This window comes from Pseudoliparis swirei, chromosome 3, assembly GCF_029220125.1.
Source record: "Pseudoliparis swirei isolate HS2019 ecotype Mariana Trench chromosome 3, NWPU_hadal_v1, whole genome shotgun sequence".
Classification (NCBI taxonomy): Eukaryota; Metazoa; Chordata; class Actinopteri; order Perciformes; family Liparidae; genus Pseudoliparis; species Pseudoliparis swirei.
In genome coordinates this window covers 19,646,804-20,121,230 of record NC_079390.1, presented here as the reverse complement: position 1 = coordinate 20,121,230, position 474,427 = coordinate 19,646,804, and the positions used below count along the sequence as shown (strand labels likewise).

General features: G+C 41.6%; 3 protein-coding genes across 5 annotated transcripts; 1 reads left to right on the top strand and 2 right to left on the bottom strand.

Annotated features, from left to right (window-relative positions):
• The first annotated feature begins 1,964 nt into the window (after positions 1-1,964).
• On the top strand, positions 1,965-8,704 carry plekhb1 (pleckstrin homology domain containing B1). Its single transcript, XM_056411557.1, has 6 exons — positions 1,965-2,181; positions 3,970-4,122; positions 5,990-6,092; positions 6,702-6,741; positions 6,826-6,916; positions 7,722-8,704. Exons 1-6 carry the CDS (start codon positions 2,145-2,147, stop codon positions 7,853-7,855), a joined length of 558 nt encoding a protein of 185 aa, XP_056267532.1. The 5' UTR covers positions 1,965-2,144; the 3' UTR covers positions 7,856-8,704.
• A 244-nt stretch (positions 8,705-8,948) lies between these two features.
• sc5d (sterol-C5-desaturase) lies at positions 8,949-11,858 on the bottom strand. Its single transcript, XM_056411556.1, has 4 exons — positions 11,203-11,858; positions 10,877-11,009; positions 10,661-10,761; positions 8,949-10,117 (listed from the first exon to the last, which is right to left on the bottom strand). The coding sequence occupies exons 1-4, from the start codon at positions 11,410-11,412 to the stop codon at positions 9,653-9,655; spliced, it is 909 nt and encodes a 302-aa protein (XP_056267531.1). The 5' UTR covers positions 11,413-11,858; the 3' UTR covers positions 8,949-9,652.
• Positions 11,859-44,853: 32,995 nt separating this feature from the next.
• cadm1a (cell adhesion molecule 1a) lies at positions 44,854-434,322 on the bottom strand. Of its 3 annotated transcripts, XM_056443457.1 has the most exons (12): positions 434,232-434,322; positions 162,775-162,792; positions 135,981-136,127; positions 118,142-118,294; positions 117,103-117,240; positions 108,434-108,592; positions 102,207-102,303; positions 96,720-96,892; positions 84,768-84,848; positions 75,331-75,363; positions 48,387-48,515; positions 44,854-45,226 (listed from the first exon to the last, which is right to left on the bottom strand). In XM_056443457.1, exons 1-12 carry the CDS (start codon positions 434,302-434,304, stop codon positions 45,108-45,110), a joined length of 1,320 nt encoding a protein of 439 aa, XP_056299432.1. In that variant the 5' UTR covers positions 434,305-434,322; the 3' UTR covers positions 44,854-45,107. The 3 variants fall into 3 exon arrangements, with proteins under 3 accessions (XP_056299432.1, XP_056299435.1, XP_056299433.1); XM_056443460.1 differs by lacking the exon at positions 75,331-75,363; XM_056443458.1 differs by lacking the exon at positions 162,775-162,792.
• Positions 434,323-474,427: the final 40,105 nt, after the last annotated feature.

The following is a 474,427-nucleotide window of genomic DNA, read 5'->3' as shown; positions in this document are numbered from 1 at the left end:
AGGATAGTAAATTCCCAGGTTAATAAAAAAGTTCCAATGACAACATTATGACATTTGACTCATAAATCATGAAGTACACTGATCTTTGACGGTCATATAAATAGTTGAGACATGAACATAGAAGACGCTTTTCATGAAAGTATCCTTTTTAATAATTTCACCAAACACAGAAATATGTTTGTTGTCTAAGTTCGACATTTATTTATATATTTGACTTACTTTAGAATCCGTCACATCTGAAATATTTGACTGAAGCATTAAAATGAAATGGAATAGGGCTACCCCACGTGCTGCCACTAGATGGCAGTGTCGTGTAGAGGGAACATGATCAGTCTGATCTTCCTGTTTTCCTTCTCCATTGGGGAAACAAAGCAGGAGACTACCATGTATGTCAAGAGTTGTTCATCAAAAAGCAATGGTGGAAGAAGTATGTAGATCCTTTACTTGAGTAGAAGTACCTATACAACGTATTTTTAGAAAATGTTGATTACCTAAACTAATCTTTTGTTCATCATTCTTTTTTGTTCTTCATTTATTATTGTGCATGTTTTATTTTTAGCGTTGATATTCCTTGAAATGTAGAGGAATGTCATGCATTTGATTCACCTCATATACAATGTTAATAAACAAGAAAAAAACAATATACAAGAAAACATATGAATATCATGGTAAAAAAGACAATAATAAAGCAATATTGGACTTAATCTTTGACTTTCCAAAAAAAAGATGCTGGCTGATCTTGTGTCAAAAGGAAGAGGAAGGTGTCATCATCCCACCCCGACACATGTGGTATACCTGGAAAGCCCAACTGGACTTGATAGGATAACTCAAATAAGTCAAAGAAGAAATGCAAAACCAAAATGTCCAACACAGAGGTTAGTATTAGTAAGCTGGGTCTCCGGAGGATATTATGTCCAACACCACCATGTTCCAAACCAAGTCAACAGACACCAATCTGTTCCTAAACAACTCATGGATCACACTTCTCTCCAGATTGTCAGTTGTGGAGTCCAAGGCTCACATAATGCAGCCCTGCCGCACAACAAGGCAACACAATGTTTAATCTCTCCAAACAGTGGAGCCCTCTGTCCACACTGAGCGGCTGCAGTTTGTTGTGTTTCAATCTGTACCTCACAACTGGCAGCCATGATTAAAGGCATGTTTTATTTTTTTCAAATCACTAAAATGACATAATTTGTGATAGCCGAAAACAATAAAAAAAAAAATTGTATTCAATGTTGTCATTACCGACGTTCCTCGAATGAATCGTTTGAATGTCTTGGTCAGGAAAATAACTAAATCGAATTTGTGATATTTGGTTAAACTTGTGTGCACTTGGAAAAATGTTTTACAGATTACATTATTTTAAAAGAAATTAGAAACTAACTAAGACATTTTTTAAATTTTTAATAATGTACTTTTATCTGGATGCCATATTTCACACACAACATGATTTAAACTTGTCACTGCAGATGAATATGGTCACCAACAAGTTGACAAAGGTTTCATGGAAAAACCTCCCGGAATATCTCTCGGATTTCACTGTCATTTCACTGCAGACAATGACCTTAAACTGAATTAAGAAATTACTCTCCATAGACAATCAGATGACTCTTTCTCAAAGCTATAAAAGGAAATGATGTCACCGGCGTGTCACAGGCCATCCTGCCGACATCTTGCGAATCCTCTCATAACTGAACTGGGTGACCCCTGGCTAATCTTCATGTGGTTATTTAAATGCAGGGATTAATTTGTAAAAGCATGCAATAAACGTTCACATGAATTATTGGGACACGGCTCACATGAGGTTAGTTTATAAGCATGAAACAAGAGGATTCATCAATATAAACACGGTGTGGCACACAGTGCGAGAGTCAACAAGACAAATCAGTCCAGAAGGAGAAGAAGGGATGAAGGGGAGTGGCCAAACACTCCTAATCCAGAATGATCCAGTGAGTCCGGCTTAGTCCACATTAATCTGCCAGTACCTCACTGTCTGGGGGACGGAGGGAATGTAAACAGAGTCCAAAACCAGCTGCTGGATCTTTTAGTCTTGTTTCAACATCAACAACTTCATTTCCTCCTTTTGCCGCTACTGGATTATCTTCATAATTAAATCACAGGGACTGGGACCACAGCAACACATGGCGCTCCTGAGGTCAGGCTGGCTGTGGAGACAAAGTGAGTAGAGACCGGATGTTTCCAACTGTTTAGAGAACAGCTTTCAAGGGAAGGCTGATAGACAGAATAGATACTGATAAAAGATACTTTAATAATAAGGGTGCAGTTCCAGTACCTCTAACGTGAGGATTCTCAGTTATCTCCTCTCCTTCTCTTAATATTAGTTATTAAAATTGCTTTCTGCACTTTTCTTTTTCTTCTTCCATGTGATGTGCTCAACGTACAAAAGACAAGGCAGCTCTTCTTCTTTCATGGATGTCACCGCATCAACAGATTGATTTCGCAAGTGGACACGAGGCCCCTCACAAGCGATCCCAAAACAGTCATCGTCGTCACACTGGATAAATGCAATAGCATATTGCTGCTGGACAGGACACACCTGAGAGAGAGAGAGACAAACACACACTTTGACATCTAATGTAACACACTTGCTTCTGGCTAAAGAACATGACACGGTGGCAGTTTTTTTTGGGGCTCGCATGAATCGGTCAGTTTGGATGACGTGCACAGTCCCAGGGAGGAGAGTTGCCGCGCCCCGACCTTTAACTCACACGACTCACTTTTGTCGGTTATGTTTCAATACCGTAGATAAGCAAATATACTATGATAATGTAAATATTTTTGTTTGCCATTCTATTTAAGCAATAACAAAAAGCCAATCAGAAAACATGTAAACGCCAACGGTTCCTCTCCAGAGCGATTGCTTGGTTTGTCCGTTCTGGGCTACCGTAGAAAACGTGGCGTCCGGCTCATTGAAGAAAACGTGCTCTCGTGTGTATATACAAACCTAAACCATGAAGTAAAAAAAGCTTTCATTTTATAAAAACACTTCTTATGATCAGGTAACACAGCAAAAAAAGCATACCTTTTCATATTATGAGCCACACCTGCCCATATATCGTCTGAAATGCTACACATACGTATACGCATCAGTGAAAACAGGACCTGCAACTACAACTTTTGTGACTAATCCCATTAATTGTCCCTGGCAATGACTTTTAGTGGCTTACCCAGGACAGCCAATGGGAATGCATCCTCTTGGAAACAAACAAAACTAGAACGGGCACTCGGTAGAGCGCATACCTTCGGATATCACAATATTGGGCATTGAATTATGACCATTTTGGCATTAGTTGCATGCCAATTGGATAAAAATTGACCGTGCTATGGTAAAAAAAAGATGTTGACCTTTTCATGACCTTGACCTTGACCTTTGACTCGATTGATCCGAAAATCTAATCAAATGGTCCCCGGATAATAACCAATCATCCCACCAAATTTCATGCGATCCAAGAAGATGTTGACCTTTTCATGACCTTGACCTTGACCTTTGACCCGATCGAACCCAAAATCTAATCAAATGGTCCCCGGATAATAACCAATCATCCCACCAAATTTAATGCGATTCGGTTTAAAACTTTTTTTGTTATGCGAATGACACACATACAAATAAATAAATAAATAAATACACGGCGATCAAAACATAACCTTCCGCATTTTCAATGCGAAGGTAAGAAACGCACTAGCAGTATGTGAGTTACTTATTGTTCAATCAATGAAGACTCCTTGAGCTAGTTTGTTCGCGTTCCTCATTGTAATAGGATGAAGCAATGAAGCCGAAGTCGTTCCCTTTTCACATAGCTTCAACCAAAAGAGGAGAAATCGATCAGTCAAGATGCTCGCATTGACCGCAGCCCCGACTCAACGATTACGTGACCCTCGAGTTGAGTGACCGGTTAATTGAATCATTCTTGCTTCTCCTCCCACCTCCACGTGTCTCCCCTCCAGCTTCTGTCCTAAAACGCTGGAAGCTCAACTGGTGCGACCTCTGGATCGACGGCAGTCTTTGCTTCTACAAGACGAACAGCCGGCGAGAGTTGGAGCACCGCGTCAGCCTCAAGACGACTTGTGTGGACGTGAGATCGGGCCTGGAATGTCTAGGTAAAGAAAGCTGCCTTTAACTTTTAAAAATAAATTAAAAGGTTTTGAGCGATCAAGCATTGTTCAAACCCACAAAAAAAATGTACGTCACTGATCGATTTTTGAGATTTTGGGTTATTTGCTTCCATATTGTCTTCTTTTAAGACTAGAGGAAAGAAAACATCCATAATTTACAGTACGGTAAGGTGCTAGTTTTATTCAACTTTTTTTATCACAATTTACTAGTGTTACATAATGGATCATTTGCATATTTAACATTTGGAATACAAAAGATAACTGAGGATATCCATTAGTCAATGTCTCAAACATGTTTAGAAGTTTACTAAACATATCTTTAAAAGGCTGCTTTTTCCCCTTCCAGTTGTTACTGAAATACACAACACTTTACATATTTATTAGTATCTATATTCTGAAGCAAAAAATAATAATAATTGTAGCCATGTGCTTCAGAGTCTGACTCAGTTTACTGATGATGCTTTGATGCTTTTGAAGTTCCTCACAGGAGGAGCCCTCACCACGAGACACTACAAAGGAATTTAAAATGTCCTCATATGTGATTTCAGGACTTCAGTCACTGACGGGTGATTGAATTTAAAAACTGTAAAGAAAAAACATCCGATTGCGCAGTGGAGCTGCTGAACGGTTCCACATATTCATCACTGTTTACTCGGCTAGCGCTGAACCGGAAGAACAAATACAACCGTGTTTTTTCAAGGAGAGGAACATTTAGTATGGAACATGGGACTTTTGTTTGAGGATTTCTCCACAGCAAACCAAATGTCTTCCATCATATAGACATCAGGTCCATGCAGACGTCCAGAGAGATTTTTAAAATAGACCTCCAGTAAGAGTGTGAAAACATGACAATATGACCAAAGCTGTTCTGAAGGCTTACAAATGGCGCTTCTCCTTTAAGAGTCCTGATGTCATTTAAATGTTTCGCCTAGGCTTAACGTATTCACAATATAAAACAACAAAATCTGTCTCAGTATCAGCAGACCACTCGTTTGTAAATCTGATTTGATTTCAAATCGGGTATAAAATCTGTAACATCCAAAATGCACCATTTAATTGTACCCAACTACGCCTAATGTATGATCTCCCATCTGTCTTTGAGTTTTTTTGGACTGACGGAAGACATGATGTGGGCGAGTCACTTCTTACCTTCGCATTGAAAATGCGGAAGGTAATGTTTTGATCGCCGTGTATTTATTTATTTATTTATTTGTATGCGTGTTACTCGCATAACTCAAAAAGTATTAAACCGAATCGCATGAAATTTGGTGGGATGATTGGTTATTATCCGGGGACCATTTGATTAGATTTTTGGATCGATCGGGTCAAAAGTCAAGGTCATGAAAAGGTCAAAATCTTCTTTTGACCAATTTTTATCCAATTGGCATGCAACTAATGCCAAAATGTTCATAATTCAATGCCCAATCTTGTGATATGCGAAGGTATGCGCTCTACCGAGTGACCATTCTAGTTACCTTCGCATTGAAAATGCGGAAGGTTATGTTTTGATCGCCGTGTATTTATTTATTCATGTATTTATTTATTTATGTATTTATTTGTATGCGTGTTACTCTTATAACTAAAAAAGTATTAAACCGAATCGCATGAAATTTGGTGTGATGGTTGGTTATTATCTGGGGACCATTTGATTAGATTTTGGGATCGATCGGGTCAAAGGTCAAGGTCATGTAAAGGTCAAAATCTTCTTTTTACCATAGCACGGTCAATTTTTATCCAATTGGCATGCAACTAATGCCAACATGTTCATAATTCAACGCCCAATCTTGTGATATGCGAAGGTATGCGCTCTACCGAGTGCCCGTTCTAGTTTAACCTGTTTTTGGTGCCGCAGGTGTGAGTCCACCGGAGAGCAATCCCAGGGAGAATCTCATTGTGGTTCAGCTCACCGGCGGCTCAACCGTCAACCTGTGTGCCAACAGCGAGGATGAATCCATGTAGGTACTCTCCCTTCACTCTAGTCCCGTCTGCCTTGATTTACCAGTAGATGTACATACTGTACACGTTACCCACATACTAGGAGACAATTGAGGTCCCTTCCATTATATTTAACCTTCATTCAGTCAGCATGGTCCCATTGAGATTGACCGAGATGGTCAGCATACAAGATGTGCACATAAAAGTACATACAAAAAGACAAATAACAGACTTACTTTACTTTAGTGTGTATGCCTGCTGACACTTCAATTGAAGCGTATTTGATGCTGCAGAGCACGCCATTGTGGGTTATCGTAACTTTGGCGTCACAACCGCATTACATTGTTGGATATTAACGCCGGCCTAGTGTCCTGTGTTTGCATTCTCTAATATTTCACTGGAAATAATGCAATATCTCTTTTTAGAGATACGTATAGAGCAGGGAATATGTTACCGCACAATGAGTACTTTTACTTGTCATACTTTAATATTTACATATGTTTAGACCTTTCACTTTTTCACATTGTGGTATTAGTTCTTTTCCTTCATAAAATTATCTGAATACTTCCTCCACCACATCCCTTCACAACCGTCTGTCAGTGCTTCATTCTTGTTCATTTTCTCTTCAGAGCATGGAAACTGACGCTGCTTGACACCAGGAGAAACCCGGTGAGTGGTCCATTGTTCTTTGTGAGAGCCGAGGCATAATCTGCTTTCTCTTTCTCGGTGATGCCAACGGTTTTCTTTCTGTAGGTGTTCACATACGACCCATATGACGACTGCTACCAAGCTGTCCCCATCAACAGCTACCATACGGTCTACATCACACCTGGAGCAGGACCAGGTACTTCGGCATAATGAATGCAGGACGCACCAAAACACCTAAATTACCATAGATTGTTGACTTCCAATGGAAAAAAAAATCGTTATTTCATCATCAGAATTTTTTAACTGGAAGTACAGTATATAGGGTTAGAAGCAGCATTTACAACGTTGTGTTGGGGGAACAAGCCAAACTCTTAAAAGGATATTTTGCAGATTTTTAACGAGTTTTCTATCGATACAATATACAAATGAACACAGTGAGGTGTTTAAGCAACAATTATATCTCTGAAAATAGTATCATTCTTCGTCTTCTCAGTGGTGGCAGCGTGTAACACCCACACCCAGTGCATTCTGGTTCTAGGGAACACCACAGCTCTTTTCCTCTGCACATGTACCACAAATAATAATATATATTTTTTGCACCTTTCGACTTCATACAACAGCATCTCTCTTTGCTTTTATGTTACTGCTCAAACATTTTAGAGGGCTTTTTTTTTGTGCTTTGGAGAAACTCAACCTTATGGCCTCAGTATTTCTAAATCCCTGGTTACAGGCAAAGTGGTCCACAAACATCTTTTTCCATTAAGTTGTCAGATACAATACTGGGCAAAAGAAAGTGTTTTTCCATCAGTTACCTATTGGCACAAAAAACATAGGAACATAGAGTCCAGGTTGATAAACACCCTTTATTGAGGAGAGCATCACATCTCTCTCTCTTCAGATTTAGTTTCGAGCTTCTCCCTCGCTCTGATTTGCCCGACACGGATCAGCCAACGAGTCGACCGTGAACGTTAAATGAGTCTTCCCTCTGTCTTTCCTCTCAGGAACCCTGCAGGTGGTTGTTCAGAGAGACCCATTTGATGGAGTCTGGGAGCATCTGGCACTGGGACTAGTGGCAGGCATGGCAGCGGGGACGGCCATGCGATCGTTCCTCTGGATGCCCTTCTTGTTCTGCTGAGACCATCTCCATCACTGACGCGGTGACATTGCACGGGGACCGGGGGCCCAACGTTAGCACGAGTAGAACGGCCCGAAGATGGAGGGATCTTGAGCTGCTTTTATGGTTGAGCTGCTTTTTTTTCCTTATGTGCGCTTTCGCATATAAGACTTAAGCTGAAAACGGATGCCGTGTCATTGTGTGTTCTCCCTGCTCGTAAATCAATCGGAATCTACTCATGAGCATTTGAACGCGCCAGGATGACGATTTTGTATCGGTCTCTACTTTAATCTGCCGCGTGGATTTTACACTAAATAGCTCGACCTTTAACTCACACAACTCACTTTTGTCGGTTATGTTTCAATACCGTAGATAAGCAACTATACATGGTATGATAATGTACATATTTTTTTTGCCATTCGATTTAAGCAATAACAAAAAGCCAATCAGAAAACATGTAAACGCCAACGGTTCCTCTCGAAAGCGATTGCTTGGTTTGTCCGTTCTGGGCTTCCGTAGAAAACGTGGCGTCCGGCTCATTGAAGAAAACGTAGTCTGTATATTGATGTAACACAACACAATTGATGTTTGGTTGCATACAACTAACAAACCATATGTTTTGTAACTGCATTGCTCTAGTTCGATAAAAAAAATCACATCCCAGGGTCGACTAATCAGCCCCCCCCCCAGCTTTTAACCACATCACACATCTTCATCAGCTGATGGAGCTTCTGCAGTTGTCTTGGTGATGGATCTGTTCTTATTATACTAATCACCCCAGAAGACAGGGAGAAGGCATGAACTCTATATTGAAAATTATCCTCTAAATTGGATCTCCTCAATTAAAAAAAGAAAAAAGTTGAAAAAGCGGTTGGTTCGCCACATTTTCAGGTTCAGTCCGAACTCGCTACACAAATGAGTTCAGGGCGTTATTAAAATATTCAGATTCACACCAAGGCCTCCTCAAAATTCTGTTACCATATTACGAAAATGCATCATCAATTTTGTGGAGGAGCTACAGTCCAAAGACACGCAGCTTCGGTGAAGTGAAGCTGCTTGTAGGGGTGAATGTGAGCGTGAACGGGACAGACAGATGTAACAAAAAACAAAGATATTCTTGTACAGAATTGTTATTTATTAAAATATTGGTATCCTATATCACATCAGCCTACTGTCACCGATACCCGATCCAGCTCTTTAACCCTCCTGTTACCTTTAGGGTCAATTTGACCCCATTCAATGTTTAATGTCGGTGTTCTTTGGGGTCAATTTGACCCCAGGCTGTTTTTCACTGGGTCAAACATATAAGAAATATCAACTTTTTTATATATTTAAAGGGCTATTTAGGTAGTCAACAAACAAACATAAAGTATCTCACACAATAATTTTCTGGAGGTTTTAATTGCTGGGGTCAAATGTTAGTAAATGAGAAGGTAACAGGAGGGTTAAATCTGTATCGGACCGATATCTGATATCAGTATTGGTGCAATCTCTAATATGCACTGATGTAGAATTGATATGAAACACATTTTTTCTTCAACGTTTTCATGGAAGGCAGGAATGTGGAATGCCAACATTGTAATCTGGAAAATTGGGCTGATCCCGAAGCTTGCCTGTAATGACAGGAATCCCGAGGAAACCCATCTCACATGCATCTTATCCAGTGTTTCCAATCTCAATCTCTCCAAACTGCTCATTTGGCAAATACAGGGACTCAAATTACGCCGTGATTTGTTTCCCAGCAGAGTTTGGGTGCCGCACATTGTCTTTATAAAAATATTGATCACTCTCAGCATTTAAATGGGACCTCCCCTTTTGTTACTCCTCCTTACACGCGCCTCCTCTCTGAGAACCTCCATTCACTTGCCCTTCGGCCTTCCCCCTGCCGCCTCCTAACTTTCCCTCTGCTTGGAGTTTCCGGACCAGATCATGGGGACCCTTCCCCATCAGAGCCGACGGGTGCCTGTAGGAGCCCCCCAGGTGGTCCCACAGAGTGAAGTACTGGCCGTAGTTGTAGTCGAAGAAGAGGTGGTGGTCAGTGTGGTGGGCGGAGCCGTTGATGGCCTTCGTCAGAGCGCCGGGGACGCGGTAGTCCCCGTCGTGGATCGAGATGGTCCAGATGTTGACGAAGATGTACAGCGCCAAGTAGAGCACCTTGTGGAGGGGGAAGAAGAAGGGGTAGATGTGGTACGGGAGGCCCTGCATGAAGCCGTCGACTGGATGAAAGGCATGGCTGGCGAAGGGAGACGGGATCTTCCACACGTGGTGTGGTTTGTGAAACAGCTGTTTTGGGGAGGAGAAGGCAACGTTGTCAGAGAGAAAGAGAGAAAGTAACGGCTTCCTCAAAGAAATCTGTATCAATTTCATCTGATATAATATCCATTTATATATGGTTAATCATAAAAAAGACTCCACCAAGATAAGAAGAGATGCACAATGTGGTGCACAAGTGAGGAGCAGTTATGATACTTTTACTTCTCTGTTGTATAACTTTGGAGAGTGAATGACTAAATGATCTACTAATGTATACCTAAACCTAATGTCCGGCTCTTTAATTGTGATCAATACATTTTATTAAAACACTAGCCCATCCAATGTCTTTAGAGAACAAAAGGATATATATATATATATATATACACACACACAAACATATATACACACACAAACATATATACACACACACATATTATATTATATATACACACACACACATATATATATATTTATGTAATAATAATAATAATATTATCTGCTGATATATTTGCTGAATATGTCTGCCAATAAATAATGAAGAAATTAGAGAACAATCCCCACATTAGTTCTCACCTTGTAAATGAGCTTGTGATGAAGGAAGCGATGAATCCAGTAGATGCACATGTCAGTAAAAAGCAGGAAGGAGATCATACTCAGGAAGAGCCCCGGCCAGCCTGGAAGCACACAGACAGAGTCACCACAATGACACCACACTTTGTTCGCTCAGGGCGTCAACAACAACAACAACAAGATAACAGAGCGACCGAGAGCTGGTGAGGGCATTCGTACCCAGCGGAGACTCATGGACATTGTCGTACAGTTTGCTGAACCCTCTGACTTCAGCGAAAAACAAGGCCACTGTGGGGATGCTGATCAAGGGCAGAGAGGTCATCGCATATTTAATCTCCCTCCGAACCTGATTCTAAGTAGGAAAAAAGATAAAAAATAGATTTGGCAATAAGGAAAATTATGCATGATATTGTCTGATTTTGAACTGATCTGATGCCATTATAAGAATAACTAAACAGAAATAGCCAATATTCGTGTACATTTCATGTATTTAGCCGACGCTTTTAAACCAAAGCAACAACAACAAAAAAGGCTGAAATTCATACCTCTAGGAATTGTGGGTGTTTCATTAGATTGTGGTCAAAGACCCAGAAGTAGTTGATGGCTCCCAGGCCCAGGTACAGGACCATCGCCCCGAGGTTGGTGAGCACCAGCAGGCTGATAATCTGCCGCAGGGCCCCGGCCTCGGGCCACGATGCCGGGAACACATACGGGGTCAGGACGTAATAGTCGGCAACGTTCAGCACAAGATCCATGGTCGAATCTGTGAAGTATGGAGGGAGCACATGTTATAACACTGCATTTCCCAGAAGCCCCTCTGTTTGTGTGATCTCCCTTTGCTATATTTATACGTGTTTATCTATGCATGTATACGTTGCATTAATAATTGATACACGGTTTAAAACACACCACGATGTATGTTAGGCTGCAAGCAGTGTTTAATACGTGATACATTTTTGTTATTTGTCAACTACAGCCTTTCAGGTGTTATAATCCTGAAGGTTTCTTTCCTTTTTTACCCTGTGAAAGGGTTTTTTCTATTTCTTTGGAGTTTTTCCTGATCCGATGGGAGGTCAAAGGTCAGGAAAGTCATATGTGTACAGATTGTAAAGCCCTCTGAGGCAAATTTGTAATTTGTGATATTGTGCTTTACAAAATAAACTGAATTAAATAACTGATAGTGAATGATTGACAGCATGATATCACACAGTTAATCAATACCAGCAATCTTCAACTGATTAAACTCCTCCTGCTGATGAAAGTAATAATTTGAAGGCTGAAAGCTCTGAATGACATCTAATAAATGGACACTGAGATTAGGCTTTTTAAAGAAAGAAGAACAAAAGCGACATGCCTGGCTTAATTTGATTTAAACGCATTCATAAACAGTTTCAAACCCAACTGTTATGCTTTTTATCTGGCTATGTATAAATACAAGCAAAATATATTTTGGCAAACTACATGCAGATAATAAATAATGTACACTGTGAACCAGACAGTTATATGAATGGAAACCAACAAAAATAAACTATGGAAAAAAACATTTAATTAAATGAAGCTATAATTTCTGGCCACATTTAACTATAACACACATTAAACACACATAAACACATCGCCCTGGCAGTAATAGACGGTGAGTAAATGGAGACGTATTGATGGACTCTGGCTGGACTCCTGGATGTGGCCCTCTGATCCGGATTTAATTTTCATGACAGACACCATGCCGAATCAAACCGTGAAAGTGACACTAATTCACGTCGATGAATTATGGAAACTACGCGTGTACGTAACGTTACGTTCGTTCTGTAATCGTGTAGATGTCACATCTGTGTCATTTCCTCGACCGACAACTTCACTGAAAAGCTCAACATTACCGCGCTTGCAGAAAAGCGTGAACTAAACACACAACAGTTGCAACGGCTAAAGCCTCTCCGCTATCATATTGTTAATATAACGTCACGTCTTTAAGTTAAAATAGTCGGCTACTGTACCGTGTGTAGGTTGCTCGTGTTCCGGTACAAAACCGGTGCGATGCCAGTCTGACTAAAAGAGAAGCGAGCGACCAATCAGTGCTGCGCGTCGTCTTACGTCATTCAAGCGGTATCCAATGAGCGCGTAGTTCCTCATCACGGCAGGGTTGTTATGATATCCGATTGGCCAATTGGAGGATCTGCTCATGGTGTTGCAGCAACCGGTCTGCAGCCCGCTTAAAGGTCCTGCCTCACAGAGGGAGCAGGGCAGACACGCCCCCAGATGGTTACGCAAACCTAGTTGATGCATCATTTTAATGCTTTATTAATTCAACAAGATTTATTTATTTTAAACATGCACATTATACAATGGAAACCAGATACAACCAGGCAAGCATGCACGCCATTGTCGCTTGTGATCAATTTTTCTTTACACACGTATGCATTGAATTAAAGTCGTCTCAGTTTGACCTACAAATATTGAACTGAGATGAAAAAAATGCCACAGGCATGAGCTCATTCTTTAATTTGGCATCATCCAGTGCACCACATATTGTTTTTATGTTTAACACTGTCCCTGGTGTTACTGACACACTCAATTAGCTTTGTGCAACGTGGTTGCCGATAAGCAGGGCGACGTGATGTTTTATTATAACCTCTTATTCAAACACTAAAATGCCGCATTTCAAGAACAGGCCTCTAAATAGGAGAATCTTTAAATCCATTTCTGTGAATTGTAGGGTAAACAAGTATGGCTTAATCATTTTTGCAAGATATCTGAATAAAAAAAAACTCTAGACACAGACACAGCACGGCTCCATCATTAGCACAGTACTGTGATTTGCATCTATTTTAAACGGTTTGGTTGTTAATGGCAGAGTTGACAAATTGCTTCCGATCCGCTGAGAAACGGACCTCCACCCTGACACAAGGTGTCGCCAGTGCTCTAAAATAACCTGAGCCTTCTCCTGTGTTACAGTTGTCCACTGTGTCATACATGCATATTAAAAAGGAAACCTATAGAGATTAGCGAATTAAAAACGTATATTTCTTCTACATTGTAGACCCACTATAATCTCATATATTAAGCCGCAGTAATGTTTGGGGTATATTAGAGGAAAGGTTAAAGCCCTCCATAAACCCCCAGATTGTATTTATTTAATTTCTACAAGGATTATATAACACGTTATTGTTAATGATACATCAGCTCAGTTCCAATGCCAGGATAATGATTTGTTCAGAGCCAGCATGTACTCTTTGTTTTGGCCTGAAGGCAACTGTCCGTTTTATATTAAACCCCCATCAGAAGCTTTTACATTATTTGTTCATATTAACACGAGGGAGGGACTGCCAAACATTAATAAAAAAAAAAATAAACATATTCTCCACCCAACACACTTAAATTGCATTCAATGAATTTAAAACCCTGCAATTAAAAAGATGTGGATCTTCCATTCACTTTCAGAAGTTATGTTCAATTTAATGGACCTGCATATATATTTATGTTTTTTGTTTTATTTTCAAGAAGAATCTTTTGACACTTTGAATTTGTATTTGATGGGGAGTTAATTCGCATGTAAACAAAACCTAAAGTTAGTTTTCGTTTTTATAATTTTTTTCACTTTTGTTTTTGTTTTGTTATTGTAAACAGCAGATTAATTGACACAGAAACGTAGACCTCTATAATTAAGACATGTAATGTCTCCTACAGCGTAGGCGTTGAAACAACATTTTTCCTTTGGCCAACTAAATCTTGAATCTTACCTTGAAGAAAAGATCCCAAATTTAAATAAAAAGTAGATTAAACTTTTCTCTGCAGTACAACTATTCGTAGAATATGTAATTGCTCAAATAATTAAATGATCAATTCATCTAAATCACAAAAACCCATCCTCATCACTCAATCAAGCCATGCAGAAACTTGAATTTAATCTACGAAGCAATGAGGTGTTCAACATTGTGCTTCCACCACCATCATGTACAACTGGATGGGAAGTAGTTAGTGCAGCTCCAAGCATTGCACTGACATCCTGCAGCTCCACTCTGCCAGCCTGAGTGGAGTTAGCTGAGCCGATCCCAGCTGACATTGGGTGGAGGCAGGGTGCCCCCTGGACCGGCAGCCAGACTATCGCAGGTGCTGCCAACCCCGCTCGCATGTTTCTGTGCTGCCCTTTAAGCATCCAGCTCTCCTCCGATGCTCCACTTGTTAACCTTTTACTTTGTTTATAGTATAGAGCTGGTGGTGTATTGAGTTAATTATTGGTCATTAAAGATCTTTACCTGTCACCGTCCCCATTTTCTTGGCCTGTTTATGTTTTATGTGTGCCATTTCTCTAAATTGATGGTCTCGTATAACACACAGAGGATTCTGGATCCTGCATAGTTCATTGACTTTGCGAATACGTTTTAAGTTTGTCCTTAAACAGTTAAATGCACTTATAATCCAAGCATAGAGGGACTGAAAACACATGAATGTCTCATGTGAGCTTTACGGCCTTGTTAACCTTGTTTGCTGTGATGTTACATCAGTCCGTCAACACCGTCAGTTTTATCCCACCCTAAGATGTGGGTTTTTGTCTTTTAAAAAAAAAAGCCTTTTACTTCTGTTGATTTTATAGAGTTAATTCACTAAAACATTGCATGGACTACATGCGGTGTCTTAACTGCATATAACCACAGATTAAATGTTAAAATTTAAAAATAAATAACAAAATTAAGTTTTTTTCCAATGGCATTTTTCCTCAACTGTGTAAAATAATAAAAAGTGAATACAATGTTTTTTTATCACTTAACTAGGAGTAGGCACACTATTACTAGGTATTTAAATACTTAAGTGTCACTGAATCATTTAAATTAAAATAAAATGATTTCTAATGCATCAGACGGAGTTGACAAATGTCAACACACAAATTGGATAAATGTATTTTTTTTAATAAAAAGTGATTTTATAAAAAACTTGTTCCTTCACATGGTTTGTTAGGTCAGACCTGTGTTTATGAGAAAATCTATTCAAAATGAATGTGCTGCCCATTTTAGTTTTTTAGGTTTCAAAAGTAGTTTTGTCCCTTATCTCAAGAATCAGTGATATATATGAATGTATATATAAATATATACTTATATGTGTGTGTATATATGTATATATGTTTACCATTTTAATTTCCTTTTACACCGAGGGACAATATGTGCCCATAAAATATCCAGGGTGCCACAAATGTACTTATGTGTGTGCATATATATATATGGTTCTTTGAAATAAGTTTTTTTGAGAAATCATAGGTTAGGGCACTTATAAGCTAGATATCTTCAGCCTCGACCCTTTCGGTCAGCCACTTTCTTCTTTTGTTGAATTCTGATTGTTGTATATTAACATACCCCCCCCCCCCCCTTCAGGTTAACGGTCCAGCCTGCGCTCGAGCAGAGACTCGCGGTCTATCCGCGCTCGGGGCTCGTTGAGCGCTCGGTGCTGTCAGTCTCCCCGCTGATACGTCCGGTGACGTCATCGCGTCAACCAGCGCGCTCTTGTATATTTTGCTGATCGAAATAAACTAAACTAAACTACGGGGTTAAATAGGGCCCCATTTGTGAATCCCACAGAACCAAACCCACCCCGGGATGGGGTGTAGGAGTAATCACACAAGGTGATTCTCGCCAAACCGTCCCACCCCGTTGGGGAGGTAGGCGATTCATAATCAGACTCGCCTATGAATCGCTCCTCCCGTGTAGGCGATTCTGAATCGCCTAACGCCCACCTCTCCTGTGAGATTCACAAATCCCTGCTGCTTTGCTGGAAATCACTTCTACTTATAGACTCTGGTTCGGTGCTCCGCGTCGTCACTAGCGACGTCACAGAAGAACCAAAGCGCTTTCATGTCATGTGACAATGTTTCCATGGTGACGGACAAGGCCGGAGATCGAAGGCACTGACACGTGACTTCCACCAGGAAACCTGTTTTTATGTACGTATGTACATGTTGTGTATGCAGGGCTCTCAAGTCTCACGCATTGAGCGTGATACTCACGCATTTCGGTCTTATCTCACGCACTCCCGCCACACATCGAATTCCTCACGCTGAAAAAACCTCTCGGCTATTTAATGCTTGAATGCAGGGGTGCTCAATACGCCGATCGATTGTTCCGCTGCAGAGCTCCGACACCGGTCTGCGCGCATTGGGATGGAGCAAAAATAGTCACTAGCCGAAGCGAGCGAACATAACATTAATATATATATGGCACTTGTGTATGTTTCTCACCTGTAAACACCAAGACTTACATTAATAGCTGGTCACTGTCTGCAGGGCTCTCAAGTTTTGAAGACAGGCAAGCGTGAGATTTCCATCAGCACCCGATACAGCTGACCGTTGCGCGCGCCGGCATCGAGCCGAAAAGAGTTGTTAATGTGCTTTAATCCAAAGTGCTTTACATGTTTCTTCTCATTAATCTATTCACACACACAAACCGACACACACACACACACACACACACACACACACACACACACACACACACACACACACACACACACACGCACACGCACGCACGCACGCACACATTAACACTCAGTGTCTTTCCCGATGACTCTTTGATATGTGGGTAGGAGGAGCTGAATTGCCCACCACACTCCCCTCCATGATTATTTGACGATCTGCACTCCCACCTCAGCCACTTATTAATCATTGCCAATTATGAACTCAGAGAAGTACATCAGAGATTCATAGGGCATCCCAGTCTCTTTAAATGCACCTTCCCATACACCGAAGCTGCATTGTGAATTACCTTTTGAGGGAAACTTATTTTTTCCAATCAGAGATTACATTTGACGTCGAAAAAATATGTTTCAAATCAGCCGATGGTAGTCTGTGCTGTTAGGAAGGTGACGCAAAGCACGGGACTTTCACCCAGGAGATGCTGTGTTTTTTTTGCTCAACCTGTACTTTGGTTGTGTTTTTAGTTGAGTTTATATTCGACAACTTTAACCACGTTTCACTGTGATCGTAACTCAGGAGAAAATAAGTTTCCCTCGAATGTACTTTTGTAGGAGACGGGGTTAATTAGAGAAAATGTCAGGAGAAATAGTCAGCGTTTGAAACACATTCACTCATTTTACTGCTTTGGCTGATTATGCAAACATTTTATTCACAATGCAACAGTTAAATATTCTGGCTGTGGAAAAAAAACATAACTGTTCTTTGAACAGAGCATTTATTTGTGGAAGCTTGACTCAAACGGTCTATCCTTTAGAAGAAAGTTGGTGTTTTGAGTGCAGCTGTAACTGTGAAGGCATCTTCCTCTCTGTGCAGACACACACCAACCAATCAGGATATCTGCAGAGAGGCAACCCTCATGCTGAGCCCCAGATAACCTGCTGCTCATCATCTCCTCAGTAGGCAACAACATTGGATGTGTCACTTTGGGAAATGTAATCAAAAAGTGAAGAAAGTTGTCACAACTGGAGACACAGTGACTGCTCAACTTTTGACTCCATCAGAAATTTGATTATCTTGTCACTGGGTTTGATGGGACTAAGATGACAATAAAGAAAAAATCCAACAGATTCTCACTCAAATACGTTTGATTAGTAACGACACACTTCCCTACCGCCTTCAAGGTTTAGGAAACAAGACTGCTACATAGTGAGGTTTAAGAAAATTAACAAGGGACTCCTGACCGATGTCATCTTTCTCGCAGATCTTTGCAATTACATTACAGTGTTATTATCATAACCGAGTTGACGGCCGAAAAAAACCGTGAGATATTAATCAAAACCACTTTTTCAGCAGCCCCCTGCTTCATATTGATAGTGTCCAAAGTGCACATTGACTTCCACATATTTCATATTGACACATTAGAGTGCTTTCTCAGCGTCGCCACCGCCAACTCACACACATCCCACCGCTAACCGCTCTGACCTGCCACCCAAGAATTGGAAGCAACATAATCCGGTGTTCGTTGACCAAAATTGGGTCCGGATTGGTGGTCATACTGGTTTAAAAGATGGTCCGGATCACAGCATCCTGCATGTAAAGCCAACCATCCGTGAGAACCACTTCACCTCCTCTGTGAGTTTGCATGGTGTCGGCCACAGCTGCTGTTGTTTAGTCAGTTTGGGGCTGGGGCTGCATCTGCTCATAAATAACACAGTCTCATAAAATTTCATGAAATGAGAATTAACTCTGAATTGAGACTATGTTGTATGAATACTGCAAACAAAATGTTCCTCTACCATGAATGGATTCATGTGACAAAAAGCACCAATTAGAGGCCCATTTTCTGTTGTCAGATGTCTGAGGTGACAGTTTGCAATCGTACATTTGAGAACTTTGGTTCCAAGAGGGATTTATTTTGCAATTTTTGTCAACTATAGAGGACCAAACACGATTAAACCGAGACTACCAAACCCAGAGCAAGCCTTTCGTGAAGCCCATGCTCAGCATCATGCTAATATATCGGGCTCCGTTGGCTTGCTCTGGCTAGTTTGATGACTTCACACTTTAAACATCGTGAGAATTTCGACAATATTTTCGAATGAAGACTTTGTGTCCCACTGAGGTGCACGGCTCTGGACAAGATGTGTGGCGAGTCACATGACTTGGACAGAGAGAATAACGTCATAAATGTACTGAATCAGTGCAGCGGGAAACCAAGTCGACTTATTTGACCCTACCTTGGTTCCGGAAGTACTAAACTAACGCCACCTAAGTTGTTTTGTTGCCTCAACCTGCCTTCTTGTGAAGATGTGAGTTTATTTTTAAACATTTAACGAGTGGAACCTGAATCAGATCGCTTGTGTTGCTGGAAATTGGGAGAATGCACGAAAAATGAGAAAGAGCTTTTCATTAGATCATCACATGAACGTTGTCCTTCGACTTTGGTCTTTACTCAGGACCTCAGACTTGACACTTATTTGAATCTGAGCCTTTGAAAATAAGAAGTCTATCTCACCTCCGCTCGGCTTACCTTGTTCACGTTGATGTATTTGAGCTTTCACATCTCCTACCGATGAAGAAAAAAGTGAAATGAATGACGAAACTGAAATGCAAATGGAAACAGAGGAATCTAGTCACTGTTCAGAACAAAAAAAAGCTGAAGTTTAACCATTGATGTTTACAAAATGAAGGCAGCCCTTTGCAGAAAATACCGTAGTTATCCCAAAACACATCTGCTTATGATCTTATAAGGAAGTTTGGCGTGTCGTGAGGGATAAACTAAACCCAAAAACGACCCACTTAAAGCCTTCATTCGTGTGTTTTAATATTTTGTAGACTATTAGTGAACTCTTCAGTGTGCCATGGATTTGCCTCCTCAAAATGTCCACATACACTGAATCAAACAACTTATAACATATTAAAATGCAAATTGCCTTCTGGACACAACATGCTCCACCCATTCCACTTTGATGAGTAAAGTTCACTCATCACACAGGTGGCACCTCCAACGCTTTGAAGCTGTCTATTTGTAGATCCTGCACTCCCTGAGAGGTACAGTCTGACGTAAGTCTTCCTCAAAGAGTGCCATAAGATAAATGCTTTTTGGAGGTGGCTCCTCGCTGCTTTGTAGACTTTGCTTCACGACGATGAAGGCCAGTCCACAACATGTTCCAGATCTTGGTACAGGACGTCCATTTATGGGGAGGAGATGAACAGTGTGCCATCCAAGTTAGAGTTGTTTAAACCATCTGTGGAGCCTGTATTATACCTCATTTGAAAAAGAAGGATGTGAAGAAAGGAAGGAAAGAAGGAAGTAAGGAATGGGCTATTGCTAATGATTTATGAAATTATGACGTGGATGTTGACCCCGGATGCTATTTACAACAATCTTGTAGTTATGATAACTCTTACATGAACGCGGCACAAGAACGGACGATTCTTCGGTTGATGCACCGTATTCTCCCACAATGCAATGCACAAAGGAAGTAAAGACGCTGCTCACATCATATTAAAATACACTTACTGTTGCCACCGGTAAGTGTATTTATTTAGTATGCATTTTAAGTTGACTGGAGAGCGTTTTCCCTACATAGCGTTAAACATTTTCATTTCCTTTAGAAAAAAATAAAAAAGGTAATAAAAAACAATGATTGGAAATCCATTAAGTACAGTAATGTTTCATCCACTGATTCTATACAATTTAAGTCAATAGTACATTATACATCACCCGGTTTCCACAAAAGAGCTTCACTTAAGAGCAACAAGAGCTAAACAAAGAAAGAAAAGGAGAGAAAAAAAGGCCAATAAAGATCTATGGTGAAACCACATTAAACACCTACTTTCTTTGTGAAGTGAACAGCTCAGAGTACAACAAAGCTCTCAAGATGAAATAGACTAATTTCACTGTCATTGTAGCCTTTCCCCAGTTCTACACAGTGAAAGTCAGAGCCTTCTTTTGGTTAGATCTGTAATCACTATCCAATCCCCCTTGAGGAGAAAAATAAATTTAATTTGACAAAGGGGTAATGAACCCGTGCAGCCATTATCTTAGATAACCCATTTGAGAGACTGGTTGAGCACTGATGCAAAATTCTATTAAACATAGCTGGCTGATTCCTCTATCTTGCTCAGTGGCAGAAAAGCCTTTTTTCTTTTTTTTTACCCTTGCCAATTTACTTTGAACTCTCAGAGTTGCTAAGGATCATTATATCAAGGCGCTTCAAACACTCACCCCTTACTTAATGATTCAAAGGCAACAACCCTAGACTGTGGGCTAATAACCTCTGTGATGCATACACAAGACACGCAAGAAATACTTTTACTTGTACTTTCTCTCTGGAGTTTGAATCAGAGCCAGATTGTGGTCTTCGGTGCAACTTTGTTGGTGTCTTAGAACTTTTGTGTTTTCGAAACTACTTTGGTTCAAACTTCTCTCCGCTTCAATTAAATGGCGATTCAACTTTTCTTTCCTTTTCAGTAAACTTAAAAGGATGGATTTTTTCCTCCAGAGTATGTTCTCCACATTGCAGAGGATTCAGTTATTTAGTACAACACACATACAGCACTTCACCTCATTTGATGGACTTTGAGACGGTGCCTTCACACGCTCTCATCAACCGTACGAAGATGTGTTCGCTGTCACCGTGTCAAGTCTGCGAGGTTGCAGAAATATGAGATGGGACTTAAAGGTGTCAAGGCTGTAACTGTTTCCATGGAGATTAATTGAAACGATGACTGTATAATTGAATTCAAGTAATTTTTCAAATGGTTTCTAAGTGTAGACTGGAAACTTTTGCATCATATTTTCCGTTACATAATAGCCGTAAAAGATATGTATGCACGGTAAATCTTTTCCATTGACATGAGCTGCCAAACACAATATTATACAGTAATCATAGAAGGAAGTAGTGAAGGCACAGAGGCCCCCGTTAGTGTCTGCATGAGACACACCAGACCTTCAACTACCTCCAATTAAAACCCATCTGTGTCATCATTCGATGGTCAGAGGAACTGACATAGTTTACATATTAAGAAAGGTTGGATGGTCTCACAAACACAGGACTTTATCCCTGGAGACTGCTCTTAGTTCACTGTGTTACTGTACCTTTTGTATTTTGCTTCAAATTACTGAATTGCTTCAGTCCAAAGAGAAATGAATCTAATCCGAAGGGTTAAGTTTTAGTCAATAAAAGGCAGTTAAAAGAGCAGCATTGACCAACATACATGCTTTATGCAAAGTAATACACTCTATAAAAATAAAAGATACGTCTATGACTCCCGCACTGAATAATAATGACTTTTTGCACAGAACAATGGACTCTGTTTGACATTCGGGGTAGTCGTGGGAGGTAGAAACACAGTCTGTAAGGTGTGAGCATGAAGTGTTAAGTGTCCATAGTGTGAGTGCAGTAGGGGGTGTGGGGGGGGCGGGCGTATTTTCTTCCAGCCTTAATGTCCTCTGCAATCGGTCTGACAGCGGCTGTAAAACACTGGGTGTCCATGAAGGGGAGGTCTGAGACGATCAGTCTCTCTGCAGTTTTAATGACTCGTTGAAGAGATTTCCTCTCTCCAGTGTGTTCAGTGTCATTGGCCCAAATCAGGTCTTCTGTCACGGAAAGGCCCTGAAACTTGCAACTCTAAGCCCGTTCCACCTTGGTGCCCTCGATGATGAGGCCGCGCAGAAGGGGGCGGCTCTTCTCCCGAAGTCCATAATTAGTTCCCTTTATTTTTTTTACTCCTATATTTAAAACAGGTCTTTGTCCCCTTCCGTATACAACTACGTTGTTTCCCAATTCCCTGTATAGAGACTCCTCCCCCACCCTTGATGAGGTCAAGGATGGCCGTGTCATCTGCATATTTAATAATGATGTTGTTTTCCTGGATGTAAACAAGTTTACAGGGCATAGAGTTTGGGGCAGAGGCACCATTTGATGTACCGGAACTATAACGGAGGACCTAAAGTCCACGATCTGAGAGAGGAGTTAACCTTGGGATCATGAGGGGATGTCTCAGTTCAGTCTGTCAAATATGGCATAGAAACTGTAGAGATGGTCCAGCAGGGTGTCTTGTGTCTCGGCCTTTGCTCGTGCTTCAGTCACAGTTTGGATTATTTGCCACATGTCCAGATAGCAGCTCTCAAGCTTTTGGAAGTATCACCTTGTTGCACCTCTGATGAAGTTTTAAAGTTCATATCTGCTCCGTTTATACTCCGTGACGTCACTCAAAGGCTGCACATAGTCATCCGTGGAGCTTTTCAATCAGGAGTTTTAGTACATTTGCGCAGGGCATTTTCAATGGGTGACCGACTGAGTCTTCAACGAGCCATTCGGGGTCCCCAGGAGATGAATTCACCTGACTCTGGTGAACCCCTGACTTCCCCTTTTCCTTTTTTAGGAAAGCAGGTCGACGGTTTTTGGGCTTTTGAGTGAGATGTCTTGAAACGTGGTCCAGACATTAATGCCCCCCCGCCCCACCCCCTCCCTTATTGATAAATTCCCATCACTTTGGCGAAGCATCCTCTGAAACGCTGCAAACCCCTGATGATTATACCAGAATCCGAATTCCAGTACCAACACCTAACCGAAGCCCAAATGTGATGTTTGTGACGAATCCTCGTCTCCCCACATGACTGCACAACCTGCTTGAACTGAACATTAGACCTTGGCTAGGAGGCTTAACAGCATGAATGTTCAAATTGTGAAATGGTAAAATCTGAAGCCATGTGTGCTCCATTTAATATTTATCAGCTCCTGGATGCGTGTCAGTATTTATTTGTTCATTGCCTCCTTGTATATTCATGGCATGAATAATGCTGTGTATGTTAATCAGACGGCAAGAACCAAGAAGACGGTCTCCAAGCATGCTTCTGGAGAATCAATCATCTGCACGGTCTCCTTAGCGTCAGACCACTCCGCCGCTCCACAGACAAGATCACAGATGAGGAGTGTACCGTCTCCTTTTTACATATCGCTGGACGAACCACAGGCCCTGACTGGCAGCATCCCCCCTGATACATGCTCTGTGCCTGATTTTAATGAACTGCTTTGCATTAGTGAGCCCTTCTCTCCTCCCACTTGCCTCTACTTGCTCTCTCGCAAACCGGGGCAGAGCTCCTGTGGACAGAAAAAAAACACAACACCCAAAAAATGTATATATAAAAACCTCATTCAATACATCTATCAGTAAGGAAGCCAACCAGGCATACTCTGAGCCAAGACAGAAATATTGACAACATGTCTGCTAGCCATCTTATTATCTTGTCCAGGGTTGCAGTTGGCAAAATAGCACATGCTGGAGGCAGCTGCGGTGGTGGAGGGTTGTGTGTTTCCATGGATGTGATCCGCGGGTAGAAAGAAGCCAATGTTTGCAGAGCTCGCAACCCTGACACCCTGTTGTTGTACCGCTGAGCTTTGAGTGCTGCGCCATCATCTGTGGTATTCGTGTTTCTGGCTGCGATCGTGAGCTTGAAGCAGATACCAAACGAGAACACATCTGATAAATGAGTGATTCACTCACTACATTGCTGCTCTTGGTACAAGTTGATGGTATATTGCTGTGGCAACACGAGCCAGACACCAGTTGCTCAGCCACGGTCATCGATAAAGGGAGGACAGGCGGCTGGATACTGGACACCGAGGATGCACGTTAACGTAGTTTCACCGCTAAAGTTGCTCACCCATCCACTCCACATGAAATAAATGTAATGAGTAGGACCCAATGAAGGGAGACAGGAAGGCTGGATACTGGACACCAAATGATAAGCATGGAGTACAAAGTAAAATAACTAAAGAAAGGTAAAAGGCATTAATGTGTCCAATTTTAAAGGATACTTTGGATTACCGCATCCTTCCGTGAAAGCTGTGGCCATCATTTCCATCAATGATGGCAAACACTGTTCTTAACGTCTGGGAAAACAGAGCGCCATCACTTCAATGAAGCCACAGGAGAGGATAAAACACAATCAGTCAGACAATCTTAAGGTGTTGACAGCTTCACCCTGAAGAGGTAAGGAAGTGCGGTACGACATAACGTGCTGCAGATGTAGTACATACGACCTCGTGGAAATGTCAAAGGCCCTGGACGAGAGGAAAGGATGTTTCCTGTGAGCCCTTTCCAAAGCAGCTATCGTTTTGATTTGTCACCGTCTGTGTATACAGTAGTAACTCTATGTGACTCTATATGTCGTGAGTGAATGATCGATGAGCTAACTTTGCCTTTTCCAAACCCTTCAGAGGCTTAAAGGTTAGGAAAATCAACTACCGTGCTATTGTGAGCCTGGCTAGGCTTCACTTTAGTGTTACTGCAACCAAAGTGACCCAAAGTTCAGAGTGAGGTGCTGTATATATATCTATATATATAGATATATATATACATTACTAACTCTGCTTCCTCCCGGAGTCTGGTGGGCCGGCTTCCTGCAAATGCCCTGCTGGCCCCCCCTCCCTCTCTAATTACCTTTGCATTGAAAATGCGGAAGGTTATCTTTTTTTGTTCGTATTTATTTATATTTATTTATTTATTTTTATTTTATTTATTACATTAAACAAAAAAAAAAAAAAAAAAAAATTTTTTAAAAAATGATTTTGATGATTTGATATATTTCATTTGATTTTGATTATTTTTTGGGATCAATCGGGTCGGTCAAAGTCAAAGGTCAAAAAAAATCTTTTTTTCTTTTTAGCCAGCGGTCTTTTTTTTTAAAAATTATATGCAACTAAAAAAATCATAAAAATTCAAAAAAATGCCCAATCTTGTGATATGCGAAGGTATGCGCTCTACCGAGTGCCCATTCTAGTTCCCTCTGTTTCATGGATTGTGGAGGTCTGGATCGAATTATTCATACATTCTGTCATATTCATTGAATGTGTTTATGTAACTCTGTAACTCTGTTCATTCTGTACACATGACATCTATTGCATCTGTCCATCCTTGAGAGGGATCCTTCTCTGTTGCTCTCCTGAAGGTTTCGTCCCTTTTTTTTCTGTTTCTTGGGAGTTTTTCCTGATCCGATGTGAGGTCCTGGGACAGGGATGTCGTATGTGTACAGATTGTAAAGCCCGTTGAGGCCAATTTGTAATTTGGGATATTAGGCGATACAAAATAAAATGAATTTAATTGAATTGAACACACTTTTTTCTTCTGGATGTCATTTTAAAAAGGTGTAAATCAAGAGTTTTCGCCAAAATATCAGATATTCTCAAAACATGATATGGCGACTACTGTAGCGACATGATGTTGGTTGCTTCCTGGTGTTTTTTGCTGTACATACTTCAGAGTGTAAGGTGTTCCCCATTTTGTCTGTCAATGGCATCGGAGCATCCGCTATAGGACACTACTGGCATATTCTTAAAATAGGAGTATGACGATGACTCATAATTATTTCTCACAAAGAACCTGGGTTACAGGAAGTGCGCCAGAGTTCCCAGTCGAAGAACTTTCTCACAATTGAAAGGGCAGCCGTCTAATCGACAGCTGTGAAAGAAGGTCCCTTGGCCCCGTGACATCTTGAACATTACTTTCATCGGAACAAACAAAAAGAAAAGAAAAGCGGGAGCTGGGAGAGAATAAATGAAAGGGTGAGGTGTGAAAAGGTCCAAAGGTCACACGTAGAGGATAACCACGTGGCTCACCCCAAGGTAACATGAGTGAAAAGTGTCTTTGCTCGGCAGTTCCATGTTTTGTTGATAAATCCTTCAACGCTGGCTTAATAATTCAAATGGTGGCAGCAAAGTTCAAGGGCTGTTTACTGGCTGAATGGATACAACTCTGCGTGGGTCGAAGAACGAGAAGATAATTAAACGTACAAACATAAAGTTGGAATCTTACAAAGAAAATAGCAATCGCAATTTTACAGAGATCTTTTCATCCATTTAACATTGAAGGATTTCAAATGCATTCAACAGACTAAAGCACCAACATTCCTTGGATCAATACAGCTTCATTTGGTAAATAGAAGAGCTCAAGGTTTTGCGGTTCTTGATTTCATGCATCTTTAGGTGAATTATTCAGGGGTCATGGATGTTATAATGGGAAAAATGCAGGCAGATTAAGGATTTATAAAAAAACTCAACTTCCTAATCAGTATCAGCCACTTCAATGTTTTTGGAATACAATGAATCAGCATCATTTGTAAGCATGCTCTATGGATGGCAATGCCAGTCAGTCCATTGGTGTGGTCTATATTGAACAAATATAAATAAAGATAAGAAAAAATAAGATAATCCTTAGTCCATTAGTCCCACTGAGGGGACATTTGCAGGATGACAGTAGCAGAGTGGACAGTGCACAGGGACAAGAGACATAAGTAAAAAAATAAATAATAATACAAATATAATCATACAGGAAAGGCATAATACACAAGTAAAAACTACAAAAACTAAAATACGAGATAATCGGACTGAATTGATGTTTATATTACGCAGTGGATCACACAGATTATATTACACAGTGGATGCATTTGGTCCAGGCATAAATTATCCCCAGAGAACAACTTTAGTGATCTAGCTCATCCTCGAGCAAAATCATAATAATGTAAACGTTTCCAACAACTTCTCTTTAGGTCCGTTTGCTACTGATTTAATAGTTTTCACTTCCCTGCCTTTTTTAATTACACATTTATCCCAGAGATCAATGAGTCTGTGAATGTCAGTGGGTCACAAACCTCGCAGACCTTCGATTACTGATTCCTGCTGCTGCCCTCCTGAGGGGCGCATTTTCAAACTCTCTACTCCTTTGTGTAAATCCTTGTCTTTTGATCCAAGATGAGGCTCTCGTGGATTTGAAAGCAGTAGCAGGTAAAACAGAAAGAAGAAATGAAAGTGTTAAAAAAAAAGAAAATATGCAAACTCGAGTTTATTTTCAAGCAGAGGAGGAAAAGCAGCATTCATTCGGGATATGCTATGTGTACTTTTCAGAGCTCCCATCTCTTTCCTCCGGACACCAGTCACTTGAGATGTCTTGTGCTTTTTGGGAAGCTGCCAAAAGCTGTGAAGATAAATGAAACATTTGGGGACTGATTTTAGTCCCTGAACAACGAACAAATGCCATCCACAAACTGCCGGTCCCGCTGGGCAGTCCAAATGCAAGATAAAAAGTTATTGATTCCTAATGTGAGGAATAGTTTTCTGCAACAGCGAGAGTATGATATACCAGTGTATAAAAGGAAATGTTTAAAAGAAATGCCAAGAAAAAAACGGATCAAAAACGGGTTGCGATTGATATAAAATACATCCATTATTCCATCCATCCATCCATTATCAGCCGCATTATCAGCCGCTAAGGTCCCGTGGCAACAGGCCCAGGAGGCTGACCCAGGCTTCAATTCAATTCACTTTATTTTGTATAGCCCATTCTCACAAATTATAAATTTGCCTCAGAGGGCTTTACAATCTGTACATATAGACATCCCTGTCCCAGAACCTCACATCGGATCAGGAAACACTCCCAAACAACCCTTCACTGGGGAAAAAAATGGAAGAAACCTTCAGGAGAGCAACAGAGGAGGATCCCTTTCCAAGATGAACAGGTGTAATAGATGCCATGTGTACAGAAGGACAGATTAGAGTTAAAACACATTCAATGAGTATGACAGAGTGTATGAATAGTTGGTAGTAGGCATGGACCACGATCCAGACCTCCATGATCCATCAGGCAGATGGAGGTCGAGAGGAGTGGGCGGAGCATCAACAGGGCCATGGCATAGTTGGTACGAGGCATATTCCACGATCCAGACCTCCGTGATCCAAGCATCCGTGCTTCCCTCTCACCGGCAACAGAGTCAGCTCATCCTGGGGGATCCTGAGGCGTTCCCAGGTCAGCTGGGAAGTTCTGGGTCTTCCCCCCGGGGTTTCCTCCCAGTCGGCCATGCCCGGAAACCTCCAGTGGGAGGCGTCCGGGAAGCATCCTGATTAGATAGTTTGAATAATAAGCTTCAAGCATCTTTGTGCATCTCCTGTCCATATGGGAACCCTTAATTGTACTATCATCATCATCATCATCATCATCATCAATGCGTGTGCATGTGTATGTTATGCATACACCATCTGCATTTTCATCAGGATGGAGGGGGGGGGGGGGGGATTATTTCAGTGCTTATCACATCTACCGGGCACCACGGACAGCAGACAAAAAACTTATTATGTTTCTGTCCCCCAGAAACCACCAAACGTAGTTTATTTGAAAACTGTCTCATAACAGATAAAGGATTGAATAGGTGTTATATCATTATTTATTGTGGGATACCTTTTTAAACAAGACAAAAGGCATTTGTCATTGCTTCTGGCCAAATGGCTGACTGTGACACATTCTTTGCCGGCTTTATTTATTACTCTCTGGTCGTTTCAACATGAACTTTTGTGTCGGCATTTCCTCCGTGGGCGACCGCAAATGTAGCAGAGCCGTTTTAATGCCGGGTACAATTTGAAGGTAGTGGTAAACCTCCTTAGAAAAGACTCTCTCCTCAGCATGACAGCTAACCTTTAGCATGCCAACAAGGACATTTCAATTCAATTCAGTTTATTTTGTATCGCCCGATATCACAAATTACAAATTTGCCTCAAAGGGCGTTACAATCTGTACACATATGACATCCCTGTCCCAGGACCTCACATCGGATCAGGAACAATTCCCAAGAAATAGAAAAAACCCTTTCACGGAGAAAAAAATTAAAGACAGAGCAACAGAGGAGGATCCCTCTCCCCGGATGGACAGATGCAACAGATGTCATGTGTACAGAAGTAAGCATTACAGAGTTGCAACACATTCAATTAGCATGACAGATTGTATGAATAGGCATGGACCACGATCGAGACCTCCGCAATTCATCAGGCAGAAGGAGGTAGAGAGGATGAGTGGGCGGGGCACATCAGCAGCGCCATGGCATCAGACCCAGCCAGGTCCAATGGACCCTATGTGACGTGAAGTCACAAAGACTCCGGGGAGGAAGCAGAGTCAGTAATGTGTGATGGAGAGATGGAAATTCATGGAACATGGCATCAATTGCAACTGTCCATCCGGGGAGAGGGATCCTCCTCTGCTGGTTTCTTCCTTTTTTTGCGTGCTTCCCACCAGCACGAACCATTTTTGGTAAAAAAACAACTAATGAGGTTGTTGTGACAGGAGATGGTTTGATTTATGATTGCACTGACATTTTTAAAAGAAATGGAACTTGTTATAGTATCATAATTTAAAGGAGTTATACATAACTGAAATGAATTTAATGAACAGAAAATAAATATATATTACATACACCCCGCAGTACTTTAAAGTACACAAAAGGATACTTGTACCCCACATCATTGTGTTGTTAAGTACCATATTATATTACAGACTACGTACAGACACTAACTTATTGCGACTGTCAATGTCCTCAGAGGACCTTAAATTCATTCCCTTAGACTGGGAGGACACCAAAACACACACGGGGAGAGCATGAAGACCTAGAGCCATGCAGGGAGAGGGAACAGGGAGCCGAGCAGCTGCTGGTGACAATTACCACCTGAAACAGAAATGAGCATGGTTGTATCCTGAAGGCTTGAAAAATGAGCATGCACCTGGAAAGTTGCCAGTTGAAATCCTCCCGCTGCCAGAGATGGTCTGGGAGGAGAAAGTGAATGACTAGTGCTTTTGGTTTTTGTATAGCAGACAATAGAAATAAAGCTCAGGATGAATTGGACCTACTGTGAAATTTGATTGGGATGAATAGACCTGGATGTTCTTTCTCTCCGTCCCCAATCTCTTTTAATTCACTGGTGTTGTGGAGGATATGGTTCTCATCATTAATCAGCAAGACAAATGAATCCCCAGCTGCCTCGGTGTGAGAGAGCGCGAGAAACCGAGAGAGAGAGAGAGAGAGAGAGAGAGAGAGAGGAAGAAGAAAGGAAGGGGCGGGGTACATAGAGCAAGTCTACTTTGATTAATTCACCTTGGTCTAAAGGACGAGGCTAATAAGATACATTAGGTTGATATTCAGGATCGTCATGCATTGTGCTAAATGTCAATAAAAAAGAGTCGAGATCATTCAAAATGGTTAATTATACTGGGGCTAGTGACATTTCTTACATGTAGTGAAAACCAATTAGTAATGTTCAAATCACAATCATTTGCACTGGGGTATTTATCTTATAGCAGTTCTGCTTTTTGAGTGGTGTTGGTAAAAGCCATCAATCACAAAATGAATGAACAAAAGAAACATTCAGTACTGAACGCAGCATTTCAAAACATGATAATCACCACTTCCTGGCTGGAGGTTTCACTGAAGTCAGAGTTTGAATGCATTTTGAAGGGGAAACTGAAAACAGTCATAATACCTCCCTGCATTTGTCACTCACGTCATACGATTCAATATTTTTGTCAGAGTGCTCCTGATTTTCAGTTTTTTCTGGGTGGAGATTTTCTGTGTGGAGAAGCTGCTCCTGATTGCGCAATTCCTTAAGTGACCACAAGAAGGCCCTCTAGCACCTGTTTCAGATCTCATCTGCAGCGAGCTTTAGAAGGAGAGAATGGGGCTCTGACCCGGCTGAATTCGGCCAGCAACATTTTCATAAAATGTAAATTTTTTGAAAGATAACACGGCCGTGGCCCTACAAAACAATAGTGCCAAATTAGATGGAACATTTCTTTTTTCTCTTTTGAAAAAAGCCCTGTCAATAAAAGGGGCCAATATATGCTCAGAAAGATTAATAAAACATATTTTTACTCATGTACATTAATAGAAATCCCTATGATTTCATGAACAATACAAAAAAGATTTCCTTTTATGTTAGAAGAACTCACATGGAATTTTGTTTGCAGCAGAAACAAAGACAAGACAGGAAAGATTTGGAGTGTGTCTGGAAAAACAGAGCTATACCATTAATAATGAAAAGCATTATTTAAATTCACTTATGGGAAGATAAACAGCTCCACATTTTATTTTAATTAAAACAATGTAGAGTACATATTTTATCTTCACAGCATATTATTACTTTAATTATTCACACATTTAGCCGTTTTGCACAATGACAATGTTTCTGGAGGGCAAACAATCTAAACAAAACACTGAAAAGCTCGTTAAAAAAAGAAAGAAAATTAATTCTACATAGGAACAACAACAATTAAGAGGTAAAGGGAGCATCCTAGATAACAGGAAAGCAAAATTAATGTGCACAACAAAGAAATTAGCACCCTAGTGTGTGTCAACTAAAGGGCAGTAATACATCTTGTGCTTTATGCGTGTGTGTGTGTTATTTTTAGTGGGATACATGAGTGTAAGTTATTGACCGTGTTGTCATCTTCTGCTGTTGTCCAGAACCCATTTAGCTAATCACGCTAATGTGCACAATTCCATCCGCTAAAATGAGATTAACGTGGACAACAGCGGAGTGTCTGCAGTCATCGTCGTCTTTGCCAAGATATCAAGTTGTCAAGACAACTTGACAACTTGACTTGCTCCTGAGGTTGAGATACTACAGGTCTAGCATCACAAGCGTTGCCTTGGGGCTTTCTCTCCGGACCCAGCAACACAACTTCCCTCTCGACATGGCTGGCTGGCTTGGTCCTACCACCTACTTAGTAAAGGTCTTCATAACAAAACAGACGAACCTCCTGTGAGGAGGCACACGATTCTTTACAGACTCTGGTACCACATCACCTCCAGCCCCATAGACAGATACATGTACACATGAAAACCCACAGGCAAACCCATGCATTAAACATGGTGAAGCCTTAAATGCCTTGGAGGCCGCTCAAACACGAAGATGGTAAAGATCAACCAAAGCCTTACTAACCGACACCTTCTATTTCAGCCCCTCAGGGGGGAAGCACATGTACAATAACACTTAAATAATTGCATTCATTTGTGAGGTGCATGCACACGTTTCTTCTCTGCTGCTGCACTCATACCCGTTATTTTGAGAAAGGAATCTACGAGATTTTTTAAATCTAGCGACAACATTTTTTTAAATATAGGAAAACCCCTGGTTTATTTGGACCATTACCTGGATCACTCTTATATAGGGTTGGCCATCAATCATCTCAGTTAAGCCAACACTGTAAGCCTCGCGTTGAGTGCTGGCATTTCACAATATGGCGACAGTGCTAAAAGAATAAATTTCATTTGGCAAATAGTGTGGAACAAACCCCACACGGTTAGGCAGATGTATTTGGTAGACAACTCCAAGGCAAAGAGTTTCATCAACTCAAGTGATCAGACAACTTTTGCGCAAGCTTGATATCTTAAGCATGCCCAAACAACAATGAACTGCCTGAGAAGAGTGAAAACAACAGTCAGTGTGGTAGAAAAATGCCGTAGCTGAAGAAAGATGGACCGCAGAGACCGACCCAGCCTCTCACAAGGCCAAGAGCCATCCGAACCACCACAAACCAACATCAAACATCTGTCAGCAATAAAACCACGAGATGCTGCCCACTTCCACGTCTTCATTAGTCTCCGAGAACATTACCTGATCCAGACCAGTCATGCAGCTCATGGAGACGATGAACCTCCAACCAACAGGAGTAGCATGACCCTGCAGACGGAGTGAGGACGTGACGTCACACTGGACCGAGTCCTCAGATCAGGGTGGGGCAAGCCAAAGAAAGGTCTCATGATGAACATGTGTAAATATTGTCAGATCACATTTTGTGCAAGTTACCCGTTTTGTCTTGGATGTTTATGTCGGTGGATAAAAAATTGCCAAAACTGCCAAGAAGTTACGTGAAGACATTCAAGGGCCCCGCAGGATGGATACCACCAACTTTGATGAGCCCTTGGCTTTTCATCTCGTGCCACTGGAGCTCTGACGTTTTTAACTCATCCTTGGAAAACATCTGAAGTTCTGCCAGATGGATCGCTGCGTAATGTTACTTCTGACTGACTTTTACTTGAAAGCCAGCAAGAAGCAGGTTGACATTTGCAACTTTCAGTTAAATGTCTCACATAACTTTAGATTGCAATGAAATTTGGTGCAAATATTCATGTTTCCCTCACAAATTATTGTAGAAACAACGGTGAGCCCTTTCATTTTCATTTAGTGCCATGAATAATTTATATGACCAAATATCTTCAAAACCATTAACCTAAACACTAAATTTAGGTTTGTTTATGACATGAGAACAAACAAACTCAATCAAACCATGTCTCCTTTGAGGCACAGTACTATACTGCATACAGTCAAGGGATGTGAATAAGGTCAAGATAGCCATGCATTTTCTTCATTCTAATTATTAAGACTGATTTAGTACCTATTATCTACGAACCAGCCCTAACATTTCCCTGTCACGGTGCTATTACAGTGGACCCAAAAGCACGACTCAGACAGGAGTAACAAAGATGACTGTCTTTGGTTGAAAACAGGCTGGTCAAAACCGGGAGATCAGTCCAAGAAGCAAACAAGTCCAAAAAGGGGCGGGGCAGAGAATCAGAGGTCAGGGCAGGCAGGGTCAGAACAGGCTGGTCAGGAATATACTCTAATAACACTGGAGAACTTGGCACAAAAACACAAGACAATCTGGCAGAGGACAAGTGGAAGTGAGGGAGCTAAATAGTGAGGGACTAATGAGGGGATGGGCTGCAGGTGAGAAGGGCGTGAGGACCAGGTGAAGGGAATGAGGGACTAACGAGGTGATCAGAGGCAGGTGAGGGGAGTTGGATTGACGAGATGTGAAGCAGGATCTTTAATGACAGGATAGTTAGTGACTGGATGAAAACAACTACTTCAAAAAGGAAGGCGTGGAGAATGAACTGTTACATTCCCTCCAATTCGTTGCAAAGTTGAATAATATGAAATGAAGAGAAAAATAGTAAAAATGACCCACTGAGCACAAAGTTCAGTTAAAAACAAAACACTCATAACTAAATGGCACCGAGCAATTTTCTTCTGGAGTCCAAAAAAAGATTATGTTTTAACTGGCAAGCTCTGATTTCACAAATAACAACTCAAAGAGAGTCAAGGAAGTTACTTCTGAACAGAAAGCAGGCACCTTTGTAACAGGAAGGCATACAAAAATAAGTGTTTTTCCAGTTAAGGCCGATGGATTTAAAATAAAACAAACAGGCAAACAAAAACCAAGAAGCAGCAGGAGCAACAGGTCAAAACATGGTTTAGGAATGTAGTGAAGTGTCGCGTTTCAACCAAAGCCGACTCAAACGTGGCGAGTTCAGGTGTGTTCAGTGGCCCTAATCTTCAAACTATGACAAACTAAATGCTCTCGGTTCTTAAGCGTCACTTTTATGTGTTTCAAGGGCGGCGTGGCGACATATTACATGAATTTCCAAAAATAAACTTCCGTCTTTACTCTTCACAGGTTTAGGCAACTAAACTACTTACTGGGGGTCAGGAGAAGTAGGGTGTCTGTAGATGGACACAACAGGGTTAGTAGAACAACATGTAAAGCTTACCTTCATCACGGCTGCTTTGTTGGACATCATCTCCCTCGACAATTAATCTCTCTATCCTTTTGACATTTATAGCTCCTTCACTTCACATGAGCGAAAATACATTGAGTCAGGAAATGGCTGGTTTATGGACTGTTTTAGTTTTTCATTGTAAGTCTACAATTTTTTTCGTTTTTTGGTTCATCAAATGTTTCATAATTTACCAGTCTTATCCATGAAGACTCATTATTTCACGTGAGAGGCTAAGGTACTCTGTAACACCAAAACACAAACTATCCCTTTATGATAATGAGACTGAGTGCCGATACCATCGAGTCACGTGACCAATAGATGATGTTGTGTTGGGGAAAATCATATAACATTAGCTTGAACTCCTTAAATTTAGCCAGCAGAAGCAATTATTACCTTCGCATTGGAAATGCGGAAGGTTATGTTTTGATCGCCGTGTATTTATTTATTTATTTATTTGTATGCGTGTTACTTACATAACTCAAAAAGTATTAAACCGAATCGCATGCAATTTGGTGGGATGATTGGTTTTTATCCGGGGAGCATTTGATTAGATTTTGGTATCGATCGGGTCAAAGGTCAAGGTCATGGAAAGGTCAACATCTTCTTTTTACCATAGCACGGTCAATTTATATCCAATTGGCATGCAACTAATGCCAACATGTTCATAATTCAATGCCCAATCTTGTGATATGCGAAGGTATGCGCTCTACCGAGTGCCCGTTCTAGTTTAACTTGCTATGATACTTGGTAATCGAATAGCTGTTTACTGGAAATGGGGATTTGGGCATCAACAAAAGGAAACTGCATCATGAGAGTGGTCTGATAACCTTGACACAACCTGAGTAAATCCTGTGCCAAGTTATTCTGGTCTAGAAGAACGTTGAAAAAGTCACACAACATAGTCACCGTGATCTAACCGGGGTAAATCGTGTGCCAGGGTCTCCAACAATTGATCTGATTGATTAAAAGGTCTGATGGGACGGCGAAAGTTACACTACAAATATGTGCTAAATATTCGAGAAAGACGGATTTGTTGAATTTGGCGAATGTTGCCTTGCTCAATAAAACACTTCCCGCTGGGTTGCTTCCCCAAATCAACGTCTCTCTGCTTTTCATTTTGCCACGGCAGTTCCAAAATAAGTCGCATTGACTTTTCGCTTCACGTGGGACGCGAACAGCAGTCTCCAAGGTGAGAGTCCCGTGTTTGTTTGAAGCATCCGCCCACACCAATGATCAGACTGCTGCACTCTTCATACAACTTCAAAGGCTCTGACGGTCTAATAAGGAAGTGGGCGGGTTCACATTGGAGTGTGTCGCATACAGATGCTAAAGTGTGCCCCAGTGTTTCAGTATCAGACGCCGGGGGGCATTTACCAAGTATGTGACAAGTTGGAAGTGGGAACGCGTTGACTCAAACAGTCTGTGGAAAAAGTCTTTACTGGTAACTTTGTATTTAATGATCATATGGAGAAAGAAATGTGCCCATTATGCAAAGAGTGCTGCTCCCTTTATAACAGGGACCCCAGGTCTGATTGCAGAGCGAGGACAAGTGGCTTAATTGTTGTGAGCCCTTACGGGTGACCTAATTTCCCGAGTGCCCTTAAGGTTTTCCATTACCACAAGAGCTTATGGGTCTGCTCCTTCCTGTCCCTGATGATCTCACGATCAATAAATCATTCATAATCACCTCGGGTTCGCCTGTTGATATCATGCTACAGTAGTTTGCTTTGCAGAGCCTCTTCATGGCCTTCTAATCTCACTGGCCTCGGGGTAGGCGCCGAACAGCCGATCCGAGCATAATATGCGAGTGGTAATAAGGACAGAGTTCATTAGATCAGGATCAAGAGACCATCAAATTATAATGTGCTTGCCTTGCACATGTAATAGATAAATACTATATTATTTATTTCAGGTTTCTGCAGCTTTCACCTTTTCCGCTCGCGAGGTTAACTTATGAAGACAAGACCGCATCGCCGACCTTTTCATGAGCGTCGACAAAACACACGGCGAAATGATGATCCTCTGTTCGTTCCCAAGGAGCCAGAGAGCTGACAATGAAAAATAATTTCTTTCTATGCATGTTATTCGAGGATGTTGAGTACAGACCAACTGGCACGTACATAACGCATGAACTCAGAACTACATTTTCTATGACCGATAGCTTGCCTCGAGCCTTCACGTTCTAATCAATAGCAGTATCACCTTTACTTATTTAAGGTGTTGGCTCATTATGTACAGCACTTGAGGTATAATGGGAGCCCGAGGTGAAAATGTAATTAAAAAGATAATATCTTCCTCTACCCAAGTCATCAACTGAATACTGAATATTATGGCTGTATTAATGTCTAAAGTAAAGCCTGACTCGTGAATATGAAATAGGAATGGAGAAATATATATCTTTTTCCGTGACAGATAGCTTGCCTCACATCAACCCAATTTGTTACGTGGGAATCAATAACGCTACATTCACTTATTTAGGATGGTAGTTAAAACGTTCCACTGCACTCACCAAAGCAGATGAGGCGCAGATTGATCTTCGGAGTATTACACCTGTCGAATTGATTCCAGCTTTTACGGTGCTCCTCAAGGTCTCACCCTGTATTTGTGTTAATTAGGAGCTCTCCTTTTATACTGCTTGTTCCCACTGGTTTATGCATTTGATAAAGATTTCATGACCTCAGCACATGCCAAGCTTCTTCAGACTGAACAAAAGCGCCGGGGGGCAAACTGTATATACACCGTATATACAATATACCCCTGTTTCTCTTCATCTACCCGTCTCAGCCTGAATACACTCGTGATATTCAGCAACGTTCAATGAAGCTGAACATGGCGTAGAGTAGATGGCGGCGTATTCGTGAGGCGTTCTGAAATGAGCCGTACGTGTAATATCCGTCCAATAATCCTGACAACGGCAGTTATTCATCACAGAGCAACATTCTGACAATCTTTCGCCACTCCAGGCATTCAACTCAAACTCTCGCTGCTCTCTTGTAGCCGTTCCTTCCATCGCAACCCGTATCCAACGCCCCCTCGACGGCGGCGTGGGGATTACGTTTAAAGTCGATGTTTTGCTCTTTCGCTGCCGCACTGCCCACCTGAAAGCTACATGCTGCAACAGGTGCAACCTCTTGCCGCTATTGCTGTCCATAAACCATTTCACGAGCACAACCTGAGTCTGTATTCCTGCGGGAGGGGAAGTTGTTATCCCTGCTGTGCAGCGTTTCCTTGTGAAGAGTGATGAAATCATAGAGTCTGGACGCCAAATATCTCTGCACATATTCACATAAGATTTCCATTATGTGAGCGGGTTGAGTGAAGTCAGAGTAGTTAATTAGTCGAGCTTCATTTTTGAAGCTTAGATCTACATAAGCTCAGAAACGATAATAATTGGAACGACAAAAACTATTTAAAAATGTCATCAAGTCAAACTTGAAAGGGCCAGAGTATCTCTCATTGCACACTCTATTCTAGTAAAACAGGTTCATTGTACTGGGGAGAGTCAACGGAGACGACACTGTATCGGACATTGGTTCCTCCTATGGTCGTTTGGTAATAAGTACGATAGCGTGTGTTCTGAATAATGTCCGTTCCGCACAACGTGATTGGTCGAAGCTCAGAAAAATCAGCAAGTCGAAAATGTGTTGACAAACTGATCGCACGCAAAAAAAGCTAAAGAAAAAATTCCCATGGTGTATAAAGGCTTAAAGTGTCGTGGAATGTGTTTAAAAATGTTGACTTCAGAAAATGTGGATTTTCAGATCTTAAAAAATCTGACATTTTTTAACAGAATGAAATGGTTAAATATAGTTAAGCTTCATCATCTGCAAAGGGTTACTGAAGAGGAAACGTGTATGCGTGAGCGTGCCCACATTAGTCCACCTTCTCTCCACGTGCGGTGCGTGATCGTTAAGATATTAATATTTACAGTAAAACAAATAATACCAACACTGATTATTTTGGACATTAATATCTTTTCTTTTTTTATTAAGACAATAACTCTTCATTGTTTTTGTAAAAATGTCTATTTATGAACCAATACAAAATGTGTATGGGAATGTGGAACTTCTTTTCTCCATTAATACACATTAACATTTCCCAAGAACAGCAGAGAGACAAAAAGAATCGATCTAAAAACAATAACTGGTGACACAATCAAAAAACTGTTCTGGAATCAAACGTGCTTCCAAAGGCGGTGGCGAGTCGAAAGCCGCAGTATTCTTACAGCCACAACAAGTTTCTGGTCCTGCTTCATCCCAATAAACAGTGTACTCTTTATGACCTGTGTCAACACAAATCAATACTAAACACATCGTTTACAGTGCACCAAATATTAAGAAAAATACAGAAAACATGTACAACAAATATGCAAAATACCACCAATTTTACTTCTCGGATCTAAAATAATGGGTCGCACTTTGATTTGACGAGGATGCATTGTACTTGCTTTGATGTCATTGGTGAGGCCTAAACTTTGCATTCTACCTGAGATGCAGTCACATCGGTCAGCAACGCATGAACCAGAGACAGGACATTATCAAAAGATTTTAATGTGGAGAAAACTACACCAGTTACACTGTAAGACCATTTTTACTTTACTGGGCATTTAGAAAATACAATTATACATACAGTAACCTAAAATATCATTCTGCTATTTAATTCAAATTGAGATTTATTTTCAATCCTCCTCACTTCTGAATATTTAAACCTACTCGAATGTTATTTTGATATCGTTTTTGCTCATGATACTTTTGATATTGGAACTTTGGGAGAGCAAAATTATCGTCGGCAAAACATTCGGAGATCACTCCTGCCGTTCCAACGCACAACTGATTTAATATGCACAAATAAAATATTAATGTATCAGCCTCAATGGAAAAGACAATACTCAGTTCTATTCCTTTATTGGCAAGTACATATGTTGAAGTCTGATTTAAACGAAAGCTGCCACATGTCACTGAAGCAAAATAGTGCTCACTGTAAATTACAAATCACACACTCTCAGTTTTGCAGACAAAGTGGCATCTGCTCTGTGATTCATAAAGCAACAATAACAAGTCAGTTAATAGTTTTATCAGACACCAGACTGTAAAACATCGAACCTAATTGGAACCATTCCCCCCCTCCCCCCCACCCTCCCCGCCCATCCACGTAACAAACACAAAACAGTGTCATCAGCATACAGTGTTAACTCAGTGGTAATTCCTATGTGAGTACAGGACTTTTAAATTAACTCAAGTTTCAACAGAATATGTAACAGTTGGAGAGCGTTGGACACGTCATCTTTGATCTTTGTTATGCAACATTGCTCCTGTAGCCCCCCCCCCCCACGCCCGCCTCATCTACAATTGCTATATCGTATGGAAAAAGCTAAACAACACGTTCACAGCTCCCAACCAGCCCCTCCGACTGTCTTCTAAAACTGCAGAAAAAAAGTATCAAACAACTTTTAAAATGCACAGGTGGATAGTGGAATTTGTGTGATGGACCTCACAAGAACCTTCTCAACTTCCCTTCGACAACCCCGTCCCCCACGACATTATGGATCTGTAAACTCCACTGCATTCTCAATTACGTTTTTGAGGACATTTTCTCCTGGATTATGGCCGCAGTTTGAAACACACGGTTAGCGTTGGAAATTTCAATAAATCAATTTGGTTACATTTCCAAAACATCATGGTTTGGTTTCAAGGCGCTGTTAAGGATATTGATAACATTCAACCACTATATTTAAATTTCTCTCCCTCCTTCCATTCTCTCCACAAGATGTTTTCATTTCTGTCAAGGATGAATGTAGAAGTGTGCACCTGTATTGATAAAGTAAATATTGTTTGTGACTCGACTCATGTTGCTTTATAAATGAGAAAAACAGTGAATTATTACTTGCACAACCTGCATATTATATATCATGACTTGTGAGACCATTTTGCATGTGTCTATAGGCCTACAATTACTATATAATTAGGTTATTTTTGTGCGGTGATGTTTTTAGAGTCATGTGACATGATCACTGGACTATTGACTCACAAGCCTCAAGAGAAGGAGCAGCAATCTTTAAACATTTTCAAAATGATTCATTCAGAATCCTAATCTTTTTTTAGGAACCTTTCTTGAACCTCTGTGGTTGTACTACTTTTAAACAACATGTTTGCAGTTTGTTTAAATTTTTAGGTTATGTACTTAAATTAGAATGAGACTTTTGGGTTCATGTGGGACATGAACAACGGTCTCCAGGGTGAGAGTCCTGTGTTGAACCACCTCTTCCCTTCACAGAGCTCCGCCCACTATTATTGGAAAGGTGTATGTGACATGTCAAAAACAAACTTAATCCCAGAGTAAATACGTAATTGACAATGCAGCTTTTGTTATTATGGGAACAGAATCTTTAGGTTGCCTCGAAAAAAAACCAAACCCCAATCTCAATATGGAAAGACAGAATTCTGTCTTCATGCATGACTATGATATATTAAAGCTATCACATTGTTAATGTGTTGCAATCGCAGCTGCACATTGAGAAATTCCAATCAAATGTGTTAACATGGCAATAAAAGTATTTCATCTTGGATATGAGTGTGCACACAGCAAGCAACACCGTTATGACCCAATGACGTCTCGGGAATTGGCAACTGTATTTATTAATTTGCTTCCGTTTGTTTTTCTGTATCATTGGTAGTTACTTTGAAGAAAGCACATTTATTTTGTGTAAAAATTAATACCAGAGTTACAGTACATAATACAAATAATTACAATGAATAAGTTTGGACAGATTGTTGTATGACTTAGCTGAAATGTAGGCCTATTTGCTCATTAATATACAAGAAAACAGTATCAATACACTGGAGCAACCTACTTTTGATGTGCAATGTTTGAACTTGAAATCGTGATCTTTAATATGCACTAATCCGTTTCATGAGGATGTATTTTATCAAAAGAAGCAAACACATTAAGGGTACAACTTCACCTATGTTACTTTACAAGGCACACCATTTTTTATTTACTGATTACCTTCGCATTGAAAATGCGGAAGGTAATGTTTTGATCGCCGTGTATTTATTTATTTATTTATTTGTATGCGTGTTATTCGCATAACAAAAAAAGTTTTAAACCGAATCGCATGAAATTTGGTGGGATGATTGGTTATTATCCGAGGACCATTTGATTAGATTTTGGGATCGATCGGGTCAAAGGTCAAGGTCATGACAAGGTCAACATCTTCTTGAATCGCATGACATTTGGTGGAATGATTGGTTATTATCCGGGGACCATTTGATTAGATGTTGGGATCAATTGGGTCAAAGGTCAAGGTCATGGATAGGTCCAAATCTTCTTTTTACCATAGCGCGGTCAATTTTTATCCAATTGGCATGCAACTAATGCCAAAATGTTCATAATTCAATGCCCTATCGTGTGATATGCGAAGGTATGCGCTCTACCGAGTGCCCGTTCTAGTTAGATATGATTTAAGTTTATTAAATTGATTCTGGTTTAACGACTTCAACAGCTTTACCAAGACAAGAACACAGGAATGAGTAATTTAAAAAATGTATACTTTAGGAGTAGTTGCAGACTCTCTTGGGGTTGACGTTAAGTTCATCATCTGAATTAATGGAATGTTTAAAATGAAAAGATATTATGACACACAGAGCCTGTTCAAAAGTTGGAAGGTGGACAGCGCAACCTAGACCTTCGCCTTCCATCCACCCACAGCTGACATAATAGAGGCCGGGCTCATTAGGCGAGCTGCTTGCTGTGTGAACACATAATGATGACACACAAGGCCGTGAAGAGACCCTTATTGTCACGTTAAGAAGCCAGGGCATCAACGTAACCCATGGATTTACCGTTCCCGGAGCACAACACGTGTATCAAGTTCAGTTGCTAACAATTAATTACTTTTGGCATTCCTCAGGGCTCCCAGCTGGTGCAGCTAAACAGATCCTCATTCAGTTTGAGCAGGTGATACACAGAGCGAGACAGAGAGGCAAAAAGAATGAGTTTAAGCACAGACGTACATGCACACATATTACCAATTGTTTACGCACTCAAGCTGCCGCATTAAAGACAAATAGATTTTGAGAAGGTGATGGATGTGAACAGACTGGACCGTCTTTAAGAGCGTTTCAGTTTGAAGACATTTTTTTTGACAAAACTCACAATGAGTGCAACGGAATAAAATCCACCAAGGTACTCCATCAAAATTCTATTAAGTTGTACAAAATATTTCTCAGTAAGGATTAGTGTACAATACAGCTGTGTTTCCATTGGCTTGATTTACATTGGATTGTGTGTCTGTGAGATAACGTGAACCCCGCAGTGCGCAGGATGTTTTGTGCAGCTTGTGTGTTCATAAAATTAATTTGAATGGGTTTGGTTGAGGCCCTCTCTTTTCGGTGAAGTTATGTTCAATACACCAGCATCTTTCGGCTGCTAGTTGTCCAATATTAATAGCAAATATGTTTTTCAACAGCCTTTTATTACTGGGGCATCTTGACTGAGAGCCTGCCAAAACCAATTTTAAACCAATTTACATTTTCTTACTTTCCCATTTGTAAGAAAAAATATTCTAGAGTGAGAGCAGATGGAAATCATTTGAATCACATCATTACAACTCAATAAAAGCTGGTGGGAAAACAGAGCTTCCATCCAGACTAATAGAGTAGTACTGAACGGAGAAAGAAATCAAAATAATGAAATGGCAGCACCGTGAAGAAGAATAATGTCCTACTTTTCTTTTCTGAGAAAGGTATTTTTTAATAGGCAGTAGTAAATCTGCTTTGAAGAACAAAACATGAATTTAAAAAGTGAATTGGCCCAAAAAAATGATTTAATATGATCCCTTGATGCCTTCTTTTTGGAATGTGGTTATGTTTAGGGGGTGGCGGGGGGGAAGCATATACAGTCCATCATTTATGTCCTATGTACAATGATATGTAAAGCATTCCATGCATTTTTGGAGCTGTCAAAACTTCAAGGGGGAAATAAAAGGAGCGGGAAGTAACGGCTCGAGACAAATCACAGTATACTGGAAATAGTTGTTGTTGCGCAGTAGAGGACACGTGTGTGCAGACACATTTAGGGAAATTAATAAAGTGGCTGTGTAATTTTTACCCTCGTACAAAAAAAAACAAGCCAACAGCACATCAATGATTACGAGTGGGAAAGATGAAACGGGGGGGGGGGGGGGGGAAGGAGAGCAACAAGGTTATGCAAATGAGGATCAAGACAAATCCAAAGTATGGATAGAACAAGGCACAGAATTTTCTGCAAATGGTTGAACTAAATAAAATTCGTACCAGCAGTTAGGGAGGTGTCGAAATGGTGAAGCTCTCTACAGTGATTTCTGGCAACGTATGGCGCAATCTTCCCACCCGCAACCTCCCCGCCCCCCCATCCCCTTTCCCAGGCCCGCCCATTTTTTGTCCTTTTTTGATTTAGAATTTTTTTTTACACACAAAACATTCCATCTACATCTGCAGACTAGACTAAACAACGGCTTGAAACCAGGCCTTTCTTTTAAGACCGCACCTCCCTCTCTACTCCCTAAAACCCTTGACTCTCACCGAACGTGATCCTGAACCAACTCAAATCCCTCCGTCAAACCCCCCCCCCATGGACCCCAAAACAGCTCGTTGTCCCAAAGAGGACACTAGAGTGAAGGGCTCCTGCTTTGATTAGATGTAGTACTCTTTCTTTTCGTCCGAGTTGGTGTGGCCACCCTCTGCGTTGATGATGGCGGTGTCCGCGTCCGCCGCGTCATCGGCGCCTTTGGCTTCGTGCGTGAAGTAGGTACCTGAGGCGGAGGGAATGATGGACAGAGTCACGGACTGGGTAAGAGCCCGCTGCGTCGATGATACAACAGATGAGATTATACATCATTCCCCCTGCTTTTCATTCAAATTGGCACACGAGAAACGGGGTTTCGGAATGATCTCGAGTGTGTGGAAGAGCACGGCTCGCACCTTCAAATTAACCGTGTCAATTTCCCAGGAGGGGGGCGAAAAGGAACCGGCAAGTTCCCTTAAAACTGAATTTACAAGATTTATTCCCATCGTATCGCAGCAAGCGGCTGACTGGCCATCGGGGATACGGGGGAAACCCCCGTAGGCCGACGGGTCGGGTCGGCCTGACATCGCCGGCCTCGACTACATTCTATGTTTAAAAGAACACGTTAAATTTACTAAGATACTTAAAGTCAACAATGACTGACTGACATCTATACTCTTCCTCACGATCTGTACTCATACTCTGTATATTCACACTCATGGTTTGGATGTTGTTGCAGGTTTTCAGAGCTTTTTGGTGACTTCCGGATATTCTGCCTTGATTCTAATCCTGAACACCGGCACTCGGGCAGAGTTGAAACGTACATTTAAGTTTCATTTTTGGGGTAACGTTGTCACGCAGCCTCTTGACACGTGTCACGACGAGAGGCTCAGATGTACTTGACGGATGTTTCCGGTCGTATTTCAAACAAAATAAAACATCTTTCAGGCTTTGATTTGTTGTTGATTTTGTCGTCATTCTTTCTCTGCGGCCCGTTACCAAGGGGACCTTGCGTCACTCGCTCGTTTTGGAGCGTGATTCGACAGCATGGCACCAAAAGGTAAATCCTTTAAAAGGCGGAGCTGAAAAACTCGGGGAGAAAAAGAAGAGATGTCTTGGAGGAAGGTGCATCACATGGATGACCCAGCATGCAACACTACCGATACCACGGATGTTCACACCCCATCTTGTGTTCTGTTCTACAATATAGTTCGTACTAATTCTACCGTGTGATTCCAGTTTCTTTATGTTGTGGTCTTTCTCTGCTGACATTAATTCCTTAAGGCTCGGTAGTTATATGTATCATCTTATTATAGCCCAGAGTTAAGCATATTCATCTCGCAAACTAAACCTACCTTGGAGTGTTACAATAGCAGTATCATTTTATTTCACGTGTTCATCCAGGCACATTGGTGGAGCCAAATTTTCTTAAAAAAAACAACAAATATGATATGATCTCTAACCGTCCAAAATAATGTGAAGTGCATGAGGACGGGCACTTCAAATGAAGAAATAAAAGCCCAAATTCTGCTCTGAGAGAAGATGGTGCTGTAGCCTACCTCTGGGATATTTTGAGATTGTGATTAAAAAGACAAATCCTATACATTTCTTCTGCTCAATATTTTTCTTCTTCTTTTTGTTCCTCTCATTTATCCCTATGCCCTACTCAGCCTCTCATTGGCTAGCATCCATTGCCTCCTTAAGTTCATTGCCAGTATAAAAGGTTTGCGTCCATATGGTAAATTAGTTTTACTCAGATGCCGATGGCAGTTTAGTGCTCTCATACATAATCACAATGTCTTGTTTATAGGTACAACATCTTTGCCTGAATGGATGGAATCACATTTCACATCTGTTGGAGATTTAATCTCAATTAAAAATAGCACTTTAAGAGCTCCGACCCTATGAGTTTTGGATATATGTATGTATTGATATACATGGTGTGATCCATCCCAGTTGCTGGTTAATACACTCTAGTCCCACATTTGTTGTCATGGTTATTATGGGTTGCTTCAAGAAACATCAGTCTTTTGTTGACTCCAGTCCCACATAGCAACATAATTGCTCTGCATAGGTGTAGCAACCAGAAGAAGGTAAAGAAAAAGAAAAATCTATCTTTCACCTCTTCTCCATCATTATTGCTCTTTCATGAATATTCATATCCGGCATCCGCTTTCAGAAGCTCACAACTCGCACCACACACACACACACACACACACACACACAATGCCATTAGGCAAAGTGGTCTCTATGTAATTTTGACTGCTGCATCGTCACATTGATGCATTTAATTTGTGGGTTCAACACAAAAAAGGATCCTAATTAAGTCTCCAAATGCATTGTTTTCATTCTAAACACGAAAACAAATTGACAATTTTTGCCCCAGTCCACAAAATAATTAGATTACAGTTTGACGATTTAAAAAGATGCATAGAATATACATGTCAATGCTTAATGTCGTCTGTATACACTGTATTTTCTCTAAACTGCCTATTTAATATACTGAGTTTTTCTGTATTTTTTTATTTATTACTACATCTTTTTAAATGATCCTGTTTGTTGATTTATTTTTAATCCGTGAGAACAAGGACTGTTTGGTTTGTGCGGTTGTGATATAGCTTCCTGGCTTTAATGTATTAATTTTCCAAACTCAGTTCGTAAATCCTGTCCCATGGGCTCCACATAAAGAGGAAAATATTTATTTGCCAAGTGGTAGTTAGTCAAACTTGAACAGTATCTTTATACGCCCCCCACCTCCGGCTTTCTCCCACCACAGTAACATGGCTGTATTGTGTGGCGGTGGGGCTCTGTCTTTGTGTCTGTCTCTCCATGTTGGTGAGTCCTGTGAATGGTCAACTTTCCCAGCTCCTGTCCATTGTGTCATTCATGCATGCCGTGTATAATAATCTGTCCCAATGTATCTTTAGTTAGACACCATGCGTGGATGCGCTTATGAAGCTGCATGTTGGAATATGTCTGCTATACCAACTATGCCATTGCCCTATTGAGACTCCGCCCACTGTTGAGACTCCGCCTACTCTTCCTCTCTACCTCCATTTGCCTGATGGATCGTTGAGGTCTCCATCGTGGAATATGCCTACTATGAACTATTCATACACTGTCATATTCATTGAATGTGTTTTAACTCTAAATCTGTCCTTCTGGTCACATGACATCTATTGCGTCTGTCCATCCTGGAGAGGGATCCTCCTCTGTTGCTCTCCTGCAGGTTTCTTCCCTTTTTTCCCCCTGAAGGGTTATTTGGGAGTTTTTCCTGATCCGATGTGAGGTTTTGGGGCAGGGATGTCTATGTGTACAGATTGTAAAGCACTCCGAGACAAATTAGTAATTTGTGAAAATGGGCTCTACAAATAAACTGAATTGAATTGAATGTTCAGGTCCAGTACCTTTGTGTCTTGCGAAGTAGCGCCCCAAGACGATGAGAAGACAGAGCATGGCGAAGACGACCACGGCCACCACTCCTCCAATCACTGCATGGTCCACCGTCCTGGGTGTTCCTTCTCCAGCTCGAGAATCTTAAAAGCAAAAGGAACAAAAAGAAACTCAGTGTGGATAGACGGCAGTTCTCAGTGGTACACTGTGGTAAGAGCAGTCAGTCTCCACATCTCTGCTGGGACGTTCGACAGTTATACGTGCCGATAAATGTGCCCTTTAAAACGATAGTTAGGTGTACCGGGTACTTATCTATCGCCAGTGTATTGTCGTAGATGGCGGACTGCACGCCACCAGTTTGGGAAAAACAGCAAAGCAATGTTCTGCAGCTGCAGAATGTATTTCAACCAATTGGTGAACATATGCTAAATTTAATATATTTTGCGACAGGGAATTGAACTGATAGGAAACTTACTTATCCTGTATGTCTTCATGTAATCTACCCATTTTGAAGAGAGCGCGAATTATTTTTGCTTACAGTTCGGTTCCCTGTTGAGGGCTGTGTGATGGCAAGACAGAGTGGTGAACATATTTTGATTATAGCGTACACTTCAGCTCCAAATGTTTCATGCTGACCGCTGCGTAGTAGTAGGTATCACACCAACTAAGGATAAGTAGCTTATAGGACACGACTTGAAGACAACATCGCTTTAAATGCCCAAACTCATGACCGGAATGGAAAAAGTTCCAACTAGAATGGGCACTCGTTAGAGCGCATACCTTCGCATATCACAAGATTGGGCGTTGAATTATGAACATTTTGGCATTAGTTGCACGCCAATTGGATAAAAATTGACCGCGCTATGGTAAAAATAAGATTTTGACCTTTTCATGACCTTGACCTTTGACCCGATCGATCCCAAAATCTAATCAAATGGTCCCCGGATAATAACCAATCATCCCACCAAATTTCATGCGATTCGGTTTAATACTTTTTTACTTATGCGAATAACACGCATACAAATAAATAAATAAACTAGAAAGCATATTTCATACCTATCTATATCATAAGATTGGGCATTGAATATTGATTGATTTATTGCCAATTTTTGAAATTTGAAATTTGACGCTATGGTAAAAAGATTTTTTGACCATTTCACACCTTGACCTTGCTTTGACGATGGATCCAAAAATCAAATCAAATGGTCCAGATAATAAACCAATCATCACGAATTTTTCATTGATTTCGTTTTTTTTTTTTTGTTATATGATAACACGCATACAAATAAATAAATAAATAAATAAAATAAATACCGGCAAAAAATAACCTTCCGCATTTTCAATGCGAAGGTAATAAATAAATACACGGTGATCAAAACATTACCTTCCGCATTTTCAATGCGAAGGTAACAAGACTAAATAGTTGCTTAATTATGTCGGTTCTCAATGGCTGTTTATCATGAAGAATACAGTATCTTTGTTGAAAAACATATTTCCATGGATCCCACCAAATCTGTACCTAACCTCAACCATCTCACGCCGTCTAACGTATGCATAACTCAACATAACAATGGTCCTTTGCCTCGCGGACGACAATATTTGCCGAAGCCTATATGTGGACTAGCCTTTTTTTTTGGTTTTCATTAAAAAGTTGAGTTATTGACCTTACCCATTAATTTGTGTTGAGTGAACAATGAAGAAGTTAAACTCCTGGGACCGGTTTGGCTCTGTTTTTATCTCGCCGACATTTTAATAACCACTCTACAGAATTGCCACGAGGATAACAGTTCGGTTGTGCAATCAGGAATTGATTAAACTGAGCAGGACAGCAAGGACGATGTTCCCGCCGGGCTGCATGAGAGATCGCTCGAGGACAGATTTACTAAGAAAGTGCGCGACGTTCATCGAATTTGCGGCCACAGTCTGTGTATTTCGCGCCTGATTTACTCAAGCAGCGGCTCGTTACGCAGTCCGCTTCTGGTACTGCCCTCCAGACACACTCTGAAGGACGGCTCGTTACTATTACTCGGAATAATGCTCGCAGAATTACGATTTCATAATCTCACTCCGTTTAGCATCATTTTTTTCTTCTCACACCTGTATCCAATAGTCCGTTATTAGGGGAAGGCGACCACGTTTAAAAAAATCTTTGGAGCATGTTTCATTCAGAAAGGTGGAGCGATGACCGAGTTTAAAAGATGGAATTTCCAATTGAAATAGAAAAAAAAGGGTTTTGATGTAAAGTAAAATCATGGCAGTGCGCTGACGGACAGCTGTGACGTAATCTCTGGCATGCACCTGCCCGTATAGGTCTGAATGATGGCCCCTCTATGTCGACCCGAGGAACTCACTGCATAGCTGCAGGTAGAGCTGACGGATTGGCTTTTGTCAATCGCATCCGAGCGACGCCTTCTTTTCTACCAGGGATAATTCCCCCGGCAACACCGACAGGCACTTCAGTGCATTCAATGGAGTACATCATCAACCTCTGTTGACACGTGTCCTCTTATTATGCGCGCACTCCTCCCTCAAGCGTAAATGTGCAGCGTGGAGACACGTGCGACACGCACACGGTGACTCAAGCCCAGTGCGTCTGATTGCTAAGAACAGCACATGTAGGGGTAAAAACTTGGCATTTCATATTTTACATTCAATTGAATATGTCTTGCATTAAATGTCAGTAAAAAAAAATTCAAAATAAGCACAGAAGAAACTCAAAGGAGAAACTGTGTGACAGCCACACAGTTATAAATTACTCACCGAGTAGGAATGTTGACTTTTATTTATTTCTTTTTGACAAAAATAATCCCTTCTAGGGACTGGACATAAAAGCCCCCGAAGCTCTTGGCTGTAATGCGATGTGAAAGCTATTGATCAAGTGTAGGGATCCATGACAACCCAAAGTTAATATCCGCTTGTGGATGTGATTGGCCATTCTCAGCACAAAGGAGGAGCACATTTTCCCATCACTAACCCACACAATGTGCTGTAGTTCAATTAATGGGGAGGGTGGAGGTGAAGGTGAAGGTGGCGGAGAGAAGATAACTTACTTGGCTTAACCCTCCTGTTACCTTCACATTTACTAACATATTTTACCCTCGGGGTCAATTTGACGCCAGCAATTAAAACCTCCAGAATTTTTTTTGAATTAATATTGTTTCCCAAGTTTAAGTGTGAGGTACTTTATGTTTGTTTGTTGACTACCTAAATAGCCCTTTAAATATATAAAAAAGTTGATATTTCTTATATGTTTGACACAGTGAAAAACAGCCTGGGGTCAAATTGACCCCAAAGAACACCGACATTAAACATTGAATGGGGTCAAATTGACCCTAAAGGTAACAGGAGGGTTAAGTGTTGCATTGAGATGTGACCTGGAATTAATTTGCCATCCGCCTAGCACTTTGCTATCTCATATAATGTGTACATTACTCATGCATTTCTGTGCTTTCAGCTTATTAAGATACCATTACGCCATACACTTAACCTTCACTTCCTCGATAATGTCTTTCTTAAAGACAAGAACACAGGGAATGCCAGAAAAAGTAAAGTCGGAAGACTGAGCACCAGCCGGTTCTTAGCAACCGGTTCACGTGGAGGAAACCATCAGCCCCCACAATCCATTAGCGATAGTAACTCACTAAAACCCCAACGCACGCTTCTCAGCCTTTCGTTCTGCACTCAAGGGATTTGCTGTGTGAGCTCACGGAAGGAGAAAAAAAAAGGAGCAGCGGGCCACAATTTACTAACGAATAACAGAAACAGAGCGAGAAACATCATGGATAACATCAGCTCCCACCCACCTCTACACAACGGCGCCATAACCTGCAGGAATGAAAGCGGGAGGAGGGGGAGGCAGAGCAGGGCCACCTGTCAGACTCAACAAAACATTACCCGATGGATCTAATAGGTTATTTTGACTTCAGATTTTCTTTTTCAGCGCTGGGCAGATTCAATTAAACTGAGCAGGAATCCCTCTGACATCCAATTCGCTCTTGTCAGGCTGCTAAAGCTGTGCTTTAACACACTTTCCTATTACGATGTTAATGTGGACTGTGGCTTTTGGGGAAGCGGGGGAGTGTGTGTGTGTGTGTGTGTGAGCGCCGTGGGCGGAGTGCTGGGGGGTGGCTTGGACGGTTGCAATAAATTACTCTTGGTTGTCTATATCAAACAGTTCTGGTTAAAACTCATATAAGTGTGTGTGTGTGTGTGTGTGTGGGGGGGGGGGAAACATGAAAGCCTCCACAAGTCTACATCCTATCGCACGTCCCTTCACTCCATTATAAATCTCTGCCTTGATGATTACGACTGGCCCTTTAGGCGGAGCTCGTCTGGCCTGTTGGTGGTGCTAGAGGAAAGGTTGTGGGGTCACCAACGCCTCCTCTTACTCTGGTACACGGTAAAAAACGACATGGGAATCCCTTTAACCCCCTGCAGGTTGCTTCCAGAACATCCTTGAGGCGCCCTGGTACCTCACCTGGGACTCTTCTCATCCCTCAGTTTGTACGTCTTCAATTATATTCCTCGCCTCCTCCCTCCCTGTCTTCTTTGGCCCCCTTGCACCCCAGATACCAGCAGAGGAGGCGAGTACGAGGCGCGAGGAGAGGGGAGTCATGGCAACGAGCTTTTGACAAAATGAGACATTATAGCTCACGAGTCGTCATTTTAAAGCGTCAATAGAATCAATTAATTAATCAATTAAATAAGATGCTGGTCTGGAACACTGTTCTCGGGTTAGATTCCTTTCCTGTGTCACCCCCCCCCTCTTTCTCTCGCCCCTCTGCCTTTCCTGTCTCTCTCCCAGCTATCACAACTCAATGAAGCAGAAATGTCAAAGACATATCTTTTAAAAAATAAATAAAAATCCTTCAGTGCGACAGCTCGTTCCAGCTCTTCATTGAAGTCGTATGATGCTTACACAGAGAAATATTCAAAGCCGATACATCTTTTTTTCATAAACATGCCATCAAAAAGAAATATTGTACATGTCGTATGCGTCATTTCGTACCCATTTCAACCACAATTCAGCCTGACATATTTGTTATCTTTGGAAACTTTGGGATCTCCGCAAGAATTTAAAATAAAGTTATGTGGGTTTTGAAGAGGTTGATTTTCAGAATACTTGGCAAGGTGTCTTGTTTTTCAAGATGAGAGACACGAGGGTGGAGAGAGACAAAAATATCTTACTATTTACAGGAATCCTTATCCGGGGACCGTGAATATCAATCATTTCATGGCCAGTAAAGGACTGTCGGAGCAAATGATTGATCACACTCTGGGCACTGAAGTACTCAATGGTAATGGCAATTTAAAGGATAATTCATGGTTTAATACATGTTGGGTAATAATAACTGTGCTCAAATGCTGAGATCTGAGAATTACTCACTGCTCATCATTTCTGATAATAATTTGAAAAGAAGAAAACAAACAGAGTTTTGATAAACTAATATGATGCTTTCTCGCTTCACTGTTTTTGTAATTATGTTTATTTAATCCAGTTGCCTTTCTTCTTGTATTGCCGTTTGTTAATCTGCTGGCTGAGATTTGAGTTTCGTTTCAGAATAATTAAACCCTGAGAGAAAACTACAAAAAGAGAATATATTTCCTCTCATGCGTCACACACCTCTTGTCACTTTCCTATAAACAAAACAAAAGTTATATATATATATATATATTGTTGTTGTCAAAGGAGGATTTCATAGTGCAATGTTCATATAGCGTTCCCAAAGTAGATTTAGCTCCGCTGTGCACTAGTAGCCTTCCTTGAGTCCCTGCTTCCTCTTCCTAGTGTGAATGCAATAACATCTTCCTAAAGCTGGATTTGATTTTGTTTTTAAAACAAGATAAAAAACTAAATCTATGATTCAATCATTCAGCACACAAACAGTCTATTTCCCAAAGATCAAAGTGAGACCAAAGCTCAACTTGTTTGCTGGACCTTTGTAGCAACAATGAGACGTCCCATAGAAGATAATGTATGTTATACATGTATTATCGTATGTTGTCAGAACTATGTGACAAAGTATTTTATCAAAATATTGTGTTCAAAGACAAATCTGAGGAATATCTCTCAGAATACTGTGGACATTCACATACAGTATATGCCTGTGGAGCACGGGACTCTTAATTTGTAAAATAATACTTCAAAGGTTTTTGGGAGATTTTATATTAATTGTAACACGGCTATTTGGAAATAAATCGTATTTTGAATAAAAATTGCCAGCAAACAGCCATCATTAAAACAGTAAACCTGGCCACCTGAGTATATATTTATAAAATGTAAAATAAACGTATTTTACTATATATTCATCAAATGTAGGGTCAAAGATCTGGCAAAGAGTAGGAGAAGACATTCAGTTGCATCATTATCCATAACAACTTATTTTTAATGGTGCTTTTGCCTTACATGACATACCAGGCGATGATAACAATATCATTTATTCTTACATTGCTTTTCTATTTACACGAAAATGATAATATAAATAAGTTACCTCAGATGGATTCATATACCTTATTAGCGTGCCTTTAAGATGAGACCAGACTTTTGGTAGAGGAGCTTCCGTTAGGCTGTTTAAGTCGACTTTTTTCGAGGACCACAGGGCTACACATTCAAAGTTATCGGTGGAATGACAAAGTCAACAATTCCTGTCATCATCAAACAAACTAAAAATAAAAAGAGGGTTGTTTGGATTCCATTTGAAAAGAGCCCTGTTCATAAACCACAAGAACTGTCTGGATGACAGCTGCAGACCATGTGCTGTCATTTTATGGAGGCACTCAGTCCCATATAAAGCAATTTGCATGTCATATCAGTTGGTGCATCAATTATGAGCAATTACTGTCAACTCTTCAAATACAGTTTATTTGTGTTATTATCTCACATAGGGAGTCAACATTGTGTGGTTCATTGTTTTAGCAATCAAAGAAGTGCACATTCAAGGCAATTTGAGTCATTCCTTGAAAGTCATTTCTGATACAGTGCGAGTGCTGTCACGTGGCATATGTGGGGAGTGAAATATTTATATTTGAAAGGCCCACGTAGCTGCTGAGTGATCGTGACCTTAGAGTCAAATAAACGGACACTTATCACCAAACTGAAGAAAGTCAAGTATCTAGCAGCTAGAGAGCAAGATACGTTTCTTTCTAGAGTCTTTCTAAGAGTGAGCGCAGAACAAACCAGAGTGAATACCGGAATAACGCTACTGGTTACAAACATGTCAGAAATAAAATGTAAACTGGGAGACAATGGAATTTAGAATTAGATTCCCTTTTGTCTTGTTTACAAATGTTTTAAAGTGCTGGATGGTTAAATATAAGGTTATTAAGAAGTTTTTTTAAATAAAAAATGACTATGTATTTGTGTTGAAAAAGGAACAATCGAGTTTCATATGAATTCTTAAGGATCAGCGCACCGTTTGTTAAAAGTGCTTCTTCCTTAATTTAATAAGATTTACGTTTTTTTTGTTTATATTTATGTGGTTTATATTTATGTTAGTGTGTTTACATGTATGTGGGTGGGCCCCAGGAAGAATGAGCTTATAATAATGCGAGAGGGGATCTTCTTAAAAAAAAAAGTTTGCATATTAAGGTGATAAATAGAGTGCTGCAGGCAGGAGTCCAATAAAACCTGGACATTAGTTTGCATGTTCGCACTTCTGGTTCCCGAATCTCAGAGTCAATGGGTTTTTTTGAAAATAATATTGGTTTGATGTCGGAAAAAAGGTCCGTGGTTAACGCAAGAATAATAGATTTAACGTTTCGTCATACAACATAGAGTATATCAGTTAATATCTCTCCACTTTTGAAGCTTTCATGCGTCTAACATAAGGCGGTAGCCTTCAAGAACCTAATGCGAGATTGTTACTTCTGGAGATTGTATATATATATATTTCAAACATCATACAAGAGGTGTTCATTTGTGAAGATTATCTGGCTGAACAAAATGTGTAAATATCATCATTTAAAATAAAGCTTACTTTCTGCAATAATTCAAAATGCAATAGAAAAATGTAATTTGCTTTTTGTCAAGGGAACCAGTGCAATTTTGACCTATTATTACCAATCTGTCACCCCGGCAGGTCTCTTTAATACTGTATATGGGGGAGTGTCAGCAGGTCGTTTTTGAGTTGTTCTGCCCCCTCGTGACCGCACATGAATGAATAAAGCTTTAAAGCATAAATAGCTGCTGTGTGTTATGTTGCTCAGAGAGAGATTTTTTGATGAAGCGAAGGACAATAATCCAGGGGGCTAGGGATGTAAAAAGATAGATGATAACCACAGTGCTGGTGTTTATTATTACTGTATATCACAAGCAACAGTACCGCTTTCATAAAAAAGGCCTTTCTAAATAAAACTGTAAGTCACAGGTTGTCAGTTTAAAAGCACAGCACAGCATAAACCCGACGTAAACACACAGGCAAGCGATTATAAGACCCAGCTTTATGTTTTTCATATTCCGCTCACTTCCGCCTTGGATTTATCTTACCGCTGACACGCAGCTCAATCTCCGTTTGAAATGTGCCCCATGAAATATAAACGATTAATCCCGGCTGGGCCTGGAACAAGGTGTCCACGGGGCGAAACAAAGCATGCAACAGTCAATCAAGAGTGGTCATTTGTTTTGCTGTGAGAGAAGCGCTCACCTTTTAAGTGGGAGTATCTCATTTTCACGAGACATGTTGACAGAGGCCTGATTTGAGACAGAGGAGATCTCCTAATTGGATCTCCTAATCTGCTAATTAAGCATTCATGATTCCACTGGTGTGACCGTGCGGCCCGCGGATAGAAGGGCAATCAGGACCACGGCGGCGCGATGTGGGTGGGGTGTCATAAGAGCACATCGGCTTGTCAAGATCCTCTGCCATTGCCCACAACACTCTCGGTTAAAGAGTGAATCTAATTAAAGTCCCAATGAACCTATTTAAAAATGTCAGTTGAATCTTTTGCACCTCGGGTAGCGCGCCACCTCGCTTACATACAGAGCGACTTGGCCCGAGAGCCATCGAGTCTTTCGCGAAGTGTCAAAAGGGGTTTCACGTTAAAAAGACAGCGGCGCCGTTAAAAACAAGAGCAGCTGAAGGGTAAAGAAAAGTTGAAAATGAAACGATTAAATCTAACCTCATGCACAAACTTTTGCAAAGATTCAAGAGACGGTTCTGGCTCTGCTCGCCTGATGGCTGAGCGTGGATCGTGAAGTCTGTTGGTCCAAAGGCCTCGTTGCCTTTGATGTGTTGCAGCGGCCGGCGAGACCTGAAACCACTCCGCTTGAGCAACCCCACCTGAGCACGTGGGATATTGAAAGAATCATCCAGCAATTCAAAATTACACTCGTATGCATTCGGAGGGCCTTGAAGAGAACGGTATCGTACAGTTTCCCAGTGTCGGTCGAGCCCAAGAAGGTACGGAACCGACATTTACCCATCATGCAACCTTCCATTTGTGAATGAATGGGTGTGAATGTTAAAGCACTTTGATAACAGCGCTATACAAGCACCATCATAACCATTATACCTTTTTATTAAAGTTGTTGAAGAGTGTCAATGTCTTCGGATTTAACAGATCTAAACATACTTTGCTTTGGACTTATTCGCGATAGAATTATGTTGGACTTCCTTTTATCGCAAGCTTTTTTCGACACTTATGCAGGTTGGGAGGGGGGCTGGAACATCATTTTGCTGTAATTCAAAGCAAAGAGGACAGTGACACTTCATTTCAAGATGAATTCATGTAATTTTTCATTCTATAATTATTTCTTCTTCTGCAGAAAAATGACAGTTATAATTAACACTTTTACACTGAGGCATTGTCTTCTGAAAATACCGGGATTCAATGTTTTCATTTTCACTTTCTGGCACGAAACATGTGGGCCTGCATTGAATATAGAAAGCTAAAACTATATATAGTCAAATTTACCTGCGGTATTTCTCTTCTTTTGTGTTATTCCTCATGTAATATGTAGAGTTTAGTTCGAAGGAAAGCAAATGTTCCAACTCCTAGCAGGAAAAAGACAATAGTGCATTATCACTGAAGAAAACTTGCACCTTGTTATAATTTTTTTCATGATGGAGCTATTCATCATTTATCTAATCACGTTTGTCCGTATTCATGTAACATGTAATATAATTATGGGCTATAACTATACTCAGGACATTAAGCCGTATCTGGGCCACGGCTAGCTCAATAAACACCTTCTAATAATGGCTTTTAGGGGTCTCATGAGTGACTTATTCGAACACATTGAGGACTCTCTATGGCTCCCGAGGCCAAATGAATTTGCAGCTTGTTGCAGAGATGCACATCAGTCCTGTTAATGGGGGCACTGTAAAAAAAAAGTTAAAAAAAAAGGAAACCCAGTGGAGTTTTTCTCCATCTAGCAGACTGCCCTCCCCCTCCCAACGCTCTCCTCCCATCCCACTGTCACTGAGCTGCCTCCAGCCACGGCCATTTCATCGGCTGAAAAAACTCCCCGGGATTTATGCCGGCGGATGTGAAAGGTGGCCAGAAGCCCGGTTTTGCGTTCGCGTGTCGAATTACTATTTGCGCTGTTGTTGTTGCTTGACACATACATCTGAGGATTCCCTTGTGCTACACAATGTAATCGTTTGACCTTAACAGAGATAAGGTCAAAACGAATGAGTGATAATTGGTCGTGTATTCATTATAAAAGAAAATGCCAGGACGCTGCTCATCGGGATAAACGTTAAAACTTGGTTTGAGCGATCCAAAGAGGGCAATCTCGCCAAGGTCAACGCAGGAGAAATGGCAGGCACTGATTAAACTGACTCCCAAAGTCAAGTCCTGTGCCTCATCCCCTGCTCTTGGTATAGTGATAACAATAACAGAGGAGACTGTGTATCCCGGTGTTGTGAGACAGAATAGTATCAGGGAAATTACATTGGGGGCTTTGTGTAGATCTGTGTACTCAGCAGAGACATCCCTGGGTGAAGGAACTGTGCCAAGGAAATGAGGGGCTAATCCGGGAAAAAGAGCCCGAGACAATGGCCACATTTACATACATGCAGTCAACAGACTGGAGCCCATTCTCTGGTCAAGGTCGTGCACGGAGATGATCCGTCGACACGAACCTTTCATATCTCCCCTCGCTCACTCAATAAATCCACAAATAAACGAATAGGTTGCGGTGATTTGCAGATTCAGATTCAGTCTGTATCTAGTTTGCATGCAGCGAACACCATGAGAGCATTAGGCAGGTGATCGTCTTCTCTAACTGTAGGTACGTCTGTGTGTGTCCACATACTTTAGATTTTCTGTTTGTTCTACATTGGGAAATTGACAATAAATATGACTTTTGACTTTGTTGATGTGAATCAGGTTGTTTTCTCTTTGAGTTGCTTTAAGAGTGAAAAAAAAAAAAAAGCCAACAACGATTAGTTTTTAATACCCTGTGAAATCATATTTGAGCTTTAATCAAGTGGCACTAAAGTTTAAACTCGATTAACATGAAGACAATTTGTTTTTTTAAATGTTGGTTTAGCTTGTTCTAAACCTAGATTACATTTCATTCTGTTGTACCACAGTTTTATACTAGCTTAATATAAAGAAATATTACATTTAAATATTTTCAATTTTTTTTTTGGTTTCGCTTGGTCTAAACCTAAATTACATTTAATTCGGTTACACCACAACTTTTAACTCAATTTAAGCTGTGATCCACTATTAACTTTAAACCTACACTTTCAGAGAGACTACTGTTTAGAGAGAGAGAGACATGTTATTGCCAGGTTGCATAACGCAGCCCTGCTCCACAGACACACAGTAAAAGAAGAATCACGCCTCTCCCAGGCACACTGTGTTTACGCTTTCATTTAGAAGTTGGAGTGGAAGTGAGCGGATTTGTGACTCAACGTAGCCTCCGGTTCCAAACCGACTTCTTCTTCTGCGAACTGGCCACTAGTTTTGGCTCAGCTCTTTCCAGAGTTAGCGCTGGACTGCAAACGACTCCTTTCTGCTCGACGACGGGCGGCCGCCAGAGGAAACAAGGGTACAGGTAAACAATGTCGGGGACTCTCAAAAAGGTTTTTTAGAATTGAAGTTTCTTGCAATTGTTTAATCACGGCGATTTAAATAAGAGTAAGTAACTGCATTGTGTGTTAAAGGCGGTGGTTCCAAATACCCGTGGACATGATTTTCATATTTACTGAGCCATCACAGTGTGGTTATTTAAAAGTGCATTAAAAATGACTTTATCAGGTTTGACCTTTGATCTGCGAAGTTTGGCTGCTGAGCCACGAGAAAAAAAAGGAGAAAAAAAAGGATTTCAGCCATTATGTAAAGATAGAGGCCTAGCGGGGTATTTTCTTTGTTATCTTTGTCCCTGTATGCAGGCTTTGTCATGACATTTTGGCCGTCTTTGAGGAGCAGTGTTGTGGCACAATCTCCGCCAGGTGTAGCAACGCTGACAAAAACCCGGCAGTGATAATAAAATCCTATAACAGGGCTGAGTACAGGGTGTCGGCCTCTAATTCGGACCATGCATGCATGGATAGTGTCAGGGGGGAAAAAAGAGAAAAGAGAAAGAATAAAGAAAATCTGCTGTTTTCCACATACAGCTCACATAATAGCTCAACGTTGACTCAAGAGCTGCTAACATGGCAGGAAGCCAGGAACACTGGATGATCTCCACGACTGGGTTTTGTTCCATTTACACTAAACGATGAGGGTATTGTTTATTAATATATCTTTTTCTTTTAAACAGATATCCGTTGCAAAAAAAAAAGCCAAAACATTAATTCCGGCTTTTTCTGCCAACACCAAGAATGTCCAAATGGCGAGAAGAGAGAAGAGAGAAGTAATAAAGCCTCGGAAGGAAGCATTTGCTGAAGGGAAATTGGGAAGAAGGGGATACTTTTGCAAAGTCGATTAATAATCAATTTCAATTTCCTCTCAGATCTGATTTTCATTCTTTTGGAAAATGTGTGAAAGGGTTTCCTTACAAAATCTATAATTTAGTTTTCTTTTCTCTGCCCCGCTGTCCTTCGTACAGTAATGGCCTCGCCAAGCTTAAAAAAAAACACACACAAAAAAAACAGTACAACTGTCTCAGATGAAAGTTGCAAGACTGAGCCCAAAAGCAAAGTATAATAACAGCATTCAAAAGCAAGGAATATGCAGGTCACATGTCTTGGCATCCTATTTTCCCAACTACAACTCACCACCTGCTGTGTCTGCCGGCTTGGAAGCTCAGTGCCAACCCAATTATGAGCGTCATTAACGAAAAAAATACATCTAATATGAATACATATTAATACATACAAACTGCATTGTATCTGAGAAATGTTTTACCATTTAATAGACATGCCGCATCAACCCGAAACAACACATTGTGAGTTTATAGAGGCATGACACAATGTGCAGACAATAATTGGCCAGTCAGTCAGTCATTTCACCACTTTAGTCGAGACACAAATATTTAACTATAAGATGGACTGCAGTCACATTTCGTATAGACAGTCATGGTCCTCAGACGATGACGCAAGGGAGGATTACGATCACATTCCAAAGACATAATGTGATTTCTTTTTGCCAACAATACCACCGATGTTATTACTTTATATAAATGTATAATGACTGCAGCTATTGTACTGCATCATTAGCAAGAGGGATGTTCAGGGCATGTGAGAGATAAGGCGGCAGCAGTTGGACTGCAGGTGTTAGCATTGCGGCAGGTGGCAGAGCTGGGATGATTGACAGATAGTGTGTGTGTGTGTGTGTTCTGCTTCAAACTGTTTTAATAAAAGCAAGGACATTAGACCAGTCTATAGATCTTAATAGAATGATGTGCTAACGATATAGTAATATAAGGTACATTTGAACATCTTCTAACAAAAAAGTATGATGGACCATCTACACAAAAATGTATATCTGCTCTGTGATGGTCACTCCTTATATCAGATTTTCATTACATGCTTAAATAATGATGGATCAAATTAATAAATGAATAATACGATTCTAATTCAAATGTATCGCTTATTTGATGTGTGTTTTGTGCATATTAATTACGGTACACTCAAATTCCGAGTGTAGTGGAGGTGGACAGGTGTGTTGTAACCGTAACTGCGTATATAAAGAACAATTACAGCAGTAGTTAGTGAAAAGGCAACCAGATAAACGTTGGTTATTGACACAACATTATCATATGTGTATTACTTTAATATTACTTTAATATTTAATTATATAATACCAGTGTATCGCTACACCCCTGCTGACCTTTGGACCGAAAAAAAAAGTACAAGTCACAATAAGAAACATCTGCCACTTGTTGACCTCCTGTTGGAAATGTTTAACTTTGCTGGGCAGACTCATTAAAAAGATGACATGTCACAGGCCCCGTCTACTTCACCATGTGAAAGCCAGACGGAACCTTGGAGGTTCACTTCACATGGTCACCTGCCGCACTCGGGTTGTGAGTCTCAAGCTAATTAATGCAGCATATGTGCTTCGTTTGAGGAGAGCCCCGAAGGCGGCCTCAAAACACCGACACATCCATCTCCTTGCGGCCCGCATGAAGCACACACACCCGCATCTTAAATAAGGGCATCCCAGAGTGGCGATAATTGCATAATGGACACCTCACGCTCAGCGTTGGGTAATGTTAATTTACGGCGTCACCAAAAATAAGAAGCCCTTTTGCGATTCCTCGCGCATGTTGGTTATATTGTCCCGAGGGCACGTGGCCTCGTGCACGCTTACCTTTGAACGTATTGACTCTATTGACTCGGAGATGACATGAGAGGGCACATCTTTTCAACACATTTTCATTGAATGACCATACAGAAAGATGGAGACTCTACAGTTGATATTGGGAGCATCTCCTCCATGATTCAGCCAGCTACAAGTGTATTGTGTATTTGTCACTGAATAACTTGAATTGCAATCTAACGTGTTTCATCACGTGTTACAACAAAGTAAACTGAGTCCTCTTAACGCTTAAGGAAGTTGCATGCTCATAAAGTCAGAATTATGAGCTGCCAACCTTTTTTTTCTTCTTCTAAAAACCTTTTAAAAAAACTTTTAAATCACAATGCAGTGAATGTTGGAAAAAAGTTGAACGTTCTGCAATATTCCTGCACTGACCCAGTAGTAGTAGGTTACCGACCTCTTGACATCTCTGCCCTCCAAAGAGAATAACAAACAAAAAATCTGTCTTTCCATTTCAGAAGCACACCTTTCAGCCTGGCCACATATTTGTGGACCCAGGAAATGCAGCTTCTGTGCTCATGCTGAAAAGGGTATTGAACCAAAATCCTTTCAGCCCTCATCTGTATTTGCTGAGTTTTCACTCTCTTATTCACAGGTTTATGACAGAAATGGAATGTCATACACTATATTGATATTTTCAGAATAGGTTACTCGGAAAATGTCATGTTTACTAGTACTGCACATGTTTGAGAGCCCCTTTGTGAAAAGAAAACGTTTTATGCAGCTGAATATTGGTTGGGTATTTCCCAGCAGGTTTTTAAACACACTCCAAACTAAATAAAATATATGGATAGAGGAGTGGTACACTCAAAAAAAAGTTTGAAAACCAAAATAAAGAGATTAAAAAGCTAGATTTTGTCACTGTGGTTGTTCATCCTTTTCTTACATACATTAGTTCCCATCATGCTTTGGGTACTGTAAACAGGAAGGGCAAAATGGTGTCAGTCATTCTGGTATCAACCCTTTATTTCGTTACATGTTGGTGAATGCAGAAGGGAGAGTCACTCTGAATTGACCCTTTGCTACTCAAGCGGTCAGAGCTACCATGGAGCCCACAATGTCACTAACTGCACCCCCATAACATATATTATATAACGCTAACGCGTGCTAATGATGTGCTGGCGTACTCTCCGAATGTTAGCCAGAGGTTTTTACATAGATCACTTTCCAACATCTCCTGATAAAATCAAATCACAACAACATAACATTTAACCGTGATCTACGAAACCAGCCCGTACATGAAGACAATGAATTGACTGCATGAGAGTGTACGGGGCAGAGCTGGATAGCAGTGGCCCGAGCTGGTCAGCTCTACGCTATGATTTATGGATGTTTATCCTCGCTTGACATCAGAGAATCTGCTACTTTATCACTGGAGGGACTCGGCTCCTCGGATTCCAGCATTATGTTCTCTGTGCACTCTGCGGCTCTGAGAAGAGAGGAGCCTTTTTTAATGTTAATTCTATAAATCGGGTTCTCCGCTTTCAAAGGCCGAAAAAAACCCTATCAAACCCAAGATAAATATTATTTTTTATGCACACAGTCATCATACTAATACCCTGGCTGTCTGAAAAAAGAAATTGCCTACTGTGTCCCTTTAACCGACCAATATGTCAGGCAGTCAGTCATGTTGGCAACGCCATCTGGTCCTTTGATAGTCAGTTCGCCCGCGATCACCTGCGAGCACTTCAAGACGAAAGGACAGCTTTTGGAATCTGGCCAAGTCTTCCCCGATCGCTTCCACACTCGGCATAGGAAGCAGGTGTTACGATACACACGGAGGCATCCACTTCTCCTCCACAAAATACTTCCCCAAGTTAGCCGCAGTAATGAAGAGTCCGAAGAAACAATCGCTACATTTGTTGCACATCAATACCCGATGGTGATTTGACACAGTGTGGCCTTGTCATTTAATGAATGCCTCGTCTCTTTAATGACATCCAAATGTGACAGGCTGAGTCCTTGGATTAAAGAGAAAGGTCCTGTGCTTCACCTGCCACAACCCCGCTGTGAGCAAAGTGGCCATTACACCGCTGTATTCCTCTCCACTATTAGATCTCGGAGCGCGGCTCAATTATCCCACTACTTCCACACGCGTGCTGACAGCAGCGTTGGCAGGTGTGTCCTTTCCAGATGCTCTCACCTCTCCAGATGGGAAATTAGTCAGTGTAGCTAGCCATCAGCGAAAGCAACTGACATCTTCGACCAGCGTGCCCTTTCATTAAGAGTGAGGAGGAGGAAGTGCGAGATGAGAGCAAACGGCGCTCCAAAAAACGCTCCGATCAGAGGACCGTGAGCGTTTACTTGTCGATTCGCCTCACGCACCCAACGTGGACACAAAGGAAAATTCTGCACAAAGCGAAGCCATGATCATTCACTGGAGTGTTGAGGGCCACTTGCCATACAATGCAACAACGTGGGAGCAATGGCTCCAGCTCAGTCAAAAAAAAGTCCTGCAGAATTGTTTTTTGACCGGCTCGCAAAGTTAGGTTGCGTGAAAGCATTATTTACTGTGTTATGTCACCGTCAAATTACTGCACCAGGAACACAACTGAACCATGTTGACGTTGCAGTATATTGTATGTCACTGGAACACAGTCTGATTGGGAATTGCATTTAATATACTGACAGAATATTATAAATACTGATGTTCAGTATAGTAATAAATCTCCCTATGCGTAATACCAACCCTCCGAAGAGTCAACTTGTATTCATATTTAATTGTTTTTACTTTCAATGGGATTTTCCATCAAATTAAATCTCAACTCACAATGGTTAAGAGGGAATTAAAAATATATTGAAAATTCTAATTTCCCTTGTTTAATTTGTGTGGGATCCTCCTTAGCTCATAACAAGAGCTCAAGTGTGGCACATTGTTTAAGGAGCTCATTCTATTGCTCTGATAAAGACTTCTTTGGTGTGTACGCGAGAAAGGCTTTGTCATAAACTTTGTTTGCTCCCTCCTCTCTTCTATGAGTTGACGTCGCTCATTCGACCACGTGAGCGTTTCTGTAACTCCTTCTATCGTTTTGGTTTCAAGCGAGCGCCTTCAACTCCGTGGCTCTCACAGGTTAAAAACACGACTTTCGAGAGCTTCCGAGGGCCACGAGCGCAGTGGTGTTTATCCACATGCATAATAAAATCAGTCATTATGTCGGAGCTTTTTTACGGTCTCTCTCTCGCTCTCATTTGAGCTTTAGAGCAAACGCTTAATTTATAAGAACACAACGTTTGAACACCCACTTCTCCAGTCCACTGGCAGCTCATCTCAGAGCCTCTTCTTCGCCCCGGCGCATGTTTAATTTGTTCCCGCCTGCCCTCCGCGCCACTTCCCCTGTACCTGGCCTATTTCAGAGGGAAATGGACAATCTCGAGAAGTGCCTTCCAGCTCAATAGTGTCTCAGCTTCCTCTCTTTTAGTCGCGACAAGCGGGGCATCACCATGGCAACAACATCCGCGAGGATGTGTGGAGCGAGGCGGTCAGCGCTGACGCTCTAAAGGCTGACTTTTTTAAATGAAGCGGGATTTTTAAATGTTTCCTTGTTGACACACAAAATTATTCATCATATGTGTAGATTACACTTAAAGGGAGGACACATTAGGTTTATTTTGAACGTTTTGGTGAGCAATGGTGTCGACAATGAGGGGATTTAGGGATTAGCAGTGTTGAACCAAGCTCCTGGGTGTTAAGACTGAAAATAATAAAACTGTTATCAAGTTCTGAGAAGTGAAGCCTTAAACTTGCATTATTTCAAATGGCGAGCAGGGGGGCAATTCCTTCCTAAAAATAAATCTGATAGGATAGAAGAGGTACAATATCAATGCAGTGTGGGTGTTTTCTACTAAATGATGGTCTAGTTTATAATAGACGATAAAGCTAAGCATGCTTTAGGACGTGGCTAACTTGTGATTGACGGGTCATTATCACGCCATTGTCCGAAATGGGAGATGTCCATGCTTTTGTCTGAGAACTTGAACCCCTTTCAGTTAGCGAAAAACAAATGTGAAATTTTGGTCACTTCAACTCGACTCTCTCATGCCACTTCTTGCTCCAAAAAAACAAGATGGCGACGACACAAATACAGAAATCAAGGCTTCAAAACCGTCGTGCACAAACCGATGGGCGACGGCATGTCTACTGTCTGTATAACAGTCAATGGTATTTGATTAGCCAACAGAGGACATGGCCATACGATGATGAATTGCAATTGTTTTGCCTGAATTAAAGTTGTTAAGAGCTAGAATACAACAGTATACACCTAACTCTAGTGGGGGAAACTAATGCAGCGGAATACAACAGTGCAAATTATGATGTTTTTGGGACCCCCACTGCTTCTTAATAACTAAGGATGGGTTAAATGCAGACACACATTTCCCCACTTTGGGATCAATAAAGTGTACATTATTATTATTTGTACGGACCAGCTGCATATAAAGCCCGTCTTTCCAGTAAACAACTGTAGGCTCATGCATGTAAACATAGGCTTCACCCCTGTAGCTACGGACAGCTAACAGTATTAAAGTTATTTATAGAACACATATTTACTCTATTACCTCCAGAGCCACCCCTGTACATTTTGATTAAGTGTGCCAGTCCGTCAGAACTCTAAACACAATTGACTATTGCTAATGCAACCCATTAACCTTTTTTAGTCAAACGTATTTGTTGTAATCACGATTAACTGCAGCTGTGTTTCCATGGCGTCAGACCTCTGTGACATGTGTCCCGACAAAAGCACATTAAACAGCCATAAAAGGTATTGCTACAGATAGTCGAGTGGATTCTTTGTCTTCATTTTCCCCAAGTACTGACCGGCCCACTCTACCTCCGTGGACGCGCTGCTATTGATGGTATTATCCTTGCATTGACCGCCACTGACTCATCACTGTCAATATTCATTGAATCAGGGCTGGGGATCCAAGTCATAACAAAGTGATTCACTGTTTGCTGAAACACTGTCTGTATTGTATTTGGGCCGGACACCCACACAAGTGACCGCCTCCTCATGACCGTGCTGGTGTGTACAGTCTGAGCTCGATTGATATTTACGACTCTCCTGTTTGTTTTAAACTTGTTGAACTTGCAATAACTGATTACTTCTGGCCACTAGTGGGCGGCAGAATCTAGGTGTGGACATTGACATAGCCACCTTTTAAGTTGACACGTCCAGCAGTCACAGAACAGCATTATCATTCATTGAAAGTGGCCTTGTAACAAGATGCTGCCCCAATGGTTCTGCAAATGTGTAAACTTAGTTAACATGATTATTTAAAAAGTTTAATTAACAGTCTTTAATCAGCTGATTGTTTTATTTTGTTTGCCAGAATAGGCTATAAATCATGATTAATTGGAAGAAATCAAGCCATAAATGTACAATCTGATATTTAGCACCACATAAGCCTGAGTATTATAGTCCCTAATGTACCAATATGTTGATATAATAGGAATATAATATCAACGTATATAGAAAAGAATCAAGATATAATAGGAAACATTATTATTTTCCATATAGCATATACTGTATAAGTGGTGAAGAAATCTGCTGCAGATTTTATTCTTTGGTTTGTTCTATTATTTCATCGATAAAACAGTTAATATATTGTAATTAAAGTTATATTTACTTCAAGTTATTCATTCATGTTGAGAGATGTTCCCATTAAAGTATGTTCACATTAAAATTGAATTTACATTATTAAAAAAGGCTTTTTAGTACAGTGTTATATTTCCGCAGCTCACTGTCAGTAAGTATCGCACGTACTTCACTACAATTGAGTTGTAAGCCTGCACAGATACACTTAGTCAAAGCTCTGAATGGGTCTATTGGGTCCTGGAGTCGGGTTAGGCGTTGTGTTGGGGGAAAATCTAAGAACTTTTTAGCGGCAGTGCAGTGGAACCTGTTTGTTTCATCCCTACGAGTGACACCTTCCAAATTGCCACATTGGTAATATTAAAAGATCAATAATAGTTAATAGTTGAACAAGTTTGACCTTGATGTATAAACACACACACACACAAAAAAAGGTGTTTTATTTTTGTTTTTGAAAGCACAGAGATAATTTATTTGGCACTTTTGTGGGTGTGAGCAGTGGACCAACACTTGATCTGTATTTGAATTTAATGTACATCTAAATGCTGACCTTGAATATACTTAAAGCAACTGGCGTCTTGTCAACACCCTATTCTCATTCTCAGAGTAAGCTCATTGGTGGTAACCTCTATAGAGCAGCTGGATTTATGGTTTAGTCTCCTGGAGGGGGAAAAAGAGCAATGCTATTTTCTGAACAAAGCAGGTTTAACCTTCAGGGGAAAATGAGTGAGAATAATTTGACGTATGAAATATGATCGATATGTCGTGAGCTTGTATTTAAGGACTGCATTTAGACACGTTTCAGGGCTCTGTTGTGTGCGTTTGCCGTTTGGCATTTCAAGGGTCGAAACGTGATTAGTCAGCCGAAAAAAGAAACTGCCTAATATTTCTACTGAGAGCCAAATTTCACATCAACATGAGCCCTGTGGAATAAGTGAGAGTTAATTATATTTAAATATTCAATACAACACCTGAACCCGTCACTAATGTTCATTCACCAAATCGTGTATGCATATTTATGAAATCCCATTTCCATCAATCAACCTTGAAAACCCATTCATCTGCTTAAAGCCCATGTTCTTTTGCCCTTTACACATATTTTATAAAGAAAAATGACATACAACACTCAGTAATGAAACGGAATATATATTTGACCCCTTTTACATCTACTGTAAACAAAGTGACATGCCGTCAACACCTCTTTTTTCACTTAATAATCACACATTTTGACATTGTGGTTAAACTGTGTAAAACATTATCATAAACATGAGCAAATATAATGATGTTCGACTTCAAATTAAAGAAGACAACTTTGGCGATAAGAATCAGTAAGCCATCTCAACACAACTCAAATAGTCATTAAAATATCATAATCAGAATTTTGTCAGGAGTCGGCCCCCAACGTTTCCGGAACGAGCAACACGTAGCTCGGTGCTATTGAAAATAGCCAGATGGCAGAAAGCAAGAGATTCTAAATATCTTTACAGAATCTTTCTGCACCAAAGCATCACGGAGATACAAGCCAAAGAACTCAGCCACACCAATGGCTTCCCCGCTTTACAGTCAGCTGATGCTGCTTGCTGGTTGATTAGAAGAAGAAACAACAAATTTCGCCGATGAAATCAGACTGATATATGTTTATGTGATCCGTGTATGTATCTGCGTCTTTAAAATGATCCCGGACATGCATCGATGACGTTAAAAACGGGTGTCAGGAAGTTCAATTTCAGCTTATCGGATTTCACGTTTCACAAATGGCGACGCCTTCCTGTATCCTATTGGCTCACAGTGCTGTCAATCTTGTCTTTCTTGGTCCCAATCGATTCTATTGGCTCTACTAACCTCAACTAAATTCTCTTTACAAAAAACTCTAACTATTTTCCCGCTTCACTTTTTTCAAAGTCAAACTTTGCAGAGAGACTGATCACACATTATGCTATTATCTGGGTTGGTTTAAACCTTTGCTGTTCATCCCTTCTAAGATATAATCATCCTGTAAGTGTTGCTTTTTTTCTAGTCGAACCTGAAACTTCTACTTTTGCTGTGTTTCATCTATAACTAGAATGGGCACTCGGTAGAGCGCATACCTTTGCATATCACAAGATTGGGTATTGAATTATGAACATGTTGGCATTAGTTGCATGCCAATTGGATACAAATTGACCGTGCTATGGTAAAAAGAAGATGTTGACCTTTCCATGACCTTGACCTTTGACCTGATTGATCCCAAAATCTAATCATGGATGGTCCCCGGATAATAACCAATCATCCCACCAAATTTGATGCGATTCAAGAAGATTTTGACCTTTTCATGACCTTGACTTTGACCTTTGACCCGATCTATCCCAAAATCTAATCAAATGGTCCCCGGGTAATAACCAACCATCCCAGCAAATTTCATGCGATTCGGTTTAAAACTTTTTTTGTTATGCGAATAACACGCATACAAATAAATAAATAAATAAATAAATACACGGCGATCAAACCATAACCTTCCGCATTTTCAATGCGAAGGTAATTACTCTTAACCAGTAACATATATACAAATATTTATAAATCTTAACAAAATGTGTTGCCTTTTATTATAACACCAACATTATTTAAAAAGCCTTTGTGGTTGCATAGATACACCGTTTTTTTGTCTGGGTATGTTATTTCGAGCAGAAGCCAAAACAATAGGCTTGTTTTTAACCTGCATAACTGCCTTAATTGGCCAAACAACAAACAACATTTGTCATCACCTTTTTAGTTGGTATGACGAACGCATTAGCAAAGGTCGCTTATTTACACATCCATCAGAGACAGAGCATCATTATAATTCCCTTGGTTAACGTAAGTGTAATATTTACTTTCTCCTCGCTATGTTGTTGATCTCTAACAGCTCGTCCGGGGAGATATCTGGCTCTTTATATACGACAGGCTGCACAATGTTCACCAGCTAGTCTCTGCATGTGTGCAGTGGGTTTATCAGAGCTTTTTCACTGAAAGCAGCTGCCCGCTGCAACCAAAAAACCCCCGAAATGTGACAGTGAACCTGAACAGTAAAGTTGTGGGTTGGACAGCTGGAGCGAGACACGCTGAGCTGAAGCTCACGTCATCGCTCTGTAAAGTCGAGGGACCAGATCTGCTCTATTCTCTGTAGGTTCATCACCCAGAGCTCTTTCACATTTCACAAATTGTTTTTAACGTTATTATTTGATCAGATGTTATTATATAGATTACAGCGGCGAACATGGTTGGTGATACTGTATATTTTCAATTTACTTCTAAAAATCAAATTTTGGTGCTACATTTTTTTATCTCGTTTGATCCAAAAGCTGTGTTTGTGATTTAAGAACACCTATAGAGCACCCCACCTCTGACTAATTGACTAGAACTATGGCACACATGTCCAGTTATGTCTGCACTACAGAAAAGTCAATCAGAGCATTAAGTTCCGCCTACTTAGATTTTCCACCATTTTGAATATTGTGAAAAACACATTGCACACAAAATATAAGAAGGAGTTTGAGTGTCTCAGTGATCTTGGGAGCTATGTTCTCTGGGCCATCAGCCCCTGACAAGCAGGTCTCGGGGGAGAGAGCCCAGCGCGGTTCAAAAAAGAAGGAAAAAAAAGTAGCTCCTCCCCCACACCTCACAGATGACGTCATCATTTCCATTGTAACAGATATTTGATTCTTTGATTTCTTTTATTGGTTAATTCTTTAACTAAAAAATAAAATAAAAATGGAGCAGCCATGTTGTTTATTCGGACTGAAGATGGATATGTCTTTAAGATGTGACAAATTAGATAGATAAATAAGTCAGTTTAATAGATCATATTTTGAACTCTGTGAAAGATATTAAGATTTGTCACGCAACTTAATACTATCGTGAATCTAGGCAGTATCTATTTATTGCAATTAGTTCAACATTTCAAGTAAAATGTCAAGCTTCACTACATGCAACATCCAGCCTCTCGTATGAATCTCTGTTCATTGTGTGTGTGCGTCCTCCGTTGCCGCACTCCCACGTTTTCACTTGACTGCTGCACCAGAGAGGAAGAACAGGATTTCAAGGCGCAGCTAAACGCTTATGAACCGCTGAGATACAGTACAGCATCTGGGGAAACCATTCAAAAACTCATAAATGTTGACAACAAATCTCACAAATAGGAGAATAAAGCATCTGTGGCCTGGCCAATACAAGCTGCCAACATCATTTACAGGGAGAGAGCCTTGCGACTGCTGCGGGCGTCTCTGTCTGACACAAGAAATCAACACCGTGTCAGGAGGCACTTCAACTGCCTCACATCCCGACACCATCAGTGTGATTTATTAAACATGCCAATTTATGCTGATTACATCATTAATTCAATTCATGCATGCATAAATTAGAAAATATCTTTGAAACGTGAGATATCAAGATGAACGTACCATCATTAAGCATTACTGTCGATGAAACTTGTTTTTATTTGCTTTGGCATTTATGCAACAAGGTGCTTCAAAATATAATTAAATCATCTACTCTCTGATATTGCATGATAACGGGACGGTAAGAATAATTTAACATCAACCATGCTCTTTTCCTCACTAAGTATTATGTTGCCTAAACCTAACTTCCTATGAATCGATTGAAAAAAAGTTGTTAAGAGGGATATTTCTGTTTTATCACAGCATAGGTATTGTAATACTGTGTGCACAAAATAAGTAAGAAAACCCTTGCAAGAACAAAGAAAAGGGCTCACCGGCAATCATAGTTATTTGATGAAAGTATTATTAAAATGGTATCGGGTACATCGTGTTCCAAAATATCAGTAGATTGGATTCTGATTGTAAAATTAGTTAAAAAGGCTAATTTAATTGTAAAACCCTCAGTACAAGAGGCACTATGACTCAAGCCATGAATTGTAAAACAAACAATTCAAATTGCATTTGCCTCCATCCCTTTTACTTGTAAACTGATCCTCTTGAAAGTGTGAATCATCCCATAGTATCATTTAAAAAGATAAGATGGATGCTTACGGTTCTGTAGGGCACTCGCATGCCGCAGCGAGCCCCGAGCACATCTGGCCCAATCTTTTATGTTGATCAAATCTGACCATTCCATTGAAAACTAGAATGGGCACTCGGTAGAGCGCATACCTTCGCATATCACAAGATAGGGCATTGAATTATGAACATTTTGGCATTAGTTGCATGCCAATTGGATAAAAATGTACCGTGCTATGGTAAAAAGAAGATTTTGACCTTTCCATGACCTTGACCTTTGACCCGATTGATCCCAAAATCTAATCAAATGGTCCCCGGATAATAACCAATCATCCCACCAAATTTCATGCGATTCGGTTTAAAACCTTTTTTGTTATGCGAATAACACGCATACAAATAAATAAATAAATAAATACGCGGCGATCAAAACATAACCTTCCGCATTTTCAATGCGAAGGTAATAAACTAACAAAGCAACGAAATTATAAAAATGCTACTTTTTTTTAATGACAACCAAGTATCCTTGCCAAACCTTTTCCATGTTCTTATGATTTGTAGTTATTCAATCAGCATGTATGTTTGGTCTGCCTATATATACACATCCATCTATCATTGTGTTGGAACGAATAACCCAAGGGTTGTTCAAGGTTGTCCCTTCTCACCGAGTCTGCATCCCAAGGCGCAGCTCGGGGAGGATAGTGTCCTTTCTGGTGGAGTGACTGGGTTCAGCCTAAGAGATAAGTTGAGGAGCTCAAACATCCGGAGGGAGCTCGAAGCCGCTACACCCTTGCATCAAAAAGGGTTCACTGGAGGTGGTTCGGGCATCTGATCTGGATGCCTCCTGGACACCTTTCTTAAGAAGTTATCCTCGACTACCCTGATAAACCTGCTTTCCCCGCCCCAGGTAGGCATAGGATAATGTTTGGTTGGATGGATAAATAACCGCACACGGGGGGGGGGGGGGGGGGGGGCCCATAGCTCCCTTTTTTTAGCTGCACAGCCCTTATAATTTGACATTTATAGCAAAAGGAGGTCAGTTAAAAATGTTCCTGATGGAGCAACAGCGAGCACATGCTTAATAGAAAGTTTGTGACCAAGCGTTCATGGATTTGTTCACACTAATTATGAAACTGCTGCCACAAAATAATGGAAAAAAGGGATGCAAATGAGGCCAAATGGGAAAATGATGCATATCATCTTCATTCAAATGAATGAAAACGGGTAAATGAGGTCTATTTTTGCCTCCACACAGAATCATTTCATGCTGTTGATATAATCAGTGCTGGCCTCCGAGTGGGTTTTATTCCTCTGTGACACCTTCAGGGGAGCACTGTAATTGGTTAGTTGGTGCAACCATTCCACAAATGCAGGTCCATGAGAGTATGAGAGGCCTTTAAAAAAAAAAAAAAATGATTTTCGAATGCTATGCATGGCTCTTGTATGCAGTGACAGTATGTGACATAATCATCTTTTTGGCACAATTAATGCAGCAAAAACGACAAAACAGCCCGACTGTTCCTTGACAGCTCTGAGATCAGCTGGATCAATAAACAACTGGCACACAGGCGATATTGCCCGTTGTGAGGGTCAACTGTGCAAGAGTAACAGTCAGCATGCTGCGGAGATAGCGTACAAGTAAAAAAAAAAGAGAAGACATAAAGAGGAAAAGTAGAGATACCAACCATGAGCTGCAGGTTCAGTGCTGGGCCCAGTGTCTGAGCACACAAGGACAGGACATGGCAGTTGAGGAGGGAGGTGTGGAACAGGAGGAACAGCATGCAAATAAAAGAGAAGTGGGGAGGAGGCAGGGAGGGAGGGAGCGGGGCAGGGGGAGAAAACAAATGACACCCATAAGCAAGCATTCAGAAGACCAGAACATGACAAAAGACATGAGGCTGAAGGGAAATCAAAGGGAACCAAAGGCAGTGCAGAGATAAACATAAGCTTACAGACACACAAATACACTTTCCATTGCACACACTGGACGTTCCACTCAGAGGGGAGGGGGGGGGGGGGGGGCTACTGCTTGAGGAGATATGGGAGAGACTATTATCACTTGTTTAGGCAGCTTTGGTTGGGAGAAAAGACAAACTATCAAGAGGAAATGATTGTGCAGTGTCCTCGTGTATCCGTGTGTATGACTTGGAAAACGCTTCACCATCTATTTGCAAAGGGATGTGTTTTGTGTGGCAGCGACTCAAGTAAAAAGTGTTTAGTGGTGCGATAACTCGGTTGTATAATAAGATTATTCCAACGCAACTAACTCGTCAATTACGGCAGTATGGCCAGTGGCCCTAAGCTTCAAACTCGGACCCTCTAAGGGCCCCACAAGCATCAGTTCTGAGCGAGTGAGAGACTGCATGCCAGTTGTACAAGCACCGTGTCTTTTCAAAATAAAGCTCTGTTAAATGGAAATATAGTTTCTGCTGGTGATGTACACAGTCGCTTTTCAAAATAAATCTCCGTGTTAAATGGAAACATACAGTTTCTGCTCGTTATGTACACAGTCGCTTTTCAAAATAAATCTCTGTTAAATGGAAACATACAGTTTCTGCTGGTGATGTACACAGTCGCTTTTGAAAATAAATCTGTGTTAAATGGAAACATACAGTTTCTGCTGGTGATGTACACAGTCACTTTTGAAAATAAATCTCTGTGTTAAATGGAAACATACAGTTTCTGCTGGTTATGTACACACAGTCGCTTTTCAAAATAAATCTCTTTGTTAAATGGAAACATACAGTTTCTGCTCGTTATGTACAGTCGCTTTTCAAAATAAATCTGTGTTAAATGGAAACATACAGTTTCTGCTTGTTATGTACACACAGTCGCTTTTCAAAATAAATCTCCGTGTTAAATGGAAACAGTTTCTGCTGGTGATGTACACAGTCGCTTTTCAAAATAAATCTCTGTGTTAAATGGAAACATACAGTTTCTGCTGGTTATGTTCACACAGTCGCTTTTCAAAATAAGCTTCCAAGGTCGGTTTTATTTCTCCAACAAAATTGCAAAGTTAGGTTGAGGAAAAGATTGTAGTTTGGGGTAAAATAAGTACATTTGTTATGTTAAATAACCTTTTCACTGAGAACAGAGGTTACATAATACTATGGTGAAATAAGTCCACATTGGTTCAGTTTCAAATGGGACACAGATATCAACTTCCTGGGTGAAAGTCCAGTGTTTGTTTGACCTGGGCATCTTCCCATCCCACCCAACATTACTTACATTGAGACTACAGACTACTGTACTCCTGGGAAACAGAAGCAGGGATCGCACGTTGCCCAGGCTGACATCTGTGCTGGAGAAACACTTATACCATTTAAAAACCCTTTTGATGGAGATGCTTGCACAACAACAAATGGGGCCTGTCCGAAATCATTGCTCTCCGAGTGAAGAACAAAGTGCGTCTGCACGAGAGCCAATTTCTAACACGATAAAAGTGCAGACGTGTGTTCAAATCATCGGCATAAAGGCAAATTGTGTTCAAATAGGACGGTTTCAACATGCCGTAATGTTATTTCAAGAGGCTAAGTGTACATTAGCGTGCCTTAGGTTTCTTTGGCCTTCTGTCTCAGCGGAGACATGAGAGAGTGCCGGAAAGCTATTAGGACACTGATGTTTGTGTTGGAGAGAATGGTGCTCTGTATGTGTAATTGTTCGGGGAGCAGTCGGCCAATGCCACACCTCGGCTTTGCCGCCGGAGGCTCAGGGTATGGGGGGGACCATCTCACAAGGGGAGACTGCTTTCAGTCTGTTTCAGAGTTACTGAGGCCTCTGAGGACCCATTTCTCTACCGGGTCCTCGAGTAGCTTAGTCAAGTCAGTGTTAAATAATGCCACAGGCCAGTCATTACACTGACAACGTATGTGCACATTCGGTTGAATCACACCGCAGGAAAAAAGGGTTTTCATACTTAAAGTGCAAAGTACTTCGAACTCAAAGCCAGATAAAGCAGGTTAGGCAGTTTGACCGTAACCCCAAGTTTAGATGACCACACGTTAAACTGATTTTAAATGAATCAAATCATCAGTATCCTTTGCGACAAGGCCAACCAATAAACTGCCCAGCTACCCAATCAACCTACCACAATTATTGAGAAATGTACAAAATGTGTTTACCGTATCAATTTAATGTAACAAACAGGAAGCTAGCTGTCCAGTTATCAATAATGGCTGATATTTGCAGTTGCATATTAATTGCATTGACATTCTTTTAGAAGCAACAGTATTCTTGGCATGTTTTGGTTTTTTGTGGCCTGCTTTGAACTCGTTCTACATTATGGAGCAATTTGATATTTAAAGATTCTACAGTTATTACATCTGTGTTGAAGTTATCGTCAGTATCGGCACTATTTTGTGGTTTTCTTTGGAGATTAAATTATTTATGTTGTAAACTTTAAAGCAATACGTTTGATTTGTTACAGTTAAATCCTATTACCCAGATGTTTTGCGATGAATTGTAGGTTAAAATATATGTTTTGTAGTTTTTTCATTTCACTTTTTAGGCGCTTTTTGTCTTACGATAGGCCACCCTGTGATATGTTACCACTGTTGTGCTCACACAAGAAGTACATTATTGGATTATATATATTGTATTCTACAAAGGTTTTTCTGAGTTAATTTTTTAAAATGTTGTAGCCTCTAATTAGCCACCCTGTTTACTTTCCCACCTTTCTTCTTGTATATTGTCTTTCATGATTTTTGAGATTTATCGTAATTAATTTAGATTCAATGTTTTCCTGTTAATTTGAAAAGCTCTTGAAAAGTAATTAAGTACACAGGAATGTAATACACACAACTGTAATGTCAAAATAATGCCAACCGTCATGTCAGAGAATGAAACAGTGCCATTTGGCATTGTTGAGGGAGCAACGATACAGACAGAGATACCAGAGGGCAATTCACGGGTCTCCAACCCTGCCTAAATCCTACACACTGTGCCCCTACATCTAAAGGGTTGACCCTGAAGCTTTATCCCAACAATTAAAAGGACAATAAAACAGCATACTTGTCTCAATGAAGGCTAAATAAAGATCAGTGCTTGGATCCTACATGAACACACGTACACTACCGTTCAAAAGTTTGGGTTCACTTAGAAATGTCTTTATTTTTCAAAGCAAAGCACAGTTTTTTCAATAAAGATAACATTAATCAAAAATACACACTATACATTGTTAATGTGGTAAATGACTATTCTAGGTGGAAGTGTCTGGTTTTTAATGAAATATCTCCATAGGTGTATAGAGGCCCATTTCCATCAACTATCACTCCAGTGTTCTAATGGTACATTGTGTTTGCTAATCGCCTTAGAAGACTAATGTCTGATTAGAAAACCCGTGCAATTATGTTAGCACAGCTGAAAACAGTTATGCTGGTGATATAAGCTTTACAACTGGCCTTCCTTTGAGCTTGAAGTTTGAAGAACAAAATTAATACTTCAAATATTAATCATTATTTCTAACCTTGTCAATGTCTTGACTATATTTTATATTCAATTTTCAATTCATTTGATCAATAAAAGTGAGTTTTCATGGAAGACACAAAGTTGTCTGGATGACCCCAAACTTTTGAACGGTAGTGTACATGCCGATTAAGAAAGGCCTCAGAACGACTGGATGGTATATATTGAATACTACACCTGTGCTGATGTATACTTTATAAATTAAGATACTATCCAAAAACGAAAAGAAAAAAAAGTAGAAAAAAAAGAAGAAGAAAGGCCTCACATTAAATAGAAATGAGGAAATGAGTGACTGGAGTATTTTGTATTTTCATGGCATTGAATTTAACAGGATAGTCCAGAGGCCATGCGATGGCTGCCCTCGTGTTGGTGGGCTTTTTAACATTTAAAATGAATCCTCTGTCCCTGCAAGCCTCAGTCAACAGAAAGCCAGCATGGCCTGGTAACCCTCATTACACTGCGGGTGGCAGCCATGTGGGACCATTCAGTATGTCTGCTGCTGAGTGATTGCCTGTCCATTTTTAAACAGCCTCCTCCTCATCCACCATCTCCAGCTTCACAGGTCAGCAGAGACATCGGCAGTGTTCTCGCTGACATTCACAGTTATGATGCCGTCACATCAGCTCCATTACTAGTTGCCACACTTCCCCATGGGTCCCTTTTGGTGACTTCCTGTGACATGACATCCAGCTCAACATGCAGGGATAACTGCATGCCAATCATAATTGTATTGGCAGAAATGGATTAGGTGGAACCCCGTGGTGCTGAAAATGGCAACAGGCTGCCGGGCGTCCCCGCTGGCAGCGAGATTACTTTTTTGTCGGATCCACTTTCTTGAACCTGCCCTCCCTACTCAGCTTTTGTTTATGGTTTCCTACATATCTCAGAACTTGTCCGTCTCCCACAGAGATCTGAAACGGGCAGCCCATCTCTTTTCTTCAACAATACATTTCACCCTTTGACAACTGTTGAAATTTGCTGTTTTAGAATCCAGAGTAATTTACAGCATATACCGACTAAACGTTTTTGTTGTTGTATGGTGTCAATAACTTGCTTTCACTTTTCAATTTGAACTGAGGCAAACTAAAATCCTACTCAATCCGAAATTGGGCAAAGAGGTTGGTGGAGCTGAGGTGACTCATAGACACATAGAGGACCTAGCTAACGATATTGAATTAAAATAGTTGAGTTATATAACAGCTGTTATTTCGTAAACGTGTTAAAAGTAGGACATTTTAACATGGGGGTCGCATTGTGAGTCAGCCTTGAGTGGCACTTCGGTCTTGGCTTAATTTTTCAGCAAAGGAGGTGGCTGCTTGATGTACAATTTAGCAGTTATTTTAACACATTTTAACACACTCCACATAGTCTAGGAGCTGTACGGTACTAATTATAAGCATATGTGTAAATCAGAGAGAAATGGTCTTCACTGATGCTACTTTTCAGATGTTGTAGCTGGCTGATTACCTCCCGGCCCTTTTTATAGGAGTTTCATCTATTTTTGGTCATTGTGGAGCGCAGTTACACCTCTAAAAAGACAATGCGCTTCCCCATGATGCTGAGAGCCATACTATCATTGATGCTCTTTCAGGGTTGCATGTCACATGACGGCACCTATTGTGCTGCTGTTGACCCGACTCAAATGAGTTGAGGTTGGCTGCGCCGCTTTTAAAACACGACAAGGAATCAAACCGAGCAAAGTGGGAACAATATCACACATTATCTGGCACATTGTGTGCATGTGTCAGTCCAGACAATATGAGGTGGAGACGCTTCACCAGATGGTGTTTTATGTGATTTAAGAACCCAGACCAAAGTAAAATATATTTGTTTCCCTTTTCTTCCTTGCCGGTTTTGTTGTTCTGTGGGTTAAATTAATTGGTTGTCAGCCCCGCTTATGGTCCTTCATCAATTAAACGTAATGCTAGCCTGGCGAAGATTGTTTTATTTGCACCAGGTACACATCTATTATCTTTTTTCCTCATTCAGGGTTTATGTGGCATTGTTCATTGGGCGATGTGTGGAATTAGGGAACGATTAGTCACATGGTGTTGATGAGGGAGAGAGAGGGAGAGAGAGAGCTGCGGTAATGAGATAGCTTGAATATATGGGAGGATGAACGTTGAATCCCTACAAAAGACAGCAGTGCATTTCTACTTTTGGTCTTGCGTCTTGCAAAAGACCTCCTTTTGGCCCCGACGACCACTAAAGCAATAGACTGCTGCCCGTAAAGAGAACGTGAGCAATCTTTCCTCCACACTGACACAGAAATGCCAGAGAAAATGCAGCAAAGCACACAAGAAAAGTGACGGTAAGAAAGGAGAAACATAACATTCAGCTCCCAAAGAGCATACGAAAAGGTGACGATGTATGGCAATTAATAATACTTCTGAATTGTAGGATTTGGTTTGCAAGATTTCTCAATTAAGAAATGTATTTAGTCGTGAAAATAGCAATTGTCATTTCCCCATGTCACTTGCAGAACCCGACCAAGCACTTAAGAGCCATGTGTTGGGGCTGTGAATAGATTTTTTTTTTTAAAGTGCTCTGTTCTGTCCCTCTAATGGGTAACAGATAGAAAAAAATCTCAACCCCACTCATTCGGCGGTGGGCGGCACGCTGTGGGTAAATGAAATCAACTGGCAGAGCGAATTATTGCCATATGAGTCTGCCTTCCATCTATATACACAGTTATAATGGAATTCTTCTGATAGTTGAAAGCAAAGAGAGGACATCTGGAAGAAAACTGTAAGTGGGTTGTTTTAACCTGAACATATTGGCACTGAAGACGTTAGGTTTGCTTTATCAGGTGGAGTCCACACATCTCAACGCACGTCCTGTTCACTGGGGACTGAAATAACCCGCCAACATGCTGTACACAGTCAGTTTCAGTATTTTCTGTCTTATCTTACTCTGCCATTAAGTGTGGAGGTGGTTGTAGAGTGGAACGCAGAGTCAGAGCTATCATTTTGGATTTGCATGCACTTTTGTAGAAAAATGATAAGAAATTCTATAGGTAGTCATTTTCTGCAACACACATATTTATGCATTATAGGAATAATTAGAATGCTTTATAATCTGCTCATAGCAGTGCATAATTATAGTTGGAAGCATTTGTTTATTATACAAATGATGCTAGAAATACATCTCAAACAGTGCCCACCATGTCCGCTAATACTACTTACATCATAAAGGAAATAATCCATTATTTGTCTCAAAGATTCGAGATTGTGAGCATTCGGATTGCCTCTCGATGACTCAACAACGGTGCCAACGGCGCTGGCAGAGCAAACTACTGCAAAAGTGCCGACAGAGCAAAAAGTGTTAATCTGAGGGCGGGTATCTGGCTGCTATGACGGTTTTATGAGCTGTCAACGCTGTGCGAGGCCCGGTGCGCCGCGCTCACACGCACTAAAAATCAAGCGCAACCGGCGCTGCTATCTGAACGCAGCGAGGAGAAGCTTGGATAACAACACACAAAAGAGACATTAGTCCACGATATCTTTACTTCCCTAATAGGTGTATGCTCCTATATTCATGCTCAGAATGTTACAGCTCCTTTAAATGAGATATTACAAAAAACTACTTTTCTTTTGTAATTGTAATCTAGTTTATTTGTATTTGTGAATGTATCATTGATTTTTCCCCACTGTATTCATTGTCTAATTTACACCGAGTAACATTAAGTTCATATTGGTATTATTATTTACCTTTATCCTCAGCAGGCCAATTAGCAATAACCAACAGAGATCCAAGTGTTAATCAGTCAAAATGGAGATAATCAGAACAGGCCTGTGCGGACTCCAGACTCTTTGATCTGAGGCAAAAGAGCTATCAGTCTGCGTGGATAGGTATTCTCTTTAATCCAATCAGATGGCATAATCAAGCACAATGCTTGTGATTTCTGCCAGCCTCGTGAGATTTGTTCCAATTGAGCGGTCTGTCAGAGAGGCTTTGATTGCATTTGGGGCTCAGGCTGATTTCTGAGTTGAGGCATGAAGTGATGTTTTTTATCTACACCCTTTGGAGATTTACACTCACAATAGCCCAGAGTTCTGAAAGAGCAAGATAAAATTTGCCAATTTCAAAAAGGGACTAATTTCCAAGTGCTCGTGTTTGGTTATTGTTCATCCCCACTGCTACCCGAGCACCCCATAGAGTATGCTCTATAATTTACTCGAAGAATGAGCGATGTGTTTCATAAAAAAAAGGCAATTATTATTTCTGCAGTGACTAAATGTTATAAAACAATTATCAAACTCGTACATTTGCCATCGCCAATCCGGTATCCATGGTTTATAGTGCACAGCCTTCTATTTGTTTGCTTTAGCTTTTCCCATCATGCCATGCCAGGCGAGATCGCGCTAGTATTTACAACCGTAATGAATGTATTTTTTGTGTGATGGAGAGGTTTGCAGTTTGGTGCGTGGAAAATATAAACCAGTTGTGAAAACCCTGTTGTGAAAGGATTTGGGGAACAAAGCCACCAGGTTGCTCTGAGAGGGTTGCACACTGACAACAAAACAACACAAGCTGGGCCTTGGCCTACTATTTGTCCTCTCAATCGAAAAAACACCTGTACACACCCACATGCTTATTTGAAAAGAGGAGCACTGTAATTACTCCTAATTTGTGACTGCAAACGATGAGGTTGGTTCATCAAAGTCTCTTTTTATCTGTCATGTTTCCATGTTAACCTATTTCTTAAAGAACTGCATTTTTATTAGAGAATCATAATAAACATTGCCAATGGTTGGGGCAATTGGGACAGGGATGTCTATGTGTATAGATTGTATTTCACTCTGAGACAAATTTGTAATTTGTGAAAATGGGCTATACAAATAAACTGAACTGAATGGCATTGTTGGCAACCATATGAAGGGTTACTACTTTCCTTCAGAAACAAAGTGAAGTCACGAGAAGTGTGTGTTGCGTTGACCATGCCCTCTGTATGTATATTCTCTTTTCTTTTCATTTTGCTGTGTTTGTGACATTTCTGGGCATCAATTTGAATAAAAATGTGGCAGCTGCCAGATTGTAAGCATGCAAGAGGAAGCTACCAAAATGGCGGACACAGCATGGAAAAAATGCTAAAGTATAGCTCGGCGAAACGCTATGCAGACAAAGGGTCAAACATGAGGGAACTGAAGAGAAAATGACTGCAATGACGTTGTTATCGCGGTAAACACAACCTTTAACGACAAACTATAATGCTTTAAGAACACGTGTGTAAAAAAGTGCTCTAATGCTCTGAATATGGTTTAGAGAAGCTTTAAGAATGAAGCCGTCGTCAGGACGTTAGCTTAGCTTAGCATACGGTGTGGCCAGGGGGAGATATAAAAAAAGCTTAAAAGCACACTTCCCCTCTTCCCTTTTGAGTTATTATAAAGCATGGCTGTTACTTCTTGATCTTGGGATTGATATGTGTGACAAAACAAACAAAATCCAGTTCAAAGTTGATTTTGAATTAACTTTAAAAAAAATGGTGAATGATGACAGCACCTGGGTGATCTAAACCCATCGTTAGAGGAACATATGAATATGACTTCCACTATGGCATGAGGATGGAGATACATGGAGTGATTGATGGCTGTGCGGGGGATAAGGAAACACACACACACACACACAACAGACAGATTGTGGGAGTGTGATACTGTACCTGGATTGGCCTCAAGGAAGGAGATGGTGGTGGTGATGGTGGTGGTAGTGGTTGTGGGTATAGGGGTAGTGGAGGGAGCATCTGGATGAGAGGACACATACATGACAAACACAGGGGGGAAACAAATGAGTATAAAAGCCATGAAGATAAAGTAAAGTCACGGTGAAGCGATGCGTTTGTCGTTTGATACATAACCAACAGCTCAATCTGTGTCACCGTGTGAGTGAGCGTTAAAGGCTGGCTGCAGACCTGTTGATGGATTGGTAATGGCAGCGCATTAAATACTGTATGTACACACAATGATGACACATTGTCTGGTCTTGCACCGACTGAACTGATCAAAGATTTGTTGGGAGCTTCTCGCTTTTATGTCTACTTACATCGACATGAAATACTGACAATGCTTGCTCGCACATGCTTGTTAGAAGTGATTAAATGTCTGATGAGTAACACATGCTGGTGTTGTACTTATGCCGTCATTGTTATGCAGCGAGCTGTCTTGGCGAACAAACGTGTTTGTGCATTTTTAATATCTCCGAGGAGATCCAAGAACAAAGTTGGTGAGGATACAAAAACAGAAACAAAAAAGCCCAATTAAATGTAAAATCTCAAACACGATGACACAGTAAATGGTGCACGAAAAACAGGAGGAGGGAAATAATACACACACAAAAAAACAAAGGGAACAACAATAGTATGTATACTGTCCAAAATGCCATCACGTCATCATTTAATCTGATTAGATAAACTGCGTGACATTGCAGCAATTATCATTTCTTAAAGTTATGGACCAAAACGTGTTTTGTGAGGTCACAGTGACCTTTGACCACCAAATCTAAATCAGTTCACTCTTGAAGGCCAGTCGACAATATTGCAGACATACCCCCCTCGTTCCTGAGATATTGCATTCACGAGAATAGAGCAGGCGTGAGGTCACAGTGACCAGCATCTAACCAGTTCATCCTTGAACATGTGGATGTGTGTTCCAAATTTGAAGAAAATTCCCTTCCAGGCATCCCTGAGATATTACGTTCAGAAGAATGGGACCGGAAGGTCGGACAGACAACATCATGTCTCCGGCCACATTTGTTGCCTGGGCGGAGGCACGGAAATAAATGAACAGCATCAGGCAGGTTTGTAGCGTACACAAACTTCGACAAGAAAGCACTTTTCCTCCCACAGCCTTTCCTTTTTTAATTCATTATCCAGCTTAGACTCCCCACTCTGACAATGACCAGGGGGAGATATCAAAAGTGACATTTTCTTTGTTGAAGTGGTGGTGCCGCACTGATATGAAGCCGCGGGCAGTGTTGCTTTTTAAAAGACCTCCCATGCTGCTCTGATTGGACTGAATAAGGTTTTAGGGTTATTGAAAAGTGCTGCAAAAAAATATTTTAGTTATAAGAAGTTGCCGAAAGTGTATGGGTCGAGAATTGTGAGGCAGCTGATGTCCGGAAGATAGAAGAGCTGCTGTTTGTAGCAGTTACAAGCAGCGTGCAATGCAGGCACGTGCACAGACATTTTGGGGGGCAGGTGCTCAAACCAAAAAAAAGGGCACCCATTGCCAAAAATGTTTTCTGACAGAGTTGAAGCATAAGCAGCAATACACTGATGATGCTGTCCTTGACCTGCGTTTCCTCTGGTAGCATCAGACCGCTAGCTTACATTTTCTTTATGAATAAAGATGAATTATTGTATAGCAACAACAGTACAATCGTTCTGATTGGCTAATGGGCCGTCATGCCAGCCACGTATTGCCCTCCTCGCTGGTCTGATACGGATCCGTATTGCCCTCTGACGTCATTTTCAAAATGAGCGATATTGATAGACATCAACAGCCAAGAGCAGTGGTCCTCAAACTAAGGCCCGGACCTCTGAACAATACAAGAGAGGCCTTATGATTTTTTTTTCAGTCTGGCCACGCAAATCCTACACTAGCCCCTGTTAAATAGAACGGAATAAGAATACTCTCTCTCTCCTATCTTCTCTCTCTCTATTCTCTAAACATAACTAACGTCAGTAAACAGCTGGACAAGGCTTTGAAATCACGGATTTCGTGAGTTTTTGTTTATTTTTTTAGGAAACGTCGGACCAGTTGTGACATCATGTTTTCAGCAGCACTAATGTTGTGGTTGAATTATCACAAAACAACGTCAGGGGACAAACACCGTCATGACCTGTTTGTCTGATGCTGCGGGTCAGAGGAGAAGGAGGTGCACCCGTTTGGTGGCGCGAGGAGCACTGCGCAGAGGAGGAAGTGGAGGAGGAGGAGGGAGGGAGGGGGGGGGCTCGTGAGCGTCGCGGAGCATGTCGGGGCGAAATTCTCACAAGAACTCAAATAAATGCCCCGTCGGATATTAAAACACATTTGGGGGGACTTGATGACAGAGAGAGTAACTTTTATTCTTAAATACTGATGAATGAAAAAAGTGGGCTCCAGCAAAAAGGGCACTTTTCTCATCCAGGGCAAAAGGGCTGGTGCTTGAGCACCACTAGGGCTCTATCTGTGCACGTGCCTGGTGCAATGTTACATTTGGTAATGTGATGGTGCACGGTAGGTTGCATCATTTATGTTGCAGTTCATCGGATGCACACTGTCACGACAGGATAAGGGTGGACCCAAATGCACGACTCAGGAGACAGATAATTCAAATAAAGATTCTTTACTGCAAGCGTCAGCAACATCGGAACAGACAGAATAACCAAACTATGGAACGCTCAAGGGCTTGGTCGGAAAAACACAAGACAATCTGGCAGAGGACAAGTGGAAGTGAGGGAGCTAAATAGTGAGGGACTAATGAGGGGATGGGCTGCAGGTGAGAAGGGCGTGAGGACCAGGTGAAGGGAATGAGGGACTAACGAGGTGATCAGAGGCAGGTGAGGGGAGTTGGATTGACGAGATGGGAAGCAGGATCTGGAACGACATGATAGTTAGTGACCGGATGAAAACAACTAATACAACAAGGAAGGCGTGGAGCTAAACTGTTACACACACGACAATGGCTATATAAAACAGAAGAAGCTGAAAATGACAAAACTGCAGGTGTTTTTTGCTTTTCAATAAAAAATGTATTTTATTGAAACTTCCGTCAATAACTGCAACCAACTGCCAATGGCTGTGAGAGGGGTATTTTGACGTTCATTTGAGAGGGTGCTTCAACATTTCCAAAAAGGTCTCTTGCACATTTGTTGTTATTTTTGCAGCGGTACCGCGTGCCAATGGTACTTCATTTGCCTACTGCTGGGTTAGATAGATGATAGATATATACTTTATTAATCCCCAAGGGGAAATTAGTTCTCTGCATTTAACCCATCCTTAGTTATTAAGGAGCAGTGGGCTGCAGTGATGCGCCCGGGAAGCAACTGGGGGTTCAGTGCCTTGCTCAAGGACACTTCGACTTGCTACTAATGGGGTGCGCCGGGATCGAACCGACAACCTTGGGGTTGCAGGACGACCCCCTTACCCCACTGAGCTACAGCCGCCCCAAGTATGTCACATGAGATGAAATGCCTTTGTTTGTTTTAATTTCTAACTCATTAGAAGCCACAACATTCCAATCACAATTGCTAGCTGGACAAAATTCAATAGTCGCTCTATTAAACGTAAATTATTGAGTCTGGTAATGTTCTGTTTTTGTACTAAGACCAACAACCAACAATGACTTGGTCTTACGAACAGTTATCATCTGTCTTTTGTCCTCGGCTGTAAACATGATTATTTTTGCTGTAACATTAGGCATTTTAACATGGAGGTCTTTGTGGGTTGACTTGTTTTTTTTTTGGAAGTAATGCCTTTTAGCACTTCCATGTTAGCTTCATTCCTCTGCACCATAGAAACGGTCAGATGTCACATTTAATGTTATTGCATCACTGCATGTACAGCAAGTAATGGTTCCCAGATGTTCCAAAAGATGTTCCCAGTGAATATCTTTTCACTATGACATGATTTAATTGAACAAATACAATTCATCCCAAAGTTACATTTGAAGTAATAAGTTACCTCGCTCTTTGTAGAGTAGGATGTCTTCCCTGAGGTTACAGAGGTTGTTTATTATTTAAAAGTAGTCTTCCCTGAGGGCAGAAGTTGTGACTTCACAAACCCCTGCACACTTTTAGAAAATGATTTATTTTATGCACTTTAAGAAAATTGTACTAAGTAATTCAAAAAACAAGCAGAGAGGTCTGTGTAGTCCCTCAGAACTCTGCCTGAAGCACATTTTAAAATGCTAATGAGGCCTTCAGGTGATCTGGATCAGTATTCAAACTCTGTTGCTGTGCGGTATATTTTTTTTATCGACCAACAATTCAATTAAAAAAAAAAAGTCAACCTTGATAATACAAAAGGCTGCACACACCAATATGGAGACAAAGACGGAGAGAAATGATCCATCGGGAAGTCGGCTGGCAGATGAGGCTTGAGCTGATGAATTTCACACATGCTTGAGAGCCACAACTCCAGCTCTGGGCTGGTGCTGTCTAATTGGTTTTTATCCCATTATGAAATGTGAGGGTCCAGCAGATGTTTGGGATCATCAGTGTCAGCATCTCATTAAAAACTCAGCAGTAAAAAAAGAAAAGAAAAAGAAGATAAATAAAAGATAAAGAAAGATTAAAAGAAAGACTGCCTGAATGTATGTTTCTCTTTTTGTGACGAGCTGGTGCAATGTATCAAAGGACACTGGAGCTTATTGACTTTCAAATGGGACAGGCAGAATGTGTTTTTCTTCCCGCTGAGTCACTGGCCCTTGTTTACTGATGAGGCTTATGAATCTGTGTTTCTGGTCTGACTGAATGGAGCGAGACAGCAGGAAGCTCCGAGATGTAGCCTGACAGGAAGCCTTCCTGCTAAAGCCGGGGAGTTAAAGAACTCCATGTGAGCAGTGTCACCAAACAATATGAAACCTGAAAGAATACCTCCAGCAGAGAGGCATTGGTGATACATGGGAAGAAGTGAGGTGTAGTATAGTAAGGTATGTCAAAGTAATAGCGCTGTGTAGTATAGTACATCATATTACAGTATGGTATCGTAAGTTATAGGAGAGCATGCAGTGCAATGTAGCCTCATCTAAAAATCGTGAGAATGACTTTGTGCATAAACTATCCTGATGCCATTTCTAATGCCATTTCCAAATCACCTTATATTATCTTGAATAGGTAAACCCAGCCATTTCGAGGAGATATACGTTTCCATTCATAAACATGTAAAATACTGAATAAATGAGTATAATTTTCTGTCATCCGTTAACAAACAAAATGTGCACTAGCCTTTCTCAGCCGATTATTAGAATAACACGCCCAAAGGTGTACTGCAGATATGAATGGCAAATAAAAGACGATTGAAGATAAATATCCGCCTGCATAGTGTAGTGTAGTCTATATATACATGCTCGTTAAAAATAACCAAAATTGTGAAGACTAATATTATGTTTTTGACCTCTCGAAAAAGACAGACGCTGTGAGAGTAGAGAGTGTATCATTTGATCGTACGGTAATGCCAGAAATATGTCAGCTCGAAGTTTTAAGGCCAGAGGAGATTTTATGAGCTGTTTAAAAAAAATACTTGGTTTAGGTTACGAAAATGGCTGTTAATTTCACCATGTTAATGAAACATTTATGGGTAAACATAAATGTGTGCACGCAATACATGTTTGAGGGACACTTCCTCCTTTAATTATAATGTAATGTACATTTAAGGTGTTCAAATTTAGATTGCGGTCACATGAAGCTTGGGAGACAATTTACTTTCTGCCATAGAGGTTTATGTAATACATAGTTGTATATTTGGCATGCTTCACATACTGAAGTAAACTGGCAGAAATGAATATCTTATCCCAATAACTAACATATATTTCATTTTCACAAAATGGAATGGTGATGTGATTGCATAGTTTGATAAATCTACCAGAAAGAATATTAGAGTATTAAAGGTCTAACAAATTGAATCCTTACCAGAGATGATCTTGGAAAAAACAGTGTCCTCATACGGCAGTATTCTACCCCTTTTACTTTCATGTTTCCCTGCTTCATTCAGTTTTTTGACCTGATCCACCATCTAACTGTATTATTGATCTGCTGCTTGTCCCATTTAGTGCCTCTTAGGCCTGCAAGCGTTATATATATTGTATCCTTACCAAGCATTCTACCAATTTTCCGGTATTTTGTTTGAGTATGTTTTTCCTCGTCCCCTGCAGGATGTGTCCTTGGTCCCTGTATAATCCCAACCAGTGAAGTCCTTACAACTGCTGTGTTTGGAGTCTTTACTCATGCACTCGAAATTGACTCTGAAAGAGCCTATTGCGTGCTCGTCTCGGAACTCTTTTTATCTTTCGAGAGAGTAGTAACAAAGACCTTAAAAAAGTAATACATATAACAAAAGAACTTATCATTCAAATACCTCAATGCTGGTAGTTCCTAATTTGCTACCTGGTTCAAAAGAAATGGTGGTGTACTGAATTCTTTTAAAGTAAGTAATCTTTTAATGCCCTACGACCACCTTACTGAACGAAGTCTAACCTCCGGGGTTTAAAGGTGCCCAGGCGTTCAGCTTCAGATGATAAACACGAGACAGAAAGTAGTTTTTCTCAGAGGTTATTTGGGAATCTTCACATGTTTTATTGTAAGTAATATTATTAGTTGTATTTTTTAAAATTATTATTTGAAGTAAAATATGGTGTGGATTATCTGGATGTAAATACATTGGGGTCATTTTGAGTAGATACTGTGTCTACCTGTGAAACTCGAGATCACAGCCGGTGATCGTCAGATGAATATTGGGATCTGATATTATAGAATTTCCTGGAAATGCCATGACTTGACACATGGCAGTGAATGCTAAAACATGTTCAAACAGAATTCAAAACGCAACTTACTTGCAAATTTGCCGTGGAGGTGATGAATTACTTTCCCCCTCCTCGTCGCATCTCCCACCAGCAATTTCAGTTCCACTCAAGTGCAATTTCGGCAAAACTAAGAGCGCTTGCGGCTCGAATGCGATGTTTTGGGACACTTTGCACCTCTGGAAGAAATGTTGCGCGGCCACTTAAAGCGCTAACGGTGACTTGTGGAGAAAGTCCCATGTGCTTTAATGGAGAAGAAGTGTAAAGTAAGTAGGAAGACGACTGAGTGCAACAGGGTCACGAAGCAGGCGGCTGGTGTGCAATAAAGCCGGTGCTGGTAAAGGAGCAGGGAGAAGGAGAACTCAGTTATTGGGTAAGCGGCAGCCTGTAAACAACTTAAAACCCCTCGGCGCCGGGTCTCACTCGACTGCGAGAGGAAAACCCCGATGGTTGTGTTTTCTTACCCTGCGAAGTGAGCGCGGCAGTGAGAGTTAGAGCAGTACAGACTGCATTCTTTTCGTTGTTAACATTGTTAGTGTCAGCCAGTCTCACAGTGCTCTCCATCACTTAGGGTCACAATACCCGGGAACCGGATGCATTAGCAGAGATGCTGGCCATAGCTGCATTTGTTCTGGCTGTCAAGCAGGGGAGGGGGGGGGGGAGGAGTGCTTGCGGCGGAGACGCCATGTGGACTTTATCATTAAATGAGACGGCTGCATTGTACAGCTCGGCATCCCGGGCTGAGGTTGTGGCTCATTTTGAACTTTTAACAAAAGAAAATTCCATCGAAACTTAAAGAGACGTGAAAAAACTTCAATTTCCAGATGGCTCTTGGGGCATTGTGGTGCATTAAATCGAAAAACTTGGTACATTTTGTCTGTTGGAGGGACTTAAGAGGCTTCCCCTCCTTACTTGCCGCATTTGAACTGGATGTGTCTTTCTGAAATAGCCTGCAGGTATGATGGTAAACTTTTTAGGATTGAAATAAGCGCGTCTTCGTTCGGGGGTGACTCAAAAGTCGCATGTAGTTTGGTTACGGAGCGGTTGCAACGTTTCACTCCTAGAGTCACTGTTTAATGGGGGGACCGCCCAGCTCATTTGAATATACGGACACATAAATGTCACACATAAATAAATGAAGAAATACGTGTGGACACGTAAATAGAGAAATAAATAAATGAAGAAATACAGAAATGTAGAGATATATTTATTTAATGATGTCCTGTTGAGTTACAACTTATATTTATTCATTCCTGTATTTATTTCTATATTTATACATTTATTCTTGTATTTATTTATTTATACATTTATTTAAGCATTTATTTATACATTTATTTAAGCATTTATTTATTTATACATAAGTCATTTTAAGTCCTCCATAGTAATTCAAAGAGTAGAGACAGGCGCCGGCATAAATGAAATATCTGAAGTCATGTGGTGACACACATATGCGTTACTATGGTTGCCAAATTATCTTCTTTTGCAGTTGCTTCACTTCCCATGGAGCTAATGAGCAGAGAATACAGACAGTGCCACTATGGAAACCAACATTGTGGTCGAAGGGGGGTCTTTAGTTTTTCGTCAGGTTCTCGACCACGCATGGCGTCTACCGGCATCAAGTGCATCTCCTACTTTTACCACCACGACTGTCACTGTGGTAAATATAAACCATGAAACAAGGGGAACCTGTCGATTGCTTTGATGCAGATCCTGGAATCACTTTGTTAACAGTTCACCATCAACTGGTGGTTTCATGTCATGACTGTACATACATGCCCTTCTCCCAGCTTCTGTTTTGGTCGACTACAGAGGTGTTTGCACGGTGGTGGTAATGCAGGATTTGGTGTGTGTGTGTGTGTGTGTGGTGGCGGTGGGGGGTCTGGGTGTAGGAATCAGCTTCTGACAGCCCCAGCCACAACATCCTGTCTTCCCATTAGCAAGGCGAAGGTTCGGCATTATTTGCTGTTGAATTACAGTCGACATTAGTGCTGTGGGAGCTCCGGACACATCAAAGTCATCAAAAGACTAGCTCTAAAAGGACAGAGGCCTTCTGTGGTTTTAATGGCTGCTTTATTATTATTTTTTTTGGCCCAAGGCTTTTAGTTGCCCACATGTTGCATTACCGTGTTTATCTTTGTCTTTCTCTCACCAGGGAGAGGGGGAGGTGTGGGGGGGGGGGGGCATGTGTGGGTGAGGGGCGACTTGCATCCCTCAACATGGGATGTCAGTGCTTAAGCCCGGGAAGAGCGATATGCAGAAAGCCTGCAACAATTACAAGAATGTTCACACACAAAGTGGTGGACAATATGGCACATCTTAAAATGGTTGCTCTTATTGATGGTCTTTTATGTGTCTTGTAGTTGATCTGATTACAAACACACACACACATTTCATTTACTTACACTACACACATACACACACACTTCATTTTCATTTACACTCCACACATACACACACTTTGCATTTTGCACACTGTCTATATTTAATATTTTTATATTTAATTTAATTTGTCATTAGTATTGTATTGTGTATTGTGTATGCATATATGTTGTATAGATACATATATATTTTATTTTATATTTTACTTTGTATACTTCTTGTATACATCTTTATCTTTCATCCCTGTTTTTTATATTTTATTTTTTATTCTTGTGTGTTTAGTTTATTGGTGCTGCTACTGTTACGACAAATTTCCCCTTGGGGATTAATAAAGTACATATCTATCTATCTATCTATCTATCTATCACACACACCGTTGTCTCGCCATACTATCCCTTTAATACTACCATTTTACTCCTCAATCATGAAATTGAAAATTTAGTGACTGAACCAAAGTCATTTTGAAGAGCCCCCCCCCACCCCCCATGAGTAGCAGTCTCTCTTACATTTTATGCTATGCTTATTCAGAGTGCATCATATTCACATGGATCATCGAGTGCGGACTGCACGGCATACAAATTAAGTTTTTGTTGTCAATCAAACGTCAATTCTTGAGAGGGAGCTGATTCTGACACACAACAAGAGGCTTGTTAGTATTGACTCTGTAATATAAGCAGGTGGCAAAAAGCTGTTTTCTTGATTTCCAACAGTACCTTAGTTGTTTTATTGCACTCATTGGCACAGCAACTCGCTCCGCTGTTAATAACATCCATTCAGCTGGTGTCCGTCAGGCATTCAGAGTCCTTTTTTCCGCCTTCCATGAAAAGAGGCCTTTTCACTCCACTAATTCCCTCTGACAATAGCCGCCAAATAACTTCTCTGCGGGCTCAGGGTCTACAAAAAGTGATAGTGAGGTAATTTCTGCCCGGGAAAATGAGCACATTACAGTGTAATGCCCTGCCCAGGGAGAACATTTTACTGGTATCAACAGTATAAAAGCATAATGCTTATGAGGATGAGAGAAAACAGCAGAGAGAAGGACTGGTGGAAAATACACCATCAGGAAGCTACATGAATATATTTGGCAGAAATAGGAGGAGGCCGGATCGGGATCACATCAGGTTTGCGGGAGGTAGAACTCACACACACACACACACACACACACACACACACACACACACACACACACACACACACCTACACTCCCACACACACACACATTATATAAATAACAATTGACTAGATTTAAGGCTGGATATTTTATAGATTTACAAAATCCGTCGTCTTAAAGTGATACCGATACCAAAGAACGAGCTTGCAACTGTAGAGGACGTCAGTAAAACATCGGCCTATTTAGTGCCAAGCAAAAGTCAAACAAAATGATTTCTATTGTTTTGTCATATGTATAATGTGTCTACCAAAATGGCCTGTATCGTATTCTGAAAAGATGATCTTGAACATTCATAACCGTTTAGTTATTTATTAAACATTTTAAAATCTGATGTGGCCTCAATGGGCCGCTAGCAAGGACTTTTTGGTTATCCTGCGATCATGAGGAGAACTTTTGGACTAACCAACACAAAAAAGTCTATATATTTAATGTTCTCACCTGATAAATGTTTAAATGTAATTTAAAGGTGATCTTCAGTCTGCAAAAATATAACGTAAAAAATCCACATCTTCAATAAAAATCCACAATGTGAAAGGTGTTTGTCAATGCGTAGGCACATAGAATAAATTAAACTCCTCTTCGGGTAATAAATAACGAAAAACAATACAGAGAGAGAGAGAGAGAGAGAGAGAAACAACACTGAGGACATGACCTTCTCTTTTGGAGTGAAAATAGCACGGGGTTTAAAACATCTCAAGGAGCTGCTTCAGTGTTGGCGTGTTGCTACAGGCACTGGTGTGAAGAAGAAATATAATCCAGTTTGAGTAATCATAACAATAAGCTTGCATGCTTATCAGAGAGCAAAACAGATTGCCTGCGTTTTTTCTTCTTCTTCTAATGTGCCCATCCTAATGCAGCCTCAGGACCCCATTTGTCTCGATCCAGACGCCAGGCTGAAAGGGCAGTGAAGGAACCAAGTGGACAAAGCGGAGCGACGAGCTGTCGGCGTTGGCCACATCCACAGTGCAGTTGGACACAAGGAGGGATTAAAAAGTACCCTGCACCGGTTTTAAAACAGTCCTCATTTAAAAGTCAGTCTGCATACCTTGGGTTATGCTCATGGCCACTGCCTTTGGCAGTAGGCGATTTGTTAATTTTTAACAGGGGGGAAGGACCCGGTTCGCCGGGTTCAGCTCTGCTGGCCTTCTCGCAGTCGGAACACGGCACAGCGGCGTTCGGTGAAGGCTACGGATATTTTCGCGTCCGCGGTCGGGGGAATAGACTTTAACTTGCACAAACCGCAGTCGGATAAAGGATCAATGAGTCAGGCAGACTGGGCTAACAAGTTCAACGGCACAACTCCCCTGCACTCTGGAGATGAAGAGAGGGGGTTGCAGGTTACCAAAGGGCTCGCCTTTTTCTCCCTGCATTCTGCCAAGAAGAGCGATGGCACACCCCTCTCAAATCGCCTCTTGGCCTTTCGTATGTTACAACTGCCCAGTGCCAACTTCTCACCGATCTCGCAGATATCAAGAGGACACATGAATGACTCTGGCGTTCATGTGTTCACGGGGCAATCTCCTCACAACAGTAAAGGGAAGCAGGGTCAGAGTTGGACCGGCATACCATAGACGTAGAGGATGTAGTCGTCGAAGGACTCCCCCACCGCGTTGGAAGCCACACAGCGGTAGGTTCCGTTGTAGGACTTGTTCAGGTTTTCGATGTAAAGGTCACCACCGGAGATGACGGCATGGGATGGCACGTCGTCATCCACCTTCAACCAGTTCACCCGCTGTGGCCTAAAAAGAAGAGAAAAAGCCAGAGCACCAGTAAGACCTCGTGGATAAGATAGACATTCAAAAACTGAGAATGGAACTGACACACTCGTTGGTTAGATGAATATCCACTACCGTTCAAAAGTTTGGGGTCACTTAGAAATGTCTTTATTTTTCAAAGAAAAGCACTGTTTTTTCAATAAAGATAACATTAAATTAATCAAAAATACACACTATACATTGTTAATGTGGTAAATTAATATTCAAGGTGGAAACGTCTGGTTTCTAATGAAATATCTCCATAGGTGTATAGAGGCCCATTTCCATCAACTATCACTACAGTGTTCTAATGGTACATTGTGTTTGCTCATCGCCTTAGAAGACTAATGTCTGATTAGAAAACCCGTGCAATTATGTTAGCACAGCTGAAAACAGTTATGCTGGTGATATAAGCTATACAACTGGCCTTCCTTTGAGCTTGAAGTTTGAAGAATAAAATTAATACTTCAAATATTAATCATTATTTCTAACCTTGTCAATGTCTTGACTATATGTTCTATGAAATGTTCAATTCATTTGTTAAATAAAAGGGTGAGTTTTCATGGAAGACACAAAATTGTCTGGATGACCCCAAACTTTTGAACGGTAGTGTACCTCATTGTGTATGTATCGCCGAGCAGCTGTTCACTAGAGGCTAAACAAGAAGAGTTAGGATACAGAAAGCAAAAGTGACATTCCTCTTGTTGTGTACAGCTAAAAGCAACAATAACTGTGGAGCAGCTTTGTTCTCAAATTACAGGCTTTCTACTCTCGTTTGCTTTTGTCGCTGTGTAGGTGGGCGCCTATCAAGCGTCTGCATTTGTTCTCCTCTCTACCTTGACTGAGGTTTAAAGCGGTGTGACAGATCCCATTTTTATGACAATGAGCTCAGAGCCACCGAGGGTGAAGAGGAGAAAAAAGACAAAGACAAAACTCTTCTATTTTGCCGCTGCAACTTCCAATGGCCACCGCCAACTACTGTTATTTCCCACGAGCGTCTGCCGATGGTCTCTCGTGTTGCACTCTGCGCTGCCGTTTTAACTCGTTTCCCTCCATTTGAAAACATTTGCTGTGGAAGGAGCGAGCGGATAGGAAAAAAAGGGGCGGGGGGGGGGAGATGATGTGAAAGAAGCAAAATGAATAAGAAATAAGTGATGGAGCTCAACAGCAAAAGCAAACGCGCCACACATGCCGGGGTTTTGTTCGCGGCGGACGTCTGGGAAGCGAGCGCGCAGCCGATCACAAGTGCTCTCCAGATTAATTGAAATGTAAATAAATAATACAAATATATATATGAGATGGAGTGAGAGACGTGACCTAGAAAAAGGTGGATGCGATGCTGTGAGAAGGGGAGAGTGAATCCGAGAAGGCAGGTAGACAGAGATCGACGAAAGAGGTAAGAAGGGGCTGCAAGGGGAGAGGAAGGGCATGCGTCTAGAATACAAATGGCCGAGGCCCCCCGTGCTATCTGCTGGTAATGACTGCACAGCTCTCAGCAGCTCGAATGAAAATGACTTCCAATTCCCAGCTCACTGTATTGATTGTGTTTTCGTCTTTATAAAATGAATATGGGTAGTTAGCTTGTCTCTATGCCAAGTATGAACACTTCGGGGGTGCTGCTGGGATGCAGGCAGTCGGAAGTGCGCAGTGTTTGGTTCCATGCGTGTGTGTTCTTGTACTCGCTCAGACGATCAGATTGAGACCATGTTTTGCAGATTGAGAACAGTTAGAGTCGTTGTACTTTTCAGATTCCGATTAATTTTGTGGAGGTTTTTAAGGCCAAATCAAAGTCCTGCTTTGGTCCCGTTTTGTAAACGCATAATACCCCTGCCCCCACAGAGGCTATACAACAATTTAACTCGGACTGACTGCTGGTAGTGAAATATAGTTGAATATTTCTTCAAAAAAGTGTTGTAAATTTGCATTACTGCCACAATGGATCATTTTAATCCAAGATATTCGCAAGTATTTCGTATTATTGTGTGATTTATTCATCACGTCCCCGATGAGTGAAGACACAGTGATCCGTGTAGATTGTGGAGACAAAAGGCATGATGGGAGCAATGATAACATAAATCATCATGCCACTGACAATATTTTCCTTAATTTATTACATGACTGAAAAACACCTATGTTATGAATTTCACACACCTTAAAACTCTGTAGGCTGGTTCTGAGAAACAGCAACTCATTGTAAAGGGCCAAAATATATCACGATGTATATTTAAATACTTCTGTCCACATGCTCGGGACAAATCACATTTTTTAAAGATATGACATGGTATACAGTTTCCATTTTTCACTCGTGAGCTGTTTGTGTCGGCTGTTTGTCATTGCGCGTGCTAACATTACTCAAGAGTGAGAAACAGCCAAATGTTTCAGAAACTCTGCCGTAGGGACGGTTTGGAAAGTCGTAATTGATGATTTGATACATGTTTGAATGACGAAACGTTTCACGACAGATGACAGTTTGATGCCAAAAAAGGGGGGGGGGGATACCAATAGAGATAGAATAGGCGTAGAAAGGCCATTGAACTGATTCCCAGGGTCATTTTGACGAGTAAAAAATCAAATCATTGTAAGTTGTGATGGCGGCTTACACACAAATGAACCGCCGACTATGTTTGCAATGGCAAGGATACACATGTAAAACACCACCCGCTCTGACCCTTCGGCTTCGGGATTTGAATGGGTATGTCCGTTATTCTACTCCAGTTCTATTTCTTTCAGTAAGCCTATGTCTTTGGGGTTGTCTTACATCTACACATTTCAATTTACCTGAACGTAAAAACATCCAATGCAATGCCACACCGGCAAGTTGGTCACATCATCGTTTTCCGATGAAATATTCATAGCTCCAGCCTCACCTGATGAATATTTTGTCCCGTTCAAATTTGACCTGGGTTGTAAACAAACTAATGCGATTGATGCCGATAGCACCACTGTTTGGATAGTTTGGCAAACCTCCTGCGTGAGATACAAAGCTCTCACTCCTATACTCACCCCTGAGTGGCCTAATGGCTTAATTTGCACTCCATTACATATCATATCACGCAGACAGGTCATCGAAACACAACAGCACCGGGGCTTGCAGACGATAAACGTGGAGTATTAACCTCATGAGAATGGATGCAAAGGCCGTAGATTCCACAGAACTGATAAAAGCCACTGAAAGTATTTTTTTTTAGATTGGGGCAACATAGCCTGGAGACAGCTCTGTGGACAAACAGTCCTTTCACTTGAGTGATGTCATCTGTGCACATCCAGCACCCAGATCCCGGAGATACTTACAGAAAGTAAGCACTCAACACCCCTTCTTTTCAACCCTCTTTCTGCCAAAATTCCTCCTTTGAGGTCTTGGGACCCAGTCTGCTCACTATCAGTAATGACCCTTTCTGCTCTTTCTGTCGCCTCTATAAGAGTGGTAATTAAACACCTGCTCAAAATATCAGAGTGATCCTTTCATAATTACAGGCCCTTTTTAATTCCCCCCTTTGCAATTCCTGAGAAAGAAAATAGCAGCCATTCAAGTAGGTGATTATGTATCCGGGAATAGCCATTTAGAACGGCCAGGCCTCAGGTCGTCTGTACCGTAAGACCTCGTGTCGTCTCTGCTACATTTACCCAGGACACCCTCATATACACCTTCTGTTATTGCTAATCAACAATACCTTCATCTGCTTTGACCAAATGTCTTTCCCATCACACCATAACCCATAACCACCATCTTTCGGTGTGCGGCAACAAAGAAAGAAAAAAAGACAAGGGTAAAATCCGTTTAAAGAATATTGTGTTCATATTCATATACTGTGAAACTGAAATCAATAGCCCAGGTTTTGATTTGCTTTAATCACTGAACTCAACCGGCATATATACGATGCAGGTAATTAGGTAAATCTTTACAAAAGATGGCTACATCTTTTGACAAATAAACACATGCCGGGTAACTTTGTCAACATATGCACATGCTTCACATCACAAGATCGGTTAAGTTTGTCGAAATTCAATAGTTCAGTTAATTATTTTGGAAACCATAAGCACCAAATCATAATTCAAAGTGTAATTCATTCAAATGTACCGCCATTGGAAAACAAAATGGTGGCTCTCTCCCTTTGAAGAGTTCAGAAAGTCTATATACAGGACTGTCTCAGAAAATTAGAATATTGTGATAAAGTTCTTTATTTTCTGTAATGCAATTTAAAAAACAAAAATGTCATGCATTCTGGATTCATTACAAATCAACTGAAATATTGCAAGCCTTTTATTCTTTTAATATTGCTGATTATGGCTTACAGCTTAAGAAAACTCTAAAATCCTATCTCATAAAATTTGAATATTTCCTCAGACCAAGTAAAAAAAAGATTTATAACAGCAAAACAAAATCAAACATTTGAAAATGTGTTTCCAGGTGTTTCGAGTTAATTAGACGATTCAAGTGATTTGTTTAATACCCTACTAGTATACTTTTTCATGATATTCTAATATTTAGAGATAGGATATTTGAGTTTTCTTAAGCTGTAAGCCATAATCAGCAATATTAAAAGAATAAAAGGCTTGCAATATTTCAGTTGATTTGTAATGAATCCAGAATGCATGACATTTTTGTTTTTTTAATTGCATTACAGAAAATAAAGAACTTTATCACAATATTCTAATTTTCTGAGACAGTCCTGTATATATGTATAATATATGTCCTTTCTTTATAATGTTTTTCCCTTTAGTTTGTAAAGGTCCGTACATTTTTCCTTTGCCATTATTATTAAATTGCCACGTGAAGTCCATTTCACTTCCTTCGTCATACGAAGACGGCCCTTTAACGGTCCTACATAAATAATATTTTCTCTCCCATTTGCATCCTATTGTTGGGTATGCTGGGTTTAATTACTTCGCTGGTTACACTATAAAAGTCTCCCCATTTGTTCTTTTTAGTTTTTAAACATGTATTATTCAAACTAGTTTTAATAAACAATTGGAAAGTATATCCCGTCACACCCGTCCAGTGAGAAGAACTTGGCCTCTAATTGGGGTTTGGCTTTTTGGTTTCTTACAGTACCACTAATGTTCCACATATGATATCATCCTGCAGCAGAACTTTGGGGAAATGATTTCAGATTGTTTTGTGTCTGATTGTCTTTGATGCAACCGTCACTCAACTCTATTGCTGCAAATGTTCTTTCGTCAACGACTAGGACGAAACGGCAAGATAGCACTGACATGCCGACATGCGTGAATAAATACATGTGATTTTTCTACCCAAGGGGCATTTTTAATTGTGAATGTAAGTGTGTGTGTATCGTACTGGGGTTTGCCTTTGGCCTGACACGTCAGTTCCAGATTCTCTCCTTCCCTGGTGAGACCCGGAGGAAATTCTACCAGGATCTTTACCTCTGGTTTGTCTGAAAGGAAAGAGAGAGAGACAGATAATTAATTGCTGGGACGTTCTCAAAAACAATGCATTATCTTCGCTGTGCATCTACATTGTTCTTTCTGACTGATTCCTATTCACAGTCATGTGAATTGTAACATACATAAACATTAAAAAAAGGTAGAATCTTTTGATTTCGATGAGAATTGAGAGGAATTTCTCACTGTAAATAGTCAACGGAAAAATATGACATGAATATAACACAAAACACAGTCGCAGTACAACGACTCTGCCACGTGATGTTCTTTTTCTGGTCGCATGTCAAATGATCAAACTTTCCCAAAGTGTTTGGCTTGATTCATCCAAAGAGGAGCTGGATTCATGTCACATCAGGAGAGACATTATGCACTGTTGTTCAGGCAGAGCGCCCCAGTGGAGGGAGTCATTAGCTGATTGGCTTCAGACTCTCCATCAGGCTACCTGCTGACTAATAGCATCCAATCATATTCATGGGGGTGTACAGCCCAGACACTCTTACCTGACTCCTGCCATTATTGCTCAGCTGATAACAATCATAGCCGTTCGCCCAGTTTTGCTGCCACCGCCTATTATTAACAATGCTCCGTAGCAAATATCATAACACATTATTAATAATGACTTATAATGTAAAATATCCTTCATGATTCAATGTTTGTGTGCTGTTCTTGCAGATATTTAATATGTGTTCACCTTCACCTAATGCAGCCAATCACCACAGAGTAATATTTAATAACATTCCATTGCATATCAATCGTGGTTATTATAAATTAATTATTATAATGTTTACAACTATGGGCTTTGTAACAAAAAACATCATGGAGTGACCATCAATTGTGAAGAATTATGAAATACTTTGTATTATTAATCAATATTAATATATATATATATAAATATAAGACTTATTTTCCCAATTATTATCCATTGATATTTTCATAATACATATAGACATTGCAGTAAGTATTACCTGCAAATGCTTGACACAGAATCTTTGTCGATATTTACATGAATATAGTTAATTTGTTGACTATATGATTATACTGCAATAATCAGGTGTTTGTCTTTCCTTCACTACTTATCTTCTGCTCCACCATGATTACATGAATAGAATAAACACAACAATAAGTGCGGAAACAAGAACAACAACTATGATCTGCCCCAGAAGAAACGAATGAGCTTCATGCTACACAAACTTGGCTTGGAGTGGGTAGATTTGACTTGTCATGATGTTATTAATCCAACACATCCACCTACTACTCCTGCCTTACCCGCATTTCCTTTGAATGAAATCGCTGTTGTTGGGTCTACCTTGATGGTATTTTAAATCAACCCTTACGCCAAAACACGAGCCAATGCTTTTGCGAATGATAAGATGTGATGCAGTGCAGAACCACATGTAGCCCTGAGTAGGTCCACAAGACGTTCCTCGGTAAAGTTGCGACATCAAATGCGAGAGTGTTGTTTTGACAATCAGTGGGGTGCTTTGACAGTCGCTGCTGTGCTTTTCCTTGCGACCGTGGAGTTTCTATTGTTCCCACTCCCTTGATTGTTGCTTTTGTTATCAAAGCTTTTTCTCGTCTTGGTATGAGGGATGATCCTTTATGCTGGAAAAATGGAATGTTTTATTTTAATCATGCATCTGGGTAAGGGATGAAGTATAGTGTAACCATGCACTGAAAGAGACACAACCAGGTCAACCAAAGGTCAACTGCTCAAACGTACACCTTTTAACCCTCCTGTTACCATAGGGTCAATTTGACCCCATTCAATGTTTAATGTCGGTGTTCTTTGGGGTCAATTTGACCCCAGGCTGTTTTTCACTGTGTCAAACATATAAGAAATATCAACTTTTGTATATATTTAAAGGGCTATTTAGGTAGTCAACAAACAAACATAAAGTACCTCACACTTAAACTTGGAAAACAATATTAATTCTAATAATTTTCTGGAGGTTTTAATTGCTGGGGTCAAATTGACCCCAAGGGTATAAAATATGTCAGTAAATATAAAGGTAACAGGAGGGTTAAACATTGAATGGGGTCAAATTGACCCTAAGGCAACAGGAGGGTTAAGGAATCCCACGAGAAGTAGCCTACATGTGTTTGGGAGATCTTGCTGTGAATTATTATACTTATACAAGTCAATTAACTCATTCATCATTTCACCATTTTTAATAATTACCCCTTTGCTAAGTCACGTCCTGGAACGCAAATGGGCCAATGACAGCGTAGCATCAGCAAGCTCCGCCTAGAGTCGGAAAACTAACCGGCTCTGCTCCACAGACTCTCATGCTCATGGAGCTCGTCGTTTGTGATACTCGTTACCCGGAGAGGTTGGAAGAAGATATCCGTTGCTACCCCAAAATTATGGAGCACTAACATTAGCAGAGTACGCCAGCAAATCGTTAACTAGCGTTAGCAATTCTATGCAACGCTAGCTTTGGAAGGCACACTGAATGTATTTACATGCCAATTTACTCTTTGAATGATTGTAACGATGAATAAAGCTGTGGTTTCATTAATTTCATTGTCTTTTGTCTCAATCTTCAGATTATGAGGTGGTTCACTTTGACACTGGGATCTGTAGGTTTTAACTTCTACCTTTATCTTTGCAAGAGGGCCGTTACTGACAGTGTAGCTGACAGCTTGACGGAGTAGCAACATGGGGGCGTGGCTTAGTATAAGGTCAATTGTGTTATACTTCATTGAAAATATAAACATTTCTTCGTGTGCTGTAAGAGATTATGTCGCTCAAATAATCACTCTATTCATCTAAATCAAAGTTTGTTTCACCAGCAGTGCCATTTGGAAAAAAAAGCTAAAATAATTTTGGCAAAACATCGAAAGCTTAATTAACCCCAAGATCACTGTTGAATGCTTTCATCACATTATGCCTCATCTTGTTCACAACACAATGCTATTGTGTTGCTCCTACATCAGATGCTCTAGTCTAAATACCTGAGTCATCCCACTACAGACAGATTGCTGAGTCACAATGATCTACAGTTTTTTGTATTGTTCTTTTCACCATTTTTTGGCCTAAATGCAGCGTTCGGTACTTTCATTTTTAATCCGCCTGCAGACAGAGGGCCTGAGTTATGATTCCAAAGGCGGCTGTTAAGTTTCACACTGCTGTCCGACCTTCTCTGCCACAAACAACACATGTCTGGCCATCCATCTGTCTAAATCACACCCTGTCAGTGGCCGACTCTCAGTCTTGGTGATGGACAGCAGATGGGCGAACAGCCAAGTCTTCTGCTCAGTGGGCATGTTCGCTATTAAACGGGAACCCTTTGGAGTTTTTTTTCCACTCCAGGCGCAACATAGCATCCTGCAACTTTTTCTTTGCCCACAACGTCATCTGACCTTGTCATCTCGGAGCCATACACATAAAGGACGCGAGGCATCTGTAATTTGTTTTGATAGCCTCAAGTAGTTTTGTCTGAGCTTTCATTGTCTCTGCTGGATGGGGGGTCGGGGGGGGGGGGGGGGACGACCCACACTGCACAGCCAGATTTAGATCCACTGCCACTTCAGTCGAAATGAAATAACATCTACAGTATGCAAGGAGGCCAATATCATTATGCTAACTGAATTATTTGCTTTATTGTGTGCCTCACCTCATAAACCCTCAAGACAACACTATCCATCTCTCCACAGCCGGCTGACCTTAAGGGAAAACCAACCAGGCAAGAAAGGAAAACAGCTTGCGTTGCTCATACACATGAACATTACGGGCTTATTTAATTACGCTTTCCCCTGACAATGGCCTTTTTGTTGTTTCTTATTACACAATGAATTCCATTTCACTCACAAATTGCCCACACAGTGAGTCATTGTAATGCAAATCACTTCGCCCATCAGTATAATATACAATCAGTAAACAAACAGGGGCAGCAAAAGTGAGCTTCAATTTACGGTTCCTGTTGTTTATAATTTAAGAGAAAGAAAAGAACAGGTAACTTTTTTCTTAAAGGTTTGTAGAAAGGATGAAATTTGGGACCAATTAAAGTAGAAAGGGAGACCATTTAGAACATTAGATTACGTTTTGTATGATATGCACCAAATTATTACACTGCAATGAGGTCTATGTGCAACACATAACTACTACAGTGTGAGCGTCTCACCTGCACAGCTTTGGCAGTGAGACACTTCCAATTAATTCAATTTTAGTTAGTGCACATAAAAAGCACACTTTGTGATATCAAGAACTGCTCAACACATTTTACTCATAAATTAGAAGTAAAAAAACCAAAATGTTGAAATCACCATTCACAGTATCGTTAGTATTCTCTAGAGTATCACTCTACATTTTATATGCAACTGTATATTATCAGAAGAGACGGCGCTGTGCAGTACTGCCCATTGCAGTGTGCACAGAGCGTGAAGCAGTGTGAGGTGCTGAGCTGGTTGGTCCATGTGAGCTCCCGGTTATCAGAGGCAAACTAAATGCCATGCTGCCTCTGTAGATGAGCTGATCTCCTTTTCTCGCTCTCCCAGGGAAAGGTCAGATATCGACAGAAGACTTTTTCTTTTTTATAGAATGCTAGGACATCCTAGAGGCCAAAGACATAAGGTTACAGAGACATAAAATACATAAATTCAATCAATTTGCATCAATAACATGATCTAAAACTCCACATTACAAAGGTCTAGCATTCTAATTGTTGGTCACATGGCTGAGTAGTCACTTTAGATTCATGTCCGATGTCATGATCAGGCCTTAATCGCTGTCTTTTCATATGAACGACTGTAACAGTGTTGCTAATACTCATTGTGTTGCCTTTCTAATGTTAAATAAAGCAGTTGTAGCAACAAAAACATGACCGTTGACCTCAATTAACCTCTTGCATTCCTCGTGGGCGCCGTTATCCTTGGCCAGATTTTCTGTCTTTCAGAGGCTGTAGGCTCGAGTGAACATATTGATTTCATATGGAACTAGAAAATCGAAGGAATCTATTGGTACCAACCGTGTCATACTGGAATGTCTGAAATGAGGCAAAATTAAGCTCCAAATAGGCAACATTTTGGCAAGGGAAAAACTAACATTGCCATATTTAAAAGTTGTCCCTTGACCTTTAACCTCAAGAGATGCGACTGAAATGGGTGTTATGGGTAGGTACAAGTCTCCCGTTTTGTTGCTGATCCCATTCAATTTGGAGCAAAAACAATGCAGTTTTTGCCTGCAGTACAATTGTGTCATTTTCTCCTCTTCTAAAAGATGTTACTGCATATTGGCATCCCTAATAAGTCTGAACATCTTATAAATTGGATGTGACTAGAACGCTAAGACTTGTGGATCTAATAACATCTCTGTTAACATGTGATGATGTTAGAAATGGAAGAGAACTATATTGCAGCCATCTGGGCACCCAGAGCTTCACAATCATACCTCACATTGCATATACTGTACATGGTCAGGGCTGAACGTATTTGGACTGAACTTTGATCTAAAACTACAAAGTCTTATCTGACCTTCCTGTTCTTCAGCGTTACCAGTGGTTTGTTCCTCGTTGTTAACCTTCTGTTTTCAGATTCATGAAAGCATCTCTTGATTGTTGACTTCAACCACATATTGACTGCATCATTTGAAATACGTGTCAAGAGGACAATAATAATGATTGTGTCACAGTTCAAATACGTACGGCCTTCCTGTAATAGGTAAACTGCAACAGAAAAGGACAACAACAACAAATGCATTTGTAAACATGAATTTGAATCCCTTTGCACTTTTGATTCATCTCACACTGAGATCGTTTCCTTCTCATGACATTGGAGAAGTTTCAGTGCGTGGAAAATGTGTGAAATTGATGTAATTTAATTAGAAGAGATGGGACAATCTATTTCATTGCGGTCCAGTTTCCCCCTTTTAGTCATCATAACCAATGCAAGGAAATCATTTCCCTTCAGTGACACTGTCATACATGTCACGACACCAAGTTTTAGCTAGGGAAGAAATAGCAAATTTATGCCATTTAATTAGTGGAAATGGAACACTCTTCTCGATATTTCTAGTTCAATTTCCAAGTTAAGCTGATGAGGCACTTGAAAAAAAAAGAAACTTGCATAATTTCAGCTTGAATATCCATGCAGATTTTGTATTTATTCCCAACTAAAAGTACTTACACTGAACCTCCAGGTATTTCTGTGCTTGGAAGTCCTTGACTGCAGGGTGGTCTATGATGCAAGACACTGGTACACCATCGTCCTCCTTACTCACAGTGAACGTCAGCCGGCTGGTGACTGTGTACATCTTGTCGTAGGTCAGCTCGACCTTGGGCTTGCCTATGGAACACGTCAAAACACGAGCAGGCTTGAACACAGCGACGATTTAAATTCGAATAAGAATGAGAATCACATGAGATCAACTTCACGTACTGCGGCCTGGCCACAGTTATTGTAAAGAACAACATTCTTTACTCGGAAAGCATTAGTATTGATTGATTGTTGCTTCACAGTTAACTTTAATTAAAACTCTGACATTTAGCGGAAGCTATTAACAGAAAAGCAACATAATATTGATAACCATGTTTTCATTGAGCTAAGAATGAGCGATCGCGTCCTCTTCACTGAGACCGTCGTGTTTCCACAGTTCGGCCACAACGGAAAAACCAACAGCTTGCGCAGGAACTTTTTTGCGGTTTTGGTTGTTAAGTTGTAATAGTTTATTTTGATAACATCTGCAGAGGTCTTATGTTTTAAATTAATACGTATAGAAAGATATTATAATAGAAAATATTAGGGAGAATATTGTGTTATTAATGTATTATGAAGCATAGGGGTAATGTTTACTCTATGAAAATGTAAATGGCAAGAATTAATGTATGTTGCATGAGAGTGACTGTATGTTAGTATTATAGATTGACGAGGCCGGTTGAATTCCGTCAAGTGACTTACAATAATAAGGGACTTTTATTGTGAAAGTGACTTTAATGAGGACAATAACAAGACGGGACTCTTATTGTGAAAATGCGACGGAACCGGAAGTGACGTTTTGACCGGGGCCAGTGAGATTGAGTATGTAACTCCGGGGTTGAGAGAAATCGGGGCTCTTCCACAGGTAATCTCCGAGGCCGCAAGGCTGAGGGCCCGGAGGAGCCGGGAGTCGAGGAAAAGCGCCTTGAATGTTTGTTTTACCCTTCCGGAAGCCTGTTTTCCATCATCTGCGAAGCGCCCAGTTTCAGAATACTCAACATGGTTTTAAAGGGCCACCATAGTTCTCCGCTTGTGAAACTGCCGTTACGTGCACCGCTAACTCCTGGTGCAGCCATCCACGATCGGACCTCTGTTGCTCCTGAAGTGGTGTTATTGTGGTAAAGATCGACTCTGAGGGAGGCGAACGGCGTTAAAATGCTTTTGAATAACCGAAGGTTGAAAAACCGGGAGGCGGTTCTAAAAACATTACACTCATCTCTATCCATCCATAGCCACTTATCCTTTGCAAGGTTGCAGGGGTTTGGCGCCGATCCCGGCTCCCAACGGGTGACAGGTAGCGTGCACCCTGGACAGGTCGTCACTGTCAGTCGATAAAAGGTTGACAAATATGAACATTCAACTTAATTACGAGCAATTCAGAAGCTCCAGTTGATCTAACCTCTTTGTGTTTGGTCAGTGGGAAAACACCAGCGCCGGTGGAGACAACCGGCACAGACGTCACCATCTAGCCGGGGGATTTTGACCGAGGGCCCTCTTTGCTGTGACGCAACAGTAATCACCACTGGCCCATCATTACCTTCGCATTGAAAATGCGGAAGGTTATGTTTTGATCGCCGCGTATTTATTTGTATGCGTGTTATTCGCCTAACTCAAAAAGTATGAAACCGAATCGCATGAAATTTGGTGCGATGATTGGTTATTATCCGGGGACCATTTGATTAGATTTTGGGATCGATCGAGTCAAAGGTCAAGGTCATGAAAAGGTCAAAATCATCTTGAATCGCATGAAATTTGGTGGGATGATTGGTTATTATCCGGGGACCATTTGATTAGATTTTGGGATCAATCGGGTCAAAGGTCAAGGTCATGGAAAGGTCAACATCTTCTTTTTACCATAGCATGGTCAATTTTTATCCAATTGGCATGCAACTAATGCCAAAATGTTCATAATGCAATCCCCAATGTTGTGATATGCGAAGGTATGCGCTCTACCGAGTGCCCATTCTAGTTTTGAGTGTGTTTTGCAACACTTTATTCATATCATGAAACCTTAGCTCCAGAGGCTGGCTCAACAAAGAAAATATGAACAAACTTGGCATGCCGTTATTATACAAAGCTTTGAAAATATGAACAAAAGCTCATATTTGGGATCTCTTCCTAACTTGCCGAAACCAATTCATGTTTTGTATTTTGTATGCACCCTTGGGTCCTCTGGGAGTACTTTGTGAACAACTTGTTTTCTTGAAGGGCCACTAAGTTTTACTTGAGAAAATAACAAAGCTGAAACCTTTGTACTCAAGGCTGCAAAGGGAGAAATGCTGATAAACACAACCATTGTGTGGCTGCAAGCCGAATGTCTTTCTTTCTATGACCTTACAAAATATGTAGAGTGGAAATGAGGAGGGCGTCCTTGAGAATGGTCGGAGAAGGTGAATCAGCGAACAATTGCCTGCTGTCAGGCGCTACTGTGTGACTGTGAATCACTCATTAGGCTTTGAGAAGCCTGATTTATTGTGTGGCCACCTTTGGCGCAGATCTAAAGCCTGCAAAGTAACCCTCCTCTGATTAGTGGCTGCTCTGTAATATCACACAGACGCTATGTTCTCAAATGCAATGAAGAGGATACCTCATCAGAGTCATACAAAATAAGAGGGATAGCTGGAGACCGCGCCGCACGGCAGATTCCCAAACAGAGATTGATTATTTTTATCCCTCTGTCCTACTTCCCTAACAGTAGTTGCACACGCGTGTTTGTGTCACATCAATAAAACAAGCAAAGAAAGCCACACACAAAAAAAGAGGCTGCCAAGGGAAATGCTGGTACAGAGAGAAAATCGGGTTTTAATGCGAGTCGTTGCATCAATTGGGTTTTGTATTTTAGCTGTAAAATATGCACTAAGTGCACAGTCTCTCTATCCACTCTGCTACTGTCACTGTGGCGACGCCGTCACCATGGTGACAGCTGTCTCTTCGGGGTGCTGGAAAAAAGCAAACCCGTGTGATGTGCCAGGTTGTCACGAATAAATACCACGAGAGGCTTCAGATTTCTGAACGCACCTGAAACGGGAACCTGAAGGGGCCCGCTCAAATCAAAATGTCGTTCGAGATGCATGAAAACAGTGCATGGTGCGGAGACGTCTTCATTCAAGTGCGGCCTCTGGATGTCTCTCTCCGGAATTCATTGTAAAAGCATAACGCTCGCCTCCAGAAGCTACGTGTCTCTGGGATTCGAACCTGTACGAAGGCAGGTTACTTTGGAAGACGTGTGAGAATGATAACTGCTATCGAAAATGGTAATATTCACACGACCCACCGGAAAGCCTCTCGCTGACCGCCTATGTGTGCGAGGTGAAGATAGACCCTGCTATGTGCTGGACAACACTCAAAAGTTGCTGGTGCCCATTCCTCGAGGAAAGGCAGAGAAGACAGAGTAATGTCGTAAGAGCGACTTCTGAGAGAAATCCAAATGTGCTGCATCGAATATAAAATGCGTTCAAATAGAAACAATGGAACCCTCGAGGGAAACACACTAGATGCATCAATACACATTCGACAATTGTTTTTTCTACTGAAGTCCTACTCACTGGAGGCATCGTGCAAGGTTTATGCACACTGCTGCGTTGGGATATGCCCCGTAGCAGACGTGTGGCAACACTCCACCGAAGCAATTCACTCACACCGCCTTCCTGGGTTGGCACATCCCAGCCAATACTCCTCGACTATTCTTTTCCTGCGTTCGCTCACCCAGTTCCTGCTAGTAACGGGAATCAAATAACACACGTCCGATCGCAGGACGCTACACTGCGTGATAGGACCGGTGGGAATTTGCCATTTAGCCGTGATGTATGGCTAACTCCACTTTTGCAGTTTCAGGCACGGGCCGGGTCACCGGCAATGCAGCCTGGCGGCACATCCGTGGATCCGATGAAGAAAAGGGGCCGATGAAAACTTGGCCACATGGTGCCAGCTTGCAGAGCCAGCTCACAAGCTACTCCAGCTGGTTGGCCAGGAGCATGCGTGGACTAGTCACAGTAGCTTCATTCAGTGGATGCATGCATGTCATCAAGGCTGGTTTAAAATAGTTTATCAAATCAACGTTCACGTCCTTTTTTGTCCAAAATAATAAGTGAATTGTTCGTGATAACTTTATTAAATGTATAAACAAATAGATATTAAAAGATTGTTTTAAATGTTTTCCGACTTGATTTATAGAATGTGATTTTACCTGGCAATATAAAATACTTATTTTTTAGTAAAATTTGTCTACAAGCTTTTTGGGAATTAATCTATAGCCTAGTAATAACAAAGGTCATACATGTAAGAATGAATATTTATTTGTATACATATTAAAACAATACGTATAGTGTCTTTGTCTGCACATTTAGTTATGTTACACTATCAATAATAATAATAATCCAATTAATTCATATCGTGCTTTTTAAGGTACTCAAAGACACTTTACATGTTGCATTTACACAAGTGACCTGCTCAAGGACACATCGACTAGGCCGGGGAGCTAAGTAGTTTAAAGTGATGAGACTTTAATGAAACCGAACTAGAAAAGCCTTTCGTGAGTAATATCAATGAGTTAGCGGAAGCTCTCGCCATTCTGTGTTCAGGCCTAAGAGAGTAACTTTGGATGGAGGCCAGTGGAGATGATCGTCACTGAAAGGCAGTGCAAGGTCAAGTGGCACTGATAGTGTTCTGTAGACCTTAACACACAAACTCAGGTGGCCCTGCTCTCATTTCAACTGATTTGTTTAACCCCATGCTTGTGGAGCAGTAAAGGAGACGTGTCTAGTTCAAACAAATTGTGTGTCTCGACACTTCAATCGCTTTTCTTTGCCTGAAATATTCTTTCGTCCACTTGTAGAGTCTTCCTGCTGGGGAAGAGTCGGGTAATTGAAATAGCATTGTGGTCGTCTCGTAGGACTCGAGGCTATTGGCTGTTCTGGTCCCTGTCAGTCAATGATTTGCTCTGCCTACCGGCTCTTGTTTTTAATTTGTATTTTTGTACCCCTCTTGTTTTCTTTGATTATAAAAAGGAGACAACCCTGCACTGCTATAATTCAGTCTGTCCACGACTCCCACTCTGTTGGTAAATCAAACAACATGATTTCAGTAAAAGAAAAACAATTATAATGGTGAGATTACGGGCATGTGCATGTTAGGTGAGATGGTTGGAGTTACATTGGCAAGCATGACGATTGCAACCTTTAAATGATATTTACAGTAAGAGAGCCAAGCCGGATTATCCCTCCAGGTAATTAAGAACAATTCTGGGGACGTTTAATTAGAAATAAGTCGTCCTGGTTCCAGAACCATCAGCCATTCCTTTTCTTTCCATCTTGCATTTTCAGCAGAGCAACACCAGCTTTCTTTTTCATAACAGAGTTATTTACCATCAAAAGAGCTAGCATTAAAACAGCTTTAATATTCGGAAACTTTTACTTGCAAATGTAAAATATAGAATTTTGCTGATTTGAGAAACGTGCCCACCATTGTTTTAGGCCGTGTCAGCTATTAACACGTGTTCACTTGCGGTTGAAATAGATAAAAGCAAATGACATGCTCCAAATGCAGTCTTGTAACAGGTGAGCCTTTAATACCACTGAGTGTATTGTCACGGGAACAAAAAATAAATAATAAATGGCATCCGTCAATTGTAAACTTCAAAGAGTCCGGAGCCTTTTCTGTAAATGTGATTTGATTCCCAGAAAACAACATACGTGTGAGGTCGAGTGGCATTCAGCGTTATCCCAAATCCATTTAAAATACAAAGCAAATGAGCATCATTTGACTTTCTGCTGGTGTAAGACTACTTTAGAATGATGTTGGCGCATTCCCAGATTCGAGCGGACCACTATGGGACGTGCCGCAGCGTAAAAGGTGAAGCTGCTCAGGGACTTCGACACAACTTCTGATTAGGACCTTTTGTTTCAAAGTCTTGACAAAGCTTGCTGTCTGGGCTCCAGGGTGGAGCTGGCTGGCATGAGGCCTGTTCACCCCTGAGCTCTGCTCACACTTCTAAAGCTCAGCCCTCTTTGATGATGTCGCGCGGTGCCAACCGACTCTGGCCGCCGCTGCACATCCACGTCGCCTTAATGGAAACGATTCAAAGTTACAGCAGAGCTCCATTGAAGAAAAAAAACCAGCATTGATGCAAGCAGTAAATATGGGACACCAGCAAGGGGTGAAATAAACTTCAATTGGTTCCTTTCAACACATGGCACAAGGGCTTAAAACATGCACACGTGCATGCAAAAGTTAGAATTCAGCAACACCTCAAAGTAGAACGTGCAGAAACGCGGGTGCAGGTGCATTCAATAGGAACACCAGTGGCAAAGCATGGAATTAAAAGATTGTTTTCACAGAATTGTTTATCTTCTGTGGCAAACCCAGTCAACACAATATTTCATGATGACCTTTCAAACCTAAAACAATGTTTTCTTTTCTGTTGGTTTGCTCAACAAACCATGTATGAAATGATAAGCGGCCAATGAGCTGTGTCATTGTGTGCATACCAAAACTCTCTTTCGCCTATAGCAGTTTTATCCATTTCCAAGGTCTCCCCTCCGTGGAACTTTACAACGGATTGCAGACTGCTCTAAAAAAGGAAATGCTCAGGAAGAAAAGGGCATCGAGCTCCAGTGTCCCCCGATGCCCCGGCGCTTTGCTGGTGAGTAACAACACACTATTTGGCATCGACTTTGGGATCCATCTAAAACACGACTTCTTGATTTTCAAAATTGTTTGTCTGTCTGTGCTTGCCACCTGCTGTGACATCATACTGCCCCTCGAGACATTTTGTCTTTTTGGTTTAGCCATGACTTAATCAGCAGTCCACCTGGTCTCAACGATAGCAGTAATATTGCCAGATATTTTAAAGTTTAGTCCTGAGATTAAAAGTCCATGTTGGTTTAAGTCTTGATTCGATTCCTTCCTTCTAAAAACTGGGTCGGCAGTATATTTTCAATGGGCAAAGTGATTCAAGTGGTCCGAGAGAAAACTAGACTCCCGCCATGCCTTTCGCCTCTGTTGTCAGGTTTTGGGAAATCTCAGGCAAAAGTCGTCCTGATTGGCCGTTATACAAATGCACATGTGCAGGACGCTTCAGACGGTGAAAGCCTGATTAAATGGTGGAATATCCTGCATAAAAAGTTGTTATTCAAGCATTGGCAACGACTGCCTGCACTGCTGAGCAACCTAAAATACACGACCGTTCAAAAGTTTGGAGTCACCCAGACAATTTCGTGTCTTCCATGAAAAATCACACTTTTATTTATCAAATCAATATAAAATGTAGTCAAGACATTGACAAGGTTAGAAATAATGATTAATATTTGTAGTATTAATTTTGTTCTACAAACTTCAAGCTCAAAGGAAGGCCAGTTGTATAGCTTATATCACCAGCATAACTGTTTTCAGCTGTGCTAGCATAATTGCATGGGTTTTCTAATCAGACTTTAGTCTTCTAAGGCGATGAGCAAACACAATGTACCATTAGAACACTGGAGTGATCGTTGATGGAAATGGGCCTCTATACACCTATGGAGATATTTCATTAGAAACCAGACACTTCCACCTTGAATATTAATTTACCACATTAACAATGTATAGAGTGTATTTTTGATTAATTAAATGTTATCTTTATTGAAAAAACAGTGCTTTTCTTTGAAAAATAAAGACATTTCTAAGTGACCCCAAACTTTTTAACGGTAATGTATGTTTGACTGATTTATCAAAAAAATAGTCTGATTTTATTGGGGAATATGTTGCTAATATCTTCGCCTTTTGCTCACAGGAGCCAAAGGCTCACACCTGCAGGGAGTTCACAGCAGCAGTTAGCAGAAGGCTAAACTATGAGCAGCATTTTCTCTCCTTACGTCAAATAGTTTAGCCTTCCGAGGAAGCTTAAGTCTTGCTTACTAGATTATTCAGAGGTTTCTATTTGTTCTCCCTTTTACATTTTAATATAGTTTGACTCAAGACAATGTGAGAGCATTTCAGTCAAACTTAAGCTAAATGTGTCTAGGTTAGAATCCACCTGACTGGTTGTCATTTTTAAGACTTTCCTAAAGTCTAGAAGGAGAGTCTGCTCCGATGTCAAAGATTGAAGTAAAATGTTCTCTTTTAGTTTGTGGACTGACTTCAACTTAAAAAAGCAGCAGATGATATTATACACACAATGGTTGAGGTAAGATCCACAATTTAGGTTAATTGTTTTACTTGTTAGGTTTAAAATTGGTATAATTCTTGAGAGAAAATTGCATCATAGAGGCATGAGTATGATAAAGGGGGAGGATTTTGAAAGCATACAGTTTATGGTTTTGTTCCTTGGTTTGATTTCATATGAAAAGTATGCATAGTACCACGCTTTTTCTTCTTTAAAGCGAGGGTAACAGCAGAAGCAGGAGTTTTCACACGATTCATCTGTTTTTCTCTGCTTCATGGAACACAGTGTGTTTGTGTCACACAGAAGTATTCTTTGTTCAGATAACCAATCAAAAAAAAAAGGAGATAGATGAGTGAACATTTGTGAAAAGAACTTTTTCTGCAGTCGTATTGTGTCAAGACGGGAAATGATATAAATGACATATACGATTGTGAGGTTTTCCTGATTTGCGGAGTCGACCTACCTGGAAGCTCTTTATCTCCCTTCATCCATCGGATGGTGGCAGCAGGCTTACTGCTCATGGCGGTGCAGGTCATCTCCGTCTCGTTGCCCTCGCTCAGGACCTCATCCCTTGCCTCGATGATGGGGTTACCTGGAGGAACTAGGAAGGGACACACAAACCCCACTCCGTGAACATTGGGGCACCACGTGGTCAGAAGACCAGCGAGCTGACAGAGAGGAGACACAGTAACGACAACCAAAGAAAGCTAATTTACATATTGGTATTTAGATTCAGGTCCAAATCTTGACATTTTAGAGCAAAGCATTTACCCTCCTTGTGTCAGCAATTATGAAGGAATATAAAGCTTGAGCGTCCTTTTAAAACACTTAATAATGTGACATTTTGTATATGAATAAGTGTGTATAACTATAATTAGAAAGATTTTAACCATTGCCCACTGCTCCTTGGATGGGTCAAATGCAGAGAAGAGTACTTCTTTCTTTTTTACTTCTTCTTTATGTTGCGTTATAGACACAGAAAGTGTTACCAAAGGGTCAAATTAAACTCTTGATTTCAGGTTTCACTTATGCTAAACAGTAAATCAGAATATACAAATCCAAATGTGTATTTAAATATACAAGAAATGTTTTGCATGCACAGAAAACTGTCACACTCAAATACAATGATCCTATGCACACAATTACAGTTCATTCCACAGGTGTGTGTGTGTCCTTTCAGTAGTCTGTACAAATGGTTTCATGATCACAGTTCACTTGCGGAATACGGTCTCACATTCTTGCAAACCTCGCTGCTGTATATTAGCCGGCTTAAACACTCCAACATTGAACATGAAATACATGCTGCTACTGTTTCTCGCTGCTTTCAAAGCCTCTTGAAGATTTCCTCGCGAGCCGCCACCAACCACGTCGCTCGGGATGTGAATGCATGCCGTCTTCGGCAGTCCGAATGTCAATTAAGTGGCTTTTACCTCGCTGCGGACCAATAGCACTAAGTGTTTTGTGTGTGCGCCTGTGTGTGGCCGTGTGCGTCGCCGTCGTACCCAGCACGGTGATGTCGGCGTAGGCTTCCTGCGGGGGGTCCGTGTAGAGCTGGCAGACATATCGACCCTCGTCCGACAGCGAGACGTTAGACAGCGACACCCGCAACTCATTGTCCGAGAAGTTCACCAGCTGAAAGCGAGCGTCTTTCAGTGCTGAGGGAGACAAACACACACTTTTAACTTCATTTGGCAGACACACACACACACACACAGACACATACGAGACATACACTTGAGCACTTCAAAATACAAGTAAACGCCTTAACCCTCCTGTTACCTTTAGGGTCAATTTGACCCCATTCAATGTTTAATGTCGGTGTTCTTTCGGGTCAATTTGACCCCAGGCTGTTTTTCACTGTGTCAAACATATAAGAAATATCAACTTTTTTATATATTTAAAGGGCTATTTAGGTAGTCAACAAACAAACATAAAGTACCTCACACTTAAACTTGGGAAACAATATTAATTCTAATAATTTTCTGGAGGTTTTAATTGCTGGGGTCAAATTGACCCTGAGGGTAAAATATGTCAGTAAATATAAAGGTAACAGGAGGGTTAAACATTGAATGGGGTCAAATTGACCCTAAGGTAACAGGAGGGTTAAACAAGTTTGACTGGAACATCAAATGCTGGAATACAAATATACAAGAGTAGACTCTACTCTTTACACATTATTCATAACGTTGGAGTATTTGGACACACTTTCTTCTTGAGCGTCGGATGAACTGTGGATGATTTTGCACGATTCCTCGTTTTTAGTGAGCCAAACCTCATCCTAGACCAATATTTGCCGTCAATCCTTTGCCGTGATTGACTGTTTGAGCTCTACGAGCCACAGATATCAGAAGACCCCATCACAGCTGACATCTTCCCTGTGAGGCCGTGCCATCTCCACTCAGAGTTTGTTTGTTTGTTTTTTTGCTCAGTGGATTGAGGTCAGAATACCTCACTGTTTCTTCTGTCATCCACCAGTCGCCTGGCAATCGGACTGAATTGCCATTTCATTACACTTTCCTTCAATCTGCTTCTGTTCTGATCTGTTGGGGAGGGTCGTCTATATTTTGCTCTGAGTACTCACTCGGCGTTCTGCCTTGGATACATAATGCTGGAGTCTCCGCTGCGAGAGGGAGTTAACGTGTTTTATTCCAATGCGAGAAATATGAGTTATATCAGTGAGTCAACTTTCATAGAGGGAGATGAAGGTTATGTATTAACCCTGGGTCCATTAGGCAACACAAAACAAAAGTTGTATGAACCACTTCCTCTCCAGTCAGATTGCATCCATAATGCAGGGGAACTAATTTAATCCAGGGCTACAACTAACAGCTAATTTCCTTCTTGATTTATATGCCGATTAAATCGTTTGGTCTAGAGGAAAGAAAAAAAAGTCCAGGGTGATGTCATCAAATTGCTTCTTTTGTCTGAGCAGCACTCCAGAAGTAAGAGAGATATTCAGTTATTACTCATCCTCATAATCCAGGGAGAGGAATTGGGGCATTATTGCATTAAATGTGACCTTTTTTAAAAGAAAAAAAATAACTGAATGCATTTTCTGTCAAATCATCAAACAAATAACCATGACAACCCTAATCACTACTGTGATAATCCAATTTGAAAATGAAAAACACTGCTTTTTTCTCATCATCAAGATTGACAAATTGAGATTCTATGTGGCGCCGGAATGGTAAATAATATTTTTCTTAAAGGACGCGTTGAGAAGCAATTAATTTTGTATAACTGTTCATTTAGACCAACAATAATAGCACAATAACTCTGATGTTGTTTTCTTTTTTCCTTTTCTTCTCTTTGAGATGGCGTGCTTGTGTAAAATGCATATTTAACAGTTTGCATATTTAACACTAGTTATTTTAGCTCGACGAGCCTCATAGCTTCAAGCCTGCTTCGAAGAACTTTCCAAAGAAATCAAGGAAAGGAACATTTTAAAATAAAAAATAAACACAAAAAGAAAGACACAATTTACACTTGAGCAACCCGTTTAATTCTGTTTGGCATGTGCAGTCATACAGAATGTGCTAACAACAGGATTAGTATAAACAGAGGGTGTTATTCAGTGGGCCCCACAGTGCAATTGAGGACAAACCCATAAATCCTATCTCTTGCTCATCTGTAGCTACTTTCATCTTGCCGTACCTTGTTTGCCCATCTACCTAAGCACACTCTATCAGCTGTAATGTAGGATGACAACATGTGGTAAGATGAAAGTCTACCCATCTCCATCCCCCTTTGATGTGCGGATACATTCTGCTCTGATTGACAGCGACTCCGGGCTCTTTACACTCTGCGCTCTCCTTGTACAGCTCTGCTCGTTTTTTTTTTGTATACCTTCTTTAAAAAAAAAGATTAACGCATTAAACATGGACACTTCTGACACACAAGACCCTCATAACCGACGTGAATACATTTTCTTTTTAAATGCCAGGCTACATTATACATTTCACAGATGACGGAGAAGGATGCTGATGCGGATGTATTGCCCCTCAACGTCAGGAGAGAGACACAGGGAGAGTGAGTGATGGAAACCAAGGGAGACGGCGAGTAAGAAATAAGAAAACTAATCACCGCGATTGATTTTGTGCATCATTAAACAAGAACATTAGAGGGGCATCTTAAGTGACACCATAAGGTTGACTGGAGATGGGACTTTTTTTGCTCACCACATTAAGAAAAAATATGTGGAAAGAAAATACTGATTTTTATGATGCCCTGGTCTGTAATGCATTATGCACATACTCATATGGTGTTATAATCAGCTTATAGCACTGTATAATTATAGTTATGAGCACTCGTAAATATCCACCATGCTTTATTACAATAAACAAGGCAAGTATTTACATGGCGAGGCTCTCAGGCACTGAGCCACATTACAGGCCTTTGAAATGTCCACAAGGAATACACTGTATACGTGTGTATGTGTCTGAATGAGCGGGAAAAAAGCCATACGCTGGATGTCTTTTATTTCCGTGCCTCCTTTATCAGCCTTCGCATTTACATGTGTATTGTTGAAAAAATAAATAAACCACTTCCGAGTCACGGTTGCGCTCTCGAGACGGAGATGCGACGCACGCCGGCGCCGACGTTTGCAAAGCAAGAGAGCGTTTCTGTTGTGTGAGGAAAAACACGGCAGATACCCTCGCGCTCTAGATGGAGGGTTAGCCGAGTGGGGGGGGAGTCGCATTCGTTCCAACAACAATGCAGCTGCGGTAGTTGCAGACCCACCTGGCGGAGATCTGCGCTCTATTGAGTGCACCTTTCCAGTTCGAACCTGAAGTCTGTGAACATGTTTTACATTTGTTATTTTAAAAGGCCCTTGTGGGTACGCACATTGGAAATGAGGAGCAGCTCTCTTGTTGCACAATCCTTCTGCATATGATGTCCTCCTGAACAAATAAAAATGGAGTGGAGTGACTTATACGGTCAAGTATCATTATTTTAAAATTGCTGATTACTCACTTATAATGTATTCCAGCTATGGGAATGGGGGGGGGGAGGTCAACATGTGTAACCAGCATTTGTTGAGTATCCATTATACAATTTGTTATGATTATTGTTATATAGCATACTATATTTCAAAGTGCTTTTTACTATAATTATACATTGCGATGAATAGATCATAACGCATTAAAGGTGTGTTTATGATCATAGACAAGTGCAACAGAAAACTTCATAGATAATGTAAGGCATTTAATCTCATTATAAATGAATTCGCCGTTTGGCCTAATGGGAAGAGAATAAGACTGTTGGGTGCTTCGTACATGACATAATGGGCCGCCGCCTTCCCACTTTTCTCTGCCTTTGATTATCCTTCCAGAAAGGTCTGCTGACAATACTTCACAGTTGAACCAAGCCATCTGAAAAGGCAGCATACAAGGAGGTTGTTTTTCATGCAAATGCTTATTCTTTCCCTACACATGGCGTTTCTTTTATATTCGCGAAAAAAGCAAGAAAAAAACAACGGAATGGTTGATTTCCATTCGCGAAAGTATTAGATTATTTTATCCAAGCACAATGAAGCCCTTCTTGTGGCACATGAATAATACGCCCCTCATTAGCTCATTCAAAAGCCTTGTTAGCCCTCATTAAAATGAGAGGTCAGACTCTAATCCTGATGATTTAATTGAATTAAATACTGCCAGATTAAAACATACCGATGCTGCCGTATACAGGTGCACTGAAGAAAGCGTACGACCTGTTTTCCGAGGCAGAGCTGCTCCTCGGGGAAAACTACTCGTACTTTGCTGCTGTTATGATGAAGATATACAATAGATGAATCGAAGGCCTTGTGTAAAGGTTACTGGCAGCGGTGTAAGCGTCTCAATATTGGTAGTTGTGTTATGAAATACGAAACAGTATAAGGACAAGTTCAATTTTTTTATTATAACTCTGTAATGATTCCTTCTTGTCACATGACATCTATTGCATTTGTCCATCCTGGAGAGGGATCCTCCTCTGTTGCTCTCCTGAAAGTGTCTTCACTTTTTCCCTGTGAAAGTTTTTTTCTTCTATTTCTTGGGAGTTTTTCCTGATCCGATGTGAGGTCTTGGGACAGGGATGGCGTAAGTGTACAGATTATAAAGCACTTTTGTAGGCAATTTTGTAATTTGTGATATTGGGCTGTATAAAATCAGGGTGTCTACAGGAATAAACCAGAGAAATTTAAGACTTTTTAAGACTTTTTAAGACCACGTCTAAATTAAATTTAAGACCTAACTTACGATGGAAATATACATTAATCTAAATTAATTAATTCAAAGTAAACACACTGATGTCTGTTCAAAATTAACAGTATGGTTTAATGCAAAAGGATAACACAAATGTCATTGCTGTTGTAAATTATATTTATGAATACATTTTCAGAAAATGTAAGTCCCATGAACAAATGTCTATAAAATTAAGTAAATATATTTTAAAAATACGTGCAACATAGTTCCTTTTGAACAAAAAAATCTATAAAATAACATAAATAACAATTCCAGCTGCTTATAAAATGCAAATTCATTTACATAATAGAATGTATGTGTGTGTGTGTGTGAGTTCTCATGTCTCTATGTGATGGATGTTTGTGCACAGGTTCATACGTCTACTCCTGAGCTTTTGTGAATATACTAGGAAAACAATCCTTTTCAAACTGTATGAATATAAAAACTTCCAGTTGACATTTGGTCCATTTTCCTGGAAAAAAGAAAGAAAAAAGGCAGACATTAGCCATACAACAGTCAACACATCTCTTATGACACCACCACTTCAGATTAATGTCAGACTGGATAAATATGAATGAATACTATTTTTACAAATTAAGCAACGTGAGCCATCCCTTGAGCCTAGTGAACACTATTTAGACATATTGACAGGTAATCACCCCTCTACTACCATTCTAAAACTATTTTTAATTAGTCTAATTAATGTGTAGTGCGCCTATCCATAGCTGTTATTAACTTGACACATGAGTAAAGCTTAACTATATGATACACATACTCATATACATGAGGTTAGTTAAAATATATATATTTATGGCAGACTTACTTTGAGGTGCTGAAGTAGGTCCTGGGTGGTGTCATGGCCCATGAGCTGTGCTCCATAGGATCCTGACTGGACCTGGTCATTTCACCAATAGCGCACATGAAGTCCAGCTGTCTGCTCGCTGGAAAGTCTCCCGACACATAACGCAGCTTCAGAAGCATTTCACCGACCGTCACCAGAAACACTCGTTCTTTTCAAGCCGTTGTTGAACTTGCATCCTGCCATGTTTTCTAAAGTAGTCGATGCTTCACGTTGTAGGGGATGGGACCGAATACGCGGGGCCCCTTTAAGAGAAAGGGCGTGGCCCCGGTGACACCAGAGACGCCGCAGAGCAACCGGAGCAAAATACGGACCTGGCGGAACAGATTGCCTCATATTCCTAATGACATGACACCCAAAAAAATTTAAGACCAATCCAATCTGAATTTAAGACAATTTAAGACTTTTTAAGGCCTTATTTTTAGGAAAAGCAATTTAAGACTTTTTAAGACTTTTTAAGGACCCGCGGACACCCTGAAAATAAACTGAATTGAATTGAACTCGTCTTCACCATTTCAGTGCATGTCCAAAAAGATTTGAATCTCTCCTTTAGAGTTGACCTTTCCTGTTATGCTCCCATTCGTTTCACCTTTTTATTCTTTACAAATATTCCACAAGATGTTGCGGGAGGCTGAGGTCTGGTGGGTCCTGATGGAAAGCCAGCGCAACTTCAAAGAGGAGATGGAAAGCAACCGTAACATTTAACCAAGGAAGTGCTTTGGAAAGTACAGATCCACCAGTAACAGTCACCCGTTGCCCGTACTTTCACCTCGAGCAGAGATGCTTTGTTGGTTTGGCTCCGGAACTTTGATAAAGATGTTTCTCAAAATGAATCAGCGAGATACGCCAACCTGCAGATGTTGGGATCGCCTTAGATCGTCCTGGTCTTGCTTTGGAGGAAAAGGACTCGGTTTGTTAATATCTCTCCAGCCGGTATCGTACTAAACAAAAACAAAACACGACGATGTTCCTTTCCTCTCTCCAGGCTACACACCTCCCATTGGTCGAAATGTTCATATCAACGATTTGGGACGAGTTCCAAAAGAGAGTCAAGACAGACAACGCTGTCCCTGACAGTTCAGAGTCGGACAAACCTTTCAATGCAATGAAGAGCAATACGAGTCTGCAGTACGAGTCTGCAGTACGAGTCTGCAGTACGAGTCTGCAGTTGGACATTTGGTTTGGTATACACTACCGTTCAAAAGTTTGGGGTCATCCAGACAATTTTGTGTCTTCCATGAAAACTGACTTTTATTTATCAAATGAATTGAAAATTGAATAGAAAATATCGTCAAGACATTGACAAGGTTAGAAATAATGATTAATATTTGAAGTATTAATTTTGTTCTTCAAACTTCAAGCTCAAAGGAAGGCCAGTTGTATAGCTTATATCACCAGCATAACTGTTTTCAGCTGTGCTAACATAATTGCACAAGGGTTTTCTAATCAGATATTAGTCTTCTAAGGCGATTAGCAAACACAATGTACCATTAGAACACTGGAGTGATAGTTGATGGAAATGGGCCTCTATACACCTATGGAGATATTTCATTAGAAACCAGACGTTTCCACCTAGAATAGTCATTTACCACATTAACAATGTATAGTGTGTATTTTTGATTAATATTATCTTTATTGAAAAAACAGTGCTTTTCTTTGAAAAATAAAGAAATTTCTAAGTGACCCCAAACACACATTTTAAAAGATGTTACAATTAACCGTCCTGGATCTGGATTCAGAACAGCACCAAGATCAAATAACTCGTCTCTTTGCAAATGTCCTCCGTTTCCATCAACTCGTCAAAATCCTTGCCAATCAGATTAAATCCATTTGACAAAAAAAACGAGAACATTTTTTTTTCAGGGATTTCATAATCCTCTTATGTATCAGTTCTAAAATAAGGCATTATGGTGTACGCATGAGCTGAATGAATAAATACCTTCTAATACACATTGAGAAGAGGCACTGAGACACTGTGGCGGGGCTTGGGGCAACACTACGATACGCTCAAGAGATACAAGGACAGACGGTGGAGAACAGTCTGGTTCAGACAGGAGGGTTGAACACAGTGGTATACCGCAGAAATAAAATAAAGGTCTGTCCTGGCAAAACAGAAGGGAAACAACACAGCAGACCACTCTTTCATTGTTATATCAGCGCACAGAAGAATATATATCCTCTCTACTCCGAGAGAAAATAAAGGGTGACCTTTAGCTCTGTGGTCTTTTTTGCCCCGTTCGTCATCTTCTCTTGTTCCATCACATCTGATAGCAGGAGAAGGACACCACAGATGTCTGACAAAAGGTAAATGATAGTCAAGTCTTTGAAAGAGTCGGCTGTCCAAACTCTGAAAGGCTACTTTTATCGGATCAGTCAATTTCTCTCTTTACATCCGACATTGATGAAGCCAATTTAAAAGGAGCGATAAGACAATACAGTAGAAGCAGATTTTGTGAGGTTAGGTGACAAAATGTTTTCCTCTTTAAGATACAGAGGTGCAGTGTCACTCATCTTGCAGATTACTGCAGGTAAACAGGATGCTCGCTTTGATGAATCCTGTTGTTCTGTACTCCGGAAGCACTCTATGCATTTGTTTTTGTTTGTAATGCAGTGTCTGTGGACCACTCTGAAGCTCATAAGAGAAACTATAAAAAAAGACATTTTGAGTAGAGTAAACATTGACTGCCAGAGTCATTAGTGCAGTATTAACTAACTTTGTGCACGCATGAGTAGACGGCCAAGCTAAGACTATAGAAGCCTGAGGCAACAGGGTTGGTATGTGCAAAAGTCCATCATTAAGTTTCCACAAACAGGGTTTCTTAATGTGGGCGGGGTCGTTCTAGCAACTCGGACTTATTAAGTTTCAGCTTAACTTCTGAATGCATTTTTTCCAGATTGAGAGCTGTGCAGGATTTTGTGGCAAGTGGTTTTCATCGTTAGGCACTCGTAGCTTTGTGGCCGGCATGGAGAGGAGGAATGACTTCATCGATATGCGAGTATTGGGTGTGGGTAAATGTGAGAAAAAAATGTGACCCAAATCCTTTAATGTTTGCATTAGACCCTGTGGTCATGGAATCACTTCTCATATTACCAGTCAGCACTTACATACTAAATGGGATGCGAATAGATAGCACTTCCCAATTTGAGAAGGACAAAGTGCTTGTGTGGGAACACACACACACACACACACACACACACACACTGATGGCAGCAGAGTTGGCCAGCTCATCAGGGACAATTTGAGTTTCAGTGTCTTACTCAAGCTCAAGGACACGTTGACATGTGGACAGGCGGAGCTGGGAATCATAATGTCTCACATTCATAAATGACACCAAGAAAGGAGGTCATTTTTCAAGATAAAAACCTGCTTTTTAAGTGTTTGATCTAATAACAAACAGCATTAGCGTTGACTCTCCTCTCAGCATCTATCGTGTGAAAAAACGTTTTAAAGGATTTTCTGATGAAAAGTGTGCTAAAATAAACTTGGCCATTTATTGTTCATTATGTAATTGTTCCCATTTCCATAACCTTTGCATTAAAGGGCAAAGTTGTTTATTTGATGACTGACATTTAAATTGAACTAGATGATGTTCTGCATTAGAACATATACAACTCATTTAATCTCCTACGTTCTCAGTTCTGCATGGCCTACATGGTCACCTTGAGAAGAGATAAATACACATTTCATGTTTTGAAGTTATCATGAATAAAATCCATCAAGCTGCCATGATCTCATCATTGAAACGTAGCGGTGAAGATAGAATTAGAGTGGATGAGTTGAATGGATGAGGTGAAAATAAACCTGAATCCAAGACAAGAGAATTGGGATCAATACAAACTCTAATGGCTCTTTCCCCCCCCCCCCCCCCTATTCCACCTGTGCCGACTGTATGACTTTATTCTCATCTTGCTGGCTCTTCCCCTTCTCTGGATTCATCTTCATTCACTCATTCTTTTTTTCCCCCCACTCGAATCATTTCTTCTCCAGCTTCGGCCGAAGACGACTCCCATCCAGGGAGAGCGGGCGATGATAAGTGTGCCTCGCCTAAGTGTCTGCAATCAATTGTGATTAGTGGCTGCTGCCCATTTTTAAGAGGAGCACATCAAAGTTTTTTCACCGCGTGTCAGAATGGGTGAGACGAGGTGGGCCGGGGGTAATTACATTCGTACAAAAAAAAACCCTCCTCCCCACTTTAGGTGAAGTCCAGGCTTCTGTGTAGTCACCACACAAACCCAAAGAATGGGAACATTTAGCATCGCTTCAGCAGCTGTTCACACTCGGGAGCTTTTCTCTCTTCGACACAGCTGACTGTAATCAAAGTACTGCCTGTACTTCGGTTCCTTTCAGTATTTTTGCATTGTGAGGGTGTTTAGACCCCCCCAAGGCTTCTTTTCCGTCTCGCATTATCTTTTTGATTTAATCCGTCATACATCAGAACTTCTGCTTTTTACAACAACAACAAAATGTTTATTGCGTATATTTATACGAGCCCCATTATCACAGTGGTTCTCAGTTCTTTACAAGAGAATGCCGGTACTTGAGACACAATGACCACAACAATGATCTTGCATCAAATCCCTGAGCCAATCCTGCTGAAACACTTCAGCACACTTCCCACTCGGACTGCAGTTCTCAAGACGACACGCAATTATTTTACATTTGGTGTAATCTTCACGGATAAAATCTTCTCACATGAAACGGCCTGCCATTTGAATTGTCCGACTTAAATGTCAGACTATCCACTCTGACTTCTCACATGGGCAAACGCATGTTGCACAATCATTCATTCCATCTCAGCCACCTAAAACCAAGGCCCACCTCAAAAATCGATATCAAATTAACTGAATGTTATGTTTACAATATTTTACTGGTTTTCCTTCCCATTAGAACATCGTGTCAGACGGAGAACTAAAGCCTTTGTCGATGCTTTTGCCAAAGCCACAATATTTTTAAAAAAACCTGATATTTTAACATCAATTAATCCGCTGCTGCCTTGGTGGTTTAGTCATTGTGTTAAATCAGTGAATCTGAACTCAGTAAAGTAGCAGGAAGTATAGATAATGAGTGGCTCTCCAAGCTAGGGGCGTGTTGACCCCCTTCTACTATGTTTAATACATGTCTCTATTCAGATCAGAGCAAAAATGGGTTTGAATATGATAATTTTAATTTTTGGCTGACCAGAAACGCGACCTAGGTACTTATACACCCCACTTCAAAAACACCCGAACTATCATTTAACTTTTTTTTTTTCATATTTAAAAACAGACGCACAACAAGAGCTACTTGAAACACTCAAAGCGAAGAGAGCGTTGAAAGACTTTTCACATCTCAGCCATCATTTTCCAGTTGGACTCCCTCCTGCCGTTTCCACTTGACATTAACATAGCAGAACCCTTTCACGTGTGAAGACGAACAGCTCCTTCCCGTTAAAGATCGCGGTCGCCGACTCAGAAAGAGCGACGAGCAGCTGCTGAGGGATGGCATGACGTTAAGGCCAACGCGCGGTACTTCTTGTGGTGGGTGAAGAACACCGTGTATGATCGTCATGGATACACATGACTCGACAGGTAGACCGTGATTGTGTAACAAAAAACGCCACAGTGCTTCAGGTCCGCTCTTGGGCCACTATTCACTTTCAATGGGGCAGTCTTTGTACCCATAGGGAATACATATAATATATACACTACCGTTCAAAAGTTTGGGGTCACTTAGAAATGTCTTTATTTTTCAAAGAAAAGCACTGTTTTTTCAATAAAGATAACATGAATCAAAAATACACTCTATACATTGTTAATGTGGTAAATGACTATTCTAGGTGGAAACGTCTGGTTTCTAATGAAATATCTCCATTGGTGTATTGAGGCCCATTTCCATCAACTATCACTCCAGTGTTCTAATGGTACATTGTGTTTGCTAATCGCCTTAGAAGACTAATATCTGATTAGAAAACCCTTGTGCAATTATGTTAGCACAGCTGAAAACAGTTATGCTGGTGATATAAGCTATACAACTGGCCTTCCTTTGAGCTTGAAGTTTGAAGAACAAAATTAATACTTCAAATATTAATCATTATTTCTAACCTTGTCAATGTCTTGACGATATTTTCTATTCAATTTTCAATTCATTTGATAAATAAAAGTGAGTTTTCATGGAAGACACAAAATTGTCTGGATGACCCCAAACTTTGGAACGGTAGTGTATATATATTGCATTAAAATAAATAAATAACATGATAAAAAATATATATATATTAACTTAAATATTCTACATATTTACACATATATTTTTAAGTAATGCCATTATTTACCGTTTGTTCAATTGCTATTAAATACATTCTTTTAAGTAATATTCATGCTAGATTCAGTCTCTTTGCAATTGTGTCCGTCCTGTGGGAATATGTTTTATCATAAACCTGTTTCTTTCCACGCTGCCTTATTGATAAGCCTTTTACCATGAACCTCGCTGGCCATCTGTGGACGGATCAGCCACCCCTGCACCCCTCTCCACAGGAGAACAAGGGCCCTGTTTGTGTGTCGCTGCTCAAGTGCCCCTATTCGTCTTTGATATACACGTAACCATGTATTTCAAGATATTTTTATTGGGGGAGTGACGTCAGAGGTTTGCGTCTGTGCTCTCGTTGAATATAAATGAGATCTGCGAGCAGTCTCCGGTATGAATGCTGCGGACTGACTATGTGCGTCTTTTGTTCATCAACCTTATTCATCACAAAGCCACAACAGTTACGCACATGTGAAGTAAGTGGGAGACGATTGTTTAGCCAATTTTTAATATTAGCTCACATTTTAAAGGAACAGGTGTTTGATAATGGTATCGAGAGGCCCTTATTTCAACAATAAGGAATTAATCAAAGTATTGTCTTTGTGCGTTTCAAAAACCTTCGGCGATGTCATAATTTAGGAAGTGCGTCGTGTCAAATGTGTCACTGCACTCCCCGTTTAAAAGTGTGGTAATTGACAATAAACGGCGTGCAAAATAACTAAAATAGGTCATCTCAGGGACACGTCATTAGCTGTTGAAGGATTGCGTGACACATTGGATAAGAAAACAACAACATATGGCAGTTAGAGCTACAACATTCCAGCTGGGTGTTTACTACCTCTAGCAACAGTCTTCACATGTTGAACAGGTAATTGTGTCTTGGAAACATCCCCATCTGTGCCCACTAAAAATAGTGACAACAACAATGCTTCATAAAGCATCATTAGCTTTTCTTGTGGCAGGGGTTAACTGCTGCTGCGTAGTGTGAGGCGGATGTGGCTATTCGCATACTTCAGAGGTGGGAGAAGTTTACTTGAGTAAAGGTAGCAAAAGCAGTGTGTATAAATACCCTCTCATGGCTTTCACACACACACCGGGGGTGAAAGCAGAACTACTTTGAGTGGACATGAAGTGTTACACTGAGTGTGTTTACATGATGGTATAATTCGAATCTTGCTTTAGTCGGACTCTGCTATCTTTTGGGGGATCTGCTATTATCCCAATATACACGGCAGTGAGTAATTCGAATCATTGGCCGAAAGCATGTCATATCCGATACGATAGGTGGCGCTGTTTTCATTACAACTCGTGGTGATATAGCCATTTCCGCTTGACCACTTTCACCACTACCAACAACAACCAACAACAACAACATCAACATTTCGAGAAAGAACCATGAACTTTAGTATGTTCAACTCCTTCAATACATTAAGCATAAATTCTGCCTGCTCTTCGGTCCAGAAATGTGTGGTGGCTCTTGTGTTCTCCAGAGCGTTGTTTGTTTGTTTTCTGCCGGCCAGGCTCCCGGCAGTGACAACTTATCGTCTCTTTCGACTTCCGGGTCACGACATGGGAGGGAGGGATGGAGGAGGGCGGCGGGATCTCAAGCATGCGCAAAGACGCAAAGTCCAGTTCCTAATCCAATTCACCGTTACATGCCGAGATAGTCGAATTATCAACCGGATCGGATCGAGTTATCCAGGGGTGTTAATCGGATCGTAGTCGGACCGCACATAGTCGAACAAAGGTGTTTACATGAAACGGATAATTTGATTTCAGTCCGACTAAGCCAGTTATTCGAATGCATGTAAACACGGTCACTGTGGCGACCGATAGGAGGGGTTATCCCGTGTGTCACCTCCCTCCTTTCTGTCTTTACCCTCTCTTGCTCTCCATCACACGCTCACAAATATAATCCACCACTGTGGACTCAGACGGAGATGACAGATGTGATGTTTTGAAAAGGGGGGCAATGTTGTTTGGAGGCTGCCTGGTGGATGCCATGTCGTAATGAAGCGGTGCAGCTGCGCCGAAGATGCCTGGGAGGGATCACGGGAGATCAAGGAGCCTCCACCCCCGCCCCCCCCCACCCATCAAAGAAGAAACACCTTGCCCTTGACAGCCAGCTTGTGGGAGTCGACACACTGCATCTCGGCACAACAGCGGATAAACAGCGAGCTTGGTTTAGCATACGCGCGAAGCCTTTCTGCGAGTGTGTCCTGGTGCAGTATGCAGAGGGTGTGTTTGTGATAAACAAGGGGTGGTGACTGTGGAGCAGGGCCTCCCAGGGGGGCCAGGAAGTCTCTTATGGATCTAAATGTTGAAATAACTGTCATGAAAGGAGGAACATTAAGTTTGTGCACATAGCTGAAGTCTTAGCTCAATAATAAGGGAGTCAAAATATGTATAAAACATGTATTAACTACAAAAGACAGCAGACAGCTGTTTCAGATACACCAAAAGATGATACATCATTTAAAAATACATAATTGCAACATGTGTCTACATAGTTATGTCAAAAGGAGCGATCCGTGAACTTAAAACTGCACACTTTGGAACAAATTCATGGAGACTAAATTGCGCATATCCTTTCAGCTTATCAAGTTCTTATGGCAAACATAGAAAATGGCAACAAACTTCCATATGCTGCAGACATGGAATAATATTAGTTATTTGAAATTGGGCTTCTGTCCTTTACACTCTAGTTTTGGTCTCCCCCATCCCCAGAGTAAAATATCTGCCTGCTAAATGTTCCACTATGTTCACCAACTCAGTGTAGTTTCTCTAGTTTACAGAACGTAGTAAAGTTGTATATAAATAAAAAACAGAACCCCCCCCTCCCCCTGGAAAAGTATTCGGCACCCGACACGTTTACCTCTTAGCTGTTTAACCAGCCAATGAGCATTGCTTGAGTGTTTCTAGAATTGATAGCACACATAATTGTCCATTTTCAGACAAGCTTAAACACAAAAGTAAAAATCCATCCCGCTCCGACATCTTCTCATACTTAAGAAACATTCTTCTCAAAATCATGCTCTTCAGTACGTGTGTGGGGTCTGGAAAGCCCAAACCTGTCTCCTACAACATATGTTGCCAAATATATTTAGGAGGAAACGTAATTGTTTGAGTTACGTTCATCACATGCATTACTTTCGTCATCATTTGCTTACTAATCCAGGAAGTGTGACAATTTATTGCAAAAGTCGTCGGCTGGATTTTAGGGTGGACGGTTCACGTCCTGTATCCCATGATTTTTTTTTGGTTTGGTCGACTAAAAACCTTTTTTTTTCATTGTCCTTTTATATTGTTTTTGTAGTCCTACGGTTTAAAATAAATAGACACCGACAAGTTTTCTCGCTGTTCTTTCCATTCTAAGGATTATTTAGATCTCTCAGCCACACAACGCTCTGATTCCTTTTCTGGCAACCAAATAATAACTCACTCCAGCACCACCTTTCTTTCTTAAATCCTCGACTCCTTACATCGTGGGAAAAACATCTTTGTTAGAAGTATTTCCTTCTCCAGCAAGCTGATATGGCCGCCTATATTTACAGGAGCTCTGGTCAAGCCTTTCCAATAGTGGTGGCTTTGGGGAGCAGCCTCGGAGTGCCGGGGGCGGCAACGGGCAGATTACGGCCGTTGGAGGTATTCCACCTTGTTAGCGATAGAAATCGCCACAGCACTTTCTCCCTGTCCATGTAGTACCAATTTTTTTTAAAACAACAACATTTGTGCCTTTCTACTGAAGGGAGCAAAAAACCATCTTGCCAGTGGTGAAATACTTCTTAAAAAGGTAAAGGATGTGGTATTGTAGGTCAGGTTAGGGTTAACCATAACAATAAAAAAAAAAATCTTTTTACAACCCTGCAAGCACTTAAAAGAGACTGAACAAAAACGCATATCATGCTGACTTTGAATATGTGCACACATGTTACACACATATAAACTTGACCATGTTATTAGAAAAGCCATTTTCTTCAAAACAATATTTGCTAATTACGTAGCTGCGAAGAGAAGTGTAAAATACAGTAAAAGACATTAATTAATCATAGCTGTACTTTGACATTTTGAACTTAATGCGACGGGTATATAGTGACAGAGGTTGATTATATTTTATACTCAACATTTTACACTCAGGGGCTCAACAGACATAATTAAAAGAACCCACAACCTGACAAGACAGAGCGGAGAGTATGTCCAGCTGAACACAGCTAATTAGAGATGTGACATTATAATTGGTCGGGATAAGAATAAACACAACAGGTCATTAAATGTTTAGGGATATGAGCCGCTTTTATGAAAGCAGACATGCTGAAAGCGAACCGTGTTTGGAAGGTTGTATTAACCTCGTTCTGTCTTAATCCTACAGCAGACAAGTGGGTCAAACTTAATGCAGCTCCCACGGAAGAAGTGCAAGTAATGCAAGAGAATATTAATCAATGTTTTACAGCTTTACCGCCGGCTTCATTCACATGATTTGGCTAAACCAACTTACGTTTGTGCCGATTCGTCACATTTGTCGTCGAACTATGGCTCGGCAGCATTTTTTACAAAATGCAAATATGACATATTCAATTCAGTGTCTATTTTTATTACCGCCTGCAAAATGAACCAGTGGAACCGACATAAATATATGTCTCACTGGGATTGATTTCCATGTCATCCGCTCACATCAAACCGCTTCAGACTATAATTAAACACATTCTATATCAATCACATAAAGACATGGCAGCGCTGGATGATTTCTCACTAGAGTGTCTACAACCCGCTCTAGCCTACTTTATCCTCTGACAGCCTCATAATAACCCCTCAGAAGATCTATGATGTTTTCCTAAACAGCTTCTACAGTATATCAAGTGCAGGAGGATAATCTGGAATGTTTAGTAAAGTCGAACCTGGGCACACTTCACAATCAATGTCAAGTCTTTTAAGACTGTAAGTGACATATATTGTAGTTTTTGTGTCTGTTTCGTCTTTTTAAATCTTTTTATAAATCATTGCTTTGGTTCACTCTTCAAGTCTATTTGCGGGTTTTTTCAAATTTAAATAACCTCGGAATAAATTATAAATATGCTGTATTGAAGTGGACTTCACACTAGCAATCAGATCAAAAACTGGGGTAATAAATATTGACTGACGTAATAAATAGTCATGAGACACCTTTTCATTTGCTGATCTGAAACCTCCCCTCTCCATTTAAGCTTGATTTAGGTAAACTGGTAATGATCTATTGACACATGCAGGTATCTCACGTTATGTAAAGATACAATACCAGCAATAAAGTATGGATATAGTTTAAATACACTGGTTTCTTTTCATTTCCAAAAAAGTAATGGTTTCAAACCTGCAAGATTTCCACCCGACAGCGAGGATAAAATTGTCACTCTGATTCTTACAATAATCTCAGATAATATCTAATCATATATATACATATATAAATGGCATTCCGATACTAACATACTATATATATATATATATACTGTATGTATATATATATATATATATATATATATACGCCCTTTATATATTAAGTGAAATGGACTTCACATGGCAATTTAATAACAACGGAAAAAGAGAAATGTATGGAACATTACAAACAAAAAGTGAAAAAAATTATAAAGAAATGACATATATTCTACATATATAACTGCCTACATATAGGCCTACATATTTACGTTACGCTGACCCTGTGTTCTGAAGAAACTGACCAGGAATCCAAACTACTTCTGGGAAAGAATGGCAACCAAAACATGAGAATAGCAACAGTCACATCCGCCTGCTGCGTTCATGTTGGCATCTCATTTTGTTCTCAGTTGCAACACGAGGGTGGAAATAATTAAAAATCGAAATTGGCTGCATTAGTGACGCCTTTGAATGAAACATTTTCATTTCCATCCGGTCAAAAGCGAAAACGATTGTTCAGAACAACCGTGCACCACAACAGCAACACGGCCCTCGAGTAAACAGTGCGCGACACTCACGTCTCACGTCTCTGAAGTAAATCGTCTGTCTGTTGGGGTTGAGCAGCTGGATGACGGAGTCGTCGTTGTCCTTCACCCGACAGCTGATGATGGCCATCTCGCCCTCCACCACTGACACATTGTCCGTCACCAGGTTCTGACTCACCACTGGAAGAGACAAAGACAGGAAGACATGGATTACCACCGCTGTATCGTACACATGACAACAAAACGGTCAGGCGAGTGAAACCTTTTCCAAGACACCTACATGTTTGTTGTTTGTTTGTTTGTTTGTTTGTATTTTATTCAGTCAATCAAATCAAATACAATACAATATTATCCTATATAATATACAAAAGAGAAAGACTGAAAAGGTATAGGTAGAAGCAAAAAATGCTTATAAATTCCTATCCTAAATTGAAATCAAAATAAAGAAGAAAATAAAACAAACAAAACAACAATAAACAAAATAAAAAACAAAATATATTTATATATACTACCACATACATCTTCCATATTAATAAGTTTTTAATTACATTTATAACTCTCAAGAATTGTTTTATAAATAATTCCCTTGAAAACCAAAAAGGAGTTCACCATTCTTACATCCATTTCAACATTATTCCATAATTGGACTCCTGCAACAGAAATACATCTTCTTTTAATCCCTTTTTTAGCCTTTTTGTACCGTGAACTTACAAACATCTCTCAAATCATATTTACACTCATGTATGGAAAATAATCTTTGTACACAGTCTGGCAGTGACTTTGCTTTAGCTCTGTACATTGTCTGCATTATTTTATAATAAAACACCTACATGTCTTTTTAAGAGTTTCTATTCCGACGTGGCGCTTCATTCCAGTGACTCTCAGGTGTGTGAATGGAAACCAGGAGGGAGGAGTCAGGGAAGTGATTAATGCACACATGGGATTCTGCTGATGCCCCCCCCCCCCCTCTACCTCGATCTGTTTCATGGCTTGTGGAGGTCTGGATCGTGGTTCATGCCAACTACTAATTATTCATACATTTCTTTCATATTCATTGAACGTGTTGTAACTCTGTAACGCTGTTCATCTCTACACATGACATCTCTGGCTTCTGTCCATCCGGGGAGAGGGATCCTCCTCTGTTGTTCTTCTGAAGGTTGTTTTCACTTTTTTCCCCGTGAAAGAGTTTTTTCTGTTTTTTTGGGGAGTTTTTCCTGATCCGATGTGCGGTCCTGGGACAGGGATGTCAGATGTGTACAGATTGTAAAGCCCTCTGATGCACATTTTTAATTTGTGATATTGGGCTGTAAAAAATAAACTGCATTGAATAGGATGTAAACAATTCGATTAACTGTTGCCAAATTCCATTTAGCTGCTTTGATGGCATGTTCACTGGAACGGAGCTATCGTTGGTGCCATCAGGGTCGCCCGTGCTTTACTATGACGAGTCAAAATATTGTCTGTGAGAAAGACATATAGTCTCTGTAAAAAAATCTATTTTACCTGATCAAGACGAATAAAAAATGCCGTAAAATGCTATTACTCAACAAGAGTCGCAGAAAAATGCTCTCTGGCAGTGCGTTGTATGCATATGCCCCTTATTCTCCTTTCTTTAGTGAGTGTTTTGGTTTAATATAACATTTAATTGGCACTGGCAAGTGGTGGACCAAAACCCTTTGTCCACGGGAAATGAATAGAATCGAGTGACCAGAGAAAGTCAACAAGCCTGGTGGGCTGAGAGGAATCGGTCACGGTCGTCATCGGCCTTCAGCTGCAACTCGGATTGCTCCACTTCCTTGTTTCACAAACTAATATCTCTACCTGTGGAATGAAAAATGGATTCCTTCTAGCTCAATGCTACTTTGATTTGAAAAACTACAGTAATAACACCTCAGACTTTGCTTTTGGGGGGTGGTATCCATTGTTGCGGTTGATGGCGAGCCGTGAGTGGCTTTGGTTTATTTTTAAATGATCGCTCCCCGGCGCTATATTTTCGTGGTGAGGCGCAGCACACACAGACACGCTTGAGGCAACATGGAGCCACGGACCAACACGAACAGGCAGTCAAAGTGGAAAGTCATATCAACAATTTGGAATTCCTAATAACTGTATTTGAAATGGTTTTTTTCTGCTCAGTAACAGATAAACCATACTGTGGACCACATTCGAGAGAAAATAAATACTGAAAAAAAGGTGCAGGTGTACTCATGTGTTTGTTCTGTCCGACAGCTTGTCCTTATCTTATATATATATATAAAACAATATTACTTTTACCTTGTCTTGTATTAAAACAAACTTCAACAAATTGTCCTTAAAGGGTACCTGTTGAGATCGCGAATATGTAGCCAGATCAAAAGGCCACGGTTCAGTAGTATTCAACAACAATTAGTTTGTTAGGCTGTTCAAAGTCTCAACTCCGCTTTCATGCACTGTGCTTGAATATGGCGCGCGGGGTGTGGTGTGCACATCGCTGAGAGATCGACAGCCCCCCCAGCCGGATGTGTTCAGAAACCAATGTAAACAATGGCCGTCGCCGCAAAAAAATGCTGAGAACTAATAATATAAAAAAAAACGAAATATATGGACGATGAAAGATTCAGATTCAGCAACTGGATACTTGTATGAACCATTAAAAGCAGACTATCCATTTTTATAATTGTGACAGCGAAAGCGATGATTCTGATAAGTTGGATGCGAAGGAGGACCGCCAGATGCTTCACCACCGTGGGGACTGCGCGCAAAAAGTCGCGGGCGGAGTGTGGGAAATGTGGAATGCACAAAAACAAACAGACATAGAGTGTTGTAAAGAACACAAACACATGTCCGTCGATATAGTGACATTAGACCTAATCGCTTTTACACAAAAAGAAAGCTTGATAGGCTACATCGCGCAAAAGCCAGCGCTGGATGCAATGTTCGGGCGGACATGTGGGGGCCCTGCACCGGGACAACTGTCAAATCGGTAAGTTTGCCAGTTGTTTCATGTAAACTAATTTGCGATCACCAGTTGTGCTGGGTCTGCAGGAACGAGAACGCAGACGAGATGGCTTATAGGTTTATATAGGAACATAGAACAAGCTACTGTTGGCGTAGCCCTCAGCAAAAACAACAACACAAAAAACCAGCAAAAAAACCTCCAAACCAGCTGCTGCTCCGCGTGCTCTGCTCATCGCCTGAACAGTCGTAAACACACACACACACACAACAACATCTCTGCGCTCCAATCACGAACCACGCAGCTACAGCCTCGTGTCGTTCACGTACACATCGGAAACATACATTTATACATAACATTCCCTTTAGTTAGCGTTACAATATTCACCTTATTCTCCCATAAAGCGAGAGGCCTAACATTAATGTCAGGATAGGACAACATTAAATCTTCAATTTGTCCATGGTCTAAAAGGGGAACCAATTAAACTGAACCCCTGCTTGGCTTTCCCATGATGATTATGTACGTCAGCAAGCTTGTTGTAGAACTATCGTAACCGAATAAAGCAAAGAAAACAAAAAAAAGCTCAAAAAGAAAAATAATAATCCATGTGTTCGTCTTTCCATCAGGGCCTTATGAGGCATCCCAGACACAAATATGGTTGTTTTACACTATAACACATGATATAGGATAAGATGACAAATTTGTTTCCGACACCCCACGTATGCTAACCCGATGCGCCAGATGGTTTACACTGAAAACTGTTCCCATAAAATGATTGGCATGGGATTGGAGGAACCATCTGTCCGTCACCGCTAATCACGGGTCACATTCAACCAATCAGATCGACCAACCAAATGACCGAAGAAGGGCGGAATTCTCTTTTGCGTCTCGAAAAATAAAGCCTTTCTGCGCATCACTTAAAGCTAAAGACGAATATTTGCATGATTTGTGAAGCCGCTATTCTCACGTTCGTATAGCGGCAACCCAGCTGCCGTGCAAAATATGACGGATTGGACAATTCCCAGCCTGATATTGTGTAATCTGAGACCGAGTCCCGGCATTTGATGCTCTCAGTAAAAGGTAAATACTGTCCCGCCTTTTAAATGCATTACATCGCACCAGCACATGTTACAGCTATTACAAACAGGTGGCTTAATAGGAGGCTACAACTTATTAATGTAGTTGGGTGTACTCATGAATTACTTTTCATTTTGCAGGCTAACATAACTGTAATTGTAGACTGCCAGTGTTACACCGCATCGTATAAACACTGCCACGCTTGTAATTGAGGTTAAGAGAAAACTTATAGTTAAAGTCTTTGTAATCCCCCAGAACACTCTCCTCCCACATAATGACAGAAATAGCATCACAAACAACATCTTCTCAGAAGAGGCTAAAAGGACCCAATCAGCGGCGGGCGGGGGTTGAAAAGCGAAATAAACTAAAAAGAACGCAGGTAACATCAACTGCTAATTTGCATGCCTCAGTTGTCAAGCACCTCTAAATATCCCCGCCATTTCGTCGACAGGGAGGAGAGATAAATGGCTTCCTCTGATGCTGACGGATACGGATAGACAGCTTTACAAACGAGATTCAAATGAGCATCCCTCGGTGGCCCGAACACGGCCCTAAATAAATGAACCTCGCCGCCTTTAATATTCAAGACCGAGTCTCATTTTTCAAACATGTGCAGAGTTGGGCGGTAAGGTGGGCATCTGGTTATGATAATACGCTAACATGCTGGAGAGCGCATATCAAGGCGCCCTCTGAAGGTTACAAGGCAGCAGCAGGGTGCTGCCGTGTGTCTGCTAAGTTGCGTTTTAAGTCGGCGGGGAGGTGGTCCGACGGAATTCAAGTGGCGGCTGCCATGTGAGCTGCCTAATTGTTCCTGTTGGGCTAAATAAACAACTCTGACACGCTGGAAGGTGGTACAGGGAGGCGGTGGGCTTTACACTAATTATTGGCCGACAATAACAACAACAACAACAACAACAACCGTGTGCCCTAGCGGTCAGCCAGGCCGCTGTCAAAGGTGCTGCAGGAGAAACACCTCTTACATGATGCTGGGCGAAGGTCGTTTAAAGCTGCAAGCCAAAGCTTTTTTTTTTTAACAGCGTTGCTGTGTTTGGAGTGTCACTTTAAAAAAACAAAGGGAAAAACAAACAGGGGCCGCAGCTTGTATCTTAGCAGACAACCTTTCATCTCAAACACGTTGGGCCTTAAAGGGCCACACCAATAGTGTAACATGTTTTACGACATTTAGCACGTAAAAAATATATATTATTATGAGGTATTGTAGAGTTTTAGGAGCATGATACAATTAAATATAATCACTGCAGACTTGGGTGCAATTTGTTGTTTGTTCTAGACTGAACATGATAAGGAAAGTTTACCGTGTCAATAAGTATCGTGGTCAAGACATTTGTGCCGTTTATGGTCTTTATTTGTACTTTTGAAGCCCTAACCTGTTCAGGTGTTTACTCTTATTGAAAAGGATTTAGAGAATAGAAAGTAAGCTCGCCTTGCAACATTCATATATTATTGTAGGCGTGGACACGTATCACTTCTTAAAAGGACTGAGAAGAACAATTTGTTTCTAAAATGTATGTTCGATATATTTTATACATCACCAGCCATCTATCTAGCGTGTGTACGAGAGTCAAACATCATGTTTTGCTGAGAAACAACTTAACTACACACGGTACCTTCAAAAACCTGACATGTTAGTGGCGTGTTCTCGACACGGCAAACTGTCACAACTACGATCGTACAAGTATTGTTCCAGATAATAATAAATAACGGCAGCCTATTTCCTTGTGATCACAGAATAAATATTTCATGAGCGCCTGACAACTGACACCTACAAGGTGAAGCTCTTGTGTCGAGGTTTTTGAAAAAAATATGCAAATTGAGGCTTTGGAGAAAAAAATCGGCGAGGGCTTCGCGCTCATGAGTCTCTCTTTTCGTGAGAGGCAGCTCATCGTGACGAGTGTCGGTGCATCAAGTTCACAAAACAGTCACATCGGAGCTTTCCGTGAGACACAGCTAGATGGCAGTTCTGCACATCGCGATGAGAACGGCAGAAGATGAACCGGCGTAGCTGAAACAGACATTATGATAATGACACGTCAGATATGGTGGGAGTCGCATACAATTGGTACACTTAGCTGCCGTCATACATGCTCGCATTCACACACACACACACACACACACAAAGGGACTATCAGCATTCATTTGTCCACTGGACAGATGAAGAGACTGACAGTTGAACAGCAGTCCGAGGAAACGCTTGAGGAAAGTCGAACACCCGATGCACGGCGTTTCAATGGCGACCATTCAAGGGTGCCACGGAAGAGTTAGTAGCTCTGTCACTGATTCAGCCAAGCTGTGAAGTGCACATCTTTCCAATCTCCAGAGCAATATACCACCTGGAGGGTGGACATATTACTATGCTCATCAATCTAGAAGAGGAAACTCTAAACTGTGTGGTCAAGACAGGGAATATGTCGACGCGTTATTGGCCTCCAACAGGCAAAACCAGAGCAGCTGCTGGAAAATATGATTTAATTATAGGATTGCCTAATTGCCGGACAGCTATTGTTCACTGAAAATGATCACCCTTTTTTTTCAAAGCGCACTTTACATCACTTTCTAAATCCAGCCTCGTCTGGCCATTGTTCGTTTCAGAACAACATAAGAGAGTAAATACGAAGACACATTTAGTCCCTTAGCACAATCATCACCCGGCTTGCAGGGACTTTAGGAAAAACTATTGAAATACACTGCAAGTGCTTTCCTGGATTCTACAAAATTGTAGTTTTTGAAGTGACTAGTGAACAGTAACCCCCCCCCCCCCACACACACACACACAATATCCATGTCTCTTTACTCGATGTTTGCTGAATCTATGGCTCCGCATGCCAAAGTTATGGTACCAACAGAGTATATACTGTATGAAAGTACTGTAATAACACAAACCCAAAGGCTGAAAGGTACAACGTGTTATGCTTTAGACATTTTTTTTTAAAGTATACCTGAAGTGTAACAAATGGGTACAATATTTTATAAATACCAGTATGTTCTTTTAAATAGATCTGGTGGGTCACAACCTTCCAGTAATGCTTCAACTTACACAATATGTATATATGTTTCTTAGATATAGGTTGTAATCAAGATTAAAAATGTAAAATAGGTGTGCATTTCTTAGTAGATACGGTTAAAATTGCCAAAGTGTACTTTTTAATTTTGATCCGGTGTCATGCACCCAACTTTTTAAACAAAGGCCAGTGACATATTTGGCCCATGGCACTAAGGGGAGGGAAAAAGTCGAAACAGCCAATCCCAGATTAAAGTTGTCAGACAGTGACACCGTACAAAGCTAGCCTGAGGCTCAAATTCACGAAGGCTGAAATGGAAGGAAAGAAACGCCATGTTCCATTTGCCTCTGCTATGAATGGCTATGTTCCCATTTTATTCAATAAAAAATGGAAGCATCATAAATTAGGTCACACAGATGACCACCCGGTGAGGAAGATTGGCCCAATCAAACCCAATCAATTGTATTTGTAGATTTTGTTTTGGCGATAACAAATCCCTCGCACGTGGGATTGAAGGTTAACAGGGTCGGTGAAAATATTAAATATTAATCCGGGCATCAGTCTGTCAATGTGTCTCCCTGGGGTGTTATTAGTCATAATAGCACTGGTATGGCATTATTTTAAAGTTCGACTGGGAGATATTTATTCATGCGTCTCAATAAAAGACATGATGCAACATTCTGTAATCTTATATCGTATTGTATTTTCTTAATAGCCGTACTTAACATTTGCGTGCCTTTCTGCTCTCTGCACCGCCGCTGATCACCACAACCAATCCAGAGATATTAATTTCATTTTGACATTTCAAGGAGTGCATTGAACAGCATACAATCATTTTCTCCTGTTTTGATGATGTGGCTCCTGCCGACGAAAAAACACATATTTTCCAGAGTGTTTATGTGTGTGTGTGTGTGTGTGGCTCTGGTTTTACTAACGTCTGATTGCAGCCAGTCCGGTGTGATTGCATGATTTCACAGATGTGTGTGTGTGTGTGTGATTGTGAGCACGTCTGATTGTGTGGTGACTGCAAAGAGTTGATTCCTGAGTGTTCTTTCTGGACAATTTTGCCGTTATTACATATCAGCGGGATTCTTCACCACAAAAACGGCAGCGGGCCAACGCGGCGTAATGATGCAGTTGATATGGAAATTATAGTCCCTGCAGTCCTGCAGGACAACAAACACGAGCAGAGGTTTTGGCAAAGTCAACCTAAGAAGATGAGAGCCAAGACGAAACCGTAAATCCCCGATGAGCTCGATGCATTAGACGACTGGAACGCGTCAACGTCAAACACGATTTCGGAGAACAGAACAACCCTTCTAATAAAAAAAGAAGAAGCTGTGAACGCCGTGACAGCCAGAGGCAGCAGAGAAAAAGGTCAAGATCCTTGTATGGCCAGACCACTTCATACAGCAGAATCCCTCTTGTTGAGGATTTGAAGGAGACAGATCAGTTCAGCTGTGTGTAGACTGTTCAGAGGGAAGCTGTGATATATGACACACAGCATTTGTGGGATAGAAGCCCATTGGTCAGTTATGTGTCCAGACTCCACAGTAGGTTTTCCGACTGCGTCTCTATGAGCTTGCTTCCTTCAGTGGCTCACATTGACATATAGCAGGCTTCTCAGCTATGCATATGTATAATCCAAAATGAGATTATAACCAGAATTAATGGCTACGCGCGTCTTAAAAGAACATTGCATTTCTGTGTTGCTAGACAAATGAAGAGTCTAAAGAGAAGACATTGCAGCTTACATGTGCAAAATGGTGCCCATATTTACAGAAATATACAAAGCATTTGTATCCGTTTTACTTTTTTAAAGCAGCTTTTACCCGTTAACGATTTATACGTTTTGTGGAGTAACTACAGAGGTGCTCACAAATCTGTATTGTTCCATTATTGATGTGTTGTGGATTTTATAATGTGTTTCACTGAGCAGTGAATGGTTTTATAGAGCCCCGGTGGGTGGCACATTACAATGCATCATACAATGACTGTTTAGCATTTTGTCATTAACTGAACATAAACAGCTGCACTTTTTCATTTTTTTTTAAATTCATAATCCTGAGCAAAGTAAATTAATGCGAACAACAATGGAGCCATTAGAGAAGTGATTTAATATTCTAACATTTGTGTGTCCTTGAAATTTATAAGAGTGTGTTAGATTTGTTACATTACGTGTCGATTTTCAGTGCCCAGTGAGACATCGAGGAGTTCTCTTAGTTAAAAAATAGTACACCAATATAAAATCCAAGCTTCTTTCTGACTCAAAAAGGTGACTCATTTGAAACTTCTAGTGATTAAATATGTACAATTACAAATACATCTTTTCACAGCAGTGTTCTTTGGTAACCCTCTGACATGAAGAAATTGAGACTTCAAGGGAGTGAAAAAACAAATTTCTCTCTCCACGATATTTAATAATACATTTGAAGCACCTTCAAAGAGTCGTCTTTTCGAATAAGCTACACGTACATCAATAGGGGCCTTACTTGTACATCTGCCAATGTTTGTTGATCTTAAGTTGCAATAAAGTTTCTTTTTCAGTGCCAATATTCTCTTTTCCATTTTGACATTGCATTATTTAACCACATAATCCATAATAGACCAAAGCTAAAGCTGGTGGTTGCAGAAACCCCCTTTTGAGATTCACTCAAATGTATGATAATGCATCAGACGGAATTTCTAATAAACTGCTTTAAAGTGTCATAGCAATATACACTGCCTCGATATCCAGATGGGATACCGTTATGGCAGTTATATATATATATATATATATATATAAAGAGAGAAAACTTCAAGAGCTTTATATATATATATATATATATAAATAAAGCTCTTGAAGTGTTCTCTCTGCCACAAATACAATTTAGGACATCATAGCTTCAAAATCTATCGCATAAATCCACAGATTTTCTGAGCACAAACTACAAAGTATGAGAGATTGACAGGATGATGATGATGATGAACAGAAATCAAGGGGATTAATACAGTTTATATATGGCTGTTTGTATACAAATGTTATGACAATCCATCTTATGCCTCTTCTCCATCGCACAGTTCAGTCCGGCTTGACTCGCCTCACTTTTGGTGCAAGTGCACAATTCTGATGATTCTTCTCTCTGACCAATCACAGCTGTCTTAAGTCTAACTCAACTTCACCTTCTATTATCGAGTCAGCTCGCTTGGACCCTTGACCACGGTGGCACCGAACATTAAGTACTGGGTACCAGGAACTGTTCACAACTTATGCTGAATGGACAACCAGAAGAAGAGCTTGTCACGTTGAGTAGAGTCGTACCGCGTGGAGACATTCCTGTGTGGACCAGCTCGCCGACGTCGCCGCCCCTAAAATCCTGCTAATGAATAAAATAATGTTGCACTGTTGTAACGAACATTCATTAAAGCAATCAGCAATGGTACTAAATACCTCAGACAGATATGTTCCAGAAACCCCACCCCTACACCTACATACACACACACGCTTGGTGGATTTGTGACATATTATGTAAGGACTGGGTGTGAAGGGCTTTATCGGGGGTTACATGCTTGCAGTAAGTGGCTTTTGTACTACCACTGCTGCTGTATGCTGCACAAAAAGCCTTTTATCTCTCTCTGGGCCTAATGGGTGCAAAACAAATTTTGACAATGCCAGTAAATATAAGAGGAGGAGGATTTCACTGGCTTTAAGTGTGCTGCAATGTTGTGTTCTATTCATAATAATATGAAATTAAAATAAGAAAACCAGCAACCCCACGTATTTACCCATTTGCATGCTAAACCATATGTCGAACCACTTTGTGCTGCTTGTTTGATTTGTGTTTTTCTCCAGCTGGTGTTGCAGGTACTACAAGTTAGACAACAATGTATTCCGAGCATTGCTGCTCCATGGACATAATATTTTTAGATAAGGGAAGCTGCAATGCCCAGAGTCAAAATATGCACGTCAGTTAAGTCCAGTGTTACTTTAATGTAAATGAGTTTGACAAAAAAAGAAGGAAAAAGGCAATTATAGAGTAATTATTGATATATATACAACAGCTGTTCCAAAATTGATTTTCGAGGGTTGTTCCAAACATTTAACTAAATGGATGCGAGGAGGAATTCAACAAGGATTTCAACAACAAAACTAGAGTTAAAGCGCCCAGCTAGCATTCTCTAGAGGCCGTAATGATCACTACAAGTGGCAATTCTAAACTATTGGACGCATTCAACAGCAAACGAGGGCTCTAAAAAGCTAACGCGTGTCCTGAGGGGGACATCGGCAGAACCCATAAGGATTGCAATGGGTTTTACGATTAATCACACTGAAATGCCATTACACTCCATTTATTCAGCCTCAGGTAGCTCATTTCTGTTTGGGGAGAGGAGGGTGCTATGGTTTTCTGTTAACAGAGCCAATTAGAAGTGACTGACCTATATCCGTCCTTTCACTTTTTTTCTATTTTCCATATGACCTCTAAAAACAGCTGATAGCAGCAGTTAATATTTGTGTTACTTGAGAAATAAGAAAAATCTTCCCTGGATCGATCTGGCCAATTTTCCCCGTCTGATATAATGTGAAATTATGAGCTAGTGGCGCTGGATGAATGAGAGGTCAAGGCTCCCAAAGTAAATTTGAGATTCATCCACCGAGATCCACAAATATTCAGAAAAATCGGACAAATCTATTTCTCAAGATACTTTGTCATGGATCTGTGGCACATCTCCCAAAGAAATAGTACCATGGAGGTCAACGTGACCAAATTCTGAAACAATAGATGACGATTTGATCTCATTTGCAACAAACTAATGTATTTTAGTGTGTTAAATTCTCCATAAAATGTCCGCTGATGCTGCGGAAGCTTCAGATTCGTTTACATGCTCTCTGGCTCAAAAGCCACTTAACATCGCGAGCACATGCTGTTTGAAATACAGAAAGCACATGTGCAGCTCAGAAAGCTTTGCCAGGAAGTCTCCTGATACAGCGGGTAAATGTCATGATCATTTCACTCGTGACTTTTAACATAAATTAGCTGCACTTTAAAGAGCCGGTGTGGATGATTTGGGGGATCAATTAGTAGAAATGGAATCTGATATTCCTAAATATGTTTATATTAGTGCATAAGCAACTCATTCTTCTCAGAGTCCAGCAAGTTGCACCACCATGTTTTTTACACATAACCCAGACTAATGATGATGATGATGATATATTTATTTGTCGTTTGCCAGAGTACAGGTACAAAAGCATCGAAATTACAAGAAAGGGTGGATGAAAGATTACAGCATAACATGAGGGAAGAAAAAAAAAACACCCCCCGACTATGCAGAGAGAGACAGTGTGGGAGCAGGAAAAAAAACACCAGCACATAAGCACATACATTTTAGACATGACTTGCAACGTAGGAAGGGGGAGGGAGGTAATCCAACAACTGGGTGATCTAAGCCCATCCATTGGGGCAGAGCAGCAAGCAGCCCGACAGCCAGCCCCAACGCCAGCGCCAACACAGCGCCAGCGGTCCCAGCCCGGTCGGTGGGAAAGAAAAAGGCGAAGTGGGATGGGGGGGGGGTAGTGCACACCTAGCAGCAGCCAGCCGGCCCGGCCGGCGCCATAGCAGCAGCAGCGCAGCACAGCCCCGTCCGGTCCCACTGGGCAGGCGAAGGCGTGCGGGATGGGAGGGGTAGTGAATGCAATCAGTATTATTGAAAGTTGGTGTGTGCGTTTCTGGTATATGCGTCCTCCCCAGGCCACAACAGACAGAGTTCTCAGTCCAAGTGGGTGCCATGGAGATAGCCTTGAAAGCAGATGGTGTTGCCATGGAGATAGCTTGAAAGGTCCTGGGAGAAAACAACCACAGGTGTCTGTGGATAGGGGAAGGAATGAGAGAGTTGTTCTCCAGGTTTTGTTCCCCAGGCACGTTGGTGTTGAGCACCCAAAGGGATAAGATTGGATTTGTTTTTGTAGGCCTTGTTTGGTCTGCAATTGCTTCACCTACTTCACCACACCTTTCTCTTCCTTTTTCCAATCCGATCCAATTCGGGCAGCCTTAGGGGCTTTAACTGGGGCGTCACTTTCCTCTTTAATTTTCCGATAAAGGGCAACAACAAACAAAACACAGAAAGAAAATCTGTAATCATAGCCATAGTTAGGTAGATATCATCTACATCACGGACGAAGCCGCTAGGCAACACCTGCACGCCCATATCGTAACCAGCTGCAACGTCCCGGCAGGACGGGCAGGTTCCCCCAAACCCAAGCTTCTGTAGAGTGAGCATGCGGCAACTTTTTGGGGATTTTGAGAGATATTTTAGTGCATTCCACAACCAGTCTTTAAAAAACAATGATGCCTATTTTGACTGTTAAGTTTTGAGTTCCCCTTTAGAATTTTTTTTAAGTATGCAATAATAATAACAATATTATTAATTATAATAATAATAATAATTCTCTATGATTAATTATTTTGTTAAACATGGTCTTGACCGTTGAAAGACCAGTGCACATCAGGATGGCAGCATGGAGCTCCTCGACTTAGCACGCTAAATGTCACGGTCCCATCCCTTTTCAGTCGATAGAAAACCAAAAGATCCTACGTTGTGCCGAACACCGTCTCCCTGTCAATGTGTCGGCATTTAAATATTAGACGGCGGTTGCCTTTTCGAATTTGTCATTTATCAAATCTAGCTTGAATATCAGATCTCAGGGAAGTGCACAGAGATCTCGGCCTTCAGTAGAGGAATGTGACGACCTCCTTTCATACAAGTCAGTATAGTCAAGGTCAGACATTTCAGGGGTCATCGAAAAATAATAAAAAAACACTTTAGAGTGGAGGGGATCTAAGTGTTTGGAATAACTGGCCTTGTTGTGGCAAAGGTGAGCCAACAGTCGCCTATTTCCTCATCCGGCCGACACGCGGCCACGTATGGATTCAATTGGTGTCATATTTCTGGCAATTTTCAGACAAGTATCCTATCCTCTCCTAGTCTCTCTTCAGAAACCGGTACTGTTGCAATAATGCACCGATGTATACAGGAGTGCGTTCTGGCAGCTGTAATTGAAAGTTAATGTCATTGTTCCCGATACGATGACATGGCTTCATCGAGCTATGCATCAGCACCCTCCACTCGTCTCGCCTCCGTCAGGGTAGTAACGCAAACCGGGTGCATCCCTTTACATACGATCTCCTCCCTTCTCTGCCCCTCTGTGCTCAGAGGAGACGGAGGGGAGGCGATGTGCCGGATTCGAATAAAGAGATCGAAGAAAAAAAAGTAAACAGAGGAGCGGCGAGGGAGGGACGGAGGGCTGGATGGAATGCGGCTGCTGGTTGGCGTCGCTAATGACGAGGAAAATGGTGGGTCATGTGGGAGCCACGGCCGGATGGAGAGAGGCAGAGAGAGAGAGAGAGAGAGTTGGTGTTGCATAAAGGGTCAAGATCACTTGAGTGGTGGGGTGGATGCTTCGTGTGCGTGTTGATCATCCTGCAGATCTCTCTCCACCCCCGCCCCCCCCTGCTCAAATCACGTGCTTTGACATGTGCTTAGACTACACAGGGGCGGTACATGCCTTTACTCATGTGAGTCAAACCAGGTTATCCACGAGTTAGAGTGTGTGTGTGTGTGTGTGTGTGTGTGTGTGTGAGCGCAGTGTGTATGTAAGAGTGGAGGGGGCAGCAGCCAAGTGATTAATGCGTCAGAGAGGCAGCTGTGGTCTGGGCTCACTCATTTGGAAATATCTTTCAGGGAGGAAAGACAGAGTGAGCGGGCTGTGGGAAGGGGGAAGGGGGGCAGGGGCTGGGGGGGGGGGGGCTTCTACATCACTTGCCAGATAAACAAAAGTGAGCTGAGAGCTTTTACCGGGGTCGAACGGGGCGGCGGAGGAGGGAGAGCGAATTAGAGAACAGCGGAGGGAGGCAGAGGGCACTGCAGCATCCTTCTGTCCTCCAACACAAAGAGATTCATTAGTGTCTCCTTTCAGCATCAACGTGTCTCCACACATATGAAACAAGCTGGAAGGACGGCGCTTTATTGTGACCATCGTCAATACATAGGTAATGGGGAGTTAATTACACTTTAATTCACAGTGATTTTACTCTCGACAAAAAGATTCATCATTATTAAAAATGCTTCCTTTGCTTAAGTCGTTTGGTATTGCCATAACTGTGTCATCAATAGTTTAATGTGAAAATAATTCGCTTATAAGTTAGATATTTAGTCAGCTGATCAGAGACGATAACAATTGACATATATTGACAATTTATTGTTGCATTCATTATGGCATTTTTCGGACAATATTGAGTGTATGCTACTATTTGTAAACCTTTTTACGAATAAATTGTTTGTCAAACATCTGTAAACATGACAGAGATAATAATGTTTACAGAAGTTTTGCTTTATATAATTATCATTTAACGAAGTAACCAGCAGACAGGAGCGGACTGGCCATTGGGATACCCCCCCCCCCGTAGGCCAACGGGGTTGGGTCGGCCCGCCTCCATCACCAACCGGCCCTCCCTCTGACATCGCCGGCCTCGACGACAGTCTATGCTTCACAGAACACGTACAATTTACTACAATACTTAAAGTCAATATTCACTGACTGACATCTATACTCTTCCTCACGATCTGTATTCACACTCATGGTTTTCACACCCCAGCAGATCTGTATATTCACACTCATGGTTTGGATGTTGTTGCAGGTTTTCAGTGCTTTTTGGTGATTTTATGATATTCTGCCTTGATTCTAATCCTGAACATCTGCACTCCGGCAGAGTTGAAACATACTTTTAAGTTTCATTTTTGGGGAAACGTTATCACGCAGCCTCTTGACACGTGTCACGACGAGAGGCTCAGATGGATGTATCCGGTCATATTTCAAAATAAAACATCTTTCCGGCTTTGATTTTTTAAAATTAATTGTATTCTTTCTGCGGGGACCTTGAGTCACTCGCTCGCAGACAAAGACGTTTTGGAGCGTGATTCGACAGCATGGCACCAAAACGTAAATCCTTTAAAGGTGGAGCTGAAAAGCTCGGGGAGAAAAAGAAGCGATGTCTTGGAGGAAGGTGCATCAATATATTTAACAATCTCTGATTTATTTTGAAAGCCATCGACTGGTGACAGTGATATGATGGTAAGTTACAAGAAAGGCCAACAATAAACTACAGGAGCAGAGTGAGGTGGAGGTGGAGGACACTTTGCCACAGAAACCGGGAAGAAGGAAGAAATCCATGCCTGGATAAATGTCCCGAGATGAGGCTGACTGATGCCGAAACATCACACAAGATTGAGGTCCACAAATCGAATCATGGACACAGTTGCAGGAAGCATGCACCAGCGTTTCCTCAGAAATGAAAAACTCCAGCCAGGTAGTATCTGACTCCAAGAGTTTGCTACCATTTGATGACAGAGCAACAGTGGGCATGTTACAAAACGAGGTCAAAAGTCTGGCACGGCAGTGGGAGACTTTGAGGAGTACACAACCAAGAAAACAGAACCCGGGCCGGAGGAGGCTGAAGATGAAGCGGAGATGGTTTACAAAAAGCGCTCATCTTGCAAGGACTGTCCAAGCCGTTGCTCCCGAGTTCTGAAGCAGTCCAACCTCCTGACAGAAGCATATCACATCATAGCATACGGGTTCCTGCTCACCCTCTCCGTCACACAGGTAGCATGCGAGTGAAGCTTTTTCGATGCTGACATATATCAGAAACAGGCTCAGGAGCTCACTCTCTCAACAGCACCTAGAGGCTTTTATGTTGATGGCTACTCGGACAGATGTGTTGCAGATGCTGGACAGTGAGAACATCATCGATGGTGTTGCGGAAAAGAGGGAGCTGCTGCAAAAACTACTCATGTAGTGATGAGTATACTGATATTGATTTGGATCACCATGTCACTATTATGCACCTGGGCCGGCAGAGTTAGTTTAGGTTCTGTTACTTAACTTATTGTTTTGTTATGCACCTTCAACACGGCTACACACACACAATCACACACCCAGCATGCAACACAACTGATACCACTGATGTTCACATTACATCTTATGTTCTGTTCTACAATATATTCATACTAATTCTACCCTCAGTTTCTTTATTGTGTGGTCTTTCTCTGCGAACATTAATTCCTCAAGGCTCTGTAGTTATATGTATCATCTTATTATAGCCAAGAGTTAAGCATATTCATCGAGCAAACTATACCTACCTTGGAGTGTTACAATAGCAGTATCGTTTTATTTCATAAGTCCATCCAGGCAAATTGGTGGAGCCAAATGTTATTAAAAAAACAACAAATACGATGTGATTTTTAATCGCCCAAAATAATGTTAAGTGTATGGGTATATTTCCAAGTCCGCCCTTGCCAGCAGATGCAACTTCATGAAAGCCATCCAGGTAATGTTTCTCTATAGTTTACAAAAAGATTCTGAACACTTGACGACGTGTTGCATATATCTGTCCATTTAGCTGTGTAATGTTTACAGATGTTTTATGTAGGACTTCTTAAAGGTTTACAAATCGTATATCATCAAGAAATACTGTATACGGCACATCAAATGGCATGTGAATTTCAGAAAGCTCATTTAGCTCAACTGTTGCGTATGTTTCTGGCAGATTCTGAAATCTGCACCGCATCTTTAGTTCTTTCAAACAGCCGCTCGAACCGGAGAACGGCGAGAGGAGCGAGGTGGGTCAACTCGTGTTGGGCGTCATGACTCCACCCTTTTTTGGGGGGGGGGCGTGTGGATATTGTGTCGAGTTCCGCTGCTGCAGCACAGCGTGATGAAGGCGGCGAGGAGCACGTTTACTCCTCCCGGTGTCAAACAACAGCTCCATCGGACTAACAAACGGCAGCCGACATCCATCTTGTGACGCGGAGATATCCCTAATGGGATGCCGGTTAATTGGAAATGCTTTATGAAATAAACTTCGCTGAGTCATTAAAATGGGTAAAAAGAAAAGAAAAAAAGAAATGAGAGATTTTATTCTTTTCTTTTCCGTCAGTTGAATATTTGTAATTTCACAAGTATCTTTATATAAAATAATGTTAACACCTTTTTGGCTTGGTAGTAGCAGATGTCACAAATCAAGAGTTTTTTTGGCAAACATTTGTTATATGATTCCTCTTACTTGGCAAAGTACTTAAACTCTGAGTTTATTACTTGTGTCAACCCATTGTCGGCGATATAATTGGACATGTTTGACTCCATGAGTCGACGAGGAGAGCACTATTAGTAACATCGTTGAGGTTAGACCATCTCCTTTGGGGAGGAGGCGCTCTTTTATAGCCTCACTGTACCTCACATTCACACCAGACTGGAGACGTTCAACCCTAATGAAGCACTGATCCAAAGCCTAGCAGCACGCTGACAAACTCACTTTACCCAGTTGACGAATATTAGCAATGCAATAGACAGAAAGTAGACTCCATGCCAATGTGGATCACGCTTCAGGAGGAGGCTGCCCACAATTTGGGACACAGCCATAAAATAGCCGAGGTGTATCGTAAGAGGAGGGGTTTTATGGTTGTCTACAGACATGGTTTTCTTCATTCCCAATCTGCTCTCTTCTGTACCTCCTTTGTAACTCCCACGTTCTTTTTCTCACAGTACATCTCATCTAACACAGTGCAGCCTCTCTCTTTCTCGATCCGCTCTCCTACAGCTGTATTTTGGATACTGCCTGTGCTAACTGCATATTTCCTGCTGTTACTGCTTGTTGCACATTTTCAGATTTTTCCCTGGCCAAGTACAGTAAGGCTATCATTTTTTCGTGTAGCAGCTACAGAACATGATGTGATATTTTCACCCCGAACACTCAAATACGAATAGGTTGTATGTGTTCTTTGGTCAGTTTTGGATAGGCAGGATAAAAGGATGGTCAAAGATTACATTACATTACATTCGATCCAATCCGACGTGAGGAATCCCTCCTCTATTGCGTGTGATCTGCAAGTTTAATTATATACATTTTGCACAGTATAGAGGAGAAGAGGTTTATTTTGATATCCAGACCAAAGGCCTTCTAGTAAAGTCAAGAAATGTATATATATACATATATATATATACAGGACTGTCTCAGAAAATTAGAATATTGTGATAAAGTTCTTTATTTTCTGTAATGCAATTAAAAAAACAAAAATGTCATGCATTCTGGATTCATTACAAATCAACTGAAATATTGCAAGCCTTTTATTCTTTTAATATTGCTGATTATGGCTTACAGCTTAAGAAAACTCTAAAATCCTATCTCATAAAATTTTAATATTTCCTCAGACCAAGTAAAAAAAAATATAACAGCTGAGTGTTTGTCAAGGCTCAGGAAACCCTTGCAGGTGTTTGAGTTAATTAGACAATTCAAGTGATTTGTTTAATACCCTACTAGTATACTTTTTCATGATATTCTAATATTTAGAGATAGGATATTTGAGTTTTCTTAAGCTGTAAACCATAATCAGCAATATTAAAAGAATAAAAGGCTTGCAATATTTCAGTTGATTTGTAATGAATCCAGAATGCATGACATTTTTGTTTTTTTAATTGCATTACAGAAAATAAAAAACTTCATCACAATATTCTAATTTTCTGAGACAGTCCTGTATATGTATATATATATATATATTATATAACTTGACTGCTTGACATGCTCTGAGCATACAGTACGATACAGAGAAGCAGCACAAATGAGGTGTTGTTCCTGAATGTGAGTGGGCGTGTAGCTCATGTTCAGAATCCAACATGTGGATGAACCTCGGCACCAGAAGAGGCTCTCTGCTTTTATTTACTAAAGGTCCACTTCGGAATAAACAATACACACAGAGGTCTGGAACAATGCCATCAACATCTTGCAACTTGGTCATTAGTGCACTAAGAACTTACTCTGGGATGTTACTAAAACAGTAAGCTAAAAGAGGCAAAAAAAGTAAATAATATCTGTTATAATTATTTGGAGGCTAAGCACCCCTTGCACATCCTATTTAAATAATACTTGCATTCATGTCTATTTGAAGCAATGGTGATTCAGAAGATCTAAAAAGCTGCATTGGGAAGAAGTCTGTTGGGGTTTCTGATGATTTCAGCCGTGAAGAACGGTCAATACTCCAATAATAAAGATATTTATATCAGTAAGATACCGAGGCATCTGTATGTGACACGTTTGCTTTGAACTAACCGCAGACCTAGCACTGTGTCATCATTAGCCGCTCAGAGCAACCGACGTAGTAGTATCACTACCTCGAAACTAAATGTCCAGAACTGAAAAGTAGTTTGGCGGCCTGACTTCCTGCGAAGACAGAAGTTTCGCGCTTCCGTCAGAAACTTCTGCTAGATTGGTACTTGGGGAATCAGAGTTTGAAGCATCGGGCCACTGAAGAAGCCTCGGTATTTATAAAAATGTGTTGGTGCGGTACATTCACTGAAACTTGTGTTTCTCTCGGGGCCTTCTTTGCTCCAGTTCCACGTCTCCCGGAAACACTTTGTGGGGAATATTCCACAACAGTGGCCATCACGCCTCCATTCTGCTACGATAGGGAATAGCTCACATTGAAACTATGTCCTGTTAACTCAAATAACTGCAGGATTGTTTTGTTTTTATCATCCAAATTAGTTAAAAGGTAACAGATCCTTCAAAAGGATTTTTAGATGAGGTGCTGAAAAACAGCAAAGGTGGTAGAATACTGTGAAAATGTTAGTGATGTAATATATTATCGTCAGTAATAACAGCGTATCATTATGCAGTCAAAAGGCTGCCCTCATATTTAGTCATGTAGTGTATTGGAGTGAACATATTTATAATGCTGGTGAACTTTGATTTCTTTTAGAAATAAGGTAGTAACCAAAACTTTTTTACCGACTTTCTTCGGACTATGTTGTAGAAAGAGATGACTTCATAAGAACGACTGCTGCGCTCCGATTGGCTGGTGGATACCGGCAAAAGAAATGCTGCACACTGTCGTTTATTATTTTGGGGCGATTTAATTAGGACCAATAATTTAATCATTCTAAAAATGACTGCGAGAAACTGCGTTTTATTCCTTGTGCTAATCAAAGAATGAATATTTGATACGACCCCATACTGTATGTATCAGGCTGGATGTTGAATTATCCCAAAATATGATTAACAACCCTGATAACCTGCTTTAATTTAAGCATAATTAATCGTCTTCCTTTTTTCACTTGAGACCAGCATCGCCTCAAACGGCCTTGAGGAGAAATCTGTCCACTTTCTCTTATTTACTTCCTCTCTTTAGAAGCATTCGTGCGGTGCCCGGGGCCGCTGCCTGGCCCGCGTCGCTGCTTTCAGCTTTCATAAGAACGGCTTATGCAAACAACTTCATCGTAAACACTGCACTTCGTTGGGTCCCTGAGCAACACAAACATATAAGTGTGTAATTTTACCGTCGGTGTAAGGTAGGCAACCTGGGCCTAGGGGCCTAACTCGAGGAGCCCCTCATCACGATCGATTTATTATGTTTATATATGAATAATATTGAATTATGTTAACATCATAACTCATTGCAACCTAAAACACTTCAGAAGTATGCTTAACTGTACTTACTTTGTAATTTATTACCACATTTACCTGCCAGAGAAATGTTACTGGTTACGTTGCAGGTCTATATTTGACTCACAAAATATTAAAATGAAAATATGATACATTATTATTCATCAACATCAGACTAGAAGTAAATTGGATAAATGCTTTTTGGGATATGCGAAGGATAAACAGGCGGAGAGAGATTCTTCGCTTTGTGTGTTAAAGGAAATTACTTTTAAACATCCGGACATTGTACCTTGTTTGCATTACTTGTCGAGAGATATCTTTTTATGAAATTTATTTATTGAAAATGAGAAAATATATTCATATATATATACAGGACTGTCTCAGAAAATTAGAATATTGTGATAAAGTTCTTTATTTTCTGTAATGCAATTAAAAAAACAAAAATGTCATACATTCTGGATTCATTACAAATCAACTGAAATATTGCAAGCCTTTTATTCTTTTAATATTGCTGATTATGGCTTACAGCTTAAGAAAACTCTAAAATCCTATCTCATAAAATTTTAATATTTCCTCAGACCAAGTAAAAAAAGATTTATAACAGCTGAGTGTTTGTCTAAGGCTCAGGAAACCCTGCAGGTGTTTCCTGAGTTAATTAGACAATTCAAGTGATTTGTTTAATACCCTACTAGTATACTTTTTCATGATATTCTAATATTTAGAGATAGGATATTTGAGTTTTCTTAAGCTGTAAGCCATAATCAGCAATAAATCAGAATAAAAGGCTTGCAATATTTCAGTTGATTTGTAATGAATCCAGAATGCATGACATTTTTGTTTTTTTAATTGCATTACAGAAAATAAAGAACTTCATCACAATATTCTAATTTTCTGAGACAGTCCTGTATATATATATATAAATGAATAAATTCGAATGTACATTTAAGCACTTGCCCTTTTGCACTCTCATCATGTCCTCCAATGTTTTCTTTGTCGTTCCCTCTGAGCAGACGGAGCGTAAACCTTCATTACATACAAGAGCAAAGAGTCCAACCTCTCTGCTCCCAGTAAAGTGTAATTACAATCATAATATTTTACAACATGCAGTTTCCCTCATCTTCGAGATTTTATTGATCGTCTTCACCCCCTTCCTCCTGCCATAAGAAAGACGAGGTGGGAGAATCAATCGGCGCTTTTGATTTGCACATTTTTTACATTATTGACCCTGACCAGTTTTAGTAGTGAAAATCACAATGCACTTTCAACATTATTTATTTATCTTTTTCACTACTTGAGTTATGAGATATCAAAATACGTAAAATCATCCTGTCATTTCCTGCATAAATCTCAGAGAGAGCGGGAGTCAAAACAAGGTCTCTCTAACAAACGAGCTGCATCCTCAGCTCGCGGTGTAGCTCTAAGTAGCACGCGTATTGACAAATGCAGATTGCAATGCATTGGACTATTGACATTGCAAGAGCAAAGACATCCTGCGGTTGGCACTTTTTTTTGTTGGGAGATGACCTTGCTGAATGTATATATATATATATATATATATATATATATATATTCAGAGGGAAGGCTGAGAGAGCTTCAGTAGCCTGGGAAATTTGACCTGTGTTATAAAAGAAAAGCATACAGGATGACAAGCAAACATTGTATCCGTGTGATTTATTTTGTCATTAATCTGGGCTGTACTCTGTGTGCTATTGCTTGTGTGTGTGTGTGTGTGTGTTTGCGTGCCACTCTCTCTGCACACATGGATAAGACTCCTTGTGTTCAACTGCTGCGTCCCTCAGCCAACCTCCATCCTCTCACGTCGTCCATTCTATTGATTGGCATGAGGAGCGAGCACACAGGAAGAGAGAGAAGTCGTGGCAAGTCAACTAAGGAAGCACTATGACCTTTGACAGCAAGACACATTTTTGCGATGTCTTTGCTTGAATGTCCCCCCCCACCCCCGCCCCCCAAGGACGGTCAATTTTTGGCACCGTGAAGTGAAAACCTTGCACACGTGTCACGAGATCACACATCGCGAGGGATGGGTATCGTTTTTTTTTCTTCTCCTTTCAATACCGGTGCTAAACCCGCACTTTTAAAATGATACTGGTGCCTAAACCGATACTTTAAAAAAACGATTTACAATGACACATTCCCTGTAAGAGCCGTTCTCATGGCCGAACTAACAAAGAACGGATATCAGACTGTCTGTCACACTCTAACCTTTCGATTGAGCCAATAGGAGGAACATATCCTCTTCACAGCCCACATTAGCCAACCAGTGTCAGCGTAGAAGGAAAGGTGCCATATCGGTACCCAACCCTACACATCGCAGGCTTCAAGTATGTATCACGTATGTTTCTGGAAAGCCAGTGACCAATAGACATCCTGTGAGGAGCTAATGGCACGTAGCTCATGGCCCATAGGGGCGTGGCCAAATGTTCAAAACATGAATGGCGGCTTCTGGAGAGATGAGCGTAGATGCTGCGACAGCATCAGTTAAACCAGACGTGGAGAGGATTTCTCCAGTGGAAAGAAGAGCGAAAAGACGTCACTGGAAGATTTTCTCGATTGGAAAAAATTGGATTTTGCTCTTCTCCTGACTGTCGGTTGGTGAATCCAATCACGTGCCAATTGTTTTTTTAAAGCTCATGCCCTTTTCCAAATAGTTTTCAGGTGGTTTTGTAGCAATCCACCCGGCAGGTAGGGTTAGTGTCAAGGACCTAACCTGTTTCTGAATCCGTCTCATAAGATTTCAGGTGATCCTGCCTTTAGAACTGCCGCCTCTATAATAATTATGATTATAAGAATAATAATCCATCACCATCTTGTTTTTCTGCAACCAGAATTGGCAAAGGAAGCTAAATACAACCAAACGCTAAATGTGATCATTTTCAGCAGCTCCAATGTGACTTTGAATTGACTTTTGTGAAGTGTAAACACAGCCTGAAAGATTTTGAAGTTCTGAGATAAAAAAACATGGTCGAGGCCTTTTAGTTTCCAGAACTGGAGTTGGCCGAGTGCCATCTGGTTCTATTATATTCGAGAGAAGGAAGACATCCGATATCTCTTCAAGCCGATATCTCCAACACAAAGCAATCCACAAAAAAAAAGTGGAAAATATGTATTTGTAAGGTAAACTGTCCCTTTTGGAACTTGTTTCTAGAGAATGATCAGCAGATCAGTCTGGTTCCCACGCGTTGACCCCATTGCTTGTATGTCAAATGACATACGTGAAACATATGTGACAATACGAAAGACGAGTGGGGATACAAAGTGAATGTGGTGCTTAAACAGAGGGAACAAGGGCTCAGTGAATGGGTTGAGACAGATAAGAATGAGAATATTAATCACATGTGAGATGAAAGTCTAACTTTGGCTCCACATTCATAACGTACCTTGGAAATGTTGTGTTTTTATAGTTTTTATCTTTGGTTTTGTCTCAATTGATCTCTATCTTGTTGTTTATCACTTTCATTTTCAGTTTTATTTGTTCCAAAGTGAAAATAAACGATCACTTAACCTTGCTTGAGTTCCAATTAGGCCAAAAATAAACCATCTTTGACATTTATTTAGTTCTTCAAAGCCCCGATAATTAAGTTGAAGTGTGGAATTTTGTTAAGTAACTTTGCAGCTAAACAACTGTAAACATCAACATCTGCGTGATTGGACTAAAAGGGGCATCAATAATAAAATCCATGTTTTAAAATGTTAACATGGATTTCGAACATATTGTATTTAAAACCTTTAGAAATGGTTATGCTGCCAATAGTCTGACATTTATAACACTTTGAAGTATTGCAATCATTGGAACATAGTTCAAAAGGGTAAGAGAGATGTATTTGGCAGCTTAGATACGCATTTGGCACATCTGCAGTTTCAGTCCAACGCAATGCAACGCAATAGAAAGACACATCGAAGATGAATCTGAACACCGAGAAAACGGCCGATCAGAGGGCCCCGATTTGAAGGAGTTGAATGTTGTTTTAGTCATGACGGTTCTAGAGAAGATAACATTGAGAAGATGAAACAATATTTTCCAAGTGTTTCGAGGTGCAGGATGAAAAAGTGTGCGCTGAATTGGCTTTCCCATTAAAGTCAAACGAGATGATGATCGTCATTGGCGGCGCACGTTTGTGTGAGTTTCTGTTGCCGCTTGGTTGAGACCAGCCGGGTTTGTGACCAACGGCAGGCCTGTGAAGGACTTGGCTCCGTCCAATTGGCCTCAAGGGAGGATGTCCTAATGTTCGATTCTAATTCATGTACATATAAATAACTTTCCCTGGCCCTGCTAATTGGATTAAAAGGCTAGGTAGAGGAGAGACAGGGACGATGGGGAGTGAAGGCTACATGATTTACAGCATACAATTATCTGCTTGTGAGGGCACGTACGGAAGCAAATTATCACCGGGGAAATAATGTTTGTTTTTGGAATTAAATGTTAATTTCGACCATTCAAAATGTAATCTCCTGTACATTCTTAAAATGCAGCAACAGCTTGTATTGACCTCAACTGCAGAAATAAGCAGGCCTGCATGTGAAACAGGCTTGTATCAGAGACAGGGCTTCATTAAATAACAGTTATATATTTGATCATATTTTCCATAAGAAGTCTTCCTGTTTCCTGAGTTGCTCCATTTAATGTGCTGTCCGACTAGTCCGCATCCTCAATTATGTTTCAAGGGAAATGGATTTCCTCCCAGATTCCGGTCACAGTTTCAAAAACATGGTTAAGATTGTAAATTGAAACAAAACCAAAATGCAACAGAACGCACTCGGTTATGTTTCAACACAACTTCCTGTTTGGGTTTTGTGAAACATAATGTTTAGGCGAAAAATAAGTATTGTTGTTAGGTTTTTATTACAGATGTAGATTAGAGTAAGGTAATAAAAAAAATATGTGTACATGACGGACAAAATTAGCGGCCTGCTTGGTGAAAGTCCTGTGTTTGTTTGTCACTACAATCCACTCTGACCTCCACCCTATGCAGAACTCTGGGGACTGTCATATATATATATATATATATATATATATATATATATATATATATAGAATCAGGGAACAAATATGTTTCTTTAAAAACGGACATATGGAACGTATTGTTGAGGAGACCAGGGCGTTACTCACTGGTCATGAAGAATTGTATCCAATATTTGTTGAAAGACGGTTTTACTTACAAGGGGTCTTTCAATATGCTGTTTAGTTTTGGAATCAAAATCTTTGTGATACATGGGCGCTGGATGCGGAGAGGAAACATGAGCTGGCATAATTAACCATGGGGAAGATGTAGGGAGGGGGAAGGGCAGAAGAAGTGATTGAGGCTTACCTGGTTCTTGTGCCGCTCCTGTGTTGGAGAAGAAGGGTGGATGGGGAAGGGTCGGAAGGAAGGGAGGGAAGGAGTAGAGAAGAAAAAAGGAAAGCAAGGTTAGCATTCAAACCACCACCTAAATTGAATAGCCCCGCATTTGCCATGCTTGAAAAGTAGAGGCGAGTTCAGATAAGAATGCAAAGAAAAGTCATTCATGCGGTTTCCCTCTGCAAAAAAAGGAAATCATTACCAGAACACAAACAGACTGTTGTTGAAGTTTAAATGTCAGGGATTAACTCCAAAAAGGCACATACTGATCCACGTTTGTTTGGGGGGGTAATACCAAAAACGTTGTGGATTACAAGACCTGCAAAGGTGACATCCTGCGCTCCTATCGACAATCGGCTCCAGAGCACACGTCTACGTAAATTAGAAAAAAAAGGATTTCCGACGGTGATACACCAGAACTCTCCACTGGAGTGCACGTTCACGGCAACATTACCGTCGTCTTTAAAGCCTCGGCGGAGTGAGATCGGACGAGAGTCAGCTCAAGCTAATACATGTGTGGGAAGTGATCAGCGAGAGGTTGCCACGCAACCAGCAGGAAGTCACCGCTCCGAGCCAAGAGACAGTAGAACCCCCCATGCAAGCACAACTTTCCGCTTTTATAATTGGGTTATGTATGGGATAAAAAACACTAGATTGAAGATGCTAACCAGGGAGCCTTAACGCCGCTTGTACCGGAGGTGGATTTACATTTGTATTTATTTTTTTTGAGCTAGCTGCTGACTGTAGACTTCAGATTAAGAGACAGACTTGGCAGCGGCATCAATCTTCTCATCTGAAATCATGAAAATCATAGCAAAGCACATACTTAAATAAATAAGTGGCTAAAACCGGCTCAACTGGGACAGTTGGCTCTCAGTGCACAATCTGGCATCCGCTTAGGCCCCCATCGTTGAAGAATATTGTTCAGCCAAGTAAGCACGGATTCCAGCTACGAGGCGGCTTTTGATTAGAAATCCTATTTCCTCTTCAACTTTTGCCAAATTTCAATCATGGTGATGTTCTAATTACCATTATCCGGAGCAAGACAGAGAAGCAGAGATTGAGTGGGTGGGTGTTATGGGGAGTTTTCAAGGAGTGAAAAGGAGGTAGTCTTTGCATGTCAATCAGAGGAAAATGCAGCGGGAAGATCAAGCGAGACAAAGAGTAGAACTGCAGCTCTTTTTCATCCTGCACTCAAAGAAATGACTCATTGGATGAACTCAATTAAATTGTTGGCAGGTTTTCCATCCAATAATTATCTGCAACTCCAACTCAAATTTAGCACATCAGTGCAATACAATGTAATTAAGTTAGTCCAACTCATTTGTATCAAATACATCTAAAATATAATAACGATATTCATTAAATTAAATTAATTTGTGTTTGTCCAACTCAAAATATAAACTAACTAAAAAAATATGCAAACTCCACACAGAAAGAACACCCCGACTGGGATTTGAACCCAAAGCCCTCTGGCTTTGAGGCGACAGTGCTAGCCACTACACCACCGTACAGCCCTGAAAGTGTCTTCACCTCATGCAAACAACTGATTTTCAGAAGGCGCATGCGCAAAAGGTAGTCCTCAATGAAACACATTTATTTTGAGTTGATATGCACACCATCTAACCTAAATAAATCTAATAAATGAAAGTATTCATACATTTTGTGTTACACCCATTCAATATAAATATCTTCGTTTTGTAATTGATTTATTTAAATGTATCAAACAATATTTAAATGTGTCACCTCGAAGAAGGGCTTGAATCGTTTTTGTGAGTGTAACCTAAATAAATCTAATAAATGAAAGTATTCATACATTTGGTGTTACACCCATTCAATATAAATTTCTTCGTTTTGTAATTGATTTATTTAAATGTATCAAACAATATTTAAATGTGTCACCTCAAAGAAGGGCTTGAATCGTTTTTTTGAGTGTGTTACACAGCATTGGCGAAGCTGCATCCTGTTGCTCCCCATTTGCGTGCCTCTGCGAGCTTAACGCTTCGGGTTTGGTAACATCGTGTAAACCAGTGGTCACCAACCTTTTTGAGCCCAAGATCCCTGACCTCCGCCTTCATGACCGGCAAGATCTACCTATTGAGGCGTGGAGAGAAAACGACGGTCCAGACTGGACTTATGACTTGAGGCTTTTTATTTGGCCTAATTCTAATTGAATGAAATCAAAACACTTTGGTCCAGCTTTCAAATTGATGAGACCAGGAACACAGAATTTAAGTGCAATATAAAAAGTAAGATATTTGTTCACCGCACACAATATGAACAAGAAAAAACACATTTACAATGAGCAGCTGGATGAACTACCAATATAAATGTTGTATTTGTTTACATTACAACACGACACTGACAACATAATCATCATAATGCCATCAAGTCATGTGACTCCAGTCAGTGTTATGGCTGTGACTGAACTCTGTCTGTGAGCTTGTAGCGAGTTCATAAGCACAGACAGACAGTCTGAGGCAGTCTGTGAGCTGCTGTCAGTAATCCAGCTCCTGGTCTTTGATTTGGTGATTTTCTCAACTTCACTGATGAGTTTTTCGGGGCAAATGTGGTATTCATGAAAGTTTTCTCATCTGGGACTGGTTCTGAACTCAGCCCGTTGGTGATTACGTTCACATCAGCTCTACAGACATCCTCAGATTTAAATAATTATAATAATAATAAATATGAGAATCACCATTTGTGATTTCTGCATCTGAGCTTTTTCAAACAATAGAATAAATACAATTGCAATCACTTTCAAGTAAACCAGATTGCTCCATCAGACAAGAAAAAAAGCTCAATGTTGAGCTTTTGTTTTGAAGGACAACAGCAGAAAAGCCGAACTCACGGAGGTAAAACCTGGCAAGTCGCCAAGAATCTTGGCTGTCGCGCAGGCGTAATTTGTTAATGTCGTAACGTAAACATTTACACTAAGGTACAGGCATTACAACATTTATTTATTGATGACGTAGTTGTATGTCCTTGTACTTTGAACTTGTGTAATATGTAAAGTTATGAATAAAGGTCTTTCTGCATTTCCCCTGCGCCCCACCTGTACTATACGCTCCCCTCTGTCGGGGAGCACAGCTGACAACACGGCTGTCAGAGAACCCGTTTTCAGGCGTTCATTAAAATCAGGCGGAGATCTTTTCTGACGTCGATCTTCCAGTCAGGAAGAAAACGTTTCAGTCAGAAAATGTTCGAGAACGAGGAACAATGTGTTTCTGATTTTATTTTCATTTTATTTTGGAGATCGACAGGGAACGTCTCCGAGATCGACGGGTTGGCGACCACTGGTGTAAACCAACAAGAGTAAGCTGGTTTTCAAAAATGATCCACAAGTAGTTTTAAAAGTCGCAAAATCTTGCAAGAAATCTGCCAAGTCAGCGAGAATTTCGGTCTTTTTCATGTATGAAGAAATACATTTATATATATACTGTTTATATATATATTTTTAAAAAACCCCATTGAAAACCAAAAGATTAAAGGTTGATGGAGTTTGGCAGCCTTCGATCTCATCTGAAAGGCTTTTACCAAAGCTATAAACTGGAGTGCTCATCTGAAGACCAACGAGTCAGTCATACGGTCTCCCGGGATAACATCAGTCGTCTCCTGCTTAAGCATTCATCCGCGGCACACGGGAAGCAGTGTAACAAAGTGCTTCAGAGAGCCACACAGTCAACCCAGACCACCCGCGAGTTCAGGTTCATGCAGTGTGATGTGGAGGGGGGAGGTGGGGAGGGGGTTGCTCGGGGGAGATTACGCAGCAATAGGCGAGCCATGAAGCAGCTTTCCCCATGTTAAGTAAATGAAGAGCGGGCGGAGAATAACTACACGGTCGCTTTGCCCCCTCGCGGGTCTTGGGGGGGGGCTGGGATGGGGATCCTTCGCTATTCCACCCCGACCTACAACCTCCAGAGGCGAGGTTAAATGACAAGGACTGCAGAGATGCATTAAACATGAGTCATTTGGACAGGGAGCTAGACGTTGGGCCACTCCGGAGATGATCGGGACATTAACCAGGGTTCCACCGGAGCCAGAGTTGAATATAATGAAGGCCTCCACTAGCTCGCGACGTCTTCCTCTACTTTCGACTCGCAGCCAGGGAGCAGTTTGAGATGAACCGGCTCGTCCTTTATTCCCCCGGTACCCGACTCACAAGCCTGAAAAACGTATTGTCGTCTCTTTGTTGGTCGATCAACGTGTTAAGTTCTTGTCAAGCACAACACCGGCAGCAGCCAAGAAGAAGAATGTGAGTGAGTTAGAAATCAGATTTTAAAAATGATCCAAAGCAAAGAACAAAAGATGTATAATAAGAATACATTGTTTTGGATGAGCATAAATACAATTACATTGTATCCTACCAGATGGCTAAAGCATGATAATAATCTTTTTTTATTATCATCATTTCTTTTTTATTGTAGTCAACAAAGGAACGTTTGTAAATATTGCAACATTTTTAAAAACTGAGCTTGAACTTGATGCACAATCTGTCCTTCTTAGCATGCACATTATTAATGTATATCATAGGAGATTGTTTAGCATCTTGACAATCTGTTTCAGGGAATATATAATACTAATCTGAATTCCCTGTCAGGGTCTCAGAATCTCTGGTTGAGAAAATGATAGAACAGATTTATTTGGACCTCTTGACATGTCGAATCCACTCAAACCGCTGACAAAATGCGGTTAGCCTTTCTTAAATATGTAAATGTTCATATATCTGCACTCAAGCTTTTACGTCAAGTTAATGAGATGCTAAGCTGCCTAAGGTTTAGTGATGCAGTGATAACTGACTCAAGATGATGTGCAATGCTTGACAGATGTGCCTGTGGAGCACAAACATACATAACAGTAGTTTTTTATGTTTTGACAGACAGATGAATGGAATAACTAACCAATTGTTTAAAATCACTTTTCCTCAACCAAAAGGCAGAATATGGTCGCAACCCTTAGACAACACCAAAAATAATGTGACTGTATGGCACCCGGCTTATCGTAGGATAACCCAACAGCATTGTCTCTTTCCAGAAATCATCACCCGGTGACTCAAGATGATAGACAGACCGTAAACTGCTCAAAACAAGGTATTTGGATAATTTGGCAACTCACACCAAAACAACCTACATTGATAAACGGCACTACGGTGGAAACATGCATTTTTATATTTAAAAAGAATTGGTGGTGGGACTTGTGGTAGCGGGTACACTGGCCTCCCTCAATAATCTGCATTGCCACCCTGGATTCATCCACCTAAAAAGTGCCGGGCATCGTGGCCCGCCTACGAGGAGAAGAATGGGTTCTGCGGCACGGACGGGAGCTTCCAATTTTCTAACAGGCGTAACCTCGGGGAGGAGACCGACTGTGGGTTTGAGAAACAGTTCAGTTTCAGCCAGTTGATCTGCACGTCGGAATTGATCGGAGAAAAAAAACAAGTGCAAAGACTCGAGACAGCGGCTGACGTGGAGAAGCAGACAGCGTTGGCTAACTAGTGAGAGGGCACACAGAGTCGAGCTATGAACTCCGCCGAGCAACCAGTGGCCGAAAAAGTTGACCCCGAGACGGACTTTGAATGACTCCTTTGTATAATGAAGCAGAATGATTAATATGAAGATTTTAAAAATGTAATAAAATGTACAAAGACAATATAGAATAAAATAAGATCATGGACATAAAAAGGGTAGGTACAAATTTAAATAAAATAATAAATAAAAAAAATTATGAAAGAATGAATCAATAAACTTACTTTTTTTATAAACGCAAAATAGAAAAAAAATCAATAAATAAATGTAAAAGCTGATGACAAAGAAAAGGACAAAAAAGGGCCAAATGTAAACAAATAAATAAGCAAATTAAAACTCATATTAATCCATGTCACATTTTTAGCATTTAATAAATGCCTATATTTATGTTCAATATTAATGTTAAACGGGATATTCATTTATTTTTTATTTTGTTAGGTTGTGTTCTCCTTCTGGGCCCTTTATATGGTGGCATTACGAGTGCATCTAAATGCATTTATATGCTGCAATAACACCATAACTCCCTATGAATGTAAACAATCTTTCATTTCATTTGGTCCCCTCCACTGAAATCCTTTTTGCATTTGAACACCAATAACAAACTAAAGACACATGCACTGTTAAAAGGATGAGGCAACCTCACATAGTCACAACAAAAACAACAAAAAACTACAGGTGTTATGAAAGCAGTCTCGAAAAAGAAAGAAACAAAACCCAGAAATAACCGCCCGGCTTTCATCTGTATTCATCAGGTGAGGGCGGCCTGGACACTCTCTTCTCCGCCACAAAGAAACACAATATTAACAATGGCTTCCTCCGACACAGCACAACACAACACTCTTCAAAGCGCGTCATCCTCAGACGCAGTTCTTGGTTAATGGCCTGGAACACACATTCGATGTCTATCAAGGAAGGATGTTGTTGGGATGGATGCACATGCTGACAACTTCCCTCACTCGCTCCACGGTCACACAAACACGCGCAAACAGTCTTCTTTAAACTCCGACCAGCACACAAACACACACACACACACACACACACACACACACACACACACACACACACACACACACAGACAGACAGACAGACAGACAGACGTACAGTCAGACAGACACCTTTATTCAGTTTAAGTATAGCAAGCAATAATGTGTTGATTAAATCTGTGATCAGCTGCCTAAGGGGCATGAAATTGGACATGATGAGTGTGGCACATTAAAAAGTAATTATCAATAGCACCAATCCTATTGTCTTTCTTTTAAACCAGTCACAGCAGGAAATCAAGTGTGGAGAATGGAACACCGTGTGCTCTATCACAATGAGCGTTGGGGTTACAACCGGACCTGGATATTCTGGCTGCATCACAATCTTTTTGATAACATATGAATCTATTATTTACCGCCTGCAGCACATCCTTATTGTCTTGCAAACCTCGAGGAGTTTACAAAATATGCTGCCAGACGGGAATCAAGCTGCTTTAACGCTTCACAATTTCAAAGGTAGGCAATGTAATAAAAAACAATAATAATAATAATTCTCTTATTTGCCTCCTTCAAAACACTGTTGTAAAAGCGTGACTCACAGTGTCACTTCTTTCTTTGAATGGATGTGGCCTTCTAATCTCCTCATGCCTGCATGAGCAATTAGGAAAGTACACTATCAATCTTTCTGACCACCTTTCTGTCTTACATCTGGGATTTTGGAGATTAAATGAAACTGGAAATATGAGCAAAGGGAAAAGACATTGTTCGAGACAAAGTACGCTCAGGGAGGAGGACTTCAGGGACTGACCCACCTCCATCTTTTCAGTATCTTTGCACACGGCCTCGTTTTAAGGACGCCTTCGAGATGGCACCGGCGGTGGTTGCTTAAGAGTCTCGTGATCCGACCGCACGGCCTCTACATTTCATTAGCAACAATGTGCCCTGGGACAGCGTCTGCACACCTCTCTTCTCCCCAAAAGGATGTGCTTCTGTAAAGCAGCCGTCATTTCATGTAATCTATGAGGTATAAACCTCGCCTAGTCCCTACTTGGATGTCGCGCCTCCATCCACTCTCTACTTTACCTCCGGCTGTTTCTGAGACCCGGCGATTAGAGAGCTGGGTGCTGCTCTGCTGATAAGGCCCAGAGCCCTCCCTCCACCACCAATGGCTGTGTCCCCAGGGTGCAGTGGGGGGGGGGGGAGAGCCCAGGGTTATGTCCCCCCAAAACCTCACACCTTCTCACCATTCATGATGCCATAGGTTATGGGGGTGGGGCTTGTGTATTCCATGACTTTGAACCGATTGGCCTGCATGTTTATGCCGGATAAGAGCAGCGAGAGAAATGAGTAAAAGTAATACAGCTCAGCTTATTACATTATGCATCGGGGGGCATTTTTACGGGTGGAATTCCACATTCTGGTGTGTGTGTGTGTGTGTGTGTTTGCAGTACCATCTGTTAGATGGTGTAAACTTATCACTGGGAATGTAGAGCGCAAATGCTGGTGCCCAAATGTGGATACGCTTCATTTCATAAGAGCCTCTATTGTCTAAATGTCTTTCCAGCTGCCATAAAAGGGAAAATGACATAGAACAGGTTATTTACACAGAGTAATTTGATATAATTATAACATCGTTGAAAAACTGTTGCTTTCCATCCTTTCCTCCAGCTATGTTAACCCCGTTTTTTCTTCTTCATGTCCATGCACCTAGAATCGGATTTCAAGAATGAGGCCGATGCTTTCTGTATCTTTGTCATTGTCAACAATCAAATGGTTTCAGTTAAAACCAGTACGCTTGGTCTGAGTGCTAGAATAAAATAGCAGACATATCCTTGAACATCATCATTTGAAAATGAATATATTTCTCTGAATAGGAGATTGAAATTGCAAAGATTTGTACTGATGGATTATATATATATATAAAAAAAGCTACTTTAATTATGAAGAGAAAATGAAAAGTGATGCCCCAAATATTACCATACCATCTTCATTGATAGAATTGATAACGAGAGGCTAATTTAATCCCCCAGTTGTTGTAGAAGAAGAAGAAAAAAAGAAAAAAAACGTGGCCAGCCTTACCTTTGGGGTCAGGTAAGGTCCAATGCCATTAATTTTAAATGAGAGGAATGGATTTGTGGTAATGGAAACCCAATGGCTCCAGACAGCATTGGGGCTTGGCAGAGGGAAGACACTAAACGACGATGTGATAACCTGACCACTCAACTGTATGAAGTGGAAAAAGTCAAGAAACTGATTTGGGTTTCCTCCCCCCCCCCCACACACACAATATGATAGCCTTAACCCTTGTGTTGCCTTCGGGTCATTTTGACCCGATTCAATATTTAACCCTCCTGTCGCCTTCGGGTCAATTTGACCCGATTCAATGTTTAATGTCGGTGTTCTTTCGGGAGTCAACAAACAAACATAAAGTACCTCACACTTAAACTTGGAAAACAATATTAATTCTAATAATTTTCTGGAGATTTTAATAGCTGGGGTCATATTGACCTCAAGGGTAAAATATGTTAGTAAATATAAAGGTAACAGGAGGGTTAAACATTGAATCGGGTCATATTGACCCGAAGGCGACAGGAGGGTGAAACATTGAATCGGGTCAAATTGACCCGAAGGCAACACAACGGTTAAGTGTAATGCATGACAAATCCATTTGGAGCCGTTCGAGTGTAACGGAGCTCAAGACTTAAGGTGAACTACCTCTTTTGGTCAAAATAATACCCATTTTGTGTAAGACTTGTCTGATTTAGCTCATCATTTCACGGCAACTAGTCGAGCCTTTAAAACAAGCAACCTTGGTCGGTGGGAAAGAGCAGCTGCAAATATGAATATTAAACTGTAAAGACTTTAAGAATGGAGAACATAGCAATCGCTGATACCCGTGGGTCGGAGAAAAGTCGATTTCTTGTGGTTTGAAAAAGCCGTGACAGATGATTCCCGAACATTGTTGTTGCCGCGTGGGCTTCATAAATGTTACTGTCACTGTCCACACAAAACTCTATTATTCTGCGGCATTAAAATATAACAACACAAGAGTAATGGCTGTTTTCACTTCACATGTAGTTTGCTCACACCCTGCAAACTGTGAATGTGAAAAACAAACTGAAGAATATCTTCACAGCGTCACATATTCCCCATATGCCACCATACGGCAGGCTATTATTTGATACATTTTTGAGGCATTGTTTTGATGTCCGACCAACACGTTTGCAGATTAACTTTCCATTTTGGAACAGAATAGGTTTTTAAACAAATGAATGTGACCACAACTCTTCATATCAACTGCTCTAAAGAGATTACATTGGGTGGGATGGCACTGAATGGCGTGTTTGTGTGTTAGGTCACGTATTCTATGAGAACACAGATCATTTTTGATGGTCATGTATTCAACTTTTCCAATTAAACCAGCCATTGAATTTGGACTTAAATTGACCTTACATGGCTTTTGTAACTCGGGACGTACACAGTATTTACTTTATAGCACCACTGATTGAAATAATTACCTGGTGACTAGTTAATAAAGGCCCAATTAAATGGAAGCTAAATCATGTTCATCTCCCATTATGGTTTCAAATGTTTTACGACTCCTCCTGCGCTCAGGGGTGTTGACAAAGAATGATCCAATCAAATCAGACTTCAGGACATCTACTTCATTTGATACATTACGATTTACATATATGTTGGATCTAAATCCCTCTTCTCATCTTGCACAGCTAAAATATTCATGTTTCCCTGTGTAATATGTCAAAACACAGCAGCCAAAGATGCTCACGCTTCCGTTTTGCAGGGACTTTAAAAATCCATCGATATGCCCATTATCTATACCTCTTTATCCTGGTCCAGATCACGGGGGAGCATCCCCAGCATGCATTGCGTGAAAGACGGATCTCGTGTGTTTTGTTGTTGTTATTCACAACACAGGATGACCGAGATCTGCACTGAGGCAGAAATTGCACACTGACCCTTTAGAGTCCTTCTGGTAATGAGTGTGTAATATATCTTTTTATGTGGATGGGGGGGGGGGGGGGGTTAATGCAGGAGTACAGATTGAAATACCCCACTTTGAGCGATGCAGCTCAGAGGCTATTACACCGGTAGGGCTACTCATTCCCTCCCACCTTGCTTTTCACTTAATTGAATCAGCCGGTCCCCATATCAGATATTCCTTAACGGAATACTGAAACCTATCCAGCCTTTTCCTAATACCATTAGGGGAAGCGGGAGAGCAAGATGGATGCTTTAATCCTGCTGGTTCAGAGCACACAAAAGGAGAGCGTGCCCTGCAGTAAGACATTAGCCACAACATTCACTGCCGGGCCACAATATTCTTCCCGAGCAGAAGACATTTCAGCTCATTTCCTGTGGACAACATTGCATATAAATAACGGAAACAGCAACTCATTGCACTGCTTGTTATGGGAGGAAAGGAGGGGCGGGGACAACCACTCTGCATTGTGGTACTGTCGGCAGCACCTTATATCAATGATTATACGACAGTATTTTAGCCACATGGGTCCAGTATGTTTATACTATCTGTCCGTGAACCCGGCAGATATGCAGGAATGCATGTCCAATTTGGCACAATGGTGATGCAGAAGAATGAGGTTTAGGCACATCTCGAGCTGCTGAGGTATTGTCATGTTATTTCCTTATCTATTTTTCTGCTGTGTCAAATTCAGCTAAGCTAAGGTGCGGTCCATTATTTCTGGCCAGCTCAAGCGCAAACTAATCCTCTTATTTGGGAGGTCAGCGACGATCATTATACAGAGGGGTGTCATTACAGTGTACACTCGAGCGAGCAGATTTCCCCCTTACATATATATATGACTCAGGGGACTGCTCTTACTCTCCTCTCTAATTTCAACCTGCTCCTACTTCTTAGCTCTCATCCTCCTCTTTTTCTCCTCTCTAAACTTTACCCTCTTATCCACGACCTTCTCGAGCCCCTTCTGGCTTTTTACCGTGTCCACTCTCCCACACATCCCTCTTTTCCCACCCTCGTCTCTTTTTTTTTCACGATGCCCAGAGTGGCGTATAATTGAATCTGCTGGAAAGTGCACAAGCAGGATCAATTAGCTCAGTCACTCAGAATGTGGATATAGCTGTCCAGTAGGATAAACAGAATAATAATGACAACAAAAAAGATAGAAAGGCAGGAAGATAAGCCTGAACTGAACAAAGAGGAACCCACAGCTTACAAAGTACACACAACTCTGTTCCCACCCACCCCTGACAAAGATGTGATTCTTTCGTTATGCATGGCATGCATGTCATTGCCGTCACATTGTCCAGCTTGCCAAAAACACTGCCGATCCCAAACAACATGAATGTGATTTTCATTGGTTTGACATGTGGAGGATTCTATTGTGGTAACAGGACTTACATCCGAATGGGTAACTGTAAAGTAAAAAAATTAATGGAATTCCATCTTCCGATTGTTTAGACATCTCAGTCTGCTCATGGTGTTATATTAATTGTCATATAACACAATTCACGAGATTACATAGGGGATCTGTGAAATTCTTTAGCAATCGACTATTTTGAGATCCACCGAACAGATATCAATACATTAGATGTACCACGAAAAAAATATCAACGTCAAGTTATGGACATTAATCCACCTTTGGCCATAGACATCTGTATGAAGTGTCCTCTAATCCAATAGTTCTGGAGTTATTTCAATCTGGAACAAATTTATTGAATGAACGACCTTCCAACTGACCGACTATCTCTTGAGCCAGACCGCTGCTAAAAAGCTCCACAGAAACCATGTTTTGGGCTGAGGAATCCTTTTTGGATTGATCCATGAGCTTTTTATTTTTTTTACGGTGTATATAGTTTATTTGCATGATGACAATTTGTTTAATGGCATAAGTGGTATATCTGCATCCCTCAAGTCGCCATCACAGATCGGAGAGCAGCCTGCTGTGAAACCCCACATTAATAACGGCCCCTTGGTCCTGCTCAGGCTGTTATATAAGTGCAACAAAGCATGACTCTGCTGAATTTATGAATATGAATGGCAAAACAAAAAGCCACCACCTTTCTTCCAGGGGAAGGGAAAGAATGGGAAAATCTCACCTTGTGCCTTCAAAATATACATCCTTCTCTGTGTGCAGCTGACATCGGCAAAGATGGACCATAAATACTTCATAAATACCAATTACCTCAAGAAGTAGGCATGGGAAAAAGAGCTGCCATTTCAGCCAATTATGAAGCTTCTTTCTCAAAGGGGGGAGAAAGATGACTCTTCCCTTTCAAGCTTCCCACTGAAAGGAGAAACCTCTATCATGTTGCGGAGCCTAAATAATGTTTCCCTCCACCTTCATGTCAGGGATGAAAGGCCCCAAATGTCCTTTGAGTGAAACCCCCAGAGGACTTAACATGCATCAATAACATTTCCATCCTTGAAGATGTTTGAGGGGCGACTACACATTATCTTCTCGCCGACTTTGAGGATCTGCTCACATCCTGTGACTTATATTTACCCCAATCTCAAAGGTCCTTCGTCGCCGTGGCAGGGATGGAGAAAGAAGAACAAATGAAAACAGAAGGAGGGAAAGGCAGAGTCAGGCAGCACATTGTAGTGTGTGTGTGTGTGTGTGTGTGTGTGTGTGTGTGTGTGTCGCCTGCTTAAAATAGGACAGCTGCCTCTTGAAGGAGCCATCATTCTTCATAGGGGTAGCCTGTCTTCATTTCCACCCTCGGCAAAGCACACGGGGCTTAACACACTTACGTCTGAGGATTTGCTGCACTTGAAGGTGGCAGCAATTCCCTCGATTGCAGGGCGAGGGAGCAGCGCAAAGCCACCCCGCAAGAAGCCGACCACTTTAACAAGTTCAGTCGAGGCTCTATCCGGAGCAAACTTTTGGCCCCGACTAGGTTACAGTCAGTTTACAGTATTTCCTGGGTCTGCCTATGTCCTCGGACATTTTTATGTACCTATGAAAGAAAATGACGAACCTTGGAGAGAGAAAGGGGGATGGCATACAACATGGGACGTCACAACCACCATCCCAGAAGAGCCATTATGATTTTTTTGTTTGTTACAGAGTACAAGTCCTCACAATCTGGACAAAAACTGCTGAAAAGAGTCTTTGGTGCAGTAGGCACTCAAAAAAGCACACAAAAAACAGCACGCATTTAGCAAAGCTCCGGGAAACGGTCTACATAAATCATGAAGCCATTTGAGCATATTTCTTGCTCCGCTACAATAAGACATGAAACACATTCTGCACACTCGAATGCTGAAACCAATGCAGTTTCCGGGAAATTTTTGCTTTAATCGTATTAGTCATTTTCTTATGTAAGTGTCTCGGTAGCGATTCTGAGAATATAAAATTCTGCTTGACTGACCGGAATGGGGTTCTCCCTCAATTCTAAGTCATTTAAATTCAGTAGGGACATTTCTATCATATACAGATGCAGTCCACCATTGAGCCATATATTATTCATCCAGTGGCCCAACCCCTGTTATATACCTGAGACATAGCATCATGAGAAGAGGGAGTTGGAACAGCTCCAAAGTTGATTCTTTAATTGTCAGTTATTGCTGTAAGTGGCCTCCCCCATGTTCATATTAAGCTCATGGCATTCAGCTACAAAGCAGTGATTATGGAGAAAAGGTTAGCTGATATTGCATTGGCTGGCCCCACAAAATGACACAGTGAGTCATCTGCAGCTGAGCAGCTCGCAATATATATTATTTGTGTGAGCTAATTAAAGAGTTTCAATGCGAGACCGCGCACTTCCTCCACTGAAGGGTGAAGGCAGTTAGGAATAGTGACAACATCATTTCAAGTGACCGGCAACAGAAACAGCACTCTCAGTTGCTTCCACAGAGAGCTTAATTCCCAAAGAAGTGGACTTTTAACTTTTGGGAGTGTTGGTCACTGTGATATCTCTTCAAACCAGACTGATAAAACGGCCTAAAAAAAGGACAGCTAAATCGTTGGGTCCTCAGAACCCAATGGCTCTTTGAAGAGAGGATATCAGTATCTCTGCTTTGAATGAGGCTGATTAGATCGTTGGCATTTTGCCTCGTGGCACCTGCTGGCATTAAGCGCAGTGTCTATAGCTTTAAAGCGTTACTTAAAAAACACTTGCAGTTCCACTTTCGGCTACACTCAGGGCCCCTTGGTGTGGCAACAGAACCGATAGAAAAAAAGAAAATGTTCACAGCTTTTTCTGGCAACGTGACTGACTTCCTTGTATTTTCCAAACTGCCAAACACATGGAAATGAGGCCAGATAACAATGAGAATGTCAGAGAAAATAATAATAAGACACGGTCCTAACCAACCCCTTGAACAACATATTGCGAGGCAAATTACTGTTGAGATGACTGAATTGCCAGATGTGCCTCTCAGACTGCAGCATCAGAGGAAAAAAGACAGCATATGCTCCACGCCGAGGATAACTCAACTGGTAGAGACCACTGGTAAGCGGATTGAGAGAATTCCCCAGGCATTTACGGCCTACTTCCTACAATATGGTGAGGGTATGCTTGGACTGCAATGATGAGCCAACATGATGGTCTGTCATAAATTAGTTGGGGATCTATGGTGCAATAACTTGTAGCGGATCAAGGGAGCGGACATGATAGGATATGCTTCATCCGTCAACCGTTCTTCCCATGATGTTACAAAGATCTGATTTGTCTTGGGTTGTTTGAAATGGCAATAATATCAGACGGCTAACCACTTGGTGTCCAAATGGGCGATTTGGCAGTTTTGTGATGCTTTACAAGCCTGAGAAAGCACAAGAAGATTCTGTTCTGTGTAAAGATATTAAAGCTCCATGTTTTCAACAATACCTGAAGAAGAATCGCAAACAGGCACGTGGATGCACAGCGCAGTTGGAAGGAAAGGATAAAAACACAACACAAAGCCGGCTGAAGCTTTCGTCGCTCTGCTCGGATACTAAACCTACTGCCCATTACTGGTCGCTCGATCTTTGCCTTTCCTGCTCTCAGAATCAGGATCAATGCAGCCTGTGTTCTCGATTGTATGTGGTCCCTTGGCAAAATTGAATTGTGGATGTCCTCGTTCCCCCCAGACAGGATCATCCAAGGCCGTATCTATTTTTGTAAATTACAAGCGAATGTATTGAATTTGACATGCCTTCATTTAATTCCTCTTCCTTATCCCCCGTCCACATGCTGACCCCTGATCTGCTATCTTAGAGCGGGGCCTTTTTGTTCCCAAAGGAACCTCTTCTGTTATTCAGATACAAAAGTCTATTGTACACCAGTCTGGATGATCAGCTGTCAATGCGTAACTAGAAAGAAAGCCCAATAAACCACAAAAGATTTCAAACTACAGCCCAATGATCCATTTGGTGCTAAATCATCAAAGCCGAAAAAAGACAAGCTCACAGACAAGCGTACAAATTAATTTCTTTACCGGTTCCTGCAGTTGACTCAGCCTTTACGACAGACATCTGTCTCGTCTTCACAGAGCTCTCACACATTGTTTTTCACTTTCTTTTGTCATCCAAGATTGAGATATACTCAAACAGAAATGGTGTCAGCCCGAATCCACATTGTTGGAGCAGATGTTCATACCGACATGAGCTTCGTTGATAGATGCCCGTTTGGAACGTGGTGAAACGTTAAAACATATATGCAAGATGTCTAATTTTGAAATATACCATGTTTTTGGTTTTTTTCATATTGGTTTGATACACATTTGAGTTTTGAAATATAATAAGCAAGCGGGAAGTAGAGCAATAGTCTTGGGGGCATGTGCACGTCATGTGAAAGGGCTTCATGATATTTTAATGGGTTTTTATGGAGTTTTAATTGGGTGATAAGAGGTTTTAACAACTTGCTGGAGGAACTGGAGCACACGGGTGAACGTGAGTGAATGTGCTCTCCAGTCTTATCGTGTTATGTTAGCCTGTCATTCAATTGGGTTTGAGCACTCAGTATGACAAGCGAGAGTTGTTATTTCTGTAAGTCGACTTACAACAACACCTGTACAGCTGAGCTCTGTCAATCTCATCCGCGTTCGTAGCCATTTTTAGCCATTGGCACATTTGCTTTCACTTTTTGTTCAGGGTTGTTGCTATTTCTGTGACTCCGACTCGCTCAGGAGGAAGAGCACAACAACAGGCTTGTTTGAATGACGTAAACATATTGGGGACCGAATATGCTAATTTGGCACCATTGTTGCGCAATCAGTACTCTTCCAAATAAATGCGACAGCGATCGGATACACTTCGGATTGGCTTCCACTGCCCGATGTTTATTTGCATGATACAACTACTGAAACTGTCAGTAAGTTTCGACTGTTGTCCTGCTCTCTGCTGACACCACAGTTCCCCCTTTTTTTGAAACGAGTCGCCTTCTGCTAACGTGTCGCTTGTCATGCTTATGTTGGGCTGCTCCGTATGCCTTTCTGAATTATAACTGTAAGTGCGCGTCTGGCTCAGTTTATCTGGCTGTGCAGTAATTTATTTTCCGGTCATGCTGATCTACAACGGTCAGAGAGATGTTGACTGTAGGCACTTAGTGTGCAGAAGCAGCCAGAATGAGCAACACTGGCTGTCACAGATGCTGCCAATCGAGGCTGTCCACACAGAGACTGCTGTACACCTGCCATTCTGGCATATTCTGCATCCTGCTCTAATTCAATTTACCACTTTACCCATTTCAGAGCCTGTCACACATTTTCCCAGCCGAGAGGCAGTTGCATCAAGGAAGCCTGAAGGGTGTTGGTAGATACAGGACGCCATGAGGCATGTGTGTGTGTGTGTGTGTGTGTGTGTAGGTGTAGGTGTGTGTGTGTGAGTTTTGGTGGGAGTATGAAAAAGAAAAACATAACCCTGTATATTTCGGGTGAATCTACCAAAAGAGGCCGTGGTTTCATTAGAGTACAGATTAGGGGGAAGGGGGGGGGGGGGGAGTCAATATCCAACATCATTGGATTTAAAGCCCTATTTACAAAGGCATTAAAATTACAGGCAGTGATAAAAAATATTTGAATCCGGCTTCCTTTGTTTCAACAGATACAAAGGAGACTTGACTACTGTGATGAGAAAGGACCTGTGTGGGATTTCTGAGGTCGCAATCAGTTTACAGTTGATTTGTGTAACGATGTTTATTTATTTCTCGCTGCTATTCTGGTTGTCCTCATTGAGCGTTTTGGTTTATTTCAAAATCGAATAAAACATCATGTACAAGACAGCCCGAGGCTTTACACGCATTTAAAACAAATTATCGAAACTAAAAGCACAGCAATGTCTGAAGGCGTATTTCTATTGTGGTCCTCTGTGCTCAGGGGGGTACCGGAGGGTTGTGGTTGCAAGCATGGATTGTGTGTGTCTGGGGGTTGGGGGGGGAGTTGACAGGCAGACAAAGGGAAGGAAAATCAATCAATTAATGTACAAAACAAACTAACATCCAACCCCTCTTCTCATGCACCTTGCAACTAAAGAAGATGAAGAAAACAAAAAATGTAAAAGTAAATAAAGCAAATGTATATATTCAGAAAGGGGTGTTGGGACAGGCTTTTCATCACTGTGAAGGTCGGCTATAGCCTAATCTACCTAAACACACACACACCATACAAACAAGCACAATATAAGGGCAACGTTGTGCGTGAGAGGGGAAGTCCATTGCTCCAGCAATATTGTTTTGAATGTATTAGCTTTAGTTGCATTATTACCGAAAAACAGGCTGATGTCATCAGATGACGCTCTAAATTATAGGCTGTGTAAAGAGATGGAGGATGCTTTTCCACTTCCTCCCACTGTACTAACATGAAGCCCAAACACCAGCTGGCTGTCACTAGAAAGCTATCTAACTGGCAGCATGTACCATGTTGACTGGAGCTTATTTAGGATCTTAATATAAAGTCTATGTCCGAAATACTGATAATCACGTTTCAGGTTTTTCAATGATTTCCGAGCAGTAAATTACAGCTGTCAATCATTACTCACACCAGCTTTTTATAGCATTCAAATTAACATGGAGGGGGGGAAGGGCGGGCATAAGGGGGGGGGGGGGGGTTCTATGACCTTTACTGCAGCCAGCCACCAGGGGCTTATCAAGATGTTTTGGCTTCACTTCTGGGGAGCTGTCATGTTGTCCATCTTCATATACACTAGTATATGCTTTAAATGCACTTTTGCAATATTTAAATCAATGAATCATCACAGAAAGCTATTTGAAGGTAACGAGCTCCAGCAAGAAAAACAAAAGACAGAGGCTGGGTTTTCGAAAATGTCCCAACAATTATCTCCTAACATCTTTTCCTAAAGACTTATTACTTGACCTTTGTGGATAACGTCCTGGGGTCACGGAGTGAATGTGAAGGAGGATTCATGAAGGAGTGTAAGGCATCCGACTACGCTGTCATGAAGCTTGTTGTGATGCCACAGCCGATGTGGCTGAAGTGGGGCTGGCATTGTGAATTATGGAGTACAAAAAGAACATCTGATACTTCGCCCCATGTTTTATAATTCGAGTTATTAAGCAGGCTATATAAAGAGCTCCTTCAGTGGCACGATGCTTCACCCGCGGCGTGTGAAGCGGAGATGCCCCGGGTCCTTCCTGCTGCAGTCACACATTAGTGCCATCCAACCCCAAACAGACAAATCAAGCATGAGCAATATTAATTTAACTGTTCAATATCGATATTTCCTCTGGGCTTATTCAACTTTTTGAACCTGTTCAATTATTGATTGTAGAGCTATGTTGTCAAGTGATGATTTTTGTTATTACACTATCCCCTTCGGCTGTAAATGTCCCTCCCATGAAATGAAAGATTATCTCGTCTTAAACATGGACACTCCCGGGAAAATATTACTTCATTAGCAAGGTTGGAATTTAAATTAAAAAAGGAATATAGTCTACCAGTCACAAAGTTTTATACGATGAATATTGAGTTGACAGTTTGAGTTACGGTGAAGAGGTATATGTGTTTACTTCTTCCTGCTCCTTCACCTACATGTTGTTTATTGACAGTTTGCTATATTTACTGCCAATTTAAGTGTACTGTCCTCACTAACAACGTCCTCACCAACACTCTGTCTTTTTACTTATTGTTGCGCGTTAGAAATTAATAAATACATATGAAATGAAGCAAAATAAATGCCACTGTCTATTTATATTCATCAGCATTAATCCCATTACTTTATGAATGTTTATGATCAAGATAGGCAAGATAGTTTGTTTTCATGAACAGCCGAATGATGCGTCCCTTTAATTATTAAGGGGCGGCCCAGTGTTTCCTATGCTGAAGGAACTATGTAAGGAAGCAATGAAGCACCTTTCCTCAGCCTTTCTAGCCACTTAGATACTTCCGGGTCATTTCACTCAATCAGGAACAAGCAAAGAGCCGAAGCCTAAAGGTCCCTATAGAACTAAAGCAGCAGATCACCTATTAGTTCACCAATTTCCATTTGTTTTCATTATTAATATAATGTGAGGCAAATGATTACTCTAATGAAGATCTATTTTTAAATGTGGATTTTTTTCGTCTGTCCGTTTTTGTCCTGCTACAAAATCTCTGGAAGTGGTCTGGAAATGCTGAGGGAAAACATCTGTGTGTGTATGTGTGTGTGTGTGTGTGTGTGGGGGGGTGTGTAGATATTATAGGTGGAGTCTGTATTCTTACATACAGCAGAGGGAGGGAAGTTCTTTTCTCGTGGGATTGCTGCAGCCATACGTTAAGCCACAAAACCTCTGGCGAGTCTTCTCTTGGGAATGTGTAGAAGGTTCATAGGTCACACATCTGTCACACATGAGATCACGTCACGCCAGAGAGGCAGGCGAGTCAGTGAATTGAGCCAAATGTGAAGGAACACCGAAATCAACCTTGTCACTGACGTCGCACATTCAGACATTCAGAAGATGCAAATGCGAATTGACAGTCTGCTTCAGGGTGATGTGAACCCAATGGTCTCCAAGGGAATTTACAGCATGCAAAATGACACTTCGATATGTGTTCTTTGTACAGTTGGATTTAATCCTCACAGCCTAAGCTCAGCCAATATTAATCACATGCATTTCATTTTGTGGTGTGAAAAGTATCAACATGACAAATTCTGTCATTCAGACGATCCGGATATGCAAACACTGACATGGTTTTGGTAAATTATCGGTGATTGATTAATTATATTATCGCGCATGTCAGAAGCATCATGAGCATTAAATCAGAAATGCGCAGCCGAATGAAGAGATCAAAGCAATTTCAGAATGCTGATGTTGGAGGCTCAACAAGCCTTCCTTTATATTCAGCATACCGAACCAGCCGACTGACAAACTACAGTGTGCGGCTGCACAGTGTCACTAATCCATATTAATCCAACATGACAGCGGGACACTTTCTAAAATCAATATCTCTGATTGATTGCTGTCCAACTTGTCGTGCCATTGCTCACAGTGTCAGAAAATGACAAGCAACAAATCCAAATTTAATTTAGCCATAACATGATAGAGCCTCTGCACCAATAATCGTGTTATACACAGTGAACGTAGGGTTTTATTTGTATAGAAAAGCTATAATGTACAACAATCATGGCCTTTTGTGGACAACCCCCTGCTGAATAATGTAGGTTGGGTGAGCATCACACATTTGCTTTGAACCACGAGAATGTGAGCTCAGTGCTTTCTGCTCGACAGTCTATAATTTTCTGGCTACCAGGTACCTGGCAATTGATCGCTTGATAGCCTTCCCAGAGTTGGATCATTCCCAAAGGTGAAACATAATAAACCCCCTTTTACACAAAGATTTTGTAACGGGCCATAAAGAAGTTATGCTTCTGGACCAGATTTGCTTTTATACATTGAACCAAACAACTCTGCCCCAGTGTGCAATTTTTAGCCTGATGGTTTTTAAGGAGGAGAAGAGTACTGATGTGTAACATAGCAGTCTATAAATAACTTTATTTGTAAAGCACCTTTCATACAGGAAATACAGCTCAGCTCTATGGTATATATATATATATATATATATATATATATATATATATATATAAAACATTTACACAGACTGTACAATATTCAGATGATGCATAGAAAAAAAAGTTAGTAAAAACAAATTGAAATAGTGTATATATATGCTATATTTATTTGCCTTTGTATTGGATTTTTTATTTAATTTGAATTAACTTGTTTATGTTGTTCCTTGTGCAAGAGTCTTTGGTATAGCCCAGTAAAGAGGGCATCACATTCTGTGAAAGGGGCTAATGTGACCACCTGAGCTACTGACTAATCTGAAGAGCAACACTATCTGCATCTTTTATACAGAACAGCGAGGTGGAAAACAGCGCACCAGTCCCGCCTTGAACAGGCTGTGTGAAACATACACACACACACATAAAAATATCCTAAAATGTGGTTTGCCATTTCAATGGCTTCCTATAAGCCTTAATCCAGCACATGTTCCATCTGTTTCCAACCCTCCCTGCTGTGGTGATAAGAAGCCGGCATGACAATTGTCATTTCATATTTTCACCCACCCATCTCTTGGTAAGGAGAGAAAAGAGTCAACTCACATGCACGAAAGAAGGGAAATAAATAAATAACAAACCCTGCTTTGGCAGCCATCAAAGCTGTCAAATCAGCCATGGCTCGAGGCTAAAGGAGGGAGTTGTTCTGATGGATACCTTTGCAACATCCCCGGTTCAATTTCTTTGGCAGCTTTGGAAAAGCCAGTTTGCTGTGCACACACATTGTCCCGGCCGTTCCGATTCTAACTAGCAAAGCATGAAATGACAGTCGCGGCCGTTTGGGAAGCCTTCTGTTTGCAGATGCGGCGAGTCGGCGGCAGTCTGAAAGCGCCGCCACGCACAAATAACGCTGCTCTGGATTTCATCACAGATAAGGGGGCCGCTCCATTTGTCCTTTTAGATGTTGAACATTTTTATCGCAGGAGAGTTGATAGGTGTCTTTGTGTATATCTTGAGTATACTAAACTCTTAGCCACTCAAAATGAGCTAATGACACTACAAGCTGTGCCTATACAAGTGCTACCTTGATCCTTCCAGATAATGGGAGAGACTCGTTTAAGCAGCACTCTATGATAGCACCACAAAGTCCACAGGAAGAGGAAGTCAGGGTGAATTGATGGGTTAACATCCTTGGAGCTTAACAACCGAAGAACGTGGTTCATTTCCCAAAGAGTCAGTTCTGGTTTATTAAAACAAAAACCACGATTGTGTCTTAAATGAGGTTTATTCAGATGTTGGTGTCACACAGTAGTTGAAGCCAGGGGTAGGCAACCACCATTGGCACACTGGCAATAAGTGAGTTGTTATGAAAATGTTGAACCACTCTCTTATCCGCATGCCAAATTTCCCCCATCACAGCCATGAGCCGTTGCTATAACTGTTAATTTGTAGTTTGCGTGATCACCTCGCTCAAACTACTTTTCACTCCTCAATTGTTCTTTGTACATTTTTTAAAGTTCAATCCTGATAAACAAGTTTGTTGGTAAGGATAATGAATCAAATTCAGATGTGGATGTTTTATTAGGATGGCAGCATTCTTGTACAGGGCTCTCATATTATTCCAATGCGTTGGAGAAAAAAACTATAATAATAACTTCACTTTCATGAACATTTAAAACCCGACTCTTCATATAAAAAGGTGATCTCAACATCTCTTTTTTCCCCCAAAACCTTTCTTTTAAACCCGTCAACACCATGAGCAGCTACTTGAGGCTGGGCTTCATGTTTGACTGACCATGTGACTCATTGACCAGGGCCATGAAGGATGACAGTACAATAACCATCTACCCTGAAGACGTATGCTTCCCCTTTTTCTCCCCGTTGGCCCATTTGTTTGCCACCAACCTGTGTCAAGAGCTTGCATCAGAGATCTCAAAGGCAGCTTGAGCCTCAACTTTTCTAGTCTGAAGGGGCTTATTTGCCAAAGTTGCGACATCCAGTGCTTCCCGCTTGGAGAGCTACCTGCCAGCGATCTCCCTTTCTCCGGTCGCCACACATGTCTCCTCGTGCACCTCCGTCCTTGAAATGCAGTACAACAACATCCTGTCTCACAAGCCAACATGTGCCAGCAGCAGAGGGGGAAAACGAAACTTGTGCTGACAAGTTTTCTAAAAACCTGTAATTTAGCTCACCCATGATGGTCCTGTGTGTGGCTTGGAGTAAATCACTTTTTGTTGCTTTAATGGCAGCCACAACTATGTCAGATGACCAATTAGACAATTGGGTAAAATGGCTAGGGAGGGCCCAGAGTTAAGTGACAGTTTACAGAACAAATAGATTGAATCGGGAATTGAAAAATGCAGCAAATTAGGATAATTACAGTTTAAGTGCTCGTCAAACCCAAAAATCCAGAAGACTGTTGCCTGGGCTCATCGGAACGAACACAGAGATGACGGAACACACAGTATATTCCAGTATAAATGTAAACATTGCCATCCAAGAAAGAAAAATAGATTCACATAGACATGTCTCTGCATGATTTTTTAACGCCCCATTACCAGCTCATCACATACAGACGGTCACAGTTTTGACATTGTGAATTCAAACAAAACTACTTGACTCACCATATTGGCATGTTATTCATGGGACATTTGGTGAGACCAGGCTGCCCCCCCGCCCACCTGGAAGCCTGTTCCCACATGCCAGTCCACCTCCATTTATTCCCCAGCAGACCGTCAATTGCGCTTCTGCTTAAGCCTTCGGCCATTTTCTCCACCTGTTATGATACCCAACACACCTTTTGGACTGCTGCTTTCCAACCTGATGCCCTATTGGACATGTTTCCCTTGTCTGCCTGATTTTGACTTTGGCTTGCGTTCGACATTGACTTTTTTTACCGGCCCGGCCTCAGCTTTTGGGTTCAAACACAATTTTGCAAAGCCTCGAGAATTAAAGATGAAAAAGAAGACGTGTTAAATGACAATTAAGAATGTTTTTTGTGTCTTAGGTCCAGGGTCTACTGAGAGTTCTCTACTTGTTCTGCCGAGAGAAGGTTATTCTCTCCTCTTCAGTCCAAGTAAAGCTTTAGTTTTCAGACTCGGCTGCCCTTATCGACCTCCGTCTCCGCTCATATCGATGTCAATAATACTGAGCCGAGTGATGGAGAACATGTGGAGGTGTGAGACTGACCAATGTGCAGGTTATTCGGACAGTAAAAAACAGCTCTGCAATAAATACAACCTTTGTACTGCCCCGTACGGGCAGATGTTGCTTTTATAGCATAATTCCCGCCGTGGTTGTGTTTTGAAATGGATGAAAGAGACATGTCATTATAAGAATACACATATCTTATCAGGTAAAACAAACACAGAGATAAGGGCAGACCAGCCCCTCAGCTGTGATGCCAGAGATTTGACTCCTAAATTAAACGTTGGTGAAGATATGGATGCTGCAGGGCCTGATTAACCCTTCCCGGGGCCGGGGCCCTATGTTAGAATATCCCCGAGTCAATCTCTGGGTGTCAGTGTTTCCACCCTCTCTTGAGGGAGCTCAAAGTGACTGAATGTTAGCAGAAAACATTAGAGCGCAAACGGTCAATAATGTCTCCAAATAATTGGCTAAACACATGTTGAAAATGTGAAATTTTTTGGGGGATGTGACGATGGTTCGGGTAAGATCATAGTTTTAGTTCAAAGAATTACTAGGGAAACATTGTCATTGAGGTTTAAATCAGACAAATACTTTAAGTTAATAAATAACTTGTTTTTGAAAAGGGTTCAGTCATGTAGTCATGGATGTTCTGATGTTTCTTGTTTCATGGTGTTTTATTGTATTACAGTTTATTTTTTTCAGTCTGTTTTCTCTTTCTAAGGTCCATATTTATTGTTCAGGGTGTGTTTTGTACTGAGATTTATGTATTTTAAAAGGCCAACCTTGGGACGGACATTGGTTATAATAATACACATATGCTTAATTAAGTGTATTGACTGGCGTTGACTGAAAGGTACGAATGGATACATATTTAATGACAGAAGTAAATAAGTAAGTGCAGCTCTTTAAGATATGTTTGTTTTGCCAATATGTGTGCACGGGTATCATTAATGTTCACCAGCCAAAAAATTACTGCCCGATGCAAATTCTGGCTGGACCTCAAAGTTGCTTCTATTACAATTTAGAAGAGAAATAACAGAGAGATACTCTTTGAGTGGAAGAAGGAAGAATACATATGAGCCACAGTTTGTGTGAGAGAGAGAAGAGAGTGAAGCCACCCCCTGGCCAGAGTCAATACTGAGTTTAGGAAACATAAATAGGCTTGGATCTGTTACATCCACACACGGACACTTGACAAGGAGACTATTGATCAAATCCCACCAAAGGGAGAAAAATAAATACAGGACAGATAAGAACTCTATTACACATAACACATTTGGTCGACTATTGCAACCTAAAAGGAAACAAAATCTGGAGAATAATGGAGAATGGTAGTATGACGTCTATTTTTAAAGAGGTTAACCAGCAATATGATTACTCAGAATATATATTTTCAGTCGCGCATACAACATAATATTGTCCAACGTCAATTTTACAAAATGCAAAGACGTGGTTATAAGTATCCACGGTCCTGTTTCCCTCAAGACCGGAAACCCCACGATTTAAAAATCAGCAAATTTCACGGGGACATTGAGAAATAGGAGTTTGTCAGTCTGGGATGGCAAAGGTCAGAATATAAGCGTTTGATAAAACATTGTCTTCTTAATACTAGTCTAAGTCTACACCTCATTAATATCCATATTTACAAAGTAAAAGATATATCGAATATAAGAGTGTTGTGTTTCCACCACTGGATATTTGAAAAGGGACACACTGCTGTGTCCTAAATTAGGGCCTCTTTTCCTCAAAGTTCAAGTTGCTGAAGATACAAAAAATACATTTTGTTTTGAAAAGTGATCCAAAAATGTGATGTTTACTCATTTTATATTTCTGCTTCGGAGCGGGAAGCTCCAAATCCTAAATGTCCCTGAATTTGGAAAAATACTTCAAATTTGAAATTCATGGCTGCCTTTCCCAACCTGATGGAGAAAGCTCACAACATGCAATCAAACGCAATCAACTGTGGAAACACAGCGTCGCTGTATCACACAGGTCTGCCATGTAGCGGGGTCTAATTAAAGCTACGACCCCCGATGTATCCTTTCCTACTTCTGCTGAGGAGGACTGCTGAGAGGAGCAAACCCCACTAGTGCAAAGACAAACAGACTTATTAAGGCAAACGGGCCTCTGGTGCTGCTTGATAAATGACAAGATAGAAAGGGAAAGTAGGGGGGGAGGAGCTTTTGATGGTGGAATAGAGTGGCAGAAAGTTCTCCACCAGGCAAACCACTCTGGGTTTATAGTACAGGCTTATTAATGCACAAAATGGCAAGGCCTGAATCTCCATTCAGATATGCTCCCTAATGGAAGAGAGAGAAGACGAAAAAAGAGAAACATTCGCTCCCAGGGCAACACTCGGGAGAGGAGGATTTTCTTTCTAAGCCTCAGCTGGCATCAAACCGACGCTGTAATTTGAGAGTAAATTACAGAGAAAGGATGCACGAAGAGCACAAGCGAAATGTGCCATTTTTATTCTGTTGCGGTTGCTTCTGTGTCTGCGAGATGAAATTATTCCTCGGAGCAAAGAAATTGGCATGCCGTCAGACACTTGTCGGCGGAATAAGAATTCAGTGAACACGAAGCACACTTCCCCGCTCCGTTCCCCGTTAGCCTTAATACCTGCTCTGCCGTGGCCGCGATTCACGTGAACGTTAGTCTTTCAAAGTCCAATCAGTCATCCCGACCTGCTTCCCGGTGACAGGCGAAGAGGACAACATGGCTACAAATCAAAGGTGAATGGGGGGGAGCCACCTCGCACATGAGCAGGCTCAAGGGGGCGGGGGGGGATGTATAACCAGAAGCTTCGAAATGCAAAAAAGAAGGAGAAGGATGTGTTTACATGATGACATTGTGTTTATCCATCAAAAGCAGATTCAAGAGCGAGGCGGCGGGTGTCGTCGCACTATTTGGAGATGGCGGATGACTGAGCACTCGGCAGAGCCTGGGTGGCACGCCAATCTCACAGCCGGGTCCCACTGGTGATGGAGGGCAACAATCCGATTTGGTGCCACATCTTTCTCCGGGCTCTGCATTTCCGTCATTCGTCCGCTAAACAAAAGCAAAAAAATTCAGAGGCAGGGCTCACTTGCTGCTGGCTGCGGTGACCCCGGCAGCCACGCTGCATAATAACACTATTTACTATTTTTCACAGAATTTGCGATGGTACCGGAAAAGGGAACGCTCTTCATACTTCAGCATTCTGGAAAACATGGAAAACCTGCAAATGAGGAGGGATTTTTTTCTATGATATTCCACATTTTCTTCATTGTATTGTTTCCCCACCCTAAATAAAAACAATGTTATGCTCAGAGTGCTGTTACTACAGAGCCTCAGCCCACAATATCCCGCAAGATGTTTTACATTTTGTGTCCACAAACTATTATCTCGTGGGCGCTTAGTGATCCAGATTCCAATCTCGACACAAGTGCGGAGAAATGATCCTGTACACAAGATATAAACGTGTACACACAAATTACAATCTCGAGCACACAAGATGATAACTACAATGCACAGAATATGAATCTTGTGCAAAGAAGGTATTGAGTATGACTAAAAGTCCGATGTTTGGGACTCTGGGGCTTCGCAGTGTCTCACCCCATTCTGAGAAATTCCCCTCGGCTTGTCTTTCAGGTTGAATGTGTGACCACGGAGCTTTTAAGATTGGCACTCATAAAAGTGAGACAGATTAGATGAGAGGAAAAACAAACGGGTGAGTCCTCAACCCGTCATTTCCAAAGCTTCTGAGCCCCCCTCCCCCCCATCCGCATGGCTGAAGATTATGAAAAGGCTGCAGAAATATCAGGGGGTTTACTCTCCGATGACAAACATCACCGTGCAAGGGATTGACACCAGGTGGTGGAAAAATATGCAAATGTGAGCCGCATGCTCCAAAGCTGGACTCTGGAGGTGGCTCCGAGCTCATATTAGTCATGACTCGCTGGCAGCGTGCACTGCACGGATATACCGAAGCACAGTTTGACGGATGAACAGGCATTAAGGAGAAGAAAACTGAGCGATGACAATGATCGTATCACTGACACACAGTATAAAGTGACATATGATGGTAAATATGATGATGATGATCCTATTTCATACATCGGGCCACACTTTTTTTCTCATTTTCTGAGCTTTTTTTTACATTCTATTTCTGTGGCAGCAGGAGGATGTAGCTCTCAGCAGTCTAGAGACAATTTACTCCGGGGTTTGACGAACAAATAGGAAACGGAAATCCGCTTTGAGGACGAAACAAAATATACAACATGTTGTCATTTGCGAACGTCCAACATTTGAAGAGCACGCATGTGAAATGGTAACAACGCATGGTTTTTAGCAGCCTGTTGGTTTTTCCACATGTGAACTCCATCATTATTTCACATTCGACAACATTCAAGGTGCTGCATTTAATATTCAGAGCAGTGACAGCCGAGCTTCCTCTCGAGCACACAAGACAAGTTGCGTTTGCAGAAATAACAGACGAGAACACTTTCAGGCAGCATTGTGCTAACTATGCTAGCTATGTACGCCAAATTCTTCTGAGGTGACATAACTTTTTTTTTTTTACCTGCTGTGTAATGGCCTGAAAGATAATGCAGCTTTGCACAGATGCTGCTGACCTCATAGCTTATCGCGGCAGGAAATTAGCTCTCTGGTGGAGAAAGCACGCTGCAGGAAGGAAAGGGGAAACTCACTGTTTACGCCTCGTCACTCACTAGAGTGAACATATAAAGTGCTCTGCAAGATATCATGGTCTTGCGCTTAGAGGTGCTTGGGTGCGAGGCACCTCTAAGCGCTTTTTTCCCCCTTGCAATTGTTTTGCAAGGAAACATTTCCTGTTCAGTGGAAAAATATATTTTTACCTTCGCATTGAAAATGCGGAAGGTTTTGTTTTGATCGCCGTGTATTTATTTATTTATTTGTATGCGTGTTATTCGCATAACAAAAAAAGTTTTAAACCGAATCGCATGAAATTTGGTGGGATGATTGGTTATTATCCGGGGACCATTTGATTCGATTTTGGGATTGATCGGGTCAAAGGTCAAGGTCATGAAAAGGTCAACATCTTCTTAAATCGCATGCAATTTGGTGGGATGATTGGTTATTATCCGGGGACCATTTGATTAGATTTTGGGATCAATCGGGTCAAAGGTCAAGGTCAAATCTTCTTTTTACCATAGCACGGTCAATTTGTATCCAATTGGCATGCAACTAATGCCAAAATGTTCATAATTCAATGCCCAATCTTGTGATATGCGAAGGTATGCGCTCTACCGAGTGCCCATTCTAGTCTTCCATGTTTCCGTTCGAAGACACTCTTCTTGTCTTTTGCAAGATCATCTAAGAAAATGGTCTGTACCGAGATAAAGACTAACCCGGTGAAAAGGGGTTTAGGTGACATTATGTCTCGACATCTTGTAACAATGCTTGATCCCATGTGAAATTTGAGTCTGGACCTCTTATTATAATACTTCAATAGATTACGGTGCAATCAATGGTGGATGAATGTTTCATTTCACATCTGTCATGCAAACACACACATTTCCACAGCACATGCTATGACACTAGCTGATACATGATGCCATGGATCTTACAGGAATTCGCCCCCGAGGCTTATGTACAGAGTATCGACCTCTTTCCAGCAATGAGAGGTAATATGAGAGCTGTTAAGTTTCTTTAACATATCCTTGCATGGCAAGTTAATTAACTGAAACTGCCCCAACACTAATTAGATATGAAGTCAATGTGCTTGAATCGAGTGTATTCAATCACCCCAATCACTAAGGGCTAATGCACTCTGTTGGCTTTGGTTCAGGATGACAGTTGTCTGACTTTGACGAAGGCGAAACAGACAGAACTGCATATGTCTGCTGATGAATATGCTAGAAACATGGGATTCCTAATCATCCATCTTAACACTACTATGATAACCTCCACAACAAACGTGGTGTGAAACACCATTGATGCTCAGATACAGTCTTGGCTAGCCTAACCCAATTTAAAGCAACAAGGAATACTCTCCAGGAATTTTTGATATAGGAATAGAAAATATATGTTGGAGAGATTTTGTCAAAAAAACCCAATACAAATGGGGTGAGAGAGAATACAGCTGCTAAGTCATGTGAGTTAATTGTTTACTACCTCAAGTGGTATTAAAGTAGGTCTTTTGCCTCCATCCAAAGTCGCTTCACATCGCTCTATAGTCACATTGTCTGGAGGTGAAGGTGAACAACTTCACTCCATCATGACATCATCAAACTCTTGCTACGAGGCTCTTTTATTAAGAAGACCCCTTGATCTTACCACTTAGTGGATGAGTGAGTCAGCACGTATCGTGACCTCCCTGACACCCAGATGACTATCTTTAACACTGCTGAATATCAAAGCAGTGGAACACGACACGCTCCTCTTTGATGATAGCAAGGAAGGTGTACACAGCGTGGATTAGCGGGCATTTCCGCAGACGATGAACCTTATTTTTTTTGTTTGGACAGTCCATGCACGAAAGAAATACAGTATCTCAGGACCTAATAGGCAGATCGCCATCATGGTAGCAGATACTTGAGACAGCACTAAGACAAACTGGTGCCTGCCAGTGAAAAGATATGGACAGTCCCTTCATATCCTACATTTAAAATGCACTACATTAGGAGACCGACCTAATAGACATGAACCAATAAACCAAGTGAAATAAACCATACATCAAAGGCATATCGAGAACATGTTGAAAGAAAGATTCTGACGTATGTCAATCGCATGCACCTATGGTGAGCATGCCATCTGGGTAATCAGCAGCCAGCATGACCTCCCCCCACCCACATATCTGACCATCATCACACAGCACAGATCTGCCAGCGCAGCCGCCTACACAAACACATTCCTTTACTTTGTTTGGTATTTGAGCAGACCTTCCAGTTCATGGAGTTAGTTACACTAATATTGCCCTTTATATTTTTGACCAATTAAGCCAAGCCACAATTATCTTTATCCATAGAGCTTCATTTCACAAATATAATTATCAGCACACACGAATGTCATGTGCAATTTGCACCCGTCACAACCGGCTGTTGTCAAGTACCACGGGACACAAAAAAACGGACTAAATGTCTGAGGAAAGAAAAGGTGAGGAAAGAAAAAAGCCGGTGAGGATAATGAAGAATGTCGGCTGCAGGCACGGATGGATACTTGGCCCCCTTGCTGGACGCTGTGATCAAGTGTGAGCGGTCCTGACATGATAATGATACAGCCTGAGCAGCACTTTGGCTGGCCAATTCTGAATGTGGAATGCCACAATTTCTAACAATGGGATGCACAAAAGACATTTTAGGGGGTAGAAAGGCAGTGCTTTCAGCTCCGGTGATAGAAAAGGGCTCAGGAAGCAGAGAGTGAGGTGACGTTGCACTGCCTGAATAACTTTGGATTCTGAAGAGTGAGTATCGGGTCACCAGGCGTCTGCACAAGTGAGATTGATCAGAACTCTGGAGCCACTATCGCTGTCAAGACTCATCAATCGTTAAAGTCAGTTACAAGGCTGAGCAGGTTTTCACTTTCAGTGTCACTGAGTGTTGAGGCAGAGCTAACTTACTTATTTCAGGTGTCATATATAACCATACATTACGTATTATTTTCGAGATAAAAGCGGCAATCTTGCTTAAGCACTGTTCTCTCTCTCTAAATAGAGCATCTGTATTTTCCTTTAATACTAATGCAACAATTTATAACGTTTAGATTTTTTAAGTATTAATCCGTCCGTTTATGTTGTGCAGCTGTTCCACTGTCTGCAACTGAAAATAAGATAACACAATGAAAAAGCCAATCACATTGTATTAAAAGAGAGATTCTTTTATTTGGCTTATTTTGTTCATATCATAGCTTAAGTCTGCATGCATATTGGATTATACCTAATATCACTAGTGTAGCTTTACATTTTAAAAACAATAAACATTAAACTACATCATTTCCCTTAATTATTATTTTGTTACGTACAACATTTATGCTAGAATGACTCGTTACCAAATTCCCCTGCAGTTCCTAATGGTTACAATAGTACAAGCAAAAAAAGGAAACGAGAAAAGCAATGTCACCTTTTAGAGAGCAGCCTGAAAGATCTATTGTGTGCATTCACGGTGCTGCTGGTTTTCATTTTATATGTAAATTCTCCAAGTCAATCCAACAGGAAATCTCAAGAAGGCCCTACTATCTTGTTCTCGCTGCTGTAACGACATCCCCGTGGTTATACCAGGGTGAGTCAGACTGCAGTATTCCACGCACACATTGAATCAAACTGCATTGATTACAATAATTAGAAAAAGTCACACTGAATAAAAAGTATGGGTAAAGGACAGAGCACAGCATCGCTGATGACTGAGTCTGAGAAATCCGGCCTTTGCTCTTATCTAGCTTTGACGATCAGCCAACAGAAGACACACAATAGGAAAATATTTTTATAGACGGCGAGACCTCAAAGGAGGGAGGCCAAATAAAAGAAACCTATTGATTTCTGAATGAAAGAGCAACTCATTTTGGCAACTAGAACTGCCCAAGGATCCTTTTAACTACATAATAAAACTGATGTTCTTCTTCATTCAGGTCTGATGGAGATTTGGACACAACTATAATGGGATCATTCGCCAACCAAGAAATCTGCATGTTATCGCAAGAATTCCCCCAAGATACAACAAAAGCGTGCAATGGATGTAAGCGCAGAGATATCAGGCTCGCCATTTCCTTCAAACAGGTCAGTTCTTTGTGAAAGTTCCTCGAGCGTTGAAACCTGAACATTATCTTTTACTGGCACAATCCTTAGATGTGTGCAATGGTCGAGAGGTCATCAATGTTTTCTTTGTAAGCTCTGAAAGATATGCCAGACAACGAATCAGGAGATGGCTCTGAGATAAGAGCGAAGGCTCTTCTGCTGCAAAAAAAAGACACAACAGATAACATTGTTTTCCACCTTTGGTCATAATCCAGCAGTGTTGGCTACTCTCATGAGACCCCCTGTAAGCATTCTAGATATAGCACAGCTGAAAAGAGCAGAGGATCTCAGTTACATACTACTTCTTTATGATGAACATTAAGTTTGAAAACAATAGCGCTCCATAACACTTTCTGCCACTGATACATCAGTGAATGCTTTCTTCAAGTACTTGGATCTAACACAATAGTATGAATAAGATAAATATATTGTGGCAATGCCATTCCTCCTTTGGTTCATCAAATCTGGCAATGAGGGGTGAGGGCATATCTGGATTGGCTAATACTATTCTGAAAGAATATAAAGTGAAGAAGTTACCTTTTGAAAATATATACACCATTAAGATGGAAATAAAATAACAATACAGTTAAAACAAACCCGCTTATCTCTCATATTGTAACCCACCTGTGGTAGTTTAATTTCTTAATGTACCTCTCATTTCTATTCTGCTGTGTCAATTAATATCATGGACCAGGAGCAGTAGGATCGATCCAAAGTTCTCAAAGAAACCTTCTCGAGGCTCTTGAGCGTATTGATTAACCTGGATTTGTTGCACTGCTTATTACCTTTGACAACCCTCTGTTACATTCTTATCCACACGTTTAATAGCAAATAGCAGTCCTGTTCGATGCAGGGGATTCTGTTGCTAGATAGTCCATCACCTCAAATACTGAAGCTTTCCACACACAATGTGGGTGTAATCAGACTAAGACCCTTAGAGCAACAGCTTCCACCAAACCAAGCCCCGTCTCACATCTCTCATCTGTGAACAATACATCCCAGTGCATCAGCAAGTTCTTCCACTGGTCCCTCAGCCATGAACCAAAGTAACATGAACCGGATATTATTTCCTTTTTCCAAACAAATCATCCAGGACCTCAACTGAGTTGTTTTTCAAGTTCACAAAACTGCATATCACATTTATAAAAGGAGTGAAGACATAAGTATAGTGAAATAATCACACATTGAATACATTAAAATACACTATTGTTACCAATGCCATACCAGTAATACATGTATAAAACACCAGTCAACCGGATCAACATCATGTATTTAAAACAAGGCACCAGCGACGGCTGCAACTCGCAATTACTTTCTTTATTCATTATTCTGTTGATTATTTTCATGTTAAACTGTTTAGATTATAAAACGAAGGAGTGACGAACAACAGCTCGGTCCAGGCAATGAGGAAAGACAGACTCGGCAATGAACGCACGTACACTAAGTAGCTATTGTTGCAAAATGCCCACCTTTAACCCTCCTGTTACCTTAACATTTACTAACATATTTTACCCTCGGGGTCAATTTGACCCCAGCAATTAAAACCTCCAGAAAATTATTAGAATTAATATTGTTTCCCAAGTTTAAGTGTGAGGTACTTTATGTTTGTTTGTTGACTACCTAAATAGCCCTTTAAATATATAAAAAAGTTGATATTTCTTATATGTTTGACACAGTGAAAAACAGTCTGGGGTCAAATTGACCCCAAAGAACACCGACGTTAAACATTGAATGGGGTAAAATTGACCCTAAAGGTAACAGGAGGGTTAACTGCATAAAATAGGGGTTGATATCATGACATTGTTATCATAGCTCATACAAAACTCTTTGCTTCCAAATCCAATGGGTAAAAATAAATCAGTTGATCAGAATTAAATATATTATATGTAATAATGACATATTTTACATGCGTGGAGCATGCCCACTAACATGTGGAAACAAACCACGTGGAGCAAGAGAAGGTGGGATTCTTGCTAACATCAACTATCCTCATGAGTGGGTGTTTTGTGTGACTCATTTTCTTTTTCTATCCTCTTTACCTAACATTCTACTGGCAGTTGCCAATGTTGGCTTTTCATATGCTGTTCACATGACAACAATGCAATGAGTGTATAACCTTTCTCGAGTAATCTTAAACAGAACAGACATGACTGGTGAAATGAAATGTATTTATAAATTCCATTTCGCCACTGAGACTGTGTGTTTGTTTGGAGGGTTCAGGTCAAACAAACACAGGACTTTCACCCGTGGAGAACTCTGTTCATGTCCCATATGACACCAAGGCACCGCTGACCTTTGTTCTGTTATATAAGGCCTGTTTCATAACAAACAGATATTTTTCAACCCAAAGCAGGATTGTTTGCCTGAATATACACAATGAAAGTAAGGGTTTTTTTTCTATTTCTTAGGAGTGTTTCCTGATCCGATGTGAGGTCCTGGGTGAGGGATGTCTTATGTGTACAGATTATAAAGCCCTCTGAGGCAAATTTGGAGTTTGTGAACTATACAAAATAAACTGAATTGAATTAAATTGAAGGTACGCTGTCCTTGACATGTCCAAAAGGCGATGCTCAAGAGGCACCTAGAGAGGTTTGAGCTTTTTTTTGTACTTGGCTGTTAATACTGTTATTCATTAAAAAAAAGAGAGAATAAAGTACTTGTTATAGTCCAGTCATTTAGACTGACGTAAACCTTTCAAACACTGCCCAACAGTTCCCAGGCTCAACAGTTCAGCTATTCAACCAGCCTCTGACTCTGAGTGCTTACTTAGCATTTGCGTCACAGTAGCTTCTGTGATAAAGTGTTGCACCCAATTGATTTTGTGCCAGTGGTGGGTCTATTCTGGTATGCTTTAGTCTCCTTCTGTTTTTTTCCCTCTCCCACCGCCACCCCTCCTGTGCCTTTACCGCTTTGGAAGGCACAAAACAAAGATGTGTGGCCTCTCACACCCCGTGTTGGGAGGTCGCCCTAGCCAAGCCTCCTGGCTGTCTATAATTTCCAGAGCTCTAACCCAGCGGTCAGAGAGACACAGTTGACACTGTGGCCGGTGGTGAATCATGCACACGGAACATAGCCTTGGACACACGGTCAGTGTATACTCATACAAAAGGAAGCCTTTCGTAAACAGGCTTTCTTTTTCACAGAAGCAAAGGCTGCTGTCACACTTGTCGGGTGCATGTTGAAGTACACAAGTACGTGGGTGATCATGTAGTCATCAGGATTTCGCCTGATCCAAAGGAAGTCAACACGGAGTTACAAAAGAGGTGATTTGAGCCACTTTGTAAATATCTAACGTTGGTAATGCCTTGCTTTGGACATGACCATAAAAAACAGCCAATGATGACTCAGCGGGCCGAGAACGCGAAAGCAACAATGGATTTCTGTGTGTGTTTTTTGTAATAACCGTACAGAGCAACCCAGCACATCGTTTAGCTTGGACATCTCCCATTTAACCTCAGTGTGGTATTTAAATAGTAAAAAGCCCAACCAGCTCTGGACCAAATGGCTAGTTTGTTAGACTATATTTAATAGGTGGAAAGTCATTGTGATGTCACCGATTGCTTTGTGTACTTTGAAGTCTCAAATTCGACATTTTGGACATCGCCATCTTTTTTTTGTTGACAATAGGAGGGACACCAGAAGGGGAAGCGGAGTACCATCGCACACTTAAGACATTTGTTGATAACCATGAAATTAACCGTAATGTACTTAAAACAGTTTTGAAAGGGTTAAAGTTTACCTGCTATATTTACTAATTTACTCTAAATGGGAGCAACATGTACTCACTGAACAAATAATGCTGTATTGAAGACCTGAAACCAGCATTAAGTCGTGTTAATAATTGTTACAGAGTTATAAATGTGAGAAGTAGGAATTTTATCATGTACCTCTGTACAATCCGACTTCTTTTTGTTGCAACCAAAAAAGTCGCCATTATAATGTTGGCCATTATAAATAGTGCAATGAACGAATACACATTTAAGCCACTTCCACATTGGCTTCATCTTTCATAACTGGATGTGTCCGGCTGACAACAATTAACAATTTGAAGCCCCCTTACAGCTCTGTCAGATTGTTGCTCCAGCACAAATACTCTGGGAAAACTATCAATGACAAAATAATAATAATACCAATAACACAATTACGTACCGTACATGTCTATAATTCACAAGCTGGATTTTGTTTTAATACAAACGTTATGATTGAACACACATTCGCCGACTGCACATCATGTGTCACCCATGGTTAAGGCAGTGTGCTTCAAAATAGACACGCAAATGGTAATAATATATGACACATATGCACGGTGGAAGGTGAGGGGAGCAAAGGAGCGAGGAGTTCAGACCAGCAGCTGAGGGTGTATGGAAATGGGCAACGATGAAAGTAAAGCAGGAGGGAAGGAGGGACGGAGAGGGGGAGGATGGATAGATGGTTGAGTGAGTGAATGAATGAATGGATGGACAGATGGGGGTAAGGTAGCTGGAGGGAGGTATGCTACATATTGGCATCGATCCACAGGAGGGCCCATCAAAGAAAGAGTGACATTTATGGGGCCGCTGACTGCGACGGCCCCGCCCCGCAGCAGCAGGCACAGCAAGCCGTGACATTGTCAGCTGTGCTGGGAAAAACTGTCGCTGCTCTGGACTACTGCTGAGCCACGGACATTCTCTCTATAGATTCACAGGTCGAGGGCTGAGAGGTCTCGTTAGCGGCAGAGGGTGATATACTTGTTCTGGTGGTCATGGGTTTGGATCGAATGGAACGCCGCTTGAGTGCAACCTTTTTTATTGCTCCCGAGAGGAAGTTGCCTCGCACATGTAATGAGCACGTATATTAAAAGAAAAAAAACAGCCTCGATAAAGTTGCATCGAGGTAAATATTTTAATGCATTTTTAATGCCACTTATAGTTATGGGCATATGAGAATGACAAATGGAGCTGAGTGGGTTCTTTTTTTAATCGGGACAATTCGCTCATTTTATTTTAATGCATGTTTTCTGGGTTCACTCAATATGTCAGCTGACTTTGAGGATTCCCACGATTCTCCAAAAATAGTTTGATATCGGCACAACCCCGATCAACCAATCACCTTGTTGCTGTCAGATTTTAAACGGGATCTCTCTGGGCTGTTTGGAGCTGTCATCACATCATTGCCCCTATGTGCCTTACATTTACCATTTGTCTCCATTGCATCACTTCGTGTACTGGTATTTATTAATAAACATTTAGAATACCTTATTTATTTACAAATGTTCAACCGGTTTCTCTTAGTATATTTGAGTTCCTGGATTTTCTTCCTGTTTTATTAAATTGGCCGACCAAGGCTAACAGTGTGTTTTGATTCAAGTATTTTCTGAGCTTCTTTCATTTATTTTGATTCAAGAAAATGGTTGAGTTCATATCCTTTGTGATTTTTAATATACAAGTCTGTTGCTTCTCCATGGCTGCTTTTACTGACAACTCTTTTGTATACCTCTTTGAGTCTTTCAATCCAGAAAAGTTTGCAAATAAGGGTCATATCCTTGTCCTTAAATCGTCTAGTGCTGTTCCGCTGAGTAATATTGAATTGTGAAATTGGAAAGTCTCTGATGAGGCTGTGATCTTGCATACCGTGCCACAGCTTGCAGCGTCTAAGCCAGGGGTGGGCAAACTTTTTGACTCGCGGGCCACATTCGGTTCAAAAATGTGACAGAGGGGCCGGGCCAGGAGCATTTGGACACGCAATGTAATTTATTAAACCTGAAGATTGCGTCTGTTTTTTATACATTTCAATTTAAGGTGCAAAGTTAAAGTAATCAACATTTACTGGAAAGAAATCAATGGAATCACTTTCAAAATTCAAAACAAATTATTACCCAACGAAATACTCAAGCTCAATAATTTCTAATTGTTTTAAACCCCACAAAATAATGGACGGATTGTCCTGAGAGATAGACTGTATTCAATATCCTGCCTGCAGCAGAAACTAGAAAGGGGTCTTTAAATTGAGGGCGATGTGCGGCATCATCTGGTCAGCATGTGTATGAACCCGTCACAAACAGACTGACAGCGCTTTACTCGAGAAAATATGACCCTAAAGCTGACAATTGAAGTTCGATTTAAAAAAAGTATTCATATCTCTTCTGAAAACACACCTTTACTCATGTGGACGAATTGTTTTGGTGTTTGAAATTGGTTTACCAAAGGTCATAGGTTCACAAAAACAGTGAAATATCTGAATACAATGCTAGATACATGTAATTGCACCTGTCCATCCTGGAGAGGGATCCTCCTCTGTTCTCTCCTGAAGGGTTCTTCCCTTTTTCCCCCTGAAGGGTTATTTGGGAGTTTTTCCTGATCCGATGTGAGGTCAAAGGTCAGGGATGTCTATATGTACAGATTGTAAAGCACTCAGAGACAAAATAGTAATTTGTGAAATTGGGCTCTACAAATAAACTGAATTGAATTGATTTAAATAAATGAGGAAAACCACATTTTTTATTACCGTTTTTTGAGTAAAAATGATGTGGTCTGTCACACATTCACCAAAATGATAAAGATGGGACTGAGAAATAACTTCATATTGCAGATAAAGTTTCATGGGGTGTGTGCAAATAAAAAATGACCATTACATTTTTTTTAAAATAAATATGTATTGTACATAAAAAAATGTAAAAAAATTCTACATTATATACATGTTGAGAAATAGAAAACAGAACACAACTATTGACACAGACTATTTACAATATGGCTTCACTATTATAACATCATGTCATCGTGTCACGAGACCTCTCTGCTGGCTGGGCAGGTGGAGCTGCAGGTGGAGCTGCAGGTGGAGCTGCAGGCGCTGGTGAATCCTCTCTGTAAAATACAAGACTAGTCAGCACTGCGCACACGTTACGGACACCGTGACACGTCACGTGTAGTAAAGACTCTTACCCGGTCCAAGTGGCTCTCTTCTGGCTGCGTGTTCCTCCTCGTGGCTCTGCAGCCCCTCCAGGCTCCGCGCTGCTCGCCAAAATCACTGCGGCTGTTTCTAAATGAGCGTCACCTGTGTGGTGGGAGGTCCTTTGTGATTTACTGAGTGTTCATTGGTTGTTTTTTTCCCAAAATGTTGACAGACAAACGGATTGACAAATCACGGTGAAGGGTTTCGTGTGACGAGTTCTTTCCGCCAGCACACCGGAAGTAAACAAAGTCGCGATTTGGAAAAGTTCGGCGGGCCGGATTAAAAAGCCTAACGGGCCGGATGTGGCCCGCGGGCCGTAGTTTGCCCATGTCTGGTCTAAGCCGTCCACCGGTATTGGCTCTTTTAATTCCAAGTCAGCTAGCAGTTTCTGGGGAATGTTCTCAGCCGCCTCGGCCCATGATATCTTTAATCAGAAGACTGTCTCTGTCAATGATGTATTAGATAATTTTAATAGAACATGTCAGACAATTCTTGATGACATTGCCCTATCGAGATGAAAAGAGCAAAACATAATGCCCCTCCCTGGCTAAATGAGCATACAAGGGATTTAAATAGTATGATGATATCTTAAAAAGCTTAATGCTGGCTTATCGGCAGTTATAAACGGGGTATTCTTATTCCTCCAATTTAATGGCCAGTCGCTGCCACAACCCCAGGGTTTCATTTCAGGCAATCAACTCAGTGATTAACCCTTCTCTTAACCAGCATATGGATGCATCCACTGAGACAATTAAGCAGTTTCTCCACTATTAATTTAATATTTAATAAAATAGATGACATTAGCCTGCTAATCACACCCGTGACCCGAGATCTTCTCATCTGCACTGGACCCACTTGCAAGCCGGTCTTGCAAATGCCAATGCCAGTTGACATTTGCCACTTAAATTTCTCCACATCACAATTACACATGAATGTTATTATAATTAAAATTATTATTATTGGTATTATCATAAGGTAAAGTTTAAAAGGGAATAATAAGGTGGGTGACCAAATGTACTGCGCAAAGATATTCATTTTGACTCATTATGCTGGGTTTGCTTTCTGTTCTATTCTTTGTTTCATCATTTGAATGTCCATTTTATTGACTCATTCGATGTTAGGCCCTGAACTGTTTCTGTAAGAGAACTATTAAGCTGGCTTACTGACCTGGCAAAGCAGGCAACTGCCCTGGGTACTCAAGTCCCAGGCCAAATTACGATACCATTGGCAAGAAAGGCAGGTCCTGCATTGTAACGTGAAGGACTGCCCCGGTGTGGAAGTTAGTCCTGCTTTGTATATACATGCAGCTTGTGTGCATAGATACACAGCAGCCTGTTTCAAGATGCCCATCACAAAAGCAGACAACCTGAGTTAAGTCCCGCCCATTCAGCAGAACCGTCTCAGTTGACTGGTAACAAGACCGCTGAATACCGCAGAAGTACTGAAAGTGTCATATTGACGCCTTGAGCGTCTCCAGCATCCGGGGGTCAGAATAGAGCTGTGGTGTTAGCAATCCCTCCGCTTTGTCCAAAGGCACTGTGGATGTGCGACGCGTTCCGTTACTTTTTTTCTCCCTGTGAGCTGCTGGAAACACTGAGATTCCCACAAATCATCTTAATCAAATACTGTATATACTTAAACAATTATATCAAAGGTACTACCAGGTGTATATGCAAAGCCAGTGATCAGGTGTTATTATCCATAAGTTAATACCAAATGGATATGGGGTCAAAATCCAGGGGTAAATTACTGGGGTCATGTTCTGGAAGCTTCCTCGGACAAAGACTTGAAATTCTAAGACAATTCTTTAAATTAAGTTTTTGTAAAGCATTTCCCCTCTACAGTGAAAGAAGATCTCGGTAAAAAGGTAAGAGTTTTGGCATTTTGAGAAGACAAAGATGTAGAAAATAAACATTCTCCTGAACACTGAATGAGTTAATGCAATGCGACAGGTTGGATTGTGCAGGGATAATGGTTGAGGTCAATCTCATTAGATATGCGCTCACATCTCCCACCTATCTCTGTCACGCCATAATAGAAAAATAATCACAATACTAAGATATTTGGCAATTGGAGAAATGCAAGAGTGTTTGTTGGGAAATAGATTTACATGCAGACCAACACTGTGACTTATATAAACAACACGGTGAAAGTTGAGCCATTTTCCCCCCGTTGATGTCAAATAGATCAAGGACTTAAATCACCACCATGGTGAATAAACTAAAATAAATATAACTCGCAAATAGGTCGTTGTTTTCAACAATCCTGGAGGCGCATGCATCATACCTCGCCTTCCTTGCTCAGAGTTGCTCTCATAAATTTGCAAAATCTTCCAAAATTAGGATTACTTGCTCGAAATGCTAAATTAGGAGCTCTCTGAGTTTGTGAATACAGTCTTAATGATCTCTCTTTTAAAAATTCTATGAAAAAACACACACACACATTAACCACTACCTACTATGTGTGTGATTCGTGTTCCATCACTGGCAATCATGAAATGATTGCAGGGAGAGAATTGTGGGTAACAAGCATCACTGTTCAGCATTCCTAAACAGCCTTTGCTGTCAAGGGCATTCACACACTGCAGAGGTGGACACGTGCGTGTGTGTGTGAACACATACACACAGACACACACAAAAAAGACAATAAATGATATGTTTGGTAAACTGCCTTCACTTTAGTGTAGCACTGAAGAACTTTCCAATCTGCCGTGGGATATTTATTTGTTTTGTTTTCCGATGATTTGTGTGATTGTTTTTTGTCGAAACTTAAATTTCAACATCTGCAAAGCTCAAAGATGTAAAAAGTCGTACCAAATTCCTTTTTTGGCTTCAGGTCATCTGGTGGCAGATTTTCTTCAAAATGAGCAACACACGCACAATGTTAGCAGTGACAGAAGACGTTCTTCACATTTTCTCATTTCTCGCAGATTATCAAAGAAAGGCCGGGCTTCAATATTTCATTTGAAGCCACTGCTGCCTCTGCAGCAGACACCAAAACAAACACTGTTTCAGCATTATTGTCAGTACATTTGTGATGGAGGGATTGGGTCTCATTCATAAACAATAATCCCTGCCGGCTTCGACGGATCTTATCCAGAGGAAAGGAAATGATGAAATGAAGTGTCTTACTTATTGTGCAGCTGCGTCAAGATATTTGTGTTTGCAGGCATCCACTGTAAGTCAATTCAAAATATAGAACTGAGCCATAATGCCTAAAAAACAGACACCTTTTATTTCATATTGTCCAAACTTAATTGTTTTCGCTCTGTTATTCCCTCCACTTTTAAACAAATGAAAAGAAAATGGAGAGGAAGAGCTCCTCTTCTGGAACATCAAAGCTGCCAGGCATCTGTCCATCTGAAGGTTTTATTGGAGACATCAGCAGAGTTTTGTTCGAAGATAACTCTAGTTTATTACAACACGCCTCTTATTTTGGTAGTTTTTGGCATCATTTATATCAGTTATGACAGACACACACACACACACACTTCAGAAAAGTAATGGCTGAGATCTTGGAACATCGGAAACACGACTCCAGCTCAAGATCAACCCAACAGACTGAAAACAAGACCAGAGTTATGACACGACACCTGGAGCACTGGAAGTAAGCAGAGCTCACATGCTTTGTGAGGAATTAACTCTGTGAGAGCATGACCAATTGTTATGAAGGAAAAAAAAAAGAATATAGTTGTGATGGACTAGATTTCCCTAGTTAGATACAGATGATAGCAAAAAAAATCACAATTTAATTTTCAACTCTTCGAAATAAAGAACATGAAAGCAACCGCCGTTACGAAACAGGTGGTTCTCAAGGCTGAAAACAAAAGAGGAAACAAGCTTACTGGTCTGTCTTTGTGGAAATGTGAATTTACAAACATCCATTACAGATAATGTAAGCTGCATCAACTGACCAGTATAAAAAATCAAATTTTTCTTAATTGCATACATAAAAAAAAAATCCAAAAAACATTCACCAAATCCATATTCTTATTGGACTCAGAGACCTCAAAGGATCTTTGCCAGCCACGCCCATGCTCGGTGCAGCACATGTACCCCAAATGAGCCAAAAAGGCGGTGCCATCAAGTATAAAAATAAATAAATCAAAAGGTTGCCATGCATGTCAACTATCTCATTATCTTTGGAGGTGCTTTTGATGGATTTGAGCTCTCTCCTCTTCTCAATGGCCCGAGAGGAGCCTCCTGACTTTTCACCCAATCTGAGAACAGAACTCAAAGACCAAATTTCCTTCAGCCACCTCGGCAATTTCAAACTTAACAAGGATGAAAATCCAGGTTGGGAAAAGAATATTAAAAAGAGTTTAATCCTTTGGATCTGGAGGTATTGGGAGGTGACCTTTTTGAAAGCCCATCAGGCTTATCGTTTTGGAATTTTAATATTCAGCGAGGGACAAGATGTCGGCTTTAATACTGCGTGTTGTGTTGTACTTTAAATTCCCTTTTAGTTTTAGGGAGATGACATCTCCCTTTCTGTATCCAGAGAAAATCATGTACGATAAAGAAGATGAAATTGTTGAAAGACCGCAAGAAACCGCAAGATGTATTATTTAGACGTTAACATGGCGGTAACATTTTAATTTATGCTTGTATAAATCACTGTTCAATCAATTCACTGTAAACGTTGTGTTTGTATTTCATGCGTTTCTTTTTTTGAGACGACAGGAGTTAGATATAATGTGCGTTGATATTATTGTAATTTATTCTGCTTCATGATCGAAGTTTGCCTCTTCCATGAAAGGCTGATAAGAAAAGCGTGTGGATTCTGAGCTCCAAGGTGTGTTAACAAGAGACCCACATTGCAGAGTTTGACATACGGTGTTGTGTTATTCCTACCCAGGGTGGGAGGGGGAGGGGCTTGAATATAAAATCCAATACAATCACTTTTATTAAACATATTGTGTTTCTGGGTCTTTTCCATACGCATCCGTCACTAAAAACTCTTCAGAGCGTCCACTACACTGGACTTCTTTTGCTCCACGTCGGCAGTCCCGGCCAATGAAATGGTCATAAACACTTATGGCGTTGTTAAGAACAGACAAGCCTTCTCCCGGAGTCCCATCCGTGCGCCAGAGAGAAGCATCACGTGACCGTAATGGTCAATCAGGCTCGGGGAAGGAAATGGCCAGCCACATTGCACTTTAAAATGCCAGAAATATTATGTATGTGATTATGTAATAGGCTTGTTTACATATGATTTTTTTGTACACCTTGGTTTCTTGAATATTGATTCTGTTTGTATCTACACTTGATAGGAACTATTTGTATGTCCTATATTGTGCTGGGACGCATTTAGTTGCGACCCGCTACTGAAGACATGCGCAGCGGTCGAAGTTTTGTAGTCAGCTAAAAGATCGAAGTTAAAGAAGTCCAACCCTCCTGTTACCTTAGGGTCAATTTGACCCCATTCAATGTTTAATGTCGGTGTTCTTTCGGGTCAATTTGACCCCAGGCTGTTTTTCACTGTGTCAAACATATAAGAACTAGAACGGGCACTCGGTAGAGCGCATACCTTCGCATATCGCAAGATCGGGCATTGAATTATGAACATGTTGGCATTAGTTGCATGCCAATTGGATAAAAATTTACCGTGCTATGGTAAAAAGAAGAAGTTGACCTTTCCATGACCTTGAACTTGACCTTTGACCCGATCAATCCCAAAATCTAATCAAATGGTCCCCGGATAATAACCAATCATCCCACAAAATTTCCTGCGATTCGGTTTTAAACTTTTTGTGTTATGCGAGTAACACGCATACAAATAAATAAATACACGGCGATCAAAACATAACCTTTCGCATTTTCAATGCGAAGGTAAATATCTACTTTTTTATATATTTAAGGGGCTATTTAGGTAGTCAACAAACAAACATAAAGTACCTCACACTTAAACTTGGAAAACAATATTAATTCTAATAATTTTCTGGAGGTTTTAATTGCTGGGGTCAAAATGACCCCACGGGTAAAATATGTCAGTAAATATAAAGGTAACAGGAGGGTTACACATTGAATGGGGTCAAATTGACCCTCAGGCAACAGGAGGGTTAAGTGACAACACAGTGTTGGTTTCCAGCGAGCTACGTTCTTTATGGTAATGTTTCGCCGACGTATGTTGGCAAGTATTAATACAGTTGGACGGTGGATCGATGCCGGTGGTGTTGACTGCGGTGCACGCGAGACGAATACATCCATCAGGAACCGAAGAAATAAGGTGTTGTGTATTTCCTGGAGGGAGTGATACTCACCATGATGCACAAATGGCCCCGCGCGCCGGGCCGGACCCTCCCATCCTCCGACCGCGCACGCCGGAAATGAGTGACGAGTCTCCAGCCGGGCTCGGCGGGAGGCCCGGGATTGAACAGAACTGCATTTTGTCTCGCTGCCACCGGAGGGGACATTTGAAACCGGATGACACCTCATGAATACCAAATGGCACCCTGCTTTTTCAGCGTGACACACTTTACACATCCTGGAATTAATTAGCGGTGGATAATGTGGCGGGGGATGCGGTTCGACCACCGCTCCGGGTTTTCAAGGTGCTCTGAAGAACTTTTTTTGACGCTCATGCGGTTGGACAAAGGACTTTTTTTTCTCCTTTCCCCTCTCTCAGAGTTCCAGAGATAACAAGCAGATCAAACAGAGCCACAGCGCAGTCATCAAATGAGATGGAAATAGCAAACGTGGCAGGGTTGGATGATATGCCGTTCATTTGAATTACATTTGCAGTGTTCTATATGTAATGGAGAGCCTCCATGTGTCCTTCTGCCACAGTGAAACCTCGCTGCAACACACAGATGACTAGATTAATTACACTTCCAAAATATTGGCTGAAAAGCATCCCTGGACTCAATTTCTCAATTTCTACTATCCGTGCCTCTTTATTAGCCAACTTCATTAATATATAAAAGCTGTTAGAAGAAACCAGGAAAGAGTCACACCATAGCCACTTCATCACAGCATGGAGAGAGCATGCTTGTGTGTGTGTGTGTGTGTGTGTGTGCGCGTCTATGTGTCTATCTATGTGTTCTAGCCCGCTTCAAAGGAAGCCTCTTGGACAAGATCAGTGCTGTGACCCTGTTCCAAGCCCATCAACAGGCTGCAGGCTGGCAGGTTTCTGGAGTGGAAACGAGCCTTTAATCTGGGACAGAGAGAGAGACACAAACACACACACACACACACACACCCAGAGAGAGAGCGAGAGATGGAGGGAAGCCAGGTATCAAAACACACGTTTGCATGTAAACCAGAGACATCAAATCAAGCGCAGAACGGACATCGAACTGTTTTCCGTGGTCCTCCGACAATAATCTCTTGACTCTTTTATGCTCTGACAGTTACCGGACGTGAGGCGAACAAAGTTGTCCCTCCTCTGTCCAGAGCAGCGCCGAAGCCTTTGAAGACCCGTCCAAAAGTGGACGCGTCTTCACTTCCCTCAAATGTGCATCCCTCAAATTACATACACACACATAAATACACACACACACACATATGCACACATACCCACTCACACACTTGTAATCGGCATCTTTTCTCAATAGTTCCAGCATGTTCAGCTGCTGTCTTGATAAATACATGGTAATGTTCATTACCACGGAACATTGAAAATGCGGAAGGTTATGTTTTGATCGCCGTGTATTTATTTATTTATTTGTATGCGTGTTATTCGCATAACAAAAAAAGTTTTAAACCGAATCGCATGAAATTTGGTGGGATGATTGGTTATTATCCGGGGACCATTTGATTAGATTTTGGGATCGATCGGGTCAAAGGTCAAGGTCATGAAAAGGTCAACATATTTTTGAATCGCATGACATTTGGTGGGATTGATTGTTTATTATCCGGGAAACATTTGATTAGATTTTGGGATCAATCGGGTCAAAGGTCAAGGTCATGGATAGGTCAAAATCATTTTTTTACCATAGCACGGTCAATTTATATCCAATTGGCATGAAACTAATGCCAACATTTTCATAATTCAATGCCCAATCTTGTGATATGCGAAGGTATGCGCTCTACCGAGTGCCCGTTCTAGTTGCTCTTTGTTTCTCTTCTCGAACCACAATATAGTTATATAGTTTCCATCCTCTAATTACTTCCATTCTCCGTCCAGCCTGCTCCAGTGAAACTCAACACTGTCCAGCCGGGTTGCACTAAACGATTTGAAGCATCTGAAAGGGCACGCCGCCTTGCTTGCCTTTAAAGTGAAGGATCCGCAGTAAGTGTTGAGTTTCGTCATGAACAGCCAGGAGGCCCTTTGATTAATCCGCACGTCAATATTGTTTAGTTTTGGTTTTTTTAAAGGATTGTTTTTGTCGCAAGTATTTTCACACAATATATTTGGCGGCAACAATGTTTTTTCAGAATCTTTCTGAGCTTTCACATTGCAAATAAAGACATCGAGCTGCAGAAAGGATGAGTTGGGCCTATTTGTATGGGACAACAACACTGAGCCAAGACGGCTTTATTACCTTTTATTATTATTTCAACCTCGACAAAGATCCACTCCTACCCTTTTCTCACCTTCTTCATCGCACAAAAGCCTCACACTTAATCTGATGTGAGTACTTTGCATTTGTTGTGTTGTTTAATTTGCCATGCTCGCCGGTGTGTAAGGACCTAAACACGGTTAATTAATTCCTACTTCAACTAATTAGTGTATGAAAATAAAATAATTTTAAAAAAAGACCAGCATATTTGTCGAGTAGGGCACGACTCTGTTGCTGTGCTGTGATGTATTTGAAACACACTTTCATTTTGAGGGGATATATATATATATATATATATATGTGAGGTTAACCTATTGTGCTAATTTAATTTTCACATCTCAAGACTTGAGATATAGTTACAAACAGCTCCGGTTCCATGTGAAATGTCACCTAGGGTCGAAGCACGCACACACACACACACACACACACACACAAACAAACAAACAAACAAACAAACAAACTAACGCACGCGCGCACACACAATGTTTTGTGGCATTGGCTGCAAGGGGCTACAGGCTTCCCAATGAGGAGCCCGCTGTGGGGGAAGAAGAGACCAGACCTGCCTGGTTCAGAAACACATGGAAACAGAGGGGGGTGTATGATATGTTGAGAGAGGAAAAAAAGAAGAGAGAGAAAAAAGAAGAAGAAAAGCATTGACGTGAGAATGCAAGGACGGTGGAGAATGCAGAGGGATTTTAAATCAGTTGAAGAAGTGAGGAGGAGGGAAAGCAATGCAAAGCAGAATTGTGTGCATGTACGTGTGCGTGTGTGTGTGTGCGCGCGCGTGTGCATGTGTGTTATGACAGAACAAAAATAGAGATTAATGGAGAAGCAAAAAGCCTCCTCTGCCTCAGCAATCGTGACTCACAGGAGAGCCGGTGCTTTGTGTGTGTGTGTGTGTTTGGGTGTGTGTGTGTGTGTTACACGTATAATGAACAATAACGTACACCCTAACTCATGCACCGTCTATATAGAGAAAGGAAAGTGAAAAGCAATCACACGGGCAGACGCATGCTCGACAACAACATTGCCGATGCATTTGGGGTGACAGGTGAGAGAAAAAAGAAAAAGGAGAGACTAATTATGTGCAAACGCTGACATGTTTGCACGCGCTAAAAATAGTGTCGCTTTTGAAAGTGTAAACATATTATCTTAGAAATGATTATTTCATTCGATGTGACCGGACACTTATTCTCATTTCGTTTTTTTTATACCCTGCTTTGCATTCTGCTCGTGTTTGCGTGTGATGTTCACATTTCTGCGTGTGATATCAAGATGTTTCACCGCACACACACACACACACACACACCGTGCTAATGTGCACTGACATCGCCGGCGTGTGTTTTATGCACACAAACTTTTCCAGATTGCTCGTGTAGAAAACGATGATAATTAAAGGAGGAGGTCGGCATTTTGGGGAAATACATTTTCGCTGTTTTTGAAAGAAGTGAGATGACAAGAGTGAAGAGTGATAGCAATCAGCTCGCGTTGGAGGAGGTTAGCCTAGCTTAGCATAAAGACAGGTGGGCAGGCAGAGAGAGAAAACAACTCGCATTGTTGAGGGTTAAAACAGAATTTTCAAGGATGTGGTCCTAGTTATTTGAAAATAGATGATGATACAATGGAGACGCCTACTGTGGGGGTCTTTACAGCATGTGGCATGTACACTGAAGTCCTCCTCTAATATGGATGAGTATAACACTCCGTATGGAGAGTGCTGTACCTTTTGAATACGATAATTGGATCATGATAAACCAGTAGTTTAACTCTACTAAAGGCCATTTTGGCTGCTTGGCTTTATTTCATAATGGAGTCATTTTTCAAAAGGGCCACGGAGCAATGATGTGTCTATTTATGAAGGACCAGGGGCCATTAGCAGTAAACACACGTGATAAGAAGACGGACTGCCCCGGTCAATAACACTTTGGCATCTGGGTCGCTATTTGAAAAAGTAGTTTTTTCATTTTTTTTTTGCTTCTTCTCATGCTTCACTCTTTGAACTATGAATGCGGAAAGGTCAAATTCTCGGGTCGATGTTACCACGCATCGCAACATCTGATAGCAATCGTTCATGGCATGGCTCAAGTGTCCGAGCCGTACTGATGACCTGTTGCAGATGTAACTTTCCGAGAATCAATAAGTGATCGCGCTAGAGTTTTGAGAGAACTAAGGCAGCCAAGACTTTACACAGGAGGCCTCGAGGCTCCTCGAGTATATTCTTCGTTCCGCTATGCACTGTACATTATGGAATCCATATGCATTTGATGATCCACAAATGCAGCTTCTGTTTGCTTCCCTTTTTTTGACCAACATTTGCAACCACCGAAGGAAACAAATGCTCCCATACAGTGTCTGCTTCTAAATGATGGTTAATCCCCCAAAAATATCTTACGGCGTAAAAGTCGCTGCATTGGAATTAAAACGGCAAGAAGCAGATTTCAAATACAATCTGCTTCCCTTGAGTCGTGTATTTTTTTATTATATATATATATATATTAAAGGCATCTCTATTCTTTGTCTCACAGTAGTGGCTAAGTGCAGCCTTCGGTGAACTGGAATACAGCCACTAATTAGGTTAATGATTATAATGAACTTTGTGCCATTGATGAATCAATAAGCCTCTTTTACACAGCACTTAGCCCCGGGCCAAGATTCACATCGCGCTCCGAAGGTGAATAACACACATTCCAGGATGTGTGTTGTTGACAAAGTAAACATGACAAATAAGAAACAACAACATTTCAGGACATTAGATTCTTTACATTGCTGAACACTTTCTATGACGGCCATATCTTTCATGATGCGTTATAAATAGCGCTGCCCCGTCGATTACTCAACTAATTGGCCATTTTGGTCTTAGTCAATTAAGATTTCTGTGGTCGATTAGTCATTTATTCATCTTTTTTCATGCCGATTGACTGCGTAGTTACTTTTCAATGAACACATGAGCACATATTTGATTAAGACAAGATTTAAAGTATGATTCTTTAACATATTTCTCGATTAAATCAACCAATCAACAAGTGTGAAAGAGTGGTAGTCAACTTAGGATGGTCGGAGTTCTAATCTGCTTATAGTACGACATTATTTAAGGTATATTCATTCATAATCATACATAATGCTTCATAACAATAATTATAACGCATTACAAATCAATGTATAATGACTTATAAGTCAAGTCAATGTTTTACAATGTGATTAAAGTGTTCTACAAGTGCTAATTGTTTGCTTGAATAAAGTGAAAGAATAACTTTAAATCTATCTGATAAAACAAAAGGACTTCACTCAAAGCAAATCATGACCACTTAGATCGCTCTAGTGATTATAATGCATTGTGATAATATTATAACGTATCATAACTATGGGAGTATGCACTGTATGTTTATACACTTGCCACACTGCTTTTAAAACAAGTTATTTATAATCCTTTCGATCACATCATAGAACTGTTGAAGCAGAGTCAACAGAGAACTCTTCACAAATCTGTTTCAAATGCATTGTTGGAATCCTCTGGTGCAAAGCTTGCATCAGGATGGAAATATCGTAATGGCTTTTCTAAGTGGATCCCGATGTCATCATTTCATGTTCATCAACACACTGAAGACTCACTCGATCACTTCTGCTGTGCATTGCTTGCAGAAAAATAAATAGAAAGGCATCGCCGTGGTATCAATCAAGGCCGCTCGATTCTCACGGCACGAATGCAACCGTTGCACATCGTGAAACGGTGAAGAACGCGGAAACTGGAACGTACGAATAAATGCTCAAATAACCCAACAGATCACTTCATTACCTTCACATTCCCAACGCTTAAGATTGCACTAATCAGTATGTTTATGTCAGGATGAGGTGGCGTGTAATGTGGAAGGAGTGGCTCAAAGGGACCGAACCACAGTCACTTTGAGACTAAACACAAGTATTATCAAGTAAAAGAGTAAAGGGGTTCAAAAGAGTCTGGATGGAGCGATGTGTTTTGTGGAAGAAGTCTCAACACCAGGGATGCATTTAAGAGTATTTATTTGACAGTCATTTCGGGTTGCTTTAACGTTTCTGTCGACCTCCAATAATCAGACAGCCAATCTAATGTCTCGCAAATAAGATTAGTACGTACAGTCTCCATTTAGTGAGTTTAAAGCTCCCAGTTTGTGTGTTGTTCTTAATCACCACCCCGATGGCGTGCTCTCTCCTGCTCAGCATTTCAAAAGAGACTGAGCTTCGCCCCAAAGGGAGGCAACAGCTGCTTTCCGCTTCCGGTTTAGAGCCCTACCCCCGGTTTTAGACTTCAGAATAAGAGCCTAAACAGGAAACCAGCTAGGATCTCAAGGGAAACGCACCTCTACCACAATAAAACCAATCTCATTCATACTGTCCACATCCTACAGTTATGATAACAATAAACCTCATAAAATCAACATTACAGTTACACATATAATACAGTGTTCATACTTGTCTATGCTTCTTAATACATTAATCAGAATATTCCTCCCTAAAATCCACTATGTAAATTATCTTTCTATATGCATTATTTAAAACATAAGACTTCCTTATTTACATGTGCAAGTGTACATAAAATCAGCAGAAAGCAGAAAGTCTGTACAGCTTCCGCCGGAAACTAAAAACGCATCTTTTCCGACTATATCTGGATTAAAACACAGATTTGCACTTCAGTGGCACTTGAATAGCTCTTATTTTGGTACTTTTGTAGTTTGACTATGTTGAGGAAATGTTACTTTCTGTATTCTTGTTGTTTTTAGTTTGTACTCTAGGTTGAATGCACTTATTGTAAGTCGCTTTGGATAAAAGCGTCTGCTAAATGACATGTAATGTAATGTAACAAAAGTTGCATTGAAAAGATGAGTGTAACCACGGCCTACGACGCCACCCTAATGGATACTATCTGTTAGTATGTTTCATGAGCCGCCATGAGCCATGGTCACACCACGCCAAGCAAGGCTGCAGCAACAACACCACCGCGGGAAGGGAACTGAACAAAAAGCCGAATACCACGACAACTTTTCATCTGACAGATGATTATTGCAATGTTACAGCAAGCAAAAGGTATCTTGACGCCAATCAAAGAACACACCAGCACCTGAGAGAGGAATGGTCGAGTCCCCTTTTTACTGATCCAAAAAGGCACCTTCCCCCATCCTGCCATTTTGTGCTGAAAACAAGCAAAATCGTGAAAAATTCATCCTCCACAGGGTGGAAACAAATTGACATTCCACCATGTCTGGGAATGGAAAGGAGGGGGAGGAAGAAGGACAAGAGAGTGAGAGAGTAGCAGCCTGCCACTCATCATCCAAGGGCCAGCGAGCATGGTTGAAGTCTGCAAGGCACAGGTCACCTGATGCATGTTTAGTGTGTGTGTGTGTGTGTGTGTCACTTTCACCATTGTGGCTCATCGCTGGGCATCACTACAGGAGCTGTGGATGTGTCACATCAACCACAGGCCAGTGAGCAAGTCTGGGGAATTGGGTTCACACTTTTAGTGTGTGCGCGTGGGCCTGCGTGTGTGTGTGTGTGTGTGTTCATACATCTGTAGGCAGGCCTGTGCTGTGTGTGTTCACAAGATGGAACTAAATGCCTTTCTCCCCCACATAGAAGATGTATACTATTTGACACGTTCTCCTCACTGTGATTGCCGTGCTTATTTGCAGCGTATGTCGTGAGAAACGTAGCATGTGGCGAATCTGCGGGGGGAGTCGACTGTGACAGACAGCAACTAATCAACTCCCCCACGATGACAGCATCTCCATCTCGTTGCCGCCGCCAACAAACATCCTCATTTGTCTCCACAGATGTACGGGATTGTTTTCCTCTTTCTTTTGCCCTCCGTTAATAACCCGTGTTCCTCATTGATTTTGAACACAGTTGTGAAGTTAGACCCCAACGTTAGATCTTATTTATTAAAACAATGTAATGCAATTCGTCCTCCGAGACCATGGTTTGCAAGGTTGAGCTGTATACAGACACACACAGACACACACAGACACACACACACAGTGTTCCCCTGACATGCAACACAAATTGCTCCTTCTCATATACTATATTTGTCTCCTTTCATATGAGGTCGTCTTGTTCCCGGATTGTTATATTCTCTAAGAATCAGGTTAATATCAATTGCCTTGAGACCAGTTTGTGTTGTAGTTGATGAATTTTCACATCAGTGGTTAATTAGCCTTTGTGCCGTGCATTTTTCTCTCTCTCCCATAACTGAACTGCGACGTCGTTTATCATTGACAATTTATTTTTATAATTACAAAATAACTATGTTGTATTCTAACATTTAGAGGAGAATAACTTCCCAGGAGGAATTACATCCATTAACACGCTGACGACGATGGTCTGAAATGAGTATTTTTCCAAGACTCCAGTATAAACTATAGGTCATATTCTTGTTCAAACTAGAGAGTCCAATGATTGACCATTGCGATAAGAAATATTTTCTGAAACCTGAATTAGAATTGAAAAACGACATATAATTTACTGTTTTCCTCTATTCCAGTCCTTCAAAAAGTATCCACCTTGCTTTTGCAAAAGATGCAAAGCTCATGTCTCCTGTTAAGTAAAGAAAAACAACGTCCACATGCCAAGTTAAGTGTTCAGGTACCGAATGTGTTGCTTACTTTGTTCAAATCACCACCAAACAGACCTAAAGCTCATATTTGGAGTGATCAGAATACATTTTCAATTCTAGATTATATAATATAATCCTGGCTAATCTTTGCGAAAGCCATGTCAGCAGCATGTAGAATATGGTGAGATCAGAGTGTCTGTGTGTGTGTGTGTGTGTGTGTGTAGCGTTTACGAGTGAACGCAGACTAAATCATCAGCACCGCATGTGTTCACGACAGTTTGCAAATGGGTACATCCATTAGCACAGTAGCCCACACACATTGATGGATGCATGTGTGTCTGCCTTAGACACACCTCCAAAGCAGGCTCATAAATAATAAATGTCCGTCGGTGCAGAGGCGATGTGGCAGCGTTTCGAGAAATATATATATGTATATATATGTATTTTTTTAATGGAGTGGCCTTGCTAATATACCTCCACGCAGTCTGCCAGCCACCCGGCTAACCAGCCTGCTCCCGGCACTGATAATGGCCGGCTGCATTGTGATGAGACCTGATGCCGCGATCACATGCTTTATAAATATCTGTTCTGTGTAGATAGGTTGACGAATAAAGAAAAAAAAATAGGTGTGCATTCACAACCATGGACTGGATGTTTGTATTCCTTCTTTTTCATTTAACAAGAGCGGGTGTGGCAGATTGGGGACCCAAAGCCATCTTATGTAATGAGAGCAATTTGGACTAAATGTTTATTGGATCCGTAAGTAGTACCTTGTGCTAATTCCCTGTTCAATAGTCTGAGTGAATATCACATTGGCAAAAGATGGGGAATATGAATAAAAGGGCTCCCATAAACACTATTCACTCCCGCTGCTGGAATAATAAGGAACACCGATGCCCTATAATTAATACAGCATCAAGCACATGTTCAACATTCAACACACGGACAAGGGCATATGCTAGCCAACCCCCGACGCATGTGGAAGTACAATGTTATTTAATGTTCAGGCCCACTTTGAGGAGTTTTATCACATAGCCAGTGTGCTCCTTGGGGCCGACGGGCCGATGGTTAGGCAGTGCGCTTTTAGGGCCAATATTACTTTCATAATCTTTGCTCATGATGGTACGACGAGACATATGAAGCAGCGTTGTTATGGTTCCAAATAAGAAAAGGGCATTGAAGAAAGTGTTTGCTACAAAGGATGGGTGGCGCGTTGCCTGTATGGGACTAGAAAGCATCAGGTGAAGCCAAAAAAAAGGTGTCCAACGATAACAAAATGTTTGTAATGAGGGAGGTTACACTGAGGCGGTGCGGACGCCAGCAATACTGCTCACTTGCGAGGAGGTGAGAAAAAGTAGTAAGACACGAGCCAACTTCCAGATCCTTCGTTGCCACAGCCCCCTTTAAACATTCTCACCAAGAAAGCCTTTTTTTATCGATCAGTTCCAGCGGCTTCACATTCGGTACGATTGATTTACTCGTCGTACGGCTGTATAACCAGAGTGACGTGACACGGAGATTATGCAAGACTAATTCATTCATTAAAAAAAAAGGGGCCGTAATGTATCAGAGTTAAGAGCCTTCCAAATAAAAGAACCATCAAAACGATTCAAAATGTGGCGATCCAAAATGTGCAAACCCCCTTTTCAAAAGGAGGTTCCAATACGATTTGCAGGCAGAGGACCAATTACCGGGATCCCATTGACCCGGAGGAGAGTCTGGCAGTCTTTGTGAGGTCTATTGCTGTATAGCCAAAGATACCGTTATCTTTTTTATTGAGTTCCCTTTAGGCGGAAAGCTCCGAGTGAATTTGAGTCCCCTCTGGTAAACAGTTTTGCAGCATATCTCTCAAGGGCTTTTATTGTGGAAGGCAAGAACAGTCGGCGTTGGATCTGGCATGCGCCGTTATCGAGTTTATCATCTCGGATTGGACCACGAGGGCCTCCGCGCGTTCGTTGCGAATGCGTGCCCTGTTTTTTCCGCAAAACGTGACGGGGCGATGCATTTATTCACGGTGGGAAATCCTCCCGAATATATATCAACTTTAAAAAAGGTAGTCACGCAGGTAGTCATATATATTTTTTAATAATCTTCGCAAAAAACGTTGGGAGCACACGTGTCACATGTTGTCGCAGAGAGCGTGTGAGGCAAGTACCGAGTTCAGATATTTGTAACTTCCAAGTCTTCTCCAGGTTTTGTTGGTGTACATTATGACAACGCCATAAGTCACAATACATCCATCCGGGCGTTTCAGTTTAGTGCGTTCGACAAAGCTCTCTTGATGCAGCTCAGACACCCAAAGCTGAATTGACACTGCATTTCCACATGAATATCTCTTTTACACAGCACACTACATTCCCCTAGTGTGGAGCAAGCTGTCAGCCATCTCAGTTCAAAGATTGTAATAAGTAGGCTTTTAGATGCAGAAACGACTCTTGCAAAGCAACAGTGAAAAGGGAAAGAAAAAAAGAAAGAAGGGAAGCTAAACCCAGTGACGCGCATCATTTGGCAAGATGACAGCTCCTTAGTAAAGGGAATTGGCACCGCTGTTTTAGCAGGTTCCCCGCCGAATGTTATTGCCTATGCTTCATCTCAGTCATTGTTGTTCTCAGTCACTTTGAGCCAAGTAATTGTCAAAGCTGAGCACCTTTCAGCCCCTGCAGAGCAGGCTGCACCGCCTTGTCAGTAAACAGCAGTGTACTTTGAATATCTAATGTCCCCCTCCTCGATAGAAAAGGGAATGCCACTGATAGTGGGTGGCAGCAATAAATACAACAAATGCAGGTCCAAATGTAGAAGAAATTGCTCATTTTAAATTGAGCCCGGGGGAAAGCAAAAAGCACTCCACACTTAACGCTCCAGATTTTGACAGTTTTTTATTTATTTTAGGCGAGCATCTCTAAGTTCCCTCAGATCAGCCAAGTATTATGCAAAAATGATCCCGTACCTTCATTGTTGCCTTTTTATTTTGCGACTACGAATGAAAAAGGCATGACCCGCCCTACTCTGCTTCTGATTGGCTATCCCTGATATGTTGACCCTAAACCGACCTACTCTCAGGGGTAACGAGTTCTAGACTTTCTGTTATTGCATATTGTTAGCGCGGTACCTCAAAGGATTATGGGTTGATTTAAACATGGATCAACGATGATGCCGGAGGAAAAAACAAACAAAGGGCCTGAATAAGGATGGACAACAAAAAAATGACACTGATAAAACCCACAACATAACCTGGTTGTCAAATATTTTTTTTTAATAATTAAATATATACACACACATGTATATATGACTGTCTCAGAAAATTAGAATATTGTGATAAAGTTCTTTATTTTATGTAATGCAATTAAAATACAAATGTCATGCATTCTATTCATTACACACAACTGAAATATGCTCTTTTTTTTTTTAATATTGCTGATTATGGCTTACAGCTTAAAAAACTCTATCTATAAATCTTAATATTTTTAATATTTCCTCAAAAAAAAATAAAAAAATTTATATGTTTGTAAAGGCTGGCTCAACCTTGCAGGTGTTCGTGAGTTAATTAGAAATTAAATATTCAATTTGTTTGTTTTGTTTAATACCTTTTCATGATATTCTAATATTTAGAGATAGGATATTTGAGTTTTTTTAGCTGTTAGCCATAATCAGCAATAAATCAGAATAAAGGCTTTAAATATTTCAGTTGATTTGTAAAAAATCCAGAATGCAAATATTTTTTTTTTTTAATTGTATACAGAAAATAAAGAACTTCATCACATATATTCTAATTTTCTGAGATACATATATATATATATATATATAGACCTTTACATACACATATATATATATATATATATACACACACATATATGTATATATATATATTTTTTTAAATACATATATATATACATGCATATGCACAGACATATATACTGTATACACACGCACACACACATATATATATATATATATATACATACATACATATATATACATACATATATATATATATACATACATACATATACATGCATACGTACTGTAGTGTACATACATAGGTGCTGACCCTGATTGCACTTTAGCAGCTGATTAGCAGCAAGCTGATTGATCCACCTAACTCTCCTGTATGACGATCGGCCCGGAAAAAAAGAAGGAAAGAAAAAAGATATTTGCGATTTATTGCAGAGCAGCGGCCAGAAATCTCCAAAGTGATTTCCTCACATGGAAAACCATGTGAGAAGCATTACATGTTGCATTTCAGGGCCTTGTGAGCTCATCTTAAACTCACGCTCAGCAGAGCAAAGCTCAAACAAGGTTGGTGCACCACATTCGCATCAATGCTTCAGACTTCTACATAAGAGAGAAGCTTCTGTGGAGGAACTATACCAAGTGATTCATCTTCATATAAAAAGCCGTAATGAAAATAAACTTAATTTATAGTGATGCATGTATAGTGTTTCTGAGCGAGGGTAAACAATATTTTATCTTGGTCTAAAGGCACTTCATATTCCGTACTTTGTTGTGCGTTTACAGCGCCAAAGATGCTCGCAGACATTCAGCATAGACTAAATAAACAACGAGGCGAGTTCAGTTAAAGAACACGAATAGCTTTGCATCACTTACGTCTCGCTGTAATACCACACAAGGTCAGAATGATGTGACTGACATGTGCTGCTTGCCGTTATACACCTCAGGTCGTGTGGCCGTGAACATGTGCAACAGAAGAGAGTACAGCTGATGTTGTTAGGCAGCCAATATTGGCCCCACTGGCTCTAATACTCATATCATCCCGCTCTCAATTTGTGGCTCATTTGCTGGCATATTGCAGCTCAGCGGAATCAAGATCACACAAACTAATCCAGCCGAGAGATCCAGGACCACTGGCCACCTCCCATCCACTGCAAGAGCAGCTATGACCCACCGATGGATAGATGCAGCCTTTTGTCCACCCGTAAATCAAAATGACAAACACAATACATACAGGTAAAAAAGACAATCTCCCCCCCCCCCCACTGAAATATGAGCATTACTCTAAACGTGGCACACAATACAATAAAACTGCTGACACGGACACTTTTCGGAGGGTCTCATATTTTCTGGTTTACGTCGATGCATTGTGACGAATGCTAGCGATTAATGGCTGGAGGTGTTGAACATGACATGTGCTGGTGTGGGTCTGGCCAACAAAAACAAACTACAGAAAGTGCTTGACCCTTGACTGTCAAGCAGTATGAGCATCGGGCGCGGATGTAACAGGATGAGGGTCACTGCGGAATCGCATTTTACATCTATCCACGGCACAACAGGGACGTTTGGGCACCCTGGATTCAAAAGGGTGTGCCAGATACAGACACAGTCAAATGAGATGCAACGATTCTACTGTTGGAGTGGTCTATTCTGAGAGGATAATTTGACTCTTTTTGTTCTTCAAATACAATAGATGTTTTCTTCGTGCTTATCAGTTGTCTTGTTCTGAGCTCGATTATTCTACGTAGCTGGTGAAGAACAACTAAGAATGTGAAAACCCCGGCCTCCTTTGATTTATCCTGGTATCAGAGCCCTCCCTGGGTCATTCATCAGCTAAATAGCTTTTTTAATCCATACTCTAAAGTTCATTACAGCGATTAAAGATTTATTCAGTCATACTTATAGATAATTCATCTGAGGGCTTTTGTGTTGCTGCGCCGTGTGGTCGTTTGTAAAGAGAATAGCAGATGCAAACTCAGTGTTGGACGCAGCCCGTCTGGTCACTTTTTTTCTTTCAATCTCCTCTGACCACAGCAGGGGGTTCCCAATTTGACACATGGCTCTCAGGGAAGATGAAAGGCTCAGTGATTCTTGAACCTACGAGCCCCACAACTTTTCTCGAGCGTCTCAAGTGTTCCAGCCCTTACGAAGAGGAGCTCTTCATCAGCCATCCTTGTATTGTTTGGAAGAAAGTAAATGAGGCTGCGTGACAAAGATACCAATGACATCGATGTGGTGACATTGGTATTACTTTTGGGGATATCCTAGTATCCCAATATACATGGCAGTGAGTAATTCAATCATTGGCCTTGATAGGTGGCGATGTTCGATAGGATGCGCTGTTTTCATTACAACTTTTCGTGGTGATACATTTTATTTGACCTCTTCACCACTACCAACACACAACAAAACAACACAAACAAACAAGAAGAACCAGAACCATGAACTTTTTTATAAGTTTCAAATTTCATATATTAAGCATAAATCTCTGTCCAGAAAGAAATCTGAAATCTGTGGTGGCTCTTGTGTTCTCCAGTGTGTGTTTGTTGTTTGTTTTCTGCCGGGCAGGCTCAGTGACTCCGACTCTTCGACTTCGTTCGTCTTCGGGTGGAGGGGGGGGAGGGAGGGGGGAGCGGGGGCGGACGCAAGCAAAAAAAAAGGATCCAGTTAGTTTCCTTCAATCCACCACCGTTACGAGCGATATTAATTATCAACCGATCGGATCAGTATCCAGAGGGTGTTAATCGGATCGGAGTCCATAGACATCCAACAACAAAGGTGTTTACATGAAACGGATAATTCGATTTCAGTCCGACTAAGCCAGTTATTCGAATGCATGTAAACACGGTCATTGTTTTTTTTGTTTTTTAAACTCGCAACAGAGATCCTGCGTGGGCATTTTACTTGAAACTACACCTTTGAGACCGGCCTCAGGTGACCGACTGACAACATGAAGGCATTCATCCAACTGGATTGCCGCGCATTAACACCCGTGACTGCGAGCGCAAAATGATGTAACCATTTAGCAACACTCAAACAGTAATTACGCTGTTGACATCATTCAAGAACATGACATCTCCCCTGATGACAAAAAACTGAATGAAATAACATGCGCCATGCCTTCAAATACTAGACACTATGGACACTTGTTTTTCACAATATGAATAATCTTGGTTATATATTCACAGCAAAGTAATTTACTCCTTCAATTAGAGGAAAACTGCACTAATGTAATATATTTTACGGCAGTATGAATATGGTGTTTCCAGTGCTTTGCTCCCATTCTTGCTTCCATTATTTTTGCAATTTAAAGCCACACGTGAGTATAAGACACTTTCTGTAGACAATGCAGCCCACCAACCACCATCTATATCTAATAATCTATGAACTCATACTCTACTGATATGTAAACTATTTACGGGTGTATATGTCCCAGGTGACAAATACATACTTTACCTCCCCGCCTTCTTTGTTCTTTTTCTCATCCATCCCTCACCATGGCTTCATTCCCAAGTCTAGTTCATTGTTTTGGGTCTAAACCATCGTGGAAAGATTTGCTTTGCAGCACTGGTTTTTATTTTGGCTCCTCTGACTCCATCGGCCCCCATTTACCAATAAAAGCATGTGTTTGAGGCTCTTTCCTGTCGCTGAACCGATTATATTCTCCCTTCTAATAAACCAAGCTGCAGTTTTGCCTGGAGGAGAACTGAGGGCTGCATTTTCAGCGGTCTGTGTGTGGTCATTTGTTTCAAATGGCATTGTTCTCTCCTGCCCAAATGAAACAAATTAGAGGAAAACCCCTCCAGAGCTCAAATAAACCTCTTCAAATTTGCCTGCAATGAAATCACGCGAAGACAAGCGTTCACTTTCTCCCGCTCTGCTTTCCAAAATCCTCTGACATGGCCAGGTCCTTTAGCCAGCAGGGAGAATTAATAAGCCTTCATTTCCACTCCTTCCAGCCTTCACATTGTGCGTGTTCTCCTTTAGAGAAGGTGCAGACTTCAGGAAGAGTACAAAGCAAAAAAGAAAAGAGGCAGATGGTTGAGGAGACACAGAGATTGTTAATGAGGAAGTAACACGCCTCTAAATAAAGTTTATAATCCACTGTCTACCTGATGCTTCGGGAAAATAATAAAAACAATCCCCACAGTATCCACATAACTGTTGCTTCTTTGTATATCATGCCGAGCATGTGGGGTTTAGCCCTTCTGCAGCTAAGAAAAAGTTATCTTTGACATCTGACCTTTGCTGGAGCTGAAGTCTGAGGCGATATCACCTCCCACCACACTCTTAGCATGCAGGTTTCTCCACTTCTAAGACATCTCCCAGACCTTTACTAAGCTCTAGTTTTTCAGCACGACTAGACAGATGTATGGAGTGGATAAAAGCAAACCTGTGTGTCTGTGTGTGTGTGTGTTGTCTTGGAAGGAAAGGACACGGGCTGTGGGAGTATTAAGAGATAAACAGGACATGGGTAAATAATCAAGCCAATATTCTTGATTAAATCTCGTTTGTCAGGATCCAGTTTATATTAAAGATAAACTGCCTGATTTTATTATCGAGCCAATAAGCATCCTCGGATGCCATCGTTGTCCTTTCAAAACACTGATCGAGATCGGAGAAGAATTTACAGGCTTTTAGGGTGCAATCAGTTGTTCAAATCCAGCCAGTGGGCCATGGGAGTTGAAGATGCTCGTTTGACGATATCTACAGTCTATATACTGACGAACCACAAACTAAATACATAGACAGGAAGCATATAACTACAGTTTTTGATGATTTAAAAGTTTTAAAAAAGCCTTTATGTTTGACAATCTCCATTATGCGTGTATCACTTATACGTTATCGGCACGTCCGGACAATTTCAATCAATGTGAGTTTAATAAAGCTTAAAACGATGTCTGGATTTCTGCTGTAGCTCATGGGGGTGAGTGGTCGTCCCGTAACCACAAGGTACCCGGTTCGATCCCCGCTCTCTTTGCTAGTTGCACGTCGACGTGTCCTTGAGCAAGACACTGAATCCCCAGTTGCTCCCCAGGGGCTTCACTGCGGCTCACTGCTCCTTCATAAATAAGGATGGGTCCAATTCAGAGAAGACTTTCCCCACAGGGATCAATAAAAGTATGAATTAGATCCTTCTATGTCATTTCATCGGGAGCCTTTGGTTTGCAGCTTGGCATAATTAATTATACAATACACAATTAAATAAATAAGGTTCCCAGTTTCTGTCGTGCTTTTGGAGGAACATTTTATGAATTAATTCTTATAAACTGTGTTTTATGTGGACAAACATCACTAGTCTGCAGTTACTGACTCATGATTCTCTTTTATTTTCTCTGAAAGAGTGTAAAATGTTATGTTGCCCATCAGTGTGAATTCATGGACTGTGGGCCAAAACAGTCGGAGTTATGGTCGCCTATATATTCGTGGCCATGTGTGCCTCTCCGTGTGCACATATGGGGTTGTGAGTCCATCGGAGTGTGCACGCTAGTGTACATGTGTCTTGTGTGTGTGTGTGTGTGTGCCCATTCTCCATTAAAGCTGCAATTGCCCAGCAGGCACGATTCCCCACCGTGCCGAAACCAACAGACAAGCCGGCAACTCACCGACATGAGTCCACGGATGTCATTGACGCCTCAAAAAACTCTCCAGTCACACTGCTGGTGATGCCGCTTCTTCTGACAAACCATTTCTCATGGGGACCTCACGCATATTCACGCACGTACGGTATACATGTACTCAAATGGGTGGGTGCAACTAAGCTGCCGCAAATGAAACCCCCACACCTTTTCGGTCATCCGCCTCCATTAATTTTGTTCTCACCCTTCCATTCCTCTTTCTTTGTTGTTTTCCTATCTTTTCCCACTCTGCCTCACCTGCCTGTGAGGGAGAACGTGCTGAACACTGCTAGTAATTAGTGGTCTTGATAATGGGGCAAGGCCATGAGGAAGGTTGCCAATAATCTGGCCTAATTGCTCAGATGTATGCCAAAGGGTTCGTCTCGGACAGGCTGGCTGATAATGGGCTTGGCAGGCACTGCCAGGGATGTGCCCCTGGTGACGAGGGCTTATAATGACCGCTGGGGTGTGTGTGTGTGTGTGTGTGTGTGTGTGTGTGTGTGGGTGTGTGTGTGTATGCACGTATGTGCCTGTGCATGAGTGTTGCTGGAGAGACTGGTCTTAACAACCGGGGTGCTGAGTAAAAAAAAAACATATTATACCAATGCATCACATTTTATTGTTACTGAAATGGGTCTGCAAATTCTGCTATCGATATTTCACAGTGGCTTCTTACAAAAGCTCCCTCGACTGAATGACATCCGGTGATGGCAAACGTTTGAGGGATTTAAAAGCAATTAGACAGCAAGTTTAAGGCTTCGGTAGCTCACAGAGGCTGCAATCAAAATAAACCTTACAATATCAAAAGTCCTGATGTATTCACGATGATTTTTGTCACTCACAGACGGAAAACCGGCATCTGTTTAAAAATGTTACGTTTTCCCCGGCGCTGGGATGAGAAGAAAACATTCAGGAGCTTTTAGAGGGTTTATCCTGTAAATCATAATGACACCGAGGGGTTAGCTTCCGGCTAACTCTCAGCGAGCCCATTGGCAATAAACATAAGGTTTTTAAATGATATCTAAACAAATCTTACACAATGGCAAAAAGCTCATACCAAATGTGGCCGTCGGCCTTTGAGACAATTTGCCATGGACCAAAGTCTTTGACCATGGCCTAGAGATAAGGTAAAGGGGGTCAAATTTTGATTACAACTTCTGGAGGGCGTAAATATTCATATCACATCTAATTGAAATACTGGCCAAGAGTTGTTGAGCTATGTTGCTCTGGATGTTGCTCTGTTGGATGGTCAAAAATAAACAATAACTGCATTGCCATACTTTGTATGCCAGTGTGCTTTTATACTATCCTAAATACAGTCACTTTAATCTCAATTTACCCTCCGAATCATGAAATATTAATTTAATCATGTAGCACTTTTGACAAGAAGCAGTTAAGCTGCTAATCTCCTGCCATGCTCTTCACTAATATGCTAATTTGTGTTGCAAGGTGATACAACATGTAATTAAGCAGCTTGTATTACATAGAAGGAGCAGGAGAGTAAACACAGCCTGTATTACGATAGAGGAAGTATGCACCTCTGTGATGTACTAATTACCATTTGGTCCCACGAATATGTCTACACAGATAAAGGGAAGCAGATCCCATTAATAAAATGTAGCATGGGATTCTGACAGCATGCACCATAATGCGCCATCGGTTATGATCCAATCCAGTTCCGTCTGTCTTGAAGTCAGGATTAAGGTCTGACACATTTTATGTGACAAAAAAAAGAAGTGCTTTTCCGACCTGACACTTATTTCAAACCACCCCAAGTTAAGCCTATTGCTACTCCCTGGAAGAGTTAGAAAGTAGTGTTGGGCTCATAATAAAGTGTTGCTGGAGTTTTTAAACCCCAACAATAATTTACATGCTCCTTGTCATGCTCTTGGAAGTAGGTGGGGTTGTCGTAGAAATCGCTACTCTAATCATAACCTAAATCGTAGTGGCTAGCACCTAATATCCCATGATACTAATATCCCATGATAGGTCAAATACATTGTTGATCACATAATCCCAACATATGAAGGCTCTATCGTGTCATTAATCCAGTGATGAAAGTACCCGTTGTTGCATTGATGGAATTCTTACTTTGTGTTTCATCTCTGTCGGATCGTGGTGCTGCTGCTTATCTTAGAGTTGTCGCATGCATGCTAACTGCAGGGCGAGGCATGGAGCCATTATGTTTGGCAATACAATATGCTGACTTAACCTCACTCCCCCCCCCATAGATACAGTAAAAGCTGCTCATTCTGCGCGGATACAATTTATCATTGTTTTATTTAAATATTTTGAAGAAGGTCAGAGATTTTCCTTGGAAACACACTCAAGACAGCGGCGTAAACCAACACAACAAGAATATTCAGCGAGTGATTGCTTTCCACTTCCAGTCACGGGTAATCAGTAAACAGCCCACATTCAGCAGTAAACACGACAAGAGCCCACCACTGAATAACAAGTACTGCCCCAAAAGAAGGAGAACAAAATAAAGGTTTCCTAAATACTGTAGCCGTTTGTTTCCCTGGAAGCTAACAGAGTCGACAAAGATCAAGTCAAGTCGAGACAATAAACACGTCGGACAAAGACTAAAGCCCTCAGTCGCCGATGACATTTACTTTTATACCCATAAATCTCAGTGGTTGCCGTCAACAAAAAGACCACCAGAGTACTCAACCCCAAGAAGCGCGTCTCTCTGAGCCTCCTGACTTTTCTCTTTGATCAAAATCCCAGCGAATCACAGTGCAAAGAGGCAATCTCTTCAAACCTGATGGCAGAATCATACAACCATGTGCAGGGAAAAGGCAACGCAGAGGGACTCAGCGGGAGTTCACAGCTGACTGGAATAATCCACATGTTGTTGACTGACACTCACCTGCAGGAGAGGAGAGGAATACAAAAACAGACAGTATTAAATTATGGATTTCAGTTGCAAAATTGACAACGAGAGAATAATCACAAAGAAAAGAACTAAACATGGGAAGGTAATCAGTGTGACATGTTGAGAGGCATGACACAGAACAGCACAGTTGGCCTTCTCTTAGCACGTGCACGCTGCTCGCTAACCTCACTGGCAAGTGAGGGTGCAATTAAAGCCATGATGTTTGCAATAATATTCAAGGTTATCTCTTGCACAGGCGGTGCCAAAGATTTGCCACCAGTGCAGGATTCCACAGTTTGCTTTTACAACCCCCATATTTCCCCAATACATTTGTCTAAACTTGTTAGCTTGTTCACTGCCCTACTGGTGCTCGTGTTTGTTGACCCCTTGAACTTCAAGCCCTATCTTCCCTCAGCATCATTCTTGGCCCATGTTAAATTTGTCGATAACTTTTATTTTGAGATATCCCTCCAATAATCCAATAACATATAGACGACTATAGGATTCGTTGCCTTGGTTGGTTGGATTGGGGGATGAGGCGTGAGATTGGTTTGCAGCAAGCCAATCAAAGGCAGTAAAGGGCAGGTCATGCTTTTTGCCATGATAGCAAAATAATATGTGTGACTGGGAAGGTGTGGTGACGTCATTCTGCATAAACATTAGTTTGCTGTATTTTCGGAGCAGTGGCCTTCGGAACAGAAGGTTTGATCACCTGTCCAAGGGTTTTGGGGATAATGGACCATCAATACAATGGCAGACGCTGAGGGATAAAGTGTTGTGGGAACAGAGGGTTTAGGGAACACAGGCATGCTCCATCTAAACACTCTACAGATAAAACATTGGCCTCTTAGAAAAACAAAATGGCTTCTGAGAGGAGGCCTTAAAAGACAAAGTAAGGAGGATATTTCCATCTGTTCAACGGTCCACTGTGGTAGAAAGGTACAGTTAGGTCTGGGCAGCTCCATTTTATGTATAAAAAGGTGGTGTTTCTTTATTTTCAAAACCCTTTCTTCTCTTCAACTGCATTACCATACAACTACAAGCCAATGTTGACAAAAACAAAAGAAGACACGCTGTTTACCGTGATGGATTACCTATTTCAAGCAAGTTCTCGTCCCCGCAAGTAGATTTTTCTATCGTAACGAAATGAAGTAAGACAAGCACATTCATCAATCGGAAAAGCAGTGCTCTGCTTGGGAAAATGTTCGTCTTTAAGATGCTTGAAGTGGCTCTAAACTTTTGAACTTTTGTTTTAGTCGTGCAACACTTGTAACCATCAACAGGAACCGGTAAAGAGAAGTACATGCGTCACCATATGAGTAGGCTAAGAGTTACACAAAGAGGACAAACACAACAACAACAACAACAACAACAACAAACAAAGAAACAAGAACAAAGACCTCAAAGTCAAAGAAGAGCAGCGGATAAAATGTTTTCCGCTTGACGGGGTCTCATGTCAAACTTTTAAAAAAAGGGGAGGAAAAAGGAGAATCTCATTTTGACAGGAGTGTGACACTGCTGGAAGAGCAGCTTTGAAATTCATTGTAGGTGACAGGCAAACGAATGCTCAAGTGTGACTATAGCTGGGAACAGGTGTGTGTCAAGCTTCAAGCCGGCTCCATTTATTGTCTCATCCGACACGGTACGCTAATGGTGAACCCTGTGGTACATTAAGCTGTGAAAACACACCATTCCATGCAACACCGTGCGGTATCGCAATTAAAACATCGGCTCCCATTCTATTAAATCTAATTTACCTACAACAGACTGTGAAGCAGCAGACCGTCGAGCGATACGCGACGAGGAAAGTGCTCCTTTAAAAAAACCACTGTGTTTTCAACCAAATAAAAAGTGTAAGTTAAGGCAGCAATGCTATTGGACCTGCTTCCGCACAGTTCCATATTTCCCAGTTTATTCAGCATCTCGACGGCGTCGACTCCGACAGCTCCAGGCTGTCTTGGAAACCTCTCCTGATCCATGTCCTTTGCCAGGCTGCAGAGTTCCCATCGCCACGTGACAGGTTTGGTGTTGTGTCTTTATTTTATGGGACTGGGGGGGGGGGAGACAGACAGGGCCAGAGAGAGCTATATTTCGAGAGGAGTATGTGACATGATAAGGTGTGTGTATGGAGGGTTGGGAGGAGGAGGGGGGGGGGTTCCCAGACGCTGACGAACACCTTCCAACTGACATGTGTCTGCACACGCCGAGTTCCTGAATGCAAGCATTCATAGACACACAAGACAGAAATAGCATCACTCTCATGCCTTGGCACGACTCGGAGGCACATACTTTTTTTGGGGGGGGGGGGCAAAGTGGGGGGTACATTTATTGCTGCAGAATAGTATGAGTGAACATTTTTATCTCTCGTATTTTCGTCAGCAAACTCAAGCGAGTTTGAAAAGAAGTGATGCTCGGCAGAGAACGCGCAATCAGAGTGAACAAAAATAAGGTTATGACTTAGTTGTACATTAGTTTTATGCAAACCACTATATTCAGTGATCCAGTACCATGTGTTTATGCAACTCTAAATGGCACTCACTTTACTCTCACCGAGTCTAACAATTATGTAGGAATTTGGCTCGGCAGCAGACTAATTCAAGATATAATCCACATTTGACTCGGCAATTTAAATTTAAACCAGGAGTCTTGTACAGAATTAAAGGATTTACATCTTCTTCCAACGGCTAAACTATTGTGTGATCAACCTCGAGTTATTGCACACTAGTCATGGAGCCCAATCAACACTTCAGCTGCTAAGCGCTGTGCATCCTTCCGCTTTACGCTTCATCACAAATGACAAATATCGGACATGCATTGCCCCCTGTCTCATCTCTCAATTATCATCTGTTGCATGGTCCTCCTTACATTCAAGAAGAAATATCAATATTATGTTATTAACGTATTAAAGCTCAACTGTTAAAAAGTCCCTCATATCTCTTTTCTTGTTTAAATCTAGAAATGACACCAGATGATTCAGTAAATACTTAACCCTTAGATATACCTCATACTGGTGTTGGCTGAACTGGTTTCCGGAACTATGCGCATTTTAAATTGTTTTCTTTTTCTTTCTACGACTGGTTGTTGTATTTATTGTGTTCCGTTTGCTTGATAGTGTTCTTGTAAATGTTTCATGTTTTCAGGTTTCTGTTGGAGACCTGATTAAATAAAGAACACACAGAATTTACCAGTTGGCGAGGATGGTAATATGTGTACCTTGTGTGTCATCAGGGCAAACTGTGGTTATGTTTTCAGGGAAACTATGTAAAAGTAGTCAAACGTTTACATCGCACGTTCTTCCAAACAGAAATCCTGTGGATTTGATGGCCGTGTATGAAGAATGATCCCAGGATGATGGTTTACCCTCCATCACTCCCGGCCCTTGGGGACTCCCTTCATCCAGCATGCTTCCAACCTCTTCTTCACCACATCATAAACTAGTGTCACTATCTTCGTCGCATATACAAATGTTGGACCTGCTCAAATGTCCTTTAGCTGTTAGATGAAATACTTAATCACCGAGGTAGAGATGTGATGTATGATGGTCCAAATTATAATTCCAGCGCTCAGGAATGAGCGCGTGACTTCATAAACTCCAAAATGTAATGTGCCATAACTCCCCCCCCCCCTCCTCCTTTGTACGTTCAGTCATACATGCATACTAATGCAGATATTAATTAGCGGCCTTGAGATTGTGCCAGCGGCTTTAGAAGGTAGCCTTAAATCCATGTTGGCAGCATGCTAAGACCGTGCCTGTGATCCCTCACAGCATATGATTGAGGATGGAAAGTGTTTCATGTTGGGATTAAGACGTCTTCCTCGCGCTCTGGCCTGAGGTCTCAACTCATTTAAATCCTGCTATGAATTCCTGACTTGAATCTGCAGTTCGTCTCTGTATCTGAGACGACAGTTGTCCATCAGCGTCACAGTAATTGATAAGATCGTGCTTGTATCCAAAGCATTATTTAAAGGTTGTGGTTTGTGCCAATGGAAAGGCAATGTGCATGTGCATGCATCGTGGGCAAACAAGTTATTAAACTGTGTTCATTGGAAGTAAAAAGATAATCTGATACGTGGGTCCATATATTTTTTCAAATGTAGACCATTCTGAAGGGAAAATTAAGACTTCAAGCATTTGACATTGTTAATGTCCGCTGTACCAACATACACATTATTGTAAGGAACTCAAAATAATCTTGCGGAATCTACATTGCATATTGCAGTTGTGCCATGAAGTGAGGCAGACCTTTTATCGCTCACAAGGACTGCTATGGAAATGCCAAAAGTCAAATGTCTCACAACGTGACCCATATTAAATTGTATTTCCTGACACTGTCGCAGTCCTTTTTTTTATAATGAGCAGGGGGTTTGAAAAGATAAATGTTTTCAAAATAATACAATTTAATTTGCCATTTTAAAATGTACGCACTTCTTCAGTTAATTTTCCCCTTGAAGCTAGTGTAAGGGACAGTTCACCCGAAAATAAAAATACAGATTTTTGTTTTCTTATCTATAGCGCTTTTTATTAATGATCTAGGTTTTGCTGTAAATTGCCGAGATTTCCGAGATGTCTGCCTTTTCTCTAATATAATGGGACAATATGGCACCCGGCTTGTGGTGCTCAAAGAGCCAACAAATTCATTTGAAAAATCACAGCAGCAATGTTTCATTTCTAGAAATCCTGACCCGGTTACTCGAGGTAATCCACAGGCTTTGTTATGAGCAGTTTCATCAAAGTGAAAAGACATATTCTTGATTTTGGGGTTGAAATGTTACTTTGTGTTCAGTTTTCACTCTTCAGCGTGAACAGGAATGTGTCGCAGTTGTTCTGCCTCACATTACAAAGCGGCTAAGTATCCATGTCTCCGGTGTGTGTGTGTGTATGTGTGTGTGCGTGTGTGTCTTGCATTTGCTCGCGTAGCAAAGTGAAATGCATCACACTGTCATTTTGGGAACTTTAGTTTAATTTCCTCCTGTATCATCTTCCTGGTTCCTTCTCTCCTGACGATCACTGCCGTCTACTGTCATCAGCACAGCTGTGCGTTGGCCCACGCTGCTGTTGCTGAATAAACAAGACACGAGGCCAACATCATTTCCGACTGTTGAACCCAAAACATGATTAAAAAGCATTAAAACTTGATTAAAAAGCATCAAAACTTGATTAAAAAGCATCCCCTAAACAGAAGTATAACTACACTACGATAGAGCTTGCCTTCATCCAATTTCCTTCTTTTTGTTGTTGATTTTGTTTTCGCAGGCTTTGATGTCGCCCACCTGGAGTCAGGAATTACTAATATGTGCCAAGATAAGGCAGTAAACATAAAAAAGATATCCACAAATGTCAGCAGTCCAAGGTAATTAAAAAAATGAATGAGCCATGACAATAAAACAATCAACTGTGTTTATTATAAGAAATAAGTAAATGTTGAGGTTTTCAAGGTTGATTGGTTTTAAATTAAAACCCAGTCATTTTCAATCAGCAGAATGATGTTAAAGCAACGTAATGCAATATTTGGAGTTCTCCCAATATCACCTGAACGCTGCCAAAAAGAGTAAACATTAAAGTGCTGGAGCCAGATCGCAAAGTTTCATTACTACACTGACATAAATGCATACAGTTATAGTTCTTTGGTGAAGTTAGTGACCGAATGGGGTGGCAGTGGCTCGAGAGGGGTCCTCCTGCCGTCCTGCAGCCCGTGGGTTTCATCCGCCTCCCCATTAGTTGCAAGTGTGTAGAGTCTGAGTGAGCCACTGACCCCCCCCAGCTGCTTCGCTTTCTTCACCGCCTGCTCATAATAATAAAGGAGATGGGTTAAATGCAGAGAACTAATTTCCCCTTGGGGATTAATAAAAGTGTATATTCGAATTATGAATGTAATGCCTTCATGGGAAAAACAAGTGGGAGATCAAAGTCAAATCTAACTTTCAAGCCTTATTAACACACTGCTGTAATAAAGAGTATATTTATATTGCCGAGGATTTTACGTAGTCATAAATGGGCAATTATTCATATACATTTTTTCTTTTGGGATACAAAAGGTCTCTGCATGACTCAAAATGTGCCTCTGATTTGAGGTTTCACCTTTTCCAAAATGGCTCTCCATGCTGAGCCGGCTATTAAGTTTGACTGAACCTACTGGATTTACACCCAAAACTCAGTGAGAGCACTCATAATATGTCACCATAGTGTTCGTTGTTATAAAACCATAACAAGAAAACACAAGAAGATCGAAGAAAAATAATAAAACCCTATATTGCAGACGACTGACTCATTGTATGAGAGGGGATTTGTGGTTTAAATCTGCTGATTAAAGAAATGCCAAATGCAAATCGGGAAAAAGAGGGGTTTGTACAGCGACATTTGCAGAAATCCTCCCGTGCCTTAACAGAGGTATACTGTATGTAGCTAAGAATTCATTTTAAAGCATTCGTTCTGGATTTGGAAATTGACATATCTCGACAACTATTGGATGACGAGACAAGGGATATGGCACAGATGTTCAGGGTATATTATAAGTATTCAGGGATAACTCTTACTGATCCTCTGACATTTCATCCATTGAAATATTTCCATATCCATATCTCGCAGAGGTATTGATGGTTCCCACTGAATTTACTGAACTGACTTTCGTGAGCCGGTGACTTTTCTTCTGGTCCCACCAGGAGGTTATCATTTTTGATTCAGAGCGAAATAATTTTTTGGATGGATTGTCATGAAAAGTGGTCGAGACATTCATCCTCAGGATGAAGCTTATCAACAAGGCCGTAAACCAGGTCAACATTTATGTTTGCTCAGTTCTTTGGTTTATAACAAATTGTATAATTGCACAACATTGGAAACCTGACACTCTAACCTAAGATGGTGGAAGGCAAACATTATACTCACTTCATAAGCATGCCATCATTATCATGGTGAGCATGTTAGCATGTTGTTAGCGTGTAGCCCAAAGCCCCATTGTGCCCAAGTGCATTCTCACTGAGGTACTAGCATGGCTGTAGACTCAGTCTTGTTTTTATTGTTAGTTGGTTGCGTATTTTAAGATGTTGATTTGTAGCAGCAAAGCAAAACAAATGATTGTTGTTGTTTTAATCACAATCAGGCCAACCAAGTCGTGTTGTACTTTTCTGCAAACCACAGATACCTTCTTCAACGATAATATTTCTGAATCAGAAATAAGTCCCATAAAAGCCGGTATCAGGTTTGCATCAACAGATAATTCTGTGTGGTTAACGTTATGAAACGACTGGTTAGCTTAAGCCAACAAAAGTATTTGGTAAAGTTTTGAAGAAAAAAAAAATTGAACTAAACGCTTACGGCCGTTACAACTTCACATCATGTCCCGTGTTTCTTCGACCTCTCTCACCGACCCACAGTCGACTTTGTCCTTGGTTTAACACGTTATCATTATACCATGTAACTTTCCATAACTGTCACTTGATATGCAATGTCTTTCGTACCTGTGTTTTGCATAAACACACAACACCGACATGTATTCCTGAGCTGCATTTACACACCGAATAACACTCAATAAACCTCGTCTTGCTATTTTGCCATCGCAGTTTCCAACTGCCTCAGGATAAACTTACAGGTTTACTAAAATTGGACACAAACAAATACAATGACAGCTGTATTTGTGTATACAGGACTAAACAGGGGGTTTGTGGTGCAAATGATGCACCCGTCACTTCGACTTAAGCCTGAGCTCGCGCCGCGGCGCCCTACTTCACCGCAGGTGATTGTGCACAGAAACACACAGCGACACGTTTTCCCACGTGACCACTCGTTCCCTTTCCTCCGGCCTCCGGGAGAAGGTCTCCTTGGCTGACCTTAAGCTGGACTGCCGCAGCTCGTTTGCGTCATATACCTTACGAAGCAGACCCGTTTATAGCTCCGAGAGAGTAAATGTACAATGTGGAGAGGGGGAGGCATGTATAAAGATCATCAAGGGATGACATATTTCTATGCAGCAATAAAAGCTCTCATATACTGCATGATTACAGGTACATTATTAAGATATGACCACTCTCATTTTAAGGTTTCCCATGAATAGTGGCATTAATAATGCTATTATTATCCGAGTGTAGGGAGTGAATGCATGCACATATCCATAAAGTGAGACCTTAAAATCTATGAGGTGTGTGAACAATCCTAATGCGTCCTGTCCTTAAAAGGGACATTACATTTTTTTTCTTGTTTGCCATCTCAGAGGAATAGTGGATATACATAGTTCTCATTTGTGAGTGGCAAAGATGAAGGAAAAAACTATTTAAAAAATATATTTTTAAAGAATAGAAATGTTCAAATTTAGTACAGCGTGTATGTGTTACAGACATTTCTATTGATTTTTATTTATTCTTTTATTTCTTGAAGTTATGCCCCATCAAAATCTGCAGTTTCACATTGGCTTCAGAAACAACCCATAACATGAATGATTACATTGTATACTCTCTTTTTGCACGGATCACCTAATCTCATATTACTATGGGTCTGGTTCTCAGAACTTATGTGCCACGAGAGGTTGCTAATTATTTTTACGTCACGTGCACCTTGCTAGAGGGGCAGAAACATATTTATTTAATTCTAAATGTAAACGAGGTAGTGCTCCAAGCTCGGAGCACAGCCAACTACCATTTACTGGTATTACCATGTGATCCGTTATCCTGATAATAAAAATGTTAATAATAACATCGACTTCGCATTTACACATGGTTACAAATCTAGTTACATCAATTCTGAATCCCCACACTGTGATTACATCGGATCATAGTGAGTTTTGCCGGATCTGATCCCATTCCAATCGCAATGGATCGGTGTGTATTGACACCTTTTTTTTTTTACCTCTCGAGATAAGATGTCCAGACGAAGATGACATTGTTATTATATACTTGGTGGAAATTGGGTCACCGCGTCCCGGGAGCTGCCGGGTCCATGGGGATGAACCAAATATCAAAATTTTTCCTACGACTTTTGTTGAAGATAAGCAATGAGGAATTAAATATGGAACTATTTATTCAAGAATGCCATTTCAGCTTTTTTACTTTTTAGGGAAATAACAGTTGCACATTTTTTATCATGGCCTTTGCATCCTTTAGTAGTCTGGATTCTGTCATCCTGCCTGAGTCTCATAATGCCCCTGCACAACACAGGCCGGGTGCCTTTCCGTGTCGCCCTTCCACACCCACCTCACACCACCCGCACATAAACCACACCACCCGCACACAAACCACCGCAACATCAAACTCGTATTCCATGTTTTAGAAGAAATTTTTTTCAAGACAACATCAGCCCCACCCCTCCCCCGAGCCGCTGACCTGGCTGACAGCTTTTGTGTTCAGGATCAAGTACGAGGCTGACGAGTGTGTCTGCGGGGCTAACTATGATATAGCACCGCGCTGTCAGAGCGTATAGAGGACCAGACTCCTGCACGCTGGCCCGCGAGGGTAATTGGCTGTCGCCTTGTAGGTGTGCTGTTTAAATGAAACGGGCCTCATTTATCAAACAGTTTTCTACCATATTTTAAAAACAGAGCCGTGTTAATGTGCAAGAAAGTAATTTACGCTTCACATTTAAGATTATCTAGGGACACATTAAGCATGAATGCCTGATGTATTAATCTTTTGTTTTAGGAATTCATTATATTTGGAGGTATACTGTTCGTCTGCTAATGTAATTAGATCAAATTCAAATGTAATGTAAGGTACATTGATGTGTGTGAACATTGTTAAATGACTAAGTTCAAACAATAGTATATAAATCTAACTTTGTTTTCCATGCCTGAATATGCAGTCCTGGCCAAGAAGAAAGTTGCCAACATTTCTTTTAAATTTAAAATATGTTTTGCGCATACTTTTAAGTGAAACAGTGATATAATTAGAATGAAAAAGAATGTGAGAATGGACCACATTTGCAAATTGCCAGTCAGAAGTTAACAACCAAACCAGAAAAGTAGGGTTTTGCATTTTAATTTGCGCATGAATTTGAATCGTGTCTGGATTTTAGCTCCTTGCTTATGAAAACAAAATGTAAATTGCATTTTGAATATCATTTTCATAATGTTCAATTTAATACATTTGGATTTTTGACAGATTTAACAAGAGGCCTCAGGGAAGTTCCTGGCATGATGAAAGTTTTCACTTCAATAATTTCCATCATTAATATTTCATATGAACTGTAATATTATCTGCTGTCTGTCATTGTCAAGTGTTGATCAGGTGGAATGATGCAGGCTGAGCCGACGTGACACAGGAGAGGCTCAAAAGAAACAAGCGTGGCCAATGTTTTCCCATTCCAGCATATTTATATTATACATCCCCCACTTTCCAATGCATTCTGGGAGGGAATGCATGAGTTCAGCGTTGTCTCACTCCGCAGCCCCATTTTCAATGCACATTGAGCAGTATGTCTGAATGTCAATGGCCAGCGGGCTTCCCAGGCGTCGGATGCCCAAGCAGGTGACCCGTCCCAGCACGCAGTTCCTCCATCCAATCTACCTGTCACTTCTGCCAATGACAAGACACGTAGAAATGGATACAGAAGCGCCGCTGCATATTGACAGTGGCAGCCGCAATTCACAGGCAAGGGGAGGCTTATCTCCGGCGAGCAGCCTCCATTTCCTCTACGTGAGAGAAAGGGAGACAGCCAGAGACTGAGTTGGAGACAACGTGTCCAGACAGAAGTCTATATTCTGTTCTCACCTTTACTCAACCTCAGCAAGGGCAGAATGCTCGGCGACTCCAAATGTCTCCTTTGGCGGCAAGGGGCAAGAGTTGTCAAATAAAAAGGCCAAAGAAGGCACAGATTGGATCACGCTTTGATTTTGGAAGGTTTACATGTGGACCATCCAACGTTTTATGTCAATGGGGACAAATCTCAGAATGTAGCAAATACAGACCAAAGTGCATCAGCCTCAGACGTTTTTTATCAACCATTTCTACCCACAATTCCTCCACACTAAATAACACAATCCAAAGTCTTTCAACAGCCCATTCTGATCCGACGCTCAATCAGCTCAGCTGTCCGTCAGTGCCTTCAAATAATATGATGTGAAGATTGTCACGAGCATTTTCTGATCCGTCACCACCGTGCTTCTGGTTCCTGACCGCATTTAACTTTGCTTTGGATTGCTTCAAACGACCTGGTTGTGTGACAGCTCATGTCAATTGGCCTTTTGCATGAGTAAAATGTGTTCAAAATCACACTGTATCTGACACTGTACATGAGAAAGGGAAGTAGTAACAGTGACATGACACATTGCTTTGTGCACTACCGTACTAAAGCCTCAAGTTTGGCATTGGGGCCGATGCTATGTTGGTTTTTTGGCAACCAAAATTAAATAAACAAAGTTGGAAAACCAAAACACAGACCATACTTAAACCGGACAACACCATAGAAGTTGCATGTATACACTGTCAAATTCATTGATTGTGTTGTTACTGTGTTTTGATTTGTGTATGATGATTCATTCTGTACACATGGCATCTATTACACATGTCCATCCTGGAGAGGGATCCTCCTCTGTTGCTCTCCTGAAGGTTTCTTCCCTTGTTTGCCCCGTGAAGGGTTGTTTGGGAGTTTTTCCTGATCCGATGTGAGGTTTTGGGACAGGGATGTCTATGTGTACAGATGGTAAAGCACTCTGAGACAAATTTGTAATTTATGAAAATGGGCTCGACAAATAAACTGAATTGAATAGATCACAAGATGGACAATTAGCAATACCACAGGTTTAAGGCACTTCCACATTGGTATCAACTTTTCAGAACCGAAAGTTGCCACTCAAACTGATAACAAGAATGGTAAAGAAAAAGAAGAAAATATGCCATTAAAAAGGATTCATGACTTAAATAAAAGAAAATCCTCACTAAGGCCCAATATCAAAGAGATGGAATCTATCTCCAGTTTAATGTGGGTCACAGTTCCAGACGGAGGCTGTCCTCACGAGGGAAAACAACAACCGGTCATTTGGTCGATCGCTTTAAACAACCGGGGTTGATGTTTTCCTGACCAGAGACCTCCTGCACTCAGGCATATAATGACCGTCCACTCTCGCTGTCAAAGGCGGAATAATTGTGATACAGGTGCAAAACATTGGATGGAGTAGGTCAGATGGGTGGATGGAAATTCAAAGCTTTAAGACTTCAACTCCTTTTTATCACTTTCAGTTATACCTACAAATAAAGTGGTTTACATCATCTGACTAAAGTAATCTTTCTTTTCATCATGTGACTGTCCTTTCCTTGTCAGACATAAACCATAAATACAAACTAAACTAAAATGATGCCCAGAGATACACTTTTTTTTAATCCAAGCTGTAGTTCTTCTTTTAAATACAGACCACTGAATTTGATGACAATGTTAAACAATGGGACGCGTGGAAAAAAAACGTGACTCGCACACTCTGAGAATGAATAGAAATCCTAGAACAGCACATACCATTACTGTCAGCTTTTGGAAGTTTCCGATCATACATCTTAAGACGTGTTATTTCCGTTACACAATTCCTTTTTCAGCATTTACCAGAGGACAACAGCGACAATGCAGACAGGGAGCCGGAAAAAACAATCTGCCATTCATCAGCTGATAATTACTTTGGAGGCACACACTGACAGTGTGGACAAAAGAGGGACAGTAGATGAAAAAAATAAAATCATCATGCATTTATGTGTCCCTCACTGATTCCTCCCAGTGGGTGGCTAATCCACACAATTCAATACTGCCATGTTGAAATGGCAACCTTGATTGATGTGCCGGATCCTCCCACAGACAAATAATGCACAATTCCACTGCATTAGTGGGATCCTTGTCATCCCGACAATATAATACACCCTGGACCATGGTATTACTTTATGATTTATTTATTAATATTTCTTAAGCTGGCAGCATAGATAAAAATAAAAAAAATGAGCGTGGCATCCAGTAAATATTGTTGAATTAAAGCCTGCATGGAAGACACGACTCCTCTTACATCTTCCTTTGGTCGGGTTCTTTGTTGTGTTTAGTTTTTTTCTCCCAAGATAATCATATTATCTGCTGTGGGTTGCATGCATTTGCCAAGGTTGTGCTCTCAGCTAAATCCACAATTGATCTTTCTTCTTTTCTGCCCTCCATTCATTCCTCCATCAGTCTTTCTCTCCATTCCCCTCTGCTCCCCCATCCCAGGCAATCACTCAGGCTCGCATAGGGAGGAGAAAGGAGGTAAAGGAGGTGCATATTTAATCAACTGAGTTAGCTCTTCTGGTACCAAACAACAACTCCCATCTGAAGTGGGATTTAGCAAGTGATCAGCATGGGTCTACTCTCAGTTTAGGCCATTGATCACACATCCCACACTGCGGCGCTCCACTCGCCCTAATGAGGCCAATCCACAGATTTAGAAACTTTTAGGTGAGGGTGGATAAGTGGGAGCTAATTAAGGGGGAGAATAGAAAATGTCCTCCTTTTTAGATTTCATGTTCGAAACTTTACCCTACTTTCCTCTCATGTCACGGAAGCCACCTCTGGCTTCAGGGACAAATAGTTTCAGCCAAATGAGTTCTGCTTTGGACCAATTTAGCAGCAAGTTATCAGTAAGTCATGAGGTTAATTGTATGTCTTGGATGAGAAAAGAGTAGATTTGGTAGAAGGGTTGCCAAAGAATGTCACATTGCCAAACATATCCAGTGACCTCGCAGCCTCTGTGGTGTCTTACACACTGGGACATAATCTAGATCTTTTACACCATTTCCCTAGTAGAGGTGATGCTAATTGATCGCTACACTACAAAAAGATGTCAGGCCACTGTTGTGACACGACCAGAAGACACAAAAGACAATAGCAATTGGCTCCCATGTTAATTGTCTCTTCAAAGGCGAGTGGTACATATTTCAGTGCTGCGGTGTCACACTGTGCTCGTCACCGTTTGTTTTTTTTACCCAATGAGGGCCTCTCATGTCTTACCATCTGCCAAGATCAAATGACACAACATCACTTTGAGACGAGAACAGAGCCACAACCCCTGCCTTTTATATCAAATGTGGAATTGGGATAAAAGCATGCAGGGTTTGTTTTTTTTATCTTAAAGGAAACTTGTTGAACGGGAGCACCGCTGTTAGCAGACAGTCGACAGCCGTCAAACAGCTACTCCCATCTTCTCCGCCCATGTGTAATAAAATGACAAAGCGACAGGCCTTAAGCCAAGCCGAATTGTTTTGTTGCAGTGCGACATAGTGACAAGGCGGGACTAAAGTCTTTATCTGTCAGGGAGGCAGGCTGGTCAGTCGTGTGGACTTCCCCTTTTGTCACCGTAACAACTCAGGCTCAAACAATCCAGTGCACTGCGCATTATACACCTTGCTTAAAGGATAACAGCAGTGCAGCTTAGTTTCTTTGTGTCATCAATGTCTTTGAAGTGAACCTACTAATGCGCCTGACACAGTCAGAAACTAACGCGCTTGGCTGTACCGCAGGTTGTATTACCGCCAAGGAAGTCACGGAGAGCCATTGTTTTTAAAAATGAATCATAATCTTCAAAGAAACAAATCAAAGACATGATGTCGCGGTGTCTTCAATCCATCATTTTAAAAAAAGAGAGAAACATGGTGGGATTCAATGAGGATTCTGTTGGTGGTTCAACCCGTTGTTGTGCGGCCTGGATATGACGAAGTCAGACGGTCTGTCTGAACTTCTGGCATGTTGGTTCAAAGCAAGATGTATCTAGATATATGCATCGCCAGGACCTTTACATATTCACTCTACCCTCGCCAGGACCTTTACATATTCACTCTACCCAATGGACTGAACCCTAATGGTAACACCATGACTTCACAGTAAGCGTCATCTTTAAACCCCAAAACAAACAAAATGGGATTTGTTGTTAAGATACATTGATCCTGGGCGTGTCAGCGGGTACGACGGCGGCCTTAAAGTCCAGTACCACCGAACCCAGAGACCACTAGTGCTTCTGGCACAACCAACGCTACCGACGTTTGCTCTAAAATAGAAGAGGAAGCAGGTGCTGGCGCTCAGGTGTCGGATGTAAAAGGGAATCTGTATTTGCTCCTTCCACATTGTTTTCATGTGCACATGATGATGTGGTATAAAAGGAGAGATTTTCAGGGGCGTTATTCCCTTTTAGGAGCGGAAATGAGATTGTGTGGAGAGCAGCGATAACTTACATGATGCCGTCATGACTCTCTGGAGTCATTAGGCAGACCTATCCGGTGGGTTATTTATGTACGGATCAGCAAAATGCACACACACTTAAATACTTTTGACATCGTCCGGGCAGAACAACCATATTGCTATTATGTGTATAGAATAGTGACGTGTGTGTTGTTGCGCTGGGTTGCGCGGGGAAACGTGAACATAACTGTTTTTAGTCTAGTGTGGCGGGAGAGCTGTAATACACACATCAGCCTCTAGGGTCGCAAAGAGCACTTCTGCCATTGCTGATCACTTTTACTTGTGGTTGCTATGAAGAGCAAGCCGGATTGGGAAGTCCAGTCGATGCATAAAGAAAAGCTCCACTTCAGCTCAAACTACCTCTTTTTATGAATTATAAAGTCATGTTGTTAAAAAGAAAATTACCATAGTTGCCTCATTTAAAATGATGTTTTCCAATTGACAGTGCAGCTGCTGAAGCAATGCCTGCTGCAAAATAAGACTTATATTTTTGTGAGTAACAATCAGACAGTGTGCCGTGTTTCTACCATTTCAGTTAAATCGAGCTGCATGTATTACAGACGCACTAATGCTGCACTGCCGCTTCCTAAATGTCATGTTGGACCGCTGCCTCCCCTTGAAAATGTGCTCTTTCGAGGCTAACTTTTCACACGAAACACAGTTTTCATGTTATTTATCAATGCATGAGTGGAAAAGCAGAGCGCCGTGCAGGAAATACATCATTTTTTAACCACGTGCAAAGACAATAGGGGACGTCTCTAGCTTTCCGACTGCGGTAAGACCCTCGAGGATTACCCGATCCACATCATTTCCCCCAGCCCTCAAACCTCATGCTTTCCCGATCACATAAAGGATTACAAGGCTTTGCAAGAACACATTTAAGCATTAACTCCCCACAATGCGCAAAACTCTCAAGGCCAAATTAAATTCAACTTTGAAGCTATGAAGTTCACAATACATTTAACAATTTGGAAATTGTTATTATTAAATAGCAAATTAACTATTTTAGCAAGTTTGTCCTTATTGATACACGTGATTGGACACCTCAAGGATTCTGCTATGACAGGAAGGTCATTGATTAGGATGGATGTCAAATACCCTCCAGTTCCTGGCAAAAAAAACACTTTGTGTGTGAGTACAAGTACATCATAGAAGCTCAGATCTACATTCCACTACATGAATGGAGTGAAGGAGTACATCAATACAGTATGAAGCGATCCTGGCTCAAGAAGACCAGCTCATGGTCCAACACACGGACAAACTACCGCACTTCTACATCTCCTGAGCCCCATTTTACAGAGCAGTCTGTCAATAAGTCTGGAATAATCTTAGAGAACTATTCACGCGCTCACGTCCAACTCACTGTTTTCCGTTAGCACATCTTGCTGTTCACATTAAGTTGATTTCCATTCACCGATTTTTATGCACATTTTAAATTTGCACACGATAAATGAAATGAAAAGGAAAGCCTTCACAAGAATAGGTGGCGTCATAACCGAGTGCCAAATTGGCAAAGTGTGTCGGAAAGCCACTTTTCAAACGCACTCCTTGTTCTTTCGAGCATATCAATAAGGAGACAAATAAAACACGAGCAGGTCCCCACCTCATTTTCCATCTTCTTGTTCTCGCTTTATAGTTTTAAATGTTGCACTGTTGTTTTTGTTTTTCTTGGTTTTCTCCCCAGAATGTTCAGCTGCGTCTGCGTTGCTCGTCACTGTTCGTGTCCAAATGTGAGCCGGCGCCGACTCGGTGACACATGGCGTTCCACAGCGTCTCTGGCTACTTCCTTGGAGGGCATGACATATGGGAGGTTCACCCTTTTTGCCCCGTGCAGATCGTGATGCACTCGTGCTCCGCCAACGTGGAATCTCACTGGCCTCCCACATGACAACTGTGTGGGTGGATTGCAGCTACGGGGAAATAAATCCTGTCCATCTGTGTTGATTGTGTCGTGCTTTGCGATTGCATATTTCTGCCCCACCGTCACCAGAAACAACAACGACGGACACCCGCATCACTGAGTGTGTGAACTGAAAGGGTTACATATACTCCAAACCATATTACTTACACTGGGAAACCATCATGCCAGGTTGTGGCCAATGGTACATGCTTAAAAACAACCTTCGGAAAAATATGCTTAAAGGTATTTCATATGTTTCGTATCATTAGTTCATACTCAGACAGGAGTATCTGTGCAGTGCCTCCAGCCAGATACAGATGGCGGGTTCCGGGTTTTTTAATACCAAACCCTCTGTGGTGGCGAGGCTGAAGGAAGCTGCACACAGCCAGCAGAAATAGATATTACATAAGGCAGAGAAGTCGGTTGAGGTCTCGTGGGTCTAATGCAGGTTCATAATGCCATGGCAAATAACATATTTTATAAGGATTGAAATGATGATGCTTGTTCAATCGAAAAGAAAAAAGATGACATTCGCTGAATTACAGAGGTCTCTTCATACCTCCGTGGACGCAGAGCAAATGGGGTGTTCAGTCCAAAATGGTGCTGCCATGTGCCATCGGGCAGCGGTTGTCAAAAGAAATGATCTTAGCCACTTTACTATTTATGATGTAACGAGCTCAAGAGGCATTGAATGTCCTTTTTTCCTTGAATACAAAGGACAAGTTTTAGGCCACAGTGAGTAACAACGTGCTCCAGACTCATTAAAAGCTAAAGAGGGTCGGCAACAGGATGCAGTCGTCTTGTTTATTTCAAGAAGAGCTTTTACTGACACAAGGCTGTCGCCAATGTAGTACACGCAACTACACAAACACACACAACAATTACTCTGATGATGGATTGTGGCAAGACGCCTTTCACAAATTTAAGGAAATCACTTGGGGAAAGAAAAAGTTAGCGGGGAAAAAAGTCATTTTTGGCATTCTACATCTGTCAGTCTGTGTTTTAGCCTGATTAGTGCGTGCTAATCGACTCCGCTAATCACACCCTCAGGTGAGAGGGAGAGAGAGAGAGAGGGATGAGAGATTGGGAGTATGGGAGGGAGGTGGCGGGTGATGGAGAACATAGCGAGCTGGAAAGCTGCAAAATGGTGGAACAGCTGCTGTGGTCTCTTACGCGGAAGCCCGGGAGAGCTGTTCCATTGGGTGGAACGTGGTTGCCGTGCCACAGTTTGCTGAAGGAAAAGAAAAACACACTGAAGGCTGAAACATGTGGCTACTGCTTTTGCAGCTAATCTATCAAATCCGGTGCATTATTTAGGCCCTTATGTTAATTATGTGAGGAGAGGGACACAAAGAGAAAGCCCTCTTCCTCACACAGAGCCACAGGCAGTTGCTGCTGTTCAGAACATCTGGAGCCAGATGTATAAATAATATCAATGACAGCATGTTTCACACATAGTGGTATTTAAATCCATTGCGACGTTGAGCGAAACACGAGTTGAGAGACCGAATATGATAATGAAATGAAAATATTGGACATTATTTCACATCGTCTGAGCATGGATCTGTAAAATGCCAATCAATGAATAATTAATGTGTGTGTTATGTTTGTTCTTTTAATTTGATCCTTTTCTGTAAAGGACTCAGTCTACAATAATAATAATATATATTTTTTAAAGCTAATATAAAATCAAATCAAACATTTATTACAGACTCAAGGTCCAGATAGTACAAAACTTTGAAAATATAATAAAGTACATACAAAACCACAAGTACAAAATAAATAAAGAACTACACATGCTTTATAAATAGACAGCTGTACCAGTGTCTGCACAGTGGGGACTGGTAGCGTGGAGTGCTAATACTTTCTTTTTGATGTCTATTAGAGAAAGAGGTTGGTTAAAAAAACTTTAGAAGTTCTAGAACCTCAAATATAAGTATATAATTATTTAATGTAAAAGTCTAGTGATCAGTGGCACAACAATAACTCCATTTATTGTAATCACAGCATAGTCGTTGTGTCTGGTTGTGATGATACAATGAAAGTAATGGTTTGGTGATGTTTTCCATGTGTATGAATGATAGTACAGGTGCTATAAATGGACATAGCCATGCAGTAATACTCATAAGCAACAATGGCGTTGTTGCAGAACCATAATGCTGCAGACAATCAGTGAATTTGGCTATTTTTACATGGGTCAAATGACGGAAATGTATTCATGAATACATTCTGCTTGTGTGAGCCTTTTCACAATGATTGAGAATTACAAACCCCAACCATGCGTACACATGGATTTAGAAATCACATGACTTCATTTGGCACGTTGATGTTTAGCCTCACTTAGCCACTTGTCAACAACCGCTATGTTCAAGAAACATAAAAGCGCCAAAGTGTCATGTTGTCGTCAAGACAAGACAGTGTTTCCCTGTGTTTCCTCTGTTTCCCTGTCCTTCTGTCTCCTGTGTGTTTACCCTGTCTGTCTAGGGCTCACCAAGAAGGTGTGGCTGTCTCCTCCCTCCCCTGGGCGGTGATTGCCAGAGCAGCTGTGACTGATCATCAATTAGGACGCTGGCTACTTAAACTGCCCTCATACCCCTTTATGTTGTTGGATCGTTTGTTTCTCTCCTGTTGCCAGACTGTGGTTCTGCTCAGTGAACAATTAAAAGAAACCTTTTTATTTGGAAAGAAAGACTCCTTGTGCTGCTTTTGGGTTCCTGCCTTGCTCACCCCTTAACACAAAGTTCAGAAGGAGGGGATGGAGTGTATGTCATAGAAAAAAAAGAGTTTAAAAAAATGTACCCGCACACATTTAATCTGTCATCAGGAAGTGCACAAAAGGCATTCGGGGGTTTGGGGATTCAATTTTATTTAATGTAACACTGATACATAACTAATGGTCATGCAGGGTTCCAGAGGTCCATGTCTACCAGACTTAGATGACAGAACTGTGTCGATCGTATAAATCTCACCTGTTTATTGCCTGAGCTCGTTTCTATATTTTCCCTCGCACTTGTGAAATTATTTACTAAATGTTTGTTTTTTTGCAGCCTGGAATCCCAGAATGATCCCCTCCCTCAACTGCAAGTGTGTATTGTTTTCCTCCCAAAAGCACCCTTTTTTTTTCCCGCCTGAGTAACCGCTTACTTTGTCTCTGGGTTCTTTCTTTTTTATTATACGCCCACTGAGAACTATTTAAGCTCACACGTAAACACACTTTTAGGCAAATAAATAATGAAATAAACTACGGGATCTCCAAAAGAAAAGCGGTGCTCTACGGGGACGCCGCTCACTCCTCCGCAGGATGAGTCGGACGTGACCGGAGCAAACCTCTAGATACGATTGCTAAATGAATAGCGTGTTTCTTTTCATCCGAGGTGACTGGATTGACAGTCGTGCAGGCCTCAGTGATTCACCAGAGCTATCTAAAAAATAAATGAACAGGATTCTCTTCTGTCCCATGCAATAAAAAAATGTAATAAATCTTTTACCAGTTCTGAAAAATCCAAATGAAGAAACAGTATTTATCTTACATCATTTTTTCATCTTAACCCGTATCCATAACAACAGAACGTCTGGAATCAGAGACATAATATCTAGCATTGGCTTGTGTTTATGTCTCTGTATAAGACACCTGACGCCCAACCTTTGATACTTATCCATGCGAGATAAAGCTTCTAAAATTATTCTGTTGCCCAACCTCGATTTCTCAGGTCATTTTGCTGCAGACTCGAGCTCCGCTGAGCTTTTGCTTCTTCCCCAAATGTTTGAGTAGAACCTGACATGGGCCAGTGGGCAAGCTCCCTTCCTCCCACAACCCCGTGCACTAATACAAGGCAGTGTGTGTGATGGTGGGATGAGGCTACCGAGGTGTTAGGGAGAGGAAGAGGAGGAGCCAGGAGGCCAGGAGGTTGGTCGGGGACCAGCTGGGAATTGGAAGTGCGGCGAGGTGCGAATGGAGCCTCGGCATCGACTGGGGTTTCCATTTCACATGACTACTCTTAGCTTAAGCCAACCAAGCGTGGAGGCATGTGCAGGTGAGAGTGGGGGGCGGGGAGGCTCAGCCGGGTTGTCTTAGCAGCTGTAACCCTCTCGCCACATTGCATTTCTTCAATCAAATCGGGAGGATCTCATCACATGGATGTCTCCCTACTGTGTCCTAAAGAAAGACGTACAGTATGTTTACTGCCAAACGCACGCTTTACCCGTATGTAGCGTCGTCATACAGTTTCCTGTAAAGAATCTGTGACTAAATGCGCCGATACAATATTCTATTTAATGGTGTATCTCCTTCCAGCAGAAGTATCATGAGGCGGGATGAGACGGTCTAAGTAAACCTTGAGGCTAAACACTTAAACAAACGCCGCTGAAACACTTTCCATTCTCCAAAGTGTGATGTTGTTGTTAATGGGCGATAAGACGCCTCTCGACCTGTGCCTTCGATCACTAACGTTCTGCTGGGAGACGAGTAAAAGGATGCAGTTTGCCGTTAGAAAAACAGAACTTTAGACTCCATAACTGGATGTTTGTTACCAAGATGCTTTGAAAGATTTGCTTGTCATGTTTGTACCTTTCCCTTTTTTTATTATTGTAGGGGGAGGGTTTCATTGCCACTCGAGCTTTGGGAGTGCTCCAAATGCTCAATAAGCGAGCGTCTTTATGCAAATAAAGAGCAGGACGCTTACTGCCTTACTTTGCTTTTTTTCAAAATGTTGCATATTGCAAATTTGAGGAATAAGATACTCCAGCCGAGTACAGTTGGCACATGGCTGAAAGCGGAAAGGAAACTTGGCTACTTCCCAGCTCTCAGTCAGTCTGGTGCAGTACTGTATCTCTGGGAGATGATAAAATATACACTAGCAGAGGTTCCGTGTGTGGGAGGCGGCTGGGAAGAAGTCATCATTAAGTCAGGCAAATCAACAAAAAGTCGACCGCAAAAAAAACCACTTGCTCTCTGCCCCGGTTCTGTTTTTCAAAGCGCTGACTGCACATTCGTTGGTAGCCCAAAGATTTAAAGTCATAATGCAAGAAAAGTATATTGTCCCGGTTCCAGGTTCCCCAGAGGGAGACGTGCAATTTGAAGTAAACAAAAGGAGAAACTCAGAGCTGGTGACTGTTTCTTTGTTGAATGGGGGGAACTATCATTAGCAGAAATAGTTAGTGGTTGCTGAAATTCTCTCTCTGACACCAGAAGTAATAAACAAGTGACAATTGAAGCAAAGGACCCAAAGTCTTACGGTATTCTTCTGTAGTTACTGCAACCAAAAAGGAGTGCAGGAATGTGATGTTGTACGTGTACACATTATTTCAAACCCATTAAACCTAATATATGTAATTTATGACTTTATAAAGGATTTTTTTTTGTTACACAATTATCTGGGGATGGATGCAAAAACAGGCCCCAGGCCCAATGAGCGTGGGAGGTTCGCTGCCTTGTTTCAGACCTGTGAATTCCTGTTTACATCTTTGATTTGTTTTTTTCATCAGTTCAGATCTGGTGTTGTGCTCAGTCAGCTAGTTGAAAAAAACAACAAAAAACACCTACTCAATCGAATTGAAATAAAAAGAATGTCCGTGTTGTTCCAGAGCCAGAAAGATTTGTGCAAAAAATATTTGTTTTTTTAATGAGATCAATCTGGCTGTGATTCTGTACATTTACTAACTGAAATCTTTTTTGTTCTTCTTTTTTTTATCTGAATAATGTTACATTAACTGCAAACATCCACCACCGCAGCTCACCTGCTGACTGGGAAGGATATCAGCAGGATGCAACATCCCTCACAATGGATCGGTTATGGAAACATAACAATGGCCCCCGAACCGGAGCACAAACACCTTGTTGTTGTCGTTTCTGATCGCATAATTTCCGCTATTATTTGCCTGCATTAAAATGAGCAAAGCAGTTAAGATGTCTGATACAATAGCAATGGTGTTGTAGTTCACTATAATGCTGCCTGTGCAATTATAAACCACACTGGTGTTTTTATGATGAATTTGAAGGAGATGGGATATTTTTTTATTCTTCAATTTTATTTGTTTCCTCAGAGAAAAAGGGTTTTAAAATTGTTCACACAAAGGCTGCTGAACATTTTAAAACACACAGGCAGCATTTTGACACCATTCAGTTTATCAACTGAATCATTTGTATTTGTACGTCTTTTCCGTTTTTCTGAGAAAATCATTTGCCACTTTTTGTGAGATATATGTTGTTGCAAGTATGACCAGCTGGATGGGTCATGAAACACATACAAAGGTGACTAATGTTTGGAAAGTTATGTTTGGAAGTTATTATGTTGACTAAACCTAACCAAGAAAAACATTTTTGTATTTAGTTTTGTTCAATATCATAATAATAATAATAATAATACATTCATTTTATCCAAGAGGGGACATCTTTTTGCCTATACCTGAAAATTAAGTTTAGTTTTGTTTCTATTCACATTGCTCGATCACCACGTCATTCAAACTGCGACCATGAGGATCCGCCCGACAATAAGTTTGCAGTTTAGTTTAATGGGAACATCGCTTGTGTGTTCAGTGTCTAGGTTTGCTTCAGTGGGGCAAAAGCTTCACTGTTTGCCTAAAATCAATCAATTGTTCAAACCCTTTGAATAAATATATAAATGTCAGCAGCCTCTGGACCAAAACACATGGAACACGACACAGACGGGACTACTTTCTGTGTGGAGGGTACATGTTGTACCCCTGGCTGTGCTGCCTATGCCACAACTGACACAAAATGGCTCTGAATGGCTCATGTGTAGTCTGCTCCGTGATGGACTGGTGAGCGTTACCCTGCCTGCCGCCTTTGGCATGATGGATGAGGTTTAAGCTCCATTTAACTCTGGATGAGAATCAAAAAGATAAACAAACCATTTGCGTGATTGAACGTACGTGTTAACATACAGCATGTGATCTTCTTTCGAGGGAATCCTCGTTAATGTCCGTGTTTGGCCATCTCTCATTTGTTACAGTTGGGAAACGAGACAGCGACTATTTGTCGAGCAAAGTGTGAGGGGGAGGGTGGAGGGGCAGAGGGGTAGCGGGGGGGGGAGGGGCTCAAAACAATGTACGGAGAGAAGAAAGAGAGCAGATGGGACGGTGTCAAGAAGTGTAGAATGAGGCACACCTTCATTCATCATGACCCACACACACACACACACACACATGCACACACATGGTTTTGCTCAGCAGTATGGGAACGTTTTCAAAAATCAGAAATTGTAAAAAGTATATAATTAATAAAAATGTTCAATTTTCAATTCCGTTTATTTTATATAGACTTATATATATATAACAATAATTGTAAAAATATATATATATATATAACTACATTGTGAAGGGCTTAGAATATTACAAAGGAAGTATATGATGGCCATCCCCATGCACACATATGTCTAATGAGCTTTTGCATCAAATGTTGGGTTGATACCATTTGTTAAGCAGATTCGCGTTCAGGGGCTATTCTAAGTGGTTTTGGATTAAAAAGGCACATCAAAAAAAATAAACAAGTGGTTTGGAAAGAGCCTCAGGAAATAGGTCAACGTGAGTGCGACTCTGGAGACGCTGTGATTGAAAGCTCATCTCTTGACAGTCAACATCGCCCGTCATTGGTTTTTTTTATGTACAAGCAAGTTGACCTGCACATAGAACAAGAAAACCTCCCACAGAGGCACGACAACACAGAATATTCTATATTTGCTTTCTTCTTCTGGTGGGGAAATATATCAGGGCGCCGGCAGAGTTGAGTTTTTTATTTTTATTTTTTTGTGAGAATGCATCAGGATCCTCGCCGGGGGAGCACCGACTCAAACATCAAGGAGCAAGAGCTGCACCTGTAACCCTGCAGGCTGCAGCGATGCGTTGGGTTCCGAGTGTGCTGTCGGCACCCGGCTGCCCCTCTGAATTTCCTGCCGGGGATTAGCCGGAAAACCATCTGAAAATGACGACATAAACAATGAAAGCAACGGCGCGAGGGGGAAACAAAAGACGGCACGGGCGTGACATTGTTTTTTGAACTCTGGCACTTGTTGGTCAGGGTTGCAGCCGGTGACAGCAGAGACAGCTGAAATGATTTTGAAAGACGTGGGTGAAAGGTTTACTTCTGGATGATTCTGAAATATATATTTAAAACAAGCTTTGATACAATGCCTTTTCTTCTTTTTTACCCCATAACAGCAATACTTTTCTTTGATGAAGAGAAAACGATATATTTTTCATACAATCCACTCAATAAATAAATATCGAGCATGAAAGGCCACGGTCCTCATAGGGGATTGGGTGCATAATGCAGAAATACCCTTCTCATTTCTGCTCCCCACATATTGGTCGAGACACAGCGATCGGTAATCGAGACGATGTCTCCATCCGCCGATTCACGCTCATTTGTTATTTATTCATGAGAAAGTAAGCGGGGGGTGTGCCCGGCTTATTACGGTTTATGTCAGTCACTCACTCCTGCTCAGATCCTGTATAATGTAATCTCAGTTGAGAACTTCTCTCCCCTTGTTCTCTGAAAACAAAACTTTATTCAAACTCGTCAAGAAACGGGGAGAGGATTCTTTTCACCGCGCCACAAAGCAAACACAAGCGACAAGGCCGAGCGAGCGGGCAACTCATCAGGCGCTACGTTAACGACAATTCCTCGCGGTTGTATGAATGTACTCTAATCGAGCTAAATGACCTCGACTGTCAGTCTTTTTTCTTTTTTTCAGTTTCAACACTGTGAACAGCCATTTTGCCTTAGACTGTGTGGGAGATGAGCAGCTTTCAAAAGCCTTTCTGCCCATTGCAACACACCTGAACTCATCTTACCATCAGAAGTTAAATAAGTTATCGTACCGAGGGAACCAAGCTATTATCCACTATGAACTGAGGATGAGAATTCATCCAAACATTAAATGTTTAATGCTTTCTTTTTTTATCGACGATAGCTCGGTTGAATAACAAAGAAAGTGACATTTTACCAGGTTGGGGATAATATTTAAAAATATGATGCAAGATGTAAATAACATGTAAAAGTTCATCAATCACAGTTGAGGATATATGGGATACAATATTTAGCATGATATTATGTTGCTAGTAGTAGTAGTAAAATTACAACCAAAGTAATTGCTTCGACATCGAGACACTGCGGTCGGCAGGAGAAAGATGAAAGAGCTAAAAAGCCAAGTGTTTAGCCGGTTCATGTAAACATCTCCATTTCCAGTTGCAAACAAAATAGGAGGAACATGCAAGAAAACTGTACAAGTAATAGTAGTAGAAATAGAAATAGCCAAAGCTTGCCAAGAAATCTGTAAACTGTGTTGAATGATGGCTCATAATAATGGCCTGCGCTCTGTGTCTTCTTTTTGAACCTCGGTGATTGTCTCCTTGTCTTTTTCTTTTTTTGCAATGTCACATTTTTCAGACACGGAGATTTGAGCTTAGCATTTCTGACCGTAATAATTGCCAACATTAGAACACACAAGCAGACCTAACTTGAATGAGCGGGGTCGGCCATTTGTCTTCATTCCGATCACGCATCGCCGACGGCTTCACATCGTGATTCTGTCAAACAGAAGTCCGGCGGCCGAATCCCCTGGCGCAACTTCCTATCATTCTGCCATCTTGGATCAGATTGGGTGGAATAGCTACTGGTGAGCCCCTCTCCCCCACAAACCCTCTGTGTTTACCTAACCTTTAGGAAATCCTCATTAGCCAGCTCACTATTTGGAGCCTATTGGGTTGTCAGGAGGGAGATAAATGAACAGTGGGAGCATTGATTTGACTTGTGCCTTAAGCTGGGATCACATTGGCTGGTCAGTATGCACAATGTAATTAGTTTATCAGCAGGAAGGGAGTTTTCTTAAGTGATTAATCAGGAGAGCTCTGTGACTCCGGAGTAAAAGCACAAGCAGCCGGTGGAGTGAAGGGCCACCTGACGGCGACAGACTGTCTTCCCGAATAGAAAAAGCCTCGTCGGTTAGACAACTGATTTCTTGAGATTAAGCGAAAGCCTCGGAGAGACGAACCAAACGATCTTGTCTCTTTGAACCAAAACCTAATCTTAAAGAAGTAGTTTAAGTCCCAGAAAACCTGCGGTCATGCGGAAGATGTGTTGGATGGTACTGCTAAAAGATTAATTTTATATTTAACCTTCCTGTTACCTTCACATTTACTAACATATTTTACCCTCGGGGTCAATTTGACCCCAGCAATTAAAACCTCCAGAAAATTATTAGAATTAATATTGTTTCCCAAGTTTAAGTGTGAGGTACTTTATGTTTGTTTGTTGACTACCTAAATAGCCCTTTAAATATATTAAAAAGTTGATATTTCTTATAAGTTTGACACAGTGAAAAACAGCCTGGGGTCAAATTGACCTCAAAGAACACCGACATTAAACATTGAATGGGGTCAAATTGACCCTAAAGGTAACAGGAGGGTTAAGGACTTTAACAATTCACTGCGAGTCCATGCCACCATCGGCAGGTGAGTCCACTCAATAACTCAGTCCAGACCTGTGTGCAGGTTCTGCAGTGGATTTTATATGTACTTGCACATGTAAATTAGAGTTTATGTTTTAAATTAATACATAAGAAAGATAAGATCATTAAAAATGGAAATTATAAAGAATGTATTGAGGAAAACGTAGGATAAAAGTATGATCACTGTGTTATTACCTTCGCATTGAAAATGCGGAAGGTTATGTTTTGATCGCCGTGTATTTATTTGTATGCGTGCGTGCGTGTTTGCGTGTTATTCGCATAACTCAAAAAGTATTAAACCGAATCGCATGACATTTGGTGGCATGATTGGTTATTATCCTGGGACCATTTGATTAGATTTTGGGATTGATCACGTCAAAGGTCAAGGTCAAGGTCATGAAAAGGTCAAAATCTTCTTTTTACCATAGCGCGGTCAATTTTGATCCAATTGGCATGCAACTAATGCCAACATGTTCATAATGCAATGCCCAATCTTGTGATATGCGAAGGTATGCGCTCTACCGAGTGCCCGTTCTAGTTATATACTGTAATGTTAATTGTAAGATTTGTTATGGTTATCCTAGTAATAGGATGACTCAGGTTTGTATTGATTCTGGGATATAGTAGCTTTCTCTTAGGAGATCGTAAAAAAAGCTTTTTCCTGGTGGAAGAAGCTCTTATTTTGAAGCCATCTTATTTTGAAGTCTTCAGAACACCGGAAGTGTGAAACAGCTGCAATCTCTTCAGGGGAGACTGCGCCTCCCGATTAGCCGTTAGCCTATAGCATGCTGTGTCATTAAGAGTCGCCGCATGACGACTTTCACTAATATATGGAGCACAAGCTCGACAAATGATGCCATTTAAAACTCTGTAAGACGTGGAAGTGGTCTCTTACGGGGTTTTCGCCAGTCAGCAACTGTCGATGGAAACATAATCACGTGAGCGCGTCCAGAAGACTGATGTATCGGTATGTATCGGTGATCCTGTTTGTTAAATTAAATACGGTTTTATTATATATTTCTGGCTCCGGTACTTCTTTCTTCAAGCATCGGGCTCCTCGAGAATCGGAATGAACTCTTCCAGCTCCGAATACGAGGCACTACCCTCTGATCGTGATGCCCTCTGAGGTGAATGAAGTGAGTGCTGGAGAAAAAATATGACTTTAAAAAGCCCTCTTTCAATTCCGAGTGCTTTGGGCATGAAAAAAAAAATCAAAGGAGAAATGCGGTTAATAATATATTAAGTATCATTAAGCATAAAAAAAACTAAAAGACAACTCACAGCCAATGTGTTGGTAATGCTAAAAAGCCTGCGGCTAAAGTGCTTCCTTCTTGCACATGTACGTCGAGAGGTAATGGGGTGTCTCAACTTATACACCTGGGTTTCTTTCCTAGAAGACCATCTGCCTATTAAAGATCATATCAAGCATCAAAAACAAAAAGGGTGCTGTTTGGTTTCTCCGAAAAAAACAAATACGGTTTTTTTCTTCTATTTTGCTGCACAGAAACAAATAATTCAAGCAATGTCATCAATTTATTACGCCGATATTTTATATATACATGCAAGTTAATACCAGTTAAAAACGTTAGAATCTGAATATCATATCATGCTGCATTACGATTTGTTTCTTATTATTTTATTTACCTTTTACTATTAGTTTTAATGTAGCAATCTTGGCCAGGACTCTATTGTTATTAAATGAAATGAGAAATCTTGAAAAGGGATTTTCCTGGCTAAATAAAGTCGAGCATCGCAGCATACGTGCCGGACGTGGGAACAGACAAGGAGGCCGAGCACGGAGAAGATGGAGGAGAGAGGAGAGACCCATGCTGCTGGGATCTCTCACTTTGGTGCAATCATGGAATCTCATTACCAAAGTGAGAGCTGTCCAGGCAGACCTAATGAAGCCCCCGCGTGGCGAGGTTCGGGCCCCCTTCACGCTGAGACGACAGGGTGGGAGGAAGGAGCGAGTGGCGGAGGAGAGCTACTCGGACTGACAAAGAGAGCACGCAGGAGACGCATCAAATCTATAAGTAGGCGGAGATGTGTCCGGGTCCCGAATAAATGTGAGGAGAGGAAAGGCGAACAGACGAATGGCAAAGAGGGCACCGAGGGCCGGGGCGAGTGGAAGCAAATATGAGATCAATCGTGGGATAAATGAAGCGGCAACTCCCAGCGGAAAACAGAGTGCTTAAAAAGAGAGTCCAGAAAGCATCTGGACGTACGCTGACATCGAGGCTTTTACTGCTAATTGACAGGCCTCTCCAGGTCGACGCCACCCTCTGTTGAGAATGTGGTGTTCTTTCTTTTCTGTGTCATTGTTGGGTTTTCCTCCCCCCCCCCCCCCCGAGCATGCATCATAGGTCAATCGCTGCGTGTGCACTAATTGGCTGGCCGAGCCGACGGGCCACGCGTCTCTGCCGCCGTGTCCCCGGAGCGCTGTCATCCTGTCACCGCCCACACTCGCACACAGCTAGTTTTCCACCGTGGTGGGGAAAGGTGCATGGCAGCTGCCGGAGGAAAACACGAACCGCCGGTTTCCCAAGGGCGCATCGAGGGGGATGGAGTGCAACGGCCACCGGCCTTCAGTCATCGCCGCTGAAAAATACCCGGGAATGCCGCCGTGCCGCACAAAGCCTCAAAGCGAAGTGACGCTCTCCATGCTGCGGACCGTACACCCAATTGGGACGCCATAGAGGAGGAGGGGCGTGTAACTGACCACGCCATGGAGAATGGGTCGAGATCACCTTGAGATACACTTGAGAGCATTTGATCCTCCTGTACGGATTTTAACTGACCCTCACCTTCAGCTACCGCGGACCACACCAGTGCTGTTTTTGGTCATACTGCTGACCAAATACTAACAGTGTAGCCCATGAAGAGGCCTCATTGTATTCTTTCCCTGTGCATTGTTGCCTTCGCATTGAAAATGCGGAAGGTAATGTTTTGATCGCCGTGTATTTGGATGCGTGCGTGCGTGTTATTCGCATAACTCAAAAAGTATTAAACCGAATCGCATGAAATTTGGTGGGATGATTGGTTATTATCCGTGGACCATTTGATTAGATTTTGAGATCGATCGGGTCAAAGGTCAAGGTCAAGGTCATGAAAAGGTCAAAATCTTCTTTTTACCATAGCATAGCAATGGTAGCATACCATACCATTGCGTGTCAATTTGTATCCAATTGGCATGCAACTAATGCCAACATGTTCATAATTCAATGCCCAATCTTGTGATATGCGAAGGTATGCGCTCTACCAAGTGCCCGTTCTAGTTACCTTCGCATTGAAAATGCCGGAAGGTTATGTTTTGATCGCCGTGTATTTATTTATTTATTTATTTATTTGTATGCGTGTTATTCGCAAAACTCAAAAAGTATTGAACCGAATCGCATGAAATTTGGTGGGATGATTGTTTATTATCCGGGGACCAGTTGATTAGATTTTGGGATTGATCGGGTCAAAGGTCATGAACAGGTCAAAATGTTCTTGAATCGCATGAAATTTGGTGGGATGATTGTTTATTATCCGGGGACCATTTGATTAGATTTTGGGATCAATCGGGTCAAAGGTCAAGGTCAAGGTCATGGAAAGGTCAAACTCTTTTTTTACCATAGCACGATACTTTTTTGTCCAATTGGCATGCAACTAATGCCAAAATGTTCATAATTCAATGCCCAATCTTGTGATATGCGAAGGTATGCGCTCTACCGAGTGCCCATTCTAGTTTAGTATGTGTTCAGTAAAGTGGACATTTAAACACACTATGAGTTGCATAACACGTGTAGTCAATACCGGTGACATTCAACAATCCGTGATACTCATTATTATTACGACGCATCATCTTGAGACTCAATGCAACCTCCGTTCATGTTTTTCTAAACGTTAACTAGCTCTCCTCATTTTCAACCTTGATTGTTTTTATGCATTATAAAAAGGGACATCCTTTTGGATGCCGTATGTTTTGAGCCTCCTCGGCACCGATAGGTAAAGCTATGATATTGGAGAAGTATTTTCACATGTTCTGTCCTGTCATTATCACCTTGGCACATCAGTTTCTAGTGACATCCACTGTCACACGAGCACAACTTTATTCTAATAGCTTGTGTTCTTTCTTTAACTATTACAACTACATTTATATGATCTTGAGATTTCCCCTCAGCTCACTCTGTTTTATTTAATGGGGATATTTATTGAACTTTTTTTTCTGAGCAGTCTTTTGGTCTACAATTGTCTCACCGTATATGTAACAATAGATAACCTTCACAATGAAAGCAATTGTGCGGTTACTGTGATGTAAAACCGAAGACTAGCAGGTTTCAAATCCCTGCATGGAGACGTCCATATACCCCCGTGCATTTGCTTCTGCAAGTTGGGAGGAAAAAGAGCGACATTTTGTACCAGCCTTCGGTGACTTGGTGGCAGACAATCTCAATGAAAGCACGCAGGGATCAGAGGACCTCCTCAACAGATGCATGCCTGAGAGGACTGAAAGAGGACTGTCAGCGAAAACAATAAGGAGGCTGATGTGTCTGGAATGTGTTGACAGTGAGTTGAAAGAAACGATGCGATTATATTCCTATCTGTAATCTAATTTTACGAAGGTTTATAGTCACTATTCCCCAAAACAGACAAGTAAACAGAGAAAAATACAATAAATGGGACAACTTTGTCCTGCCTAATGCCCAAAGGGAAAAGCTCTCCAGCTCAGAGCTCATCTTGCTTCTTGTGCGCCGCCCCTTTAAATCAAAAACTGTCACAGCAAAGGCATTTTTTCCTAAAAAGGAAGTGATAATATTACAATGGAAGAGATAAATTAACAACCTCAGAGAATAAAGAACTGATCCATCACGAGTATCACTTCCACGAACAAATAGTTCATTTGTATCATGTATTAATATCCCACTGACACATCATGTGAGCAACACAGCGATAAGGCACTCCAAGGCATGAATGTAAAATGAGTTCTCCACGTCGTTTGTTGTTGTTTTTGGGACATACACAAGGTGTGCGGAGAAAACACAAGCCATACGTTAGCCTCCTCACGATTTAATGCCCCCCAGGTGTGCTGTGTGAGTCAGAGGGGCGGTCCTCCCAGGAAAAGAAAAACACAGCGTCAGCTGTTTGTTGAAATGCCTTCAAATGCAATTTAATTGAGAAATATAGCCAAGCGGGTCAGCCGGTGTGGGCGGACTCAGACGAGGCCGACAGTATCAGTGGAATCAGCGATCCGCAAGGTTGATCAGCCATTAAGAGACCTCTCTATCCAATTGCACTAACCAACAGCGATGAACAAACTACAGGGCAAACGGTGCCGGAGACAAGACAGCCGATGGTCAGTGTCACATGATGAAATGATGCCAGCCGGCAGGCCGACTGTGTTGTGGCCCTGACGTTGAGAGGTTTTTGACTCATTAGTGTCAATTACCTTCACCCGCCTACTACCATCCCATATAACAGTGTCGACATCTGTACGACCGCATGCCTAACTGTTCAGAACAGTGTAGCCAGTGGCGGACTCGGGCTGTTTGAGGGGAAGGGGCGCCAAAAGAAATACAAAGGGAACCCGGTGCATGCGGTGGGGAACCACAGAAATGGACTGTTGTCTCGCATGTAGAGCAGCCTTTATTAGATTAGACTAGATATGTGTTATTCATCCCCTCTGTAGCAGCAGCAAGCATGTTTACAACATATTATGGAACTGCATGCCATTGTTCAATTGCGGGTAATTTTTTCCATTTTCCGAAGGATATACAATATTCACAGCCCCATTCTGTATCAATGGACTCACCACCGCACCCCAGTCTAATTTGTCCATCCTAATATAGACCCTTGGCATTCATCCTCTCGAACACGTCAGCTTGACAGTTTGAGGATGCCCACCCCAGATACCAGAGAAAATATGCATAGCCTAAGGGCTGATGCTGCACCTCTGAAATATATGCCAATCTTTTCATGCCACACGGGACTGTTGTCCAAATAATGTTTGAAGAAAATAATAATTATAATAATAATCATAATTTCCCATCTATTTGATGAATTGAGAGGCCGTGCTACCATTACAACTGATCCAAACCTAAGTTAACTTATGTCCACATCTGTGTTTTAATCACACTATTGAGATATTGATAGTAGGTCATTTTCACCTGCTGTCAGCACTTTTTCAAAGCCTGATTGCTTGAGAATAATGGCCACTTTGGCAACTGTCAATTTTCCTTTCGGGTAAATTGTCACAGGGCTGGTGCTGTGCGATCCGCTGAAGCTGTCATTTCCTGGGCTCCTATTTCAATCACGGCCACCTTGCTTACTTCATTACAAAGATGGGCAGACAACTCAACAGTGCTTTGACTCACCGACTGAATGCACCTCCATGCATTTTCTCATTCATTCAAGAGTCTAGCTTCGATTTCGGCTCGAAATGGAAGCGATAGTTCTCCAGTTCTCCATAACAACTCATTTAGTCTGGAGTTGTTAAATGCCTCAGATACAGCCTATGATGCTGGATTGGGTATCGCCTAGTACTCCAGTCTAAGCGGCGATCTGATATTGCATTATCATATCATTTCTCAGCTCATTTATTCGAGACAGGGACAATTACAACAAATGGCACTCGCTCCATTACATCCTGCCAGTTCTGTACTGGTCATGTGCGACTCGAGATGGCCGACTCGTCAGCTACTTCCTGCAAGAGCTTCAGAAAACAACAAATGGGTGGTGAAAGTATACCAAAAATACTAATATTGGATTTAATGGGTGGAAAAAAAAATGCATGGACCGAACTCAGTTTTTATCAATCAGTTATTCATACAACTTGAGTTCATTCGCCAACAAGTGGGCCATCTCGTTGTTGTACTCATCCCCGTTGAGCGTTGCACATGCCCAGGACAGTGTGGAGAGAGGAGCGTTGGCCAGAGAGAGCAAAATGTCAGAGAAGTGCCAGAGAAACGGGAATGACAACATCTCTAATCTAGTCATTTCCTTGATTATTTAAATGAATTAATCGTCTTGATTCTGGGAACAAGTGTGATTCTCTCACATGAAGAAAAACACTGTGTGAAAATTGCTTTGGCGCTGATTAAAACAAGCAATTTCCAGAGGAAGCGTGACCCTGACTTCACACTATTCTGGACAGATAGAGACTCAATGTGCCCTCCAACCCAATCTGTATGCATTCAACCAAAGGTCAGTGCTGCTGTTAATACCTGGGGGCACAAGTACCAATATAACTTGGCTGAAGAATAAGGCTCCGAATTGTTCTTTCTCATTCTCATTAGTGTCTTTTTCTTGGCAGACAGCAAAAGGCTGGTGAGGGGACTGGAACAGGCAGAAAGTAAATGCAGTATATATATATATATATATATATATATACCTAGTGGACAACAATTCACCAGGTTAACACAGGGGCATTCGACGAATGGGATGCCCATGTTAGGGCCTTTATAGGCTCTGGGTCTTTACTCCGTTTGTGAAGGTAGCATAAGCCACAGATACAAATGTGATCACAGCATGATCCAGCTTGCTCATTTCACATCCAGGGTATTGCCTTTTAAAAGACCCAAAACAAATCGCAGAGTATCTTTATATCAAATTATGTTGACTGATTATGTGAAGAGCATATTTTTTGTTTTTGTTAAGTATACAAGCTGGATGAAAATCCCTTCAAACGATGTTAGTGATAAGGGGCCAGCTGCTCCCTGACATCCGCACATCTCCACCATCACGGTCAGCGCCGGATCACTTGCTCCTCGCCATTCAAAATCCACGAATGCTGCATCGTTTAGGGGACTCAATTAAAAATCTGTTCAAGTATTTAATAGCCACCTCCATAATTCATTGTTAGTTAGTGTTCCTCACATCATATATATACTGTATATTATTTAATCCTTCACTGAAACATTGTATCGTGGTGCTTAATTTACTTTTATGACACGTGCCATTCCAGACGGCCCAACCTTGAAATTACAAATCTGAGCATGCACAAAAAAGGGACTTCCAAGCATGCATGAGTTTCAAATCATGCCAATCCGCATATGTAGCCTTGAACAAGATCTGCACTTGGGTGTATATGTTAATCACGCCAAAGTTCGGAGGTATAGGCTTCAATCCCCGGCCTCGACTCGTGTGTTCTCGGGGCTGAAACCATATGCTTTGCATATCAAGCTCTGCAGTGACTCAGAAACACCCGTCTGTTTTATGATCTCCTCATTATCCTACAGGAATACACCCATATTTCCTAAAAAAGACCTGCCTATGTGAAGGCATCAATACAACATACTAACTGTTAATAGTGAAAATATGTGGCTTGGTCAGAGTAACGGGGACGTTGAGTTTAGAAACATGCATTTTATGTTTGTGTTTTTATTTTTTTATTATTATTATAATAATTTGTTCTTCCTTGTCTGATTGTTCGTATAGTTAGTTGAAATAAAAAGATTGAAAGAAAGAAAAATGCATTTCTGTTAATAAATTAAAATATAATTCTTCAAAATGTTGGGAACCATTGATCAAGAGCCGTTGGTAAACTGGAACACACTCTGAATGATTTTGTAATACTCATAAAGTGTAGCTCTGCACAAGACTGTGTTCGTTTAATTCTTTTTTCCCACAGTGACTTTGATAACTAATATCATTGCAGCAAGAGGGACTGGCTGATCCGACTCCGAGCTGAATTTGACTCTCTACAGCGCTCCATTGGTTGTTTCTCATCAAGTTAGAAACATTAGATGGTTGTAAAATATAAACCTACGAATAATATGATCTCCAGAAGGGAATCGGAAACTATAAATCTGCAACCCAAGAAAATAATCTTTTGCAGGTGTTTTTGTGACATCTGATCGGTCAAATTAATATTTTTCAATGAACTGTTCTTAGCTGTGGATAAGAAGTGGTAGTGACAACCGTGAGTGGACTGTACATAGGCTACAATAGGCAAAGCTGCAGAGGACAACTTTTACAAAGCCTTGTTTATTTTAAAAGTGCAAATAAATACATGTATGTATTTTTATTTTTTCATTCACAGGAGAGCAGGATGGATAAGAGCAATGTAATTACTGGCCTGAAGACAACGTTACTAATGGCTTCATTCAGTAAATTTAACTTGAGCAGTTTGTACCTCCTAAGTAAATTATGATCTGAGGCTGATTAACTGGTGACTCCAAGGGTGTTTCACTTGATATCATTTGTTTATCAGAGCGCTAATCAGTTGAGCAGAGGTACCTTTTTTTTTCTTACATAAATTAAGTTGAGTAAACACGCACGTATGCCAACACATGTGGAAGTAAGAGGCGCAATAAATGTCCCCGTAAGCTCCACTCGACTCACTCAGTTCACAGCTGTAAATATGAGCCGGAAATTAAAATTCATAAACTAAAATTCTTAAACTAAAGGCTGACCACGCTGAAAAACAGATGGTGTCTATAAAAAGCTATTAACTTTCTACACATACACAGGCATAGAAGCAACCCCTCGTCAAATGCACTAATCAATACAAGTAAAGTAACCCTGATGGGAAAAAAAGCATGGCCCTATAGCCTTCAGTGTATGCACGAGGAAGGTAAACAGTGGTATCTCAGTGGGCCGAACCTCATTAGTATATACTGCGGGCAAAGAAATGCTGCTGACCATATTTCCACTGAGGACAATTAATGAAACCACACAGGACAAACTTAGATTCCAAGGCAGTGTCATGAGGGACCAACGCCCCAAGTCAACTCTAAAACCAATATTAAGCAGGATGCTACTTGCTTTTGATCATGGACTCATTAAGTATTTACAGTATGGATGTTATAGCTTATATATATATATATATATATATATATATAGTGGACAACAATTCACCAAAGCACTTGAATGGGATGCCCATGTTTATAGTATATATATATATATATATATATAACATTATTGCTGATTAAATTGGGTGTGATGGAAGGGTCACCTGCTAAAATCTTGCCGATGGCCCCAGATTGGTCGGTGCCAGGGTCTGGTACCGGTACTCATGCAATATCCTTGTCCCTTCACTATAGCGTCAGACAGGAAGTTCTTTAAACTGAGTTATTCTCTATGTCTGGCTGTTTGTTTTTCACTTGCAATTAATACACAAGATTACTGATATTACAGGCATGAGAAAACAATTTCATTTGGAGCGAGGACAAGACCATTGATGCACAACAGTAGGAGAAGATAACAGACTGTTGAAAGTGAAAATTTCATTTTCAGATTAGAGACAAGCTGTGCATAGGCCTCGTTAAAAAGCTGTCTCGCCAGATGCCTTTTTGGGCAAATCCTTGATTTGATTAGCTTTTAAATGTTGTTTAAAAAGCCTCCATTGCACAAAACACAATTAGGCTTTTCAAATGGTGAACTAGTGATCCTTTCTGCAGCTTGATATCCGCAGGCTTATCTCCCAGTTTATTGCATTACAGCAGCAAAATATTACTGTAATTATACTGTAAATGGAAACCATAATTGGAAAGAGGGCCAACCTACAATGTGCAATCTGAATCAGTCTGGCAAAACAGTTGATGGCTGGTGAAGGTGTGAAACTGTATTAGGGCTGCCTCTTGTAGGGATGAAAATAAAATTAGTACTTTGGTTAATAGATTATAAAATTGGATAAATAAATATTCAAATAGAAACAGAAAACGTTTTTTTTTAAGGGTTTTATTCATTTGTTGAACAACGTATCAAACGTGTCCTTGTACAATGCATGTCGAGCATCATAACAGACCCAAATAATTGCTGATCACATTTGGTGCCAATCATTTTTTCCCGAATTAAACTTTATCGATATGTTGTGGCTTTAAACTGTATCAGCAAAAGGTCTAAAGACCTTGCTCAGAAGAAGCTCAGAAAGCCATTAAAGGGAATGCCCAAATAAACCCTCAAATGAAAGAATGCTCCGGGGGAATTCTCAAGACAAGCAACATTAAAGCCCAGTGTGGCTCGGCTTCCCATTTAAATCCAACTTCATTTAGTCCATAACTAGAAAATCAGAAGTGGATGGTGCACAGAAAACTGCTGCCAGAGTTTATTTTATTTATAAAAAGAAAGAAATGACCTGTGAGTTAAGAGGGGCTTAAGCCACTGACACCAGATTTTGCCCTATCGGCACTTTTCATAACCGTAAAACCAATTACTTTATGATAAAACTGTGGTTTTAGCTTATTTTGTTTTTAAAGATCTAGCCTCTTGATTTTGCCTGGAAAGTGCAGAAAAACAGTCATTTATTTTCTTCCAAGGGAGCATGCACACGGGGGGTCTCGGGTCCACTCCCTACAGTCTCACTGAATCCTATGGGAATTATTATATTATGTCATACCAAGCTAGATGCCCAATGGACATCTTTGACACTCTTTGTTAACCCAACCAGCCATCCTGAACTCCTCTCCAAGGGTGTTCATGGCACTTCATGGCAAGTCAAGCCGATTCCCCTTCTGCTGCCTCTGAGACACACAAGTCAATATTTACACACCAACAAAGGGTTGTTTGTGAGGAAAATTTAAACACTGTCCATCTGCCAGAGCAAGATTTTTTTTTTTCCTCACAGCTACCGTCTTGACCTGATCTTTGCTCATGATACCAACGGGCCAAAAGTTTCTCCAAACAGAATCAGAATGTATTTGTGGAGCATTTTGTGCAAATTGACTTTCCCATCCTTCTGCCAAAAGTTAAACCCTGTGTTTACCTCTAGAGTCAACCTCAGGGCCAGCTTTGTATTTTTAGCCTCACTACTCAAAGGATGGTCAACACACAAGTCAAGTGTTTATCATATTCAGTGTATTTTATATTCTTTAGTGTTTAGTGGATCCGACTGGTTTTATTCCCATGATTCTAAAACATTTTTTAAAGATAAATCTGCCCCCAGCCTAAAAAGAGTTCACGCAGCGTATCTTAGCATTTGTTGGACCCCACTCCAAAAAGCATCTTCTCATTTGATGTTGTTTCACAAACACACAAACAAACCTTCGGAGGACGTCTGGTTATGTTCGCTTTGCAAAACTTCTAAGGCACACACACACACACACACACACACAACTCCTATGTAAGCTGGCCTCTTTTATTTCATCCTGAGAAAGAGAGAAACACGGAAGTGGGCGCTTTTTCGATGGTTCGCCTGCAGACTGACGAGCCAAATTGGACGGAATCAGAAGATTCTGTCTCCGTCTCTGCATCTGTAAACAAACGCGGTCCTTGTCATCTGTTCCTCCCGCCACTTAAAGACGACTGATTAACTTCCCACCGGACTGTTACAGCCGAACTCACACACTACCTTAACTTTTTTACCCACACGACGAAATCCTCGCTACTTTTAGAAATCCTTGTGTTGTTTTTCCCTGAGGACTCCATCTCTGGGTCGCAGAGACGCCGACATCCAGATACACGGAGATAACAAACTTAGCGCTAAATGCTCGTGTCCAGTTATGTCAAGGCCTTCCCAGTCGTCCCTCAACCCTCACCTTCCCCTTTTGTTTCCCCTTGCACTATACCAAACAGCACATGCAGACACACTCACCAGAGGGCAAACATCCCTGTTAGCACTTGCACTCCGTGATTTGTTTGTTTCAGCTGAAAAGGTTAGCGCTTCATATAATGCGTGGGGGTTAAACTTGCTCTGGTTAAGGCTACCTTAATCTCTCTTTTCTTCTGGGAGTCTTGATGAACATAGGCAGAGGAGGCAATCGCTGGCTTGCCTTGGCGGCCCCATCACATCAAGTGATGCTGAACCCTCGTCAGAATAAGGGGTGCAAGACACTGTCACTCAGCTTGAAAGGGGTGAAAAGCCTGGCTAATGAGAGAGTTGGGAGAAAATCCAAAGGGCTCTCTTCGTTATAGAACCCCACCATCCGGCTTTACAGTCACACTGGCTCCTTCAAACCTTCTTGACGTGCGAAGGAGATAAATGTATCCGATTCCCGGACATCGTAAGATATTCAAAGCGTCTTCCACTAGAGATGCTGTATCGTGACGTAAAAATAAATGCAGCCGCTTCGGGAAAAGGGCTAAAGGAAGTCCATAGTGGAGCACAGGGCAAAGAGTGTTTCTTTGTAGTTGGTAATGGCGTTAACCATTCATAATCAGATTTCCAGTTTGTCCCGTCTCAGAGGAAGTCTCCTAGACTTGGGCACTAAGTATAAATTGGCTGGGAAGATATTGGTGACAAGAACGGTGTGAAAATACAGACTATAAACGATCCAAAAATGTAAACACAAGAAGCTGAGAGTGCTAATGCTAAGCCTGCATTTGAAGATAACAGCTTTAATCAAGACATCAAGTTGTGATAATAATGTACTATCTGTTTCTTGGTTTTCTGACAGACCACTTTCTTGGACATGTTTGCAGAGCCCCTTGGGGTTGGAAAGAAAGGAAAAGAGCATTTTTTAAAAGTACTGCATTATTTATTGCCATTCTAGCAAAAACATTTTGAAAACACAGACTGGCATCCCTGGTGTGAGGCAAATTTGGGACGACTTCAATAATGTGTGAGCGTCAAGTAATAGACTAAAGTCAAGCAAACCATGAAAGCAACTGTTTAATTTATCTAAATTAGAGATTTAAAAATACATCTGCTGCCCTGTACTTTATCAACACATTTAGGTCATGCATTTACAAAAAAATAAGTAGCCACAACAATAGTAAGTGTTGGCCTCTTGCTCTCTTCTTGGTTGGCTATTCCTCTCAAGACCTGGAAAACAGTCCTTCATATAGAGTACATGAAATATGGATGCCTGTGTAATCCCAATATGATATGATAGGATTGCCATGATAATTTCAAAAATATTGATATTTGGAAAAAACACTAGAATTAAACCTTATCTTATGATAACATACCTTAATAACTACAAGTAAGTACCTTGATGAGATAATTACAAGATACAAACTTGATAGTGCAAGAAGCAAATTGGCAAGATATTGAGATAATGTCCTAACAAAGAATTGGCTACCATTGCCCTGGTATGCTTTTGAAGTTAAACTGTTGCTCTTGAACTATTTGACATAAAATTAAAAGGGACCTTTTCTTCCAGAGGTCTAAGGTGTCGCTGTATTGACAGCCATGCATCTGGTATACAGAGTTGGAAGATACAAAGTATACACTGTCTTCTGAGAGTGAGTGATAAACCAGGAAGGCAGCCTGTATTATTGCCCCTGGTCCATCGCTGCCACACTCAACAGGAAATCCATTTTCAATTGGACACAAGCATTCAGGGGACATTGTTGGTCGTCTCCATCTATTTCTCCATACCTCTGTCAATGGGAGGATTGTGAAGTAAGGCTCTGAATCCCCGTGGACAGCTGAGAGCAGAATTTCCACTGAAGTTTCCTTGGTAACAAAGCTGTAGAGCCTTGAGCTCTTACACTACATTCCCATATGCACTTTGTAAAGGTGAAGGTATTGGCTTGACAGAGGGGAGTCACTTGAGGCCCAAGCTTTGTGAAGCAATTTTGACAGATCAGCAGTTGAGCTAAGGGGGAGGGGGGGCTGGGGTGGGGGGTGAGGTGCGTATGGGGGGGTTGTCTGGCTGAGAAAACATTGATTCAACAATCGGCTAAACTCTGGGAACATTAGTTCTCGATCTCGCTAACATCCCAGCAAGCATCTATGCGCTCATGTTCAACTGGAACAGCGTTCCATAGCCTTCATCTTTTGGTATCTTTCCCATTATACCTTATATACATCGACCCCGTTTATGCTATTAAGTTTCTTGTATGTGGAGAAAAATCAAGGCGTGAGTTATTACACACGTTGAAACTTTACCACATACTGTGTTTGCATCTCCAGAAGCCGTATTGAAAAAAAGTATTGCAATTCGTCACGGTTTCTTCCGGTCCTTCTGCAAATCCTGCCAGCCCGACTCAGTCCAGAGGCCGGTGGTTGCGAAGCCACGCTCCATGCAGCTACTCCGTTGAGCTCTCAGAGCCGACACCATCGCTGTCGACACTACCCGCAAACATATTATCTTCTTTTTTGAGAACATTTAACAAACCGATTTCAGAGAGGGGAAAAGAGATGGCAAGAGATGGCAAAGCATCTGAAATCAAAGGAAAACAGCGATCCTGTAAAACATGCAGTACCTTCAGTAGCGAGCATAGTTTATTAAGCTAACACACACTGATAATATGACTTGCAACTTGAAACCCAGACCCTGTCTCATTTGCTATGCTTTGCGGTTGTATTCGCCGATATTTACCATTCATATCGAAACAACCCATAACTTCAGGATTAAACTGTGGTCTCAGCAAAAAGGTATTCGCATATCTTTCCTCTTGTTTTCGATCTGACTTTCGGAGACACATACACAGTGTGTGGTTCAGCTTGAACGGGACATTTAAGGAAAACGGAGGCAGACAGCTTTTTCCAATATTTTTTGTTTGATCACCGGTCATTTTGACCATGATCCAATACGCACAGAGGCAGTGATTAGCATATCACTCACCAGAGTCTGCACTTGGCTCTGTCCACAGCAAAGCATCAGCTCGAAGGGAAAGCAAGCAAGGTCTTTACTGGCTCACAGCACACATGGCCATAATATCTGCAAGCGTTTGATAAGATGTTGATAGAGATCAACAAAGGCAGCATGTAAAAGGAGATAAGCTCTGCTGGTGATTCACTGGTTGCCTATAGAGGTCATAGAGCATGATGTACCCTTTACTAGTTGTTTATTTAGTTCCTGATTCAAGCAATAACTACAATAATCACAAAAACAAAGAAGCAGGTCTGTTGTCTTCTCACAAGTCCGTGCACTTTTCTTTAATCCGTCACTGGTCTGAAGGAAACATGGACAAGAACCAACCTGCCCTTGCTTCACAGCTTCACCGTCCCACGAGAGGACTAATGTTGTCTTTACTAATCAAGGTGTTTAGGAAGGAGCAGGCACAGGAACTCAGAGCAAATGGAGTCGACAGTGTTGTTCACCCGGGCTGCACTATGTACGCAAGCAAATGGGAGAGGAAATCACAATTCAGGCACCTTCCAGGAACATAATGGCTAGTTTAATTGATATGGTTTTAAAGCAAAAATGTTTTAAACTGTACCACACAGTGGTATTAAACTAAATTATATATATATATATATATATAAATTCTATATTTATAAGATATACATAATTTATATATATATATAAATGATATATATATAAGATATACATAATTTGCATATATATATATATATACAATTTAGTTTAAAATATTTTTGCTTTAAAACCATATCAATTAAACTAGCCATTATACTTCTAATGAAGATAAATAATTTAGTTTAATATCACTCTATCACTATATATATATATATATATCATACATATATAATTATATATGTATTATTATTTAGTATCAGTCTCTAAAATGTGCATACATATTCATAATTATTTATACAATTGTTTGCATTATAACCTATAAGCTATAATCATTGCAAAGCAACAATCTTTAATAAATGTTACTATAATTAATCAAAGCATTGTTATTGCCACAGAAGCAGGAAAGGGAAAACTAAGGAGAATAAATGCAATTAACTTATTACAGAGTGCAGCTCAATATGCCTCGTCCACAAAGCTTCTCATTAACTTGTTTGCCTTATGCGAGCAGGCATGTTTTGCCTGGGTGTAATTTCACTAAAGCAGCATTTTATGGGATGGAACAAAAAAATTATGGAAAGTGCATACATGCACACTCGCACGTAAAATGCTAGGAGCAGAGCAGAATAATCTGGGATTTGACTCTATTCCTGAATGAAATGCAAGTCTGAATGTGTTGATGCAGGCTACGTGGGAGGAAGCATGTCGTCTTTATACCTTGACCTTGAACATTAGGGGCATATCCAAAACAGAGATCGAAAAAATCGTGGAGTAAATCCAGTGAGGAATTGGACTCGGAGACCATTTCTAACCAGATTTATATTTCCCAGCATTGTAGATTCTTTTGTGCATTTGTATTGGCAGCACCTCTGTTAATATCAATCGAAGGCAGATGATATATATGATAATATATATATATATATATATATATGATGAATGCAATTGCAAGGTTAAAATTTTAAATGTAAAATGTATCTGCAAGAACTGGTTTTCCTTCAATGTCAGTTCGAGGCATTTAAAGCATGGTTCCAATCTTGATTTTTTTGCCTATCCTCGAACAGCTATTTATATTTCTGGCTCCGTCTCTTTCATTCAGAGCGCATCTACTTGCCCATCTTTTTAAATTTTGTATAGAAAAATAAGTCAAATTGAACTCCAATCAACTGTATTTACTCCTACATCGAGATCATTATAAAACAGATCACAGCTTTTGGAATTTTTACTCCACTTTTATTCCAAGGTCAGTAGGCTAATTATGTGTGGGAGGTCTTCGCAGACTTAGGAAAGCAGTGTCGTTAAAAGTGTTTTCATTTTAGAGATTGAACGACCTTGCTGCAAATGTAAGTTAGTTAGTTAGTTAGTGAGTAAGTTAGGAGTTCAAAGTTAAAAATGTGGACAACAAGCGAGCTTCACCGACAAGATCCCAGATTGGGAAAATGTGGATTGCCTCTCCAGGTCTCAACATGTCGAGAGCAAAGTGCTGACGGAACTAACGGTGTTTACCTGTGAGGGGACAACAGGATCGGTAAACATTACCAAGCCGTCCCCGAGTATTCGCTAACTGTATCTCCGATAAGACGGAGCAGGCCGGCGTTTCATTCTCTGTGGTGTATGAGGGAGCATGCTCGGTTCCTTTGGTGATTTCCCCGAGGAGAAAGAAAGGCCACATTCCGATATTACTAATCAATTCCCCTCCACACACCGCCCCACTTCCTGGTAAAAAAATAAATAAATGAACCCTGACTTCCTCTACATATTTCCTCGTGAGTAAACGTGTATGAATGAGCAGACATTTTTCTTAGTGGTCACTCATAAGTTCATTACATGCAGTGCAGGCTGGAAAAAGGAATAATATATATGCTCTTACTGCCAAAACAAAGTTCTATTTAAATGGACTTCATGAAAAGAAGATTTCATATTCTCATCTTTAAGAGTGCAGCGGCAGCAAACGCACCTAACTTCAGATTATGGTGTAAACGACCGGCGTAAATGTAATGAATGCCACCTGTACAGAAAGAAGGGTTGCTTTATAAGAATTGTATATGAACACGATTGTATATGACACCCACATACTATTAAATTAAAAGGTGCCGTTTCCTGCCCCATGTGTTCTCAAGAGAAGTCCTGCTTTCGAAAAACTGCTGACTGTCGCAAAAATAAAGACAAAATTGTGAGAAATGAGAAATATCTCTCAAGAAAGAGGTCAATGATTTTAGTTTTGCAGTTTGAGATGTCCATATTGATATTTTAGTGTCATACAATATATGGTGCAATGCACGGTGCTATTGTTAGGTTTTGTGAAAGACGTTTAAATTATATTTATAAATCAAAGTGCAAACGAATGATGTGAACATGATTTTGAAATGTAATTTATAAAAGAGGCTTTTTAAACTCAGAATTTATTTCTAAGGCAACACAATAATCAATCCATTCGTGAAAAATGTCAAATTGAATGGCAGCAGACTAAATGCATGCGGCTCCCGTGAAGAGAACATAAAAAAAACAAGATATGTGAGCGGGTAGATGTTTCTTAAACCACCTGTTTAAGCCACTGAAGAAAGACTACTTCTTACAATTGGTTATAATATGAGACCCTGTATTCATATGTTGCTACATACGTGGGATGAAGATACTCGACACTTGAGGAATGTACAGCATAATGTCAACCGCACGACTGTCCTCGCCGCCTACTCGATCAATACGCTGTAAATAACCCCTTAAAAGGTTTATTGTTTTGTGTTGATTGCCTTATTTTGTATCTGCTCTATTGGTTTTGATGTATGCTTTATATATTGTATTGTTTTAATGATTTTGTATATGTTTTAATGTACTTCCTCTTTAAGCTAAATTTGACTTTTATTTTGAAATGTTAAAAGGAAGCGCACCTTTATTTGAGGTTAAAATAACAAACTTGACGGAACGGCTAAATGTGAAGGACGGATGCGCATTTCATGAAAAGTGTTGATAGTTTTAATGGACCCGTATGAGGCTAATGCCCTTACGGTGGTGACAAGGAGGTATTAATTCAAGAGTTTTGGTTCATGTTTATACAACGAAAGAAAGGAAATAAAGAAGTTCACCAGCAGTAAAGTCTCACGCCGATTGATATACGGCAGGGGTGTCCAAACTTTTTGCAATGAGGGCCAATTGTGATAAAGTCAAGATGCCCGAGGGCCAATAGTTCATTTAAACATTTTTTTAAACCACAAAAGTTACATGATTATAGACTGTTATAAAACAATGTATTTTAACTGTCACAATTACTTTTATTTTTTAAATGACAATGTAACCACATATAATAGAACCAAGTCTGCCTTTCATTCAGTCAGATAACAATGAAAACGCTGTATATAGAATACCTTACATTTCTATGAGTTACATGACGTTGCTTAATGAACATTTTAAACAGGAGTTATAAGTAATGCAAAGTGGTCTGTTATCATTACACTTACAAACTAATTAATTTTGCCCTTATCTTTTACTAGATCTTTTCAGAAACACAATAGTTTGTCACATCTACAGGTTTTTCACTGTTAATGACATATGTTACCGTTCAACACACTTCACATTTAGCTTATTGTGGCTGCAATTAACCTGTTTTGCACTGAATACCTTTTCAAGATAATATCAATAAAGTGCAACCTGTGACAAATTGATCAAGAATTTGGGCATAAAGAGTTTTACTGAGTGTTAGTTACACTGCATATATTTTCAAAATAACAAAAACGCGCAACCTTTGAAAAACAAAACAAGTGCAGATATGTTTGAGTCATCACGTTTTACTCTGTGTGATAAAATGGGCTTTCCACTTCACCTCTTTTTAAAACGGGGTTGCAGGCTTGATACGGCCACTCTCAATAATGCTCAATGATGAGCTCTTGTTTTGAAGGGCAACAGCTGGAACGCTGAGAGGTAACATCTGGCAAATCGCCAATAATCTAGTCTGTCGCGCATGCGCAGCGTAACCGGTTAACGCTGTAACGTACACATTTACACGAAAGTAGGCGACAGGCATTTCGCTCTTTATTTATTAATGACTTAGTTTTATGTCCGTGTAGTTTGTAATATGTGAAGTTCTCAAACAAGGTCTTGAAATAAAAGAATCTGCATTTACCCTCGCGCCCCACCTCGTCTCTGCTCTAGCAGAGCGCTACTCTGAGACGACGTGTCCGTCTTCACCACCGTGGGAACGCAGAGGTGTCGGTTTGCTGTTCCCGCGACATATTGGACGCTCTCTGCCGGCTGGTTGGAGCGCGCTCACCTGTATGTGCGCACCTGTCTGTGCGCATGGGGGCGGAGCTCCGCCACGATACCGAGAGCCAGGAGAAGTGTGAATGCCACCACGTAGAGACAGAAATGACATGCCGCTGTGTCGATACGATCAATAATATACGACCGTTTAGTTGAATAAAACAACCTGACATTACTTATGTTGTAATCTGGCGCTATAGAGAACATGTCAGTGGGGCGGACCCCCACCCTGTTCTCATGGTATGGGAAACACTCGTAATTCCCACCGCTCCTGAAAGCGGCGGCCCTCACTGTCAACGTTTCTCCTTTTTTTTGCCGTCGCCATGGCAAATAGGTTTCGAGAAGGGTTCACGCCACGGATGCAGAGCCAGATACATTAGAAAGGAGGAATTACGTCTTTCAAGTTTTTATGATTTATTTATTCTGACAGATCTGGCGGGCCACAAATAACACATTATATGACCGATGTCGCGGGCCATATAAAAACTGACCGCGGGCCACCATTGGCTCGCGGGCCGGACTTTGAACACCCCTGATATACGGGGATCCGTTACGCCATGAGGAAGTTGTTGGTGTTGTTCTCTCAACAGACGTCTATAGGATTTCAGACGTGGGTCAAGTGTGTGTGCGGCGCACGAGGAGGGGTGCATCAGAAGGCCTGCCAGCCGATTTGGCGGCGGGACAACCTGCAGATTGATCAGGACCGAGAGCCAACATTCGAGTCAGTTCGGTTAGAATTTTTGGAAGAGGCATTATGATGACAATTAAAGTGTCCAACACACAAACCACGTAACGTGCCTTATGGAGTCCACAGGTGTCGACGGTTTGTCTTGAAACATAAGCAAATGTGTTCGGTAAACACACTCACAAACCCAAATGAGTCTGTGCTCTGTGGTGAAGATGAAGAGACCCTCAAGTGGTGCTCTTGAGTTCAAGTATTCACAGATGCACAGAACACATTAAATATTGGCATGTTGTGGCGCCTCACTGTGAACCCCGATGAAGAAAAGTGGCCAAACTAATACATTAGGTATTTCCCGCATAGCTGAAATAAAGGACTCATGAATATTAGTTTAGAAAGTAATAGATTACAATATTTATTGCAACTTGTAGGATTTGAATTACAGACCATGATATTGTGTGCAATATCTTTTATTTTTATGACTGTAAACGTTAAAATAGAGCTATTTTGGCAGTCCGTACTGTCGTACAGCACCATGGACAGCGACGACAATTATGGCAAAAAAGAGGAAATGAGTCGCCTTTGAATTTATTCTTTCAGAATTTTTATCTCACACCGATAAAATGAAATAAAAATATGTGTTCGAGTCCAAGCAACAGCAGCTCAACCTCGACGAGCCTGCTATCAAACGGCAGAGACACGTTTAGACTGCAGCAGACGTCAGAATCTAAAAAAATATATAATAATATTTGCACGTATTTAAGTCCATCGATTACATTCATGTTTGCAAGAGACTCTTTGGAACCCACTTCCGTAGACGGCGAGTGTGAACGCAGGAGTGAGGAAGCGGTGTGTGATGGGAGAGTGCTATTGGGGAGAAATGCATCTGGACAAGTGAGACAACTAATTAAAAACAATGTTGATTACTTTGTCAACTGATGGCAATTTAAAGGCTGAAGGAGGACCCGGAATAAAAGAGGGAGGGGTAAGAGTCTTAGAACTGTGATGATTTTCATTATTGCGTTAGTTCTCCACGAGAAAACAGCAGCCAAAAACTCCCTCTTTCAGATAAGTGTTGTTGCGTGTTCTTTTTTTATTGATGTAACAGAGATGAGACCATTTTTCAAGACGCTTCGATGCAAAACCTCAGGATTCAAATGAATAATCGGAGGAATCCTCTCTCTATGTCGACATTCTCGTATTTTGGCTGAAATCTAAAAGATGTTAAATCGAGTGTGTCACATTCTTACTAGTATCGTCAGCATGTTCTGCACTTTCTAAAAGTGTCCTTAATTAGCTATAGAACATTTAACCTCTTAAGCCCCAACGCACCAAATATGGTGCATTTTTGATATTGTGTTTTAAACTGTCTATACTATTATAATAAACATGAGCAAATATATTGATGTTGTACATCAAATTAAAGAAGATAACTGAGGCTACAAGTATCAGTGAGCCATTTAAACACAACTCAAACACCAACTGAAATAAAAATACAAATATCATAATCATCATTTTGTCAGGTGTCGGCCCACTCAGAACGTTTCCGCAGCTAGCGACATGTAGCTTTGTGCAATCATAAAGAATGTGATGTTCGAAAGCAAGAGGACTTCACACAGATTCTAAATATCTTTACAGAATCCTTCTGCACCAAAGTATCACGGAGATATAAGCCAAAGAACAAAAAAGATGGATAATTCTATTAATGCTGAAATAACTTTGGAGCTTTAATCGGAATACAAGTTAAATAACTCAAATAATATTTCTGTGATATATCTTTTAATACATTGATTTACGAAATGAATTGAACATTTTAGCACAAGGACTGGTGATTTTCTTCAGAGTTGTAATAATTAAAAGATACTCCTCAAACGTACTCATTCCAAAAATGAGGTAAATTAAGGGCACATCAAATCAAAAATAATGAACAAATGATGAGGTCAAAACGTTGCTTCAATCAGATTATAATATTTGCCTCATTGAGATGAATCACTCAAATCAGCACATGAAAAGGGAGCGCCATAAAGGCCCATCCGAGTGCCCAGGTTAGCATTGCCTCCAGCATTTCCAGAGCATGTCAAAGACCCTGAGAGGTTAATTATTTGGTACATGATCTGTTTATTTATTTAACTCAAGCCACATTCCCACTGCTCTTATCTATTCCTCTGCAGCAGGTATGGAAGTGCGCCAAATCCTAATAAACGGGATTGCTTTGCTCGGAGCGCCGCCGTTATTGAAAGTAGTGCGGCTGGGTTTGGAACGAGATATCAAGCGAAGGCACGAGCGCCGGGCGGCGGCAATTGTCCGCTGTCACCGTGTGAGACTTCAGAGAAATCCAAAGTGCCGCTCGGAGATTGACACAAATTATTTGGTAAATATATGAAATTATGTTTGTGAAGGAAAATTGAGAGAAATCTGAAAAAAGGCATGAAGGCAATTGGGGAGAATTGACTGTGGATCACAAACTTGGTGCTTTAAAAGAAAAAAATCTGCAGAAAGAACTCAGATAGTGTTGACTTCATACCAGCTTTTCAAGGTACAACTTGGCACTCAAAGGGACAAACGTGCTGATCATTTTATAATCCTATGCTCAAGCAACACAGGTGGACTAACATCTACCCAATGGGGAACATCCTACTGGATACACTGAAAACTGAGATGATGCATTGTTTTGTGTCAAGAAAAAACCTAACATGATGCCACCATGCTATATATTTCATGAGTCATCTCAATCTCCCGAGGAATTTTGCAAGGCATTATGTTCAGAAGAAGCGCCCCCATAATTGTGCAAGCTGGAAGGGATGACGGTCCGGGTCGTGAATGGGAACAAACCAATGTGCAGGAGATATAAGTATTATATCACATACCTATGTAACTACTGTAACATGTTCATAGCTAAATTATGGACATATTGGTGAATTATGGAATATTATGGAAATTATTGCTGCATTAGCTCCAACAAGTTTATGTCTGTAAGGACAACAAAATAATGTAAATGCTTGTTTTAAGTGCAAGGTGCTAAAATCCAAATGCAAGGCCTGTCACGCTAACAGCGCGAAAACACTAGCAGCGCAACCGACGGCAACATTGCCGACGGAGTGCAAAGTTGTCGCACGGGGGGAACTGGAGGAAGGGTGCAACACTTCCGCTTGAGTTGGTGTGAGAGGCAGTGAGGCAGAGAGCAGCGGCCATTAGCCAGCCAGTGGCGCACATGCACAATTTAAAATCCAACAACTTCGAGAAAGCGTCTTCATGATGACCATTGGCCAATTTCTGCATTTTCAAGGAGCACATTTTTGAGTTTAATTGTCTATACATCTATATTTTTTCTCTCCTTAAGGATGAATTTTCATCTCTCAATCACACGTTACTAACTCTGCTTTCTCCCCGGAGTCCTTTTGACTTCACGTCTCATGGGGTCATCGGACCCTATGAGACGGCATAGATCCTATCTGCCTGATGGATCATCGAGGTCTGGGTCGTGGAATTCCTGCTCCTGACTACGCCGCTGTCCTGTTGGGACTCCGCCCACTGTTGAGACTCCGCCGACTCCTCGTCCCCACCGCCATCTGCCTGATGGATCGTGGAGGTCTCCATCGTGGAATGTGCCTACTATGAACTATTCATACACTCTGTCATATTCATTGAATGTATTTTAACTCTAAATCTGTCCTTCTGGTCACATGACATCTATTGCATCTGTCCATCCTGGAGAGGGATCCTCCTCTGTTGCTCTCCTGAAGGTTTCTTCCCTTTTTTTCCCCCTGAAGGGTTATTTGGGAGTTTTTCCTGGTCCGATGTGAGGTTTTGGGGCAGGGATGTCTATGTGTACAGATTGTAAAGCACTCCGAGACAAATTTGTAATTTGTGAAATTGGGCTATACAAATAAACTGAATTGAATTGAATTGAATATATATATATATATATATATATATATCTATACACTATACATCATACACTCGGACAGGCTCATATTTGTTATTAATCAACTAGAAAAAGCCATAGGCAGACCCACTAAACCACTGGAACAAGTCAGAACATTTGGAAGTAATCCAAAAACAACATGAAACCTTTATTTTTCTCTGTGTTATAATGCCAAATTTGATTTCATCTGGAGTCTATATTGCTCGTGCCAATAAGCCGCTGTGGTACTTGGACTGGAAGCCTGCATACTCTCGGGGCCACATGCTGGTGTACATTAAAAGCCTGGAAGATGCATCAGCCTCTGCTCTTTCATTGGCAGCTCGAGCTCTCATCTGGCCGGCTCTTCCTGCTCTCCTGCCATCAGGAGGAGAAACACTGACCAATGTTGACACGCTCGGCCTCGGAGCTTCTCTATATCCCGTGTAGCCCTCCAACCCCGCGACGGTTCACCTCCAAACGCCCTCCACCGTTGTTAATCCATGTGAGAAGCCACGTACTGCTTTACTAGCCGATGCTTTAGAAATCAATTATGTTCTGCTATGGAACCAATCTCTCTAATCGGTTCTCTCCCAACACCCCCTGAAATCATAATGACGACTGAGCTCATCGTCTCGGCTCATGCGGCGTGGCACTTTCGCAGTCGTGACGCGGCGAAAGGTGGCTAATGTGCGCAAGAGGAACGGCGCAGAAATCCACAGGACTTTTCATGATTTAAATAAGAACATCTGCATGGTATGAAAAGGATACAAAATAGTAGATGTGCAAAAGTCGAAACCAATATCATCGCGACGAATTAGACCGTGCTAGTGTCGCTGGCAAAACATGCCATGAAACTCTCTTCATGGGGCGGATTTACACACCACACAGACTCCAGAAACCAGGACAACTAGCTCGACAATTTATTTAAATGAAAACCCACCTTGATGAAGAGTGGTGTGACCTCACAGAAATGGGAAATGAAAGTAAAAGCTGGTTGTGAATCAAACTCAATGAAAAGTGAACAGAGGCCTTCATACCGAAAGCACTGCGTAATTGAAGTCGACGTCTTTAGTGGGCGGCACAAATCTCAGGAATATGTATTATATTTGACCCACAAAGTGCTCAAGTGTAAAGAGAGTTGTAGTTAACACCATCATTTACAAAGACGAGCATCGGGGAGCCATTAGGCTTGTCTAGTTTTTGACTTTGTGTGTAGCTTGATATTTAACAACGCATGGGAGCCAGAGCAGGTGCCTGAGTGATTATTCCACTGCCCATTTAACCACAAGCCACATTTCTCACACACACAGACTTACGAGGCGATAAGATACTCTGCATGACAGCTGTGGGCACAGAGAGGGAAAAGAGACGTCTAGGGATTGGCTAAATCCAGTCTGCTATAGGCACAGGACACATAATAAATCCGATCGGCTTTAAAACGCATCTTGCTCTGCTTCATCTCACACAACCTTTTCAAATCGACTAACCGTGGAAGAAGTCCAAAACCTCTCGCCTGCAGCTACTTCAACTTCAATTTCGACTCGGACCCCTTTCGCAGAAACTGAAGACACTTTGGTGAAAGAATCGTCTCCAGAGGTTAAGTTGAAACATTGCTTGTCGAGTAGGGTGATGCCTCATGTAACCTCGCAACGTCCTCCCTCTGGTACTGTATATCTACTCTCTTCTTCTTCTCGTAAACGTATCATATTTAGTCCATTTTTATTCCCCAGCCCTACTGTATTAAATCTATTTCAGTTTATAGTTGATGTTACGTCATCTTTCAGAGGAAAGGCAAAGTCTAAAGTCAGGTTTTGACAGTAGCTATATGAGTATTCAAATTACAGTATTTAGCGCAACTGTTGCATTCCGACAATACAATATGTAGACAATGAAGATATGAATTATTAAGTACAGAATATGGACTAAAATACTGACATAAGTCATGCTATGGATTCAAATTGGTGGTTTATCCTCTATACTTTATATTAAGAAAGAAACTAAGTAAAGATCTCGAGGGCATTGGTGCAGACAGTACGTACTTCTCATGTACCTTAATTCCTATAATTGTCCTCTATGTCATCTGCTGCTTTGCATTCTGGTACATTTAGCGTCTATAAAAGAGATAGTTTAGTCTCCTTGACTTCCAGCTGACGTCTGATTGCTGAATTTCAGTCCACATCCTGTTCTTATTTCCAACTCGTCAATTACCTCGGCTTGGTTAGTAATCCGTTACCTCGGATACCATCGCTCAGAGGAACCCTTTGGCGAGGGTACCGGACGCCAAAGGGTTCAATGCGAAACATTTACTTGTTCCTTTCTGAGCGTCAACGACGACATCAGCGTTCTGCTAACTCTGCAACGCGTGTGCACTTTTGCTCCAGCGTTCTGCTTCGAGATAGTGCAAGCTGCACTATGAAGGTCTTCCTGTCATCTATTCTTAGTCAGATATCAGCTGAATCAGGAAATAAAGTACGGCATCAAAGTCTGAAATGCCCTAGAAACGCACGGCAGTTTCTTACCAAAGCTGTTTGTGTCAGAGTGTGTGCGCCATACAACGAGGTAACAGCAGGACAATGTGATGCAAACCCTCTCCAGAAGTAACGCCCATGATACAGACCGGATCCATCAGGAACTCTTTTGAATTTCCCTCGGGGACAAAACTCGTGCTGAAATCCTTTCAAACTCTGTGATAGCTTGATACCCAAATGCAATGTTGGCTCTCTGGAGAGTTGCACTGTACTACTTCATCTGCATTTTACGAGGCTCGTTATTGGCTTAGTATCCATGATCAGCAATGGAAGGGGTGGGGGATGATCTAAATGACTGCCACTTTTCTTGATGTGCTCGTTGGATTGATAAAGATAATCTAACCGGAGAGACGAGAGCCAATAAATAAAACTAGCAGGGAGCTGTGGCAGGGAGCGAGGCGAAGGCACAATTGTTTTGTAATCTGGCGGTGATGAGTGAGTTCACCGCCGTTGATTAGAGTGTAGGGGGCCCCATCATAGCTGCACAACTTCTTTTTTTTCTTCTTCTTCTGTTTGCACCCTGATGAGATGAAGGGCCGCGGGCGTGCAGAATGGAGTGCATTGCCGCACCTTAATCCCTGATTTACTGCCTTTGGCACTCATTGATTGAAAAGAGGAGCACGTCATGCCTGATCTGCCTAACAAGGAATGGGTAAAGGGGAGATTAAAGCGTGTGTGTGTGTGTGTGTGTTTGCGTGTGAAGTCTGTGAAGTGAGCCACCACCTACACACCCAAGTCATCTAACTCGGGGACGTTGGGAAGCAGACAGCCAGCATGCTGAAAAGGAAGGAATGAGGGAGAAGCTGAGAGGAGACAGAGTAAACATGCCAACAGTTTGTGCTGTGAAACATGTTCCCTGCTGCGCTCCTGTTTACTCATATAATGACTGCGATATGGACGTGCACATTTCTTAAGAGGCTCACCCACGCACAGGGGAGACACACACGCACACACATAATTAAACAGGCAAGCTTGGGATAGGCATGCTGTAAAAGCTCACAATCAGAGAAGACTGCCTTAATTAAGACTCCTACGTACTGTATCTCTGATGGCATTTCATCTCTTCTAAGATCTCGGCAGCTGGACTGAGCAGCCGAGCTCACCAGGGACGTTGCAACAACTTGCAACACCAGCACATCAACATCTCATTCCTCAACGGAGTGGTAAAAGCGCTCCAGATCCAAAGCTCCATTTTCTACGAAAAATATTACGTTTAGTTTTTTGTGTGTGGGAAATTCTTTTCGACACGGTTGGAAAAAAATTACAAATAAAAACATAAAAAGCTACTCATGAGTCCGGCTGTGAGTAATTCATAATTGCCTGCTCAGACTTTCATATGAATGAAGCACCGCGGGCTACACTGCCACAAAAGGGGGTAACCTGAGAGCTCAGAAAGACCCAGAGGTGCGGAGATGTGCCCAAGCCCGGATGCTAATTGGTATCCTCGAACTGATTCCCCAGCTTTGGATCTGATTAGAAGAGAAAGAATCTTTGGCTCGTGTTGCTGCGCTCACTCATTTCACACACCCCACACACCACAAGACACTCAGGAGTAATACTCTGTGTTCCTGAGCACAGATGCAGACAATACATAACAACGAAAAACATTAAGAACAACATGTTCTAACATTTGGAACTGAGATGCACGAATGAATAAGGTAAAATACTGTTTTAATTGTGTTATGAATGATGATCTGGATACTTCTGAAAAGACTCTTCTTTGGTCTACTGCTATGTTGTCTCAAGGGTGCGTAAAAATGTTCATGTGTATAGTTTATGAGACCGATATTATCCTCAGAAAAACTGCAATGAAATGTAAAAAGAGAAAGGTCTTCACTGAAATGTTAAAACCAGACATAATAAATCAAGAAGAATGCACTGAAAACTTCAGCGCTGTGAATAAAGTCAGATTTCCCAATAAACTTTCTGAAAGTCATGCATGAAAGAGCACGGATTTAAAAAAATCAAGAACGCTCAATGACAACGCTGTTTAAAAAAAAGATTACCTCGTAAAAGAATGTAGAAATACAATAGGGAACCTGCAGTTTGCGATATTGTACGAGAGGTAGTGGGACAAAGATGCGTGTTCACACACAATAATGGTGGGAAAGATCCAAGCATTCAAGTGGTTGTCATAGTAATACATAATAAAAAAAGATGGTGGCTTCAATTGAAAGACACTTTCCGCTTTCGTAAAAAAAAATTAGGAATCTGAATTAGTTCGACAATCAATGTCCTTGGATTAAAAAGTAAATTAGTCAAAGTACTAGTCCATCTGCTCAACTGGGAGTGAATTGGGCACTCATGTTGAGTTTTAAAACCATGAACTCATCCACACCAACTGTATACCCTCTCAGGTGTTGGTAAAGGACATCCCTCTGTGTATTAAACACCCCTTTTAACCTTCTGTACTTTGTGCTTTTCAGGTGTATCAGATAGCACAGTGAACCCACGATAAAAACCACGAAGCATTAAAAACCAACACAGTTTCACCCGCAGCTCGTTAAACACCAAGGCCGAGGGTCAGCGACCTTGACGCTGTAGGTGCCCTTATAGTGCCACTTTTGGACGTGTTAATAGACTTTATATATGCAAAGTGTCTCAATTTACTCGATATGCATTATGTCAATACATCCACTTCCGCTTTCACAAGAAGTTAGGTTGAGGCGACAAAACTACTTAGTTAAGGCGAAGAAAAGATTGTGGCTGATGTTAACTCGACTTAGTAACAACTCAAGTGACTGCAGAGTGCCTGAGTGAGTCATGAGTCACATGACTAGCCTGACAAAGTCAACATTGACTCCTGTACACAGAACATGACCAACGGTCAACCCACCTGCCGCTTTCCCACCCTCGGTGGACTATCCCTGACGTTATGCTACGTCCGCTACCTTATATATAATCGTGGGTTTACACAACAGTCGGTGCAAAATGTGCATTTAGATCGGCGTGAACGTGCACTGTCAGTTTTTGAAAGGGGAATACGTTAAACTTAAGAGCAGAGGAGTTTAAATTAATGCTCTGTTAGAATTTAACCAATTCAGGAAACAAAGAGAAAAAGTCAAATTCTAATCATATCCATTGAAGAACTTAAAACGGAGAGACCTTTTCTCTTCACTTTAGCCGTCATGGCAACAGGAACGTCCCAATTAGAGGGAAAGGACCTATGTTCTCGATAATTAATAGGGTCAGCGGATGGCCTGGCACTGACCAGAGGGCCTGATTTAGATCCCCCATTATTAAACATGTTGAAATGAGACCCTTAACACTCTACTACTGCAGGCACTTCACACTGACTGCAAGGCTGAACCCAGATGAGACTTTGAGAAACCATTCTTTGTATTTCTGTTATTGCTATCGGCTGAAATGTACAGACTTCTCATGTGTGCAAGGAGAATATTTGGCCCAATGATGGCACTGGAGTTAAGGTCAAAAGGTCACCAAAATGATCAAAACCATTCAAGTAGAAGTGCCAGTACAGCAGTGCACAGTTGATACCACTTCATGGATACTCTGTGGTAAAGCTGCAACAAGTGCATGCTTTTCACTTTTGAAAAATCTTAATTCAGTGAATGACATAAAAGACATTTGATAATATTGTATGATTCAAATGGCATGCACTTGTGTATGCGCGTAATCGTGTGGGCACTTTGGGGAAAATGACCTGTGCAATGACTACACAGAACATCCAGATGAAAGTTCATGCTACTAGTTAATACTCTTCAAATGTATGTTCCCATGGTGTGATCTGCTGCTGGTTCTACTGAAAAAAGGTAAAGAAAGGTCAGAGTAGCTGTTGCACTAAACCTCTCTTGGATTTGGTGGAGTCAAAGACAAGGAGCTATCTTGACATTTCTGTATTTTTCCATCGCCTCTGTATCTCAAGACAGTGTGCCATAGGGTGAGCATCCCCACAGACATACAAGTGATATTGACCTGCTGTTTACCCGGCTGTCAGCCCTTTTCTTTTGCTTCTGAGGAGCTACACTATATTCACTGGTCTCATATAGCAGAGATTTGTATGCACCTTGGATCTGAGCAAAGCAATCCCTTTAAAACGTTTGGCATACTTAAGAATACCATAGTTTTATTGGATTTGGTTATGGATTAACTGATGAATTTTTATTTTTTTGCCCAAAAATTTGCACGGTTACGGTTACATTAATGGGAATCTGAGAGCCGGTCATCTACCACACATTTAACCACAGCCCAAGGACCATCTTCTGTGCCATGGATCAAAAATAGATTAGGTTGCATTCACTTGTTACAATAAATGACAGTAAATCAAGCGATCCTGCGTGCAGATTTGTGGGTCTACAAGTTAAGTTACCTGTTGGACAGCTTGAGCCTTTAGATAAGTCTTCAGAGGTGAGGGTTCAGTGGGGATTTGCAAATGCAGAAAGGTTCAAAGCATCTAATCTGACAGCAAAATCAGCATTTAGTGTTGGCAGCCTCACCAGCTGGTCAGACTGGCCAATGAGAACCAGTCCCACCGGTGTTATAAATCAGGCTCCATGACAACATGGCATCCGTGAATGTGTTTCAGACACTCGTTTTAAGCAGAGGACACATTCCTATAATACCCATGTCTGTTTTGTGAGTTTAAGGAAGCATACAAATGTTTAGAAAATGTGCACTAGATCATGTCAATAGTTTCTGGGAAACACTTTGGGTCCAAGTTTTATTTCCTGACAGATATCGCAATTAGAAAACAATTACGAGAAAACCATGACTTTCTGGCATAATAGCATTCTTTCATTCCATTTGTGCGTCAGTCGGAATAACTAATTGACCATCTGACTGACTAACAGATGGGTCATTTACTTTTACTGTCTCCATTAAAAGTGTTTACAACTGCCATTAAGATATACAGCTAAACAGTTGCGTTAAATGATACATCGATGTCCTCCCTGGGCCTTTCCGGCCTCACTACTTTCACTCCTAAGTGCTAAATAAAATAATAATAACACATTATTTATGGGGGTTGTATGATATATGGCTCCTTAGCTTGGCCATCTCACTTTTATATGCTTTTTAGAAAATGGTCTGCGAGGCAATTTTTGGTCCCACGACAACTGCAGGACATTTGTAATTTCATGCTTTGTTAAGATGATTTGTACATCAAGCGTCAGGGGTACAAAAGCTTTCGCATTTCAATTTCCTCAAGTGATATCTCTGAGAGAGAGAGAGAAAGAGAGAGAGAGAGAAAACAGTAATGTACCGTTACTGTAGTGGACATGTTTTCTAAGTACATATATATATATATTATATACCGTGATTTATAAACCACACAATTGTGAAATACTGAACTGCAAATATTTCCTCATTTCCATTCATTGTGAAAAAAGGAAAGTCCCAGGACTGAGCTTGTTCCGGGTGTCAACCGTAACGTTCAGGCTCAAACATTTCTATCATATTGTTTATATAGTCATGAAGATAGGATTATGTCCCGACCACATGGTCACGGCGTAGTTTTTGTCGCTGGGGGTCAGTGCATCAAAAAAGGGAGCGCTCCTTCCATCATCAACAACAAACACACAGCATCTAGACAAATAGAGCCCTCGTTGTGATCCGTAGCGCTGCCCCATCACCTTGTTAGAATGTCATGGAAGAGGGAACTAGTCATTTCAACACAGCATGAGTGATGAAGCGACGGGTTTTAGTGAATTTAACGTGAGGCCGGACAGATATGTCACTGTCATTTCCCTGGCTTTTTCTCAACTGGGTACAAGATAACACATTAACAATTGATGTCACTTAAATGATTAAAAGTTGCGCTTACGCTTCCGTCTTCTTTCGTCTCGCTTGTCCTGACATTTCACATTCCTATCCACTCTAAATGCTTTGTAATGAAGTCATTGTTAAGTAGAATTGTATATCTCAGTAAACATTTCATAAAAGTGTCTCCTCAATTGATTTAGTGAGTTATTAATTGTATGGTCTCTGAAACAAGATGTGTTCTGTCAAAATGCAGGGCACGACACATCCAACGTCATTTCCTAAAATGCCAGTTCTAAAATGGCACATTGTAAGTGGCAGTTTATAAAAGATGTGCCGTGTTGTTTTATTCGTTGTTTTTTTAAAAATCAAATGCAAAGTGGAATGCTTGAAATGGAAAGACGCTCCTTCTTTTCTGTGGCACAAAGTTTCAGAGCACTTAGGATAATGACGTGCCATTGACTCATCTCCCCAATGAATGCATCAAATGTGACTGTGCATATATTTCTATACAGAAGTGACACATGAGTGAGCATGCAAATGATAGCTGCTACTTGAAGTGGCAAGCATAACAAAAAACATATAGTTTGTCTCTGTTCAATTGTATGTTTTAAAGGATAAGGCCAGTGGTATTATATATTTTGTCAACAATATATACTTGTCAACAAGTCACGAGAGCCTAATTATAAGTCTGACGTGGCTTTCTGCCACAGAGCTCAAGATACAAAATATATATATTAACTACAATCCAGCCTACACCTTTAACGCGCCATACATATTCTTGTTTTTTAGGCACCAATTTGTATTAATCTGGAGTTGAACATAGACCCCAAGTTACACATTAGTATCTCAAAAAAGTACACTATAAAACTGTTTAAGGGAATCAATTTTCTTTTTTTCATATTATTCTATATTTGTGACCCCTTATTTATGAGTTATGGTCTTCGGTATGGACCAATGGGCTTGGTGTATTGAGGTCAACAAGTTTTGAGAAAAAGACTACCTCATTATTGATTTTCTTTTTTTCAGGGCATTTGTTGACAAGAAGATGTATCCTCAGTAAAAGTACATACACCGTCCAATTACAGGCAAGTTAGAGTTTGTGAATGAGCCATTCGAGTTTTGGTAATCCGTCAACCCAGGAGATTAAAGATTTTTGGCAGTGTATGCATGTCAAAACATATCAAATGTTTGATTCTGTAACTTGAGTTAAGCATAATGGATGTGTCAGGGCTGTTTGCCATCAAGTGCCTCCTTCAGTGTTCACGCCAGTTTAGAAAACAACAAGAACCATCAATCCCGACTGCATTTTGCTCTTTGTTCATATCGGGTTCGGTTTTCAATACACAACTGCCAAGACTACCAGGACCTGCCTTTTGCATTTGTCTTGTGTGGTTATTTGGTGCACCACGATTGAAGTATGTAAGGAGTTGAAAAAGTGATATTTCTGTCATTTTGCGCACTTTTTATTAAAAAAATGTTGCCTCTCCTATGCCTGCTCTGGTATTATCGTGACAAACTGAGAGTTTGACTGAGCCAGATTAAATATTTAAAAATAAAGAGATAAAGATAGGATGCAGTTAAAGTTGCACAGAGTAAACGATGACCAACTTTTCGACCAATGGTGCCAACATGCACTGGGACAAGGGCATCTGACACAGAGACCACACAGAGACCACTCATATGATTAATCTGACACATCTCGATAATGACTAAATTGTCTACTAATCTTTGGTCATACTTTAATGAAATGAATGGAAAGCAAAGGCTGTCTGCATTAACCTTGCTAAATGGTTATCTGAACAGCACAGTGAACATGAACGTTTAGCAGTTCAACAAAAGTAACCTTAACTTGAGGTCCGCTTACTAGCTGCATCTTTATCTCATGGTCTTCCTTCGCAGATGGAGTTGGCTCAGTTGTCATGGAGATTCCATCACATGACCTTCGTCAAACTTCAGCTATTTGATGACTCATTTGTGGTATATGATGGAGAAGGTTGTAACCCACCAATCGTAATTCCCTCAGCCAAATATGACCATGAGATGCATGACAAGACTCTAGAAAAAAAAAATAATGAGTGGCCCTGGATTGTAAGGGGAAGTGTGAGATCTACAAGCAGGAATGAAATATGCTATGCATATATATATATATATATATATATATATATATATATTAGATCATCACAACAGGTGTGATGCCTTAACGGAATATAACTGCTGCTACAAATTATGGCATAATCTATCATAAAGATTTGATTCTGTGAGATGTGAAGTCAATGTGTGGACTCAGATTGCTGCCGTGGTTCAGGGAGCTCCATCAAAGTATTTAAAATATCTTTGAACCAGCAATCTTTTTTTTTTTTTTAAAGAAAAAGAAAAACAGTAATCACTCTGACCAGCAGCACACTGCAGATCAGACTGCCCTTTGCACCAGGAATCCAGCAGAACACACCTTCAGATGTAGACACCTTTTTTTCTCTCCGCTTTGTCTACTGATGGCTTTTCGGTTACAGTAGTTGAGTGTGCGGGTCGAGAAGGAGGAGGGTAGGGGATTGTGTGTGTGTGTGTGGAGGGGGCGGGGCACTCCATTGTGTTCATACTGCTTCAAGAACTAGAAGCGTCTGTTGCGAGTACACGGGCTCAATGAATCACCTGAATTACTCTTGCCTCACATTGTAGTTGCATGATACCTCCACAAGGGCCGACAGCTAGAGGGTCCCTCATCCATCATCACCAATACCAACAAAGAAAGTGCTTACCTAAGAGAAAAGACAAAGAGAGAGGGGGTGAGAGGGAAGCGGGGTTATTCAAAGGGCAGCATTAGAGTATGTTGCTCTTAACAGTCTTGTGTATTGGTTCTATAAAAGGTATTAAAAGAACATATACAGGAGCACATACATCTCCCACATGTGGTCCTATTGAACACTCATCACTACACCAAACTCATCATCGCACACATCATTTTACATCAATGCACATGTCCAAGGCTGACACAAAAACCTCAAAAAACACCGAAAGAGAATGCACCCAGAGAAAAATGTGCTAAATCTAATCCGCCATTCAAAAGTAAAATGTGTATAAGGCTGATGGAACATCTTTTATTGCATAATAAGCCTCAACCAGCCAGGAATGTGGGATCTTAATTCACCATTGTGTTTGAGAATACATATTATGGCAGCCAACAGTGCTGACTCTCTTTATGTTTCATTATATTAATCCTACTCCTACTATACTTGCTCGTCGTATCAGGCAGAAACCTCTGTGTTTGAAATGTGAAGCCAATGCTGTTAAATCGTAAACCTGCCTTCTATCTAAATACCAGGAGGGGGCAACTCATCTTTTTTCAATACAGCATGGTGAGACAAATAGTAATGATGGTCCCAATTACAATACAATAGACTCTAAAGCAGGCTATGCTTCAGGGCGTGGCTACCTTGTGACCAACACGTCTCTACCACAGTGTTAACTGGTTTTGTTTCCATTGTGCATTTTCAGTTCATAAAGGTTAATCGTAACCGTGTTTGATGAAAACGTCAGATGTACTTGGCCACACCCTCTTGTGTTCGTTCTGGTAACGAAAAACCAAGATGCCGAAGAAAAAAAAATGCTGAACACGAAGCTTAACAGCCTCAGTCCACAAAGCAATAGGTCATGTGACTATGTCCACTTCTTTTATCATTCCGAGTAGCATCTGATAAAAAAGGTCAGAGAATTTGGTAACACGACCAAAATCAGCACCGAGAATTAAAATGTATTTTTCAGCTTTGCTGTAGTATCATATATCCTCTGCAGCATCTAACATAAGTAAAACCTTCAGGCAGAAATGTATCAAATCCTCCATGTCAGTGTCTATCAAGGCGAATAAAACCTGCAAAGTATACGGGTATGGAACAGATGCTGGGTGCATTTTAGATATATTCCTATCCATTATCTCCATTATTGAGTTAAATTAAGTGTATCAAAAAATGTGCTATGGGAGACCTGAGTTAATCAAAAAGAAAGTAATAAGACAGGTGGGTAGGCAATATTTCTGGATTGCATAAATCATCAATTTCCCTTCTGAAATAAACAAGCTATATCACTTATCAGCTTGGACATACCTTACATTAAATGCATGACAGATTTAAAAAAAAGTAAATATGGGTTATTCCATCAGTATAAAAAGAGAAAGATGTTGACTGCCACAAAACAAATATGTCGGTGCCATTTTCATATCCCAAAACAGAAGTAATAACCAGATTGGTGGCCACGTTGTATCTCTTTCTCATCACCTCGTTATCTCCTTCTCCTCGCATGCTTCTCCAAAAAATGTCACCAACAGAATAGGATACCTTTTTATTTATTTTTTTATTTAGGGTCACTGAGGTCAAAACAAGTTCACAACAAATATTAAAGTTAAAACAGCATTTGGAACAACTCCAGTCTATGACTCACACTCTCGCTCCGGAGGATCTGAACCTTTGGAACCTGATATTTGTGCAAAGCTGTGATTTCCCCGAAGGCGTCCGTGTTCAAAGCCAAAACTTTACTTCAAAGCTACTGTAAAGAAGAGCAATGCAACAGACTCCAATGTGCTACGCAAGAGTTGGACTGTTGCAGGAAAACTCTGCCAAAACTTTACAAAAGCTTGCGAAATATTGCAGTGATGCTATCGATATGAAAAGAATAAAGCCTTAGATTAATGCAGTTGCTTGGTATAAAACAAGGATAAGTATGCCTCTGTATCTTCAAAGATCAGTCTGTATCCTTCATAAAAGGTGCAGCATGCTTGTAATAACTCAAGCAGATCATATAATTAACACACGATTGTGATATAATCGTATAATTAAAATAGAATTAAAGGCCAGCGGTGAAAGACCTTTAAAGTAAATTAATCCCACATCTAGATTCTGCAATTCTTGAACGTTTTTTTCTGGTCACATCTTTTTAATAGTTAACATTGTTGGCTTGACGAGACAAGAAAATGGGTCAGTATTGCAAAAATACAAATGGGGGCTTAAATCAGAGCGTGATTTCCCCTGCATATTCATCCATATGCGTTTGTTACCTTCGCATTGAAAATGCGGAAGGTTATGTTTTGATCGCCGTGTATTTATTTATTTGTATGCGTGTTATTCGCATAACACAAAAAGTATTAAACCGAATCGCATGAAATTCGGTGGGATGATTGGTTATTATCCGGGGACCATTTGATTAGATTTTGGGATCGATCGGGTCAAAGGTAAAGGTCATGAAAAGGTCAAAATCTTCTTTTTACCATAGCACGGTCAATTTCTATCCAATTGGCATGCAACTAATGCCAAAATGTTCATAATTCAATGCCCAATCTTGTGATGTGCGAAGGTATGCGCTCTACCGAGTGCCCATTCTAGTTTACGTAAGTTTTTACTGCCATCGTTTTATCTTCTAAGGAACATCAGAGGGTTAAGTACCATTATGAGGATGATCTTGGCCCATTTCATTTAGATGGCCGACTGTAATTATTTAAACACAGACAATAAACTAAATAAAAAGAGGAAATGTGAAGAAGGGAGGCAGAATGACAACAGCAGTGGGCCGACAGATCACCCCAGGAAGCTGGCGGCACTGCAGCGGTCACTGCTCTCCACAGGTGTCTGCAGCACAGCGTGGGACCTGTTGATGCCAGACTTGGAAATTATAGAAGTGTCCACAGATGGGAGTCATTCCAGCTGTGTGACCACAACAAATTAATTTGTGGCGCTTATCAACATTGTCATTGACGGTGTTCCAGCTTCCCGAGAATCAACAGAGAGAAGCAGAAAATAAATAAATAAAATGGTAATTATTGTTAAATAGAACTCTTCATCCGGAGGAATCGGTGGAAACAATGGGACATTTTATTTTAAGTGCCTGAAAAAATTATATTTACATCAAGTTATATAAGTGGAGGAAATAAAGTTCCCGAAACATATGTGCTGCTTTTGGGCGAATATCCAATAGCTATTTGGAACACTTTCAAAATCTGTATCAAGTTAAATATTTTTTAATCAACATTGAAAAAAACCAACTCTAGGGCTATTTACACAGACTAATCTATATAAGAGTTACGGCGGGGGGGGGGGTGGAGAAAATGCTAAAAATGTGCCACGGGAATATTTAATGCCTCTAACTGACATGGGAGTAATAAAGAGAGGCAGCTGAAATTGCCCAAGAGAGCCACTAATGTAGAAAGTGATGGGAACGGGGTTAAGATGTTTTAGTCAGTCAGTGGATGCACAGCCTCCATTACTGGGCTTCATTTAGTCCACGGGCGCGAGACCTTTCTTCTGAATCAAAATTGATGGACGGATGGCGTCACTAGGATTGAAGCTCTTTAAGCATAGCAGAAGGCATACACGACTGGGAGGAATACTGATAAAGAAAAGGTCACCTTGAAATCTGTCACGGGTTATGGCTTTTGAATTTATTTATTTTTTCTGTTCTTTTTTTCTGGCCATTCATTTGCAATATATTTTTTGTCGCAACCATTTTCACACAGACGACAATTATTCCGCGGCAAATAAGCGAGGTACATTTTTCTGAGCTTTCACACGTCATCGATGACGGCATCAACCGCTAACGTTGTGCGGAACGGACGTATTCGAAATCGACAGTGGCAAATGAATCTGCCGTTTATTTGTTACGCCCCCGCAGCGTGTAAAAGGCCTTAAGATTGTGAGTTAAACGACATATACAGATGCTGATTAAGATGAGCATCAAATATTTGATGCAAACTAATTACCCATAGCTGGATTCAACACAAATATATTTGATGGAGGCAGCTGTTGAAACAAAAGAGTACGTATATATCATTGAGTGCATTAGCGGCTCCTTTGCTTGCGAGATGTGTTCCTCGACTCAGTTTGAGACGGAGATTCCTTTTGATTGCAGTGGAATTGTATCCTCGCAGATTATTGACATGATAGATTTCCACAGTGAAGACAACCTCTTCACTCTTGTCAAATCACAGGTGGAGCCACGGCAGTATTAGTCCTATGCAAAGCCGGCTTAAGGGAAAGCCCAGAATGATATTGCCTTCAGGGGGGAAAATAAAGAAATAAAAAATGAACATGTCAGGCAGAGTGCTTGTCTTTCAAAGAAACAATCTTCGAAGGATTTGGATGACAGAACACCAGTCCTGATTAGAACTGACGGGAAGCTAGCCAATTAAAGATCACTGCCATCTGATCTCTGTTCACTGCTCACGCCTTATAGGCTGCTCCCTTAAAGTGGGACCGCTTCAATCACAAACGATTTGCAGGAGAGGAAAGCCGTTAAGAAAAATGACTGGAAAACTTATTTCTGGACTGTAAGCAAGCCATTAAATAAGACCCGAACCCCCTAAAGCCAGCAAATGGCTGTCCAAATGTTAATTTGCTGTGCAGCCTGCAGATGATGCAGAACATGGCTTTCACCTTCTCTTGCCATACATAATTCATGCTATTGACTGGCGAGGCGATGCCACTTTCATGCACCGGGTTCACAAAGTGGTGGCACTTTCACACACACAGACGCAGGCCAATGAATCCACACCAACTGTGCGGCAACGCTTAGCACACAATTGGAGTTGGCGTGAAATGTCCGGACAAGATACGGCCGGGCTCACATTTTCTGATTGGGCACAGACGGAAGTGCGCACACGGCGTCACAGAAGAACAGTAACCACAAAAAGAGGACGGTACTTCACAGTGTGGATGGAGAGAACCAAAAAGAGAATGGGGGGGGGGTAAAAAAAAAAGGAATCCGTTGCGCTCTTACTTTCTAGATATGTAATCGGCGAGCGTGACGGGTCATAGAGCGCGGCCCGTAAACACGAGCACGTAACTGAAGACTGCCATCGCCTATGAGGAACTCTTCACGCTCTAATGCATCAGTCCCGCAGGGAAAATTAAATATACATTTCCTGTGCGCAGCTCAGTCTGACCCACTTTGGAGGATCCAACCACTGCTTCCACAGAAGCGGCTTTTGACTCCTCAGTAGCAAAAGGACTGCTGCCACCACAAAGCCCCCCGCCCGCTTCCCTTTGATTAACCCCAGTGCCAAAAGGCAGTGACTATACCTCATAAAGACGTGTGCAATTCTCTGGTTTGGACTGGGCCCGACAACCAAACACTGAGAATACGAGTCGCCAACAAAGAGGACAGAGTGTGGACGGCAGTGCATCTAAAAGTCAGCGGTTGCATTTCAACACAGATTTGCGGCGTTGAACGTGTTCCCGGGTTCGTGTCCGGCCAGATGGCCGTCATCGCAGGAGTGAATTTTTAGCTGCGGATCGTGAGGAGGAGTGATGGGGTCTTGGAAAAGATGCTCATCGTAAAACATTTGCAATATTGTCTCCGGGAGCCAAGATGCAAATTAATATTTAATCTAGCGGCATGGCAATGTGACACATTTGAGATATGTTAGAGAGCACGGGCGAAACCATGACTAGCCGTGTCTTCTTTTCTTGCTTTAGCAAGAGTATCACAGCGGAAGAAACGGTGCCAGAAGACATGAAAGAGACGGAACCTCACAGAAGAGTTGGATGAGAAAAACTGTTGTTTCATGATCACGATCTAATTTTAACTCAGCATGATGTCCAACTTCATCGAAAAATGTGCCAAAGGACTGAAATATTTTCTCAAGTACGTGTGGCACGAGACAATGTTCTTTAAAACTCACTGATAGGGGCATCCTCACATCACCCCTCTCTCTCTTCTTCCCATTCATTCTAGATCTCCTTCAACGTTAGTTCCAGACCGACTAAAAGGCCGGTACATTTACATAAAAAAGAAAACAGGAACAGAGATGCTCAGACATCCACCTAATTTCCGTGATGGCTGTTTATACAATCATCATGATTACTTGTAGTCCAAGAGGGAATGTCTACATTTGATTATGATGAGAAAGGGTTGGAGCACTTTTTAAGAATCAATTCTAAATGGATTCATCAATGTTTATACTTTAATGGACATCGGAGATGATTACTCGCCCCAGCCAAAAGTATGAGCCACCGACTTCAGCTAAATAGTCAGATCTGTATGTTGATGTTTGACTGAATGGTGACTAAGAAACATGCTGCAATCTCAAGATCAGCCAATCAGATGATAAGGCTTGAACAGAACATTCATGATACTTTTTGGAGAACTGGCACAGTGATAAATTCAAATTGCAAAAGATCCACTCTGACATCTCTTGATGGGGACTAATGGGTTTTCACTAGCATTTTGAGGGATTCCTACTGTTTTCTAGAGATCAAATCCAGGACATTTTCATTGATGATCTTGCTGGTATGACAGACATGGACTGCTGAATACACTAATACAGGACTGTCTCAGAAAATTAGAATATTGTGATGAAGTTCTTTATTTTCTGTAATGCAATTAAAAAAACAAAAATGTCATGCATTCTGGATTCATTACAAATCAACTGAAATATTGCAAGCCTTTTATTCTTTTAATATTGCTGATTATGGCTTACAGCTTAAGAAAACTCAAATATCCTATCTCTAAATATTAGAATATCATGAAAAAGTATACTAGTAGGGTATTAAACAAATCACTTGAATTGTCTAATTAACTCGAAACACCTGCAAGGGTTTCCTGAGCCTTGACAAACACTCAGCTGTTATAAATCTTTTTTTTAACTTGGTCTGAGGAAATATTAAAATGTTATGAGATAGGATTTTAGAGTTTTCTTAAGCTGGAAGCCATAATCAGCAATATTAAAAGAATAAAAGGCTTGCAATATTTCAGTTGATTTGTAATGAATCCAGAATGCATGACATTTTTGTTTTTTTAATTGCATTACAGAAAATAAAGAACTTTATCACAATATTCTAATTTTCTGAGACAGTCCTGTATGTTCCTCCCTGTGGAAGCCTGGTTTTGAAAGGATGTGCATTCTACGGCTATAACTCATCTATGAAAGCATCGCTCGCATTCTTAACAACGTTGCCCGATTCATACAAAGTTAGAGCCCAGTTTGCGAGGATTATTAACTGCCAACGACTGTTATCAGTTAATCACACCGTGCTTTGGCCCATTTATTTTAATGAAGTCTTTAATAAGGCCAATCAGACCCACTGTGAGCTGATGTTATCGCTGCAAAAGTTAAACGGCATGCCGCATTGTGTTTGAAGAGTCAATGCTCGCGATGTAAAAAAAACTACGGTTGGCGATTATTATAATATATATTTTCTATTATATCCCAATAATTGTTATCCAACTATTTCAACAATGCCCAACACAATTTATAAACCATTGCACCCAGTCCGAGTTGAATCCCAAGCCTCATACCAAACAAGCTAGCGAGAGGGCCATTTATACATCAAAGGACAATTTTTCATATTTTTCCAGGATAATGGGAAATTTTCGACGGCAGGTAAATTTTCCATGGCTGGTCAAATATTTCCCAGGTTTTCCAGGTTATCCTGATTTGGTTTTAATCTGCGTGTTCAGCTTCCTTTTGATAGAATTAAGAGCGCCGTTTACAAAGAAGGATGTGGCAGCTGTCCCCAATCTGGCCGCGGCTGCTGGCTGGTTGACAATCAGTCAGCTGCTCTGACTGAGTGGCAATCAGTCAGCAGCCGATGCTGCTTGTATAAAAGGGCAGCAGAGCTGGAGGGAGGGAGAGGTGAGCAGACGCGTTGCTGAACGGTCTGCTGTGTGTTGTGTGCTGACAATAAATATGTCTTTCAAGCAAACCTCGTGGTTCGGGGCTGATCCTTGGTGCTGGAGGGGGAAACCCACGGGTAGTGACCATGAAGCTGCTACAAAGGACCTTTCAGCTACTTGCATTGTTGTCAAGTACATACCACAACATGTCCTTACTCATAACACCAGCGGCGTAAGGTGGACAGAAAGGTCTTTTCCCACAATGCTCTACGTCTCGCACGTTTTTTCGGAAGACAAGGTTAATCACGTCATTTGTGGACAAACCCTACACAAGATGATAGCACGGGGGCAGCCTCAGAGGGGACGTGACCAGGTGACAACACCATAAACTAGATTACCGAGAGACAACTTGTTAATTAAAAAGGCTCATTAAAGCGCCATTTAAATAATTCATTTGGCATGTCAGAAAATGTCCTATCCAGAGTCAAATTTAATTCATTTTCAAAGCCGCCATGACACTTTGGGGATCGTTCTTATCGGCGCCCACAGTGCTGCCTGCCCCTCAGGAGAACTTTAAAATCACTCACCTGACACCTTGCCCGGTCCTCCTTATGTCAGTATCCCTCTCACTCCCCCCCCCCCCCCCCCCGTACTCTTCATTTCTCTCTCTGAGAGCAAATCTTAAGACAAGCGGTTTGATGTTCAAAGCAAAAGGGCTTGAAAGCTTCCCGCCAACCACCCAGACTCAAGACTTCTCCCTCCCCTTCAAAGGAAAAACATAAATTGGCTCAAGAAAAATGAGTCACTCCGGACACAAAAACACGGGCTGGCTTTCCCCAAACTCATTGCACATAATACAGTAAGCCCGGAACAGTAGAGAGCCTCTGTTTGTTGGGATGGTGACAACTTCGCTGAGAGGGAAAGATTAATCATCACACACGGCCTCCTTTTTTGCCCTCTGCGCCCTCAAGAGTTTATTAATTCTTACTTTGTTCTGTCAAACTAAATTCCGGATTAGAAAGTTGCCCTCTAAATGCATTTCACTGGAGTTACAATTTCTTTCAAAAACCCAATGCTGATATCAAACACAAGGGCTATGAATATGGAACAGTTTATATAAGCATTATTGACAAACAAACTATGTATTAAACAGCTTAATTCTGGAATTAAACTGGCATTATGCAAATCGGCTTGACTTAATTTCTTCCCTCTGAATCAAAGCAACTTCTCAAAATCGTCAAGGTCCTGAAAATTAATATCCTCATGTCAGTTTGTTTATAGCTGATTGATTAGCAAATTGTGAAACTACTCTCCGGCAATTGGACAGATTAAAGAAAAAAATCAATTATTATTAAATCGGTAATCGTTCTCCTGATGTGGATTCAGCGCTTTGTTAGCATGAAGATTCAATAAGGAAACAAGATTAAAGCCAGTGAGTACCCCTAAAAGCTTCTATCACACGATGAAACTGTGTTGGATGGAACAATCGTACCGACACTTGCATGAGTGTCACATTTATACGCGGAGATGTTGACTCTGGTTTCCTCAAACATTACCCCCCCCCCCCACACACACACACATTCATTTTATGTTCAAAGCGAGCAAAAATACGACAGAATTGATAACAAGAAAGTGGGGCGATGCTTTTGTTGCAAGCAAGAATCACCTCAAGTTTGAAACACAGCCGGTGAAGACTGTAAACAAAACAAATGCTCGGTGGAAATTTCACATCCGCTGCCAACTGTGAATGCCACTGTCAGAATTTGGAGGGAAGATCAAATCAAACAAAAGGAGAAAAATATGGTTGTGTGTTGAAGCTCAAAGCATCAACTGCTGTGATTACGGCGTGTTACCGCGTGTTACATATTTACAGTGTATTATTATGAGATTGTGGATACAATCACTGCCAACCTGAAACTCTAAAAGACTCATTGAATATGAGAGCACCTAGAAAATAGTGAAAATAAACAGAAAGCAAAATGGCTTCCTACTCTTCCCTCCAAATCTTCTTTTGAGCATTTTACCAGAACCACGACATTGTGATATGATAGACAGGCAGTCAAGAAATCGCAGGAAAGAGCACATGTGCAACTAGAATCACGAACATATTTGTTCTACTCAAGCATAGTTAAAACATTCACATTTATAAACTGTTGATATTTTGTCAATCCAAATAATTTCTCTGCATTTGAGTACTTTCACCACTACCGGAGATAACCTAACAAACCACCTGATCGTACAGACTATGGCATTGTGTTTGGTGTGGATTAACTTCGGAGTGGCTTTAAATGAATGTGGATACATTTAAAGCACAAACGAAATTCAATTGTGATATTTGGTAGCTCTGACAATCGGGTGCCAATCAGAAGGACACCACGCACAGGGGGACCGAGCCTTTGGTAAATACCATCAAATTGAGCCCGGGGCTGGCACTGGTCCAGCAGACTGACATTTACTTTAGAATTAACTTCAGGAGTAAGACTGATAATGCACCCCTCTTCCCCCCTATTGCACTTTATCTCTCTCTCTCTCTCGCAAAAGAAAAGTTCCATTTCACTACCTCCGCAACAGCCATATTATACTGTATGTCACAGAGAGGGTGGCCAGAAACCCAACTTCATTCTAATGATCTAAATCATTTATCCATTATGCTGTACCTGAGGTCTGGCAGTTTCCACAAAGGTGCTTTGGAGATAACAAATCCTCTCCCGCTCGGCGCGGAAAAGAGCTAATGCCGAAATCTGTTGCACGGGGGTAATTGTTTAGCTCCGATACTGAACAGACACATTCATCCGGGCGCCGTGAAGGCGTGGGCGCACGTGGGCAGCATGCCATTAGCCATATCAGAAGCTCCTGCCATTTCATTCTCTGCTCAAATTGTTTTTCATCAAACCTCATCGATTGCCGGCTCGTTCCCTGTCACCGTGGCCTCCGCGTATTCCATCGGCTTCTCAACCCTCCCCCAAAAAAGCTGCAAATCCTCAGCACCTTGGGGGATTTACCCTTGGCCTTTTTTCGTTTCTCTCTCTCTCAGCCCTCCGCCATGCTCTTTACTCGTGTGGCGGCCCCGGCGCCAGGAGGTCAAGAGTGACAGGAAGTGTGGGTGTGCTAATCTCCTCTCTGTGAGTTATGGAACTGGACCTCCATCAGCTGACCATGGTATTCGAAATAATAGATGGGCGAGGAGATAAAGGAAGATGGAACCCCCGCCCCCCCCCCCAAAGAAAACCCCACCTGACAAATGGTAGCATTTTCTCGAGTGCAGCTCTGTACTTAATGGTAATGGTTTAGGGATGAAGAATCAGGAGAATTGGGAAACCCGCGGAGAAAAATGGATATTGCATCTAATCCGGATGACAGCAATGGCCCCATTCGCACATCAGAGAATTGTCTGTCTCACTCCAGTATGTCAACTTGAAAAAGTATTTGAATCAATTCAAGGCTGAAATGCTCCTCTTTAATTCACCGTTTGGGCCATTTGTGCTGAAAGGAGCGTCAGGTGATCGAGGAAAACGAGTGCAGGCAGTGGCATCTTCACCCAGTACATAATCTACACTTTAAATGTACCCCCTTTCTCATCTAGTGTTAATTTAAAGGGCCAGAATACACTTCAATAATAAAAAGGGTGGGGCTCTCCCGGTTGGATTGCTACCTAACAAAGAAGCCAAATGGGCAGAAACAGGCAGGAGAATGTTGGGCGATCACCAGACTGAGCTTCTAGCTTCAACATTCACACGTCTAACGGTGAAGAGATTCACAACCTGTCCTTCACTGGTTCTCACGTACACGCAGCCTCAACCGGCAGTTTTACATGTCCACTCGCTTGAAGTCTTGAGTTCTTCCCGTCGCCACTATCACAGCCCTGCCGTTCTCTATGCTGTGCGTGTCCCACTGAATTAAATCAAAGGGTGGACGATGAACAAAAAAAGTTGTTGTTTTTTCTGTTCAACCTGATCTGGTCAGGTGGTGGATCACTGAAACATCACCGGAGGACAATTTGGATGAGATTTCATCACCGTAGTGAAATCCAATTGCAATGAAACACTAAATCGAGCCTCGACAGACTCACTTCTCATCAGTGCATTTACTTTCTCTCTCTATGTTTCTCAGGTAATTTTTTTTGTTTTTTTGCCAGTGTCCTTTAATGGTTCTCATTGCCTCATTATATCTGGCTCACTGTCAGTGGAAAGAGACAAGTGAGGTTTGAGCTAGGAGCATATTGTCCAGCTGGTCCTCCACCGGCTACTAATTGAGAAGAAGAGCTGGAGCTGCCCTGCCTGTGTAGATGCTGCGTTTGACCCGTCACTAGGAAACAACGACGTCTCAGAAGCCAGCTCCCTGAAGCATAGGCATGACAGAGCATCACAGCATAAACACATATATGATGTACAATCTGACATTTTACGATTTGGGAGTTTCAATACAGGGAAAGCGGAAATAAATATCCCATTGACAGATCACAGTAATGATTAATGTCCCGCTATTGCCTTCCAGAAGCTGGATTGCCAACTGCAAACACAGATCAGGTAGAAATGAAAAAGTGGGCAAAGACAGACACCCAAGTGACACAAACCAAAGATAACAGAGGAGCACAGCGAGTGTTTGAGGAGAAGATGTTAGGGTTCCTGTCTGCTCCTAGTGTGTGATTCCCCTGTCTTGTTTCCCTTCTGTCTGTGTGGTGTTGTCTGTCTACAGTATCCACCCCCGGTTTCCGCCCACTGCCACGCCCGCTTCCATTGGACCAGCTGTGATGAGTTCTGGTAATCGCCAGCAGTGGTTATAAGGAGCAGGTCTTTCTCTGGCGCGCTGTCAGGTCGTTCCGGTAAAGCCTGGTGTTCAGCAGCAGCGTACAGGCTCGGTTGAGTTTCCCTCCCGACTTCACAAGTTCGGTTGAGTTTCCCTCCCGACTTCACAGGCTCGGTGGAGTTGCCCTCCCGACGCCGGATCAGCAGAGAGCGGTTGAGTTGCCCTCCCGACTTTAGAGTGAGACTGCCAGTTCTCCCTGTGTTGAGATTTGTTTGTTTCTTGTTTTTGGTTTTGTGCAATTCAGGTTAATAAAATCCTGAATTTGATTCTGAAGCTACTGTGTTGCGTGCGTTTGGGTCCTCCACAACACTCATACCTTAACAGAACGACCTGACCTTGGAGGTGGAATTCTCCACATGCTTTGGAGTGGGCTGAATGCCCTGTTGACAGGCTTCTTATCCGGCCAAAAACGTTTCAATACCGGGAGGGAGGGCCAGGTGCCTCATCGCTGAACCTCTCCCCCTCCCCTGGAAGGTGATCCTGTGCAGTTGCAGCCGCAGCAGCCGCTGCCTGCGTGGCCTGGCCTCGACCTCCTCCGCCCGCTGCTCGACCACCTCCGCCCGCTGTTCGACCTCCTGCTCCCGGCGGCCCGCTGCACCTTCATTCATCTTGTGTGTTCGACGAGCGTCAACTGAAGACTTCACATCGACCACCCGTGGGGTTACTACGACCACTTCCTGTGCCTCATCGACCGTGGTCCCACATCGCGGTAGATTTTGTTACTGGTTTCCCCCCGTCGGACGGGAACACGGCCATCCTGACGGTGGTGGATCGTTTTTCGAAGGCGGCTCATTTCATTCCCCTGCCCAAGCTCCCTTCAGCCTGCGAGACCGCCGATTTACTGGTCCAGCATGTGGTCAGACTTCATGGCATCCCGGCGGACATAGTTTCGGACCGTGGACCGCAGTTCTCGTCCCAGCTTTGGAAGGCTTTCTGCCACACCCTCGGCGCCACAGCCAGTCTCTCTTCGGGATTCCATCCCCAGACTAATGGCCAAACGGAGAGGATGAACCAGGAGCTCGAGGCCATCCTTAGGTGTGTGATCGCCACCAGTCCCTCCTCATGGAGTCGTCATCTCCCTTGGGTCGAGTACGCCCACAATTCCCACTCCTCCACCGCCACCGGGCTATCCCCTTTTGAGGCCTCCTTAGGCTATCAGCCCCCCCTGTTCCCTAGCCAGGAAGTCGAGGTTGCGGTACCATCAGTTTTGAGCAATGCCCGTCGGTGTAGGCGCATGTGGAAGGTGGCTCGGGCCGCTCTGCTTCGCACCGCGGAGCAAAATAAGAAGGTGGCGGATCGACGTCGTGTTCCAGCTCCCACCTACCAGGTCGGGCAATCGGTTTGGCTTTCGACCAAGGACATTCCCCTTCGCACTGAGTGCAAGAAGCTCTCCCCCAGATATGTCGGCCCTTTTCCGATCATCTCCATCATCAACCCTGTCTCAGTGAAACTTCAATTGCCACGTTCCATGAGGGTTCACCCTGTTTTTCATGTTTCCCTCCTCAAGCCCGTTGTCTCTAGCCCCCTTAATCCGCCGCCAGAACCCCCTCCACCCCCCCGGCTCATCGAGGGGGGTCCCGTCTATACGGTCAATCGCCTCCTGGATGTCCGTCGCCGTGGTAGGGGGTATCAGTACCTGGTTGACTGGGAGGGTTATGGACCGGAGGAGCGGTGCTGGGTTCCCCGTTCCCGAATCTTGGATCCAGGCCTCATAACTGCCTATCACCGGCGGAACCCCGTTAGACCTGGTAGTTCGCCAAGAGGCTCCCGTTGAGGGGGGGGTACTGTTAGGGTTCCTGTCTGCTCCTAGTGTGTGATTCCCCTGTCTTGTTTCCCTTCTGTCTGTGTGGTGTTGTCTGTCTACAGTATCCACCCCCGGTTTCCGCCCACTGCCACGCCCGCTTCCATTGGACCAGCTGTGATGAGTTCTGGTAATCACCAGCAGTGGTTATAAGGAGCAGGTCTTTCTCTGGCGCGCTGTCAGGTCGTTCCGGTAAAGCCTGGTGTTCAGCAGCAGCACACAGGCTCGGTTGAGTTTCCCTCCCGACTTCACAGGCTCGGTGGAGTTGCCCTCCCGACGCCGGATCAGCAGAGAGCGGTTGAGTTGCCCTCCCGACTTTAGAGTGAGACTGCCAGTTCTCCCTGTGTTGAGATTTGTTTGTTTCTTGTTTTTGGTTTTGTGCAATTCAGGTTAATAAAATCCTGAATTTGATTCTGAAGCTACTGTGTTGCGTGCGTTTGGGTCCTCCACAACACTCATACCTTAACAGAAGAAGTGAATCAACAGATAAAAGGGGACGACAGCCGTGTTGTCGGCACTTAAAAGGGAACGATAGAAGTGGCGATGCAGGGTGGGGTTGGTAAACTGACAGCTGACAGCATAAGCATGGGCTATATGCATCACTGGTGGAGTTATGTAACTGCTACTGATGTCTTCGTGAGAAGTATTGTCACACATTTTAGTTTGATGTATTTTTTGTGCCCGCCAGCCGCAGGTCCCGCAAGGGGGTTGGTCAGTTTTCCAGCACATCGGGCAAGTCAGGGTGAGGTGAAGTCTACAGACAAACAAGAAAACAAGTCAGTCGTGTAAGAAGTTTATATAAACAAGTCCAAGTCAAGTCACAAGTATGTGTACGGAAATCTTTCTGAATGGGGTAAATGACTTTGCTCAAAGAGCATAACGAGTATCAAGAGCACATCTTACCCTCGCGCTTTAATCTAGATATAACATAAAGGATGACGATGATGAACAAAACATCGGACAATGCATCATTTAGGAAACCGATAAAGAGGCATCGTTCAAACCACGTGTTTTAGGCTCGTTAAGCAGCTGAATGCAGCGTAGCACTAAAGGATGCTTTTATTTTTGGAATCCCTCATCCAAATGGAATGCAGCCCTGTTATTCGGTTCATAAGCTACGCAGGAGAGCATGGAAACCATCGGCTTAGGTGTGTGTGGGGGGGGTGGGCATTTAGGATTTAAATACATGTGTTTTCTGTGTTCTGATTGCAACACAAATCCAGCCAAACATGCACGGGGGGAAACACAACATCGAGGTTTCCCATTGAAGGCACGCAGGAGGAGGCACACTTTCGAGCTGTCTGACACAAGAAGTCAGAAGGCCAACGATTCCTTCAACAAGCTGCCATTTTGGGCTTATAGTCACAGGGGGGATAAACCAAAATAAACGACAGGAATGCCGTTGAGTCACGAGACTTTTTCTTCTTTCTTCCCCGACACCAGGGGCATCGTTAGGCCTATTTTATGGGGGCTTCAAGTAAGCGAGAGTGTGAACGAGCCAATTTGAAATACAAGAAATAACTATCAATCTGTCTATTCTTAATATATATTAACATATTGTTTCCAATGAATGGTATAGTTGACACTGAGCTAGTTCATCTTTATCTCTGATAGTGTCCAAACGAGCATAAAATATCACTTTGACCCTGAAATTCTGTCTTGTGTTATCAGATACTGAATGCAAGCAAAACTACACAGCAAAATCACTTTCTGATTGAACCAATCTATGAACTGTCGGAAACAATGGATATCTGGGGCTCCAAAAAATAATTGCGGCAAACATATCCTGACTTGCCGCTCCCTTTTGGTTGTAGCCCCCCCCCTTTTTTGAATCCTAAAACGTCCCTGCCCGACACTAAGCAGTCGACTGTTAGCTAGACAAGGGAATTCTGCAGTAGAAATTATACTTCCGTCAATCAGATAATCTTTTTGTGCTGCATTGTGTAATATATCAAATAATAGACTATATGTCTCACTCAGCTGACAGTTAACTGCTTTTAGCTCTCACTCTTCCGCTGTTAGTTGAGCTACCCTTCAGAGCAGCTCAGCCAAACTGACAGTTTGGCTGAAACTTTAAATTATTTTAACAGACATGGACTGACACTCAACTCCCGTACGATATTCCACCTATGACGAATTAGCCCCGTTAGACGTGTTAATCTGTCAAGTTCTCACATAATTCATCGAAAACACGTGGCGGAACATTAATTTCCCCTATTTCGAGGAGAGTTGCTTACCGCTGAAATGATATATCATATCATTCAGCCCGCAATCTTCCGCATTTAAGAACCACGTTGATCTACTCATATTAATATCGCAGCAGTTCCGTTAAAAAAAAAAGCAGACACATATTAATGCAATTTCAATCAGCACACATTGTATCTGTTAGCGTTAACAACCGGGAGTCTGAAGGTGGTAATTTACCCCATTTGGTATGGCTCCTACTAACTTGTTAAGCGTCTTAATTAAAAGCCTGATTTGTTTAGCAATAATGACAATTTGAAGAGCAATTCAAAGACAGTTTAGAAGCTAGGCAGTCAGTCGCTAATTTGATACTGTTTCGCTCAGGAGTTATTTGGCACTAGGAATTGCAATATTTCACAGCAGCCAAGCAGAGAGATTACGGAGCAGTATATAAGCCAATCAAGGATTCAAGTATTTGAGTCCGCCTTATAGAAAGGGAGCGCGGGGAGCCGCGGACAGGCCAAAAGCCATTGGATGGAGCAGACGCGGAGATTACACGAGTACCAGCTGTCAGAATGAGACAGGCCCACTCCAAAATGAAAGCTGCAGAATGTGACAACAGGGCTGCACTTGACGGACACGTGTAGACAGGAAGCGACGCCGGTGATGAGCAGGAAGATACCCGCGGTCCTACTGCTCTCCTGGCCAAAAAAAAACCATCCAAATTGGCTGACCTGTCAGGGTCGGAGCGTCCATCCAAAAAAGCTGGAATCATGTGCCAAGCAACTTTACCCCTTTTCAAAACAAGCCGCTGAGCTGCTCCAGTTCATTTTTCAGCGTGTAGCCAAAGTCAACCAGTAGCTGGAATAACACCCGCCGAAGCCCACGAGCCAGGGGTGCAAGCGGCCGGCACGATTCAAAGGCTGGGAGGAGAGTTCACGTGCACACGGGGGAAAAAAATCAAAGTGTGGCCGACGAGAAACGGTGAGGCAGCAGGCAAATTAAATCATTCACAAATTATGATAAAAACACAAAACTCATCTTCAAAAATCTTGTAACCCAATCCCACACCAGAGATCACCCCTTTCCTTCGGAGAAAAAACCCAGGCTGCCCATTTAACAAAGAATCCAGTTCAATACTCCTTTCATCACCTACAAAGCCCTCCATACACTAGCCCTGTCATTCCTTTTTGACCTCCTGCATACAAATTCTCCTACCTTCAACCTCAGATCCACAAAGGCCCACCTACGCTCCGCTCTGACCCGACACCGGAGCTGGGGGAACCGGGCCTTCTCCATTGCTGCTGCCCACGCCCACAGCAGATCAGACAATCTCCCTTAGTCCTCTCTCAATTCACTCACTGCACTTTAAACTAGTCCCATTCCCTTTGATTTATTGTCATAACTGATGTAATGTTATTATCTTCATTCTATTATAATGTCATTTGTGCATACTGTTATAGCTGATAGTATTTAAGTTGCTGTTTTAACCAATGAAAGTAGCTTTGAGTACCTTTTATAGCGCTTTACAGGTACAATGTATTGTTGTTGTTGTTGTTGTTCAAAATGAAAACTATTATCACAATATTATTGAAATAAATAAAAACGTGTTTTTTTGTGGTTCTGTGTTAGTTTTGCCATTGCATGATCTGAATGCAAATTCAGTAATATTTTCAGTTCATCGATTAATCATAAAATGTAATCAAGCCAAAATCCTGCACACACACACCAACCCGCCAAAAGGACACATTGTATTGAATATACACAGTTAAATATGGTTAATTCTCATAAATATGCAATTATAGCAAGCACGAAAGAAAATGTCTTTTTTTTTACGTTAATTAAATATGGCTGCAGTTAACATCACGTCTCAGAGCAGAAAGGATTAGGCCCATGTCATTGGCCACTTCTGCTACAGCATTTAGAGGAGGAAAAAAAAAAGTTGTGGGGGAAAATCTGCCATTAACCAAATGGACTTGGCCGGCTGGAGGAGAGCCTTCCTAATGTGTAGTGTACTTAGTAGGGAGGGACTTGTGCCAATTTCAGTGCTTCAGAGTGTTCCAGTCAGTTCCAGAGACGCAGCGAGGGTCCTGAAGAAGCTTCATTTATTCTCAGCAGGACAACAGAAGGGAACTGAGTTCCGCCAGAGATACAAATGGTGTATCCATGTGAGGCGACAGCAAGCGCTCCACATAAGGTCAGATTCCCCATTTTTATTTCTTCTTCTTTTTGGTTTTTCCCTTCCTTACACTGGCTTTGGCATAAATCCGTAATGCAGAATCACGCCCGTGTCGTTTTCTGCATCATGCACGAAACGGATAGATGTTTTGTTTCTTGTGGATGCCTAATTTGTTGGATTGCAGGCAGAGGATAAAATCTGGTACTTTCATCTTTCACTTGTTTTCTTTTCCTGTATGATCCGTGTGCAAATGAATCCAACCGGAGAGCACGGTGAGGGTACCTCATTTTACTGAGTGAAACATCCACCAAGAAAATCTTTTTGGGCTCAAAGGGGAATTTGAGAGTTTCCGTTGCAGAGACTAATTATTCTTCCGACATATATGGTGGCACGCAAACTAATTTCATGGCTTGTCATGCCTCTGTGTGCAGTTTCAGGATATATTAGCTCATATAGAAAAGGTAGCTTTGCCTAGCTCAGATTGGTTTAATGCAGGTGGTACGGTGCCGTAAAACATGAGACATGAGACACTGGAATATGTGGAAATTATACCTGCTTGGAATGTGAAAGACATAATATTAAAGCCTTCATCTCCTCAGTTGTGGCAGCACAATAATTAACGTAATGCATTCGCGCCAAAAATCAAGCTTTCTTTTTTCCGGTTGGTCGTACTTGGTAGAAAACAGAATTGTACCATAAAAGCGGGGATCATTAAATGTTTTTTTATGTCCACAATCAACAGTTACTTCATAAAAAGCAAGTATTAGATATTAGGTTTTTTTAAAGACTGTCAAAAATCGATTACACATACTTTCCTTTCCATTGAATCCCTGATTCCGCAAACCGCCAAGCTTCTGCTCAAGAGTGAATGCGGCTTGATGTTTTACAATCAGCAATAACACAGGAATCTACAATTATAATCACTGTTCTGCTGTGTATAGTCTGAACTTTTCAGTCATTATTAGAGCACTAATTCAACCCCCTGCTCAGACTATTAAGACTCCAGTTATCTCTGGACACTCACCCTCCATCTCCATCCAGAGCACAATAATACCTCAAATATCCATCCACAGAACATACAGAGAGGTATGATAGGATATTGGAGTTAATACTGTGATTTTAGAGTTTGGATTCACGGCAGCCCTATTAACACAGTTTGCATCTCAAGAATCCCAGAAATGGAAAACCCCTGACTGCTGAGAAGTCGCCAGTGGAGATCTCATATTTGCCCAGAACCATTGGCAGGATAATACATTTAAAACAAGTAGCAGACTGGCTGCAGGTAGGCCAGCCAGCCCATCTGAATTGGCTTGACACTTCCCTGAGACAACCCATGCTGCTAATCCGGAAACCCTCCGATACAAATTAAAACATGTGAGTGGATGAGGAAAAATCTGTGGATCCTCTCCAGCACGTCTATGAATTATTCTATGAGTATTTGTCTCCTTTTGCCTTATTTCAGGTTTTTGTGAAGGATGGATTTCATTGAGAAAGCAAAACAGCTATCTGGGCAGATGATGCAAGTAAAGACAATTTATTTCAAGTTGTATTTTTTGTATATGCATACACACATATTAAACATGTGTTATCACTGTCATGCCATCATTGCCCCAACACACATATACTGTATAATATGGGGGGGACGGGGGGACACCTTCTACACCAACAGTAGCCGCAGGAGACCACCCAGAAGGCCATATGATGTACAAAAAACAGATCTGGGAAATATATTCAATTACTGCGACTGTTTTATTATTGTGTTTATTGTCACGCAACAATTACCAAGCCAAATGACTGGTATGTGTAGCATACTTAACCGTTTCTGATTCTGACTATGTTCTCTTAACGTTGTCGTGATAACATCAGCATCGCTGTCCCCCTTTCATCATGTGGTAGACATGCCAGCCAAAATGCATTTAAAGCATTACTTTTTTTTTTTTAGGTCAAGCCATGCGAGATAAATAGAGCAATGTACCACACACACACAATATATACACACAGACACACACACACTATTTGGTGGTTATCTTAAAAGCCAAACCTGACTTGTGACACTTTCCTGTTTGCGCAAGCACACTTTGACAAATGAGTGTTAGGGCCGAAATAAGAAAGGCAGCCGAGTCAGCTTAGCTGTTACTCAGAATCTGAGGTAAACAAATCCTCCTGTGGCCGAGATTTAAAGCAACTCCTTTGCTTTTCTGCGCCCGGTTGCACTTACGCAGACTGTGAAATTAGCTGAAACGAATTCATGCCACGGAAAGAGTGTGCGATCTCGGACAAATGATGTTTGGCCCAGCTCATTGCTGTCACCATTGCTTACAGGGCCGCGCCTGTGCAAGCTCTGTGTTAATTTGCACACAAAAAAGTCTCAATGAGACAAAAACATTAAAAAATATTAGGGCTGTCAGCGTTAACGCGTTAATCTATGCGATTAATTTGGCCGCGTTAACGCACTAAAATATTTTAACGCAATTAACGCAACTTTGTTTACTTCCGTTGTTCGTTGAAGTTTTTACACTCAAACCGAGTGTCAAGCCGCGGCAGTACGGTTTAACACTGTTTCCATTTTTAAAACAATTATTTTTCCGTGAAAATAAGAAGCAGAAATCAGTTTAAACTCGTGGATGAATCAGTCGGGTTTCCTCCTGCTCCTCCTTCCTCCCGTCTCCCCCTCTGATACACAGAGGAACGAAGGGGCGACGTGTCGGGTGACGCGGCGCGGAAAGAACTCGTCACACGAAACCTTCACCGTGATTGGTCAATCCGTTTGTCTGTCAACATTTTGGGGAAAAAACAACCAATGAACACTCAGTAAATCACAAGGACCTCCCACCTCACAGGTGAGGCTCTATAGCAGCCTGTCAGTCAGAGAGCAGAGAACATGGCACCAGGACAATGAGCCTCATTGAATAGAGCTGAGATTGTTCTGGAATGTTTGATGTATAACACATGAATATGTCATATGCAAACGCCTTTAAAAGGTGAATTTAATTTTTTTGTAAAATGGAGAACATGCCCCCAGCCTCCAGAGGGTTAACGTGACATATGTGAATGTCAGTCAGTCACCAAGGCCACTGGTTCTGCTGCTGTTCAATGTTAAAGATGACAGGACCAATGGGGTCTCAATATACTTCTTTTTTTTTTACTAATCTGATGTTTCACTGAAGAAACAATTTATCATCCACAATATTAAATACCTCGCTGGCACTTTATAGGTAGGAGCCTCTTTGAAAACACAGCTCTGTGTGATGTTTGGTCTTTAAAAAGAATGAACTTTTAACTTTTAATTGCGATTAATCGCGATTAATTAATCGCAATTTCAAAATGTGCGATTAATTAGTTAATTTTTTTTAATCGATTGACAGCCCTAAAAAATATATATCAAATACGGTAAATGGCAAAGTGAGTACAAATGAGAGCGGAGTAAGAAAAGCTGCTGCAGACGAAATGTCGGACCGCCCACACAAGTGCATAGGGCTAATCATGACATTCATTACAACCGTCAATATCTGCCAAAAATACAGACCTTGCTGTACAGTAAATTGATTGGATTTTGATTCATACTGAGAGCAGAACATTGGGTTTATCGTTGCATTGCAGCCTCTTTGAAGGGGGGTGGGGAGGGGGGTATTTGCAATTTAGCAGTATTGGCAATAACCTCCGGCAGTATGTATTCCTGCCATATTGCCTGACCTTTAAGAGCCTCTATAAATTAGATAGCCCACAGTTATTCAACACAGACATTAAAGAGTAATGCCCTCGCTCCAGCTCTGAGGCATCCCTGCTGGGGAGCCTGCAGGCGATGTCGACTCTCTTGGGTCGCATTTTATTAAGAGAGAACGACTTCCTCAGCACCTCATCTCACTCATCTTGTAAATGGGATCTGAAACATCTGGACAAGGGAGGCACTCTGGTACAAAGTCCATACAGATCAGGGTGAGGGTGAGTTTACATGCCAACTAAACTTTGGAAGTCTATTAGGTTAAAAACAGAAAAGTATGCCTTTGCTTTAAGTGCCTTAAACTGCGGGATTCAATTCAGAAAGCCGCAACTATTCTTGAAACGCAAAGCCAATAAACTGAAATATCGAAATATTTAAACATGTGCTTTATTAGCTTCATTCGCATGGGCCAGCAAAAAGTGGAAGTCTCTTGGTGTCTTTCCATTGACTGTGCATAACACCTCAGCTCTAGCCGATCCTTCATTACTTAACCATCACGATGAGATATGATTTGAGATTTATTTTTGACATGTATCTAGAGTACCTATGTATCCTAAGACACAGGTTGAGCCATCCCTCTGTGCTCCAGGTTAAACTCTTTGGCCATGCATCTGGTTTCTCGACCGTTTCCAACAATAATGTTTGCAATTGGTGTAATTTTTTCCTGACTTCCTGTCAGCTTCGCTCTCTTTAATGCTATTGACCTGTTTAATTATCCACGGAGACATCTCAAAATGGTATATTCGAACAAGATATAATAGAAACCTATCCATAGGTGGACTATATAAGGCTGATATTGATGATTAAAATCAGCTGAATGCATCACATTGTCCCTTAAACCTGGTAATAAATCTCATCCACATTATCTATTCAAAAAGGTAACAGCTTGATGATAACAGGGCCTCGCCTCTCCATATGGGTATCCTTATAAAAAAATTGCGATTCCAGAGCTGACACATGTCCAATTATCTGACGCAAATATATTGAAACGCATCATGACAAATGGCAGCTGTATGTATGTGTTTCCCAGTGGCTAGATAATCGGCTCACATAGCGTGCTCACACCGCGGTTCCCACGTGCTGGCGCTCCATTGACCTGGGGGCAGGGCGGGCGCCGCCCGCAGGCAGCGCCCACCACCGGCGAACGCTATCTCCGCAGCACAGCAGGTGCGGAAAGTGAGGTCGTGTGCGCTCGCTGCCCGCGAGGCAATCCAATCTTGCGTGCATTAAATCGAGGAAGGCTCCATTGAATCCATACAGGTTTTTTCCCGAGTTCTTGAATCAGAATGAAGAATCAAATCATATCAACATGGATTGATTGCAGGTTTCTTTCGAAAGGAGACGTGTCGATGCTACTTGCGACTCGGTTATTTTGGTTGATACTTTAAAAAGGTAGCAAATACTGATACTCAGCCTTACTTGTCACGGACAACTGAAAAAGAAGGTGAAATCAATGGAAAAAGATAACTGCTAAAAGTCATCAGTCTGCAGTTCTGACTGCTTGCAATAATGGGGGGTCAGATATATTTCTCTGCATTGCCCTAACAATTGATTTGGATGTTTACTTTAGTTTGTGTGGGCAAAAGTACATTAGGAACAATAAGGTTATTGAGTATGAAAAGTCCAGTTGTTGTGTAGGTGGTGGGCAAAAGTTTGAATGCTTGAAACCGAGCTGAATATAGAGGGTACGCCATCTGCTCAACTGGCTGGACTAATTCATGGACCATTTGTGAAGAGACAGAAAACAAAGTGTTTGTGCAGCCGCTGCTTTGTACATCACTGTCAAAGACCCGCAGCAAGCAGTAACACACCAGGAATTATTAAATGAGCACTTGTGAATCTTAAGTAAACAGGCCTGTTAGTCCATCAGACATCATCTGAGACCCCCTGCCATCTCTCACAGTACTACTTCCCTCCGTTGCTGTAATTAGCTCATTTTGGAATGACATGACAGCAAACAAAGTGAAAAAAGTTAAATAAATCTCCATGGAGACGAGCAGTGTATCAGTATTCATGTTCAGTCAAGCCTTACTGAACAAGAGCTAAGCATGTGTCAGTATGTTAATGCTTGGAGATGTTAAAAAGTAAATATTGTACCACCATGTACATGTAAGACTGCATGAACATGTTTTTTTAAAAGGGAGGAAAACTAATTATTTTGTGACATGAATAACACAACACAATTGTCTGTGCTGAGATCAACTATTCCACATTTTCTCAACCTATTTCCTGACATACCAAGTCTGCCATGAAGAAGCACATAAAACAAAGGCCCTGATCAAATAATCTGTCATCTCACATCTCCCCCGTGAAAAGCTGCACTTGAACACGCCGTCAACACAGCTCTCCCTCACCGACTGCCTCTGCCACTGATCAACACCTTCAATCGAGGGCTCTCAAACTTTGCGATGATGTAATAAGAATTTCAGACATTCAACGATCCATCATTGAGAAGGAAGTGGAGGGCCTGGGGATTAATGTGCATATAATTAGTGCGCCATTACAGCAACGGGCTGCAAGCGAAGCTGGACGTACCGCTAAACTACTGGCGAGTGACGACCCCTGTTGCTCAAAACTGGTCCAATGGTGCCAGATAACATTCAACTTGGTGTACCAGGGCCCTAAGACTAGGGCTGGTTATCGGTTAAAATACTTTTTATTCTATTACCAATATGCTTTAAAGTCATACAAATACCAAAACAGTGCTTAATTTTGATATCCATCGTAGACTTTTTGCTGGATCAGGGCAGTATCTTTTGACGAGGGACGTTTTTATAATACTTGGCTCACTGTTGATACTTTTTTTTTTTAAAGGTATTGAGTATCGATACCCAGCCCTACCTGAGACCAATCTATTACAGCAGGAGAAAGGGTAAAGTCGCAAAGTCAGACTTCATTGATAACACAAACTCAGATTTGCAATGACACCAGAACTACTGGACTGCATCATTGAATGCTGCCTACAAAAAGTCGGTTGACCTCCTCTCTGTGTCACATGGTTTGTGTTTTAACAGGTATTCATCCATTAGTGGTCAGAGAGTTCCTATTGAAAAGAAGGTACAATTCCTCACCGAGATCATTATCGGCCCTACGACCAAGTGTGGGCTCGCTTCGCTTTCTCCTGTTTTGAAGCGCCTCGATTAAGAGAGCAATTAAGACCAAGGAAATAGCACCAGTGCCGCAACAGTCAGGTGTAATGTCTGGCCCAAAGCTGCCATTATTGCCCGTCTGTTTTCCATCACTCAACTCTTTATCCCACCTACGTGCGTCTCATAAGCACCTTACCCATCAATCATCCTTATGCTCAAAGAGAAGGATTTATTGGACACTGAAGACAGTTAGAGATGAGCTTCTTCTCTGGTTACAATAATAAGCAAGAGCACTCCTGGATACTTCACAGGTTGTACATGCAATAGCTGGTAAGTATGCAGTTACTTGTTACACCGATGTGACTAAGCGTGTCCTTATATAGGGAGTACATTGGGTTGGCATGGCAGACTTCCATAGGGGAAAAGAACAGGGCAGAATGGTCTTTGCGTTGATACGTAGTGCAACTGACATTCCTTGTTGTGCCTCACTGGCTGCACTACACGCTCGCTCATGGAACAGCTCAAAGACAGGAGACGCCTAGACAGGCACTACATGTACCGTCTAGACATGGACAACATGATGGATCCAAGAGGACACTCCACCTGTCTTGAGGAGACTGAAGAGTACATACAGTAGCCTCAAATGAGCTCTCTTAACAGACAACTCTCGTCGTAAAAGAGAGTAGCGCCGTGGTGTTGAAACATGGCTCGAGGCAGCACTTTTTAAAAATCGGGCAATATTTCATTGTGAAAGATGGAAAGCTCAATATGGCCAACAAAGCTCTCCCTTTAAATCCTCTCTGTGTGAGAGATAAGCATGCCAGAGCTTTTAGAGATGACAGTGAAATGTATTATGCTTTTACGAGAAAGAGAAAAAGAAAGAGAGAATCTCGCCGATTCAGCAACAGATTTCCGTCTCGGCTCTACATACCGTAGAAACATCACATTTTCACGCCAGGTTTGGACCAAAAAGGAGCCACTTGAGGTGAAAGACTCGCCACGTGAGAGACGGAAAATAAAGACTTGCCTTTGTGGACATACAGCTTTTCTGTCAGGAAAGAAAGCCCAATGCAATGTGAATGCGCCGGAAAAATAAGTGCTACAACCGTTAGATTTGAATAGAGAGGTTGATCTTTACCTTGCCGTGTGGGTGGAGGTTCTGACAAAGAGGAGAAGAAAGACTACTGAGAGAAAATGAAATTGATGCAACACTATGTTGTTATCACGATGCAAAACTCAATCCAAAGTCTGAAATTGATGCAACAGCTTCTGACTGAGTTATCACTGTGCAAAACTCACTCCGCACGACTTATTTTTTACAGAAAGCCAAAAACATACACTGGTGTTGTGTGGTCCACACACCCGACCATGAATTTAAATGTAATCCACATTTCCATCCATTCAGCCATCAGATTCAAAAGGCCATCTTTATTCCATGTTTATAGTCTAATGCAATGTCAAACTAAGATGGTTAATGTGATATCACCACCTGCTCGATATCACATACCAACATTGTAATTGTTCACATTTCACCCTTAATACATTTACTATCCCAATAACAGATAGAGATCGGGGAAAAAAAACTATGCCGAGACGCTATGGTTACGCAAATACAAAATGAAGGCCTACTTGTTCTTGCTCTTGCTCTGGATGGAGGGAATTAAGCTCCTATGAAGGACCATTGACCATTGAATGGGTCAAACCCGGCCAGTCTATGTGGATTGCTGAGAGAGAACTTTTTAATTCCCACTCCACTTTTAATACCTTCTCTATTGATGGTGTTCAGTTCAGCACTTTTAAGTTTAATTCTGGAGAGATGGAGGTTCTTTGTTTTTATTTCGTTTTGCCCCACCCCTCTTCCACTGTGATTGGACTGCTGTTTTTTTTTTTTAAACAGACAGATACGAACGCATTGTTTGACCCAAACTTTTTCTCTCTCGCCAAACCAGAAAGGAGTGTCAAACATGCAGCGCCCAGCGCAGAATGAAGTAGGGTTAAAAATGGGTTCACCCAATAGCGATTACCCTGGCCTCAGAAAACAGGTTGGTGTACACAGAGCCATAAAGGCAAATTAACAGTCAACACTGTGTTACCAATATAGACAAGGACATGTGAGAATGTGTTTTCCATTGCACATGAGGGGTTAATGGTGTGGACATATTAATTGGAGTCATTTATTTCTTTGAGTATCATGGATCAAAAAGTGCCCAGCCCATATGGGCAAGCTCTACAGCACAATACAAACATAAACAGGAGCAAAAACACCATGAGAGCAAACGAAGAAAATACAATACACGCCAAAGCAAATACAAAAACAATCTATCTCCTTCGAGATTACAGCTATGAGGCAGCCAAGGCACATCTGAGGGACAGACTCTGCCTTCAAGACATGAAACACACTCCTATGCAGTGAGTAGGGAGTCAACACAAACTGTGCTATCAACACGATGTCCTTAAGCAGGAAGTGAAATCGACATTGATCAGAGATGGGAAACAAACTAGAACACAATTTAAGAAAAGGCCTTTACCTACGATTATGACAGAGGACAATAGAAAAAAAAGGTTTGATTTTAGACCTCTCCCAGATCACAAGTGACACTTTCTATTCTCCTCTGCAAATGAGAGGACGTATCAGGCTTCCACCGCCAGTGGCAAGAAACTACGAACGCCCTCTATGATCCCTTATAGTGATCAATACATAAGGAAAATAAATCAGACTGTATTCTACAGAAATGGATCAAAGCCAGAGGAAAAACTATATAAAGTCTATTCTTTAAGCATGAGATTGTACCCCATCGGGACTCCAGATGTGAATTGGCTCACCTCTGCAGTATGTTCAGGTCCAATGATAAAGCCAAGAAAAAGGCTTAGGTTTCACTTCCACACTATGAAGCACTGCCAAACTCTCCCACCCACCAACACCCTCACAAGACTTCAAGAGGCCGGGCTATTATAATCATAACTCTGCACTTCTACGAGCCAATTATTAACCATTGCGAAAGTGTTCCATAATATCTAAAAATATAAAATGTTCAAATATAAATTCATACAAAGTTTTACAACCTACTTGGGTATCATAAAAAAAGTCTTAATATAATATATCAAACTGCATAACGTGTGCAATAATGATAAGTATCACATTATTAATCATGATTTCATTGTCTGTTACTTGTAAATAACCTAATTAACATGAAGAAATGTCTTACTATCTTTCATCCACTCAAAGCGCTCATCAGGACTAACTAACCAGACACCGGAGGCTCAGCTTTCGGGAGTTAGGTGTCTTGCCCGAGGACTCATGAAGGAAGTCAGGCACCGAACCGCCGCTCTTCTGATTAAAAGACAATCCACTCTACTTCTGAGCCTAATGATGATTATCAATTAGGGTTATCAATCAGGGTTATCAAGTGCCATTCCGAACACCGGTGAACATAAAAAAAAAGTGATACCTTTTACTTCGGCTTCTCGGGCTCCCCGCTGCGAAGCGGAGCCGTCGCCCGATTCCCTCGGGGTGCATCTCATTTGTTAACGTTGGCTTCCTGTCCTCTCATTTCCCTCATCTCATCCGATAGAACGGCGGGCAGATTGTTTGCACATCACACAATTCACTCTCAAATGAAACGTAATGTTTTCCACAGCGCTTTACAAAATGAATGTGCAACGGTGCCGTGATTTGAGTAATTTCTGATTAAAATCATAAAGAGGTTCTCTTTTTTTGTGGTTTTGTTGTTTTCTTCCCACACAGAGATCAAATTAAGGTGTGTAACAGTCCCAGAAAATATGTTTGGGCTTAGTCTAATCTTATTATTTTTCCATAATGTGACACATAACCACTGCAACTCGACTCCACTCAGCCTGCAATCCTTCACTGGTTATTAATTGCCCCATCAAAATAATAGCAAGAGGTGTCCGCTGATATTAGCATTTCCTACATGGTCATTGTGTTTCAAAGATCATCACTCAGCCTCAGCTACATCTTTTTACATTTTCCCAAAATGGAAGCTGTCTCCCGGGGCCGGTGGAGGGGAAATGGGCCTGAGACCTATCTGCTGAGCAGTAAGCCTATCAATAATGAATAACCCCCCTCTTAGTGAACACATCCCGCCCCCCCCCCTCACTCTACTTTTGGCTGAAAGCGTTTCAATGTTGAGAGTTCACCTCTGACCCTTTCCTGTTTTATTTTCCCTCTCAGAGCTGGAAAATCGGGTTTTTTCCCCTTGTTTTCTGGAAGGAAATCGCCAGCGTGCCTCAATGTTGGCAGGGTTTCATTCCCGCAAAGAAATTCAAGTACCTGACGAATTTGTTTAAAATCACAGAAACAGCTTGAATACGCACACAATCAGCAGCTGCAATAGGTGGTGAGAACCCAGGCTTTCAATGGGAGCTTTAACCAAGATGAATTTAGGGCCTTCTCATTATCAAGCCAATCAAACCACAAAGGAGGAACACCATGGGGGAAGGAAGTCATATGGAAAAGTTCAAATCCAAAGACAAAAGGAATGTATCTGCCAGGATAAACATTAATATGTCACAGCAGCATATTCCCCCTTTAAATTTGAATCAGATTTGTGCAGGTTTTATGTCAACCTGGATCACTTGTTCTCTTTTCTTTCTAAACTGCCACTGTGAAGGAGCAGTCATCGAAGGCACGCACACACAGACAGAAACACACAGAGACAGAAACACACAGACACACACTCTCCCAGCGACTTAGTTTGCCCTCCACACTGCCTCTTTGAAATGTGCCACTGTGCTCCCGAACAGAGGTAATAATGTCTCTCTTCTGCTGGTATCTGGGTCGAATGAGATCAATCAGTCTTTGGGTGAAGAATCGGCATGTGCGCCGCTCTTTTGTCACCAGTGTTGAGACGTAGGGGGGCGGCAAGGATGAGGCTGATGTAAATCAAAAGACTTTGGGTCCACCCGGGGAGACGTGGTTCAGACACTATCTGCCCTGGCCATCAGTGACCCTCAGTCCCTGAACAGTGGGTCGTTACAGAGCCCTGAGAGGCCTTAATAGACCGACTGACGGAGGGACTTGGAATGGTGCGCTTTTGTGTCTTTGTGTGCCGAATCACGTGGCGTGATGAAGTGGGAAGCCAGGAAGTATGGACGTCGCTCTCCCTGTGTGTATGAAGCCGATACAAATGTTGCCTGTTGAGTTTAAAAAGCGATGCACTTGCTTTTTAGTCCATGTGGAGTCGTTTGCAAGTGGAGTCCACGCCGGGCTGCGGGAAGGGCGAATGCTTAAGGTCGATAGTGATTCAGTGTGATTTGATTCTACCGTCAACAATGGAGGTGCGTTAGGTTTGGCTGTAATTACAAAGTTCGGTTGCCTTTTTAAAATGTATTTATTAATCTACTGTGCGAATACCAAGCTACACGGCACATTCCTGATGAGGCGTTCCTTTATTTTGGTGAACATACAAGCTGGTAAACATTCTGCAACAAACTTAAAAAATATTCCAAGAGGACAGTCAAACATGCCTAAATGGGAAAATATAGGACAATCTTTCTGAAATATACTGCATTAATTAAATTTAAAAAAAACATCTTCTCAACATCTACTGTGGTTGCGTTTGCATTAAAGTGAGCTCAACCATGATTCCTTGAAACTCAACTGATATAAGTGAGTTGTGAGGAAACACAATCAGGACATATATTCATATCATTAATGAAGCCTTAACCAACATAAAGTAGCCCTATAACTTTGTGTAAACCATGAACTTCTGGAACTTTATTTCCAAGGAGGTTTGGTTTTTCTACTCAAAAACACAACTGCCTTTCTCCTCTCAGTTAATGTAACGGGTCACTTTGTCCAAATACGCATTATGTTGCCATCTTCCCTTTATTCTACATGAAGAATTTTTTTTTTCTCCATTCATGCAGCTTTTGAGATATTTTGAATTCCGGCCTCTTCCTCAACACAATGGAGGTGCATGGAATTTAGTGTGTTTACTCACAGCAGTGAAAAATTATTTAGAGAGTTCATGAGCGACACCCTTTACTCGAACAACGGCCAGTACAAATGGAGGAGAACAGAAAAACCACAGAACACACCGTCTGTCCACAGTTTGTATTGGGAAAATATGGAAAACCCATCCAAATCAATTGTATTGAGGTGGAAGCAGAAACATTATTTTGTAATCTGGAATTTTGGTTGGCATATCAAACAAACAATTAGCGAGCCAGTCGTTATCTTTAAATCACTTTATCGCGGCAAATCTTTAAACACGGAGGTAAAACTCGCCGCTAATCGTCTTCACCCGTTTGGTTCATTGGCTGTTTGGAGACCCGGGGGTTCAGATAAATGAGCTTCCATTGTAACGGCCCTAAACTTTGGCGGCATTCGATTAGGCGGTGGGAAAAAGGCCCGGACTGGGAGCTTAGTCATCGTCACAGTCAGACCTCACCTCAGCCATTTAGCAGCTAGCATACGCCCCCTACTCCTAATGGCTTGACAGGACGTCAATACAACCAGACCTGCGCTAATGGTAACGGGAAAGACTACAGAACTCCCCGAAAAACAATATGCGTTTCTAACGAAGTCAGGAGTTCCTTCGTATGGTTTTTGTACTTCTTTTCTCTGAGAACAATCGATAGATGCAACGTGTATCCTAAAGCTACTGCGGGGAAAGTTTAATTAGGCTCCAGTGATAGTTTTGCTTCACACATGTATATCATTTGGAGATGCCCTGGGCCTCGACAGTCGAGAAAAGAAGTTGGGGAGGGGGAATTAATACGTGGAGGTGTCAGGAAAACATGAAACTTCCATTTAAAGACACAAAAACAGTTTCTTCCCCCTCGCCGTCTCACTACTAAACAGCTAACCCACTGTAGCATATATATTTATATATTTATCCCTGTACTTCTCGCACTCTCCACTTCTTCTTGCACTACTGTTTCACAGCTACTGTATATAGCCATTCCGCCTTGGATATACTTTCTTAAACCTCTTAGACCGTTGCACTGTTTTGCACTGTTTGTTTTGTACTGCATTGTTTTGTTTTTGTTTTGTATTGTATTGTGTTGTAATGTATATTTTGTGAAAGCACACTGAGAGTCACTTTACCAAGTCAAATTCCTTGTTTGTGTAAACTTACTTGGCCAATAAAACCTGATTCTGATTCTGAAAAGTAAAATTAAAAAAGGCCAGAGAAATTATTGAGCAGGGGAGAGATAGCCTGTCACCGGTTAACAGCGATAGCTTCACCCAAACCCACTTCATAACGACTGAACAAACAGTGTGCCGCTTACCCAGGACATCCCATTGTGTACTTGCATTTGTTGCAAAGACTCCTTCAAGAAATGTTTTTTTCCTTCGGCAGTCTCATTTGGTGCACATCAGATATACTCTCCTCTTTCACTGGGGTAAACAATGGCAGGGAGATGGAGCCGGTGACTCAGTCCTCGGTAGACGCTGCACTTCACTGCCGTATGAAAGTTTAATCAAAAGAGCAGGAGGCAGTAGTGTCTCAGGGGACAGGCACAGAGCCACCAACCAGGAAGCTTTGGCAAGAGGTCTCATATCAAATTTAGAAGTCATTAGGATTGCTAATAAGCACTGGCCAATGCCGCGAGGCTTGCTTAAGAGAACACGGCAAATGAAACGCTCCTCCTCATCTTAAGTCCCGCAGGAGAGGCCAGAGAGAGGCCAGAGATTTCCATATGCATTTTTAATAAAAATCCAGCATAATGAAAGATAAACAAGCGAGAGGCAGGATGGAGTGATATTTAATAAGCGCCGACTTCTTGCCTCCCCAGGTATCCATCCTCCCTCAACGGACCCTCGTGTCAATACAGACTGCAAAGTGTTTAATCTGGATTGATAAATCCAATAATAAAGATTAAAACCAGGGAACATCACCACAGCTTGTGGAACAGGATCTTTGCTAGTGAATAAAAACCGATGTGCTGGTGAGAGTTGGTGGTACAGTAGCCACTTGGAAGCCCAGACAGGTTGTTAAAGGATGCGAGAACGACTTAGTGCAAGGTCAATTGTGATCCCGTGGCAGTTTGAACTTTTTGCCAGCTTATCCCCGATCCCTCTTCTCACAGTGCATCAATGTTGCCGCTGAGGGTGCATGAGATGTATGGTCCAGTTTGCTACATTTGCCACCAATGTGCTATAAATGAGAGTGCAACGAGAGACACGGACAATTTGGTCGCGGTGAAATATCCAGCTCAAATCCCAGTGTGGGAGGTGAACTCCCACGACGCACGATGAGGGGGCTTCTGATAGGAATCAGGTCAGAGCAGCGAAGGCAGAAATTGTCCGGCAATTATTCGTGTTTATCAGCTAGAAAGATGGAAACACCTTCCAGAAGAAATTGGACCACTTGGGAACTGAAAAGTTTGGAAAAGTAGACACAATCGGTTTCTAGTGTTGGGGTTAGAGTGAGGGGTCTTGCTTCACCTGCGATATGGAATTATACTGTGAATATCAGAGCTGCAAATGCAATTTCAAACCCAATTCACCCATTGGAAAAGGTGACTGTTTGAAATTGGGGACCTGAATCACCAGGAAAGATGCAGTCTGACATGTAAACTGCACAATTCTTTGATCAGAAAGTCTAGTTATCAAATGTTTGAAACGCAAAACTTCTCCGGAGGAACCAGGACCATGTGGGTATTTAAGAAACACCCATTTTAAAATGCCCAGTGGCCAAATTAGTGTCAAAACCTCATCGGTGCTTAAACTGGGTCAGTTGTTGGGAATAAGACTCATGCAGGTTTGAAGACTAACAATACAGGTGGAACTATGTAAATTATGAAAATAGCATAGCTATAATCTATCAACGGGAGATGAAAACAATTGCCAAGGACAAGCTTGTAAATGTAAAAAGAAAAGAAGAAGAAAAAAGAAGCAATTAAATAGGAATCAGTATTACGAGCCAAAAGTTGAATGGCAACTTCATCTCTCTTAAAAGCCAGGATAAAAGACCAAGATTAAATGGAACGAACAATGCACTGTTAGCTTGGTTCATGATGTGTGAATTTTTTCCAAAAAAAGAAAAAGAAAGAACATTTGGGCCTGATTGACGCCACAAGGACTAGTCAGCACATTGTTCCACACTGATAGCCAAAACGCTTCAAGGCAGCAACTCACGACACAGCATTTGACGAGGTGACAAAAAGAAGAAGGAAAAAAAAGGGAAAAAAAGAGTAAAAGAAGTGCTATCAAATAGATTATATCACCAGACTTGCTGTGCCCCACTGAGAACGTTGTGTAATTTTTAAGAAGATTAATCAGAGCTAAATAAGGGCTCCGAGAGCCTTTTACACACATTCAAGTGGGAACTCTCGAACCCAGCGTGTTAAACAATATGGTAATCTTAATGTCCCGACCAAGGTGAGTTATACCTTTAACACGGCGGCACATACACATGGGCTTTTGGCTGTGACCAACTTCTACTCTATCCCGTTGATTTGACTCATACTGCTCAAGCCTCTGCTGAACATGACTGTGCATTTTTACAAACTAGACAGTAGACTCCCCCCGCCCCCTCATTTATTCAATCGGTGTGATGCGCGAGAACCAAGGAATGATTAGTGCAGCCCCAAACTATTTCAGTGGACATAGGGCTGCTTGGATATTACATTAGCATGTATTTGAATAAAAATACACACATAACCCAAATCTATCACATAACTGCTGAGATCTGGGAAATGCAGTGGCATTGCAAATACTGTAGTCAGAGGCGGCAGGAACAGCCTGCAGCGAGACGACTATTTTAAGAAGGAAATTAAGGCGAACCGTAAAAAAGAAGAAAAAAATGCATACACCAGAAAGTCCGTTCACACAATATCCATCACAGCTCACGGACCAACTCCCTAAACCAACACTGACCGGCTGTATTTACCCCAAATGCATATTTGAGAGATGATAAAAGCCTTTTGAAGTGTGCTTGCTTTCAATTTACTCTAAAATACAGCGGTTTAGATCAGTTGTCTCTGACCTTTTTCCTCATGGACCCCTTTTCTATCATTGAATTAACGGACGTCCCCTGTCAAGGTGACATATTTCATGGATAGGTCATATCATGGTCTGACCATAACAATAACAGTGCAGAACAACTGATACATGGTGCCATCAACATCAGAGATGAGTTCACCAGTCATGTTTAGGAGCATTTTTAACACCAATCTTTGTGTATTATGCTAATTTTTTACCAAAGGCAGACATATCTCTCTGAGACTTTGCCATTGTTCTCGTCGAGCCTTTCTATTGGAGGACGAAGATGTTTCGCGGAGAGGGAAGGTTCTGTGACCTCATCCCGGTACCTTATAAATAACAGAAATCAATGAAATGCTGACACATTGGCCGACTGTTTATTAAAAAACAGTCGGCCCCCCCGAGTTGGGAAGCAGTGGTTTGGATTATCATCGTCTTGTTTACAATCTGTTCGACTTGCATCAATGTCGATGTCATTTAATAGCTATTAGGAGTACATTGCCACATCACTTACAAAAATAAGACCTACATTGTAATAAACTTTAAGTATCTTCTCACAAATTAATGTTCTCCTTTCAGGGTCTGTAACTGTCGACAGGCTCATTAAAACATTGTCGTTGCATTATTGACGACATTGATCAATGCCGCATGGAAAGCATAAACGAACCGTGAATGTCCTCCCGACCTTCCGCTTGCTAAATAATAAAAAATTAAAAACGGTATAGATTTTCAAGCACTCCGTCCTTTAGAAGAACAAAGCATGCGGTGTAAAGTGCGGCGTTTTATTAATGCGGCTGTCATTTACATCAACTTTATGCTGAAAGTCAAGAGGAGCAAAAGAAGGATCTGCGTGGCGCTGAATGAGCTGTGGGCGTGAGGGGCATGACGAGTGGGAAGTGATAGATGATGCAATCGTGAATCCCCTTCATTAGTTAAATAGTCCCTGGCTTCTCATGCGCTATTTGACTGCAGTGGAATGTGAGCAAAAAGTTGCCCGACGTGCAATTAGATCAGCCTGTTAGCACCGAGGGCTGCCCGCGCACTCGCTATACGGCGTGCAATGAACACATCAAAAGGAAGCTTCCTCTTCTGCAATTATTTTATCAAATCATTCCTCACAAACCGTCACAATTCCCCAATTTAAAGCGAGTCAATCTGATTATTCTGAAATAATCACCCGATTTACATAAAGCGGATCATTATAGGAGCGTACGGCGCGGGAGGTATCTGAACAAAATAACAAACACCGTGTTTAACCTTCCCTCCGGAGACTTTAGATACATACTTAATGATAAGGCCCATTTAGCAGGTGCACCCAGGGAGGTTACCATAAAATTACCCATAATGTCTATATGATTAGCCGATATGTTATGTCCTACTAGCTCCTGAAAGCGACGCTAATTGTGGAGTGCCAGGTTAGTAATACACAACGCAGCTGGATTCTTTTTAACTCAGTCACAGAAATAGAAGCTTCTGCTGTTCGAAAAATCCATTAAGATTTCCCAAAGCTCGGCTGATGAGGAGGAATAGAAACATGGTAATTTTATTTATAGAATCTCAAAGATCACCCTGTACAGCAACAACAAAGAGCTTCGATTTGTATTTCAGAAGCGACATACATTGGGACCGGTGCAATATTTCAGGGTAATGAATTTGACAGATCGGGGGAGGTTTGTTGTCGTTTGACTCCAGAATGTAGATCAAATGACCTCGTACGACTCGAGGGGAATGATTTGACCCTCCCACAAAATTACTTCCCCGTCGAAATACACTGGAGTTCTCCGTGATGTTTCAAACATAATGTCTCCTGAATTACGGTCTCAGTTGTGAAAGTAAATTGAAATCAGACAAAAGAAGAAGACACAAGTTTTCCCCCAGGAAACAAAACTACAACTTGGTGATGTTTAGGCAACACACACAGCAGCAGAGCAGCAGTCTCCTGGTGGAAGTCACTTTTTTTCTTTTACACCAATCCACCACCCGACCATCTCCCTCCACAGACTGCCACGGAAATCATGTGATACGTCAAAAGCAAAAATGTAAACCACAACACAATATGTTTCCCTATAAAAACCAAATTCACAAAGCAGTCTCGTTGTTTGGGAACTTTGAGGAGGCTGGACTGTGGCATTAGGCAGGTGACAGACACAGATCAGCACACAGATGCCTCGTTTACTGACACGTAAAATGCATAAAGGTTTGGAAAACCAAAAGCTTGTATCTAGAAGATACATTTCTACTATTAGCCTTATGGTATTTACAAGCCGCGTCTGATTTAATGTGCAAAATATGAAACCATCTGCATTCAGATGTTGCCAAACGTCGTCTGTGTGGTGGATAATAAACTGTATTGTTTCTTTGTCAGAGACGAGAGACAAAATATGCATGATAATACTATCTCATCATCGCTGCTAGGACCAATGAAGACCAGGGGCCTTGTTTTAATTGTAAGAGCTTAACAAGATGATAAATATTCGGCAGGTCTTGTTGCTCAGACTGCGTGGGCGTCTCCGAGTGCACCTGTTGTTTTGGTTCAGCATTACAAATCTGCAGCCAGAGGCAGATGGCGTGGCTTTTCTATTGAATTTGTACAACGATGATAGAAATAAGTGATGGAAAATGTCGATGAGGCAGCAGTCCGGCCCCCGTTTCAGTTTTCATTCTGCCATTTCTCGAGTCTTAACCGGTCGCAACGGAATGCGGTCGTTTGCACCGTTACGCATTCAAAGAACGAAAACACGAAATGCCACATTTGCTCGTACGAAAGCTGGAATGGAGGAAAAGACGCACAGAAGGGATGAGCAGCTCTAATCTGACATCTGCAGCTGTGGACACTGTAAGAACGCTGTTTTAACCTTGGTTATTATATCCTTTACTTTTTTTAAGGATAATGTAAATGCAAATACTGGTTGGAGCTTTAATTAAAATGGTTGATGTAAAATGTAACTTTTTGTTTCATTACTGCAGCGATTTTCTATTTTTCTTATTTGTTTTGTCCTTAAGAGAGGCATCGGATTGAAGTAGCTACGGAGATTGTTTCTGAGAAATCTATTTGCCAGCAGTCCGAGAATGTGCGGCCTCATTTGGTTGCTCCTCCCACTTGTTTGCAACCTGTGCAATGCGCTTATACGGGGGCGGGGCCAAAGCCACGGTCGAGAAAACACCACTAGGTTCTGGGCAATGCTAGTTATTGCCCGGCCCAAAAAATAAGGCCTCCAGATGTGTAAATACATTTTTTTTTACTGAAAAAGTTAATAAAATAGGTTAAATATCTTCGTCCGTCTTGATGTGCATGGTTGTGGCGTGAAAATGTGTGCGTAAAGTTAGGGGATTCTTTTGCATCATTGTCAAAGGGCTTCCAGGAACATGCAATTTAACACACGGTGTTGACTGTATTACGTACATTGTACCGAGTATGAATATGGTTAAAATATAGTTTGATTTTCCTTTTTTTATTTAATTCATTATTATCAAACTTTTATTTTTTATCAAATTTCCCATTTCGATAAACAACAATAGTCTTGTCCTTAAATGTATAGTTATTAGTTATTAATAATATAATGGAAATGGTACCAATGTCGTTATCTACAATGTTTCCATCTTAGTTCTGAAAGGTATTATGGTAATGCTTTTTATTATTTTTAAGATTAAATAAGGAATGCTTCAAAACATGTAATTATACTCAAATATACCTTTTATTCATCATTAACATTAGCCTTATTATTCCCCTAAGAATGCACGACAAGCGATAAACTTGCCAGAAGGTTTTATAAAGGTCCCCTTTTTATGCATGCACATATGTTCATCCTCTCCCAGATTAAAAAAAAAAAGGAGAGAAACAATTTTAATGCCTTCTGCTCATCCTTCAGATCCAGACATCCGATCCACTTAGCCGTAAAGTTAATTCTAATTCCTCTGTCCCATAGAGAGGCCCGAGAGGCCCACCTTGCCTGCTAGAGCTCAGCGATAATATCACAGGTGGCTCGAGCAGCGGGGGAGCCCCAAATCTCTATTATCAACCCAAGGGGAGAGGCGGTGGAAGGAGGAGGCAGAGGAGACTGCAATATGGTGAGTTTAGCTTCACCTGGCCTCACAGTTTGACCTCTGCACCATGTGTCAGCTCCACCAGAAGAGCTTAGAAATAATTAAGGCTCAAAAGTATTTGGAATGGGGAGGTAGGCTCAAATGATGACATGCGTGCTACACAAGTGTGTCACACGGATTAAAATGCACAGTGATGCGGGGAGACGGTTGAAATAGCTCGTTAAATGCTGCGTAAAAAAAACTTCGCGAGGCGCACGACCAATCGGAAGTCGATAGAGGCGGAGCTGCTTTTGGCGCCCGCTCATAACTGATGTTGACAAATAGGTGGAAAGCTTCGGGCAACATCATGAATGTGTTTACGCCCTGCTGCTTGAATTGGGCATGCACTTTAAAGATCAGGCAGAACAGGGATTATCCACTCTCATGGAAATAAATGATGGGATGCATTTTATTTTTTTTAATTTATTTTTTCTCATCACTTTGGTGAGCTTTTTTTAGAACTTAAGGTCAAGCAAATTCACAGTCAGGGATGAACACCTCTGTTCAGTACGTCCTGAAACATTTCAGCATGTGTGGCAAGAGTTGTGCGGTGTTCTCTTTCAAAGAGAAAAAAAGGTGAACCTTTATTCTCTGACCTTACTTGACCTTAACCTCCTCTTTCTCCAAAGTGGGGAAAAACTAAATCAAATGCATCCCATCATTTTTTTGCGTGAGAGTAGATATCCCCCTATAATTTCTTTAAAAAAGTGAACTGCACAACTCTTATAACACATGCTGAAATGTTTCAGTCTGAGGACGTGCTGTACAGAGATGTTCCTGTACATGAGTGTGCGGCGTACACAGAGATCAGGTTGTGGAGCAGTTTAGCAGTCAGAGGCTTGTTTTACTTTCCAGGTCAAGACGTTTTTCCAGGTGCAATTCCATTCTTGAATTAATCTTGCGGACCTAAATTAAGTGTATGCAAATGAATAGTGAATAAATTAAATGTTTAAAAAAAAATGCATCCAGAAGATGCGACCAATTATATAAATTGCTCCCAACTTTGACATGACAAACCATGACAGCCATGATACGTCATTGATGCAGACCTGCAGTCAAAAGATAGAACAAAGAAATAGTTGTATTTGTGGGGCATTCATGCACACCCTTAGTTTTACATCTCATCATTATACAGTGTGTGTGTTGGTGCAAAGAATTTTTTTTGTATGCTCTTCTGTGTCAGATGTTCACCGAGGTGAACCATAGGTAATGCACAGCAGTTTCCAGTCTGGCACGGGCAGGCGACGGGAAGTGAGTTTGTGGCAGAAGGACGGCATCAAACAGTCGAGTAGCAAGGGCACGAACGGGAACTCATGATGCGGCGTCCACAAGGAGGAGAGAAAAAAAGAAATCTCAGCTCCCCTGCTCATTAGTTATCCAGCTAACTCTGTGTATTATGGAGAGAAAATATACTCTTGCAACTCTCCTATTGTCTCAGTTGGATATATGCATGGAAGTACTGCAAGTGTTGTATTTTCATACAAATATACACTACCGTTCAAAAGTTTGGGGACATCCAGACAATTTTGTGTCTTCCATGAAAACTCACTTTTATTTATCAAATGAATTGAAAATTGAAAAGAAAATATCGTCAAGACATTGACAAGGTTAGAAATAATGATTAATATTTGAAGTATTAATTTTGTTCTTCAAACTTCAAGCTCAAAGGAAGGCCAGTTGTATAGCAACAGCATAACTGTTTTCAGCTGTGCTAACATATTTGCACAAGGGTTTTCTAATCAGACATTAGTCTTCTAAGGCGATTAGCAAACACAATGTACCATTAGAACACTGGAGTGATAGTTGATGGAAATGGGCCTCTATACACCTATGGAGATATTTCATTAGAAACCAGACATTTCCACCTAGAATAGTCATATACCACATTAACAATGTATAGTGTGTATTTTTGATTAATGTTATCTTTATTGAAAAAACTGTGCTTTTCTTTGAAAAATAAAGACATTTCTAAGTGACTCCAAACTTTTGAACGGTAGTGTATATACTTTATTCTCCAAGTTTTTAAGTAGACTTTGATATGAATTGGGCTCCATAAGGCCATGGGCATAAGCAAGAAACCATTGCAAGACCGGGATGGAGGCGCGAGGGACAACGTGTGAAAAGCAAGAAGAATAGAGGAAGAAAGGAGCGGATGAGAGAACATAAGGGCCGGGGAGAAAATAAGAGCGAGAGCGAAATAAAGAGAAAATGTCTCTTTTTTCCCGCTGACCCGCTTCCTCGGCTCCATCCACCCTCCACGCCCCCTTCCCCTCTGGGCAGCCAGGTGGCCGGGCTGGGCACAGACGGCCCTCCTTCCCTTCTCCATGCTGGCCCTGCTGGCCCTTCCAAACACGAAGCAGCAGTCGTGGGAGTACACCAGCCAGACGAGGTACAAAGGAAAGGATGGACAGGCGGTGTTTGAAGGCCCTGGCACGCGCTCACACCTTCGCACAACGCACAAGGAGAACAGAGGACGGCCTGGCGAGCTTGAAGAGGCTTTTTCAAAGCGTTTTTGTCTTTAAGAAAAAGAAGAAGGAGGAGAAGAAGAAGAAAAAAACGACACAAGTGTGCACAGACCGGGCATTTTTCATGACTGAGGCATTTGTCCGCGGCTTTTCTTTCCTGGAGCCATTTTGAATTTGAAATCCAATGCGTCCGTTTGCATTTGTTTGAAGTATTATAATCTGTGAGCTGATCATTGTCCCGGAAGATGGATTTTGTTTTTGCTCAACAAGTGCCGATATGTGAAGCCCCCTCCCCGCCGCCCCGCTCGCGGTCCCCAGAGGCTGTAATGCTCATCGCATCCGAATAATACGTTGGATCATAAAATGCTATACGGTTCTTGATGTATTATGGATTACAAGTCAACACAAACACATTCAGGTTCACTATGTGTTGCAAACTGAGGTTGAAGGGTGCGTTCAGTAATTTGTTTTCAATTTGAGTAAAATATGTGTGCGTCATTTCATCGTCTGTGCAGCTGATAGAATGCAAATCCAATAACGGTGAGACATTCCTGCAAAAACTACAACACATTCCTCCGGACTATGAAGAGAGAAAGCCAATTACACTCTGACAACTGCAGATAACACTTTTACGTGCCTGCTTCCAACCACATTCTACGATTATGAAACCTCTGCCCGTACGCATACAGTTCCGGGGGACTGTAAATGTAACATGTAAACAACATGTTGATTTCTTGCAAGGGTATGGGTAGCATATCGACTTCAGCAAACTCATTTGCCTTATCTTTGACGTTCACTCACTGACTCGTTTGTTTGTTTGCTAACCAGCGGAGTGAAAATGTGCTTTTGCTCTTTTCACTTTTCTCTTGTCGGAATACCATGCAGTAATCAATCCGCCACCCACTGCCTGCACCGACAACCGGAGGACGACTGCAGGAGGCGTCTCAGTCAATACCGCTTACTTGGGTTGAAATCATATTTCTCAGCTTCAACAGGGTGCAGTGTACCCAAGGCTACCATCTGTACTTCCGTGGCAGAGGTCTCAGCCACTCCATCATCTGGGAGTCCTCGGGCCTTCAGGGGGCCACTCTGTCCGAATCGGAGTGAACACAGCGACCCATTGAGCCAGTGTGCCGAGGACAAAACTGAGAGGTCATCTGCACGGATGTGAACAAAGCTCCATTCAACCCCGCTGTGGACACGCCATGAACTCCGGCGATGATGAATGGAGTGAAAATTAATGGCGGACTCTTGTTTCGCTGCCAACTAAATTGTTCGCCGCAATGTGACATTAGAATGGACACAGGGACACGAACGGGCCGCGGCGTGGACAGCCGTTATTGACAAGACGGAACAGACCAGAAGGGCGCTGCCAAGGATGTGGCATCGCCCGCCTCGTGCACACAGTCCCCAGCAGCAGCATTTAACCTTTGCGGGCCGTGGTTAATTTGCTTTGCCTCGCCCGGCACACAATCTCCCAATGAAGCGCTGAAGTCTGGATCTGAAAGGAGCGACTTCGCAGCAGAGGGACACAGTAAGGCAACAACGGCGATCTGAGAAATCACTGTTCAAAAGCGGAAAACAATTGCAGCCTCGTTGCATCAGTTGGATGTCGGGTCCGCGAATGCATTGCTGAAAGATTCGTCATCCCCAAAGCCAACAAGGTCCTCAGAAGTTAAAACCCAAACAATGCTCTACGAAGTGATTGATCTTTGCACCATGAACACCGTTCTTCCGGTTTTTTTCGAAGAAAGTCTAGATCTCATTGTAATTCAAGAGACACAGAACCACTGGGTTCCCGCTTCCCCCCCCCCCCCCATTTAGTGCACTGACTTCTCTAAAACACATTTCACTGGATTAATCTGGTCCGCCTGGAAGGTGAAGATAAAACGTACTTCAGGCCAATATCGGCAGGAAGGACAAGGGAGGGAAGATAATCACATGGAGCAAAACTCCATCAGACATTGTAATGATAATTATTTATCGCCCTCTGTCAAGGTCGAGATTTTTTCTCCGAGTTGTTGAAACTCTTTCACCTCGAGGAGAAGGATGGGGAAAAAAAGTACATCGGGAAAAAAAGGGCAAGACAAAACCCGCAAAGCACAAGGTCAACAACCTACTTTGCCAGCGACCCAAATGAACAAAGGTCGAGATAAAGACCAATGATTAATTGGCTCTGTGCATCAATGCAGGGCAGGGACACACTGGCTAATAATCAGTTCTCAGCGGGGGCTGAACCAGAAAGGACAGCTTTTTAGCACAAAGACAACGCGTCGCCGCCCTCTAAACACCATGTTTGTCCTCTCACTGCGTCACTGCCCACTTCTTCCTGTTGCCGTGACATCATTCCAGCCTCTCTGTCACGTTTTACAACAACATGAACACATATTCCATGCCTGGAAAGAGTCAGGGGACATTAAAATGATTCAAGCTTAGAGAGCCCCTTTCCCAGACCCAGTTTGGTGGTGAACAGGAGCTGTCTTAATTTCCTCCGACAGTCAGAGAGGAGTGGAGCAGAGGGAGAAGGAGGAAGAGGAATACTTTTAACCAGCACCACTACCTATGAATCACATCAGCAACCGCTATCTCCGAGGGGCATTCTCTGACGAGGGGGGTGAGAGGTCCTTGTTTCAGGATGGAGGAAGAGGAAAAGCCCAGATTCACTTACCTAGAGAGAGAGAGAAAAAGAGAAAGACGTTAGTCATGTGGCATGTGTGAAGATATATTATCGGCCATAGGACTTTAAAACCAAGCAAGGAAGAGACATACTTGCATAAATAGCATGGCTTGGAAAGCATAAGTCTGCAGGATTCTAGTAATATGTTGAAAACCAATGGACTGAAAATTGTATTTACCCAACAGTCACATCTTTTGCGTCACTTTCAAGAAGAACGTTCTGTGGTTACAATAATCTAGATCTGACTAAAACTGGAATAAACAGATTCCACAACAACTGTTGACTTTTTCTTTAGCATGAAAGAGTGCAATCTGATAAAAAAGACCGTCATGATTGTGTTAACATTTCGCCGCTCAACCTGGATGAGCTGCTGAAGTTAAACTTGGGTTTCGACAGCAATCCGACAAACAACATTTGCTTATATTGCTCTTAGGCTACGTTCAGACTGCAGGCAAATCAGATTTTTAAGACAGACTGCACAATTATTTGCACATGATATGATCGCTTTTTGTGTACAAAGTAAACGTCGCTAATTGATGTGTATTTGGGTTGCTGTGGTAACGTTGTGACCTTCATACGTAGTTTGTGCCAATCGAAAGCGTCACAAATCGTCCTTTCGCCCTACAAACAATTGCTCTGCAGAAGTCCTCCGTCGCACTGGGTAAACTCGGTGACGCAGGTCGCCGGTATTCATTCCGATGTTTCCTGAAGGAGTCAAGTTCACTGTGAAGCAAGAGGTGTGGTGCCATCCACAAAAGCACTGGGTGTGAATTTGTTGCAACTCGAATAAGAAAAAAGCTATTTGGAAAACCAATTTGAGTGACGAATGCGTAGGGACTGAAAAGCATCCGTTGGATCTGATATATGCTGAAAAATAGGCCTTTGTTGCCGCTCTGGTTTTATAGTACAAGGTTTGTTTGCTGGCAGATTGATACAAGTCAAAAAGGGCCCGTCACTTTGAGGCGGTTTTGAATCTCTTTGGAATTGAAATTGTGGATAGACAATGAGATGCATGGTTCTGAACAACTGAAAAGACCCAACATGTCCGCATTAAGTCTGCCAGGTGAAGCATGCCAGGTGAAGCATGTCGTTGTCCTAGTACTGAATTTGAAATAAAGCTAGGCAACAGCCAAAGAACGAGCAAACTGTGGTTCATAATCTTTTGATCGTCAGTCTACGTAACAAACAAAAAACGTTAATACGTATGTACCAAATTTAAAGAAATTTCCCCAAGCATTCCCTGGCTCACAGCATTCACTAGAATGGGACGTATGTACGTACGAACGATGGATCAAAGAGTTTAGACTTTTTAAAATCGTATCGCAGTCAGCTTCGAAAGCATCCATTACTGTAGAAAAACCACTTACTGGTGAAGAGGCAAAGAGGGATGAAAAGGGAGGGGGCGGGCGAGAAGTAAGTGGTTGCCACAACGTATATTTTTGTGATGGCTCCTGTTCTGAAAATACTATAAACTCCAATATGTCTTGGAAAGCGGAATGCCTTATTCATAGGTTTGGCTTGGACTCCAATGTAAATGTAACAAGAATTTGTGTTACCAAGCATGCAATATCCACAGTGTTATAGAGGTACAACAACAGGAACTCGGACTATGTATGTATGAGTTTTTGTGTCTGTGTGCGTTTGCCTTTAACTGGAACAAAATGGGAACAGACAACAAAAGGCGATGCCCTGGTGAAAACCACCACATCCTAATCCCCGCTGTCTCAGCTCGCTTTATAGACAGGAAATGCTCTGTCCAATTCAAGCATGCGTTAAAAAACACGCTTAATCGGTTGTGGGGCCATCTATCATGCTGGCAGCCACACGGACTTGTGGGTTTGAGAGTGCAGAGAGACTTAAGCCAGGATACCCAGTACGGATTGGCCAGAACAAGTCAGCAGGACATGCACCGGTGCACACCGGTGAATATTTTTACTGTATGTGTCTGCTACCCTACCCTAAATCTGTAGATGGTTAGAACAAGATAATGAGAACAGGTCATTCTACTGGGTGCATTTAAACATTGAACAGCTTGTGCAGCAAATGTACTTTGATGAAAAACTGCAATATGGAAAATTCACCCCGTGTTTGCATTTCCAGTAATTGGGCTGACAACCTGCACCTGACCATCGCGGCTTCTCACGGTATCACTCGAGCCTCGGTTATACTCCTGAGCGGATGCCTACACGGACCGCTGCGGACATCTTGAAAGCTGAGCAGGTCTGTTTGTACCATCTGCCCGGAGGACGCGTTCCGCACATGTGCAGTAGACCACTAATACCCGTTGTGGCTGCACGGATCCCCAAAGAATTGCAGGTAAACGGATGTACGCGCAGAGTTTATGCATCCAGGTACTCGGCACCGGTAAAGTTTGGTCGCGCACCGTGGATGGTGATAGTGAAACTAATGCGATTCACCATTTCAAATAAACTATGTTTTGGTAGATTTTGGGAAACAACACCTACTTTACCTCTGCAGCATGTTCTATAATAGACGTCATCAAGTAAGTTTGGCGTTGTAACACAGACCTTACTTAACCCCCCCCCCCCCAGCTAAGAATACACGTATTGCCAAGCGATGACATATCGTTCAGAGGGGTCAAAGCCTTCCAGGAAACATTTACTACTGATGATTTTACTTGTTTTTTGGTGAAATGGAATGTCAGTGCCCATGGCAGTTTGTGTATACATTGCTGTACCTTTCTTCTGCTGGTATTGTATTGGCAAAAACCAGAGCATTGCACAGTATTATTGTCTAATGTCAGTATGCAACAACATCTCTCCCTCTCTGGACTCTCGTGTCATCTCAACACAGAGTGTGACGCTTAAAAAGCTGTCAAAATAGCAGCCTTCATACAGGACTGTCTCAGAAAATTAGAATATTGTGATAAAGTTCTTTATTTTCTGTAATGCAATTAAAAAAACAAAAATGTCATGCATTCTGGATTCATTACAAATCAACTGAAATATTGCAAGCCTTTTATTCTTTTAATATTGCTGATTATGGCTTACAGCTTAAGAAAACTCTAAAATCCTATCTCATAAAATTTTAATATTTCCTCAGACCAAGTAAAAAAAAGATTTATAACAGCTGAGTGTTTGTCAAGGCTCAGGAAACCCTTGCAGGTGTTTCGAGTTAATTAGACAATTCAAGTGATTTGTTTAATACCCTACTAGTATACTTTTTCATGATATTCTAATATTTAGAGATAGGATATTTGAGTTTTGTAATGAATCCAGAATGCATGACATTTTTGTTTTTTAAATTGCATTACAGAAAATAAAGAACTTCATCACAATATTCTAATTTTCTGAGACAGTCCTGTATATATGTAAATATGCAATAAATGCTATCTGCTTGGCTGAGAGCATGGCTTAAATAGACCAGATAGGGCACAGGATGGAAACTCATCCGTCCCTGCAGGGATGCAGCTGTTGGCGGGGAGCTGTCTGCCTGCCGCCGCTTACCCATAGCCGCGTTTCTCCAGTCAATCGGCCGGCCAATCACCGAACAGCACTTATTTCCTCAACAGATGGGAGGATACCCTTGCCAAAGTTTTGCAGTGATGCCCCCGTGACCTCTTGGAGCTCCCTGAGAGAGAGCCCGTCTGCTGACTCCTGCTGTGGGCCTCTCCCAGGGTCACGTGGGGTTAGTTTGCAGTGGTGACAGCTCACAAAACTGGCACCGACGTGTAGTTACTAAAGTCAATTGTGTGTAGTGCTCATGTACCGTGAAAAACTACGTCTGTCAAAGTAGCTCGGCGGTGCCCTCAGATTTGCAAGCTTGTCAGGCAATGCCCCCAAAGATGATGAAAGAACACATGGATGACATCAAATTCACTAAAAAAGTCATTATTTAAATCTTTCTGTTCTGTAATAATAAAAGCAGGCACCACTTAACCACATTCTCAATCTCAATATTGCGTCTTGGTCGTTGGCCCTAAGCTTTCTATCCATCTATATATACATATCTATATATTGTAGTATAATGCACATATTTTGCATACTTTTGTGATATTTTCTTATATTCAAGAACAAGAGCAACTGTAACGGGACCCAATTTACCCCATGGCATCAATAAAGTATTTCTGATTCTCAGAGAGAAAAGATGGAAGCGTGCTGCCGTGCTTATATGTTACACCTTGAAAGTAGGCTGCTTCATTCAGCTGTAATTGTGAATAGAGTAGGAAAGACTCGAAGCCGGAAAGGAATTGGACCTCGGTTTAAGAATGGACACGAACAGCGGGGCCATCAGTCACCCTCCCACACATGGAATATTGAACACTTTACACAATGTCAGTTTCCCTGAGAGTCGGTTAGGAACCCATTGGATTTCGCTGGATGCCCAATGCGTTGCATACAGACACTCAAAGCGGCCTTGGCACCTCAGTATCAGACAATGAGGGCCGTTGACAAAGCTGCAGTAGATGACGAGTTGTGAAAACGGGTTGATTTGAAAGCAAAATATTGTGTAAAGCAAATAAGCTTAAAAAGGGACTATACTTTATCATTTATATTTTTTTACTTACTTAAGATACAAAGATAACTTAACCATGTTTCTCAGATTGTACATCTGTATTACAGTTAAAAATAATCACCTAATATACACCGCAGAGCGGGTTACAGTACATGAAGCCTTTCTCTTAAATTGTTACATCCAAAAGCATACTTCCAGTGCTCCACTGACTTATGGAGATATTCTACAACACCGAACGTGCACACACAACTACATGTTGATATTATAGTGATGAAAAATAAAGCCATTTTACTCCAATGAAAATGTACACATTTTGCCAATTTATAAAACAGTCTCAGCATAGCCAATCCAAATTGATTCGCCGGCAATCTGCAAGTAGAATTTTCTACTGCAAATAATATCTGTATTTAAATAATTCGACAGCGAAGAAGTAACAGATATAGCATTTTCGATGCAATGGAAGCAAATTAAAAGATAGACGTGAAGAAAAGGTTGCTTTCCAGATGAAACTATTTCCAACTATTCACGACATGTGCCGCACTCAGCCAAGGTCTGCTACAATAACCCTGGACACTACTCCTTAAACCGCTCCACCGATGACGAAGACGAGGCCGATTACCATCAATGCTACCTGACTGGAAGCATCACGAGCTAGCCTACTACGAAAGTGGGCACGTCTCAATTGGCACGACTTCGTAGCGCTCACTTTCGGTTATCCTTCTTAATCTTTTGTCGCAACCTTTTTTAATTATGAAAAATGAATCCCTCAAACTGTGTCCCCGCAAAACACTAACACCCTCTCAGACAGTGAGGCAATCAAAAGCTAACCAACGTATCAAAGGAGCTCCTGATCTGCAGTCTATTGTACGACTCCATGCAAACCGGCAACATCACAGCTCCTGTTCCTCCATCACCTGACGGGTGAATTCAGTATTATTCCCAGTGTGGCAACCTCCCGTAGACGTTAGATCTTCAAATAGAAAGTAAATTACACATATCTGTAGACTGCTCTTTATCTCACTAGATGAAACAGAACTGCCCTTGTCCATGGAGGCAATGGAAAGTGTTTGTTTGCGCCCTGTGTCTCACAGGCCAGGGTCTGCGGGTTTTATTGGTTGGATCTTCCTCAACTTCCCTCCAAGCAGCTGTTACAATGTGATGGACTGAAAAAAGAAATGTGCAGGGCAACCCACATTCACAGTTACACTGTGTCTCATAAACCCCATGGCCGAGAATAAAACTGCTGATTAATAGCGTGTGCACATTAAAAGCACGATCAGGTTTGAAAGTGCCAACTGGGCTTCTGGCCCCAGTGTGTATTGAAATGCAATGCTGAGCAGGATAGAGGGGAGCAGAAGCAGGGCAGTGGTGCAGCAAAGACATCCTGTGCACAATGTTGGTGAAACCGCACCGACAGGATAGTATGTTATCGATAGAAAGCTCAACTATGAATTTTAAGAAAATTGGACAAACGCAAATATAGAAGTTGTGTGAAAGATATGAAAACTGAGGACCTGTAAAAGGAAGCCCAGTGAGGCTTTTTACTAGGGAAATTATTTGGGCATGAGCAGTCATACCCGCCGTAAAATTTTATGAACTCAATTACCTTCGAAAAGGCTGACTTCTTGTCGTGACACTGCTCTAACCTCTGGAGATATACACGTGATTTCATTATCAGAATGTGCAGATTTGTTGCAGCCGAGTTTGCTTTAGCTTTAATTTCCCAGAATTGTGAAGGAAATGTCATTAGGGCAAAATGATGTATGCGGTTGGGTTTAAATTCTAACTAAAATAAGGATGATGTAATAGAGGGATGATGAAATAAATATTTCCTGTTGCTTCAACTCGCAAAACACGTTTTTGTTTTTCAGTCTCTGAAGTATCGTACTGGTTCCTTGCAGTCCCGTTTCCTGCATTTTATGTTCCCATACAACAAAACTGCATTGGGAAATACCTTTCGAGGGGAAACATGTTTTTTCCACATTGTTTCTCCTTTGAGGCATCACAAATAAGCTTCAAATGAGTCTGTGGAAGCATGGAGAGGAAGTTGTGGTGGTTGGGTAAAAAAAGAAGAAGATTGTTGTGTCCCTAGTTGTGTTGCCTAACCGAAAACAAGTAGTTTTCTTACATTTGTTTTATTTGGTTTCAGTTCATTTAAGCCACAACCATGATATTTTTTATTTTTTATTTTAACTAAGTAGTTTGAAAACAATAGCCACGTATCTCAGACTGCTTCCGTTTATGGGATAAAATACAGTATGATTCCCTTAAAACACAATTGAGAGTGCAGTTTAGTTGCATGGGAATGTAATTTTGTAAGAGATAACGTTGTTTCTTGTATGTTGCATTCTTGTCTGTCTTTAGCTGAAAGATGAAAAGAGAGTTTGGATTGCCCAAAACGTCCCCAACAGTTAAAATATAATCTGTGTGGCGTCATCACATCGACACTTTTAAACTGGGGCCATTCAGTATCAAAACCCATTTGGGTTTTTATTGGCAGCTGTAGTTTGGAAAAGCCTTAAAGCAATGAACATGGCCGCCTGAGGCATGGAACGAGGGATGAGAAACCCCCAATTCACACGCAGAGGCGCCAGTCACCCCGAGGAGAATTCTCCCAGGACCGGAGAAGCGAGGTCATGAAAAGGTTCATGGATTTAACAGAAAGTGGCAGCCATGATAAAGTACGCTGCCAAAAAGAGGAAGAATTTCCAACATTGTGGGCCCATGCTGTATCCACGGGGAGTAAATGAAAACAAGGTTAATGCATTCGGCTCTTATTACCCACGCTGGAAGGGAGGCCATCAGCTGTGTCGAGAGGCAGAGAGGCAAGAAATCAAAACAGCAAGTGATATGCGGGCTGGTACGCAATATAGAGAAATCTGTTGGGTTTGCTCGTTGGTAATGACTTATAAAGCATGGAGGAACAACTCAGTTTCTATTCTGTGTGCACCTGGCCTGAAAGGTCTGCACTAATATGCTCCTGTGGGAACATATAGTGGGTGAAGTGACTGCTGTGTTGCCTCCGTGGCCTTCAACAGTTGGTAGATTCATTGCAGTAAAAATGTCCCAATGAGACAAAATGTCTCCGGAATCCCTGGTGGTTGGTCAACCATGGGTGATTGTTTCCAGATAACAAGAGTGCCAAGAAGCCCTCTGTGACCTACAGTGTAATGGGATGGGTCTTTAATCTCCTGTTTTGTTCCCCAGATAGTGTTGTCTTAATAAGTGGCGTGTCTGTGTTTGGGTGTAATACCCTCTCAAATAAGACTTAAGCTCCCTTCTCGTCGGATGCCAGCTTGGAGCTCTGGTGCCTTCGCAGTGTGAGGTCAGGCTGCCTCCTCGCTCTCATATGCCCAGATGGGCCACTAGGACCAATTGCTCTAGTGTTCGTCATGTTGACCCGTCAACACCATGCTAAAACAGCGGGGCCCCTGTCGGCCAGCAGGGGTCCGTGGAATCAGTGTGGCATTCAGTGTGGCAAATGATCTCCCAACAAGCACTGCTGGCTGCTGTCTAATGTGCCCATTAGAGACACGCAGCCCCGAAGGTTCAATCCAGACCGAGAGCATAATAGAGGAGCACAACCAAAATAGAAGAGCACATAAACTCTCGCAAAATAATGAACCTTTCAAAATATTAGCTCTTGTATATGGAGCCGTGTAACCCTTCGGGTGTTTTTGATCGACTAAAATTCGATTTAATTCCGTTTTGCAACTTTTCTTTATGTAATCAACTGAAGAAGACTTCTTTATAGACTTCCAGTTAATTATACGTTCATCCTACAACATATCCATCACAATGCATTTAATTAATAATCATACCAGCAGACAAAACTTCATTGTTTACTTGTGCCAGACTGTGGATTGAGGTGCAGTTTTATGGAATTGGTGGAGGTGCTTTGTGTTTTTAAAATATTCTTAGTTATGTGTGCTTTCTTATGTCGCTGAAATTTACCGTTGAAGACACGGAAAATAAATAACTGAACTGAACCTCGACTGAATTGAACATGCACATATTTTCTTCCCCTTTTCTTTCTTTCTAATTATTGTTTTAAACCCTGTGTTGCAACTTAGGCCATCAACACAGTAAACTGAGTCCAGCTATGAATATCAGTAAAAAACTAACTTAAATTAATGCACAGGGAATGACCTCTTTACTTTTGCGAGCAATTATTACCTGGCCCATTTAGCACAATCTGCACAGATCAGTGAAATTGAAGTCATTCCCCCTCAACCCCCAAGGCTGCAGCTCCTATAAAACCCAATACGAACCACCACCAGCTCCCCCCAGCTGCACCTTGGAGCCTGGGAACAAAGCCCATTATTGCTCCTCGGAACGCAGATGCTGTGACAGGTAAATGTTGTCTCTGAAGAAAATGTCCCATGATGACAACATTCACTGCAGGGTGACTATTATCCCTGATTCATCATTCTCATATACTGCGGTGGTTTGCGTATTTCTTGCCTGCAGCTTATCAGCAGCAGCCATTCTCTCTCTGCCTTATGCTCCTCTTTCTATCTTTGCCCACTCTCCTGCCTCCCCCCCCCACCACCACCACCACCACCACCACCACCACCACCACACCGCCACCACCACCAGCCCCCCCCCCCCTCACTCTGTCTTGCTTCAGCAAATCCCAGCAGCCAAATGCTTTACCCCAGAAATCTAATGGAAGTGATTTGACTTCCGATTAATAGGGCTGACGGAGGCAAAACGCCGGGGCAGCGCACTACTGTGCCTATTATGCTAAACACAAGCTGCATGGAACGAAAGCCCACCAGGCTATGGACTGTTTGTTACAACAGCTGGTGAGGTAAACACAAAATACATTTCTGAGGAGTGACACAAAACATTTTGATACACATTTTTCATACTTTGTAATGCCATCGTGGCACTTCCAATTAAACACTGAGTCTTAGTTGAATAGAAGCCAGAATTGTATTGGTTATCATTGCAAAACCGTACTTATTTCCACCATTATGTCACTGCAGCAGGTTCCACATTGATGCATGCTAGTATATTTGTGATAATGGTGCCTTGCTGTGACACAAGGGTACAATCCCATGGTCTGGGACCAAATGGTGTGGCTTAAGACCCCACCTAAATACAGTAAAACATATAGCATTGTTCTCATATTGCCATCTTAATGTCTTCCAATGAGGGTGATTCTTCTGTGTTAGTATTTTTATCCTCAGTTCTGTGGACAACACTGAAGGCCATCGTATCCCGAGGAAGAGCCTCTGTGATTAGGTGGGCACATTTGTCATGCCATTGAACTAGTTTTCTTCTCATGTCACCGCGAGAGGTTTTCATCATCACCATTGGAGACTTTGTGTCCAACTCCTCTCCACCGTCTCGTGGCGTGCCCCAAGGCTTTGTGCTGGGGACTATGCTATTCTCTTTGTAATGGCATAGATCATAAACAGATTTATTTTCTATCTCTGACGTGTGTGGCTGAACTACTTCACCCGTATTCATCAGATGCTCTGTTAGGCCAAACACATTAAATGTTCCATCTTGTCGATGCTCTCGTCTTAAAATCCATAGAGATCAAGCTTCCGAAGCCGCCGCAGCTAAACTAAGGAATTCCCGGCCCCCATACCGAATGATGTGGATTAATTTTTTAATCAATAACATAACTGTTTACACAGGCATTTTGAAAAACCTTATGCACCAGGTTGGCATTTTATGTATTAATTGTCTATCTTATGACAGAGTTTTACTACACTATTACTATACTGCTGTAGCAAAAAAAAAGTGTTCCCTTGGGATCTGTCTATCCATCTAAGTTTTGGTTTACTTTTATTTTTTCACTGACTCCATGGTGCCCTTCCCCAATGAGGACGGAACAGCATTTTATCAAGAGTTCAGGACTCTGAGCTTAATTTATAGATAACCCGTCTACATGTGCCCTAATGTAAAGCCCGATCCCTACATAACATTGTTCTGTTCACACTATATTAATATTATGATGTTTTTCCCAGAATCAGGACATGGCTGCCTCTGGGAACTTCTATAAATAGAGCCTGACAAGCTACATGGCTTTTAGGGTCCTCTGTGAATTCACTGGGCACGCTTGGAGTAAAAGCCTCTGTGTTTCTGTAGCTCTGAGGACTGATCTGTGGGCATCAACCTCACTGTGATTTGGTTTGACTCAGAGAAGGGGCTATTTTTTGTTTTTTATTTTTTAAAAGCCAACATCTCCAAGGTCTGTTAGAAGTCGGAGTGGGAGAATGGGGTGAAGTCCTCCGTGATGGACTTCGCCAGGAGACAATCAAACCAGCTCTTTCTGGATCTGCCATCTTGCTATCAGAACGATTGGTGCAAGTTCAACCACTCATGTTGAGAGCTTGCAATTTTGTCCACTGGCAATTGACTGTTCGCCAAGTCCCGCTCTTGAACGCAGACTGGCGAATCATTGCTTAGCTTGGGCCAGCTTTGACCAGGGTCTGAGAACTATCCAGCTCTGCTCAATATTCTCCAATGCGTTTCAGTTTCAGACGGATTTTGTGGATTTCAAAAGTGTGGTGAAAAGTGTGGCTGTACCCTGGGCTACTAGTAATTATGATACGTGTTACCCTGATCAATTTTCATCCTTTAGCATTTTGGACATGTAAGAACGCAATGATCAAGAATTGGGATAGGCTGCATGAAAACGTTTTCATAACTTCAGCTTCCAAGTGTCACAATGAGCTAGCGTCACAATAGTTCGATATTGAAACAAAGTAACAATAGAGGCCTTCATTATAGCTTTAAGTTTGAACACATATTTTGACAACGGTGGGTAATGTCCTATTGGAGGTTCAAAAAGCTCAAATGGTGTATCAGGTCCTAACAAGCTTTATTATCAGCCACCAACTATTGCAGGAATGCCCACCAACAGCTCACATTTGTATGCATTTAATTAGTTTTATTTATTTATCGCACATGAATCAACATGTAAATTCAGCAGTTAGCTGGAGAGCTAATTCCCGTCTGTAGTCCCTGGGCAGGTTATTCCGATACTTACCAAGAAAAATAAAGGTTGACATCTTGGTGGAACATTTAACAATCGGCATGACAGAATGTATCCAAATTACTGACGCGTATACACCAACGTCGCTTTAATGACACCATGTCATCTGAATGGGAGAAACTAGACAAATTTCACAGCACCGTGTGCAACATGCCAGACAACGAGGCTAAAGATAAAAAAAATGACTCGTGAAATTCTGATGAGCGAGTCAACACGGCATCGCAGGGTGCCGCTTTCCTCGCACACTCACTTCACATCATTTTTAATCATTGAACGAGCACGCATGTCAAATCTTAAAGTTCAAGTAACCAAAACAATTCAAATGCCATGCTTTTTTTGCCGCTTTAGTCAAGCAAGGAACCTTCCATTACCGCCGTGAATTGGAGCGTTGTCACTTTCGCCTCTCTTCAACCAGCCAAACCAGGAGGAAATACTCCTATGTTCCATATGCCCAACACTGGCAGACAATCACAGCTCACTGCATACCCCCTCAAATCATTTAATTACAAGGACCCCAGTTGAGTATATATTTAAGCCATCATAATCTGCCGAGAGTAATTGTTGTGAGGAGAATCTGCCTTGGCTCATAACCCCCCAACCCCCGCCCCCCCCAAAAAATAGTTAAAATTACCCTGCCGTTCTTTTATTTCCATCAACACGTGTCACTCACGACCAGATCAGTGCATGCCTGATCAGTACTGCACATCTCTAAACACATGTGTGGCAATCTAAAATAGATTTTAGAGAGAGATCTCGACCTGTTTAACGACTTCACACTCACCTTAGCTCTCAGAAGCTTATAGGTAAGACTAAAACTATATATTGAAATCTAGATTTAAGCAAACTCAGTTATCAGAGTCCGCTTAAGAAAGGGGGGAGGGAGCATTGGAACATCTGTAGGTATAACATGTAAAAAGAGGTAGAAAAGGGTAAACCTACAAGAAGTCGTGGACATAAAGTAGTTTGTAATAGTCTCCAGACTCAAAAACATGGAAAACCACTTCCAAAGGATGTCAAAGTGCATCAGGTTCCTCCCCACAATGCAGCACTAATGCTCTGACCTCGAGTGGTGGTTCACTCAGTGAATGTCTTCATGGAACCTTTCTGGAAGGAGATAGGGGAGGCAGTAGGGAGGAAGCCAGGAGGAGGCTCCGATGACTCGCTTTTCAGAACAGGATATAAACACACAGAAGTGATTGAACGAGACGCCTAAAGCTCAGAAAAAAGCGACGTTTTGACAAATTGAGAAGTTTACTTACTTCAAATATTGCACTGAAATGAGATTGAAGTTATTCACTGCAAAATGTATCATCACTCGAAATATTTCTTTGTATCTGTCACAATTAACTTTGTCTATCCTCATAGCTTTCGCAATCTGTCGTGATTGCCTGATGCTCTGCTTCGAATGTCTTCACATGCTTTTCTGTATGTCGTAAATGATAGTAATTACATTAGACTGTAAGGTCTAATATTTCGGATTTCAGAGAAAACGGTATAGGTCATAGGCAGCAGTGTGTGCATCAATGCATGCTAATGAATAAGATGTGGAGGTTGCACTATTGCATACAACTCGGTGGGAGGTTTTGAGGGCACAGGAACTATACAGAGATCTCAACTTCTTGATACTCTCGCTCGTCAATATCAGGATGACTTCAAACATTATCACAGTTCCTCATCGAATGCCAGCAAGCAAACACGTACACAAAGAAACACACAAAACAGTTCTAATATTTGAACTTTTTACACTTGTACACAATAGGGTTAGAAGAAGAATAGTGTCACGTGGGAAAAACGGTGCAAAATAATTTTTCTAAACTACGAATACACAATGCAAGCTGTTGATTGAACACTAGATTAAGCAACGAAAGCAAGTTAAGAAAACAGTCGCACTAATTCGTTGCACGAATTCTGGCACGTCCGTCTTAAAAAGTGAAACAAATGAACCGCCGCGCATGTTAATTGGCCACAGAAACCAAATGGGGCATTGCGTATTCTGCGGAGCACACCTCCCTCCAAAGGCAGTCCAACACCATTAACAGCTAAAGTATTATGCTGTTGGCAAACGCGGATGCAATATTTTTCACAGAAAGCGTTCCATTAATAAAGTGTTAGTGCAAATGATTAATAGGAAATACTGAAGTGACCAGTCCGAATATAAAGTGTCACGTTAATAAAAGAGCTCCAATGAAAATAGACCAACACCTAAAAGTGCTACGATTGTAGCTCTGAGAGGGAAATGTGACTCGAGGGAACTGAAATATTGTGATGCTGAACGTAGAGTTGACTAATTTTGTTTTGCCATGCATGAATGAACAAGTTAAACAATATGTGTCAGCATGAAGCTGCAACATGATTGAGAACTATTGCGGCTGGCAATTAAATCAAATGCTGTAGCTGGTCTAGAATCTCTCTCTCTATGTATGGGATACATAACTTCTTTAGTGTATCATACAGTAAGTAGAACTGGATGAAGGTGCTGTAGATTTTATCCCAGTGTGAACTGAAAAAAAACCTCTCTTGTACATGTCTCACAAAGCTGAGTGGGGATTTGGAAGCTGTCCTGTTACCCAAAAGCCAACACAGTGCCAGCTCCTGCAGGCGGAATCAGTGGCGAGGATGGGTTTTATGCAAAGCACACCTTCAAACTCCCCTGCACATATTTGACTCATTTATTCAGACGCACACATTCCTAATAAGGGCTACTTATTCATTCCCGGTGACGCACGCTTTGATTGTTTATTTGTGCACATTTTCCAGCTCCTTTTGCGACAGTCCTTCTTGAGTGGGGAGTTAGAGACATTTCCCTGGCGCCAAACCACAGCATACCTTCAGCCTGGTGAAGCTTATTAATTAATCACGTAACTACGTTCCATAACCTGGGGATTACAGCAAGCGTGAGTCTCATAACCATCTGCGCAATTCTTGAACCTGAGGGCAGTCAGAGTCTTTAAACTCAGAGGCTGGATAACATCAGATTGAGCGTCAGAGAAAAGTCATTTGCACGAATGTTGGCGCCACAGGTTTTTCACTTAGAAACGTAACGTTGCGTGGTTTTGTATTTGTCTCACGCTTTTCTAGTCTTTGCCACTCGAAACTACACGTCAGCATTCACACCCGTGTCAGGACTCTCGGTAATCATTCATACCTATTTAGAGATTCGGGACCAAGTGTCGTGCCCAAAGACACATCAACAAGAACTGGCTGAGCCGGGAATCGAACAGCCGATCCTCTGATTAAACGACAGCCCTGCTCTACCACTCAGCCAGATTCGCCCGCTTTAATTTCTTGACCCTGGTCAGAGTTCCGCTATGATTTGCCAATCTGCGCGTACGGCTGGCGGGACTTAGCAAAGGGTCAATTGCAGTCCCTCGTTTCAGGTTGTCATCAAATTTCACGCGTTTGTCTAACCAAAATATCTGCTGCTGTGCCTGTAAATGTGTGCTTACCGACTAAAAACTAGCCAACACATCCACTATGTTGGCATATGGCTGGTTATGCGTAAGCCACAGTATACCATGGCTCCAATATCATCTGTAATGTGCAATATGAAATGTGCAAGAATGAAATATTTATGCCTGATGCATTCACACAACACGAGGATGTTGTATGAAGAAGAAAAGGAAAAAACATTAAAAAAGGATCACACCAGTGGTGTATGTGTTAGTACATACACTATATAGTAAACTTTACATCACAACATTGAATTTTGTACACAAAGTTGTTGAATTTAGAATTGGTATCGTTTCGTCAGCCTTTTGAAAGACAATTATCCAAACAGTTCGTCGAATAAATTATAAACACCCAAAAAATGTACTATCAAATATGTTTGCTCTATCTTAAAATTAAAAAGTAAATAGTTTAAACCTTGCTTTAAATTTCAAATTAAGTTGTAGCTCTACCTACGCCTAGATTCAATTGAATTCTATTGAAAACGTTAAACTCCAATTTACAAGGTAATCCAGTATCAAATTGAAATTGACATTGAATGTTTTTTAGATGGATTGAGCTAAATTACTAAATGTTTTACTCAATCCAAACCAATAAAAGACACTTATTGCCCTGAAAATATCAGTTCAGCAAACATAATTGTGTGTAGCTACACAGAAGATTGGACCAATAGGCAGTCCCTTTGTTCATTTCTGTGAAAAATTATAAAATATATTTCATCTTCTATCCTTCGGCCATATTCCTCCTTTAAATTGAGATTCGCTCATAGGGGAGGAATTAGAGATTCTCTGACGAGCCATCATGAGTAATGTGCATTTGTATATTTATTTCCAATTTGTCCAAGTAAGCGTTTACATTTTTATTTAACACCACTTAAATTTAAGTTTAAACTTGATTAATTAATTAATTAAACATTGTTAATTGCGCAACAAAGCTCTGCTTAAATTCCAGGTTCATATTTACTCGTTTTTAAAACCCAGTTCAGCCTCTAATTAGAACTAACCTTAAATTGAACAAATCCTTAAACCTTTTACACTCGTATGATCCTTCCAAAAGCAATGGTATGCTTCATGTCATTGCACTGACTCACCACTAGGGAACAAGCTGATACGAGCAGATGTGCATCTGTCGTGTAAAGTTAAATGCCAAACACACTGTAGCTGCAATTTTCTTCTACCAGCGTGCTTTAGAAACACAGTGGAGACGTAATACCTTTTCATTCAAAATAAAATATTGGGCGGAAAAAAAAGCTTATTTCAATTTAGCTCTTGTTTTTCGAGCTCGTCTTTCTCACATCATCAAGTGCCCCCGGGGGAACCAATTAAAATAATATGAATGATATTGCTTTTTTTTCTCCCAAACGCACATACAATACCCCTTCACAGGCCATCTGGTTTTATGGATTGAATCGAGAATGCGAGAAATAAAAAAGGCGGTTTAATCTGTCTGCTATTATTAAAAGCAAAAGCCTCCGCTGCACTGCAGCTCTCTGCGAGCGTCGTGCCGTCTCCAAAACACGTCCACGGCGCCACATCGAATGGTAAGACTAATTCGAGAGAGAGTAATACAGGGGCACTTGACAGGAATACCAACAGAAGACGGGGATAGAGGGCTTGTGTGCACCGTTCCGTAAAAAACAAGTGCAGGTTCAAAGAGGTCAACTTGCCACCACCTGCTCTCGAACCACGTTCCATTCCCGAGAAATCAAATTGAACGAATCCATCGGAAAATTGTGAAATTCAATGTGGACATTTTGGAGTTAAATAAAGACAGCGTCTTTGAAGCCATACAGCGGTAGGATGACGGATTAGGGTCCCATTACTCACGATTTGTTATTCAATAAATCATTAATGGGCTCTATGAATAGCAGGAGTGATGGACAAGAGTTAGAGAGCACAGAAGGCAGTCTTGCTGATGCATCAAAATCTGTGCCGAGCAATGCAATGCATTATGTATCGCTTCGGAGTGTTGACTTGCTGCTGGATCACAGCTTCATGACAGCTTTTCAGCTCACGAATGGGCTTTTTTTTCTTCTATTTTTTTTTTCAGTCGCTCCCTTTAATAAAGAGCTTTGGATTATTTCAGCATATTTTTTTTTCGCATCAAAAGGGGAACATTTTGCAGTAATGCTGACACCCCCCAAAAAAAATTACAAAAAAGTCATCTCATGGCACTTAAGGATTGCAGTTTTCACCACAATAATATTACTGTCGAGGAAAAAAGAAAAACTAAAGGAGCTAGTTAACGCTGCTCAAGTAACGCCATACAGAAGTCAACAAGGCTCAGAACTAGCAATGCACCAGCTTCAATATTCTTTATACATTTTTATTTATCTGACCAGATTTGTGTTGTGATTGATAATATAAATGACTAATGAATAAAGGCAAAATATTAAATATTGTTGCTCTGGTCCACAGTGTTGGAAAAACAACCATTACCATTATTAGACTCTTTAGGAGGGCACGCATAATATGTAGAAACTGAGAATGGGGTTTTTTAGGCAACACTGATGTATTTTTGTTGTTCTATGCTCTTAATGTTGATCATTTATAGAGCAACTGCTGTGTTTCCCCCCCTAAAAGGAGAGGCACAAATGACTTCAGATGAAAAATGAATAAAGCTGCTACTCCAATTTCTCTCCTCTCCATCACATTCGCTTTTAGGTTTGATGATGCATCGCTGTGGGAGTCTAGTTGTCACCCTAGCAACTAGCATGGTACAGGCCTTGAAACCTAAGACAGAAAGCCCAGCGGTGACTTCCCCTTTCCCATCCAATATCCTTCATCTGTGTGCAGGGAACCTCACTAGACTCGTTTGTGTGTCGCATGGAAATTCCCCTCTCCATTCCAAAATTGAGATGTTTAACAATGACATAACGGTAATAAATTAATAGATAAATAGATAAATGGGCATAACATAGAGGGAGATTGGGGCCGGGAGAACAAATTGCAGGTGGGCCAAAGCGGAATGATAGCAACATCAAGAAATTGGACAGTGGGGACAGTGTGCCAGAGGAACATATCCGATCACCTGTGAAATTGGGCCGCAGAGGTAAAGATATTTGCGAGGTGCATTTCTCTCAGTAAATATAGTTTACCAGTTAGTGGAGGTGAATCTCAAGGCTGTCTCGCCGCTAGCATGTTAAGAACACCTTATTTGAATCACACTATGGTTGCTTTTTAGGCCTTCTCATTGGACAAGTTATACGAAAACCATGTTTTCTCCAAACCAGGATTGGACTCCGAAAAATGTGGATCAGTCCCTGTTAAAATACAGCTACGATGTAGATTAAAAGAATCAGAGGATCGAAATGACCACTCGCGAGTCCAGTGCCCTTTTTAAACAAGTGAATAGACATCGCTGTGTTACAGCCCGGATTCACCACATCGAAGGCGAAAGAACATAATGAAACGCATCAAAATGTGACGATGTAAGACTACCGGGAAGAGGAACCTACAGACAGACTCCTTCAAAGTGTAAATGGCTTGATCCAAAATCCTATCTTCAACAGGTAGCCATCTCTGTCATGGAACTGGAGCCAGATCATTTCAAGTTTGGACAAAGAGATTGAGCATTGATGGAGCTGACAATGAATGCAAGAGGCAACCACCGTAGCGCTCAATCAATCATGCCAGCAGCCCACAACATATGGATTCAGTAGGTTGCACAATACCGATTAACTGTAATTGTTGCAGGTTTGCCTATCTTTTCATTACCGCAATACTGGACTCAAAAAGTAAAGTGCTGGGATCCAGTGAAACAAACAAATATAGACGAAGGTTGAAGGCAATTGTAACCATCCATCAGTTTACAGACCATTGTTCTGCTGTCACCTCAAGGCTAAAGTCATGTGGCATTAACGAAGCATTTGCTTTCAGCTTGTTTACAACCTGGGATTCGTTGTAGTGATGTCAGTGCTTTCAGATCTCAGTATATACTTTGGTGTATAGAGTTTCATCATAACTGAAATAAGTAATGGCCAAACTATGAAAAAATAGAGTGCAGTTGTAAACAGGATAAAAAACTAAAGGGTCCTTTTAAAAATATATACACATTCCAAATAACTCACTTTCAAAGAAGTTATCTTTTTATGACGGAAAATAAACGTTTGTATTCAAGAATCATTGTGGGAGTTTTTGAAATACAAATCATTAGAAATATGTTTGGGGTTCAGCCCCGTTGGGACGAGTGCTCCAGCATCTCTGCAGTGGTTTCAGGACTCAGTCACAGTGGTTGCACTTTGGGACACATTACAAAACAGTCAGTTGATGCTGTGTGGTATCTGTGCAGCTGGACCGGGCTGCCTCAGCAACATTGATGTCGGACAGGCATGACGCAAGAATACTTATTGGGGCCCAGAGTCCTCATACAGATCTTTTCATCAGCCTCATCAGCAGTTCCTAAAAACCTGTGGCGATAACCTGAGAATATGCATCACTGCACTTTGGGAATCAGCCATTCTGCTTGAAGACATTGCCGGGCCAAAAAGAGCCGACTCAATTTCCGCCGTCATTTAATCTAATCTGAAATTGAAAAATTATTTCATGGTGGCGTTCCTGCCCCGTCATATTGAAGTCTAACCCAACCCCCATCTGCCATGAATGCAAACAGGTGCATTAGGCATCACACAGGGATGCCAAGTGATAAAGAGTAAACACTATTTGGTAGGATGCAAAAAGAAAAGTATCCTTCATTTCAGGCGGGCATCAGATTGAGCCTTCAGACACTCACTCACTTTCTCCAGCCTTTGTATGAAAATGCCTCTGCAGCAGCACTCCTTCACTCCCTCCCTCCATCCTTCTCCACTTTCTCCCTGCAGCCTTCCAGACAGATAAATGGGAGGGAGTCAGACTGTATGAGGTTTTTCTCGAATGATCCTACTTCCACACCGGCAAACCAATTACCATGACTAAGATAAACCCCTCCAGCGCCCCTTCCAACGCCCCCCAACCTCCCCACCTCTTTCCAGGCAGAGAGAGTCAGCCATTGTTGAGGCTCTGTGTTTCTGCCGTGGCCCCTGGGGCTGAAGAAAAAGTCAAAAGTCAGCCTGCAGTCACATCTCTGCCTCTCCAACATGACAAGACGGCACACAGGAGCACCGACCGCAGAACATAGAGCTGGATTTCCTCAAAAAGCTGACATTTTCCATCCAGCCATTTCATTAGCATTTTCCCCTCTGTATCTTAAAGCTGAGAAATGTCACAACCATGCCTGCGGGCTATAAGTCGCAGCGCTGTGTGATGAGTAGGTCTTGTTTTGGTGCCAAACTTGGGGGCAGGAACCAAAGCAGCCTTTGATTTATTCCTCTTGCCATACTGCTGCCGACTTCATGATTAATGCCTGGTTCAAGGTACATTTTCTGTCTCTACGGTCTTAAAAAAAAGAGAGACTGTGGCAGTGTAACGGTTAACATGGATGTGGTTCTTTATTTTTTCATCCCAAGAAAACAAAAAACATGCGTTACTCATGCAGTAAAAGCTTTTTAAATGCCTTTTGTCAAATTATGCAACGCTAGTTTTGAGGAGTGATGCCGATGCGCACTACTTCCAGTGTGAACCACTCTGTTAGTGTTCCTATCCCATGCAAGTGTTAAAACCGGCAATGGCATTGTGTCAAATAGAAGAAAACAATTCAGGAAGTCCAATTTGAGGAATCCATATAGGACTGTGAGGCAACTACTACCAACAATGTGCATGTCGATGAGCCAATGCAGTGCATTGCCTGCCTGATGAACTGAATTGCTAATCTCTAGTGTCCGTGCTGCACTCATTGGACAATTACTTTTTAAACTAGAAGAGTGCTGTTTCGTGTCACAATGCCAGACGAATCAGTCATCCGGAACTCAGAGGAGCGGGTGGGGTCGGAGTCAAAGGTCTGGACCCAGGCAAGCACATTGCTGCATGACGCCTTACTCGATGCCTTACTGGTAAAAATGCAACGTCTGTTCTGATGGTGATCACGACTGTCCTCTGGCATGTTTCATGAAATTCTCACGCGTTCATATTTGTGAAGTCAACATTTTAAGAATATTTCTCAGCTGAATGACGGCCGAGAAAGGTCTGGGGATCAACATCCTCTCAGAGCTAGAAAAAGCAAATCAAAGTAAAACTGGCCCCTAGTTGTCAAAATGTTCTTGCTTTAAATTAACATGATGGATGGGTGAACCAAGGTCATCGCACGAAGGCCCCATTAGTGGCAGTACAGCAAGAGTTTGGAACCTCATTTGATGTATCGTATGGATATGTGTGTTCAGGTAAACAACAATAATCTAGCTTTAGTACCAGAACATGAGTTAAAGCTGTACCTTGTCAGCTATGGTATACCTATTGTTGCATCAGCCACTGGAACAAGAACACCTTAGGCTAAGGGCATTTCCATTTTAAAACAATTGTATCTCACTGACAATGACTGGGTATTGTAGTGCTGCCAGAGAAAGGTGCCCCTGCCTCTTGGCAGGGTTACAGCTGCTTATAGGACTGATACACCCCCTGTGCTCAAGGTTAAACTGACCTGGAGACTCTCCGTGGGCTGCTGGGCACTCGGCCACACAGTGTTAGCAAAACATGAGGCCTGATAAATGAACCCATCCATCTTTGTTGAGCCCTGCCACATACAGTTTGTCCTGGACAATGCACCCAAATGGTGCTAATTAAGGCAGCCGGAAAAATGCGGTTCCAGTGATAGTTTTAGTTAGCAAGAGTGATGATGATTAAAAGGTAGAGGTATGATTAAGCCATACTCTGCAATCATGAAGACAAGGACAGTCTATTTGTTTGTTTTTTAAGACAATCTTAGAAGAGCCTGTAGAAAACCTGAATGCAAACACATTTAGACCGTTTCATTTGGTCACACCTGATGTTTAAATATTTGTGAAACCCACTGAGGCAAGGACAGCATAACTGCAGAGTTTTGTTTCAAGGAAATCTATTCTTTTCCCTTCACGGGTCTTATTTTTATAGACTAAGCTATTAATCTTAAAGGTCATGTTTACAATTCAATCAGCTGTAGAGATTTCAAAAAAGGAAGCCGAAGCGCAGGATTATAATGGCATCTCTTCGAACAAACATAATGAGTTATAATGCTGTCATTTCAACAAGAAATCAATTCTCTACAGCTAGTTCAACGGCATTCTTGACAGTCTGAATTTGCTTTCAGATGCTGGACCTTTCAGAGGTTACAGCCGATATAGTTCTTGAGATTCTGCATTAAATATAGATAAGTTTGCTTTTACCAGAGGCGTTCCAAAACAGTGCCATGAGCAAACTCAAATAACTACTGAACACACTACACTGCTCAGCAGCATCAACAAACTACACACAGTATCTACCTTATTAAGAACACCAACAAAAGAAAGATATCCAGGGAGGGGTTTGCCAACAAGACAGCAGTGCTTTGAAATGAGGAAAAGTCTTTGGATATAGTTACTCTTAGATTAGTTTGTTTGTTTTATCATCATTTATTCACAATGAATGGCCATCTGGCGGTCCAAATGTGTGCAACAGCAACTTAAAGGGAACACTGCTGGCAAAGCGAAAAAGCGAGAACGAGAGCCGATGTTCCGGAGTGAAGGGTCACTGCCAAAAAGTGTGGCGGCGTTGCTGGTTTGACAAGTAAAGTAATTGATCATGAGGGAGTTCAGTCTCTTCGTTACTCCCCACATCCCTCACTGCAGAACTGAGGAAGATGCTGAGCAATCTGGAGAAGGAGGCATCAGCAAGAATATGCAATGTAGGCAATGTTCTTTGTGTTTTTGCTCCCGCTTTCTCACTTTTCTTCCTCAAAAAAAAAGAAAAAGTGAGACCTGCTCTGAAATGGTGTAATCCAGATGTCGTGGCAATGCTTTTTAAAAGTCTGTGAACTACCAGAGGCATAACTTACTTTTTGAGGGAAGAGAAAAGTTGGCGCTTTTGATAAACACAAAGTGGTTTGCTGTGGAATATAGAGGGAAGTGCACGGCTGTTCATGATGTTTAGTGTGAATCCTCTATCTGGGGCCTTGTTTCACATCATCTAGGAGGCAGTAAAGCTCCATACATACTCTGCCTTTCTGGCACCTGGAACATTCATTAGCAATTGTCAAAATGATAAAGTGCTCGTCTGCCTTGCCTGCTTTCCATTTAGTTGAGATCATAGTTTTTATTTGTGACGACGCCAATCGAAATGCATAGACTTTTTAATTTGATAACAGCTCATAAACTGCCTCCTGGGGAAGCATGGTATTAATATATTTATAAAGAATTTCTAGAGTAGAATCAAGATCATTTATTTACTCAATACATGTCCAACAAGTCTTTGGTGTTGGACCTGGAATGCATGAGTCTAAATCCGAGGTAAGCCCAAACTGTGGATATCCTGTCATTGACTGTGGTGTCCAGGCTCTAATAAATGGTTTGAGAGCTGTAGGGTATCATGGTAACCAGGCACATGCACAGATAGAGCCCTAGTGGTGCTCAAGCACCAGCCCATTTGCCCTGGATGAGAAAAGAGCCCTTTTTGCTGGAGCCCACTTTTTTCAATCATCAGTATTTAAGAATAAAAGTTACTCTCTCTGTCATCAAGTCCCCCCAAATGTGTTTTAATATCCGACGGGGCATTTATTTGAGTTCTTGTGAGAATTTCGCCCCGACATGCTCCGCGATGCTCACGAGCCCCCCCCCTCCTCCTCCTCCTCCACTTCCTCCTCCGCGCAGTGCTCCTCTCGCCACCAAACGGGTGCACCTCCTTCTCCTCTGACCCGCAGCATCAGACAAACAGGTCATGACGGTGTTTGTCCCCTGACGTTGTTTTGTGATAAATCAACCACAACATTAGCGCTGCTGAAAACATGACGTCACAACTGGTCCGACGTTTCCTAAACAAATAAACAAACAAAAACTCACGAAATCCATGATTTCAAAGCTTTGCAGCTGTTTACTGACGTTAGTTATGTTTAGAGAATAGGGAGAGAGAGGAGAGAAGAGAGAGAGAGGGAGATAGAGGAGAGAGAAGAGAGAGAGAGAGGAAAGAGGAGAGAGAGAAGAGAGAGAGAGAGAGAGAGAGAGAGAGAAAAGAGAGAGAGAGAGAGTTCTTATTCCGTTCTATTTAACGGGCTAGTCTAGGATTTTTGTGGCCAGACTGAAAAAAAAATCATACGGCCTCTCTTGTTCAGAGGGCCGGGCCAAATGTGGAGGCGGGCCGTATCCGGCCCTTGGGCCTTAGTTTGAGGACCACTGCTCTTGGCTGTTGATGTCTATCAATATCGCTCATTTTGAAAATGACGTCAGAGGGCAATACGGATCCGTATCAGACCAGCGAGGAGGGCAATACGTGGCTGGCATTACGCCCATTAGCCAATCAGAATGCTTGTATTGTCGTTGCTATATAATAATTCATCTTTATTCATAAAGAAAATGTAAGCTAGCGGTCTGATGCTGCCATAGGAAATGCAGGTTGAGGACAGCATCATCAGTGTAATGCTGCTTATGCTTCAACTCTGTCAGAATTTTATTTTTTGGCATTGGGTGCCCTTTTTTTGGGTTTAAGCACCTGCCCCTCAAAATGTCTGTGCACGTGCCTGATGGTAACCTTGATGAAAAGTCAAATTCTTTTTTTCTCAGGAGAGCCATTCGTTTTTCCAAAAAGCTGCTGGATTATATAACCCCTCGTTATTTTAACAAAGACACAGCCACGGTTACCTTCTAGCATTTGACGCATCCCATGAGGTTTGACTAACCTAATGGGAAAAGCATGAAAATAGTCAGCTGTTAAAACCAGCTCAGCTTCAGGGAGTGGGTGTGTTGGGCTGGCTGTTAGTATAAGCTCCCGATCATGTCCAGCTGGAAGCAAACATGTCTGAATACCCACCAAAAACCATCTGCCACTGCATTCAATCCATGACATTACACACAACCGTAATGCACCTATGCCACAGAGGGCTCTTTTTGATGTAGAGGACTTCCCCCCCACACCAGCATCCCATGAAGCTGACATTAGAGTGGTGGAGGGCCGTGGAAGTCCGGAGCCGTATCAATTGAAGCCGCAGCACCCATAATGCTCAAAGCCAACGCTCTCAGAGCTGAGGCAGGGCGTGGGCAAGAGACGATGGGGCATTCTCTGAGTGGCAATGTAAAGTTGGTTCAAGACAAAGTTTACAAATGTTTAAGGCCGGTAAGGCCACACACCTCTGAGAGGGCATTCTACTTTTTTTTACTCTACAATTTTAAAGAAATAGATAAGTGTTAACTGGTCCATTATTCAATTCAATTCAATTCAGTTTATTTGTATAGCCCAATTTCACAAATTACAAATTAGTCTCGGAGTGCTTTACAATCTGTACACATAGACATCCCTGCCCCAAAACCTCACATCGGACCAGGAAAAACTCCCAAATAACCCTTCAGGGGGAAAAAAAGGGAAGAAACCTTCAGGAGAGCAACAGAGGAGGATCCCTCTCCAGGATGGACAGATGCAATAGATGTCATGTGTACAGAAAGACATATTTAGAGTTTAAATACATTCAATGAATGTGACAGAGTGTATGAATAGTTCATAGTAGACATATTCCACGATGGAGACCTCCACGATCCATCAGGCAGATGGCGGTGGGGAGGAGGAGTGGGCGGAGTCTCAACAGTGGGCGGAGTCTCAACATTATGTCAGCATTGGCCTTGTAAGGTTTCAGGGCAAACTTAAAACAGTATTTGGGTATGTTGAGCCATTTCCAACCAATTAAAAGCAGATTTTTAAAGATTTTGCAAGGAATGTCAAATACCAGCATTGATCTGTTTCATCACAGTCCAGTCATATCCTTTAGTTTACAGCCTAAAGCTTTTATTTCATCACAGTGAGTGCTGCAGCAACAAAAGATATATGGCATGCGTTACAGTCTATGCTATTGTCTGTTCCTCCGAGCAATTGCTATATCTGCCGGTTAATGAGCCCGTTGTCACACACACACCAGCACTCCTCTACAGTGGCGTCAGGAACACACTCCTGCCAACATGGTCCAAGGTGAAAGTCATTGCAGCATCGTGACTCAGTCCCTGCTGGCATCAGTCGGCAACTGGGGCAAAAATACACTTCACTCTATGACTCCCCGCGGCTCAGTTTTTATCATCACAACTGCCACTCTTTGTCGCATTCCCTCAGCAGTGGACTGATGCGACGACGCTTTGCACCCTGACAGCATTTTCGAAAATATGAGGTAATCCACGATGTCCTCTGCTCCTTGTCCTAAATGTCAGTCTCAACTCTGAAAGCTGTCTGAGCTGTAGCGCTGCCTCCTTTACCTGCCTGGCATGGAGCAAAAATTTAAAAAAAAATGTGTATGGGAAAAATTAAAGATGAAGGAAACATTGACTATGAGAGGAAGTTAGTGGTTTGATTCGTTCTCCAACATGAATGGAAAAGATCTATGCAGCTGTACAGGTTGTTTTTTGACAACTTACAAAATCTGAAATAGGCATAGTTCTTGATTGGCCCACTGAGCGCAAACTGCCCCTGGCAACCTGGCATCTCAACATTCATGTCAGCTTAAATTGACATGGACAGGATGACAGATATGTCAGTCACTTCTTACTACTGATGGGTTGGGCCGAAAATAATGAACAATGACGTGAAGGCAAAATGGCAATTCAGTCTGATTATTGCTGTTATATCAGTTTGTTACCCAAAACATGTTTCGACTGCCACTAACCAAACCTTTTTTTTCTTTTCCTGCATATGGAGGAACACATCCATTTAGAGCTTACCGATAGATCAAATCTAGCCACCCTTTTTGCTCAAGTAGCACAAGAAAAGTCTGCAGCATGATGGTCGGATTGGAGTAAGTATGCCTGTGTTGCAGAAGCCCCCAATTTCATTGGGTAATGTATCCCATCAATCCCTGTCAGAGGCAAATGCACAGTAATACATTTTGTATTGGATGTGGTCACTCTATTAGCCCCTTCAGCTTTACATAACCCAGCCATGCTTTGATCTGCAATGATGTGTTAGGGCAGACATGCATGAGTGACTGCTTCAGCATGAGCCTTGGGCAAAATGGCCGGAAAGTAAGAGTGGATAGGTTTAACAGTATGGCCTTACTGTATACAATCCCCTTTTATAGTGGTGAAAATACACATCAGTTTCCTTTTTTTCTATTAGGGAACCGTCATATTGGTTTTGAATGAAATTTAGTCTGCAAAGTCTTCAGGAGTATAATATTCCATCCGTATCTTATAAAGCTTTCATTGCTGTGGTGTTTCTACATTGTACTTTCCAGGCATTAGATGTTTATTGGTGATGCCACTGAAACTGCATTTTCTTATTGATGAGCAAAACTGTACAAATTAAAAGTAGACGACGGGCAAAAATCTGTCCAGAAATATTGAAGAGATGTCCTGAAGCGATGGCAGCCAAGATGACACCACATGCGGGAAACACGAGTTTGAACTGCGTTTCTTTTCTGCCACAGCAGCTGAAAAGATACATCAGAGTCGCGTTCAGAGTCATCTCTGTGAGTGTTGTTCCCACTCCGTTCCCAGATGTCTTTTCTGTCACTGGTGGCTCCAATGCTTTTTTTATAGCTTCCGTGCCACTTTATCTCAATTCGTTATGCAATTCTGCTGGCTACATTACCTTTTCTCAAGAAGCCCATTGTTTGCCAAATGTGCGAATGTATGAATTTGAGTCATTCATTCGTTCATCTATTGTTGGTGTGCTGTGTTGCTTAATGATTGTGCCTCACTTACAATACACCACATTATGCATATTTGGTCTTCTCAATTTAAGGATAACAGCTCTTGCCATTCACATGCAGACTCATCACAGAACGCTAGCTCTTCATATCAACAATCACTAAAGGCCTTCCTTCCTTCTTTAAAAATGCAGAAATGATCCAAATCACTGTTAAGGCAAGAACACACACCTTCATGGCCTTTTCAGGCTTTTGTGAACCTTTTTCCCCCCAAAATTGCATCAGTGCTCGCCAAGTTGCTGCCATATCTATCCTCTTTGTTCCTTCAGCTCATTCTGACACGCTCTGGGAGACTTTCACATCTGCCTTTGTACTTTGGTTGAGACCCAGCCAAACTGAAGAACAGGAGATGCACGAAGAGCGTTGCCATGTAATTTTCATCACCTTCTATGCAAGAGTTTTAAAAAAGACATTTCTGCACTCATTAGAGTGTAGATAAAGACATTTAATACGTGGAGACAAAGAAAAAGTTTAGATTATAATCGGAAAATAGTGAGCATTACTGGTTTACCTTCTCTCAAGAACCACAGTTCACCATGTAGACCTACAGACAACATTAAGATGTACCCCTCTATACCCACAATGGGATATAATCTTTAAAAAAAAGGGAACAATGGTTTCCATAATATGTATCACCTCCACCTGGCGTAATACTCAAGACAACAATGTAAAAAAAAGAAGCTCCTGTAGAATACCTTAGACTGACAAGTAGCTGATTCTCATGAAGCCACTGATTGACGGTGCATCGTGGAATCAATGGTGGCTGCTGGCGGCTCCTCGTTTGGCAGTGGGGTGCGATGGCTTGCAGTTTTGTCCAAATACATTTATGCTCAAGTTTAACACTTACGTAATCCAAGTTTTCCATTTCTACCGTAAAGAATATGAGTCTGAATAGTATTCGATAGCTTTGAACTTTCGATAATCCTTTAATGATGTTTGGTGCTTTAATTCACCATTTTCTGTCTTTTCGACGTGTTGCAAACTAGGAGTAATAATGATTGCAATTGTCAGTGGATAGGGTTGGTATTTGAGAAATGTAGATTATCACCAGCCACACCCTCGAGCAAAGCAACCTGAACACACGGCACAAGTCTGAACTGAGAGCGGACTATAGTTCTGCCAAGCGTGTTCCCACTTAAAAACAAGAACGAACAAGCTGCTTGCTTTTCTTTTTTTACAATTACCCATGCCAACAATACGACGATCCCATTTTTCTGCCCTCACTGCCAGCTGTGCACATTTGATTGTTTCATTTTGCAGTGCACAGTTAGCTGGCAGTTATGGCATAGAAGTATAACAATTTCATGACCGGGAAGTGCTCAAAGCAGCTTAATTACTATGGTGGCATTAAAAATGAGCAGACTTGCATTCTTGTCATTGCCTTTTGAGATGATCATCTTCTTTTCGTGCCAGGATTAAACCAACACAGAGAGAAGACGCTCATTTAAATAGTTATGCATGGGTGACAGATTGTGCGATGGTAAAGGAGGCAGGACTATTGCGTTCATGAAAGGAATAGCACAGTCAATGTAAACAATGCCACATTGGAGATACAGCAAAGTGTTTTCAAGGGATGATAGTGTGCCAATACACAAAGACAAATACACATATAAACGTACCACGCATTTTCATTTGCATTGATAAAAGCAAAATGTACTGCTGGAATCCAATTTCTTCACACTTTTAATTGACAGAATTCTATTGTTTTGGTTGTTTTTTTAAGACTGATTTCCATTCTTTTGAAATTGTGTGTTGGTCTTCACAGAGAAAACCGAGAGGAAGACTTTTTAATGAGTAACTTGGCTCTAAATCCCTTTTTTTTTAACTTTTAATCTCATTAAACTAAAAACTGATCCTAGTTCTGTCTTCATTCCAACAGCCCTGTCCGTTAGTTATTTGGTGGTCAGTGTTGGGTGGTAAAGCGTTACTCTGTATCATAACTTCCCCCGGTAACGAGTAGTGTCAGAGATTACAATTTCCAAAACATTACAGTTATGAATCAAATTGACGATTCATTATGTTATCTTCTTATGTGGGCAAAAGGCTGGGCGATAGAGATAATCAAACATCCCTTAATATCTATATTGCGACAACATTGCAGGGTTGACCGTCAACACATTTAAAAGTCTTTTCATAATGTTGCTATAATGACTAAATGTTCTGGCTTGTATTTAACTTTACCCAGTCTGGCGAGTTCACACACGTATGCCATATTACGATATTATCTAAAACAATATCCAGTCTCATATCACAACGTTGAAATGATATTGATACATTTCTCACCCCTATGTCGGTGGGATGCTGTAGTACCCCACATAATGTGAATACTACCGCGTGGCTTAGCCATTGTGTTGTCACCTCAGGCAAATATCAGCCATTTGCCAGTAGAAGCCAACAAAATTAATAAAGTTCTGATCACTGACCACTTACATTTGGGTGATATGCATCAGTGAAAACATGAATATTAGATTGGCAATAAAGAAACTGCAATCCCAGCAGTTAATCATTGCATTGGGACCGAGCAGCTGCGGGTCATTCCAGAACTCCTCTTCGCGGAGTCCCATTGTAATGGTGGAGATGCCAGGTCATCACAAGTCACAGACTAATGATCAACCTCGCTGTTGGTGGGCCTCAGTGGTTTCGCAGTCCTTGACCGTGTTCCTTCTTATGTTGATTTACCCGATAAATTGCTGCTCTCGGCCATTTCACATGCCGACACGAGGGCAATTAGAAATGTGCGGCGGGGAACCTTTTGCCTCTCATTAATTTATGATAGGAAATTTAAAAAAGAGGAGGAAGAGAAAAGCAGTAGATACCTCTCCTTTTCCTGACAAGCCCTACTGTCCCACCCCATTACACTCGAGACATGTCTCTTTCTATATAGGATGCCAATCAATAAGCCATTGGTTTAGCCCAAGTGATGTTATTGCTTTAGTTGCACTCCCCAGACTTGGATGAAGATGATAAATTCAGGGAGACTGGAGGGTGTCAGGGTAATTAAGTCGGTTAAAGTAGGCTCAAGTGACGATCCCCATGCTAAACAGGCAAAGCAAACTGACCTGAAATAACCCTCACACTAGTGGCTTTGTCCGGTCGGCTCAGCGAGCGCTCTCAGGAAGTCGTCTCTGTGCATAACTTTGCTCCCGCAGTGTTACGGTAATGACTAGGTACAAGACCCAGCAGCACCTCAAGCATGGCGAAAAACTGAAGCACTAATTCCAGACGCTTGCCTGGCCTCCAGACACGGGGAATATTTACCCTGACAAAGAGTGAGTGACTGAGGCACGCACCACACTAATCTCTCAATGCAATGAAACGTCTTTCCCCGCGGCAGAAATAGATAGATAGAATAATAGGAGATACAAACAAGAAGAAAACAAAACAAAACAAGAGAAGGAGCAGGCAAGATCCACACTGAGGTGAAAACGTTGTAGAGCTCACAGTTGAGACCTGAATACCTCCCGTATCTCTAGTGGCAGAGGAGCGGAGAAAGACCTCCTGAGAAATGGGCAGGAGGTGGTTGTGTGACTCTCTGAGAGGGTGAGCTCCTTCAGTTCAATATACCTCTGTCACATGGAGAGGACCTTCGCTCCACCTGGCCTCTTCCCCATCCTTTCCAGCCACCTAACAATTGGAGCAGCTGGCCTAGCCTTCGGCTGCCCCCATGCTCCCCAGCAAGCACGGCGCTGCTCTGCAGCAGACAATGGCGCCTGGCATCAGCTGGTGCAACCGAACCAGCGAACACTGGCACGTTTGCTGCATGAAGCTTTCTCAGGAGGTTTTGCTAAAGAGTCGACTCATCCCCTTCTCAGACATTGCGTTATGGTTCCCCCCATGTGTCAGTCCAGCCACGCCCCCCCGCTCTCCATTGGGTCACTTCACGATGTCCCTCACCTGCCGCCTTCCTCCATTATGAGCTCCGCTCCCCACTGCCTCCTGAATCAAACCACCACCATGGTCTCATCCGCTACCCCTCCTCCGTCCACCTCTCTCATCCCCCACACCCACCCCTCACCCACCACTGCCCTCCTCCCCCACTCTACCCTGCCACCAGGCTTTCGGTCACTGCAGAATCATCAGGCACTGGATTACACTGCATGACTGCCCTGTGAAGGACATCGTGTGGTTGAAGGGTTCAAGAGGAAGTCACTGTGAGACACCCTGTAAGCAACTGATCACCTGTGTCTGTGGCCTGAGCCTGTGAAACTACTGACAACTGTGGAGGTCGTGAGTTAGTCAGTGATCCAGGAGGGCTGGGACGGCAGCAGATTCAGTGGCGTTCTCCACCAGCAGCACTGGCTGGATCACAGTGCATGCACCAGGAGCCAGGTGTGACTGACACAGAGACGGAAGGAGCTCAAGCATCCAGGTGCGACTGAGCTCGTCAGCAGTGGTAGATTGCGAGGCCCCACCAACATGATGGAGGGCGGCCGGGCAGAGCGTCCAACCCAGGCAGCACCTCAGGCCAGCCGAGGTGGGGGAGGTGAGCCGGAGGTCACCTTCAAATGATTGGAGGGGCCTGGTCGGTAGTGGTGCTGACAGATGGGTCTGACTTCTTTGGACCAGGGACCAGACCAGCCGCTGACCACTTCAGGGACAGGCTCCCCCAGCCTCAGGCTGAGGGTTGACCAGGCTGCAGTTGCAGACGCAAGGGTGGCGCAGGTCTTTGTGACCCTGGGGTCGATGCCATCAGGACACTGCTCTGCGGCTGGTGTAGTCTCTCCAGCTCAGTTGTCCCGACCTGTTCAGTCTGGAGAGGGAGGGTGGAGGAGCCATTGTTATTGAGGGCTCGGTGGATGTGCAGCTCAGGGGGGGGGGGGAGGGAGATGGGAGAGGTGTGATGTGTGTGGAGGTGGAGGGCTGAGGACTGAACCTATTGAAAAAAACAGTTGCTCTCTTTCTCCAGGGAGCCCCCTGGCTGTCTCCCTCCCACCTTGAAGCCAGTTATCTGCTTCATGCCAGACCACACCTCCCTAGTCACAGAAATGCAGCCTGCTAAATTTCCACTAATCCACAGACATAATTCTGATGAAAATGTGCCTTTTTAGAAACCGATTAGTTTGGATATTAAAAACAGAGCAGCCATTTCCACCTGTTTTCCTCTTTCTTGAGTGGTACAAGAAGGTTCTCTTTTGCAGCCGTCATGCAAATGATGCAAAAACCAGCATCAAGGTGATGAAAGGAACACATTTAGTAAAAAGCTCACTTGATAAATAACAGGCAACCACTAGAGAAATGGTAAATAATTCAAATGAGGGTGAACAAGGTACTTCAGTGAATGGAATAATAGAAGGCGAGAGAAGGGGGATGAGATTGACGTCAGGCGGCAGATGTTCGTCCTGTACTGTACACGCTTGTCACTATTTGATGAGGTTCATTTGCTGTCTACTTTGTCAAATGGAAGGAAAGGTTTCATTCTTTATTCAAGTGAAGTAAAAGCAACCGGCAAATCCGAAGACATTTTTAAAAAGGAATCAAACCAACGGAAAATCGTGTCATGTCGTTTGAAGCATTTTTAATGGTGATTTTATGGTGCGCTGCTTGGAAATAATTGCTGTCAAAAACGCCACAACATTTTAAAAAGAAGAGCTTTTTGGGTCTATGACCACACTGCATGCTACCTCCTCACACATTCCACGCACAAACAGCCACACATGCGAGCCAGACACACTTCATTGCATCAGTCCAGGTATATGCGGAGTCCTTAATAGTCTCACAGTTAGGAATTAGTGAGGTATGAGAAGGACACGCCTATGTGTTAATCGTGTAATCCATGTTATTACGTTTTTGGAAAAACTATGCCCTGACAAAACTGTGCAAAAGGCTCTTTACCCGCTTCTATCACTACAAATTACAGACACAATTGCAATGAGCAATTATGTTTAGTGGCCTTGGTCCCTTTAGTACCTCCAAGAGTCGGTACCTAGGTCTGAGGCCATGGTTCTCTGCTGGAAAATAGTGTATTGCAGTTCGGCGTGGCATCAGCCGTGACGCAAGCGCTGTACCGGACTGTTGTGAGGAAGAGGAATCCGAGCCAGAAGGCAACGCTCTTGATTTACTAGTCCAGCTAAAGTCCAACCCTCACCTTTTTCTTGGGTGGTGAGGGAAAGAATAAGATTGTGTATAAAAATGTTAGAGATGAGCTTCCTTCGTAGGGTGGGAGGCCTCTGTCTGAGAGAAAGGCTGAGGAGCCGAGACAGCCGGAGGGAGTTCATTGTAGAGCCGTCGCTCCTTTGCAACGAATAGGATGTCTCTTGGACGCCTCATTTTAGAGGTTATGCCAATAAGTCCAACTGGTAAGAAAGGCCCCAGGGTTGACCCAGAAAACACTGGAGAGATTATATATTTGTTTTCGGTCCGAGATCACCTCGGGGTCTTGTAGGAAGAACTGGAATGGTTACAGGGGAGATGGACGTCTGAAATACTCTGCAAAGCCTGCTGCATCCCAAAAAACGGCTCCGGATAAGCAAAAGATAATGGCTGTATGTTCCATACCTCATATTTTGGCGAGCCTAACGCATTGCATTGGCGTCACCACCAAAAGCGCAAAAAGCTGTGCCAACTGCCCCTACAAGCTGCAGTGCTCAATAAACCCCTTAAAAACATCTTACCGATGAATACGCTCATCTTGGAGCCGAACATGTAGTTTGTTCTATGGCTAATCCCAAAGTAACGACCATGACGACAATAAAATGCAGACAGTGTGTATTGGGTCACTCAGCACATTTCATGGCAATCTGATTAGATGTAGGTATGTATAGTGTCAAGGGAAAAACACTTACTCATGATCTAATCAGATCGAACCAAAATTAATTTGTAGAAGACTATATGCAGTTTCTGTCTACATTTGACATTATACATGAAACAAGTACATCCATGGAGGACTGGAAAGGTAATTGTGTTTTATAAATTGGGTGACTTGCAAAAGACCATAAAAAAGGTATAACAATTGATGCAGCAGAGGTCGAGATACTGACTTTTAATATCTAATTTGGGTCAAGCTCCAAAAGCATCCTAAACTTCCCATAATGTTATTTTTGTTTCCCCTACATCCTGGTAGACAAGAAAAGATCATCAAGGTTTATTTTCTCAGATTCAACAAAGCTCCTTCGAACTTCTTTTGTGTACAACATTGGTGAAGCCTTTTCGAGTATTCAATGCACATCTCTCTAGTACAGCTGCTTCTTTGGTTGGTTGCACAACACCGGGTTTCCTATCTATGACACTGAAATAATGTAGCACAGCAGAAGTAAATTGTCAATAAATACATTCTCTCATCGAGGATTGTAATCCATCTTGGGGGGATCAACAGTGGAATATAATCCCCTGGGAAGGAAACAGCTTCCATTGCTTCGGAACTTCTTCAGAAAGTAGACTTAGCCTCCAACGGGTTCATGATTAGAGACCTTTAAATAGAAACACCCTGCCTTTTCCCTTGCATTTATTTTAGAAAACTATTCCCAATGCTGCTGTTGGCTTGAAATTAAATATTAATTCCTTGTCCAAGAATACAGGCATCTTTGCCCTGGGAGTTTAATTCAATGCCGACACTAGGCAATTTCTTGCACCTTTCTTCATGTACCACTTGTAAAGTGTTGTACCAGTCACATTTTTGGGAAATCATAAGATTAGGAGATGGGCTTTTTTAAATGTAATTGTTCATCAAGCAGAATTAACAAATACTTGTGTTAACATTTCACATTTTCTTGTATCTGTTTTGTATTTGTGAACATTTAAATATATTGGTTTTGAATTGTTGGTTGAAGAGAACTAGAAATCTGAGCCCGGGATAAGGGAAACATTTGTTCCTTTTTACATCATTTATTTCATAGAATAACCAACAAAAGCAAATAAACATACGCATTTATCAATAATGCAAATATTCTTTAGAAGGAATCCAAAATGACACTGCAATGCCCATCACCTACCCTATAATTGGTACCTTCAGATGAATAACATGCATCCAACTTTCATGTTGTGCAAAAAGCATTTTTATTTGATGCACATAAGTCAAACACAGGACTTGGCGCCTCCTCTGAAAGCCTACAGGTGGCAGATGATAAGGCAAAGCGACTTCATGGACAGTTTGAACATCAACATCTGTGAGTCTGCCTCTGCAGCATCCATTAACGTCATCTCTAAGCTCTTCTCGACTGGCTGCGACTCAAACTGGGACATTGGAGAGTGGAACCTGCCATCGGCCCACGTTGTGTTCAGGTGAAACATCAATCATCTCTTCATAATTATCTCACGCCGAGACGACGCAAACCACCGCCATACCTTGCGTCGGTTTATTTCAGATAAAGTCTGACACCAACTCGAACAGATGCATCACATGGGGCTGCTGGCTGCCACACGTCTCGGCTTCTATGCAAATACATCGTGTCACTAAGCAAGACAAAAAACAACTTTTCGAGAAAGAAAATACTGTTCCAGCACTGTACTCAAAATGCTTTTTTAAAAATGTATTCTCATTTCAATATGACCATTAGGCTGCTCTCCCACCCAATCAGGCGTTTAGCACATGGGTTATGCGGCGGAGTGGGAGTTTCACTTATTAACGGCCAATTTAACATCCATCGGCACATGACGATTATAGCCTTTTGTTCCCTCGTGGCCACGTTATTCTGCTTTTTGAGTTTCCATACATTCTAGATAACACCATGTCCGTTTTCATTTGATGTGCTTTCTAACAAAGGCAGTGTCCCGTTGGAAACTTTTGACCGCGATTTTGTATAGATTTATCCAAAGTTGAGAGAAAAAAATGACATGTTATTGCACAACTTTGCAATGCTGTGATCACCGCATATTGAATGTAAATCATGTTAACAATGTGGGTGGAGGCGGAAGTCTCAGATGAATATTTCGAAACCTTGACAAGTAAAATAAAAACTATCGAGAGGTCAGTGAGGAATAGTTTATTCATTATTAAGGCAAATAAGAGAATGTTTTTCATAAATTTTAATACATTAATTGTGACTGAAATGAAATGAGCACGGTAAGGTGGCGCTTTGGAGCTACAGTGGACAACTGCAGCGGTGGCACACAAATAAAGTAGTTGTAGTTAAATTTGACATGCTTATCCACTCACTTAAATGTAGAAGGAACCTTTGACTATTCAAATGAATATTGACATATCACCAAAACTAAACCTTGTTAGGATGAAAACATCACAGACTTGACAGGTAGGAACCGCATCTCTCATTTCTATAATGCATTAGCATTGTGCATAACTAGATGCTGAATGAGCCACCACTCAACTTAGATGCCTTGGATGAATATTTATGAAATTGGGTTTCACACTGGAGAGTTTCTGCCTGCTGAATATTAAAGTGAATGTGTACCTACTTAAAGTCTTCTGATTACAGGCCAACAGCAATTAGCAATTTCACATGCCATTATTAAAACTTGTATTGTGAGTGAAACTCATCCCCATCTGACTTGCAATTTTGTTCAGTTTAATGTTTGTAGTTGTTTTAAGTAAAAATACATACATACATACACGAGATTCTCTTCCTCGATTTCTGTGTCATACATACATACAGTATATACATATAGATAAATAGATGGATGAATATTAAGACATTGATTATAGGTTGGCATTATGTAAGCAATCAAACATTAGACAATAAAAGCCTTCCTGCTATTGCAGAATGTAATTTATTTGCGTACTCTACTCTCTTCCTTGATTTCATGGGCTACATTTGCTAAGAAATACAAAATTACAAGTAAGGGTGATTTTCCCCGTCACGGTCCGAGGCCAAACTAATATTCCTCAAACTCATAAACGTCGAAATTATAACAGAGCCAAATGTACCATAAAATACTCATTTCAAAGTGAACTCAAAACTGAGCATCCACCAAAAATTAGTCCTTTGCGAGTGTGTGAAAATGCATACTGACAAAATGTCACACAATATGGCCTCTGCTGATGTTTTATGGGCCAAACACTGGATAATGCGAAGTCGGACAATCATGCCGACGCTCTACATCAGTTATGACACTGACCTTTTCCTATAATTGCAGCAAAGAAGAGCGACTCATTTCATTAGGCCTGCAATATCAAAACCGTTTGGATATTTTACACTTAGTGGTGTGAGTTGTGAATGATTGCTCCGTTTCCGCAAATGGAAAGGTCGGCAGAGGGGCCAGGATTTATTTTTGGGGAATTAAAGTGCTTTGGCCGAGCAAAGGAAACACGAGAGCAATCAAAATACTAACAGTAGAGTGAAGTGCGGCGGCGGCGGGCACCGAGACGGTCCGAGTGTCTTGATGCAGCGGTGGCGGCGGTCCGGGCAGTTTGAAGAGTAAGAGTACACGACTGACCCGGCCACAACCTCGGCTTCATAGTGCACTGGACCAATCCATTAAACCCTTCCCTTCCGAGAATTACTGACGAAAACGCAGAGGTCAAGAAGACAGTTGGCAAGGTCGGTGCAATTGGTATGAGGTATTGTACACTCGGCACTCGGGACAAAACAACTACCAATGGCCGACAACATTGGAAGCAGATGGTAATCGATAGTGCGCTCGCTGTGTGAAGCACGAGAGCAGACAAGACTCAACATGGTAGCCTCGAGAAAAGAGGAAAAGAGGCCCGCCAAAGAACACCTGGTGACAGGATCCCAGACAGACATTAGGAGACTGGGATACACCTGGTTTGAGATAGAAGAGAAAGCAAATGGCTCTGGAGGTCCCCTGTGGATTGCCTGTACTCTGGGAGGGGTTTCGTGTAGAAGTGATTTTACACTCAATATTTGTTTATGTGTTTTAGAATTACCAGCATTAGGTTTCTCTTGCAGAATATAATGATCACCAGTTTAAATAAATATCTATATCGACACTGACAACAAATTACAGGCAATGAGGGTCAAAATGCTGTACATGTCCAGTCAGCAGGTTAATGTGATCATTTATCTTGATATAAATTGTAAGACGTATTACTATTACCACTGTGATTAGTCAGAAATGTGAACCATCAGGGGATATTTTTTTGGGGGGGGGAATGTAGCATTACACTACGATCAGTGACACAGTAATAAGAAAATGTGATAAGATCAGCGAGAGAGATGGAGGCAAAAATCATCCGTTGTGAGAAACAGGAGACGTTGTGATTTTCAGAGAGATTATGGAAATTGGTTACCAAAGAAACACAACGCATTATCACGTCAACATCGTCGGCACTAAGAGGTTCAGCACTAAGCCATCCTCTCTGTTCGGGCAAGTGTTCGCTCAGAGTGCCAGGGAAATTGAAATGTCTGCGTGGCCAGAGTGTTTTCATTCAATTACATCTGCGGAGTCCAGACGCGGCATTTTAACGGCGTTGTTTGACCATTCGAAGTTAATGGTGTCGTCGCACCTTTCTTAATAAGATATTAAAATGCGAACGGCTCGGTGTGTGTCCGTGTGAAATGCATGTTTCTGCATAAAACCATCAAAATATGACTGTAACGCCAAGCTGCTGTGCATCACAGCATCTGCTCAGCGGAGCCTGAGGGGAGTCATTTGAAAGTTGCCAACACCAGCGTTTGTTGCTGTTGTGGGAGAACTTACAGTGGCGTGAAAATTGGCCCATTGCGACGAGGCAACAAAAGAGAGAGAGAGCGACTCCATCCATGCTCAGAGTTGTGCTGCTGTAGCCGAGTTCCAGTTATACGACCCCTGGAACCAGTTGTGAATCAGCTATCGTTACTAAATGTAAAAATGAAAGGAAAAATATTTTCCTTAACAAATTACTCCTAGCAAATGACGACATAACTGATCATCACATCACCGCTCTGTTCAAGGCATTCCAGACCAGCTTCTCAAAGCAAGTAAAACACAATTTGTATCTGCAAAAAACTGACTCAATAATAGCTTCTCCTGCTCTGGAAAGGAGTAAACTAAACCTCACCTGTTCACTCCGGTGTGCTGTGATTTTGTATTCTGCTGTACCGTGCTTGGCGCTACTTAAGTCGGCCCCACACAAAACATGCTCTTCACAGTCCCAGCGCTCATTTATACTCTACCTTCCTTCCTCTGCATGCTGAGAAGCGTTGCCGACTCGTTCGCAAAAATAGCTGTCGGAGTATTTCTTAGAAATATCACCGAAACAGTGTCACTGTGAATGTGGCTACAAGTCATTTTTCTTTTCCAGTCAGTATGATAACAATGATGGACTCTCAGACGGAGGTATTTTACAGATTCTGTCCACCCCCCACCCCCCTACCGTTGATTCATTCAGACCACCTTGTTCAAGCAACGCGGCAAGTCGATGCTTTTGTTTGCATGCACAGAATAACATAAACTGTCGGAAATCATAATTGTTTGCCAAAAAGATCCATTACTTTGTGGGTTATCATTTGTTCCCGCCATGACTGAATCATGATAGCATGTGTTTGTCAACCACTTCATACTTTCAGAGATAGTCAGTTAAATGGTTTATTATTCCCAGCAAAAACAGGTGGTGAGCAACTTGTTCTTTTTACATTGTTGTATTGCTAATTATACTTTATCAAAAATGCTTCTTCCATTTCTGCCCGACGGCTCATTGACCCATCATGTTGGCCATGATCCAAACTGAGCTTGACGTCCGTAGCACGAGTACAGAAGAGCAATTTCATTTCCCCTGAATGGTCCACTGTTGAGCAGTGGTTTGGAAAATGCGCTGACCCTTAGGTTTCAAGCCTCTGGCAACAGAGTCCAGGAGCCAGACCCCCCCCCCCCCCCCCCTATGCTTAGGCTTAAACAAAGAGCAGGGATGACGGCTGGAACTGGAGCATGCTAAGAAACAATGCAGGCGCCCTGACCCCCCAGACCTCTCCACTCCTCCTCATCCTTCATTCCACCCAAGTGTCCATCTCGTTGCGATTCCGCCCCCCGGTGTTGTGATCGCTCCTAAAACATGAATACGGTTCATTATTTGCTCTTGAGAAGATTATTATGACTGTACTGCAACATATAGCGATGTGTTTCCTGAACTTGTGTTAATGTAAATTGTCCTTTTTATTGTGTTTTAGTATGTCCCATATCAACTAAACTGCAAAAATATGTCAACGTTTGGCAATGCATGTCACGGCAACGTTGCGTTATGGCTTGCCACTACAAATATGATTTAATCGGTCTGACCGCACAGATAGACCGTGGGTATACAAGTCTGGCGGCGGCTGTAGCTCAGTGGGGTAAGAGGGTCGTCCTGCAACCCCAAGGTTGTGGGTTCGATCCCCGCTCTCCCCATTAATTGCAAGTCGAAGTGTCCTTGAGCAAGGCACTGAACCCCCAGTTGCTTCCCAGGCGCATCACTGCAGCCCACTGCTCCTTAATAACTAAGGATGGGTTAAATGCAGAGAACTAATTTCCCCTTGGGGATTAATAAAGTATATATCTTATCTATCTTATATCACAAGCGGCATTCTCACTCCCGACTCGTCAAATACTGCAGGTTCCTCAGTGCCTCGATGCACAACCTCGCAAATGCCTAAGCCTTATTTCCTGTGAAGACGGAAGTTTATTTTGAAAGGACCCGATTCGTGTGACGAGTTTATATTGACAAGACGTCCCCGACATGTCCAAAACTTACGCTCAAGGCTAAAGGGTCACTGACCAAGCCTCAGAGTGACAATGTGTTACACTCTCCAGGGCGCAAAGGCAAATTGGTAATACTACTACTACAAATACAAAAAATGTACACAATTCATCTCTGCATTTGAGCCATCCTTAGTTATTAAGGCGCAGTGGGCTGCAGTGAAGCGCCCGGGGAGCAACTGGGGGTTCAGTGTCTGCAACAATGGGGAGTGCGGGGATCTAACCGGGTACCTTGTGGTTGCGGGATGACCACTCTCCCCCAGGAGCTACAGCCGACCCAAAATGGCCTCTTGGCTTCCGACCACTCGGACATGAAGACTACATGTCATTTACCCGGACACTGATGGCAGGGGCCACCAATGCAAAAGGTGCCACCTGCCCATCAGGACCAAAGTAATTGACATTCCCGCCCATTCATACACCAATGGCACAGCCTTGGGGGGCAATTTGGGGTTAAGTGCTTTGCCGAAAGGACACACCAACATGGACTGGAGGAGCACTCGACCTCCGAGCCCTTTTTATTGGTCTAGAGAAATATAAATAGGTCTTTCTTTTGTATCGACACAGCACTGTGGGGACCGGTCTGGCTATTAAAGACTAACATGTAACAGTTAGTTTTTTACTTGGTTGTCTTTGCATCATATGAGATGGTAGAGATGGGAAAGATTGTCTTTATGATGTTGATTATGTTATTACAGCTTCAATATTCCTAAAGTACTCATGTTTATGCTCAGAGTTTACCCTTTTAAAAAAATGCATCACTGATAGAAATGTCTGATCTGGCTATTATTTGCTCTATGAATGTATGTTAATGCTCAATGGCATTTTCCTGATTGTAATTTTGTTCTTCTTTTTTAAATTATACTCCCAAAATTGAATCCATTCATGCACTTTTGGCAGAAGAAGACAGGGCCATAAACCCACCAATTACAAACCATTTACTTCAGTTTATGTTGACAGGGATATTACAAGGTGATTCATGACTTTCAATCACACAGATGTATAATCATGTTACCCGTAAAACATTTTAATTGTGTTTACAGGTGCATTGAACTTTTCCGTCGCAAAGATTGTGAGATTACACAGATACACATGACAAGATTGCAAAGAGAAGGAGGAAGGAAAAACCATCATCAGACATAAATAAGAGCCAAGTTAAGTCACTGAGGGGTTCACTTCAAATACTGCCGTGAGCCCTTTCTTCAAATTAATTAATTTCTGAAATACTCCGATGATTGCTCTATAACATTTAAGAGCAACCGATGATTCAGTTTAACGAGAGGCATTGTTAACCAGTGACATCAGGTCGAATGCATCTGCGGTTGGTCATAGGAGGGCCCTCGTTAGACCGATGCACCGGCGGCGGCCGCGGCCGCGAGCTATTAGACGCGTCGACTTCGTGCATTTGTAGAGCCCATTTTAAAAACTCAATAACGTCCAACCGCTGGGTTGACCGCATGATATTTGACATGCTAGGGTTCTATAGGGGTAGGTCTCTCCACCATATACAGTACATGTGTGTGTATCTGGCCACTTAACAGTGGGACCCTTGGTAATGTATTCTACTCACTCACTAATAGCATATTGATCCAGAAAGTACATTTGTTTACTTTGTGTTCACCATTCTTTGTGGTTAATGCTCGACAAACCATTGCACTCCGCCCATGCCGCCTTTGCTGAACACTTACGTCTACTTAGAACTACTAGTTGTTAACTACAGCATTTGGTGGTGGGCAATTCAAAATGTCAGTAACTAAAGGGACGTTTATCTTCTCCGCTAATTCAGACTTTTTGCACATTTTCAATCATTATTTGGGCATTTCACTTTTGTGGTTTTTCACCTTTTCCTGTGTTCTGGTGAAAAACCCAAGTATTTATGTAGTATATCAAGTACTATTGGACCGGCTAAAATGTCCTCAAATTCTGATATTGTGCCGCTTTAACTTTTCCTTTTCTAAAATCGACAAAAAAGCGGTCTCTTTTTGTACATGAGCAGCGTGAAACGAATACCGGTAGTAAAAGTTGATTTATTTGTCATGTAACCAAAGTAAATTTTAACCCAACTCACAATCTTATCCTGTTTATTAATTCACCTAAATAAGTTCTCCCGTTGGCTAAATTAACTATTTAGTTTCCTCTGGATATAAAAGTTTATTTTAAAAAGACCCTATGTGTGTAACAAGCAGAACTTGACAGGTGCTGCAGGACTTAAGAGTTACTTTATTACATATCATCCAAACAGCTGTGCAAGGAATTTGGTGTTCGGACTTACACCGAGATCTGGTGTTTTTACTTTACTTTCTTTTTCTTTTTTTTACAGAAATTCTACAAAAAAAGGAAATGTTAGAAAAGATAGAAAATCACAGGGTTCCAGAGTGAATCAACAAGCAGGTACCCAATGTAATTTGCTACATCATGTTGCCACGCAACTTATAACCCTCTCCTGTATTTTCTTTCACGTTAATGTGTCATTTACAGATTGCAATTTATTCAGTGCCTTCTCCATAACATGTACGACAGGAGAAGGAGAGCCATTAGCAAGTCAACCATCACCGGTGAGCTCTCTTCTATTGGAGATAATAGTGCGGCTGTGGTTGTACTTCCCTGAAGATATATATGCATTTCTAAAGAAACTCAGTTCCAAGTAAAATCACTGAAGGAAGCAGAAGGGGGAGTTTTTAAAGCTTTTCTCACAGAACGTGTGTTCGACTTTAAGCTGCCATCATGCGATATTTTATTCTGGCGTGGCACAAATGTTTACTTACGGTTAAAAAAGTCAGATTCCAGTCATGCCTTCCCAGTGGATAATATATTTTATTTGTTGTATTTTTTTGTGGACAGGCTGTAATTTTTTGAAGGGGTGCAATTAAGCTACATTTTGTTCTCAATAAAAATAAATACGTTCTGGGACATTTTATTTCGAGGTGCTACCTCTTCACTTTGTGTCGCCAGACAATTTATGGGCTGTGCGTTCAAAACTTAAGTGGTACTGAGTCATGTTCCTCAAGGAGGCTGCAAAAAAAAAGAAGATAATTTTCTTCCACGTTGATGCATCACTTTAAAGCCTTTTTTTCATGGCACACTCAATCTTTTATGACAAGACAATACTCGATATCATTAACAACAAAAAATACATGAAACATCTGTTCCACCTTCTTTGTAACTCACCTGGGAAGGGCTAGTTTACACAAAATACTGCACTACGTCAAATAAAATTTCACTCCACCAGGTAATTAAATATATTTGTTTTAAACATTTAACTCTGCTAAATTATTATTTAAGGGTGATTTCAACACAATGTAGCTCTCTTACACATGCAGGGAACAGAGAAATGTATGTTAAGCAGACATCTTGGGCACAAGAGATACTAACGTTTTGCATATAATGTGAAAAAAAATATAGCAAAAGATCAATATCTTGTATATACAAGATGAATATGTGCACACATGCAATAACAAATTCCCAGGTTTCTCAACTTTCAGAGCTTTGCCAGGTTAAGAACTATTTTTCACACGTGGGAGTCTTCATTCCATATCGAATAGATCTGTGGTTATTATGCAAACCATTTTGCCCGATATGTTCACATTTGCTCATTTAATATTCTGCCTCTTACTTCCCACTCCACTGCACCATGTTGCCTGCTTTGATAATAACAGATGTTACTGCATTCGATGAGAAAAGCAAATATGTTATATATAATAAATTATGTTTACCTTTAGTATTTATTGAAAACATATCTGGTTTATGACCTTCAAAACATATGCATTTCAAACTTTTCACTGCTGCATACACACAATATCTGGGATGTCTGTTATATATAAAGTCCTCAAAAGCCCAAAAGTCCCCCAGGGTTTTATTTTCGATTCCACTCCACTGGACCGAGACAGGGTTGCATAAGACTCCGACTGGACAAATTAATCTGTTCCTGTTTTTGAGGCTGCCATCAGAGACATTAATCCAGATGCATGCTGTTGCTCTCCAGTTTAATAACCACCCTGACAGTCGCCATGCTGTTTCGCCGCTTGTTTTATTCCCTTTAAACTAGGCCTCACTCGGGTTTCCTTGTGCCGTCATCCACATGATGCCTGTTGTTCCTCAGCTGTGTAACCTGTCGGATCACTTGCTTAAATCCCGCCCCCCTCTTCCTCTGTTTCTTGTATTTTCTCCATTGTGTTTTTACCTTTTTATTAAAGTAATTTTATTTTCAACTCTTCCGGATCATCACGTTATAAAAACTAAAAGCATTTTCCTCTCATCGTGTTGCCCGGCTAATCTTCAGCCCTTAATAAGACATTTGTGTCGGTTTGTCTGACTTTGGCCGACTCATTTAATCACCGAAGAAGAAGAAGAAGAAGAAGAAGAAGAGAAAATACGCAGTTGCCAGGGGCAACAAGCCATGGTCAGGTGTTTTTTGGACGTTTCTCCCCACCTTGACCCACGCTGTCCTCGTTCCCCACTACTAAACACTTCTGTTGACGGATGAGTGGATGAACCTGCGGAAGTGGTGGGCAGAGAAACTCAAAGTTGGTAAAAAAAAGTTGGTCAGTGTTCCTGCACACAAGGAGCTGAAGGTCCTCCTCTCCGGGGCCACGGAGGAGCTGGAGGAGCTCCGTCAACAGAACGCGACAGCGCACACATTTCTGGCTGCCTTTTGATGACCAAGGACATCAGCCAACCTTCTCATCTGACCCTTTTGTGCAGCGCCGCCTTTCATACGTCGCAGCAGAGCGAGGCCTCCAGGATGTTGATCAAATCTAAAAAAGCGAACAAAAGCAGGCGATGCAAACCGATTTCGAGGTTTGCACATCCGTCAGCCCACGCGAAGACAATGAAGCGTATTGAAAATGCACACGGGAAACTTGAACAGTAAACTATGGCAGTTCCACTTCACTTTTACTCCCCCCCACACGATGGGAGCTGGTCTCAAATCAATTTTCTGAGAGAAGTGACACTCCGTGTCTTTTCAAGGCGGTCGTGGAGACCCGGGTGCTTCCAAAACCCCACGTGGTCATTGCTGATTTAGCTCATAAGCGTCGCCGTGGTTCATTACCTTGAGCATCTGCTGCCGACTTCGACCTTCAGACTAAAAGGCGACGGCTGAAATCAAAATGAAGTCACACGTTTGAAAACTACGGGACAGCAATTTATTGATTTATTCGTAGATATGAAATCAGATTACTTTCAACTATCAAAAGACATTTTGCCGCCCATCTAAAATAAGTCTCATTATGGCCCTTATCGTCTTTTTGAACTGGTCACAGCAAGCTTCTTTAGTTGGACTACTCTTAAAAAGCTAGAAAGAAAGAAAGGTTCGTCTAATGAAACACGTTATTCATCCAGAAAAAAAACGTGAACGAGACAGACGGAGACGCAGCGGACACACGACACGCAAAATGAGTACAATTATTATCTGTTTTTCAGATTACATGAATCACATGGCTTCTTACAATAGTATATTCTCCAGGTCGGTCGTTCAACATGTTGTGTGGTGAGGGTTCATCTCACCAGTGGAGAACAGTTGGCTGAGAAACAACCCCTTTTTTTTTTTTAAAGACAGAAAACATTTTTGAAATGTCATTCAGCAACCAAGCAAGGCCTCACGTTGCACAAGATATGTTCTGATATTGTAGGACATCTCCAAAATGTGAGTCTGGCTGATGTGGGGCATCTCACAGTGGGAGAGCGGCAGTACACTCTTCACTTCCTCTTATTCGAACAGGAAACCGAGCGATCTTTAGAAAGTGGCGGTATCCATCGAGTATCCGAGTTTTGCCCAGAGGATATGCAGAGGGTGCCGATACGCAATTCAAGGAGTGCCAAAAGTATCGCCATTGTATAATTCATTTGAAAATGGGACTCTGAATAACCTGTATCAATGTCAGAAATCCCAGATTGATTCATTGTCGACGGAAAGCCAAGCCCGGCTGCCATCCCGGCTTGCAGTTGCAGCCATGTAAGAGCAGGATAACAACTGGGGGGGGGGGGGGGGGGGGGGAAGGGGGCTGCACGCTTGAATTAGTGCAGGTTCCCATCAGCACCGCAGCGTGCTACCGCGGATCACACTACAGAACAACACATCCTCGCACACGTGAGCCCGTTGGCACAGTATCACAGCACACGGCATCCGGGAGCAGAGCGCTTTGCTTTCTTCTTCTTCTTCTTCTTTTTAAATGGACACATTTAGACGTATAGCGTGCACATGGGCGCGCAGTTAGAAAACGGCGTCTCTGCGTTTGCTCTCACCCACAGCTTCCCTCCCTCGGAGCGGACTAAATGCAGAGGAGCTGTTATGCAACTCCAGTAGTTCGCTCGCGTTCGGTTAATACTCGGAGGGAGTCGGCGTGCGCGTCGCAGCTCGCCGCGTTCCACCCTGGCAGGGGGCGACAAAAAGCCTCACGTTCAATCTGCCGCCACGTCGGCTTCATGAATATTCTTGTGGCCCGATGACGACACTGGGGGACAACATGGACAGAGTTGACGGGAAGTCCAAATCAATGGAGATGACATTTGATTAGATAGCGAGGGCACGACGCCTGTTTAGCAAATTAACAGGTTCAAATTGGCACGACAACAAATTATTGGGAAAATGGTGGGGGGGGGGGGGGTCATTGGCTTATACAGAAGACGTCTCTTGAAACAAAGACACAAATATACCTCTTATATATTGCACTCCTCTAGTTTGCTTTTTGTTTCCCTCCTGTACATACATTATTATATAGACTTGGTTTAGGAGCCAAATCAATGCGCATATGGCACATGTGGATGTACTACACATTTTATTGTGCTCACCAACACGTGAGTATACTAACGCTTGGCGAGTGGCCCTATGCTTCAAACTGATGCTCTAGGTTCCCCTCCCGTGTCCGGCTTCGACACGCCATGGCCAGCCTGTCAGTTGTTGCTCATTACATACATATTTTCAAAATAAACTTCCAACGTAAGTTGACTTAGCTTCTATGATAAATACTTAAGTTGAGGCGAGAAAAGTACTTCGGCTTTGGAAAAGATGGTGCTTTGTGTAGAAATGTGATTTTCTTTTGTTAGGTAAAAAAAAAACCGGTAAGTTATGTAACAAAACTAGGCTGAAATAAATCAACGTTGACAGCAGTCTCCTGGGTGAAAGTGCTGCGTTTGTTTGACTTGTTGCACAAAACCATGACTCACTCAACCACTGGTAGTAAGTAACTGGTCTCACGACAGCAGCACAGTAGGACAGAGAAGTGTGCGGGGGAAAAGAGTCGGAATATTGTACCGCAACATGTTAGAAGACATCTGAAGCCCTCTGCATACAGTTTGTATGAAATGTAATCATGTTTGCTCGATGGTGTTTTGAGCCCCTCTTAATGTCCGTCTAGATGCCTTACAGGTATCTAAAACCAACTGGATGCCTGTGAGTTAACCTGTATACCAACGACTAGGCAGCCTGGCAGTCAACACTACCTATGATGCCTCAGAGTTATCCAAAAACTGGTGGCTGCCTCAGAGGTATCCTTATTCCAAAGCAGCCTGGAAGTCAACCAGTCTCAACGTCAAGTGCCTCACAGGCATCATTTGAAAGATAACCACTAACCATTAACAATCACTCAAATACAGTGATTAATCTGCAGTAATTAATCTTACTTTGTTACCTAATGTTTTAACCAGATTTAGCTCACTAGCAGGTAGAAATGACATTACCACAGCTAAGATTAGCATAATCTATCTGCTAGCTAGCAGGTTGAAATAACATTACCACAACATTAGCCGGCCCAAAAATAGCTACGTACCTTTGAAATTGTTGAACCAAGTGGGTTAAATGCGCTCCAAATGCGCTCCAAGTGGGTTTGGCTCCAAATGCGCGGGTTTGAATATGCAATGCGCTCCAAAAAGTGGATTTGAATATGCGCTCCGCTCCAAGTGGGGGTAGCGCATTGATTGGATCAGAGTTTTGGGGGGCGGGACCACCTTCCGGCGCCTTCCAGGCAGCGGCTGCCTGGAAGGCGCCGGTGAGGGCTCAAAACACCATCGAGCATCATGTTTCCGCCTGATTGGAAATTCAATTCACAGCTGCGTTTATACACAACAATACATAGAAGAACAATGCCATAATGCACAAGAAATAGCATCATAGGGTTAAAAGTTCTTGTTTAATTGACCTTATATGTGTGTGTATGTATATATATATATATATGTATATTTATAAATATATGGATATATATACACACATATATACTGTATATACATATATGTGTATATTTATGTATATATATATATATATATACATTCATACATACATACATATATAAATAAATAGAGCAAAGTAAAGTGGATGATTAGTTGGCATTGATCGAAGTTCTCTCGCGAAACCCAGAGACATTTCCTCACTTATTTCATTTTATGCTTTGCATCGCCTTCCTCCTCCTCTCTTTTCCTGTCAAGGCCCCACAGCTGAGTGAGCATGCAGCAGAGAGCTAATATCGCCCCACTAATGCAACCCTTCATCTTCCAGCGATACACCCCAGCTTTTTTTTCCGTGGCAGCAGTGCGGACTGTAAAAATTATGGATTTCCTTGCAAATGGTAATGTGGAAAATAAGCCGGTGAGAAAAAGACAGGGAACAGAGAGAGGCCCCGGTTGAGTTGAGCGAGACTGGGGCCTCTGAAAGCTGAGGTCTTGGTTCTTTACAGATTAGAAGATCAGTCCTTCCAGCACTTCCCCTCAGGGCCGAGCAAAGGGAGAGCGGTGGAGGAAAAGCTTTAATTTCGATACAGTTCTGCCAGTGTTTCCATCCCAGAGCTACCGATGCTCAACTGAACTTGTTCCCCCCCCCCCACCCCAAAAAAGGCGTTTCTGCTGTAACGCAGACTCAATCTCCAATTACAATGTAGGGCTTGAATAGCAGAAGTCATAATTATGGTACCTCTTATTATGTAAATTAAATGACTGATTCCAAAGAATTAATTACCTCTTGTCCCAAGTTTGATTAGCAAATGAGCGTTTTTGGATTCGGTTTTGATTTGGTGTTTTGATTTCTTTTCTCCTGGTGGAATGGGATAACAAGGCAACAAAAGGTGATGACGGATTTGAAGATTGAATGGAATATTTACTCAAAACAATAACAGATGAGTCTTTTTGGAATGTGCAGTGTCTGCGGATGTCAGCGACTTAAACAAATTCAGACCAATTTATGGTCAGAAATGTGTTCCGGATTTTAGAATAGGAAAAATGTCCAAAAAGGTTGTAAATTGTTCAGAGGTGTTAAATAAATGGCTTACATGCTGTTTTTAAATCAAATGTTAACCTCTGGAAATGAAGCCAATGCAAAAGAGACAACAACTGCAGTTCATCAAATGGCCACCTTGGGCCCTGATATTAATATATGAATGAATTAATTGAACATGTCTACATCCTTGTGCAAAAACAGTTTAGGTCTCTATAGCCAATATCCCCTTTCCACAAAGCCAGGTCCATAGATAAATGACCTGCACAGAGGTCTGACCTCAACCCCATCCGACACCTTTGGGTTGACCTTAAACATGGGTAGCGAGTCACTCCAAAATCTAAATGTTGAAAAAGAAAAATCTGGTGGAAAGCCTGGTCAAGGGACTGGACGTGGTTAATGAAGCAGATTAATATTCAGGATTTTGGAATCGAGATGTCGAATGACGAGTTATGGGCATCCTAAAACTTAAGCATCCTAGACACTCTGAACAAAGACTGCAGTCAGTCACATGTCTGCTTCACTGTTCCGAGCCTCAACATGAGGCTTTAGCACCAGCTCCAACACCCAACACCACGATGTGCCCACAGTATTCAAATTCACATAGAGTTGAATCACGTCAGCCTCCTTGACAATTTCCAAGTTAGCCCACCTCCAAGAATGCGTGAAACGAGTGGTCCTAATCCCTGCCTTCGCTCCGACTCAGTGCCTCCGGTTCATCTCAAGCAGGCTTCAAAACAAAAGGCCTCGCAAATTAAATGCATGGGCATACAGGCGGCGCACAATGCGGTCCACCTGAATGGACTGAAATGAACTGGTCTCGACAAAGCCAGGAGGATGAGAAAGGGTCCCGCCAAAGCTCCGAGGCCTGATTCCCCGTCCTCAATGAGAAACCCCTCAAAGCTGGAAAAAGGCCACACCCTTGACTTGTATCCCTGCGAGTCAAACTTAAAAGAAGATAAATTAGACGCATGCTTTCCATTCTTTCTCAGTCATTATCACTAGATTAAAACTGCGGCAAGAATTAACAGTCTAATTGGTTCTGTTAAACAGAGAGAGACAGGCGCTGTAAGACCTATTGAGCTGCATTCAATGAACTGCTGTCTGCAGCGGTTGAACCGGTGGACGAGGTCAGTGTTCAAAGTCTCGGTAATAATGCAAGTTGCAAAGTGAATAGGTACGTGTCAGACCGAGGCGATCCAATCCACATCGGCATCCAGCCGCTGGGTTTGTTTTGCAATAAGCAGTCGTCATTGGCGGGGCTAATTATGAGGGCAGTAGTTCCACTACAGGATACATTTCCACACAAACGGAACCCTAATTTTGTCTGTCAGGCATTTAAATTCCTCCTTCCTATAGAAGATAACAGGAGCATACGAAGAGCAATTAAATGCTGCTCAACTTCCGCGAGATTACACTCCTGAGAAAGACAGCCAATAAGAGCAGGTTTATTGCCTCAGAGGAGACGATGTGGTAGGAAACAAGAACGTTGCAGCAAACGCATTAAAAGAAAGAGATTAAACCTCGGCAGTTTTGACACATATGCTCGTCTCTGGATGAATCTTTGAAAATTCAACTTGACAATTTATGAGACCCTTTCCAGTTGGCACTAGATAACTGAAATATGTTCTCAGTCCAGAAAATAAAAATAAAATAAATTGTGATATCTTCTGGAAGTTTGAGTAAAGTTGTGAGTGGATTGAGAAATTGGACCAAGTCAAAGGTTTTACCTGAATTCATATAATAATATCATAATAAAGAGTGAAATGAGGGGGGGAAAAATAGATTACTCGCTGCATGCGGCGAGTTTCCACCGCATAGTTTTTTATTTATATATATACAGGACTGTCTCAGAAAATTAGAATATTGTGATAAAGTTCTTTATTTTCTGTAATGCAATTAAAAAATTATTAAATATTAAAAGAATAAAAGGCTTGCAATATTTCAGTTGATTTGTAATGAATCCAGAATGCATGACATTTTTGTTTTTTTAATTGCATTACAGAAAATAAAGAACTTTATCACAATATTCTAATTTTCTGAGACAGTCCTGTATATATATAAATACACATCCCACGCGCTTCGTATATATATATATAAATAATGGCAGTAAATTAGATTATACTGAACATACAGTCCCTATGATGCAGCCGCCACCACCAAGCCACCTTTTATTTGATAGGAATAAAGTCCATCAGACAGTCCAGTCCCTCGGTGGAGGCCGACCGCAGGGGAAGGAGAATGTGTTTTACCTTTTTTTATTATTTTTTTTATTTGTACAGGGACCGTACACATTAATCAACCCATGGGTAAATGTATTAACGTCAGCTAAGGCTCAATTTCAGCTTTGGTCCCTGTGGCCAGATGTTACAGCCTTCACTAAAGGAGTAAGAGGTTAACACGGTAACATAATAGAAAAGCAGTAAACATACAGGTTATGATAAAATACTGGCCTCTTCATAAAATCATTAAAACATAAAATAAATAAAAAATTTAAACAGACATAAAAACAATAATTATTCACACAATCACTGAGGAGGGAGTCACAGTTCATGCTCACACATCTGACTGGTAAAAAGCCAGTTCTTCAGGCCGTGTTTAAAAGAGTAAAAAGTTCTGCTAGTGTGTATATTCAGAGGCAGGGCATTCCAGAGCTGTCCTGCTTTCACTGAAAAGGCAGACTGACTAAAATAACTCCTCCTAAATGGGATGACGCAGTCGCCTCTCTCCACAGATCTAGTTTGTCTGCTACTCTGTGTTTTTTGTTTAATAAATTCACCAAGTGGGGGAGGAGCCATATCATTAAAAACTTTAAAAACGAGACACATATTGGCGAGTTTAATGAGGTTATCCCAGTTCAGGAGACTGTATTTAGTTAAAATGGCACAGTGGTGATAACTCCTGGGCTTCTGATCCAGTATTTTTAGAGCTTGCTTATGCAGGATTTGAATTGGTTTCAGAGTGGTGCTGCTTGCTTGAGCCCAGCTGGTTAAGCAGTAGGTCAGATATGGAATGATGATTGCGTTAAAGTACAGTTTTGCAGTATCTATGTTTCAGTTATTAGGGTCCTCGTCGACTTCGTCGTAGAGGAACCTATTGTTTTTCTAGTGATTATTATTATTAGGGTCCTCGTCGACTTCGTCGTAGAGGAACCTATTGTTATTGTAAGGATTATTATTATTATCCTTGGGCCGCAAGAAACGTCGACTGCCCGCACCCCGTACGCCCCAGCAGACTTAAATTCCACATGCAGAAGCAGACTGGTGAAAATTTTCATATTATTGAGTTTTCGTATTAGTACATAAAGAAATGGCTCTATAGCGCCCCCTACAAACTTTCTTTTTCAGTAGCAATAGTTTTCTTCCCCCGATGACCGATTGACTTGAGATTTGGTCCACAGGTCAGAATTGACCAGCTCTACAAAAAAGCCTCTCAGACCCCTAAGCTCCGCCTACTTAGATTTTCCGCCATTTTGAATTTCTTTAAAAACTGTTTTTTTTCAACTTCTCCTAAACGCTTGGTCCGAATCATATACAACTTGTTGTGGTTCATTATTGATTCAATGCCATCATAAATCTTCGAAAGATAGTTAATATGTCATTGCGTTCAGAAGATATGGACCAATGAACATCCAAGGGGTGTGGCCTTATTTGTAAAGACACCTAACTTCCAAATCACTTGGACTATCCTCACCAAATTGGTAGCCTATGTCCACAAGGACACCTTTAACCTACCTTAATTTTTTCATAACGTTTGAACATTAGGGGGCGCTTCAAAATATGCCTTTTTCATGATTTTAGGGGTTAACTACTCCTAGAGCTTAAACCCGATACATTCCAAACTTGGCCTATATGGTCTTGAGACCTTTGTCTTGAAATGGCCTTAAAAGATTTCAATAATATTAAACTTTGTGCGTTTGCCGGACCGGCAAAGAAACGCCATTCGCCATGAAAATTGACGTTGTTGTAACTCAGCCATACATAATGGAATCTGCTCCATATTTCTCATACATCATGACATAATGACCCTGAAGACATCCATATGCTAATTTTTTTTCTGGACTTAGCGCCAACTAGTGGCACTAGGAAGTTACATGTTTTTTACTTTTATACACTGCTCCTCGCAGATTATTCAGATCGCTCTCAAAATATACCAGAATAGACCTAAGACCTCGATGATGCTTCCCTGTGGAGCTCATAGCGACACGTTGAATCACATTCACATGTAATTTACATGACAAGGTCTAGACTTCACATGGATACACATGATGCATGTATATGTTCAAATTGTCACAGCGCCCCCTGCTGGCAACCCTGGACTCGCTCAAATCTGCTCCAAACTTCTCATGCTTCGTAGAATTCAAGGCCTGAGGATATCAACAAGCCTTTTTTCACTCAGAGTCAAAGCGCCACCGACTAGCAAAGTAAAATCAGTGTCGCGTGACGAACGGTCAAACGCCCGAACGCCGTGCGTGCGCTCTCGGCCGAGGGGGCCGGCGTCCGGCCAGCACCCCCGACGTGCGAAGCAGGAAGAGGACCCGTTCATCGCTGCTTGCAGCTTTAATTATTATTATTCTCGGGCCGCAAGAAACGTCGACTGTCCGCACCCCGTACGCCCCAGCAGACTTAAATTCCACATGCAGAAGCAGACTGGTGAAAATTTTCATATTATTGAGTTTTCGTATTAGTACATAAAGAAATGGCTCTCTAGCGCCCCCTACAAACTTCTTTTTTCAGTAGCAATAGTTTTCTTCCCCCGATGACCGATTGACTTGAGATTTGGTCCAGAGGTCAGAATTGACCAGCTCTACAAAAAAGCCTCTCAGACCCCTAAGCTCCGCCTACTTAGATTTTCCGCCATTTTGAATTTCTTTAAAACTGTTTTTTTCCAACTTCTCCTAAACGCTTCGTCCGAATCATACACAACTTGTTGTGGTTCATTATTGATTCAATGCCATCATAAATCTTTGAAAGATAGTTAATATGTCATTGCGTTCAGAAGATATGGACCAATGAACATCCAAGGGTGTGGCCTTATTTGTAAAGACACCTAACTTCCAAATCACTTGGACTATCCTCACCAAATTGGTAGCCTATGTCCACAAGGACACCTTTAACCTACCTTAATTTTTTCATAACGTTTGAACATTAGGGGGCGCTACAATCAATCCCTCAAAATATGCCTTTTCATGATTTTAGGGGTTAACTACTCCTAGAGCTTAAACCCGATACATTCCAAACTTGGCCTATATGGTCTTGAGACCTTTGTCTTGAAATGGCCTTAAAAGATTTCAATAATATTAAACTTTGTGCGTTTGCCGGACCGGCAAAGAAACGCCATTCGCCATGAAAATTGACGTTGTTGTAACTCAGCCATACATAATGGAATCTGCTCCATATTTCTCATACATCATGACATAATGACCCTGAAGACATCCATATGCTAATTTTTCCATATGCTAATTTTTTTCTGGAAAGAAACGCCATTCGCCATGAAAATTGACGTTGTTGTAACTCAGCCATACATAATGGAATCTGCTCCATATTTCTCATACATCATGACATAATGACCCTGAAGACATCCATATGCTAATTTTTCCATATGCTAATTTTTTTCTGGAAAGAAACGCCATTCGCCATGAAAATTGACGTTGTTGTAACTCAGCCATACATAATGGAATCTGCTCCATATTTCTCATACATCATGACATAATGACCCTGAAGACATCCATATGCTAATTTTTTTTTCTGGACTTAGCGCCAACTAGTGGCACTAGGAAGTTACATGTTTTTTACTTTTATACACTGCTCCTCGCAGATTATTCAGATCGCTCTCAAAATATACCAGAATAGACCTAAGACCTCGATGATGCTTCCTGTGGAGCTCGTAGCGACACGTTGAATCACATTCACATGTAATTTACATGACAAGGTCTAGACTTCACATGGATACACATGATGCATGTATATGTTCAAATTGTCACAGCGCCCCTGCTGCTAACCCTGGACTCGCTCAAATCTGCTCCAAACTTCTCATGCTTCGTAGAATTCAAGGCCTGAGGATATCAACAAGCCTTTTTTCACTCAGAGTCAAAGCGCCACCGACTAGCAAAGTAAAATCAGTGTCGCGTGACGAACGGTCAAACGCCCGAACGCCGTGCGTGCGCTCGGCCGAGGGGGCCGGCGTCCGGCCAGCACCCCCGACGTGCGAAGCAGGAAGAGGACCCGTTCATCGCTGCTTGCAGCTTTAATTATTATTATTATTATTATTATTCTTCCGCAAGAAACGTCGACTGTCCGCACCCCGTACGCCCCAGCAGACTTAAATTCCACATGCAGAAGCAGACTGGTGAAAATTTTCATATTATTGAGTTTTCGTATTAGTACATAAAGAAATGGCTCTATAGCGCCCCCTACAAACTTTCTTTTTCAGTAGCAATAGTTTTCTTCCCCCGATGACCGATTGACTTGAGATTTGGTCCACAGGTCAGAATTGACCAGCTCTACAAAAAAGCCTCTCAGACCCCTAAGCTCCGCCTACTTAGATTTTCCGCCATTTTGAATTTCTTTAAAAACTGTTTTTTTAACTTCTCCTAAACGCTTGTCCGAATCATACACAACTTGTTGTGGTTCATTATTGATTCAATGCCATCATAAATCTTTGAAAGATAGTTAATATGTCATTGCGTTCAGAAGATATGGACCAATGAACATCCAAGGGGTGTGGCCTTATTTGTAAAGACACCTAACTTCCAAATCACTTGGACTATCCTCACCAAATTGGTAGCCTATGTCCACAAGGACACCTTTAACCTACCTTAATTTTTTCATAACGTTTGAACATTAGGGGGCGCTATAATCAATCCCTCAAAATATGCCTTTTTTCATGATTTTAGGGGTTAACTACTCCTAGAGCTTAAACCCGATACATTCCAAACTTGGCCTATATGGTCTTGAGACCTTTGTCTTGAAATGGCCTTAAAAGATTTCAATAATATTAAACTTTGTGCGTTTGCCGACGGCAAAGAAACGCCATTCGCCATGAAAATTGACGTTGTTGTAACTCAGCCATACATAATGGAATCTGCTCCATATTTCTCATACATCATGACATAATGACCCTGAAGACATCCATATGCTAATTTTTCCATATGCTAATTTTTTTTCTGCAAAGAAACGCCATTCGCCATGAAAATTGACGTTGTTGTAACTCAGCCATACATAATGGAATCTGCTCCATATTTCTCATACATCATGACATAATGACCCTGAAGACATCCATATGCTAATTTTTCCATATGCTAATTTTTTTCTGGAAAGAAACGCCATTCGCCATGAAAATTGACGTTGTTGTAACTCAGCCATACATAATGGAATCTGCTCCATATTTCTCATACATCATGACATAATGACCCTGAAGACATCCATATGCTAATTTTTTTTCTGGACTTAGCGCCAACTAGTGGCACTAGGAAGTTACATGTTTTTTACTTTTATACACTGCTCCTCGCAGATTATTCAGATCGCTCTCAAAATATACCAGAATAGACCTAAGACCTCGATGATGCTTCCTGTGGAGCTCAGGCGACACGTTGAATCACATTCACATGTAATTTACATGACAAGGTCTAGACTTCACATGGATACACATGATGCATGTATATGTTCAAATTGTCACAGCGCCCCCTGCTAACCCTGGACTCGCTCAAATCTGCTCCAAACTTCTCATGCTTCAGAGAATTCAAGGCCTGAGGATATCAACAAGCCTTTTTCACTCAGTGTCAAAGCGCCACCGACTAGCAAAGTAAAATCAGTGTCGCGTGCCGAACGGTCAAACGCCCGAACGTCGTGCGTCCGCTCTCGGCCGAGGGGCGGCGTCCGCCAGCACCCCGACGTGCGAAGCAGGAAGAGGACCTGTTCATCGCTGCTTGCAGCTTTAATTATTATTATTCTTGGTGTTCAAACGTCGACTGTCCGCACCCGTACGCCCCAGCAGACTTAAATTCCACATGCAGAAGCAGACTGGTGAAAATTTTCATATTATTGAGTTTTCGTATTAGTACATAAAGAAATGGCTCTATAGCGCCCCTACAAACTTTCTTTTTCAGTAGCAATAGTTTTCTTCCCCCGATGACCGATTGACTTGAGATTTGGTCCAGAGGTCAGAATTGACCAGCTCTACAAAAAGCCTCTCAGACCCCTAAGCTCCGCCTACTTAGATTTTCCGCCATTTTGAATTTCTTTAAAACTGTTTTTTTTCAACTTCTCCTAAACGCTTCGTCCGAATCATACACAACTTGTTGTGGTTCATTATTGATTCAATGCCATCATAAATCTTTGAAAGATAGTTAATATGTCATTGCGTTCAGAAGATATGGACCAATGAACATCCAAGGGTGTGGCCTTATTTGTAAAGACACCTAACTTCCAAATCACTTGGACTATCCTCACCAAATTGGTAGCCTATGTCCACAAGGACACCTTTAACCTACCTTAATTTTTTCATAACGTTTGAACATTAGGGAGCGCTATAATCAATCCTCAAAATATGCCTTTTTCATGATTTTAGGGGTTAACTACTCCTAGAGCTTAAACCCGATACATTCCAAACTTGGCCTATATGGTCTTGAGACCTTTGTCTTGAAATGGCCTTAAAAGATTTCAATAATATTAAACTTTGTGCGTTTGCGGACCGGCAAAGAAACGCCATTCGCCATGAAAATTGACGTTGTTGTAACTCAGCCATACATAATGGAATCTGCTCCATATTTCTCATACATCATGACATAATGACCCTGAAGACATCCATATGCTAATTTTTCCATATGCTAATTTTTTTTCTGGAAAGAAACGCCATTCGCCATGAAAATTGACGTTGTTGTAACTCAGCCATACATAATGGAATCTGCTCCATATTTCTCATACATCATGACATAATGACCCTGAAGACATCCATATGCTAATTTTTCCATATGCTAATTTTTTTCTGGAAAGAAACGCCATTCGCCATGAAAATTGACGTTGTTGTAACTCAGCCATACATAATGGAATCTGCTCCATATTTCTCATACATCATGACATAATGACCCTGAAGACATCCATATGCTAATTTTTTTCTGGACTTAGCGCCAACTAGTGGCACTAGGAAGTTACATGTTTTTTACTTTTATACACTGCTCCTCGCAGATTATTCAGATCGCTCTCAAAATATACCAGAATAGACCTAAGACCTCGATGATGCTTCCTGTGGAGCTCGTGACACGCTTGAATCACATTCACATGTAGCTTACATGCCAAGGTATAGACGCCACATGGATACACATGATGCATGTATATGTTCAATGTGTCACAGCGTCCCCTGCTGCTAACCCTGGACTCGCTCATAGCTGCTACAAACTTCTCATGCTTCGAGAATTCAAGGCCTGAGGATATCAACAAGCCTTTTTCACTCAGAGTCAAAGCGCCACCGACTAGCAAAGTAAAATCAGTGTCGCGTGATTTAACGGTCAAACGCCCGAACGCCGTGCGTGCGCTCGGCCGAGGGGGCCGGCGTCCGGCCAGCACCCCCGACGTGCGAAGCAGGAAGAGGACCCGTTCATCGCTGCTTGCAGCTTTAATTATTATTATTATTCTCGGTCCGCAAGAAACGTCGACTGTCCGCACCCCGTACGCCCCAGCAGACTTAAATTCCACATGCAGAAGCAGACTGGTGAAAATTTTCATATTATTGAGTTTTCGTATTAGTACATAAAGAAATGGCTCTATAGCGCCCCCTACAAACTTTCTTTTTCAGTAGCAATAGTTTTCTTCCCCCGATGACCGATTGACTTGAGATTTGGTCCAGAGGTCGGAATTGACCAGCTCTACAAAAAAGCCTCTCAGACCCCTAAGCTCCGCCTACTTAGATTTTCCGCCATTTTGAATTTCGTTAAAAACAGTTTTTTCCAACTTCTCCTAAACGCTTCGTCCGAATCATACACAACTTGTTGTGGTTCATTATTGATTCAATGCCATCATAAATCTTTGAAAGATAGTTAATATGTCATTGCGTTCAGAAGATATGGACCAATGAACATCCAAGGGGTGTGGCCTTATTTGTAAAGACACCTAACTTCCAAATCACTTGGACTATCCTCACCAAATTGGTAGCCTATGTCCACAAGGACACCTTTAACCTACCTTAATTTTTTCATAACGTTTGAACATTAGGGGGCGCTATAATCAATCCCTCAAAATATGCCTTTTTTCATGATTTTAGGGGTTAACTACTCCTAGAGCTTAAACCCGATACATTCCAAACTTGGCCTATATGGTCTTGAGACCTTTGTCTTGAAATGGCCTTAAAGATTTCAATAATATTAAACTTTGTGCGTTTGCCGGACCGGCAAAGAAACGCCATTCGCCATGAAAATTGACGTTGTTGTAACTCAGCCATACATAATGGAATCTGCTCCATATTTCTCATACATCATGACATAATGACCCTGAAGACATCCATATGCTAATTTTTCCATATGCTAATTTTTTTTCTGGAAAGAAACGCCATTCGCCATGAAAATTGACGTTGTTGTAACTCAGCCATACATAATGGAATCTGCTCCATATTTCTCATACATCATGACATAATGACCCTGAAGACATCCATATGCTAATTTTTCCATATGCTAATTTTTTTTCTGGAAAGAAACGCCATTCGCCATGAAAATTGACGTTGTTGTAACTCAGCCATACATAATGGAATCTGCTCCATATTTCTCATACATCATGACATAATGACCCTGAAGACATCCATATGCTAATTTTTCCATATGCTAATTTTTTTCTGGAAAGAAACGCCATTCGCCATGAAAATTGACGTTGTTGTAACTCAGCCATACATAATGGAATCTGCTCCATATTTCTCATACATCATGACATAATGACCCTGAAGACATCCATATGCTAATTTTTTTCTGGACTTAGCGCCAACTAGTGGCACTAGGAAGTTACATGTTTTTTACTTTTATACACTGCTCCTCGCAGATTATTCAGATCGCTCTCAAAATATACCAGAATAGACCTAAGACCTCGATGATGCTTCCTGTGGAGCTCGTAGCGACACGTTGAATCACATTCACATGTAATTTACATGACAAGGTCTAGACTTCACATGGATACACATGATGCATGTATATGTTCACATTGTCACAGCGCCCACTGCTGCTAACCCTGGACTCGCCCAAATCTGCTCCAAACTCCTCATGCTTCGTAGAACTCAAGGCCTGAGTATATCAACAAGCCTTTTTCACTCAGAGTCAAAGCGCCACCGACTAGCAAAGTAAAATCAGTGTCGCGTGATTACGGTCAAACGCCCGAACGCCGTGCGTGCGCTCGGCCGAGGGGCGGCGTCCGCCAGCACCCCAGACGTGCGAAGCAGGAATAGGACCCGTTCATCGCTGCTTGCAGCTTTAATTATTATTATTATTCTTGGTCCGCAAGAGACGTCGACTGTCCGCACCGTACGCCCCAGCAGACTTAAATTCCACATGCAGAAGCAGACTGGTGAAAATTTTCATATTATTGAGTTTTCGTATTAGTACATAAAGAAATGGCTCTATAGCGCCCCTACAAACTTCTTTTTCAGTAGCAATAGTTTTCTTCCCCGATGACCGATTGACTTGAGATTTGGTCCAGAGGTCAGAATTGACCAGCTCTACAAAAAGCCTCTCAGACCCTAAGCTCCGCCTACTTAGATTTTCGGGCATTTTGAATTGCTGTAGAAACTGTGTTTTTCCAACTTCTCCTAAACGCTTCGTCCGAATCATACACAACTTGTTGTGGTTCATTATTGATTCAATGCCATCATAAATCTTTGAAAGATAGTTAATATGTCATTGCGTTCAGAAGATATGGACCAATGAACATCCAAGGGTGTGGCCTTATTTGTAAAGACACCTAACTTCCAAATCACTTGGACTATCCTCACCAAATTGGTAGCCTATGTCCACAAGGACACCTTTAACCTACCTTAATTTTTTCATAACGTTTGAACATTAGGGGGCGCTATAATCAATCCCTCAAAATATGCCTTTTTCATGATTTTAGGGGTTAACTACTCCTAGAGCTTAAACCCGATACATTCCAAACTTGGCCTATATGGTCTTGAGACCTTTGTCTTGAAATGGCCTTAAAAGATTTCAATAATATTAAACTTTGTGCGTTTGCCGGACCGGCAAAGAAACGCCATTCGCCATGAAAATTGACGTTGTTGTAACTCAGCCATACATAATGGAATCTGCTCCATATTTCTCATACATCATGACATAATGACCCTGAAGACATCCATATGCTAATTTTTCCATATGCTAATTTTTTTTCTGGAAAGAAACGCCATTCGCCATGAAAATTGACGTTGTTGTAACTCAGCCATACATAATGGAATCTGCTCCATATTTCTCATACATCATGACATAATGACCCTGAAGACATCCATATGCTAATTTTTCCATATGCTAATTTTTTTCTGGAAAGAAACGCCATTCGCCATGAAAATTGACGTTGTTGTAACTCAGCCATACATAATGGAATCTGCTCCATATTTCTCATACATCATGACATAATGACCCTGAAGACATCCATATGCTAATTTTTCCATATGCTAATTTTTTTCTGGAAAGAAACGCCATTCGCCATGAAAATTGACGTTGTTGTAACTCAGCCATACATAATGGAATCTGCTCCATATTTCTCATACATCATGACATAATGACCCTGAAGACATCCATATGCTAATTTTTCCATATGCTAATTTTTTTTCTGGAAAGAAACGCCATTCGCCATGAAAATTGACGTTGTTGTAACTCAGCCATACATAATGGAATCTGCTCCATATTTCTCATACATCATGACATAATGACCCTGAAGACATCCATATGCTAATTTTTCCATATGCTAATTTTTTTCTGGAAAGAAACGCCATTCGCCATGAAAATTGACGTTGTTGTAACTCAGCCATACATAATGGAATCTGCTCCATATTTCTCATACATCATGACATAATGACCCTGAAGACATCCATATGCTAATTTTTTTTCTGGACTTAGCGCCAACTAGTGGCACTAGGAAGTTACATGTTTTTTACTTTTATACACTGCTCGCAGATTATTCAGATCGCTCTCAAAATATACCAGAATAGACCTAAGACCTCGATGATGCTTGCCTGTGGAGCTCGTAGCGACACGTTGAATCACATTCACATGTAATTTACATGACAAGGTCTAGACTTCACATGGATACACATGATGCATGTATATGTTCAAATTGTCACAGCGCCCCTGCTGGCAACCCTGACTCGCTCAAATCTGCTCCAAACTTCTCATGCTTCATAGAATTCAAGGCCTGAGGATATCAACAAGCCTTTTTTCACTCGGAGTCAAAGCGCCACCGACTAGCAAAGTAAAATCAGTGTCGCGTGTCCAACGGTCAGACGCCCGAACGCCGGGCGTGCGCTCGGCCGAGGGGGCCGGCGTCCAGCCAGCACCCCCGACGTGCGAAGCAGGAAGAGGACCCGTTCATCGCTGCTTGCAGCTTTAATTATTATTAATCTCTCCACTAAAACGTCGACTGTCCGCACCCCGTACGCCCCAGCAGACTTAAATTCCACATGCAGAAGCAGACTGGTGAAAATTTTCATATTATTGAGTTTTCGTATTAGTACATAAAGAAATGGCTCTATAGCGCCCCCTACAAACTTTCTTTTTCAGTAGCAATAGTTTTCTTCCCCCGATGACCGATTGACTTGAGATTTGGTCCACAGGTCAGAATTGACCAGCTCTACAAAAAAGCCTCTCAGACCCCTAAGCTCCGCCTACTTAGATTTTCCGCCATTTTGAATTTCTTTAAAAACTGTTTTTTTTCAACTTCTCCTAAACGCTTCGTCCGAATCATACACAACTTGTTGTGGTTCATTATTGATTCAATGCCATCATAAATCTTTGAAAGATAGTTAATATGTCATTGCGTTCAGAAGATATGGACCAATGAACATCCAAGGGTGTGGCCTTATTTGTAAAGACACCTAACTTCCAAATCACTTGGACTATCCTCACCAAATTGGTAGCCTATGTCCACAAGGACACCTTTAACCTACCTTAATTTTTTCATAACGTTTGAACATTAGGGGCGCTATAATCAATCCCTCAAAATATGCCTTTTTCATGATTTTAGGGTTAACTACTCCTAGAGCTTAAACCCGATACATTCCAAACTTGGCCTATATGGTCTTGAGACCTTTGTCTTGAAATGGCCTTAAAAGATTTCAATAATATTAAACTTTGTGCGTTTGCTGGACCGGCAAAGAAACGCCATTCGCCATGAAAATTGACGTTGTTGTAACTCAGCCATACATAATGGAATCTGCTCCATATTTCTCATACATCATGACATAATGACCCTGAAGACATCCATATGCTAATTTTTCCATATGCTAATTTTTTTCTGGAAAGAAACGCCATTCGCCATGAAAATTGACGTTGTTGTAACTCAGCCATACATAATGGAATCTGCTCCATATTTCTCATACATCATGACATAATGACCCTGAAGACATCCATATGCTAATTTTTCCATATGCTAATTTTTTTCTGGAAAGAAACGCCATTCGCCATGAAAATTGACGTTGTTGTAACTCAGCCATACATAATGGAATCTGCTCCATATTTCTCATACATCATGACATAATGACCCTGAAGACATCCATATGCTAATTTTTCCATATGCTAATTTTTTTTCTGGAAAGAAACGCCATTCGCCATGAAAATTGACGTTGTTGTAACTCAGCCATACATAATGGAATCTGCTCCATATTTCTCATACATCATGACATAATGACCCTGAAGACATCCATATGCTAATTTTTCCATATGCTAATTTTTTTCTGGAAAGAAACGCCATTCGCCATGAAAATTGACGTTGTTGTAACTCAGCCATACATAATGGAATCTGCTCCATATTTCTCATACATCATGACATAATGACCCTGAAGACATCCATATGCTAATTTTTTTTCTGGACTTAGCGCCAACTAGTGGCACTAGGAAGTTACATGTTTTTTACTTTTATACACTGCTCCTCGCAGATTATTCAGATCGCTCTCAAAATATACCAGAATAGACCTAAGACCTCGATGATGCTTCCTGTGGAGCTCATAGCGACACGTTGAATCACATTCACATGTAATTTACATGACAAGGTCTAGACTTCACATGGATACACATGATGCATGTATATGTTCAAATTGTCACAGCGCCCCCTGCTGCTAACCCTGGACTCGCTCAAATCTGCTCCAAACTTCTCATGCTTCGTAGAATTCAAGGCCTGAGGATATCAACAAGCCTTTTTTCACTCAGAGTCAAAGCGCCACCGACTAGCAAAGTAAAATCAGTGTCGCGTGACGAACGGTCAAACGCCCGAACGCCGTGCGTGCGCTCTCGGCCGAGGGGGCCGGCGTGCGGCCAGCACCCCCGACGTGCGAAGCAGGAAGAGGACCCGTTCATCGCTGCTTGCAGCTTTAATTTCTTATGTATTTGAAATTGATTAAATGAAATCTGACAACCGTTGCCACGTTTTTTACCTGCTTCTTAAAAGAAAGGTTTGAGTCGAGGTAGATACCTAGGTATTTATATTCAGGCACTATCTGGAGCCGCTCACCAGAGACATAGACATCTGGCTCAGGTGAGTTACATGCCATCTTTGTGAAAAACATGCAGACTGTCTTTTTGACATTTAGTTGTAGACAGGAATCTGAGAGCCATTCAGAGACATGGACCATGGTATCAGTTAGTTGAAGTGCAGCCTGAACTTTGCTTTTTGCATGGACATAGATCACTGTGTCATCAGCGTACATTTGGTTACTACATCCCTTACAGACACTGGGGAGGTCATTTATATACAGGCTGAATAATAATGGTCCCAAAATCGAACCCTGAGGGACACCCACTTCATATCCCAGCATAGGCGATACAGCCTCACCTACTCTAACACACTTTGGACATTCCCCTTTCACTTGGTTCCCCCCCCCCCCCCATCTTTGAAAAGACAAGGCAATTTGCTAGGCATCTGCACAAAAGATGAGTTCACTCGCACAGATGGAAGTGACAGATTGTGGAATGAATTCCATGTCGATGTTTGAAGGTGTCGCAAAAGTCCAAAACTGAACTGTGGGGCATCGAGCATGCGACATACCCTTAACTCTAAAACATAGGCCTTTTTTCTTCCTTTACCTTGACTGCAGGCTTATAGACACAATTTCATTTTTAAATGTCCCGTTTTAAAAAGACGTCTTACACCAAACACTGATTTCTAAAAAGACGTCTTACACCAAACACTGATTTCCCCTCTGTGAAATATGCTCACAAATTTGACTGATTTCATAGGTTCCTATGATTGCCCTCAAACATCTGCGCAACATTCAACAACAACAAAAAACACTTGGTCAAACACCTTGATTTCAGAGTTTTATATCAGAACAATGGAATCCTTTGTTCCCCACACAATGCATTGTGTTGCCCAACGTTAGTGTATCCATTTTTAATGAGACCCCTCTTATTTCCTTACTTCTGCTCCCATTTGCTGTTTTTTTGCTGTTAATGCAACACACAAAAAACAATTTCCTCCATATTTTCATGTTGTCTTCAAATATTTGGGGAATATACCACATGACCAATCAGTAAAAAAAGGGAAGTCATGTCTGTCACACCGTGGTGAAGCTTGTCTTGTCTTGGGGTTTTTGTCTCGTAACTTCCTGTTTTATTTTGAAGGCTAACTCTCCTCTCGTTTCAGGTCACTTGCCCTTCCTCATGTGTCACCGGTCTGATTGTCTCCCCTGATCCCTGATTGTTTCCACCTGTTCCCCATTACCCTCATGTGCTTATAGTCTGCGTCTTCCCTCTGTCCTGTGCCAAAGTGTTTCGTCTCATGGTCGTTCACCAAGGCCACATTCATAGCCACCGAACCTTTTTGGAAAGTTATTACCCACCTCTTAGGAGAGTTTTGTTGTGATTAGTAAACTGCTCACTGACGCCTCAGCATTTGAGTCCTGATCGGAATCTCGGCCTGACAGTACACTTTGGCCAGTATGGACTCAGCAGAGGCTGGCCAGTGGGCGGCCATGCTACACGCTCAGGAAGCCCGCGTCTCCCGTCAGGAGGAGTTTCAGGCGGCGATGGCGGCTCAGCTGGGTCAGCTCGTGTCCCAGGTGAGGGAGCTGGGGGACCGCCTGCAGCAGCCAACCCAGCCACCATGGAGCAGGAAGCTCCAGCAGCTGCCGTGGCTCACCCAGGGCACTCCCATGACCGGGGTGGGAATCAAGTTGGCCTCCCCGGAGCATTTCTCTGGGGAACCAGGACAATGCAGGGCTTTTCTTGTTGACTGCTCGATACATTTTGAACAGCTGCCGCAGGCCTTCACCACAGATAGGTCGAAAATAGCCTTCATGATTTCCCACCTGGCAGGGAGCCAGAGCTTGGGCCACCGCTGAGTGGGCGCGTGGTTCTCCGCTTTGCTTTTCTTTCACAGACTTTAGAACTGCCCTCATGCGGATTTTTGACCCAGTGTCTTCAGACAGGGAAAAGGCCAGGGAGCTGAGCAGGCTGACACAGGGCAGGGACTCTGTGTGCGACTACGCCATCCGCTTTCGCACCCTGGCGGTGGAGAGTGGGTGGGACAACACAGCCCTGTACGACATATTCCTGAAGGGGCTGGCGACTCGCATCCAGGAGCTGCTGCTGCCAGTGGATCTGCCTGCAGACCTGGATTCACTCATCTCGCTTGCCATCCGGACAGACAACCGGGTTCGTGAGCTCCGGCAACCACAGAGCAGCGGGTCGACGACGGAGAGGTATCTACGTTCCCCTGCCCTGGGCGGGCAGGTTCCCCGTTATTCGCCGCCTGAGCACTGCCTTCCCTCCTCCATCGCTGGAGAAGAGGAGCCCATGCAGATTGGCAGGATGCGGCTGACACCGGAGGAGCGACGACGACGCCAGCAGGAGGGCAGCTGCTTTTACTGCGGCAAGACTAACCACCTCGTCGCCGCCTGTCCGGCCAAAAGACCCCAGGAGGTGAGCCAAGCCACAGACCTCGCCCGGCGCAGCCTGACGCCAGTTAAGGTAACGCACCATGCCACCACTATTGACTTTAAGGCACTCATAGACTCCGGGGCCGATGTGAACCTAATTGACTGGGGTTTGGCGGAGACTTTGGGGTTAAAATCGGAACCCCTGGTCAGCCCCATCAAGGTCAGGACCCTCAACGGCAAAGAACTATTCAGGATCACGCACACTACAGAACTATTGAACTGCAGATCCAGGAGCATAGGGAACTCCTGAACCTATATTTATTTGAATCGCCCTCGCAGACTCTAGTCCTGGGGAATCCTTGGTTATGTCAGCACAACCCCCACGTAAACTGAAAGACGGGGACAATCATGGGGTGGGGGCAGGATTGTGCGGACCACTGCAAACCTGTTTCTATCCAGGGGATTAACATGCCTTCCATTAATCACCTTTCCATTACCTCTGCCACAGACTCTGAGACGTCCGACCTAAGCGCCGTACCTCCCTGCTACCACCACCTCCGAGAGGTTTTTAACAAGACCAAGGCCATGTCACTTCCCCCACACCGGCCTTATGATTGCGCCATAGACCTGGTTTCGGCTCCCCATTCCCAAGGGCCGGTTGTACTCCATCTCCGGGCCGGAGAAGGCAGCCATGAAAGAGTACATAGAGTCATCGCTGAGGACGGGGCTTATTCGTCCTTCGTCATCAGCAGCAGGGGCCGGATTTTTTTTTGTAGGGAAGAAGGACGGCTCCCTTAGACCCTGCATCGATTACAGCCCCCTCAATGCCATCACCATTAAGAATCGTTACCCCCTACCTCTCATGACATCAGTTTTTGACCAACTGCAACAGGCTAAGGTATTTACCAAGTTAGATTTACGCAACGCTTATCATTTAGTCAGGATCAGAGAAGGAGATGAATGGAAGACAGGATTTAATACTCCTAGCGGCCACTACGAGTACTTAGTGATGCCTTTCGGACTCACCAATGCCCCAGCTGTATTCCAGGCTATGATCAATGACGTACTCCGTGATTTCTTAGACCTGTTTGTGTACGTTTACCTGGATGACATTCTCATTTACTCACCAGATCTAGATACTCACAGAAAGCATGTGTCCCAGGTTCTCCAACGATTGTTAGAAAACAGACTATGTGAAGGCAGAAAAGAGTGAGTTTCATGCCGACACCATCTCCTTCCTGGGCTTCATTGTAGCTCCTGGAAGGGTGCAGATGGATCCGGCTAAAGTGCGCTGTGGCCGAATGGCCCACACCTGATAGCCGCAAAAAGGTCCAGCAGTTCCTCGGTTTTGCGAACTTTTATAGGCGGTTTATCAGAGGCTTCAGCGCAATAGCAGCTCCGCTCCATGCACTCACCTCCACGAAGGTGCGCTTCCTCTGGTCCTCGGAGGCGGAGGCAGCCTTTCAGCACCTCAAGACCCGCTTCACCACGGCTCCCATCCTCACGATGCCTGATCCCCAGCGGCAGTTTGTGGTCGAGGTGTACGCCGACAATGAGGGGATTGGAGCGGTCCTGTCCCAGCGGTCTGAACAGGACGGTAAGATGCATCCCTGCGCCTTCTTGTCGCAGCGTCTGTCGCGGGCGGAGCGGAACTATGATGTCGGCAACCGGGAGCTGTTGGCGGTCAAGCTGGCCTTGGAGGAATGGAGGCACTGGCTTGAGGGAGCTGAACACCCATTTATCGTCTGGACCGACCATAGGAACCTGGAATATATACGTAAAGCCAAGAGACTGAATTCTCGCCAGGCAAGGTGGGGGCTCTTTTAACCGCTTCTCTTCGCCCTCTCGTACAGGCCGGGGTCCCAGAACGTCAAGCCCGATGCCTTGTCACGTCTCTACGACCCCGAGCCTGTTGCCAAGGAACCAGAGCCAATCCTTCCACGAACCTGTGTGGTTGGAGCGGTGACTTGGAAAATAGAGAAGCAGGTCAAGCAGGCAAACGGGGAGAGTCCGCCACCTAGGGGGTGCCCTGAGAATCGGTTGTTTGTTCCGGCTGAGCTGCGCCCACAGGTGATCCACTGGGCTCACACCTCGCTGCTTTCCTGTCATCCGGGGGTTCATGGACCATGTTTGCCATCTCTCGGAGGTTCTGGTGGCGGTCCATGGAACGGGAGGTCCAGGAGTACGTTGGGGCTTGTTCGGTCTGCGCCAGGAATAAGACGTCCTCTGGGCCACATATGGGACTTCTACAACCGCTCCCCATCCCCTCCAGACCATGGGCTAACATCTCCATGGACTTTGTCACGGGCCTCCCGGTCTCCGAAGGTAACACCACGGTTCTTACCGTGGTGGACAGGTTTTCCAAAATGACGAGATTCATAGCCTTACCCAAACTGCCGTCAGCCAAAGAGACAGCTGAGATTATGATTAACCATGTCTTCAGAGTCCACGGTTTCCCTAGGGACATCGTTTCCGACCGGGGGCCCCAGTTCGTGTCATGCTTCTGGAAGGAGTTTTGTCGGCTTATCGGAGCCACGGCGAGTCTCACGTCAGGCTATCACCCGGAGGCCAACGGCCAGGCCGAACGCCTCAACCAGCAGCTGGAGACCGGTCTCCGCTGTCTGGTGTCCCAGAACCCCTCAACCTGGAGCCGGCACCTGGTCTGGGTCGAGTATGCCCATAATTCCCTGCCCACCTCGGCCACAGGTTTCTCACCCTTCAAATGTGTGTATGGTTACGAGCCTCCTGTCTTCGCGGACCAGGAACCGGAAGTGTCTGTGCCCTCCGCCCACGCCATGGTCCGCCGTTGCCGTCGTATCTGGGGGGGCGCCCGGCAGCTCCTCATCCGCCAAGGAGACCGGGTCAAAAGGGCCGCCGACCGGAGAAGACGACCCGCCCCTGCGTACCAGCCGGGCCAGAGAGTGTGGCTCTCAGCCAAGAACCTCTCCCTCAAAGGCCTCTCGAAGAAACTGGCACCGCCGTGGGGCCATTCCCCATCACCAAGATTATCGGGCCTGCAGCGGTTCGCCTTCGTCTGCCCCGGGCTCTCCGTGTCCACCCGACATTCCATGTCAGTCAGGTCAAGCCAGTCAGGGAGAGCTCCATGGTCCCGCCCCTCCCGCCCCCTCCTCCTCCTGAAGTAATAGACGGGGGTCCTGTCTACAAGGTCAAGAAGTTATTAGCTGTGCGCAACCGTGGTCGGGGCAAGCAGTACCTGGTGGACTGGCAGGGGTACGGCCCGGAGGAGCGTCAATGGGTCCCATCCCGGTTTATACTGGATCGGTCCCTCATCGAAGACTTTGTGAAGGACCATCCTGAACTGCCTGGGCCGTCAGGAGTCGGCCCTTAGGGGGGGGGGTACTGTCACACCGTGGTGAAGCTTGTCTTGTCTTGGGGTTTTGTCTCGTAACTTCCTGTTTTATTTTGAAGGCTAACTCTCCTCTCGTTTCAGGTCACTTGCCCTTCCTCATGTGTCACCGGTCTGATTGTCTCCCCTGATCCCTGATTGTTTCCACCTGTTCCCCATTACCCTCATGTGCTTATAGTCTGCGTCTTCCCTCTGTCCTATGCCAAAGTGTTTCGTCTCATGGTCGTTCACCAAGGCCACATTCATAGCCACCGAACCTTTTTGGAAAGTTATTACCCACCTCTTAGGAGAGTTTTGTTGTGATTAGTAAACTGCTCACTGACGCCTCAGCATTTGAGTCCTGATCGGAATCTCGGCCTGACAATGTCACACTCACTCTGCTGCTCTCAGTTATTCTATACAAGAGAAGTACCATCTCCACTCAATAATTCATTACAACTGTGCCACTTTTTGGATATTTATTCTCAAAAATTGTCGTTTCAACCCAAAGACCTCCTTGCGGCTCAAAGAACACCTAATCCCTTGCTACTGTCTGGGTAGGCTTTTATTCTGAAATCTGTACAGGAAGTGTTTATATTGCTTGTACAGGATCTATTAGAATACCAGTTCTGAATGTGACATTCTAATGAAAATCTATAACAGTTGGGACAGCAGAAACACTTTTCATTTCATTCAGCAATAATATACGAAATCCCTGTTTAACATATTGCATTTAATAATGTTCTCGAATACAGCAGAACACAAACCCCAGAGATCATATTTCAGGTAGTACGATAATGGTCCAACGAAAATATAAATGTATTGTTGATCTCAATAAAGTCCGCTGATTGTTCATATTTTGCAGAAGCCAGTGTAGCTACGAACTCTCGGGACATTACGGCCTTTTGTTCTTCTCGTCCACAGCAGCAATTTTACTCAACAGTTCACCTCAGGACTGTTTTGACGAGCACATGGATGCCGCCTTGGTTTCTGTGAATCAGAAATCCAACTGCGAGATTGGTATACTGTAATCATCAGACCTCTGCTTTTAGGGGGTCGGGTGCATCCCCAGCTCCTGTTAGGTCTGGATCAATGCCTGGTCAATCCCTTCCCTGAGAGGACGTATCGATTTGATTCCTCTGGGTGACCAACCTCTAATCTCTTGAAACGTCGTGGTGCTCCGCCAGCTCTTTGGAGACATCGCATCCCGCCGGAGCCGAGGCCTAGCGCCCGGCACAAAAATACGAACATGTCAGAGAAATCTATTCATGGCTGCTTTGATAGTCTGTCATGTGAAATGTGTTCGATATCAAATACACGGCCTCCCGCAGTTAGGGGCAGGGGGGGTTTCAGGAGACTGCTTGGAGTTCCCATCAAATAGATTTGGACACACAGAATGGTCCATCTTCCAGAAAATTTAAGGGCAAACCACGAGGAGTAAAAAGTGGCTTTCTTTTGCAAAACTTTGATTGGCAGGGGAGTACTTCTGTGTTCTGATAACAACGCTTTCCTGCCCTACAGTATGTCACGGAGCTAGACAACCTTTTCAGACATCTCTCAACACATATTGCTCAATTCTTTGAGCTCATGATTGAGTTGTCGTCTTCTAATGGTCTCATAAGGAGCATTCTGAAAGCAGACACGAGAAGAGCATGCAGCATTGTGTTAATGAATGTGTACATAGCGTTCTATTTGGTTTGAGGTGTGGCAGGGGTAAGGGGCAGTGGCGGTTCGTCCATAGGGGGTGCTAGGCGCCGCCCCTCTTAAAATTTGGAGATGAAAAAAAAAGAAGAAGAAAAAAAAAAATTCTGTCAAAAAACATTATATGCCAAATCATTTAAATAGTAAATATACCGTGTTGACGCGCTAAATGTGTGTGGGAGACCGTAAGCCCCTGTCAACAACCACTTAAGTTAATGTGAAAAAATATAATATATCGCCATTATCACGGAGAGAAGCCCCTCCCCTTTTTCGAGGCGCTGGTCTAACGTGTGTGTACGGCATCGATACAACATTTCAGTCGTTTTGGCAATGACCGGCTTCACATTGGCGGATGAAACCGAATCTTGGGCGCACAAATGTGCGAGGCGATTGGATTATTCGGCAGATCAGAGACCCGTATGTTCCCTCAGCCCATAGAGCAGTGTTGCCAGGTCCGCGGTTTTCCTGCGGAATCGGGCCACTTTTGAAGTGTTGCTGGTTGAATTTGTTGTCCTTGGTTCGGGTAGACCTATTTTGCATGCAAATTACATGAATATCTTTCAATAAAAATCCATATTTTAAATGAAATAATGTATTCATACCCAAATCCTACCAAACTGACTCCAGATCAGCACGTACACACATTTTATTTATGATAATATACTGTATCTAATTACACAAGGCCATTTTAGGACCTAGGTGAAATAACTTGAGGGAAAACTGCTTTTAATGCTGGCAAACTAAACATATGTTGTTACTTTGTAGATATTACAATACATTTGGCTATGATAGCAATGCTGTTGAACTTTAAAAGCAGTGTATATGGTTTGGCACGGGCATATTTTGAGTTCTGATATTGGGCTGGTTTTTGGGCTGGTTGTGTCACACAGACCTGGCAACCCTGCTGCCCAGAGCTCCACGGAGGTACGCGAGCAACATAGCTAGCAGAAGCTTTATGTTAGTATGGCGTCGGCGACTGAAAACTCTGGTATCTCTACACCAAACACCTTTCAATCGACGGTCAGATATTGACAAGAAGAGGCTGAAAGAGTTGGGACCCGAACATCCGGATTTAAAAATTGTGCAGCAAAGCGCTGACCGCGGGAGGACGTACACCCGGAGGTGCTCCTCAAGCCTATATGCTAATCCCGGAGCTGATTAGCTGAATGCTCCATGAGTAATTCGTTTTTTGTTTCCCCTGTCTGTTTGCCAAAGTCCTGGGACGGAAACTCTCTGGACTACAACGGGGTGAGGGATCTACAGAGCTTCAGACAAGTGTAAAGCACGAATCTTGCCGAAGTTATCTAGCTAAGAACATGGAGCTAACTCGCTAACAGCATGAAGCCAACCCTGTTTGCAGACCGAACTGGCATCGAAAACACAACGAAGAAGTTCTGAAAAACAGACACATTCCCTCCAGAATAATGGAAACAGGCTGGTTACAGACATGATTGACTTTAACCAGAGTTATTGAGAAGTTTGACCACTTTAAAGAGAGGAGGCTACTTTTCTTTACATATAGTGGGTCTACTCTGTCAAACAGTTAGAAATGCACTCTGTCATTTCTTGTTTTCAATGTATTGTATTTTATTTTTGTTTGTTGTTCAACGATATTATTGAGTGTTTGTGAATTTTATTTTAATGAGCTATTTTTATTTAGCGTTATTTTTAAAAATCTGTTTCCTCGGAAATTGCTTTCCATCTGTTGCACTTCCTGCTCCTGAGTCCGTCTTTCCGTCACAATGGTTTTATATTGCCGAGGGTGAGTTCAGTGAAAAACGATTTTGCACTATTTTGGCTATATTCTTTAATAAAAATTAACCGTTTATGTTACATACAGTAATCGAATGTTAATACGATCCCGGCGTCCAGCTGTTGTGTCATTTAGACTGTCAAAATATACGTTTGGTGGGGGTTTCATTGAGCCACTTTCTAGCTCATGTAGTTATTTATTTTGTCCATTAGGGGTCTCTGTTTTCCCTTGTATGTTACATGTCATGGTTTTTGATGAGAATTGTTATTATTTAGATTTAATGTGGTCCTGTCTTCCATGGACAATGGTTTTATATTGCTGAGGGAAGTGGAAGTGCAGAGACAGATCAGAAGGCAAATGTGTGTGTTCTGTTGTCTTCTGCAGAATAAATAAGTGCTGGGAAAATCCACCATCTGAGCCGACTTCTTCCATGTTCCACATCAGTTACATCTGCTCTGAACCTCTTTCATGTGAGGGTGAAACTCTTTTATTTTGCAAACCTCTGAAACCCAACCCAATGTTCCTTAAAGCTGCTCTGAACCTCTCATGCCCAAAGTCACAGTGTGTTGATAGTTGTTGTTGGACAGTGTTGAGCACGCTGTGTTCTTGAAATAAAGCTTTGTTTTTTACAATATTCTACTCAAAACCTCTCTTCTTCTCATTGTTGAGTGATATTTAAACCACGTCGCCCAACTGCGCCCCCCCCAAAAAAAATGTCACCAGCCGCCACTGGTAAGGGGGGTATTAAATTAGCTAGTGCTAAGCGTCACAGCTCATGCCATAGCTCTGTCAGCTGGAATAAGTTCACGGTGGTGTGAACGAAGCCACAATGTCTTGAAGACGATTAATATTTGATGAAAGCTAAGTGCACCATAAGTTTGGGTTTGCTGCTTGGGGAAGTGTGAGCAATTGTATGCGACGAGGAGAAGAAGGTCAGCTTTGGTTTGCATCAGTGTAGGTCACCACAGTGAATGTTTCATCTTTTGTTAATGGGTGCATTCAGTTTATTTAAAACTTTCTGGCTTTCCTTTGGCTAATTTGGTCTCAAGTTACATTACATGTCATTTAGCTGACGCTTTTATCCAAAGCGACTTACAATCCTGTTACATTCATGCACCGTAGACGCAGCTACAGGGAGCAACTCAGGGTTAAGTGTCTTGCTTAAGGACACATCGACGAGGGCGGGGATTGAACCTCCAAGCCCCTGATTGAAAGACGGACCTGCTACCCACTGACCCATAGTTGCCCCAAGTATCATGCAAAGTGTTTAAAAGATAGGACATGCTGAGCAATTTTAACCAGAAATATATAGCGGTAAAGCTCATTACACTTTAGAAAAAACAATGGGGATTGAAAGTAAGTTACTAAAGGCAGTCTTCTTCAAATGGGACCATGCAAACCAAAGCAAAGCTAAATCCAAAAATACACGAAGCCACAGTTTCAGTACAATTTGGATGATATAGAAAACCCAAATGAAAAGTATTATACACTACATGTCCCTTTGTGGAGTTTGGGGTAGGCCCCTGAGTTAATAAGTAACATCTTAATGCACAGCAAGCATGCAATGACATTTGAGAAAATATTGTTCCTCATCCCTATCAAGCACCTATTGGAAGAACTGGAACGAAGAACTGGAGCGCTGACCGCAAGCCAGGCCTTATCGGCCAACATCAGAGGCCAGAGTCTTAAGCTGTTGGCATGGAAGTGAACCTTCAGCCATGATTACGCCGTCGTATGGCGTCCCAGATGAGTCAAAGCAGCATATTAATTATGTGGTGCTGAATGCAATGTCCACATATTTATAGCATGCGTATAGCATATTTCTTCAGGCACTTTGAATTTCATGAGTCATCCTAATAATCTACAATTTTCAATCAACTCTCTTTTGGCTGTGACATATTAAATAAGGTTACATATTTAATGAACAATTTTACATTTCAACTGATGTAGTGTATTATTGCAGTGGAACGCTGCACAATCCAACAGACCTTAAAATAGTTAATTAGTCGGCAACAGTATGGAGCCTATTAGTAATATAGATTAATTTCAACCTGGGGAGTACAGGAGCTGGCCTAAGCCTAGTCATGCACGAGCCAGGGTATGTTATCCAAAGCTGTTCAAAGCATCTAAATATGGAAGCAGTGGGATACTGAATGTTTGGCTGAGCTCACATTATATATTTCTATACAGAATCATTGCGTTTTTTGTTTGTAGAGACTCCAAAAAGGTCAGATCGCACTAAGTGCATTAAAATGAAGATCAGACAAAAACTGACTGGAAGGCAACGTGGTCCCACATTCAAAAAAGAAAAGAAAAAAGGCACAGGGGGGTTGCAAAGAGGCTGAGGTACACTTTAGCTTTAGGCATAATTTGTATTTATTTTAAGCAGAGTGCATGAGCAGTGTTATAAAACTATGCATACTAAAAAGGTTAATACCATTGGGTAAGCACCCTTACCCTAAATGTGTACGCTTGGTTGTCTATTTTTAGAGTCCGTGACCATTCGTTTTTATATTGAAACTCTCTTTAGACAGCCGTGACGACTCAATCCTATGGACTGGTAAATAAAAACAATGAACCGATACCCATTAAAGGCTTAAAAATAGCTGCAGACTAGAGTGCTGATTCTCAGCGGGATTACCAGTGCAAGCAACTTCTTAACATCCGCCGATTCAAAGTTAACATAAAGAAAGGTACAAGTCTAAACGTCGAGATGTGTGCAGCGTTTTGTGGTGGCGGCATCACGCTATGCTCCACAAAGCTAGCATCGGGAGAACAACAGCATTATTACATTTGTAATAAATTATAATATATGTCTTATAAGCTTCATAGAAAACTATATTCATAATAACTAAGGCCATTTAAACACTACCAAGTAACTGAATACTGACGTTAGCCAGTTTCTGCCTCCCCCCCTCCCCCCCCGAGTAAAATATTTTACAAAAAAGGAAATAAGTGTTTATTTTTTCTTCAACAGACAAGCAGAAAAAGAAAATGTGGCATCTGAAAACCGTCTGGCACATGTTTTACTTTTACTTTTTAGTAGCGTGAATGCACTTTCTACAAAATAAAAAATAAAACATGGTTTGTGAATTGAAAGTAGCGCTTCTTCTACAAAATACATGTAATATCCATGGATTGTCAGCTCTAGTCACTGTGTCTGCCTTGTTGTTGTTGTTGTTGATGACTGCAGGCTATGCATACGCATGCACTCACAGGCAGGTAGTGAAAACAGTGTCGAGGCTGACTGATGCACTATTTATGCCACGCAGCAACATGGTGATGCTACACTGATGGCAATGCGAGTGGGGGGAAATGACCAGGCAGCCTCTCCACAGGCCTGACTGATGATGCTCAAAGACTATCCTGGGTGCTCCATTGTGCCCGTGTTTCTGATGGGGTGGGCTGATTGTTGGGCCACACATGCAGGAACCTTAATACAAAACAGAACTTCAGAGGAAGTGCGAGCTACCAGTGACCGAGTCTGTCTAAGCACACAGTCGAGTAAAGCCAGCAGTTATGTAATAACAGTTTTTTAGCACGTTTGCTGTAGTATTGTGATTGTTTTTTTGTTTTTTTTGAAAAAAATTTTTAAAGACGTTTACATCCTCTAGTTTTCATTAAAACTGGGAGGACTTTCCAGTAATAAATTGTTGTCAACGCCAGTTTTGTGTTGAAAAAGACTGACAAAATAAATCAAATGCCATTCAAACCACAAGCAATCAAACAAGCAATCAAAACACCAAACACCGTCTTCAATTAAAATCATTTCGGTAACGCCACTGTATTTTTACAAATAAATGTATTCGGCATTTGCTTGACAGAATTGTCATCGATTCATTTTCTCTCTGAAGCAGAACGATCATTGTGAAGCAACTCATGGGCTCAAATAAATGATTTCCTTTTATCTCAGCGTGTCAAATAATGTATCCAACTGTGGAGCATTCGTGAACGAATCATCTCGTCGTGTCCAGAGTGATGGTCATATTGAGAGCACAATGAGGACACAGGTGTGTCGGAGCTGCTAATTTCAAAAGCTGCTGCGAAAATAATCACTCGCATATGCAATCCTGCGCCAATAATATACTTTAATGAACACACCTAATAGAGTAACAGTGTAAAAATAACAATGGACGTCATGTAAGGACATTTGTGTGTATTCTTTGTGTGCCACGCCAGATTCTGCACACAAAAAAACACGAGAATCAGCATAGCGACGACCTTGTTATATCATAAAGACAGTTATGGCAGCATATATGAAAGATGGAAAATCTTTGAAAGAATGACTTTAAACCAACACTCCTGATTTCCAACATGTTCTAAGCAACCGCGAGGCCAAGCAGCACCCACACATAATCCAATAGCCAACTCTAAAAATGGCTCATGAGACAATGGGCATCGACCAAATGTCTTTTTTTTTTTAAAGTCCAACTTTAACCTTGAAGGTCATCACGCACTGCCTATGTGAACAGAAGCAAAACTACCCTTGCACATTCTCAACATTCTTCTTTTCTTTTCCCAAGCTCAGCCTCCATTAAACAATGTCCAATTGTTCCAACTGCTCATTAATTTCAGTGGGAAACGCATTGTCAGTCTCTAAGCCATGGTACATTATTTTCTGGCACCAACTCAAAATCATATAGAAAAGTGGCCGTGTCAGCTTTTACAAAACACTGGTTCTTGTCCCAGTAGCTTCAATCCGTGTGAATAATGAGGGTCGGAGAGGAGCTTTAAAAACTATAGCCAGAAGAAATAGAAGTTTGTCTTCCTTCAGTTGACCAACAGAGTCGGTTTCTTCAGTCCAATAATGTCTTGTCAGGGTAACGGGTATGACTTCAAAATAAAATTGCCATAAAAAGGCACTTCATAATCTATCAGAAATGCAGGGCAGAGTTTTTAGGGGCCATGGCAAAAAGCTATGTGTTGAATATAGCAGGATGATCACATTTTAAATGAGGATTTAACATTTTGGTGAAACAAATGATATGTAATCTAGGTTTAGAGTAAAACCCTGAACCAAATACTTTCTAAACTAGTTTAAAATGTTGCAACATGAATTAACTTTTAATAATGATCTGATCTGGTCTAAAAAGTAATTAATATGGGTGCAACCCTTCCTTTTAGGCAGACACATGCTATAGTCATTAAATCAAGATATATGGGTGTCCTTTTAGAACTTGTAGTGCTTCAGTTTCAGTACCACAACAAAAATACCGTACGAAGATTTCACAAAAGAAAAGAGTTGATTTACTCAAATGTTAAGACGGTAGAAATGACTAAGCACAAGTGGAAATGGAAAACCTTTAGCCGGAATGAAAATTGGCGACATTTATTTTTCCATTTTAAACTCACAAAACAATCTCCGGAAGACGATTCAGACTTCGTTATGTCAAAGAAAAACAAATACAAAAGATTTGTAAGGCCCAAACACAGCCATCTAAAAAAGAGAAAATTAAGTACTTAGCAGTCTATAGCCGTCTCTGTTATTGAATTTTCACTTGAATTACTGTAATCTTGCAGCCATATTTAATAAGTGAGGGCTAAAGTAGGTGAGGGCCTTAAAACCAAGAACTCAATAAGCCTGTTGTCTCCTGATTAATTGAGGTCATTTTTATATTAAATTTAAACAACCACTCAAAGCCAATATTTATCAGCCTGGCTCAGCATTGCTTACTAATGAATCACTGTCCCTATTATCAATGTCAATTTAGAAAAATCTTTTTTAAATAATGATTTTTAACACACTTCTCTGTAGGACACCAAATATGTAAAGAAAATAGATAGAAATCTTAAAAACCTCTTTGTATTGTATTATATCCCTAAAGGCCTTTCAGCATCTGGGGAGAGACAAATAAACAACTCGAAAATGTGAATAAATCACCTGCTCATTTTGTATGTCATGGGCTTTTATTATTAAAGGTCAGAACGGAAAGTGTAAATCTGGTCTGCGCTTCATTTGTCAAGGTTGAAAGAAGTAATAAAGTTTGCCGTCTTGGTTTGAACTATATAACTATAAACAAAACAAAATAATAAATAAACCTTGTTCCGGAATAAAGTTATAATCTCGTTCCAAAAAAACTAAAACTCTTAAATAAATATATATTTAATTATGACAATTATTTATTAATTGTATAAACATATATATACATATATATGTATACATTTATATTATACATATGTATAATATATATATATATTATTTTGGAAAATTGTTGCTTTAGAATATTGGCATTCTGTTAAAAAATTCACCAATTAGAAAAATTAAGTTGAAGTGCAAATAAATCACGCAAAAAGAAAACGTCTCCTGTATGTATGTAAAGGCCCTGACACTCACACTAATCACTTACAATTTGATGCACACTTATAGCAATGAACAAAAATGCTCGTTAGTCTATGAACTTGTTTCACAATGAGGCAAAATTCAATTTCCAAGAAAAAATCATATTAGAATGTTCATGAATATTAGTTCACTTAACAAGAATGCCATCTCCTTCTTGTCGCATTAGTGCCCAGATGGTGTATGGCATTTTAAGACTTTAGAAGAGAGCTCACAGTTTTAAATAATTAATGTGACCCCCATATGATTAATTGGCAAAATGTTGGCGTCCTACATACAATTCTCAGGATTCATCCCATTATTACAGTGGATAGCAGGAGATCAAATCATAGAAATGGAGCAGCGCTGCACTGGCAGTCACAGTTCACTACCTTTGCAATTCTTTCCTCTGAAATGACCCACAGATGTCATTTTTCCAAACATTAGCGAGACAAAATAGAAGGCAACCCGACATGGCCGTCACACTCAGCCTTTGCTATTTTTGCTCTGAAATGACCCACCCTTGTCATCTTTCAGCACATTAGCGTGACAAAATGGAAAGGAGATTGAAGTGGCACCATCTGTGGGAGACAGAGGACGCAATGAATTGATTTTTACTGTCTGATGTGCTCTTTCACACTAGGCTCCTTTTTATTAATATTATTGATGGTCCACAGTGGTTATAAGTTACCAAATAAAAAAACAACACAATTCACCGATTGCTTACCGATTTAACTACTAATAATATAGTTGTTACTCAAAAATGTGATTTGTTTAACCTTGAGTGGATTGTATTTCATCCGTAATATTGTTAAGATCTCTGGCGCATTGGACACCAGCAATCACTGAACAATTCTCCATACATATGTGCAGTTGAATCTACAGAAGTATACTCAAGTTGATTGTAACGCTCTGATAGACACTGGAAAATCGGCAGTAAACATTTGAACAATTCAGAGTGTCAGTATTGGCGTTGCAGGGAAATTAAAAAGCATGTAGGACTATGTTCGCATTCGGAAGCTGAACACAGGCAATATGATTTAGGGATTTGTTGAGTGGGATTAATTGACCCAAAGTATTGCTTTAGCCCACCAATCTAATGATGCAATCATTACCAAATTTTAAATGCATGTGCCATTACGTTTCGTGGACTATGAAGACAAGATGTTTCCGTTATGCTCTGGACCACTTGTAAACCCAAGAGAATAAGAAAATATTGGATAATCTCAAATGAATGGGTACGACAACGTAACAACAAATCGTGGATTCTCATATCGCTTCCTGCATGAGACCGTTTGTTCAGGCCGCTTGAACAGGATGACAAAGGCCAAATAAGTGGGTCTTCATTGTACAAGTAAGCTTTTTTGACTTTTGCTTCTTTTAAGACTTCAACTATCAACTTGTCATAAGCACACAGTCTTGTCTTACTCAAGGAGCTTGTGATATATGCAAATAAAGGCCTTTTACAATACGTGAGCTATAAAAGGTTCTATATGGCTTTCAAGAAGCACGATTACTGCCTTCTAAGCATATAATTATTGGCCAATCATTCTGGTGTAGGAGGTTACATAATGTATGTGGCGCAAAGCGCCATCCTCCACGTACATTGTTCAACAGGTGAGAGATGACATGGATGATGTAAAGTGACGTGGTAAGTGGCTCTGGAGGTGGAGGTGGTGATGAGCATTGTTCTTAGGTTTCAATTTGGCTACCCAGAGACTTGGATTATGGAGTACTGAAGTTGCTGTATGTAGACTTACAAGGGCCATTCTTAGTGGTCAAGTATGTTTACAAAAAGGTATTACAATAGGGAGAGGTAATACAATCGCTATATAGAAGATATTTATACATATTGTTGTGTACCACTGCTAAGTATGTCTACTTGGCCTCGTCCCCACCACTGCAAATGGATGGATATACAAAATATGTTCATAACTGCTTGACATTATTGGATATGTTGTCACCCCAGTTAGCTTTAAAATAAATATACTTGTAAAGCGCCGCACGTCAGTGGTGAAGCTGACAACATTTACCTCCTCACACAATAAGTAAACATAATTTCCTCACTGATCAATTATTAATGGGAAAACAAACATGCCTCCTCAAGTAAACAGTATTTTTTTTTTTTTAAAGGTCATTGGCCCCTGAAATGTCCAGATTCGGGATGCAATGTTTTCGTCAGCTTGACAGATTATTGCCATTTTGCACATCTGGTAACTCAAAAGAAGAAATGTTAAAATAAGCCACGATTATGTTCCGCAATCAGCGATGCAGAGGGAATTAGATGATCCTGGTCATGTCAGGTCAACTCTGCAACGCCAGACAACCAATCAATACGCAGACAGTATGCTAGACTCGTGGCTTCTCATCCTCAGAAAATATTCGTATGCGGATTAACTGGTCCTTCACACATTTTCGTTTTTAGTCGAGAAGGTATTAATCTGACAGCCAAGTGAAGCCCAACAAACACTACACACTTCAAAGCAGCGGGGACTGCTTTGGGAGAAGAAAGCGGCCGGGTTCAAACATTTTCTTTCATTCCTATTTTCAGCCCGAGACATATACCCTTCCCAGGTTGTTTTAAACAACTTTCAGTGAACCCTAAAATAAACAGTAGCTTATTGATGTTCCAACCGAGCATTTCAGCTCATTTAAAAGTTAGATCCGCTGCTTAAATTGAGTATGTTTGGGATGAGGTAGCAGGTAACACCATGTGTAAATTCTCAAATACCCAAAATACATTAATACACCAATGTCCTGTTTTTACTAAGCAGATCCCATCAATTCAATTCAATTCAGTTTATTTGTATAGCCCAATTTCACAAATTACAAATTTGTCTCGGAGTGCTTTACAATCTGTACACATAGACATCCCTGCCCCAAAACCTCACATCGGATCAGAAAAAACTCCCAAATAACCCTTCAGGGGAAAGAAAAAAAAAGGGAAGAAACCTTCAGGAGAGCAACAGAGGAGGATCCCTCTCCAGGATGGACAGGTGCAATAGATGTAATGTGTACAGAAGGACAGATTTAGAGTTAAAATACATTCAATGAATCTGTCATATTCGCTGCATTTGGTCTACTGCTAAAGGATAATTAGTAGGAAAAAGTACAAACATTATTTATTAACTGGTTGGCAAAGGGAAACTCATGTAGGAATCAAAATGCCCACAACAGTGGTGTGCCCAAATAACGTGTAATGGATGGAAGGCTGGACAGCGTCAGCTTAATGGCTTGTCCTAAGGTCAAACAGCAAAGAGCCATGACCTGGCAGAGAGGCCTGGGTTCCAAGTGTCGTCCGTCCATTAGAGTTGTGTGCGAGCACGGCATGCAGGCACTCTGCTTTTACTCCCTTTGGTGGACAAATTGGTATCTGTACCTCCCCGCAAGATGGGATTTCTCCCTGAGTGCTCGCTCCATGCGAGTGCTTGGGGCCGGCTCTAGATAAGAGAGTAAAACTAAAACCAGATACAAGACAACTGAAATATGTTCTGCTATCAAACTGGATTGTATCTATTAGAACCCCTAAATCGAAAAATTACCAAAACTTTGTCAACGTTTTTTCTGTGGAACTTATCTGTACTATAGCACCAGAAATGCAACGTCAAATAGTACAGGTGTTCTCATTTTTGTGGCTTTTTGTTGTTTGTAGATGGATTTATACGAAATATACATCATTTTCCAATGTTACTGCGTGCCATATTCAAGGGAGAGGAGGGCAAGAGGATAGTTGCAGTGAACTGGATTCAAAGACTGTCAGATCAGAGGCTGATGGAAAACAGGGGGTGGGTTGTCCTATATTGCTGGAATCTTGTTGTTTCCAGGGCCAGATTAATTGTGTTACAGGAAATAAACAAACCAAATGTACACTCATTTCCAGATGCTCAAAATAAAAACAAAAACTTGTTTACATTTCAATCTTTGGTGAGTGGTTATATAACAGTCTTATTTTATATCTGTGGGGGGGGGGCGTTGGTAAAAAAAATTATCTTGGCATTTTAATAGAGATGTTTCATCTTCTGTAAAGTGTCGCAAGTTATCCATTGAAGAGGAAATTGTCAGGTCAAAATGTTCCATCTCAGTCTTAATAAACACATAGCTACTCATTCACAGACAAATCTCGCCTTACAGACACTCGATTTTAGAAGGCCAAACTGCAAGAGAGCCTTGGCATTGCAGCGCCGAGCGCCGCAAGCATAGCATTCCATCAAAAGGCGCTTTGTGAGTTAGGAAAACCCTGAGTTCACATTGAACATCCTCTTCATAGTCTTCATCAATAAGATATGTCTAACTGCACTAAATGTTGAAAAGACTGACTGGGCAAAAGAACCCATTTCTGATGCCAACACGCCATTTCTGCTTTAACTCTGTTTTTTTGTATCATATCGAGAGGCAACAGAACCTGACAACTTGCTCACGAGCTCCGAGCAATAACCAAAAAGGCAACAGCGCTACTGATGAATCCAAAAAAGTTGCTACTGTTATTTTGTGGGGGGCTTTGGATAGGAACCTTTTTTATTACCTGCTGTGACACCCACGCGATGCTTCACTATGTTAGAACTTCACTGGCTGCTACCGCTTTGACGTTAACATAAACGTCTCATTTGTGTGTCGAATTTTCTCTCGGGGACGAATACAGTTTACAACTGGTCCTGAACGGCCGTAGAAGTCTTGTGCAATTAGTTTGCTGTTATCCAAGCCTAGGTTTTTCACAAATTGATTTTATATCTCACTCCATTCAATGATATTGACATTATTATTTTCCTAACGACATCACTATTAATTTTTAAAGTTGGCTACTGCTATAAAAAACTAAATAAATGTGATCGTCTAAAACCGCAAAACTTAAATTGACATTCATTATTAATAATTAATGAGCATGAAAGGGCTTCGATTTCATAGTCATATAATACATCTGTCCAATGCATTAGTAGATTAACGGCTTTAAATATTGTAGTCTATTAAAGCCTTTCTTAAAGCATTTAGTTTAAAAGGTTTGCGTCGGGCCTTCATCGTTTGTCTGAGGCAGTTGGAAATTAGTTCAGACTTCGAACAGATTCAGGCGACAAAATATTGATCAATCCCAGATTCGTGTGTAAAACGTTTGTAGGCACCGTCTGAGAATGCCCTTTACTTGCAATAACTCCGTGTTCATCCTTGGTAAAGAAACATGCCGCGTGAATAATGACAGGTGAAACAGGAAGTAACTCTGGAAGGTTTTTGAGCCATTACCAGATATTTTTCCAGCGCAAAAGAGAAACCGATTGCGACACTAAATGGAATTAAGTGGCGCTTCGCAGGCGTACAATGTACAATTTCAGAACAAGGGAGGGCCCCATTGTTTTTGAGCAGGTAAAGATTTCCCTCCGCATCGTCCAACGAAGACACAAAGGAAATGAGACGGTGCGTTATTGTGCAGCAGTTGTCTGGCATTGGCACAGGAAATATCAGTCAAGGCAGAGTTACAATAGATGAGACAAAAGGACGGGAACTGAGCACAGTGGGAAGAAGGGATCCAGTTCCATACGAGACAGTGAATCAGCCTGAAGGGTCTCATCAGGTGCAAATTCACTGGAATGTAATACAAGCTGAAGTGTTATGTAAAATGAAAAATGGGAGAATACCAGATCACTCAAGCCCACTGTGCTACGGTGGCTGCCGCATACCTGCATTGTATTCAGAAGGGCATTCATTTCCCCTCAGACGATTACGGCTGAACACCAGCTGTATTGTTTATTTGGTTGGGAGCACAAATGATATGCATTGATTCCTTATTCAGTCATTGTCAAACTTGGCATTGTGTCTCTGAATGCCAGCAAAACGGGCCCAATTACGGCGAGCGATGCCGCCCTGTGACTCCGCGGCGGAGCAAGATGATGAAGGCCTCAAAACTGGGAGGAAAAGAGCAATCAGAGGCCACTTGTTGTCTTTTGTAAATCCAAAAGACGGAATGGAAAACATTTCTCGCTGTGACTGACAATGGCTCACTCAGAGTCAGCAGATTAGATTAGTCAACCACAAGCAGGACTCATAGGGATTCTACTTTTGAGTGTTTTAACTGTTAGGAAAGCGTCTGTGTCCTTGACATGACCTTGATTTATCAATTATGTATGGGTGTGTCTATACACTACCGTTCAAAAGTTTGGGATCACTTAGAAATGACTTTATTTTTCAAAGAAAAGCACTGTTTTTTCAATAAAGATAACATTAAATTAATCAGAAATACACTCTCTACATTGTTAATGTGGTAAATGACTATTCTAGGTGGAAGTGTCTGGTTTCTAATGAAATATCTCCATAGGTGTATAGAGGCCCATTTCCATCAACTATCACTCCAGTGTTCTAATGGTACATTGTGTTTGCTAATCGCCTTAGAAGACTAATGTCTGATTAGAAAACCCGTGCAATTATGTTCGCACAGCTGAAAACAGTTATGCTGGTGATATAAGCTATAACTGGCCTTCCTTTGAGCTTGAAGTTTGTAGAACAAAATTAATTCTTCAAATATTAATCATTATTTCTAACCTTGTCAATGTCTTGACTATATTTTATATTCATTTGATAAATAAAAGTGTGATTTTTCATGGAAGACACAAAATTGTCTGGGTGATCCCAAACTTTTGAACGGTAGTGTATATATATATATGTGTGTGAAGACTGTTATTATTCACTTTTGCCACCGATGACTTGACGCTGTAGGCTCATTGTGCTAACCACTAGGTGCACCAAAGGGATGAATGCCTAATGCATTGGTTCATAAGTACAACAACAGATTCATGTCATGCTCGCACACATGAGCTATTATTTTTTTGCTTTCAAGCCACCATCAATGAAACTAAACTCCCTCAAAAAAAATTTGAGGCACGATGCCAAGTGTAGTGATGGTCGACTATAAATGTGAACCCAACAGTGCCTTTCCAGTACAGTGGAAATTATTAGTGAGTGAAAACAGAATCGCTGTTCAAGTACAACATGGCTGAGTTGTTGCACTTATGGAATACATGCTGCAGAAATGTGCAATGTACTGAATACAATTTAATCAAGCGTGCATTCAGCCAGCGGCACCTCGAATGTGGGTAGAATCCACAGGGGTTGAATTCTGTGAGGAAATCGATGCATTTAAATGTCATTTTATACAAGGACGCTATTAATTTGAAGCTTTCTTTTTCATCATCTCGAGCATTTCAGTCAAGTCTCGGTCGCGTCGGCTCATTTTATGGAAGACGGTCCCAACATTCCCGGAACTCTCGGGGTAATTGTCACAACTGTTTCGTGGGACATCGCAACTCTATTGCGTGCCCGCAACGACTCACCCAAAACGTTTCTTTCACGCTTCAAAACCTAGTTATTGTGTCACTAAATTGGCCAATCGCCAACAAAATGGAGTTATTTTGGGAGAAAAACTGGTCAAAAGGTTTCCATGTAGTTTTTTCACCCTCGAAATGTTTCTCATGTACAAATCGTTTTTGTCGACATGCACCGCTTACTGTACAATAAAATAATTTTGAGTTTCTTTCCGAGGTGAGACGAGGCTTTTGTGTAGCAGTGTGTTGCATTCAATGGAAACGGAACGGTCACCTTTAAGTTTCCATTTAAAGTCGTACACAGTGAACAGAAACATTTGACAACACAAAAGAAACTGGAGTACTACCTTCAAATCCAGTTAGAAGACAGGCGACTATCTAAACTAAAGTTGACGTAAAAGCATAAAACTGACATAAAACAAGTTGATCAAGTCAAACAAGTTTGAAGATAACAGCCGCATTGACTGAGTAAAGGCTTAAAATATTGCATTTTTCTCTGAATGAGCAGAAGAATGGAGTGTGGCAGGAAAGGAGTCCTAAATGCTTTGAGCACAATCTAATCTAACTCGTTTGAATTTATCTGTAACTGTCTCCTGGTCACCAGCATATCTTTATCTGTAGCTACGGTGTTTTACGTTAAAACATGGATTACATGCTCATGGGGTTTCCGGATCTGAAAACTGTACAGATGACGTTGCTGCGTTGCCTATTCGTCGCCTCAGATGTTTTCAGAAACATTATCCAAGTGTACTGTCACCCGGCCGCCTTGTGCAAAACAGTCACGCCTCAACCCGGCATAAGTCTCCAGTGAGGGGTCACGCTCCAAGAACTGCGGATGTCTTTCGAACTCTGGGGCCTCCAGTTTATAGCACAGGCTTCTTCTTCTTTTTTTTATTTTTATAAATCTATAGTGCCCATGCCTGAGCTGAGAAAACCTTGAAGACTGACTGACCAGACAAAGCTCCTCCAGAGCCACAGAGGCAGTCCGTCCATGCAGCACTCGCCATCTCGAGAAGAAACCATCTGAAATTGGTTCAATGACTGGAGTGCCCCTTAAAATTATAATTGGCCGAGGGATTTTTCTATGTTTACAGTAAAGCTGGAAGTGAAGAAGTACACGTTTACTTTAATCCCTAGATTAGAAGATGAATGCGTTATAATCTTGCGATGTCTCGGCTACTAAGAATCTCATCCTGGCTTCTTAAAACTAGCCTGTATTGGTTTTTAAGCACACGCCTGCTGGAAGCCTCAGCTGGACAAGACTCCTACAAGTGATGTTCAGAAAATATTTGTATTCACCTCACTAGCCCTTTCATACGTCAACAACATGCAAATCTGATCATAAATATTCAACCGTCAGCTCAATTTGGACTCATTTCACTTATTTCACAGCCAGATTGTCAAATTGCATGGCGCAGTCAAATTTGCTACCTCGGCCTATAAACTGCCTTCAGAACGGCAGATTGCAGCCCACGCCCACTCCCTTCTCTCCCCCCCTCAAGAGATTTGGAATCGCAGGGTGCTTACTTGACACCCCATCAGTCGGCGGCTCGCTAACAAGTAGGCCATAAACCTTTTTCCTCTGTTTGATTACACTAAGTGCACAGAGGCCAGATGCGACCCAGCCCAGTCATCTGTTGGCTTGCCAGCAGAGTCACTGGAGATTGGCTGGGGCAGAAGGAGGGGGAGAAGAAGGGGGGGCAGGAGGGGGTCACTCGGGGTGCCCTCCCTTCAGGAATAAAGCCATTGTTCTTCATTACAGCTGGAGAGGCTGCTGTGGGGGGGGAGGATACACAGAGGGGGAACAAGTCTATTTCCACACCTGTTTTCCATCACCAGGGCTGCTACCAGCTTGACTCAGAGCCAAACCCCGCTGCTGTTCAGCGGAGTCGGATGCAGGCTGGAGTTGCCCAAAGTCAATGTGTTGTGCCGGTCTGCAGGGTTAACAAACGGGGCAATCTCTATTCATCTTTTTAATGAAAGCCTTCAGCCGGATTAGCGACAATACTGGTATTAACAAAAAAATGGCCTTGGAAGCATTTTGGGACAACAAACATCTCCTGCTGTGAAGACGTTTCATAGCACAGAGATTATTTTACAAAACGCAATAGAGATTTAAAGGCAAGCGTGCATCTTGAAGCGTGTCCACGCGTGCACAGATAAGATACCCGAATGGTGGCGTGGATCCCAAAGCGACATGTTCATCCCCAAAGTAGGATTGCATCGTGTTGCAGCGGCGATCCCGACTTCTGCTTCTGAGGGATCGTCACTCAAGACCGAGAGGCGAGACTAACGAGCTCAAATACAAGAACCGAGGAACAGAAATAACGCTTGTGAAACGCCGACGCTTTTCATATTAAGATTCACCTCCTCGTTTTGGAACTTTAAGACGCCGTGAAATGGAGACATTCTAGAACGCTATAATTTTGAAGACCCCCCCCCCAAAAAAAAACGCGACAGTGGGGCAGACTGAACACACAGCACCCATCATTCATTTTCCGAGAGAAGCGATGACTCCGAGGAGCACAACAGGCTCGAGGGTGAGGAGGGATAAGCATGCCACATGAGATCACATCTTAAATGAGCTGTCACATGAGGGGGTGTGGTTGTAAACGATCACATCCGAGAACCATTGTGTATGCAACGGAAGATACATTTTGAGTTTTCTTTTTTTTCCGATCTCTCAAAACTTTTTTCCTGATTGAGTGACAGACGTGACATCCACGATATTAATACAGTTTGGTCATCAATCACAACGACGGGGCTCACCAGTATATGGGCTTTTCGGCAGGGCAACTGAAATGCTTCCGATGATGGAAGTAGCCGAGGAGTGAGCGGCCACGCTTCCTTTCTCATCTCTGTGCACATGCGCCCAGCCAGCCACTCCCGGACAAAAAACTGGCGGCGGGTAAAGATAAAGTTTTAGGAGCTGAGCTTTCCAATTATCCTGGAAACCGGACTTCGGTTGGATGGCGCTTTGAGATTGCGGGCGAAACTCCGACTCGGCATTGAGAGGTTTTATTGAGTTTCATTTCCTTAAATAAAGATTGAACGTGACAATTATCTTCCGTCCGATAACCATTAATGAGTCAAACTAATTGTATGGAAGTAAAAATTGACTTTTGGGCAAGTGGTTTTCTGACCCACTCGCCCGGTCATTAACGTTGAACAGTGAACGAGGCAGTAAAGACGTCACTATACGGACCTTTCAGCAACTAGCAGTAATGTAGCCGTAAATAAAAAGAGTAAAACTGTGAACACCGGCATGCAGAAAATAAATTATGTTTTCAGTTATGCATTAGTCTTCACGCTGAAATAAGATCTATAGTGTGCCGCCTTTCAATCGACGAAAAGGTGCTACAGCAACGCCAGAAGCCAACAGGTGGATTTTAACTCAACACATGTACTTAAAATGTAATGGGATCCAAAGGGATCTACTTTTTTTTTTTTCCCTGTCCTATGTCTGAAGAGAGCACGATTATTTGCACCAGATGAAAAAAAAGAAATATGTAGGTATTTAATCTCTGGTAAAGATCAAATGTACACAGTAGCTCGTATCTGCCGCACTGTCATAACACATAGACAAGAAAGTAAAGATGCAAGATCAAAAAGAATAGAGCTGATGTTTAAGCCATATATACCTACATGTATCATGGTCAAGCTGTTCATGTCCCCTGCATGTAACACGCACACCTGCAGCGTCACACCGTTGCATAACTTCCGAAAAATGAAAACAGATCCGCTTCACTGTCAAGCTGAAGGATTGCCCAACAGAGTTTTCAAGTCTCAGCAAGCTCTCTAGTAACGGCTCCGAAAAAGTACCAAGCCCCTGGGGTTCTGAGTATATAATTTGCAACACAATTCGACTTACTTAATGCTTACAGAAAGAACCAAGAAGAAACTGGATAAAGATGACTCACGACACAATAACGCATGGTACTTTCAAGCACTCTGGCTCATCTCAGTCCGTAGTGTGATTATTCTCTCTCTTTTACCAAAAAAACAACAACACATTTTTGGAAATGTACCCAGCCTGAAAAATGCTTTTTTGAATTTAAAAAAAAAACATCTACGGTATAAAGAATTAAAATGTACAAATCCATATTTCTTGAAGCCAAACTAATGACTGCAATCACATTATATGATTGTGTGCAGACTTTGACACATGTATTTACATATACATATATATAAAGATATATATGTATATTATAGTACTTTTATTATTAATATATATATGTATTATTATATATTTATATATTAATAATAACAATACCATAGAAATATATGTATATTTTAAATTATTATTTGAATACAATAGGATTATGTAAGATATGAGGAAAAGTTGAGACTTATGGTAAATTGGGACTTCATGTTTGAGTCGGTTAAAATGCATATAGGCTGCAGCCACGAACCCCACACAATGTTCCACTTGTTATCTTATTTCCAAACAGGAGGGACGTCATCTCCTGCGGGACTCTCTGGATCCACTCACATCGTCTGAAACAAAAGCCACGGCAGAGGAAGGCGGGGAGCTGCTTCCTCGTAAATCCATTTAATTTGGAGCACTTGTGTGATTTGGTGACCATCTGAGACGAGACCGCGTGCCAAAATAGAACTTATAGTTTGGGGTGAAATTAACTACTGCAGCCTTCTCTCTAGCTGCGCAATTCCTACCTCCATTTATATTTATTGAGAGAGGGAGAAAAAAAAGTCCACCTAGTGGTTAGCACAATGAGCCTACAGCGTGAGCTGGAGGTAAATAATTGATATGCTTTGTGTGCAAGCCTGAGCTTTGTTTGAAATCAGAGGAGCCCTTTTTCCTGTGAAGGTAAAGCGAGCACTGCCCACACGAGCACTGCCCACTGATCAGAGATCAGCAGAATCGTGTTATGCTTCTCCCTTGTGGCTCCCTCTCATAGGGGAGGGGGAAAAAACATTAGCAGTGTGCACCCATGTTAATGGATATAACGTCATGGATTTAAAACCCGTTGGATAATCCACAATGTGACAAACGGAGACATCTGCCTCCCCTGTCAATCCCAGCGTCAGAGGCTCTAGCTCAGCAGACAAAAAAAAGGTTTAGAGGCTAAACAGAGTTTAACTTTGTGTTTAAAAAAAAAAAAAAACACATTCGTGACAGAGGAGGACACGAGGAAAGAAACGGCACCATGAAATCCCCCAACGGAGCCGCAGTTTTGTATACGCGTGTAACCGTGTAATTGTGTAACCCTCTTAAAACAGGTCTCTAGTATATAACAGCATGCGCGTGCTGTGGTGAGGGAGGGGGATGAGGGGGGTGCGTTGCCCCGACTACGAGTATTTCACTGCATCTTCATATCAATGCGCAAAACAAACATAGTAGGCTACCCCGAAGCGACTGTGCACCTCCATATATATATATATATATACCCGGACTTCATTGCATCAGTCCGGGGTGAAAACAACGCGTGTGTGTCCCCGTTTCCGCAGCCCGCCAACTCGCAATACCACTCACAACAAGCGTACACACATTTCTTTCTCTTTTTTTTGGGTGTAACCTCAGGAGCTTTATCCGTAACCTCCTTCTGTTATTTTGTGCTTTTAAAGCATCCGACTCAGATTACTACACGCGCACGGAAACCCTTTGATGTTTGCCGTGCAATGATGCCACTGCGTATCCAGTCTCGATTTCACGAGGAGAAGAACAACACAGCCAGGAACCCGATTTGGGATCTCGGGCAAATAAATCTTCTCTTGTTTACCGGCACGAGTGCGCGCGCATAAAGGGGCTAATTTAAGACGTAGTCCGGACGACTGCGAGGTGCTTTTCACTTCGGCGTGTGTTTAAAAACACCGAGCATTTGCGGTTTTGTTGCAATGACAACTTTCAGACGATATAACGTTACCCAGCGAGATAAGCGCAGACGTTAAAACAAAACAAAATCTAATAAAACTGAGATGAATTGGCAAATAGCTGCAGATTCTAGAGCACCCTCATCGCCGATTTCCCCAAACACGTCTCAGTATTACGGACATGTTCCGAGTTCCGGTCTTATATGTGTGTAAAATCTCTCGCTCGGCGGCGTTCATTTAAATTGCCAGAGTTCTGAATGGAGTTTTGCTTCTCGGCGCTATGGCTCAAACTGCACTCTGGCTGCTGCATACATATTCCACTATATTCCGCCGCTGTTTTCTGGGGCTTTGCAGCAGCGCGGGCTCCCCGTTCGGAACAACGTGCCACAAAAAGTAACCGAGCGACCGGACACATGCCCCCGTTCCAGCGCGCCGCATGCCCCTCTCTGCGCCCGCGGAGCGACACGAGACCACGCTATTTGGTGGTGGTTTCTTTTCTTCTTGTTCTATTCTTGTTGCAAACACAACCGGCTCCATGGGAGAGTTGCCAGCTATGTCGCGGCACACAAAAAAAGCGATTTATAAATGGGGAGCTGAGCAAAGTGATGTATTCCTAAACAACGTATCTGTAACGCCTGTTTGTACACACACACACACACACACACACACACACACACACACACAGAGAGAGAGACAGTCACTCGCTCCTTCTCGTTCTGCATTTCAACTTTACGGACAGTTATAGCTTTTTTTTACTTGCTCAGCAACATCATCATGCACCCAAACGCACCGCCACGAAAAACAATTGCTGATTACAATATCACATAATTGCACTCGTGAGTCCGCATTCACGGGGAATATCGGAAGGAGAGAAAAAAAAAGTGTGCGTATTCCATTTTTGGGCAATATACTGTAAACCAAAAAAAGTCCTACCTTTGAGAAGAGACGCTTGAAACATGAATAAAAAGAGAATAGTCGCGAGAGAACCGCTGCCAGTGATCGCCATGTTGGACACCTGCTTCAGTATGGCAGAGAGAGGCAGCTTCACCTATAGCTGCATCGGGAGTCAGTTAATGAGATGCGAGCAAGGGAGGGCACTATTTATCATGTTCATTTCAATTTGGCAGTTTTAATACATTCGTGTTGCCTTTTTTTAAAGATTTTTTTTTAATACCCCACGACTCTTTGAATTTACTCAAAATGTAGAAGTAGAAGAAGAAGAAAAACTATAGCTTTAACGCTGTGCTCTTCGTGTGTGCGTGCGTGTGCTATTGGATGGATCCTATGATGGATCCTGTGATGATCATGTCACTCATGAACTGACAACAGGTTTTGAGATTTTTATTTGGTATTTATTTTGTGTGTGTGCGTGTGTGTGTGGGGGCGGGGCTTTTGGACAGTTAAAAAACTGATTGATTCCCCCACTTGAAGTGGGCCACATTTCAGACTAGCGGGGCGGGCATATAGTCTTTTTGAAGCCACGAAGGGGCCCCACCAACAGGTCTTCTCCATCTTCACTGTGTATACAGGTGAGAACCAGAAAGCGAGCTGCATTGACCGAGGCAGGAAACCAGAGAGTCCTTCAGGGACCAGAGGGAGCGGGACAACCTGTTGGGAGCCGGTCTCGCTCACTCTCTGGAATAAAATCCATATTAGTCCTACTTATTGCTTTGAAAACTGCTTTTTTTCTCTTTTTTTATGTCTTTTTTTTTATTGCGTGTATATAAAGGAAAAAGTAGCCGCAAGAAGTTATAGGTTCTTAAAATATATACGGGAACTGGTCATTAATTCCCCATAGTGGAAGAAGAAGAAGAAGAATGCCTGAAGTATGTTTTTTTATTTTTGTTGCAGAAAATGCATTCTGAAACATAATATACAATGGAGTTCCCACGCTGTGTTGATGACTTTACCATCCTGACTTAGGATGAGAAACATTTAACTGGGTTAAAAATGAAATACCAGCCACCTTTTTAATTCTAATACACACTGACTTTTTCAAGCTGATTACAAATATCCAGATTGCTTCAGATTTCAGTAATTTAGGGAGGCAGTGTGCCACCGTTAAATTGCTACAAATAATGCTGCCATATCAAAACGTAGAGGACCAATTATGGCAGCTAAGGGTAAGCAAACAAATGCACACACATACACATACACACACAAAGTACAGGTGCACAACATATTTCAGAGTGTATTAACAGGCATGGCATTATCGTTTGAAGTTGTGTTTGAATTAATAAGACACCTCGTTGTTTAATTGCATACACTAAGAGCTTTTGATTGTCTTTTGATTTGACAATGATCAACAAATCGGAGCGGCTTAGATCCTGCGGCTTGCAAAAAATCCCAGCACGTACCTAAACTCTAATTTGGCGTGGGACTTTATTTCATCGCTTTACTTATGAGAGCAGAGTTGGAGCTGCAAAAGCCCTGGTTGTACAAACGCAGTAGGTCACGGCGGCTCCAAAAAGCACTGTTTTCCATTTTCAGATGTGACGTGTGAACATAACTGAACACAAGGTAATTTGTGTCTTTTTGGGGGGAGGGGGGGAACATTTTTTTTGACAAAAACAAAGATGTGGTGCATGATGTGGTGGGTTTGAAAGTCATTCTTGTGAAAATAAAAAAAAGGTCAGACAGAACAACAATGTACAAAGGGAGAGAGAGAACAAAAATACAAAAACTAACCAAGTAAAATAATCTGTTATTTTTAATCAGTATTTATTTATATTTGAGTGTGTGTGTGTGTGTATTGTACCCTCCTTGGTGGGCTGCACCAGCAGGTTCTTTGGTTAGTGCCACGCCAGGAACCAGTGACCTTCTGGCCAAACTCCAAGCAGCTGCCTCCGCGATGGAGGCTTTGAACATGGCCCAGTCAGATTCCATGTCCCGAACCACCCCCGAGATGCAGGGGAAATAATAAAATCTCTCTGAGGTGGGAGTTGGGGTCCACACAAGTGCAAATGAGAACACACCAGTCAGGTTCCCCAACCCCCCCCCCCCCCCCCATTGAGGCTCTGCCAGTGAGCTAAAACATATGCATCCATAGTTGTACTTTACACCTGTGTTTGTCCATTTATGATGTGTCATCATGGTGCTTGAGGGTGAAATGAAGGCATGAATGATCCTTCATCTACTCTTCCTAATTCAGTGGCCCTGAGCTTTGTGATTATCTACAGAAGAAAAAGAAAAGAAACTTCACATGCTGTTTTGTTACATTCAAGCAGTTTGCAATATCAAATATGTAAGATAGAATATGTTCTATTTACTTTTCTTCATATCTAAATCACAATAACTATATTGAGAGTAAATGAACTCTAAATTATGGAAGCACCTGCTTATTTGTAAGAATATTGGGCCAGCTATGCTGATGAGGCTAACCTGATTATAAAGTGAGGGCGTGTGATGCTTTTCATCAGAGTTCAGGCTGTTCTCGACTGATTGGTCCCGAAAGGAATTACAAGATCAAAACAAAGCTGACAAACTGTCCTGACTGGCCCAAATGGAAACTTGTCACTCATTCGGGAATGAGATTTAATGATGCTTTGTTAGTAATCCTGGTTGTTTAGGTTGTTTACCCATCATACTGCAAGTAACTGCATCCACATATAATCCAATGTAATCCAGTTTAACTGGAACCCAAAGTGCTTAAGTGCACAAACGTTATTGGTTTTTCTATGTTTATCTTCACTTTTTCAGTGTCTGCCATCACCTTTGTTGCTTGGGGATTTTTGTTCCTGAGACAAGTGATTTAGATCAAGATTCTCTCTGCTGGTCCAAAACCCCATCGCTGGAGTTGCAAATGCTGCATAACTTTTGTTGTTGGAAAGATTGCAGAAAAAACTGAAAATGATTACACACCTGAAAAATATATCGCTGAGCGTCTGTAGGTTCTTGTCTATCCTTTGTTTAGGACTGGGTTGCACCAACACAAAGTCATTTAATCCAAGGTTTCTTTAACCCTCCTGTTACCTTAGGGTCAATTTGACCCCATTCAATGTTTAATGTCGGTGTTCTTTCGGGTCAATTTGACCCCAGGCTGTTTTTCACTGTCAAACATATAAGAAATATCAACTTTTTTATATATTTAAAGGGCTATTTCGGTAGTCAACAAACAAACATAAAGTACCTCACACTTAAACTTGGGAAACAATATTAATTCTAATAATTTTCTGGAGGTTTTAATTGCTGGGGTCAAATTGACCCCAAGGGTAAAATATGTCAGTAAATATAAAGGCAACAGGAGGGTTAAACATTGAATGGGGTCAAATTGACCCTAAGGTAACAGGAGGGTTAAATAGGTGATGGCCTGCTTCATAAAACTCAATTGTTATTTCTGTGAATAACTTGAATTTTCTTTTGCTAAATTCATTTCAAAAAGCCGCCACTTAGTTAAAGAGTTCAAATGTTTAGAGCAGTCGCACCCAAAGACTGGATCGGGACTTAAAGGTTCATTTATTTGTATTTACATTGATATAGTCCAAAGGTGGACTGCAGCCACAGGAGGGAGCCTTAATGTTCACACCGTTCGGAGTTGATGCCAACTTAGAACTGATGAGGACAAAAAATGAGATTGCTTGTTAACTCCGCCCATTAAAACGTGTATCTCTTTGAAATGGTTGGTTGACATATTCAAGATAATAAATACGGTGACAATTTCATATTTTTATATGACGCATAAATTCGCTATTCTCGCGGTTGAAAGATAAGACATATTGTGAAATGCATGCACAGTCGTCACATTACATTAAAGGATGAATATGCTTCACTGTGTCTATCAAACGGTGTTATTGAGAACCATCTACATCCTCTGAGGTCTTCATGTACACTCTAAAAAGCCCAACTTCAAATTTGTTGTCCTAACACATTTTTTTAAGTTGAGTCAACAAATGCCTTTGAAAGAAGTTGAACTAACTCAAAATGTCAATTTCATTAATAAAGAGTGGAATCCACTTAAAATGTTAAGTTGAGAAAACTTAATATAGTGGTTTGGGCATCTGCTGAGGTAACTAAGGCCACTGCGCATGTATGTCAGTAAACACACATACATATATATACAAATACATATATAAATACAAATACATATATATACTACTTTAATCTTATATTTTAAATAATAAAATAATATACAATATTTTCTTTAGCCCCTGTTTAAAATACATTGATTTTTGATACCATTGTTTGTTTATTATATTTAGATATGGATTAGATTTGGAAGGATATTGTCCATTGTTTAATGGCAGATTTGCTCCAGTTCAGGTTGTTGTCACTTATTGAATTAAAGGGAGCCTGTACCGTGAGAGCAAATGTTTCCCTGTATTTTGCTCAATTTATTTATTTAATTTAACAGACTATGAAGATTGAAATACTATCATACTAATGTGTAGGAGGTGACTCTTGTATGAAAGTGGTATATTTTAGTTTTAAAAATCTGCATAAAAATGTCTTTTGACTTTTAAATTGTATTGTTACAGAATGGGAAGAAAAAAAATGAAAATTTAAAAGAGGCGGTGAATATTTATTATAGACTCTGTATGCTTGTTTTCTCAAGCAGCCCAGTTTCAAGGGAATGCCATTGTCCTTCTGTGTTGTATATATGTTCCATCATATACCATTGTGGCAGCGGGGGGTGTTAAGGCTCGGCTGCAGAGTGGGTGGAGCGGGGGTGTGGTTCAGGGAACGGTGTCTGATTGTCATCAGCTGGACTGATTGGTAATCAGATTGGTAATCAGTCCAGCTGATGACGATCTGTGTTGGTTATCTGAGTCTGTCTCCATAAAGGAGCTGGACAGACAGGAGATGAGAGGAGCGTGGAGAGCAGAGACACAGTCTGCTGTCGGAATAAACCTTATTACCGAATATCCCTCTGGCTACTTGTTGCTTATTGGTGCTTTAGGGGGGTGGAACCTACTCGTGACGGCTACACACGTGTCACAACCATGTTCCAAAGCTTGCTTCAGGACTTGATTTTGGATTCACAAAACAGAATTTTTTCTTTATGCAGCCATTTTGATTTTTAAGGATGTTGACCCTCTGCTGTCTATGTTCAAGTGTTGACACCTGGAATTCATATAGTTATGCAAACAAATGTTTAGTTATTGTTAATAAACATTTTGTGTTTGAAGAAGTTTGTTTTCTTTAACTGTTGACTTTTCCAAAGAAAACGGTGTACATTTTTAATTAATTTAAATGAAGGCAACGTTGCAAAGAATGTTGAGTGTACTCAAATAATGGGCAGTGAAATTTAGTAACAAAACATTTTAAGTTAAAAGTAAGTTCTCTCAACAAAATATTTTAAGTTAAAAGTAAGTTCTCTCAACAAAAAATGTTAAGTGCTGTTGATGTATGTTTTTAATCTACAAGAACACACAATTTAAAGTTTCTCCAATTTAATATTTTAAGTGTTCGGAACTTAAGTACATGAGTAGATGTAACTATCAAATGCAATATTTTAAGTAATGTTAACTTAAATACATAAGTACGTCTGAATAGTAATGTTACGTTTGACAAACTTAAGATATCACTGAGTGAACTTCTTATCATAAGTTGACAACACATTAGCCCTTAGTTGAGTGAACTCAAAAAGGCTTTGCAGCTGGTTGCCTCACTTTTTTAAGTTGACTCAAATTTTTTTTTTTAGAGTGTACGCACGCTAAACCTCGTGGCCGTATGCTTGATGGACTTATCTGAACCATGCCATGGCCGTCTATTGACCCCTTCTGCTACATAGGTCAGAGAAGAATCCGAACCCCTAATGTCTGGCGAACAACAGAGGACGGAACAAAATGTTGATATGGAAGCGCCACAGTGAAACGAAGGCAAAATGCAGCGTGGCGGCTGTTTAACCGGTGTCAACGTCCCCTGAAGTAGGTGCATAACCTCAATCTACTATACCGGTAGAAATGTCAGGCCAGTGTCTTACAGAGAAGAAAGACAAACACACACACACACACACGAGCTAAACGCACACACTCTTACAGATAGCAGGGCGATTGAGTGCGGTGATGCAGCAACTAAACGAGGAGGTGCGAGGTTCCCACTGGACTGTTTTATGTATTGCAGCCGTCTAGACGAAGAGAGCTGGACGCCACTATGACGACGGCGATAGATGGCAATGTGTTTAAATTTGGACGTGTCCACAGCCAGTGTTTCCTTTGATCTCACGGTGGGGGGTTTATTCACGAGAATGAAAACACTTTCAGATTTTTTTCTGTGAAGTAGACGGTGCCCACCGCCCCCTGATCCGAGGCCAAGAGGGATTACGAGATGGATGACGGGGGAGTGGATAACTATCGTGGCGTTCGCCCATGATGATTTCACAAGCACACTTTAAAGCGAGGCGTGTGATGGATTCAAAGCCATAAAAGGGAAGTTCCTTTTTTTTCTTGTTTTTTGTGGAACAATTCCGAGCATTTCATCTGAAGTGCACGCACTAATAGAGATTACGCCACTTGCATATGCAAATTTGTTAATTATTGGGTGAGGTAAGGACAGTTAAGGTTGGAGGTTGGCGAACGAGAGTCTGTGATAGAGGGATGAGAGGGGTCAAGCAGGAGAGGGGATGAATGGATGTTCCAATGGGGATGGATGATGGGCATAGGCCAGGAGGTGTTTGCGAAGAGGAACCCAATGTTTGAGGCTCGGGTTGGGGTTAACTTCTCGATGAGGCTTCATGGGTTCATCGTCCCCCATGATGTTCCCGTAATGAAAGGGAAGGAGATGAGGAGGCAGTGTCTCACAGGAGCGCTCAGGGCATCAAACTGAGGATGCATCCGGGTGGCGGCAGCGATCTGAGACGAGTGACTCTGAACATAAATAGGCACAGGAAATGGAATTAAAGTCAGAGTCAGCATTTCTGTCGCAAAGGCAAATAGCACAGCAGCTCATGTTGTTTAGTATTCATGAGCAGCGTAGATATCCAGCTGGTTAAAGTTCCAGTGAAACCGAAGTTAGAGCATCTTTAGCTACAGCACTGTGAAGTATTCCCAGTGAAACAGAATATGTGAGTGGGCTTGAAATCAAATCCTTTGCATTTGATTGGACCGCGAAAAGACGTGGACAGGCTCAGAATGTCCCAAACATGATTTTTATATGACCATATGAAGACAATTATTTATTTTGCATTCATTCTTGAATTCCCGGGGAACGACGTCTTTAAATGCGTCAAGTTTGGACACACAATCGGTTGACAGGAGGAGCCGTAACTGCAATATTCCTTCAACATGAAACCACAATGCAGGCTCCACTGGGAACAGATGGTAATAGCCAGAGACCCCCCCCAGAAGAAAGATGTTTCCATGCCACAATAAGCCATTTCATACTGAAGAAACCAGGTGCACACAACACCCTCTCGCAGCTGTCAACATTGTAGATGGTAGCAGTTAAAGTATGAGGCTCCATTATCATTGTCATCAACAGAAGCTGCTCCTCTGACCCGGCTCCATGTGTGAGCAGCACTGCTTTTCAGCGTTTTCGAAAAATACATCTTTTATTTTTGTAGCAGGACGACGATTCTGATAATATTGCAAGTTTGACTTCAACTATTATTGAAACGTTGATGTCGCAGCTGTGCTAGTTCGGAGACGCAAAGTGAGACAAAGAAGCCAGTCTGCGCTTAATGTGACAGCGAGAAGATAATTGTGCACATTTATGTAAATGGGAGAAGAAAAAAAACAGTGCAGCAAAACTAATTGTAGACAGGGTGAGAGGGAGAGCGATACAGTGAAGAGCTACCCAAGGTTTATTGATCACAACCAGAAATTTAAATAAACAATTAGGAAGCTGATAGCATTTCTTTTTGTTGTCAAGGTTCAAAATACTTAAGGAGAGAAGTAGAGCGAGAAGAGGAAACAGGCGGTGTTGTGTTGTGCTGAATCCCACTATACATGTCAAACCCCGTCAGGCGGGGACATTTATTGAAACTGATTTATGTTCTCATGTTCACTTGCTCCGTGCTCCAAAAAAACGTGCTCTGTAGTTTCTACCATTTTTCTGACTGAACGCTTGACTCTGAAGAGGTGTTTGTTGGAGAAGTCAACAATCGTTGAGAAATAAAGACCTTTTTTTGTTTTAACATCCTTCATTTGATAAATAAAGGCTCTCACACGAGTCTGGACTCCGGAATGTTTCATTTGCTGACATTTTAGTTAATTTTTTATTTTTATTTTTTATGTGTGCTCACTGTTGTGCGATATTTACATGTGTTTTTCTAAATGATATTATCTTTGATTTATCTTTTTTGTCCTAGTTTGTTTTAGTCGAGCACTTTGTAAACTCTGTTTTGAAAGGTGCTATATAAATAAAGTTATTATTTTCCTCAAGTTGAGGGGAGGTCTATTGTATAATATTGTGTCTTCTTGGCCTCTTTTTTTTTAATTCTGCATTATCTGGATTTTATTATATTCTATGTTGTGCGACTAAAATGCAAAAAAATATACAAAAATGAAAACAAAACAAAGCAGAAACGTTTTTTGCTTCATTACGTTTTTTTAAATTTATTTTAAATTCTTCTTTTCTATAAAAAACAACAACAAGGTTACAGAAACCAAAACAAGTGTGGCAGCACGAGAAGTACAACAAATAATATGTATTTTTCTTCACTTATACGGTTGTAAACAGGAAAAATACCAAAAGCCTCACTCTTTCAGAACCTTCTCATGCCTTCTTCTGCGATAGCTGTGGATTATGCACTTCATTGACATTCTCTCCAGTTGATTGTGATTTCCTATTCAGGCCTTTGATGCTGGCCGGATTTAAACATTCTGTTTGTGAAGCGTCCATACCTTTGGTCTGTCGAGAGCTTGGCAGGATCGCAGGCTGACAAGCCACGCAATAGTCACCACCCCCTGAAAGAGCCAGGGGTAGTGTGAGGTGCACAGTGTTCAAAGCACCACTCTCCTCCTTCATCAGTATGTAGGGTGGTGCCGGCGTACCGATACGAATGAAAACACATCTTTAGTGGTGATGAAGTCTTTATACACTCAGCCATATTGGTCTGAAGCGTATTCTTAATGCAGCGTGAGGTTGTTCCCTTCCCTGCATTCAGATAAATAAATGTCACGAAAGTTCAAATTAAATGCAAATAGGTGGAGCTCATATTTTGGGGGGTATTATTATGAAGCATATATACACAAGTCCTGCATTCTCCTCCATTATAAATATTCATGCCAGTCAACTTAATGTGAGTTGAATCCCTCAGGCTCAGTATGTTTTTCTTTTTTTGGAGCAATTTTATCCTTTGGCTTTGTTTCATCCACAGTGTTTTTCATGGATATTTCACAGTATTTCAAGTAATTGCATTGCGTGTACTGTTGGGAACAGGGTAAAAAGGGAACTACACCCCCCCCCCCATCCACCCCCCAAAAAATGAAAATTGTCAAAGAGGTTTTACACCCCTTTGAAAGATTGCTTTTAAAATAATTTGTACTCTCATTTTGTGTTGTTTTTAAACCACCACAGATTGGCAGACATGATAAGAACTTTAAGGAGATTTCATACATTTCGGAGGGTGAGGTAATAATTATACCAAAACCGAATTTGTACATGCCCAAAAAAATAATTGCTTTGTCCTTCCAAAAAAGGGAATAAAAATCACAAACTACTGAAAGTTAAAAACCCTCCATATCTCCCACCATATGTCTCATATCAAAACACTCCATTCATTCCTCTACTCTGCACTTCTTCTCCCAGGAAGATGTTTTGAACAAATAATAATGTGAATTAGTAAACACGGCATTGTGCGTTTCTGCATGCGTATATTTAAAAAAAAACATTTTCTGGTTCAGAAATGTCAGCATTTCGACGTATCAATGGTTTGTATTTTTTTCGGGGGTTGGGTGCTGGTGGCTTTTCGCGACTAGCAGAGGTGAAAAAGCAACGTTTAATCACCATTTTAGTTGTATCCTCATTCCCTTTTATTATACACAGGGACAGGTAGGTTTATTTATGTTATTGCTTGATTGCTTTATTCCAGTCTGCCTGTTTTTTAGTGGCGGAAATAATTGATTGCTCGTATTATAACAGAGCATTCTTACACAGACCGTAAGTGTGTAATTCAGGATAATAAACAAAGGCAGAGCACCTGGGAAGTTACCCAATCAGTGTGTCAGAGCTGTCATAGGACACAGTTGGTGCTTGTTGTCCCGGCTAACGTCACCCTGTCGTTTATGGAACCTGCTCCATGATGATAGCCACGCGTGCGCTAGCACGTCCATGGCATTTACCAATTATCAAATTCCAATTTGACTGTGCATGTGTTTTTGAAACACGAGTGCAATGGTGCTACAGTAAATCAAGGTTAGCCGCTAATTAAAAACAAGGGTCAGTAAGTTAGAGGGAGAATTGATCTGCTCGGACACACCGAGCGGCTGCCGTGCACGTAGGAATGAAAAGAACGAGATAGTTCTGTTGTTATTTTATCATTATGGCAACCTGCTATTTGCTAGATTTGTCATTACTGACATGACACATTCAAATTGGTTTCACTTGAGAATATACTGTTTTGGCAAGAGGGTTGGTGTAGCTGATTGGACTGCACTTTAATTTCGACAGAAACTGCAACGCCCCTTTTTGTAATATCAAGGTGGCTTGAATATTTTATGCAAGAGTTTGCAATTTGATGTCCCACCCCCAGGATTCTTCTGCCGGTCTCCACCTACAGTATTTAGCCGTATCCTTCCTGGTCTTAATTCTGGGATTCTCATCATGGGCTCTACTGGCTATAAGTGGACCCTCCCATGTCGCCTGAGCTCAAACAACAGTTGATGACAGATGTCATAAGCTGCTTATCGCTGAGTTGGAGCTATGAATGCCGCTGATAACTATACAATTAACATTTTCAGTTGCCTAATTCTAAATGTTCAGCAGAAGGAGTATGCATTGCTGAAGAGCTACTGCAGACCGACACCAGCAGCTGGTCTCCGAGGCCCCTCTGATCCGGATTGGTCGGTGGCCCCGTGAGCTCCTGTACCCTTGGGAACTCTCTCCCATTGGGCGTGAGATCTGCGGAAACTGTGGACACCTTTTTGAAAAGCGGCTCAAGAACCATTTGTTGAGACTTCAGGTTTTTGTAGTGTTTGTAATGCATTTGTTTTTCTTTTACTTGCAACTTTCTTTTTTGCTGTGCGGCACTGTGTGACGTCGACTATTGAAAAATGAGATAGAAACAAACACATTATTTTAATTACTTTTCTTGAAGCCAAATAAATTAAATTAAGAGTGTAGCCTTCATCCATTTTCATCAGAACGTAATCAAAATTCTGATAGATTGGACTTTGTATTGAGAAAAACAACTAAAGCCATGGGAAGTCAAGCAGTGATGGACTTTTAGACATTGAAAAGATAATAAATAGAGAACATAAATTCCAAGCAATGCACGTCGTCTTCGCTGACATTTTTTACTTTTCAGAACTTATTGTTGGTGGCCGAGAAAGCCTCAGCACAGGTCAATATCTCCAATTAATACGTTAGAGAATAACTGTATTGCACCATTAAATGTGTTTCTTTGCTTTATATTTGAGGAGAAAATGACTGTTGAAACGTTTGTCAGATTTTTATATCTGTCAAACCTCACGAGGAGAAAAGTGTGGGTGAATAAGTGCCGTGAATTGAATTCCTGCCTCTTTTTTTGTCTTTTAGTGACGCACAGCTTCCCTTTTAAACTCTGTAACCAAAATATGACACACCTGCTGCCAAGTGAATTGCAGAACTTAAAAGGAAAATCCCCCCTTGGATAATGTTCGTGCAACATTTTCCATCTAAAAGGAAGTTATAACCCTTTGATACCGAGGGCCTGACCCTTGAGCATGACCTCTGCCTTTGATGTTTGCCACAGTCGAACTGAAAATATCTTGATGCAGAGTCACACTTGTCATGAGTGCTCGGCTTTGTTGCACAGCAAGCGGATGATGGAGCCGCGGTACACGGTAGTGTTTTAACGGTACTCTTTAACTCCTCCATGATGTTATCTGTGTCTCCAAATCCACCGAAAAAAGATTATTATGCAGGAATATAATTTTAAATTTAGATTCCTTCTCATTTTCTTTCATACAGTACCATGATCAACATCACCTTAACTCACCGTTTACAGAGAAAATTAAAAAAGCTAAATTATGCAACAAACTCTGGAAGAAGAAACTAAACATAATTAGACAACATTGGAGAACTTTAAAGTGTTAAAATGAAGAAATACATTTATAAAAATAGATCTAAATTAATGAGGGATTTGTGAGTAAATAATACAAAACTAAGATTCGGGGGGAAAAAGGTTGAGTCTAAATTAATCAGCTGGTTTAATACACCACCCGGTGGGCACACTGAGGGAAACAAATCCAACACAATGAATCAAAATAATTAACTATAAGATTGGCCGGCAAAAGCCTTTCCTAATTATTCCTATTGTTAGAAAGCTATATTTGATGGAAAGGCAAACCTTCACAAACAGACCTCTTAAATGACTCAAATCTGCCTTTCAAGTTATGTCGAACAACAGTCATTTATACCTCGCAAAACAATTTGAAAAATTGTTAAAAAGACACAATATTCTGCTCTCTGAATCTAGCTCGTGCTCCTCAGAGTCTCGTGTGGTGTGCAAAATAAATGAGGAGGAACGCAATCAGCTCAACTGCTCTCAGATTATACCAAGTCCCCACAGATGGGATCAGCAGTGTACAATTTGACCTCTGAACCCATAATAATGTTCTGAAATCACCCTCTGTAATCGACTACAAGGCCTGACAGTATGTTGGATCAGCGAGACTCTCCAGGAGAGTCACCACGAGAGCTCTCCATTTAATGAAATCCCTCAGCTTTCTTATTGATTTTCCTCTGGTACTTTGCAGTTGTGTGCAAAACAGGGGTTATTTGATTTGAAGTAAACACAACAATGTACATCTTTTTCCCTCGAGTGCGGCGCTTTGGTGTTCTTTCCTTGGCGTGGCACTTTCTACAATGCTCAAGTGTCGCCCTGCACAGATTAAAAATACATAAGACCATTTGAGATAAAAATCAAGATTGCTGAAATCAAGATTGCTGAAATCGGACAGATTTCTCAATGAGGCCAAGCTTTTTACCTGCTAAGTGGGGAAAATCCAGCATAACCTGAATTTGATTTTACTCGTCAGTCAACGAACTGCAAGTATCAAATAATTTTGTGTTATTTTCTTGAAGCTGAGTAATATTTTGTCACGAGTGCAGATTTTGCCTCGGTTGTTTTTTGTCCGTGTTCCGTTGCACACATACATCATTGATTTGTGTGTCTGTGGACATTAAGACATGTTAAAGACAGTGGAAGTCATGATTCCAGAACATAGCACCGTTTTCTTTTCTTTTTTTTCTTTTACATTGGTATCATGTTTCACACCCCTGGCAACTTTATTCCTACTAATTGCCTGACTGAGAATTGTGTAGTCTGATTGTGCCCTTTAGCTCCAGGCAAAAAAAACACATGTTAGACCCGAATTAGACCGACAGCGATGCTGTTTGAGAGGAGAAAATATACTTTGCGACGTATTATGATCACGACTCCAAAGATTGAGACAACAGTTCAACCGATAAAATTAACTAAAACGGCTCGTGTTTTGTACCAGTCAACTGTAATTCAGTACATTTTACAGTACAATTAGATGCCATAGAGTAGATACATATGTTGCCTACTTTGTTATTATCAATAGTTTGTCGATATGAGAGAGAATGGCAATTATTTTAGTTCAATTTAATTAAACATTCATTGGTCGTTGAGGGGATGGTTCAATATCTAGGCAGATTCGCTGAATTGCTTTCTGTCCAGACAAGATGCAAGGAAATGAAAACAGTCACAGGGGCATGCATATATCGACAATGGGGTTGGGTGGGGCCATCGAGAAAGTTGGCCCTGCAACATGCCGTTGACTTAAGGAATCAAGGATCATATATAAACTCCAAACAGGAGAAAACAAACTTTAGAAACAAAAAAATTTGCAATCTCGGGGAAGATAATATGACTTCACCGAGCATCATCGATGCAAACACAGAGTCTGCCTCCTCTCGTGCCATTGGAGTCCTGCGTTGCTGCGTTTTCTCTCTCTCTCCGCAAGACAGCGTAAGAACTGTTGTACGAGGGTATGTTGAACTCATTTAACACGCTCTCGCACTCATTTAATAATTTGTTAAATTTCGAGGAAGTTGCGTCCCGGAGCTCGGAAATCAAATACCTTTCATCAGCTGTGCGCTCTTTCAACACGTCTAATGGTGGTGACAAAAAAGAAAGAAAAGAAAAAAGAAAGCGCCAAACTGACATGGCAGCCTGTCAGGTGGCAGCTGTGGGTTTTTGAAAAGCTGCTTGTTGCCTTTTGGGAGCGGGCTTTCAGTGAATGTGGTCCGTCCTCCACATGCATTTCTTTCGTGAGTTAGTGATCAAAATTATTGTAAATGTCGTTTGCCGGGAGAGAAGAAGGTCACGGAAAGGTGAATGTTTTGCTGTATTTCAGAGCGAGCGTGAATGTTTGATGGAGATTTTTTTTCTAAAGAGCTTGTATTCGAATGCTCTCTGCGTTGCATCCTCAAATTGACAAATGATACCAAATGCTGATTTGCATGCGAGTGTCTTTGCTCTGCTTCTTTTGCTTACTGTAATGCAGGAGGCAGTGTGTCCATTAGTAGACTGTAGATTACACAAACAGACGATCAGAGTGTAAGTGTCCTCCAGGGTCAGAAGTAAGGCAGAAGCAACCGGGCAGAAGCTCCGGGGCCTTTGTTGCTCATTTATATAGCAATGTTTGCCATGAAAACCCCAACATCAGTGGGAATGAAGAGGGCTTTAACGTTTGTCATGCCCCGACTAGTCTGCCTGATTAATAGAGGTCAACATTGACACGGTGCATGAATCTAAGTTTCTACAAGCCCACATCTTATTTTCACCCACTAAACCAGTCATTTCCAAAGACTGGGTTGGAACCAGTGACAGGAGATTTTATAAAGAGCTGCCAAATTAATCTGCACAATGTCTTTCATTGTCTTTAGACATTGTATCTGCAGTACACCTTTGAGCCGCATGAGGAGGCCTAAACGTTCACTTTGTTCTAAGAATTGAAGCCTAACTCCAATATTAAAAAGGGAAGTGTAGGTTTTGTTTCTTAAACCGTTGAGCGGAAATGAAAAGACTGAGACGGCTTGGTAACTCCTCCTGAATGCATTTATTTGATGTAATGCGGTTTAATATCTTTTCAATAACTCATGCATAAAAGAAAGTGGCAATGTATCACCAGGGCGTAACAACTATCCAGCTCTGCTCCATCGACTACTTTTACATGTTTGTTTTGTTTTCGCCCCCAACTGATGTGGGGGCGGGGCTTATCAAAGGGTCAATTAAATGGTGTATAATGTGATTTGTTTAGTTGTCACCACTGTTTGATTTGTTGGTGTTTCATATGTTTATATGTTTTATATGTAATTTGTGACTTTTTGTTTAGTCGTTAAATATCTTTGGGGAAACTGCCTAAAAGCCTTTACGCATGAATAAATGACACAAAAACGCAAAATACTCACATGCGAATATTTTTGTAGTATTTTTACAATAGGTCCAAAAGGTGATTAAAGCCTGTGTCGGTTTTGAACAAAGTACCCTGACACCGGGAAGCATTTTTCAGGCCCAATGGCACATCTGAGTAGTCAACGCCATTAAACACGAGAAACCAATTTTGTCAAAAGAAAAAAGTATCTAATTGCAGATATTTAATGTGACAGCCCTGATGTGCCTTTTATCCAGTGATGATGTTTCAATGAGAGGTTCATGAGGCACAGCTGGAGCTGAAATTAGAGTCATTTTGACACTTCTGGCTCAGCACTTTTCTTAAAACATTTCACGTGTGGTTTGCAAATTAGAATCTCCTGTCACCAATTTGGCGAGATGCTTGGGACCTTTTATTTCTCTCCTACCTTTACATCATCTGTCACAAGTTTCATTGCACTACTTTCAGTGACTAATCAGGTCACTTTATGTTCATTCAACACGCCCAATAATTATAAATCCGGTCAATGAATGTCCGGCTGGTGGTCCCAGCCTGAGCTATCCAAACCAAAAACTGATGGTTACTATAAAAGCATGAATAAGCAAAATATTGCATTCAACAGTTGCCATGAACGGACTGGTCAATACTAATAATACTACATTTTATTTGGCACTTTTCATGGTAGAGACAAACCACAGAAGCAACAACAATATAAACAATGAATAATATTTCATCTGACAAAAGTAACAACATGGATATATTTCCCCAAATATTCCACGGAAAGATTACTTTCGTAAACTGCAGTCGAGTAATAATTTTACCGTTCATCTTTTTAAAACCCGTCCGATCGTCCAACTGCTTGTGCCGAGTTAAAACATTTGCTTACTGTGTGTGTGTGTATGTGTGTTTGTGAATACACACAAGTATATGATAATAGAGTAGGAGAAAGGGAGCTATTAATTCAACACACGTCTGCAAGGCAGGTATAGCCACATTCAGTGCGATGCTGCAGTTAAGTGTTCCTGTGCTTTGAACTGACGCGTCAGCTTCCCTTCATCACACACAACGTGTCTTTTCAAAATAAACCTGTGTTCGCGGAGGAAACGAACATCTACGAATCCGGCGTCAGTTAGGTACGTATGTTATGCAATATAAAAGAGTAAAATGACTGTTTGGCATGGGACACAGTCCTGTGTCGTGTCTTGTCCCCACTCCCAGGCTATATTTTTCAGTTAGCATTCTTTCCCTCTTATTTTGTATTACTTGCCTCTCCTTTTGTTTTCCACTTCCTGCCTGGTGTTTTTCCCGCCACTGTGATTGCCCCTGATTGATCCCACCTGTGTCTAATCACCTACTCCTCCCCTCCCCTACTCTCTGTGAAGGTTCTTCATCCTGTCAAACGTTCCGTTGATTCTCCACGTGTGATATTTCATGTTTCTTTTTAATATCTCAGCCTGTATTTCCATCACCGTGTGTTTCTGCCTGATTTGGTTGCCTGCTTACTCGTTTACCGAACCTCTGCTGACGAGTAAGACACGTTTTTACCTTCTTCCTTAATCCTTGGTCGTGCAGTCGAGTCCCATTTTATTTCCCCGTGGCTCACCAGTCGTGACAGTCCCGCTGATATGACTCATCCCACCCCTCCTCCCTCCTGTGCATGAATATTTGTTGTATCTTACCGTCTATTAATGACACAGACGGGTTCACTGGAGATTTTGTTGAAAGCCTGGTGAATCTGACACAGATAAAGGGTACCTTTTGCTTATTAAGGTGTTTGTCTGAAGCAAATAACCATGCATCCAAAAGCGGTGTTCAGGAAATTAAAGACGCAGCACAGTTTATTTAGGGAAATATGAATTCTCGTAGATAATGTTTTGCTTTTGGCGTATTACAAATACGTTTCTAATCATGTAAGTCTGCCAACGAGGTCAATGGACAGATGGGTGAAACACACACAGCACTGTCCCCCAGGTAAAAACGAGGGGGTGCACTGATGTGACACATACTATAAATCTGTCTCTAGCAGCAGGCGGCTCCCCCACCCCGGGATGGGAGACCTTTTTCTCTGTCTCTATATAAACGAGGACCCCCAGAAGCGTGCAGAAAGATTCACCCTACCGGTCATTCACCCTACCGGTGACCACGGCTCAAAAGGACACGGCGAGCAGGCCTTCAGCCTCCAAGGAAATGCGCCCCGGATTCCTGGTCCTGAAAGTCCGGACCCAGGTTCTGGGCCAACACTGCTGCGTCGAGACAAACGGAGGAAGTTCACACACACGACATTTCACCCACTGCTGCCTGAGATGCCTTGAGGTTCACAAACAGTATTATTATTCCCATCAGGATAGACATTATGTAATGCCTCAGCTTTTATTTTAACACAAGGACAATACTGTAGCCGAAACTGTCCGCATTAGCACCTTTCTTGTTCTTGTACATATTACCACCTTCTGTACAGTGTTTTCCCTTATATTTTGTATCTTTTCCTTCTTATTATAGTGTTATTTTTCAACGTTTTGACTCGGAGAGCCCTGCTCTAGATTTCCAAAGGGTCTGAACTGTTGGCCTAGGCACAAATGGCAAATGCAATCTTGAATATGGTGCTAGGCTCATCTTTGCAATAAGAAAATATATATTTTGAGTGTTGTCCCTTCCTAAGAGTCTAACAACTCATCTGGCCGGGTCCGTAGAAGGTCCCTTGTTCTGTTTATCTTTCCTGAAGAAAGAATGAAGTGTGAGTCTGGTTTCTGGCGAGTTTACGGATTGCGTCACTGAACTTCATCTGAACTCTGCAGACGCTCATGACACGAGGAACTGCACGCACAGGTGGAAAGCAGCCCTCAAGTCAACAATATATCATTCATTAAATGCATTTCCATTGATCTGTCAAAATAACGTCGGTCAGAGGAAGCAGCTTTGGTCTCCCTTGCCGCATAAGCTCAGCTTTCGTAATCTTCTCAAGATATATGTGTACTCTTTTGCAAGCTTATCTTTTTCTCTCTGACACGACTGGAGCCCCGCGTCTCATTTCATGCGATGCTGGAAATATTTGAGCAAGTTAAAGTATTAAAAAGGCATATATAAGTAAAGTAAGAATGATATAAGAGTGATTTATGTCTGTGTGTTTCGGGGTGTACGTGCGTTTGTGTCTGCGCAAGACTGCATTTGTGTCTTTGTACACTTCTCCTGCGATGAAACGCAAGAAGCGAGTGCAGCTGTGAGAGGTGATGTGTACGTGACTGGAATGGCCGACACATCTTGGTTAGCTTTTCATGGGAAGAACCCATCGAGTTTGTTCTTTTTTTTCACTTTATTTCAGTGCTATCGACTAACAACTCCAATAATTGTAATGATCAAGAAACAATATTTTATTTGCACATATTCAAACTTGTCCAACGCAGGACACCACTGATGATTCAACGTCCATAACTTGAGTAATATAACAGATGTACTCACTTTAAGCCAAACCTGATGATTGTACTATATTTTACCAAGTTTAGTTCTCGAAACATATATTGTTGTTTAAAAAAAAAAAAAAAATCACCCTAATATTACGTTTAAGACTGCGACCCAGTAGAAAATGTTTTAATGCAGTTTAGTTGTATGAGAATATTAATCTGTGGAGGAACGGGGCGTTAAAAGGACAAATCTACCGACTCTACACATCAAGCTTAGGTTAAAACTGCCAGGTTTATACTTTGTCAAGTTTATGAAAGTAACAACTGGAGGTGTCATTCTGGATTATCTCAACTTGAGGTGTGTAGGGTTTAAATGAAGTATTGCCCACTGCCATTCTTCAACGTGTGAGTGTGTGTGTGTGTGTGTGCGTGTGGAGATGCCTTTGTCTAATATGTATTTTTACTGTAATCCAGATGGCTTTACATTACACATGCGCAATATTAGTGTGTGTGCGGCTTGTTAGACGCTGGTGTGTGTGGATGCATTCTCTTCTCTCCTCTCCGCCCGCCTCCTCTTGTTAGTTCCTGCAGCCCCCGGAGCTGCTGCGAGCCGCCTCCCTCGGGGCTTCGCCAGATTGAGTCAGGCGGACGGTTATCTTTGGACGTGAACAGCTTTTGGCATAATTGCCCCCCTCATGAGCTCACCAATGCCGTTATTCTACACACTAAAGCCCATCAACGGTTGCATATGTTACCATGCCTGGCCTTTTATTGTGCAGCTTTGAGCGCCGGCGCCAATTAGCTGGGTTTGCGCCGGCGTCTGCTCGCGACGGTTTTAAGTGTGCGTCCTTGGAATTACAGCTCATTAGTTAATTTGTTTACCCGAGAATCATTTCTAGATTTACTATAGACACACAAAAAAAGAAGTTATTTGGTCTGACCTTTTTCCAATTAATTTTGAGGAGGGTACTGTGACCCCTAGAACGGCATGAACATGTGAATGCTGCTTATTAGTGCTGATATGGTGTTTTCTTTTGGGGGGGGGGGGGGGGGGTTGAATCATAGATGTACTGTTTAATTCACAATAAGAAATATTGTATAATTGGTTAAACTTTTTCTAATTTCGAATGTTCCTTTTTTAAATTGTTCGCATGATCCTGATGTTCAAATGTCATAGAGTAATATCTAATCACGGAGAGGGAAATAAAGAGCTAAATACACGACTACTCTAGTGAGCTGCTGGCTCATAGATGTCCCGGTAAGCGTGGAAAAGCTACATATACATAACTGATGCAATATTGAATGCATCAATTACAATGTGTTTGCTCAACGTACCTTCCCGAAAGAGGCAAAGATTACACTTCTTTACTTTCACTCTTTCTCCTGGATAAGGCAAGATGTACAGATATATGGATACACAAAAAATAAAATATTCCATCTGAGCTACAGGATGAGATTATGGCTTCCCCGTCTTTAAAAAAACAAAAAACAAAACCATAAATACAACCATATAAATATAACTAACATAGATTCCGGAGATGTAATTTGAAAGCCATCATGATCAAAATTCATGGTACATAGTTTATTACCTTCGCATTGAAAATGCGGAAGGTTATGTTTTGATCGCCGTGTATTTATTTATTTATTTATTTGTATGCGTGTTATTCGCAAAACTCAAAATGTATTGAACCGAATCGCATGAAATTTGGTCGGATGATTGGTTATTATCCGGGGACCAGTTGATTAGATTTTGGGATCGATCGGGTCAAAGTTCAAGGTCAAAGGTCATGAACAGGTCAAAATCTTCTTGAATCGCATGAAATTTGGTGGGATGATTGGTTATTATCCGGGAACCATTTGATTAGATTTTGGGATCAATCGGGTCAAAGGTCAAGGTCATGGAAAGGTCAACATCTTTTTTTTACCATAGCACGATACATTTTTGTCGAATTGGCATCCAACTAATGCCAAAATGTTCATAATTCAATGCCCAATCTTGTGATATGCGAAGGTATGCGCTCTACTGAGTGCCCATTCTAGTTTGTTTTTGTATTACTGAGGATGCATTTCAAGTTGTCATCATTTTGAAAGCATGGAAATTAGCTTTATATTTTCGATTGTAAAATAAAGGGGGGAAAGTAATCACGGTAAAATGCACTGTGCCACTTGCAACCAAACGACGCAATAAATGTATTTTATGCTAAATATCTGTGAGTGGTACGATAACCTCACCGACGGTACGGCTATGCAGCCCCTATAACATCTGGATTCTTAGATTACGAGGTACAAGAAGTGAAGGAGATCATACGTTTGACAAACGACACCACGAGTTGTCTCCTTGTGTGGAACGGAGCATGTGAACCTCTTCTGTTTCCAACAGGCCTGTGCAAGGTCCCCCGGGAGCCGGTGTCCTCCTTTGGCATGCTGCGCAGTCCTTTGCTGACATACTGATACTTTCTTGTCATTGATCATATGCTGGAAGCGGGACATTGCTGCAGTTTCATCATGCTTGCTGCACCGGCTAACCGATCTCGGGTCATTCTACTCCACAGTCGGAACGGGTCACGACTGTACTACATACCTCAGGAGGGGTCCCGCTTTACATTATGGACCACAGAGACTTCTGCATTGTTACCATTTTCCTTGTGGGCTGTTAGGTACGAGAAGACAGCAGGAATTCATTGTCCACGTGCAATTTCTCAAGAGTCATTAGACACCATTCCAGTCTCGTTATTCCTATAAAAAGCAAGGAATAGAAACCTACAATTGAAATCTCGAGCTGTGTCCTAAAGTGGAGTCCATCCTGGCTGTGTGATTGGTTATTCTGCTGTCATCAGTCAGTGGTGGGAGTAGTCTTGTTTTGGCTGGACTCCCCCCCCCCCCCCCCCATGAGAGTGTGGGGAACTGTAAATTGATATAACTTGATACCGGATATTGTGGTCATTATGACATGTTGTATATCACAAGATTGGGCATTGAATTATGAACATTTTGGCATTAGTTGCATGCCAATTGGATAAAAATTGACTGCGCTATGGTAAAAAGAAGATGTTGACCTTTTCATGACCTTGACCTTTGACCCGATCGATCCCAAAATCTAATCCAATGGTTCCCGAATAATAACCAATCATCCCACCAAATTTCATGCGATTCGGTTGAATAATTTTTGAGTTATGCGAGTAACACGCATAAAAATAAATAAATAAATACACGGCGATCAAAACATAACCTTCCGCATTTTCAATGCGAAGGTAATAAGAGAAATTGAGTCTCTCAATGCATTTTCAGACATAAGTACCTCGTCTTGGCCAGTGTTTTCGGCTTCTAATGCCAACACACCATGGTATCCTTGGGAGTCCCAATGAAACGACCAAGCTTTCAACCAACTCCAGTGTAAATCCGCGCGCGTTCCCTGTTAGATAATTGAAGTCACAGGCGTTGAGTAAAGAGCGAGAGAGTCTACGGGGGAAGCGAGGTTCGACGGGACAAACAAACCCAGGTTTTTCAACCACTATTGTACGAACGTCGGCTACATAAACATAGTTATCTCACGTAAGTAATAAAGTTATTTGAACCCAAACCACGATCATTTCTTTCGTAGCTTTGTTGCGGAAGTTAACCTAAAAAACTAGATACATCTTCACTGTTCCTGACGCTAGAGGGTAACGAAGAGCATCGTACTTTAAAACATAGAGCTATAAGCGGTGGTATTTCACTGATGGGAACGAGGATGTGTTGGTTCTAAGGCCGGAGAAGTAACTCAGACCCTTTGAGTTTACTGTTGACACGTGGGTCAAACAAACACAGGACTTTCAAACAGGAGACCGATGTTAGTCTCATTTTGATGTAACGTTAGTTGTGTTTTCCTTTTAAATTGTTTTACATGCTTATGTTTTTTTTTCTTCATACTTTGTTTCCATACATGTAATGTCCTTAACATTTTCCCTTTGTAAGCCCTTCCCTGAGATCAGGATATAACACTTCAAAGAGTCTGGTGATGGTTGTTCCAGGAGACACATTCTCAACACTATGCTAAACTTTTTGTCTGCTGTCTGTCTGATTTATTTTTTTCCAGCCAGGAGGGACCTAGAACAAAACCGATTCTAGGTGCTTTAAATGTTCACCCAACACGGCAGAGAAACAGAGGGGGGAAAAGGGGACTCTGAATCAGGTTTGCTCCGCACATCCAGTGCCTGCCAGCTCCTTTTCCAAGTTTATCCCTTATTTTTAATCCGTTCGTTCACTGTGATATTCCCTGTCATTTCCCTCCTTAAGCACTTCAGGAATAGTTCTTCCCAGTATTTAATAAGTGACTTTACTGCAGTACATGGGAGTTATTGTGTTGTTCGGCTATAGTATCCGTGTGAGGATCCAGACGGACGACGATGCTCTTTCAATTGTTTAGTCTGGGGACAGACACAAGCTGTTCCCGTGGGAATAGAGTATGTGGTCGCCTCAAATACCACACAGCATAGCTTCTTTAACTATATAAGGGCACTATTTTACTCACTTTGTGGGTAAGAAAAGGACAAATGCTCTCAAGGTCATTCCCTATTTTAGGGAGACGAGAGAAGATCTATTAAATCGTATGTAAAATACCAGGGATGGGAATATATACTGTATATTTTCTTCTTTAATTTTTTAACATATTGTTTTTTGGTTTGAGGAGATGAAAGTTCCCTTTTAAATCTGATAACATCTTCTCTTCTTTAGCCCTACCCCTACCTGCAGTGACAGGAAATTAGTTGAATCTCTCTCTCTCTCTCTCTCTCGAGAGAGCAGCCCCGGGAATTTTGAGGTCAACAAAAATGAGGAAATACAGGCCATAGTTCACAGTGAGAACATTGTATAGTGTCTGAGGCACAACGCACCATTCTCACAAGAGGGTTGTAACTTATTCAGTGTATTTTAGAGCTCCATCTTGTCTCGCCATCAGGACATTCAGGATGAATGTTGGCAAAGTGTCCATTTAATTCTAACTTGGTGGGGCAAATTTATGGAAAATTAGAAATGAAATCACTCTCAATCTCCAGTTATTAAAAATCATGGGATGTCCTCAGGTCCCATTCAAATAGGGTATTACATTTGAATAATCGAGGTTTGATATTAGATTTATTGAGCTACTGGACTGCCTGAAGAACAGACAATCTCTCAATTTACTCTCACTTTGCATATCTGATCATTTAATACTTGGCAGGTTGGCATGTTATAATTTATGAACAGATTATTTGAAAAAATGGTCCTAATAATACAGTCAATGCAATTATGGTACAAAAGACATTCAGCAAAGACAAATGGCTTATTGCTGTTACAGGAAGTCATCTATGTGTTTCTATGTAAGGAAGGAGTTGTTGCACTGCATCCTGGGGACCCTCATTTCCACTACTCTTACCGATTCAGCTCAGTTTCTTCATATGAATGTAGATGTATTTACATTAATAATAAGTCAGTTGTTGGTTTGTGCAAGGTTGTTTGACCCTCAGAAGCTAAGATGAATTAGTGAACGTACTGTATTTGAAACAGTTTAGCTCCACGCCTTCCTTTTTGTAGTAGTTGTTTTCATCCTGTCACTCACTATTGATTGATTGATTGATTGATATATTTATTTGTCGTTTGCCAGAGTACAGGTACAAAAGCATCGAAATTACAAGAAAGGGTGGATGAAAGATTACAGCATAACATGAGGGAAGAAGGCGAGAAAAAACACCAACGCCCCGACTATGCCCCGAGAGGGGTACAGTGTGGGAGCAGGAAAAAAACACCTTAGCACATAAGCACATACATTTAGACATGACTTGCAACGAGTAGGAAGGGGGGAGGGGAGGTAATCCAACAACTGGGTGATCTAAGCCCATCCATTGGGGGCAGAAGGTAACCAGCACCGACAAGCAGCCAGCCGGTCCGGCGCCAACACAGCAGCGCCAGCCACAGCCCGTCCGGTCACACTGGGCGTAAAAAGCAGGCGAAGGCGTGGGATGGGGAGGGGTAGTGAATGCAAATCAGTATTATTGAAAGTTCGTGTGCGTGTTCTGGTATGTCGTCCTCCCCCAGGCCACAACAGACAAAGTTCTCAGTCCGCAAGATGGTCATTGCCATGGAGATAGCCTTGAAAGGTCCTGGGGAGAAAACAACCACAGGTGTCTGTGGATAGGGGGAAGGGAATGAGAGAGATTCTCACTTCAGTGATCTTCGGGGGAGTTGTTGTTCTAGTAACGGCCTTGGCCAAGGCCCGTCCTGGTAAGGGAGCCGAAAGCAGATAAGATTGGGATTGTTTGGTCTTCCAGTAGCTGCATTTCAATTTTGCGCAACCACTATTCCTCCGTCTTCCTCCCGTTTGCCAATAGGATTTCAAATCGATCCACTTTCATTTGCAGAGCCGTCAGCTTCTCCACGATGTTATCATTCTGGCGGTTTAATGCCACAGTCTGAGTGCCAACAACTCTACCCAACGCGTCAATCATGTCGGGCAGCCTTAGGGGGCTTTTTACAGCTGTCACCGTTTCCTTAATTTTCCGATAAGCCAGGGCAGCGCCAAATCCAAACAGCAGAAATCCTGTAATCATAGTTCCGAATAGGTAGATGTCTTCTACGTCCTCCACGGAGAGTGGTGCTAGGCACAAGACCCGCCACTTCGCCCACGCGTCCATCGTGTATCCAGCAACATTCGTCCCAGCAGGACAGGCAGGTTCCCCCGAACCCGGGCTTCTCGTCGAGAAGATGGTGTCAATTGCGTTTAAGGACCAGTTGATTACGTCCATGGTTTTTAGTTCGAAGAGCGATGCGTAGAGAGTCTCTCCAGTATAGAGACAGACAAGACATGACGAGAGAAGCCAAGCAGGGAAGGGAAGGTCATGGGAAGGGGGGGGGGAGAGAAAAAATGCGACCGCCTTCGGAGAGAGCCATGTCATTCCAGATCCTGCTTCCCATCTCGTCAATCCAACTCCCCTCACCTGCCTCTGATCACTCCCTCGTTAGTCCCTCATTCCCTTCACCTGGTCCTCACGCCCTTCTCACCTGCCTCTGATCACTCCCTCGTTAGTCCCTCATTCCCTTCACCTGGTCCTCACGCCCTTCTCACCTGCCTCTGATCACTCCCTCGTTAGTCCCTCATTCCCTTCACCTGGTCCTCACGCCCTTCTCACCTGCCTCTGATCACTCCCTCGTTAGTCCCTCATTACCTTCACCTGGTCCTCACGCCCTTCTCACCTGCAGCCCATCCCCTCATTAGTCCCTCACTATTTAGCTCCCTCACTTCCACTTGTCCTCTGCCAGATTGTCTTGTGTTTTTCCAACCAAGCCCTCGAGTGTTCCAGTTTGATTATTCTGTCTGTTTCCGATCTTGACGACGCTTTCAGTATAGAATCTTTATTTGAATTATCTGTCTCCTGAGTCGTGCATTTGGGTCCACCCTAATCCCGTCGTGACAGTATTGAACATTTCTGAGAAGTTCTCTTACTTTGTGCAAGAGTAGATGCCCTGTGCTTCACACTCATGTACTCTATGGTACGGTGCCTCAGGGGTGAGCAGTGATGCCTCACAGCAAGGCGGTCCTGGGTTTGAACTACACAAGGGCCGACAGAGCTTTTTGTGTGGGTTTCATACACTGATCTGATTGTGTACAGTAGTACACACATCCGAGTGTGTTCAGGGGTTGAGATTTGAATAGGCAAGGGCGTGTGAGCTATTGCTATTTGATGCTTTATTAAAAAAATAGTATGTTGCCCAGAGCAGCAACTAGGAGCACAACTACGAAATGCACCAGGTGATTTATAGTTTGGGCTGAATCAGGTTTGTCCTGTCCAGCCCCTAGATATGCTGCTATAGGTTTATAGGCCTATAATTTTCATCTCTCCATCAAACATTATTAATTCTGCTTCCTCCACGGAGTCTTTGTGACTTCACCTATCATAGGGTCCATTGGACCTTGCTGGGTCTGATGCCATGGCCCGACTGATGATCCGCCCCTCCTCCTCTCTATCTGCCTGATGGATCATGGAGGTCTGGATCGTGGTTGACTACTACCAACTATTCATACACTGTCATATTCATTGAATGTGTTGTTACTCTGTAATGATTCCTTCTGGTCACATGACATCTATTGCATCTGTCCATCCTGGAGAGGGATCCTCCTCTGTTGCTCTCTTGAAGGTTTATTCCCTTTTTTCCCTGTGAAAGGTTTTTTTCTATTTCTTGGGAGTTTTTCCTGATCCGATGCGAGGTCCTGGGACAGGGATGTCGTATGTGTACAGATTGTGAAGCCATTTGAGGCAAATTTGTAATTTGTGATATTGGGCTATACAAAACAACTGAATTGAATTTAAATAAATCTAAGGTCACAAATCTGACGTAATTGTGTGTTTCGTCGAATCCCAATTGTCTACCTCACCTTTTCCAGACTGTCAACGGTGGAGCCGGCCTTCTTAACAAATGTGTTAAGTCTGTACACTCTGGTCTCATTTACATGTACATACAATAACTAGAACGGGCACTCGGTAGAGCGCATACCTTCGCATATCACAAGATTGGGCATTGAATTATGATAATGTTGGCTTTAGTTGCATGCCAATTGGATACAAATTGACCGCGCTATGGTAAAAAGAAGATTTTGACCTTTTCATGACCTTGACCTTGACCGTCGATCGAGCCCAAAATCTAATCAAATGGTCCCCGGATAATAACCAATCATCCCACCAAATTGCATGCAATTCGGTTTAATACTTTTGGTGTAATGCGAGTAACACGCATACAAATAAATAAATACACGGCGATCAAAACATTACCTTACGCATTTTCAATGCGAAGGTAACAATTCATTGACACAATACATTAATTTCATCATACTATAGTTGCATAGAACATTAAAGGTTGCATATCGGCTATATTCTTGTTTTTGTTCTTGTGAAATATAATCAGTGGCCTAAGGACTGTCCCAAAATTCAAAATGTGCCATTTTTAGCCCGATACAGGACAAAAGCCTTAGAAGTGTTCTCACCCCACCCTTTTCTGCATGGATGCTGTTCGAGATGTGGGGGCCTGCTAGAAGACAGGACTGCCAATGGTCATCTCCGTTAAGAACAATCTAATCTCAGACGTCCCTTGGTGCTTCATCAGTGGCACTGGTTTTTCCGTCGCATTTAACAAGAAAGTATAAAACGTTGGAAGTTGAAATACCCTCTCCAGAGAAAGCCCTGGTGTTCCTGCAGACGCCCACTGTGCTGAAAATAGATGCAATCAGTGAGAAAGCAGGTGGTTTCCATGCCATCAATCATCAAACACCTGTGATATCACTACTTAGGGTGTGCTCGGAAATTTAAAATTCAGTTTACATGTTTATTATGTATATATTTATATATCTTCATTTTTTATACACAGGGTGAATCCTGGTCTGGTGAATCGAAAAAACGATAAATAAATGTTTATGGACACGAATGTGATAGTAGTCAAGGGACTTGTAGGAAAACTGAAGACACCTTAGGGTAAATATTCTGTTGAATAATTAAGATAAGCAATTTGCAGTATTTTATTGGTCCTGTGAGTTAAAAAAAGGTTTTGCCAGGAAATGTAAATCACCCAGTGCACCCACAATGAAAAGGCAAGTAGAATGGGCCCTGTGTGTGCAACTGCAGCAATAGTGTTTATTTTATTAGCCATTTCATGTTATTAAATCTAATCTCAGCAAAATGTGTTGAATGCAGTATTTTCACATCAGTATAATATTGTTTAATTAAGTTTGATAGTGTGGTAATTATTGTAAAAAATGAGCCAATCACAACAAGAACAACAGCCTCAAAGAAACGGTCTAATTATTTTCAGAATAAAGAATGTCATCTTCACTGCTGGTCTGGATGGAAACTAGTTGCAGATGAAACAGCTTTGCAATCAAGTTGGAAACGGAACATAGTTTCCGACATATCAAACATTGAAAGATCAGTCCATCCAAGGTTTGCATCCTGCAGACATCTTCAAAATAAAGCATTTAACTCCGTCAAGAGACTCTCCATAAATGTAAACATAAAACTCAGCGCAAACATGAATTGCAAACTTCACATCAAGCACCTTGTAATATATGTTTTGTATAGCCTGCAGGCACTGACTGCTCATCAAAAGGCACGAGGCCTGAAGCACAGTTGTGATCGACAGATGACATTTCTTTTTTAAAAATATTAAAAGAAATAAGCACCACAGGCTGGTTAGAAAGTGAGGTCTATGAAATAAATAGATAGCATCTTTTTGAGAACTTCTTTCCACACTTTTCCCCCCCATGTGATTTCTACCTGGAGAATTTGTACTGAGTCTTAAAATACACAAACACGTCCATATCTTTATATAAACAGTTACTATGTGCAATGTGAAAGGCGTCACTCGTAGCAACAAAGCCATAGAGAATAATCACTCTAAATCTCCCCTCCCCTCCGCTCTGCGGAGCCTGGATGTCTGATCTCATCAACCTTGTTTCCAAATGTAGCAGACGGCTAATAAAAGCTCTGATAAACCCACTACCTGTCCAGCAAATACGAAGCAGACAAAGTTAGCCAACCTGATCTCACTCCCTTATTCTCGTCAAATACCGCCATTTGGTCAGGGCCCCTAAGCACCTGATACTCAGGCACCAAAGTACCCTTAAGGGTCTGTATGAGACGCCTCGAGCTTTCAAATAACCCCGTAAACACATCCAAGTCATAGATGGTCAGAGCATAGACTCAGGAGAGGATGGATTGATGGCTTAAACAAACCCAAGACTCTCTTTAACATGACCTTTGATCACTTTGAAATGAGGACGGTAGGGGCCTAAAATCAAATCGCTAACCTTGTGCTTTAAGATACTTGCTTTTTCCGCTGAGACGGTGAAACCAATGTACCTTAGCTTTGTTACCGAACTTTATATTTCTTGTAAACAGAGATGTAACGATGTCCATGACACGCTGTCCTACACACTGTCTGACAGAGGGTATCAGTGTGTATACATATATACATAAAGCGTATGGCCAATGACCAAGGGTCGCTATTTGACGAGTTTTGAGTGAGAAACTGTCGAGTTTGGTGAGGAAAGTATATGTATGAGCCGGGTATTTGCCACATGAGTCAGTGGAGACCGAGCCAGAGCTACAAGGAATATGAATATAGTCATCAACAATAGTAGTGAGAAACATAACTCCAAATGAATGACAATGTTGCTCCTCGTCTGCTGGACAAGGTCTCCCAAAAAGGCAAAGAGGGCAACTGCTCCAGGGCCCCATATCCACAGGGACCCCACAGGGACCCCACAAAACCCAGGTTTACTTTGTAGCAATTGGTTTGGGCTCATTGAGTTAATTTGTTTGGGAATATGCATTCAGAAATGCATTATCAACTGATGTGATTAGGGCCAGTTTTCTTTACCTGTAGCCTTTTCTTGAAGAGGGTCAGTGTAGGACGTGTTTTTTGTGGGATACAGATTTATCAATTCATTTGTGTTAAAATCAAACTACAAGGCAAATTATATTCTAGCATAAAGCTTCATTAGAAGAAAACAAAATATATACACACATATATATAATTTTATATATATATAAAATAATTATATATATAACATAATTATATATATATAAATGAATACGTACAACTGCTTGTTACTGTGAGCTTTGAGCTGAGTACAATAATGACCTCATGATTTATTACAGAGACGGCTGAAAATATGAACACAACGACTGAAAATAGCATTGCCGAAATTACCATTTATCATAGCCGTTATATCAGTCGCTTCTCGACTACACAGCACATGGAGGATTCAGAGGCACTTTGAAGTAATTTCCTTATATGAGGCAACTAAATGAGAAACATTCATAAATATAAATGCTTATTTTATCAAACTAATGCATATCAAACAAGTGTTGGTCTGCTGTGCTCATAACAAAGAGGGCTGACTTGTTCATTTCATTTTATGGGCACTCAGTTCAACAGCTGAAATTAAAATTAAAAAAATATCTCCGCAGCGGCTATCCATGTGTCTCCTTGCAAACCACTCCCAATGGCAGTACAAATATCCAGAGAAATACTTCTGTGAAGGTTGGATTTTATGGAGAGCATCATTCAGCTTTTCAAGTGGTTACATGAAATTCAGCAGTTTGGAAAACTTACTGAAAATAGTTGTTCTGGGTTGCCTAAACAGCCAGGGCCACATGACTCATTATTAATTAAATTCTGTTTTTTTGTAGCCCAAAATCACAAACTGGCCTCAGAAGGCTTTACAATCTGTACGCATATGACATCCCTGTCCAAGGACCTCAAACCTTCAGGAGAGCAACAGATGAGGATCCCTCTCCCCGGATGGACAGAAGCAAAATATGTCATGTGAACAGATGAATAGCGTTTCAGAGTTACAACACTCTGAATATGACAGACATTTATGAATAATGAGTAGTGGACCACGAACCAGATATCCACAATCCATGAAACAGAAGAAGTAAGAGAAGAGGGCATCAGCAGGACCATGGCAGGAGGTGTGCCCACCAGGCAGGAGGCATCGCCAAAGAGGCCGCACTAATGAAGTCAGGCCCTTGAGGCAGGAGGCACAAAGAAGGAGGCAGGGCCATTGGGAAGAAGACCAGGCCCAGGCCATGGGCTGGATGCAGGAATCAGGGGCAAGGAATCAGTTCCCAGGAGCCAGGACCATCTCCAGGCACAGCCAGGTCCAATGGACCCTATGAGGCGAGAAGGCACAAAGACTCCAGGGAAGAAGTAGAGTTAGTAATGTGCAATGAAGAGACGTACATTCATCCATAAGAAGAGAGAGGAGAGATTATCCTTAAGATATGATGGAGCATCACCAATCAAGGCGTTGAGAATAATTCTAAATGTGATTTTCAATTTTACAGGGAGCCAGTGCAGAGAAGCTAATGCAGGAGCGATGTGATCTCTGTTCTTAGTTTTTATGTACACAAGTTGCAGCATTTTGGATCAACTGGAGGGATTTAAGAGATTTATTAGAGCAGCCTGACAATAAGGAGTTGCAGTAATCTAGTCTAGAAGTAACAAATGCGTGAACCAGATTTTCTGCATTCTTTTTCATACAAAATGTGCCTGATTTTTTCAATGTTACGTGGATGAAAAAAGGAAGTCCTTGAGATTTGCTTCATGTGGGAGTTAAAGGACAAGTCACGATCAAAGATAATGCAGAGATTCTGTACAGTGGTGTTGGATGCCAGGGCAATGCCGTCTACAGAAACCACATCACCAGATAATTGGTTGAGGGCTGAGAAAAATTACTTCAGTTTTGTCTGAGTTTAACATCAGGAAGTTGTAGGTCATACATGTTTTTATATTTTCAAGACATGATTGAAGTTTAGCGAGCTGGTTGGTCTCCTCTGGCTTGATTGATGGATATAATTGAGTATCATCTGCATAAGAATGAAAATGTATGCAGTGTTTCCTGATAATATTGCCCAAAGGAAGTTTATATAAGGTAAATGAAATTGGTCCAAGCACAGAACCTTGTGGAAGATTGTAACTAACGTTGGTGGTCAACGAGGCTTCATCATTTACAAACACAAATTTAGATCGATCTGATTTGAAGGATTTATACTAACTTTGTGCGGTACCTGAAATGCCAATCGACTGATCCAGTCTCTGTAATAGGATGTCATGGTCAATTGTGTTGAATGCAGCACTAATGTCTAACAAAACATTAATAGAGATGAGTCCTTTATCTGAAGCGATTAGGAGGCAATTTGTAATTTCCAACAGTGCTGCCTCTGTGCTGTGGTGTTTTCTAAACCCTGACTGAAACTCTTCAGGAAGGGAAGGTTAGACATCGGTCTGTAGTTAGCCAACACCTCTGGATCAAGAGTGGGCTTATTCAGGGGAGATTTAATTAAAGCTACTTTGAAGGAATGTGGTACATGGCCTGTGGCAAAGACACATTGACAATATCCAACAGAGAGGTGCCAATTAAAGGCGAAATGTCTTTAAGCAGCCTCGTCTATAAACCGTTGACGATAATTGGTCAAGGTTGATGGGAGAAAAGCCATCCAAATATACACCAGGGTATACAACCGTTTCCAAGGCCACTCTACTTGAGGACTGATCGGCACTGGCTGAGGACAAGAGATCATCAATCTTGCCTCGAATATTTAGAATCTTTTCATTGAAGAAGTTCATGAAGTCATTACCACTGAGGTCTATAGGAATACTCGGCTCCACAGAGCGGTAACTCTGTCAGCCTGGTTACAGTGCTAAAGACAAACCTGGGGTTGTTCACATTTTGTTCTATTACTGATGAGTAATAGGCTGCTCTGGCATTACGGATGCCCTTCTATGTTTTAAGACCATCTTGCCAAACTGATTGTGATTCTTTGAAATTGGCGGAACGCCAGATGCTTTCAAGCTTTCGTGACGTTTGCTTTAATTTACGGGTCTGAGGGTTATACCAGGGAGCAAACTTCCTTTGCAACACCGTCTTCAGAGGGGCTATCGAGTCTAGTCTCATTCTCGGTGAGCCTGTGGCACTGTGGCAACTCAAAAGTTATGAGGTAATGATCTGACAGAAGAGGGTTCTGTGGGAAGAACTCCAAATGCTCAATGTCACATGCAAGAACAAGGTTGAGGGTGTGGCCAAAGCAGTGAGTGGGTTTCTGTCCTGAAGCCAATGAGACAAAGGCAGGACTAAGGCTATCATTATCAACATCCACATCAATATTGAAATATCCCCTTCAATAATACCCTTATCAGTTTTAAGGACTAAACTTGATAGAAATGTTGAATATGGACCTGGTGGCGGTACAGTATAATGAATAGAATTGGCTGTAGTGTTTTCCAGGTTGGATATGAAAGACTAAGAACAAGGCTTTCAAATGAGTTGTAGTTTAATTTAGGTTTATGATTTATTAATAGGCTTTTCAGTTTTAATTCAGTTTATTTGTATAGCCCATTTTCACAAATTATAAATTTGTCTCGGAGTGCTTTACAATCTGTACACAGAGACATCCCTGTCCCAAAACCTCACATCGGATCAGGAAAACCCCCCAAACAACCCTTCACCGGAAAAAAAAGAAAAAGAAAAAAGGCTCGAGTCTAAGATGACTGCTACTCCACCTCATCGGCCTGTGCCTCGAGGAATGTGAGTATTAATATGACTTATGGCTGACATATTCTTCATGACTCAGCCAGGTTTCAGTAAGACAACATAAATCAACGTGATTGTCTGATATTAAATCATTTACTAATACAGCTTTAGATGACTTATATCTCATATTTAGGATTCCACATTTAATTCTCCTATTTTGGTTGCACTGCTGAAATAGTGGTGTTAACCTTTATGAGGGTATTTTGAGTATGACTCCTCTTCTGGTTCCATTTTATTTAAGTAATTGAAGTGGTCATGGGACAGCCACAGTTTTTATAGTTATGGGTGGGTAACTGCTCGAATGGAAGTGTAGAGAACGGTTGGAACACCATTTATAAGAAGCCTTGTTGGAAAGGAGCTTTTGCAGCGCTTTCGTTATCTGAACAGGGGAGCACACCACAGGAGCTAAATATGCAGTTCACCTGCATGCACACAACATTAACCATGATATGAGTGAAATACTTGGAAGGTTTCTTTTTTTCAGCTAATGGCCAGCTAAAATGTCCTTCCTAATATCGGGCGGTGACTTTAGAGCAGCACTGATAAGGTTCAGAGTAGCACTGATAAAGTATAATCACTCTTGAGAATTAATGCACTCATCACTTTTTGGACAGTTTTCACTTCACCCAGCTCATCCTCATGTCCTGTTAAGGTTATTGGGGGAGGGGGCACACAAATTATTTTTACAGGTTGGTCCAACGCCATACTTAAGGATTCCAGATGATGATTAGACCTTGAGTCGTAGTTTTGACAATTTTAATAGATGCTGGATTTCTTACTTGGGAATTTACTGTTGGTATATCCTATTGATATAGTTGACATAATTTATGTGTATTGTACTTTTGTAGCTCCATCTAGCAAGCTGAACGCACTACCTGTTCTCGCAGGTCAATGCAAGCCTCCCCCCGTCCTCTCTCTCTCTCTCTCTCTGTTTCTGTCTCTCTCTCTTTGTCTTTCTCTCTCTCTCTGTATGGGATCATTTTTGGTTTCATTTTAATTTGTATGTATTAAATATGTCTCTTATTGGATTCATAAAATAGCCCTAAATATCTAAATAGTTATGTATCGCAAACCGCTGCCAGAGTTACAGCCTTTGTGTGTGCAGGAAGCTCAAGGGTGCCTATTTTAAAACTTACCGTTATCATTTATTTATAACAAATCATTTTTATTTGAATGTCTTGATAACTTTCAAACTGCCATAATTGATGACCTTCTTGCAATAGGTCACTCCAGCGTGTGACATCGAGCGATTGCTGAAGTATATATTACCAGCCGGAGTTTTGAGATTGTGATAATTTGAGATTATTATGTTTTCTCCAGGACAAAAGGCTGATAAAGACTTGTATACCCGGACATCATAAGTGATATTCAGGCTTCCCTGCAGAGCCATGTGAAGGAGAGGGGGCGCGAATATGGACCGAAGTGGCGAGACGTAATAAAACTCTTTTATCATCTGGCGTAAAGTCACTCCGTATAATTCTCCGGTTTATGGCCGAGGTGTATGAACTTCGCCACGAACTGGATTCTCTCCCCGTCAGTGACAAACAGTTACTCATCCGAATGGCTCCCACAGCGCTGTAATGCGCGTCGCCGTTGGCTTTTACACTTGACGTCTGTATGAAATGGCTGAATCCTCTCTGGCCTGCATTATGGGTAGCTGTGAATTGGTCACGGTCCACATCTCTTGCTCGTTTCACTCCCTCGTCCTCTCCACATCAGTGTTCTACATGTGAGAAATGTTCTAAAACTGGTGTAAAAGCGCTGTTAATAACAGTGAGATTGACATTTTCATCGGCAATCAAATCGATCCAAAAATGTAGCCCATTTAGTATGACATCACCCGACACACAGTGTGGACTGACTTTCTCTCAGCACCCTCAAATCAAATTCCAAAAAGTGAGTTCACCTTGTGCCTTCAGTGCAGATCAGCAATTTTAACACGTTTTGGTCTGTCTAGCAGCTTGATTATATGTATATATATATATATATATATATATGTGTATATATATACACATATATATAGTTACAGTATATACAATAAATATCATTATAGTGTAGTTGCAATAGCACCGATTACTATATTCTTGTTCAGATGGACTTGTGAAATATATCAGTGGCCTAAGTACTGTTCAAAATTCGATATATTTATATATATATATGGTAGAGCGATTTCTCATTGTGACGTGATAGTCCCTCGTCAGTCTTTTTTAATTCTCCATGCATTTTGTTTTAACAAAGAGACGACAGCACAGCTCAATTTGCTACTTCAGAGGGAACGACATCAGTCTTCTGTCGATTCCTCCACGAGGAGGATTCGAACTGAGGATACAATTTCCCCCAAAAGGACTCGTGCTGTTTTCCCAGCAAGGAAAATAATAGATGCATGCAAAATGTCAGGCATATTTCTTTCCTCCTGCAGACGGCTGTGTTGCTTCGAAACAGCCGTGCAGCCGTGTATCCTGAGACAGGTGGTGAATCCGTTTAACTTTGGCTGCCACATCACTGAAATGAAGCACTGAGGGCAGAGTTCTCTCTCACACTGCTCTCACTTCAGCCTCCAACAGGGATTCATCTCCAAAAGGCCCATAAAGAGATGGGAAGCAAGACTCATGTGTCTCTTGTGTTATCCGGAAGCTCCTTTCCCCATCGGACCAACAAGCCTCATTTTGCTTCTTGACGCCTCGTTAAAGTAAATATATAATATGAATCAAATCAAATCAATAGCCACCCAGACTCTCCAGCCAGACAGACATTTTGCCTCGCTGATTGTTGTAAAACACGTCATACAAACTCAACAGAGACAAAATAAAACTGTCTTTTTAAGTTTGACCAACTCTGGATCAAGAGTAGCAGAGACAAAAAAAAGACGTTCAGACATTTATGGGTGTTTAAAACAGGCATGCACAGAGAGAACAGCTGGCTTAACACCCTGAGAAAAAAGCAGATCACTCTACGTGTTGCAGAAGATGGTGTGGATGACGACCTGTCGTATGTATATATTCTCACTGAAAACATACAGGGTTTTCAGCGTTACACTCTTCTTTGAATAGCGCAACTCCAAACTGATGTTCTTGTGCAGCCGCAACCGAATCGCCAAGAGCAAATTTATGGCCCCCGAAAAAGACAGATGATGGTAAAAGATGGGGAGGAGGTAAGACATTTGGTTATTTGTTGCTATGGCCGTCCTCAAACAGCGGCCCCGATATTGGACAAGATTTAATGAAATTTAAAAAGGAGAGCCGGAGAGAAGCTGGCAGTAAATCGGAGCAGCAGTTTGGTGACCAGCTTCCGAAAGTGTGGCCACTAACCTTCCTACCCGGAGGGCGGAGGAGAGGTTTCCAAGATTTTTTTTTTTGGTATCTGCATATTTTTTGACAAACTCAAAGTGAAAGGGACAACAAAAAACAACGTTGTACTGTCATACTCAATGAATCGCTTGCACAGCACTGAGACGGTGACTTTGTTAGAAATGTAAATAGAGATTGGATAATCAATAGCAATATTGTATTAGTAGTGACAACATAGAGAATTAAATAAGTTTGGATGTGCTGCTTGTCAGCATGGAGACACGACATCTAATCCTTTTGTTCCACCCGAAGAGGCGACGAGGGGAACTCAGAACTGCGTGACCTCTGACCTTGCACACAGTCCTCTAATCAGCCCAAAGAAACGTGGGGTTGTGCCATGTGTGCATTTAAATCAAGATGGATTAAATATACTGCAGGTGTGGGCTTAGTCAGGCGTTTTAAAAATATGAAGTCAAATATTTATGCAGGGTTTGTATCACTGACTATATATTCATAGAGGAAACTGAAATGTCAATGCACACACCTATGGTTATTGAATTTGTCTTCTTTTAATATAGTTAACCATAACAGAGCAGTGATAGTCTTCCCGTTTGCTCCACACTTGAATGATTTTACTCTTTGGCCGGTGGTTCATGAGGTCGTATCTCCGCGCTATGCTCAATAAGACGCGCTACTCATTTTGCAACCGCTCCGCAGAGACCTCCTCGGCCTCGAGTCCATTTCTGTCCGAGCTGCGCCTCGGCTTATTTTGAATGTTTGAAGTTTTTCCAATCTTCATTTTCTTTTGGCGCGTCCCACAGGGTTTAGATGGAGCTACGTATTAACCTCACGCGGAATAAAAATAGCAAGTGAGACCATAAACACATGTTTACAATGTTTATTATGGTTGTGAGTAAAACAGAGAAGTGGGGAAACTTCTGTACGATCTGACTTATTATTTGCACGCAAAGGATCCGCCCCCAGCTGGTCATTTTGACCCCATTCAATGTTTAATGTCGGTGTTCTTTGGGGTCAATTTGACCCCAGGCTGTTTTTCACTGTGTCAAACATATAAGAAATATCAACTTTTTTATATATTTAAAGGGCTTTTTAGGTAGTCAACAAACAAACAAAGTACCTCACACTTAAACTTGGAAAACAATATTAATTCTAATAGTTTTCTGGAGGTTTTAATTGCTGGGGTCAAATTGCCCCCGAGGGTAGAATGTTAGTAAATGTGAAGGTAACAGGAGGGTTAAGCCACATCGGTTTCACTTTTCAGAAACAGAGGTTGCCACCTGACGGTCTATAGGTCAACGTATGTCTGCCGACTGGACATGTGGTTGTTCGCGCGTATTTTTTTTTACAACAAATGTGGGCAGATGTTCTCGAAGACATCGAGTTGATTAATAATCTCTTGCCCATAACCAGTGCCAATCTGTTCTCAAGTGGAATGGCCTTGGAAACCGCTGTATGCCCTGGTGTATATTTGGAGGGATTTTCTCCTATCAACCGTGACCAATTATTTTCAACGGTTTCTACTTCGAACACGTCTACCTGTCTCTTGGACCCCATCCCGACGAGGCTGCTTAAAGACATTTTGCCTTTAATTGGCGGCTCTCTATTAGATATTATCAATGTGTCTCTGCTAACAGGCCACGTACACACCCTTCAAGGTGGCTGTTATTAAACCTCTCCTGAAGAAGCCCACTCTGGATCCAGAGGTATTGGCTAACTACAGACCGATCTCTAACCTCCCTTCCTCTCCAAGATCCTTGAGAAAGTGGTCGCAAATCAGTTGTGCGACTTTCTACATCATAATAGTTTATTTGAGAAATTTCAATCAGGATTTAGAAACACCACAGCACCGAGACGGCACTGGTGAAAATTACAAATGACCTCTTAATGGCAGCAGATAAAGGACTCCTCTCTGTCCTGGTCTTGTTAGACCTTAGTGCTGCATTCGACACCATTGACCATGACATCCTGTTACAGAGACTGGAGCAGTCGATTGGCATTTCAGGCACGGCACTAATTTGGTTTAAATCCTATTTATCAGATCGATCTCAGTTTGTATTTGTAAACGATGACGCCTCGATAACCACCAACGTTAATCACGGAGTTCCACAAGGTTCTGTGCTTGGACCAATTTTATTTACCTTATACATGCTTCCTTTGGGCAATATTATCAGGAAACACTCCATAAACTTTCATTGTTATGCAGATGACACTCAACTATATTTATCGATAAAACCAGAGGAGAGCAACCAACTCTGTAAAATTCAAGCATGTCTTAAAGACATAAAAACATGGATGACCTGCAACTTCTTGATGTTAAACTCAGACAAAACCAAGTAATTTTAATCGGCCCTGAGCACCTCAGAGATCAATTATCTGGTGATGTGGATTCTGTAGACGGCATTGCCCTGGCATCCAACACCACTGTAAAGAATCTTGGCGTTATCTTTGATCGGGACTTGTCCTTTAACTCCACGTAAAGCAAATCTCAAGGACTGCATTCTTTCATCTACGTAATATTTCAAAAATCAGGCACATCTTGTCTCTAAAAGATGCAGAAAAAATTGGTTCACGCTGTTACTTTCGAGACTGGATTACTGCAACTCCTTATTAGCAGGCTGCTCTAATAAATCTCTTAGGTCCCTCCAGTTGATCCAGAATGCTGCAGCTCGTGTTCTCACTAAAACTAAGAAAAGAGATCACATCACTCCTGCACTAGCTGCTCTGCACTGGCTCCCAGTAAAATCAAGAATCACTTTTAAAATTCTTCTTAACCTACAAAGCCTTGATTGGTGATGCTCCATCATATCTTAAGGAGCTTGTCGCACCATATTGCCCCACT

What these genes read in the sequence shown, in the direction of transcription:
- sc5d (XM_056411556.1), bottom strand. Translation starts at nt 11,412, where the DNA reads ATGGATCTTGTGCTGAACGTTGCCGACTATTACGTCCTGACCCCGTAT. An exon ending in TGTCCATGAGTCTCCGCTGG is followed by an intron (nt 10,762 to 10,876) that starts GTACGAATGCCC and finishes GTGTGCTTCCAG; the next exon opens with GCTGGCCGGGGCTCTTCCTG. An exon ending in ATCACAAGCTCATTTACAAG is followed by an intron (nt 10,118 to 10,660) that starts GTGAGAACTAAT and finishes TCCCCAAAACAG; the next exon opens with CTGTTTCACAAACCACACCA.
- plekhb1 (XM_056411557.1), top strand. Translation starts at nt 2,145, where the DNA reads ATGGCGCTCCTGAGGTCAGGCTGGCTGTGGAGACAAA. An exon ending in AGGCTGGCTGTGGAGACAAA is followed by an intron (nt 2,182 to 3,969) that starts GTGAGTAGAGAC and finishes TCTCCCCTCCAG; the next exon opens with CTTCTGTCCTAAAACGCTGG. An exon ending in TTGACACCAGGAGAAACCCG is followed by an intron (nt 6,742 to 6,825) that starts GTGAGTGGTCCA and finishes TTCTTTCTGTAG; the next exon opens with GTGTTCACATACGACCCATA.
- cadm1a (XM_056443457.1), bottom strand. Translation starts at nt 434,304, where the DNA reads ATGGCGATCACTGGCAGCGGTTCTCTCGCGACTATTCTCTTTTTATTC. An exon ending in CAGGCCAAAGGCAAACCCCA is followed by an intron (nt 96,893 to 102,206) that starts GTACGATACACA and finishes TCTTCTTTTTAG; the next exon opens with GCCACAGCGGGTGAACTGGT. An exon ending in CTACTTCGCAAGACACAAAG is followed by an intron (nt 45,227 to 48,386) that starts GTACTGGACCTG and finishes CCTCCGCCTCAG; the next exon opens with GTACCTACTTCACGCACGAA.